The sequence below is a fragment of the Typopeltis vanoorti genome, chromosome 18, assembly GCF_054136105.1.
Source record: "Typopeltis vanoorti isolate ZY-2024b chromosome 18, IOZ_Tvanoo_1.0, whole genome shotgun sequence".
Classification (NCBI taxonomy): Eukaryota; Metazoa; Arthropoda; class Arachnida; order Uropygi; family Thelyphonidae; genus Typopeltis; species Typopeltis vanoorti.
Genome location: NC_143566.1, coordinates 51650261 through 52126472, shown reverse-complemented (window position 1 = coordinate 52126472; position 476212 = coordinate 51650261). Strand labels below are relative to the sequence as shown.

General features: G+C 35.8%; 3 protein-coding genes and 1 non-coding gene across 4 annotated transcripts; 1 reads left to right on the top strand and 3 right to left on the bottom strand.

Moving 5' to 3' along the window:
- Nucleotides 1-356: 356 nt before the first annotated feature.
- LOC150096670 (serine/threonine-protein kinase Nek8-like) lies at nt 357-253620 on the bottom strand. Its single transcript, XM_090408678.1, has 17 exons — nt 253539-253620; nt 246893-247098; nt 245718-245770; nt 220918-221094; nt 197458-197507; nt 173423-173504; nt 151431-151642; nt 122562-122638; nt 118552-118703; nt 105101-105230; nt 99452-99528; nt 91082-91199; nt 77164-77314; nt 72872-73014; nt 72006-72167; nt 34589-34744; nt 357-1288 (listed from the first exon to the last, which is right to left on the bottom strand). Exons 1-17 carry the CDS (start codon nt 253583-253585, stop codon nt 1206-1208), a joined length of 2076 nt encoding a protein of 691 aa, XP_090264804.1. The 5' UTR covers nt 253586-253620; the 3' UTR covers nt 357-1205.
- Nucleotides 253621-264520: 10900 nt separating this feature from the next.
- TRNAY-GUA (transfer RNA tyrosine (anticodon GUA)) lies at nt 264521-264613 on the bottom strand. The gene is made up of 2 exons: nt 264577-264613; nt 264521-264556 (listed from the first exon to the last, which is right to left on the bottom strand). It is a non-coding gene; the product is annotated as a tRNA-Tyr (tRNA).
- Nucleotides 264614-264760: 147 nt separating this feature from the next.
- ND-B18 (NADH dehydrogenase (ubiquinone) B18 subunit) lies at nt 264761-288202 on the top strand. The gene is made up of 3 exons (XM_090408186.1): nt 264761-264973; nt 270517-270685; nt 287847-288202. The coding sequence occupies exons 1-3, from the start codon at nt 264868-264870 to the stop codon at nt 287944-287946; spliced, it is 375 nt and encodes a 124-aa protein (XP_090264312.1). The 5' UTR covers nt 264761-264867; the 3' UTR covers nt 287947-288202.
- Nucleotides 288203-339943: 51741 nt separating this feature from the next.
- Nucleotides 339944-474965, bottom strand: LOC150096667 (very long chain fatty acid elongase AAEL008004-like). The gene is made up of 7 exons (XM_090407819.1): nt 474744-474965; nt 439346-439536; nt 432227-432307; nt 391167-391223; nt 371792-371897; nt 352571-352707; nt 339944-341251 (listed from the first exon to the last, which is right to left on the bottom strand). Exons 1-7 carry the CDS (start codon nt 474799-474801, stop codon nt 340904-340906), a joined length of 978 nt encoding a protein of 325 aa, XP_090263945.1. The 5' UTR covers nt 474802-474965; the 3' UTR covers nt 339944-340903.
- Between the last annotated feature and the right edge of the window lie 1247 nt (nt 474966-476212).

The window sequence follows — 476212 nt, the reverse complement described above, 5'->3', positions numbered from 1 at the left end:
ATTATTATTCCCTGTATGATTCACCTACCAAATCTAAGCTGATCTCATTGTAATGTATCCTAATTTGTTGTAAATCATGTTGTACCACTTACTTACGTGTTTGGATATGAAATAAATAAATAACCATGTATTTAACATGTGCATATAAAAAACTGACAACATAAGAACTAGAAAACACATTTTATTATAACTGTACAAAAAATGTAACTTTTTCGGTATATTCATAAAAGAGTTGCACTTAAAAATATATTAAAATACTGTTTATAAAAATAATGCAAAAGAGCATATATGTATCTATATATATATATACCCCCCCCCCCAACCACCCAAGAAAGATCATTAGTTTCTCTCTTTGGCACATGAGAAAAGTTAAGTTTAGCTACATTCTAAAATTGCACCTCAAATTGTCTACTTTGTTCAATAAATAATTTCTTTCCTCTCATATAAAAGGAGTTATAAGAGATGGGAGGAAGAGATTAATAGTAATAAATAAAAACTTTTGGTAAATATTCACTCTCTCTCACATAATATATGTACCTCTCATATGTAATAAAAAAAAGATGCAGAATATGATTATATAATGAGATTTGAAATTAAAAAATAAAAAGAAAAATAAAGGTAAATGAATATAAAAGCTATATCAAATCCCAGTCAAAACATTACAGTAAACATCATTGGGGTGACTTAAAGATAATTGTTCAAACCAGTAGAATTTCAGTTATAAAAATCTTATAATTAACTAGTTTCTCTGATTACTTCAATTTTTTAGTTACATATTTCAAACTGCTTTTTCAGAATCCAGAACATCACAATACTTATATAATGGTAAGAAATTTGTTATAATATGGTAAGTTTTATGCTGTTAAGATCTTTAATATCTAACATTGACACTGGCAAGCACCAAGATGAAGAGAAAACAAAAAAATCTAAGCATGAAATTTACAATGTTTTGATGAAGATTAAGTAAGTAGAACTGGGTATAAAAAATACTGCTTTATGTAGTATCCAAATAATGTTCTGTACATTAATGTAAACCTTTATATATTTTACCCCCCACCCCTACATCATTTATTTCATAATGTGGTAAAGATCTGAAGAGAAATTTTCCAATGAAAGGGATGCTAACCTTAACATAACAACAATTCTAATTACACAATAACATTAAGATAAGATAACTTTCTGGTTTATTACTAAACTGTTTTGAACTAGATGTCTTTGCTTATTTCTGGCATGATTTGGAAGTGATATGCCAAATTTCTCATCAAGAAACTTTTTCCTGCTAAATACACTATTGCATCAAAACAAACAGGAAGAAAATATTTGAATTTCTGCACTTTATACTCTAACAACTTATAAACAAATATATTAAGCACTTATTTTTGTGACCTTAGTGAAAATTAAATAAAATCTTATGAAGAGATCATGCAAGCTTAGCCTATCTGTACCACAGATTATTTAAGATATTCAGATTAGAATGGATGATACTGAGATGAACATTACAATATTATTAAAAAAAAAAAATTTTAAAATTAAAAGCACTATTTAAAAGTTCTCCGTATTCTCCACAATTCATATTTTAAATTTAGCCTTGTTAGTTTACATTAAAGTGTTTTCAATCTCTGCTGGGAGAGATGGAAAACTTGAGAGAAGGGGCAGGTTTTATCTACTATATACAGCAAAAAACTGTATACAAAGTGTTGCATTAAATATTGTTACAACTTCCACACACACCCTCGCACTGCCCACAACTGTGCAAGCCTGGTTCTGTTAATGGTGCTGTGGGCAACCAATATTCGCCTGTTTATCAGTAGAGAGAGAGAGTTGTTTTGATGTATGGTTTAACATGCATGCAGTGGGGAGATTATGAGAACTGTGTAGCTGTAATAGCACCTCACAAAGTTGGAATGCAGCCACCTGTTATTTTCAACATGTTTAAAACACTTTGATCAGTAGGATGTTTGCATATTCGACTATTATAATGATACAGAAGACGTATCTGACTAACAAAGAACAGGTCGCCAATGCTGCGTTTGGATGCAACAACTTGTGAGGGCTATGAAGGCACACCCCTGATGTAATCCTGTGAGAACACAGAAAGTGATGTCATGAGAGATGAGCATTTTGCAGAGAACGATGTCACATGTGCAAACTGATGATCTTGGGATGAGAGCCTATCATCGTTCTACTGGGCACTTCCTAACACATTTTATGTGGCAAAGGGTGAGAAAATCAAAGGCCTTCTTTAGCGGTACAAGAACAACAGACATAGAGATATCCTCTTCACAGATTAGAAAATTTTCACCATTGAAGAGTCGTTTAACTACCAAAACGATGAATGGTCACATGTGCCATGGCACCCAGATTCAGAGAAGTCATCACCCCATGTCATTAATGGTTTGGTGGGGGGGGTGACATATTGTGGGGGGGGGGGGATCCAAGTTGAATTTCTATGAGAAAGGGGTCAAAATCTCTGCCAAAGTGTATCTAGACACTGTGCTGGAACCTGTGATACAGTTCCTGAACATGACCAGCATTACCATTTAGGCAAACTAGGCAACTGCCTAGGGCGCAGGCCATGAAAGGGTGCAAAAATTCAAGCTATGCTTTATTCATACTTTAATAATTATCAAAATTAAATAGTGATATATGATTTAGGTATCGATTCTTTTTCCTTATCCCTCACACATCACACTATTTTACTATTTAACTCTTGTTATTTTTTTTTGTTCCTTACCTAAATAATTTGAACTTACCGCTATTTAAAATTCAGTTAAGATAAATATTTTAAAACGTTAACATTTTAAAATATTAAATTTTGGTATTTTATAACTTTTTTTTGTAAATGAATTATAACAGAATTTTCAAATCAATTAAAAAAGAAAATAAAAAAAAGCCATATTAATTTAACCTGAAAGACAATTTAATTCGTTTAATGTCAATTAGAAACATTTTAATTTATATGGGGATTTAGTGGGGATTTTCCAAACAATGTGTGGAAAAAGTGGGGATTGTGGAGATATTGAAACATGTTTCAATATCTCCATAAGTTGTTCCAAGTATCAAGGGATTGAATCAGGCAAGTTCATTTTATTTTCAATAATCAATTATTAAAAATTAATTTGTTAAAAATAATTTAAAAAACATTTATTAATTTTTCAAGTTAATTTTAGTGTCCAAAATGAATTAATGATAAATTAATTAATAATGTGTGAGTAATTAATAATAAGTCTGTGACTTTTTTAAAAATACTTTTATTTTTATAAGAAAGTTTATTTATAAGTATAATTTTTTAGTTAACTATGGCTAATAAAAAACAACCATCTGGAGCTCAGTATCGGAAAAGAAAATCAGAAAAAGCTAAAGAACTAGTGAAGCAAGAGAGTTCTTTCTTGAAATATCTCTGCACAAGAGAAACAACTAATAAAGATGAACATGATAATTCTTTTGCTGAAGATACGAAAGGTGAATGTTGTGTTACTCTTATTAACGATAACGATCCAAGAACAGATGTGCAAAATAAAGAAAACGAAGATACCAAAGACAAACCAGAAGAAGATACCACTATTCCTGTATTCAATTACAGTGATCCCGCAGATTGACCATTTTAACGATAATTTTCGACAAATCTTAGTACAAAATGGACCACAACAGATCGTGTCATATGATTTCTCCAAAGATTCACAAAAAAGAAGATTTTCCTCTTTACACTACAAGAGGATACTACCGAACAATGAAGTAGTGTACCGTCAATGGTTAATATATTCAGTATCAAAGGATGCAATTTTTTGTTTTTCCTGTAAAATATTCAGTAAAAAAACTACATCAACTCTACAAAAATCAGGAGTCAAAGACTGGAAAAATATTGGAGTAATCCTTTCTTCACATAAGAGGAGTACTTCTCATTTAGAAAACTATCAAACTTGGAAAGAACTTGAATTGCGATTAATCGCAGAAACAACTCTTGATAATTTCAATCAGCAAACAATCAGAGAAGAACAACAATACTGGCGTCAAATATTGGAACGTTTGATTGCTTTAACTAAAGCAATCAAACGTTTCCAATATTTGATGTCAGTACTCTAACTAGACCTAACAATATTTGAGCAAGTACTCTAACTAGAGTACTTGGCACACAAAATCTTGCATTTCGCAGTATTAACAAAAAGTTGTACGCAAAATGAGCTTATACAAATCTTGGCAAAAGCTATAAAAAATAATATCTTATCCCTCGTAAAATCGGCAAAATATTATTCAGTTATCTTGGATTACACTCCATATTGAACAGCTGACAACGATTGTATGTTTTGTTGATATTGTCATTCCATCAGATAGTGAGATGTTGAAACCTGAGGTGATAGTAAGAGAGCCTTTTTTAGGATTTGTTCCTCTAGAGGAAACTACAGGTTCATTCATAACAGAAACTTTAATTGAACATCTAAGGCAAATGGAATTACCGATCGAGAATCTCTGTGGTCAAGGATATGATAACGGAAGTAATATGAAGGCCAAAGAAAATGGTGTTCAAAAGAGAGTTCTAGATATAAGTCCTTGGGCCTTCTTTATTCCTTGTAGTTCACATTCTTTAAATTTAGTGGTCAATGACGCTTCCAGGTGTTGTTTAGATGCAACCAGCTTCTTTACTTTAGTTCAACAGATTTATAACTATTTCTCTGCATCTACTCATCCTTGGCGAATTCTTTCTACTTGTATCTTGGACTTAACTATTAAACCGTTGAGTAACACAAGATGGAAGAGCCAAATCGACGCTTTAAAACCACTAAGGTATCTTCTTGTCAGTATATATGATGCGCTCATGCAAATTTTTGATGACCCAAGATTAAATAATTCAACTGGAAATACTACCCGACATGAAGCAAAAGCCCTTGCTGATTTCATTTGTAAATTTAAGTTCATAGTATCCCTTGTCAAGTGGTACAACATCCTTTATGAGGTAAATATTTCAAGCAAAATGATACAGAGAAAAGAGGCTGATTTAAATACAGTTACGAAGCAACTACAAGTAACCAAAGAATACCTCATATGTAGAACTGATAACGGATTTGAAAGAATTTTGACTGATGCTGTTGAAATTGCAAAAGAACTGGAGATTCAACTGAATTTTGAAATAGAAAGAAACAGAAAGAGAAGACAAAGACGGCAGTTCGAATATGAATGTCAAGATGAGGCTTTGCAAGATCCTCAGCAGATGTTCAAAATAGAATTTTACTATTGTGTCTTGGATATAGACATACAGTCAATTGAAGAGAGGTTCCAACAACTACAGCAACATAATGTTCTATTTGGATTTCTTTATGATATATATAACATCACTGAAAAAACAACTGCTGATTTACTAAATGATTGCAAAAATCTTGAAAATGTTTTGGCTCATAATGTTAATAAAGATATTGATGCCAAGGATCTCTGCAGTGAACTTCAAACAATAGCTCAAAGACTTCTAAAATCCATGCCACCACAAGAGGTGCTATTCTTTATAGTACAGCAAAAGCTTGTCAACTGCATACCCAACATTTTTGTTGCACTAAGAATTCTCCTGACATTTTCAGTTTCAGTAGCAAGTGGAGAACGTAGTTTCTCAAAGTTAAAACATACTTGCACTTAACAATGTCCAAAAACAGGGTAATAGAGATTTGGCAACAATTTTAATCAAACACGAGCTAGCTTCTACACTAAATTTAAAGGAAATAGTAGAAAATTTTGCAAAATTGAAGGCAAGAAAAATTAAAATTTGATTTTCATATATTATACATATTGTATATTACTTTGTATATTATTAATAAAGCATGCCAAAATAATTTTTATTTTTTATATTTAAAATTTCATTTTAAAAAATATCCAACTTGTGAAATAAGGGGTGCACTTGTAAACTTTGCCTAGGGCGTAAAATAACCTGGCACCGGCACTGCCCCTGAACACCACCTTGTTTCATGGTAGGCAGTGGACCTTCCAACAGGACTCAATCCCTGCACACAAGGGTGAGGACTACACAACAATGGTTGGAGGCAAATGTGCCTGACCACATATATCACCATCCGATTGGCCAGGTGGAAGTTCCGATCCGATTCTGTGGTCAGAGCTTGAGCGAGTAGCCTGCAAGAAACAACACCCCTGCATCGCCAGCCTGAAGATGGAATGGAGTGAGCAGTGGCACTGTTTCCACTGGATGTTGTGCATGCTGTCATTGATATATACTCACATATTTCAGACGTGTGTGAAGGTAAAAGGGAGACATATCGAACACTGAGTGCTGCTATATGCATGTGGTTTGTATGTGCTGAAAGCTGTAAATGATTTACTGATAGATTAAAGGTTTATGCACTGTTCAAGTTGTAACAATATTTATGGCTAGATGAGGTATATAGATAAGTCTGCTTTAGCAATCTGATTATTTTCTATAATAAAATGATAGCATACTTAGATATCAGTGTAATGGACAGACCATAATACTTCCCGACCTTGCCAAGGCATTTGATATGATTCCATATGCAGGATTTACAAACTCAGTTATAAATTTTCATATATAGAATTGTAATTAAATTGATGGCAAACACTGTGCCAATATATCATAACAGTAGCAAATAGGTAAACTGTGAATATGTCAATCATTAACCTAGTTCCCATATTCTTAGATCTAATATATGATGACCAAAGCAGACTGGAAATAAGACACTGATTTTTATTGCATTTTGAAACCACTAAAATGATATGTTGGACAATATATCATTTTAGTGGCTTCTTTGAATTCAATATATAGCATTCTTGTGAGATGTCAAATTACCTGGTGTTTTTAATTTGTAATATATTTTTTATATGATAAGCTAGGACATGCCTACCATTTCTCTACATCTTTAATATGTTCTTTCAAGTGAATCTCTTTGAAGCATCCCATCTATCCAATGTAATAGATACCCCCCCCCCACACACACACACAAACAGTGAGAGAGATAGAATTTTATATACACCTGGTCTCTTTAAGTAGTAAATGAGGTTGTTTTGGTGATCTCATCATCATGAAGACTTTTGTTATTGGTGTGAAAGCAACTTTTAAACTGTTCTACTTTATTACATCGGCAATCTTCTGTGTACCTTTGTAGTCTGGGTTTTCTTGTATTTGTGTGCTAAAACATTCGATGGGTCTTTGTAAAATGTCATTGATAATTTTAAGATATAGCCATTCTTTATGTAGAAAAATGGATTCTTAAGAAGTAAATCATCTTCCTTTTGTTGTTGTCATACACTTCTAGGCAGGATTGTATGAAATAGCATGGCAAACATGTCTTCCTCAATTTCCACTATGAAATGAATTTTGTGATTTCAACAATTTAGAAAATTTATAAAACAGTAAAGTGGTTCTAACTCTGCCTGCAGTATTCGATGGGTGGATTGAATAGATAATTGATACTTTTGCTGGTCCCAAGCCCAGATAAAGAAGAAGGGTTTGGCAATGGGCCAACAACCCATTCCCAGAAAAAATATTTTGTTCAGAAGGCTAAACAATATGAAACTGGACTGATTCTATGGAAATGATGTATGCAAAGAAAAAGGTTAACAAGAAACATTATGAAATTCAGAATATGTAATGTCAGGATGTTATTACAAGCTGGTAAAATGCAAAATGTAGCAGATAAATTATTGAAATATGGTAAAATGCAAAATGTAGCAGATAAATTATTGAAATATGGTATGAATATCACAGCCTTACAGGAAATAATATGGGAAGGACAGGGAGTAATTAATAAAAAAGTGGTCCTATAAAACAATGAGAACATGGAGTTGGTTTTATTATAACAAAAAAAGTCTATAAATCAATATTAGGATTTACACCAATAAATGAGAGAATATGTAAAATATGTATTAAAGGTAAATTTCATAACATTACATTTATAAATATTTATGCTATGATTGAGAATGCTGATGAAAACATTAGTGCACAATTTTATGATGTTGTTTTAAGGATATTTGTGACATAAGACTGAATGATAAAGGCACGTAAACACAAGAAAGATATTTAATTAACCAAATATTTCGGTCTGGAAATAGCAGACCATCCTCAGTGGTATTACAAGAACAGTTATAAAAAATACAAGCTAGAATATTAACAATAGATCATTTAAAATAGAACACACCGCGGATGTTATATCACTAAGTATGAAGCGGAATATTTTGAAGTAGAGACATGATTAGAAAAATAAAAAATTTATGAGTAATCTTGATTAGACTTTCCCAAATTTTTGATATAGATATACAGTCATTACGATTCAGGTTGGGACGATGGAGCAAGGCCTCCACGCTTTCCTTGAACAAACATTCAAACTTATAACGATATCTATGTAAGAGGCGAGTCCTGGACCAAAGGATGTTGTGGTCAGTTTCAATCCTGTGCTGAGCCAATCCAGACTTTTCAAGTTTGTTGTGAAGAATGGAGGATTGATGTTCTTGGATTCTTTTTTCAAGAGAACGTCCAGTCTGTCCAAAATAGGATAGATCACAGTTGCACGGAATTTGATAAACTCCAGGAAGAGATAAAGTTGAACGTTTGTCTTTAGGACAAGGAAAATGAGAAGACAATTTCCAGACCAAAATATTTGGTTAATTAAATATCTTTCTTGTGTTTATGTGCCTTTATCATTCAATTTTATGATGATTTACAAAAGGCATAAAAAAATGATGCTATGATAGTATTAGGAGACTTGAATGCTACATTAGAGAAGGAAGATATATATAAAGAGGTATTTGGAAGATATAGTCTACGTGAAAAAATTAGTGATAATGGTAATAGAGTTGCTCAATTTGCAACAATTAATAAATTAAGAGTAATGAGCATTTAAGAACATGGATTATTCCAGCTACTAATGATTGTAATCAGATAGATCATTTTTTAATTTCTAAAAGATGGACAACATCAATCATTGATGTAAGAGCATTTAGAGGTGCAAACTGTAACTCCAACATGTTGGTTGGTGCAAATTTGAAACAAAGAATATCAGCAATAAATAGAAGGACAAAGCAAAAAGAATTGAAAAATGGAATACTGAAGCTTACACAAATAAAGAGACTATTAAATTATACAAAGAAAAAATACAAAAAGATATTAAATAATTTGAACATCAAAATAATATAGAAGATAAATGGAAGATAATTAAAAAAAAATTATAAATGTAGCACAAGAAATAACAGGGAAATATAAACGAATCAAAAAGGAATGGTTTGATGATGAATGCAGGAAAGCAAGCAAGAAAGAAATATATACAAAGAAATACAAGAACCTAATAGAGAAAAATATCAAGAAAAGAGAAAGGAAGCAAATAAAATATGTAATAAAAAAAAGATGATGAAGAGAAAAACAAAGTTAATAAGTGAATATAATAAAAACAAATAAATAAGAAAATATAAAGAAATTAATTCACTAGTACAAAATTTTAATCCTCAAATGATTGGATGCAGGAATAAAGAAGGGGAAATAACTGAAAAAGAAGAAGTCATGAAGAGATGGAAAGAGTATTTTGAAGAATTGTTATTAGAAGAAGAAATTGATGAAGACAGGAATATGAGTGAATTTAGAATAAATGAAGACAAATAAAAGAACCAACTTATGAAGTAGTAGTTAAAATTATAAAACAGATAAAAAACTTTAAAGGACCAGATATAGATGGAATAACAGGGAAGCTTATCAAGAATGCTGGAAGACACTATGGGGAAAATCTGGCAATTAATAATTGTAATATGGAATGTAGAAAAATTACCACAGGAATGGAAAATAGGAGTGTTTCAACCAATATGTAAAAAGAGAGATAAACTGAATTGTAGTAATTATAAAGGAATCACATTGCTAAATGTAACATAAAATTTTATAAAGTTTAATAAATAGTAGATTAGAATCATATACTGAAGAAATTTTAGGAGATTATCAACCTGGTTTTAGACCAAAAAGATCTACACCACTGATAATATATTTATGTTAAGGAATATACAAGAAAAATGTATGGAATATAATATAGAATTATATAATTTATATGTTGATTTTAAACAGGCTTTTGATAAAATAAATAGACCAAAAATTATTAATAATCTTAAAAGATTGGGAATCCCATGAAAATTGGTAAGAATGATTGAAATAAGACTAGAAGGATCTAAGGCAAGGGTTAAAATACAAGATGAGCTAACAGAAGCATTCAAAATAAGTTCCAGAGTGAGACAAAGAGATGTGCTGCTGCAAGTTCGTTTAATTTGACACCTTAATATATAATAAGAAGACTCAATATAAGAGGCTATGTTAATAATAAATCTGTACAGATTTGTGCATATGCAGATGATATTGCAATAATTAGTCATACCAAAAAAGATTTAGAAAGTAAGTTCAAAGAATTAGATTTAAATGAAAAAGAAGTTTGCTTACAAATTAATGAACAAAAAACTAAATATATGCAATATGGAAGAAATGGAAATAGAATATCCTCTAAATGTAGTAGAGATGGCTATAATTTTGAACCAGTAAATCATTTTAAATATCTAGGATCCCTAATAACAATAATGAATAATATAGCAGAAGAAATAAATAATAGAATAATAGCTGGAAACAAATGCTATCACATGCATAAAGGATTATTGGGTAGTAAAGTTGTAGATAAGAATTCTAAACTAAATATATATAAATTATTATTAGACCAGTAATAACATATGGATGTGAATTATGGACTCTACCTCAAAAAGAAGAGAACAGGTTAAGGATTTTTGAAAGGAAAATAATGAGAAAAATTTATGGACCAGTTAAAGAGAAGAATGAAAATTGGAGAATAAGAACAAATAGTGAAATTAATGAATTCATAAAAGAAGATACTGTTAGAGTTATTAAGGCACAAAGAATAGGTCATTTAGAAAAGATGGAAGAAAGTAGAGGAATTAAAAATATATATATAAATGGAAAATAATTGGATAAAGAAGAAGAGGAAGACCAAAAAAAGAGATGGTTAGGTGAGGTTGAGAAAGACCTTGGAATTCTTCAAGTTAACAATGGGAAAGTGCTGCATTGAATAGAGTAAAATGGAATAATACTGTGAATCAAGCCAAAATCTATAAAGGATTATAGAGCTAAAAGAAGAAGAAGAAGTAAAGTGTTTCTTTGGAATCTGGCAGATAAGAAAAATATTGTTGACATACCTCAGCCATATTTTGGCCTTGTGTAGTATTTTTCAAGGGTCATCTTTTCAAACAATTGTACATACATATTTGCTGTGCAGAAATTCAACCCTCCATTGTTAAGCCTTCCTTTTGTTCACAGTAAAAGTTTTCACATTTGAAGAATGCGTTGTCTAGAAAATGTTTGAAAAGATTTCCCTGGAAAAATATCTTCTAACATATGTGTTATGTTTGTTTTCTCTTTGAGTGCTGGTAAAAAAGACTATATTGAAACTTGCTAAGATATCTGTCAGATCTAAATTGATAACCTTAATTTTCTTGATGATGTTTTTCCCACACGTGGAGTTAGTAGTTTCACTAAATATTTGGACTGATAGCATTTCCATAATTGGCCTTAATGGGATACCTTCCTAATAAAATTTAGATACACCATATATCCATGGAATGAGGTATTAACATCAGCAAGTACAGAGGTACAAGATATAAAAGTATAAGTATTAGCAAGGACAAAGGTTCTTGCTAATACCAGGCTAGAGTTATCAGAACAGACAAAAGTCCTATGTCGTCATCATTCACAACCGGCAGACCTATGGGACTCAATAGATAAAATATCAGTTAAATCATGCAGAATTTCTCTAAAACACATGATCAACTTTGGAAAGGAAATTCATAAATCTAATGAATGAAAAAATTAACCTCCAAGCAAAGTTGTTCAAAAACAGGCAGTGTGATGGTTTAGGGAAGCATCTCATTGTGTGGATACCATCCTATATATAATTGCTAGTAGAACCATGAATGCTGCAACTTGAGACAAGATCCTAATCCTTACAGTTCTATAGGGAGGGGAGTGATAGGGGAAATATTTATTCTAGAAGACGATAATGCTCATCCTCATCGAGCAAACTTTGTAGACCAATGTCTTACCAATATCAACTATCATACATATGGACTGGCCAGCCAAGTCTCCTGACCTTAATCCTATTGAGCATGTCTGGGATGCTGTAGGTACTGCTCTCAACTCCCCTTCCAAAACCTTGAGGGATTTAGGAAAGTTATGGAGGAGCAATGGTTGTTATTACCAACTGAGATCCAAGACCTTATAAACAGTATGCAACATCGTTATGAGCACTGTATTGCTGTGAGGGATTCATCTACATTTTGCATTATATAAAATTTTCTAGGCATATAGTTATCTCTTATGTTCATACAGACAGGAAGCTTTTTTTTTGGGGGGGGGGGGGGGAGAAGAAATGCCACAATATAGAGAAATAGTGGGCACACAAATCTGGCTTATCATACTACAAATGAAAAACATCAACTGCATTACAAAAGAATGTCAATATGGAATTCAACAGTTATGTTTGAAAATGCAAAGAAGCCACTTTGGCACAGTAAAAATCAAGGTCTTATTTTAAACCAATGTTGGTCAGCATACATTAAAGAGCTGAGAAGCTGGGAACTAGGCTATGATAGACATTATATAGTGCAGCTCAACAATGGGCCACATTTTTGATATCTTAGTATGATGTTCATTGTCAATTTAATGGCAGTTCTATATATGGCAGTTTATATTTTAGGATTTTTTTTCCTTTCTAAATTACATTTTATTCCTGATGATGCACATTGCAGAGCACAAATGTTGAATAAGCAATTTTTATTTGGAAGGGCAACTAGACCACACTTTTTTTTTAGCTTAGCCACACAAGAAAAAAAATAATAAACATAAAATATATGTATTATTTTTAATACTAGACAACATGTTCTTCAAATCTGAAGACTCTTTTACAATTGCTAGATAAGGCTTCGCAATGGGGACTTTGATTTCCTCCATACTTAGCAAACAACTGCTGTGAGATAGATATCTATCACTGTAAAAGAGATAAAATACTACACTGGAAAAAAATTGTCCTATCCGTCCTTTTCATGATATACAAGATCAAAACACCATTCCTATATCTGAGGTACATCTGATAAAGATAGCTAAAGTGCTAAATAAATAAATATCTTCTTGCCATTTTTAAATAACACATCAAATTAGCAACCCTTGTTCTCCTAAGTACAAGCTCCATTCTTTGTCACATTCAAGAGTATATATAAAGTATCTTGTGCCTACAGGTTGGCCTATCATCGACACACCTTGAAGAACATTAAAAAAATACCTATGTTACCATTATTATGGCAGGTCAGGACCAGCAAACGTGTTGGATATCCCTTCACACATGATTACATGGAAGTAAACTACTGTATTACACAGAAGCCATATTTCTGAGCTAATAACGGCAATGAAGCACTTCCCAAAATTCAGTCTTCCAGATTTTCAGTAATCTTTTATCAAACATATATGAGACTGTCATTTTAAAGCTGTTTTCAGCCTAATGGCTGTGGACAACTGTATATCCAATCCTAGAGGCCACTACTGATGGACCGCTTTTTTTTTTCCAGTTACAATTTGAATTCATTTCACTGATGTCAGATTGTAGCCCCTTGTGTTCTGAAGATCCAGTGAAATGTCAGCAGCTTAATAAATTATCCTATGTTATTTTTATTCTTGTGTAGCACTGTGAGTCAATATCATAAAAAAAAGTTAATAATAACTACACCTACACATTTTGACATGTCTTTTCACTTATCATTCTTGAAACAAAAATTCTACAACCATAAAGAAAATGCATGGAAATGTTGAACTAAGGCATTTTCATGCATTAGAAAACACAAACTCATGATGTGTAAGCTTCTAATGGAAAACAAATATAGACTGTTTTCAAATTCTTCATACTGAGTAATTATATGTTGTCTACTATAATTTACTTATTATTAATTTATTAAATTTAGACAGAATTCTTATTATTGTTTTCTTTTTTAAATAATTAATTGAATGAAGGGAAAATGAAAAATATCATAAAATGGACAAAATGTCTGATAATGGAGAAGTGATTTTAAAAGAATTTCTTCCCCTGAAGAATATATCAAAAATACCTAAAATACAAAAGCTAAAAGCACAGACTCAATTCACTACATTAATTTTCTTTTTTAAATAAATACAATATTAAAAGACAACTTCAATTAGAACTGAAGTATGTCATAGTGAGGAATTTATTTCAATATCTTCTATATTATTATTGCTGAGAAATTGTTTTCTGATGAGGATGAAATATAGATGTAGTTCTCTCAAGATGATGCTAAAAAGAAAATATACCTGATATTATATATTTCGAGTTATCTTTCAAAATATGATCTGTCTTATTACAACATAAAATTTGTTTTGAGAATTTTGATTTGCAAGATCCTAAAGCCAATATAAGTTTAAAAATGAAAAAGTAAATTTGATAATGCTGAATGTAATACAATAGTAATATTTTTATAAAGAGGTTGATTAACTCGACCGACAGAAAAAAAATAAAAATAAAATAAATAAATAAAAATAAAATAAAATAAATAAAAAAGCAATGCAAAATACATGTCATTCTCATGTATGTTATCATGTTCATTGCAAAACAAAAATTTTTGTTTTGCACTGAACTACTGATTAATTCTACTGAGTCAATTCATTGTCTTTTTAAAAATACTGCTGGACTTACAAAAGCATTTGACAAGATACTGTATGGAACTTGATTACATAAACTGGAGTAAGCAGGAATGAATATAGACCTAGTGATGTAGATAAAAAGGATGGCAGATGGTCAGACATCAAAGAGTAGAATCCAAGAGAAGATGGGTGACCAGTAAAGTACTGCAGGGCTCTATACTTGGTCAGGTAGTATTTCATTTGCATAGTAATGATATAAGAAATGAACTGAGAATACACGTCCATTTGTTTGTTAATATGCAAACTGGGAAATAGTTAATAAAGATGATGTGGATATTCTGCAGGATCATTTAAATAGAATGGCAGTATGGACAAAGAATAATGGTTGCCAGTTTCCAGCTGTGTAGTACACTGATGGAAACAGATTGAAGGAAATTGATAAGGCTAGGAAATTTGGGATGATGGCAGACAAGGAGCTGAAATTTGGAGGGAATACTGCAAAATTGGGTAGTATAGCTCACAGGATCATGGCTATTATAGAACATAGTGATAAGAAGATAAGAAAGTTATTTTCCCTCTTTAATAAAGCTTTGATATGTATAGTAGTCCAAATCTGGACTGCTATACATATCAGTGAAATCTGTGCTATGCACAGATTTCATTGTCTTTGAGAATTGGAAGTACTGAAGAGGAGTTGGAGGAAAGAGAGCGGTCTGTGGAATTGCTCCCTAGAAGACAGACTGAAGATTTGTGAGTTAGAAAAATTAGCTGATTGGCAGAAAATAGGCAAAATGATAGAAACATAAGTTACTAAAGGAGATTTATAAGATTGATACAGAAGAAATTTTTCAATACATGACAAGAAGGAAGGGTAGGTCATTTCTGAATATTGCATATGGTTAGCAGGGGTGATAATTAGATTTTTTGCTTGGAGAATGACAAATAAGTGGAATGGAGAAGTATGATAGGTATTATTTGAATAGTGGGCAGTATCAGTAGAATCAATGCAAAACAAAAGAGAAGTTTTTAGTTGTTTTGATATGACCCTCTCACAATGTCTTAGGATTCCATGGAGAGTCTGGTATCCTCTTTGAAGGCTGAAACAATCATTTTAGCAGCTGACTCTTAAAATTACAAAAACTTTCAAAAGAAGCATGTCATTCAAATATCATTTAATTACTAATTCATGACTTCATAAGGAGAAAGATCATTAAATCATGACTCATATTTCATTTGTTCTAATTAAATTCAATGCAGCAGAGCTTAGATATCTGAAATATGGAAATGCTTTCATGAATATGTGAATAATTTTATGAATATGAATATTCATAAAATTATGTGATAATTTCATATCACATAATTTTAGGAATTTTATCTCATGGTTTAAATAAAATCCAAAATAAAATCTTATATCTCTGTGTCAGGTGTTGTGGTTAAGTTGTTGGAGAAGCTTGTGAGAACTAGGATCCAGAGTTGGGTTGACAACAATGGTATAATCTTTGATGGACAGCATGGATTTGCTAAAGGGAGGTCATGTTTTAGTAATCTACTTACTTATTACAATAAAGTGACTGCTTCCTTGCACAGAGGAGAAGGATACACAGTAATATACTTGGAATTCACAAAAGCTTTTGATAGAGCACCTCATGATAAGTTGACAGTCAAACTAGAGCAGATGGAGTTGGATATTAGATTAGTACATTGGATTGGAGAGTGGCTATCTGATAGGTATTAACAAGTTGTGTATGGAGGTGCGATATCCAGGAAAAGGAAAGTCACTAGTGGAGTGCCTCAGGGGTCTATTTTAGGGCCATTACTATTTAACTTATATATTAATGATATTGGCGAAGATTTGGATGGAGATATTCAGTTGTTTGCAGATGATGCAAAGTTGGGACGAACCATAAAGCGTAGTGAAGATGTTGTGGCCTTGCAAGAAGACTTGAATAAATTGAGTGATTAGGCAAGCAAATGGGGATGTGAGTTCAATGTTGCAAAATGTAAGGTTTTAAAATTTGGAAAACAAAGATGGGATGCACAATTTATGCTTGGTGAGAATATATTGTAGAGGAAGTAGAGGAAATAAGAGATCTGGGGGTGATAGTGGATAAGGATCTAAAATTTAGGGGACACATTGCCAAAATTGTGAAGACAACACAAAGACTTCTGGGAATGATGCGGAGGACACTGACGTGTAGAAGTAGGGAGATTCTTGTTCCATTGTATAAGGCTTTGATTAGGCCACACATGGACTATTGCCCAGATTTGGTCACTGGGTTTTCAGAAGGATGAAGATATGTTGGAAAGGGTCCAAAGGCGACTGACTAAGGTAGTTTCTGACCTCTGGAATGTTGAGTATGAGGAAAGATTGAAAAGATGTAATTTGCAGAGTCTAGTGGAGAGACGGAAGAGGGGAGATATGATAGAGACCTACAAGTTGCTAAGGGGCTGTTATAAGATCAATGGTGGAGAAGTTCTACAGAGAATAGTGGGAGACCAGGGGAGAACCAGAGGTTATCCCTGGAAACTGTATAAAGAGGGTGTGAGTAGGGGAGTGAGAGGCAGGTTTTTTTTGTGCAGAGTTGTGAATGATTGGAATGCCTTGCCTGAGAGTGTGGTGTCTGCAAGGAGTTTGAGTGTGTTTAAAACACGGTATGATGAGATGTGTGTGTGATAAAAGGACCTCCCAGATGAGTCTTCGACTCCATGAGGTCTTGTTTAATAATAATAATAATATACTGCACTTAAAATCCAACAACAAAAAATGTAATTCTCTACCATTAACCACCTTACCGGCCATTATGGATCAAATACGCATCCTCATACACTTCATATCCATCATATATTTCAATGTATCAATGGTATTAAAATTTTAATATGCACTTTGCATCCATGATAACCTTGACATCTATAGACGTCTTGGCGGGGAGCATGGTTAAGTTTCCCATGGTTAAAAGCATGGGAAATGTTTATTTATCACTTTATATCATTAAAAATATAAATAACTACTTTTTGTTTTATTAAATTCATTTTAGAAATGTGAAGTATATCTATGTTTGTTCAAGTTTTTACTCTTTCTCTTTCCTTCCATTATCTTTTTTTTTTTTCTGGTTTTATTCTGAAATGATCAAAAATTTAGGACAGATGTTAAATTTTACAATAATTAACAGCTGAAAGAACTAACTGATGTGGCCCTTATAGAGGCATTCAGTGGATGCTCCTTGGGAGATGAGTGATTCTTGTTGACAGCTTGTGGAGACTGATGCTTGGCTTGATCAGTTTTTGCCCACCACTGCTGAATATAATGAATTATAAGATCCTTCGGGTTGCCTATTGAGGTTAGGGTGATCTGAGGGATCACCTAATTTTTGGATGACCCTTTACTTATGCAAAAGTTGAAACCAATCTGGGTAGTGACCCTTCCCATAATATCTAGCATTATATGCTTTGCATGATGGAATACTAAGGCAATCAATGTGAAGTCATTAGTATAAACAAGTAGCCTAGTTGTGAAGATATTTCATATGCAAACTTTGCTTATGCTTGGATAAGGGATTAAACAAGAATATAATTTCTTGGCAGCTTTAATTTACTAACTTTAATTAACTAACAAGATATATCACATGGCTAGTGCCAATATGAAAATGATGTGCAGAAAAACATGCTGTGGTCACCAAGTATTTAAGCTTAGGTGCTGATTTACACTCAAGATACAATTTAATGGAATAATTACAGCACAAAGAGAAATAATTAAACAGCAGGTTTAATCGTTTCAATATTTTGTCTCTGTCATAGAGACATCTTCAGGAATACAATGTTAAAACTGCAGTAACAAATGCGAGAACAATAAGTGGAAGAAATGAAATTAGACTAAATGAAGACTAAGTCTTATGATGAAAGCCCTGTATGGATGCTGTTGGCTAGCCTTTGATGTTGTTGTAGTAGGGCTAAGAATTAAAGTCTTCCAAATCCTGGGAAGTTTAATACAACCATATTTATTAAGATTAAGCTGTTTTTTTAAATCTGTTACTGATTCTAAAAAGTCTTTCAAGTTTATATTTACTGGGATAGAGCATGACAGTTTTCTTCCATCTGATTCAATGCAAAGTATCCAAGGCTTGGTCTGCTACACCTGACTGACCACAGTTGTGGCAGCAAATGTATTGTTTATGTTCTTCTAGGCACATGTTAGCAGATCTCCCAGTATGACCATAATATGATAAGTTGCAAGAACACAGAATCTTATAAACATCTGAGATAGAGAGGGTAGGAAGTGGAGTCTTACAAGAATATAGAAGGGAAGCCAGCTTCAGTTTTCTTGCAAGAAAACACTCTATGGTCACCCATCATGCATGACATTCACAGTCAAGCTTTACCTGCAGTAATAACGAGGATATTTAATTATTGGTTAGTTGTAACTAGTAGATTGTAAGTTTTAACTTACAACCTATTAGTTTCACTCAACCATAAAAAAAACTAGTGGCTTCATTAGGATTTAGTGCAAGGAGGTACAGCTCAGGTGATAGAGCACTCACTTAGCATGCAAGAGATACTGGGATTGTTATCTGGCACCTCTAGATACCTTTCAAAGTGATATAGAGAGCTTACAGGATGATTTACCTAGGCTCTCAGTAGGACAAAAGATAATGGATATCATGATGTTGAATTTTTTCTTGACTTATTTATAAGAATATTACACTTTTTTTTTAATGTTCGTCAAGTAGCTTTATTTTATTATCCTACATGTTTCGCCAATTTTTTTCTATCGGCATCTTCAGGGAATACAAACTAGTAAGCTAAATGAATAACCTTGATTTAGCTTACTAGTTTGTATTCCCAGAAGATGCCGATAGAAAAAAATTGGCGAAACATGTAGGATAATAAAATAAAGCTACTTGGCGAACATTAAAAAAAATAATGGATATCAGTTTAATGAGGAGAAATGTCAAGTTATGTACTTTGGAATAAATCAATTACAAGCTGTGTATCACATTGATGGAACTGTATTCCAGGAAACAGATGATACTAGGGATTTGGAGACGGTGGTAGACAGGGTTGAAGTTTAGAGGACATATTGCTAAAGTAGCTCATCAGATTACTCAGCTATTGAAGAACACATACTATCAAGTAAAGATTAGGACATTATTCCTCTTTATAAGGCCTTGATATGTCCACATCTGGATTACTGTGCTCAGGTTTGGCCTACTAGGCTTCTTGGAGATGAGAAAGTGGTGGAGAAGATTCACCACTTAAAAAATTTAAATAAAAATTTACTTCTAAATATGGCATTTTTGAACAGTCCCAATGGTTAGTGGTAGAGGTATTAGTTATAGAGAGAGAGAGAGAATCAGATCTTTGGCCAGACTAGATATTTACTTTATGCTCATCTCCAACATGTTCCTTCTTTCTCACTTCATATCCATGCCTTGTCTGTTCTACGTATGCCAAACCACAATGAGCATGGAAATTGATATATCCTTGGATTTTTGTAGAAGGGAAATACTGAGATGCTCTCTTTAGGAGACTATAAATGGTTTGAATCAAATTAAAAGTTATTCTAATGTTGTGATCCTTAAAAAAAGAGAACCAATACCAGAGTTAAAGATCCATACTATCAACATAAGAAGCCTGAATGGCAAAGAAATGGAGCTAGCTGAGGAATTAGATAAGTACCAGATCGACATAATAGGGGTGACTGCAACAAAAAAGACAAAAACTGGTGAGGTCTTTCTGGGCAATAAATACAAAATGTTATATTCAGGCAATGATAATCAAGGAAAAGAACGAGTAGCCATAGTATTCAACACAAAATATGAGGCTAATCTTCTTGAATGGCAGTCAGTCTCAAGCAGAGTAATGTGGGCAAATATGAGAATGGGGAACTGGACAATGAGACTTATTTGTGCCTATGGTCCCACAGAAGGTTCTACTAAGGTAGAGTGGAGGAATTTTTTGAGGCTTTAGAAAAAGCAACTGACACAATGAAAAAGGAAAAGTTGGTCCTTGTTGGGGATCTAAATAGCAGAGTAGGAAATGATTGTGAGACATACAAAAATATTTTGGGAAAATTTGGAGAAAAGAGCAAAGCTAATAATAATGGCAAATATCTGTTGGATTTTTGCTCAGGACATGGACTGGTTATTACTAACTCCATGTTCCAACATAAAAATGTGCACAAATTCACATGGAGAGAAGAGGCAAAGAATAAGAAAAGTCTCATTGACTATGTTATTGTTGATAGTGATGTTTTCTCTCTGGTGCAGGACACCAGAGTGTACAGAGGATTTGAAATTGGAAGTGATCACTATTTAGTCTTGAGCAGGATAAAATTGAATTTCATATTGAAAAGAATAACATGTAAGAAAGTTTTAAAGCGAACAAAAGTTGAGCAGCTCTCAGATGCGAACTGTAGACTAAAATACACAAAGATTATTGAAGAAAAAATGAAAGAGTTTGAGAACAGGAATCAAACCTTGGAGATTCATGGCAAACTCTGAAGAAAACATTGATTGATTCTGCCAGAGAGGCATGTGGTGAAGTTGTCTGCAAGGATTAAAAGAAATCAGAACTTCCTGGTGGACAGAGGAAGTTAAAGAGGCAGTGAAGGAAAAGAAGAAAGCATATCAAAAGTTCCTGTCAAATAAGTCAGCTTGTGCTCTTAGAGAATACGGACACAAATGCAAGAATGCTAAACACTGTGTAAAACTAGCTAAACAAAAGTCATGGGAGGACTTTGGCAAGAATATACAAAATATTCTGGAGGTTGTTGAAGAAGCTTAGGAATGAGGGAGAGAGTGCTGTAAAAGGAGTTAGAGATGATAAAGGTGACATGAAAACGGGAGAAAAAGATATCCTTGAAGTATGGAGTGATTACTTTGATCAGGAATACATATCCATACTTGAAGTAGAAAAAGCCATCAAAGGCTTTAAATGTGGAAAGGCAGCAGGAGTAGATGATATTCGACCAGAAATGCTGAAGTATGGTGGTATAAGAATCTCACAGTGGCTGCACTGCATAATTCAGAAAGCCTGGACAGAGCGACGAATTCCCGATGATTAGAGTAGAGCTCTCATTGTACCCATATATAAAAAGGGAAATAAAACTGAATGTGAGAATTACTAAGTTATTTCCCTACTGAGTGTTCCTGGCAAGATCTATGCAAGTATAATTGAGAAAAGGTTGAGAAGAATTGTGGAAGAAAAGCTTGGTGAAGAACAAGCTGGATTCAGGCCAAATAGAGGTTGTCAGGATCAGATCTTCACTTTACGACAAATAGTCAAGAAATCATGGGAATATAACAAAGATCTGTATTTAAGTTTTGTCGATTTGGAAAAGGCATATGACAAGGTGCCAAGAGAGAAGCTATTCAATACGCTACAGTTATATGGTGTCAATGGGGCATTATATCATGCAATACTTAGTTTTTATTTGAGTTGTAAGAAGTACAGGAAGATGGTTTAATGTTAAATCTGGTGTGAGACAAGGATGTACATTATCCCCTCTGTTATTCATTATCTATATGGATCACATTATGAAGGAAAGTGGTATTAAACATGATATCAAAATTAGAGATGTTAATGTCAGCTCTTTGCTTTATGCAGATGATGTTATACTTCTAAATAAATCCACTACAAGTCTGCAAGATTCTCTGACTAAATTGAATAGCTGTTGTAATAGATATGGTATGAAGGTCAGCAATAAAAAGACAAAGACAATGAAAATAGGCAGAATCATTGAAAATATCAACTGTGTTTTGAATGGAGAACCTGTGGTACAAGTAAAACATTTCAGCTACTTAGTCACGATTTTTACTGAAGATGGTAAATTAAATATAGAAATAGACAACAGAATCAGCAAAGCTAGTATGGTGGGAAATCAATTGAGTAAATTCATATGGAATAAGAGAGAAATTAGTCAGAACACTAAATTAGCTGTATATACAAGACAGTGTTCAAACATTTTTAACTTATGGATCTGAGAGCTGGGTCAGAAGTAAAACACTTGACCAAAGACTAGAGACCGCAGATATGAGAGTCCTGAGAAAGATTATAGACGTGAACAGATGGCATCAATGGCAATATCATATTAAAAATGAAGATATTAGGGAAGAACTTGACATTGTCAACATCCTGGAATGCGTTAGCAGAGCTAATCTCAGGTGGTATGGTCACTTAAGCAGAATGGGCAAAGAAAGATTAGCAAAACAAGTGTTCTCTGCCAGGCTGGCAAGAAAACGACGCAGAGGAAAACCAAGATATAGGTGGATTGATACGGTACAAAGTGCCTTAGACGATAGAAATATAAGATCTGATAATGTTGGAGTCTTGACAAGTAACAGACTGATTTGGAGGAAAATTGTAGATAGGAAGTTAGTAATGATGTAAATTTTTCATGTAGTACTATCATATCCTGTACACCTCGAGGGTACATGGCAGGAATTTGATGATGACTGCCAAGATCCCTATACTGTGCATTCTGGTTATGGAAAGAGGCAGGGTTCGAAAATAAAATCTTGTCAATTGTTTTCTTGAAATAGTCATTAAAAGCAAATAAATTTCAGAACCCAAAGTTTGGTCTTGAGTTGGTCTTGATTTTTGTAAAATTGAATCTGCTTTATTCTTGAGGGTGTGGATTATGCCTAATTTTCCGGAAGATAGCAAAAGAATGAGGCATGAAGATAACAACCTGTATGGGTAGGCTTGCAATACATTTCAAAATAGACACCACTGTTAGGTTTCTTAGTGATGAGAACACAAAGGAAGGGAGTTTTCCATCCTTTTCAAGCTCTAAATTTGATTTTCTTTTCTCTAGCTTACTTTATTGTAAGAATGCAGTATATAATACATATAAAAAAACAAAATATGTCTTAATCAACTGTTTATGTTGATTCAGTATTGCTTTTTCTCTTGCAGAAAGAATCTCAAGTTTCCCAACCCTCAGTAATACACAACTCACCACAGAGAGAGAGAGAATCAGATCTTTCTCCGTGGACTGACATTTATCTCCAGCCTTTCCTGTCATAAACTTATCATCAACAGTTTCTTCAGCCTCTAAAAAAAAAAGAAACCTAGGTGTTCTTTTAAAACTGTTCCATAAGCCATTTTAAATCCCTCTGTCTAAATTCCTAATCCATCCATTCAATACTAGTCACATATTTAAGGCAGCATGCCTAAAACCTCCCTAAAAATTGTTGATATTTCCAAGAACAATTCGGTTCATAAATGATCTTACCCTCACAAACTTACTTCAATCTATGTCTCAGAGAGTCACGTTTTCAGCTCTGTGTCTTTTCTATAGATACTTCCATGATCACTGTTCCACTGATGAAGGCTATTCTCTGGAACATCCTTCTTCATAAAGTATCTCCAAATAACTACAACCTCCAACTCTTCAAGAAAAATGTCAATAAACTTCTTTCTCAATCCTCACCTGTTGCACCTCCCTCATAGCACAATGATGTGCTATGGGCTTTTCTACCTCTCATGTATGGATCTCTCTCTCTCTCTCTCTCTCTCTCTCTCTCTCTCTCTCTCTCTATATATATATATATATATATATATATATATATATATATATATATATATATATATAGTCTTCTATATCTATATATATACAGAAAGATTGACTTCTTTCTATAGATATATAGAAAGAAGCCAATGGATACCACAGTGTGAGGAACAAACAACCATGGTGCCCACCTTAATAAGATGCAGGACTTCCTTTTGCTGTGATGACTCGCAGCAATCCTACAGAGCATGCTTTCCACAAGTGTACAGCAGCAATCAATGGAAATTTTGGACCATTCTTCCTGTATATATATGCAATGAGGTCCTGGACTGTTGTGGCTTCCCCCAATTCCAATTTATCCCACAGATAAACTGGGAGCTCTTACCCTCAATGGGGTTGAAATCAGGGCTGTGTGGAGGCCAGTCAAGTGTAGTGACATTCATGTCTACAGACCATACAGTTATGGCAGCATTGTCCAGAATGTTCAGATGCCTCTTGGAGTTCAATGTTTGTAATGCCACAGAGGCCGAAAGCCAAACCAGGAAAAACAACCATACCATCACACCACTATCTCCAAATTTCAGGTTATGCACTCTAGTAACAGACGTTCACTGGCATCAACTACACCCACACTCGTCAATCTACTTTGTAGAGGGTGTTGAGTGATTTGTTGTCCCATACAGCAGTGATCTCCAAAGTGTGGTAGCATACCCCAGGGGGTATGTGAGTCGATACGTGGGGGGTACGTCAAAAAAAAACGTTTTATATTGATAGGAAAAAAATTAAGTAATTAATTAAAGATAAAGAATATTACTTTCGTTCATCAATTACACATATATCTAATATAGACAAAGTTGTTATAAAGATCCTGTAAACTTAAATTTGCGAGTAGTGCACACTGGGCGACTTTGCACACATAATCGTCTGTGGCAAAGCTGTCGTGTTTTTTAAAACTAGGGAGTAAATCTCTTACTTCTTATCATTGCCATTGTTTGTAGGGCATCCTAGTGTTGACAAGCCCAACTAGAGAAGGAAAATTGCTTAGTTATTCTGCTATCTACAGATGACACCACAGTTGTATTAATTATTTGACTATTAGTAGTAAGTTTAATGATTTTTTAGTATATATTGTTTCTATTCAATTCCAATGCCCTTTTGTGCTTACTTTTATGTTTACACTAGAAATAGTGAATTACAAATTAACCCTTACAAAATGGATAAATGGTTAAAAAAAATTTCCTCCAAAGAAACCGGGGGTACGTGCTATTTATTTTTTCTGTCTTGGAGGTATGCGATCAAAAAAGTTTGGCAACCACTGCCGTACAGGACAACAAATTACTCTATCGTGCAAGCTTTCCAAGCTTGCACATCTCGCCGTATATGCTCTTTACACCACTGAAAATGATGCTGCATGTGGGTTTAGGTAATGTGGGGTTTGCATTTTGCGATCCTACTATGGAAACCCATGTGATGAGCTTCGGTTCTGAATGTTTTTGTGCGCTCTGCTATTTATATACCCCAACAAGGACCTACTTTTCCTTTTTCATTGTGTCAGTTGCTTTCTCTAAAGCCTCGAAAAATTCCTTCACTTCTACCCCTTTGTAGAACCATAGGCACAATAAAAGTCTCATTGTCCAGTTCTCTATTCTGATATTTGCCTACATCACTCTACTTCATACTGCCTGCCATTCAAAGCCTCATATTTAGTATTGAATACTATAGCTACTCCTTCTTTTCCCTGATTGTTATTTTGCCTGAATATAACATTTTGTATTTAGTGCTTAGAAAGATCTTGACAGTTTCTTTCTTTTTTGTTTCAGTCATCCCTTATTATGTTGATCTGGTATTTATTCAATTCTCATGCAGGCTTCTTATGCTGATAGTACCGATCTTGAACTCTGGTGATGTTGAGTTGTATTTCAGGATTTGTTCCAGTAGTTGACTTTTCACTGTTTGCCCTGGTCCCCTGCCTTTCACAACGGGAGTCTTGTTTAACTGGCAACGTCCTAGCTGGCATGAAATTCTGTTATGTTGTACCATCATTTTACATCGTGGTTTAAGCCAATAAATACAATTTGGTCAGCTAAATCCCAAATTGCCAGCCCATCTTCATTCGTTCAGCATACAGGTAGATATCTAACAGGGTGCACCACAAGAAGATGATGATTGGACATTAGGTCAGAAGCCCTGGTTGGTTCTCCACATTCCTTTAAAGGCTATTACTATTATTACGGGCAACTCCAGGGAGTCATTAGACTCATCGAGGGAGGCCCCAAATCATAATCATCACAACTATCTGACATTCATACAGTATCTATCATACCTCGCCTTAAACTCATTCACTGTCACAGCATCCACTACAGACTCAGGGAGCGCATTCCACTCATTCACTACTCTAAAAGCAAAGAACCCAGCTCTAACACCTTTACTAACCACACTTTTGCCCAGTTTCCATGGATGTCCCCTAGTCCTCCCACAACCAGCCCTGTTCTCAAAAATATCTTCTGAATTAATTTTATAGAAACCTTTCAGTAATTTGAATGTCTCAATCATATCTCCCCTCCTCCGCCTATCGACCAATTTTTGCAACCCACAAATCCTCAACCTGTTCTCATACGGTTCATTCCACAGACCTGCTATCATCTTGGTCACTCGCCTCTGGATCCTCTCCACCTCCTCCCCATCAAGAAGAAACCTAGGTGACCAAATCTGAGCACAGTAGTCTAGATGGGGTCTTATCAAGGCTCGATAGAGAGGAACAATAACCTGCTTGTCTCTGCTTGTCAACGTATTCTTCAGCAACCAAGTGATTTGATGAGCTGTTTTGGTCACTTTTGCAATGTGTCCCCTAAATTTCAATTCCTTATCCACCAACACTTCTAAATCTCGTGCCTCATCAATTTCCTGGAGCTGGGTTCCACCAATGCAGTAAACTGCCGCCAATCTTTTCACCCCAAAATGCATAACCTTACATTTTGCCACATTAAACTGACATCCATTCTCCTTAGCCCAGACCTCCAATCTATCCAAATCATCCTGCAAAATTCTGACGTCATCTGCATTCATTATTGCCCTACCCAACTTCGCATCATCCGCAAACAAATGAACTGTTCCTCTCAGATCATTTCCTATATCATTTATGAACAAATTAAACAGCAGTGGTCCAAGAACAGATCCTTGTGGCACACCACTAGTCACAGGCCGTCTTGTGGACTCTACTCCTGAGTAAACCACTCTCTGATATCTCTCCGTCAACCACCCTCCTATCCATCTCACCAACCCTATGTCCATCCCCATATGTTGCAATTTACTGATAAGGATTCCATGTGGTATCCTGTCAAAGGCCTTAGCAAGGTCTAGTAGAATGACTGTAAACCCATTACCCTTATCCAGTTCAGCCATCACTGTGTTATAATACGTGAGCAAGTTACTGAGGCATGACCTACCCTTCACAAAACCATGCTGTCCCCGATACAGTATCCCATTTTCTTCTATCCAATCTTGTATTTTCCTCTTGACTATTTTCTCTAAGACCTTGACAATGATTCCTGATATGCTAATCGGTCGGTAATTTACAACAGCAGTCTTGGAACCACCTTTATGCAGTGGAACTATTTTCCCCTCTTTCCACCCGCTCGGGACTAACCCAGACCCGAGACTCAAATTAAACAAAATGGTCAAGGGTATTGACAATTCTTTAGCTGCTTCTCGTACAACACGAGCTGGTATACCATCCAATCCCACAGATGTATTGACATTGAGGTTATGCAATAGACTACTCACCTCCACTTCATTAACCACAATTCCCGTATAATCTACTGGTTTATTCGTTTCTGCAATGTCACCACCTGGATGATATACTTTTGCAAAGTGCTCACTCAGTAACTCAACTATCTCAACTGATTCAGTTACCTCCCTACCATCGGCATTCTTTAAAATCAATCTGCCATGTACATTTTTCCTTTTACTTGCTACATATCTAAAAAACTGTTTAGGATTCTCTTTAGCCTGCATGGCCAATGTTCTTTCGTAATCCTTTTTTGCTTTTCTTACCACACTCGTCACCCTTCTGGCCTGCGCTTTATACCGTTCATGTGCCTGCCGGTCACCCTTCTCCTTAAATTCCCTCCATAGTTGTTTCTTTTTTTGCAAATCAAGCTTAATGGTGTTATTCATCCATTTAACCCCTACTTGATTTATTATTCGGACTCTAGGTATACAGTCAGCCATTGCTTCATGCAAGCACTTCTTAACTACCTCCCATGCACTATCAACTTCTAGTCCTTGCAGTTGTACATGCCATGGCACTGAACCAATCAAACTCCTAAGCTTGTCGTACTTTCCCGCCCGATAATTCCACATGTCTCCTGTCTTAATTGAAAATTCTACACCTTTAGCCACCTCCCAAGTTAAGACCCTATGATCACTCTCACCGATTGGTGGCAATGTGGTCATATTTGTTACAGCCAAATCCTCAGATGTAATTACTAGGTCAAGCACTCTCTGACCCCTAGTATTTTCCATTACATGCTGTCGCAGATAGTTATCCCTTAATAACCGCATAAAATCCAGTTCCTTCCTCCCGTGTGTCCTCTCCTCACTCCAATCAATGCGACCATAGTTGAAATCTCCCATAATAATCACCCTCCTTCCACCCATTTCTTCTATTTGCTTGTGCATACTGTCACCACCATCTTTTCCATCACCTGGTCTATAGCAGCACCCAATTGTATATTTAGTTCTGCTAGCCACAATCTCACACCAAATGGCCTCAAATGTGCTCTTTTCTCTATCCTGCAATTCAACTGCTATTCTCCTTGGCTGGAGCTCATCAGCTATCATCAGCAATACTCCTCCCCCCATTTTATTCTCTCTGTCATTCCTGAACACACTATACCCATCACATTCAATCCCACTAGTTATATCATCTACAGTCAGCCATGTTTCACTAATACCTATAACCTGTGGTCTGGAAGTGCCAACCATGGCCAAAAACTCTTCCTTCTTGTTCCTAATACTCCTAGTATTAGTGTACATGAATTTAAGACCCCCATTAGCCCCAACCCTACCTTGATGCCTTATATTAACTATCCCACTCTGATTTGTTGTCCTTATTTGCTCTGGCATATTATATTCATTCTTACATTCAACTGCCTCCATAAGGACTGTATCTCTACCCCCCCCCAACAAATCTAGTTTCCCTGAATTTGCACATCCACTACATTCAGCAACACTTTCTCAAGTCTTCTTACACCGTAACCATTCAAATGCAAGCCATCCATCTTATATAGATCCTTTCACCCATCAAACTCACTCCACACATCCACAAATTCCACACCACTCGTCATACATAACCCACGCATAAAGTCATTTGCAATTATAGCCCTCCTTTTAAACATTTCACTGTCATACCGTGGCAAAAGACTAATCATTCTAACTCTCTCACTCTTTTCTTTTGCTACCTCAAACAATTCATTCAGGTCTTCTATCATTTCCATTTTATCTCCTTTCAAATCATTCGTACCTGCCACAACAATCATTTCTTTCACCCTTTCCTTTTGCTCTCTAATAGACGCAGTTAAGTCCTTTATGGTCGCACCAGGTTGGTACGATTTTGTCAAGTCCTCTACTAACACACCTCGTACTAACGAGTCTCCATACAGCACTCTATCCTTCATTTTGTTCATGTTCACATTCATACGTCTATTTTTCCTGTCATACCTTTTATTATTGGTTGGTTCATTCAGTCTACTTTTGTTCATGCACTCTAGCTGCTGTTTTGCTCTTTCTATCGCACTATTCAACAACGCGATCTCACTCAATGCATCTATCTCATCTTTTTTGTTCTCTGAGAAACCATTTATACTATCATTCACACTCTCACAATTTTCATGTACAACCTTGCCGTTTCTTGTCATATCCCTATTTCCTTCATTTTGGAGGTTGACAAAAATATCACACTCACGATCCGAAATACACTTCAATTCCGCATTCTCCCTACATTTTCTACACACATTCAATCCTTTATCATCATCTAACCACACTCCGACCGCCCTCCGCAAAGCGTACATTTCACAGCTAGTACACTGACTCATTTCTTTTATGCTACCGTTCTTAGATAACGATGGTGAACCTTCATTACTGGCCGCCATTTTCCTACGCACAGGTGCCATATTTATCTGTAACGTGTTTTGTCAAATTAAACGTTATAACACACCAAAAATAGACGCACTAAAATACGCAAGGCAAACAAAACAAAACTACACAATATTAAGTAATTTGTATCGATAACTGAAAATGATACTTATCTTATCTGGAGCTTGCACGAACACTACTCATTACGAATTCATCTAGCGGCGACTTCCGACATAGATTATGTTATAAGACACTTAGTACACTAACCACATTAATAAAGCTCTAATAATATACCAAAATTATTGAATCCAAAACACCAAAACAAAAAAATTGAATCCAAAACACCAATAAATCAACAAAAAACACAAATCTCTCAGGAGCTCTCCGATAGCACGACCGTTCACCAGCTAGCCTCGACACCAAGGCTATGTGGAGGTCTCCTCTCGGTTATACAGCTTTGGCCCTTAAGCACCCGAAGCATTCAAAACAATCTCAATCTTTATCTAACCAAATCTGTAGAACGAATGTTTTAGGCATAGAATCTCTGTGAGGAAGTTGGTAGTAACACTGCCTTTGGGTGGAAGACCTGGATTTTAAATCTCATCTAGATGTGAGGAACATATATATATATATATATATATAAGGGATAGATGTGATTTCTGAAAATTTTCCATGTTACTCCTCTAAATTAATATTAACCCAGATATAATGATCTCTAAAGTAGACAAAGGCAACACACAGTGGTCATCATAAACAAAACGGATTATCGCAACAAAATAACAGAAATTTTAAATTATCAAATCACATACCAAAAATTTCTAAATGAATCCCCCCTCCTCCCTCAACCTCATAAAACAAATTAACAACACACACTACACATTTTAAAAAACCAAAACAAGATAGATAAAATAACAATGAAAATACAACACCCACACCACATTCATTGCATATATATTCAGACAAATTAAAACCCATAAAGATGGCTACCCAGTATGCCCAATAATCTCATACAAAAAACCACCACATCACCTTTATCAAAATTCTTAGTAAAACTACTCAAATCTTTACTAACCAAGTCAAAATCAATTATGAAAAACACAGACGACCTATTTCAAAAAATAACAAACCTAACTCTATCCCACGATGACATTCTCACTTCATTGGATGCATTATTGCTATACACCAATGTGAATTAGAAATGAAGGAAGTACAGGAAGATGGTTTAATGTTAAATCTGGTGTGAGACAAGGATGTACATTATCCCCTCTGTTATTCATTATCTATATGGATCACATTATGAAGGAAAGTGGTATTAAACATGATATCAAAATTGGAGATGTTAATGTCAGTTCTTTGCTTTATGCGGATGATGTTATACTTCTAAATAAATCTGCTACAAGTCTGCAGGATTCTCTGACTAAATTGAATAACTGTTATAATAGATATGGTATGAAGGTCAGCAATAAAAAGACAAAGACAGTGAAAACAGGCAGAATCATTGAAAATGTCAACTGTGTTGTGAATGGAGAACCTGTGGAACATGTAAAACATTTCAGCTACTTAGGCACGATTTTTACTGAAGATGGTAAATTAAATATAGAAATAGATAACAGAATCAGCAAAGCTGGTACGGTGGGAAGTCAATTGAATAAATTCATATGGAATAAGAGAGAAATTAGTCGGAACACTAAATTAGCTGTATACAAGACAGTGTTCAAACCAGTTTTAACTTATGGATCTGAGAGCTGGGTCAGAAGTAAAACGCTTGACCAAAGACTAGAGACCACAGATATGAGAGTCCTGAGAAAGATTATAGATGTGGACAGATGGCATCAATGGCAATATCATATTAAAAATGAGGATATTAGAAAAGAACTTGACATTGTCAGCATCCAGGAATGCGTTAGCAGAGCTAACCTCAGGTGGTATGGTCACTTAAACAGAATGGGCAAAGAAAGATTAGCAAAACAAGTGTTCTCTGCCAGGCTGGCAAGAAAACGACGCAGAGGAAGACCAAGATATAGGTGGATTGATACAGTACAAAGTGCCTTAGACAATAGAAATATAAGATCTGATAATGTTGGAGTCTTGACAAGTAACAGACTGATTTGGAGGAAAATTGTAGATAGGAAGTTAGTAATGATGCAAATTTTTTTTCATGTAGTACTATCATATCCTGTGCACCCCTTGAGGGTACATGGCAGGAATTTGATGATGATGACCAATGTGAATGTCCCCAGAACATTAGACATTGTACATACATTACTCACAGAAGACCACACCCTGGAATCATGAACAAAATTAACAGCCAGCGATATCATAAACCTGATAAAACTAATAATCTCAGCAAACTTTTTTTAAATTTTATAATAACATCTATATCCAAATTTTTGGACTCCCTATGGGACAAAATATTAGTGGACAATTAGCAGAATTGTTCCTATCACATCTATGCCCCCCCCCATGCATTACCTTTTACAGCCAATATGTGGACGATATTCTATGCAGTGGAAAACCAACATGATGCATCACCACTTTACAAGCATCCCTTAATGACTCAGCAATAGACTAAAGTTCACTGTAGAATCAGAGCATGAAAAGTAAAATTTATAAATTTCCTGAACCTAACATTAATTAGAGAAAACAACAAAATAGCCACAAAAATTATTCCACAAACCCACAGATATCGAAAATTACCACCCCTTTAACTCTTATCATCCTTATTTTATCAAAAAATTGGTTCATTCTAGCATAATTTATAAATGCATAAAAGTGTTCAACTACACATAATTATCTGAAATTGGAAATAAAGAAATTAACAAAAATTAAATAATGCTTAGAATATCAAAAACAATAGCCATAAAATGTGACAAAAACTCCATAAACGTTCACCACCCCTATATAGAGTTGGAAGCACCACACATAAAAATTAGGTCAAGACCGACCAACAGAAAACAACAATACACCCAAGACAAAAACACTAGGCCGACATGACATAGCCTCTACTTTTCCCATGAGCTCCGAAGACGACACTCAGTCAAAACAGCTCACACCCCATTAATTCTCGCCCATAATCTTGATTCTTCATATTCTATCCTTCTCCTTTCTCCAAAAAAGTTTTTATCTTTCACCTTCTTCCCAAAGAATTCACAGCCCACCCTTGAAACCTGGGTTGTAAATTCACATACTTTTGTCTTATCTGCAATTCTCCCATATCTTTCTATCTCCACATTTCCAACCTCCACTTTCTTTCAGTCATACTTCAGCAATAATATAAATGTTTATCACCATATGCCAGATGCCGCTCAATAAGAAGACAACCAGGAACATCCTACAAAGGTATGTCCAAAATTTATGTCTTTAAAACATCAATAATGCTCTAAAAAATTTAGTAAAAAAAAAGCTAATAACATCATAAAAGGAGTACTCCTAAAGAAAAAGAGGCAAAATTAAATTTTAAATTAACATATATAAGGGATTTTCAAAAGAAATAAATTAGCCAATCTTTTATGGAGTTGACTGAACTTTCCTACTAGAAACTTGAATTTTTTTCCCTTTCAAAAAAACAAAATAGGTGTACTATAGAGATAGGATTAACTACTCTTTCATAACCAAATTAAGTTTACAAGAGTGTTAGGTCTAATATGCCACTGGAGGATAGTGTAGGATATTTTTTGGAACCTAGCATCATATTTACTCTTTGCATATCTGTTGCTCCATAAAACACAGAAACTTTATAATAAAAGCCAGCAAACAGTTTGGTTATAAAGTTTTCATGTTTGTGAGGCAGCAGAGCAAGGCAACACACAAAGAACCTTTAGATCTTTACAAAGCAGCCAATCATTTTCTTCATATTCGACCTTATTAAGCAGGGTTCAAGATTTCAGAACTGCTACTTTATTTCTGAAGTTACTTCAGAAGTTATCACTGTGAAGGAAAATTCCTTTTAGACTTCTGCGCTAATACTATTATCAAAATAATCAAACTATTTAAAAGTAAAATTTTGTGAAAAATCTGTATTTGATAGTAAAAATTAATAGTTTTTGGCATCAGCATGGAAGAATTACCATAAAATAAGTAAAATATTTAAAAGAATATAACCATTGCATGCCTGTGTTAATGTGAAAGTCTTACAATTGTATAATAATAAATGCTACACTGCAATATAGAGAATTGTAAACTGCTAGATCCACTTTGCTCATTTCAATATATAAGCATTTAGTTTTTATTAAGAATAAAATAATTAAAAAGTATCTCCTTACTTAAGGCAATCAATGTGCTGTTCTTGCCACATGTGACTGAGTGTACAACATACTTCTGATTTAATGATATTAGTACCTTTCCTGGTTGATTAGGTTTAATGACTTCACGTCCCAACTCGCCATTATCAGCTTTTCCCCAAGTGAAAATATCACCACCTAGAAAAAGTTGAACACAGCAATAATATTTATCCATAGTAGTAACTGTAAAATATAATAATATAATAAAATCAATAAAGTGATACTCATTGATAAAATCAATGAAAATACAAAAACAAGATGAAACACCAAATTAAAGCCTGACAAGTTGAAAATTTTACATGCTGTTGTGTCCTGAATAAGCTAAGAAATGTTTTAACATAAACTATTCAGGTCACAACTTTAAAATTACTTAGGCAGAGAATGTGGAATGTTGGCAATAGAATGAAAAGGTAACTTTGTGGATGCAAATCAATTTAAGAACAAGGAGTTGTATAGAACTGTATAAAATACTTGTAAAATATAATATGTTATATGTGTGGGCCAGATGTAGAAATCAATGTAAACTTTTAAGTCTGTTTAAGAACCCCATTTCTAGTACTTAAAGTAGCTAAGCCTGTGAAACAGAGTTTAAGGGTCACTTTTAATAAACCGTCCGTGTTATGCATGAAAAGGGAGAGAAGGTAGTTACTGGAAAGAGAAACTAAAGCACTTTCCAGGAAGAGAAAAACAAGTGCAAGTGCAACAAAATAGAGGGAGCTGAATAGAATGATGTAAATACACGTGACCGCGTTGGCAGGCATCACGACGGTCGAGAAATAATGAGAGGAGAAAAGATAACAAAAAGGCCTTGCAAACCCCATTCGGGGCTTTTTTGGGGGTTCCTGGTTCCTGGTTCCTGACCTCTCTCGGACATAGGTCATGTTCGTCTTCGGAGAAGTCACTGGCTGGCCGTGGAAGGCATTGGTTCATCTGTCGCAGCGCCTGGAATGGGCCAAGCTATATCCTTGGACTAGGATAGCTGTGCTTGTCGTGCGACGGAGGAACCAAGCAGATGCTGTCCGTTTCAGGCGATGTCCCCGTGCCACCTCCCATCTTTTCCGCAGAGATTCCATTTGTGTAGTCTGACCGAAAACAACCTAATAGGAAGCTAAGCCAGAAGGCCTTGATGACCAGACAAGGCGGGAAAAGAAACAAGGTACCAAACCAGAGACGGTAAGACAGACTTTTATATTGTAATTTCGTCATAGAAGAGTGTGATCCCCTAAGAGAATATATAAGATGGACTAAAATTATGGAAACATAAGAATTGTCTATGACTTGGCTCAGGCCCATTTATTTAAGATTTGTTTACCCTACAAGGCCAAGTGTATCCCTGTGTGGATTAATATAGTAGTGTGTAAAGTAAGTTAACTAATGACCGTGTGTGAAGAAGAAATTACAAGTGCCTAAGAATTAATGTTGAAATGTTTATATTAGTGGGTGGTCTATGCAAGTTTAATTGTGTGATTAATGTAATTAGTTTGTGCCTATGTCTTTACTCGAGAATACTTCTGATTATGTTTATATTGTATACGTGTATAATTCATTGAGCTTATTAAATTGTTTCTTTCAAGTACCTGCCTGACCTGTTTTGTCGTATGAATTCAAACAGCCTCATAAAATAATAACGAACCTAGCGGGATAAAACCTAGCACATGAATGACTAAAGTGAGCCACAACGGTAAGAAAGAGATAAGTGAACGGAGGTATAAAGTTTATTTCGGTCTAATCATCATGTATCAACTGAGAGAGCCATCCTGGGTAGGAGTCCCGTCTAGCCTAGGTATTAGCTGGCACAGTAAAAATATAAATTTTGTTAATGCTTATTGGGTGAACTCTATCAGAATGTTGTGTGATTAAACTGTAGGGAGGCCAAGAATAAGACTGCTTAGAATAAGAAGGAAGAAAATTTGCTAAGGGATAAGCGTTTATTTGCGTATATAAGAAATTTAAGATTACAGTATAAGGATAATATAAAGTACAACAAAAATACAAGGGCGTAGAAAGAACGTATAACAATGCCCCATTAAAGAAAATAACGTTTCAATCTAAACAGTAATAATAAATGAATTATAATTATATTCAAATCTGTGAGAAATGTAGTAACAAACAGCTAGTATAGTAATAAACTTTGTTATTTCAATTGGTGTTGATTAAAAGAAAAATTTCACACAAATGAAAGAGATACTTGCCCTGTTATGGGGGTTCCTTAAACACAATGCTTTTCTTTTTTTTTCTTTTTTAATTGCCTCCTAATAATTTCAGTTTTGTATTTTCTAAGGATTGTATTCCAGGATAGCACTATGTTGAGCTTTTTCACATGTAAAAACATATTTAAGTACCTACTCCTGTCAAATGTTATGGCCAGGTTGTGATGTATACTGTATCAGAATTTGTCATCATTTAAAAAAAAAATTATTTCTGGAAAATTTTCTGTTACTCCTCTAGATAAATATTAATTTTTATGATGTAATTGGCTTTTTATTCAATTTTTAGGGCATTACTGATGATTTAAAGATATAAAAGATATAGATATATGAAGAATATAAGGAAGGAATAATTTTGGATATACCTTTGCATCCGGATGCAAAGGTATATCCAAAAAATATCACCATATGCCAGGATATTCCTGGCATCCGGCATATGGTGATATTATCAAAGTATGACCAAAAGATGGTGGTGGGGGGGATAGAAAGATGTGGGAGAATTGCAGGTAAGACACAAGGTATGTGAAATTTAAAACCCGGGTTTTAAGGATGAGCGGTGAATTTTTTGGGAAGAAGGTGAAAGATAGAAATTTTTTGGGGAAAGGAGAAGGATAGAATATGATGAAGCAAGATTATGGGTGGGAGTAATGGGGTGTGTGCCGTTTCAACTATGTGTCATCTTTGGAGTCTGTGGGGGAAAAATGAAGGCTACCCCTTTCTTGGCTTGGCGTTTTTGTCTTGGGTGTATTTGTATTGTTTTCTATTGGTTGGAGTCAGGACTTAATTTTTATGTTTTGGAGTTTCCAACTCTCAGAAATTATATAGGGGCGATTAACGTTCAATGAGTTTATGTCACAAATAAAAAAAAAGGAAAAGTGGCAGCAGAGAGCTTCTCTACTGCCACTTTTTCTTTTGGAGAATGGGTGGGGGAGTTACTAGCAGTAACTCTCCCCCTCATTCCCCAATTCCACTGACTACCACATGTAAATGATTTTTGTGTAAATTGTAATGATAAACCTGATAATATTCATAAGTCCACTGACCACATTTAAATTCCTCGAAACAACTTTTTTTTTTGTTTTAACATCATTCACAACCTTGAAAGGTTGAAAATCTACAGCATATTAAAACTATGGATAGGGAGAATCATCTGAAACTCCTGCTCTAGAGATCAAATCATAAATCTTGTTTGATAACCTCATTTGACAACCTATAATGGTTGTCAAATGAGATAGAGAAATGGAGTGAACATAAAACTTTAGATAAGATTTGTAATTATAGGATAGTCAGAGGTCATTTACATATAGGAGCAGGGTATGGATTAAAGTACAGACCCCTTGATTACTCTAGCATATAGGATTTATGAGGAGAGGAAGCCATCCATCATGACATGCAGTGAACAGAAAGCAAACTCCAACCCTGTTGAAGATAGACAATAATATGTTAACTGAATAAGTAGGTCACCATGCCAAATCCAATCCAATGCCATGGAAATGTTAAGAAATTCTATTCAAGGTTTTCCAAACTTTTTTTTTTCATCCTGTGTCCAAAGGTGGATGATGATGCCTAGGAGAGTTACTTTGATCAAAATAGATCGATTCATATTGCTGGTAATTAATTGTGGGCATCCAGGTGATAAAGAAGTTAACCTGCTGATGATATTCTATTCTCTAAGATTCTCATCGAGTGAGCTGAAGTGAGGATAACAAGATGATAGTGAAATAGCTGATTATTATTATTTATTATTATTTTTTTTTTTAAGGAAAATGAGCTACATATAGGCTTTCAAAGAAAGAAAGATTGTAAACATGATATTATTATTATTATCTGAGACCTCCAGGGAGTCAAGGACTCGTCAAAGGAGGCTGTAAATTACCCAACCCAGCTATCATACCTTCCTTTAAATTCATTTACACTAGATGCACTCACTACCCATAAGGACAAATTATTCCACTCACTCACTCACTGCTCTCTGGGAGAAAAACCTAGCTCTTACCCCTTTCTTGACTGAGAACAACCTTAACTTCCATGGATGCCCCGTGTTCTGTCCCCACCTTTCGTATAAAACAAAAAATTTCATCATTTGAAATGCTATAACACCCATTCAAAAGTTTATAGACCTCTATCATATCACCCCTCTTTCTCCTGTTAACCAGAGTCTGTAATCCACATACTCGCAATCTGTCCTCATAATCTAAATCCCATAATCCTGATATAATCTTTGTAACTCTTCTTTGCACCCTTTCCACAGCTTCTTTATCCCCTTGGAATCCGGGGGACCAAATCTGCACACAGTAATCCAAGTGTGGTCTTATCAAAGCCTTATAAAAGAGGCAAAATTACTTCCTTATCCTTACATGTCAAGATTCGCTTCAACATAGCAATTATCCTCTGAGTTGTATTTTCAACTTTTGCTATGTGACGTTTGAACTTTAAATTCTTATCCACCAATACAACAAGATCCCTTGCCTCTTCAGTTTCTTGTAGCATAACCCTGCTAATATAATATGCCGCTGGAACTCTAATCACACCAAAGTGCATAACTTTACACTTACTAACATTAAACTGACAGCCATTTTCGTTTGCCCAGATTTTCAGTCTATTCAAATCATTTTGTAATTGCTGAATATCAGTAGCATCCCTGATTGCCCTGCCTATTCTTTGCATCATCAGGAAACAATTGCGAATCTGATGATAGACCCCTGCTTGATGTCATTAATGTACAAATTGAACAATAATGGCCCAAGGACTGAACCCTGAGGTACACCACTGGTTATTTTTATTTTTTTTTATTATTATTAATCTTTGTACTGGTTATGGGCAGTACTACCCTTACATCAGACTTGATATAGGCCTAAGCTTTTACAAGTGTTTTACCCTATGCCTGTTCTAGTTATCATTATAGTCATTCTCTAGTGGCAACACCATGCCACCAGTGTGCCCTGTAACGCCCTCAAGGAAAGAACTTTTACTTCCTTCTACGTAAGCCCAAGCTGTTTCAAGTCCTTATAGCTATCTGCACTCCATACGCCATGTAAAGAGATGGTGGTGCTGGTAAATCTCGGAATTGCCCCATGCTCCTCCCGTATCTTACTAACTACATTTTGGTTATTCTTGTAATAGTTTACCTTATTATTATGACTATAGACTAGTGGGTGCCCTGTTCCCACTACCTGGGCATCAACTACCCAAACATCACCATCTCTTTTAATAGCGAAGTCTGGCTTACGCATACCTACGGAGGTCTTATAATGTGGTTCCACTGCTGTCTCCCAACCTTTGTTCTTAAAGCGGTTGTTCAGAATGGAGACCATGGCATCATGCCTCCACACGTGGACCCCATGGGTGTGGAACAACACTGGGCTATATGAGACAATGTTTCACTGTAGTGGCAGCCAGTCCTACAGTTTGAGTCGTTACTATCCCATCAAGCTGTGCGGGCTTGAGTAGGCAGGGCATTGATCCTCGTCCTGATCTGATATCTGTCTTTTATATCTGTTTTTGACATCTGTCTGTTAACCATCCCCTTGATCCAAGTCAATAGATTATGTTCCAATCCCATATTTTCCAGTTTACACCACAGCCTATCATGTGGTATCCTATCAATAGAAAAATTCAACATTATCATAGTGTATCGATTCCCTTTATCCAACTTGGCCATAACACTGTTATAAAATATGAGTAAATTGCTAAAACATGACCTTCCTTTAGTAAATTCATGTTGTTCCCTGCAGAGTATAGAATGATTGTCTACCCATTTCTGTATGCGAGTTCTTACCAACTTCTCTAAAATCTTCACTACCTCACCAGAGATACTAATAGGTCGGTAGTTAGGCATGTCAGTTTTTGCACCACCCTTGTTCAATGGAACTATCATACATTCCTTCCATTCCTGTGGTATCATTCCTGAACTGAGACTCAAGTTATACAAATGTGTGAAAGGCCTAGCTAATTCAGCTGAACATTCCTTTAACAAACAGGCAGATATTCAATCTGTCTCTATTAACAAATTCTTATCCAGGTTATTCAAGAGCTCTTCAACCTCATTTTCATGGACCTCTAACTCTTCATCCAACGTAGCAGTAGCACCATGCTACATACACCTGGTTGATATATCTTAGCAAAGTGAGTACCCATTAACTGAACAATCTCCTTAGCTTCTGACACATGTGTACCATCTGCATTCAATAAAGTTATTCTTCCACATTCATTCTTTCTTTTGTTTGCAGCATAACGATGCAATTCTTTTGAATTGCTTTTAGCTTGCATGGCCAATTTCTTTTCATACTCCGTTTTAGCTTTTCTCACAATACTCGTTACTTTTCTGGCCTGAGTTTTATATATTTCATAACTCCTCTCACTCTTATTCTCGCAATATTCTTTCCACATCATCTTCTTCTTGTGGATCTCTAGCTTAATAAGGCTGCACATCCATTTCACTTCCAACCTATTTACTCTTTGAACACTAGGGATACATTCAGATACATTCAAGCACTTTTTCAAAGATTCCCATGCATTGCTGACAGTTTTTCCATTCAGTAACTGATACCATGGGACCAAAGATAGTATTCTTCTAAGTAGATCATCATAATTTCCAGCTTTGTAATTCAGCATGTAGCCTAATTTAATCGGAGCTTCAATACAAGTAGATATTGTACTTTCCAAGTATCTACTTGTATTGAAGCTCCGATTAAAAATCCAAGAAAGAACAGCATGATTACTGTCACCAATTGGTGGTAAAATAGCCATATTCTTGACAGAGATCCCTTCTGATGATATGAGCAAATCCAACACTCTTTGACCTCGAGTTCCTTCTTTCACATGCTGCTTGAGAAAGTTATCTCACAACAATTCAATAAATTCCTGTTCTTTCTGATCATGAGATTTCTCTTCTACCCAATCAATGTTTGGAAAATTAACATCACCCATAATGATCATGCGCTTGGTACCCATAAGGCTAAATTGGTGATGCACTTCTTTGTCCCCTACAACTGAGCTGCCAGGTCTGTAGCAACACCCCACCATATAGGATATAGGATAGGATAAAATAATTTTGGAGTACAACTGAGGAAAGAGACATCATCATCATAACCTCAAGATTAGTTTGTATTCATGATCCTTATGATTTTTTTCTGATTAATGACCAGAGGAAACATGGAGTAAACTATTCTTTTTTTAAAGGGGGAGGTAATTTGCCATGGTCTATGCAGAATATTTGAGGAGAAGAATGCTATCAAGAGATTAGAAGTTACACACACACACAAAAAATCAGGAGACAAGAAGCCAGATGACAAGATTTTGGAATATATGATAATTATTATTAGTATTATTAAGAGAGAACTTCAGGGAGTCAGGGACTCATTGTGGGAAACCATGTACTACAAGCACCAGCTATCATACTTATTCTTGAATTAATTCACACTGTTTGCACACACAATATCCAATGATCCAACAAGAAAAAAATCTAGCCCCCAGCTCTAAGCAACATTCATTTTCAGCTTCCAAGGATGTCCCCCTGTCTTTTCCCCACCCTCTATATAAAGAAAACTTCCATCAACTGAAATTCTGTATGGCCCTTTCAGAAGTTTGTAAGTCTCAATCAATTTCATCCTTCTTTCTCCTATTTGTTAGTGTTTTCAGTCTATAAATTCTGTATATTAGTGTTCCACAATTCTGATATCATTTTTTAACACTGTCCTTTGCACACTCTCCACTGTATCTGAATTGCAACGGAAACCAGACCCATGCACAATAGTTCTAGTGAGGTCTTACGAAGGCTTTGTAAAGAGGCAAAATGACATCCTTATCTTTACATGTTAAAGTTCATTTCAACATTATCTTTTGAGTTATATTTGCAATCTTTGCCACATGGCCCATTAACTTCACCTTTCTATCTACTAACACTCCAAGATCCCTAGCTTCATCAGTTTCTTCTAGTATAATCCCATCACTTTTTAAAATGTTTAAACCACTCATAACACTGTGTTCAGCTCATACAGTCCTCCCCATATGCTTGGTTAAAGAACTGAAATGTCTGTAAAATTTTTACCAAGTTTGCATCAAAATTTCACACACACGCACACACACTGTTCTTCAAGATACCATCTGTCAATTTATCATTTGTTTCTTTTGTTTCCTCATTCCAACTTTCCTTTGCTTCCACAATTTCACTCACTTTCATTTCTTCAGTTATACACACTGTGACTGTTAAGTAATGAGATTGATTTTCTACAGCCCTATGAATAAAAGCAACAAATGTGTATACATATTTTTGACCACTACAGTGTGTTGTAATCCCAGGTGCAACTTTCGAGTTGGGTGATGCAGCAGTTTTCGTGTGGCAACGGTTGAAGTAAGAGTGTGTAAGTGGAGCGTGTTAGAAGTTGCATCATGGAGCAAAGAGCTGTGGTAAATTTTACTGTAAATCAGAAAAAACTGCTATAGAAGTGTACCAAGACCTAAAAAAAAAAAAAACCAATGATTGTCTGAGCCATGCACAGGTGTTCCACTTGTTTTCAAGGTTTAAAGAGGGGGAGGGAGTCCCTGGAGGATGAACCATATTGTGTACAGCCAGTTTCTGCATGGACAAATTAAAATGTGGTGCAAACTAGGGAAATTGTTGTCCATGACAGGCAAATAACCACTAGGCTACTCACTGTATGGCTTGGTGTTGGTAAAGAAACAGCCAGATTGATCTTAGGAAGAGATTTGCAAAAGAAGAAGATTTGTTCGAGGTTTGTGCCGCACACACTGACACACGAATAGAGAGAGCACTGGGTTGAATGCTGTCAAAATTTCATCCATGAAGTTGATCAAGATTGTAATGTACTGCAAAGAATTGTCACTGGTGATGAAATGTTGTTTATTATTTTAACGGTATAATAGAACACAGAAACTAAGTAAATAATTAATTTATTAACTTGATGCTGATATTTCGCTGGTATTATAACCAGCATCTTCGGAGCACAAAAACACTGTTTGTCACAATACACGAGACTAAAACAACATGGTGTACATTAACAAAATTGTAGCAGCAACACAAAGACTAGAGTCCTGATTTTGGTGCCCTCTATTTGAAAAAAAAAAAAAAAAAAAAAAAAAAAAAACCGCTAACATATATTGCTAGAGTCCTAGAAAAGTGCTAGTTTTTCCTTAATATGACTGTCTCCCAGATCTTCGGCAAGTTAATACAGCCATATTTGTTGAGATTTGGGGTGTGTTTTAGGGCTTCTGTCGCCTCTAAGAACAATCTCTCTGATTTATATGGGTTTCTGTGTAGTACTTTTGTGTTTTTCCAGTTGATCCTGTGTGCAGGGGTATCCAGAGCATGGTCTGCTAGGCCCGACTTCCCATAATGATATTTCCGGACGTATTGTTTATGTTCGCTGATGCGGATATTCACAGTTCTTCCTGTTTGACCGTAGTAGGCTTGATTGCATGAGCAGGGTACTTGGTAGACTCCTGGATGTGATAAAGGAGGAATGCTGTCCTTGGGTGAGCGGATGAGGGTGGCTAATTTGCTACATGGTCTGAATGTAGTGCGTAGTTACTGGTGATGAAAGTTAGTGTTTTCAGTTTGATCTGGAAATGAAACACCAAAGCATGGAATGGCATGGGACATCTCCCTAGAAGAAGAAAGTCAGGTTGCAAAAAATCACGTGTCAAGACAATGGTCATTGTTTTTTCAGTGCTGCTGGAATTATCCACTGCAAATTTGTTCTTGAGCACACCACAATGAATGGTCAATATTATTTAAGAGTAATGCAATGTCTGTACATCTGCATGACATGTCAGGTTCCATGACAATGTGCACACACACCATGCATTGCCTGTGAAGCAGTTTCTGGCCTCAAAGTCGATCTGTGTGATTGAATATCCCCCACCCCCCCTATTTGGCAGATTTGGTTCCCACAGACTATTTCCTCTTCCCATAGATGAAGTGTGCCTTGAAAGGGGAGTGCTTCAGTGACATCGAAGATATCCAAAAAGTGTGATCCAGACACGGAAGGAGGTTCCTGTTCAGGGAACCATGCCAATGTTTACACCTGTATGACAGATGTAAACGTTGTGTGGAGTTGGAGGGAGATTATTTTGAATCTGTGTAATTGACAATTCCAAATATAGTTCTTTGTTTTGATATAATAATTGTTGTCTCATTACTTAATGGGCACACTGTGTATATTTCTTTCCCTTCTGCAGTCCCGCTCACTTCTGTTCCATGATTTATATAATAATTTTCTCCTACAGTTGCTTCCATTCCATAATTCATATGGTCATTTTCTCCTGCAATTATGCACTCTTTTATTTCATCTGCCAGTTTTGCATTTACCGATAACTCGTAATCCAACAAAAACATCACAGTTTCGACTATCCATGCCCTCTCACATCTCATCTCATGTTCACTGTCTCCACAAACACCCTCTCCACATTCTGCCATGTATACATGTTGTATTCACAAACAACATACCATTCTTGAAAAGTCCACGGCATTAATTACATTCGGTTTTTGCATTGCACCAATCTCATTCATACCACCATTTTGTTGTCGTTCATAGCAAGCTTCGAAAATAGTAAAATTTCTTTCAAACATACAGATCTCCACAAATCACACACAGTTAAATTAAGCTATGAAAAATAATCAAAACTACACCAAAACACAAATCCAAATTTTTACTTTACTACAAAAATAAAACTTATCTTAAACAGCAACTTTCAATGGCCTTTCACTAAGTGGCATTCTAGCATCCTCACCATAAGTGTTAACATGAAACTATGTTTGATATTCTCTGAAATAATGTTGCAGATATGACAAATCTACCAGTATTGCTCCTGTGACAGGAGACACTTTGAAGTATTGTTGGGACATTTGCTAGCCTGGTTAGCATATTTGCTCTCCAAGCAACAGGCTGTGGGTTTGAATCCCACTGTGAGCATGTATGCAATTTTCTCTAGGTGGTAGATGAATTTCATTGATTGATGCAAGACCATCACCCCACTCATTGGAGGCCTGAAGTAGTTTGAAATAGTTCCATGTTTGGTCTCTAGAGAAGGGTTCTGATTGTGTTACTTATTTATGTTGGTTATTCATAACAGTGCTTCACAGTATAAACACCACCAAGAGAAAAAATATATATAATTAATTTATTGAACTTACTCATATTTTGCTTGTTTTCTACCCAGCAACATGAGAGTACAAATTACTAAATTGTGATAAACACGCAGCACCACTCGACTAGATAGTTATAGAAACAATTCAAATTATAACTAAAAAAGAACTAATGTGTAAACAAGGTGCTATATCTAGGGGCTGGAGATAACCATAAAGTTAATTTGGAGAAGTCAGTTATACTTAGTCTCAGAATGACTGTCTCCCAGATCTCTTTGGCAAATTTTAATGCAATCATACTTGTTGAGATTAGGAGAGTGCTTCTTAGCTTATGCAGATTCTAGAAATAATTTCTCAGATCAATAGAGACTTCTGTATAGCACAGATGTCTTCTATTTAATCTTGTGTAAAGGAATATCCAGAGCATGGTCTGCTAGTCCACTTGCCATACAGATGATCATTACTAGCAGACCATACTTTAAATTATATTAATTATTAATTATATTTTTTCTCTTGATGTTTTTATATCATGAAGCACTTTTATGAATAACCAACAACACCTAAGCCTATCTACAGGTTTATGTCGGTTATTAAAACTATGAATATAGGTTAAATCAATATGAAATTCCATCCCCCCACTTATTATTTTAAATTTAATTTTTATTGTTTATGGTTTTTCTATATTTCCAGTTTTTCTATATTTTTGTGGGATATTTTTTCTAATCTGCAGAAATATTTTTTATTGTTGTTTTTTCAGTTGGTGGGAATAAAGAGATTGCATAAATAGTGGGTATAAATGCCTCATGAACATCATCTAGTTTGCCAATTCACTGGAGCAGTGACCATGGAAGTACCTGTAGAAGAGACTCAGCTGATGAAACATTGCATTTATGAGATAGAAGATAAAGTGAGTTGCTTTCCTCTGGACATCAAGAATTTTTAGGGAGGTACATCATCTCAAATGCATGAACAGCATTCTAAGGATGAGCAAATGTGGAATTTATATAGTGTCAGAAGCTCTGGGTTAGGTGTAAAATAACTTCTTGAGTAGAAAATAATGCCTAGTTTTTTTAAAGGCTGAGGAAGCTATTGATGCAATGTATTTGCCTGGAGAGGCTGGAAGTAAATATCAGTCCAAAGAGAGAGAGACCAGATCCTGTCTGGCAGTGTGTGTGTGTGTGTGTGTGTGTGTGTGTGTGTGTGTGCTGCTGCTGAGGATAATGAGCTGAGATCCCTTTTGCAAGAGAAAAGGCAGGACTATGTTTTGGTGGCATTGAAGGTTTTAACAGTTTATCCTTCTTCCGCTGAAGGATGGCATGGAGATCATTGTTTAAGTCATTAGTTGCAGATGATCTTGATGCTTGGGATGTCTGAATAAATACCACATAGTTTGTCAAAGAAGTAGGATGAATGGAGTGCGCCATCATCGACAAAGATGTGGATATGATTGGTTGCAATTGAAAGTGATATTTATGTATGAGAGAAAGAGGTAGCAAAGCTCAGAGAGAGAGAGAGAGAGGGGGGGTGCCATCCACCATGACCAGAAAGAAAGCTGTCCAGTTACAGAGAATGCAGAGAGACCAAAGAAATGCAATTTGCAAAGCAAGTTTTGATGCCAAACACACATGAAAGTCCTGTAAATATCAAGGGCAACAGCACACATTTCTCCATAACTTTCCATGGTACATATCCAGATTAAGTAATGTAGGCTAAGAGATCAGCCATGGATCTGGATTGGTAGATTCCATAATGGTGGTAACTGATTAACTAGTGAGCATCTAAGTAGTGAAAAGTTGATTATTGATAACTTTCTGCATTATTCTGGAGAGGATTGAGGTGATGGCAATTGGTCAATAGTTGGATAGTAGGCTTTTATCTCCCTTTTTTAGGAATTGGGTGGATACATAGATTTGAAAATTGAGATGTAAGCATATGACATAAAAATAAAATTAAAATAACTGATGACACTTATGTCAGGGAAAATTATTTAATATTTGCAGAATTATCAGCCAGGTTTCCTAGCCATTATCAATACAGTTGAAAAGAGATGATAATAATTGTGTTATTAGCTGCAGAAGTATAACTCCATCCACAACTAACAGAAATCAAATGTGACTTGCACATATTCAGTTTTAACCTCAACAAAAATGACTGCCTTAAAGAACTTTCTCTATTTTTGGAAGTCATCCTATATAACATTCATCATTCATGTGTTTCATAAAAAACTGTAATTATTTAAATTTATTTCTTCGAATTCTAATAGTTATAGATGGAGTTATCCTCCTGCAGTTGTTTTTATTGCATTTATCTCTTTTCAACTGTATTGGCAATGGCTATGAAATCTATCTCATAATTTTGCAAATATTAAACAATTTTTCCTAATGTTAGTGTCATCCTTATTTTAATTTTATTATTATGGTTGGATATATGCTTGCTTTCATATTTTGGGATAGGGGCCAGCTGAGTAGAGAAGATTGAAGAGATGATAGAGAACAAATGTTAGCTATGGAGCATACTGTTTGTGTACAACAGGTGAGATGTCATTGAGAGCAAAAGACTTTTTTAGTGTCCAGATTATTTAGTATGTCTTATGTCTTTTTGCTGAAAGACCACAGAAAGCATATAGTGCTCAGCTGTTAGCATGGAAAGAGATGATATGTCTTTGTCACCTTTGCAGGAGCATGAAAAAAAAAAAATGAGAGAAAAAAAATAATTTAAAAAATTTCTTTTTTAAATTCAAAAATATAAACATGGATGGAACACGTTCAAAGAATGAAAATAGAAGATTACCAAAACAAGCCTTAAAGTACAAGCCATTAGGAAAAAGAAAACCAGGACATCCTCTTAAACGATTCAACAATGACTTCTAAGGACGGAACAAGCCACACATCATGCATATCCTTGATATGCATGATGATGATGACAACCTTTGCAGGAAATAGAGGAAAAGAGTGATGCCAAGAGATCAGCTTTATCTTTGTTTGCTGTAATAGGTGCCATCCTGATAAGAGAGGTGGAAGTGCAGGTGAGTAAAAATTACATCAGATGGCTTTTGTGAGCGACTAAAAAGCACAGCTTCCATTTGGACAAGAGGTGACTTTTCTGTTGTTGTTTATTATGAAGTTGAATTTGCTGATAGTTGTTTTACATTTATTGCATACTGTACCATTGACAGGGAGTAGCATAGAGGCAGGCTGCCTCACGGCACAGCTTAATAAGGGCACTCGTTCAGCCATTATTGCGGTAGGCACCATCGCTATGCTAACAATTCCTGTTAGCATAGCAAGTGCGGAAAGAAGTTCTTCCAAGTTTAAACTGATTAAAAATTATTTGCGAACAGCAATGACCCAAGAAAGATTGGTTAGTTTAGCAACTATATCGATAGAGGGGGACATAGCTTATAATTTAAATTTAGAAGAGTTTATAAACCGTTTCAATGTGCGATATCCCCATAGAGCAAACATTTAATTAAGATTATTACATAATCGTTTTGCATTAATGTTTCTTTTGTAATAAAAACAAAATAGTAATTGGAGATTTTCTTATATTTCTGTCTTATAATCCATCAGGGGTGATATTTAATTGTTTGCCTCAGGGCACGATCTAATCTGCCGACGGTCCTGATTGCATACTTCAGCACAAGCAGTAAGCTGAGTTTTTCCCCCTTTAACTGCTTTCATATCATCCGTTTGAGGTAGGGTTTGAAAAGTGGATGAAAATTATGGTTGGAATGAGGGATGAAGGCCTTCAAGCTGGTGTGGATGACTAGCTCAGTGCAGCTGTCTGAGTCAGAAGAGCAGAAGTAATCATCATGCAATGGAAAGGAAGAGTAGTAGTTCTGGAGGTCATTCCACAAGGTACCCTTTTAGTGACAAAGAACATGAGCTTGGGTTTGTTCAGCTGAGTGGCATTCTGGACACAGGAAAAAACTTGCACAAGATGGTGATGTGAGTTGCTGAGAGGAGAGAGGTGACTTCTACAGTGTGTTAAAGAGAACTAGTTAAAAAAAAAAAAGATGCCCAGCTTGATTGGTAATGTTGGAGAGGGACAGCCAGTTGGAGCTGTGGATATTCAGGTCACCTAGGAAGATGACTTCACCATATGGCTAGCTGGACTGAAGATGGCTGAGCTTCATGGAGTTGAAGGCGAAAAGGTCTGAGTGGTTTTCAGAATTTGAAGAATGGTAAATGCAGGAGATGGATGTTGCTAAGTGGGACACAGAAATCTTGAGCGAGAGGAGATCAAATATCACTATCTCTTTAAAATGAGCAGATCACGATATTGAATGATGTTCCAACAGACTTTATAGATTCAGCACACTTGTGGCAAACAGGCAAAGCTAAGGAACAGACAAGTGGAGAATTCACATCGATTTTGAATCATGCTGAATTATATATATCTCAAAGAATCATTTATGCACACAATACAAATCATAATTTTTATATGAATATAAGATTTTCCTATAAAATTTTAGTTATGATTCACGGTAACTCGACTGAATTATCTAAATCTAGCTGAAAATTAAGAATTCTTGAAGGGCATAATGTAAGAAGGATCATTAAGGGTTGAAACTGAATAATTGGAATAGATCTCCATGTTACCTCTAAGAAACATGGAAAACCAAATGAATCTTCAGGTACAACATTCAGTCTTCACCTTCTATGGTTTGTTTGGAAGCTGAACGAATGAAGATGGGAGAGGAAAGTCTGACTGTTACCTCCTTGTGGTGCCCTCTGGATAATCTAACAACAGCAGCATTTCTTTTTATCCATCATGAAGACAAATTTTAGTGATTATATCTATGCTACCATGTACAGGGTGTTCGGGATAAATTTGACAGTTTCGTAAGGAAAAAGAAAATCTTCTTTGTATCTATTAAATTTAATGAATTGACAAAAAAACATTACAGGCAGAGTTAATTACAATACTATCAACAAGATTTACTCAAAATAACCACCATTAGCATCGATCACAGCTTCAATTCTGCTTCGGAACCTCGAACAAGCTGATGCTACAGTCTCCCTGGGAAGGGCCGCAAAAACTGTTTTAATTTTATCCATTAACTGGGCTTTTGTATTACTGGAAGTGCGATTGGTGTCTTTTTCAACTGCGCCCCATACAAAATAATCCATGGGGTTAAGGTCTGGGGAGTTTGGAGGCCAAACATTTGGACTGGTGAAGTCGTAGAAATTTTCAGACAACCATTTTTGACTTTTCCCAGAGGTGTGGCAAGGGGCCGAATCCTGCTGCCATACATACGGCCTACCATTGGCTACCCTTGTTATCCAGGGCTTGACTACAGTTAGGAACTCCACGAACAAAGCCCGAATTCCAATGCCAGGGTTCTTCAACACCTGTTCCTGCAGATTTGCGAGGAATTCTGCTGTACGAACGCAATCAGATCGTCTGCTAGGGATCTTTCTTCTTGCTACATCCTCGTAGTCACCATTGCAAGTCTCTAGTTCATGCCTGATTGTTTTTACTGTATTCAGGGAGCATTGGGCAGCAGTCGTAATATCCTTATTTTGATGGCGGGCACGAATCATCATGATACAAGTTATTCTCTTCCATGATTCAGGTGGGTTCCAGCTATCCATCCTTTCTGACATCTTGTATATGAATGAAGAAGGGTCCAAACTTTTAAATGAAGAGAAGTGTGTGTTAATACATGTAACTTACGGAAAAATATAATTAATTATAAATATGTCAAATTTATCCCGAACACCCTGTATATGGGGCAGCCAATGCAACTCTTGATTTGGAGATGATATCAGAGTTGAGAAACGAACAAATCATTTCACCCATTACAAGAAATTTTAATATCATCCAATGCAATTTAAATGGTATCGTTACTCTAGCAAGCAAAGAAAAATTTTAGTGATTATATCTATGCTACCATGTATATGGGACAGCCAATGCAACTCTTGATTTGGAGATGATGTCAGAGTTGAGAAACGAACAAATCATTTCACCCATTACAAGAAATTTTAATATCATCCAATGCAATTTAAATGGTATCGTTACTCTAGCAAGCAAAGAAAAACTAAATGAACTATTACTACTAGCTGACAAACATGATGCTGATATTATCTGCATCCATGAAACCAAAACTTCAACAAATCAGCAGGCTAAACATTAAAAACTATGATATCATATGACAAGATAGGCCTACTGACCAAAATGGGAAGGCTTCTGATACTAATTCGAAATTTGTCCTATAAAATTGTTGAACTAGACATAGCAGAAGGAACTGAAATACAAGGAATCCAAATATTGGAAACAAGTAAAATGCCATTAAACATATTCAATTGTTATCATCCTTCTAACAAACCTAGACCTATCTTTCCAGCCTCTGATCTCATTGAAGAAAATTCCATTTTGAATTTTCTTCAATGAGATTAGAATATCTTTATTTCATTGAAGAATATCTTCAATGAAATAAACTCAAGAGGTGAAAACCTGAGTAATTTCATAGATGAAATAAGACTATTAACCCTCAACAGTGTAGAACCCACTAATGTATCTCATTCTTATGGCACAAAAGATACCTTAGATATTACTGCTGTGTTTGCAGACCTTCACAACAAAGCTATCTGGTATGTTCTGGAACCAGTAGGAAGTGACCATACCCCAATATTAACTAACCTGAAACCAAAAATGAACAGACTCACCCAAAAAAAAAAAAAATATATATATATATATATATATATAATTGGAACTTCAAAAAGGAAAATTAGGAGAATTACAAGGATGAAGTAAACAAAATGCTATAATGATCACACATACCATGATGACCTAGATAAAGACTACATAACTTGGAAGAATATTATCCTAAATGCAGCAAAGTATCCCAAAGGGCTATAGGAGGAAAGTTATCTCAAACTACAAAGCTTCACCATGAACGTGCCAGCAAAATAACTAAAAGAAGTGAATTATTTAACATCTTAAAAACTGGAAGCTCTCCTAAAACCAGGATCGAGTACAATAAGACAAGTGCTGAAATTAAACAAAAATATAATATCATCATCATATCATGCCTGTCAAGGATTTAGGCCTAGAGTGGCCTGTTCCAGCCTTAGAAGTCATTGTTGAATCTCTTAAGAGGACATCCTGTTTTTCTTTTTCCTAATGGTTTGTAATTTAAGGCTTGTTTTGGTAATCTTTCTGTTTTACATTCTTTCAACATGTTCCATCCATTTATGTTTATATTTTCTAATTTTTTTCTATTACTGATTCCTGGTTTAATTCTTTCATATTTTTTTTCATTTCTTTTGTGATCACATAGAGTATACTTTGCAGTTTTCTTCATAAACTTCATTTCAGCTGTTATTAATCTTTGTTTGTCTTTTTGTTTTACTGTCCAGATTTCACTTCCATACAATAGGACTGGTAGGGCTAATGTATTGCATACATTTATTATTATTACCCAAGACCTCATGGAGTCAAACACTCATCTGGGAGGCCCTTTTATCATACACACAGCTCATCATACAGTGTTTTAAACACACTCGAATTCTCTGCAGACACCACATTCTCAGGCAAGGCATTGCAATCATTCACAACTCTGCATGAAAAAAAAACCTGCTTCTCACTCCCCTACTAACACCCTCTTTATACAGTTTCCAGGGATGACCTCTGGTTCTCCCTGATCTCTCACTATTTTCTGTAGAGCCTCTCCAGCACTGATCCTATAACAATCCCTTACTAACTTGTAGGTCTCTATCATATCTCTCCTCTTCCTCCTGTCCAACAGACTCTGCAAATTGCATCTTCTCAATCTTTCCTCATACTCAACATTCCAGACGTTAGAAACTACCTTAGTCAGTCACCTCTGGGCCCTTTCCAATATCTCTTCATCCTTCTGAAAACCAGGTGACCAAATCTGGGCATAATAGTCCATGTGTGGCCTAAATAAAAAGCTTTATACAATGGATACAAATTTATACAAATACAAATACTTATACAAGAATCTCCCTACTTCTACAAGTCAGTATCCTCCGCATCATTCCCAGAAGCCTTTGTGTTGTCTTCACAATTTTAGCTATGTATCCCCTAAATTTCAGATCCTTATCCACTATCACCCCCAGATTTCTTATTTCCTCCACCTCTGACAATATATCCTCACCAAGCATAAATTCTGCAACCCATCTTTGTTTTCCAAATTTTAAAACCTTACATTTTGCAACATTGAACTCATATCCCCATTCCCATGCTCAATCACTCAATTTATTCAAGTCTTAGTGTAAGGCCACAAAATCTTCTCTACTCTTCATGGTTCATCCCAACTTTGCATCATCTGCAAACAACTGAATATCTCCATCCAAATCTTCACCAATATCATTAACATACAGGTTTAACAGCAATGGCCCTAAAACAGATACCCGAGGCTAGTGACTTTCCTCTTCCTGGATATTGCTCCCCAATACACAACTTGCTGATACCTATGAGATAGCCAGTCTCCAATCCAATGCACCAATCTAAAATTCAACCCCATATGCTCTAGTTTGACTATCAACTTATCATGTGGTAATCTATCGAAAGCCTTTGCAAAATCAAAGTATATTACTGTGTATCCTTCTCTTCTGTCCAAGGAAGCTGTCAACTTATTGTAATAAGTAAGGAAGTAGATTACTAAAACATGACCTCCCTTTAGCAAATCCGTGCTGTCCATCAAAGATAATACCATTGTTGTCAATCCAACTCTGGATCCTAGTTCTCACAAGCTTCTCCAACAACTTAACCACAACACCTGACCCACAGATAGGCCTATAGTTTGATCACCTCCTTTATGAAGTGGCACAATCTTGCCGTCATTCCACTCCTTAGGGACTTGACCGAGTGCAAGACTCGTATTAAAAAAAATATGTCAAGACAAGTGTCAACTCCCTGGTACATTCCTTCAGAATATGTGGTGATATATTATCAAGTCCCACAGCCTTATTAACATCTAGTTTACTCAACTCCCCATACACCTCTTGCTCACTTACAGTCAGTCTCTCCTCCCCATCATCTACTGCTCTCAATCTCTCCATGATGTCACATTCACAAGATTGAAAGACCTTTATGAATTGCTTATTAAGTATCTCCACTATACATTCTGCAACAACTGTCTTTATACCATTTTCTCCTATCAATGTCATCCTTCCATAATCATTCTTTCTTTTGCTGGTTACATATCGAAAGAACTCCTTAGGATTCTTTTTGGCTTCATTAGCTATCTGCTGTTCATACCTCTCTTTAGCTACCCTCACCAACCAAGTCACCCTCCATGCCTGTTCTTTGTAGACCTCATGGAATTGGTTATTTCCACTTCCCTTATGCTGCCTCCACAATGCCCTCTTTCTCTGTATCGTATGCTTAATCTCTTTATTCATCCATCCATCTCACACCTACCTTATTTAACCTTCTAACCCTTGGAATACATTTAGACATTGCATCTACTACACAGTTTTTGATAATCCCCAAGCTGCATTGATCTCTTTTCCAACTAACTCCTCATTTCATGTTACACCAGCAAGCTGTCTCCTGAGCAATTCATAATCATCCCCACCCCCTTGTAGTTCCACATATACCCTTTTCTCATAGAGGTCCTCACACTGCTGACAACTAGCTAGGTAATCACCTCATGGTCACTCTCACCAATTGGTTGGTGATTTGACACCTCATTTATAATTACATCCTCTGATGAGATGACCAAATCCAAGACCCTGAATCCTTGCATGCCCTCAGTTACATACTATCTGAGATAGTTATCCCTCAAAAACTCAAGAAACTCATTTTCTTTACTTCCAGTTACTATATCATTATTCCAGTCTATATTGCTATAATTAAAATCACCCATAATGGTCACTCTTTTCTTATTTGCTTGGCTAATTTGATTATACATTTCATTATCACTACCATCCACATTACCTGGTCCATAACAACATCCAACCAAGTATATCATTCCATTCGCCTCATCTCACACCATACTGCCTCAAAACCACTGGCACTATTTCCCTCTTGCATCTCTACTTTGTATGGACATAACTCTTTCTCTATCATCAATAGTACTCCCCCCCCCCCCCCCGGCCTTTTTTTTATCCCTAGTCTGGTTTGTTTTTGTACTAGGTTTGGTTTAAATGTAGAGTTAATTACATCTGTTATTTTTAAATATTTTGCGATTTTTAGGTTTATATATCTTTTTCATTTTCATATGTAATCATACATCTTAGGTAGTTAAATGAATTCACCTGTTCTAAAATCTTGTTATCTATTACTATTTTAGTTCCTACCAAATCTTGTCCTTTAAAGGCTACTGTTTTTGATTTTTCTGTTGATATTATCATTCCATAATCTTTGGCTATCTCATTTAAATTATCTTTCTGTAAGTTATCTTCAGAATTTGTAATTCTTATTTGGTCATCGGCAAAAAGGAGTGTGTTTAAGTTCACAGTAGGAAAAAGTTTAATACCTTGATGGAAATTTTTATTCCATTTTATTATTATTTCATTTAGATAAATATTAAAAAGAATTGCTGAAAAGGGAACATCCCTGTTGGACTCCTTGGTTTATCTCTCTCGTATATGATAGCTCATGGTTTAATCTTATTTGTATTTGATTATTTTCATATATACTTATGATAGCTTTTATCTTTATTATTTTATCTTTATTATTAATTTTAGGCAAAAGGCCAGGTCTATACATGATCGTCCTTTTCTAAATCCATTCTGTACTTCTAAAATAAAGTTTTCAGAATATTTTATTAGTTTGTTATTTAAAATTCTGCTATATATTTTGTAACAGGAATTTAGTATACTGTAACAGGAATTTAGGAATTTAGAGTCATCTCTACTACCTTTTTTTAAAGAAAGGGATCACAATTGCTTTTTTTTTTCCATTCTATTGGGGGGGGGGGGGTTTCTAATTGAACAGATTTTATTTAGAAATAATATGAGTCTTTCTTTGAACCTTATTCCTGCATATTTATATAATTCTGAACCTAACTTATCTTTGCCATGTGATTTTCTGTTTCTTGTTTCTTTCAGGCTGATTTCTAATTCTTCTTTAGTTATTTCATTTTCATTAAATGTTTGCCAGTTATCTTTATTAAAATATTTATCTGTCCACAATTCTGTATAGAAATTTAGCAATTCTTCTAATTTCAATTTGGTGTTTAATTTTATGTTTGTCTTTAGTAAGTGTTTCAAAATCGTATATACATTGGGTCTTATTTTATATAATTGATGTTCTAAATTAGAAACAAATTTGCTCCATGATTCTCTATGTCTTTTTTCTGACTTCTTTTTTATATATAGCTCTTATTCTTTTATATTCTATTTCATCTTCTAATCTTTTACTGCTTAACCATTTATGATAGGCTTCTTTTTTTTCATTTTGATTATTTCTTTGATTGTATCATCACATATCTTCAGTTGTTGTCCTTTTATTAAATTCTTCGTCTTTCCTAAGCTTTCATTTGCTGCTGAATTTAGTATAATATTTTATATTAAGTATTTATATATATTTAGTATTTTATATTAAGTATTTATATATATTTAGTATTTTATATTAAGCCACTCTCTTTCTATTTCTTCATTTTGTTTTATTTTATCTAAATATTGGTTAATTCTTTGTTCATATAGCCATTGTATATTTGTGTCATTTAATAATCTAGTTTTATAAACAAATGTTTTAAATTTTCTTTCTGTTCTTGTTATTTGTAGCCATTTAGGTGGTAATCTTAATTTTATTTTAATGAGGAGGTGACTACTACTTATTTCATATCCTCTGAACTCTAACATCTAAACAGAACTTTGATGTCTTTTCATTTAAGATAAAATAATCTAATGTTGATTTCCACCCTCTTGCTGCCCAAAAATATCATCATCATTAGTGTTCTGTCTCTTGACGGGTCCAATGGTATAACTCAGCAGATTCTCTTCCCCCAATTTCCTCTGTCTCTTGCTTTCTCCTTCATTTCCTGATATCTTCTTGTTCCCATTATATCATCAAGCATCGTTAGTCATCGTCTTCCTCTTGGTCGCTTTCCTTCAATTTTCCCTTCTATCATTCTTTTCAGTAGGCTGTCTCCTCTTAATAAATGTCCTATCCAGTTATGCTTTCTTCTTCTTATGGTCTTTAGTAAATTCCTTTCTTCTTCAACTCTTTGTAATACTTCTTCATTGGTGATTTTTTCAGTCCACTTTATTTTCTCCATTCTTCTCCATAACTGCATTTCAAATGCCTCCAACATTTTAGCTCCTTTCTTCCTAATTGTCCATGTTTTTGACCCATATAAGGTCATACTCCAAATATAGCACTTAAGATTTTTCTTTAGATTTTTATTCATTTTATTAATAAACAAATTCTTCTTGCTATAAAAGGCATATTTTCTTCTGTTAATTCTTTCTTTTATTTCCAGTCACATTTTCCATTTTCTTGTATCATACTACCAAGGTACTTGTATTGTCTCACTTGCTCTACACTTTCTCCATTCATCATCACCTTGATACTTCCTGGTTTCCTGGAGACTTTCATCACTTTTGTTTTCTTTGCGTTAATTTTCATACCATATTTCTTGCATATATTTTCAAATTTTTGCATTAGGTGCTGTAGTTCATCTTCGGTATTAGCTAATATTGCTTGATCATCTGCAAATCTAATATTTTGTATTGTTCTTCCTCCAATAGTGATTCCTCTTTCCTCTTCATAAAATGCTTCTTTTATCATTTCTTCTGCAAATATATTGAAGAGAGTCGGTGACAGGCAGCATCCCTGTTTTACACCTCTGCCAATCACACATTTTTTAGTTTGTCCTACTTTTGTCTTCATTATGGCCGTCTGGTTCATATATAATTCAACTATTAACCTTCAGTCTCTCCAATCTAAACCTATTTTGCGTAATATTTCCATCAGATTTTCCCATTTCACCATGTCAAATGCTTTTTCAAGGTCGATGAAACATATATAAACTTCTTTATTTACTTCTATATTCCTTTCACACATGGTCCTCATTACTCTAATTGCATCTCTGGTTCCTCTGTCTTTTCTAAATCCAAATTGATCATCCCCCAGGAAATATTCCACTCTATTATACAATCTTTGATTTAATATTCATAGCAGTACTTTGGAGGCATGTGAGAGTATGCTTATAGTTCTGTAGTCACTGCACTTAGCAGGATTGCTTTTCTTTTCAATTGTAAGAATACTCTCTGTGAAATCTTTAGGCCAGACTCCTGTTTTGTAAATGAGGTTGCAGAGTTTCCATGTTTCTGTTATACCTTTGTTCTCCAGTTGTTTTAGGATTTCACTAGGTATTCCATCCACTCCTTCCATCTTTCCACTTTTTAATTCCTTAATTGCTGTTTCTACTTCTCTCTTTAGTATTTCAAGACCTCTTTCTTCTGTTGAGATTTCATTTTGCTCTTCCAATTCAATTTTTGTTGGTCTTTCATTTTTTGCGTAAAGTTCTTCGATGTATTCCTTCCAACTTTCACCCTATATTTCAATATCATAAATCAGTTTTCCTTATCTTCTAATGGCATTTAATATTTGTAATTTCTTTTGCTTTTTCAAACATTTTATCATATCGCCCCCTTTTTTTCCATTTCTTTAAATTCTGTTTTTAACCATTCCTCTCTTGCTTTATCAGTTTCTCTTCTCAGATAATCAATTCTCTTCTCTTCTCATATATTCAATCTGGTATCTTGCAATATCACCTGGCATTTTCCATGTTTATCTTCTTCTCTTTGGAAGTTTAAACCAAGTATTATCAATGATTAGTTTGTGCCATTTACAAAACTCTATAAGTCTTTCACCTCTCTCATTTCTTTTTCCAAGGCCATATCTTCCTGTTATTCCCTTCTCTATCTTTTCACCTACAACCGCATTCCAGTCTCCCATCCAGATGGTACACCTTTTAGTTCTGTCTTCATCCATTATCTCTTCTATTTGATTATATATCTCTTCTACTTCATTTTCATCATGGTCACTTGTGGGCATATATATCTGTATAATCATTATGTCCACAGGCTTTGCTTTCACCCTGTCACTTTTATATATTATTTTTTCTACTGAATTTTTAACCTTTACATTCAAAACAAATGCTACTCCATTTCTGCCCGTGCCCAAAAATATAATATACTACAAAGAACTAAGTGGCAGGAATTCTGCAAATTCCCCAAAAATATAAAAACAAATTATTTTGGGATCCATTTCCAATCTCTGAACTGAGAGAATCCTTGGAGAGACAATTTCACTGACTTCAATTCTAGGCAAATTGATGGAAAAAATGATACTCCAACGTTTGAACTACTATCTAAAGAAAAATAGTATCCTACCACATTTTCAGGCTGCATTTAGAAGAAATCACTCTACAATTGATCAACTTTTCTACTTAATCCAGTCAATTCAAGACAACTTCCAGACCAAACCTACCAAATCCACCATTGCAGCATTTATATATTTTAACAATACCTTTTAGCAGGGTGTAGAGGCAAAAACTCTTTTCCAAGTTCTGTCACATTGAAATAGAAGGAAAGGTTCTAAACTGGATTTATGCTTTTCTAGAAATAGAACAATTCGAGTTAGAATAAATAATACTTCTTCCAAGAAAGTGAAAATCAGACAGGGACTCCCTCAATGCAGTATTTTGAGCCCACTTCTTTTTTTTTTTTTTTTCCCATCTACTTAAACCACTGAGATAAAAATATAAATAAAGAAACATTGGAATAGAAGGAAAGGTTCTAAACTGGATTTATTAAACTGGAATAGAACAATTTGAGTTAGAATAAATAATACTTCTTCCAAGAAAGTGAAAATCAGACAGGGACTCCCTCAAAGCAGTATTTTGAGCCCACTTCTTTTTTTTACTTCCCATCTACTTAAACAACCTAGATAAAAATATAAATAAAGAAACAAAGATAGCCATGTTTTCTGATTATTTGGTCCTATTCTCAGCTCAATAACTTAGAAACAGCTAAAATTCATTTAAACAAATCCATTGAAAGTTTATCTACATACTATGAAAACCTACTAAATCAGAAATTTGTGTATTTATCATTAATAATCACCTCAAAAAGTGGAGACCAAAGATTAGGCTAAACAATCAACTAAATTACATTTAATGAAAACCCCAAATACCTTGGAGTTACTCTGGACCCATCATTAAGCTTTAATAAACACGTAAACAATGTTGAAGTCAGAGCAAAAAGAGGATTAAATATCATGAACAGTATCTCTGGTAGAGAGGGGGTGGAGATGACGCTAAAACCTTAAAGTCACATACACCTGTATTATCTGACCCATATACTTTGCCCAACTGGATGCAAACATCACAAACCAATTTAAACAAGCTTACAAAAATTCAGAAAAATGCAGCTAGAATCACATGTGGACTACGGAACACAACTCCCAGAAAAATAGCAGAATTTGAATTCAACCTTATTCCTTTGAATATTAGGTGGCAAGAAAATCTTACTAAATATGTAGAAAAAAAGAGCCAACCTTGTACATCATAGAACAAGTAAACATTTTAAAAAGTGGCAAACAACAAACAGAATAAAGAAAAAATCGACAATGTATAAAATCATGAAAAATAAAATTCCCTTAGACTGTCCAAATAAAATAGTCAACTGCCCAGCATTTCATCAAATTAAGGAAAAGTATAGTTATTAATTTTGAAATAGAGAAGCACAAGAAAAAAAGCCTAGAAAACCCTGAAATTTTGAGATCATTAGCTCTTTCAAAAATAATGAAATATGGACCTGATTTAATAGAGATCTACATAGATGACTCCAAAAATCTAAAGGGTAATTCTGGGAATGGCATACTCATCTATGGCTCTCAAAATATGGAACTAAAAACAACCAACAGTATAGGATGCAACTCATACCATGCAGAATTAATAACTATTAACACAGCATTTGGATAAACAAAAAACCCAAAGGAATTTACATTTTTCATAGATTCTTTAGCAGCCCTTCAAACTATTAAGAACTACTACACTAGCCACCAAGAAATACTTACAGACATATCAAAAAACATAAGCTACATAAGGATTCCAAAATAATTTTTCAATGGATTCCATCTCATGTGGGATTAAAGGGAAATGAAACTGCAGAAGTAGCAGCAAAAATCACTGCAACATCAAGTGACACCACAGATTTTGGATCTTTTTAAAACTATTCAAAAAGAAAACATAAAAAGAATGATTCTCTAGGAACAGTGGTCTCAAACTGGTGGCCTGTGGGCCGCATCCTGCCCCCAAAGCAATTTTACATGGCCCCGAATACATTTTAATTATGTATTTGTTGTAAATACGGTGCTTATAGTTTTAGAGACATAGAGATATGGACTTAGCTTATGTGCACATAAGCTCAGTCCATATCTACAATTTACAATCAGTAAATTTAGTTCGCCAGCCGACAGTTGGTGGCGCTTCAGTATTCTGGTGTTTCCAATGCACAGCTGCGCAGTTCATATTGCAATATTGATGGAGACAAACTAACGTATGGCTTATAAAACCTGTTTATTTGTGCTTGTTGTTAGATCTACATTATATCAATACCTATCGTTTAGAAGTGTACATAACTTTTGAGTGTTGCTTTCATACGAAAATTCATCTTGTTGAATAAAAGTTGATTAAATAAAATAAAATTATAATAGTGATTTTAATCAAGAGATTAAACTGCAAGCCATGTCTTTAATAAAGAGCAAAAGAAAAGTGGATGAAGAAGGTGTGTTTTTCAAGATAAATGGAAAATTATGTACTTTTGTGGTGTTGTGCGCAATAAAATTGTATATTTTATTTGTAATAAGGGAATATCAGTTCCAAAAGAATACAATTTATGTCGCCATTACAAAACGAATCACGAAAAAAAATTTGAATTGTTGGAAGGCAAATTGAGGGAAGAAAAGTTACAGTTTCTGAAACCTGGCTTACAACAACAACAAAATTTTTTTACTGAAGCACATAACTCCAGTGAAGCAACAGTTCACACAAGTTTTTCTCTCGCGCACATCATTGCAAAACGATCAAAACCATTTACTGATGGCGAATTCCTTAAAGATTGTTTGATTTTAAGTCTGCTGAACTTCTTTGTCCAGACAAACAACAATTATTTAAAAATATTAGTTTGTCAGCCAACACGGTAGTGGAACATATATTAATGAAATCGCTAGTGATTTACGGTGTCAGTTAAAAGAAAAAAGTAGATTTTGCAGCGTTCACAATAGCAGTTGATGAGAGTACTGACAACACAGATATAGCACAACTTGCCATTTTCGTACGAGGTGTTACTGAATTTGAAGTAATTGAGGAATTATTGGAAATAATTCTTATGAAAGGAAAAACTGGTGCACAGGATATTTTTTCTGAAATAAAAACTGTAATAGATAAATATAAATTAAGTTGGGATAAAACGGTTGGATTTGCAAGTGATGGTGCAGCTGCTATGGTTGGTAAAAAAAAATGGAATAGCAGTAAAATTATGAAATATAGTGAAAGAAGAAAAATTTCAGAATAAATTTTGCACTATACATTGCATTATTCATCAAGAAGCACTTTGTGCCAAAGATTTGCAGATGGATAATGTTACGGAAACAGTAACTAAAACAGTAAACTTCATCCGTGGATGAGCTCCGAATCATCGAGAATTTGTTGCATTGCTTGAAGAAATTGAAAGTGAGTATGGAAAAATGATTTATTATAACGAGGTGATTAAGTCGAGGAGCAGTATTAAAATGGTTTTTTGATTTAATAAATGAAATCAAAATTTTCATGACACAAAAAAATAAAACCATCAACGAGCTATGTAATGTTACATGGATAACAGATTTAGCATTTCTTGTTGACTTAACCGGCCATTTAAATATTCTCAATAAAGAGCTGCAAGGAAAGAATAAACTTATCACTGACATGTATGCTTGTATTAAAGCTTTTCAAGTTAAAATGCAATTATGGGAAACACAACTGGAATCAAAAAATTTCATACATTTCCTACATCTTAAATCCTGTCATATTATTTCAAATGAAAAATCTCAAGAATATGCAAGAAAAATAGAATTATTACAACAAGAATTTGAAGAAAGATTTAAAGATTTTAATGATTTGGAGTCCAATTTTACATTATTTTCATTACCATTAAAAACGAACGTGAATAACGCACCAGAAAATCTACAAATGGAGCTAATTAATTTACAGTGTGATATAAATCTTATTCAAGGATTTGAAGATACAGATTTGATTAACTTTTATTCGTACTTGTCAAAAGATAAATACCCTCAGTTACGGATTTTTGCAATAAGAATAATCACTTTGTTTGGGAGTGCATTTATATGTGAACAGTTTTTTTCGCAGTTGAAAATTAAGAAGTCTAAGAAAAGAGCCCGATTGACCGATGAGCATCTACAATCCATGATGAAGATAGTTTCTAGTAATTTTTCTCCAAGGCTACAAACTTTATCAGAATCGAAACGCCATCAAGTGTCAAGCTGCAGTAAGAAATAAAGAAGTTTGTAATTATTTACATACAAACATATGTATTTTTTCTGTATGTGTCGAAGAAAAATTTAATAAATAAAAGGAAGAGAATAGGTTGTCATTATTTATTCTCAAGTTATAAAGGTTATAAAGTGGTGGTATCCATACATTAGGGATAAGTACGGTTCAATATATATATATATATTCACTCTCATTTTGTTAAAAAACAAATTCTGGCCGTCAGCTGCTTTCACATCGTGCATTCAGCCCGCATGCAATTTGAGTTTGAGGCCACTGCTCTAGGACATTGACTCACCACTGGTATTCAGCAGAAAAACCAGGAGCTACCACCAAATCCAAGTTTAATCGCTGTGCTACTACCATGATCTCTCGCCTCAAGACTACATAAAAGTCTTCCTCATCTGCAAAATCTGTAACATCGAAAAAGCATCACCACTTCATTTACTAACTTGTATGAATATTTCTAAATGTGAGCTTTATAACAACCCAGAAAAGGTGCTTTCTAAAATACATGAATTTGACCTCTATGATCTGTTGTAATAATACCATGGGATAATAAATCAATAAAATGAATGAAGATTTGACTAGTATTCTTGTGTAGAGGCTTAAGTGCTGTGAGGACATTATGTTGGAGGTTTAATGGATTTTTTACAACACTCAGAAAGAATTAAATTAGAATTTAATACTCCTATATTTCGTCCTAGTCACTAGGACATCTACAGGGATTACAAAAACAATTAATGTAACATGCACACAAAAACTTACAATACTAAGCCCAACCACGTGGGTGACAAAGTCCTATCTAGGTGGAGCGCCCTCTATGGGCGGTAGTAGGTGGCCTGGAATGTGAGGTGGGATCTCTGGTGATGAGTGTTTCCTAAATCTTCGGAAGCTTAATGCAACCGTATTTGTTAAGATTTGGTTGGTTTCTGAGAGCTGCTGCTGCGTCTAAGAAAAGTCTCTCTTTCTTGAATTTGCTGTGGTGGAGCATGGTGGTTTTCTTCCATGATACTCTGTGGGTGGTGTCCAAAACATGGTCAGCCAAGCCTGAATGGCCATAGTTGTGTTTAACGATGTACAACTTGTGTTCCTCCAGGCAGATGGATGCTGATCTGCCTGTCTGTCCAAAGTACGCAAGCTTACAGGAACAGGGTACTTTGTAAACTCCAGGCAGAGAGAGAGGGGGGAGCTGATCTTTCATAGAACGGATAAGGGTAGCAAGTTTGCGGTAGGGCTTATATGCTGTGTGTAGGTTATACTTTTAGGACAACTTTTAGGAACCGCCCTTGCTACTGAGCTTAACTACATACACAACACTTTCCTCTCCAATGGCTACAGCGATCACAGTATCAAAAAAATAATCAGTTCCTCTCCCATTCCCTGTCTTTCTCTTCAACAAGAGTTTAAAAATGCCATCACCATACCCTACAATCGTGGCACATCCGAAAAAATAGCCAAGATTCTAAAAAAGTACAACCTACACACAGCATATAAGCCCCACCGCAAACTTGCTACCCTTATCCGTTCTACGAAAGATCAGCTCCCCCCCTCTCTCTCTGCCTGGAGTTTACAAAGTACCCTGTTCCTGTAAGCTTGTGTACTTTGGACAGACAGGCAGATCAGCATCCATCCGCCTGGAGGAACACAAGTCGTACATCGTTAAACACAACTATGGCCATTCAGGCTTGGCTGACCATGTTTTGGACACCACCCACAGAGTATCATGGAAGAAAACCACCATGCTCCACCACAGCAAATTCAAGAAAGAGAGACTTTTCTTAGAAGCAGCAGCAGCTCTCAGAAACCAACCAAATCTTAACAAATACGGTTGCATTAAGCTTTCGAAGATTTAGGAAACACTCATCATCAGAGGTCCCACCTTACATTCCAGGCCACCTACTACTGCCCATAGAGGGCGCTCCACCTAGATAGGACTTTATTGTCACCCACGTGGTTGGGCTTAGTATTGTAAGTTTTTGTGTGCATGTTACATTAATTGTCTTTGTAATCCCCGTAGATGTCCTAGTGACTAGGACGAAATATAGGAGTATTAAATTCTAATTTAATTCTTTCTGATTGTTGTAAAAAATCCATTAAACCTCCAACATAATGATTTGACTAGTATGGGATTTATTGTAGATGATCATGTTGTATTCATAATGGTATGGTGCAGTTATAAATCATGCTGGCTGAGCTGTCATATAGTTATGCAAAATCCACTGCAATTTTCAACAGTGAACTAGAATAAGTAATGAAAAGTCATCTACTAGAACAACTTCAACCCTTAACAGACCAGAAGGTAGACATCATCAACATAAGAAACATCAATGGAAAAGGAGTGGAACTAAAAGAAGAATTAGAGAAATACTATGGTGACATAACCAAAGTTACAAAATCCAAAACAGGTGAGATACTTATAAATAAATTTAATACTTTAATAATGTGGGCCACATTATTAAAGTATTAAACTTGGTATTCAAACAGAATTAAACTTGGTTCTTTACTCTTCAGATAACACTATCCTCTGAAATTGTAGCGCAAGAGCCTTTAAACAAATTAAATAACTGATGGGACATATTAAGTATGAAAATTAGCAATACTAAGACTAAAATTCTGACAAAAGGCAGAGAAATATAAAACATCAACTGCATTCTTAGTGGTGAATCTACTGAACAAGTAATTAGCTATTTAGGTTTTTAGTCAAAACAGTTAATTAATTTGAAAACAGATTATAAGTTGGTATGGTGGGAAACTAATTGAAAAAATTTATATGAAATAAGAGAGAATTCATTCAAAATACCAAGCTAGCAGCATAAATAAGACAGTATTGAAATCAATGTTAACATATGGATCAAAGGGGTGGATGAGTTAAAAATACAGCAAATGATTAAAGACCAGAGACCATAGATGAAAGTTCTGAGGGATGTTAGAAGAGTGAAAATATAAACAGAACCATATTAAACATAATGATATCAGAAGAGAAAGTGACATTAATATGTAAAAATGTCTAAGAAACTTATCTAAGATGGTGTGGTCACTTAATTAAAATTGGTCATGAAAGATTAGCATAAAAATGTTTGAGTTAAGAATGGCAGGAATTAAGAATTAGATAAACTGACTTAGTGTCTTTCAGAAAACTAAAATGTGTGAGGTGACTCAATTGGAGACTTGACAAATAGTGAACCAATTTGGAAGACAGTTTATGATCAGAAACTAATCATAACACATTAGCTGGTAAGTGTTCCTTGAGAACATATCAGAAAACAATAATAGAATGCAAGAATCATGGCTTTCTTTTGGATTTTTTTTTTTTTTACTTTAACTAAACTTCAATAATTTTTTTTTATTCTTATTTTTCTCAAGGAGTGATACCCCTTTCCTCAAAGATCTATCACTATGTTTTATGTAAACTGTCACATATGAACAGACCATAAACTAGTGCTATATAAATTAATTTTCAGCATCTGTTTTTCCAAATAACTGCTATACTCAAATATTACATATACAGTGGTGTCTCATACTTCGAATGCTTCTAACTTCGAACGTTTCAGAGTTCAAATGCTTGAGAATACAAGAAATTTGATTTGCAATTCGAATGGCGTTTCTAAGTTCAAACTGTAGTCCAAGAGCTCAGAGTCATATTGCATTAGAAAGTTTCGGCATGCCCGATGTTTCTCCTCCAGTAATTTCCCTGACTCACTTCCCCGTGCCTGCACAGTGTGTGTCTGTCTCAGTCTGCTGTGCATTGTCCCTTACTTTACACATACATTGCGCGATATGTTCGTGTAGAGAATTTTTAATAGTTTTTGGTATTTTTTTTATTGCCCATGGCATCCAAGAATGTAGAAAAAACAAAACCTAAAAGAAAAGTTGTAGTATCGACAATTGAGATGAAAAAAGAAATTATCATGAAACACGAAATCGGTACACGTTTGACGGATCTGGCGACGATGTTTAAAATGTCAAAGTCAATGATAAGTAGCATTCTAAAGAATAAGGAAGCAATAAAAGCAGCAAATGTGGCTAAAGGTGTGACAACATTGACCTCCAAGAGATCATATGTTATTGAAGAGATGGAAAAACTCCTTTTAGTGTGGATAAACGAGAAGCGATTATGTGGTGACGTTACTACTGAGAGAATTATTTGTGAGAAAGCCAAACATCTGCATAGTGAACTTAAGAAATGCACACCTGAGACCAGTACTGAAAATGGGGAGTTTACAGGAAGTAGAGGCTGGTTTGATAAATTCAAAAAACGAACTGGGATCCATAGTGTTGTCATGCACAGAGAGGCTGCGAGTGCCGGTGTAGAAGTGGACAAATTTGTAAAAACCTTTAAGGAGTACGTGGATAGTGAGGGATTTGTATCTCAACAGGTTTTTAATTGCGATGAAACAGGTCTTTTTTTTTGGACCTATATCACAAATGAAGAAAAGACGACCCCAGGAAAGCAATCTATGAGAGATAGAATTACTTTGCTGCTTTGTGGTAATGCTAGTGGAGACTGTAAGATAAAGCATTTGCTCATTTGCCATTCTGAAAATCCACGCGTTTTTAAAAAGAACAATGTCATAAAGAGCAAATTCAGTGTTATGTGGAGGGCCAACACAAAAGCGTGGGTTACCAGAGAGGCTTTTACTGTGTGGATTTATCAAGAATTTGATAAATCCACACAGTGAAAAAATCTACCATTAAAATTTGGAAAAAGCTCTCCTAGTGATGGACAATGCTCCTGCTAATCCTCCAAATTTAGAGGAGAATTTAGTTAGTGAATTCAGTTTCATCAAGATAAAGTTTTTGACCCCTAATACCACTTCTATCATACAACCCCATGGACCAGCAAGTGATTTTAAACTTCAAAAAACTGTATATTAAGGCTATGTTTCAAAAGTGCTTTGAAATAACCAATGCAACAGAACTGACTCTTAAAGAATTTTGAAAAGAGCATTACAACATTCTTAATTGCTTAAGGATTGTCGATAAGGCATGGAAAGAAGTTTCTATTAAAACAATGCTTTCCGCTTGGAAAAAAACTCTGGCCAGATTGTATTTCAGTCAGTGAAGTAGTAAGCTGTGAAGAAGAGTGTTGTAAATGAAATTATGTCTTTGGGTAAAGCTATGGGATTAGAGGTGAGTGATGAGGATAGAGAAGAGTTAATAGACGATCATAAAACAAACTCAGCACAGAAGAACTTCAACATCTTCACGATCAACAACAAAAAGAATTGGAAAAAGAAATTTTTATGGAAGAGAAGGACACCAAAGGATGCATTTCCAATGCTGACCTTCAAGAATTGTTCTGTGTTTGGGTTAGAACACAAGCTATTGTGGAAAAATGGCACCCTAATAAGACAGTGGTGACCAGGAATATCAACTTATTCGATGACAATGTGATGGGTTATTTAAAAATATCAAAGAAAATCATCAGTGCCAAACAACATTAGATAGATTCTTCTCTGCAGAAAAAAGAGAACGCGAATCAGCATTCTTAACTCCAGCTAAGAAGCAGAAAGAAGACGCTTAACAACGGGAGCATTATTTTCGTCTTTGTGATTTTTATGTTGTAATAATTAAAATTAATAAAATAAATATAAGATTATTTTGTTTAATTTTTTTTAGGTTAGCTAGTCTTTCTTATACTATGGCTGGTTTATTTGTAGGTGCTTTGGTTTTTCTCTCAAAAACAAACACATTTTATAGCATTACATTTACTTCAGTACACTGTAGAAATTGGATAATTCATGAAGTTCATACCTCTTTCCACTCTGCATAGACTACCCTGTGTCTGCTTATATAAGAGTGAAATACGCTATCTGATCAAAAGTATCCAGACACCCCTCTGTAATTCATAAACTGATGTCTAAATGTCACTACAACCTCACTTATTGACATAAAAGGAGGCACGGAGCTGTGTGGCTGTTGTGTGTTGTTCAGTGATAAGAAGTACGAGCAAAATGGGTAGGTCAAGGGAGCTCAGTGACTTTGAACATGGACTAGTTATTTGTTGCCACATCAGTAAGAAATCTATCAGAGACATTTCAACCCTGCTCAAGTTGCCCAAGTTAACAGTTGGTGACATGATTGTGAAGTGGAAATGTGAAGGCACAACCACAACTAAATCATGGTCAGGTAGGTCACGTTTAATGACAGACAGGGACCGTCTGCCATTGAGTGAAACAATCACCTGGGAATTCTGCAGTGCTGCTAATTGTCCAGCCAGCACCATGACTGTGCATTGACAGTTAAGGCGAATAGGGTTACATGGTCGAGCAGCTGCCCATAAACCAAACAATTCTCCTGTGAACACTAAGTGCCACCTGCAGTGGTGTGGAGAGCGAAACTACTGGACAGTGGACAACTGGATTCGGAGTGATGAATTACGCTTTACCATGTGGCAGTCCAATGAGAGGGTCTGAGTGTGCCGAATGCCTGGAGAATGATTCCTGCAAGCGTGTGTAGTGCCAACAATGAAATTTGGAGGAGGTGGCGTTACAGTGTGGGAATGATTTTCATGGAATGGACTTGGCCCTCTCGTAACACTACACAGAAATCTAAATGTAGAAGGGTACAAGGACATTTTGACCCATTGCATACTGTCTACACTAGAAGATCAATTCGGTGATGACTATTGTCTGTATCAGCATGACAATGCTACCTGCCATAAAGCAAGGTCTGTGAGGGAATGGTTTGTGGACAATAATGTTCCAGAGCCCTGACCTGAATCCCACAGAACACATTTGGGATGAATTAGAACGTCGACTTTGCTCCAGACCCCAATGACCCAATCACAAACTGCTCTGGCTACAGCTCTTCAGGAAGAATGGGATGCCATTCCTCCAGACACGTTCTGACACCTGGTAGAAAGTCTCCCCCTGCAGAGTTAGAGCTGACATAGAAGCAAAGAACCCACCCCATATTAATGTCCACTACTGGAAAGTGTGTCAAAGGGAAAGTCTGACTACAGATTCGAGTAGGTGTCTGGATCTTTTGATCAGATAGTGCAATAATGCATCAATGATATATATTCTGATTTACACTGGGAGACCTGAACAATGTTTTACAAACTATATGAATTAAGAAGTTTTCAGAGGGTATGAAGCATGTTGATGATCCATTCAAAGAATTTCTAGACATGAATAATGTCAAAATGATACCTTTCAGAATACTGTAATAATTAACCAATAGAACAAAAGCAGAAAAGATAAGCTCATTTCTTAAGTGTAAGATGAATGAAGTCCTGCTGAAACCACTTTAACCTGTTAGGGATCCAGAAAATGCATTTAGCAGAAACAAAAGAAAAGACATTGGAAACCACACTGTAACAACATCGATTGGTATGAAGTTATTTACAAGAATTTGGTGTAAGATGTTTTACTTTTACTTACTTACTTCAGTGAAGAAAGGAGTATCATATGAATACTCCATCAGCAAGCAATAAGCAACAAGGTCAGCCATTATCAAAGAAAAAAACAGTGAGGTAATGGGACTCTCTGGATGCTTGATAGTTAATGGCATTATTGCATGTATATATGACTACTACTAAGTCAGTTTTAAATAACCAACTAATAATTTAGTAAACTTAGTTAGATTAATGCAAATTACCTTCTACAGCAGCAACAGAAAAGTAATCTCCAGAAGCAATATCTGTCACTACGTGTGATCCCAACATATCCACCTTACCAGGCATGCTATGAGTTAAATTATGCAGTCCCCAGCCAAGCTGGCCATATTGATTACAGCCTACAGTGTATACCTCTCCAGCTTCTACAAAACATAAAACATTTTAATTCTTTTAATTAAAGCCAAAAGTATTCCAAAAAGTTAAAATTATGTAAAATGAAATAAAAATGTATTTTTTAAATCCTAGAAGAAAAAACATGTCAAATTAGACAACACAGTTATTGATTTTCAAACACTATTCGTTATGAAATTTATTAAAAATCATACAATTATAATTTTTTATCAATTCGCAGTGACTTGACTTGGATGCCTACATAGCTGCATGGCAACCTCTCTGACACTAGAGATAGAGAGAAGAAACACTTATAGATTCAACTGTAGTCACCAATTATAGGAACGTTTCTCTAAACCTTTTGAGATGAGGTTGGGGGGGGGAGAGCTAACTTAGGCACCAAGAAGAAACTAAACAATTTAACCACAAAATACACATAGCAATACAATTAGGATTAGGAATGCAAGATGACATCAGCTGTCTGCCATATTCTTGTCATCATGTCTAAGAAAGATAAAAAAAGATTGCATGCAATGAACCCTACTATGTGATGAAATAGAGCAGAGACTGACATGCCGCTGATTTCTAAAAGTTAGAACTAGAAGATTTCCTCACACTCTCGTTTGTAATATTATTATTAGTATTATTATTAACTGGCACATATCAGATAAGAAGAAGCAGTATCTTATGTGAACGGAAAGCCAGAAAACTAAAAATATTTTTGAAAACTGCATACCTGTAAGGACAACTGTATGGGCTATACCTATAGCCACACTCTGTGCTTTAATGTGAGAAAGAGGTTCTGAATGAACAAGGGTAAATACTCTTGCTTCATCTACATGATGACCATCTTCTGTATCCATAGCTAGTTTATTATGCCTGAAAATAAAATAATAAGCATACTTGTTTTACTTAGATTTTTACAATCAATAAAGTTTTTGAATACGATTTCTGCAGTATTTACTAGTATCTTCAAAGTCACCTGCTTGTTTCATAAAAACAATTCTTTCATTGCTCACTATAGTACTATTTGGTGTAAATTTATTTATTTTCATTTTAATAATTAAAATCTCTAACAGCATTCATTAAAACAAACATTCTTTAATAGAGACTCTGTTGCAAGTTGAAAGACATGCTTCCCACTCAGCAACAAATATACAAATGTTTTTTGCAATATTTTTTTTAAAAAAAGCTTATTATTTGCCTTCCACCCTGACACATGTCCATCAGTGGAAATCACATGAACTCTACATACTCAATTTCTGTTTTCTACAAAATATGTTTAGGGTCAGTTTTATGTTTGTCATGCTTCCCAAGAGTCTAATTTTTATGTTACACAAACGGTATTAGGTGCTATGTGATCGGTTCACTTCTGGCACAGTTTTGCTTACAAGAAATATGTACATATCATTAACTGAGTTCAGTCCAGTTTCTTGATTTGATAAATATGAAAATGCATTACAGTATGTAGATAACTACCAACAGAAATAATACATTTAACTGCAGTCAGCAGTATTCCATATTTTTTAAAATTAAATTAATTTCATTGATTCACTTTAAAATTGACATCAAAAGTGGTTACACTTGATTTTCATACATCCTCATAAAATATCAATGTCCATTTTCATTAACATGGAAAGGAAACATCTTCTTTCTGGCTTCTCCACTTGTCAAGCATCTTTCTGTTCTCAGATTTGACTCTGTACAATTCCTAAGTCCTTATCCCACACGCCTCTTTTCTTCTCCATCACTCTCAACAATGGTCCTTTTCTTTCCAGCCCTTGGTCTTCCTCTTTTCTCCTTCCGGAGGGGTGACCAGTTCATAATTCTCTCAAAGGCCATTGTTTTGCTGTCATTCTCTGGATGTGTCCATACCATTTCAAAGAGTCCAGCTCCAGACTGGAAGGAAAACATGACAAAAACAGTAATAACTAGTCTGTGATCTGAGAAGAAATCTGATATTATTATTATTATTATTGTGACACCTCCAGGGAGTCCAAAGGCTCATCGAGGGAGAGTGTACCAACAGCATCGAACAGCTGATCCCTTCCAACTATTCACTGTGCTTGAACTTGCTTAACTTTTTGCGTGAGCCATTATTAGAAGAGGCTCTATCATTCGACCACCCTTTGCTGACATGTCATGCTCTTTTTTCCAAAACATTTCTATCAGATTAGAATTAATTTCTTGTCCTCCTGATTCTTAAGTTTCTAACAAGAGCCATCTTTTTCATTATATCACTATTCTTCCCTTTAATGACTTGACTTAAAAATTTCTTGGTTTCTACCTTACTACAGTAGACTTTCATTCACTATAGCGAAACTCATTCATTACAGGAAACTGCCAAAGAGTTTCAATCAATATTTCCACTCTAACTGAAATTTACTATAGCATAATATCCACCATAACAAATAATTTTTGTGGTCCCTATGAGAATTTGTTATACTGAGAGCAAACTGTAGATATTTCAGTAGGATCACAGCACAAATAAGTACCAAATTTCCTATTGTGAAATTTTCCCAGATCATTTTACTGGAAATTAGTTACTTTTTTTTATGTCTGATCCCCCACCCCCACGAAAAGTTCTATGACCTACAAGCACATCAGTGCTATGTATGGGCAAGAGGGTACGATGGTACTATAGAGGGATAATATAGATGGTACTATAGAAGTCAGATGGTACGAAAGAAGGAGTCTGTTAATTTTTAGAACAGATTAAGGTTGTAGTCTTTGAGGAAGACAGACTGAGGGGGACTGTTTCCAAAGAATACAAGTGCGTGGAATGAAAGAAAGTTTGCAGCTGGACTCTAAATGGGTGCTGATCCATTCAGAGTCCATTCTTGTAGTTTTTGAGGAAAGTAGCCAGTTTAGCAGAGCTCTGTCCAAAGTACCTGTTGAACAGTCATAAGGCAGAAACTGAATATCCTTGAGATACAGGGATTGTAGTAGATCTGTGAGAAAGGATTCATCAATTAATCAGACTACACTATTTGGAAGAGAAATTTAAGTACACCACCCCAAATGTGTGAGCCGTATTCCATGGGTAGGCAGATTTAGGATTCATATAGTTGGCAGTTGTGCACGTGAAAAGTAGTGCTTGAGCAGTAAAGTGCACCGAGATTTTTCGATGGCTGAAGAAGCTATCTCTGAGATGTGTTTGTGCCAGGAAAGGATGGTAGTGTGGGTCAGCCCAAAAAGGGAGATTCTGCTTCTACTGGATAGATAATTATCATCAAAAGTTAGGGAAGTGTGAGAGTCCTGAGATCTTTCTTGCAAGATATTAAATAGGACTAAGTTTTGGTAGCACTGAAGTTTACAAGGTTGTCCTCAACTCACTGAAGTAGAGCAAGGAGAGCAGTTTAGGGCACTAAATTATAGATCTTGGGGCTTCTAATAATTGGGCACAACCATCATTTGTCGAATAAAGAGAGGAATGGAGTGTGCTATCATATTCATCAACACTATGGAAAGGATTTGAAGTCAGTGAGAACAGGTCATTTATGTAGAGTACTAAGGTTTTCCTGCAGTGATGGGGAAATCTAAGGAGAGAAACCATACACACAGTGAAGGACTAATGAGGATGCTAGCTACCCAATTGTTAAGGATAAGCAGATTATAGGATGGTAGTTTTCTGAAAAGACCTATATGTCAGCCCTAATGAAAGCAAGCAGGCGGGTTTTTGCAAACTTTTCCATGGCATGAGTCCAAAAGTGATGGTGTAGGTTAGAAGATCAGCTGTGGATCAAGAATGGTGGAATCCACTGTCTATCAGTAATTAACTGGTTTGCCTCCAGGTCATGAACAAGTTTGTTGCTAATCGCCTTCTCTATGGTTTCTAAGAGAATTGGAGTAAGAGCAATTGGACTATAGTTTGTTGACTGACTTTTATCACTCTTTTTTTAGGAACAGACAATGTTCCATGCAGTAGAGTATACCAATTGAGTAGGAAAGATTAAAGTTAAAGAGGCAAAATAACATGAGCATTAGTTCTGGAGCACATATAGAAAAGATACTGTCAGGACCAGATGTAGCATTCATATTCCAGTTATTCAAAATTCTGATTTCTTTCTAGCAGAAAACGAGGGGTAGCATTGAGTAGGCAGTTTGTGGTAAAGAGTGTGTGGGGGGGGTGGGGGGGGATTTTGCCTTAGTCATGAATGTAGGAATTGGAAGAAAACAGGGTGAGATGCCAGAAGGTCAGCCTTGCCTTTGAGGGATGTTACTATAGTGCCATTTGGATGTGTGGTGAGAACATGGAAGGACAAACGTTGCACCCAATGGAAATGGTGAAGGATCAGAAGGTTCTAATACCATTTGAACATATGTAGAGCAAGATTTGGATTTTTATTATTATTTTTTTCCTTGTCCATGTGAGCTGTAATGTAGGCTGAGCATGATCTGAAGTTGTTCTTGAGCCACTCGTGGTATGCTGAATTTTTTCTTGGACTGCCTAGGCACATTTGTTGAAGAACCAAGGTTTGGATAACAGCTGAGAATTTTGGTTGGAATGAGAGATAAAAGCCCTCATATAATAGTGGGGATTATTTCTGTTATTTGGTTTGAGCAGCTGTTTGAGTCAGAAGGACAGAAGCAGTAGTCGTACCATGGAAGGCAGCGAGTAGAAACTTAGTTCTGTTTCCCCACCAGAGGCACGATGCTATCACTATTGCTTATGATAACATGTCTTCTGGTTTGTATGTGCATGCAACTGTTTAAAGACAAACTGATAATTGCAACTCTTCACTTTTTTTAATTCTAATAAATTACCAATGCTAATCTGAAGCATTTCAGCTCTATCTTTTAGCCATCTACTGGATGACTAAAAGATAAATAGAAGAACTGCAGTGGCATATCTATGAATCGGCGTAACTTGAATCTGTGTAAGTCAAGGATATACTGTATTAAAATTGTTGCTATAAAATGCAAATAACTAATAATTAAAATGTGAAAGCTAAATTATGTACTCCTCCCCCGCCCCTCCAGAAATAAAATGCATGACATTATACTAAAATAAATTTAATTCCTCACCGGTTACTTCCACATGCCATTAATTTCCCACTAGTAGTAACAAGGTACGAACAGTCGTGACCACAAAAAACTTTTTTAGGCTTCTGTTCAGGAAGAATAAGAACCTTTTGTGGAACAGCATGGGATTCTGCTTTACCAAGTCCTAGCCTACCTAAAAGAAAATATTAATTTTAAAGCCTTTTAAAGAGATTGTTTTATTAATCATCTTTTAATATAAAAATCTATGCAATTACCATTTGCCAATCTTTTGCTAATTTAAATCAGTTTATTCATTAAAAGCATATCTTTCTTAGTTGGAGAAAATGAGAAGTTACGGGTGGATTTATAGTTCCTGAAGTAAGTAACTTTATCATATTTTAGTTGAAAATATTAGGTTAAGTTATTGTAGTTTTTGTTTTAAATGAGTGTGTGATTAAATGAGCTATTTAGATTGTAAGAAAACCTAGTATTTTTTTTTGTTTAAATATGACATTTGGTATGGCACGATGTGTGGTAGAGCAATGGCGGCAAAGATCATATTGTCGGGTGATTTGAATTTGAAGGATTTTGTGCAGTGCAGTATGTGTGAAATGTATTAGTTGAGAAAATTAAAGGATATGTGGAGAGAGAGAGTGTGCATTAAACGATTCAAAAGTGAGTACCTATTAGGTGATGAGAAATGTTAGTCCACTCTACTAACATGGCAAATGTTAGTAGAGCGGATAGTACTGCCATGTTATGATAGAGGCAAACTGTGGAGGAGGAGGAGGGCTTGCTAGGTAATGAGTCTATATGTAGGTTGTGCAGAAGGAATGATGTAGGATCTGTGGTCTGTTTGATGCAAAGAAGGATTTGTGCAATGCTGATGGATTATATCTAAATGGTTTTGGTGTTAGGTATCTGGAGAGAGAGAGAGAGAGAGAGAGAGAGAGAGCTTTGTTCAGTGAGCATGCTGAAGTGCAAATTCCAGAACACCAGAATGAGTTAATAACATTTATTTTAACTGACAAAACGAGATTTCATCCTAATTTCACAGGATTTCTTCAGATGTAAATATACAAATGAGTAGACAAAATAGTAAGGACCAACAAAGGCGACAACCACTATGTAGTTATAGAAGACACGGATTGTTTAGAACGTTCTGCGTATTTGATTAACGGAGGCTAGAATGTACTCAGACAAGTTAATACTTTGGTTTGGTTAATATCTAGATGTTTAGGATCTAATGCTATTTCCAAAGCCTTTCAGATTTTTCTCTCTATTGTATCATAGCAACGGTGTAATAGTTCTGATTTATCCCATTTATTTATTACTAAAATTAAGGGGATATTAAATCCCACATAGTTTTAAAACCAAATAAGAAACTCAAAGATAGGAATCAGAGAGTTTCTTGCTGAATATAGTAAACTATAAAGTATCGGCGAACACTAGCGTTAGCCAATGCAAGTGATCCTAGTACGTAGTACAATCTCGGGCAACTCGTTGCAAAGGTGAGTAAAGTTCAGATCGCTATTCTTAGGTATTTTCCATAATGTAAAAACACACTTCCCAGGAAATGTATGCTGTTATTACATTATGGAGGGAGGTCACTACCCAGACCGGTTTCAGCCTTTTTTGAGGCTTCATCAGTGAGTAGCTAGACCAAATTGATACCAAAGTGTATAGCGAAAAGAACTTATATACTCTGCAAACGAGTTTTCCAAGTAGGTGCAACCATTAAGTTACTTAAGTATAAAGAGCTAATAAGCTTCATTTCGGCAATGAAAACATTACTAAAATTAAGGGGATATTAAATCCCACATAGTTTTAAAACCGAATAAGAAACTCAAAGATAGGAATCAGAGAGTTTCTTGCCGAATATAGTAAACTATAAAGTATCGGTGAACACTAGCGTTAGCCAATGCAAGTGATCCTAGTACGTAGTACAATCTCGGGCAACTCGTTGCAAAGGTGAGTAAAGTTTGCCGAAATGAAGCTTATTAGCTCTTTATACTTAAGTAACTTAATGGTTGCACCTACTTGGAAAACTCATTCTATCTGAACGAGTTTTCCAAGTGGGTTATGTCACAGTTTTGCGGATCGGAGCAGTGATCTCCGAATAACACATTCAAGATACTGAATACCATACAAGTGAAGCCTCAGCTTTGTCATCACATGTGTTCTCTTCAGCTAACCCACAAAACACGTCACAAATGAGACATCAAATTTTAATGGGATAAATCAGAACTATTATACCATTGCTATGATATGACAGAGAGAAAAATCTAAGAGTCTGGAATTTGTTGAAGAGTTCATAAGTGAGGCAAAAAAAGAAGAGCAAAAGAGTAACCATTGCAAGTCTGTTTACTAGCAATGTTTGCAGCATGATGATACATGGGGTCACCCTGATCAAAACGAATGCATTTGTGAGACAGATTGGACTTGAATGGCTTTGGTGTCAGGTGTTTGGAGAAATCATTTCTGAAAGAGTGAATGTCTATCATAATAAAATAAAAATTAAATTAAATAAATAAACAAATAAACAGATGTCTTGCTGTTGCATAAAAGTGAAGAGGCATGCATTAAGTAGTTGAAACTATGAATGTAATGACAGAAAGCAAGAGTAAGAGAGAAAAAGAGTTTGAGAACAGGAACCAAACCTTGAAGACTCAGTGGCAAATTCTGAAGAAAACATTGATTGATTCATTATGTTGGAGGTTTAATGGATTTTTTACAACACTCAAAAAGAATTAAAATAGAATTTAATACTTCCTATATTTCGTCCTAGTCACAAGGACATCTACAGGGATTACAAAGACAATTAATGTAACATGCACACAAAAACTTACAATACTAAGCCCAACCACGTGGGTGACAATAAAGTCCTATCTAGGTGGAGCGCCCTCTAAGGGCAGTAGTAGGTGGCCTGGAATGTAAGGTGGGACCTCTGGTGATGACTGTTTCCCAAATCTTCGGAAGCTTAATGCAACCGTATTTGTTAAGATTTGGTTGGTTTCTGAGATCTGCTTCTAAGAAAAGTCTCTCTTTCTTGAATTTGCTGTGGTGGAGCATGGTGGTTTTCTTCCATGATACTCTGTGGGTGGTGTCCAAAACATGGTCAGCCAAGCCTGAATGGCCATAGTTGTGTTTAACGATGTACGACTTGTGTTCCTCCAGGCGGATGGATGCTGATCTGCCTGTCTGTCCAAAGTACGCAGGCTTACAGGAACAGGGTACTTTGTAAACTCCAGGCAGAGAGAGAGGAGGGAGCTGATCTTTCATAGAACGGATAAGGGTAGCCAGTTTGCAGTAGGGCTTATATGCTGTGTGTAGGTTATACTTTTTTAGTATCTTGGCTATTTTTTCCAAAGTGCCACAGATGTAGGGTATGGTGATGGCATTTTTAAATTCTTGTTGACGAGAGGGACGGGGAATGGGGGAGGAATCGATTATTTTTTTGATGCTGTGTTCGCTGTAGCCATTGGAGAGGAAAGTTCCGTGTATGTGGTTAAGCTCAGTAGTGAGGGCAGTTCCACTGGAACAAAGATTGTGGGCTCTCTTGGTAAGGGTTTTAATGATGCCATATTGTTGTGAGGGGTGGTGGTGGGAGAGTTTGTGAATGTATCTGCCTGTGTGTGTGGGTTTTCTGTATACAGTGAAGGCAAGTGTATCATTAGGCAGGCATGTGACTAAGGTGTCTAGGAAGGGTAAACAATTGTTCTTTTCCTTTTCCATAGTAAACTGGATTCTTGGATGTAGGCTATTGAGATGACCGAGGAAGGAGTCTAACGTGTCTGGGCCATGAGGCCAAATAGAGAACACATCATCTACATATCTTAGCCAGATAGAAGGTTTGAGTGGGGCTGAGTCTATGGCTCGTTTTTCGAAATCTTCCATATAGAAATTGGCAAGGGAGGGGTGAGAGGAAGGAGCCCATGGCGGTTCCCTCTATCTGCTTGTAGATTTTGTTATTCCAAGCGAAATACCCAGAGTTGATGGCGAAGGAAAAGAGATGTAAGATGTCAGAGGGAAAAACGTTTTCTAAGAGAGATAAAGTGTCAGTTAAGGGAATATTGGTAAACAAGGAGGAGATATCAAAGCTTACTAATATGTCTGTATTATTCAAGGTTAAATTTTCTGTGAGGGCTTTAAAGTGGGTCGAGTTTTTTATATAGGAAGCTGAATTTCCGGTGAGGGGGGACAGAGAGTTGGCCAGCTGTTTAGACAGTCTGTAACAAGGTGCATTGGTGGCATCTACTATAGGCCTGAGTGGGGAATTAGGTTTGTGGATTTTTGGTAAACCGTATATTCGGGGGGGGGGGGGGGGGGACAGGAGCGGAAAGGTTTAAGTTTTTTCATTATGTCGGGGGGCCAGGAGGTTACTTTTTTAAGTAAGATTTTTAATTTCTTAACTTGCGTTTTTGTGGGGTCGTGTTCTAGCAGGATGTAGGTAGCGCGATCGTGGAGGATAATGTTCATTTTACGATTGTATTCGCTGGTATTAAGGACAACTGTGGCATTACCTTTATCCGCTCTGGTGATGACGATACTTTTTTCTTTGCGTAGTTTCTGGAAAGCCATGCGTTGGGAATAAGATAAGTTACTTTTTGGAGGCGAAGAGTGAACAAGGATGTTGGCTACGTCAAGTCTGATGTTGTTGGCCACCTCCGACGGTATTTTTAGCCCAACCACGTGGGTGACAATAAAGTCCTATCTAAGTGGAGCGCCCTCTTTTTAGCCCAACCTCTACACAAGAATTGATTGATTCAGCCAGAGAGGCATGTGGTGAGGTTGTCTACAAAGATAGAAAAATCAGCACTCCATGGTGGACACAGGAAGTTAAAGAGGCAGTGATGGAAAAGAAAGCATATCAAAAGTTCCTGGTAAATAACTAAGCTTGTGATCTTAGAGAATACAGGGACAAATGCAAGAAACCAATACTGTGTAAAACTAGCTAAACAAAAGTCATGGGAAGACTTGGGGTAAGAACATAGAAAATCAATATCAAGAAGATAGCAAAATATTCTGTAGACTGGAAAAAAAAACTGTTGAAAAAAAGCTCAGAAATGGAGGTAAGAGTGCTGTAAAAGGAATTAGAGATAATAAAGGTGACATGAAAACTGGTGAAAAAGACATCCTTGATGTATGGAGAAATTTCTTTGAAAAATTGCTAGATGAAACAAGCAGCAAAAGCACAGTGGTAAAAAACACTCAACAGGCATGCAATCAGGAATACATATCCATACTTGAAGTAGAAAATGCCATCAAAAGTCAGCAGGAGTAGATGATATTTGACCAGAAATGCTAAGTATGGAGGCATAAAAGTCTGTAGTGGCTGCACTGCATAGGTCAGAAAGCCTGGACAGAGAAATGAATTCCAGATGATTGGAGTAGAACTCTCATAGTACCAGTATATAAAAGGAAAATAAAACTGAATGTGAGAATTACAGAGGTATTTCACTATTGAGTGTTCCTGGTAAGATTTATGCAAGTATACTTGAGAAACTGTTGAGAAGGATTGTGGAAGGGAAGCTTGGTGAAGAACAAGCTGGATTCAGGCCAAATAGAGGCTGTCAGGATCAGATTTTCACTTTATGGCAAATAGTTTGAAATCATGGGAATATAACAAAGATTTATATTTAAGTTTTGTAGATGTGGAAAAGGCATAAGACAAGGTGCCAAGAGAGAAGCTATTCAAAACGCTACAGTTGTATGGTGTCAATGGGGCATTATATCAAGCAACACTTACTGTTCATTTGAGTTGTAAGTCAGCAGTTAGAACTGAAGGAAGTACAGGAAGATGGTTTAATGTTAAACTTGGTTTCAGAAAGGGATGTACTTTATCGCCCTCTGTTATTGATTATCTATATGGATCGCATTATGAAGGAAAGTCGTGTTAAACCTGATATCAAAGTTGGAGATGTTAATCTCAGTTCTTTGCTTTATGTGGATGATGTTATACTTCTAAATAAGTCCACTACAAGTCTTCAAGATTCGCTGACTAAATTGAATAACTGTGGTAATAGATATGGTATGAAGGTCAGCAATAAAAAGACAAAGACAATGAAAATAGGCAAAGCATTGAAAATATCAACTGCATTGTAAATGGAGAACCTATAGAACACATTTAGGCACGATTTTTAATGAAGATGGTAAATTAAATATGGAGATAGACAACAGAATCAACAAAGCTGGTATGGGGGAGTCAACTGAAAAAATTTATATGGAATAAGAGAGAAATTAGTCAAAACACTAAATTAGCTGTATACAAGACAGTGTTCAAACCAATTTTAACTTATGGGTCTGAGAACCAGGTTAGAAATAAAACACTTGATCAAAGACTAGAGACCACAGATATGAGAGTCCTGAGAAAGATTAGAGGTGTAAACAGATGACACCAGTAGCAATATCATATTAAAAATGAGGATATAAGAAAGAACATTTTTAGCATCCAGGGATGTGTTAGCAGAACTAATCTCAGGTGGTATTGTAACTTAAACAGAATGGGAAAGGAAAGATTAGCAAAATAAGTGTTCTCAGACAGGTTGGCAGGAAAAAGACCCAGAGGAAGACCAAGATATAGGTGGATTGATACAATAAAAAGTCCCTTAGAAGATAGAAATATAAGATCTGATAATGTTGAAGTCTTTGACAGGTAACAGATTGATTTGGAGGAAAATTGTATATAGGAAGTTAGTAATGATGTAAGTTTTTAATGTAGTACTATCATATCCTGTACACTGCTTGAGGGTACATATCAAGAATTTGATGATGATGACATAGAGTAAGAAAAAAAAATTATAGATTGTTAGAGACCCCAGGAAATGTAGGACTAATACTCTCAAGAAACAAAAGTATATACTATACATACAGGAAGGGGGAAACTGATTGAGGAATCAACTACAGCTACATGTTTTAACTGACATGTTTCAAGAATTAGCAGAACACCATCATCCTAGTGATTGACTTGCATGTATATACACTGATGACAGAAGCATAAAAAATAAAGGTGAGGAGTTCTTAGCTTTGATAATGTAATGGGACCAAAAATTATTGCCATTAGTGAGACCTGGTTGACAGAGGAAGATATTGTTGAAAGAACAGAATGTAGAAAGTTTAATGTATTGTAAGAATGGTAGACAAGATAAGCAAAGACTTAAATCCGACCAGAGTAGAAATTTGAATTATAATGGTAGTCTGATGGGTAGGCTCAAGGTTGTATGGTGTAAGACAGAGATCAACAATACAAAATAGACAGCTTGGTGCTATGAAAACCAGGATCATTTAAAGAAGACTGTATTACATAGACTGATAAAACTTATGGATACAAAGATGACTATCATTATTTCGACTATGAGGATATAGACAAGAGGTAGGGAAAGGGAGTCCAAATAGAGGGGAGGAAAGAATTTAAAGAATTATCTAAGGATAACTACCTTAGATAATTTGGATTTGGACACTGGATTTGGTAAGTGTCTAAAAGTATGTCTCTAAATGAGTCAGGTCCACGACTTGATGAGTAATTGTATAGTTTTGCCTTGGATGGCGATAATACATATAAGAGCTCTGACTTAGAAGGAACATATGTTAAATTATAAGGCAGATGATCATAATAAACTGAGATAGCAGCTTAAAGGGACCTTGTCATAAAACTGCATATCAGAGGAATTACCAGAACAGGGAAATAGTCAAAGCATGTTTGAAGGAATTCATCTGACTGCATCATCAGAGTAAAGGGAATAAATTGCATGGGAATTAAATAGATGAATTGCAATTTAAAGCAAGAATTGCATTAAAAAACTGTGGATCCTATATTGTGAAAAGCAGTGATGAGGTTCAGGAACAGTATAAAGGGCAGGCCAGGTTTCATAATGAGGAAAGCCAATTTGGATTATGCAAATAGGTTAGCTAAGGAAATCCAAGAGGATTTCATCACTGTGTACAGTTTTGCAAGTAAAAGAAGAATGGAGTTGTTAAATGTTCAATTCAGTAAGATATACATTCTGGGAAAGTGAATGAAAAAATAGAATTATAAAAATGTAGAGGTATTAAAGCTAATACAAGAGCTTGATACAAATATGTCTGGACTGGTTGAGATATCAGGTATATATGATGAAGGAATGTGCAAGAGAGCAATGCCCTTGACTTGGTTCTTTAATTTGAGTCTATACACATGCATGAAAGGAGAGCAAGATAATTTTCTGACATACAGGGGTGGAGTGGAGCTAGGACTGATGCAGTAAATTATAGACCAAACAGCAACTGTGGGGTGACCATCGAGGTTTTCAAGAGACTGATTAGGAATTGTATCTGGATAGATACAATTCCTAATGTGGGTAGATAGGAATGAGATCTACAGGGAACAGCATGAGGATGTTAAAGGTAGGTCATGCTTTAGCCAACTGTTCATTTTCAAAGTTGGGTAAAAAGAATGGATATTAGCTCACTGGGTGCTGAGATCTAGGTTGAACAACCAGGCCTGAAGAAATGCTAACTTTTAAACACTGCTTCAGCACCCATGCCAATATTCCATTCCGCTGATGTATATGAGTCAGGTTCTTGTAACAGCTTTAATAACTGTTAAAGCTATCAATAAAAGGGTGAAACTAAGAATGATGCATTAAATTATCAACCAATTAATATCTCCAGTGTAGTCATCAAGGGATTGGAAAAGCTGGTCAGTAATCACATCCAAAGGTGGGTAGACAAAGCTGGGATCCTCTATATAGGACAGTATGAGTTAGTTAAAAGGAAGATCGTGCTTTAGCAATCTACTCATGTTCTATAATAAATAGTGACAGCAAATAAAGGAAAAGGGATACATCATAATGCTACTAGATATTTCTAAGGCATTTGAGAGGATTCTGCATGTGAGGGTCTTATACAAACATAAAGGAACTGTATGCAAAATAAACTTAAGAGAGGGATGGAACAGTGATTGACTGAAAGGAGGTATCCAACAGTGATGTATGGAGATGCTGAGCTTAAGAGAATGAAAATGACCAGTGATGTACCACAGAGTTCTGTACTCAGACTGCTATTGCTTAACTTGTATATAAAACAGTTAAAACATGCAGCAATCAACCAAAATAGTGCACTAAAACCAAAACAAAAATTATTGTGAACTGAAGCAAAAACCAAACCCAAACCAAAAACTTGATAATTTGCCTTGTTCAGATTAATTTGTTTGTTACTAAGTAGCAACCAAATTAATTAAAACAAGCCAAAACAGAGACTTGGCAGCTACTGGAATTAATGTTTCTGACATGACAGTCCATCGAAGATTATAAGAATCAGTGAGGACTGCCTACAGACCAAAAAAAAAAAAAAACCTGTTGATGAAGGCTATGAAGAAAAAGACACTCCAGTGGGCAAAAGTGTACAAAGATTGGACTGTTAAGAAGTGGAAGGTCATATTCTTAGATGAGAGTAATTTCTTTGTCCAAGGAGAGTGAGGACCCTAAGTTTGCAAATTAGCAGCCGAGAAGACTTTTTCCACCCATCTTCAACAACACCCAGCTAAAAAGATGTTCTGGGGTTGTTTTACACATGAATGTCCAGGATCACTTGTGTGTATTGACAGTATAATGAAAAGTGACCAATACATAAAAATATTTTAGAAAAGAGTGATCCCACAGATCGAGACAGGAAAAACAAAGAATTTAAGAGAACATACTATTACACCACAATCTTCCAACAGGATCCCACTCCATGCCACACTTAAAAAAAAAAATTAAAGAGTTCCTCAAAAATCACAACATCCAGTTGCTTCAGTGGCCAGGTAATTCTCCTGACATTAACCCAATAGAAAATTTGTGGGACCATAGTGAAAAAAGAGACTTGGAAAATTAAATTGTGATACAAAGTATAACTTAATACAATACATTATGAAAGTATGGTTTCAAGATGCAGAAATACAAAGAATGTGTTCTACGTTGGTAGAGTACATGCCTAACCTAACTAATGAACTTATAAGGAACACAGGAGCACATATAAATCATTAGGTAAAGTTGGAGTTTAATTTTTTGTACTTATTTTCTTGCGAAATTCAAAATTTTCTTTAAAACGTGAGTGTTCAGATTAATTTGTTCACTACTGTAGGAAGCATTGCATTGTCCAGACTATTCAGATACCTCTCAGAGTTCGTGGCACCACAAACAGAAGTCCAAGGCCAAACCAGGAAAAACAGGAACATACTATTACACCACTACCTCCAAATTTCATAGTTGGGGTTACAAGCTCTGGTAAGAGACATTTACTAGGCATCCGCCACATACACACCCGTCCATCTGCTCAGTCGAATGTGTAGCGTGATAACACCATAACACCAACTCCATAGTCTTCTAAGCTTCTATATCCCACTGTACATGCTCTTTGTACCACTGAAGACAACATTACCTGTTAGTTCAGGTAATGTGGAGCTTGCATATTGTGGTCCTACTATGGAAATCCATGCTATGAGCCTCAGCTTTTGTGCAAATTTTTTTTTTTTTGGAATGTTTTTGTGCAAATTTGTGTTTCAGTCAATGCTTGCCAATCTGCATTCAACATGTCAGTTGATGAACAGCAGTTTTTACATATTATCCTTTGTGGTACCCTATGGTGATGTTCAATGAGTGTGGTGTCACTTGGAGTTGACTTTCTGTGTTTCCATCTCAATATAGCAACACTGATTGTTGACCAGAGATGGCTCAATTCATCATTAATTTGCCACAGATAGGTCTACAACAACTCTTTCAATCTCTATTAGTTCCCTTCTCGCAGCCATTTCACCTGGACACAGTTGCACTGACTTTGGAGCATCATATTCCTCCAATTTATACTGGCTACAAACACTTGACTCATTACATGGCACAATGCACCTTGCTCATGGAAGTGTCTGTTGACTTCTTTCCCAGTGTTAATTTTTATCCATGAAAGGTTGTAAATTATATATGTTAAGGAAGTTATTCCCCCTCCACACACACCCACACACACACACACACACACAAGACTTTGATGAGATCATATCTAGATTACTGCACATCTAGGTTTCATGGTGATCTGGAGATAGATGAAAATATCCAGAGGCAGGTTATCTAGATCAGTGCTTCCCAAACTTATGGATGTAAAAGCCCCCTTGGAAAAATTAAAATATTTCACGGCCCCCCCCATTGAAAAAAAAATCGTAATACAGATATATATTATTATGATATTTATTGTATTTATATTCAATACAAAACATACACAGCAAATATTACAAAAATCAAATACAAATATTACATTTTTAGCATCTTACATACACATTTGACATGGCACGCACTTAGTCTTAAAACATCTTAAATTTTATTATTATTATAATTATGGCTATTTTGCCTGCTTCAGTTTAGGAGTGCCCCTGTTTAAATGTCATTGGCTATTTACTCACGGATTCTTAGGGCATTATAGATGTAAATTTACCAAAAGTATATGTAGCGTAATGAAGAGAAATTTACACATACCTCTTTTTCTGGGTGTTGCGGTTTTTCTTCTTTCTGCGATGTCCAAAAACTACTGAGTGTGTGGAGGGGGGGGGGGGGGTAGGCAATATGGGAGAATTAAATTAGAAAAACCTGTTTTTTTTTTTTCCCCCAGTAATATATATATAAACATATATATTATATAATTATATTATATAGAGTGGGGGAAAAGGTGAAAGGGGTGAGTTTTTTATATAGGGAAGGGGAAGAGGGAGTTGACGGGGTGCGGTCCATTTCGACTATTGCTGGTCGTCATCTGAACACATTGGGAAAGTGGATGCTATGTCAGGTCGGATAGGTGCTTCTGTTTTTGAAGTGTTTGTGTTATCACCTATTGGTCGGGGTTGTGACCTCAATTTTATGTTGTGAAGCTTCCAAACCTCGGAGATTATGTAGGGCCTGTGTACGTTGATAGAGTTCGTTGATCGTTGATTCGTTGATCTATCAACATACACAGGCTCTACATAATCTCCGAGGTTTGGAAGCTTCACAACATAAAACTGAGGTCACAACCCCGACCAATAGGCGATAACACAAACACTTCAAAAACAGAAGCACCTACCCGCCTGACATAGCATCCACTTTCCCAATGTGTTCGGATGATGACCAGGAATAGTCGAAACGGACCGCACCCCATCAACCCCCTTTTCCCCTTTCCCCCTCCCTATATAAAAAACTCAACCCTTTCACCTTTTTCCCCACCCTATATAATATATATGTTTATATATATATATTACTGGAAAAAAAAAAAACAGGTTTTTCTAATTTAATTCTCCCAAATTGCCTACACCCCCCTCCACACACTCAATAGTTTTTGGACATTGAAGAAGGAAGAAAAACCTCAACACCCAGAAAAAGAGGTATGTGTAAATTTCTCTTCCTTATGCTACATATACTTTTTGGTAAATTTACATCTACAATGCCCTAAGAATCCGTGAGTAAATAGCCAATGACATTTAAACAGGGGCACTCCTAAACTGAAGCAGGCAAAATAGCCATAATTATAATAGTTTATTAAGAGGAGTAACATGGGAGCTTTCCCAGAAATAATATACACATTTTAAATTTGTTTTCATTATTTCACGGTCCTCAAGGGAGTCGCGGCCCACAGTTTGGAAAGCGCTGATCTAGATGATAACAGGCCTTGGAATTGCATAGCATCATTAGGACAGATTGAGGAATAGATGGGTGAGAACAGATATGATAGAAATTTATGCATCAATAAGGGGTAATCACAGTGACATAAGTGAGATTTTGCAGTTTATGACTGCGCAGGAAGAGCTCAGAGTTATTCCTGAAAAAAAAAAAACTGACATAGATTGTGGCAAGGAAGTATGTGAGGTCCAAATTCTTTTCATGACAAATGGTGAATGCAAGGAATGGGCAAAGACATAGGTGGGGGGAATTTCGTGACTAAAGTGCCCCCCATGAGTGCTTGGGGTTTTGGAGGAGCATACATAATAATAATAATCCAGTGCCAACCTACTCTTATGAACTATGCCTATGAGTATATTTCCCTCTATAATTGTGTAATGTAGAAGAAATGATGCAATTGTTTCTCCTCTGAGAACAATGAGACACATATCATTCTGGTACCATATCCTCACCTCATATACCATGCTACATGAACAATTACTCACATATCTACTCTCTCTCTCTGTCTCAGGCATGAACTGTGAGAGTAAGTAGCAGCAGCAGGATTATTATTATGTATGCCTCTCCAGGGAGTCCTAAGGGCTCATTATGGGAGGACTATTTTAGTCACATCTCTGTCTTTCTTTGAACACATTCACCAAAGATTCATTTGTGACTTCTAATGATAGTCCATTACACACACTACCTGCCAGAACAGAATCTAGACCTCACATGTTTTAAGATTTTTCACTTGGTTATAAATTAAAGATTCCAAGAAATTATTATTATTATTACGTAACACCTCCAGGGAGTCCAAAGACTCATCGAGGGAGGGCACCTACTCTACAACTCCCCGTCTCCACCAACCGCAACTTTCATCATCTACACCAACACCATCTACCGCTGACCACTACTCCCACCACCACCAGTATTTTCACAGACAATCACAAACAAATTATATTCTGCAAATTATTTTCAATGATCAACTTGCTGCAAACTGCAGCAAGTTGATCACATTAATTAAAAAAACATGAGTGGGAAGATGGTCTTTCACAAAGCAAAAAATAAATAAATGAAAAGAAGTTCATATTAAAAATTAAAGATGTACATTTTAAAAAAAAACAGCCAGAAACTTAACATGAGTAATAATTAAATGCAATTGCACTGGCTAAGCATCAGAGTGGAAAATTGTAAGCGAAGACAGAAGATTATGTAACTCACTGTATTTTAATATTTTGAAAGTTATATATCAAATTTTGAAGTTTCATGTGTGTGTTTGTGTGTGTGTATATATATATATATATTCAACAACAGAACATATTCCTGACCTTTACTTCCTTGGCCCCAAGCAAACACTTCATAATCTTCAGTAATAACCATTGCATGAGATGACCCACATGCAAGTGCTATTACATTCACACCAAGAAGGGCATCAACAATCTGTGGCTGAAAAAAAAAAAAGTTAGTTCAAATTTGTTTGAATTTTTAAATATATGAATTCATATACTGTATTAAAATGTTCAACTCAGAATATGAGTGCTCTGAAATTTCATAAAATTGTCCACTGCCAAATCTGTAGTACAATACACAGCAGCAGTAATTCAGAAACAAGCAAATATTTTAATAGTGAGTACTTGCTAGTAAACTTGTGTATGACACAGAGCATGATAGCAGAGATACAGTTAATAATGTCTGCATATCCCATCCAGTGTATTCTTAGATAAATTCTAAAACAACAGCATCTGTGGCTTCTCTGTTGGGTCACACTGTAAAACATCTCTATGATACAGCAACAGAACTGATCAAACTTAAATAGCTGCATGCAATATCCATCCATCAAGAGAATGGTTGGTTAAGTTTATACCAAAGTAACGAAGGCTATCAGTCATCCATCAATAGGAACCATATTTTACACTTGACTGTATTTAAGTTATTGCTATTGGCAAAATATCTGCAGTGATTCCATCTTATTCTTTGGCTATAGATAAACATTTCTTGTAGGTGAAACAGTAAAATTGTTAACATCACATGCTACACGAATGCTCAGAATGAACACAAATATTGTTTAGAAAGGAGAACTTAAGTTTATCTAAAATACAATGGCATAAACTGATAGAATGCCTAAATTTATACTCGATACCTTTATATGTATGAATAAAGGCATATCCTGTTATATAAAGAGAGTAACAGTAGTACGTGTAACTGCTGCCAAAGATAGCTGAGGTTAGTTATATATTTGTGAGTTGGAAAGCAGAAGTTTTGTGAAAAGTCAGATCTTGCTTGAGCAATCTGTTCATGTTCTATAATTCTGCAGAACATAAGCTAAAGCTTAGGTGCTGGTTTAAACTTTTAATTAGGTGTAATGGAAAGAAAACAGTACACAGAAATAAACCTGTGTTTAATTATTTCTTTGTGTGGTTTTCTTTCCATTAAACTTTATTATGAGTTCCAAGAGATAGGCAAGGGGAATGGATATTAGTTGTCTGTCTGTCTCTCTCTCTCTCTGGATGCAATGAAGGAACTGAACAAAAATAGAGGTAGCTGAGTTACAAGTTTAAGTATTAAAGTTGTTAGAACTTGACCTCAAATACAGCTTTGGGTGTGATGCAGGGCTGTCATGACTCACTAAGAAACTAAGGCAGTGCTTATGGCCATTTGGAGGACAGTAAAAATTGTACCTCAACCATAAAAACAGTTTTCTGTTTTAAAAATTTTACATATTTTCTTGAATTTAGGGGTGATAAAATAGTGCTTGCTAGGGTCAGCAAATACTCTAACAATGGTCCTGGCATGAATGTGAGATCTAAGAAATGTAAGAAGTAAGACTTTGAAGAGAACAAATGAACAGGTGGAAACTAGGAAAAAAAATAAATAAAAGAAAGAAAGAAAGAGAGAGAGAGAGAGAGAGAGAGAACTTATAGAACTTATAAATGAATGCTATCACTACTATGTTTCTTTGTTTGGTGTATTGACTAATATCACCCCTTTGAGATGAAATTATATGTTGTATTAATATGTCCTCTTTGTGAAATTAATTAGAAAGAAAATCATAACCATTTAGCAAGAAAATAAATCATGTGAATAATTACTTAATGAAGTCTGGAAGAAAGAAATATGGAATTACTATTTTTGAGCTCAATTTGTTCGAGCTCTAGAATGCCATTATAATAAAAATCAGCACTGAAATTATCTATGTATTAATGAATTTAGAAAGAGTTTTTAATTACAGATAACTTTTCTTTCCGTGACTGATAATTAATGGATAGAGAAAAGAAGGGAGTTCAACAGGACGTGAGGAGTAGATTTTTTTTTCACAGAAAGTATGGATGAATGGAATGCACTGCTGCCATGCGTTGTGAATGCTACTAGTGGGAACGAGGTTAAGGTTCGATATGACAGATATGTTGCTCACTGAGTGAGACCTCCCTTGATGAGTCTATTGTAAAGAGTAAAAAAAATAAACTTTGTATACAGTTTTAAATCTATTTTTTCACTCTTTTATATTATGTCCTCCAGTAGAATACTTCTTTCCTCTTAAGCTTCACGAACCCTTAAGGTTCTTAGCTGCAAGCATCACGGTTCTCCTTTTTTTTTTTTCTATCCTTAGCCAACTTTTAATGTTATCCATCTTCTGTGGATGAATTTGGGGTCTTCCTCTAGGATGTCTTCAATTTGAGCGATGTAAAAAGTTCTCCTCACTAGCCTGTTATCTTCCATTCTTTCCACATGACCTAACCATCTGATGCAACTAGCTCTGATTGTGTTATTAGTGGCTTCTTATAAAGGTCATAGAGTTCTTTATTTGTTCGCCTTCTCCATTTATCTGTCACAGGATCTTTAATTGGGCCAAATATTTTTCTTAAGATTTTGTTTTCGAAGCATTGTAATTGATCTTCATCAGCTTTTGTTATATTCCATGTCTCTGCACCATATAATACAACTGGTCTAATTAACATTCTGTAAATATTTCTACAGGGATTCATATGACAGAGTCTAGATGAGAGGAGGTGCTGAAGTGAAAAATATGATTTATTACCTGCTTGGATTTTCATCTTTATTTCTGTTTGGATCTTATCATCTTTAGTTATTATAGAGTCTAGATATTTAAATTGTATTGAGTTTTTCAATATCATGTCAGCAAACTGAATAGTTAATGGCTTATTGATATCATTATCTCTAGATACTTTTAAATATTCTGTTTTATTTTGGTTAATATTAAGACCTATTTTTTTGGATGAGGTTTTAAGGTTTATAAAAGTTTCAGTTATATCATCTGCATACCCCGGGAATGATGCAGAGCATGATGCAGTACTTTTAGTTGTTTCTCGAATTAATTTTTCCAAAGCTATGTTGAATAATATAGGTGATATCGTGGCTCCTTGTTTTAAACCTGTGGAGATGTTGAATGGCTCTGACAACAATAAATTTAGTTTAATCCTTTATCCAAGTGTGAGCAAACAAAGTTTGCACCTGAAAATATCTTCAGGACTGGGGTAAGGTAGTACAACACCGGGCAACTCGCAGCGAAGGTGGAGAAAGCTAACATCACTCCTATCTCAGTATCTCCCATAATGCAAAACACATCTCCTTACGGATATGTATAATGTTATGCATTAAGGGAAGGGCCACTACCCAGACTAGTTTCAACCTTTATTGAGGTCTCTTCAGTGGGAGCCAGGCCCAGAAGTGGAGATACCAGGCAGAAGCAATGGCAGGTCATCTTTACCTATAGGAGTTGCCAAACGGTGTGCCACCTTTTTATTAAATTACTCTGGATTTAGAGAAAGATATTTTGTTAGCGAGGACTCCACACTGATTTTCCTGTACATACATTTTAACCAGTCTGATTTTATTAATTAATTTTAATTAATAAAATCTAGTATTCCAAATTAATAAAAATTCTGGTATTCCAAATTCCCTTAAGATTTTCCATAGACTTTCTCAATATATGCTATCATATGCTTTTTGGAAGTCCATGAAGATATTATGACTTTCTTTATTGTATTCCCAATTTTTCTCTAGAATTTGTCTCAAGGTTAAAAGGTGATCAATGGTTGATTGACTTCTTCTGAATCCTTCCTCATATTCTCCAAGAATCTCTTCTGCATATGGAATAATTCTTTTTAGAATAATATCAGACAGGATTTTGAAAGTAGTATTTAAAAGTGAGATGCCTCTGTAGTTTTCTCTCCCCAGTAGAGTACAGCTCAGCTAAATACAAGATACGTCTTTTATATATGCCCTTATATAACTTATGAACATCATTTAAATTTCTAGTGTCTCTTGTTAGATAAATTCTACAAATTTATTCTAGCCAAACAATTTTCATAACTATTATGATGAAATTCCTCTGTGCATTTGATAAATTTTCTCTAAATACTTTTGATTTGCTTGGCATCCATTAAAAATTTGGGTCAGTAAAGTTGTTAGGAGTAATTCAATACTGGCCTGAAGACTTATCATCATACAACATTATCATCATAAGTGTGACATCATGAGAAGTTTGAGTGTCAAGGAAATGGTGGACTGATGAGTAAACAGAGGCCATAACGTTAATAAGGCGATAGAACTTGATGATATATCAAGAACGTATAGCACATGAATGCCATGTGAGGTACAGATGAGGATTGAGAAAGAAGAAACCTATTGGCATTCTTCTTAAAGAGCTGTAGGTTGAAACTGTTGGGAAACACATCATGAGGAAGGTTGTTCCAAAGGACAGAAGTAGATGGAATAAATGAAAAAGAGGAGAAGTGGGTTCAATGAGTTTGTAGTTGTACTATAAAGGGATGTTGGACAGCAGCTGCTCTTGTTTTAATAGGCCTAACAGCAAGTAGAAGAATGATATTTGCTAATTTACCAGAGAAGTGACCATGGAAGTACCTGTAGAAGACACACACAGAGCTAAAACATTGCATCTGTGAGATAGATGTTGAAGTGAGCCTCTGCTGAAGGTAATCTATGACCCAAAATGCTCTCCTCTAAAAAGCATCATGAATTTTTAAGGTGGTGCTAGACAGCAGCTGCTCGTTTTAACAGGCCTAACAGCAAGTAGAAGAATGATTGCCAATTTACCAGAGAAGTGACCATGGAAGTACCTGTAGAAGAAACACAGAGCTGAAACATTGCATCTGTGAGATAGATGTTGAATTGAGCCTCTGAGGGAAAGGTCATCTACGAGCCTAAATGCTCTCCTCTAAAGAGCATCATGAATTTTTAAGGAGGTTTTAACCTATGGTGACATCCTTCCAACAGGATATCATCATAGGTTATGCACCACCCCAAATGTGTGTACAGTATTTTAAGGATGGGTGTATTTGGAATTTATATAGGTTTGTAGTTGGGGGGGGGGGGTATTGTTTTGGCTTTGTAGACATGCCTGGTTTTTGGGAGGTTGAAGGCTTACTTTTGTCAGTTTATATTTATCAACTGATTTTGGGGAGTATGATGGCCAGTCTCCATCTCTTCCTCTGGTAAAATATTCAGTACATTTGATATGCCAGGGTCAGTTGGCAAGTTTAATTAACTTACAGTGGATATTAAAGTATCCTTTTTTTTCTGTAGGATGGTTTATCTTTAAGTGATTTCCTTGCCATAATTTTTTAAGAAGTGGGTTCTCAGCGAATGGAAACATTTTTGGAGTTGTTTCTTGAATGAGACTGTACATTATGCAACTGATGCACTCAACAGAGAAGCACTCGCGATCATAAAGTTCGGGTATTGTGAAATTATCAGATGGTGGAATAGGCATATGTGTTTGAGATGCTGTTGACATTTTCTTAGCTGCCACCTTCTCAGCATAAGAGGATTTCAGAACAGATGTAGTGATACTTCCTTTTTGCATCCTGATATATTTTGTTCTATTTTAATTTTTTGCATTTCTTTTTCATAAAGTTCAGGTATGAAAAATTGAATGATCTCCCTGACAGTTGAAGCATTTAGCTTTCTTTCAGAGCACGATTTGTTATCCTGCACTTTACTTCTACTTCGGACACAGGTGGTAAAAGTCACCTGACAGACAGTTTGGGCATGCCCATATTTTTGATATTTAAAGTATCCTAATGGATTATGGATGTACAGTTCTAAGAGGTTACAGGTTTCATTATATAAAGCTTTGATCAGACCACACATGAATTACTGCACAGATTTAGTAACCTAGTTTTCAAGAGGATGAAAATATATTGTTAGAGAGGATCTGGAGAAGATAACTCAAATGGTATCGTCTCTTTGATGCTAGATATGAAGAAAGATTTGAAACAACACCATTTGTAGAGCCATGTGAATAGGAGAGGATGGTGAGAAGATTGAGACATAATTGGTAAGAGATCATTATTGGTTAAATGTAGAAACGATTTTTCATAGAATGGAGGGTGGGGGGAATAAAAGGGGACATCCTGTAGAAGCTGTATAAACACCTCTTGTGATGGGTCTTTTGACTTCATGGTGGAGGTCTAATTATGATAATTTCCTTTTTTCTATAACTTAAATTTCTTCTAATTAAGCCTACAATCTGTTGAAGTTCATGTTTTACCAATGATTCTTGAACTGGAATTCCCTATCAACCAAAATGTCTAAACCCATAATTATATTCATTAACTCTTTCTAGACCCTATCTATTCAAATTATATGTATTATACACCTGTTTCTTAGCAAACTGCATAGACTTGCATCTGTTCATATTAAATTTTAATATTCCACTTCCCTCTCCACTCTTCTCATCTTTTAAAATCATCTTGTAAAGACATGATTTCATCTAAACAACTGATTATTCTCTTTAGCTTCATGTCATTTGCAAAGAGGAAAGTAGTATTCTCTTAACATCTAAAGCTAATTATAGCTGACAGTAGTAATTTGTGATTATATGAACTCATTATTACTGCTGTCAAGTGATTAATACAATAATATATACAAAATCCATGTTGTGGAAGCAAGAATTTTCAATTCATATCTACCACATACCGTAGAAGTTAGTTTGAATACTGTAGCCTACATGTATATGCACATTATTCAAAAACATTTAATTCAAAGTGTTAAGATTTTTTTTAATGCATACTTAATGGCAAGCATAACATGTTTGTCATAAAGCAAATGAATACATCTTGAATATCAGGTTTTTTTTTTTTTTTTGTTAGCATTAATAGGGTTGCTTAAGGATTAAATCTGAATCACCTCCACCAACCTAATAATGAATGCAGAGAAGTGACTGCAGCTTCTGATCCAATTTGTTCAAAAATCAACACAGAAAGATACATTGATGCTACACTTTATCAATGTTTTCTTATATTGCCTCCTCCTAACTCCACCCTGTGATTTTCATATGCCCTTTTGGAATAAGAACGAAAAACAAATTACATCCACTTTTCTCATAATTCATCTCTATAAATTAAGAGATGGTAACAACTAACTATAGCTTTTATTCCATCTTCTTGACAGGATCTCCATCCCATATATTCCAGGTTTCTCAGAAAAATTAGTTAAGCCATTTCTTGGAAGTTGTAGTAAATGTAAGTTCTAAATTCTTGAATAAATATTGTCAAGCACATGTTTGCTTATTCTTTTCCACTGAAAATTCTATATTTTTTATTTAGCTTAATTTATTTTAAAATTCAAAATAGGCACAGCTCTGCAGCTATTCAAGTATCGGACCCATGTTCATGTAAAGTCTGTGTTAACTCAAAAAAGATCTCTGCTATAAGCTCAAAGTTATGTACATTCTTCCTGGCTCACTCACCTTGAATACACTTTTCCCACCATCATTGAAGAATTAGTTTATTATGCATGTAAAGTACAAAGACTATATCTTTGTACTTTACATCATCTTCATGTAATTTTCCCTTACATGTTTAGGTTTTCCATGGCCTGTTAGAGCCAAGTTATTTGACCACTTAGGTATGATGAAGATGTAAAATGTTATTACCAGTGCCATTATTATTTCTTATCATATATAACAACAAACAACCATCAACTTTGAAAACTTATTTCCTAAACTTTATTTGTTATTATAATAAAGTCATGGACAAAGTGTGATATTCTGAACTACTCAGTATTAGAGATGGATGCTCAAATGGCAATAGAGGGAATTAATTTCAAACTTATTACTACTGACATCTGACCTCCATGGAGTGAGAGACTATCACACACAAAGCTCATCCAACCATGCCTTAAACTGATTCAATGTGTCTACATTCAAAACATACTCAGGCAATGCATTCCACTCACTAACCATTCTCCATGTAAACAACCCATTCCTCTGCTCACACCCTCCTTATATAGTTTCCAGCGATGGCCTCTTATTCTACCTTACCCCCCCACTTCCATTCTATGAAAAAACTCTTCCATGTCAGCCTGATAACAACCACTGACTAACTTATATGTCTCAATCATATCCCCCCCCAACCCTCCTCCTATTCACAAGGCTTTGCGATTTACATTCTCTCAATCTGTCCTCATACTTCACATCCCAAAGATCATTGACCACCTTTGTGAATCTTCTCTGGACCTTTTCTAACATATCCTCACCAGCATGAAAACCAAGTGACCAAATATCAAATATCAAATCTGTGCACAATAATCCATATGAGGCCTGCTCAAGGTCTCATGAATTATTTCAGGATTATTCCCCTCAATTTCAGGTACTTATAGTTCTTGAAAAGCTATGAAATTAATTTTTAAATAGAATATAGAAAGGTCATACATACTGTAGTAACATCTTGATAATTACCATGTCCTAGACAACCAGAAGCTCCTTTTCCAAATGTCAGTAACATCCCATGATCTAACGAAATACACAAATCTGAAATTATCTACCAGGTGATTAAATATATAACACAAGAAAACGGTTCTTGAATTTTTGGTAAATTCAAATGTTTTGAAAGAATAAAATATAATGAGGTTATTTTGTCACCAATGTCAATGACATTATCAAGGGAGTTAACAGAGGGTTATAAACTTATAAACTTAACAAGTCATTGCTGTCACCAGAAAGTACAAGAAGTAGACTTGACTGACTACTGTCCTGAGGATAACAAGATCCTTATAGCCCTCTTTAATCAATTAAAGCAGCTATAATGGATGTAATAAATTAATTAAATTACAAACTATGTATATAAAATAAAAATGAACAAAGTTACAGTAAAATTGAAATTGAAACAAAAAAGATAACATTAATATTATATTATCATTAGATCAACATGAATTTGTGCCTGAATAAATAACTTCAGCTGTTAATTATAATTAATAAACTAAGAAACTGTAAAGAGAGAACTCATTTTAATAACAGCAACTGTAGATGATGCAGAAATCATATCTAGAAATTGAATCAAGTGCATGAATGCTGAAACAACACAATATACACAACAGAACTTAATCAGAAAAAAAAGAGATTACAATGTTTCAAACTGTGAACAGTGAAAATTTAAAAAAAATGAGATCTGGATTTAAATATAAAGCAGATGATAATTTTAAGTCATTTATTTCGGACTTTCATAATATTTTTAGTGGAATTAAGGTTGGATTATCAAGCCTATCTGCAGAAAGTTTTCAAAGAAATATTTTTTATTTTTTATACTGAATCCATGCATGAGAGGTAAAAGAACCTATGCCATGTGTGGGTCACAGGTGATAAGAATTGAGATTTATTACTGTTAGCTTCAATATTATTTTCAGCATTGCTGAACATTTGTGCCAAATGGAAGTGCATAATTTTTCTTTTTCTTTCTTTTATGTGAACCCCACCTACAAAAAAGGTTGGAAACCAGTCTGCTGTAGTTACCAAACATAGAAGTTTTTCAAGCTTTCAATAAGCAGGTCACAACAGTCTTATACTGGTGGGAATTAAATTATCAATGGATTACCATTAGAATTAAAAAGAATTATGCACTTTTGTAGTAATAATGCTAATGAATAGTGTTGTAAAAACCGACTGAAGTGTTACTCAACTGCTTAAGAAATCCTTAAATCAGCCTTTTTGAATGGTTACTTTCACATGATCAAAACAGTATACATAAACTTCAACCTCTTTTAAAAAAACTTACTCCTGATTATGTAACTAAAACTAATCTAAAATCCATATGAAGTAGAAAATGTAAATGCTGATAATGATGGCTTGCTTTTGATTTATATAAATTGAGAGATAAAAAGTATTAGTTCCTAAAAGATATAATAAACAGGGTTTTGTGTTTAGTTTGCAGGACAACCAGGTTTTTAGAAAACATTTTGTAAAATGAATGAACAATACTTCAGAAATGATCAAAGAAAATCCCCTTTGCAGCTCTTCCCCGCTCCTACCAGACTATTTCAGACACTAGTAATAGATGTGATAGGATCCTTACAATTATACTCTCTTTAGTACACAAAAAAAGATAGCTATTGCTTGCATTTTTTAAAGATATTTCCATGGTTGTCATCATGGTATCAGTAATTCCCCCATTCTTTACTTGCACATGCAGGGAACCCAACACCTCATCACAGTTCAACTCCAGACTTACATAGCATTTTTTTATTCTTTGTTCATTCCCTTTTTTTTTTATTATTCCTGCTTTCTGATAATCCTCTTAATAATCTTAAATTTTTTTTCATATGTTCCAGAGAGGCTTCTTATTGCTTCACATAACTGGAGTGTCAGAGTTATTAATGCATGATGTGAAAAGAATATCCTTTGCTTCAACTTCAGGAAATTTTTAAATTTTGCATGAATTTTGAAATCTGTTGTCTTCACTTCTCTCCACTGCTGTCCTTAAGAACAGCGATCTGGTTTGTGTATTTCCACAAGACTAATGTAATATGATTGAACAGTCAGTAGTGTGTCGAAATAACATTAAAAAAAGTTATATGACATGACTGAACAATCAGTAACCTACTAGGTCACCTTTTGTAAATTTAAGTTAAATAAGTTCATAATACAACTTCACGCAGATATTTTCTATCAAATTTAAAGTGATCAGAGATTTTTAGTATGAGGCATATATTTTGCCGAAAATGTCAGTTATCCTTTCATTGGTATTTAGTCTATTTTAGTCCTTTATTTTCAAAATCAATCCATACAGGTGTAGTATGCCTCTAGCCATTTGGGAGATTAGTGCCTTTTTTTTTAAAAAAAAAAAAGATGTAGGCATTAATCTAATTTAGAATAGAAACATCTATAAAAAGAGAGTTTTTTTTAAATTTTTTTTAACTATAGATGAATAAATCAGTCTCATATGGATTTTACTTTCTTTCCACTATCTGCATAAGTAAATATTATTATTATTATTTAGGCCTCCAAGGAGTCAAAAGACTCATCGTGGGAGGTCCTTCTAGGAAACACAGGTCTATCAAGACTCATCATGGGAGGTCCCTCCTAGGAAACACAAAGTCAATCATACCACTCCTTAAACTCATCGACCGTTCTTGCTCTCACCACTCTATCAGGCAATGCATTTCACGGTTCAACCACCCTCCATGCAAAGAAACCACCCCCCTCACCCTTTTGCTCACAGTTTCCTTCCGTAACTTCCAGGGATGGCCCTTGTCATCACTCCTTCCCGCTGTTCAACCAAGTGAAAGAACTCCCCCAGTGTCAACCCTGTAACCACCTCTCAACAGTTTAAAAGTCTCAATCATATCACCTCTCCTTCTTCTATCCACCAAACTCTGCAGACCACATTCCCTGAGCCGATCCTCATAACTAACATTGTACAGTCCTGAAACTATCTTTGTTATCTGCCTCTGTCCTTTCCGCAGTTAATTTATCCCCTTCAAATCCTGGGGACCAAATCTGAGAACAATAGTCTAAGTGTGGTCTGATCAGGGTCTTATACAATGGAACAAATGCACAAGCCATTTTCACAGAACAGTGTTTTACAAATTCGCCATCAGATAATGATTTTTTTGCTTTTGCTATCTCTGCGCTTACAACAAGCGATGCCAAGAGTGAGCTTTTTTGTATTGATGTTGGTTTAGTAAAAATAGATTTCCGAGCACCAACCTTTCTCTTCAAATTATGTACAATTTTAGTACGCACTTGTCCAACGTATTCTTGGTATTTAGTGGCATGGTGCTGTATGTAGTGCCGTTTGAAGTTATATTCCTTGTGCACATATTCTCGCAAGCACTCACAAACACACAAGGCACTGTGGTTTGTTGTCGTTATTGTTAACAGAAATTCATTTTCCCATTTCTCCTGAAATGACCTGTTTTCTTCACAGATCTTACATTTCTTACTCATAGTACACAATGGCTGAAGTAACTGACCAGGGGACACAAACTGCAACAATAACACTGTTAACTGTGAAACTGAGTCGCTGAAATTGATCACTGTAACCAGAGCAGGGCAAGTGACTTTCAATGATGCGTTACTCTGGAGCGCATAGACATCTACCACTCCCACAGAGAAGCAGTAGATTTTATAAATTGAGTAATCTTTTTAAAGCGATTTTGATTCTGTGTTGAGAATATAAATTGTTTCCGTCATCAGAAATAATGAATATAACTAGAATATCAATCAGAAAATCTGCGGTCGAAACTAATAGCTAAATTCATAATACATATAATTTAATATAGTTTTTATCCTGCCGTGGGCCGCACAAAATCACGTTACGGGCTGCATGTGGTCCATGGGCCTTCTGTTGGCCACCTGTGATCTACACCAGCGTTTTGCAAACTTCAGATATGGCGTACCCCTTCTTAAATTTTCATTATTACCAAGTACCCCCTTATCAAAATAATAAATAAATAAAGTATATTTCGTTGTAAATGACTATTTTATTTAAATTTATATGTTCATATAAACAAAAAATATGATTTATTTTTAATAGAACAAAATTTGGAATAGGTTCCTCTTCATTTCCCATCCATGAAAATCCACATTTCATGTAATTCATATCATACTTACAAGAATTTTTCATCTTCTTCCTAGTTGGTTCTCTAGAGATGTCAGACGACACACCCTTATCAATTTCATCTGATCCAGATACTATATCAATGTTTTCTTGTTGCTTACAGCTACTTGTATTTGCTATATTTCTCTCTCTTGTGCATTTTATAAATCCATTCTTTAACTAATGCACTTTTTTCCCAAAATTAAAGCTAAAAAATCATGATCCGAGATATATGCAGGGATTTTTGAAAACTAAAGTTTTCAGAAAAAAACTGAAAATGGTGCGACTCACCATGAAGCTCCTATTCGCTATCACTACTTCCAGCCTCAAGTGTAGTTTCCTTGTGTGCATTGTCAAAGTCATCTACCCAAAATAGCTTCATCTTCTTTCCCATTATTTCAAGTAAAAATACCCAGTAATTTACAAGACTTGAGATACGTAATGAACAATCCTTCACAAATGACTAATGAGAAGTAAAAGCAGAACGAGAAACAGACAGCGATGGTAGGCCAGTAGAGATATAGCACCTATGAAGAAGTGCATATGATTGGTGTGGTATTAACAAAAGATTGTGCAAATCAAAGACAAAGGCAAGCCAACAGTTGAGTTGAAATACTAATTCTCTTCAACTGAATTCTATAATATCTGAAATACATTCACTACATATTTCTTAGTTTCAACATGTTCACGATGGGTGGTGTCAAGCAAAACCATATGTTTCACTGGCAACATATGGTTTTGCTTGAGTTTATACAGCAGTTTCTGTTGGAGGGGAGATGTGATTCATTAGTTAGTGCCGTTTTTATCCCAGTTGTCTTTAATTGCACTATTTGTTGAGAAATATATTACACAGACTGTTGTCTCTGTACCTTACTCAGTGATACAATAAAACTACTTATTTTTCTTGTGTCTTCAGTATAGTGATGCTGTTGGGGAGGGTGTGTTGTTCATCACAGGGAGCGAGTTACTATCCCCAGGACGTGAACGTCCTGGCAATAGTAACTCGCAATTCGAGTAGGAGAATTCATAAATAATATATAATTTGTTGAGAAATATATACTTTTAAAATAATTATTTTTTTCTTAATAATCATTCCATGCATTAATGATGCATAGCCGAAAAGTGCCACGTACCCCTGGAGGTATGCATACCACACTTTGAGAAACACTGATCTACACCAATGCCATCTACTGCCCATCACTAGTATTTTCACAGACAATTACAAACATCCATGGCAGGATTCGAACCCACCTTTTGGCTGAAGAGCAGACATGCTAACCACTCAGCCAACCAGGCCAACTATATATAGTAACGTGTACACACACACACGAGCTGTGAATAGTGAACAGATAAATGTTCACTATTCACTGAAAAATGGAATGACTGTTAAGTTGAAAATTGAACTGAAATAATTTTAAATTTCCATATTCTTATTTATAAGCAAAGATATAAAGATGTAAAGTATCTAAAACTTCATTTTAGATACTTTACCTGTTAAGCAAATAGTAAAATCATCCCCACAAGCAACACTTTTGATAGCGACGGCATCTCTCTCTTCTAGTATTCTGGGAATATACATTTCTGTGACACTTTGAGAAATCTTGAATTCATTTTGTGATTTCTGAAAAATAAACACACACACACACAGAATGTAATGGATCTGCATTAAAAAAAATATCAGTTTATCATTTACAACAAAGTTAGTTAAAAAAAAAAAAGGGGGAGGAACAATGCGAAAGAAACATACTAAACATGCTATATAATTTCTAAGACTTTTTTTTTAATATTAAAGTTGTAATTTAAAAAAAAAAACAACTTAGGACTTATAATTATGGAAACCTTGAAACTACACCATTACACACCATATTTGTAATGACCACATCAATGTTTTGAATGTTATATAACAATGATATTATTATTATACAGGCAACTTGGATTTCAAAGACATCATAGGAAGCCATCTAAATATATTCACACTAATTTCATTAGGCTCATTCAATGACAAAGCACTCACGCACGCACGCACAATACTGCAAATGGCAATCCATTCCTTTTCTATGCGACAAGCAAAAAAATAAAGTCCTCGCACTCTTACTAAAGAATATTCTCGCACAATTTCCAAGGGTCACTCTTGGTTCTGTCCCTCAACGTCATGCATAGAAAAATTTCTTTTGCATCATATACTATAAAATCCTTTTAGTAACTAACATGTTTCTATCATATCCCTTCATTTCTGAATAGCTTTATAATCCACAAACATTCTATACTTGTGGGACAAAGTCACCATATGGTCATTTGCCTCTGGATTCTCTCTCTTCACCACTACCTCATTCCCAAGAAACAGTCATTATTTCTGCACAATAATTCAGATGTGGCTGTATCAAGGCCTAAAGAGGGATAATAACTTCCTTACTCCTCCTTGTCATCTAAGTCAGGGCTATCCAAAGCACTGCCCGCAGGCCACATGCAGTGATTTTGTGCAACCCACCTGTGGATTTCAATTTTCAGGAGCGAAAAAATAAAATAATTTGAATCAAATGCGTCTTAGATATTTTAATTCTATCACAAATTGATAATCTCGATGTCGATAATTTTAATTGGTGTTTTTACATCACTATATACCCATGTGTTTTTCAAATATTAGATGTGTCAAAGAAGCATTCTTACACTGTTTCGTTCCAATGCACATGCTCCGAGTGCTGATGGGGAACGTGAGCACGCGATTAGTGTGCAATTAGTGTTTATCATTTGTTCAGCTTTTGAGGTTGTGTCACTGTGCTCACCAAATTACTAGATACGCATTGTGATGTGGTCCTCGGATAAATTTTTTTTCCTAATGCAGTTCTCATGTTACCTAAGGTTGGATAGCCCTGATCTAAGTGAGCCTTTGAGCTATTTTACTCACTTTTGCAGTATGGACTTTGAACTTTAAATCTCTGTCCATTATCATCCCAAACCCCAGGCCTTATTAGGTTTCTTGCAGTCCAGTTCCACCCAGTTCCGTCTTACACTTTTCCCACATTAAATTGACAATCATTATCCTTTGCCAAAACCGCCAGTATATTTAGATCATCCTGCAGATCTCTACATCTTTATTAATATTGAAAGTTTATTTTTCACTTGGTTAGAGTATAATAAATTTAGTTTAATCCTTTATCCAAGTGTGAGCAAACAAAGTTTGCGCCTGAAAGTATCTTCAGGACTGGGGTAAGGTGGTACAAACACATATCTGCAAGGAGATGTGTTTTGCATTATGGGAGATACTGAGATGGGAGTGTTGGTATCTTGCTCCACCTTTGCAAGGAGTGTCCTGGTGTTGTACCACCTTACCCCAGTCCTGAAGATACTTTCAGGTGCAAACTTTGTTTGCTCACACTTGGATAAAGGATTAAACTAAATTTATTATACTCTAACCAAGTGAAAAATAAACTTTCAACATCTTTCTCTAAATCCAGAGTTATTTTACTAAAAAAAAAAAGGGTGGCACACCATTTGGCAACTCCTATAGGTAGAGATGACCTGCTAATGCTTTTGCCTGGTATCTCCACTTGGGCCTGGCTCCCACTGAAGAGACCTCAATAAAAGTCTAAACTAGTCTGGGTAGTGGCCCTTTCCTTAATGCATAACATTAGACATATCCAAGGAGATATGTCTAATGTTATGTAACTGCATCTCCTTGCGATATAAACATATCGCAAGGAGATGTGTTTTGCATTATGGGAGATACTGAGATAGGAGTGTTGGTAGCTTGCTCCACCTTTGCAAGGAGTGCCCTGGTGTTGTACCACCTTACCCCAGTCCTGAAGATACTTTCAGGCACAAACTTTGTTTGCTCACACTTGGATAAAGAATTAAACTAAATTTATTATAATCTTTATTAATAATTTCCCTCCATAATTTAACATCAATGGGAAACACCTGGATATTTCTCTCTCAAATCATTTCCAATGTCATTAACATATAACTTCAAATAACAAGAAACCAATCACTAGTTGGTTATTTGCCTTCTTGATATTTGAAGTCCAAATGTGATTAATTTGACTCCAGCTTTCTGATGTCTATCCATCAGCCCTCTTAACCATGCCACCAATTTCATGTCCATTTCAATTTGTCTAATTTACCTAACAGGGTTCCGTGTAACATCCTGTAGAATTCCTTTGTCACATTATTACAGAAAGTGAGTAAATTACTAAGACAAGATTTCCCCTTTACAAAGCTATGCTATAGTCCTACAGAGTAGCATATTCCTATCCACTAATTCCTCAATTCTGCTTCTGACTAAGTTCTCCAATACCTTAACTATGACTCCTGAGATAGTGACTGGTCTCTAATTTGCAACCTCTCTCTCTTGGAGCCTCTTATGTAACAGAGGCTATATTGTCCTCATTTCATTTCTTTGGGCCTCTGCCATTGCTGACACATTCTGCCAGGTCTGTGGCACTGTTATTTCTTTGGCACTTTCTCATAACATACAGGCTGATATCTCATCTAATCCTATGGGTGTATTCGCAATGTGATTTCTTAATAACTTAAACACCATCAGTTCATCTACATCTGTTTTCAATCAATATATTTCAATTACCATTATCCTCCATGGATGATATTCTTTCACAAGATTTCAGTAATTATTATTATTATACAGGTATCTTCATGGAGTCAGACAACTCATCATGGGCGATCCATTTATTCACATGCTAGCCATCATTCATATAATATATATCGTACTTCTCCTTAAGCATGTTCAGTGATGAAGCACCCACAACCACCTCTGGCAACTCATTCTGCCCATTCACTACCCTCCAAGCAAAAAACCTAGTCCTAACATCCTTGCTAACCACAGTTTTATACAACTTCCACTGGTGACCCCTTCTTCTCTCTCTTCTTGCCATGTACTGAAAAAAAAAAAGTCTTCACTATCAATCCTACAAAATGACTTGAATAACAAATGCTTCTATCATGTCTCATCTTTCATCTATTAATTTTTGAAGCATACAGACTATCAATCTATTCTCATAGAGAGCATTCCACAAACATGCCACACTCTTTGTCACTTGCCTCTGGATCGTCTCCACAATATCATCATCACCACAGAATTCAGGAGTCCAGATCCGTGTGCAGTACTCCCGATGCAGCCTTAATAAAGCCTTATATGGAGTAACAATAACCTCTCTATCCCCACCTTTTAGTATGTTCTTCAACGACCATGTAATCTGGTGTGCTGTGTTGGCTATTTTTAACAACATGCCCTCTACACTTCAACTCCCTGTCCACAATCAGTCACAAGTCCCTGACCTCATCAGTTTTTCCTGCAGTTGAGTTCCGTTGATATAGTGCACAGCTTCTGATCTCTTCCCAAAGTGCACCATCTTACACTTGACCACATTAAACTAGCAGCCATTTACCTTTGCTCATATTGCTAGTTTATTTAAGTCTCTCTGCATTAATCATTGCTCTTTCCAGTTTAGCATCATCAGCAAACAACTGAATATTTCTTGTCAAATCATTTCCTATATCATTGATATACAAATTAAACAACAGAGAACTGGATAACTCCTCCATAAACCACTCTTTGATACCTGTCCATCAGCCATCCTCTAATTCACATCACCAGATTCATATCCCCATCCCCATTTGTTCCAATTTATGTAACAGAGTTCTGTGTGGAATCTTGTCAAATGCTTATGCAAAATCTAGCAATATCACTGAGCAGCCATTTCCCTTATCCAACTCCACTGTCACTTGAATAAAAAGTAAGCAAATTACTAAGGGAAGACCTACCCTTCACAAAACCATGCTGTCCATTATAGAGTATCATATTCCTATCCACACAGTCCTGAATTCTGTCTTTCACCAATTTCTCCAATACTTTAACCACCACCACCCTGATTGCTGATTGGCCTACAATTTGCTACTTCTGTCTCGGAGCTCCTTTATACAATGGAACTATTTTGCCCTCTTTCCACTCCAGTGGCACCTTCCCACTACTGCCTTAAATTAAATAGCTTGTCAGAGGAACTAATAATTCCCTAGCACATTCTTGTAATATACAGGCTATATATGCTATCTTATCCCATGGCTGTGTTTGTATTAAGGTTCTACAATATTTTAAACATCTCCATTTCTTCACCTCTATTCTGCTATCATTCAGTGTCATAACTTAGATGGCGCATCCCTGCAAAATGTTCACTCAGTAATTCACCTATTTAGTTCGGTTTTGTTACCTTCCCACCATCTGCACTTTTGGAAGGTTATTCTTCCATAGTCATTCCTCCCACTACATGTCACATAGCAATAGAACTCCTCAGAGTTTCTTTTGGTCTCATCAGCTAGATTTCTCTGATAATTAGCTTTGATCTTCCTTACCATACCAGTCATCCTTCTTGTCTGTGTGACTTATACTGCTCACGGGCATGCTGACCATTTTTTTAAAATAATCCCTCCACAACCTTTTCTTTGTGTGCAACTCCTGCTTAATGAAGCAGCTATTCATCCATCTAACTCCTACCTGATTTATCCTTCTGATTCTAGGTAGACATTTGGATAGAGTTTTTTTCAAACACCCCCTTGACCACCTCCCATTCACCAACAACATCTCTCCCCTCCAAATTCTTTATGCCATTGCTCTGGTGAAAGCTGTCTCCTCAGTTTGTCATAATCACCTGCTTTGTAATTCACCATATATATCCCTTCTTAATAGAAAATTCTGCATGTCTAGCAATCTCCCAGGTTAAGAATACATGATCACTTTCTCCAAGTGGAGGCAGTGTAGCTAAATTGGTTAGTTCTAAGTTCTCTGATGCAACGATCAGATTTAACACTCATGAACCTCGTGTCCACTCCATTACATGTTGTCTCAGGGAATTATCTCTCAGCAGGGAAGGAAATTCCATTTTCTTCCCTGCCTGTGACCATTTCTCCTCTCAGTCTGTCCCCATTGTTGAAATTCCTCGACATGTACTCATCATGCTAATTTGCGAGTGCATGCCATCTAGAGTCTCCTGTATACCTCTGGATTATAGCAGCAGCTCATTACATATTTAGTTTTGTTGGCATCTATCTCACACCAGATTGACTCAAATAAACTGTCCTCTGAATCCCTGTTCCTCTGATGTACTTCTACTCTTTTGGGCTTTAATTTTCCTCTGCTACCATTAGCAACCCCACCTACATCCTGTTTCTTCTGTTCTCTCTTGAAGACACCAAATCCCTTGCAATCTATTCCTATGACCATACCATCCATGGTCAACCACATCTCATTAATGCCTATAACTTTTGGCCAAGTTGTGCTAACCAATGGCCAAAACTCCTCAACCTTATTTCGAATACTTCTGGCATTAGTATGAGGGAGTCTGGAAAGTTCTGATAAAACACCTAGAACAAAAATGATATTAAAGCAATTGATATAACCACAAGAAAGAACATATGAGGTAAGAACATAAGTTACCTTCATAACTCTGCTACTAGTATGTTTATTCTTGTGGTTATATCAGTTGCTTTAATATCACTTTTGTCTAGGTGTTTATCAGAACTTTCCAGACCCCCCCCTACTGTATACATAAACTGCAATCACCCCCACACCCTCCCTTACACCTTGTGTTACTTAGCTGACTAAAGTTGACCTGGGGTATTATATTTTGCATCATGTGATTACTCTCTCCCACTTACTAACCTCTAGGTTGCTTGGACCCACATTTACCAGTAACTCCCCCCCCCCCCCGCTAAAAATTCTAGTTTCCCTGACTTTGTACTTCAAAACTCTCACTGAACAACACTTTCTCAAGACTCCTGACACCAAATCCATTTAGATGTAAGCCATCTACCTTATACAAATCCTTCCTTCCATCAAACTCACTCCACAAATACACAAACTCCACATCATTCCTCCTGCATAATCTGCGCACTGACTCATTCACAATCATAGCTCTCCATCTCAGCTCACTTCTATCATAGCATGGCGACAGACTAACAACTTTTACTTTCTCACTCTTGTTTTATTGCTGTCTAGTCACCCTCTTCATTTTCCACCTCATCATTCATAGTCACTCGTACCGCTTGCAACACCAATTATGCCAATCGCATTATCATGTTTTTCATCTTTCAACTTGCCACTATCACTCTTTTTTGCCTCTCCTTCACACTCAACACATTAGCTCACAAAACACTTTTGACAAACATGTTCTCCAGTTTCATTCTCCCTCTAAAAACATCTCGTTCTTTGCAAAAGAACATGCATTTCACACATGCTGCAGTGAATGTAATCACAAACATTAAAATCATTCACCACTGATCTTAATGTGTGTTGCACATTGTGCTATGACACACAATACTCTGTACAATAAAACAAATAATAATTTACAAATCAGAAAATTATGCACATTACTCTTACAGTTTATCACATAAACACTCATAAACATATTGATGCAAAAAGAATGTCATGAAAAACTTCCAAAAAGAAGTTATCTTTCGGCACCGATATTCACCACTACAATCACTTGCAACTGACACTAGCAACCGACTGTTCAACAATTCAGTATTTCTTTTGTTTCTGTCACCTTCCTACCATCATTTGCATTCATTAAAGTTATACTCAAATAAATTATTCTTTCTTTACATGTTGCATTGCAAAAATCTTTGGGATTTCTTTTGGACTGCTCAGCTAATTTCCTCTCAAAATTTGATTGTGTCTTCCTTACCATGCTGGTTACCTTTCTTGTCTGTAATTTGCATCACTCATGAAGTAGCTGATGATATTTCTCTTTGTATTCCCTCCACAGTATTTTTTATTTTATTTGTCTATTATTTTTTTACAGCTTCCCCTGATTAATGATGCTGTTCATCACCAACTTCATTTATCCTCTTGACCTTAATATTATGCAGTCTGATATTGTTTTCCTCAAATATTCCCCTGACCATTTTTCATGAATCGCATTTGCTCCACGTTGCCTCCTGAATTTGTCATAATCACCAGCTTTGTAGTTTCACATATGCCCCATCTTAACTGAAAAGTCTACATACTTTTCCAACTGCCAAATCAAGACTGCATCTTCAAACTCCAAGGATGAGAATGCAGGTCTCAAATTAAAGCATTTTCAAATCCAGGTCCCTTCCATTACATATGTTTTAGGTGATTATCTGTTGGTAGATGCGATGCATAAATTTCATTTCTTACTCTTGCATGTCATTTCTGCCTTCTGGTCTATATTCCTATAGTAAAAGCAATAATTAATCAACCTGCGCTCATTGAATTAAGTGCTGATGTCATCTATATCTCACTTCACCTCCAAGCCTACAGTAGAAAATATCGATATATTTTGTACTGTTGGTTGGATTACTCATCAAACAGCGTCTAATACACTGACCTCCTCAAATCTCCTTCCAGTGGAACATAGACTCTTGTTGATTGCAACCTGATAATCCAACTTATTTCAAACAATATTCACATACAATGATGTACTGTTTGCTTAACTAATTAGTTTTTTAATGTATTTTTTCATTACTTGAGATTGACAAACTAATATTCTTACACTGTTTACAACAGTAATCAACAATATAAATTAATTTGCTATTTCATAGTTTTACTAATTTTTTAAATGCACTGTTTCTAGCCTTTAATACTGCTTTTGACATACTAGAAAACAAAAATTGAAACATGTAGATATAAGAAATTTAATAATTTAGTAAATCAAATATTTTGATCAAATATAGCAGGTCATATTCAGTGATCAGAAAATTCAAACAAGCAGAATAACAATAGATTCAAAAAATACAAGCCACATGCTAGTGCAATACAGTAGACTGCAAGATGTAAAAAAACACACACACACAAAAAAAAAACTACTGCATGTAACTAATACAATTCCCAAATTTTTAGTAAAGAACAACTGTCATCAACATTCAAGGTGGTGTGTTGTAATAATGCTTCAACACTCTCTTAGAGTAAACTAGATTTGTAGAGGCAACAATGTTGTAGACAAGTAGTCTTAAATAGAAGATTTTGTGATCACACATATTGTTGTAGATCACATTCCTCAGACTTATTATAGATGGTGTAGGATTGGTGTCTCTATAGTTTCCCCCCCCCCCCCCCCTCAATGAAAGGTCCTGTTTGTTCAAATTAAAAGAGAAAATAATCACAAGAAATAGCAAACACATTTGGGGGGGGGGGAATGAGGAGACCATTTATCCTTGGTGGAAGGTAAAAAGAAAAGAGTTTGCTGACCTGAATGATGTATCACCATATTATGTATCACCACAAAAGCATAAGCAAGCAAAGTTTGGGCATAAAGTATCTTCACAAGTGGCGATACAGCATTTTACTACTTGTATATAGAAAATATATGATTTCTGCATTGAATTTAACCTTGATTTGGCTACTGCTGACGAGACTTCACTAAAGGTCAAAACCAGTCTTCTTGAGTTTTCTTCCATCTAATCCTGTGTGAAGGGGATGTCCAAAACCTGGCCTGCCAGTCCTGACTTGCCATAATAATAATAGCAAATGTATTTTTTATGTTCTCCAAGGTGGATGTTAACAGACCTTTCTGTCTGCCCATAGTAGGCCAAGTCACAACAAGGAACTACACTGCGGGAGAGTGGATCAGAATTGCTAATTTAACATGTGATTTGAATGTGGTGTGAAGGCCATGTTTCATTAGTACCTTGCTATCTAATGCTATCTTTTCTGAAGTACCTCTGACATGGGGAACAGGAATAGTAATAATGTTTTGTTCTTGTGAATTAGAGGAGGGATAAGTGATGAGGTTATGTAGTATTTTATCTATTTTGTAAGAATTATAGCCACTGGCCAAGAAATTATGGCATAACCTGCATGTATTGTAAATTTGAATAATTCAAAGAAATCACAAGAAATTTAGACTTTATTAAATTAGGAGTGTCTATTACTGTTATATTAGTGAATAAAGAAGTGACATCAAAACTAACTATTATGCCTGAATTTTGAAGGACATGATTTTTAACTAATGATTTGAAATGGACTGAATTTTTTACAAAAGCAGAGGAGTTGCCAGTAAGGGAGACAAGAGACTTAGCTAACTGTTGACTAAATTTATAAACAGGACTATCTATTTACTAAAATAAAGAGCCAAAAAGCTTCAGTTTGGCGATGTAAAATTATATAAATCAAGTGGATATTAAATCCAGCATTATTTCAAAGCTGAATGTAGAAACTATGAAAGTTTCGTATGAAATTTGACCGGTGAGCTTATGGGAATACATTCAGCGGCATTTACGAGTTGCCCTAGCACGGAGCTTATAGAAGACATGATCGCTTGTCCAAGCATCCATATATTCACCGTCTATTGGTCCATTTTGATAAGGTTTCACTGTCCTGACAGCTGTTTCAAACTGGTTGATTCTCCTCAGAGACCAGGCAGAAACCTTAAAAGAGCAAATACTCTTGTTCAGTACTAAGGAACTCGAAGTGTCAGAGAGGTGTATTTTTCGTAAGCAAATTCTTGATCAGTGTAAAGTATTTACTAAAATAAAGAGCCAAAAGGCTTCAGTTTGCGATGTAAAATTATATAAATCAAGTGGATATTAAATCCAGCATTATTTCAAAGCCGAATGTAGAAACTATAAAGTTTTGTACGAAATTTGACCAGAGAATTTACAGGAATACACTCACCGAGTTTTTTTATTTCAAAACCAAATGTAGAAATTTTCTTAGTTTCTACATTTGGCTTTGAAATAATGCAGGACCATCTATGTTATCAACTAGAAGTTGTAGGAGAATATTAGATTTGTGGATTTTAGGTACTCCATAAATACAGAGTGGTTTTAACATGAACCAGTTTTATTTTGCTGATTATTTCTTTGGCTCAAGAGGTCACTTTTTTGAATAATTTGCAGATTTTTTCCCTTTAAGATATAGTGAGGTCTCAATCTATAATTTAGTAAGTAGAAAAAACTGTCATACAGGAGATCTTGCTTTTTTTTGTTGTTGTTGTTGTTGTAATCCTCTTGAATCATGATAACTGTTGCATTACTCTTATCAGTTTTAATAATAACAATATTTTTATTCTTGTATAACGTTTTTAAAGCAGCTATTTAATTTTGTGGTATATTACTTTTTGGTGGTTTAGCCTTGTTTAGGATGCTAAGTCTAAATGCACATTGTTAGCCAACAAAGGTGAAAGATTGTAGATAAGCTGTTCTTAATTCATCAGACTTCTAGTTCTAGAACTTGTTTGGGTGTAACAGCAAAGTTATGACCCAGTCTAAGAGTATTCTTAGCTTTCTTTTGTAAGCACCTGCGATGATAAATTTATGACCACATGATTTCGTCAAAGTTGCAGTTAGAACATAGTAAACACAAGCCCCCTAAGCATGGTTATGCTTTGATGATGACGTGTTTGCCATATGACTCCATGGACAAGACACTATGTATGTTTTTGTCACCTGCCTAAACAGTCAACACTTCAAAATTCAATAGAAAAACAATAGTAAAAGAATCTAATAACTGTTTGTCTTTTTTAGACACATTAGTCACCTGCCTTCCAGATGGATCACTAACTTTTTCCATTTACAGAAAGCCAGCAAGCATGAATGCGCGCACACACACAGAGGAAGATATCTACATAAACAATCACATCATCCAGTCCAACAGTATGTGTTTTAAAAGCACTTATGCACAGAGCCAGTGCAATTTGTTCTAATGATATAGCTCTTTCCACATAACTTAAATATCTGCAGCATAATTTCTTAGGCATTGGCCACAATTCCTACAAAATAGATAAAATACTACATAGCCCCATCACTTCTCCCACCCACCTCTTATACATAAGAACAAAACATGGCTATTCCTATTCCCCATGTTGGAGGTACATCAAAAAAGATAGCTGAAGTACTAATAAAACATGGCCTTCACACCATATGTTAAATTAGCAACTCTGATCTGCTCTCTTAAGTGTAAACTCCATTGTCTAGCATATCCTGGAGTGTATGAAGTTCCTTGTAACTGTGACTTGATCTACTATGGGCAGACAGAAAGATCTTCATGGCTTATTTTTAACAGTATTAACAACACCAAATTAACTATTTCATAAAAAGTGTTTTATTAACTTGCTTTTATTTCACTGAATTTCAAATCAGCATCATCAGAACACAACACAGCATGTATACATGACAGTGAGTAAGTGAAACAATACAATTGTAATGGACAAAAGATCTCAAGTCCTATTTTGGCACTCTCTAATGTAAAAAATAAAAATAAAATATAATAAATAAATACAGCTATATGGGAGTATTCTTCATAGATTATTTTTCATAGAGAATTCTTCATAGATCATTTTTTGAGTCAGCCATGGCTGACTCAAAAAATAATCTATGAAGAATTCTCCTTATCTGAACAAATATGGTTACATTAATTTGGCAAAAATTTGGGAAACTTATCTTAAGAACAACTCCCATATAGCTGTATTTATGTATTTGTTTTATTTGATTTTATTTACATTAGAGGGTGCAAAATAGGACTTTAGATCTTTGTCTGTTACAACTGTATTGTTTCACTTACTCACTGTTGCATATACATGCTGTGTCGTGTTCTAATGATACTGATTTGAAATTCAGCGAAATATAAACAAGTTAATAAAACATCTTTTTATAAAATAGTTTATTTGGTGTTGTTAATACCATTAAAAATAAGTCATGAATAACTGTTAACATCTAAGCTTATCTAATAGATAGACAGCTTCCTGTCTATTAACACGTTCGCTGTCACACACTCGGGCATAGTTTGTTACTGCACGCCAAGCAATTTCACTTCTTCGAGGTCAGTACGAGTAATCTCGTTGCCGGTGGTAATTGACATATGAGTATATTCGTAGTTGGCTCGTGAAGCTCATATATCAACTACGGGTATACACACTTTCGCTGCTTGCTCCGCACGCCAAGCACTTTCACTTCTTTAAGTCAGTACGAGTAATCTCGTTGGCGGCGGTAAGCATCATACGAGTATATTCGTAGTTGGCTTGTGAGGCTCATATTCCAACTATGAGTATACTCGTAGTTGGCAGCGAACGTGTTAACATCCACCTTGAAGAACATAAAAAATACATTCACTAAATGATAGTGAATGTATTTTTTATGTTCTTGTTTTTATGACAAGTCAGGACTGGCAGACCAGGCTTTGGACACCCCCCCTTCACATGGGATAAGATAGAAGAAAATCAATCAATATGCTATTTAAAAGTCATTATGTATCAGAAAGATTATTTTAGAGTCAGGCATGGCTATGAAGAATTTTCCTATCCTGAACAAGTACGGCTGCATTAATTTGCCAAAAATTTGGGACACTGTTATTTTAAGATCAACTCCTATACAGCTGTAATCTTATTTTTTTTTTTTACAACATTAGAGGACATCAAAATAAGACTTGAGATCATTTGTCCATTACAGTTTGAATTGTTTCACTTACTCACTGTCAAGTATAAACTATAAAATGCTATAAAAAAACTATAACATGCTACAAACTATAACTTGGTGCTCTGAAGATGCTGGTTTGAAAATCTGTGAAATATAAGCCAACTAATAAATAGCTTTTTTTTTTTTCCCTAAAATAGTCAGTTTGGTGTTGTTAAAATAATAAGTTATGAATAATGTTCAACACCTAAGCTTGTGTATTAGATTGTAAACTTATAGTACATTCATACTATGGGTGGGCTAAGGAATTTTTTTTTTTTTGTATTTTTATTTATTTTTAAATAGTCTGGAAACCCTGCTCTAGAGACCAAACATGGAACTTTTCAAGCCAGTTGAAGCCTCCAATAATCAGTATGTTTTCATAAACCACTGATCTTATGCTATGATTATCAAATCCAGCTTAACTATGTTCAAAGATGAAATAGTTCAAAATTTGAGAATTCAAGGAAACATGAGTTTCCCCATTTCATTCTGTATGAAAATGCAAATACTTACAAACATACCTCCCATATAACTATATGTCCTTCTTTGGTAACCACAATTATCTGTGCTTCACCCATTCCAATAGCTGTAATTTCCTTGGTTTTGAATGGAAAGGTAAGATTTACTGGTAGTTCAATACCATTACCCCATAGCATAACGTTACACACAATATCTGGAGATGAAACAGAAAACAGATTCAACATGCATCAAATAACATTGACAAACTATTACAGAATATTAAATTAATAACCATTACAGTTGGAAAAAAGCTGATAACAGGAATTCTATGGCTTAAATAGTTAGAAGAATGTAAGGAGGGATGTTATGACACTGTTAAGGAGAGTAAAAGATAACAGTGTGGTAGAGCATGTTGCCCAGCTATGATAATTATAAGTTGAAAAGGATAACAATGGTCATGAATGGTATGCTATCAGAGTTGTGCAAAGAGAAAGGGGTTAATTTTGTGAATGTGTGGGATGAGTTTTGAGAGATGGATAGAACTTTATAAAAGAGATGAGCTACATTTGAATGGATTTAGTGTGTCAGATGGGGAAACTGTTGCTGCAAGAGAGAATGATTGAAATGAATGTAAGACCTGAAGAAGAAAGAGATTCTGTGGAAAAGCAGGATAGTAATGTAGGCAGATTTTGTGAATAGAGAGGTCCATAGCATGATTGATGAGAATGAGAGAGAAGGAACACAGAGTGGACAGGGAAATGGGGGAGGACATTTGCGTGAAAAGTGTAGATGATGGTTTCAGGAGTTGATGAGCGAATGTGCAAGAACTGATTAAGATAGTCAAACAAAGCAAAGGTGGCATTTAAAGTCTGGGGAAGAGTGTAATATCAGTGATGATAGACAGGAATGGATGGGGGAGGGGAGTTATATCTAATAAGTGGGGTTAGTGGAACTTGTTACAGAAACAGAAATGATCTGGTGTGCATGTTCACAAATGCTAGAAATATTTAAAACAAGGGGAATGAAATTGTAACATTGACAGAGTTCATTCATCCAAAAATTGTTGGTATAAGTGAGGCATGGTTGAATTAGGATGACATTCTGACAGGAATAGAGATGGAGGTATATGTAGTCTTTCATGAAGACAGACAAAGCAAAAAGGGAGGAAGAGGAGTGTTATTGATGATGGCTGAGGAGTTGTGCCCATCTAGGGGTGGAGATGCAAGAAGTAAACATTGACAGTGGTTTTAGAGCAATATGATGTGGAGGTGAACAGGATGAAATGTTTAGTAGGGTGCTGCTATAGACCTGGTAATATGGAGGCAACGAGAAGGAAATGTTTCGATAAATTGGTCTGGCTAATAAGAAAAGGGGTGATTATTATGGCCACTTTCAATTATGGTAATATCAACTGGAATGAAGAGACAGCATCAGGAACCAAAGAGAACGCATTTCTCGAATTTTTAAGGGAAAACTACCTTAAGCAATATGTAAGAGGCCACACGTAAATTGAGGGTCCTGGATTTGATTATCTCATCAGAAGATATTGTTGTAAATGAAGTGTCATTGCATCTTCCTCTAGTTGGTGAAAGTGACCATGAAGTAATCACTTGGGTGGTAGCCAGTCATATCAGGACTTTCATGAGAAAGAATTTTATGTGGAACTATAAGGTAGGTGATTATGGCAAATTCAGGAAGCAGCTTGCATTGATATCATGGAATGAGAAATTGCAAGCAAAGGAAATCAATACTGCTTGGTTTCTACTCAGGAAGTATCTGGCAGAGACAATGACTGAGTGTATTCCAAAGGTTCAGAGATTAAATAAGGTAAGTGTAAAATGGATGACTGAAGAGGTGAAGTGTGCAATCTGGAAGGAAAAGGCACTTTAGAAGCAGCACAAGATGAGTGGAGATAATCAGTTATATGAGGAATACAAAGAGCGAGCAAGGAAGGTAGTAAGAGTAAGTAAGAAAGAGTAGTAAGAGTAGCAAGTGTGGTGTGAGCAACAGTTAGCAAATGACAATAAAAGAAATCCTAGGGAGTTTTTTCAACATGTGGCAAGTAGAAGTAAGAATGATTATGGGAGGATGATGATGGTCAGTGATAATGAGAATGATAAACATTGAGGAGAGTATCATAGAGGTGTTCAATGAGCAGTTCATTAAAGTAATCCATCCTTGTCATTATAACATAATGCAGAACTTGGAAGCAGTGGGAACGGGAAAGGAACCAATAATGGTGAGTGAGCAGGAAGTATATGAGGAATTGAGTAAACGATGTCAATGAGGCCATGGCATATCACTGCATGTCTTGAGGGAATGTTCCTGGGAGTTAACAGCTTTAACTTACATTTTTAACATGAGTCTTAGATTAGCCCAGGTTCCAAAGGAGTGGAAGGATGGCAAAATTGTTATGCTTCATAAAGTGGGGGGGGGGGGGGTGATAAGACTAAGCTTTGAATTATAGGCCAATCTGCTTGTCTGGAGCTATCCTCAAGATGTTGGAAAAGTAGTTAGGACAAAGATTCAGAAGAGTAGATTGAAAGCAGTAGAATTCTCTTTAATGGACAGCATGGGTTTCCTAAAGGAATATCATGTTTTAGCAATCTGCTTACTTATTATAACAAGGTGATAAATATGTTGGAGGGGGGAGATACATATACAGCAGTATGTTTAGATTTTGCACAGCCTTTCGATAAACTGCCACATAACAAACTAGTAGTTAAATTGGAACAGATGGGGTTGGATAGTAGATTAGTGTGTTGGATTGGAGACTGGCTGACTGATAGGTATCAGCAGATTGTGTATAGGGAAGTAATATACCAGAATAGGAAAGTCACTAGTGGCATGCCTCAGGAGTCTCTTTTGGGGTCACTTTAATTTACATGTAACTGAGAGTGAAAAAGGCTTAAACAGTAATATATAGTTCTTTAAAGATGATGCAAAGTTGGCGAGAGTTATGAGAAGTAGAGCAGATGTAGCTTTGCAAGAGGACCTAAATAGACTGTCTGAATAGGTGAGTGTCAGTTTAATGTTGCAAGGTTTTAAAATTTGGGAAGCAAAGATGGAATGCAAAGTATAGAATTGGTGGGGATGTTTTAGAGGAGGTGGAGGAGATGAAAGATGTGGGGATGATGTGGATAGCAACCTTCATTAGAAAGGATTTTATGTGGAACTATAAGGCAGGTGATTATGGCAAATTCAGGAGGCAGCTTGCAGCAATATCATGGAATAAGGAATTGCAAGTGAAGGAAATCAATGCTGCTTGGTTGCTACTTAGGAAGTAACTGGCAAAGACAATGACTGAGTGTATTCCAATTCTGTGGGCATTTGGCTAAAATTGTGAGAAAACACAGCAGATTATGGGAATGATGTGGAGAACACGGATGTGTAGAAGTAAGGATGTTTTGATTCCATTGTACAACATTTTGATTAGGCCACATATCGATTACTGTGAACAGATTTGGTTGCCAGGATTTCAACAGGTGATGAGATGTTGGAAAGGATCCAGAAATGATTGACTAAGGTGGTTTCTGGTCTCTGGAATGTGGAATATGAAAACAGATTGAAAGAATGCAAATTACAGAGCCTAGGGGATAGAAGAAAGAGGAAAGATATGATCAAGATGTATAAGTTTTTAAGGAGTAACATGGATGAAATTTTTCATAGAATATCTGAAGATAGGGGGAGAATGATAGACCATCCCTGGAAGCTGTATAAGGTGGGTGTGAACAAGGCCAGTGAGGAGTAGATTTTTTTTTTGCATGGAGAATGGTGGATGATGAAATGCATTGCATGAAGTGTGGTGAGTGCAGGGACAGTGAATGCATTTGTCGAGTTATGATGAGCTGTGCATGTGAGAATGGGACCTCCCACAATGAGTCTATCGACTCAATAATAATAACAACAACAATAATTGGTATCTATACCTGAGTAATATTTACACATCTTGAGGATATAGAACATGAGAAAAAAAAAGGAAAAAGAAAGAGAAGGAATAATTTCATTTCTTCTGGTATTTAATATGTTCAAAACACAGTGAAGCTTTTCAGAATGAAACAGGGTGTTTTACCTTGCTTGGATAAATCTTTGCTATCTACAGAAGAACTATGAATTGATGTAGATGATGTTGATGCTAATCTCTTTGGGCTGAAAAATAACTAACATTAAAAAAAATGCACAAGGGACATGGGAAGAAGGAAAAGACAATACAAAAAACTACATGATTAAACAAAACAAAGTTAAATGAATAATTGACGAGTTTCAAATATTGCCTTTGCTAACTCCACCACTCCCACCCACAAATGCAAAAACAGAGAACTTTTCACCTAAGTGAATTTCTCATTTGTGTGAAATTGTTAGTATTATTATGTGTGACATCTCCAAGGAGTCCGAAGACTCATCATGGGAGGACACCAACTATACAACTGTCTCCACCATTACACCGAACCTCTACTACCAATCATCTCCATCAACGCCATCTACCACCACCACCACTTTTTGTCTGTGTAAATTGGGAAGTGTTCTGATTGACCGATTTGTCTGTATGCAGGAAATTACTTAATTTAATGTTGAAAGTTTTTCCACTTGGTTATACTATAACCAAGTATAACCCTAAAAGAAAGGTTATACTATAAATTAAAGAGATGCCCAGAAGTTATGTCCTTAGTTTAATCCTTTATCCAAGTGTAAGCAAACAAAGTTTGTGTGTGAAGTCACTTCACAACTGGACTACTTGTATACAAAAGCTAATGACTTCACATCAATTGCTTTAGTATTCCATAATACAATGCACATATCCTTATGGACATGTATAATGCTTTGCATTATGGGAAGGATCATTACCCAGATTGGTTTTGGCCTTCAATGAAGTCTCATATACAAGTAGCAAACTTTGTTTGCTTACACTTGAATAAAGAATTAAACCAAGAAAATAACTTCTTGGAACCTTTAATTTATAGTATAACCAAGTGAAAAAACTTTCAACATCTATCTCTAATCCAGAGTATTTTAGTAATATAAATGTGACACTTTTTGACTACTTATATATGGAAATATGACCTGCATTACTTCAACCTTGATTTTACTTCTGGGTCTTGCTCCCATTGATGAGACCTCAATACAGGTAAAAAACAGTCTGGGTAGTGCCCCCTTCCCTTAACGCAAAAGCATTATACATGTCCATAAGGATATGTGCATTGCATTATGGAATACTAAGGCAATCAATGTGAAGTCATTAGCTTTTATATAAAAGTAGCCTAGTCTTGAAGTGAGTTCACGTGCAAACTTTATTTGCTTACACATGGATAAAGGATTAAACCAAGAATATAACTTCTTGGCATCTTTAATTTATACTTAATTTAATTTTCTAAACATATTGTTAAAAAATTTCTAGGATGATTTTTTTTTTTTTTTTTTATAGCCACAGTGAAAATGCTCACTGCTAGAAGACTGAGGACCTCCATTCCAACAGATAATTTTATGTGTATCATTTTCTGTCACTAGGTCTGTGGAACATATTGTTTATATTTAGAATAGTGTTTCTCACACCTTTTAATGGACATCCTCTCTAAACCATAGAAACAATTTTCATTCTCAACTTCAGTATTAAATACTTGAAGGTATTTATTATTTAAGGTTTTCCTTATTAACTACCAAAAACTTAAACATGCAAATTATGTGATCAATTAATTTTAGAAAAGAAAAAAAAAAAAAGACAAAATTTATAAACAGTATGTAGAAATCAGAAAGCATTCAACTTAAATTTACTATTATAATTTCAGAGCCTCCATAGCTCCGTCAAATTTGATGAAATTAATTGGCTGGAATTCATTTTAGAAATTATGGACTTTACAACCATGTTATAAATAAGTCTTTTAATTTCCCGACATTTCGATCTTAATATGAAGATCGAAACGTCGGGTAATTAAAAGAGTTAATTATAACACGGTTGTAGAACCCATAATTTCTAAAATGAATGCTGATCACCGTGCAACACTAAAAGAAAGGATAATTGGCTGGAAAGGACTGGATTCCAATCCTGTCTAGGATGAAGAACTTTTATTAGGACTTTTCCACTGAAAGTGAGTTAGATAGTCTTATATGGAATGATAGGGTTTTCCTTCCTAGAAACTAAAGTATTTTCATCATGCAATGAGGCATGCTCACCATAAGAACACACATACACACAATTTACACGCAGACATTAATTATCTAATTCTAAAATTATAGTTATAAAAGCCTATTTCAGTGGCCTTCAGAGTAGTTAAGTACTGCAAATTCTTATGATTACTTAACACTAAACTGGAGGATCTTGGAACACACAACATCAAAGTCTGCAGATTCCCTAACTAAATTGAATAACTGCTGTAATAAATCATCATCATTATTATTATTATACTAACACCCCATGGAGTCACAGATTCATCTAGGAGGTCCCTCTTGTCATACACACAACTCATCATACCGTGCCTTAAACACATTCAAATTCTCTGCAGACACCACGCACTCAGGCAATGCATTCCAACCATTCACAACTCTCCATGCAAAAAACCTGCTTCTCACTCCCTTACTCACATTCTCCTTATACAGCTTCCAGGGAATGACCTCTTGTTCTTCCCTGATCTCCCATCATTTTATGAAAATCCTGTTCAATGTTAATCCTATAGCAACCCCTTACTATCACATCACCCCTCTTCCTCCTATCCACTAGACTCGGTAAATTGCATCTTCTCAATATTTCTTCATATTCAACATTCCAGAGATCAGAAACTATCCTATTCAATCACCTACGGATCTTGTCCAACATATCTTCATCCTTTTGAAAACTAAGTGACAAAATATGTGCACAGTAATCCATATGTGGCCTAATCAGAGCCTAATACAATGGAGCCAGAATCTCCTTGTTTCTACAAGTCAGTGTCCTCCACATCATTGCCAGCATTCGTTGTGTTGTCCTCACAATTCTGGCAATGTGCCCCATAAATTTCAGATCCTTATCCACTATCATCCCAAGATCTCTTATTTCCTCCACCTCCAACAATATATCCCCACCAAGCATAAATTCTACATCATCTTTGTTTCCCAAATTTTAAAACCTCACATTTTGCAACACTGAACTCGCATCCCCATTCCTGTGCTCATTCACTCAGTCTATTCAAGTCTTCTTTGTAAGGCCACATCTGCTCCACTTGTCATAGCTCTTTGCATCATCTACAAACAACTGTACATCCTCATTCAAATTTCCCCCAGTATTATTAACATATAGGTTAAACAGCAATGGCTCTAAAACAGGCCTTTGAGGCACACCGCTCATGACTTTCTTCTTTTGGGATATTGCTCCCCTATACAGAACTTGTTACCTATCAGACAGCCAATCTCCAATCCAATGCACTAGTCTAATGTCCAACCCCATCTGCTCCAGTTTGACTATCAACTTATCATGCAGTAATCTATCAAAAGCCTTTGCAAAGTATAAGTATACTACTGTGTATCCATCTTCCATGTCCAATTCTGCTGTCACCTTATTGTAATAGGTATATTACTAAAACATGACCTTGTAAAAATAATCATAATTTAAAATTCTGAATATTTTTACGTATTGGTTATGTTAGAATGTTTATTAGTTTTAGTTTCATAACACACATTGTCGGCACTTGCGATGTGCCCGTTATTGAAATTGTTTTCTCAAAAATGATATGTAAAGCAGTTAAAAATTTATGTACTTACCAGATTTGAATAGTTGTGTTACTTTAAATAAATTTATTGTAGTTTAAAATTATCAAAAGTTGTGTTTTATGAAGACATTCTCTTATCGCTAACGGAGACAACATGTCAGCCATTATACAATACTTAGTTTCTCACTTGCCACTTTCATGGAGTGCGCATGCTCGCCGAGAAGTTTGATGTGTGATTGACAGCTGACAAGAACAGGCGTTCGGTATCAGGGTAACAGGAGAAAACAAGATAGCGTTCAGAAGGAATTCAGAATACAGGCCGGCAGATATTTAGATTCAGAGGAATTTGAGTTTTTTTATGTGACAGTTGGAGGTAAATCAATAATATATTCCGAAAAAGGAATCAATGAACTATGAAGTTTAAAGTGGAATAACTATTAACAAATAAAAGGGAAATATTGCTATAGGCATTTTAAAAGGAATATTGGAGGAAACGCTAATTGAAAGATTTATAGTAGGTTCTGAAAAGGGAATCGTAGAACTGCGAGTCTTTTAAAGTGGAAGAGTTGAGACTGTCAATAAACATTAGTGAATAAAAGAAGAAATTTGCTATTTAAGTTCTAAAGGAATGTTTGAGAAAACTCTGATTAGGAAGTTTCACCTGTCTTAAGGACTCCAGATCTAACTATTATTTCTACTAAAAAGAGACAGAATTGAGTCAGGAAGAATTAACGTGTGCTACATAAGTATTGAGAAAGGATCCTGTGAAAATGAAGAATAAAGTCATATATCTTCGGAAAAGGGCTTTGACAGAAAAAAAAAACTGGCTATGAACATTTTGTCATTGTGAAACAAAGTGTTTAGTCTAGTCTTAAGTGTAAGTTTATTTTTAAAAGGCCTTGGATCCAATTAATTTGTAGTTATAGTTATGTAAAGTTGTTTGAAATGTATATAATTGTTTTTGTCTTATTAAATGTGTTTATTTTGAATTTTGGTCTTGAGTCAGTGATTATTTGGATTCTGAAAGAAATAGTAAAAAAAGAAGTCATCGGAGTGAACCCTTGTGCAATAAATAAATATAATAAAAGCACTCGGAAATAAATTAAAAATAATTGTTAAACAGAGATCACCTCTATAGACAGGATAATATTAAATAATTAAAAATCCTATATATAAACAATGGTGCAGATGGTGGGATTAATAAAAGGATTAAAATAATATTATGATAATAACCTCTAATATAAAACTCTCTACTAAATTATTAACAACTTCCCTTTAGCAAATCTGTGCTGTCCATCAAAGACAATACCATTGCTGTCAACCCAATTCTGGATCCTGATTCTCACTAGCCTTTCCAACACTTTAGCCACAACACCTGACATACAGATTGGCCTATAATTTGATACTTGAATTCTGTTATCTTTGTTACAAAGTGGTACAATCTCACTTTCCTTCCATTCCTTTGGAACTTGCCCCAATGTAAGACTCATATTAAACAAATATGTCAAGGCAGATGTCAACTCCCTGGCACATTCCTTCAAAATATGCGGTGATATTTTGAAGGAATGTGCCAGGGACATTCCTTAAAAATAATTTGACGTTAACAAGGCTGTGACATCAAGTCTCACAGCCTTATTAATATCAAATTTGCTAACTTCCCCATGTACCTCTTCTCACTCCGTCTCTCCTTCTCATTCACTGCTCCAAACTTTCCATGATGTCAGATTCACAAGGATGAAAGACTTTTATGAAATACACTCATTAAATATTTCCACTATATCTCTGCAGCAGTTGTCCTTATACTAATAAATGTGAAGAAATAGAGTTCCAGATGAGAAGGCATAATTATAAAATGAAGTTTTATTTAGTTCGTGACTTAAAGCACAAGTTTAAGCCTAAATTGAATGTCATCAAAGACAGGAATGGATCATTACTAACAGAAGAGTTGGAAATCAAAAACAGATGGAAAGAATACTGTGAGGAACTGTACAGCAGAGTGGATAAAGAAAATGTGGAGTCCTCCCACCAAGAAAATTTTGATTTGGAACCTCCTCCACTCAGGCATGAAGCGAAAGAGCAGTTAAGCAGCTCAACAGCAATAAGGCCCCAGGTGCAGATGAAATCCCAGCAGAGTTAATTAAAGCCACAGGGGATGGAGGGATAAGAGTTTCATAGATTGATTACAAGGATATGGGAGACAGGATCATGGTCTAGAGACTGGAAGAAGTCAGTTTTCATAACACTACACAAGAAAGGTGATAATGAAGGCATGCAAGAATTACAGAACTATTAATTTGATATCTTATGCAAGCAAAAATTAAAGATCATGCTAAATAGGATTGAGGCCAAAGTTGAGGCAGTGATGCCCGAGGAACAAGCAGGTTTTAGGAAAGGTAGCAGCACTAGAGATCAGATCCTTTGCCTTAGACAGATCATAGAAAAATATAAAGAATTCAGACTCCCTCTGGTAATGTGTTTCTTAGACTACTCTAAAGCTTTTGATTATGTTGGGCATGTGAAACTGTGGGAAGTAATGAAAAGAATGGGTTTTCCTCAACACACTATCAGGTTGATAGCCAACTTGTATAAGGAGCAAGAAGCCACAGTAAGAACAGGTGTTGGATTGACTGACTGGCTTCAAGTTGGAAAATGAGTTAGACAAGGATGTTTACTTTCTCCTCACTTGTTTAGTATATATGCAGAGGACATCATGCGTGAAGCATTGGATGAGCTCAGGACAGGAATTAGGATAGGAGGTAGATTGATCAGTAATCTGAGGTACACTGATGATACAGTACACTCCTTTGTAATGACATGGAAGAACTAGGACTAATTCTTGACAAAGTTAACAAGATCAGTAATAACAGAGGACTTCAACTCAATTCTAGCAAGACAAAGATCATGGTTCTCAAAAAAAAAAAAAAAAACAGAGAAGCTCTTGAGAAACAAGTGTATCTTAATGGAGAAAGAATTGAGGAAGTCAGCAAGTTTGAGTACCTGGGATCCATTATTAATGTGAAGAATTGCTGTTCAGAAGATGTCAGAAAAAGGTTAGGAATGGCTAAAACAACAGTCAGAGACCTGTCTAAAATCTGGAAGGATGGATCTATCTCCATGGGAACAAAGTTGAGGATTTGTTTTTCTGACAGCGACTTATGGATGCAAGACTTGGAACCTAAAGAAGTCAGATAAGAAACGGATATCTGCTTTTGAGATGTGATGTTACAGAAGGCTGTTGAGGATATCATATACTGAAAGGCTTACAAATGAATGGGTGTTAGAAAAGATTAGCAGAACTTTAAGGCTCCTTAAGGATATTGACAGAAGAAAGTTAAAATATTTTGGACACATATTTTAACATTTTGGAAAAAGAGGCAGGGGTAGACCATCAATGAGATGGATGGATGGTGTGTGTGTGTGGAGTGACTGATCTTCAGAGAGTTGAGGCTGCCAGAAAAGCAAATAACAGGACTACATGGCGAGGCCTGGTGTGGAACATCACTGAGCATCGGAGTGACCATACGGCATCTGTAGATGCCCAGTGAACATAGAGAGAGAGAGAGAGAGTTGTCCTTATACCATTTTCTCCAATCGATGCCATCCCACCATAATCATTCTTATTTCTGCTGGCTACATATCAAAAGAACTCCCTATGATTTTTTTTGGTTTCATTAGCTAACTGAACTTTTGCTCCCCTTACCAATCTAGTTGTCCTCCTTGCCTGTTCTTTGTATTCCTCATGGAATTGGTTATTACCACACCTCTTATGTTGCCACCATAATGCCTTTTTTCTCTGTACTGCACACTTAATTTCCTCATTCATCCATTTTACACCTACCTTATTTAACCTTCTGACCATGGGAATACATTTAGACATTGCTTCTACTAGATAGTTCTTGAATATCAGCCCAAGCAGCACTGATTTCCTTTCCATGCAACTCCTCGTTGCATGCTACAGCTGCAAGCTGTCTCCTGAGCTTCTCATAATCACCATCCTTGTAGTGCCACATAACATATCCTTTCCTCTCAGAAGTCCTCATTGTTGCTAACCATGTGAGGACTTCCTCTCAGAAGTCTTCACATGGTTAGCAACCACTCAGGTAATATAATCACTTCATGGTCACTCTCGCCAACTGGAGGGAGATCTGACACCTCATTTATAATAACATCCTTTGATGAGATGATTACATCCAAGACCCTCAAATCCTTGTGTGCTCTCTGTTACATACTGCATGAGGTAGCTATCTCTCAAGAAACTAATTTTCTTTACTTCGGTTGCTATCTCGTCATCCGAGCATATATTGCTGTAATTTTTGTACCTTTTCCCCATTTTCTTGGCTAATTTGCTTATACATTTCTTGGTTACTACCCTCTACATTATCAGGTCTATAAGCAACATTCAACGGGCTACATATCAAAAGAACTTCCTATGATTTTTTTTGGCTTCATTAGATAACTGAACTTTTGCTCCCCTTACCAATCTAGTTGTCCTCCTTGCCTGTTCTTTGTATTCACCTGTATCTCACACCACCTCAAAACCACTATTACTATTTCCCCCTTGCATCTCATCTTGTATGGAAATAACTCTATCATCGATTTTTTCTTTCTATCTTCATGAAATACATCATACCCTTCCATCTCTATTCCTTTCAACCATATCTCACTTATTCCAACAATTTTTGGGTGAACAAACTTAATCAGTGCAACCATTTCATTTCTCTTGTTTCTGATACTTCTAGCATTCGTATACAAACATAACAGGTCATTCCTGCATCTATAACAAGTTTCACTGATACCATTTATTAGATGTGACTTCTCACATCTAATTTCGAGCCTTTTTTTTTCTCCTTACTCATCTCAGGACCTTCAAGTCCAACCATTTGGGAAAACAGGTAAATCCGATATAAAAATCAGCAATAAAAAGACAAAGACTATGAAAATATGCAGGAACACTGAAAATAGCTGCATCTTGAATGGGAAACCTATAGCAGAAGTAAAACATTTCAGCTATTTACAATTTGTTATGAACATGGTAAATTAAACATGGAAATAGATAACAGAATAAGCAAAGCTGGTACGGTTGGGAATCAAACTGAATAAATTAATAAAGAATAAGAAAAAAATTAGTCAAAACACTGAACTAATTTTAACTTATGGATCTGAGAGTACGTTAAAAATAAAACAGCTGATCAAAGGCTGGAAACTGGAGATAGTCCAAGAATTAGGAGTGAACACATCATTAATGGCAAAATCATATCAAAAATGACAATATTACAAAGGAAGTTGACATTGTTTGTATTAAGAATGTGTAAGAAGAGTTAATCTCAATGATGTGGTATGATCTCTTAAACAGAATGGGTAAGAAAAGGTCAGCAAAACTTTTTTTTTATGGTATTCTGACATCATGCCAGTTATTTTACCTTATTAAACAACATATAAGAGCTGAACAATACTGGAGTCCTGACAGAGGATATTCAATGGGAGAAAATTTAACAGTTTTCTCCAAATGGACCAGTTAAAACTGGAAGTTAGTAATAATATAAACTTTTTGCTATCGTAATATCCAGTTTTTATTGCATGATCATATTCATGAAGTTAATAATATAAACTGGACAAACCTGGGTATAAAAATTAATAACAGAAACTTAACACACCTAAGATATGCTAGATGATATCATAATTTTTTTGCAAACACTCCAGAAGACCTTAATATAATGATAGAAGACCTATATCATGAATGCAGAAAAGTCGGTCTAAAAATAAACAGAGAAAAAACTAAAATCATGTTTGATCATTTTGTAACACCAAAAAACATAATAACAGAAAGCAACTTCTTGGAAAGAGTCTCTTCATATACATACTTAGGTCATCTCAATTACCTAAATTATGGACTCCATAAGGAAATAAATAGTTCAACTTGCCTAGAGCACATTCAAAAAATTCAAAAGCATTTTTTCAAAACAATGATGTCCCACTCTGTTTAAAAAGGAAGACATTTAACCGGTGTATACTTCCAGTCATCACATATGGTTGTGAAACTTGGTCGCTAATAAAAGCACTGGCAAATAAACTAACAACTCAAAGAAAAATGGAGAGGTTGATGCTAGGCATCACATTAAAAGATAAGAAGCAAAACATCTAGATAAGAAGCCAGACTCACATCACTGACATCATTCGTCACCATAAGCGACTAAAATGAAAATGGGCCAGACATCTACCCAGAAGAGAAGATGAGCGATGGACCGCCATACTAATAAACTGAATTCCAAAAGAAGAGAAACGAGGCCGAGGTCTTCCTAAAAGAAGGTGGAGTGATGAATTGTCAAATTTTGTTGGGCAAAATTGGTCAACCATTGCCAAGAACAGAGAAAGATGAAAAGAACTGGAGGAGGCCTTCATCCAGCAGTGGACAGAAAATGGCTAAAAAGAAGAAGAATATCCAATTCATCATTGAGGGTATATACACACACACACGAATGACATTATTTTGACCATTTACCAGGATATCCAAGTCCATCAGGAGTGACAATGACATTAATTCTTAATTACTTTAAAAGTGCTTAAAATAGACAGGATTTATGATTCTGAGGGGGGGGGGGATTCAAAGAGCCTGGAGAAAAAACAACCTTTACTACCAACAGTGCTGAGTATCACCATTATGGCATTAACTGAAATGTAATTCAACTTCTTCCTAAATTTCCAACAATGAATAGGACTGCATGCTTTCTTGCATTCTAAATCTCTACCTTGCTTTCATCCATCTATTATTACTTTTTTTAAATACAGAAACAATTATTTAAATTAAGGGGATAATATTAATTTTTTTTTTTAATGTGTCTCCCACCCATGAAAGTTTCTAAACCCATAGTACATTAGTACTGTCGGTGGGCTACGGGTTTTTAAATTTTTTTTTATTAATCACATTATCAAATGCCCTAATAATCATTTTCTTAAATGACCACATTAACTACATATTATAAAATAACTCTCATTGAAATTTATCAGTGAATAACAGTTAACAATAATAATCATAACACACCCATGTTAGATACTATTATTAATTTACTATTGCTTAACTGTCATAAGTGAGGAACCTTTATCTGATCTCTTTCGACAAAAGGCGAGTTAGCTGGTCTCATATATAGGTAGTAAAAAGATTAAGTGACCAAAGGAAAAGTGTTGGATCCTACTTCGTCTTAATATGTATCTTGGATCTGACATGTTATTTACTACGATGTTCTTAACCTAAAAATAGTTGCTAGTTGGTTTCTAATTCAAATATAGAGAAAATTTATATTTAAAGACTGCGCCACTCTATATCTGAATTAGTTCAAGAATTGAAGAAAAATCAACCCTCAACTATTTCTCCTTAATATATATACTGGCCGAGTATATTTGACTTACTTAATTTACCCACTTTGGTTCGAATATTTTATGAATGGTGCAGTAAAAGAGATTCAGGCAAAATTTAACTTTTGATTAACAAAAACAAACATTTAATATAAGCTATATAACACATACATAAATTCTACTTTAAACTTCTAATTTAAACAATAAAAACAAGTCAAACATTAAGCCAAGTCAATCACATTAGTTCAACCTTACAAGCCTTCACATACACTTTCTCAGCTTCTGAGTTACAAAGTTCCTACACATATATAAATATAATAGAACTTCCTATCTAATCAGTTTTCACACACTTCTCAGTCATGCTATAAGTTCAAAATATCGCAGGCACTAATAGTTGAAAATATCTCTCTAACAATTCTTAACTTCAACTCTCAATCACGAAGAGTTTCCACAGTTGAGGTTAGGTTAAGCGTAGCATAATTAACACTCAATTCCTCAAGCATTGAAATAATACACTAAGATAGTCCTTACCGGAGATAGTTCCTAGTACATCAAATACGTTGTGAGCAACTTTTAAATTATTTTTATTTCACTTAAGAACACATCTACAAGACTTATCCACAGTTATAATTAAAACACTATCAATCACGCTTCAGAAATCCAGACATCGACTGCAGGGTACTTCAACTATCCTTGTTACCACTCATAGACTAATTAAAACACTGTGCGGTTCTCCTTAGGGCAAATCGGAAATAAGCCGCAATTCTAGACCAACTGGGTTTATTCAGAATTCTTCCTTGAATGTCCAGCTTTTTATATTATCCGATTACAGAATCAATTTCCCTTTTATTATTACTGCTGGCTTCACTTTCAGCTAACTATAAAATTCACTTCGTCCTTGCTCACTTATAAAAATTATCCTCTTAACTCCTGCCCTTAAGAACCTTTCATTTACTTCTACTTCTCTAGTTTATGCCCTTGCTTCCTTTCACTTCCAAGTTTCCGTCCCAACTCTCTCTTGTTACCTCTTATATTTTTTTATTATTCTTTTTCCAGCCCTCGCTCTGTTCCACTCGCGCTCGTTTATTTCAAGCGTTTCCATGACAACAAATAAACGTAAACATTTTCGCTAACATTACATAAGGTTATACCACTACATTCAGTTATCACATAACGTTAAACTTTCACAAACAAGAATAAATAGAATATTTGCATTTCAATAAATGCGTAGTTAAATTACAAATACAAGTTCTTATAATATTGACATAACAATAAATAAAATAGCTTAATAATATTTAATACAGAATCTTATTACTATTAACACATATCTTTGATTAAACAATTAAATATTAGATATAATTAGTGTAATTACATGATATCAAATTATAATTTAAGTTATTTACATTAAATAATATTTACAAATGTAGCCTTTGTGATGGAAGATCATGTTGGATTCTGAAGCAAATAATAATTACTCTAATATCTACAAAATCAGAATCCAACAAAAAGCATGAAATTAAGTGACCAAAGGAAAAATTAAATTAAAACAGAACTATAATAGAAATGAATATAATAGATTAACCAGAGAAATTAAAGAATTACTTAAAAGGGACAAGAATAACTGGTTAGAAGAAAAATGCAAAATGGCAGAGAAACAATCAAAAGCAAATAACCTCCATGAATTATATAAACAAAATGTCCATGTCTTGCTAATTTGCATAATTAGCAAGATATGGACAACAAAAATGATAATGATCAAAATAAAGGGGGACAACTAATTGAAAGTAAAACAAAAAGAATGACCAAATGGGAAGAATACTTCATCATAGGAAGTTAGTAATGATATAATTTTTTCATGTAGTACTATCATATCCTGTACACCCCTTGTGGGAAGAATACTTTAGAGACTTATATAATAAAAACAGCTCCTAGGACATTATTATTCCAGCCACTGAAACGGAAGAGGAAAGAAATATCTTTACCAAAGAAACAACAGCACACAGCATAGATAAACTTAAAACTAGAAAAGTATCTGGTATTGATCAGATACATGCAGAATTCTTAAAAGCAGGAGAGGAACAACTTCTGGAACCATAAATTCATTATTTGAAAGGATATACAAAAATGAAGCAATACCTACTGATTGCACCAAATCAGTTATAACTCCTATATACAAAAAAGGAGAAAAAACAGAATGCAATAATTACAGAGGCATTAACCTCTTCAGTATTCCAAGTAGTTTTTACAAAAGTACTCCAAAAACAAATTAAGCCGTATACAGAACTAGCATTAGGAGAAGAGCAAGCAGGTTTCAGACCAGGACAAAGCACAATTGATCAATTATTCACCTTAAGACAGCAAATGGAAAAGTCGCTAGAGTACAAGCAAAGTTGCTATATAAAGTCATAGACTTTCGTCAGACATTTGATTCAATCCGTAGAAGAGAATTATGGGAACTATGAAAGAATTCGGAATTCCTAAACAAAACCAAAAGAATAATAAGGAATCTATACGAGAAATCTGAAAGCACAGTATGAGTGGAGGTCACCTTAACCAACTGGTTCTACATAGAGAGTGGAGTAAAACAGGGATTCAATCTGTTATCAGACCTGTTCAATCTTGCACTGGAAAAAGCAACCAGTAAGGCCTTAAACAAAGAAGACTCCAGAATCAAAATATATAGGAAAAATATAACAAATTTAAAATTTGAGGACGACATTGCATTACTTGCAAGCACAAAAGAAGATCTACAACAAATTTCTGATAAAATAAAGGAAGAATGTATAAAATTTAGATTAAACCTAAATATAGACAAAAAAATTATGCAAATAAGAAAAAGAAACACCAATCTGAAAATTGAAATTGATAATAAGAATCTAGAGCAGGTAGAAAACTTCATCTAGCTCGGTGGAGTAATTGAGTACAATGGTGAAATTACAGAAGATATAAACAGACAAATTAACCAAGAATCCCAAACTTTTGGATGACTAAATAAAATATGGAAGTCAAGAGACATCAAACAAGTAACAAAAGTAAAATCTATGAGACAATGGTCCTCCCACTCAAAAAAGCTGAAGAGAAAAAAATTATTAACTACTGAAATAGGCTGGCTAAGATTACTTGGAGTATCTCTGCTGGGTAGACTAAGAAACGAAGACATAAGGAAAGGGCTAAAACAAAAAATAACAATAATAGGCAAAATTCAAGAAAGAAGACTGCGACGGTTTGGCAATGTGACCAGAATGGGAACAGAAAGAGTAACAACTAAAGCTCTGTATACAACGATGGAAGGTAAAAGATCCAAAGGGCAGCCCAGAATTCGATGGATGGACAAAAGAGGACCTAAAAACCAAATCACAATAAGAGACACCAAACTGGACAGAATTTTTTGGACTCTCCAGGGACAGACAGAAGTGAAAAGAGTTCATTCGGCCTTATCATCATCCACAGAGATGAGAGAAGAAGAAGAAGATATGGAGGTAGACTGTTTTTTTTTAATGGAAACTCAAGTTTTTCGCCCCTCAGAACAGGCAAACCAGCCCCGTAAACACACACACAGATTTACAGCCATGAATACTTATGAGGGTGGTCTGAAAAGTTCTCGGCCTAACAATGAAAAAATGAATTTATAATTTCAAAATTGTTTTTATTTTTCAACATAATCTCCCTTAAGACTAATACATTTATTCCAGAGATGCTCCAGTGCCATTATCCCATCCCTGTAGTGGTTCTCAGTAAGATCTACAAAACACTCCTCTATAACTGCAATCACCTCTTGATTCGAAGAAAAACGCTGATTCGAAGAAAAAATTCCTGTGGCACTACAATGGAGTCAACTGGGATGACCTTTAGGAATTCTATCCTTCATTTTCATGGTGCTTCGACTCTTCCGATCCTAACAGCCGTGATATAAAAACAGAAATTATTCTTGCTGGAATAAGTGCTTTTATTCCCCAATCAAAACCGCAACCCTTTATCTAAAGGGTTGAAGTTTTGAGTGGGGAATAAAAGCACCTTGATTCTTCAACAATTGTGCTCAAGCAGTTCAAAAACTCCAGCCTCTCACTTAGCTTACATTACATTATAGCTCATATCAAGTGCAAAAAAAAAAAATCAACAAATACAAAGCGCACTTTGTAAGGACCAAATGCACTAAGCTTGTTTCCTCTCCAAATGGCAGTCAAGCCTTCTGGTCCCTTGTCAAGACTGTGAGGCCAACTTCTGTCCCTCCATCCATGTTTCCACTTCTCACAGCATCCTGATGGTACACTAGAGACATCCTAAAGACAAGACCTCTTGGCATCAGTTTTCTCCTCTAAGGTAGATCTCCTTCCACCATTTCACAAATATCTACAGCAGCGTTTCCCAAACTTTTCTTATGGTGGAACACTTCACAAATCTGGAAATTTTAACAGAACATAGAGTCGAGTATCATTGATCTCAATATTCAATGCAAAGCTAAGTGCACACTATCGCTGAAGCAGGCTGTATTGACCGAAGCATTAACCTTGCTTGCGACCGCACGTTTCCTAGAAAAGATATCTCCGTACTCCTCACATGCTCAGAGGTGTCGACAACCGCGGAACACAGTTTTGGGAAATACTGATCTACAGTATGCTTCCTTTGAATTTCACCAGAAGAACATTAGAAAAATACCCAGTAACCCTGATAACAATGTCTCATGGCCTTGATAGTAGTCCTCCAGTTAAACTAAATGCTGTGGAACTCATATCTGTCTTGAATCATCTTTTCGAGATGTCATACTCATTCAGCATTTATGCAGCAGTTTGGAAGCAAGCACTTATCCAGCCTGTCCCCCAACAAAAGAGAGAGAAAAGTAAACTATCAAACCCTTGTTCTTACCTCAATACTATAAAAAAGAATGGGGAAGTCATCAACAGCCAACTGCTTCACTACTTGGGGAATTGCCAATTACTGAGTGATTGCCAATATGGATTCTTTCATTACTGTTCCACAGCAGATCACCTAGCCAACCTCATCCACTTTTGGACAGAGCCCATGGAAAAGTTCAAAGAAACTGAAGTGGTCACACTTGATATTTTCAAGGCATCTGAGAAAGAGAGTCTGCATTTTGGCCTTCTTCTTCCCAAGCTACGATCTTGTGATATTTCTCTCTCTCTCTATTGATGGATTACAAGTTTCCTCTCCAGTCATACACTGCAGGTCATGGTGGATAGTTTCATCATATTTTTCATTCAGTGTTGTCCAGGGTTCTGTTACTTTAACCTATGCTCTTCCTCCTATATATCAATCATCTTCTCTTTCTCTCTCTCTGACATGCAATCTTATTCATAGATTTGCTGATGACAGTATTTTCTCATCCCTCCCTTCTTTTTTGCATTTTCTAAACTTTGTAATGCACGGATAATTTAGCACTTTAAGATCTTGAACCATGCCTTAAACACTGATTTCCTTGCTATTCTGAAGTGGGGTAACCTAGTGAACTTTAATGCTACCAAAACACAGTTCTGTCTTATTTCCAGGAAGAAAGACCATGCCTCACTCCTCCTTACTTTTAATAATATCTCCAACTGGTGGCATCTCTCCCACCAGTTGGAGAGAGTGACCATATGGTTTTGACTTGGAAAATGAACAGACATGCAGGAGTATCAAAGAGACGGGAACTTATGTGGAATTATAATACAGGTGATTATAATAGTCTTAGACATCAACTTCGGGAAGTTTCATGGAGGGAGGAATTGGAAGGCCGGGATATCGTTAGTGCATGGGAAATTGTGAAAGAATATTTGTTAGCAACAATGGTAAGTTGTATACCACGAGTGAAGAAGAGGACACAATTTGGAGTAAAGTGGATGACAAACAATTATTAAACAGGAATTGCAAGTGAAAAAGAGGCTATGGAAGAGATATAAAGAGACAGGTGAAGAGAGGATGCATGAAGAATATAAGACACAGGCCAGAAAAGTGACTAGTGTGGTAAGGAAAGCGAAACTGGAATATGAGAGGAGATTGGCCCTAAGATCCAAAGAAAATCCTAGGGAATTTTTTAGCTATGTGGCCAGTAGAACAAGAAATGACTGATGCAGAGGACATAGTGGAATTGTTCAATGACCACTTTATTGGAGTATTTCATCCTGGAGGAGTCAGTTTTAATGCTAGAGGGATAGGGTAGGTTCAAGATTTAGAGGTACAGGAGGAGAGTGTGTTTCAGATACTGAGAACTCTGGATGTCAATACAGCTTTGGGACTGGATGGTATTTCAACCATGAGTTTTGAGAGAATGTGCTAGGGAACTGACAGTGCCTTTAAACTGGCTTTTCAATGAAAGTCTGGCTTCGGCAAAGGTGCCCAGGGAATGGAAGGAAGGTAAGATAGTGCCATTGCATAAGGGAGGTAACAGACTGGAAGTGTCTAATTATAGACCAGTCTGTGTGTCATCAGTAGTTGTTAAGATCTTGGAGAAAGTAGTGAGGGACCGTATACAGCACTGGGCAGATGAGGGTAATGTTATCTGTAAGAGTCAACATGGATTTGTGAAAGGGTGCTCTTGTTTTAGCAATATGCTAGCCTTTTATAATAAAGTTACAAGAACATCAGATGAGGGAAAGGCATATACTGTCATTTTCTTAGACTTAGCAAAGGCATTTGACAGGGTGCCACATGATAAGCTGATATTTAAGTTGCAACACATAGGTCTGGATGTCAGATTGGTCAACTGGATTCAGGATTGGCTGTCTGATAGGTATCAGAGAGTTGTGTATGGTGGAGCAGTTTCAAGCAGACAGAAGGTTACAAGTGGGGTCCCACAGGGCTCAGAACTAGGACCTATATTATTTAATCTTTATATCAATGACATTGCCAGTGGATTGCAAGGGGATATTCAGTTGTTTGCAGATGATGTGAAGCTGGGAAGGATTATTAGTAATAGTGCAGATGTGGTAGCCCTGCAAGAGAATTTGAATAAGCTAGATAGATGGGCAAATGAATGGGGGGTGTCAGTTTAATGCAGCAAAATGTAAGGTCTTGAGGTTTGGGAAACATCGATGGGATGCTGCATACTCTATGGGAGGAGTTATACTGGAGGAAGTAGGGGAGACAAGAGATCTGGGCTTGATGATTGATAGAAAATTGAAATTCAGGAAGCATATTGCAAAGGTGGCGAAGGTAACACAGAGGATTGCTGCTATTATGAGAAGGACACTGACCCGCAGAGATAAGAGGGTTATCATTCCGTTGTATAAGTTTCTGATCAGACCACACTTGGATTATTGTTCTCAGATTTGGTCTCCAGGATTTGAAGGGGATAAATTAACTGTGGAAAAGATACAAAGATGGATGACAAAGATGGTCTCAGGACTGTACAAGGATAGTTATGAGAATCGGCTGAGGGAATGTGGACTGCAGAATTGGCAGATAGAAGGAGAGGTGACATGATTGAGACTTTTAATTAAACTGTTGAGAGGTGGTTACAGGGTTGACACTGGGGAGTTCTTTCACTTGGTTGAACAGCGGGGGAAGGAGTGATGACAAGTGGCCATCCCTGGAAGTTACGAAAGGAAACTGTGAGCAAGAGGGTGAGGAGTGGTTTCTTTGCATGGAGGGTGGTTGAGCCGTGGAATGCATTGCCTGATAGAGTGGTAAGGGCGAGAACAGTCAATGAGTTTAAGGAGTGGTATGATAGACTTTGTGTTTCTTAGGGGGAATCTCCCCTCGATGAGTCTTTTGACTCCATGGAGGCCTGAATAATAATAATAATAATATTCTGCTTGCCTGGTTGGGTTCACAGCCTCTTCACCCTCCAAAAAGCTTAGTATTTTTTTTTTTTTTGTTGGAAGTTTATTTTTCACTTGGTTAGACTATATAATAAATTTAGTTTAATCCTTTATCCAAGTGTAAGCAAACAAAGTTTGTGCCTGAAAATATCTTGAGGACTGAGGTAAGGTAGTGCAACACCAGGCAACTCTGAGCAAAGGCAGACCAAGCTCTCATCACTGCTTGTCTCAGTATCTCCCATAATGCAAAGCACATCTCCTTCTCCTGAAGATATTTTCAGGCACAAACTCTGTTTGCTTACACTTGGATAAAGGATTAAACTAAATTTATTATAAAGCTTAGTATTATTTTTTCTTATAAATAGTACTTCTCACCTGCTCAATTGCTGACATGTTACAAAGCTCAAATCCATGCAACCTTAGAATACTGTTCTCACATTTGGGGTGGTGCACCTAAAGACCTTCCTCAGAGTGCCTGATTATATTCAGAAGCTTACCCCTAACTTCACTGACTTCTTCCAATTGCTTTCTCGTAGATGCTCTATTGCGGTATTGCCTTTTCTATAGGTATTTCCATGAGTGCTGCTCTACTGAACTGGCCAATACCATGTTGCCACTTTCCTCTAATCATGTATGAACAAAGGCAGCTGCTGGTTAATACCTTATACAGTTCAACACAAAATTCATCAAATCAACTTCTTATCTTCAGCTTTCATTCATATAGATCTGACCTTTGTATTCTGTTATCGCCAATGACTGTAATCCTCAGATCTTCAAGAAATGCATAAAAAAATCCATTTCATCTTTCTAGACCCTTGCCCACACACACACACACACAGCACTGTGTCAGGTCTTGGGACCTTTTATACATGGGGCTGATATATATATATAATGCAGTATCCTTCTTATACAGTTCTATTCATATGTTCACAGAATGCATCCCTTTCTCCTCACACACACTCCACCAGCATACCATTCATGACCTTTCCTCATGGTCACAACTCATTTATCACCATCATACCTGAACAAGACACTTTTCTTTTAGTGTTAGAGTTAACTATAAACAGGACTGTAGATAATCCAGAATCTTAAATCTAATATAAAAATTGTCATATTAAATAAAGACTTCATTGTTACTGTAAGAAAACTATCTATATGAAAGAATGTTTCTCTGATGTTATCTTAAATAGAATATAGCTTTGATGTAGTTTCTAATTAATTTTTAATTTTATTTGTATTTGTATTTATATATATATATGTTAAAGATACCAAGCTATTTTAAACCTGGTTTTTACTATATATATACACTGGGGGCTCTGCACCCCTGACGCCTATGCCCCCCCATTGAAAAAACTGTTTATGATTCTCTTTAGCCTGCATGGCCAATGTTCTTTTGTAATCCTTTTTTGCTTTTCTTACTACACTCGTTGCCCTTCTGGCCTGCACTTTATACCGTTCATGTGCCTGCCGGTCACCTTTCTCATTAAATTCCCTCCATAGTTGTTTCAAGCATTGCAGCTCAAGCTTAATGGTGTTATTCATCCATTTAACCCCTAGTTGATTTATTATTCAGACTCTAGGTATACAGTCACTTCATGCAAACACTTCTTAACTACCTCCCATGCACTATCGACTTCTAGTCCTTGCAGTTGTACATGCCATGGCACTGAACCAATCAAACTCCTAAGCTTGTCATACTTTCCAGCCCGATAATTCCACATGTACCCTGTTTTAATTGAAAATTCTACACCTTTAGCCACCTCCCAAGTCAAGACCCTATGATCACTCTCACCAATTGGTGGTAATGTGGTCATATTAGTTACAGCCAAATCCTCAGATGCAATTACTAGGTCAAGCTCTCTGACCCCTAATATTTTCCATTACATGCTGTGGCAGATAGTTATTCCTTAATAACCGTATAAAATCCAGTTCCTTCCTCCCGTGTGTCCTCTCCTCACACCAATCAATGCGACCACATAGTTGAAATCTCCCATAATAATTACCCTCCTTCCACTCATTTCTTCTATTTGCTTGTGCATACTATCTCCACCATCTTCTCCATCACCTGGTCCATAGCAGCACCCAATTGTATATTTTGTTCTGCTAGCCACAATCTCACACCAAATGGCCTCAAATGTGCTCTTTTCTCTATCCTGCAGTTCAACTTCTATTCTCCTTGGCTGCAGCTCATCAGCTATCATCAACAATACTCCTCCACCCATTTTATTCTCCCTGTCATTCCTGAACACACTATACCCATCACATTCAATCCCACTAGCTATATTATCTACAGTCAGCCATGTTTCACTAATGCCAATAACCTGTGGTCTGGAAGTGCCAACCAAGGCCAAAAATTCTTCCTTCTTGTTCCTAATACTCCTAGCATTAGTGTACACGAATTGCAGACTCCCGTTAGTCCCATCCCTACCTTGATGCCTTATACTAACTATCCCATTCTGATTTGTTGTCCTTATTTGCTCAGGTATATTATACTCATTCACATACTCAACTGCCTCCCTAAGGTCTGCATATCTATTCCCCCCCCCCACCTTAATAACTCTAGTTTCCCTGATTCTGCACATCCACTTCATTCAATAACACTTTTTCAAGTCTCCTTACACTGAACCCATTCAAATGCAAACCGTCCATCTTATATAGATCCTTTCGCCCGTCGAACTCACTGTCTACATGTCTACAAATTCCACACCACTCGTCATGCATAACCCACGCATAAAGTCATTTGCAATTATGGCCCTCCTTCTAAACACTTCACTGTCATACCGCGGCAAAAGACTAATCATCGTAACTCTCTCACTCTTTTCTTTTGCTACCTCAAACAATTCATTCAGGTCCTCTATCATTTCCATTTTATCTCCTTTCAAATCATTCGTACTTGCCACAACTATCATTTCTTTCACCCTTTCCTTTTGCTCTCTAATAGACTCACTTACGTCCTTGATGGTCGCACCAGGGTGGTACGATTTTGTCAAATCCTCTACTAACACACCTTATACTAACGAATCTCCATACAGCACTCACTCCTTCATTTTGTTTACATTCGCAATCATATTCTTATTTTTCCTATCATACTTTTTATTATTGGCTAGTACACTCGGTAGACATTTGTGCATATGCTCTAGCTGCCGCTTTTCTCTATGTATCGCAAACTTCCTATAAACAATTTTCCTACAAATCAATCTGTTATCTGTCAAGACTCCAGTATTATCAGATCTTATATTTCTGTCTTCTAAGGCACTTTTTACTATATTCATCCACCCATATCTTGGTCTTCCTCTGATCTTTTTCCTGCCAACCTGGCAGAGAACACTTGTTTTACTAAACTTTCTTCACCCATTCTGTTTAAGTGACCATACCACCTAAGATTAGCTCTGCTAACACATTCCTGCTAACTATGTCAAGTTCTTTCATAAAATCCTCGTTTTTAATATGATATTGCCATTAATGCCATCTGTTCACACCCCTAATTTTTCTCAGAACTCTCATATCTGTGGTCAAGTGTTTTATTTCTAACCCAGCTCTCACATCCATAAGTTAAAATTGGTTTGAACACTGTCTTGTGTATATATATATATATATATATATACAGGTAACCCTCAGATAATGCAGTACTTATACAACGCGGTTTCATAACACGGTCTACAAACTGTAGTAACCCTTGTTAAAGATACCAAGCTATTTTAAACCTGGTTTTTCTCCATTTCCCAAGTAAGCAAACAAACAAACAAGTCAAGTTTGCGCCTGCAAGTGTTGCAAGTCTAGCTGACCCTGCCCATAGTGCAAGACCAAGGCAACTCATGGTAAAAGTAGAATAAGCTCTGATCACTAATCTTAATATTTACCCTTAATGCAAAGCACATCTCCTAGAGGAGATGTATGATGCTTTGTATTAAAGGCAGGGGGCCACAATCCAGACCAGTTTCGACCTTTATTGAGGTCTCATCAGTGGGAGCCAGGCTAGAAATACCAAGATTTTAGTAATACAGAGCTTATAAGTAATTTACTAGAACAAGTTACCATAAGGTGTTTTATGGTAACTTGCAACACTTACAGGCGCAAACTTGACTTGTTTGCCTGCTTGATTACTTGGGAAATGGAGAAAAACCAGGTTTAAAATAGCTTGGTATCTTTAACATTTATTATACCCAAGGTAAAATACTTTCTACATGTAGTAACCCTTGTTCAACGCGGTACTTATACGACGTGGTTTCGATATAACAGTGTCTACAAATTGTAGTAACCCTTTATCTTTTGATATTTTTTCACCATGCACGACATAAAAATCTAATTTTATATTCATTAAATTTGCTCCTGCCCATATCATGCATGTAGTTATAAGTAGTGAATTTATATTAGGGCAAATACCCTTTAGCAGATACATGTATGTGAATTGTTTATCGTATAAATGTTTATTGTTGAAATTTGTCTTCCTTTTCTGCCAGGAAAGCGTATTAAAAGTCATAGGTGCGTTAATCCCAAGATGAGCACTTTATTTTCTGGTGAGTTACATACAACATGTAATGCTTTTTTTATGTGAAAATTTTATTTTTATAGTAATGGCCACTTAGAGGGCTTTTGCGATATGGTTGAAAACGAAATTAATGAATTAATTGATGGGGAGTAGATTTAAATGAGGAGAAACTCTACAATTAATAGAAGACGTCGAACAAAATGGCGGAGAAAGTTCTGCCGAAGACTCGGTGATGAATCCATTAAAAAATTCAGTTTAAAGAAATTAGCAGAAGGATTGGACGTTGCAAAAAAGTTAGAAAGTTATTTTACGGATAATGATCCCTCAATGGAGCGCTCTAGAAAATTCATGAGACAACTGGATATTTGTATAGCTCCATAATTGAACTTAATAAAAAATTGCAGCATAGTGGCAAGTAAGGTGTTATTACTGACTTCTTGATAACTAAAACCAGCCGAAATATGCAATGAGAATTATATAAATGATGTCCAAGAGATTTTCAAGTGATGATAAGGTCCAGTCACTCGTAAATAAAGAACATCTACAAAATATTATTTTTAAAGAGAGTGATGTTTAAAATATGTGCCTCATTTTATTTTGCCTAAAACATTTATGCATCATGTGCAATGAAGTTTATATACAATTTGTAATTTTTATAAGTTTATATTATGTATTTGTTTTCTTGACTTACATGAATTACCTGAATTAAATAAAAATATATTTTTGTTGGATATATCATTGTTGTTTATGTAATTTAAAAAAAAAAACGCTTTCGGAACATAACCCTACTTTTTCTATGTGATCTGAGTCTACCATAACGCGGTATTTCTATGGAACTTAATCTGCGTTATACAAGGGTTACCTGTGTATGTGTGTGTGTGTGTATATGTATATATATATATATATATATATATATTTTTTTTTTTAAAAGAATTGAACGACTAAAACCGAGATTTAAGTAAAAAGGTTTTAATATTAAAACACGCCTAGTTTCGGCTTGCAACAGCTTTCATCAGGTGACATTATAAAAGAAAGAAAAAAGGTAAAACACTAAAACACCCAAGCTTAAATAAACTATAAACAACATAGAGAGTCTCTATACATAATTGACATTAATACATTGTGGTTGTATTTAAAGCTGTTCTTTCGTTTGTTGTATTGTTGGGAAAGTGCATGCTAGTAGAATCTCGTGAACGCCAGTACATGATTACAGCTGAATGACTATCTGGGAGGTTGTAGCTCAAGTTATTATTTAGGTGAACAGGATTGAAGATGATTTCCCTAGATTCCATGATTTTTCTCTCTAGTTCATCATTGCAATGGAAGATGTTAGTAGATTTTTCCCAGCAGACTGTGTAACTTTGGCTTTCATCATTAGGATTTGACTGAGAAAAGGATATGACTTGATAATGCACTCACTCGCTGTCTCTTGTAAGTAATGTCCCTCATGTGTTCTTTCATATGCAATTCGACAGATTTGTCTGTCTGCCCAAAATAAGAAATATCACAATCACACAATATTTTATATACACCAGGGTATTTAAGATGATGATGACAAGGTTTTGGGTGGCTTATTAAGAAATGGGTTTTTGGAAGTGGAGTGAACAAAGTTCTGATATTGTATTTTCAATAATTTATGTGAAACTGTACTCATGTAAGGAATAGATATATTGCCTTTGAATCTATTTGTTTCTTCTGAGCGATGTCTAGGAGGATTAAGAAGGAATCTTTCAATGATTCTCTTGGAATATCCATTAACTTTGAAAGAAGTTTTGAGATGGTTTATTTCTGTAAGAAGTTCATTTGGGTCATCCAGAAGAGAACAGGCTCTATGTCTCAAGGTGGAAATTATTCCAAGCTTATGAGGAGGGAAGTGATGGGACTGACTATGCAGATATCTGTTGGTATGTGTGGTCTTTCTATATATCGATATTTTGAGTTGACCAGAAGAGCAGGTGAGTTTGACATCAAGAAAAGGCAGGGAATTATCCTATCCGTTTCAAGCTTGGCAGTAAACTTAATACTTTGATGTCGGCTATTGAGATGTTCGAGGAAAACCATAAGGGAATCATGTCCATGGCTCCAAATAATGAAGACATCATCTACATAGCGTTTCCAAACTTCAGGTGTTAAAATAAAGGAAGAGATAGCCTTTGGTTCAAAATCCTCTAAGTAAATATTTGCGAGTACAGGGGATAAAGGATTACCCATAGCCAGCCCATGATTTTACTTGTATATAGTATCTTGAAATCTGAAGTAACCGGATTTGATGCAATGTGTAAGCAAGGCAACCATTTTTTTGGATAACTTGCCCTTGAGTAATGTTAGGACTTCATCTGTTGGGACATTAGTGAACAAAGAAGTTATGTCCAAGCTAGCCATGATGTCATCTTCATAACTGTAATATCCTTAATGTATGTAAAAAATTCTGTAGTGTTCTTGATAAAGGATGGTGACTTGCTTGAAAAACTTTTTAGGTATTTGGCAAGATATTTTGAAAGGTTGTACGTCAGAGAATTGATGCCTTCTACAATTGGGCGTAGTGGGTTGTTCTCTTTATGGATTTTTGGAACATCATATATGCGAGGAATTAACGGATGGAGGGAGAGCGTGGAGATAAGCGAATGTTTCGGGATAACTCAGTGGTTGTTTTTAATAAGTTGTTTGTACGATTTTGAAGTTCATGAGTTTGATCTCTCTCTCTCGAGTATTGAGTAGGTATCATTTTGTAGTAATTCAAGCATTTTATTCTGGTAATCTTCAGAGTTGAAGATCTTCAATCCTGTTGCATTGCCTTTATCCGCAGGAAGGATAATTATATCTCTGTTGTTTTTTAAACTTTTAATAGCTTTGCATTCTGAAGAAACAAATAGATTCAAAGGCGATATATCTATTCCTTGCATAAGTACAGTTTCACATAAATTAGCAAAAAGAAAATACAATATCAGAACTTTGTTCACTCCACTTCCAAAAATCTGTTTCTTAATAAGCCACACAAAACCTTGTCCTCATCATCTTAAATACTCTGGTGTATATAAAATATTGTGTGATTGTGATATTCCTTATTTTGGGCAGACCGACAAATCTGTCGAATTGTATATGAAGAACACATGAGGGACATTACTTACAAGAGACAGCAAGTGAGTGCATTATCAAGTCATATCCTTTTCTCAGTTAATCCTAATGATGAAAGCCAAAGTCACACAGTCTGCTGGAAAAATCTACTAACATCTTCCATTGCAATGATGAACTAGAGAGAAAAATCATGGAATCTAGAGAAATCATCTTCAATCCTGTTCATCTAAATAATAACTTGAGCTACAACCTCCCAGATAGTCATTCAGCTGTAATCATGTACTGGCATTCACGAGATGCTACTAGCACGCACTTTCCCAACAATACAACAAACAAAAGAACAGCTTTAAATACAACCACAATGTTTTAATGTCAATTATGTATAGAGACTCTCTATGTTGTTCATAGTTTATTTAAGTTTCAGTGTTTTAGTGTTTTTTCTTTTTTCTTTCTTTTATAATGTCACCTGATGAAGGCTGTTACAAGCCAAAACTAGTCGTGTTTTAATATTAAAACCTTTTTACTTTAAATCTCAGTTTTAGTCATTCAATTCTTTTAAAAAAAATACGTATGTTAACCAAGTCAATGATCATTCTTTCATATATATATATATATATATATATACACACACATATATATATACATACACATATGTATGCAATTCAATTTTTTAATTAAATTAAATTTTATTTCATTTAATTAAATTTCATTAAATTTTTCATCTTCACTAAAAATTGTGCCTAAATAGCTGAAGTGTTTTACTTGTTCTATAGGTTCTTCATTCTGGATGTAGTTAACCTTCTCAATGTTTCTGCCTATTTTCATTGTCTTTGTCTTTTTAATGCTGATTTTCATACCAAATTTATTACGGCAGTTATTCAATCTGGTCAGGGAATCCTGTGGACTTGTCCTGCATTTATTCAGCAGTATAGCATCATCTGAATAAAGTAAAGAGCTCAGATTAACAGCTCCAATTTTGATATCAGGTTTAATACTGCTTTCCATCATTATGTGCTACATACAGATGATGAATCACAGTGGAGATAATATACACCCTTGTCACACACCTTACTTAACATAAAGCTATTTTCCTGTACTACCTTCAGTGCTAACTGCTGACACCTGACGTAACATCAAACCATTTTCCTGTTCTTCCTTCAGTTCTAACTGCTGACTTACAACTCAAATAAAGACTAAGTATTGTTAGATATAATGCTTCATTAATACCATATAACTATAGCATTTTGAATAGCTTTTCTCTTGGCACCTTGTCATATACCTTTTGCAGGTCTATGAAACTTAAATACAGATTTTTGTTATATTCCCACGATTTCTCAAATTTTTGTCATAAAGTGAAAATCCGATCCTGATTGCCTCTATTTGGTTTGAATCCAGTTAGTTCTTCGCCAATCCTTCTCAGCCGTTTCTCAAGTATACGTGCATAAATCTTATCAGGAAGACTCAGTAGGATTCAGGAAGACTGAATGTGAGAAATACCTCTGCAATTCTCACATTCAGTTTTATTTCCCTTTTTATAGGTGAGTACTATGAGGGTTTTACTCCATCCAGAATTTGTCCCTCTATCAGGCCTTCTGAACTATGTGATGCAGCCACTGCACCCTTTTATACCTCCATACTTGAGCATTTCTGGTCAAATATCATCTACTCCTGCTGCCTTTCCACATTTCAGGCTTTTGAGTGCATTTTCTACTTCAAGTATGGATATATATTCCTGACTGCATATCTGTTGAGTGTTTTTTTATCACCGTGCTGTCAATGCCTGTTTCACCCAGCAATTTTTCAAAGTAATTACTCCATGCATCTACCGTTTTCATGTCACCTGGAATCATCACACTTGTTTCTGAGACAAAATTTTCTGTTTATTTTTACCTGTTTACTGGTTATGAAAATTTAATATCAAAAATATATATACAGTAATATTTTAGCAGAAGCTAGTTACTTTTAGTTTTAGCTTAAAACTGCAATGTATGTAAATATATATATATACATAGACACACACACATAAGATGGAAGTGAAATGGATGCGAAACTTTATGCAGATGATGTACTCCTAAACACATCTAGTGCAAGTCTCAGGATTCTCTAACTAAACTGAAAACAGCTGTAACAAATTTTGTGTGAAAATCAGCAATAAGAAGACCAAAACTATGGAAATAGGCAAGAACACGAACATAGAAAACTTAACTATATTCTGAATGGAAGTTTTTTGAAGTATACAAATTTATATTGTAATACAGCTCATTAGTAGATATTATCTGGTGATGAAAGTGCAACTTTCAGATATTTAAGAACTCAATTTCCATTGTGGAACCCTGTTTAAAAAGAAGCCACATATTAGCAAGTACTTTCCTTGGGAAGTTACTAGTCTATATTATTTTATCCTAAATTCAACTATTAACAATAAAAAAAACATTGAGGGCAAGTGCAGTTTTGTGCAGATATTATAGGATATATAAGATGCATATTATACAAATTCTGATCAACATAATTATACATAACACTGAAGAATTTAAATGCATAAAAAATTATAATTTGAGATAAATCTGTTATAAATAAAAGGAGTAAAGATTTTGTACCATTTATTGCACGGATATGAACCAATGTCTACAAAAAGACGATATATATGACTAATCATAACTGGATGAGCCATTATTTCAGTAGCACTTGGTCGTTTACTAGGATCTAAATGAAGCATATTTACTAAAAGTTGACGAAGATCACTACTGTAATGGTCTGCTATAGGATCAAATGATCCTCTCATGATCTTAACAACAAGTGCATGTAAATTCTGAAAAAAAAAAAAGAAACCTGCCATAAGTAGTGACTTATAGATACTCAAAAGTAAACAGGATTAAATATATATATATATATATATTGTTTTATTAAGAATTGAATGACTAGAACCGAGATTTAAGTAAAAAGGTTTTAATATAAAAACACTACTAGTTTTGGCCTGTAACAGACTTCTTCAGGTGACATTATAAAGAAAGAAAAAAAAAAAATCATTGAAGGACAAAAGACTATGAACAACACAGACAGTCTCTATACATAATTAGCATGAAAACGTTGTGGTTGTATTTGAAGCTGTTCTTTCATTTGTTGCATTGTTGGGAGAGTGCGTGCTTGCAGCCTCATGTGAAAGCCAGTACATGATTACAGCTGAATGACTATCTGGGAGGTTGTAGCTCAAGTTGTTATTTAGATGAACAGGATTGAAGATGATTTCTCTAGATTCGACAATTTTTCTCTCTAGTTCATCATTGCAGCGGAAGATGTTAGTAGATTTTTCCCAGCAGACTTTGTGACTTTGGTTTTCATCATTAGGATTAGCCGAGAAAAGGATATGACTTGATAATACACTCACTCGCTGTCTCTTGTAAATAATGCCCCTCATGTGTTCTTCCATACGTAAGTCGACAGATTTGTCGGTCTGCCCAAAATAAGGAATATCATAATCACACAATATTTTATATACACCAGGGTAGTTGAGTTGATGATGACAAGGTTTTGGGTGGCTAATTAAGAAACGGATCTTTGGAAGTGGAGTGAACAAGGTTCTGATATTGTATTTTCTCAGAACTTTTGCTAATTTATGTGAAACAGCACTTATGTAAGGAATAGATATATTGCCTTTGAATCTATTTGTTTCTTCTGAGTGATGTCTAGCAGGATTAAGAAGGAATTTTTCAATAATTTTCTTAAAATATCCATTTACTTCGAAAGAAGTTTTCAGATGGTTTATTTCTGTAAGAAGGTCATTTGGGTCATCAAGAAGAGAACGGGCTCTACGTCCAAAGGTGGAAATTATTCCAAGCTTATGAGGAGGGAAATGATGGGACTGACTGTGCAGATATCTGTTGGTATGTGTGGGCTTTCTATATATCGATATTTTGAGTTTACCAGAAGAGCGAGTCAGTTTGACATCAAGAAAAGGAAAGGAATTATCCATTTCAAGCTCGGCAGTAAACTTAATACTTTGATGTTGGCTATTGAGATGGTTGAGGAAAACCATAAGGGATTCATGTCCATGGCTCCAAACAATGAGGACATCATCCACATAATGTTTCCAAACTTTAGGTGTTAAAATAAAGGAAGAGATAGCCTTGGTTTCAAAATCCTCTAAGTAAATATTTGCGAGTACAGGTGATAAAGGATTACCCATAGCCAGTCCATGATTTTGTTTGTATATATTATCTTGAAATTTGAAGTGACTGGACCTGATGCAATGTGTAAGCAAGGCTAACATTTTTTTGGATAACTCGTCCTTGAGTAATGTTAGGACTTCATCTGTTGGGACATTAGTGAACAAAGAAGTCATGTCCAAGCTAGCCATGATGTCATCTTCATTAACTGTAATATCCTTGATGTATGTAACAAATTCTGTAGTGTTCTTGATAAAGGATGGTGACTTGCCTGAAAAACGTTTTAGGTATTTGGCAAGATATTTTGAAAGATTGTACGTAGGAGAATTGATACCTTCTACAATTGGACATAATGGGGTGTTCTCTTTATGGATTTTAGGAAACCGTATATGCAAGGAATTAACAGATGGAGAGAGCGTAGAGATAAACGAACATTTCAGGATAATTCAGTTGTTTTTAAAAAGTTGTTTGTACAATTTTGAAGTTCACGAGTTGGATCTCTCTCTCTCTCTCGAGTATTGAGTAGGTATCATTATTTAGTAATTCAAGCATTTTATTCTGGTAATCTTCAGAGTTAAGGATGACTGTTGCATTGCCTTTATCTGCAGGGAGGATGATTATATCTCTGTCGTGTTTTAAACTTTTAATAGCTTTGCGTTCAGTTGAAGTAATGTTGTCTGCAGGTGGTTTTGCGTTATTGATAATAAAGATAGATTCAATACGTAGAAGATTTGCATCTTGTGGAGGGAGAAAAGAAGTAGCTTTTTCTATTTTTGTAAGTAGAAAATCTCCTTGGGAAAATCTCCTAATTTTGGGGAAGGGATAAAGTTTAGACCTTTAATAAGGCTGCTTTTTTCTTCATCTGAAAGTATATAAGAAGATTTGTTGATAACGACCTTGTCAATATTGATGCTTGGTTTTGAGAAGTTCCTATTATTTTGTAATCTTTTTAATGTTTCAAATTTACTTATAAGATTTACTTTGTTATTATATTGTATTCTGGCTGCTTGAGATTCACAGTATGTATTAAAGGTATGCCAACTTTCATTATCTAGAGATTCTTCCAGTTTTTCAGCTAAGGTTCTTTTTTCATTGAAAAGAAAAGCAAGATGTTGTTTAGTATCCAAGATTCTTTCAGAGAGCAGGTCTAATTTAGCTTTATGATAGATTCTCTTCGCACGTTCAGTTGTTATGTTTTCTTTAAATCATATAAATTTAGGAAAGACAGCATGGAATTTGCAACGTTTCAAGAAGACCAACCTGTTGATGTTTAGTCCAAATCCTCTTTAGTGTCTTGTTGAAGTTTCTTTTATTATTGATAATAGAAGCCTCATCTTGAAGGTTAGGGATGACAGAATGATCATTAACATACATAGTTTTATTAAGAATTGAATGACTAGAATCGAGATTTAATTAAAAAGGTTTTAATATAAAAACACTACTAGTTTCGGCCTGTAACAGCCTTCATCAGGTGACATTATAAAAGAAAGAAAAAACACTAAACACTGAAGGTTAAAAGACTATGAACAACATAGACAGTCTCTATACATAATTAGCTTGAAAACGTTGTAGTTGTATTTGAAGCTGTTCTTGCATTTGTTGCATTGTTGGGAGAGTGCATGCTTGCAGCCTCACGTGAATGCCAGTACATGATTACTGCTGAATGATAGTCTTTTATCCTTCAATGTTTAGTGTTTTTTTCTTTCTTTTATAATGTCACCTGAAGAAGGCTGTTACAGGCCGAAACTAGTAGTGTTTTTATATTAAAACCTTTTTAATTAAATTTCGGTTCTAGTCATTCAATTCTTAATAAAACTATGTATGTTAACCGAGTTAATGATCATTCTGTCATCTATACCTTCACGATGAGGCTTTTGTTATCAATAATAAAAGAAACTTCAACAAGACACTAAAGAGGATTGACCTAAACATCAACAGGTTGGTCTTCTTGAAACATTGCATATTCCATGCTGTCTTTCCTAAATTTATATGCTTTAAAGAAAACATAACAACTGAATGTGCGAAGAGAATCTATCATAAAGCTAAATTAGACCTACTCTCTGAAAGAATCTTGGATACTAAACGACATCTTGCTTTTCTTTTCAATAAAAAAAGAACCATAGCTGAAAAACTGGAAGAATCTCTAGATAATGAAAATTGGCATACCATTAATACATACTGTGAATCTCAAGCAGCCAGAATACAATATAATAACAAAGTAAATCTTATAAGTAAATTTGAAACATTAAAAAGATTACAAAACAATAGGAACTTCTTAAAACCAAACATCAATATTGACAAGGTCGTTATCAACAAATCTTCTTATACACTTTTGGATGTAGAAAAAAGCATCCTTAATAAAGGTCTAAACTTTATTTCTTCCCCATAATTAATACCCAAGGAGACACTACTTACAAAAATAGAAAAAGCTACTTCTTTTCTCCCTCCACAAGATGCAAATCTTCTACGTATTGAATCTATCGTTATTATCAATAAAGCAAAACCACCTGCAGACAACATTACTTCAACTGAATGCAGGTGGTTTTGGAAACATTATGTGGATGATGTCTTCATTGTTTGGAGCCATGGACATGAATCCCTTATGGTTTTCCTCGACCATCTCAATAGCCGACATCAAAGTATTAAGTTTACTGCCGAGCTTGAAACGGATAATTCCTTTCTTTTTCTTGATGTCAAACTGACTCGCTCTTCTGGTAAACTCAAAATATCGATATATAGAAAGCCCACACATACCAACAGATATCTGCACAGTCAGTCCCATCATTTCCCTCCTCATAAGCTTGGAATAATTTCCACCTTGGGACATAGAGCCCATTCTCTTCTTGATGATCCAAATGAACTTCTTACAGAAATAAACCATCTGAAAACTTCTTTCGAAGTTAAATGGATATTTTAAGAAAATCATTGAAAAATTCCTTCTTAATCCTGCTAGACATCACTCAGAAGAAACAAATAGATTCAAAGGCAATATATCTATTCCTTATATAAGTACTGTTTCACATAAATTAGCAAAAGTTCTAAGAAAATACAATATCAGAACTTTGTTCACTCCACTTCCAAAAACCCATTTCTTAATAAGCCACCCAAAACCTTGTCATCATCAACTCAAATACCCTGGTGTATATAAAATATTGTGTGATTGTGATATTCCTTATTTTGGGCAGACCGACAAATCTGTTGAATTGCGTATGGAAGAACACATGAGGGACATTACTTACAAGAGACAGCGAGAGAGTGCATTATCAAGTCATATCCTTTTCTTAGCTAATCCTAATGATGAAAACCAAAGTCACAAATCTGCTGGGAAAAATCTACTAACATCTTCCGCTGCAGTGATGAACTAGAGAGAAAAATCGTCGAATCTAGAGAAATCATCTTCAATCCTGTTCATCTAAATAACAACTTGAGCTACAACCTCCCAGATAGTCATTCAGCTGTAATCATGTACTGGCATTCACGTGAGGCTGCAAGCACGCACTCTCCCAACAATGCAACAAATGAAAGAACAGCTTCAAATACAACTACAACGTTTTCATGCTAATTATGTATAGAGACTGTCTGTGTTGTTCATAGTCTTTTATCCTTCAGTGATTTTTTTTTCTTTCTTTTATAATGTCACCTGAAGAAGGCTGTTACAGGCCCAAACCAATAATGTTTTTATATTAAAACCTTTTTACTTAAATCTTGGTTCTAGTCATTCAATTCTTAATAAAACTATGTATGTTAACCAAGTTAATGATCATTCTGTCATATATATATATATATATATATATAGTTTTATGAAAAATATTGAATGACTAGAACCGAGATTTAATTAAAAAGGTTTTAATATAAACACACTACTAGTTTCGGCCTGTAACAGCCTTCTTCAGGTGACATTATAAAAGAAAAAACACTAAACATTGAGGGTTAAAAGACTATGAACATCATAGACAGTCTTTATACATAATTAGCATTAAAACGTTGTAGTTGTATTTGAAGCTGTTCTTTCATTTGTTGCATTGTTGGGAGAGTGCGTGCTTGCTGCATCACGTGAACGCCAGTACATGATTACAGCTGAATGACTATCCGGGAGGTTGTAGCTTAAGTTGTTATTTAGATAAAAAGGATTGAAGATGATTTCTCTCGATTTCACAATTTTTCTCTCTATTTCGTCACTGCAACAGAAGATGTTTGTAGATTTTTCCCAGCAGACTTTGTGACTTTGGTTATTATCATTAGGATTAGCCGAGAAGAGGATATGACTTGATAAAATGAAATGAAAGGATATGAAATGAAAGAACAGCTTCAAATACAACTACAACGTTTTAATGCTAATTATGTATAAAGACTGTCTATGATGTTCATAGTCTTTTAACCCTCAATGTTTAGTGTTTTTTCTTTTATAATGTCACCTGAAGAAGGCTGTTACAGGCCGAAACTAGTAGTGTGTTTATATTAAAACCTTTTTAATTAAATCTCGGTTCTAGTCATTCAATATTTTTCATAAAACTATGTATGTTAACCGAGTCAATGATCATTCTGTCATATAAGAGAAAAAATGTATATTAGTTTCAATGGAAATGACAACATGTATATTGAGTAAAAGTATTTAACAGCAACTACATCTTCAATGCATTATTATACAATAATGCATTGAAGACAATTATAGAGTGAAACCTGTGGAGTATTCATACCTAAACATTTACACGTATGACACAGTAATTAAATTTTAATAATATGTAGATATTTCGTCTTAAGTATCTTAAGACATCATCAGTACAGTTATTACAAGCAATACTAGGAATTACATTCAAAGGAACAGTGAGTGTGCATGCTTACATAGGAATCCCTCTATACGTACAGAGGAATTAAAAAAAAAGAAAATGGCAGTAATTAAAATTAAATTAAAATATATCTGATAAATTTATTTTATACAATTAAGGATAATAATTTCCAGGACATTTGGGATAGTGAGACAGTTATTATGGTTCAGATTGGTCTGTGCCGTAAGGCTTCAGCACTTTCTTTATATAAACGCTCACGTTTATATAAGGATCTATGTAGCAGCTTGGTATTTTTCCACTGAATCCTAGTTAGGATTTTCAACTCCATGTTAGCAAGGCTAGATTTGTGCAGTTTGATAAAATGGATTGGTCTTGATGTTTGGAGATGCATTTACTTATAAATCTTCCTGTTTGTCCACAGTAAGACATCTTACAAGAACATGGAACTTCATATACATCAGGTAGTATCATAGGTGAGAATTTGTCTTTTGGAGCAGGTAGCAAATTGTGGATCTGGTTGATGGTTTATAGGTAGCAGTGAGTTTGTATTTCTTCATAATTTTTGACAGATATTCTGAGATACCTTTGATATATGGTATGGGAGTCCTAAGGACTTCTTGTCTGGGTTGATGTGTAGGAAGTGGCTGATGATTTTTTTTAGTTGTTTTTGGATTGTATCCACTTAATAAGGCTGCATCTTTAATAATTTCCAATTCTTGTTTTAAAGATTCTTCACAGAGGAACAAAATGTGCGCTCTGGATACCAAAGGTTTTATGATGCCATATTTTTGAGATGAATGGTAAGCCGATGAATTGTGGATGTAATGACCTGTAAAAGCTGGTTTACAATAGACAGAAGTGGAAATGGAACCATCTTGTTTTCACTGGATGTGTATATCAAGAAAGGAGATACCTTGTGATGATTCTTTTTCTAGTGTGAATTTGATGCGAGGATGAAGGTTGCTGATCCCATCTAGAAATGAGTATAGTTCTTGTTCAGAGTGACTCCAGACTGCAAAGACGTCATCAACATAACATAGCTATATTTTTGGTTTTGGTTTTGGTTCAGGAGCAAAAATTATATCTTCTAGGTGTTCCAGAAAGAGGTTGGCTAAATTTGGTGATAAGGAGGAGCCCATTGCTGTTCCTTCCTCTTGTTTATATATTTTATTCTTCCATGTGAAGTATCTGGTGTGATAGCAAATTTGAATAATTCCACAATACCAGATGGAAATTTTTGAGTTAACAATTCTATTGTCTCCTTGTGAGGAATATTAGTGAAGAGAGAGACAATGTTGAAGCTCATTAGCGTATCTGTTTCTGACAGTTGAATGTCTTATTTTTGTGTGAAATTCTGTGGAATTTTTAATTGATGAAGCTAAGTGGCCTACGAGAAGATGGAGAAGGTTAGACAAAAATCTCAATATTTTTAAGTGGGGCTACTTATTAACTGTTCCTTTGAATGTAATTCCTAGTATTGTTTGTAATAACTGCACTGATGATGTCTTAAAATACTTAAGACAAAATATCTACATATTATTAAAATTTAATTACTGTGGTATAACGTGTGAATTTTTAGGTATCTTCACATAAGAGTATTTGTAACTGTAAAGATGTCTAATTCATTTAAATATTCTTATGAAATCTATCTACAGACAAATTTTATAGCAGAATTATTAAATTAGAATAAGAAAAAATTAATAAAATATCATTATGTTGATACAATTTTGGGCCATCTTGTCAGAGTGTGAGGCCTGTGTAGCTCAATGGAGATGGCATGTGCCTTCCACAGCACTAAATCGCCCGAAGAGAGAGCATCATAAGTTTGATTCTAGTTGCCGACTAGTAGAAATTTTACTAAGTTTTTTTTTTTTTTTTTTGATCAGTTCCTGAGTTTGTTGATCTCTGGCATAGGCAGGGGAGGTTTTTTCTCCGAAAAACTCAAGAAAATTGACCATAGAACCTACACTATACTATTTTCAGATAGCAAACACTGTTAGGATCAGGGACCATGAGATGGCAGTACTTATCAGTTGCCTCTCTCCATCGGACCATATATAATTAGTGATAGACTCCGGCCAGTGATCTCTGATTAGCTACCAGTGGAGATTAAACTACCCCTTCAGTCTCCAAAAGTTAGATAGGGTTAAAATGGCCTCACCTACTCCCTACACAGGAATAAAAGGCATTAGCTGATTTTTTTTTTGTCAGAATGTTATTTCATTGCAAAAGGAACAGAGCAGCAATAACTGTGGCTTTGCTATCAACAGAAAACTAGTGAGGCTGTTAAGCAGAACCATGCCTCACAGTAAAAGTCACCACTGTAAAACATTTCATCAGTGGGAGCAAGACCCAGAAGTGAAACCAAGGTTGAAGTAATGAAGTAGTCATATATAAGTAGTCAAAAGGTGTCACACTTTATATTACTAAAATACTCCAGATTAGATAGATGTTGAAAGTCTTTTTACTCAGTTATACTATAAATTAAAGATGCCAAAAAGTTATTATCTTGGTATAATCCTTTATCCAAGTGTATGCAAACAAAGTTTGCATGTGAACTCACTTCAGTTTTTGAGTTTTTGCTATTTTGAAATTTCTTATGGAAAAATTTATTTACTTTTAGTGGTAAATGTGATCTAAACTTTTCTGGTTAACAATTAAAAGAAAGAAAAATAACTGTGTTCTTTTTATTCATATCTGAAGAGCTAAAGCTTATGCACACAGTCATTAATATAGCTGGTTTCTACTAGCAGAGATTAAATATGTTTACTATCAGGTACTGTGCAAATTTTTATTATTCAGACCTCCATGGAGTCAAAAGACATCATGGGAGGTCATTCCTAGGAAACACAGTCTATCATACCACTCCTTGAACTCACTGACCGTTCTTGCCTCACCACTCTATCAGGCAATGCATTCGATGGTTGAACCACCCTCCATGCAAAGAAACCACTCCTCACCCTCTTGCTCACAGCTTCCTTTTGTAACTTCCAGAGATAGCCCCCCCCCCCTTGTCATCGCTCCTTCCACCAAGCGAAAGAACTCCCTAGTGTTAACCCTGTAACTATCTCTCAACAGTTTAAAAGTCTCAATCATATCACTTCTCCTTCTTCTATCTACCAAACTCTGCAGTCCACATTATGTGTGACTATGTACAAGAATACTGGCTGCTGCTATTTTCCAATTTATCTTGGGAGACTTTCACCATATCTATTTACTCAGGAATTGTCCCAGAAAGAGTGCAGTCTGAAATTTAAGGACAAGATTAGCCAGACTAAATATCTTGAATTTTTTCATGAATGTTAATTTTTTTCTCCGTAGACAATTTAAAAATAAATTTAGAAAAGACTTCACAGATGGTTTTTGGTGTGAATGTCAGGGTGTGAATGAATGAGTCATTCGGTATAATTGTTTTAATTTTCCTTATATTGAATACACACAAACATATTGATTCATTTAAATGCCTGAAAACTTAATCTTAAGTTTCAAGTGTGGATCATAGTGAAATACCAGATACTAATGTAAAGATAATATGCAAGTTATATCTCCTGAGACTTGATTACCCACATGAGAATTCTTTGAGGTAATGAATGGTGAGATATAGTTCTTTTTAGTCAGTAATTGTATCCATACCTAATCAAAATTATTAAAATGAAAGCTGACAAATGAAATTTCTGCATTCACGAATCAGGAGATAAACAGAATGGCGACATGTTGAAAACTTCTCATATAAAAGCAAATTTTAAAAATCTCATGTAAAGAAAAATAAATTTTATTTTTGTGAAATTTATTTTATTACAGAGAGACAAATACAAGAAGATATAATGCAGCAAAAAGTTTTAATGAGTCAAAAGAGAGGACAGCTGACATAGGGGAAAAAAAAAAAAGGAAGATTTTAGGAACATTAGTGAAAAGTGCAATAATTATAAGTACATGCTGAATTTCTGTTTTTTCATATATCCATAAAACTATCAGGAAATTACTAGTTATTAACACCATGTTCCAACATAATTCAACATATGCATAATCGCATATTTATGTTGGAACATAGTGTATGAGGAAGAGGAACTAGACTATTTGCAGAAACTGAATATGAATTTCGCGACAGAGTTTGATGAAATATCAGCATGGATGCTAAAACACTGTGCTTTTTGACTTGGTTGTATAATTTGAATCTCAGCACAGGAATGATTCCACAGGAGTGGTAAGCATTTGTGATAATCCCATTGCACAAGAATGGTGCAAAGACCGATGTGTAACTATTGCTCTATCAATATCTCTGGAGTGGTGGTGAAGATTTTGGAAAACTTGGTAAGAGATACATATAGAAATAGGTTGACAGAGAATGTATACTTTGCAATGAACAGCACAGGTTTACTAAGGGAAAGTCATGATCGAGTAACTTGCTCACATTTTATAATGTGACAGTTGAGATGGACAAGGAGAATGGATACACTATGATACTTTTGGACTTTGCTAAAGCTTTTGAAAGGGCTAACATGGAAGACTGCTGCATAAGTTGGAGGATATAGGATTGGATTATAAACTTGTTTGAAAAGCAGAACTGTTTACTGACACATAAAAAGTGGTGTATATGAGGGATGTGAGTCTGCAAGATTTAAGGTGATCAGAGTGGATAGACCATAGGATTCAGAGTCCTGGCTCACTGTTATTCAATCCTTACTGTAAAGATATTAATGAAATGACATTAGGAAAGATTTGACAGGAGACAGAGCTATTTTCTGTTACTGGTGATGATGCAGGGTAATCAGGAATGCAACTCTCATGCAGTACCTGATTTGAATGACTGTATGATTTGAATAACTGGAATTATGGTCATGTGAAAATGGCTGTCAGTTCAATGAATAAATGTAAAGTAATGCATCTTGATGCAATGAGATATCCAATGGTGTATTATATTGGTGAGATTATGCTAGAAAAAACTGATCAGGCTAGAGATCTCAGAGTTTTAGTAAGAAGGATGAAGTTCATGAGCCATACAGCAAAGTTTGTGAATACAACTCAGAAGATAACTGCAGAGTTGAGACAAATAGTAATATGAAAGAATTAGGAAGTCATTTTGCTCTCTTTATGAGGCTTCAATATGACCTTATCTATCTACTGTGCATAGGTCTGGTTTCCTGCTTTCCAAGGTGATGCAGATACATTGGAGATGATACAAAGAAGTGTTAACAGTCAGGGCCGTTTCATGGGTCAGGTCTGCCTGGGTACAAAATTTTTGTGCCCCCTTTCCATTAAAAATTAAAAGATCCCTAAGTACAATAACATGTTACAAATCATTTTATTATACTGCGCATTAAGAGGAATGTATATTAAAATAAAGAAAAAGCAAATAGTAAAAAAACTTTATTTTTATTAATTTCCTACTGAGATGTTCTTCTGCCTTTCATTACAGAAAAATCTTTTATGATATCTTCTAAATCTAAATTGCTACATATTTTCATTTTCTATACTTAATATGGATAAATTTTTTAATCTTTCTTGTGACATACTCAATCGTGAGCGATTTTTTATTAATTTTAATTTTGAAAAGGATCTTTCTCCAGAAGCAACTGTTAATGGTATTGTTAAAAATATGTAAAGCTATTACCAAATTCGGAAATTTCTTTCTTTCTTTCACTATGCCTTATCCCATGTTAAACGGGGTCGGCGCACCGATCTTTAACCTTCCTCTTCCGAGTTCTCCGGTCCAGGGCGTCCTTCAGACTCCATCCTTTCTCCCTAAGATCCTCTGTCACCTTATCCCTCCACCTGACCTTGAGCCTGCCTCTTTTCCTCCTCCTTCCCTCCAACTTCATATACTCCACTCATTTACCAACATACTCCTCACCTTCCTCTCTACATGTCCGAACCACCTCAGCCTACTTTCTTGTATCTTCTTGTCAATTGGTCCCACCTTAACCGTCCCTCTGATGTAGTCATTCCTTATCCTGTCCTTCTTTGTCACACCACTCATCCATCTCAACATCCGCATCTTCGCTACCTACATCTTCCTCTCCTGTGCCTTTGTTATAGGCCACGTCTCTGTGCCATGAAGCATCATCGGTCTCATCACCATCTTATACAGCTTTCCTTTCCTCTTACAATTCACTCTCTTGTCGCACAGGACCCCGCTCATCTTCCTCCAGTTCATCCAGCCGCATATTATTCAGTGTTGTATTTCCTCATCCAGGTCAGCATTCCTCTCAATGACCGACCCAAGGTACTTGAATTTCTCCCCTGAAATTAGCCTTTCACCCTGAAGTCGTATGATCATATCCTCTTCACTCCCCGTTGTTCAGTCTTCTCCCGGTTAATTTTCATGCCTCTCTCCTCCAATACCTTTCTCCACTCTTCCAGGGTATTTTCAAGCTTCTCTCGGGATGATTTGCATAGAACAATGTCGTCAGCAAACAGCATGCTCCATGGTGCTTCCTTCTTGACATCCTCCACTAGTACATCCATGACCAGGACAAAGAGATCGGAACTGACCCTTGGTGTAGCCCTACGACAATGGGGAACCCATCTGTCATGAAGACACTAGACCTGACCCGAGTTTCTGTTCCCTCATACATCTCCTTCACCAACCTCACGTACTTCTGCGACATCCCCCTTCTTCCTCATACACCTCCATACCTCCTGCCTGGCCACTCTGTCGTATGCCTTTTCCAGGTCTATAAACACCATGTGCAGCTCCACTTGCATCTCTCTATATTTCTCCATCAATCACCTTAGCGCAAAAAATTGCATCCATTGTCCCTCTTCCTGGCATAAATCCAAACTGTTCCTCACCAATTTTCGTTTCTTGCCGTAACCTCCCTTCAATTACTCTTTCCCATATCTTCAATATGTGTGACATCAGCTTGATCCCTCTATAGTTGCCACAGTCTTGAACATCTCCCCATCCTTTTTAGATTGGGACGAGAATACTTTTCCTCCCTTCTTCTGGTATCTTTTCCTGTTGGTCTATTTTCCTCATCAGATCCCATAACATATCCACAACCTCACTGCCCTAACTTTTATCCACACTTCCCCAGGTATCTAGTCTGTCCCCCCCCATAGTCTTTCCATTCTTCATTTTTCTCAGTACCCAATCCACTTCCTCTCTACTTATGTCTTTCACCAGTCTCTCGTTTGCCTCTCCATCTCTCTCTCTCGGATTCTCCTCATTTAGTAGTTTACGGAAATATTCTTTCCATCTTCCTCTGATTTTGTCCTCCTCTTGTAATACTACTTCTGAGGCATCCTTTATCTGCTTGACTGATGTTATGTCTTTCGAGGCCTTATCTCTGGCTTTCGCTATTCTCAACAACTATAAATAAGTTGGATTTTGGAGGTTTGGCTTTCGTGAGAACACCGAACTTTTAAAGCCTGAAGCACTCACCGCACTTTCACGTGGTCACAATTTCGCCCTAGCTCCAAAAAGGATACCTGCTGAAGAAATCATGATCCAAATAGAGCGTGGAATTCGCAACCTGCCTAACCACATCGCCAACAACGTGAGACTGGATGTAGTCGGTGTTCTCACGAAAGCCAAACCTCCAAAATCCAACTTATCCAAAAACGAATATATAGCCCTACAAGAATTAAAAAACAACAAAAAAATAGTAATCACCAAAGCTGATAAGGGAAGCGCCACTGTGGTACTCAATCAAAAAGACTACAAAGGTAAGCTAAATTCTTTAATACGAGACCGTACTACTTACCTCCCCATTGAATATAATCCGACCAACTCTCAGATCAGAACTATCCACAGACTCCTTAAGGAAGTCACTTCTTGGCCTGTGGAAATCACCAACAAACTTAAACCTTATAACTCTAGACCCCCCCGATTATATGGACTCCCAAAAATACATAAACAAAATGTGCCATTACGTCCCATAGTGGATGGCATTGATTCCCCCACATATAAATTAGCCAAACATTTAGCCAAAACGCTCACACACTACACTGGCAACACACCATCACACATAAAAAACTCGGCCCACTTTAAAGCCAGTATAGAAAACCTCACACTCCAACACACTGACATAATGGTCAGTTTTGACGTCTCCTCCCTATTCACTAATGTCCCACTCAAAGAAACCTTTGAGCTCATCCAAGCCAAGTTTCCTCCCGATATCTCAGCCCTATTTCAGTTCACAATGAACTCAGGCTATTTCGTTTGGCAAGGAAAGTTCTACAAACAGATAGAGGGGACAGCCATGGGTTCACCACTTTCCCCACCCTTGGCCAATTTCTTTATGGAGACATTTGAAGAGAAAGCCTTAAACTCCGCCCCACAAAAACCCACTATTTGGCTTCGTTATGTGGATGATGTGTTTGCTATTTGGCCACATGGCTCAGATACACTCCACTCCTTCCTAACACACTTAAACAACCAACATCCCAGAGTCCAGTTCACCTTAGAAAAAGAGGAAAACAACACCCTCCCCTTCCTAGACACTTTAATCACCCGCCAGCTTGATGGATCTTTGGTTTTCTCTGTTTACAGAAAACCCACCCACACTGGCAGATACATTCACCAGCAATCCCACCCCCCCCCTCACAACAATATGGGGTGATAAAAACACTATATAACAGGGCAAAATTAATCTGCTCAGATGACAAGGCCCTGACGATGGAACTAAACCACATCCTCAACACTTTCTTAGCCAATGGCTACAACCCCAAAAAAATCCAAAAAATACTAAAACCTGTAAACCACAACCCCCCTCCCCCCCTCCACAATAAAGACTACACCAAGTCTATCACTATCCCCTACATCCAGGGCACCTCTGAAAAAATAACTAATATCCTCAAAAAATATGACCTTACTTCCTGTTACAGACCATATAAAAAGTTGGCATCCCTTATCCGCTCTACCAAAGACCAACCACTTCCCCTAGACCTACCTGGTGTATACCAGGTCCCTTGCAGCTGCAAATTGTCCTACTTTGGCCAAACAGGCAGAACAACAAATATCAGGATTTCAGAACACCAAGACTACATCCGGTTTCACCAGTACAGCCGCTCTGGGCTGGCAGACCATGCCTTAGACACCCACCATAAAATTCGTTGGAAGAAGACAAAAATAATCCATCGCAGCAAGTTTAAATACGAAAGACTATTCAAAGAATCTTCAGCAGCTCTAAAAAACGTTCCTAACCTCAACAAATTTGGGTGCATGAAACTGCCCCAAATTTGGGAGACTTTCATTTTGAGAACTTCAGCCCAACTACCAAGACTACCAAATTAGCCCGCAAGAGGGCACCATTAGGACTTTAGGAACAAAATTAGTTCTTATTTTCTTCCTCATTTGCTTTGTTAGTTCCTTAGTGCACATACCATATCTTTATGTTCCCGAAGATGGCAATGTGACATTGCCGAAATATAGAAGTGATTCATTAAAGTTATCTTTAATTAATTTACTTTATATACGTTGTCAATTCCGTAAATTAATTACCAGTTCAACAACTGAGCTTCACCACCGTTTCTCTCCAGTTCTTCATAAACCTCATCAACTAATTATCTGATTTCGTCCTTGCCACAGCTTTCTTTGCATTTTTCTTTGCTAATCTATATGCCTCCTTGTTGGCTCTAGTTCCAGTCATATCCCATTTTTTCTTTGCCTCTTTCTTTTCCTTGATCTCCAACTACATCTCCTCATTCCACCACCATGCCTCCTTATCCTCAGGTGGTCCCTTTCCTGATGTTATACCAAGCACCTCTTCTCCAATTTTTCTAATATTCTGACTATTAACGTCCCACCATTCTTCCACATCCTCTGGTAACTTCATTTCTTTCAATACCTTTTCTTTAAACTTATTCCTTGGGCCTTTCCACCACTTTATTCTCCTCTGTATTTGGAAATAACATTGCTAAATTATTTTCAAATATAAATTGCAAAATATGTCGACATGTCATTTGTGGTTTTAAATAATCTTTAATAGTATCTAATTCATCGCATAAATCAAGGGCATTTATATCGGTTTCTTTTCTGGTTGGTGTCATTCGATAATTTATTTTGTAGATCTAGCCAACATTTCATTCTTGTTTCTTTTGGAAAATGTTTGATAAACTGGGCATGTCACACAAAGAAAGCCAAAATTATCGTTATGTAATTTCAATAGTTCAAATCTTTCATTTAAAGAATTTAAACTTGTGTCCAAAATGGCAAAAAAGAAATTGATATTAAAATTCGTTTCTGGCTCTTGAATAGATTCTCTGCACTTTCGTAATCAAACATTCTTTTCTTTTTACGTCAGTGAATTACTGACAGAGAAGGAAACATAGTATCAGCTTCTATTTCTTTTGCTAATTCTCATGCTTTGCATAAAACATTTTGAAATTCATCATCAGACGTATAATTTTCTAATTTTTTTTTAAATTTTGTAATACTTCTATACCATTTTCAATACTAGAAACAATTTTTTGTAACACTTTACTGCCTACATTCACTCGTGACAAAATATTGTACCATATCACAACTGAGCAGATACACTTAAATGATTTTATTTTAATTGCCAAACACTTTGCCTGAAATTTTGAATTTGCGTCTCTACTCATATCCTCAGACAACTCATATAATGCATCATAGATTTCTCCTAAATTATATTTTAAGGGTTTCATGGCTGATATTCTGCTTTCCCATCTAGTATCAGAAAGAGGTTTAACAGTTAATGTGGGTACGTGATTTTGAACAACGTGTCAACGATAAAGTGGAAGAAGAAAAATAGACATAAATTTCTTGAATTAAAGAAAAAAATCCCACTGAAAATAAAACAATTGTGACTGCATCATTTATTACTAAATTTATTTAAGCTATGGACAGCACAAGGTACGTAAAATGCGCTAGGATTTATATCTAATATTTTTCTTTGAAGGCTATTATTTTTTCCTCTCACGTTCGAACCATTATTGTAACCCTGCCCGTGTATATCGTGAATATTTCTTTTTTCTTTTGCTAAAAAAATCTAATACAAACGTTTCTAAGTCAGCACCAGTGGTATCAGTTATAGCACAAAAAGCTAAAAAATCCTCATGCATTTCTACCTTTTTACTATTGTTATTAAAAAATACAGATCGTATAACGATTGTTATCTGTTCTTCATGTAGGAATCAGGAGTGCAATCTAATGTTATTGAATAATATTTTGAATACTTAAGCATATCTAATAATTTGTGTTTAACTTTTGTTGTTAGTGTTGAAATTATTTCGTTTTGTATCTCATTTCCTAAATCATCATCATCAACAATCATGGGTCCAATGCCTGCAGGTGTCTGCTGCCATCTTGATGCGATTCTTCCATTGCATTCTGTTTTGTACAAGATGACTCAATTTGTGTATAGAGTTTCAACACCATTTGACGATGTCATCGCCCCATTCTCTGTTTGGTCTTCCTGTTTTGTTCTTTCCTTCAATTATTCCAAACAGCAACGTTTTTAGTTTTCTCTCATATTCATTCTACATATATCGCCAAATAGATGCAGTTTCCTTTTGATTATTTTCTGGACCAGGCTTTCTTCTATTTGGTTGTATTTGTCTGTAGATTTCCTCATTGTTCACTTTCTGTATCCAGTTTATTCTCAAGATCTTTCTATAGCACTTCCTCTCAAATGCCAATATCCTCCTTTCAGATTCTCTCAGGAGTATCCAGGCCTCACATCCATAGAGCATGCTGCTGAAGATACAGGTTTCTACAATGCACAGTTTAGTTTGCAAGTTTTGTAGCACAGCTCTTCCATATTTTGTCCATGGCTTTTAAAATAGTTGTCTCTGGCTATTCTAATTTTTATCCCTTTTTTTTTTGGGATCCAAATCATGCGTCATGTGGCATCCAAGATATGTTGAAACTGGAAAGTGTTCCACATTTTCCAGTTTCAATCTGTCTATCGTAACTCTCTTCAGTAACCCCTGTTGTCCGAATATCATTGCTTTAGTTTTTTCAAAGTTGACATTTAGTCCACATCTTTTTCCTTTTGTGTCTAGTGTTTGCAATATCTGTTCCAGTCTTGCTGCGTCTTCTTCAATCAGGATGATGTCATCTGCAAAGCAGAGGTAGTTTATTCTCATGCCATTTATTGAAATGCCTCCACCTTCTTCTTTAATCTTATCTAGTGTTCGTCCCAGGTGTGTGATGAAGATTATTGGTGATATTGGGTCCCCTTGTCTTGTGCCTTGACTAGTAACAAACCAACCTCCAGTCTCACCTGCTATTCTGATTTTTTCTTGTGCTTGGCTGTTTATACCTTTTAGCAGGCAGATCAATTTATTGTCCACACCATAGGATTCCAAGACAGCCCATGTTATATTTTGGTCAATATTATCAAATGCTTTTTTGGAAGTCCAAGAAACAGAAATATATCTTTTTGTTTTCTTCGAGCTTTCTCTGCTATTAGCCTTAGTGCAAGTATTTGTTGCACTGTACTTCGATCTTGTCAAAATCCAGCTTACTCATCCGGAAGATGTGCCTCCATATGCCTTCTGTAACAGGCGTTCTGTTAGTATTTTCATCAGCACTTTGACAAGATGACTCATTAATGCAACAGTTCTGTAATTGGTGCATTCTAAAGCACTGCCTTTCTTATGAAGAAAAATATGGAGATCGGCATACCCTCATCTCCATATTTCATTACATAGTTTATATATATTTCTTTTGCAACTGATTCTTTCCCATATTTTAGCATCTTGCCTACTATGTTGTCATTTCCAGGACTCTTGTTGTTCTTGAGATGTTTTATAGCCTTATTCACCTCCTCTTCCAAGATGTCATTTTCAAAGATCTCTGCTGGTGGAGAGATTGCTTTTAGTTCTTTAATTACTTCTGTTGCAATATTATTCAGTTGATTTTTATATAGTTCGCTGCAGTATCCATCTGTGTATGATTTCTGTCTTGTCCATCAATACGTTACCATTTTCATCTTTGACTGCTACTGATCTTGTTTTCCACTTCCTATTGACATTTCTTATAAGTTTGTAGACCTCTCTAGTTTTGTGTTCTCCATAGTACTGTTCAATGTCTTTGCACTGGTCCTCCAACCATTTGGCTTTATCAAATCTTGCTGCTTTCCGTACTTCACTGCATTTTTTGACAGTATAACTCATCTGCTGCCTCTGAATTATCTCTTTTAAGTTTCAGCTCTCTTTACTAAATAACTTGGCATATAATAATTTTTTATCTCAATGCGTTTTATATGATCAGCCATAATGGAGTCAAATTTTGTTAATAGTTTCTACCAATTTTAGAAAGTTTCTGTTACTTTTTTTTGATAAAGTTTATTTGTTCCTCTAAATGCTAAATTTTGTGTGGCTAAATATTGAATAATATAATTCTTTCTAAAACTTCTGTTCACCGTTTCTTTTCTTTTCTGATCAACTTTTCACTAACAGAATCTATTGTTGAGCCAGTGTTTAAGTCTTTAATTAACTCCATCCGTAATTTATAAGACTGTACATGTACAGGTCCTTTCTCATGTCTAAATAGTGCTCTCGACAAATGAACCTAATCACTGAAACCATTTGAGCTATTCAGTGTGCTCTTGTCTTTCTTAAAAATTTTACAACAAAAACAAAAAATAGTATTCTTTGCCTAAGAATATACTAGCCAATTTATTTTTATTTTTTCACCATTTTCTAGTGCTCTATTAAAATACATATTGGAAAACTATGACTGTTCACATCTTTAGGATATATTCAATTTTGAGTTTGAACAGGACCAATTTCTATTAAAGTCATTTTTATTTTATCATTTATATCTTCAGGCCATAAACCAGAATCAGCATATTCTTCCCTGGGATCTTTAGTTATTGTTTCATCTTCTATATCTGTAAGAAGTTCTTCATTTTTTGTGGATGATGATGATATACTGCCAGATGAAGATGATCTGGAAATTGCAAGGTCGGCGATTTAAATTCTTCTATGCTTGTACTCGTACTTGGTATTGGTTCTTCATTGATAGAAGTTTTAGCAGTAGAAGACTCATTTGTAGCAAATGAACTTAAAAATTTTGTTAAGCTAGTAGTATGATTTTTTAATTCTTCTGCTTTTTTAATTTTTCTATACGCAGCTTCTGACAATTGTTTCCTTTTTTTCCTACAGCTAGAAAATGGGAATGTTTTTCTTTAAGTAAAATATAACTTCAATAATAATTTTAAAAATTTTATTTCAATTAACACAAAAGTTAAACTCCTTTAAATTAGTACTATAAAAAGAAAAACAACTTTTAAGGGAATTTAAGATTGCATATCTGCTTTTATTGCACAGCGGAGAAAGAAAGAAATTAGCAAAATAATATTAAAACTTACCTTCTTTAATACTAATGCAGATATTTACTAAAAATTATCAACTCTGTATTACGAGCACACAATTGATTATGTATATTATTAATTATTTTCGGGAAACACAACTCTACACTCTAGGCCATTCTAGGTTAAGTAAGACGAAAAAATGTGGAAGAAGTTTACTCAAGTAATTTGGAATAAATATGTCCCGTAAGTTTATTTTCATTACGAAAACAAGAGATCCCATTCCATTATGCATTAAGCATAAAATATTTATTTTTTGTTTAGTGTTAATTACTTTATGTTTTAGTATATTTATATCACCATTCTTATTATTTATTGTATACAGCCATTATTACATGCACACACTGTGCATTCTCTATTTTACTGCTAGAGTGTTTGTTCGGTGTGTTGAGAGCAGTGATTAAAGTAAGTTGTGTTGAAGCTAATACCATTTATTTAACTATCCAGCGACTCAGCTCCTCACTGAAATCTCTCACATTCGAAGGTGACAAATATGCACAGTTCGGTGTATTATTTATTCCCTATTTTTTTATGAATGTGTTTGATTATACCGCCCCTAAATTGTGCCGCCAGGGTTCATTGCACTCTTTGCATCCTGGTAGGGAACGGACCTGTTAACAGTGATAGTGGAACTATGGAATGCAGATTATGAGGAAAGCTTGAGAATTTGTGGATTGCAGATGCTAGAAGACACAAAAAATAGGAGTGATATGGCAGACCTACAAACTTCTGAAAGGGCCATACAAAATATGAGTAGATGGTGATGGCATTTTATGGAGGACACATATCCTTAGATGGCTCCCACTGATGAGATCTCAATAAAAGGTGAAGCCAGTCTAGGCAGTGACCCTTCCCATAATGCATAGCATCATACATGTCCACAAGGAGATGTGCTTTGCATTATGGATACTAAGGCAAGTGATGCGAAGTCATAAGCTTCTTTATACAAGTTGCCCCAGTCCTGAAATTAGTTCAAGTGCAAACTTGTTTGCTTACACTTGGATAAAGGATTAAACCAAGTATATGATTTCTTGATATCTTTAATTTATAATCCACATCCATGGTGCAATGCCACCTGTTGACTAAAGAGCAGATATGCTAATCACTCAGCCAACTGGGCTGCCACTTTCACAGAACATTAAATAATAATTACAATGATCAATTATCCAGCTGAACTGGAAGGTCAACAAGCTAGCTGAATGTATGGTTAGACTGTGCTCATTTAAGGACTGATTAACTGCAGCTCTGGCTATTTAAAGGCTGAATAACTGAGAGATAACATTATCATTTTGTATGTACCAATGAATTATAGATTTAACTAAGTACAAAAGAATGTAGCATTGTGACTACTTACAGTTGCCTCAAAAGGCCTCTTTAATGTAAGCAACTCATAGAGGACACAACCAAGAGCCCAAATGTCACTCTTTTGATTGTAGCTACATGTAAGTTAATGAAATTAAAATTTATTTTTCAACATAGGAATCATTCATAATAATAACATCAACATATTTAGAAATAAAAATTATTATAAGTTTTGATATGATATGATAGTTCTCACAGGAAAGACTAAAATAACATGTATAATTTATTTTTATATATACAGTGAATATGAATATGTAAAATTACCTGCAAGTAATATTACTTGTAAAATACAAGAAACAAATTTTAGCAGTATCATTATTATATTTCATTCAACAAACATTGTAGTGCTCAAGTATTAGAATCCTCAAGATCTACCATGACAAAGAACCTGAACTCCAATCTCCTAGCTATATCCCAGTGGGGGAAAGGACAACCTTGTAAACATCAATGCCACCAAAATTCAGTATGTCCGATCTCTTGCAAGAAAGAGCTTGCATCCCCCCCCCCTTATCTTCAGTAATACTGAGATCTCCAAACATGATCAAATTTTACTTCTTGGACTGACCTGCACCACTGATCTTTCCTGGCACAATCATATTTCAACTATAGCTTCTGCAGCTGCCAAAAAACTTGGTGTATTTTTTCACCATAGAGTTTGCTAACTCTATACAAAGCCCAATTCTGTCCAACCATGGAATATTGCTCCCGTTTTTGGGGTGGTGCACCAGAATCCTCTCTAAGATTGCTTGATTTATCCAGAAGAGGGCAATCTAGCTAATTAAGGATCTCTCTCTCTCTCGCACAGGTGTTCCGTTTCTACCTTGTGCCTATTCAACAGATACTTTCATGGACTCTGCTGATTGACCACTCTCCTCCAAAATCATTAAAACAAGAGCCACTGCTAACCAACACCCTTTTACAGTCCATCTTGAAACTCGCCAAACCAACTTCACTGCCTCCTCTTTCATTCCATCTACTTCTGCCGTTTGGAACAGTCTTCCCCACTTGCCCCAAAGATTACAACCTTCAGCTGTTCACGCAAAATGTGAACAAACTCCTCCTCTCTTCTATTCCTCTTGCCCACATAGGGCATTAATGTATTATTGGTCTTGTGGCCTTTCATTTGTGGATCAGATATATTAAAAAAAAAAAATTTGAGCTGTGTCTTGTGGAATTCATTCACAACTATATCTGATCAAAATCACATCAAAAGATCCATTTCCATTTGCAAGCTTCCTCTAATATCTATTTCAATATGCTATTTATCTCACTTTTACCAAATATCTTTTTCACATTGAAGCAGACATTTCTGTATATGATATTCCATTCTAGGGAATAGCAACTTAGAATATTGCTCTTCTTTGACTAAAAAATTTGATTACCTCATTCTGTCCAATTCATTTGTTGGTAACGCTATCAATTCATTTTTTTTCGATCATTTACATCTTGACCATCCAGACTAATTTTTCTAATAATGAGGTCAATGCCTTCAAATATTTTAATGTTTACAACCTCCACTGGACTTCTTTTCAACCTGTAATCATCTAGCAAGTAGGCAGTGCAAAGGCATAGTTAAGCAAGTTTGAGAGTGGTTAGTAATTGCAAGGGATTCAATCGTTCGATGCTGTTGGCACACTCTCCCTGGATGAGTCTTTGGACTCCCTGGAGGTGTCACCTAATAAGAATAATATTATCAAACAAGCTTACAAAAAGAAAACCACACATACATACACCTACCAGAATACAGGAACTAAGTCGGACTGCTCGATGTCGATGTAGCTGAGATCATCAGATGTATCGACATTGCACTGCAAGTATGTTTTCCTGTCAATTATGTGTTTATGCAATATGTCTATTTTGCAAGAGGAAAAACCCTGTTAAATGTTCCTTGCATTCTTCTGATTTGCACTGCCAAGAATACTGGATAAACTTTATATTGTCTGGCATTATAAAATGGCAAATAGATGATCTTTGTAATTTCTATTCTTCATTTCCTTGGTTACTTTTTTAATTTGTTTAGATACAATCAATGCAATGCTTGTAATGACCGCATCATTACTCTCCCCTACATTAAATTCTCCTTCTCCTTTATTTAAAACATTTTTTTCTGGCAAATGTGCCAAGGATGCCCAAAGATAAGAAACTAAGCATAATGACAAAAAATATGGATTTTTTTGGTCATTAATAAAGAAAGATAAACTAGTTTCATCACAAAATACATATGACTTCTTCAGAGTGAAAAAATATATCAATGTATGGCTAGCAAATATAAGTTAACAAGAGAAGCTTGCTACTAATACTGGACATTACCTCTATTCATCATCTCTGCACCATCCATCAAAAAATAAATAAAAAAAGGAATTATTTATACTCTTAGAAAGCATGCTATCTCTATCCTAAAAAAATTATCCAAAGATAAATGAAGAAGTGCAACTTCTACTCCACCAATTCACTCCTAACAGATATCTTAGTAGCATAGTTCCATAAATTACTATTCTCCAGTTCCACTCTGGAGCCAAATCCTGATATGCATTATACAGACTCAATTTCAATCCTTTACATCAGCAGGCTTTCAAGAAAAATTGATAATTTCTTCAAATCTCATGCCATCAGAGTGGTATACAAAGCTATTCTCACCATACATAGCTTCCTCTGCTCTCTCATATACAATTAATCCCTTCTAAAAACATCCTGGGATTTACAGAATTTGTTATTCCTGTGCCCTTTCTTACTTACATAAGTCCGACTTCTAGAAGTTTTAGGATAAGAAAGAAAAAACATCTCAAAGACATTACTCATAATAGAGAAGAAAGGACAGGTTTAGCCTACTATTCTTCCCACATATTTCATGCCAATGATTGGAACAAAAGCTCTATGCCTTATCCAGAAGAAAACTTCCTCTTTTACCATATAAAAGAATTCACCTTGGTCATTTTTTCTCGTGGGCTCTCTCAATAAAAATAAAGGACTTATTCTAAGTGACATTTGGAAATCCTTTATCAGATCTCTTCACATGCCAGATTTGAAAACTCTCAAACAATGCTGGAAAATGGATGACTTACGACATCCTCCATTGTTTTTCCTTGTGTTTCTTATTTGTACTACAATAGTTCTTGCAAGCTTTGCTTGTTAACCTTATATTTACATTTGCTAGCCATACATTTATATTTTTTTCATCCTGAAGAAGCCACACACAGACTGTGGTAAAACTAGTTAGTTTATTTTATGTATTTTAATGACCAAATAAAACCCCAGTTTTTTAGTCATTAAACTTCATTGGTCAAAAGTCCTACCTCAAACAAGAATTAAGCATGCTTTCATTGCACTTTCCCGCTTTTATCCTGAACAATATTAAAGTTATCAGTACTAAACAACCTATCAAAAGCTGATTACAGGCCAATGTTATGAAACTTGCATTAAGTTGAAATGGATGGTTCTACTACCAAATCTATAGAGAAAACTAGTATTCTGTACTTTTCCTCCAATTTCTGCACTAATGATCTATGTAAATTTACAATAATGCATTCTCTGATTATCTTTTACCCCAGGTAGAGAAAGAAGTTAATGAATAAAAAACTGAGAGGAGACCTCCACATAGCCTTTAAAGGAATGCAGAGAACCGACCAGGGCTTCTGACCTAATGTCCAATCCTCACCTTCTCGTGGTGCACCCTGTTGGGTATCTACTTTGATACTGAACGAACGAGGATGGGCTGGCAATTTGGGATTTAGCCGACCAAATTGTATTCTTATTGGTTAAACCAAAATAAAAAATGATGGTACAACATGACAAAATTTTATGCCGGCTGGGGCGTCGCCCGGTTAAACAAGGCCCTCGTTGTTTTTGCCAGGGAACCAGGGCGAACAGCGAAAAGTCAGCTACTGGAACAAATCTGAAAACAAACCCCAACTAAACATCACCAGAGTTAAAGATCGGTACTATTAACATAAGAAGCCTGAACAGCAAAGAAATGGAGCTAGTTGAGGAATTAGATAATTACCAGATCGACATAATAGGGGTGACTGAAACAAAAAAGACCAAAACTGGTGAGATCTTTCTGAGCAATAAATACAAAATGTTATATTCAGGCAATGACAATCAAGGAAAAGAAGGAGTAGCCATAGTATTCAACACAAAATACGAGGCTAATCTTCTTGAATGGCAGTCAGTCTCAAGTAGAGTAATGTGGGCAAATATGAGAATGGAGAACTGGACAATGAGACTTATTTGTGCCTATGGTCCCACAGAAGGTTCTACTAAGGTAGAAGTGGAGGAATTTTTTGAGGCTTTAGAAAAAGCAACTGACACAATGAAAAAGGAAAAGTTGGTCCTTGTTGGGAATCTAAATAGCAGAGTAGGAAATGATTGGGAGACATACAAAAATATTTTGGGAAAATTTGGAGAAAAGAGCAAAGCTAATAATAATGTCAAAAATCTGTTGGATTTCTGCTCAGGACATGGAGTGGTTATTACTAACACCATGTTCCAACATAAAAATGTGCACAAATTCACATGCAGAGAAGAGGCTAGGAATAAGAAAAGTCTCATTGACTATGTTATTGTTGATAGTGATGTTTTCTCCCTGGTGCAGGACACCAGAGTGAACAGAGGATTTGAAATTGGAAGTGATCCTTATTTAGTCTGAGCAGGATAAAATTGAATTTCATATTGAAAAGAATAACATGTAAGAAAGTTTTAAAGCGAATAAAAGTTGAGCAGCTCTCAGATGTGAACTGTAGACTAAAATACAGAAAGATTATTGAAAAGAAAATGAAAGAGTTTGAGAACAGGAATCAAACCTTGAGATTCAGTGGCAAACTCTGAAGAAAACATTTATTGATTCTGCCAGACAGGCATGTGGTGAGGTTGTGTGCAAGGATAAAAAAATCAGAACTCCCCGGTGGATGCAGGAAGTTAAAGAGGCAGTGAAGGAAAAGAAGAAAGCATATCAAAAGTTCCTGGCAAATAAGTCAGCTTTTACTCTTACAGAATATAGAGACAAATGTAAGAAAGCTAAACAGTGTGTAAAACCTAGCTAAACAAAAGTCATGGGAGGACTTTGGCAAGAATACAGAAAATAAATATCAAGAAGGTGGCAAAATATTCTGAAGGTTGTTGAAGAAGCTTGGGAATGGAGGAAAGAGTGCTGTAAAAGGAGTTAGAGATGATAAAGGTGACATGAAAACAGGAGAAAAAGATATCCTTGAAGTATGGAGTAATTACTTTGAAAAACTGCTAAATGAAACAAGCAGTGATGACAGCACAGTGGTAAAAAACACTGACCAGGCATGCAGTCAGGGATACATATCCATACTTGAAGTAGAAAAAGCCATCAAAGGCTTGAAATGTGGAAAGGCAGCAGGAGTAGATGATATTCGACCAGAAACGCTGAAGTATGGTGGTATAAGAGTCTTACAGTGGCTGCCCTGCATAGTTCAGAAAGCCTGGACAGAGTGACGAATTCCTGATGACTGGAGTAGAGCTCTCATAGTACCCATATATAAAAAGGGAAATAAAACTGCATGTGAGAATTACAGAGGTATTTCCCTACTGAGTGTTCCTGGCAAGATCTATGCAAGTATACTTGAGAAACGGTCGAGAAGAATTGTGGAAGAAAAGCTTGGTGAAGAACAAGCTGGATTCAGGCCAAATAGAGGCTGTCAGGATCAAATCTTCACTTTATGACAAATAGTCGAGAAAGCATGGGAATATAACAAAGATCTGTATTGAAGTTTTGTCGATTTGGAAAAGGCATATGACAAGGTGCCAAGAGAGAAGCTATTCAATACGCTGCAGTTATATGGTGTCTATGGGGCATTATATCAAGCAATACTTTGTCTTTATTTGAGTTGTAAGTCAGCAGTTAGAATTGAAGGAAGTACAGGAAGATGGTTTAATGTTAAATCTGGTGTGAGACAAGGATGTACATTGTCCCCTCTGTTATTTGTTATCTATATGGATCACATTATGAAGGAAAATAGTATTAAAACTGATATCAAAAATTGGAGATGTTAATGTCAGCTCTTTGCTTTATGCAGATAATGTTATACTTCTAAATAAATCTGCTACAAGTCTGCAAGATTCTCTGACTAAACTCAATTGCTGTTGTAATAGATATGGTATGAAGGCCAGCAATAAAAAGACAAAGACAATAAAAATAGGCAGAATCATTGAAAATGTCAACTGTGTTGTGAATGGAAAACCTGTGGAACAAGTAAAACATTTAAGCTACTTAGGCACGATTTTTACTGAAGATGGTAAATTAAATATAGAAATAGACAACAGAATCAGCAAAGCTGGTATGGTGGGAAGTCAATTGAATAAATTCATATGGAATAAGAGAGGAAATTAGTCGGAACACTAAATTAGCTGTATACAAGACAGTGTTCAAACCAGTTTTAACTTATGGATCTGAGAGCTGGGTCAGAAGTAAAACACTTGACCAAAGACTAGAGACCGCAGATATGAGAGGCCTGAGAAAGATTAGAGGCGTGAACAGATGGCATTCAATGTCAATATCATATTAAAAATGAAGATATTAGGAAAGATCTTGACATTGTCAGCATCCAGGAATGCATTAGCAGAGCTAATCTCAGGTGGTATGGTCACTTAAATAGAATGGGAGAGGAAAGATTAGCAAAACAAGTGTTCTCTGCCAGGTTGGCAGGAAAACGACCCAGAGGAAGACCAAGATGTAGGTGGATTGATACGGTACAAAGTGCCTTCGACAATAGAAATATAAGATCTGATAATGTTGGAGTCTTGACAAGTAATAGACTGATTTGGAGGAAAATTGTAGATAGGAAGTTAGTAATGATGTAATTTTTTCATGTAGTACTGTCATATACTTTACACCCCTTGAGGGTACATGGCAGGAATTTGATGATGATGATGAAGAAGAATACTGATCAATAAAAAGGAATCCCATAGTCCTAGTGGTATTTTTGGACTCTGATCCAGACCTGATTTCTGTTTTGTACTGCCTTTTCACAGTCATTCTCTTTTTTCTATACTGGTATTTATCCTAAAGATATCTCCACTAGCACATACCTACAATGCCACGAAAAATCTGGAGAGAAATCAATCACTATTCATATATTTTAAATAATTTGTTCAGGTCTTCTGGTTAAAGGTCTCTTGAACCCAAATAAGCTTGCAGTTTATGAAATGAGATAATGTAGTGTAACACACTAACTTTCAAGTGAAATTTGGTATTGAGAAATGCTATTAAAATTTATGAAGTAACTTAAGTTTCAGCGTCAACTGGAATATTTCCAGTGGTAAAATTAGCAAAACAAAATGTCTAGACTTCTGGATGTGATAAAGAATGAAATTTATCCTTAGGTGAGAGAATGAGGATTACTAGTTTAATACATGGTTTGAATGTAGTGTAGAGCTTATTTATTAAGCCCTTTGGCTTCTTTTCAGATGAGCTCTGGATATAAGGGATGAATATAAAAGCATTAGATATGATGCATGTTTGGTAAAAATATCACTAACATACTGTTGTATAGTGAAATTTTCAGTCTCAGATTTAAAACTTTTTTTTTCAACTTTTTCCGACATCATTGCTATACAATAAAACATCTTTATTGACAAAATGATTCAAAATAATAATTCCTCTCTTGCTGGGTGGAATTTAATGAAATTTGATATTTAAGACTTCTCATATCAACTTGTCTCAATTTTGTTTCAACAGGACCATTTTATGATAAAAATAAGGAAAGACAAAATATCTATAGTACAACTGTTATCAATATACATCATCATAAAATTTCTGATGTGTAGCCTCAGGGAATGTACAGAATATAATGACAGTATTACATGAAAAAGTAACATAGTTAGTTACTAATTTCCAACCAACAATTTTCCTCCAAATTAATCTGTTATATGTCAGGACTCCAATATTATCAGATCTTATATTTCTCTATTCTGAGGCACATTTTATTACAGGGTGATTCAAAAAGATGGACTCAATTTTGAATTTTGTAAGTCTATATATCAAACATAGAACTAGTGACAAATATGATGTAAAGTATATTTGATTACACTCAAAATAAAGTTCATAGATGTTCAATGTGCCCCCCCCCCCCGCCTGGCTGCACGGATAACATCAAGATGGTAGCTGAATTCATCTCATGGTCTGCCTGAGCTTTTTCCCTTACACAGACAACCTGTTTGCTCAAATTGATAATTCCGACGAATGCTCTTCCTCGTTGGAGGTTTAACATTGAAATGACGACAAAACGTCCGCTGCACTGCAGTTGTCGACTCGATTTTAATGAGCTCACGAACGCAAAAAATTTTGCGCTGCATAGTAGCCATTTTGCTCACAACTGACATTCATGCACGGCTGTGAGATAGGCAAGCGTTCTAGCGGTAGTACTTTAAACTTTAGGACCCCCCTCTTTCAAACATTACGTAGATCATTCACATATAATGTATAGAAGTACGAAATTGAGTTCATCTTTTTGAATCACCCTGTATATCGATAGACCTAAATCTTGCTCCTTCTCTAGGTCTTCTTCTTGCCAACCTGCCAAAGAACATTTCTTTTACTAATCTTTCTTTTCCCATTCTGTTTAAGTAACTATACCACCTGAGATTAACTCTGCTAACAATGGCAGGTTCTTTCCTAACATCCTCATTTTTAATATGGTACTCCCATTCATGCCATTTGCTCACTCCCTTAATCATTCTGTGAACTCTCATATCTATTGTCTCCGGTCTTTGATCACGTTTTATTTTTAACTCAACTCTCAGATCCATTTCTAATTTCTCTCTCATTCTGTATAAATTTATTCAGTTAACTTCCTACCATACTGGCTTTGATAATTCTGTTGTCTATTTCCATATTTAATTTGGCATTGTCACTAAAAATTGTGCCTAAATAGCTGGAAGGTTCGCTGGAATATCTGTAGATTCACTATTCAGAATACAGTTGATCCTTTGAATGTCTCTGACTTTTTTATTACTGAAAATAAATTGAGTTCATACTAAATTTATCACAACCGTTATTCAGCTAAGTTCAGGGAATCTCACAGACTTGTACTGAATTTATTTAGAAGTATAACATCATCTGCATAAAGTAAAGAGCTGAGATTAACATCTCCAATTTTGATATCAGGTTTAATACCACTTTACTTCATACGATAACCCATGTAAACAGTGAAGATAATGTACACCGTTGTCTCACACCTGATTTAAGATCAAACCATCTTCCTCTAACTCCTCAAATTTTAACACCTGACTTAAAACTCAAACATAGACTAAGTATGGCTTAATATAATGTCCCATTTATCCCATATAACCATAGCATTTTAAAGAGCTTTCCTCTTGGCACCTTGTTATATGCCTTTTCCAAATCTACAAAACTTAAATACAGATTCCTGTATTCCTGACCCTGCCCTCTGCTTTTTGTGTGTGGGAAAAATATATAGAGTCATCCCTCGACTTACATCTGTTCGAAGATATGTCCGTGATCCCATAAGGGAATAAATAACATTTTCAACTATACTTTCAAACAAGACTCAAGTGAGCGTAAAGTAAAAAGGTTTATATTTAGTAACAATGCATTATGTGCATTGGCAACAGAGCATTCAGTAGCAAGTTCAGTTGACAATCGGCACATGTCTTCAACAGTTCCACTGTTGATTATGTATTTGTGTTTGAGAAATAAGTTATCTGTGTGTTTATCTTTAAATATTTCATGATATTTTGTGCAACATGTTCCCCTGCACGCCCAATCAAAAAAAATCTAGTGAAAAGAAGTCGCAAATTATAAAGCAACATAAAGCTGGTAAATCCGTCAATGTGATCGCATGACTTCGGATGGTCTCATTCTACAACGACAACCATTTTGAAAAATAAGAATAAAATCGTAGAGGCTGTGAAAGTATCTGCTTCCATTAAATCGACAATGGTGAAGAAGCAACGACAAGATCCTATTCAATATCACCGACAAAGTGATATGAAAAAGCTACTTGCATCATGGATAGAAGACCTGAACCAAAAGCACATACCCCTTAACACTAGAACCATAACCACTAAGGCACTAAATCTCTTCAACATGTTGAAGGAGAAAGCAGGGCCTGATTATGACTATTGATTCAACGCTTCTTCCGGTTGATTCATGAGATTCAAGCAGAGTTTTGTGCTGCATAATGTGAAAATGTATGGTGAATCTGCAAGTGCCAATGAGAAGCCTGTCACAGAGTTTGTGAAGAAATTGAATAAAATTATTATGGGGGAAAATTATTTGCCACAGCAAATATTTAATATGGATGAGACCTTCTTGTTTTGGAAAAAAATGTCTGAGCAGACATTCATCCACCAAAAGCTAAAATCTATGCCTACCTCAAATCTGGCTTTGCCAGATTTGAAGTAGGACAGTCTCTTCCATCTACTATCGGTCTTAATGGTATATCTCGTTTATGAATTTTGGGAACCCCCTATATTCTAGGAACTAGTGGGTGTTTTGATTGTAAATTTCTTTTTAGTTCCTCAGACCAATTTGGTATATAATTTCATTGGTTTTGTTGTGAGTTCGCCAAGTGGAGTCTCTATCTAATGCTGTGTAACAAAGCACCTTACAAACTTGATTTTACCACATATAGGAAAAACACCATCATTCATTAAGAACAGCACAGACTTCATAGAGAAAGTAAAAGATATACACATCGATCTTTCAGACATATTAGCGAGTTTAAATGTGGTCAGCCTTTCACAAAAGATTCCAAGAAATGAAAACATCCTAGAAAATCTCTTCCCACCAGACATTGTACAGCTCTACGAACATGACATAAGAAACATGTTCTTCCTTTACCAAGACAAACTCTGGGAACAAAAAGGACTAGCAATGGGTTCAACCCTCTCATCAGCTCTAGCAAACCTCTATACGGAAAATTTTGAAAATAATGCTCTACAAAACTGGCACATCAAACCAAAAATTTGGCTCTGCTATGTGGATGATATCTTCATCATTTGACCAGGAACAGCACTAGAACTGACTGCATTAAAAGACTATCTTAATAACTTACAACTTAACATAAAATTTACTCTGGAACTAGAAGAAAATAAAAAACTTCCTTTCTAGACATCCTTATAGAAATAAATGAAAGAAAAAACAGATTATCGTTCTCCATTTATAGAAAACCAACAAACACAGGAAGATTCCTTCATGCTACCTCACACCACCATCCCAAGCAAAAAATAGGCCTCATAAAAACCTTCAAGGATAAAACATACAGCATCCCCAGTACAGAAGAAAAGTGGAAAGAAGAAATACAACACTTAACACAGATACAACTGAATGGTTTCAAAACTAAGACAATTAAGAAAATTCTCAATACAGCACCTACAAGAAACTTAAATATACAAGACTTCAAGAATGCACTCACCCTTCCTTATATCAAGAATGTAACAGATAAATTAGCCAAACTTCTCTACAAGTACAACATAAAAGTGACTTTCCTGCCACTTGAAAAAAAATATCAAAATCTCTTCATCCTCTGAAACCTCCACATCACCCAATGAAAAAACCAGGAGTTTATAATATTCACTGTTCCTGTGGCATCTGTACATAAGTCTGGCTTGGCATTTCACACAGCTTCTACTGATCATGATGTACTCTGGGACAGAACAAACAATAGTCCTACATTGTTAAAAACTGTTTCACAAGAAAATTCAAAGAGGCAGCAAATATGATTAAAATTCCTATGCAATGCAAAAAAATCAAGGTTTGATTTTAAATCAAGTTTGGTCAGCGTTTATTAAAAATTTACCCAGTTGAGACCTCGGACAGAGTGAACAGAACGTGACATCAAATAGCATTCTCGTAGACAGGCTTATACTTGGTTATGCATTATTAAAACACTTAAGGAATAGAACAACGTAGTTAAGAATATAAATTAAATTAAACTTTAATAAATATTTTCCGATATTTCGGCAATGTCACATTGCCATTTTCTAAAGGAACTTACAAAAAAGTTACGTGCACGTAGGCACTACAACACAGAAACTGGGAATGAAAAGATGAAGCTATTGTTCTCCTAACAGTCCTGATGGTGCCCTCTAGCGAGCTAAGTAGGTAGTCTTGGCCGTTGGGCTGAAGGTCTGCAGATGTACTAAAGACCAACCACTTCCCCTAGACCTACCTGGTGTTTACCAGGTCCCTTGCAGTAAACTGCCTTACTTTGGCCAAACAGGGACGACAGCGAATATCAGAATTTCGGAACACAAGGACTACATCCGTTTTCACAAATACAGTCATTCTGGGCTTGCAGACCATGCTCTGGATACATGCCACAGAATACGGTGGAAGAAAGCTACAGTGATACACCGTAGCAAATACAAATTTGAAAGACTCTTTATGGAATCAGCCTCAGCCCTGAGAAATTCTCCAAACCTCAACAAATTTGGGTGTATGCGACTGCCCCAAATTTGGGAGGCCCACATCTGCAGACCTTCATCCCAACGGCCAAGAACACCTACTTAGTCCGCTAGAGGGCACCATCAGGACTGTTAGGAGAACAATAGCTTCATCTTTTCATTCCCAGTTTCTGTGTTGTAATGCCTACGTGCATGTAACTTTTTTGTAAGTTCCTTTAGAAAATGGCAATGTGACATTGCCGAAATATCGGAAAATATTTATTAAAGTTTAATTTAATTTATATTCTTAACTACGTTGTTCTATTCTTTAAGTGTTTTAATAATCAAATAGCATTGTTTCCAGCTAACATGTATTAACAGTTGTATAGATCTATTATTCGTTTTTTTAATGAACTTTTTTGATGTTCACAATACCAACAAATGAACATGTTTTTTGTAATTTCTTATAGTTTGGGCTTTAAACTGTTAGTTCTCTTTACCCCTGAAGATGTTAGTCTGACGACTAACTAAACACGTCAGGTTTGTTTTTTAGTACTTGTTTAGTTAGTCGTCAGACTAACATCTTCAGGGGTAAAGAGAACTAACAGTTTAAAGCCCAAACTATAAGAAATTACAAAAAACATGTTCATTTGTTGGTATTGTGAACATCAAAAAAGTTCATTAAAAAAACGTTTTTTGTTTTTTTAAAATCAAGTAATAACAAGAACTTAAATATCAGCTTATCATGTGGCACCCTGTCAGATGCCTTTGCTAAGTCTAAGAAAATTGCAGTATATGCCTTTCCCTCATCTAATGTTCTTGTAACTTTATTATAAAAGGCTAGCTTATTGCTAAAACAAGAGCGCCCTTTCACAAATCCATGTTGACTCTTACAGATAACATTACCCTCATCTGCCCAATGTTGTATACGGTCCCTCACTACTTTCTCCAGGATCTTAACGACTACAAAAATGATGGATTAATTATTCCAAAAATGTGGAGGACCCATCTTCATATAGCAACCAGAACAACCCCAGACAGAAGAAAATCTCAATACAAAAGGACTGCAGAAATTGTTTAATGTATTTTTTAATTTTTTTTTTCTTTCTCACCAGAGTTCAGGCTTGGATAAATGATTAACCATCCAAACAGCTAGGACATCTATAGATGTCCAGCTAAATCTGGATACGATTCAGCCCACCTGTTGAAAGAACATGAATAAGAAGTGCAATTTGGCGTGATGCCGTTTAGAAGGTGTGATAAACCCTCACACAGAAGAGAACACTTCAATCGAATTATCTCACATTCATAGCTGTGTCTCAGTTGCCTATAACAAGAAACGCAGTTCCTTGTTCTATGCTGGATAACTGGAACTTAGTTACATAGGATAGACTAAAAATAGAGAAATTATTTATATTTTTGTTTTCTCTTTTTATTGTACAATACAATTTTAATGCCTAAACGAAATAAAGATCCTTGCATAATTTCTTCACTTAATTATTGCCTTACCTTGAAGAACCAATTTCATTTTAAATTTTTTGGCGCTATTTTTTTCTAACTGCTTATTCGACAAAACATTTTCTTTGTTATCGAAGAAATTAATTCACGATAATTATTTGAAATATTATTTGAAAAAAAGAAAAAGAAAACCGGCTGACATGTTCCAGATTATCTTATTTTTATTTTTGTTCAAAATCATTGAAATTGAATAATACTTTACAGATTTCCTGAAGGACACACTTGATTGACTTTGCTTTATAGAGAATAACATGAAATTCTTTAATCATATCACTAAATTTTTTTTCTTTATATAGTAATCTACTGGTCTTTGCACTTTCACTTTCTTGGTTTCCTTGTATAATTGGTCATTACAAAATGAAATTAAAAGTTATTCAACAAAACATTTTCTTTGTACTCGAAGAAATTAATTCACGATAATTATTTGAAAAAAAGAAAACCAGCTGACGATGTTCCAGATTATCTTATTTTTATTTTTGTTCAAAATCATTGAAATTGAATAATACCTCACAGATTTCCTGAAGGATGTACTTGATCGACTTTGCTTTATAGAGAATAACATGAAATTCTTTAATCATATCACTAAATTTTTTTACTTTATATAGTAATCTACTGGTCTTTGAACTTTCACTTTCTTGGTTTCCTTGTATAATTGATCATTACAAAATGAAATTAAGAGTTATGATTTAAATTTATATGTTTATATTTTCTGCATAATTCAGATATTATGCTCCAATTTTTAAAGTAAGCGATACTTTTACTTATATTCTATCATTCAAAATATGTATATGCAAATACATCAAATGTGAAATTTCATTTCCATGTTTTTTAAATAGAATTAAACTTTATTTCGCTTTTGGTAGTTTAACCCCCCTCCCCCTGCATCACTATCACACATCCAGAAACAGTTATGAAACATAGGTATAGTTTTTATTTAATTTGTTATTTTTCTCTAGTAATTGTTCCACATAACTTTAATTTTTTGATACAGAAACTAGGTGGTGATTATTATAAATTAGCAAATTATAAATCAGAAATTATACATATTATTTCTTGATTATTATAAATCAGGAAATTATGTGATATTGGGTAATAGGGGAAATTAATATTTAAAATCACTGTCCTCCTACAAATGCAATATCAGAATAAAGGAAGATGTAAAAAATCAAACAAGAAATTGCTGCTTGTAAATAATTCAGATATTGCTTGAGGCTCTTTAGTTTGCTGCCTACTGGCATGTTCTATTGTTCTGTTTCTCAGGGTTAGTAATCTCCTTTAGCTTATAGCTTATTACTGGGCAGAAAGGAATGCTATTAAGTATATCCAAGACACAATTCATTTACGAGATGGCAAGCAGCAGTAGCAGTAACATTCAGGGTAAGGAAAGGAAACTTTGTGAGATGCAGAAAAGTTGAAGCCTTTGCCTTTCGAGCAGCTCTTGTTCTACCTATGAGGAGAGAAATCTTTCTAGCTCTGAAGATAGCGATTCTTCCTGTACTTTAGATGTGTCTTCGTTCAGAAAATGGATGATCGCCACTGAACGTACACCAGCTTGTCCATGGTTTCCCTTCATAGGTAAGCCAGGAATTACTGAAGACTTTGACTCCAGCAACATTTTAAGCTCTTTCCGTCTATTTTTAGACGATGATATTCTTTCCTTCATAGTGGAACAGACTAACCTTTATGCTAGCCAACAGAACAATAGAACATGCCAGTAGGCAGCAAACTAAAGAGCCTCAAGCAATATCTGAATTATTTACAAGCAGCAATTTCTTGTTTGATTTTTTACATCTTCCTTTATTCTGATATTGCATTTGTAGGAGGACAGTGATTTTAAATATTAATTTCCCCTATTACCCAATATCACATAATTTCCTGATTTATAATAATCAAGAAATAATATGTATAATTTCTGATTTATAATTTGCTAATTTATAATAATCACCACCTAGTTTCTGTATCAAAAAATTAAAGTTATGTGGAACAATTACTAGAGAAAAATAACAAATTAAATAAAAACTATACCTATGTTTCATAACTGTTTCTGGATGTGTGATAGTGATGCAGGGGGAGGGGGGTTAAACTACCAAAAGCGAAATAAAGTTTAATTCTATTTAAAAAACATGGAAATGAAATTTCACATTTGATGTATTTGCATATACATATTTTGAATGATAGAATATAAGTAAAAGTATCGCTTACTTTAAAAATTGGAGCATAATATCTGAATTATGCAGAAAATATAAACATATAAATTTAAATCATAACTCTTAATTTCATTTTGTAATGATCAATTATACAAGGAAACCAAGAAAGTGAAAGTGCAAAGACCAGTAGATTACTATATAAAGTAAAAAAATTTAGTGATATGATTAAAGAATTTCATGTTATTCTCTATAAAGCAAAGTCGATCAAGTACATCCTTCAGGAAATCTGTGAGGTATTATTCAATTTCAATGATTTTGAACAAAAATAAAAATAAGATAATCTGGAACATCGTCAGCCGGTTTTCTTTTTTTCAAATAATTATTGTGAATTAATTTCTTCGAGTACAAAGAAAATGTTTTGTTGAATAACTTTTAATTTCATTTTGTAATGACCAATTATACAAGGAAACCAAGAAAGTGAAAGTGCAAAGACCAGTAGATTACTATATAAAGAAAAAAAATTTAGTGATATGATTAAAGAATTTCATGTTATTCTCTATAAAGCAAAGTCAATCAAGTGTGTCCTTCAGGAAATCTGTAAAGTATTATTCAATTTCAATGATTTTGAACAAAAATAAAAATAAGATAATCTGGAACATGTCAGCCGGTTTTCTTTTTCTTTTTTTCAAATAATATTTCAAATAATTATCGTGAATTAATTTCTTCGATAACAAAGAAAATGTTTTGTCGAATAAGCAGTTAGAAAAAAATAGCGCCAAAAAATTTAAAATGAAATTGGTTCTTCAAGGTAAGGCAATAATTAAGTGAAGAAATTATGCAAGGATCTTTATTTCGTTTAGGCATTAAAATTGTATTGTACAATAAAAAGAGAAAACAAAAATATAAATAATTTCTCTATTTTTAGTCTATCCTATGTAACTAAGTTCCAGTTATCCAGCATAGAACAAGGAACTGCGTTTCTTGTTATAGGCAACTGAGACACAGCTATGAATGTGAGATAATTCGATTGAAGTGTTCTCTTCTGTGTGAGGGTTTATCACACCTTCTAAACGGCATCACGCCAAATTGCACTTCTTATTCATGTTCTTTCAACAGGTGGGCTGAATCGTATCCAGATTTAGCTGGACATCTATAGATGTCCTAGCTGTTTGGATGGTTAATCATTTATCCAAGCCTGAACTCTGGTGAGAAAGAAAAAAAAAATTAAAAAATACATTAAACAATTTCTGCAGTCCTTTTGTATTGAGATTTTCTTCTGTCTGGGGTTGTTCTGGTTGCTATATGAAGATGGGTCCTCCACATTTTTGGAATAATTAATCCATCATTTTTGTAGTCGTTAAGATCCTGGAGAAAGTAGTGAGGGACCGTATACAACATTGGGCAGATGAGGGTAATGTTATCTGTAAGAGTCAACATGGATTTGTGAAAGGGCGCTCTTGTTTTAGCAATAAGCTAGCCTTTTATAATAAAGTTACAAGAACATTAGATGAGGGAAAGGCATATACTGCAATTTTCTTAGACTTAGCAAAGGCATCTGACAGGGTGCCACATGATAAGCTGATATTTAAGTTGCAGCACATGGGTCTGGATGTCAGATTGGTCAACTGGATTCAGGATTGGCTGTCTGATAGGTATCAGAGAGTTGTGTATGGTGGAGTAGTTTCGAGGAGGCAGAGGGTTACAAGTGGGGTCCCACAGGGCTCAGTGCTGGGACCTATATTGTTTAACCTTTATATCAATGACATTGCCAGTGGATTGCAGAGGGATATTCAGTTGTTTGCAGATGATGTGAAGCTAGGAAGGATTATTAGTAATAGTGCAGATGTGGTAGCCCTGCAAGAGGATTTGAATAAGCTAGATAGATGGGCAAATGAATGGGGATATCGGTTTAATGCAACAAAACGTAAGGTCTTAAGGTTTGAGACACATCGATGGGACGCTGCATACTCTATGGAGGGATTTAAACTGGAGGAAGTAGGGGAGACAAGAGATCTGGGGCTGATGATTAATAGAAACCTGAAATTTAGGGGACATATTGCAAAGGTGGTGAAGGTAACACAGAGGATTGCTGCAATAATGAGAAGGACGCTGACCTGCAGAGATAAAACAGTTATTTCCGTTATATAAGTCTCTGATCAGACCACACTTGGACTATTGTTCTCAGATTTGGTCTCCAGGATTTGAAGGGGTAAATTAACTGTGGAAAGGATAATACAAAGACGGTTTCAGGACTGTACAAGGATAGTTACGAGGATTGGCTGAGGGAAGGTGGACTGCAGAGTTTGGTGGATAGAAGAAGGAGAGGTGATATAATTGAGACTTTTAAACTGTTGAGAGGTAGTTACAGGGTTGACACTGAGGAGTTCTTTTGCTTGGTTGAACAGAGGGAAGGAGTGATGACAAGAGGCCATCCCTGGAAGTTACGAAAGGAAACTGTGAGCAAGAGGGTGAGGAGTGGTGAGAGCGAGAACGGTCAATGAGTTTAAGGAGTGGTATGATAGACGTTGTGTTTCTTAGGGGGGATCTCTCCTCGATGAGTCTTGACAGACTTTATGTTCTTAGGAAGGGCCTCCCACGATGAGTCTTTCGACTCCATGGAGGCCTGAATAATAATAGTAATAATTTTTGCTCAAAATTTGATGGATTAATTATGGGGGGGGGGGGGAATGACTTACCAACTCCTTGAGTGCCCGCTAATTTCTTGCTAATGATAATTAGGATGTTAATTCCCTCAACTATCAGTCATAGTGGCATGTTTGTTTTTTTGTATTTTTGGCAGGCTGTAAATTCTGGCAGCACGGGCTTAATGCAGTATAAGTTTTTTGTTTGTCTCTGGCCATGCGGTCACTTAATTTTGTTGTTTTCTTTATGATACGTTTGTAAGGTTAATTCACCATTTGGTACATGTTGTGGTCGGATACCAATAAGTTCATCTTATCCAGGTATGCTGTCCGATCAAGAATATCAGTAGCATTACCTTCATCTACTTTTGTAATCATGATATCTGGGTTATTTTTTAGGGATTTAAGTACCAATTTTTCTGTTCTGGTTAGGTTGCAACTTAGTTGTTTATTAGAGTTTAATATGTACGATATTTCCATTTGTATTTTGTTGGCTAAATTGGAAGAGAGGGATTTTATACCTTTTTCAGTGTGATAAATAAAATCTACTTTATTAACTGACCTCTGTGCAATGGCATAGTTCAGACCTTTCTTCAGAAGCCAGAGTTCCCTGGCATTAAGGTTGTAGCTGGATTTGTTGATCACTTGGCCATGGTCTGTTGGTGGTTGGTTGCTCCTAACCTCTCTCATAGGTGATTGCCTGCTCCTTGTATTGTTGATTTGTATTTGGCTGTAACGCTGGATATGATGTCAGATTGTTTGTTGCTTTTTTGTTGTTTTAGTGCTTGAAACTTCGCTATTAATTTTCTTTGTTCTTAAGTAACATGTGCTTTGCTGAGTTGTCCGTAATCCTCTCTAGAATATCCTAAATATCGGGATTTAAGTAACTAGATAGCTTTGATTTTTGTTGTAAAACACTGGCTTTAGTAACTGCTAAATTTTTGCCAAAAAAAAAATCCAGATACAACCTTAATGCTGCCAACTCTCGCTTCTGGAGAAAGGCCTAACTACACCTTTGTGCCAAGGTCAGTTAAGGAATTAGATTTTATCACATTGAAAGAGGTCTAAAATCCTTCTCCTACAATTTAGCCAATAAAATACAAATGGAAACATCATACATATTAAACTCTAATAAACAACTAAGTTTGCAGCCTAACCAGAACAGAAAATTTGGCACTTAAATCCCTAAAAAAATAACCCAGACATCATGATTACAAAAGCAGATGAAGTTACTGTTGTCCTTGATCGGACAGCATACCTGGATAAAATGAACCTATTGGTATCTGATCACAACACATACCAAATGGTGAATTACAACCCTACAAACTGTATCAAAAAGAAAACAGAATTAATCAAATCAGTGATCACATGGCCAGAGAAAACAACCAAAAAACTTATACTGCATTACGGCCGCGCTCCCAGAATTTACAACCTGCCAAAAATATACAAAACACACATGCCACTACAACCAATAGCTGAAGGAATTAATAGCCCTAATTATCACTTAGCAAGAAATTAGCAGCCACATTCAAGGAGTTGGTAAGTCATTTCCCCCTCCCCCTTCTACATAAAACATACACAACACTTCACAAACAAGATTAGAAACATCATACTGAATGACAAAGATTTATTAGTCAGCTTTGATGTGAATGCCCTTTTCACTAATGTTCTGATCAATGATACTATTCTTTTCTTACAAAACACATTTCCATCCGAGGCCCTCTTTGCCCATGTACTCTGCTCTGGGTATTTTGTGTGGCAAAATAATTTTTACCTACAAAAAGAAGGTACGGCCATGGGTTCCCCCCCCCCAAAAAAAAGCTAACTTTTATGGAAGACTTCAATCAATGAGCACTCTAGATTTGGCCAGCCTAAAACTTAAAGTCTGGCTCAGATATGTTGATGAGATTTTTGCCATTTGGCCCCACGACCGCTAAACATTACATACATTCCTAAGCCACCTGAACAAACAACAGTAACGTATCCAATTAACCATTGAAATCACAAACAACCCTCTTCCTTTTCTAGACACACTCATCACCCCTCAGGCTGCCTCTCCTTCACTGTCTACCACAAACCTATGCAAATAGGCCAATACATACATAAAAATTCATACCACGATCCAACACAAAAACTAGAAGTCATCAGCACCCTCAAACACAGAGCCCTAACAATTTGCTCCAGTGAACAAGCTCTGAACCAAGAATTTCAAATCATTCACCAAACATTTCTAATGTTTGGTTAATGATTTCAGCTAATTGAAATTTAAGAACGCAGACCAGAGAAATTTTGTTGTTAGGACATTTTTTAGTTTTACGTGACAGTCAGAAGAATGTTAATAGAAGATTCCGAAAAGGAATTGTAGAACTGCGAGTCTTTAAAACTGGAAAAGTTTAGACTGTCAAGAAGTGTTTAGTTTATAAAAGAAGATATTGAAGTCGACATTCTAATTTGAATGTTCGAGGAAACACTAAATGGAAAGTTTCATCTGTCTTAAAGACACTTATTTGTTATTTCTAATGGAATAGGTAACAGAATTAGCTCAACTTAGATACGTTGTTTATGAAGTAGTAGAAGAAACTTTTTTGCCTCCGGTACAAAAATTGGTAAATTGTGGGTCAAACTGAACTGCAAGAAGTAAGAGTATTTATAATTCAATGAGACAGGAAGAAATAACATTGTATGCTACACATAAGGTTGATAAAAAATCATCCCATGGAAAAGAAGAGGAAAATTTTATATTTTCAAAAAAGGCCCTAACAAAGAAACTGACTAAACATTTTGTTATTGTGAAAACAAGGTGTTCTGTCTGGTAGACATGACTAAGTATATGTTAAACAATCCAGTAATAGAATGAGTCAGAGAATGAATGATTTTAATATTTTTGGATAAGAAAATCTCTCAAGTGTAGATTTATTTTAGATAGCCTTGGAACCAGTATTTTGTAGTTATGTAATTTTATTTAAAATGTATATACTGTTTTTTTTATTATTATTACGTGACACTTCCAGGGAGTTCAAAGACATCGAGGGAGGGCATCCACTCCACAACTCTCTGCCTCCACTAACTACACCAACACCATCTGCCATCACCACTAGTATTTCCACAGACAATCACAAACATCCATAACCACGGCAGAATTCGAACCAGCAGCCTTTTGGCTGGAGAGCAGATACGCTAACCACTCAGCCAACCAGGCTGGCTTTTTTTTAGTTTTATTAAATGTGTATATTTTTTGTATTTGGCCTTGAGTCAGTGATTTTCCAGATTCTAAAAAAGTCATTGCACCAATTGGAATCGAACTCTTATGTAATACTAAACACTCAGAGTATAAAAACAATATTTATAGAAAGCATAGCAACAGTGTAATAGTTCTGATTTATCCCATAAAACGTGATGTCTCATTTGCAAAGGTCTTGTGAGTCAACTGAAGAGAGCACATATGATGACAAAGCTGAGCCTTTGTTCTACAAAACTTTGACGTAGCACACTTCAATAACTGGGTGTTTATTGGCTATGTGTGATTGCTGCTGGTCGTCTTGCTATGAACACACAGAAAAATTAATTCAACAACATACTGAAGAACACGTTTGAAATATTGAATACCATAGGAGTGAAGTCTCAGCTTTGTCATCACATGTGTTCTTCAGCAGCTGGAGTATATGATATTCAACCAGAAATGCTCAAGAATGGAGGTATAAAAGTCTTACAGTGGCTAGAAGGACTGAGAATAACAGAGGTATTTCCCTACTAAGTATTCTTGGTAAGATTAATGCAAGTATACTTGAGAAAGATTATGGAAGGAAAGTTTGGTGAAGAACAAGCTGAATTCAAGCAAAATAGAGGCTGTCAGGATCAGATTTTCAGTTTACAACAAACAGATGAGAAATCATGGGTATATAACAAAGATCTGTTTTGTAGACCTGCAAAAGGCATTTTTCTTGACAAGGTGTCAAGAAAAAAGCTATTCAAAATGCTACAGTTATTTGGTGTCAATGGGAGATTATATCATGCAATACTTAGTTGTAAGTATTGCATGATATGCAAGTTGTACAATATTTGAGTTGTAAGTCAGCAGTTAGAATTAAAGGAAGTATAGGAAGATGGTTTGATGTTAAATCTGGTGTCAGACAAGGATATACATTATACCCTCTGTTATTCATTATATGGATATATGGATCACATTATGAAGAAAAGTGGTATTAAACCTGATATCAAAATTGGAGATGTTCATCTCAGCTCTTTACTTTATGCAGATGATGTTATACTTCTAAATAAATCCAGTACAAGTCTGCAAGATTCCCTGACTAAACTGAATAACTATTGTAAGAAATTTGGTGTGAAACTCAGCAGTAACAAGACAATGACAATAAAAATAGGCAGAAAGATTGAAAATATCAACTGCATCATGAATGGAGAACCTATAGAACAAGTAAAATACTTCAGCTATTTAGGCACAATTTTTAGTGGGGATGGTAAATTAAATGTGGAAACAGACAACAGAATCAACAAAGCTGGTATGGTAGAAAGTCAACTGAATAAATTTATATGAAATAAGAGAGGAATTAGCTGAATACAAGACAGTGTTCAAACCAATTTTAACTTATAGATCTGAGAGCTGGGTTAGAAATAAAACACTCAAGACCACCGAATAAATTTATATGAAATATGAGAGAAATTAGCTGAATACAAGACAGTGTTCAAACCAATTTTAACTTATAGATCTGAGAGCTGGGTTAGAAATAAAACACTCAAGACCACCGATATACGAGTCTTGAGAAAGATTAAGGGTGTCAACAGATGGCAATATCATATAAAAAACAAGGATATTAGGAAAGAACTTGACATTGTTAGCATCCAGGAATGTGTTCTCAGAGCTAATCTCAGGTGGTATGGTCACTTACAGAATGGGAGAGAAAAGATTAGCAAAACAAGTGTTCTTTGCTAGGTTGGCAGGAGAAAGACCCAGAGGAAGACCAAGACATATGTGGATTGATACAGCAAAAAGTACCTTAGAAGACAGAAACATAAGATCTGATAATTTTGGGATCTTGACAGATAACAGATTGATTTGGACAAAAATTGTTGATAGGAAGTTACTATACATGTAAGTTTTTAATGTGGTACTATCATAATACCCTGTATACCCCCTTGTCAGGAATTTGATGATGATGATACCGATGATGATGATAATGACATTCAGGATAATTAAAGATATTTCTGGAAGGAAGTTGATTTAACTGTATGAACTATATATCATAAAACAGCAGCAGTATCATACAAAAGTAGTTTATACAGAATATTATTCCTTATATTCAAAACAGTATCTAGGACAATATTTAAAAGGATACGCTTTCCCTTCACATAATTCAGGGGATATATAACATGGAGTTCCCACAACCTAGAAACAATAACAGATCAATAAGTTGGTAAGATATATTTTTCCAAAACATATCATCATATCAACAATTTATTACACATAATAAAAACTATATTTTCTCAAAAAAAAAGTGTTACTTTATACAGTTGACCCTTGAGCAACGCAGGGGTTAGGGGCGCCGACCTCTTGCATTGTTCGAAAATCCGTGGGTAACTTTAGGCTTCCAAAAAACTTGACATCTAGTAGCCTACTGTTATTCCTTATATTCAAAACAGTATTATTATATATATACCTTACCAATAACATAAACAGAAGATTAACACATTTTATATGGTATGTGTGTGTGAATATATACACCAGTTTATCTGGGGTTTTATATCCTGCAAGCAGGCCAACCGTACTATATCCTATGAACACACAGTCATAGGATACAGTACGGCAAGGAAAGCAACGGGAAACCACCTTGCTCATAATCACTTCCCTAGTATGGTAAGCATATAGCTACCCTCACCAGCCGTATCACTGAGGGAATAGAATAGAATATTATCTATATATACTATATTCTTACAATAAAGTAAGCTAGAGAAAAGACAATGTTATTGAAGAAAATCATAAGGAATTGAAAATACACTTACAGTACTGCATTTATTGATATCGTAAGTTTATATCATCTGTTTACAAGATGAATCGCATCTGTCAGTACTTATATCAATATTGTCTTATATGATACAAAACACTGTAGATGTTATATGTATTACTAACATTATACATCAAAAATGAAAAAAATAATGTGAAAAGGAAATTCATATGTATTTACAGGTATAACGATTCATGCATTGATAATGAAGAAGCAGAAATATTATTGCTTTATGGTAGACTAGTGCAATTGATACAATTGCTTCCCAGTAGCCTAGCCTATACGTTAATAAATAAATTGTTATAAAAATTTTATTTTATGATAATTAATTAATTTAATTAATAACAGTTAATTTATGCAGTTATGATTTAATACTGCATCTTGACATTTGTTTACATTTCTCTTGACTACAAATGGCCATATACAGTCTGTAAGTGTTTGTGTGCATAAGTTTTAATAAATTTTAACTTTTTAGAATAGATCTGTGTATATTTGATGGTAGTACATGATAAAACAGACTAGTATCTATATATATTTTATGCAATCATAACATACCTAACTTTTTTAAATTTTTTCGATATTCCTAAGCTATGTGGTTTGTTTGTGAGTTTTTTTCAATTGCCACAAATCTCCAAAAATTTTTCAATATCTTTATTCCTAAAAACCGCATGTAAGTGGATCTGTGCTATTCAAACCCACGTTCTTCAAGAGTCAATTTGTGTGTGTGTGTGCGCGTGCTGAAAAGTTGTGATAATTTCAAATTTCTTCAAAACCTCTTACATGTTTTCTTATATATCCTAAAAGAAAAAGAACAAATTATTGCAATTTGCTGAAACATGGGGGTTAAAAAATCTTAAGATATTTTCTTTCTTGTGGTTATATCAGTTGCTTTAATATCATTTTTGCTCTAGGTGTTTATCAGAACTTTACAGCTCCCCTCCTCGTGTGCGTGTGTGCATGTGTGTGTGGGGGATCCATTCCTCATCTTCTCTTCTGGATAGATGTCCAGCCCATTTCCATTTTAGTCACTTTTGATAAAGAATGATGTCTGTGATATGGGTCTAGCTTCTTATTCAGGTGTTTTGTTTCTTTTAATGTGATGCCTGGCATCAGCCTTTCCATTCTTCTGAGTTGTTGCTAGCTTATTTGTCAGTGCTTCTGTCAGAGACCAAGTTTCACAACCATACGCGATGACTGGAAGAATACACTGGTTATATGTCTTCCTTTTTAAACAGTGAGACATTCTTGTTTTGAAAAATACTTTTCAATTTTCCAAAGGCACTTCAGGCCAGTTGAGCTCTTCTATTTATTTCCTTTTAGAGTCCACTTAGATCAATAAGATAACCTAAGTGTGTGTATGAAGAGACTCTTTCTAATTTCATATTAAGGTCTTCTGGAGTGTTTGCAAAAATTATGATATCACCTTCATGTCTTAGTGTGTTAAGTTTTTGTTATTAATTTTTATACCAAAGTTTGTCCAGTTTATATTATTAAATATTTCTTGAAGGACTGCTATGAAGATTTTGGGTGATAGTCTCTCCTTGTCGGACACCATTTTCAGTTGGTATCGTACTGCTACTTATGTGAAGGTGGATTGTTGTTGTTGCAGTGCGATATTTTCCTGGAGGAGGAGGTCTGTATATTCTCCAGGAACTTCCTGATTCTGAAGTGCCTTGATTATTGCATATTTTGATGGAGTCAAATGCTTGGTGAAAATTTGCTGGAAAAAATTGGTCAACCATAGCCAAAAACAGAGAAAGATGAAATAAGCTGGAGTAGGAGGCCTTCATCCAGCAGTGGACTGAAATTTGCTGAAAAGAAGAACATATATATGTTACGGTTAAAGTGATAAATCCGGTTATTATTAATAATTACCGGTTAAAGTGAATAATTCCTAGAGGAGTCTGGTAAATGTAATAAAAATATGTTTATAGGTTTTATATATAGGTTTTCATTCTCAATAGAAATTATAACAGCTTAGGTTAGATTAGTTTATAAAGAAAAAAGTAAGGAAAGTACTTATTTTGCACTCAATGAAATCAGAAATCATTATAAATTAACCTAACCTAAAGTAACCAATAAAGGTTAGGTTAGCTTAGGTTAGATTAGATTAGTTTAGGTTAGGTAAGGTAAGGTTAGTTAATAAATAAAAAAGTAAGGAAAGTGCTTCTTTTGCACTCAATTTAATCAGAAATCATTATAAATTAACCTAACCTAACTTAGGTTAGGTTAGGTTAATTCTCACCATCAAGGATTCTCATTACTACTTGGTCAAGTTCTCTCCAGAATGTCTCTTTCTCCTCTCATCACAACCTACTTGTGGGGCGTAGCCACACACTATAGTAGCCACACTTCCTCCCATCTCAAGCTTAACACTCATAATCCAATCATTCTTTTGGCATACCTCGCAGACTCTACCCTTCAGCTCCTTATCGATGATAATTCCAACTCCGTTTCTTCCCTTCTCATTCATACCACTATAAAACAGTTTATATCCCTCCGCCAGCTCCTTTGCTTTATTGCCCTTCCACCTCGTCTCCTGCACGCACAAGATCTTCAGCTTCCTTCTTCTCATCATGTCCACTATCTCCCTACTCTTCTCATTCATCGTACCCACATTCAGCGACCCAATTCTTACTTTACACACACTCTCTCTTTCTGTTGGACTCGCTTCTTTAGCTGAACCCGTCCTTGGTTCAGTAGCCCTAGCCCACTTCTCACAGTCCTCGGGCGACAAAACTGCGTGTCACTTACAGGGTATGCCCTAGCCGTGGTCCTTTCTCTGTTATTCAACATTTCATCCTTGGTTTTGGCATGGTTTTTTTATGGCCAGATGCCCTTATTGACGCCAACTCTCCCAATTTATCTGGGCTTGGGACCGGCACCGAGAAGACTAATTTGCCCTCCCCAGTGGCCGGGTTGGTTAAAGCGATTAATTCTCGTAAATTATTCACTTTAACCAGTAATTATTAATAATAACCAGATTTATCACTTTAACCGTAACATATATATATAAAGGCTCACTAGCTGAACAAATGTGTGTGCGTGTGTGTGTGTGGAAAAGGTTCAGCAGATGAACCTAACCAAACTAAGCTAATGTACAACCTCATATCTAATACAAAACATTTTACTGTTATTCTGCTTCTAATATTCCATATGCAACACATTATTTTAGATGAGGCATTTTTTTCCCCTTTCCCATCATGATTTCAATTCACATAATTAAACAATCTTTTGGAAACTAATTTCAATAATAATAAATATGTATGAAAGTTACCTGAAAATCATCAATTCATGTGTTTTGCTTACTGGTGGTTTTTTCTACTCCTTTCTTGTTCATTTATTTTTATTTTGGGAGAAAATCCACAATCAGGTAAAGTAGCTTAAAAAATCACAATACTAATAGACCAAAACATGTAACTTCTAATTCAGTTAAACACAATGAGTCGATCTCAGCCATATGTACTGTGGGACTGCAATGGTAACAAATGTAATGGTCTCTGACCTTTTTTTTTTTTTTTTTTTCTATTGCCACTTTTTCCATGGTTTATTACAGGTTCATCATCATCACGAACCGCTGTCTGTTGGTGTCCGATGCCTCTTTCACTATCTTCTTCCACCTTTCTTTGTTCAGTGCACAGTGTTGCAGTTTCTGTACATCCATTCCACACCAGTCCTTTATATCGTCTATCCATTCTCTGTATGGTCTACTTCTGTTTAAACCATCCAAAATACCAAACACAAATAATTGCAGCTTCCGTTTTATAATCTTCTGCATTAGATTTTTTAGTTGTATCTTCCGATAGAGCTCTTCATTTGTGATTTTCTGTACCCATCCTATTCTTAGAATCGTCCTGTAACAAGTTCTTTCAAATGCCAAAATTCTTTTTCTTGATTCCTTATTTATTACCCATGTTTCAGATCCATACAGTACACTGCTAAAGATGCATATTTCCAGTACTTTTAGTTTTGTTTACAGGCTGATCACTTTACTTTTCCAGATGTTATTCATGGCCTTCACATTTGGTCTTCCCTTTGCAATCTTGATCTTTATTTCTTTTTTACAGTCCAAATCATACATCATTTTACTTCCCAAATATGTGAATTGTTCTACATTTTCTATATCAATTCCATCCACTTGTATCTTTTGTTTCATGTTCTTCTCACCAAATACCATTGTCTTTGTTTTTCCAAGTTCATAACAAGTCAAAATCTCTTCCCTTCCTCATTTAACAGTTTCAGTGTTTTTTGTAGTTTAATCCAAACATCTGATCCAACTGAATAAGTGAAATAATCTTCAATGGAATGAGAGTTCATACCTACTCCACACAAAATCCCCAACCACTATCTAAGCCTTGGCTCTCTAACAAGTATGCCAAAGCAAACCTAAAGATAAGAATGACCTTTGGTGTCAGTTTTCTTCAACTTTTATATAAATGACCAAAGAAAATCACCTACACTGCAACTACCACCTATACTACACCACAATCAACTCAGCATGCTCCGCTGATCTTTTGCTAAGAAGATATCAGAAAAATCCCCAGTAAATCAGTGTGATTTAGTTTATTAACCTAAATACTAGCATAAATTAATTTCCTTCAAAGTAGTCTCCTAGCCTGTCACACACGTCCAACATTCCAGACACTTTCTGAAACAATTCTAGAAGTCATATTTCATTAGTTCTTTTAGGCACATTGTCGTGGACACTTCAATTTCTTGTATTGAGGCAAAATGCTTTCCCTTCATTGTCAATTTCAACTTTGGAAAGAGCCTGAAGTCACAGGGTGAATACAATGGATGCGGGCACACACAGTAATATTTTTGTCTGACAAGAACCATTAAATAAGAAGAGATGTATGACACAGGGCATTATTGTGATACAAATGAAAGCATTCGCTCACTTCTGCAGTCTTTTTCAATGCACATTATTCTTCAAATATTCCAGTACTTCTTTATAATATTCAGAGCTGAATGAAGTGTCTCTAGGTATGAACTCCACCTGCAATACCCTCCAGATAAAAGACAATCAATAAGACTGACATTGGATTTCGATTGTCGTCCCTTTTTTTTGGCTGAGGTGAGTTGGCCGTTTTCCGTCTGCTCTGGATCCTGGTCTAAGGATTATAACTGCACACCCAAGATTCATCTCCTATTATGAAGATCCAAACTGAAAACAGTTTGGATCTAAAGTCACACAATCAGGAAATTCCAATGAAATTGCCAATGTTCACTCATTGTTCCTGATCACCACTTTCCATTTTTGTAAGTGATGAAAACACAGGTCAGAACCTTCTGATCAACTTGAAACTCATCATGTGACTTACAGATGGATATGAGATCACGTGATTCTCTCTTAGCTTTGCTCTTCAACTGACAGATCAAGTGCTGCAACTACATTCACTGTACTCTTTGACTACACCTTGTACTTGTCTAATGTCAACCAAACAACAGGAAGCAAACCTTTATCCAGCTTTCTCTAAAAAGAGTAGACAAAAGTCAAAATTAAACTGTTGTCTCGCTGCCCTCACCTTAATCCTCTCAAAAATAATGGAGAATGTCAGCCTGGTTGGCCAAGTGGTTAACGTATCAGCTCTCCAGAAAAACGACTGGGGGTTTGAATCCCACTGTGGGCATGGATGTTTGTGATTGTCTGTGAAAATACTAGTGGTGGTGGGCAGTAGATGGTGTTGGTGTAATTGGTTCATTAGTGGAGTGAGTGGTGGAGACAGAGAGTTGTAGAGTAGGTGCCTTCCCTCGATGAGTCGTTGGACTCCCTAGAGATGTCATAATAATAATGTCGTTAACAGTAAACAGCTTCATTAGCTGGAATACCGCCAATTATTCAGTGATCACTAATATGGATTTCACCACACTTGTTTCACAGATCTCTTAGTTAACGTTACTTGCCTTTGGACACAAGCCATAAAAAAGGTGGGAGAAATTGAAGCGTTTGCTACTGACATTTCAAGACATTTCACTGGAGTTGGCATGGTGATCTTCTTACCAAATTATCATGTTAGCTGCCATTTGCAAATGGATCACTAGCATGGTAATGGTCTCTTCCATCAGATTTCTATATTTATCAGCAAACCTTAGAGTTCAAATGATTCCAGCATCAGACATTCCATAACAAATGTTGTAAACATTAATCTCCTTGCCATTCTCCAGCTGATGAAAATAATCTAGTAATTTTCAAGCTACTAAACTACAGTTCTGTCTTATTTCTCAGAAGAAAGACCTACTTGGCATCGACAGTTGGATATAATGTCATATTCTGTTTATGAATTTGAGGTAGTCGTATATAAGTCCATATACCGTATATGTCAGCGTATAGAATGACTAGCGTATAAAAACGAGGCCTAAATTTTAGGCTATTTTTAGGTTTTAAGCTTATGTTGGTTGTATAAGATGACCCCCCGATTTCTTGTTTCTTGTATTAATGCAACGTTAGGTATTGTTGTTATATCCGTTATTTTTTTTGCATAGCATAGATTTAGTATTTACATGAATTACCCTAATTAAAAGTGATTAGCCCCAATTTTAATTAATTATTAATTTTGCAATTTTTTTTAATTTTAGGATTATTAAAATTGCTATCATTTAAATTCATGGAAGAACCAGCAACAAAACGAACAAAGTATGAAGCTCGATTTAAAATAAGAGTAATTGAAATGGCAAAGCAAACTAATAACTGTGCTGCTGCAAGAAAGTTTGACAATAACCGAGAAGATAATAAGAGAATGGAGGAAGAAAGAAGATATTTTTAAAAAATTGCCAAAGAAAAAATGTGCAATAAGAACGGGGATCACCTGATGGCCACAACTGGAAAATCACATTGCAGAATGGGTATTCGAACAAAGGCAGAATGGTTATCTTGTTATAAGAAATATGATTACAGCATATGCATAAAATGGTCAAGATTGAATCCTGATGAAAGTATAGAATTTCAAGCTACTTCAGGATTGTGTAACCGTTTTATGAACAGACAAAGTCTGGTAATACGACAAAAAACTAAAATTGCTCAAAAACTATCAGCAGATCTTGACCACAAACTTACCAGTTTCCATAAATTTATTATTCAGTTGAGACAAGAACATAAATTTCCTATCAAATATTGGAAATATGGATGAAACTCCTATGAGCTTTGATATGATATGCAATAAAACAGTGGAGTCTAAAGATAGTAAGAGTGTGCTAGTTCGAAGTTTTGATCAAAGCATGGAATAAAGTTAAAATAAAGATTGCAATAAAATCATTTAGAAAATGTGGTATCTCTAATCTTATGGGTGGTATGGAAGATGATCTGTTGTGGGACACTGATGACGATGAAAATGAAATCAATTCACTGGATTCGAACTGGGATCCATATGATGATCATTTAAACAATGAATCTGAAGCACTATTTTCAACAGAGGATGATGATGAAAATTGAAGTTAATAATTATAATTTGTTTTTTAAGACTTACATCATCATCAAATTCCTGCCATGTACCCTCAAGGGGTGTACAGGATATGATAGTACTACATGAAAAAAATTACATCATTACTAACTTCCTATCTACAATTTTCCTCCAAATCAGTCTGTTACTTGTCAAGACTCCAACATTATCAGATCTTATATTTCTATCGTCAAAGGCACATTGTACCATATCAATCCACCTATATCTTGGTCTTCCACTGGGTCGTTTTGCTGCCAACCTGGCAGAGAACACTTGTTTTGCTAGTCTTTCTTCACCCATTCTGTTTAAGTGACCATACCACATGAGATTAGCTCTACTAATGCATTCCTGGATGCTGACAATGTCAAGCTCTTTCCTAATATCCGCGTTTTTAATAAGATATTGCCATTGACGACATCTGTCACACCTCTAATCTTTCTCAGGCCTCTCATATCTGCGGTCTCTAGTCTTTGGTCAAGTGTTTTACTTCTGACCCAGCTCTCAGATCCATAAGTTAAAACTGGTTTGAACACTGACTTGTATACAGCTAATTTAGGGTTCCGACTAATTTCTCTCTTATTCCATATGAATTTATTCAATTGACTTCCCACCATACCAGCTTTGCTGATTCTATTGTCTATTTCTATATTTAATTTACCATCTTCACTAAAAATCGTGCCTAAGTAGCTGAAATGTTTTACTTGTTCCACAGGTTCTCCATTCAAAATACAGGTGACATTTTCAATGATTCTGCCTAGTTTTATTGCTGACCTTCATACCATATCTATTACAACAGTTATTCAATTTAGTCAGAGAATCTTGCAGACTTGTAGTGGATTTATTTAGAAGTATAACATCATCTGCAAAAAGCAAAGAGCTGATATTAACATCTCGAATTTTGATATCAAGTTTAATACCACTTTTCTTCATAATGTGATCCATATAGATGATGAATAGCAGAGGGGATAATGTACACTCTTGTCTCACACCAAATTTAACATTAAATCATCTTCCCGTACTTCTTTCAATTCTAACTGCTGACTTACAACTCAAATAAAGACTAAGTATTTCTTGATATAATGCCCAATTGACACCATATAACTGTAGCGTATTGAATATAGCTTCTCTATGACTATAGCTTCTCTCTTGGCACCTTGTCATATGCCTTTTCCAAATCAACAAAACTTAAATACAGATCTCTGTTATATTCCCATGCTTTCTCGACTATTTGTCGTAAAGTGAAGATCTGATCCTGACAGCCTCTATTTGGCCTGAATCCAGCTTGTTCTTCACCAAGCTTTTCTTCCACAATTCTTCTCAACCATTTCTCAAGTATACTTGCATAGATCTTGCCAGGAACACTCGGTAGGGAAATGCCTCTGTAATTCTCACATTCAGTTTTATTTCCCTTTTTATATATGGGTACTATGAGAGCTCTACTCCAATCATTGGGAATTCATCCCTCTGTCCAGGCTTTCTGAACTATGAAGTGCAGCCACTGTAAGACTTTTATACCACCATACTTCAGCATTTCTGGTCAAATATCATCTACTCCTGCTGCCTTTCCACATTTCAAGCCTTTGATGGCTTTTTCTACTTCAAGTATGGATATGTTCCTGACTGCATGCCTGGTCAGTGTTTTTTACCACTGTGCTGTCATCACTGCTTGTTTCATTTAGCAGTTTTTCAAAGTAAATATTTCATACCTCAAGGATATCTTTTTCTACTGTTTTCATGTCACCTTTTATCATCTCTAACTCCTTTTACAGTACTCTTTTCTCCATTCCTAGCTTCTTCAACAACCTCCAGAATATTTTGCCACCTTCTTGATATTTATTTTCTATATTCTTGCCAATGTCCTCCAATGACTTTTGTTTAGCTATTTTTACACAGTGTTTAGCATTCTTGCATTTGTCTCTATATTCTCTAAGAGCACAAGCTGACTTATTTGCCAGTAACTTTTGATATGCTTTCTTTTTTTCTTTCATTGCCTCTTTAACTTCCTGTGTCCACCATGGAGTTCTAATTTTTCTATCCTTGCAGACAACTTCACCACATGCCTCTCTGGCAGAATCAATCAATGTTTTTTCAGTGTTTGCTACTGAATCTCCAAGGTTTGTTTCCTGTTCTTAAACTCTTTCATTTTTTTTTCAATAATCTTTGTGTATTTTAGTCTACAGTTCGCATCTGAGAGCTGCTCAACTTTTGTTCGCTTTAAAACTTTCTTACATGTCATTCTTTTCAATATGAAATTCAATTTTATCCTGCTCAAGACTAAATAGGGATCACTTCCAATTTCAAATCCTCCGTACACTCTGGTGTCTTGCACCAGAGAGAAAATATACTATCAACAATAACATAGTCAATGAGACTTTTCTTATTCCTAGCCTCTTCTCTCCATGTGAATTTGTGCACATTTTTATGTTGGAACATGGTGTTAGTAATAATCACTCCATGTCCTGAGCAGAAATCCAACAGATATTTGCCATTATTATTAGCTTTGTCTTTTCTCCAAATTTTCCCAAAATATTTTTGTATGTCTCACAATCATTTCCTACTCTGCTATTTAGATCCCCAACAAGGACCAACTTTTCCTTTTTCATTGTGTCAGTTGCTTTTTCTAAAGCATCAAAAAATTCCTCCACTTCTACCTTAGTAGAACCTTCTGTGGGACCATAGGCACAAATAAGTCTCATTGTCCAGTTCCCCATTCTCATGTTTGCCCACGTTACTCTACTTGAGACTGACTGCCATTCAAGAAGATTAGCCTCGTAGTATTTTGTGTTGAATACTATGGCTACTCGTTCTTTTCCTTGATTATCATTGCTGAATATAACATTTTGTATTTATTGCCCAGAAAGACCTCACCAGTTTTTGTCTTTTTTGTTTCAGTCACCCCTATTATGTCGATCTGGTACTTATCTAATTCCTCAGCTAGCTCCATTTCTTTGCCATTCAGGTTTCTTATGTTGATAGTACCGATCTTTAACTCTGGTGATGTTGAGTTGGGGTGTGTTTTCAGATTTGTTCCAGGAGCTGAATTTTCGCTGTTCACCCTAGTTCCCTGTCCAAAACAACGGGGGCCTTGTTTAACCGGGCAACGCCCCAGCTGGCATGAAATTTTGTCATGTTGTACCATCATTTTTTATTTTGGTTTAACCAATAAGAATACAACTTGGTTGGCTAAATCCAATCCCAAATTGCCAGCCCATCCTTGTTCACTCAGTATCCAAGTAGATACCCAACAGGGTGCAACATGAGAAGGTGAGGATTGGACATTAGGTCAGAAGCTCTGGTAGGTTCTCCACATTCCTTTAAAGGCTATGTGGAGGTCTCCTCTCAGTTATACAGCTTTGACCCTTAAGCACCCCATCTATTGTAATATTTTAAATAAATTTATGTAACAAAAAACGAATCTGATATGTTTATAAACACTGCTATTTTCTTATATAATGATATATTGTAACTATCTAAATGTTCATCCAAGAAATTAAAATCTTATAATCAAAGTAGTTGTAAGCCATCTTCCCTTTTCATAATCGCCATATAAAATGACCCATGATTTCGAGGGGTTTTCTGTAGTATTTGAGAGTCATCTTATACGCCGACATATACGATATATATATATATATATATATATATATATATATATATATCAATTTAGTTTATTAGTAACTTCAACATTCCAGGAGGTGAATTTTTTAAGAAGTCTGTAAAATGATCTGTATATTGGGAGGGTCATAGTCTAAGGGATGGTAGGTTGAGCAATCTTTAAGTAAAGAAGTAAGTTTCAATGTATAATCATAGTAGTTTAGAACTACTGTAGCATATGAAGCACTACTGGAAATCAAGAATAATAATAAAATAGTAATTATCAAATCTTCACAGACTCCTTAAAAAGATCATGAAGTTGCTAATAAACTAAAACCATTTAATTCTAGCCCACTCCCACCATATATATGGACTACCTAAAATCCATAAAGAGAATGTGCCATTACACCCACCTGTTTATGCTATTGATTCACCCACATACAAATTAGCAAAATATTTAGCAAATGTGCTTCCCCAATATACTGGTAACCCCTTCACACAGAAAAAACTCAGCCCACTTCAAGAGTGGTGACTCCTGCAATGAGTCTTTAGACTCCTTGGAGGTCTGATATTAATAAAAAGTCTTATTGACTACATTACTGTGATGGTGTTATTTCCACACTACTTCAGAAAACAAGAGTTTATATTGGATTTGAAATAGGAAGCGAACGCTGTTTACCTTTGAGCAGGATACAACTCAACTTCATATTGAAAAAAAAGTGTGTAGAAAAATATTTTAAATAAACAAATTTTTGCAGCTGACTGTATACTCAGGTACAGAATATTATTCATGAAAAAAATTAAAGAGTTTGAAAATAAGAACCAAACCTTGGAGAATCAAACTCTGAAAAAAACGTCATTCAACCAGGTATGCCTGTGGTAAATTGTTTACAAAGACTGAAAAATTTGAACTTTCTAGAAGAACTCAAGAAGGCGGATAAGCAATCCAGGGAAAAGAAGAAAGAAATCAAAAGTTCTTAGCAAATGAGTCATCAAGTGCAATGAGAGAATACAGAGAAAATTGTAAGAAGGTTAAACTATATGTAAAAGTAATTCAAAAGTAAGGGGAAAGCATTGTACGAATATAGGAGATAAATATCACAAAAGTGACAAAATGTTCTGTAAGCTATTGATAAACCTTATAAAATTAAGGAATTTTATAAGTCTTGTCAATAGCCTATAGAAAAAGAATCAGAAACAAAAATGGTGACAAAATCAAAAGATATTATGGATGTCAGGAGCAATTATTCTGAAAAACTGTTAAATGAAACAAGAAATTAGAGCAGTGGTAGAAAATGAAACTTTTAGATTTCAGTAGTTGTAAGACATCTTCCATAATTCTAGTATAGCGACCAAACAGTGAGAACTAATATAAAAACTTTATTAAACCTATAAACAATAAATTTAGTTTAATCCTTTATCCAAGTATAAGCAAACAAAGTTTGCACCTGAAGTATCTTCAGGACTGAGGCAACTCATGGTAAAGGTGGACCAAGCTCTCATCACTCCTTGTCTTAGTATCTCCCACAATGCAAAAATATAATGCTATGCATTACGGGAAGGGCCACTACGCAGACCGGTTTCGACCTTTATTGAGGTCTCGTCAGTGGGAGCCAGACCCAGAGATGGTGATACCAAGGAGGAAGCAATGGAGAAGTCATATTTACCTATACAAGTTGCCAAAAGGCATCTCACCTTATTATTAAATTACTCTGGATTTAGAGAAAGATGTCGGATGTTTTTTTCCACTTGGTTAGACTATAATAAATTTAGTTTAATCCTTTATCCAAGTGTAAGCAAACGAAGTTTGTACCTAAAGTATCTTCAGGACTGAGGCAACTCGTGGTAAAGGTGGACCAAGCTCTCATCACTCCTTGTCATAGTATCTCCCATAATAAAAAACACATCTCCTTGCGGACATGTATTAAACTCAATTAAACTAAAAAGGATTAAACTAAATTTATTATAGTCTAACCAAGTGGGAAAAAACTTCCAACATTGCTATCTAAATCCAGAGTAATTTAATAATAAGGTGAGACAAATTTTGGCAACTCGTATAGGTAAATATGACTTCTCCATTTCTTCCACCTTGGTATCACCACCTCTGGATCTGGCTGCCACTGATTAGACCTCGATAAAGGTCAAAACTGGTTGGAAGCTTGGGTGAGGAATGGCAATGCTGCAGCCCATGAAGTTTTAACTGAGGCTCGGCTGTTGCTGTCACCCAGGTCCTGGAGGGAAGGGGGGAGTAATCAACGGCAATGCTGTAGCCCATGAAGTTAACCGAGGCATGGCTGTTGCTGTTACCCCTCAGATGACATATGAGCAAATGAGGTGAGCCTGTTACTGAAGGGAACAACGCTGAGTTTTTTAGAGTTTGACCTGTAATTGAACATTCAATAAAGATCTAAACTGGTCTTGATAGTGGCCCTTCCCTTAATGCATAGCATTATACATGTCAGCAAGGAGATATGCTTTGCATTATGGAACATACTAAGAACAAGGAGTGATGAGAGCTTTGCCCACCTTTACCACGAGTTGCCTCAGTTCTGAAGATACTTCAGGTGCAAACTTTGTTTGCTTACACTTGAATAAAGGATTAAACTAAATTTATTATAGTCAATCCAAGTGGGAAAAAACTTCCAAAACCTACCAATGTTTCAATAGTTATTCATGCTAGTAATATCTGTTGGTTTGAAATAGTTTTTATATATATATATATGAAAGAATGATCATTAACTCGGTTAACATACATATTTTTATAAAGAATTTAATGACTAGAACCGAGATTTAAGTAAAAAGGTTTTAATATAAAAACACGACTAGTTTCGGCTTGTAACAGCCTTCATCAGGTGACATTATAAAAGAAAGAAAAGAGAACAAACACTTAAATAAACTATGAACATCATAGAGAATCGCTATATATAACTGAAATTAAATTGTTGTGGTTGTATTTAAAGCTGTTTTTTCATTAGTTGTATTGTTGGGAAAGTGCATGCTAGTAGCATCTTGTGAACGTCAGTAAATGATTACAGCTGAATAAGAATCTGGGAGGTTGTAGCTCAAGTTATTATTTAGATGAACAAGATTGAAGATGATTTCTCTAGATTCCATGATTTTTCTCTCTAGTTCATCATTGCAACGGAAGATGTTAGTAGATTTTTCCCAGCAGACTTTGTAACTTTGGTTTTCATCATTAGGATTAGCTGAGAAAAGGATATGACTTGATAATGCACTGGCTCGCTGTCACTTGTAAGTAATGTCCCTCATGTATTCTTCCATATGCAATTCGACAGATTTGGCTGTCTGCCCAAAATAAGGAATATCACAATTACACAATATTTTTTATACACCAGGGTATTTGAGTTGATGATGAAAAGGTTTTGGGTGGTTTATTAAGAAACGGATCTTTGGAAGTGGAGTGAACAAGTTCTGATATTGTATTTTCTTAAAACATTTGATAATTTATGTGAAACAGCACTTATGTAAGGAATAGATATATTGCCTTTGAATCTATTTGTTTCTTCTGAGTGATGTCTAGGATGATTAAGAAGGAATTTTTCAATGATTCTCTTGGAATATCCATTAACTTCAAAAGAAGTTTTCAGATGGTTTATTTCTGTAAGAAGTTCATTTTCGTCAATAGAAGAGAATGGGCTCTTGTCCCAAGGTGGAAATTATTCCAAGCTTATGAGAAGGGAAATGATGGGACTGACTATGCAGATATCTGTTGGTATGTGTGGGCTTTCTATATATCGATATTTTGAGTTTACCAGAAGAGCGAGTCAGATTGACATCAATGAAACAGATAATTCCAAGAAAAGGCTTGGAATTATCTGTTTCAAACTCGGTAGTAAACTTAATACTTTGATGTCGGCTATTGAGATGTTCGAGGAAAACCATAAGGAATCATGTACATGGCTCCAAATAATGAATACATCATCTACATATCGTTTCCAATCTTTAGGTGTTAAAATAAAGGAAGAGATAGCCTTGGTTTCAAAATCCTCTAATTAAATATTTGCGAGTACAGGTGATAAAGGATTACCCATATCCAGTCCATCATTTTGTTTGTATATATTATCTTGAAATTTGAAGTGACTGGACCTGATGCAATGTGTAAGCAAGGCTAACATTTTTTTGGATAACTCGTCCTTGAGTAATGTTAGGACTTCATCTGTTGGGACATTAGTGAACAAAGAAGTTATGTCCAAGCTAGCCATGATGTCATCTTCATTAACTGTAATATCCTTGATGTATGTAACAAATTCTGTAGTGTTCTTGATAAAGGATGGTGACTTGCCTGAAAAACGTTTCAGGTATTTGGCAAGATATTTTGAAAGGTTGTACATCAGAGAATTGATACTTCTACAATTGGGCGTAATGGGGTGTGCTCTTTATGGATTTTAGGAACACCATATATGCAAGGAATTAACGGATGGAGAGAGCGTAGAGATAAGAGAACGTTTCGGGATAATTCAGTTGTTGTTTTTAATAAGTTGTTTGTACGATTTTGAAGTTCATGAGTTGAATCTCTCTCGAGTATTGAGTAGGTATCATTATGTAGTAATTCAAGCATTTTATTCTGGTAATCTTCAGAGTTGAGGATGACTGTTGCATTGCCTTTATCCGCAGGAAGGATAATTATATCTGTTGTTTTTTAAACTTTTAATAGCTTTGTGTTCTGTTGAAGTAATGTTATCTGCAGGTGGTTTTGCGTTATTGATAATAAAGACTGATTCGATACATTCAAATTTTGCATCTTGTGGAGGGAGAAAAGAAGTAGCTCTTTCTATTTTTGTAAGTAGTGTCTCCTTTGGTATTAATTTGGGAAGGAATAAAGTTTAGACTTTTACTAAGGATGCTTTTTTCTACATCTGAAAGGATATAAGAAGATTTGTTGATAACGACCTTGTCAATATTGATGTTTGGTTTTGAGAAGTTCCTATTATTTTGTAATCCTTTTAATGTTTCAAATTTACTTATAAGATTTACTTTGTTATCATATTGTATTGTGGCTGCTTGAGATTCACAGTATGTATTAAAGGTATGCCAACTTTCATTATCTAGAGATTCTTCCAATTTCTCTGATAGTTCTTTTTTTATTGAAAAGAAAAGCGAGAGTTCGTTTAGTATCCAAGATTCTTTCAGACAGTAGGTCTAATTTAGCTTTATGATAGATTCTCCTCGCACGTTCAGTTGTTATGTCTTCTTTAAACAACATAAATTTAGGAAAGACAGTGCGAAATTTGCATCATTTACAGAAGACCAACCTGTTGATGCTTAGTCCAAAAGTCACAAAGTCTGCTGGGAAAAATCTACTAACACCTTCCGTTGCAATGATGAACTAGAGAGAAAAATCGTGGAATCTAGAGAAATCATCTTCAATCCTGTTCATCTAAATAATAACTTGAGCTACAACCTCCCAGATTGTCATTCAGCTGTAATCATGTAATGGCATTCATGAGATGCTACTAGCATGCACTTTCCCAACAATACAACTAACGAAAGAACAGCTTTAAATACAACCACAACGATTTAGTGTCAATTATGTATAGAGACTCTCTATGATGTTCATAGTTTATTTAAGATTCAGTGTTTTAGTGTTTTTTTCTTTTGTCTTTCTTTTATAAGTCACCTGATGAAGGCTGTTACAAGCCAAAACCAGTCGTGTTTTTATATTAAAACCTTTTTACTTAAATCTCAGTTCTAGTCATTCAATTCTTTATAAAAATATGTATGTTAACTGAGTTAATGATCATTCTTTCATCTATAACCTTCATGACGAGGCTTCTAATATTAATAATAAAAGAAACTTCAACAAGACACTGAAGAGGATTGGACTAAGCATCAACAGGTTGGTCTTCTTGAAACATTGCAAATTTCATGCTGTCTTTCCTAAATTTATGTGCTTTAAAGAAAACATAACAACAGAATGTGTGAGGAGAATCTATCATAAAGCTAAATTAGACCTACTGTCTGAAAGAATCTCGGATACTAAATGAACGCTTGCTTTTCTTTTCAATAAAGAAAGAACTATAGCGGAGAAACTGGAAGAATCTCTAGATAATGAAAGTTGGCATACCTTTAATATGTACTGTGAATCTCAAGCAGCCACAATACAATATAATAACAAAGTAAATCTTTGTTATTATATTCCTTACTACTGAGTATTCTACATAAAATTTATGCAAATATACATGAGAAGAGGCTAAGAAAAACTGTAAAACAACGTAAGGTAAGAACAATTTGAGTTTAGACTGTTCTTACTTAAAAAAAAAGGGGGGGGTTGGAAGAAAACCATGAAAATGCAGTAAGAAAATCATAAAATTTGTTTTGAAGTGAAAATCAGATTTTCACTTCAAAACAAATAGTTGAAAAAATCATGAGAGTATAAATAAGAATCTCTATTAAAGTTCTGTAGATCTGGGAAAGCTATGTAAAACATCTGGTACGCAGAGCTAGTCTATATTTAACTTGTAAGTGAGCAGTTAGAATCAAAGAAGGTACAGGAAGATGGTTTGGTGTAAAAGTCATAGTGTTAGACACAGATGGATACTAGCACCACCATTATTCATCATCTATATAGAACATATTGTAGAGGAAAGTGGAATAAAATTCAGCTAACTGCACTGCTTTTAGCAGACAATGTAATACTCCAAAACAGATCCAATACAAATCAGGATTCTTTAAATAAGTTGATTAACTCTAGGAAATGTTTCAAATTTGCCATATGAATATCAGCAATAAAAAGATGGAAACTATCTTTTTATTGCTGATTTTGAAAACTGGAAAATATCAGATGCATCTTAAATGGGAACATATAGAAGAAGTGAAATATTTCAGCTATTTAGGACAATTTTTAGTGAAGGTGGCACATTAAATATGAAAATAGACAAAAAATAAATTTATATGGAACACTAAACTAAATTCATTTTAACTTATGAATCTGAGAGTTGGATTAGAAATAAAGATTAGAGACCACAGATGTAGAACTTTAAGAAAAGTTGGGATAGTGAACACATATCATCAATGGCAAAATCATATTAAAATAAAGATATTATAAATTGTACATATTTGGTCTGATGTATTAAAATAAAGAACTTTTAATAATAAAAGACCAGAAGATAAATGATAAAATATACAAAGAGCCAACAAGTTTCACTAGCCACTGTCTAGCATTTTCAAGGCTGAACTGGTGTGAAAACAAATGCATTAAGTTACATTTAAAACATACACTTTAGTAACTGTTAGGCTGTTACATTTGATCATACGTGTTTGATGGCGTGCATGTGTTCGAATGCTTCATTCAGAATCCGGTACATGACCACGTGTTGTGTAGTTTTTTGCATATTGTAGTTCTGTTGAACTGAGAGAGATGACGATTCATTGCCTGAAATCAAATTTCTTCAAATTTAACAACACTGTATACAAACAATCGGAAGGTCTAGCCATGGGTAGTCCCCTGTCACCACCATGTGCAGACCTTTTTATGAAAAAACTTGAAAAGGATATTCTTTCCACCATTTTACCAAAACCGTCAATTTGGTGGAGATATGTCGATGACGTGTTCATCATCTGGAAGGATACCATGGAAAATCTTCTCGTGTTTCTGAACAAAATCAACTCACTACAGAATAAAATCACTATAGAACTAGAAAATAACAAAGAACTTCCTTTTCTTGACATCCTAGTGAGGAGAGAAGATAACAATATCCAACTGTCCATTTACAAGAAACCCACTGATACAGGTAGATATCTACATTATTCGTCCAACCATCATAGATCACAAAAACACAGCATCATTCACATGCTCCGTAATAGAGCCTTAAGGTCTATTTCAAAAGAAGCAGATGTACAGAGAGAACTGTCACTAATAGCTAACACTCTATCTCTTAATGGATACCCTTCTAACATTTTAAACAAATGGCTATTTAAAGACAACCACCAACAACGTGTTACGGTGACCCAATATGTGTCCACAGCTGTCATTCCATATATTAATTCAGTTTCCACAAAATTGGCGAGAATGTTAAAAACTCATAACATCAGAGTGGTTTTTAAACTAACTACCATGATCAGAAAAATCTTAAGATCACCCAAAGATGAGGTACCTTTCTTCAAATGTCCTGGGGTATATGAAATTCCATGCACGTGTGGCCTTTCTTACATTGGTCAGACTTCTAGAAGTTTTGAAATAAGACAGAAGGAACATGTTGGGGGGGGGGGGGGAGATGTCAATCATAATAGAATCATCACATCTGGTTTAACTCATCATTTCTCAACATCAAATCACGTTATAGATTGGAAAAACAGTTCTATGCCTTACATCGAGAATGACTACAGACACAGAACTTTAAAAGAAGCAGTTGTGGTACTATGCACAGGCAATAATTTAAATAGAAATCAAGGTATTATTCTTAAAGACATATGGAAAAATCTCGGCCTAACAGTTACTAAAGTGTATGTTTTAAATGTAACTTAATGTTTTCACACCAGTTCAGCCTTGAAAATGCTAGACAGTGGCTAGTGAAACTTGTTGGCTCTTTGTATATTTTATCATTTATCTTCTGGTCTTTTAATAATAAAAGTTCTTTATTATAAAGATATCATGACAGAATTTGACAATATTAGCATTCAAGAATGTATGAGCAGAACTATCTAAATTAGTACAGTCACTTAAACTGAATGAATGAGAGAGAGAGAGAGAGAGAGAGAAAAGCAGGTGTTAGAAAAACAGATGTTCTATGTGAGGAAGGCAGGAAGAAAGCCAAAAGGATGACCACATCTAGGGGGTATTGATGCAGTTAGAAGTGCACTGAATACTTAAATATCAGATATAACATAGATAGAAGATATCGTGGGCTTATCAAAAAAAATAAATAAAAATTGTAGGATGTCAGTAATAATGTAAACTTTATCATATATTATCAAAGTGTCCTGTGTACTCCTTGATGGTGCATGTCAGGAATGTAATAATAACTATAAAATGATTTATTCATGCAATACAGATCAGAAAAAGGTAGATGTAGCTATAATATTCAACAATAAACATGAGAATAAGCTTTTTTTTTTTTTTTTTAATGGCAAACAACTTCAATAGTCATGTAGACAAATTCAAAATGTCAAACTAGAAAACATAAGTTGTTTTTGCCATTTCACTGAAGTTACCTTGTTGAAAAATGCTATTTTTCCAAGTATCAGTGATGCTTTTCCTGTCAGCTGGTGTAGAGATACTCTGAAAAAGAGCATTTTGCATCTTAAGAGATAGCAATAATAAATTTAAAAAAAAAAAAAAAAAAAAAAAGGAAGAACTAGGGTAAATCTGGAACTGAACAGTAAATGGATGTTGACTAACAGCTGCCTGAGTTCATTCATGATTAGAGGGAAGTAGAGGAATAACAGTAACCAGTTCAGTAAAACAGCATTCATGGTAATACAGAAATGAATTAATGCAGAAATCATCTATCTGAAAGCGAATGGAGGGAACCAGCAAGAAAATAATTAAATGATTAGCTGTCTTCTGGATGCAATCTAGCATTCTTAGAGGGAGTTTTTGTTGCATTCCCTTCCCAGAAGTGAAAGCAATATTCTAAGATTGGGTGAATTTGGGATTTATAAAGTGCTAAGCAGGGCTCTAGGCACAAGAGGCACTGACTTAGGGGAGCCAACATTGTAAAAAAAAAAAAGTATTAGTATTAGTCATCATCATCATCATCATCATCATACGTATCAAGGATTTAGGCCTAGCATGGCCTGTTCCAGCCTTAGAAGTCATCGTTGAATCGTTTAAGAGGATGTCCTGGTTTTCTTTTTCCTAATGGCTTGTACTTTAAGGGTTGTTTGGGTAATCTTTCTGTTTTCATTCTTTGAACGTGTTCCATCCATTTGTGTTTATATTTTTTAATTTTTTCTATTACTGGTTCTTGGTTTAATTCTTTCATAATATCTTCGTTTCTTTTGTGATCAAATAGGGTATATTTTGCAGTTTTTCTCATAAACTTCATTTCTGCTGTTGTTAATCTTTGTTTGTCTTTTTGTTTTATTGTCCAGATTTCGCTTCCATACATTAAGACCGGTAAGGCTAATGTATTGTATACTTTTAGCCTGGTTTGTTTTTGACCTAGGTTTGGTTTAAATATAGAGTTAATTACACCTGTTATTTTTAAATATTTTGCAATTTTTACGTTTGTATCTTTTTCATATTAGGTAAATATTTGCTTCCAGATGAGTAGGAAAGCTTGTAAGAGCAATATGTTAATTTTGGAGCATAAGCTCTTATTATGACTAGATTGAGACCATTGGACCAGAGGACGTATCAGTATTTTTCTGATGTCCTCCTTGTGAATGATCAGAGGCATACTGAGGGTGGTTTGTAGAATAGTAGGACAAGACTTGCTTTGGTCATCTAAACAGGAGCTGTAAGCAAAACTGAAAGAGATCAGCTAATTTATTTTATGTTGCCACTGTATCATCAAAGTGAGAGAAAGAGTTGGAAACAGTAGGTGAGTTTGGCCAAATGATTCAACAAGACAAAGCAGATTAACAAGAGAGAAAAATTGTTGATAGGCTGACAGTAATATGCAAATTTAATTGTATAGAACTAACATACTGTCCTGTACAACAATTTTTATGCGACTCTCACCCACAGGTTTTTAAGAAGGTTTTTTTTGGGGGGGGGGGGGGATTTTTATTTATTTATTTATTTTACATTTATTTCTTACAGTGTGGAAATTCTGCTCAAGACCATGCACAAAACCTTTTCAAACCACGTAATGGTAGACACCAGGAAATTATGATGTATTATTAAGTCAGATGAATAAATTAATCAGAAAATACGAACAAACATCATAGTTAATTTACTAAAATAAAGAAAAGATAAAAAAGAATTTTAGATAGCTCTTTTAAAAGATGGATATTATTTCTGGGAAAAATCCCATGTTACTCCTCTTAACAAACTATTATATTTACGGCTATTTGCCTGCTTCTGTTTAGGAGTGCCCCAGTTTAAAATGCCATTGGCTCTTTTCTCACAGATTCTTAGGGCATTGTAGATGTATATATATATCAATAAATATATGTTGCATAGAGGACAAGAAATTTGCACATACCTTTTTCTGGGTGTTGTGGCTCTTCTTTTGCGTTGTCCAAACTACTGTGTGTGTGTGGGGGGGGGGGGTTGGCAAGTGGGAGAATTGAAATAACAAATGGAAAAAACCCGGGTTTTTTTGAATAACATATATATATATATATATATATATATATTATAAGGGATGGGCACAGCGTTTTTTATATATTTATATGAGGTGGGAAAGGGTGAAAGGGGTTGAAAACAGCAAGAAAACAGTTCCAAAAATCGGTTGCTGTTTTCAATCCTTTTCTCCGCCCATCCCTTATAATATATATGTATATATATGTTATTCAAAACCTGGGTTTTTTCCATTTGTTATTTCAATTCTCCCACTTGCCAACCCCCCCCCCACACACACACACAGTAGTTTGGACAACGCAAAAGAAGAAGAGCCACAACACCCAGAAAAAGGTATGTGCAAATTTCTTGCCCTCTATGCAACATATATTTATTGATATATATACATCTACAATGCCCTAAGAATCTGTGAGAAAAGAGCCAATGGCATTTTAAACTGGGGCACTCCTAAACAGAAGCAGGCAAATAGCCATAGATATAATAATCTTTTAAAAGAGCTATCTAAAATAAATAAATAAACAAAAAAACAGAATGAATTTATATATATTAACTTACAGTGTAAGCCTTGCTTTTGCTACTCAGAATTTTAGAGATGCCAAAATCACCAATTTTTATTATGTCTTTTCTTTCATTTAGAAGAATATTTTGAGATTTTAAGTCCCGATGAAGAATTTGCCTTGAATGAATATGATGTATAGCCAGTACTATCTGAGCAAAAAAGTACAATGCTTCCTAAAAAAAAAAAAAGAAAAAAGAAAAAAAAGTTTAGTTTGGCATACATCTGCACGATATGAAACATTTTTTTTTTGCTGTTAAGGACATAAGTACGTGTTCTTTTGTATTTTTCTGTTTCTTTTTCTCTAGTGTCAAATGGATGTTTAATTTTACTCGTTAGAATTTTGGATATTTTTATATTTTGACAGATAAGTTATAGTTCAAAATGTCCATCTTTGTGATGAGGAATCTCAGACCACTGAAGAAGACTCTTTTAATAATGTTTCTTTATAATGTACATTTTTTATTGATAAAAAATGTTATTTTGTTAAGTGCTGTGAAAATTAAATAAAGCATTTTTAAGTTTTAAATAAGTAAAAATCAGTTTGAATTTCTAATATTGACTACGACACTTAACTTCACAATGATATCTCTTTCTAACAAAGTACAATATTTTCAATAATAATAATAATAAACTATGCTTTTTTTTAAGGGGAAAAATTATTAGTGATTATTTATTCATTAGCTAACACATTTCACCAAAGATTAATTCAATGGAATTAAATGAGTCTTAACTTGAGTTTTTAAAATTAAGTAACTAAATAAACATGGCTGATTCACTGCATTGGAAAACTGTATATCCCTGTAAAACAACTGATAGCATGAATTCCTATCCAGTGTGTTTCTTACGTTTATTTAGTTTTTCTTAAATATTTCTTAGTGCAGAAGTCTACTATTTGATCACAGTGATTAAGTTCTCATGAGTTCTAACTTTGATTAAAGATTTCCAAACATGAAATTTCAATGCTCAGATTCATATTCAGTATTCTGTTAACCAATCTGTATACGTGTGTGTATTTTTTGTTTTTTTCCTTCTTCAAAACTACCCTTTATTCTTTATTTTCTTATTCATATACTATGAATTCATATATTCATACACTAAATTCATAAATTATACACTGTACTACTAAAAGTCATAGCATACTCTAGCAATCAAGATGGCCATCCTGTATGTATCAATTCTGTGTTTCGGTTTATCAGAGATGTTTCTAGGAGAGTGCTGACTGGTCACTGCAATATTCTGACATTATTTGATTTGAACCACATACAGCAGCAAACAAATTAATCTGAACTCACATTTTAAATTAATATTCATCATGACATCAACAGGCATAAGTGATTTTGGACTGTCATGTGCAAAACAACCCCAGAACATCTTTTTAGATGGGTGTTTTTAACAGCTTGCTGAAGGTGAACAGGAGAAGTCTTCTCAGCTGCTGATTTGCAAATATAGGGTACTTGCTCTCCCTGGATAAAGAAATGGCTCTCATCTGAGAATATGACCTCCTTCCACTTCTCAACAGTCCAATCTTTGTACACTTTTGCCAACTGGAGCCACCTTTTCTGCATAGCCTTCATCATCAGTTGTTTCTCTTTTTGGTCTGTGCAGTCTTCCCTGGTTTCAACAATCTTCGATAGACTGTCATGTCAGAAACATTAATCCCACTAGCTTCCAAGTCTCTATATGTACAGCAGATAACCTTGGATTCATTTTGCTTTTCCTAACTAGTAAACAATCTTGAGTAAATGTAGTTTTCCTTTTTTTTTGCCCACATTTTCCTTTTCTGTCAGGAGAAAAGGTACCTGTCTTCCTAAACCTCTTTAAAATCACATTAACAGTACCCAAATCATCACCACACTCAGAACCAGGGCTAGGGTCTTTGCCGCCCGCAAGCAATTTCTATCTAAGCGCCCCTGTAACGATCCGGGCATGTGTGGTTCTTTTACGATAATAAAAATATAAATTATTTGAAATTTCTTAAATAAATTTTGACAGAACAGCCACACGTTGGTTCACTAAATGTAACGAACTGGTGGTGTTGACTATGCAGAATAATCATTAAAAACTCGAATATTCAAAAAATTCTCAAAAGTTAAAGCAAATTTTGATAAAGCCACTTCACTTTAATCGTTGAATATAATGATACAGGGATTATAGCCTTCTCACCGACCCGAATCGCTAACAAAATTAAAATTAATTTTAATTAAAGTTAAAATTTATTTGAACTAAATTTTAAAAAATTCTTCCATTTTACAAGATACTAAATTCTTAGTAACTTGTAAAACGTTTTTTAATAATTTTTTATAATTATTAAAAAATGTTTTTTAATAATTATAAAAATTATCTATCTTTTAGGAAAATAAAAGAAACTCATGATAGATGAGAAAATAAGAAAACATTTCAGAAATAATTAGAACATTTAATATAAGTATTCAAAAAATAACATCTTTACGGAATAACAGAAAATAAATTAAATTATATAAATATACTTAAAATTTTTTTAATTAAAATTTTAGGGTTTTTGATTTCATATTCACAAAATTAGAAATAATGGTCTTAACGTCTAATTCTGCACATATATCATTTTCAAATTTTCAATACTTGTTCTTAAGTAGGTTTTAATAAATTTCAACTTGGAAAAGGAACGTTCACCACTCGCTACAATAACAGATAAGGTTAATAGTATTCTTAAAGCAATTGAAAAGTTAGGGAAAGATAAATTATTGGACACAATAAAATTAAGAATATTAAAAGGGTTTTGAATATTTAAATTATCCTTCCGAAAAAATATCCCAGAAAGCACATAACTTGTCATATAGTTCTATTACATTTACATCTTTATTGTCGCCATCCTTCAAGAGAATCTCTAAATCGTCACGATTTTTTCGTAAATCTTCGTTATTAATTTGTAGTAATCTATACAAGAAATTGAAGTTATCATAATATATTTTTAGTTGTTCAAAACGTTCTATTAACGAACACATTGCAACATCTAGAAGTGTATAAACCATATTCACTCTAAATTTATCTTCAGGTGATTGTGGCATTTTGTCATGATGCTCGTAATCAAGTTGTCGTGTCTTCTTTTGTTGTCAAACTTCCGTACCAGTTTTAAATTATTGTTCTCCATCCACCTCTTCACTCAGTTCTTTTGCAGTTTTTAGAACCTCTTTAAAATTTGTATCTGATCGATACTCTTGTAAGAATATTTTTAAGTTTTCGATAGATTCTAAAGCAAATATAATGTTCATATTTTTGTCTTGAAGCATTTTACTCACAGGGTTTATTCTGTTAAGTAAATCATGCCAAGTTATAAGAGAACAAATAAATTTGTAGTCCTTTATTTTAGCACATAATGTTTGTGCTTCATGCTGAATTTCTTTATTAAAATTTTCATTATTTAAAATTTCAAAAAGTGCATCGTAAATTTCTCCTAACTGATATCATAGAGGGCGGATTTTACTTTCCCATCGCGTTTCTGATAGCTGTTTCAATGTTACATTTTTTACGAACTTTAAAAGGATTGCCCAACGTCTGTAAGAGAATGAAAAGAAATTGTATATTTCTTGAATAATTGCAAAGAAACTAATTGTATCTGCATTCACTTTGCATCGTTAATGATTAAATTTAGAGTATAAGCAGCATATGGCACGTAAAAAGCTCGAGGATTTTTGTTCAAAAGCAAATTTTGGAGCCCATATTTTTTCCCTTTCATATTTGCCCCATTGTCATACCCTTGATCTCACGTCTTCAATGGGAATGTTCCATTTTACCAGTTGTTCCATTATTGTCGCAAATAAACCACGTCCTATGGAATCTGATATATCTGCAAAACCTAAAAAGTTTTCCCTGATCTTGACAATTGTCACAGGAAACAAAGCGAATAATAATGGTCATTTGTTCTGTTTTACTTGCATCAGGTGTGCAAGTCTAAAATTATGAAATAATATTTAGATTTTCAAATTGATAATAAAATTGTATCCGTGATTGCGTTACTTAAAGTTTCCAATATTTCATTTTGACTGTCTTTACTCAAATAGTGTACTCTATTGTTTCATTGTAGGGCCCTTTCAACATGATTTTTCATAACGGGATCAAACTTCGCAAACAGTTCCACTGGTTTTAAAAAATTGCCGTTATTCCTTTCATATAATTTATCAGATGATCCGTGAAAAGCTAAATTTTGTTGGCTATCAAGGAATTTTATAATTTCGATCAAGAATTCTAAAACATTTGTCCAATGTTTCTTTTCCATTTCATACATGCCTTGAGTCTGGCAATCAATAGTAGTTTTGTTTTTTAAATTTTTATCAAGTTCCTTCCATTTTAAGAAATTTTTCATGTGAGTTAAACTAGTCTCATGTCTATGCAAAGTTGTACTTACATTTCTCTAATTGTTATAACCTTCTACAAGACTACTTGATTCAGTAGGTGCGAAAAGTTTGCAACAAAAGCAAAAAACAGAATTTAAAGTTTCGGAATAAATGAGCCAGGTTTTTGGCACGAGCTCCCCATTTTTCCATTATAATATGTGTTGCCAAATTTATGACCATATGTATCACTGGGATATATTATATTTTTCCTTTGAACAGGCCCCCATTTCAATTAAAATAACTCGGAATTTTTCATCAACATTTCCCCATTCACCTGGATCTTCTCAATTTACAGACTAACAATGTGTTAGTTTCATGGTCAACTACAACTAAATCTTCTCCTAACTGTTTTTCACTTAAATCATGAGTCTTGTTATCATGTTCAATTGTTGCAATAGTACTTTCAGGCAAACTTAATGATGTGACAGTTCTTCAACTCTGGTTTCTGATGTATCGAGTTAGTTACAATCTGCATCAGAATATTTTAATATTTTAACAAATTTATTAAGAGCCCCAGTTTGAAAGTTTGCCAACAGGAAAATATACCTGAGGAATGGAGGGAGAGTACTCTTGTTCTACAAGGGTAAAGGGGGATGCACAAGACTGTAAAAATTACAGAGAAATAAAGTTGATGTCACACACAATGAAAATCCTAGAAAGGGTTCTTGATGGATGATTGAGAAAGGAGGTGGAGATTGCAAAGGAACAATTTGGCTTCATGCCTGGTAGATCAATAACAGATGTTTGGGTTACGGCAGATGATGGAAAAGTTTCGAGAGAAACAACATGAGCTACATCTGGCATTTATTGATCTGGAGAAAGCATACGATAGAGTGCCAAGGCAAGAAGTCTGGAGGTGTCTGAGGGAGAAGAAGGTTCCAGAGAAATATGTCAGGTTGGTGCAGGAGATGTACAGAAATGAGAAGACAAGTGTTTGGACCTGTCTGGGACAGACAGAAAGTTTTCAAGTAACAGTTGGCTTGCATCAAGGGTCAGCATTAAGTCCATTTCTGTTTAACATTGTGATGGAGGTGGTGAAGGAGGAGGTGAGAGAAGATGTGCCTTGGACAATGTTGTATGCAGATGACATCTTGCTGTGTGCGGATTCAAGAGAAGAAGTGGGAACTAAACTGGAAAGATGGAGAAAAGTACTGGAAGAGAGAGAGGTATGAGACTGAGCAGAAGTAAGACAGAGTATATGTGTGGAACAGTGGGCGGCGGCCAGGAGACAGACCTGGAGTTGGAAGGAAATGTCATCAGGAAGGTGAGGGACTTTAGATACTTAGGTTCAACAGTGAAAGAAGATGGAGGAGCTGAGAAGGAAGTGGGATGCAGGATACAAGCAGATTGGAGGAATTGGAGGGAGATGGCTGGAGTGTTATGCGATAAAAGGGTGCTGATCAATCTGAAAAGCAAAATCTATAGGACAGTAGTGAGGCCAGCTATGATGTATGCTATAGAAACTGTGGCCCTGAGGAAAAATAACATCAGCAGGATGGAAGTAGCAGGGATGAGAATGCTTAGGTGGATGTGTGGTGTGACCAGAAAGGATCGTCTGAGAAATGACTATGTGAGGGGAACAGTGAAAGTTACGAACTTAGGAGCGAAGATACAGGAGGCAAGGTTGAGATGGTTTGGTCATGTGATGAGGAGAGAGGACGAATATGTGGGAAGAAGGGTCATGCAGATGGATGTGCAAGGAAGGAGGACGCGTGGGTGGCCAAAGAAGAGATGGAGGGAGCTGGTAGAAGAGGACTTGAGGATGAAGAACTTGGATGTGGTGACAGCCCAAGACAGGAGGATGTGGAGGAGACTCATCATCAACAGTGACCCCCACTTAAGTGGGAGAAGCTGCAGAAGAAGAAGATTAAGAGCCCCAGTTTGTTTCTTAATATCTGCTTCTTTCGCAGCATGACGCTTACCATTTTGTGCACTGGATAACTTTTTTTTTTAAATTTTTGATTCCATTTCTATTTTATACCCACAAGAAATTATTACACAACACGACACAGAGATGAAATAGTAGTCTGCACTGCGCTACTGTCAGTAGCCTACTGAGATGCGTACCATATGACTGGCTAACTAGCAACAAATGTTTTGTACGAAAATTCGTTTCTGCGCATAAAAACCGTTCACCGTTTCACTTTAGATAGACTGAAATAGACACAACATTCTGCAGGCAAGCATTTAACCTGCTCTCGCTGCAAAACTGTAAACAGCCAGCTGATCAAAGAGGCAGCAATATACAATTTTTTTTTAATTTTTATTTAGTGTATCCGGCCGTATTTATTTTAATATTGATCATTCTAAGAATTTTTTGTTTTCATGATAAAAATTTTGTTTCTTAAAAATGAACTTATGACCCGTGCCCCAGCAGCAGTGCTCCCTTTATAGCAGCGCCCACATGCTGCATGCCTGCTTCTGCCGGCCCTGACCACACTCGTTGGCAATTTGTCTTTGAGTCACTGTGTGCTGAGAAAGAGTACATATTTTTGTACACTTTCTTGGAGATGTATCCATTTTATAGCTACACAAAATGAATAAAACACTACAAATGTCAACTTGTTTACACTATTAAAAATGCACAACACTATTAATAGACATCATACAGACAGTCAAAGCATGCAGCACTCAACCAAAATAGTAAATCGAAACAAAAACCAAAAATAGTAAACTGAAACAAAAACAAAAAAAATCCAAAAACTTGAAGAAAATTCAGCTTGTTCGGATTAATTTGCTCACTACTATATTTACAATTGTTGCTTTGTGATATGGAGTGGCATTATTCTGAAAGGTCTAAGGGGATGAATGAATCAAAGTTTCATAATGTAGGACATGAATGTCCTGTACATCAATGTAGACCAAGTAGTCAATTTCATGCATTATGACCAGCAGATGTAATCCACAAAACAACTCTGCATCATTACACTCTCCTCCAAACTTTATTACTTGTAAGAAACCATTTTCCATATCAAATCAACTGTAAGAGCATGTGCTGAGACTTATCTGCAAATAGGACTGATTTCCATGGGGTAGGATCAATCAACAATGTGTATTCATTGTTAGCAAAGATAAGCTACATTTATAGTATGCAGCTTTTAGTCAGGGACACACTAATGGAACGTGTGTAGCTGCTTACGTCTCCAAATAGATTATCTAGGTCTGATGGAAAGATGAGGTAAATAGCCTACTGAAGGAGCATTGGCTGCAATAACTTATTTTAGGTCTGCCTAAGTAGCAACAACATCAACAATACAGCAGCAACAAAGAAGAATATCAGTGTAAGTTTTAATAAGGTGGCTAGTTCCAATAAACATAATATACTATTTTGGAAAGTAATGAAGAGATAGATTATGAATTAACAGAAATATCAACTAAAGCAAATCATCATATGGATAATGAGGGGAATGGGAAATGGTTAAAGCGATGCATCTGAAGGATGCATCGCTTTAACATGAATGACAAGCATGAATAACATGAATGACAACTCGAATGACAAGCAGCAAAAGGAGAGACAAAAAGAGAAACAAAAAAGTACAGAATCAGGTAAGATATTGCATAATGATAATCAGGTAGGTAAAATCGATTGTAAAAAGAAGGATATTATACAGTATGAAGATTAAATTATTAAAAGTGATTGATGACAGTGTTATTACATGTTTTTTGGGTGCTAAAATCAAAATTTAAAGAACATAATTGAAAAGCAGAAAAGAAAAGAAATAGTAGTTCTGGTAAGAACAAATGATTTATCTTGAGATAAATAAAATTTGAGAGAGGATATGAAAGGATTACTGGAAGAAGCAAGAGTGAAGAGTCAATATACTGATTATTTTCATTTTATGAAAATAATCAGTATATTGCTTAGATATGATAATACGGAATAATGAAGGGCTCTGATAGCAAATGGTAGGCTGTGTAGAAAGAATGATTGCAAGTTTTTTGGAAGTGTGGGGTGAGTTTGAAGGAAAAAGGAATTTATATAAGAGGGGCAGCCTACACTTGGATTTGGTATTAGGAGTCTTGAGAAATTATTTGTTGATACGAGAACTAATAGTCAGGGCAACAGACTCTCCGTAGAGTTGGCAGACTCATCGTGGGAGGTTCATTAAACTGACAACATATTTATCATATAGAACCTTAAAATTCTTAACACTCCTTGCATTACCAGATGTGTTAAGGATTTTACAAGGTGTGAAGAGTAGATTTTTTACATGGAGAATTGTCAGTAAGTGGAATGCATTACCAGAATATGTTGCTGACAATTCTCCATGTAAAAAATCTACTCTTCACCCCCCCCTCTTCACCACACTTTTACATAACTTCCAGGTATGACCTCTGATTCTTCCTCTCTCACCTTCTACTCCTTTTATACCCCCCCCCCAGGTTAATCTGATAAATCCTCTCACTAACTTAAATGTTTCTATCATATCACCTCTTTTCCTCCGATCAGAAGGCACAGAGTCAAGAAGTTAATATAGTAAATAATCAGTTTACTTGTGAAGCAGGATTGCACAACTAAATGGATTGTATAATAGGAGGAAGATGGATATGAGGTTGATGATGAAATGCATAAAGGATGAGACAGGTAGGAATGGAAATCAGAGTCAGAATCAGGGAAATGAGAGTGGTCAGACCAAAGAGAGAGAGGTGTGGTATAGCAGCTAGAATAGAGACTGTTGGTGCTGGTAAAATGGCCAGAATGGTAGAATAGCCTCAAAGACACAGGGATTGTTATGTTTGTGCACAAATGTAAGGATATTCAAAACAACAGAGTTGAGTTTGTTGCACTGATTGAGTCAGTATGCCAAAAGATAATTGGAATAAATGAAACTTGGTTGTCTGAGGAGGATGTGTTATCAGGAATAGAAATAGAAGGATATATAATTTTCCAGAAGGATAGAAATGTGAAAAGAGGAGTGGGGGAGTGATGTTAATGATTGCAGAGGAATTGTGTCCACAGTGGGTGGAAGTTGATAATGCATACACAAATTTTGAATCTGTGTGAAGTTGAAATAAACAGGTTTGTATATCTGATAGGATGCTGTTATAGGCCAGGAAATGCAGAGAACACTGATTGTGAAATGTTTAGGCAAATTAGTTGGGCATGTAAAAAGAAGGTGATCCTAATGGAAGACTTTAATTACAGGAATACAGAATGGAAGGAGGAGATAGTGTATGGGAACAAGGACAGCGAGCTTCGAATTTCTGAGAGATAAGTATCTTAGCAGCATGTGACTAAAGCAACTACAGGCTTTAATGTTTTGGATTTGGTGATAACTTCACAAGATGTAGTTGTTAATGAGGTGCTGACAATGCTGCCATTTGGTGAGAGTGATCATGAAGTACTTGTTTGAGAAGTAATGAAACAAGAAAAAGTTACTGCCAAAAATGCACATATGTGGAAGTATAAAGCAGGTGATTATAGGAAGGTCTGTAGTCAGTATCAGTACATTAGGTAGATGAGCAGAGTAGAAAAGATATTGACAATGCATGGAAACTCACAAGGCAGTATCTGACAAAAGGTGTATAACTGCTTTTGTCATACCAAGGGTTAAGCAAGTAAACAGGGTAGGAGTGAAATGGATGAGCAGTGAAATCAAGCAAGCAGTGCTGAAAAAAATGTTAAGGAAGAGGTACAAGATAGTTGGTGAAAATTTGGTTGGTGGTGATCAGATCCATGAAGAGTATAAAATGCAGGCATCCATACCTATGCTTAATAACTTATTAAGCATGGGTATGGATATATGCATAAGTGAAGCATTAAACAGGAATCTGAAAGTTACCCAAGTGTGCCATGCAGATTACAGAAGAGAGTATAAAGAGAGTATCAAATCAAAGAATATTAGACCTGATAGTGTAAGAGAGGTGGGGGGATCAGCAAAAGATGTGACCATTTTGCCTTTGTTGGTGACAGTGATCATGAAGTCCTGATGTGGAAAGTAGCAAGTATATGGATATTTCATTTAGAAAATGGTGATATGCTGATTTCAAAGAAGGAAATTATGAACAACTGAGGGGAATGTTAGATTTGATCTCAAGGTATTGGTTGCTAGATGGGAAGGATATTGGCTGTGCATGGGAAAAATGCATTGATGTATTTAAAAATGTATTTATTTAAATTTATGTATTTAAATATGCATTGATGTATTTAAAAAAATACATCAATGACACAATATCAGCATGTGTTCATGGAGTTGAAAGAATAAACAGGATGGAAGTGAAATGGATGCGAAATCTTATTAAGTAAGAGATTCTTGATGTGGAAGGAATGTTGTATGCATAAGGATGATGTCAGCTATGAAAATTATAGGATGAAGGGCTACAACCAGTGCTTTTCTTTTTGGGACTGTACACAATGGTAAGCTTACTAGCAACTATTAACAGTGATACGTAACACATGGATGTGGTATTGTTTTAATTTTCAACTTTTCCTGCTAGCAAGAAATGTGTGGAAGCACCTACTGTTTCACAAAAAACACTGGATACAACTATTATCCAGGAAGCTAATTGTGATTTTTTTGCATGTATGAAAATATAATAAATAAATTATCTATTCTGAAATGTGACAAGAAGATCAACCTTAGCAATGAATGTATTTAACAACAGTAAAGCAATGGTTATGGGAAAATTTGGATGTGGAGAAAGAAATGAATGTGGAGAGATGCTACTGGAATTTGTCATGGATAACAACCTGATGATTTGCAATACCAAATCCTAACAGAAACAAAAAGATTGTCGTAAATGGACATGCCGCTCTTTCAATGGCAAACACAGGAATATGATCGACCTGATATTAATAGACCAGAAATGGAGAACCTCAGTTCAACAGTGCAGATCATTCCAAGGAGCTGATATTGATTCGGACCACAGCTTAGTGATTGCAAATATAAGGCTAAAACTGAAACAGAAGTACAAAGGAAAGTTCCAAAAAGCTAGAGACATCTCAAAACTAAATGAAGACAGGCTAAGTACAGAGTATCAGAACATATTGGAAACTAAGCTTAAGACTCCAGGCGAAAAACAAAATATAGATACAACAGCAGAACGACTGACTACAGTGCTAGAAAAAGCAGTAGAGGAAGTAATTCCTGAAAGAGAAAAGATCAACAAGAAATGGATAACTCAGGAAACCTTAAAATTGGTACAAGAGAAAAGAGAACTGAAACTTAAAAGAGCCTAATTCAGAGGCAGCAGATGAGTTATATAAAAATGCAATGAAGTATGGAAAGCAGCAAGATCTGATAAAGCCAAATGGTTGGAGGACCAGTGCAAAGACATTGAACAGTGCTATGGAGAGCACAAAACTGGAGAGGTCTACAAACTTATAAGAAATGTCAATAGGAAGTGGCAAACAAGATCAGTAGCAGTCAAAGATGAAGATGGTAAAGTATTGATGGACAAGACAGAAATCATACACAGATAGACTTTGCCGACTTGGTTGGCCGAGTGGTCAGCGTGTCCGCTCTCCAGCCGAAAGGCTGCGGGTTCGAATCCCGCCAAGGGCATGGATGTTTGTGATTGTCTGTGAAAATAGTAGTAGTTGTGGGCAGTAGATGACGGTGCGGTTCGTTGTGGTTTATGGATTGAGTGGTGGTGACAGAGCTGTAGAGTAGGTGCCCTCCCTCGATGAGTCTCTGGACTCCCTGGAGGTGTCACGTAATAATAACAAAGATACTGCAGCGAATTATATAAAAATCAACTAAATAATACTGCAACAGAAATAATCAAAGAATTAAAAGCAATCTCTCCACCAGCAGAGATCTTTGAAAATGACATCTTGGAAGAGGAAGTGAATAAGGCTATAAAACATCTCAAGAACAACAAGAGTCCTGGAGATGACAACATAATAGGCGAGATGCTAAAATATGGGGGAGAATCAGTTGTGAAAGAAATGCATAAGCTATGTAATGAAATATGGAGATCACGGTATACCCCTGGAGAGTGGAAAAAAATCTGTCTTGGTTGATCTTCATAAGAAAGATGCTTTAGACTGCACCAATTACAGAACTATTGCATTAACGAGTCATCTTGGCAAAGTGCTGATGAAAATACTAACAGAACACCTAAAGGGTCATATGGAGGCACATCTTCCTGATGAGCAAGCTGGATTTCAAAAAGATCAACAAAGTACAGTGCAGTAGATACTCGCACTAAGAACTAATAGCAAAGAAAGCTCAAAGAAAGAACAAAAAGATATACTGCTGTTTCGTGGACTTCCAAAAAGCATTTGATAATATTGACCAAAATATAACATGGGCTGTCTTGGAATCCTATGGTGTGGACAATAAATTGATCTGCCTGCTGAAAGGTATAAACAGCCAAGCACAAGAAAAAATCAGAATAGCAGTTGGGACTGGAGGTTGGTTTATTACTAGTCAAGGCACAAGACAACGGGACCCAATATCACCAATCATCTTCATTATGTATCTGGGAAGAACACTAGATAAGATTAAAGAAGAAGGTGGAGGCATTTCAATAAATGGCTGAGAATAAACTACCTCTGCTTTGCAGATGACATCGTCCTGATTGAAGAAGACGCAGCAAGACTGGAAGAGATATTGCAAACACTAGACACAAAAGGAAAAAGATGTGGACTAAATGTCAACTTTGAAAAAAATAAAACAATGATATTTGACCAACAGGAGTTACTGAACAGAGTTACGATGGACAGATTGAAACTGGAAAATGTGGAACAGTTCACATATCTTGGATGCCGCATGACTTGTACCCCAAAAAAGAGATAAAAATTAGAATAGCCAGAGCAACAACTATTTTAAAAGCCATGGACAAAATATGGAAGAGCCGAGCTATAAAGATGCAAACTAAACTGGCATTGTAGAAACCTGAATCTTCAGCAGCATGTTCTATGGATGTGAGGCCTGGGTACTCCTGAGAGAATCTGAAAGGAGGATATTAGCATTTGAAAGGAAGTACTATAGAAAGATCTTGAGAATAAGCTGGATCCAGAAAGTGAACAATGAGGAAATGTACAGACATATACAACCAAAAGAAAATCTGATCCAGAAAATAATCAAAAGCAAACTACATCTCTTTGGCCATATATGTAGAATGAACGATGAGAGGAAAATAAAAATGCTGTTGTTTGGGATGATTGAAGGGAAGAAAAAAAGGAAGACCAAACAAAGAATTGGTCGATGACATTGTCAAATGGCGCGGAGGCTCTAAGCACGACTAAGTCATCTTGCACAGAATAGAATGCAGTGGAGGAATCATGTCAAGATAACATCGGACACCTACGGGTACTGGACCAATGGTTGTTGATGATGATGATGAAATTTGCAATCTTTAATTTTAAAATCAGTGCAATAGAACATGACCATTTATGTTCTTTAATTATGCTGACAATATTGAAGAAATTATTTTCATGCTATTTTCAAATGCTTGCATTGAAAATCATTATGTTAAATATTTATAAATAACATAATCATCATCAAATTCCTGACATGTACCCTCAAAGGGTGTACAGAATATGATAGCCATGAAACTTACATCATTACTAACTTCCTATCTACAATTTTCCTCCAAACCAATCTGTTACCTGTCACGACTCCAAACATTAGCAGATCTTACATTTCTATCTTCTAAGGCACTTTTTACTGTATCAATCTACTTATATCTTGGTCTTTTTCCTGCCAACCTGACAGAGAACACTTCTTTTGCTAATACATTCCTGGTTGATAACAACGTCAAGTTATTTTCTAATATCCTCATTTTTAATATGATATTGCCACTGAGGCCATTTGTTCACATCCCTAATCTTTCTCAGGACTCTCATATCCAGTACAGTCAACAGGTGGTAGAATAGAGGGAGCATGCCTCATGGAGCAGTTTAATAAGGGTGCTTGTTCAGCCATATTGTGATAGGCGCTGTCACTATGCCAACAATTCCTGTTGGCGTAGCAAGTGCGGAAAGAAGTTTTTCCAAGCTCAAACTGATTTAAAATTATTTGCAAATAGCAATGACCCAAGAAATATTGGTTGGTCTAGCAACTATATCAATAGAGGTGGACATAGCTTATAATTTAAATTTAGAAGAACTTATAAACAGTTTTATTGTGTGATATCCCCTGTAGAGCAACCATTTAATTAATATTATTATGTAATCATTTTGAGTTACTGTTTCTCTTGTAATAAAAACAAATAGCAATTGGAGATTTTCTTATATTTTTGTCTTATAATCTATCAGAGGTGATATTTAATTATTTGCCTCAGGCTGCGATTTAATCTGGCAATGGCCATGCTCATATCTGTGGTATCTAGTCTTTGGTCAAGTGTTTTATTTCTAACCCAGCTCTCAGATCCATAAGTTAAAATTAATTTGAACACAGTCTTGTATACAGCTAATTTAGTGTTTTGGCTAATTTCGCTCTTATTCCATATAAATCAATTCAAAAGACTTCCTACCATAACAGCTTTGTTGATTCTGTTGTCTATTTCCATATTTAATTTACCATCTTCATTAAAAATTATGCCTAAGTAGCTGAAATGTTTTACTTGTTGTATAGGTTCTCCATTCACAATTTGATATGTTTCTACCTATTTTCATTATCTTGTTATTGTTGACCTTCATACCATATCTATTACAACAGTTATTCAATTTAGTCAGGGAATCGTGCAGACTTGCAGCGGATTTATTTAAAAGTACAACATCATCCGCATAAAGCAAAGAACTGAGATTAACATCTCCAATTTTGATATCAGGTTTAATACCACTTTTCTTCATAATGTGATCCATATAGATAATGAATAACAGAGGCGAAATGTACATTCTTGTCTGACACCAGATTTAACATTAAACCATCTTGTACTTCCTTCAATTCTAACTGCTGACTTACAACTCAAATAAAACTAAGTATTGCTTGATATAATGCCCCAGTGGCACAATATAACTGAAGTGTTTTGAATAGCTTTTCCAGATCTACAAAACTTAAATACAGATCCTTGTTATGTTCCCACAGTTTCTCAACTATTTTTTGTAAGGTGAAAATCTGATCCTGGCAGCCTCTATTTGGCCTGAATCCAGCTTGTTCTTCACCAAGCTTCCCTTCCACAATCCGCCCTGTCATTTCTCAAGTATACTTGCATAAATCTTACCAGGAATACTCAGTAGTTCTGTAATTCTCTACTGTGTTCAGTAGAGAATTACAGAAAGGAAATAAAACTGAATTCACATTCAGTTATATTTCCCTTTTTATATATGGGTACTATTAGAACTCTACTCCAATCATCTGGAATTCGTCCCTCTGTCCAGGCCTTCTGAACTATGCAGGGCAGCCACTGTAAGACTTTTATACCAAATACTTGAGAATTTCTGGTCAAATACCATCTGCTCCAGCTACCTTTCTACATTTCAGGCTTTTGATGGCTTTTTCTACTTCAAGTATGGATATGTATTTCAGATTGCATGTCTGTTGAGTGTTTTTTACTACTGTGCTGCTTGTTTCATTCAGCAATTTTTCGAAGTAATTACTCAATACATCAAGGATATCTTTTTCTCCAGTTTTCATGTCACCTTTATCTCTAATTCCTTTTACAACACTCTTTCCTCCATTTCTGAGCTGCTTCAACAACCTCCAAAATATCTTGCCACTTTCTTGATATTTATTTTCTATGTTCTTACCAAAGTGTTCCTATAACTTTTTTTTAGCTTTCTTACATTTGCCTCTGTATTCTTTAAGAGCACAAGCTGACTTATTTGCTAGGAACCTTTCATATGCTTTCTTCTTTTCCCACAGTATAAAATGATAGTACAACATGACAGAATTTATAAATAATCATGTTTTCAAATTACATTTATTGAAATAAATATGACCTCTTTTCCCTTTCCTTGCAAAATACTATAATACGAATCATCGCACTTGTTTTTGAGACAAAAGTTTCTGTTTTTTTTTTACTTGTTTATTGGTTATGAAAATTTAATATAAAAAAATATATATCCAGTAATATTTCAGCAGAAGCTTAGTTACTTTCACTTTTTTTACACAATATTTTGCGTATACACAAAATATTGTGTGTGTGTGTGTGTGTGTGTGTGTGTGTGTGTGTGTGTGTGTGTGTGTGTGTGTGTGTGTGTACACACAAAATGGAAGTGAAATGGATGTGAAACTTTATGCAGATAATGTACTCCTAAACACATCTAGTGCAAGTCTCAGGATTCTCTAACTAAACTGAAAACAGCTGTAAGACCAAAATTATGAAAATAAGCAAGAACAGGAACATAGAAAACTTAGCTATATTCTGAATGGAGAGCCTATAGAACGGATAAAATGTTTCAGCTATTTAGGCACATTTTGGCAAATATTGTGTGTGTGTGTGTGTGTGTGTGTGTGTGTGTGTGTGTGTGTGTGTGTGTGTGTGTGTGTGTGTACACACACAAAATGGAAGTGAAATGGATATGAAACTTTATGCAGATAATGTACTCCTAAACACATCTAGTGCAAGTCTCAGGATTCGCTAACTAAACCGAAAACAGCTGTAAGAAGACCAAAACTATGAAAATAAGCAAGAACAGGAACAAAGAAAACTTAGCTATATTCTGAATGGAGAGCCTACAGCTGATAAAATGTTTCAGCTATTTAGGCACATTTTTAATGAAGATGCAAGTTAAATCTGGTAAACAGACAACAGAAAGGCAAAGCTGATATGGTGGATAGCCAGCTGAATAGATTAATATGGAATCAGAGAGAAATTAGCCCAACTGCCACACTAGCAGTAATCAAGACAGTGTTCAACCAGTTTTGTTACAGATTTGAGAGTTGGGTTAGAAATAGCTTGATCAAAGAACTAGACACCATAGATATGAAGGTTGTGAATAAAATTAGGGGAGTGAACTGATAGAATCAATGGCAGAATCATATTAAAAAGGAAGTTGACATTAGCATTCAAGAATGTGTTAGCAGAGCTAATCTAAGGTGATGTGGCCACTTAAATAGAATGGATGAGGAAAGATTCACAAAACAAGTGTTTGATGCTATGGCAGTTCTAATTGGATTGATGCAGTCAGAAGTGCCAGTGCCTTATAATGTTCGATATAACAATATTGGAGTACTCACAAGTAAGAGACTACCGTATTCTTCCGTGTATAAGACGAACTCTACTTTTTCAAAACCAAAATTAAGAAATCAACATTTTAAACATCTCCACTGTCTAATCATACAATCAGTGGGAGGAGGTCCAAACTTTCTCTGTGAACTTTATATCCATGTTCTTTTGCGTAATTGATGACTTTTAACTTGAATTTTGAAGAATATGACAATCGTTTTTTATTTTTTGACATTTTTATGGGCTAGTGCTCAAAATATTGTTAATGCATTAACTTACCCTGCCAAAGTGTTGCAGACATATGGATGCTTTCAGAGTTCTGATTGGTTTATTCAGAATCAGCAGTTAATGACGTCAATCGATAAAGTTAACAAAGGCAATCTCTCCACAGCAACTGCGGGTCTCTCAACCAGTTACCCCCTCGTGTATAAGACGACCCCGAATTTTTGGTCTAAAATTTTAGAAAAAAGTATCGTCTTATACACAGAAAAATATAATTTGGTCGACAACTGTTGATAGGAGATTAATAATAATATAAACTTAATCATGTAGTACCGTCATAGTAATCTGAACACCCCTTGAAGGTACATATCAGGAAATTGATTATGATGATGATCATTCAAATAAATTTGAGAGAGTCTGAAGTTTGGTGTTCATTTTGTAAAATTTATAAAATTAAGCAAGTTCAATTTACAAAATGAAGATTAATTCAAAACCAATCTTCAGACTCTCAAATTTATTTGTTCTTAATAGCTATTCCAAGTAAAACAACTGACAACATTTTATTTTGGAACCAAACCTCTCTCTCTCTCCCCATAACTAGAATAAACTAAATTGCACTCCATATAATGGCAGTTCATCAATTAAAATTGCTTCTCTTTTCAAGGATCACAATTTCAGATTAATTTTAAGCCAATTCAAACCACCTGCAGTTTCCTCAGGTCTCCTTAGGATGGCATCCTCTTCTACAAAAATCAGGGTAAATAGAATTCCATGCTTATGTGGTTTAGCATACGTAGGATAGACAAGCCATGGGTTTGAAATGAGAAAGAAAGAATATGTTGGAGCCACTGAGCATAAAAGAAAGGAATGATTTGGTCTGGTGAACCATACCTCCACCACTAATCAAAATGTTCATTGGATCTGTTCAACTAAGCCATATTTAAAAGAAATGTTTTACGCCATACTTCTAAATATGGCATTATGCTCATTCCTTCACATGGCTCGCTGAATAAAATCCAAGAACTTATATTAAAAAATGAAAATATATAGAAATCACTCATTAAATCTTTTAACATCGTAGATTTGAACTTCACTAACAATTACTTCCAGTCATTAACTGTAGACAGCTAATGCATGTTATCTTGAATGAGTAAAATTGGTAGGTTGTAAGTCTCAAATTTAATGACTAATTAAATATCCTTGTTATAGCTGTAAGTCCACAAGACTTTTCTTATTTCTTTTGTGTTCTCTCTATGTGAATTTATGCACATCTTTTTTTTTTTGGAACACTGTGTTAATAACGACTAGTCCACATCCCTAACAATCCCCAATATCAGTCTAGCAGACATCCACCATTATTATTGCTTTCCTCTTTTCTCAAAACTTTTTTTATGCTGTTTAGGTGTCTCATAAGAACCATTTTTAGCCCTCTGTAATGTTACATTTCTCTGCTACACCTCCAAATCAAAAAATTAGAATAATCAAAGAAAATCTGTTGAATAATTTGCAATTCTAATTTATTGCATGGAAAATAATTATTACCAAATATGAATTAGCAACATCTAAATCGATGTATTTGTAGATTATATAATTATGTAAACACATAAAAATATAATATAAATTATAAGAAAACTTTACTTAAATATAAAGAGCCAATAGGCTTCATTTCAGTGATATAAACGTTATTTAAATTAACGGGGATATTAAATCACACATTGTTTTTAAACCGAATAAGAAACTCAAAGATTGGAATCAGAGAGTTTCATGCCGAATATAATAAACTATAAAAGTATCGGCGATTACTAGCGTGAACTAATGCAAGTAGTCCTAGTACGTAGTACAATCTCGGGCAACTCGCAGCAAAGGTAGTAAAGTTCTGATCGCTATTCTTGGTATTTTCCATAATGTACAAACACATTTCCTAGGAAATGTATGCTGTTCTTACATTATGGTGGGAGGTCACTACCCAGACCGGTTTCAGCCTTTTTTGAGGCTTCATCAGTGAGTAGCTAGACCAAATAGATACCAAAGGGTATAGCGAAAAGAACTTATGTACTCTGCTATAGGAGTTGTCAAAAAGGTGCAACCATTAAGTTACTTAAATATAAAGAGCCAATAGGCTTCATTTCGGTGATATAAATATTATTTAAATTAAGGGGATATTAAATCCCACATTGTTTTTAAACCGAATAAGAAACTCAAAGATTGGAATCAGAGAGTTTCATGCCGAATATAGTAAACTATAAAAGTATCGGCGATTACTAGTGTGAGCTAATGCAAGTAGTCCTAGTATGTAGTACAATCTCGGGCAACTCGCAGCAAAGGTGGTAAAGTTCTGATCGCTATTCTTGGTATTTTCCATAATATAAAACCACATTTCCTAGGAAATGTATGCTGTTATTACATTATGGTGGGAGGTCACTACCCAGACCAGTTTCAGCCCTTTTTGAGGCTTCATCAGTGAGTAGCTAGACCAAATAGATACCAAAGGGTATAGCGAAAAGAACTTATGTCCTCTGCTATTTGCTACGAGTTGCCCGAGATTGTACTATGTACTAGGACTATTTGCATTAGCTCACGCCAGTAATCGCCGATACTTTTATAGTTTACTATATTTGGCATGAAACTCTCTGATTCCAATCTTTGAGTTTCTTATTCGGTTTAAAAACAATGTGAGATTTAATATCCCCTTAATTTAAATAATATAAGAAAACTGTTATTTGAAAACATTTGTGAATGTTTTCAAATAACAGTTTTCTTATAATACAAAATCAGAATAATTTTTAATGTGGTTCAAAATATTAGAATATTCCAAATTTTGCTGACTGGTTTTGAGCTAGAAATAGCATATATTTCAGTAGTTGCAGGATTGACTCGTGCAAGAGGAATTATTTGAGCATGGATTTCAGTTAATCATTTGCTAAACATGGGCTGAATGAGTGACATATGAAAAGCTAAGAAGTTTTGTATGGTGTCTCTACACAAGGAAGGAAAAACTCAACAGTTTATAGCTAAGGAATTGAAATGTTCTCAAGCAAGCGTGAGTAGAGTATTGAGACAGTATTCTAATAACTGGAGTTTTCAAAATAATTGCTGCAATAGTGGTCAAAAGGTATTAACTACATCAAGAGATGAGAGGAGAGTGAAGAATACCTGAAGAAAAACTGCTTCCACAGTATAAGGTATTTTCAGAGGAGATGGAAAGAACTACGTCTGAATATGTTTAAATCTATGACATTGAGACAACTTAACAAATCGGGTTTTAAATCACATGTGCCTAAGATGAAGCTGCTTATGACTTCCAAGCAAAAGTCAGCTAGAGTATGATGGTGTAAGCAGAGACTGTTGTGGAGTCAAGAGGACTGAAAAAAAGATACTTTTTAGTGATGAAAGTATGTTTTGTGTGTCCCAGATCATCAAGAGATACATGTTTGGCATCTTAAGCAAGAGGCATTCAATAAAGAATGTATGAAATGCTCAGTGAAATTTACAACCTCTGTCATGGTATGAGCTTGCATGGCCACAGAGGAGTCTAGGTAGGCTGTGTATTGTGTACAAAAGAGTCAATTCCAAAGTGTCCAAGAAATTCTTGAACACTATGTTACTAGCATTAGAAGATTTATGTGATGGAGATTTTCTTTTTCAACAAGATTCAGCTTCTTGTCACACTTCCAAGACTACTACTAGATGGCTCAAAGAAAGGCAAATCAATGTAATTCCTTGGGCAGCAAACTCACCAAATTTAAATCCCATTAAGAATTTTGGGGGAATTATGAAGAAATGTCTTCAAGAAGTTGCCCCAAGAAATAAAAATGAACTTGTTTCTAGTCTGCAGACCATATGGGCATGTTTTGATTAAAAAAAAAAAAAGACTGAACCACTAGTAAATAATATGCCCAACATTTACGAATGGTCATAAAAGACAAGGGGGATGCAACAAAGTACTAATTATCATGTTGTTTCCCTTTCACTGTAATTTTTGTGCATTTATTTTCACATAATTGTAATATTTTGAACCACATTAAAAATTATTCTAATTTTGTGAATGTTTTCAAATAATAGTTTTCTTATAATTTATATTACATTTCTATGTGTTTACATGGTTATATAATCTACAAAGTACATAGATTTAGATAATACTAATTCATATTTGGTAATAATTATTTTCTATGCAACAAATTAGAATTGGAAATCATTCAACACGTTTTCTCTGATTATTTTAATTGTATGATTCGGAGGTGCAGAACTCTTTGCAGCACCATAAGTATAAATATGTCTCAACTGTCAAATTTCCTATTTTCAATCACATTACTCTACTTGAAAAGAACTTGCCATTCAAGACTTTATCTTTCTTTTTATTGGTGAATATTACACATTCTTCTTCCCTATCCTGACTAGTGTTTTTAGTGAATATAGTATATCATACAAAGAGGAATGTAATACTTGGAACATTTAATAAAATAAGAAGCATCTTATTAATTAGAAGTATCTTGTCCATTTTAGTCTTCTCTCACTCACACAACTATGTCAATATGGTATTTCTGTTAGATCAGTTAGTTCTTCTGATAGCTTCACTCCATTCATACTTCCAATGTATGAATGGAAAAGTGGTGAAGTTTGGTGAGTTTGAGCTTGTTTCAGTAAATGGCATTTCACTGTTAGTTCTCCTTAGAAAAAATCTTGAAGTTCAAATCATTACACACTACAAGGTTTGTCAAAGGAAATAGAGAAAGAGAATGTATATATTGTCATTGGCAAAGCTATGAATAGGATTTGAGGTTAGTGAGAGATCATCAATGTATAAAAGGAAGTAGATGCAATCCCCCTCACAGAGGGCTAGATACCCCAAAATTGACGGTTTTTCCACTTGGTTTTACTATAAATTCAAGATGCCGAAAAATTATATTTTTGGTTTAATCCTTTATCCAAGTGTAAGCAAACAAAGTTTGCACATGAATGGCAACTCATATCTACAGGCTAATGATTTCACATCACTTGCCTTAGTATTCCATATTGCAAAGCACGTATCCTTACAGATATGTATAATGTAATGCATTAAAGGAAGGGTCATTATCCAGACAGTGATGATGATTAAAATATGCACTTTATTTTATTTTGCCTAAAACATTTATGCATTATGTGCAATGAACTTTATGTATAATTTGTAATTTTTATACTTTTATACTATGTATTTGTTTCATAGTTTATAAGTTTTCTTAACTTACATGAATTACCTGAATTAAATAAAAAAATTTTTTTGGATATGTCGTTGTTTATATAATAAAAAAAAAAAATTTCAGAACATAACCCTTCTTTTTTATATGATCTGAGTCTCACATAATGCGATTTATATAACGCGCCATTTCTATGGAACCTAACATCCACGTTATACGAGGGTTACCTGTACTCTGGATTAGAAATGGATCTTGAAAGTTTTTCCACTTGGTTATACTATAAATTAAAGATGCTAAGAAATTATATTCTTTGTTTAATCCTTTGCATGCTTGAGCAGAATTTCTGGCAGCATATTAGAAACTCGTGCTACCAATGTGCTGTTGGTTTAAAACTTGTCGTAGTTGACATAAAAAAAATAGGATATATGAAAATGTGCAAAAGAATACCCTCTGAGGAAATAAATTAATGAGTTAAAACCGGTCTGGGTGGCGACCCTTCCCATAATGCATAGCATTATACATATCCATAAAGGTATGTGTTTGGCATTATGGGATACTAAGGCAAGTGATGTGAAGTCATTAGTCTCTATATATGAGTTGCCCAGTTGTGAAGTTACTTCATGCTCAAACTTTGTTTGCTTACACTTGCATAAAGGATTAAACCAAGAACATAATTTCTTAGCATCTTAAATTTATAAAAATCATCTCCCTGTACCCTAAACAACTCAACTTACTGCTTACCTCCTCTGGTCATCTGCCAGAAGACAGAAAAATCCTCAATAATTTAGAATACTAATAAGTTAAGTTAAGGGGATAACAAATCCCTCATTATTTTAAAGCCGGATACGAAACTCGGAGATCAAAATCTAAGAGTTTCATGCCAAAGAACTATCGGCGAGTCCAAGCATAAGTCAACACCCGGGTAGTACAGCACTAGGGCAACTCAGAGCAAAGGTGGAGCAAGCTCCATCACTATCCTTAATATTTTTCTCATAATATAAAACGCAACTCCTAGGAGATGTATTACTGTTTTACATTATTTAACTCACTACCCAAGACCAGTTTACTAATAAGTTTCCTAGTTCACATTATCCTTCCAATTAACATTCATCCTTTATCACCTATGCAAACTGTCATAACTTGTTTGGCACATTTCCAAGAACAGGGAAGCAAGCCTTTATCCAGCCTGTCCTGAAAAAGGGAGATAAAATCACACCATATTGGTTTTTGTCGGATAAGCAATGTCACTTGCATAATGCTATATTCAGTCTTCTTCCAAGAAACATGGAAGAATAAGCAGAAGCAGCAGGGTTATTTGCCAGTTTTTTGTGAAACCTCCTGACATACCACCATCAGTTTCAGTTCCAGATAATATCTAGCAGCCAACTTGGTGTGTAATTATGTAATTATGGTGTGCCGAATATTCCATCCAGAAAGAGGGGGAAGACAGAAAATGGAGATTCTAATCTAGAGACAAAAGCTAATCTACCTTGTATAGCAGGAAGTAATAAAGGTGTAAAAAAAGATAATGCTGTTTACCTATATTTATATATATATTAGGGTTACCAAGTAATTTTATAAGCTTGGTTATTTAACTCCTAATCCCAAGTAAGCAAACAGTTAAGTTTGCACCTGAAACATAGTTCAAGTCTAAAGATGGTACAACACCAGGGCAACTCATTGTTAAGGTGGGTAAAGCTCTGATCACTATTCTTAGTATTTCCCATAATGTAAAGCACATCTCACTAAAAGATGCATACTACTGCAATACATTATGGGTGGGGTCACTACCCAGACCGTTTCAACCTTTTAATATATATATATATATATATATATATATATATATATATATACACATCTACATTTTTATAGTTCTATTATAAGACAATGTATAATCCCCATAATATTTTTATCAAGATGCAATTATCACTGAATAATATTTCACAATAATAATAATAAAATGCATACCTCTTCTTGCAACAATTCACTTCTTTTTTGAAGAAATTCACATAAAGTACCCCCTATTAGAAAAGAATGATATAGCTTAATCTTTTGGAAACTATTCATGTATAGCATTTTGTATATTCTTAAAATATTTTCTTTTACCTAGTCACACATAAAGCATGCAATATGCCAATTTCACAAATTTAAGAAAATATTCTGAATGCACTGTTCATAATGGTGATATCATATTAAAAATAAAGCTATTAGAAAGGAACTAGATGTTAGCATTCAGGTATGTATGTGTATATGTAGTATTCAAGTATGTATTTCACCTCAGATATATTTCATCTTAGATTAGCTATGCTAATAGCTAATCTAAATTGAAATGGTCACTTAAACAGAATGGAAGAAAATAAAAGGATATCAAGTGATATGGTCACTTAAACAGAATGGGAGAAAAAAAGTTAGCAAAACAGGAAAAGACCCAGAGGAAGATCAAAATCTAGATGGACTGATACAGTTAGAAGTGCCTCAAAGGACAAATATAAGATCTGACAATACGGGGGTATATACAAATAATGTACTAATTTGGACGAATATCAGTTTCTTTCTCCCAATGTTACAATACAACATTTTGTTTCAAATGTTTAGTCTCAGTATTTTTTAAACATACTTTACATATATTATTCAGAGTTTTTGATGTGTAAGCATTTTCTCAGAAAGGAAAGTTTTGTATGAACATCAGTCTTTTTTTTCAAGTGAAATCACTTGTAATCACTTGTAATTTCAACATTCATTTGAATGACTGAGAACTCTGCATATGAAAGCACCCACACAGAAGTGTATATACAAACAACTGAATAAATGAATTTATTAAATAAGATTTAATGATTTGTTAATTCTATTCCAATATAGAGCTAAATAATATACTTTTATGATGAACCTTCTACAGTATGGAAGTTTATCTTATTTTGTCCTACTATTAGCATAAAACTATAGGATGGCACATAAATCACAAAAAGGGTTTAAAATGTGAATAACTTTTCTGATTATTAAAAAAAAATCTCCAAGTTCTGTATTTCATTATAACAAAAAAAGAGAATAAAAATAATTAAAAAATAAATAAATTATTAAATATTTAAACCCTTTTGTGACTTATGGGCAATGCAAGAAAATAAAGTATGTGATTATTATATTACCTGGGGCATATTCCATTACAATAACAATGGATTTATCCTCCAGAAAATTTTCATAGTATTCAATAATGTTTGGGTGATCAAGCATAGAAAGTACCTTCGCCTCATTTATTGATGCTTGCCTTTCATCTTTAGTCATCTGCTCCACAGGAATCTGCTTTATTATTACCATTCGTTTGTCAGAATGGCAATGACAAAGGTAAACAGTACTACAAATATAAGACAGCATATTTAACACATCGTGATCATTATACAGCATTTAAAACAATACCTAAACTCAGTCATCCAAAATAAATCATAAATAAACTTATGTCACATTTATTGACTGGACTATTATAACTAGGATTCATTATAAACATACTGACATTATTTTAAACATTTATAAGTTTATTAATATTAAACTTAAAATTCATAATTTATCATTCTACAAACATAATATTGCAGTAATAATAGAAATTATGCAGAACATTCATGTTAAGGTATGATGGAGTGAAAACAGCATAATGAAAGAATTCTGTCACATATTGTATTTTTAGAATTATGTCACATATTGTATCCCTGATGATGTAACAGAGACATCATCAGGGATACAATAGGAAAGTAATAATACACACAAACAGCACAAAAAATAAGTGGAAGATATCATACTGTAAACCTAAATTCTTAAGAGGAACACTCGCTGTGGGCACTGGTAGGCAGCCTTGGCTGCTGGGCAACAGGTCTGAGAATTACTGTTTCCCAAATCTTGTGAAGTTTTAAATGTGCTGTTGATTTCAAAAAGTCATGTTTGTATTTGCTGCAGTGAAGCATAGTAGTTTTTCTTCCATTTGATTCTGTGTAAGCTGTTCATGGCATGATAAGCTAGATTGGACCGTACACAATTGTAGCAGCAGATATTTTCAAGACAGATGTCGGCAGATCTTCAGGTTGGACCATACTAGGCCAGGTTGCAAGAACAAGGAACGTTTTATACACCTGAAACTGTGAGGAGAAGGAATTGATCATTATGAAAATAAAAGGGTAGATAGCTTCAAACAGGATTTGAAAAGCATTACAGAGATTACTTATTATTATTATTATTATTATTTTGGGCAACTCCAGGAGTCCTTAGACTCATCGAGGGAGGCCCTAAACATCATGTCCACACAACTATACGATTACATTCTCACAGTATCTATCATACCTTGCCTTGAACTCATTCACTGTCATAGCACCCACAACAGACTCTGGCAGCTTATTCCACTCATTTACCACCCTAAAAGTAAAGAACCCAGCTCTAACACCCCTGCTAACCACACTCTTGCCCAGCTTCCATAGGTGTCCCCTAGTTCTCCCACCACCAGTCCTGATCTCAAAAATATCCTCTGAATTAATCCTATAGAATCCCTTTAGCAATTTGAATGTCTCAATCATATCTCCCCTCCTCCGCCTATCAACTAGTTTCTGCACCCCACAAATCTTCAACCTGTTCTCGTATGGTTCTTTCCATAGACCTGTTATCATCTTAGTCACTCACCTCTGGATCCTCTTCACCTCCTCCCCATCAAGAAGGAACCGAGGTGACCAAATCTGGGCACAGTAGTCGAGATGAGATCTTATCAAGGCTCGGTACAGAGGTACAATAACTTGCTTGTCTCTGCTCGTCAAGGTATTTTTCAACAACCAAGTGAGTTGATGAGCTGATTTAGCTACTTTTGCAATGTTCCCCCTAAACTTCATCTCCCTATCCACCAACACTCCCAAGTCCCTGGCCTCATCAATCTCTTGGAGTACAGTTCCACCAATGTGGTATACTGCTGCTAATCTTTTCACCCCAAAATGCATAACCTTACATTTTGTCACATTAAATTGACATCCATTCTCCTTAGCCCAGAACTCCAATCTATCTAAGTCATCCTGCAAGACTTTGACATCTTCTGCATTCACTATTGCCCTACCCAACTTTGCATCATCAGCGAACAAATGAATTGTTCCACTTAGATCCTTCCCTATATCGTTAATGAACAGATTAAACAGCAGTGGTCCAAGAACAGAACCCTGCGGCACACCACTAGTCACAGGCCGTCTTTTGGACTCTACTCCAGAATAAACTACTCTTTGATATCTCTCCATCAACCAACCACCTATCCATCTCACCAACCCTATATCCATTCCCATATGTTGTAGTTTACGGATTAGTATTCCATGTGGTATCCTGTCAAACGCCTTTGCCAGGTCCAGCAGTATCACTGTAAACCCATTTCCTTTATCCAGTTCAGCCGTCACCTTATTATAAAACTTGAGCAAGTTACTGAAGCATGATCTACCCTTCACAAAGCCATGCTGTCCTCTGTACAGTATTATCTCATTTTCATCAATCCATTCCTGTATTTTTCCCTTGACTACTTTCTGCAAGACCTTGACAACGACTCCTGATATGCTGATCGGTCGGTAATTTGCAACCGCAGTCTTGGATCCTCCTTTATGCAGTGAAACTATTTTCCCCCTTTCCACACCTTCGGGACTAAACCAGACCTGAGACTCAGATCAAACAACAAGATTACATTTCTATAACTTTCAAATCACTATATTTCGGATTACTAATCTCATATATAGCGATTAATAACAGCATTACTGAAATCTGCATGTTGAAAGGAATGTGAGAGGCAGGAAGGAAAAAATATTTTGTTAATTTTTGTTGCACTGTAGCCACCAGATAGGAAAGCATGATGAGGAGAGTTCAGCTGTAAGAGAAGGCTGGATGGAACAGAATTTGGTAACACTGTTGACTAGGGTTTTTAGGATTTCTTACTGTTGAAAGGGAGGGGTTATAGGTTTCTGTAAACTGAGAAAGAAAGCTTACTATTATGGAGACATAATTGAAGTTTCTGGGAAAGACAGACTGTTATTTTCTTTGTTAGTAGTAAACTGCATTGTGTGTGCTGGCTACTGAGGTGGAGGAGGAATGAGTTTAACCACACTACTGGTCAAGAGTGTGGTTTAACCACACTATAGACGTCAAGGTTATCATGGATGCGAAGTGCATATTAAAATTGTAATACCATTGATATTACATTGAAATATATGATGGATACGAAGTGTATGCGGATGCGTATTTGATCTATAATGGCCAGTAAGGTGGTTAATGTGTCTGAGCCATGAGGCCAAAAAAAAAAAAAGAAAATATCATCAATGAATATTAGCCAGACAGAAGGTTTGAGAACTGTAGTGTCAAGCCCATTTATTAAAATGCATATAAAGTTGGTAGGGAAGGAGAGAAAAGAGAGTATAGAGCAATGTAAATGACATGGATAGTACAAATAAAGAAATCAGTAATGTCCAAGGGGAAACATTTTAAGTTAAATGTGTCAGAAAGGAGAATATTGGAATATTGGAAATCATGATATCAGTACTACTTGAAAGCTAAATTCTGGATTAAAGATTAAAAGTAGATGGAATATTTGATGTAAGATGAAGGCAAGTTTGGAGTGGTTAAAGAATTAGCTAGTTATCTCACTAATTTAAACGTGGGAGAGTCAATAGCATCCATATATCTGGTGTGGGAGATTTAAAAAAAAGGTTTGTGTTTTTTAGTTAATTCAGAGGGCTAAGATGTGATATTATTTAAGAAGTCATTCTAACGTTTTCTTCTGGGAAACAGTGCAGTCATAATTTAAAGATCTGTATGTAGTGCAATCTCTCAGCAACACATTCAGTATACAATTATATTCACTGTTAAATTATATTTGCCAAGAAATTATATTCTTGTTTAATCCTTTACCCATGTGCACAAAAAAAAAAAAACATTGTGTGTGTGCATGAAGTAACTTCACAACTAAGCTACTTGTATATAGATCATGAAGATACTTCATGTGCAAATTTAATTTTGTGGGCTCACATTTGAGTAAAGAATTAAATATAATTTCTTTGCAAGTATAATTCACTTCATAACCAAGAGCAAAAAATTTCTATACTGAAGTGGCCTTTATTGGAGCCCTTCAGTGGATGCTTTTGCCTGGTGATAGGGTGTGCCTGTTACTGAGAACCACAACAGAGTATCTATGAATGATCAAGAATGAGTTAAAATGATCATTTGGGTCGCTCATTGAAGTTAGAGAGTGATCTGAGGGATCATCTAGTTTTTGGAGAAGATCCTTTACTTATACAAAGGTCAAAATTGATCTCAGTGGTGATCCTTCCCATAATGCATAGCAACACACACACATCCAAAATGAAGTGTGCATTGCATTATGGGATATAATCAATTGATGTAAAGTCAAGCCTCTTATACAAGTTGCTTAGCCATGAAGATACTTCTGATGCAATTATTATTATTATTATTTCCCAAAGAACTCATGGAGTCAAAGACTCATCGAGGAGGTACTTTTATCACACACACATCTCATCATACCCTGTCTTAAACACACTCAAACTCCTTGCAGACACCACACTCTCAGGCAAGGCATTCCAATCATTCACAACTCTGCAGGAAAAAAAACCTGCCTCTCACTCCCCTACTCACACCCTCTTTATACAGTTTCCAGGGATGACCTCTGGTTCTCCCCTGATCTCCCAATATTCTCTGTAGAACTTCTCCACCATTGATCTTATAACAACCCCTTACCAACTTGTAGGTCTCTATCATATCTCCTCTCTTCCTTCTCTCCACCAGACTCTGCAAATTACATCTTCTCAATCTTTCCTCATACTCAACATTCCAGAGGTCAGAAACTACCTTAGTCAGTAGCCTTTGGACCCTTTCCAACATCTCTTCATCCTTCTGAAAACCTGGTGACCAAATCTGGGCACAATAGTGTGGCCTAATCAAAGCTTTATACAATGGAACAAGAATCTCCCTACTTCTACATGTCAGTATCCTCTGCATCATTCCCAGAAGTCTTTGTGTTGTCTTCACAATTTTGGTGGTGTCCCCTAAATTTTAGATCCTTATCTAAAGACCCCCAGATCTCTTATTTCCTCTACCTCCAACAATATATTCTCACCAAGCATAAATTGTGCATCTCATCTTTGTTTTCCAAATTTTAAAACCTTACACTTTGCAACATTGAACTCACATCCCCATTTGCTTGCCCAATCACTCAATTTATTCAAGTCTTTGCAAGGCCACAACATCTTCACTACTCTTTATGGTTCGTCCCAACTTTGCATCATCTGCACACAACTGAATATCTCCATCCAAATCTTTGCCAATATCATTAATATACAAGTTAAATAGTAATGGCTCTAAAACAGACCCCTGAGGCACTCCACTAGTGACTTTCCTTTTCCTGGATATCGCACCCCCATACACAACTTGTTGATACCTATCAGATAGCCAGTCTCCAATCCAATGCACTAATCTAATATCCAGCCCCATCTGCTCTAGTTTGACTGTCAACTTATCATGAGGTACTCTATCAAAAAGCCTTTGCGAAATCCAAGTATATTACTGTGTATCCTTCTCCTCTGTCCAAGGAAGTAGAAACACTAATATAATTTCTTGGCAAGTATACTTTACTTTGCAAACTAAGTGAAAAAAACTTTCTATGTTCACGAGTAATAAGGACCCCAGTGGAATTACCCTTATAGCTCTAGTAATTATTATATTTTTGTCTTTGTGTAATTTATAAGGCATAAACAATTAGCTTCTGGAGAGATTTCTTCAGGTGACAAAGCTCATATGAGGATGTTAGCTATACACTCAGCTTTACATTTTTGGCAATATCTGGAAGCAAGTTGTAGATGCTGCATTTTATAATGTGGCATGAAGTTTAACTTTGGAAGTTGGGATGCTACGATAAAGCTGTGGTTGAGGCCGTATTCATTCACTCTGCCTATTCAAATCTTCTTGTAAGGCCACAACATCTGCTGTACTCTTCATAGTTTGTCCTTACTTTGCATATCTGTAAACACTTGAATATTCCCATTCAAGTCTTCCCCAATATCATTAACATACAGATTAAACAGCAATGGACCTAAAACACTCTGAGGCACACCACTAGTGACTTTCCTCTTCCATACACAACTTGCTGAAACCTATCAGATAGCCAATCTCCAATCATCAATATGAGAGAAACATAAATTAAATTAGGTTGTATTATTCAAATTAAGGGGATATTAAATCCCACATTGTTTTAAAACCGAATAAGAAACTCAAAGATTGGAATCAGAGAGTTTCATGCCGAATATAGTAAACTATAAAAGTATCGGCGATCTTTGAGTTTCATAACAATGTGGGATTTAATATCCCCTTAATTTGAATAATGTTTATATCGCCGAAATAAAGCCTATTGGCTCTTTATATTTAAGTTAGGTTGTATCGATTGATAAGATGTAGAGAAACGTTTTTTTTTTTTTTTAAACAGGTGACAAATTCAAGAAAGACAACAAATTCATGCCTAGAAATTAGTTATTTTGCTTAGAGGACTAGGTAGTGAATAAGTGGAATAGATTGCCAGGGCAGTTAAGAATGTACTATCAATGAATGGGTTTAATGAGAAGTATGATAAGAATGTGCAAATAATGATTATTTTAGGCCTCCCCTGATGAGTCAGCTTCATGGAAATTCATGGTTAATAATAATAAGAATAATCCTATCGCACAGTAAAATAATTAAGTGCAATGTACTCCAGAAAGAGATTATTATAAATTGGTGACAGAAGGGGCTTACCCATACGCTCCTCTTCCAACAATGCGAATCTTTTCGTATTTCTCCATTTTTTTTTTTTTAAACAAAATACCTAATAATTCGTTGTGAAAATTTAAATTTAGTCAGTTCTGAGGACTTATGTACATTTGAGACACATTCACAATTTCTATGAATATGTATCATTAGGCATTCAATGCGAACTGCAAAACGCGTGTTGATCACGCACGGGATAAAGAAGTTCGACTTAAGTTCGCTGTTAAACATGTGGGACTTTCATTCTTCTTTTAAATATTCAATATTTCTAAACCCAGTTCGATCTGTTAAAAGCAAATGAATATATGACATTAAAACTAATCAATACTATATAATAAATATTACGCGTGATCATAATGGGTTTTCTTTCTGAATTTGTAACTGAATGAAATAAATAAATAATAATACTAATAATCATTCCAAGCGTGTTTATTTCAATCGTGAAAAGTTGGTATGAGGTTCATACATTTTTGACACGAATATTTTCCAATTAAAAAGGTAATACTGAAAACTCCTTGCAGTAACCGATTCATATATCGCTTTCTAAAAGTATAGAGTTATTAGCGGCATTTATTTTTATTACTAGCTGTGCGAACGCGAACAGGCGGTGTACTTATCTGTATTTCTCGTAAATAATAATAACAATATTGTAATAACAATAATGAATGATATACTTTTCTAGATGAAATTTTTTGTCACGTTTTAATGTTTCGGTAACATGAATAACTTTTACTCATGATTATTAATTTTAGTGTAGCCGATTGATCAATTCATTCACGTTTAATTATGTTTGTATTATATCGTACATCATCGAATGAAACGAATAACAATCTGTTAGTTGCTTATTATTTTTTTTTCCACTGAAGAATCCATAAATTGGTCCTGTACAGATATTCTCACTTCCAAGCAATATTTTTTTGTACGTTTTTCTTACTGTAGAGTAATAACAAGTAGTGCTTAATTGTCATGTGATTATAATTATAATTATTAGATATGGGCGTTGGAGTCTCATCATGGAATGTGTCAATTTTAAAACCATTCATTATCAATACCTGTCATATTTCGCCTTGAAATCATTCACCGACATAGCACAGAACTAAAAATTCCATTCATTCACCAATCTCCAAGAAAAAAATTCTATATCTTGCTAATCTTACTCAGTTTTCATGGATGACCTCCAGGAAAACTGGAGGTCATCCATGAAAAATTTGGAAGAGTTCTTAGCATTTACTAAACGACAACTGTAACACTCCGTCCATCATTTGAAAATTATTATTATTATTATTATTATTATTATTATTATTATTATTATTATTATTATTATTATTATTATCAGTCCAATCCAAAGGCTCATCGAGGGAGGACACCTACCCTACAACTGTCTCCACATTCAGAGGACGCAGTTTCATTGATCTGACAATTGCAAAGAATGCTATTTACCCTGGGTTTCTGAATGGAGATGCGAAGAAGAGGTAAGCTGTTTTGATCTTTGCATATTAAGTTTCATTATCAGTAACAAAAATTTTAACGGAATACACAACACAAACCATCGCATTAACATCAACCACTTCACCAATAAAACCAATATACAGATATTCGTAAAAGCATTAAAAAGAGAATTGTCATGCCTGATCTTAGAACATCACTTTAATGGGATCAGCGAACAACAGCTCAGCTTAGATAAGAATCTAGCCATCTGGGTATCAGTACAAGCTTTCATCAGGTCTGAAAAAAACAAGCAACCAAACACTCAGAATAACCAAGAAGTTAAACATCAATGGAAGAAAATCAGTACCTTGGTTGAACGACGAACTAACAGTCCTAAGAAAACGTGTTAACGCACTCAGACGACTATATCAAAGAACATACAATAGCCAAGATTTAAGAAAGAGCAGAAGAAAGAACTACTGTAAAAGCAAATACAGCTATCAGTCCAAAATTACATATTCGAAAACAGAATCATGGAAAAAATTCTGGACTGTTTCAACCTTATCGAATCCTCGGAATTGCATTATTAAATTAGCATCAAGCAAGAAGAAGACAACACTTATATTATCAACTATCAAGAAAAGAGATAGGGTAAACGGTCCCACCTACTCCCTATACGGGAGCAAATAGGCGTTAGCTGATTTTATTTATTTATTTTATTTTTTTTTTTTCTTGAAGAAAAGAGATGGCACAAACACTAAAAACTTAGCAGAAACTGCAGCTATTATGATAAATAAGTTTATTCCCGATGCCGATGAATCAACAGATGAAGTAATCCACAAAACTTAGAGACAAAGAATGAAAACAGATGTAGATACTCCTAATGACACTTACAATTAATGAAATCGAGCCAGTATTAAGATCGATGGATCCAAGAAAAACTCCTGGAGAGAATGGAATAAGTTTATAACGAATGCCTAAAAATAGGGCGATTTCCTTTAGTATGGAAACGATCTAAAATTATACCCTTAATCAAATTGGAAAAGAAACATCCGACGAAATTAGCAAATACAAGCCAATCGGTTTCATAAACGTTGCTGTTAAGTGCTAGAAAAGCTTCCGATTAACCGAATAATGCACTGTCTGCTCAAGAAAAACCTCTTAAGCAGCAATCAGTATGGATTTAGACCTCCCTCAAGCACAGTCGATGCAATTGTGGAGGTTAAAGAGTTCACAGAAGACAGTCCACAGCAAAAAAGATGTACTACTGATCTCACTCGATGTACAAGGAGCCACTACCGTCGACAGGGTGTAGCGTAGAGGCAGGTTGCCTCACGGAGCGGCTTAATAAGAGCGCTCGTTCAGCCATATTGCGGTAGGCGCCATGGCAACGCTAACAATTCTTGTTTGTGTAGCAAGTGCGGTAAGAAGTTTTTCCAAGCTTAAACTGATTAATTACCCTAAACAAGCACATCTCATATGTTGCCGGAAAAAAGTTTACAAATTGCAAACCTTGTAGCAAAGTCCGCAAGGATTATGTGGAGGATTAGGCCAACGAGCGCTGAAAACAATATATACCGGAGCTATACTGCCATTAATATCTCATGCTGCATCTGCCTGGAAACATACACTAAAATCCAAGAAAATCCGACAAAAGCTAAACAGAATTCAACGCCTTATAGCCATATGTATAATTAAAGGACACATGACAATATCTTTCGAGGCAGCTTGCGTTATTGTAGCTCTAATCCCGATCTGCCTGAAAATACAAGAATTCTCTCTTATGTATGAATTCGTTATATCGAAAATTACAACATTGATCCAAATTGCTATGAACGTCTGCTTCACTACAGTAGCTGGCCTCACCCAGCAAAGAGAACATATATTAAGGAGAAGGAACGCTCTGAAAGTGGGGAACTCCATATATACACTGACGGAAACAAAACCTGGTGGGAACGTCGGTTGTTCTTTAATTGCATAACAGGCAGTCCTTTATACAAGAACGCTGCTCCAGATTGCTTCCTCTCTGTTCCAACAACCAAGCAGAACAGCTCTTGCTATAATTCATTCACTTATATATCTCTGGGAATTAGAACTCAACACCTTTCATCAAAAGACAGCAACAATTTAGAGTAATTGTAAAAGTCCTATAGACGGCATACAAAAAAAACAGAACAACCATATAGCGTTACAAAATTATCCCTTTTATGGGACATAGTACTTTACAAATCAGCTAATCTTTCCTAATTTTTTATTGTATAGATTTTTTTTTTTTGTTAGGAAATTTATTGACCTTTTTAGTTATCTTAAACCAGCTACTTAGGTGGCGCTTTTTAGAATTGTCAGTTATTGTTTAATTTGAGCTTAATATGTATTGAAGATGCCTGTGACACACAGGCGAAAATGATACTATTAAATAATCTTTGTACCTGAGTCGTTATTAATTTTGTATCGATATGTCTACTCACTGTATACCTCTTTTAAAACTCATATAGCGTTAATAGAACAGACACGAAGTCTGGTTTGGAATCTAATCGGGATGGGAAATCAAATTCTGTTGGGTGAACGCGCATACCTTGGTAGCAGGAAATGAGAGAGCGAATTAGCTGGCTAAGGAAGTGGCAAGAAACAAGTTACCAAAAGTACTAGAGATCTGCTTGCAGACGAAAGAAACTTAGGCTTGTGGGAAGAAGAATGGAAAACATCAAAAAACGGATCAACAACAAAAGGATTCTTGGAAGCATCAGAAGAAGAAGAAGACTCCGACTAATAAAACACGCCATTTCTCCAGGATTAACCGCGCTACTAACAGGACATGGAAAACTAAGACACTACTTACACAAATTCCATATCCTGGAATCACCATCATGCATTTGTAGTCCACACCTTCAACAGACTGTTAACCACATACTTTACGACTGTCAGCTACTGGACTCAAGTCGGATGTCCCTAATACTTCACTTCCGGAGACAAGTGACCAATATCAACACAGAGTGTTATCGAAAACTATCATACATAATTAATTAAATTTGGCAATAACATCAAGTTCCAATCGTTGTAATGTGACATAAATTACTGATATTGTATGAATTATATAGTGTAAATATAGGTATATATAAAAATATAAATGAAAACGTCGGAATATGCATTTCTCCAGGTTTAACCAATCTATATTTTATCTATATTTTAGATATAGATGTAAAAATATAAATGTAAATATGAATATTGACACAAAATTAGAAATATAATCAATACTAGGATGCTACATGTAATCTATGCATTGCATGAAATGGAGCATGTAGGAATAAATTACCTGCTGGTAGGGTTACTATCGGAAGAAAAACGCAAGCACACACACACACACACACACACACACACACACACACACACACACACACACACACACACACACACACACACACACACACACACACACACACACACACACACACACACACACACACACACACACACACCGCTATCATCTTGGTCACTCGCCTCTGAATCCGCTCTACCACGTCAACATTTCCAAGAAACTCAGGCGACCCTATCGGTATGCAGTATTCCAGATGAGGCCTTATAGAGAGGAATAATAAACTGCTTATGTCTGTATGTCAGGGTGTTCTTCAACAACCAGATAATTCTATGAGATATTTTAGCCACTTTTGTGCAGTATGACCTCTGAACTTCAATTCCCTATTAACTTAATTTATGTATCAGGATTCCATGCAGTAAACTGTCAAATGCCTTTGCGAAATCGAACGGTATCACCCTGTATCGATTGCCTTTATCTAACTCAGCTGTCGTTTTATTATAATAAGTAAGTTACTGAAACTTAACTTATCTTTCACTAAGCCATGCTTCCCTTATACAATATCCCCTTCATATCCACCCATTCTTGAATTTTGTCTTTAACCAACTTCTTCAATACTTTCTAGTGATTATTGTTTATAACTTTGTTTATTGTTTCAAAGTCTTTATCCCAGTTTCGTATTCTCTTTCTCCTCTTCCATTTACTTTATCTTCTGAGGTATTCTGTTGCTTGCTGCATTTTTTAATCCTAATCCTGCGGCTTCGTCTCTTTGAGGATGTTGCAGCTGATTACTAGGAAGATAATTATGAAGCAATGTGGTTTCAAGTTGCCTTTCTTGCCGTAAGTATTTTATGATTGTAGGGGAGTGTGTTAATGGGACTGGTTTGCCTGTTTTGAGGGATGAAAAACCCGAGTTACCGTGAAAACACTCACCGCCACCGTATGAGACACCCACCTTTAGTCGAAAGACCAGATAAAGGTTCCTCTTTGAATTACCTGCTTGTTTGCTTACTTGGGAAAAAGGATTAAAACAAAGTTTATAAAATTGCTTGGTATCTTTAACGTATAGTATACTCATGGTATAAAACTTTCTACATCTTTCTCTCATCCTGAGAATTTAGAATTTATTTAATAAGGTCATAGCATCATGTGGCAACTTTTATAGGTAAAATTTATAAATTCTTCATTACTTCAACCTTGGCATCTCAGGGTCTGGCTCCCACTGACGAAACCTCAATAAAAGTCGACACCGATCTGGGTAGTGGCCCTTCCCTTAATGCATAGCATCATACATGTCTGCAAGGAGATGTGCTTTGCATTATGGGATATACTAAGGAAAGTGATCAGACCTTACTCCACCTTTACCACGCGTTGTCTCAGACTTGAAAATACTTCAGGTGCAAACTTGACTTACCAGCTTGTTTTCTTACTTGGGAAAAAGGATTAAAACCATTTTTATAAAATTGATTGATATCTTTAACAAAAAGGAAATTTATGGAAATAGTTCTTTATATCATGAACAGGAATCGAACCCAGGCTTTTCTGACCAAAGTGCTTCGTCTATACCGATTGAGCTACGGAGGCTCCATTTATTAATACATTTTTTAAATTATTCCATTCTATCTCTAATATCGAGCCTGTGTAGCTCAGTGGATGTGGCGTTTGCATACCACCGCGCTAGGCCGCACGAAGGAAGTCTTGGTTTCGAGTCTAGTCGGCGACTAGAGGAAATTTTTCTAAGCCTTTTTTCGACCGGTTCCCGAGTTAGTCGATCTCTGGCATGGGCAAGCAGGTTTTTCCTCCCGGAAACTCGGGTTTTTCGTCCTGTAAACTCAAGAAAATCGACCGTAGAACCCACATTATTTCAGACATTAAATATATTGTGTTAGGGTTAGAGACCACGAGATGGCGGCACATTTGAGCCGTCCCTCTTCACTGCGTACCGCTTAATTAGTGATAGCCTTGGGCCATCTGTCTCTGATTGGGTACCAGTGGAGATTGAATTTCCCACTCAGTCTCCAAAAGTTAGATAGGGCTAAATGGCCTCGCCTACTCCCGTATATACGGGAATAAAAAAAAAAAAAAAAAAAAAAAGGCGTTAGCTGATTTTTTGATCTCTAATATCATAATTTTCTTTGTTTTACTGTAGTTTTCCTTTATTCTTTATGAATAAAGAACTTTAAAAGAATCCTGGAGACATCTCTTAGCACTGATTTGGTTAATTTTAAACCACTTGGGAGTATTCTTAATTTTCCTTATAAGAGATAATGTTCAGATTCTATTTCTGCACTTCTAAATACTCGGCTGTTGGGTATCATATTAACTGTTTCCTGTTAGTTATTATATGGTCTATTATACTTTTTAATTTTCTTATTTCCGAAGTTATTATATGCAGAAAAATCCCTAACTCTGTATCCATTTTTATTGCATGTTGTTTTTCCATTTGTTCCTATATTTGTACCTAGTGGAATGTTCCCTTCTCTGGCATTAATATCTCCCATTATTAATAATAATCATTTGTGTTTATTTTATCTGTCATTTTTTGTAAATCTCAAGAAAATGCATTGCTGTTTTACTCTCTTTCTTCCTCTGGGGCATAGACACCAATAATAATCAGGAAGCCAAGGCTTATTTTCAAATTTAATTATAGAATTCTCTCTCTCCCTCTCTCTCTCTCTCTAGTACTTGTAATGTGTGATATTTTTTTGAATTGATTTGTGAATAAAAATCTTTACTCCTGTGTTTTCTCTTTTTAACATTTCTGCAGATATAGATAATTATGCATTTCATATGAATCTTTTGTTTTTCCTTTGTTTATGTTATTACTGCTAATTTGATATTTCTTTATATTAAGGTTTTGTCTAGATCAACATTTGTGTTGGATGCTCCTGACATTTCACATAGCAACATTCTTGTTTATTTTCATTTCTTTTTTCCTTTTCTTATCCTGCTCATATCTGCTAACCTGTCTGAGTCGTTTTTCATAGTGACAGTTCAGTTACTTCTTTCTTGAGACATTGGAGTAAGAAAAGATTCAACTACTGAGCTGGTTTTCGGCAGTCCCCAGCCGAGTTTGGTGGTGGGGGGTGCCACCTCAGGGCCTCGAAATGCTCTAAGTCTGCCTTCTCTTGTTTTTACCTGACCAAGTATACCAATGGTATTCCCAACACCCAATCTTTTACTTGGTGCTCAGGCTCAAGAGTGCACCACACATAGAGATGAGAGTTAAATTGGGGAGGAGAGGCTAGGTGATCCTACTTGAGAGCATTATATATCGAGAATCCATCCTCTTTGAATCACCTTAAAACGTTGTAATAAATCTTAAAAATAATGTATAATATTAGAAATATAATGGACAATGAAAATAGGCAGAAACTTTGAAGACATTGACGACATTCTGAATGGAAGAACCTACAGAACAAGTAAAACATTTCAGCTATTTAGGAAGATTTTTTACTGAAGATGACAAATTAAATATAGAAATAGACACAGAATTAGCAGAGTTAGCATAAATTCCATAAATTTATATGGATTTATATTTATATAAATTTATATGGATAAATTATCAAAACTAAATAGCTGTATACAAGACAGTACTGTGATCAATTTTAACTTATGGATCTGAGAGCTGGATTACAACAACAAAAAAAACACTTGAACAGAAACTGGAGACCGCAGATATGGGGATCCGAAAAAGATTAGGGGAGTTATTATTATTATTATTATTATTATTATTATTATTATTATTTGACACCTCCAGTGAGTCCTAAGACTCATCGAGGGAGTGCACCTACTCCACAACTCTCCATCTCCACCACTCAACCTCAACCACAAACCGCCTCATCTACACCAACGGCATCTACTGTCCACCATCACTACTATTATTTTCACAGACAACCACAAACATCCATGTCCACAGCAGGATAACAGATAGCAGTATCTGGTATGATAACGGGGTTAACAGGTAGCAGTGCCACAATAAAAATTAAGAAATATTTTGATATTTTTAACATTTAGGTAGTTCCGTCGAAAAGGGATGGGGGGAAACGATTTCCTGTGCTCGTAATTTCTAAGGGCCAAGTTAGGTATTTATATATTAATATAGTCTTTTAATATAGTATTTCTCACAGAAAACATGCGATTCTTAATTATTCTTAGTTCACAATTTACCGAGAGAATTCAGAATATATAATTTTTAATATCCGGCAACATTTATTCGATTGTCTATTTCTAGCAAGTTAAGGATCTTACAATAAACGCGTTCTTGGTTACTTGGTGAAATGCTTTCCCTGCAGCATGAGAGCATGGAGTTGTTCACAGTTGTTACAGTTATTAATTGTTGCTATTATATTAGTATACATTTTTTTGTCTGTGCAATCTTTATTTTGATTTTTCTAGCCTGAAATTTTAATTGTATTATTTGCTTATTTATTTTGATGGCTGTTAAGAGCTTTTCCCTACCCAGCGTTGGCTGTCGACACCCCTGCATTTAGGAATGTGTGTTAGTAGAGCTAATCTTAGATGATATGGTCAATCAAACAGAATAGTGATTGCGAAGTTAGCAAAACAAGTGTTTTTGCCAGAATGGAAGGAAAAAAAGACCCAGAGGAAGACTCAGATCTAGGTAGATTGATACAGTAAAAGTACCTTAGAAGAGATAAATATAAAATCTCATAATATTTGAGACTTGACAGATAATATTAAATTAGAGGAAAATTGTCTATAGGCAGTTAATAACGATGTATCTTTTTCATGTTTTTTTCGAGACTGAAGGGGAAGTTCTATCTCTACTGGTAGCCAATTAGATATAGCTGGTTCATGACTATACTAATTATGCATGGCATCTGGTGAAGAGAGGTGACTGACAAAGTGCTGCTATCTCGTGGTCCCTAATCTTAACATTAAGTTTAATCTCTGAAAATAGTATGGGTTTTACTGTCGATTTTCTTGAGTTTACTGGTCGAAAAACCCGAGGTGCTGGAGAAAAAAAAATTTCTTACTGCCAGAGATCGACTAACTCGGGAACAGGTCGAAAAAAGGCTTAGTCAAAATTTTTCTAGTCAGTGACTAAAATTGAACTTACAATGCTTTCTTTGGGCTGTCTAGCGCCATAGTGGGTAAACGCCACTGAGACTACAGCTCAGTAGAAGGGGATAAAATATCTTTAATAAAATATCAGCTAACACCTTTTATTCACCTATAGGGAGTAGGCGAGGCCGTTTTAGCCTATCTAACTTTTGAAATCTGGCTAATTCAAGACTATCACTAGTTACACACAGCACCAGTGAAGAGATGCAGTTGACAAATCCCAACATCTCCCGGTATCTAATTCTGACGTTATGTTTTACTGTCTGAAAATAAAGTGGGTTGTGAAGTCGATTTTTTTTTTTTTTTTGAGTTTACAAGACAAAAAAACCCGAGTTTCCGGGAGGAAAAACCCGCTTGCTGTGCCAGAGTCGACTAACTCGGGAACAGGTTGGAAAAATGTCTTAGTAAAGGTTGCTGTAGTTGGCGACTAGAACAGAACTTGCGATGCTCTTCCTTCTGGCGGGCTGGCGCCTTTGACATGGCACATGCCACTTTCACTAAAGCTACACAGGCGATACATGTAAAAAAAAAAAAAAAAACCTCTTTGATAGGGTTCTCTGATAGCTTATCTCATAGAGATTACGTGCGGCCGTTTTTACCTTATCGAGCTTTTGGAGCTGAGTATGCAGTTCGATCTCCATCCTTAGCCAATCAGAGATAGCTAGCCCAAGAGTGTCACTAATCATAAGTGCAACCGATGAGGAGACTTGCAAAACAAAAATAATAACAATTCCTTAGTCCACCTATAGTACTAATATAGCGGAAGATTGCAACCAATCGTTGGTCGGCGTCACAGAAAAAACACTTTATTACTGTAAATAAATTCTTTAATTTGTGTTTTGTTAACTACATGATTTAAGTTTGCATTATTATTAGTGCCTATTAACATTATCAAACAATTTTCATTTTCAATTAATCTGTTCTCAGGTCTCTGATATAATGTGGTTATACAATTATCTTAATTATTGCACAGATATGAACTGTAATTTATTTTCTTTTCATACTGTCAGAAAAATGGCATGATGATATTTATGTGGATTTATATGATTATTTATATGAACGGTTATGAGCTAATGAAAAAATAATGGAAGATAAAAGAAAGAAGAGAAAAATGGATTGCTGAGTGTGAAAAAAAAAAATTTCCGGCGAGGCGGATTTGAACCACCGACCTATGGATTACTATATTTTGCATGACCTCTACAGTCCACCGCTCTGCCAACTGAGCTACCGCCGGATCGCTCTAATATGCTTGAATATTTCTTAAATAATAATTTTAAGTATGTCATGTTTGTAAATTGGGTTAGAGTTCATGAAATAAAATTATTTTGATAATAGATTTTCTTTTACTACAGTAAGTGAAGGTCTCAGATACTGTGAATTGCTACAATAATTTATATATTTCACTTTCCTTTACATTGCATAATAATAAAATTTGCGGTTGTAGAAGTGTGAAGAGTAGACTTTCAGTTACTGAATGAACTTATTGCGATGGGGATGGTTTTATCAGCAAATGAAAATAAATTAGTCCCCAATGTTGATAATCCTCCAGCTTTTGATCCATTGTATGGATTTCCACGTAGCAGGAAAGAAAGAGGTAGAACCATTTTTTAAAACTCCAAAATGTATTATTTTGATGGTGGATGATATCATTATTATTTATTGCTAATGTGCAGAACTGTTAATAGACTTCAATAAGTCACGTTGTTAAATATACATTTATGCAGCTCAAAGCTTTAAATAATAGAATAAAAGAAATTAAATCCCTATAAATAATTAAATGCGTGATATCAGTTAAATTAAGTTATTCATAACCGATATGAATACGTCTGTTAGGAAGATGGATCTATAGCATAATATTGGAATAAATATATTCTGCGTCATATATAAAGGACACATTATTATTATATGTTACTTCTATGGAGTCCCAGGACTAATTGCAAGAGTCTCTTCTATACTAACCAACTACGGACTATTTTTGTCTGTTAATCATGTGCCTGAGGCTGTGGAAGGAAAACTGATAACTCTGTATAAGATTAACTAATTCATCTTCACTTGGGAAAAAAAAAACTATATAAAGAATTCTCACATCATGTGAGAATAAAAGCCACATCTTTTCAGATTGAAGGGTCCATGTACCATTCCTTTGAACTGCGTTATGCAGGTCCCATTTAAGGTATATGAGTTAAAACTGTAACATCTCAAAAATTCCACAGAAATTACAGTTCATATCTGTGCAATAATTAAGATACAGGGTGTTCGGGATAAATTTGACAGTTTCGTAAGGAAAAAGAAAATCTTCTTTGTATCTATTAAATTTAATGAATTGACAAAAAAACATTACAGGCAGAGTTAATTACAATACTATCAACAAGATTTACTCAAAATAACCACCATTAGCATCGATCACAGCTTCAATTCTGCTTCGGAACCTCGAACAAGCTGATGCTACAGTCTCCCTGGGAAGGGCCGCAAAAACTGTTTTAATTTTATCCATTAACTGGGCTTTTGTATTACTGGAAGTGCGATTGGTGTCTTTTTCAACTGCGCCCCATACAAAATAATCCATGGGGTTAAGGTCTGGGGAGTTTGGAGGCCAAACATTTGGACTGGTGAAGTCGTAGAAATTTTCAGACAACCATTTTTGACTTTTCCCAGAGGTGTGGCAAGGGGCCGAATCCTGCTGCCATACATACGGCCTACCATTGGCTACCCTTGTTATCCAGGGCTTGACTACAGTTAGCAACTCCACGAACAAAGCCCGAATTCCAATGCCAGGGTTCTTCAACACCTGTTCCTGCAGATTTGCGAGGAATTCTGCTGTACGAACGCAATCAGATTGTCTGCTAGGGATCTTTCTTCTTGCTACATCCTCGTAGTCACCATTGCAAGTCTCTAGTTCATGCCTGATTGTTTTTACTGTATTCAGGGAGCATTGGGCAGCAGTCGTAATATCCTTATTTTGATGGCGGGCACGAATCATCATGATACAAGTTATTCTCTTCCATGATTCAGGTAGGTTCCAGCTATCCATCCTTTCTGACATCTTGTATATGAATGAAGAAGGGTCCAAACTTTTAAATGAAGAGAAGTGTGTGTTAATACATGTAACTTACGGAAAAATATAATTAATTATAAATATGTCAAATTTATCCCGAACACCCTGTAATTGTATAACTACAAAATTCAGTGTGAGGTTTATCTTTATTTAATATGTTTAACACATATTATGCAAAGATAATACACTTACAGGTTTTAAAGATGTTAGAAAAGTATCATAATATCAGTTTATAAATAACAGAATCTATATGAGATGCATATATCAAAAAACCTGACCAACCAAATATAATCTTACCTAACATCAGATAACAAGAAATAAAATAATTCATGTATACTTTTCTATTCTCCAGTCCTGAGAAAGTCAGATGGCTACACATAATGAATGTGTTGTAGATTTTGCAACCTCTTGCATGTGTGTGATTGACATATATATATATATATATATATATGTAGAACGTTTTTTACCTTGGGTTATATATATATATATATATAATGCACTTTTTTTTCCCTCAGAAATTGACTGGAACAGTCTCTCTACTTTTGTCATCCTCTGAAGTCCTAGTGGCATTTAAGCTGATTCAAGTCAGTTATCTACTGTATGCAGATGATGTTATACTTCTAAATAAGTCCTATACAACACTTCATAATTCTTTACTAAATTGAAGAAAAATGAATGAATGCTGTTATAAGCTTGGTATGAAAATCAGCAATATAAAGATTAAAATGTGGAAATAGGAAGGACCAAGGACCTGGAAAACATCAACTGCATTCTCAATGGAGAACCTAAACTAACAAGTAAAATACTTCATATGCTTGTCATTTTTAGTGATGATGGCAGATTAAGTATGGAAAGAGACACTAGAATGAGCTAAGTTGGTATGGTTGGAAGCCAGTTTAATATATAAGTATATATGTAATAAGAGACTCCTATAGAGTAATTTGGAGGAACATTGTTGATAGGAGATGAATAATAATATAAACTTAATGACGTAGTGCTGTCATGGTGTGTCATAGCCAGAATGCCAATTGAGGGCACTTATCAGGACATTGATGATGATAATATAATAAGAAAGAAATTAGGCAGAACACTAAACTAACAATATATAAGACATTATCAAATAAATTTTAACTTGTGGATCTCAGAGTTGAGTTAGAAATAAAGCAGTTGATTGAAGACTAGACCACAGATATGATAATTCTGAGAAAAACTAGTCGAGTGAACAGATGAGATCATTCGCAGAATCATATAAAAATGAACATATTAGAAAGGGCCTTGACATTGTTAGCATTCAAGAATATATGAGTAGAGCTAATCTAAGGTGGTATGGTTACTTGAACAGGATTGGAACGTTTAGCAAAACATTTTATTGTTTGATGCTAGGATGGCAAGAAAAGAGTACGGCTTATATCTAGGTATTGATGCAATTAGTAGATGGCTGAAATGTAAGATGTGATTATATCAGAGACCTGAGAACAGATTAATTGAAAATGAAAATTGTTTGATAACGTTAATAGTCACTAATAATAATGCAAACTTAAATCATGTAGTTAATCATCTGCATAATACTGAGTACATCTCTCTCTCTCTCTCTCTCTATATATATATATATACACTAGGGGGATCACCCCCCCCTGAGTTCTAGGCTGGTAAGCCAGTTCTCCATTGTTTTGAAACGTCCAACAAATTGTTCATTAAGGCAAACACATTGTTGGACATTTCAAAACAATGAAGAGACAAAAAATGTGGCATAAAAACATTTCAAATTTCGGTTTAGCTTTTTATATATATATAGAATAGATATATCAGGAAAATGATAACATCTCATTTTTATATTGCCATCATTTCTGAGACTGGATTCTTAACACTGTGTAAGAAATTAAAAAAAGTTAAAATTCTAAATTCATCATCATCAAATTCCTGCCATGTACCCTCAAGGGGTGTACAGGATATGATAGTACTACATGAAAAAAATTACATCATTACTAACTTCCTATCTACAATTTTCCTCCAAATCAGTCTGTTACTTGTCAAGACTCCAACATTATCAGATCTTATATCTCTATCGTCTAAGGCACTTTGTACCGTATCAATCCATCTATATCTTGGTCTTCCTCTGGGTCGTTTTGCTGCCAACCTGGGAGAGAACAACTTGTTTTGCTCATCTTTCTTCACCCATTCTGTTTAAGTGACCATACCACATGAGATTAGCTCTGCTAACGCATTCCTGGATGTTGACAATGTCAAGTTCTTTCCTAATATCCTCGTTTTTAATATGATATTGCCATTGATGCCATCTGTTCATGCCTATAATCTTTCTCAGGACTCTCATATCTGCGGTCTCTAGTCTTTGGTCAAGTGTTTTACTTCTGACCCAGCTCTTAGATCCATAAGTTAAAACTGGTTTGAACACTGTCTTGTATACAGCTAATTTAGTGTTCCGACTAATTTCTCTCTTATTCCATATCAATTTATTCAATTGACTTCCTACCATACCAGCTTTGCTAATTCTGTTGTCTATTTATATATTTAATTTACGATCTTCAGTAAAAATCGTGCCTAAGTAGCTGAAATGTTTCACTTGTTCCACAGGTTCTCCATTCAATGAATGGAGAACCTGTGGAATCATTGTCTTTGTCTTTTTATTGCTGACCTTCATACCATATCTATTACAACAGCTATTCAATTTAGTCAGAGAATCTTGCAGACTTGTAGCGGATTTATTTAGTAGTATAACATCATTCGCATAAAGCAAAGAGCTGACATTAACATCTCCAATTTTGATATCATGTTTAATACCACTTTCCTTCATAATGTGATCCATATAGATGATGAATAACAGAGGGGATAATGTACATCCTGTCTCACACCAGATTTAACATTAAACCATCTTCCTATACTTCCTTCAATTCTAACTGCTGACTTACAACTCAAATAAAGACTAAGTATTGCTTGATATAATGCCCCATCGACACCATATAACTGTAGTGTATTGAATAGCTTGGCACCTTGTCATATGCCTTTTCCAAATCGACAAAACTTAAATACAGATCTTTGTTATTGCTCAGAAAGATCTCACCAGTTTTTGTCTTTTTTGTTTTAGTCACCCCTATTATGTCGATCTGGTACTTATCTAACTCCTCAGCTAGCTCCATTTCTTTGCCATTCAGGCTTCTTATGTTGATAGTACCGATCTTTAACTCTGGTGATGTTGAGTTGGGGTGTGTTTTCAGATTTGTTCCAGTAGCTGACTTTTCGCTGTTTACCCTGGTTCCCTGGCAAAAACAACGGGGGCCTTGTTTAACACGGCGATGCCCCAGCCGACATGAAATTTTGTCATCTTGTACCATCATTTTTTATTTTGGTTTAACCAATAAGAATACAATTTGGTCAGCTAAATCCCAAATTGCCAGCCCATTTTCCTTCATTCAGTATCCAAGTAGATACCCAACAGGGTGCACCTCGAGAAGGTGAGGATTGGACATTAGGTCAGAAGCCCTGGTCGGTTCTCCGCATTCCTTTAAAGGCTATCTGGAGGTCTCCTCTCAGTTATACAGCTTTGACCCTTAAGCACCCCAGTTCTAACTTTTATTATTATTATGTGATATCACCAAAGACTCATCATGTGAAGGCACTCTACTCTACTATGCTACACACATCTACCCTACTACTTAATTCTCCAGTTACACACAACAACACTGCTACCATCTACTGGCCATCACTATTGTATTGTTTAACAACAGTTTAAAAACAGCAGTATTTTTTTTTTTGTCTGTCAACTGTGTGTATTCTCATGGACAATTGCATGTACGAAGGATGAAAAACCTAAGTTTTTGGGAGAAAAAAACTGCTACCTCTATATGAGAATTGCTAACAGCCATTGAAAAAGCCCATATAAAGATTCCTCTTGTCACAACAAATAATCAAACACACCAATAATCAAAGATGCAATGTTCTGCTGTTTTTTTTATTTGTGATACAGAGGCATATAACTGTAATTAAACTGTAAGAAATGTATTGTTTCTAAAATATGCTTAAAATGATAAAATTATTTTGAAAAGGAAAATTGATTTATTTTATAGTGATGATTGCCACAGAAGAGGAGCTGAAATCAGCTAATATACCTTTAGAGGACAGAGATTACTGTTCCCATTTGCTGCTAAAATTTATGTCCTGTCGTAAAGATAATTTTCCTTTTGTTTATCGTTGTAAACATGAACAGCATGCATATACAAAATGCGAATATGAAGAGTAAGTAAGCATTTTAACATTTCTTTATATACTAAAATAGTTTTGTTTGTTTGTGAAGATGTGACATAATGCTTTCATAGACCACCTTCTGCTTATATTGTTAAAAATGAAATAAGCTGAATGTAAGATTCTTGCTACTACATTCAAACATTCTGCATTTAAGTATGAAGGATAAAATGATAATGTAATGGATCTGAAGCTGGTGATTTGGATTAGAGGGTGGCTGATGGATAGTTATCATCTCATTCCTGACATATACCTTCAGGGATTGTACAGTATCATATGATAGTACTACATGAAAAGTTAAATCATTACTAACTTCCTATCAACAATTTTCTTCCAGATTAACCTGTTATCTATCAACATTCCAATATTATCAGATCTTATATTTCTGTCTTTTAAGGCACTTTTTTTACTGTCATTCCACCTACATCTCAGTCTTCCTCTGGATCTTTTTCTTGCCATCCTGGCAAAGAACACTTGTTTAGCTAATCTTTCCTCTCCCATTCTGTTAAGTGGCCGTATTACTACCTGAGATTAGTTATAATGCCACATCTGGACTATTGCACACAGATCTGGTCACCTGGATTCCTTGGTGATAAAGAAGTGGTGGAGAGGATCCAGAGTCAAGTGACAAAGAATGTTTCATGCATGTTGAATGTCTCCTATGAGGAAAAATTGAATGTCTGTGGTCTCCAAAAACTAGCTGATAGGCATAAGAGAGGAGATATGATAGAAGCATATAAATTATTATAGGGGTTTTATTGGACTGATACTGATGACTTTTTTCTGAACAGTGCAGGAAGGGTGAGAACGAGGGGTCATCCCTGGAGATTGTGTAAGAGTGTTGTTAACAAGGATGTTAGGACTAGATTTTTTGCTTGGAGGGTGGTGAATGTGTGGAATGCATTGCCAGAGGTAGTTGCGAATGCTTTGTCTGTTAATGAATTGAAGGAGAAGTATGATTGGTATTGTGTGAATAATAGTGTGTCAGCATAGGGTTTTCCATGATGAGTCTTCTGACTCTATGAAGACACATTATAGTAATAATAAGTTGATAAAAAATTGCATAGATTATTGTGAATTTTGTGCATGATAGTAAGAGAGGAGCAGCCATATTTCTGAATGCGATTTATTTTGAGATTCCTTATTCTCATGTGCTAATCTTGAATAGTCAGAGTAGCTACTGCGATCTGCATAAGACAGTCTTAGAAACATATGGGTAAATATACACAGTGGTGAGGCATTACCTTTGTATAATGAAGTATTGAATAATGCAGTGAAATTAAATGGTGTTTACACGAGGATTTTTTTTTTCCCAATAATTCATAGAGGCAATAACTATCCAGGAAAGGAGAAGTAGCTATGGTATTCAACAGTATGTATGAGGATAATCGTCTTGAATGGCAGGCCATATCTTCTGTTATATTTTTAATGGTATGAATGATGATATTCCTGTACATCAAATAATAAAAAAATTATAAGCAAAATGCTTACCAACTCCAGCATACAATTCTAAGAGATAAAAAAATTATGTTAACCTGTTAGTGCATGCATGCACACACACACACACTAATACATACAAAGAAGATGACAAAATCAGCTTTGAAAAATGAATTTCATGAACAGTTTATAGACGTATGGACCGAATTTCATGAAGGAAATGAAAGTGCATTTTATATTGTTATAGAGAGTACATTATATTAAAATAATTAATAGGTAACAGAGAAGAAAACTACTTCAAAAAGGACGCAAATATTTCTATATACTTTAAAAACATGGCATTTATCATACTACTCAACAGCAACATCTTAGAAAATATCTGACATAACATTTTCAAATACAATAACAAATTAGATGCATTCCAAGATACTAGTTCATTATCAGAGAGATTATGTTATTGAAGGTTGACAAGAGATGATGCCTTGACAAGAATATAAGTAGAGCAGAAACATATTTTGGCAGAATATAAGAGGATAAACAGAGTGATGAATTGTTATTGATAGTAAGTGGCACATTGTGGTATGAGGTGGAGGTGGGTAGGACAGGATATTTAGTGGAATGTTTCTCTAGGTCAGGGAACACAGATGAGATGAGCAGGAAATGATTATGTAGATAAGTTTACCAAGTGAAAAGCAAGTGATTATTATCGAAGATCTCAGCTCTAGCAGTATAAATTAGACGAAAAAAAAAAAACACAGAGTAATAAGCAAGCAATTTTTTTGAAATTCTTGAGGGACACAAATCTTACACAATATATAGCAGAAGAAAGACAAAAATCAAGAGTTTTGAATTCAGTCCTAGCATTGAAGTAACTGAGATGTTATCCTTGTCCCCAGATGGTGAAAATGACCATGTAGTCTTGACTTGGTGGATGAATAATGAATAGGCATGTAAAAATATCAAGAAGGAAAGAATTTATGTGTGAATTATAAGGTAGATAACTATATATCAGGAGTGCATGGGAGTAGTTAAGATACATTTATTAGCAGCAATGGCAAATTGCATTCCTTAAGTGAAAGAGATAACAACTTGATACACCGTAGATGACCGATGAAATCAAATAGGAACCACAGATGAAAAAGAGGTAATGGAAAAAGTATAAAGAGATAGGTGGGAAGCAGTTGCATGAGGAATATAAGACTCAAGTCAGGAACGTAATTATGTTGGGGGGAAAACAAAAATGGAATACAAGAAAAGGCAAGCACTGCAATCCAAAGAAAATCCTAAAGAATTCTTTCATTATGCAGCTAGCAAGAGGAAAAATGATGGGGTGAATGACTTTGTTAAATGGAAATGGGAGGTCAAGTGATCACAGAAGACATAATGGAGCTATTTATTGATTGCTTTATAAAAGTATTTCATCCTAGAAAAGCAGGTATTATTCTTGGAAGAATGGGAGTTAAAAGTTTAAACTGCATAAGGAGAATTTGTTTCAAATATTAAGTACTCTAAAAGTCAATAAGACAGTGGGATGGGATGGGATTTTGTCACGTGTTTTAAGAGAATATGCTAAGGAACTGACAGCTCCACTGATCTGGCTGTTCAGTGAGAGTCTAGCTGCTGAAAAAGTGCCCAAGGAGTGGAAGGAGAGACAGTGCCGCTGCATAGCAGTGATATGGAGGCATCAAACTATACAGCAGCTCATATTTCTTCCATGGTGTTAAGATTTTGGAGAAATTAGTAAGAGATCAAACATGATAGTTGGAATGATGCAGTCCTGCTGGTACAGCTCCCCAAGTAATCTCCAGATCCAAACACAACCATCAGAGTGAAACATTTGGAAGTGTGATTCGTCACTCCACAGAACCCTTTTCCAATCATTTATGGGCCAGGAATGGTGTAAAGATGCCAGTCCAAATGGCATTTGCCTTTGAGGGTGATGTGTGGCTTGTTTGCAGCAGCTCTGCAGTGATAACCTAAGGCATGCAACTCTTTGCAGACAGTTCTAGTGCTGACAGATATCTCTGAAGCATTTTCCAGGTTGACTACAAGGTCCACCACTGATGACATGCATGATGTCGAACATTCTGAGACAGAGCTTGTCGATCTTGGTCAGTGAGTGTTTGTGACCTCCCAGGGCATTTTTCCTGCTGTGGTAGCACTACCAACTTTCCATCTACAAATGACATAAGAAATGGTGGATTTCGATATACTGAAATGGGTAGCAATGTCACAGACAGACAGACAGACCACTGAAGTGACACCCACGTTGGAAGTCTCTTAGTTCAGCTGAATGTGGCTTCTTGATATCGAGTCCAGTGCAACACATCCCACCTTTTATTATCAGAAACTCCCTGCATGTGGTAGGATCTGAAATTTGCATGGCGCATAAGGTGTCCAAAAACTTTTATCAACATAGTGTATGTACCTAGTATAGCCATAAATACTGTTACAACTTGCACAGTGCATAAACCTTTAAATCTGTCAGTAAATCATTTACATCTTTCAATACATACATGTATAACATACATATAGCAGCACTGAATGTTCAAAATGTCTCCACTTTGCCTTCACGCATACCCAAAGTCTGTGAGGCTGCATATCGATGGCAGCACACACAACATCCAGCAGCAATGCTGCCATTGCTCATTCCAAATCCATCTTCAGACTGGCAGTGCAGAGGTGTTTGAAGTTTTTCCACTTGGTTAGACTATAAATTAAAGATACCAAGAAATTATATATTTCGTTTAATTCTTTATCCATGTATGCTTCTAAAATATAATCAGGACTGGGGCAACTCATATACAGAAGCTAATGACTTCACATCACTTGCCTTAGTATCCCATAATGCAAAGCACATATCCTTACAAGTATGTATAATGCTATGCATTATGGGAAGAGTCATTACCCAGACTGGTTTCGACTTTTATTGAGGTCTTGTGAATGGGAGCCAGACCCAGAGGTGATACCAAAGTTGAAGTAATGTGGAAGTCATATTTTCATATACGAGTTGCCAAAAGGTGTCCTTATTATTAAAATTGCCCTAGTCCTGATTATATTTCAGGCGCAAACTTTGTTTGCTTACACTTGGATAAAGGATTAAACCAAGTATATAATTTCTTGGTATCTTTAATTTATAATATAACCAACTGGAAAAACTTCCAACAACTATCTCTAATCCAGAGTATTTTAATAACTTGGATAAAGGATTAAACCAAGTATATAATTTCTTGGTATCTTTAGTTTAATGATGCAGAGGTGTCATTTCTTGCAGCCTGTTCTCTGACCACAATTTGAAGTCCAGCAGATTCAAATGAGGACTTCTAGATGTCCAATCAGATGATGATATGTGATCGGGCACATTCGCCTCCAACCACTTGTGTGCAGGGGCTGAGTCCTGCTAGAAGGCCCACTGCATAAAGTGAAATATGGTATTGTTCAGAGTCCATACCACAGGTTCCAGCATGGTACCTTGATACACTTTGGGAGAGATTTTGACCTCCTGGCAGAAATGCAACTTGGATACCTCCTGATACACCACACCTACCAAACCATCATAGATGCAGGATGATGACCTCTATGAATCCTGGATGCTAAGCACATACTGTGCAACCATCTGGGACATAAACCTGATTTGGGAGTTAAACGACTCTTCAATGGTGGTGAAAATCTTCTCATCTGTGAAGAGGATATCTCTGTGTCTGTTGTTTGTGTACCACTGGTGAAGTGCCTTTGATTTAATCACCCTCTGCCATATAGGTTGTGTTAGGAAGTGTCTAGTAGAACCACAATAGGCTCTCACCCTCAGGTCATCAGTTAGTATACATGGCATCATTCTCTGCAAAATGTTCCTATCTAGCAACATCACTTTTTACATTCTCAGATGATTATGGTGGAAGAGTGCCTTCACAGTCTTCACAAGCTGTTGCATCCTAATGCAGTGTGGTCGACCTGTTCTTCTTCATCATTATAATGATTAATAGTCTGATATACAAAAATCCTATGATCTCGAGTGATTTTAGCATGCTGAAAATAAGAGGTGGCTGCATTCCAGCCTCGTTAAGTGCTATTACAGCTACACAGTTTTCATAATCCCACAACTGCATGTTAACCCATATAACTAGACAACACTCTCTCTCTACTGATAAACACGTGAATGTTGGATGCACACAGTGCCGCTAATGAAACCAGGCTTGTGCAATTCTGTGGGTAGCACGGGGATGTGCGAAAGTTATAACAGTATTTACATTACCTGAACCAACATGCAGCGTTGTCTTCACTGATACAAAGAACATGTACAGTAGGACGACGAAGCTTGGAAAGCTTGTTATGAGCGACAAATCACACTATGCCCTCTACCAAGCAGATGGACAAGTGTGAGTGTGGCAGATGCCCAGTGAACGTCTCTTACCAGATTACATAACCCCAAATGCAAAATTCGGAGGTGGCGGTGTGAGTGTATGGTTCTATGTTTCCTGGTTTGGCCACAAACACTGAACTCCAAGAAGTATCTCAACATTTTGGACAATACAATGCTTCCTCTTTTGTGGCATTTCTATGGAACTGACCATTGTCTCTTACAGCAAGACAATGCATCATGTCATAAGGATGCTGCTGTAACTGCATGGTGTGGTGGACATGAACGTCACCACACTTGACTGGTCTCTATAAAGCCCTGATCTCAACTCTATCGAACATCTGTGAGATAAAATGGAGCATTGCATGTTTTCAATTTGTTTGATTTTTTTTCGCGATAATGTTTATAGTTGAGACTACAATTTACCTGTAAAAGCTATTAAACTTTAATTCTTTTTAAAACTTTCTTGCATAGTGTTCTTTTCAATGTGATATCTATTTTTACCTTGCTTAGTACTAAGTAATGACCACTTCCAATTTCAAATTCTCTGTACACGCTTGTATCCTGAACAGAATGATATCACTTTAAACAATGACATAGTTAATATGGCTGTTCCTATTTCTTGTGTGTTCACTCCATGTGAACTTGTGCACATCTTTATGTTTCAACATCTTTCAACATAAAGATGTTGAAACACCACAAGGACGTGGATTAGTAATGACTAATCCACGTCCTGACCTGAAATCCAGCAGGCACTTACCATTATTATTAGCTTTTCTCTTTTCTCCAAATTTTCCCAAAACATTTTGGGAAAATTGCCCATAAACTTTTATGAACTTCGAATGAATTTCTTTTGGAATTAAACCTTCTTTTACAAAGAATTTTATAACCGCACGATACTCAATTTTACGCATTTCAAGGGATACAGACAACACTTTTGCTTCAGGCAGCTGTATAAAACAAACTACTTGATAGAATTACTTGCAATTTCACATGGATGCTTATGACAGATGTACCAACCTAGAAAAAAAAAAAAAAATCTTGCTGATAGTGTTGCTATCTATGGCTGAGGCCGGGAACTTTTCAGACCACCTTCGTATATGTCTGGTAATCCTACTTTGCTGTTTAGATCTCCAACAGGAACAGACTTTTTCATTTTGCCAGCTGCCTTTTCTAATTCAAAAAAAAGTCCTCCATTTCTTCCAGTCCCATAGAAAGTAGAACCTTCTATGGGACCATAACCACAAATAAGTCTTATTGTCCAGTTCCCTGTTGCCTATCCTCATCTTTCTTTCCTATATTCTGTCGTACGAAAGAATTATTGGAAGAAGCAGAGAAGATGAGTGTGAGAGTAAAGATTGCGAGCCTGATGCAATATTTTGATAATAGTGAGATGATGGGGAGGGCATAACTGTGTAAGTTATGCAGGAGGAATGGTTTGCAGTTTATAGACGTGTGGACTGAATTTCATGGACAGAAGGACTTATATAAAGCTGTTAGATTGCAGTGGAATGGAATTTAGAGTTAGGTGTTGGGAAAAAGCATTGATATCGAGATCTCAGAGTGGAAGTGCGAAGTCAGAGAAACTAGAACTGTTTGAGGTGGAAGTGGAATGCAGGTGAATAATTATTATGGGAAATTTCAACTATGGGAAGGAAATGGGATACACACACACACACACACACACACACACACACACACACACACACACACACACACACACACACACACACACACACACACACACACACACACACACACACACACACACACACATCTATTAAGAGATAATTACTTGAAGCAGCATATGATGTTGGGGACTTTGAATTTGCTGGATCTGGTGATAGCACCAAGGAATTTTGTCCTTAACCAAGGTAGCTACTAAGTTCAGGGGATAATAAATCCCTCATTATTTTAAAGCCGGATACGGAGATCGAAATCTAAGAGTCTCATGCTGAAGAACTATCGGCGAGTCCAAGCATAAGTCAACACCTGGGTAGTACACCTTTGCTCCGAGTTGCCCTCGGAGCAAAGGTGGAGCAAGCTCCACCGCTATCCTTAATATTTTCTTTCCACCTTTGCTCCGAGTTGCCCTAGTGTTGTACTACCCAGGTGTTGACCAGTTTCGTATCCAGCTTTAAAATAATGAGGGATTTATTCTCCCCTGAACTTAATTTATGCCGCTGAAAAAAATAGCCTCTTGGCTCTTTATCAAGGTAGTTACATTGCCTTCAGCTGGAGAGAGAGAGAGAGTGATCATGTGGTCTTGATTTGAGAGGTTGCCAAATGTGGAATAGTTAAGGAGTATATGTAACACTTATAGGAGAGGTGATATGACAGCTTAGAAGGCAGCTTTAAGCAGTGCCATGGCATAAGAAAATCTGCAAGGAAAGACTATTAGCATGCATTTAAGATAGTGACTTGAAAGCAACATTAGACAGCATACCCAAAATCAAAAGGATAAATGGATGAGGAGTATCATTAAACAGGAGCAGAAACAACAACAGCAAAAAAAAAAAAAAAATGCTGTGGAGGGATATATATGGAGAAAAGCGATCAGTAAGTTCACAGGCAGTACAAGACACAAGCTAGAAGATAGATCAGCATGGTAAGAAAAGCAAAATCTGTTTATGAAAAGAAATTAGCTGAGCAAGACATGTGGGAAGTTAAAGGAAAAATCACTGTGGAGGGATAACTCGAATGAAACCTGATGGCAAGGAGGTTGCAAAAGCAGTTGAGTTTTAGTGAGTGATTATTGTGTAAGGGTTTAACATCCAGGTGGATATGTTGCATTGAGAGATGGCACAGGAACAAATGAGAGAATAGAAGATGGAGGTACGAAGAATATTGAAGAATCTGAATGTAAACATGGCTATAGAATTAAATGAAATAGCTGGCTGTGTATTATAAAAGCTTGAAAAGAAATTGGCATTGCTTCTGACTAGGCCATTTAAATGTAAACTCTTAGCACTGCAAGGTCATCCCTAGGGAGTGGAAGGAGGTCAAAATAGTTTCATTGCATAGTTTCATAAAGCAGGCTCCAAAACAGAGGTAGTAAATCATGGTCAGTACAGTACTTCCAGAGTGGGTTTAAAGGCATTGAAAAGATGAAAGGCAAAATTAATAAAATTCCTGAATGGTTTGATGAGAATATGGCATGCATGAGAAGCATACCAGCATTGCTTTGTGGGACAGGTCATGCCTTAGTAATTATATAATGGAGTGATATTTGAGTTGAAAAAAGGGAAAGGTAGCATAATGATACTTTTAGTAGGATATTACATGACACATCTTAAGAACAAATTAGAATGGATGTGAAGCTGGTAATATGATGGCTAGATACCAAACAGTAGTTTACAGGGGAGCCAAATCTAGGAGAAAGCAGGTGACTAGAGGTATACTGCAGGACTGTACTTTTACTGCTATTTAATTATTAAATTTATGATATTATTAATGTAATTATTGATATCATTAATGTACCATTGACTCTCACTGTTGCACATACTATTATAACCAAGTACTGAAGTCTTGACCAAAACCCAGTATGCAAAATACTATGCTAAAAGAAAAGAACAAAAGATAGAAATGCTAGAAAATTCAATATGGAAAAACACTTACCTAAGGAAAGTATCTGTTTAGTACATACCAAATTTTCAGTTTGTTTCATTGTCATCAATGCATACAGATGACAAGAGATAAACAAATTAGACTTGAAATCTATGTCTGTGTATGTGTGACAACTATTAAAATTCAATTAAATAAATTTTAAATAATAATTATTAATTCATTAGAGACAGGAATGAAAAGTATTACTTAGGATGACCTCCCAAAATTGGTCAAGTTTAAGACAGTCATTCTGTTCATGTCTGTGGATATGGTCTTCATGATTTTCTTTGATAGTCTTTTAAGTAAAAAATAACTTTTGTGTAGAACTTTAATTTTATTACAATGAATTCTATTCCTAGTGGATAAGGCATGGCTGGCCAAACCAAACTTATCAGACTCATGAAGTAAAATATAATCCTGAAGTTATTCTAGATGAAACTGAGCTGAATGACCTATCTGCCTATAAAAACAAAGGCTGTATGAGCATGGGATTCTCTAAACTCCAGAAAGAGGAAGTGGGGGGTGTTTATTTCTTGGAGATATTAGGAAGAAATTTAATTTCAGAACTGGATGGAAAGAAACTTAAAGGTCAATTTGACAAAGAAGTTTTGTGAGTTTTTTTTTCTCCATCACTCCCTTTACATATGTATAAAAAGGCTTAGGTGCCATTGATTATTGATAATAGGGCTTTACTGTATAAACAACACAAATAGAGTAAAATATAAATTTATTGAACTTACATTATTTTGACAGTTTTCTTCTCAACATCTTCAGAGCATAAATTATAGCTATAACATGCACACAGTACTGACTTAAAAAAATAATTCAAATTGCAACCAAAACTAAGGTTCTTACATGGCACCCTCTATGTACTGGATAACCATAAATTTAATTTGGAGTAGTCAGGCTATCAGGGTTCAAATGATATCTCCCAGATCTTTGTCAAAATAATGCAACCATACTTGTTTAGGTTGGGAGAGTGCTTCTAGCTCATGCCGATTCTAAAAATAGTTCAGGCCTATAGTAACTTCTGTGTAATATCAATGTCCTTTTCCATTTAAGTAGGAGCATCTCCCAAGCATGGTCTTCCAAACCTGACTTGTGATACAGATGATCACAGATATAATTTTTATGTTCTTCAAGGCTGACGTTAACTGATCTTGATAGTCTGTCCAAAGTAGGCTAAACTTTAGGCACAAAGAATTTTATACCCTCCAGAATGTGCATGAGGATGAAGTTGATCTTTAGCAGAATGGATGAAGGTAACTAGCTGAATGAGAGGTTTGAAAGTGGAATGGAGATTTGCAGAGAATTTTGGCTATTTCCTCTAATGCACCCTTAATATATGGGATTGGAATAGTTCTGCTGTGATCTTATGTACTGGTTTCAGGAGGAATGAGCGTCACATGTGGCATTTTATCTCTTTAATAGAGGTTGTAATCATTGGCTAAATGCAAGGTACCTGAGCTTAGTTTCAAGGACTGTGTTAAAGCTATTTGAACAAACAGCTTTGGGTCGGTGAGTCAAAATTTTGAGAATGCTATACTGTTGGGACAGGTGGTGGTGTGATTACTTATGCAAATACCTTCTTGTATGAGTGGATTCTGTAAATGGAAAAGGATAATAAAACATTAGGAAGTCATATCACTAATGCATCTAGAAAGGGGTGACAACTGTTACTTTCTTTTTATGGGATGAAGTTTATTTTAGGATGTTGGCTGTTAAGATGTACTAAAAGTGTATCCAGTATTTGGATTTAGGTGGAAGATTAATTTCATTGTCCAGTGGCTATAGCAGGGTTTCTGAACTATATAAAAATACATAAATAAAAAATTACACAAAATATATAGTCCATCCCCAGTACAAATGTATTATATGTTTACTAATAATGTTTCGTGGGTAGGAACCACATAAAAAAAAAAAAAGTGAGTCTGGACTATGAGACCAAATAGCAAACTCATCATCAAACAGTACAGCCGAACTATTGGTTTAAATGTGGCTGAGTTCCACAAACCTAATATCTCCCTTTGTCCAGTAACAAGCAGCATAGGCAGCCTCACCAATAAACCAGCTAAACATTTATCCAAATCACTTTTCCCCTTACAAGCAAACTCTCCCTCATCTATTAAAAAATTCTCTACACTTTAAAATATTAATAAAAAATCTAATCATGACAGATTCTGACATCATGGAATGTCAGTTTTGGTATTATTTCACATTTTTGGTAATGTTCCTTTGACAGACCCTTGATCTCATTAAGCCAAATTTCCCCTTTGATACTGTTGAATTATTTGGATTCAACATATATTCAATTTTCTTATGGAAAAAAAAAATTCAAAGAGCTGGATGGGACTGCAGTGGGTCCCCCCCCTCCCAAGCTTACTTCTCTGTGGAACATTCTTCATGCTTAATAATTTAGCTGTACTATGTTGATGATCTGTTTGCTATTTGGTCTCATGGGCTCACTAGATACATTTTTTAGTGCATCTTAACAGAAATTCTAAAATAAACTTCATCATACAAAAAGCAAGTAACAATTGTCTCCTCTTTCTAGACACACTAGTGGCATGACTTCCTAATGTCTTGTTATCCTTTTCCATTTACAAAGATCCACTCATACAAAAAGGTATTTGCATAAACATTCACATCACCACCACCATTCTTTCCTACAGTATGGCATTCTCAAAACTCTGACTCATTGAGCCAGAGTTATTTATTATTATATGACACCTCCAAGGAGTCCAAGGGTTCATCGTGAGAGAGCATGCTATTTACTGCAACTCACTCCCTTATTTAGTCCTCCAAACTACATGACATTACCATCATCTACAGACAGCACCATCTACCACTATAGTTTATATATATATATATTATCTTAAATTGTATGTGTTCTTGTACCTGTTTGTTCAAATGGCTGTGACACAGTCCTTGAAACTGAACTCATGTACTTTGCAACTCATATTTTAGCTAATGACAACAACAACAATCCCTATAAAATAGATAAAATTCTGCATGTAACTCCCATCCTTCCTGCAACCAGCACATAAGATGACAGTAAAACTATTCCTGTCCTATATATCAAGGGCACATTAGAGAAAATAGGCAATGTTCTCTGCAAATGTGATCCCCATTCCACTTTCAAACCTCTCATACATCTGGCTACCTTCATCTGTTTCTCTAAAGATCAACTTCATTCTCTTGCACATCTGGAGTGTATCTATAGTTTAGCCCTTTAGACAGATTAGCCGATCAGTTAACATCAGCTTTGAAGAGCACAAATTATATTTGCAATCATCTGCATGGCAAGTCAGTTTTGGAAGTCCCTACTCTGGATACTCCTTTTCACAGGATTAAATATCTTATGAAAAGTATTACCATATTTACTCAATATTACCATATTTACTCAATTATAACTCACACTTTTTTCCCCAAAATTAAAGTTAAAAAATCGTGTTCGGTTTTAAAACAATGTGGGATTTAAGTTTTTAGTTACTTAAATATAAAGAGCCAATAGGCTTCATTTTGGCAATATAAACATTATTTAAATTAAGGGTGTTAAATCCCACATTGTTTTAAAACCGAATAAGAAACTCAAAGATTGGAATCAGAGAGTTTCATGCCGAATATAGTAAACTATAAAAATATCGGCAATTACTAGCCAAATGCAAGCAGTCCTAGTATCACCTTTGCTGCGAGTTGCCCGAGATTGTACTACGTACTAGGACTATTTGCATTGGCTCACACTAGTAATCGCCAATATTTTTATAGTTTACTATATTCGGCATGAAACTCTCTGATTCCAATCTTTGAGTTTCTTATTCGGTTTTAAAACAATGTGGGATTTAATATCCCCTTAATTTAAATAATGTTTATATCACCGAAATGAAGCCTATTGGCTCTTTATATTTAAGTAACTTAATGGTTGCATCTTTTTGACAACTCGTATAGCAGAGTATATAAGTTCTTTTCGCTATACGCTTTGGTATCTATTTGGTCTAGCTACTCACTGATGAAGCCTCGAAAAAGGCTGAAACCGGTCTGGGTAGTGACTTCCCACCATAATGTAATAACAGCATACATTTCCTAGGAAATGTGTTTTTACATTATGGAAAATACCAAGAATAGCGATCAGAACTTTACCTCCTTTGCTGCGAGTTGCCCGAGATTGTACTACGTACTAGGACTGCTTGCATTGGCTCACGCTAGTAATCACCGATATTTTTATAGTTTACTATATTTGGCATGAAACTCTCTGATTCCAATCTTTGAGTTTCTTATTCGGTTTTAAAACAATGTGGGATTTATTATCCACTTAATTTAAATAAAGTTTTTAGGAAAAAATTAAATTGACATTTATAATTAAATTCTCAGTATTCAATGTCATTTATAATTGTTCATATTATTTATAAAATGAATGCATTTAAATTTTAATTATCAACATTATTTACTCGATCGGCTGCTCACCTTTATCACTCAACATATTTGAAATCTTTAGTGACAATGCTTCTGTAATTAAATTAAAACAAACAGTTTCATTATTGCTTGTCCTTTTATCATTTAAGAATCATAAGATCACCATGATTTAAAAAAAACTGAAAATGGGTAGGACCTACCAAGAATCTACTATTTGCTCTCGCTACTACTAGTCTCGCATATGATTGGTGCAGTATTAACAAAAGATCGCGCTACTCAACAACAAAGAGAAGCTGACGATTGTTGAGTTGAAATGCTTCTCTTCAACCAAATTCCAAAATATCTGAAACATCCGTGATAACACATGCTATCTATTTCTTAAAGTTTTAAACTTTTTTCGTGTGCAAGGCATATGCGAAACTTTTTAATTTTTTTTTCTTTCATAAAGTAAAATCAGGGGTGCAAGTGCGAGAGTGAGTTCTATTTGAGTAAATACAGTTCATACAAGTTGTTATAGGTCTGAGAGACTATTTTATGAATGAGCATCAGCTATGAAGCACTCTCCCACCCTTAACAATTATGGCTGCATTAATTTGACAAAGATCTAATAGACAATCATTCTGAGATCTGATAGCCTGACTACTCCAAATTAACTTTATGGTTATCCAGCCCATAAAGGGTGTCATTTAAGAACATTAGTTCTGTTTTGGTTAAAAAATGAAATGTTTTCTACAATTATTTAAGTCAGTGTTGTGTGCATGTCACAGCTATAATTTGTGCTCTGAAGATGTTGAGCAGAAAACCAGCAAAATAATGGTATGTTCAATAAAGTGAAATTTTTTTTCCCACCTCTCCTGGTGTTGTTTTAAACTGTGACATTCTATTATGAACTCTCTTTGCATATGGAAGGAAATTCTAGAAACCTCTTCTAGACAAGGATTTGGATGAAGGCTATAATTATTAATTATTTTGCTGATTATTTTAGTGTTCTATCCATTGCAGATGAATGTATCTCAGAAAAAGCACAGTTGTATTGAAAAGAGAACCAATAGAATAGTTTATGTGCATGATAAACAAAAGTGTTAATAATGCCATATTTCTGACAAAGGTAATATGTATTTTCCAGTACAAGTTATTTTTGTATACACTGAGAACTATAGATTGCCATTAGGTTGCTGTAAGATAAGAACATTCAGAAATGGGAGGCAGTTGTTTTCTTCTACTTCGAGGAAATCTAATTCTGGAGTTTCTTTAGAAATTCATGAAGCTCTGACAAGGAAGACATTGTGACAACAAACATGTCATCAACGTATCTATACCAAACAGAAGGCTTAGGAGAAAAAGTCCTTAAGATTATGTTGCTTCATATAATAAATGTTCAAAATGATCCTTTCTCTTAGTGCTCATATTGACACTGAAAGAACAGTTATTAACATTTCTGGCTGATCTTTATCTAGCAAAGAAATCTGTTGTCAAAAGGGCTAGATTATGCTGTAGTTTCAAAAACTGTTCCACTCATGGACTTTGTTTTGTTTTATTGATAAAGGCCTTCATACCATCTTTTATTCCATTGCTAGTAAAATTAATTTTCAAGCAGCATATATGCTGTTTAAATCTGTAATTCTTTATATCAGTCTATCTAAAAATGAAGTTTTAGCTCTATTATTGCTAAAACACAATAAGAAAATAGTCCTAACCATATTCTTATTGTGTTTTAGCAATGACAAAGGGCATGCTTCGAGGATTTGTGGGTTTTAAAAGTTGGTTGATGAATGGAAAAAGATGATTTGATACAAATATATGAGTTACTAAGAGGATTTGATAGAATTGTTTCAGAGAAAATTTTTCATACTTGACTAGAGGAAGAGGATCACTGGAAATTGAGTAAGAATATGGTTTATAATAAAATTAGTTTAATCCTTTATCCAAGTGTGAGCAAACAAAGTTTGTGCCTGAAAGTATCTTCAGGACTGGGGTAAGGTAGTACAACACCAGGGCATTCCTTGCAAAGGTGGAGCAAGCTACCAACACTCCTATCTCAGTATCTCCCATAATGCAAAACACATCTGTTGGTAGCTTGCTCCACCTTTGAACGAGTTGCCCTGGTGTTGTACCACCTTACCCCAGTCCTGAAGATACTTTCAGGTGCAAACTTTGTTTGCTCACACTTGGATAAAGGATTAAACTAATTTTATTATACTCTAACCAAGTGGAAAAAAAATAATAAAATAAACTTTCAACATCTTTCTCTAAATCCAGAGTAATTTATTAAAAAAGGCTGGCACACCATTTGGCAACTCCTATAGGTAGAGATGACCTGCTAATGCTTCTGCCTGGTATGTATCTCCACTTGGGCCTGGCTCCCACTGAAGAGACCTCAATAAAGGTCGAAACTAGTCTGGGTAGTGGCCCTTCCCTTAATGCATAACATTAGACATATCCACAAGGAGATGTGTTTTGCATTATAGGAGATACTGAGATAGTACTGTTGGTAGCTTGCTCCACCTTTGCAACGAGTTGCCCTGGTGTTGTACCACCTTACCCCAGTCCTGAAGATACTTTCAGGCGCAAACTTTGTTTGCTCACACTTGGATAAAGGGTTAAACTAATTTTATTATACTCTAATCAAGTGAAAAATAAACTTTCAACAAGAATATGGTTAAGGAGGGTGAATGGTGTCAGACCTAGATTTTTCACTTGGAGAGCAGTTAATCAGTGGAATGAGTTACTAGTTTTGCAAGTGCTGTGTGTGTGTGAGAGAGAGAGAGAGAGAGAGAGAGAGGAAAGGTATGATAAGTACAGTGTGAATAGTTAATATGAGCCTTCCATGATAAGTCTTCAGGCTCTCCATGGAGTTGCCTATGGAATAATATTATAGTATACTATAGTATCATCATAGTTTATTCACAATGTGAAAAGGGAAAAAAGATTTATATTAAAAATTAAGGATTCCCAAAAAGGTGAGATTCAGGATGTCTGAGTTGATGTCCAAGCCATCTGAGTTGTAGTGTTTTGACTATATTGACAAGTGGTTCTTGCTTATCCTGATTTAGCACAGCCGAGTTAGTGACACAGTCTATCGAAGGATCAGTCTGAGACATGTAGTTCCAAAGGAGTTAATTAGATCTGTAGTTTTTTTGGTGCTTATTGTCCAGGTTTGAGAACCATACAAGAAGATAGATCTACTGGTTGCATGGTATAGTCTTAATTTTGTCTTTAATGATATTAATGATGATTTCCAGGCAGAGTATAGTATATTTTTAATTGATGGTTGTTCTGTGTTTTGTATTTTAAAGTTGATAACATTTACCTGTTTCTTAATTTAAGAATTTTCCCTTTCAGTTATATCCTTAGAATGAAGGAATACGAAAGGGAAAAAAGGTTGTTAAGACGTGAAGCTAAAAAGCAAGAAAAACAAATGAATGAAGAAATGAATGAATGATATGAACTGAAGAACTTATTGAATGCAGATTTTGAGATAGTGTAAAGAAAATGTACTTAGTAGGTTAATTGTTCAATAAAAAAATATGGTAATTGTAAAATTCAGAATTTTCTTTAACAGCATAATATCAGAAAATTGTATAAATATATATATTTTTTTCAGTAGCGTTACTTGAATCATTTTAAAGGCAGTTCTTTGTTTAAAATGCCTTAGTTTTGTATCTTTAATGGCAAAATAAAGTTTAAACCAGTCCAGACATTAGTGGTTACAGCTGGCAAAAAATAAAAAAAAAGGTATGAATTTAAAGAATTTTTAATTCACAATCATTCACTTTTTTTTTTTTTATACTTTGTGTTTTTTTTTATACAAAAATTATATAATTAGTACTTTTAATATAATATGATGTAAAGATGAATCTATTTGGAATTGAAAACTACTAAAAAATACTGCAAGGAATATAAATCAGTTTAATATTGGCCTAATTGTATTATGCTTATTCGGCGACATATAAACTTATTTAAGTTAAGGGATATTACATCCCACATATGGGATGTAATATCCCATATATTTTTTTGGCGTATAATCCAAATATGGGATTACATCCCATATATGGGATGTAATATCCCTTAACTTAAATAAGTTTATATGTCGCCGAATTGAAGCCTTTGGCTCTTCATATAATTAATAATTTATTAGGACACCTTGGCAATTCTCATAGTAGGATATATGTAAGTTCTGTTTGCTACAAACTTGGTATTTCTAGGTCTACCTACTCACTGATGAGACCTCAATAAAGGTTGAAACCGGTCTGGGTAGTGACCTTCTCTCACTCATAATGTAGAACAGTAATACAGCTCCTAGAAGCTGGGTTTCACATTATGGGGAAATATCAAGAATAGTGATTGGAGCTTGCTCCACCCTTACCATGAGTGGCCTCAGTGTTGCACTTCCTAAAGGATCAGTTGTAACACTATCCAGGTATTTGCTCACGCTTGGACTCACCGAACTTTATATATTTACTATATTTGGCATGAAACTCTTTGAGTTTCTTATTCGGCTATGAAATAATATGGGATGTAATATCCCTTAACTTATATAAGTTTATATGTCGCCGAATTGAAGCCTTTGGCTCTTCATATAATTAATACATTAAACCACTTTGCTTCAAGATGCTCTGTTCCCCTTGCAACATCAAAAGAGCCATGATCAGTTAGCTATCCATTTTAGAAATTATGGACTTTACAACCGTGTTATAAATAACTATTTTAATTTCCCGACGTTTCAACCTTCATATTAAGGTCATCGTCTGGAGTATGGACAAATATACAGGACAAGCTGAGTTACATTTCACATAGTAATTTGATCACCGGTTATTCTACTGCCATGACCTCTAGTGAAAAAAAAATTACAAATTAATTAATTATTTAGAAACTACATCAAAGCTAAATTCTATTTAAGATAACATGAGAGAAACCATTCTTTCTTATAAATAGTTTCTTACAGTAACAATGATGTCCTATTTTTAACATTACAATTGTTATATTAGATTTAGGATTCTGGATTAGCTAGTCCTGTTTATAGTTAACTCTCTCTTAGGGAAAAAGGTTCCGTGGATAGAATTATGTGCCTTTCATATGCTTGGGATGTTTAGACCACTATTATTGTTCAGATTGTGTGAAATGTAACTCAGCTTGTACTTGTATATTTGTATATACTTCAGATGATGACGTTAATATGAAGGTCGAAATGTCAGGAAATTAAAATAGTTATTTAGAACACGGTTGTAAAGTCCATAATTTCTAAAATGAATGCTAATCTCCGTGCAGCACTAAAAGAAAGGAATCAGTTAGCTATAAAACAGTTATCACAGACTTTTATGATTAACTCCACAATTCCAGTAAAATTCTAAATTTTGCCACTTTAGAAGCAGTACTATTGTAACATTCTTTGTATGTACAGCAATTAATAAACGTGTTTTCATTTCTACTGTACTGTCCTGATAAACCTATATCATTTCTACCTGTGTAATGTATATATTTCATTAATACCTGTTTAATTAATAATCTTGTTTTATTGACACTAATAAACTTGTACTGTATCATTTATACTAATGTATTTAACTGTTTAATTCACATTTCATTTATGTTCATTTAAATTTCTAGCAGTTAGTGAAGCTTTAGAGTCATCCTAATTCTGTGGTTCTTTCTTAAGAGGATTGCAGCTGATTTACTAGGGAGATAATTATGAAGCAAGGTGGTTTCAATTGCCTTCTTTGCTGTAAGTATTTATGACTGTAGCCGTATGTGTTCACGGGAGTGGTTTGCTTGTTTCGAGGGTTGAAATCCCCGAGTTATTGGGAGAAAACCCTCCACCTCTGTATGAGACTGGTTAACTCACCTTTAGTCAAAAGATACCAGATAAAGGTTCCTCGTGTCATGGATGGGAATCGAACCCAGGTCTTTCCAACCAAAGGGCTTCATCTTTACTGACTGAGCTACGGGGACTCTTTAGAGATATGGGAGAGGTATAATTAGTGGGTGTCAGAGGTGCACTGATGTATTATTATTATGCAACCTCCATTTGGCCTGAAAAAACAGCTAATCTGACAAGGCTCTGGAACCATTAGTGGTGGTGGTGTAATTACATTTCATAATTGTATTACTTTTAGATGTGTGTTTTCTCCATTAAACATCAACATGAGTATCACTATTTTAAGATTTTTCCCATAAAGAACGGACACATCAAAAAAATGATTCTGGTTCAAATTGATATTTGAACCAGAATCATTTTTAGTTGGTAAAAACGTTTTTGTTAACCAGTTTGAGATGAGGCCATAAGTTACTTGAAAAAGTTCCGTGTTTGGTCTTATGAGTGAGGTTTTTAAATTACTTAATCCATAGAACATCCACATCTCTAAAAAACAGTTGTACAGATCTCTCAATATCCATGAGTGGAGTTAAAATTAAAAAAAAAAATAATAATAAATAACTGATCCAAGAGTACTCTGAACTACTCTTGGATCAGTTATTTATTTATTTATTATTTTTTTTAAATTTCAATCCCAGTCATGGAAGTTTGGAGACCTGTACCACTGACTTAAAATTTCCTCTCAGCACTACTTGTCATCTACTTGTCAATCAGTTTTTTCCCTATCATTTTATTAAGTAATCAACAGTATCCATTTGGCACATTTTAACCAATGGCTTCTTATGAATGTAATCAATGGTTTTGATGAAAACAAAATATTGCGTATCATAGTCATTGCCAAGATATATTTCCCTCATGACCTTTTCAATAAAAGTTAGCAGTTTTATTGCAGTTAATCTGCTGATGAAATTATGCTGTATATTGCTTAACAAATAATATTATCAAGGATAGCTTGAACTGAAATAATTCCCTTCAGCAATAAATCTCCCATGAATCCAAATAATTCTTTCAAATTTTCCAGTCAAAGGAATGATTCCTAATCTCAGTGACTCATTGGAAACTAAAGGGGGATATATCATCTCTGTCTGATTCACTGCCAAATGATATAAGATATCAATGGGTCTCTGTCATGTAATTAAATAAATCTTTCTATGCATGCAGTTTTTTCCCTCTTCTAAGTAAACATGTAAGAAAGTTTTAAAGCGAATAAAAGTTGAGCAGCTCTCAGATGTGAACTGTAGACTAAAATACACAAAGATTATTGAAGAAAAAATGAAAGAGTTTGAGAACAGGAATCAAACCTTGGAGATTCAGTGGCAAACTCTGAAGAAAACATTAATTGATTCTGCCAGAGAGGCATGTGGTGAGGTTGTCTGCAAGGATAAAAAAATCTGAACTCACTGGTGGACACAGGAAGTTAAAGAGGCAGTGAAGGAAAAGGAGAAAGCATATCAAAAGTTCCTGTCAAATAAGTCAGCTTGTGCTCTTAGAGAATACAGAGACAAATGCAAGAATGCTAAACACTGTGTAAAACTAGCTAAACAAAAGTCATGGGAGGACTTTGGCAAGAATATAGAAAATAAATATCAAGAAGGTGGCAAAATATTCTGGAGGTGGTTGAAGAAGCTTAGGAATGGAGGAAAGAGTGCTTTAAAAGGAGTTAGAGATGATACAGGTGACATGAAAATGGGAGAAAAAGATATCCTTGAAGTATGGAGTAATTACTTTGAAAAACTGCTAAATGAAACAAGTGATGACAGCACAGTGGTAAAAAAAACACTGACCAGACATGCAGTCAGGAATACATATCCATACTTGAAGTAGAAAAAGCCATCAAAGGCTTGAAATGTGGAAAGGCAGCAGGAGTAGATGATATTCGACCAGAAATGCTGAAGTATGATGGTATAAGAGTCTTACAGTGGCTGCACTTCATAGTTCAGAAAGCCTAGACAGAGGGATGAATTCTCGATGATTGGAGTAGAGCTCTCATAGTACCCATATATAAAAAGGGAAATAAAACTGCATGTGAGAATTACAGAGTTATTTCCCTACTGAGTGTTCCTGGCAAGATCTATGCAAGTATACTTGAGAAACAGTTGAGAAGAATTGTGGAAATCTTGGTGAAGAACAAGCTGGATTCAGGCTAAATAGAGGCTGTCAGGATCAGATCTTCACTTTATGACAAATAGTCGAGAAAGCATGGGAATATAACAGAGATCTGTATTTAAGTTTTGTTGATTTGGAAAAGGCATATGACAAGGTGCCAAGAGAGAAGCTATTCAATATGCTACAGTTATATGGTGTCAATGGGGCATTATATCAAGCAATACTTAGTCTTTATTTGAGTTGTAAGTCAGCAGTTAGAATAGAAGGAAGTACAGGAAGATGGTTTAATGTTAAATTTGGTGTGAGACAAAAATGTACATTATCCCCTCTGCTATTCATTATCTATATGGATCACATTATGAAGGAAAGTGGTATTAAACATGATATCAAAATTGGAGATGTTAATGTCAGCTCTTTGCTTTATGCGGATGATGTTATACTACTAAATAAATCCGCTACAAGTCTGCAAGATTCTCTGACTAAATTGAATAGCTGTTGTAATAGATATGGTATGAAGGTCAGCAATACAAAGACAATGAAAATAGGCAGAATCATTGAAAATGTCAACTGTTAACAGTTGACATTTTCAATGATTCCACAGGTTCTCCATTCAATGAATGGAGAACCTGTGGAACAAGTGAAACATTTCAGCTACTTAGGCACGATTTTTACTGAAGATCGTAAATTAAATATAGAAATAGACAACAGAATTAGCAAAGTTGGTATGGTAGGAAGTCAATTGAATAAATTCATATGGAATAAGAGAGAAATTAGTCGGAACACTAAATTAGCTGTATACAAGACAGTGTTCAAACCAGTTTTAACTTATGGATCTGAGAGCTGGGTCAGAAGTAAAACACTTGACCAAAGACTAGAGACCGCAGATATGAGAGTCCTGAGAAAGATTAGAGGCGTGAACAGATGGCATCAATGGCAATATCATATTAAAAACGAGGATTATTAGGAAAGAACTTGACATTGTCAACATCCAGGAATGCGTTAGCAGTGTTAATCTCAGGTAGTATGGTCACTTAAACAGAATGGGTGAAGAAAGATTAGCAAAACAAGTGTTCTCTGCCAGGTTGGCAGCAAAACGACCCAGAGGAAGACCAAGATATAGGTGGATTGATACGGTACAAAGTGCCTTAGACGATAGAAATATAAGATCTGATAATGTTGGAGGCTTGACAAGTAACAGACTGATTTGGAGGAAAATTGTAGATAGGAAGTTAGTAATGATGTAATTTTTTTCATGTAGTACTATCATATCCTGTGCACCCCTTGAGGATACATGGCACGAATTTGATGATGGTGAAGTAATTATGTGAATATATCTCAAAAATACTTAGATTTCCATGCTGTTCTGGCTGGATCAAAATTATTTCTGAGGTGCTTGCTGATTATGTTTAATTCATTTCTATTATTCTTACACTTTTTCTACAAGTTTTTTGAATTAATGTTAGCTTTTCTAGCTAGCTAGCTGTAGTACTTCAAATTGATTTTACAATCTCAATTAACAAGTTAGTTTGTACTAGTAATTGCATACATAGCAGCCAATATATTAGATTTATACTGCTCCATAGTGTTTCTTAAAAATGCAGTATTTCCTTGAAAACTTAATTATTCATTCTGGCTCCCTGTTTTTTTTATGACATTTAAACATTATATTATGCAAGATAATCTCCATTATCTTATAATGAAGATAATCTTCATTATAAGCCAATGTATTAGATTTATACTGCTCCATAATGTTTCTTAAAAATGCAGTATTTCCTTGAAAACTTGATTATTCATTCTGGCTCCCTGTTTTTTTATGACATTTAAACATTAAATTATGCAAGATAATCTTCATTTTATATTACACTTCTTAATACTATTCTCTATATTCTCAACAATAACTTTCTTGAATTCCACTGCTGATACTTTTAAATTGTTATCTCTCACCTTAGTTTTAATTTCTTTTTTTTTTATAGGTGGTATACATCAATGCAAACATCAGAACAGAAAACTATTTAAATAATACAAATATATGCACCACCGATCAGCAGTTATGAAGATGAAGAAGTAGAGGAATTGTGTGACTGTGTTCAATACAATACAGCCAGGATCCAACAAGAATGACCAAGCTGAAAATGAACTGGATTAGTCTTTCAAATAGGCAAAGAGCAAAATTCTGTAGATTATGTTTTGTCATTTCAGGTAAAACTGTGTTTCAGTCATCAATCAAATAGGCATTGGAAGTGATCACAGCTTACTATAGAAATATTTCCCCTCTATAGTTAGAAAGAAAATAACATAGAAGAAAAACTACAAAACAAATAAAAAAATGTAAAGATAAATGATGATACATAAGCAGCCAACAAAAAAATTATATTATTATTTGACACCTCCAGGGAGTCCAAAGACTCATCGAGGGAGGGCACCTGCTGTACAGCTCTGTCTACCACCACTCAATTCACTAACTATGCCAACACCATCTACTGCCGACCACCACCACTAGTATTTTCACAGACAATCACAAACCTATGGCGGGATTTGAACCGCCTTTTGGCTAGAGAGCAAATACGCTAACCACTCGGCCAGCCAGGCTGGCCTTACTATGACCTTATCTTACTTATATCTTCTTGATATGAATTTATTCCAAAAAATTATGCAAAGAAATAACATGAATGAAAGCATAAATCTACAAATGAATAATATACAGAAAAATCTTAATGTAATCATTATAGATTTTTCAAAAAATGTAAAATTTCAAAAAACCTCTCAGAGAAAACAAAAAAAATCTGTTGTAGAAAAGAAGACAACTGATTGGAAAAGAAGTAGTAGAACTACTTTTCCAATTCAGTAGAATTTACAGAAATAAATAAGAAAAAAAATATTATAGAAGATAGAAAGAGAAGATAAAATGATACATGAAATGACAGATAACAAAATTCAAAAGTGCTACAAAACATTCTCACAGTAGGGGAGAAAATTACTAGAAAATGAAAATGGATGAGATGATTGAGAAAATGATTGAGAAAAAAAAACAGTAGAAAGGGCTATACAGTAATTTTCAGAATTTTATAACATCATAAACACTATTAAATAGAATCCAGAACAGGAAGAAGAAAGTATACCAGAAATATAAAATTCTGAAAATAGAATGAGCAATAAAAGATTTAAAAAAATAATAAAATGCCATGAGAAGATGAAATTACAGTAGAAATGATGAAAGTAGCAGGAGAAATATGAACAGAATTAAAAATTTATTTAATAAATAAATGCCTAAAAGAAAAAGATTTAACAAATGGCTGGAACAATGCTGTTATGATACTCTTGTTCAAAAAAGGAAATAAATCATCATCATCAAATTCCTGCCATGTACCCTCAAGGGGTGTACAGGATATGATAGTACTACATAAAAAATTTACATCATTACTAACTCCCTATCTACAATTTTCCTCCAAATCAGTCTGTTACTTGTCAAGACTCCAACATTATCAGATCTTATATTTCTATCGTCTAAGGCACTTTGTACCGTATCAATCCATCTATATCTTGGTCTTCCTCTGGGTCGTTTTCCTGCCAACCTGGCAAAGAACACTCTTGTTTTGCTAATCTTTCCTCACTCATTCTGTTTAAATGACCATACCACCTGAGATTAGCTCTGCTAACGCATTCCTGGATGCTGAAAATGTCAAGTTCTTTCCTAATATCCCCGTTTTTAATATGATATTGCCATTGATGCCATCTGTTCACGCCTCTAATCTTTCTCAGGACTCTCATATCTGTGGTCTCTAGTCTTTGGTCAAGTGTTTTACTTCTGACCCATAAGTTAAAACTGGTTTGAACACTGTCTTGTATACAGCTAATTTAGTCTTCGGACTAATTTCCATGTGAATTTATTCATTTGACTTCCTACAAAACCAGTTTTGTTGATTCTGTTGTCTATTTCCATATTTAATTTACCATCGTGCCTAAGTAGCTGAAATGATATCAGGTCCAATACCACTTTCTTTTGTAATATGATCCATATATATAATGAATAAAAGAGGGGATAATGTACATCCCTGTCTCACACTAGATTTAACATTAAACCATCTTCCTGTACTTCCTTCATTCCTAACTGCTGATTTACAACTCAAATAAAGACTAAGTATTGCTTGATATAATGTCCCATTGACACTATATAATTGTAGCATATTGAATAGCTTCTCTCTTGGCACCTTGTCATATGCCTTTTCCAGATCGACAATACTTAAATACAGATCTCTGTTATATTCCCATGATTTCTCGACTATTTGTCATAGAGCGAAGAACAGCCTCTATTCCAGCTTGTTCTTCACCAAGCTTTTCTTCCCCAATTCTTCTCAACCGTTTTTCTCAAGTGTACTAGCATAAATCTTACCAGGAACACTTAGTAGGGAAATAACTCTGTAATTCTCACATTCAGTTTTATTTCCCTTTTTATATATGGGTACTATTAGAGCTCTACTCCAATCATCAGGAATTTGTCCCTCTGTCCAGGCTTTCTGAACTATACGGTGCAGCCACTGTAAGACTTTTATACCACCATATCTCAGCATTTCTGGTCGAATATCATCTAATCCTGCTGCCTTTCCACATAAAATGTGGAAAGGCAGCAGGATTAGATGGTATTAAGCCTTTGATGGCTTTTTCTACTTCAAGCATGGATATGTACAGGGTGTTCGGGATAAATTTGACAGTTTCGTAAGGAAAAAGAAAATCTTCTTTGTATCTATTAAATTTAATGAATTGACAAAAAAACATTACAGGCAGAGTTAATTACAATACTATCAACAAGATTTACTCAAAATAACCACCATTAGCATCGATCACAGCTTCAATTCTGCTTCGGAACCTCGAACAAGCTGATGCTACAGTCTCCCTGGGAAGGGCCGCAAAAACTGTTTTAATTTTATCCATTAACTGGGCTTTTGTATTACTGGAAGTGCGATTGGTGTCTTTTTCAACTGCGCCCCATACAAAATAATCCATGGGGTTAAGGTCTGGGGAGTTTGGAGGCCAAACATTTGGACTGGTGAAGTCGTAGAAATTTTCAGACAACCATTTTTGACTTTTCCCAGAGGTGTGGCAAGGGGCCGAATCCTGCTGCCATACATACGGCCTACCATTGGCTACCCTTGTTATCCAGGGCTTGACTACAGTTAGCAACTCCACGAACAAAGCCCGAATTCCAATGCCAGGGTTCTTCAACACCTGTTCCTGCAGATTTGCGAGGAATTCTGCTGTACGAACGCAATCAGATCGTCTGCTAGGGATCTTTCTTCTTGCTACATCCTCGTAGTCACCATTGCAAGTCTCTAGTTCATGCCTGATTGTTTTTACTGTATTCAGGGAGCATTGGGCAGCAGTCGTAATATCCTTATTTTGATGGCGGGCACGAATCATCATGATACAAGTTATTCTCTTCCATGATTCAGGTGGGTTCCAGCTATCCATCCTTTCTGACATCTTGTATATGAATGAAGAAGGGTCCAAACTTTGAAATGAAGAGAAGTGTGTGTTAATACATGTAACTTACGGAAAAATATAATTAATTATAAATATGTCAAATTTATCCCGAACACCCTGTATTCCCGCCTGTATGCTGGTTGAGTGTTTTTAAACACTGTGTTATTACTGCTTGTTTCATTTAGCAATTTTTCGAAGTAATTACTCCATACTTCAAGGATATCTTTTTCTCCCGTTTTCATGTCACCTTTATCATCTCTAACTGCTTTTACAGCACTCTTTCCACCATTTCTATGCTTCTTCAACAACCTCCAGAATATTTTGCCACCTTCTTGATATTTATTTTCTATGTTCTTGCCAAGTCCTCCCATGACTTTTGTTTAGCTAGTTTTACACAATGTTTAGCTTTCTTACATTTGTCTCTGTATTCTCTAAGAGCACAAGATGACTTATTTACCAGAACTTTTGATATGCTTTCTTCTTTTCCTTCACTGTCTCTTTAACTTCTGGTATCCACCATGGAGTTCTAATTTTTCTATCCTTGCAGACAACTTCACCACATGCCTCTCTAGCTGAATAAATCAGGGCTTTCTTCAAGGCTTGCCACTGAATCTCCAAGGTTTGATTCCTGTTCTCAAACTCTTTCATTTTTTCTTCAATAATTTTTGTGTATTTTAGTCTACAGTTACCATCTGAGAGCTGCTTAACTTTTATTCGCTTTAAAACTTTCTTACATGTTATTCTTTTCAATATGAAATTTAGTTTTATCCTGCTTAAGACTAAATAGTGATCACTTCCAATTTCGAATCCTCTTTACACTCTGGTGTCCTGTACCACGGAGAAAACATCACCATCAACAATAACATAGTCAATGAGACTCTTTTTATTCCTTGCCTCTTCTCTCCATGTGAATTTGTGCACATTTTTATGTTGGAACATGGTGTTAGTAATAACCAGTCCATGTCCTGAGCAGAAATCCAACAGATATTTGCCATTATTATTAGCTTTGCTCTTTTCTCCAGATTTTCCCAAAATATTTTTGTATGTCTCACAATCATTTCCTTCTCTGCTATTTAGATCCCCAACAAGGACCAACTTTTCCTTTTTCATTGTGTCAGTTGCTTTTCTAAAGCCTCAAAAAATTCCTGCACTTCTACCTTAGTAGAACCTTCTGTGGGACCATAGGCACAAATAAGTCTCATTGTCCAGTTCCCCATTCTTATATTTGCCCACATTACTCTACTTGAGACTGATTGCCATTCAAGAAGATTAGCCTCGTATTTTGTGTTGAATACTATGGCTACTCCTTTTCCTTGATTGTCATTGCCTGAATATAACATTTTGTATTTATTGCTCAGAAAAGTCTCGCCAGTTTTTGTCTTTTTTGTTTCAGTCATGCCTGTTATTTCGATCTGGTACTTATCCAATTCCTCAGCTAGCTCCATTTCTTTGCCATTCAGGCTTCTTATGTTGATAGTACCGATCTTCAAATCTGGTGATATTGATTTGCGGTGTGTTTTAGGGTTTCTTCCAGTAGCTGACTTTTCACTGTTCGCCCTGGTTCCCTGGCAGAAACAACGGGGGGCCTTGTTTAACCGGGTGACGCCCCAGCTGGCATGAAATTTTGTCGTGTTATACCATCATTTTGTATTTTCGTTTAAGCCAAGAAGAATACAATTTGGTCGGCTAAATCCCAAATTGCCAGTCCATCCTCATTCGTTCAGTATCCAGGCAGATACCCAACAGGATGCACCACGAGAAGGTGAGGATTGGACATTAGGTCAGAATCCCTGGTCGGATCTCTGCATTCCTTTAAAGGCTATGTGGAGGTCTCCTCTCAGTTATACAGCTTTGACCCTTAAGATAGAAAATTGCAGACCTATAAGCTTGCTGTCACAAGTATATAAATTATTTATAAAAATAACAAACAGAATCACCAGATTATGAAATGAAGCTTGGCTTATGGAACAAGCTGGATTCATAAAGAGATTTAGCATAATCGACCATCTGCAGACTTTGAATCAACTAAGAAAAATGCAGTTGCATTTAAGTTTTATAAATTAAAAAAAAAAAAGCCTTTGATTCATTTGAAAAACAAGCAGTGAAGAAAGATGGAGTAACCAGAATTACATACAGCTAATAAACAAAATATATGAAAAAGCAGCTGCTAGTGTGTGTGTGTGTGTGTATGTATGTGTGTGTGTATATATATATATATATATATATATATATATATGTGTGTGTGTGTGTGTATATATATATATATATATATATATATAAAACAAAGCAGCCAATTCCACTGAATATGCCAAGGAGATACTATTTCACCCAAATTATTTAATGCAGTATTAGGATATGCTATAAGTGAACTAGATTGGAGTGACAAAGGGATTAATATCAATGGTAAAAAACAATCATTTATATGTTGATGATATTGTAGTAATAGCAAACAATAAAGGAGAACTAGAAGAATGATGAATGAGTTAAATATAGTATCAAATTTATTGTAGTTAAAATTAAAAACAACCTCAATGAACAGAATATATAAAATATAAGAGCAAGCCATTACATAGTAACATGGTGAGTCATCATCATCATCAAATTCTTGATATGTACTATAATAAATTTAGTTTAATCCTTTATCCAAGTGTAAGCAAACAAAGTTTGTGCCTGAAGTATCTTCAGGATTGAGGCAACTCGTGGTAAAGGTGGACAAAGCTTTCATCACTCCTTGTCTTAGTATCTCCCATAATGCAAAGCACATCTCCTTGTGGACATGTATAATGCTGTGCATTAAGGGAAGGGCCACTACCCAGACCAGTTTCAACCTTTATTGAGGTCTCGTCAGTGGGAGCCAGATCCAGAGGTGGTGATACCAAGGTGTAAGCAATGAAGAAGTCATATTTACCTATACTAGTTGACAAAAGATGTCTCACCTTATTATTAAATTACTCTGGATTTAGAGAAAGATGAAAGTTTTTTTTTCCCACTTGGTTAGACTATAATAAATTTAGTTTAATCCTTTATCCAAGTGTAAGTAAACAAACTTTGTTTGCTTACACTTGGATAAAGGATTAAACAAACTTTGTTTGCTTAATTTTTTACATGGTATTATATGAAATGACAAAAGAAGCATGCCCTGCCTCTACACACTGTTATACACAACTGTGAGGTCTATAGATGTTTTCAAGCATTTTTGAAAGCCCACTTCTGTGTGTGTGTTGTAAGAGTAAGCACTTGGTCTGCACAGCCATACCTGTGTCTAAACCCAGCCTATTCTGTGGGATACATTTTTTGATTACTGCTTATATGGTTAAAATCGAGTCCTAATTATAGAAGATGCTAATCAATATTATTCAGCAGTAATTTTCAGGCTTGTCTTCATTCTTGCCAGGCTTCAATAAGGCTATTATATTAGGCTGTTTAAAAGCATTTGGTAGTTTACCAATAGCAAGAATGCTTGAATAGAAATGGCAGAGCCATTATCTAGCCATCCCACATGCTTACCAATATGGGGAAAACATGAAAAGTTTACTTTACTGCTAACTTCCTGTTGACACTTTTCCTCCAGATTAGACTTATCGTCAGGACTCCATATTGTCAGATCTTATATTTTGGTCTTCTACAGTACTTTTGACTTCTTTAGTCCACCTAGATTTTGGTACTCCTTTGAGTCTTTTTCCTGCCATACACCAAACACCTGTTTCTGCTAAGCTTTCTGTTGTTGCTTAGCAACAGTATCAAATAAAGTAGGATTATACGTAAACTATGAAAAATTAAAATAATGACAAATCAAAAGAAACCAGATAACAGAAGAACAAATAACAATAGACTAATAAAATAGTGCAAGTATGAGAATATGAATAGATAAGATCAATTTTTTACATTAGGAAGAAGAAGCATTTTTGAAGAAATAAGAATTCAGCTAGGCCAAAAGACTTTTGGCAAACTGAAAGAATTTCTGTACAGCATAATAAAACCAAAATGTAGAACTAAACTTTTCAACTAACGTGTCAACTGTGTTATGACATATGGATCAGAGCCTAGCCAGTAACCAAACAAATACTTGATAGAATGAGAAAAACAGCATAGAATGAACAGAAGCATGCTAAACATCAGATTACAAGACAAAGCATAAAGATAAAAGGAGGACAGTAAAAGGAAAATATGAGCAAAAATTAGCAAATCAGGCCAAGAAAAACACTAGAGAGTTCTTTCAATATGTAGCAAAAAGAATGATTAGTAGAATAATTATAGTAAGATGGTATTAACCGATGGAAACAACAGATTGGTGGCTGCCACAGATAATATACATTTGTGTCCAAAACTTAAGAACAAACACTATTTTTTAAGATTACAACTTCAAATTTATATGAATCAGCTTGTGGCAATTTGTATAACTGACAGTTTTGAGTAGAAAGTGGGTACATATCCTAATTTTCGAAAAGGATCATGTGGTATCATTCATCAGGCTAAAAGTCTGAGTGAATTGTGTTTGAAGGAAGCTCTTTTCGTAAAGGAATAAAGTTGCAAACTTGGATATCTTGTAATGTCTCAAAGACATCATCTAGATGATTTTACTTGGAGAAGAATTATTGAAAAGCTTGAGGGCTGCAGAATTACTGATATTCAAATCTCATATAGCATTGTATCGAGTGAGAGTTTCGAATCACATAGCATTGTATCGTGGCTCTGGGCAAATTTGTTCCAGATGTTTGCTGGATGCTACAGATGGTCTTCTACAGATTGGTTATAACAGCAAAACATAATTTATGCACCACAGAAGGTCAGCTTGCAAAACACCCAACAGTGTTTTATGCCATCATGCAGATTTAACCTTGCTCCTAAGTTTGTCATAATCACCTGCCTTGTAGTTCAATAGATATCCCTTCTTTACAGAATATTCCTCATGTTTTACAATCTTCCAAGTCAAGACTGCATGGTCACTACAGAGGCAATGTGGCCACCTTGGTTATGGATAGCTCTTTTGATCCTATGACTAGGTCCAAGCTCCCCCCCCCTCCCCAGCTAGTCTCCTCTATCACATGCTGCCTCAAGTAATTATCTCTCAGTAAGTGTATAAATTCCATTTCCTTCCTGTCATGTGATCTTTCTTTCTTCCAGTCTATATCACCATAGTTGAAGTCCCCCCCCCCCCATAATAATCACTAGACCTGTATTTATCTACTAATTTGCCAATGCTTGTCTTCCAGATTATCTGTGTAACTCCCTGACCTATAGCAACAACCAACTGTATATTTGTCTTACTGGCCTTGATCTCATACCAGACTGCTTCAAATGAACAGCTATCCTCCTGCCTATCTCATATTCTTTTTGGCTGCAATTCATCCACTATCATCAGCAGTACCCCTTCCCCATCCAATCTTCTCTATATTCCTTGAAAATATAAACCCTTCACATTCTATCACTGTAACTACATCATCTGCTGTTAGCCAAGTCTCACTAATGCCTATAACTTTTGGCGAGGTTGCATTAGCAAATGCCCAAACTCCCCCCTCTTGTTCCTGATACTACTGGCATTAGTATATAAAACTGTGGCACCCCTTTTACTCCCCCCCTCCACCTTTACTTCCTGAATTGACTATCCTATTGAATATTTTTGCTTGAGAGACTAGATTCTGCACTTGGTTATACTGACACTCACTTGCCTCATGGATGCCTTCACACAAACTCACCTGCTTCCACCCTAACTTAAGTTTCCTGAATTTGTACTTCAGCATGCTCAGTGAACAAAGCTCTCTCTCTCTAGATACCTAACATCAAAACCATTCCGATGCAGTCCATCAGTATTATACTAATACTATAAAAGTGGTGTATCAGTATATTATCAAAATATTAAATATTCTGGGGCACAGATAGTTATAGAAAGTTTTTTTACTGGTTACAGAGTATATTATACTTGATGAGAAGAGAAATTATATTATTGTTTTAAAACTTTATCCAAGCATAAGCAAACAAAGTTTGCACATTATCTTCATTATGGATTTATTATTTATAAAGTTTTATTAACAGTGGACTTATATGAAGTCAAAAAAGACTCATCACTGGAGAGAAGCACACACACACTCACTACAATGCTCATCAAACTGTGCTTTAAATTCATTCAACATATGTGCATTCATCATACTGTCACTACATAACTAGTCTACTTCTATATAAAAGCTGTTGATATAAATTGCCACAATATCCCATAAATGATAAATCACTAAATTTATGTATTTCATTCATTCTCCTGCATTTGGGCTGGCTTGAGTAGCTGTTTGGTCTTTAGCTTTTTAACTCTTCAGTCAGTGAACTATTGGTTAGAATAATCCTACTGTGGTATGGATGTTTGTGTCTTTAGGTGGTAGACAATTTTTACTAGCAAATTCAGTACACACACATCCTGTTTCTTGGAGATTTACAGTAGCTTGAAATGGACCATGCTTGGTCTCTAAAGCAAGCAAACCAGATTATCTAACTTTAGCCCACAAACAGTACTTATATGTTAAATAGGTTTACAACCTTATGTGGAGAGGATTCAGAAAAAGGGTAGAAAAAGTTACTTTATTTTCACTTACTTATCAGAAGTTATGAGATGCGACTTCATTTCTATATCATATAAAAAATGCGTCATTAGTAATTTAGTTTTATTAGTCCTCCTTCATTTGTTGCGGTATTTTTTTCTGAGATTATAGGGTCTGAGTAGATATCCAGGTTTATGTAATTTTATTTTTCCAAAGATGGTATAAACAATGGGCTAACTCTAAAATAAATTTTATCTATTTTTATTGTCATTTCTTGACATTCTCTCTGCTTTCATGAGGCAGATTGGCAGTTTGACAGTCTCAGTGAACTTGTTCCAATAATCTCTACTCCTGATAACAGTAATGTCAATTCTATTTATAAGATTGGATTTATTATTTATAAAGTTTTATTAACACTGGACTTCTATGGAGTCAAAAAGACTCATCACTGGAGAGAAGCACATACATACACTCACTACGATGCTCATCAAACTGCTTTAAATTCATTCAACATGTCTGCATTCATCATACTGTCACTACATCACATCACATTCACTGACCAACTACTCTCGATGCAAAGAACCTGTTCCTTACTCCTTTTCTCCTTATGAAGAGCTCAAGAGACAGCTTGCAGGTGTAACATGGAATGAGGAGTTAGCTGTTAAAGAGATCAATGCAGTTTGGGGGATTTTCAAAAACTATCCAGTAGATGCAATGTCTAAATGTATTCTAAGGGTGAGAAGGTTAAATAAGGTAGGTGTGAAATGAATGAATAAAGAGATTAAGCATGCAATACAGAGAAAAAGGGTATTATGGAGGCAGCATAAGAGAAGTGGAACTAACCAATTCCATGAGGACTACAAAGACCAGGCAAGGTAGGTGGCTTGGTTGGTGAGGGTAGCTAAAGAGAAATATGAACAGCAGTTAGCTAATGAAGCCAAAAAGAATCCTAAGGAGTTCTTTCGATATGTAGCCAGCAAAAGAAAGAATGATTATGGAAGGATGATATTGATTGTAGAAAATGGTATAAAGACAGCTGTTGCAGAAGGTGTGGTGGAGATACATAATGAGCAGTTCATAAAGGTCTTTCAATCTTGTGAATGTGACTTCATGGAGAGATTGAGAGCAGTTGATAATGGGGAAGAGAGACTAACTGTAAGTGATCAAGAGGTGTATGGGGAGTTGAGTAAACTAGATGTAAATAAGGCTGTGGGACTTGATAATATATCACTACATATTCTGAAGGAATGTGCCAGGGAGTTGATACCAACCTTGACATATTTTTTTAATACGAGTCTTGCACTGGGTCAAGTTCCTAAGGAGTGGAAGGAGGGCAAGATTGTGCCATCATAAAGGAGGTGATAGAACTCGAGCATCAAACTATAGGCTTATCTGTGTGTCAGGTGTTGTAGTTAAGTTGTTGGAGAAGCTTGTGAGAACTAGGATTCAGAATTGGTTTGACAACAATGGTATTATCTTTCATGGACAGCATGGATTTACTAAAGGGAGGTCATGTTTTAGTAATGAACTTACTTATTATAATAAGGTGACTGCTTCCATGGACAGAGGAGAACGATACACAGTAATATACTTATTTTTCGCAAAGGCTTTTGATAGATTACTGCATGATAAGTTGATAGTCAAATTAGAGTGGATGGCGTTGGATATTAGATTGGCGCATTGGAGTTGAGACTGGCTATCTGATAGGTATCAACAAGTTGTGTATGGAGGAGCGATATCCAGGAAAAGGAAAGTGACTAGTGGTGTACCTCAGGGGTCTGTTTTAGGGCCATTGCTGTTTAACTTGTATAGTAATGATATTGGTGAAGATTTGGATGGAGACATTCAGTTTGCAGATGATGCAAAGTTGGGACGAACCATGAAGAGTAGAGATGTTGTGACCTTACAAGAAGACTTGAATAAATTGAGTGATTGGGCATGGGAATGGGGATGTGAGTTCAATGTTGCAAAATGTAAGGTTTTAAAATTTGGGAAACAAAAATGGGATGCAGAATTTATGCTTGGTGAAAATATATTGTTGGAGGTGGTAGAAATAAGAGATCTTGGGGTGATAGATTCAGATCTGTGGATAAGGATCTGAAATTTAGGGGACACATAGCCAAAATTGCAAAGACAACACAAAGGCTTCTGGGAATGATGTCGAGGACACTGACTTGTAGAAGTAGGGAGATTCTTGTTCCATTGTGTAAGGCTTTGATTAGGCCAAACATGGACTATTGTAGGTGTAGGTTTCTGTGGTTTAGCAGTTCAAAAGAAAGATTCCGATATTGCGACCACATGTTTATTAAGATAAATAAAAATAAACAAACCTGACAAGTTTTGTATGTCGTTTGACTTACATCTTCAGGGGTTAAAGGTAACTAAAAGTTTAAAACACAAGAAATTAGATATGAGAATGGACTATTTTTAGTAATTTCTCATTTCTTCTGTTTTAAATGTTTAGTTACCTTTAACCCCTGAAGATGTAAGTCAAATGACATACGAAACTTGTCAGGTTTGTTTATTTTTATTTATGCGACCACATATTTATCTTAATAAACATGTGGTCGCAATACTGGAATCTTTTGTTGTGGACTATTGTGCTCAGATTTTGTCACCTAGTTTTCAGAAGGACGAACAGATGTTGGAAAGGATCCAGAGGTGACTGACTAAGGTAGTTTCTAACCTCTGGAATGTCAAGTATGAGGAAAGATTGAGAAGATGTAACTTGCAGAGTCTGGTGGGCAGGAGGAAGAGGAGAGATATGATAGAGACCTACAAGTTAGTAAGGGGTTGTTATAGGATCATTGCTGGAGAGGCTGTACAGAATATAGTGGGAGAACCAGAGGTCATCCCTGGAAACTGTATAAAGAGGGTGTGAGTAGGGGAGTGAGAAGCAGGTTTTTTTCGTGCAGAGTTGTGAATGATTGGAATGCCTTGCCCGAGAGTGTGGTGTCTGCAGAGAATTTAAGTGTGTTTAAAGCACAGTATGATGAGCTGTATGTATGATAAAAGGACCTTCCAGATGACTCTTTGACTCCATGGGGGTCTTGGGTAATAATAATATATTTCCAGGGAGGGAGAGCTTCTTGTTCTCCCCCATCTCCTTCTATTCTGTGAAACATTTCTTTCATATCTCACTCATACCCTCCTCCTTCCCCCATTCATAAAGCTCTACAAATGTGATTCTGTCAATTTGTTTTCATACTCCACATTCTGAAAATCAGATAACACCTTGGTTAATCCATTCTAAATCCTTTCTAATGTAACCTAATCTCCCATGATGTCACACTGATGAAGATGAATTATCCTAATGAATTGCCCATTGAATACCTCAAATACACTAGTGTCCAAAAGATAAGGCTGAACTACATTTTTACCTGTATATGAAAAAATGTTCACGGCTGCAGCCAAATGTGGACATAAATTTATTGCCAGCACACTAATAAATTACATTACACAAAAAATGCGTTTTAAATTTCATACAAATTAAACTGCAATATGATTTTGTCAAAAGTTGCAAATTTCCTAAGAACATAGTTAAGATATTAATGTACAGTGCTTACACAAAACTATGTACAGAGCAGTTCATAAAGATCTTTCAATCTTGTGAATGTGACTTCATGGAGAGATTGAGAGCAGTTATTGATGGGGAGGAGAAACTGACTGTAAGTGAGCAAGAGATATTTGGGGAGTTGAGTAAACTAGATGTAAATAAGGCTGTGGGACCTGATAACATATCACCGCATATTCTGAAGGAATGTGCCAGGGAGTTGATACCAACCTTGACATATTTTTTTAATACGAGTCTTGCACTCGGTCAAGTTCCTAAGGAGTGGAAGGAGGGCAAGATTGTGCCACTTCATAAAGGAGGTGATAGAACTCAAGCATCAAACTATAGGCCTATCTGTGTGTCAGGTGTTGTAGTTAAGTTGTTGCAGAAGCTTGTGAGAACTAGGATTCAGAATTGGTTTGACAACAATGGTATTATCTTTCATGGACAGCATGGATTTACTAATATACTTGGATTTTGCAAAGGCTTTTGATAGTGTACCTCATGATAAGTTGACAGTCAAACTAGAGCAGATGGGGCTGGATATTAGATTAGTGCATTGGATTGGAGACTGGCTATCTGATAAGTATCAACAAGTTGTGTATGAGGGGGGGGGTGCGATATCCAGGAAAAGGAAAGTCACTAGTGGAGTGCCTCAGGGGTCTGTTTTAGAGCCATTACTATTTAACTTGTATATTAATGATATTGGCAAAGATTTGGATGGAGATATTCAGTTGTTTGCAGATGATGCAAAGGTGGGACGAACCATAAAGAGTAGTGAAGATGTGGCCTTGCAAAGACGTGAATAAATTGAGTGACTGGGCACGGGAATGGGGATGTGAGTTCAATGTTGCAAAATGTAAGGTTTTAAAATTTGGAAAACAAAGATGGGATGCACAATTTATGCTTGGTGAGAATATATTGTTGGAGGTAGAGGAAATAAGAGATCTGGGGTGATAGATTCAGATCTGTGGATAAGGATCTGAAATTTAGGGGACACATCGCCAAAATTGTGAAGACAACACAAAGACTTCTGGGAATGATGCGGAGGACACTGACGTGTAGAAGTAGGGAGATTCTTGTTTCATTGTATAAGGCTTTGATTAGGCCACACATGGGCTATTGTGCCCAGATTTGGTCACCTGAAGAGATGTTGGAAAGGGTCCAAAGGCGACTGACTAAGGTAGTGTCTGACCTCTGGAATGCTGAGTATGAGGAAAGATTGAGAAGATGTAATTTGCAGTCTGGTGGACAGGAGGAAGAGGGGAGGTATGGTAGAGACCTACAAATTGGTAAGGGGGTTGTTATAAGATCAGTGGTGAAGAAGTTCTATAGAGAATAGTGGGAGATCAGGGGAGAACCAGAGGTCATCCCTGGAAACTGCATAAAGAGGGTGCGAGTAGGGGAGTGAGAGGCAGGTTTTTTCTGTGCAGGATTGTGAATGATTAGAATGCCTTGCCTGAGAGTGTGGTGTCTGCAAGGAGTTTGAGTGTGTTTAAGACACGGTATGATGGAATGTGTGTGTGATAAAAGGACCTCCCAGATGAGTCTTTGACTCCATGAGGTCTTGGGAAATAATAATAATAATATCACAATGGATTATGTCCATCCCAAACTGCAGCCCTGACAGTGTTGTATCATTCTTAGCACTAAGTAATTCAGGAGTTCTTGAGGCAAACTGGCCAACTCCTCCTCCTTCAGAGCAAGGATAAGGCCTTATTTGGTTTCTGATGGGGGATTGTCGAGCAGCAATTTGTCTCCCTGTTGCACCCCCAAACGTTTTCTGTGGCGTTTGAGATGTAGAGAGTGTGCTAGCCACTTGATTCGATTGATATCCTTGATATTCAAAAGTATCTCCACTGCCCGTGTACAATATAGTGGGGCATTGCCATCCATACAAATGACTTCTTTGCCTACAGCACCATGGAACAATCAAATGTGATGTTGAAGAACTTCATTGCAATATCATTCACCAGTCAATCCCTTATTCCAGCACTTGTAACTTGGTGCATCCATAAGTATAATGCCTCCCCACACCATGACCCCAGCACTGCTGTTTTTATCCCTTTCAAGAACATTTTTACAATTGTAAGCAGTACCACTTTCATGCCAGATCAAGTGTCATCTAGAATTGGAGGAAAGAGTACATTAGCCCATTGGTTTCTTGTCCAATTTTTATGGATACAACACCACTGAAAATGCATTCTCTGATGAGCTGTGGAGGGATGCAGACTACAGGCCTATTTGTTGCAGACTTCTTGCTGCAGTTTCTCGAGATATCCACGTACATGTGATTGAATGGTGCCAACTTGCAAGCTGACCTGCTGTGGTGCATCGATGTTTTGATGTTATAACCAAAAATCTGTCTTCATGCTCCATGGTACAATGAGGGGGGATATCTTAGCAAACAAACAAGATACACCCTTATGCCCAATTGTGGACAGTATAAATAGTCCCACATACAAACTGGCTAGACATGTAGCGAAGCTACTAGCCACTCTCACAAACAATTCTCCCTCCTTTGTCAAAAATTCAGCCCACCTAAAAAGCATCTTACAACACCTTATCCTAAAAAGCTCAGACTTAATAGTAAGCTTTGATATCACCTCACTATTCACAAATGTACCACTAATAGAAACCCTCAATCTACTGAAGTCACACTTCCCCCTGATATATTTGAACTATTCAAATTCACAATACATGCAGGATATTTCACATGGAAAGGGAAAATATACAAACAAATAGATGAGACAGCCATGGGCTCTCCCTTCCCCCACCTAGCCAACTTTTACATGGAACACCTGTAAAAACTAGGAGTCAATACAGCCACTCTCAAACCAACACTTTGGCTATGCTATGTTGACGATGTGCTTACTATTTGGCCACATGGCCCAGAGACATTGGAAACATTCTTAGTGCATTTAAATAGCCAACATCTAAAAATCCACTTTACAATGGAACCGGAAGCTAATAACTGTCTGCCCTTCCTGGATACACTTATCACACATCTTCCAGATGGTTCCTTATAATTTTCAGTTTTTAGAAAACTTACACAAACAATCACACCATCATCCTTCTCAACAATATGGTATTTTAAAAACTCTAACTCATAGAGCGAGAGCAATCGGTTCCAATGACAATGCTCTTGCTGCTGAACTGGCTCACTTATGCCACACCTTGGCCAATGGCTATAATCCACATAAGATTAACAAAACACTAAACGCTCCCAAGAAACCCCTGCCAACATCCACCACAGAGAACTACAACAAAACAGTCACCATCCCATACATTAAAGGCACATCTGAAAAGATTTCAAGAATTCTTAATAAACATAAGCTACGCACTACATTCAGACCATGTAGCAAATTAGCAATCCTTATCTGCTCACCCAAAGACAGCATTCACCCTTTATCACATCCAAGAGTCTACCAAGTACCCTGCTCATGTAATCAAGCCTACTACGGTCAAACAGGAAGATCTGTGAACATTCGCATCAGCGAACACAAAATATACATCCGGAATTATCACTATGGCAAGTTGAGCCTAGCAGACCATGCTCTGGATACCCCTGCACACAGGATCAACTGGAAAAACACAAAAGTACTACACAGAAGCTCTTACAAGTCGGAGAGATTGTTCTTAGAGGTGACAGAAGCCCTGAAACACACTCAAAATCTCAACAAATATGGCTGTATTAACTTACCTAAGATCTGGGAGACAGTCATCTTAAGAAAAAACTAGTATTTTTTTTTTTTTTTTAGGACTCTAGTGTTATGTGATAGCTACAATTTTTTTTTTTCCAGATAGTGGGTGCCAAAAATCAGGAGTCTACTCTTTGTGTTGCTGCTACAATTTTCTTTAACTAGTCTGTTGATTACACCATGTTGTTATAGTCTTGCATATTGTGACAAACTGTGTTTTTGTGTTCTGAAGATGCTGGTTATAACACCAGCGAAATATCAGCAATAAGTTAATAAATTAATTATTTACTTAGTTTCTGTGTTCTAAAATATACCGTTAAAAAATTAAACAACATTATAAACATATTGTCCTCATGTGAGGATAGGTTGTTTTCAAGTTCGTTTTATGATTATTATTATTCAGGCCTCCATGGAGTCAAAAGACTCATCGTGGGAGGTCCCCTCCTAGGAAACACAACGTCTATCATACCACTCCTTAAATGCATTGACAGTTCTCGCTCTCACCACTCCATTAGGCAATGCATTTCATGGTTCAACCACCCTCCATGCAAAGAAACCACTTCTCACCCTCTTTCTCACAGTTTCACATCACAAGGGGCCAGGGATGGTCCCTTGTCATGACTCTTTCCCGCTGTTCAACCAAGCGAAAGAACTCCCGAGTGTCAGCCTGTAAGCACCTCTCAACAGTTTAAAAGTCGCAATCATATTACCCTTCCTCCTTCTATCCACCAAACTCTGCAGTCCACACTCATTCAGCCGATCCTCATAACTAACACTGTACAGTCCCGACAACATCTTTGTTATCCGCCTTTGTACCCTTTTCACAGTTAATTTATCCCTTTCAAATCTGAGATCTCAAACCTTAGACTATTATTCTCCAGATCTGAGAATAATAGTCTAAGTGTGGTCTGATCAGAGTCTTATACAATGGAATGATAATCATTTTATCTCTGCAGGTCAGTGTCCTCATTATTATAACAATCCTCTGCATTACCTTCACTACCTTTGTAATATGTCCCCTAAATTTCAGGTTTCTATCAATCATCAAACCCAGATCTCTTGTCTCTGCTACTTCCTCTGGTTTAATTCCTCCCACAGAATATGCAGCGTCCCATCGATGTGCCCCAAACCTCAAGACCTTACATTTTGCTGCATTAAACTGACAACACCCCCGTGCATTTGCCCATCTATCTAGCTTATTCAAATCCTCTTGCAGGGCTACCAGATCTGCACTATTACTAATAACCCTTCCCAGCTTCGCATCATCAGCAAACAACCGAATATCCCCTTGCAATCCAAGGACAATGTCACTGATATAAAGGTTAAACAATATAGGTCCCAGTACTGAGCCCTGTGGAACTCCACTTGTAACCTTCTGCCTCTGATATTGCTCCACCATACACAACTCTCTGATACCTATCAGACAGGCAACACTAAATCCAGTTGACCAATCTGACATCCAGACCCATGTGCTGAAACTTGAATATTAGCTTATCATGTGGCACCCTGTCAAATGCCTTTGCTCAGTCTAGCAAAAAGGCAGTATATGCCTTTCCCTCATCTAATGCTCTTGTAACTTTATCATAAAAGGCTACCATATTGCTAAAACAAGAGCATCCCTTCACAAATCCATGCTGACTCTCACAGATAACATTACCCTCATCTGCCCAATGCTGTATATGGTCGCTCACTATTTTCTCCAAGAACTTACTAACTACTGATGACACACAAACTGGCCTATAATTAGACACTTACAGTCTGCTACCACCCTTATGCAATGGCCCTATCTTACCTTCCATTCCATGGGCACCTTTCCCGCAGCCAGACTTTCATTGAAAAGCCAGGTCAAGGGCACTGTCAGTTTCTTAGCACATTCTCTCAAAACTCATGGTGAAATAACATCCAGTCCCACAGCTTTACTAACATCCGGAGTACTCAGTATGTGGAACACGCTCTCCTCCTGCACCTCTAAACCTCGAACCAGCTCCATCCCTCTAGTATTCAAATTGACTCCTCCAGGATGAAATACTCCAATAAAGTGTTCATTGAACAATTCCACTATGTCCTCTACATCAGTCACTCTATTCCCATTTTTATCCCACAATGTCATTTCTGCTCCTACTGGCCACATAGCTAAAAAATTCCCTAGGATTTTCCTTGGATCTAAGGGCCAATCTTTTCTGATATTCCAGTTTTGCCTTCCTTACCATACTAGCCTCACTCACTCTTCTAGCCTGTGTCTTATATTCTTTATGCATCTTCTCTTCACCTTTCTCCTTATAGCCTCTTTTTCGCATGTAGCTCCTGTTTAATATTGTTTGTCATTCACTTTACTCCAAATTGTGTCCTCTTCTTCACTTGTGGAATACAGCTTACCATTGCTGCTAACAAATATTCCTTCACAATTTCCCAAGTACTAATGATATCCTGGCCTTCCAATTCCTCCCTCCACGAAACTTCCCCAAGTTGACATCTAAGACTATTATAATCACCTGCTTTATAATTCCACATACGTTCCCGTCTCTTTATATGGTAATAAACATGAACAAATTAAATATTCACACTTCGTCTACAAGGTATAACAATATATAAAACCATATTTAACCTTTCCAGAAGATACATAAAATCACCAAATTCAAATAAAACAAAACAGCAGCTTTTCACTTCGTCCTTGATAGCACCATGCACTGCAGAAAGATTGGTATTCCTGTAACTCTGTTGAAACTCCTGCCATCTGGTGTGGTTTCTAACACTTTAGTCTCCCCAGATGAGGACTACATGCATACAGTAGCACTAAATTACGAATGAATAATTATTATGAGGGGAAATATATGTGTCCTCGCATGAGGCCCTTATGCATGAGAGGGTTAAAATTAAAATTAATAATGAAACATACGAAGAACTTAAAACCAATAGAGGTCGCATTCAAGGAAGTGGATTATCACCAATACTCTTCAATATATATATATATTATTATTATTACCCAAGACCCCATGGAGTCAAAGCCTCATCTGGGAGGTCCTTTTATCATACGCACAGCTCATCATACCATGCTGTAAACACACTCAAATTCTCTGCAGACACCACACTCTCAGGCAAGGCATTCCAATCATTCACAACTCTGCATGAAAAAAACCTGCTTCTCACTCCCCCACTCACACCCTCTTTATACAGTTTCCAGAGATGACCTCTGGTTCTCCCCTGATCTCCCAATATTTTTTGTAGAACCTCTGCAGCATTGATCCTATAACAACCCCTTACTAACTTGTAGGTCTCTATCATATCTCTCCTCTTCCTCCTGAGGAAAGATCTTCTCGATCTTTCTTCATACTCGACATTCCAGAGGTTAGAATCTACCTTAGTCAGTCGCCTCTGGACTCTTTCCAACATCTCTTTGTCTTTCTGAAAACCAGGTGACCACACGTGCACAATAGTCCACGTGTGGCCTAATCAAAGCCTCATACAATGGAACAAGAATATCCCTACTTCTACAAGTTAGTGTTCTCCACATCATTCCCAAGGAGCCTTTGTGCTGTTTTCACAATTTTGGCTATGTGTCCCCTAAATTTCAGATCCTTCTTCACTATCACCCCCAGATCTCTTATTTCCTCCACTTCTGACAATATATCTTCACTAATCATAAATTCTGATATCTTTGTTTTCCAAATTTAAAAACTTACATTTTGCAACATTGAAATCACATCTCCATTCCCATACCCAATCACTCAATTTATTCAAGTCTTCTTGAGTAAATGTTGTACGGTCATATCTTCACTCTTCATAGTTCGTCCCAACTTTGCATCATCTGCAAACAACTGAATATCCCCATCCAAATCTTCACCAATATCATTAACATACAGGTTGAACAGCAATGGCCCTAAAACAGACCCTTGAAGCTAGTGACTTTCCTCTAGCTGGATACATTCTCCCCCATACACAACTTGCTGATACCCATGAGATAGCCAGTTTCCGATCCAGTGCACTATTCTAATATCCAACCCCATCTGCTCTAGTTTGACTATCAACTTATCATGTGATAATCTATCAAAAGCCTTTGTGAAATCTAAGGATATATTACTGTGTATCCTTCTCCTCTGTCCAAGGAAGCAGTCACCTTATTGTAATAAGTAAGTAGATTACTAAAACATGATCTGCCTTTAGCAAATCCATGCTATCCATCAAAGATAATACCATTGTAGTCAACCCAATTCTGGATACTAGTTCTCACCAGCCAACAACTTAACCACAACACCTGACACACAGATAGGCCGATAATTTGATGCTTAAGTTCTATCACCTCTCTTATGAAGTGGCACAATCTTGCCCTCCTTCCACTCGTTTGGCACTCGACTCATATTAAAAAATATGTTAAGACAGATCAACTTCCTCGCACATTCCTTCAGAATATGTGGTGATATATTATCAAGTCCCACTGCCCTACATCAAGTTTGCTCAACTCACCACATACCTCTTGCTCACTTACAACCAGTCTCTTCTCCCCATTATTAACTGCTCCCAATCTCTCCATGATGTCACATTTATAAGAATGAAAATCCTTTATGAACTGACCATTAAGTATCTCCACTATATCTTCTGCAGCAGTTGTCCTTATTCCATTTTCTGCAATCCCATCCTTCCATAATCATTCTTTATTTTGCTGGCTACATAATCAAAAGAACTCCTTAGGATTCTTTTTGGCTTCATTAGCTAAATGCTGCGCATACTTCACTTGTGCTACCCTTACCAACCAAGTCACCCTCCTTGCCTGGTCTTTGTAAACCTCACAGAATTGGTTATTACCACTTTTTTTTTATGCTGCTTCCATAATGACTTTTTTCTCTGTATCGCATGCTTAATCTCTTCACTCATCCATTTCACACCTACCTTATTTAACCTTCTGACCCTTGGAATACATTTAGACATTGCATCTACTAGATAGTTTTTGAAAATCCCCCAAGCTGCATTGATCTCTTTTCCAGCTAACTCCTCATCCCATGCTACACCTGCAAGCTGTCTCCTGAGCTTCTCATAATCATCCCCCTTGTAGTTCCATATATACCCTTTTTCTCATAGAGATAAGTGCTGGCAACCACTCAGGTAATCACCTCATGGTCACTCTCACCAAATGTAGGGTGATTTGGCACCTCATTTATAATTACATTGTCTGATGAGATGACTAAATCCAAGACCCCAATCCTCGTGTGCCCTCTGTTACATACTGTCTGAGGTAGTTATATTATTATTATTATGTGACACCTCCAGGGAGTCCAAAGACTCATCGAGGGAGAATGTGCCAACACCATTGAATGATTGTTCCCCTTCTAACTACTAACCGTGCTCAAACTTGGCCATTAGTAGCAGAGGCTCTACCAATCGACCAACCTTTCCTGGCTATAGTTATCCTTCAAAAACTCAAGAAACTAATTTTCTTTATTTCCAGTTGCTATCTCATTATTCCAGTTTATATTGCCATAATTAAAAGCGCCCATAACGATCACTCTTTATATATATATGTATGGAAAAAATTTCAAGAGAATGGTGGGAAAACAAAATCATAGGAATTAAAATAGGAAATAATGAATTATCCAGGCTTTTGTATGCTGACGATCAAGTTATTTTTACTGAAAACGAAGACCAATTACAGAAAATCTATACATATTGAACAAAACACCTCATTTATAATTAGTATCTCCCATTAATAAGACATGAAAATCTCAATAAATAAAACGATATCAATAGCATTTCAAGGTAAAGAAATTAAAAAGATATTTTAATTTCTTTACCTTGTTTACTGTATTTAAACAAATTTAAATACAGTAAACCCTCGATTTAATGGACTTTGGATTTAACGGACAAAATTTCTGTTCCGTATGTCACGTGAAAATTAACACCCTGTTAATTTTAAAATGCTTTTAACCAAAATTTGCTTATAATTAAATTAACAGGTTATTTTTTGTTATTAATTTCCTGTTATTTTTAATAAATTTTGGCGAATATTCCTTAATATGATTGAAAGTTTATTTTTCACTTGGTTAGACTATAATAAATTTAGTTTAATGCTTTATCCAAGTGTGAGCAAGCCAAGTTTGCACCTGAAAATATCTTCAGGACTCAGGTAAGGTAGTACAACACTGGGAAACTCGTAGCAAAGGTGGACCAAGCTAACATCACTCCTATCTCAGTATCTCCCATAATGCAAAACACATCTCCTTGCAGATATGTATAATGTTATGCATTAAGGGAATGGCAAACTACTCAGACTAGTTTCGACCTTTATTGAGGTGTATTTAAGTAAAGACCTCTCTAAAAATTAGATGATCCCGAAAGATCGCCCAACTCAGCGTTGTTCTACTCAGTGACAGGCCCACCCTGTCACTGAGAAGAACTTCTCATCATTGGCTCTACCCAGTGGCAGGCTCACCCCACCACCAGCCAGAGCCATAATCTCAGCAGTGGCCCTACTCAGAGACAGGCAAAAACCTATCCCAAGCAGAGCCTCTCATATGTCTCTTCAGTGGGAGCCAAGCTCAGAAGTGGAGATACCAGGCAGAAGCAATGGCGAGGTCATCTTTACCTATAGGAGTTGCCAAACGGTGTGCCACCTTTTTATTAAATTACTCTGGATTTAGAGAAAGATGTTGAAAGTTTATTTTTCACTTGGTTAGACTATAATAAATTTAGTTTAATCCTTTATCCAGGTGTGAGCAAACAAAGTTTGTGCCTGAAAATATCTTCAGGACTGGGGTAAGGTAGTACAACATCGGGCAACTCGTAGCAAAGGTGGACCAAGCTAACATCAGTCCTATCTCAGTATCTCATTTGCTACGAGTTGCCCAGTGTTGTACTACTTTACCCCAGTCCTGAAGATATTTTCAGGCACAAACTTTGTTTGCTCACACCTGGATAAAGGATTAAACTAAATTTATTATAGTCTAACCAAGTGAAAAATAAACTTTCAACATCTTTCTCTAAATCCAGAGTAATTTAATAAAAAGGTGGCACACCGTTTGGCAACTCCTATAGGTAAAGATGACCTTGCCATTGCTTCTGCCTGGTATCTCCACTTCTGGGCCTGGCTCCCACTGAAGAGACCTCAATAAATGTCAGAACTAGTCTGGGTAGTGGCCATTCCCTTAATGCATAACATTATACATATCTGCAAGGAGATGTGTTTTGCATTATGGGAGATACTGAGATAGGAGTGATATTAGCTTGGTCCACCTTTGCTACGAGTTGCCCGTGTTGTACTACCTTACCCTAATCCTGAAGATATTTTCAGGTGCAAACTTTGTTTGCTCACACTTGGATAAAGGATTAAACTAAATTTATTATTAGGCCATCATATGTTGGAAAAACTGTAGTAATTTAGCCGACATAAATGAGTTACCGCTCATAAATCATATTCGGTGAATGATTAGGATGTGATCACACCAATCGCACTGTAATTGGTTGTTTTGTGGCATAGTGTGACTTTCTGCGGCAGATATTTTCGTATCTAAAAGTATGTAAAACGATTTTTTTGTTATGACAGTGCTAATGTTGATAAAATTGCAGTATAATGTTACAGATATTTTTATTTTAAAAAATTCGCGATTTAACAGACTTTCGATTTAACGGACACCCCTTAGCCCCTATTAGTCTATTAAATCGAAGGTTTACTGTATCCAGGACATTACACAAGCCCCAATGGAGAAATCGACATTGCATATAAAAAGCAAAAATTCCTAGCAGTCATTGGAACTTTGAATAGACACTTCAGTAAACAGATGTCTAGAACAACCCAAATAAAACTATATAAAATAATAGCCAAGCCAATTCTGAAATATGGCAGTGAAACATGCACTTGGGGAGAATGAGATAAAAGACACGTGGAAGCTGCAGAAATGAAGTTCCTAAGACCGCTTGCAGGATATAAAAGAATAGACAAGACAAGATAAGAAATGAAGAAATAAGAAAACAGTTATCCATAATTAACATAATAGAAGACATCAAACTATAGAAAGAACTGGAAAAACCACATAGAAAGAATGAATGGGGACAGACAGCCAAATATTGCTTGGAAATATAAACCAAAGGGACACTGATCAAGAGATGGGCAAAAGACTTTTTAAACCCTTGAAAACGTTACAGGCAAAATTGCCTAATAAAAAGTCAAGAAGAAGAAGAAAAGCAGGAAGTCAAAGTGGGGGATCTGCTGTAATAATTAATTACCACCCAATAGGTGTACCATGAGAGTCACCATCCACATATGGAAAAAAACGAGTCTGGCTACTGGAAAGGTACCCATGGAATGGAAGGAAGGTAAGATAGTGTCATTGCATAAGGGCGGTAACAGACTGGAAGTGTCTAATTATAGACCGGTTTGTGTGTCATCAGTAGTCAGTAAGATCATGGAGAAAGTAGTGAAGGCCCGTATACAGCATTGTGCAGATGAGGGTAATGTTATCTGTGAGAGTCAACATGGATTTGTGAAGAGGCGCTCTTGTTTTAGCAATATGCTAGCCTTTTATGATAAAGTTACAAGAGCATTAGATGAGGGAAAGGAATATACTGCCATTTTCTTAGACTTAGTGAAGGCATTTGATAGGGTGCCACATGATAAGCTGATATTTAAGTTGCAGCACATGGGTCTGGATGTCAGATTGGTCAACTGGATTCAGGATTGGCTGTCCGATAGGTATCAGAGAGTTGTGTATGGTGGGGCAGTTTCAAGGAAGCAGAGGGTTACAAGGGGGTCCCACAGGGCTCAGTGCTGGGACCTATATTGTTTAACCTTTATATCAATGACATTGTCAGTGGATTGCAGGGGGATGTTCAGTTGTTTGCAGGTGATGCAAAGCTGGGAAGGATTATTAGTAATAGTGCAGATGCAGCAGCCCTGCAAGAGGATTTGAATAAGCTAGATATATATAGGCAAATGAATGGGGATTTCGGTTTAATGCAGCAAAATGTAAGGTCTTGAGGTTTGGGAAACATTGATGGGACACTGCATACTCTATAGGAGGAGTTATACTGGAGGAAGTAGGGGAGACAAGCAATCTGGAGTTGATGATTGATAGAAACCTGAAATTTTGGGGACATATTACAAAGGTGGTGAAGGTAACACAGAGGATTGCTGCAATAATGATTAGGGCACTGACCTGCAGAGATAAAACAGTTATCATTCCGTTGTATAAGACTCTGATCAGATTACACTTGGACGATTGTTCTCAGATTTGGTCCCCATGATTTGAAGGGGATAAATGAACTGTGAAAAGGGTATAAAGGCGGATAACAAAGATGGTTTCAGGACTGTACAATGATAGTTATGAGGATCGGCTGAGGGAATGTGGACTGCGGAGTTTGGTGGATAGCAGAAGGAGAGGTGATATGATTGAGACTTTTAAATTGTTGAGAGGTGGTTACAGGGTTGACACTGGGGAGTTCTTTTGCTTGGTTGAACAGTGGGAAGGAGTGATGACGAGGCCATCCCTGGAAGTTATGAAAGGAAATTGTGAGCAAGAGGGTGAGGAGTGGTTTCTTTGCATGGAGGGTGGTTGAACCATGGAATGCATTGTCTGATGGAGTGGTGAGAGCGAGAACGGTCAATGAGCTCAAGGAGTGGTATGATAGACTTTGTGTTTCTTAGGGGGGGGGGACCTACCCTCGATGAGTCTTGATAAACTTTGTGTTTCTTAGGAAGAACCCCCCCCCCACGATGAGTCTTTTGACCCCATGGAGGCCTGAATAATAATATATGCTGGCTTGTTTGTGTATACTCACAACTTATTTTTCCCTCTTATTCTCTATTTATTTAAATATTTTTCCGCATACATATTTATACCAAACATTAATAATACTGTGTTTAGCATTGCCAAATTACAGTAATAGTTATATATGTTATAATTAACCTATCCTCGAGCAAGAAAAACTGAGTTACATGAATTCGTTGCTTCTAATAACTCTTTGGCCAAAGACCATCCCACATATTTTATACCCTAACAATAAAAAAATGAACTTATATTTGTTTTCACTCTTTTTCATTCACTTATTATTATGCTATCTAGTAGAGCCTGGTTCAGCCAAGTGTAACAGATTCTTGCTTTATCTTATGTATGTCCTCCTGTTAGATAAATGTATCAAATTATCTGATTCTCATAGCTATCATGATATAATCCTTCTCTACACACTCAGTCAGTTCTTTCTGAATACTTTGATTTTCCTGACATTCTGTAAGAAACCTTGGTGAGTAATGCTGGGAGATTCAGTAATGTTGTTCTGACTAGATCATAACTCCATTTCTTTTACAAGTGAAACTTCATTTAATTAATCCTTCAATGTGAGCTTCACTAGTTTAGCAATATAATTACCAGTATAATTCCAATAACTTAAATTCCCTACCAACCAAAATAATCATACTTTTTCTAAAACATGTCCATTCATTATATCATCTAATATTATTGTCTTAGTAAACTGAATATACTTACATGTGTTCACATTAAATTTTCACCCCAATTTCATTGATTATGCTTCATTAAGCATTATTGCCCAGAGAAAAATTTTACTCAGTATTTGAACCTAAATCATTATGAATGTATTAAACAAATTAAACAAAGGTCTTAACACAACCTTTTGATACTCCAACTCCTAACATTCTTAGTCCATTCAAAACTCCTCTCCAAACAATACTTCCTGCAGTCTGTTAATCGATTTTCTATTCATCTCACCAGATAATCATCAGTCCTATTTGGTGCATATGGAATGCCATCAAAAACTTCTAAAATCCAAATGAACAAGCATAATCATTACCTTGGTCTATTTTCCTTCATAAAAATTGTTGCCATTTCCCCCTTAATGAAACATATTATCTTACAGAAGGCCTGAAATGCACTATTTTTGACTTGAACTGAACTCAAACTCTTTTTGGTTGCAGTTCATTAGGTGTTATCAACATCACCTCTATTCTTTTATTTCTATCCTCCCTGAAAATACTATACCATTCACATTCTCTCCTACAAACTATATACCTTCTGTCAGCCATATCTCACTAATGCCAGTAACATTTGGCCAAGATTAACTAAGCCAAAAAAACTCCTCTCCCTTGTTTGGAATGCTCCTGGTATTAGTGTAAAGCAATGCCCCCCCCCCCAGGCTCCAAGCTATACTTAAGCTTTACATTAACTATCCCATTCGAGTTTGTTACTAGCAATACTAACTTGGGCATTTTTTTGTACATTCTCAAGTTTATTTGCCTCCTTAGTATCTGTAGACTCACCCCCCCCCACTGCAACAGCTCTAGTTTCCCTGATTTTGCCTTCAGTTTCACTTCATTCAACAGCACTGTTGAAGTGCAAACCATCCACTTTGTACAAGTGCTTTTTGTCTGTCAAACTCATTCTGGACATCCACAAACTCCATATCATTCCTCTTGTACAACCTCTGCAGGAGGTAATTATTTGTAATCATGGTTCCTCCTTCTCAACATACCTCTGTCATATCCTGACAACAGGCTCCCTATCTTAACTTAGTAAACTGAATATACTTGCATGTGTTCACATTAAATTTTCACCCCAATTTCACCGATTATGCTTCATTAAGCATCATTGTCCAGAGAAAAATTTTACTCAGTATTTGAACCTAAATCATTATGAATATCATTATATTAACACAATGTCAATAAATCAGCATAACACTAACTATCACTGCAAGTATCTTGCTGCATTCTGACAAGGCTAATGTAAGAAATATATAAAAATTTACTTAGACATGGTATTCTACTAACATTACACGCAAAAAAAAATTTGATTTTACTTATAAAATATTGCTAGTAAAACATCTCTTCTCTTTTGCTATCTTCAATAACTATTTCATGTCCTCCCTCATATCATACTTCCCTCCTTTTAAATCATTTGTTCCAAAACAAAATTTGCTCTCTCTCTCTCTCTCTCTCTTTACTTTTTCTTTCTTGCTTTGTCAAGCATTCCTTTCACTTTTCACACATCTCTTCTTTCTTTCTGTTCTCAGCTGTACCCTTGCCAGATGTTTCAGACTCACTCAAATACAAGATGTATTCAATACTGTACTTAAATACAAGAGGAATTTAATTAGGTAAAGTTTATGGTTTGTACTATACATCAAAAACTTTTTAATTATTGGTTTTTCACTATTTCATGTAAAATTTCAAAATCTGCAAGTTACAAGAATAAAATTGAGAAGTTTGCACATTTGGAAGAAAATTACTTCTTGAAAAACCTTATATTAGAAATTGTTTTATTTGAGGCACATAAAGTTTATTGACAATGAAGATCACAGACACAAAAGTTTTAACAGCAGCAATAAAATTTTTGAAGAATTAATTTTAGAAAGAAATTAAGAAATAATTCAACCAGTTCTGTTGTTTTCAAGCACTGAAGTGCCAAGGGAAACAGATTAACATTACTAAAATAAACACACATCACAAATTTTATTTGTGTAATATGTTGCATTTATATTTCTTGTTAAACAATATATATTTCAAAATGGTGATTCTGAATGGAATCTACTGAAGAGAATATGCAGATGAATCATATTCAACAGTACAATACTGGGAGCTACTGCTAATTAACATAATGAATTTTAAACATAACATTAAAAGTTTAAGGCCAAAGGCATTATTAAAACTAATTTAGAACCTGTTTCTAACTGAACACAAGAGTAATTGCATTGAAATAATTAAAAAAGTACCATAAAAAAAGCAATAACAAATATATTTTTGGTCATCTGCTATAGGTACTAGGTTGTTGTTCACTGGCATTATAGGAATTTACAGTTCTTCATTTGTAAAATCATTTAAGAAATCGCATTAAAATTTACCATCACATGAAGTTATACAAATTTACAGCTATTAGCATTTTGCTATTGAAGTTAGCCCAAACTAATAATAAAGTATGTATTATTATATTTTAATACAATATATACAGAAATGTGCAGATCGATATGAATTAATGGGCATCCTACTGTATTAAGAGCTATACAATATTATACACCATAAATAACTCAGAAGATATATCTCTGAAGTTTAATAAATTCTCTCCCCTCTGTACACACAATAACAAAACTGAATCAGCATAACACTAAATATCACTGCAAGTATCTTGCTGCATTCTGACAAGGCCAATGTAAGAAATATATAAAAATTTACTTAGACATGGTATTCTACTAACATTACACGCAAAAGATAATTTGCATTTACTTATAAAATATTGCTAGTAAGACATCGTAAAATAGTAAATTAGTACAAAAAGTGTTATGTAGTACACTAACTGCTTAAATATATAACTAAAATAACAGATGGCTTTATTTTTTTCTTTTCTTCTTTTTTTTTTTTTTTTTTTGTACTTTTGAGCAAGTATACATATCTTTTGTGACATGTAGCCTAATTATTGGGTAGATTTTATAATTTCTCTAATGCAAAATTACTATAGAAATGTTTGAAAAGGAGTCTAGGAAGCACTGACATTTTTGTTTATTGTCTTTATTTGATTCAAAGATTTATCATATTCATTCTCTCACCCTCACAAATTCTGAAATTAATAACATTCTGGCTTGAGGCTTTTTTTCTCCCTTTCTCCAATAGTTTCAAAAAGATCTAGAGTAGAAAACAATATCACCCCCCCCCACCCACACCCACACGGAGAAAGGAACAATGAATTTTCGCTTTTATCTAGATCACTACATAATCAAAGTAAGATATGTATGTAAATTGAAATTAAAATGCAAATATTAGAAATCAAGATCATAATTTAAACAGAAGAGAAGAATGATAGTTAGCATGCAGTCTCCATGATAAGCTTTATATAATAACTTGGCAATACCTTCCTAACCATAACAATGTAACCTAAATTTCTAGCATGGAATGTCATTTTTATGTGTACATCACTTATAAAATCACTTACGTTACAATGTATTTTATATTAAATAGTTAGCACATCTTGATGCAGTCTGCATCCAACACATACACATAGAGAACTTATGCTGAATGGAATGAAGTCACATCAAATTGAATAAAATAATTAATGAATAAGCATTTTTTTTTAATAACAATCAGCGTTTCATCTCTTTATGCAAACTTTCAAAATAATAAACTTTAATTCAAAATTTGCCAAACTTGGACAAGAAGATGAAGAAATACATGGATTTATCAAATATCCCATGATGAGGACTGTAAGCATATTTCAATCACAAAGAAGCAATGCCTCTAGTAGAATAAAAGAACTTAGAGAAGACTATTTCAAATAAAATTAACTCATGCAAGCCCAACATAATTTAAGAATTAGCTTAATAAGTTTTGTGGCTAATGTTATGAAGTCATTGAAGATATTTTAAAATAGCTAAAAATAAAATCAATACAAGAAAAACTAAACAAATGCAAACAAAATTAAATAGAACATGTAAACCAAATGGCCAACACCCAACATCCTAAACAATTAATAAAATATAAACCAACTAGGAAGAGAAGGCTAGGTAGACCTCAGATGAGGATATTAGATTGAAAATAAGACCAGAATGGATCAATATGGTCTATTGATCAGTGTTATGACGATGAGTTATAAAGTCACATCATCAAATTCCTGATGTGTATGTATCCTCAAGAGATGTACAGCATACTATGATAGTAATACACAAGTTTACAATCAAGAATTTTCCTCTTGATGTTGTTTATGTGTCTGATTAAGTTCTCAAAGCAAAGATATCACATAAGAAAACAATAACAAAACACTGACAGTTTAAGCATATAGATATGTACTAAACAAATCTGATCTGGAAAGGTTGGTAATTACCAAATATATATATCTGGAAGGTAGGGCATTTATCAATCACAGTAACTAAACTGAGAAAAGTGATGTTCTCAAAAATAAGAACATTATTATTTTAAATATTATCATTATTACAAGACACTTCCAAGGACTCACTGTGGGAGGACACTCCATTTTATACAACCCATGATCTACACACACAATATCCATCATCTATATATAATGCCATCAAATGCCCGCTAATAGTATTTTTTTGTATGTAAATTGCACATGTACTTTGCTAATTTGCCTGCGAGATGAAAAACTAGTTTCCAGGAGGGGAAAAAAATCTATTTCCAAATGAGATCAAGTAACTTGATTTCAACTGAAAAAATCTGTATAAAGATTCCTCTCATCATGACCAGAACTAAACTCAAGTCTTTTTCTATCAAAGTGTAATGTTCCATTACTCCAAAACTAAGACAGTGGTTCCAAAATCTTTTGTCTACAGCCTAAAATTTAAAATTGTTTGCCTTACAACACAAATGGTACTTTTTTTAAAAAAAAAAAAAATTATGTGGCTCAGACTAAATAAAGGATTTTGTAAATCTATAGTGCAGTCATACTGTAGGTAGAATTGTCTTTGATTTATTCTTTCTAGTGAAGTCTAATAAATTTTAATAAATTTAGTTTAATCCTTTATCCAAGTGTGAGCAAACAAAGTTTGCTCACACTTGGATAAAGGATTGAACTAAATTTATTATACTCTAACCAAATGAAAAATAAACTTTCTAATAAATTTTGTTGAGCAAATTTCATTATTTTGTGCAAGCACTAGGTTTACAAATCAGTAAACAAGTGCTATTCACTGCCAACAGGCTATGGACTTGACTCTCACTGTAAGATGGACATTTGTTAAAATGTTCTTAAATTCTTAAATGGTAGATGATTTTTAGTGCATTGGTTGTTACTACAGGGTGTCCCAAAATTCACACAAGATTTAAATTTAGCGCCATTTGTGCGGTAAAGTGTTGCCAACGAGGAAAAAAAGACAGTGTGACGGCTGACAGTTCAGGGTTATTAAAAATGGAGTGCTACACGAAAGAACAATGCATTTTCATGTTGAGCAATATTTTAAAAATAATGAAGGTTTGGCAGCTACAGTTCACAATTTTCGTACAAAATATGGTCGGAATAGTGATTTAACTTCAACTGTGAAAAGATTAATTAAAAAATTCAAGGAAACTGGATCAATTAGTGATCTTATACACTCTGGCCATCCTTCAACAAGTCGTTCAACAGAAAACATCGAAGCAGCTCGTGAGAGTGTTGCTGAGAGTCCAGGAACATCAATTCGGCACCGTGGTCTTGAATTGGGCATTTCGAGAAGTTCTCTACAGCGTATTCTCACGAAAGATTTGCATCTTTATGCTTACGAAGTTTAGTTGACTCAAGAACTGAAGCCTACTGACCACACACAGCGAAGAGAGTTCGTTGAATGGATTATGGAACAACAACAAGTGGATGCTTATTTTTGGAACAAAATCATCTTCAGCGATGAGGCTCATTTTCATCTTGATGGCTTCGTTAATCAACAAAATTGTCGCATTTGGGGTTTAGAAAATCCACGAGTGATTGTTGAGAAACAAATGCATCCATAACGTGTCACTGTTTGGTGTGGATTTTGGGCTGGAGGCATCATCAGTTCATTCTTCTTCGAAAATGCAGCTGATAAGGCAATAATAGTTAATGGTGCTCGCTATCGCGACATGATAATCCAGTTTTTTGTGCCTAAATTGCAAGATATGGATGTGGACAACATGTGGTTTCAACAAGACGGTGACACATGCCATACAGCCCGAGAAACAATTCAATTACTGCATGAGTCATTTCCTGGTCATGTAATTTCCCGTTTTGGTGATCAGAATTGGCTGCCCAGATCATGTGACTTAATGCCGTTGGACTTTTTTCTTTGGGGTTTTTTTGAAGTCTAAGGTTTATGCCAACAAGCCCACGACCACCCACGCCTTGAAGGAGGAAACTGAGCGCTGTATCAACGAAATTCAGCCACATTTATGCAAAACGGTCATGGAAAATTTCGACAAAAGAGTGCGTATGTGCTAGCAAAGCCGTGGAGGCCATTTACCCGATATGCTATTCCATGCATAACCCTATACTGTATACTTTATGAATCAATAATTACAATTTTTAATTAAAAGCCTGTGTTTTCTATCAAAAGTACTTCTTGCATGAATTTTGGGACGCCCTGTACTTTCCTTACTTGAGGGGAGAGGGTTTGAAAGTATGTGTGATTTCAAGACAAGTTTAAATCTAATATCTGTATGAAGACTAAATTTGAAAAAGGAAATTCTGAGTGGTTTCACTTAAGAAGACACTTTCTTGTCACAGTCTGTTATATCTCCATTGCTGTTCATTGTGGTAATCAATAGTCCTAGCTTTGGTTAATGAACAGAAAGGAGAAACAACCATGTTTGCAGATGATGTCATTTGAGCACATTCAGAAGAAGAGCTACAGAAGAAACTGGAAAAATAGAACAGTGTGAGACAGAAATATGAATTACATATTTCATAGAGAAATTGTAAACATTAATGGTGTTCAGTGACACACCCAAAGGACAGGGGGGGGGGCAAAGGGGCCCTGGCACCCCAAAGAAAAAGGAAAAAAAAAAACACTAGAAAATTTTCCAAAAATCTTTTCCTAATTAAAATTCATTTTTTTATTTATGTTGTGTCGTGTCTTTTATTTCTATACTACTTATGAATTAGCGGTCATCACATAAGGTGGGAATACCCTATAGCTCTTGGGAATCATGGCCATTGTGAACATAAGGCGAACAAAGTAGTGCTCGGGCCGACCGAGCGCTACTTCATTTGCCCGAGCCGGGCCAGAGGAGATCATGGGTATAATGTATTGGTGTCATTGCAGATGCTCAGTCATAGCTTCTATGCAATGCATAGTGTGTATTCTCAAATTGAACCCCCCCCCCCCAGATTAAATCCCGAGTGCGCCGCTGATGGTGTTAGACTAATGATGGAAGTTTAGATCAGAAGATAATGAGAAGTATTTCACTGGGCCAAATCTTTTTTTAACAGCATAAGTAGTCTACTTTGGGTAAGGTCCCACTTTTGATTAATAGAAGTTACTTTTTTTTGCCCATTTTGTCTTCTTCTTCTTATTATTATTATTTGACACCTCCAGGGAGTCCAAAGACTCATCGAGGGAGTGTGCCAACAGCATCGAACGATTGGTCCCTTCCAACTACTAACCGCGCTCAAACTTACTTAACTGAGCCATTAGTAGCAGAGGCTCTACCAATTGACCAACCTTTATGTCACATAGACATAGAGAATAACAAAACGAGATATAAATAGAATGCAAGCAGTGGAAATGCAAGTTTTTAAGGACAATGTTTGCAAAAACAAGGAAAGAGAAAAGAAACATGGACATTAGGAATGATTTGGGACTAGAAAGTGATGAAGAAATTGCTTGTGAACTCTTGCTCAGAAGTGATTTGTCCACATAATGAGAATGAAAAACCAAGAATATATGAAATGAAAATTGAGAGGAAGAGACCAAGAAGAATACTATAGAAAAGGTAGAGAAATCAAATAAGATTAAGAAAAATTTAGAAATCTGAAGTGGAACAGTGTTCATGCAGAAAGAATTTGGGAAGATAGAAAGAAAAGAAAGAGAGAACTTTGTTTTGCCTGACTTGACAGCTTCTGTTGGAGGCAGAAACTGTTGATAAAGGAAAGGGATTTCCTGATTAAAAGGAAGAGAGGTCTGAAGACACAAAGTAAATGATTTCCTGATTATCCCAATCATTTGCTCATTCATAGTAAAAGTGTTCCCTTCCCCAAACACACCACCATCTTTCATGGGTGGGATTCTCTTTTTTTTTTTTTTCTCTTTCTCTTTCACAAATCCATTGTTACATTTTAAAAGCACTGGACAAAAGCATCATAAGGCCTCTAAGCTGCACTGCTCATCCAATGAAAACAGACTGAATTTAAGATTCACAGAAGTGAATCTTAAATTCAGTCCATTTCCAGTCTTTTCCAACTCTTGCTAAGCATAAACTCTTGTTATCACATTTGAAGTTAAGTTTTGCTCTTGCCATTTTAAGTTCAACCTGAATGTGGTACTTTTTCATGTTCCTTTGTAAACATATCTTTCTAGAATGTTATTTACAGTACTTTTGCATCCTCTGTTTTGGAGTGCTCCATGTTCCAGTACTTTTGGCAACAAGGCATTTACAAAAGCATCTACTCAATTTGATGAAATCAATGACTGCTTCTTGATTGGGTTGCTTTTACTAATACTAGATGCTATCCATATTTCAAGTGCTTCTGCCTTATTTGTTGTCCACCTAAGTATCATATAGATTTCTCAACTTTAGTTTGCTTATTTCTTTAATTTTTCATATTAAACTGTTTTGCCTTGTTTTTTGCTTATTTCAAGTGTATATCAATCATGTTTGAAAACAGCATTTTAACAAGTCTTTGTGTTCTCTTTCTAAACAGAAAAAAACGACTTTTTTTTTTAAGTGCATATTGGCATTCCTAGACACTCAACTTTGGTACAGGCTTCTCTTTCTCTAATAACCATGAATAGCCAAAGAGGCCCGTTTATGATCCACAAAAGTCTAAAAAACCTTAACCACGAAAGCAAATTAACCCAAAGAAAGGTTCTATTATATTAATTAACAATGCCATATCAAGAGTGTTGATAGGAGAGATCAGAGAGAGTTATGCAGATAAAGGTGACTATTTCATCCAAGTTTGGTGAATCGAATGGTAAAGAGGCTATTTGTTTGTCAGGACTTTAACTATGCACAGTTGCATTTATCTGCTAGCTTTAAAATATATTTTTTATTTTTTTAAAATAAATTTTACTTTAACTGAAAGTTTTAGTGATTGTTAGTGCAACACAGTCAGGATGCTGTGTCACTTGCACTGCATTCTTACATGAAGTGCAAGTGAAAATCTATCAGCATGCCTAACACACTATAATTAGAACCACTTTCTTCTCCATTTAAGGGTATAAGAGTGAAGTTGTTCTGCATGTAAGAGTATGCAGGACTAAACCTGTTAATGAACCAGGAAGTTTCCAGATCACCTAGCAAATAATTTTTCTGCCAGACAGTGCCTGGAGGGAGAGAATCTTAGCATAGCTGTATTCAGTAGGTACTATTGAGTCCATGTATAGACAGGAGACTGGGTACTTCTTGTGTAGGAGACAAATTCCAATGATATTTACAGAACAGTCTCATTTTGCTAACTTCTGACATTAACAACCAATAAAAAAATATAGTAATTAATGCAGGAATATACAAAACACTTTCATATTTACTTCAACATTCAGCCTTAAAACAAACATACACTACCACTTAAATGTATCTAAACCAGATCAGAGATTAGAGCCTCACCATCTTATCTTTCTACTGTACATTATGGATCACAAGTAGAGATCCCTAATAGTCAATCTCCTGAATGGAGATGTCACGACAGGACAAGAAACGTCTATTATTTCTCTCAGGCTGATAACATTGAAACAAGCATATATAAAGCCCATCCATAAAAAAAGGTGATAAAAGTCAGCAAGAAAACTATCACCCCCATTGGCTCTACCATAATCCTCTTGGAAACAATGGAGGTCATAAATTGTTAACTTCTGTACTACCTAAAAGCCTGCCAGCATGGATTCTATCACTCTTGCTTCACAGATCTCCTAGCCACAATATACCATCTTTGGGCACATGTCACAGAAAGGTTTGGAGAAACCTGATTGCTCTTAATATTTCTAGCATTTGATCAGATCTGATATAGAGGCATCCTTAGCAAACCACTATCTTAGGGTCTTCTTTTTGCCTTTTGTAAGTGAAACTCCAGTTTCCACTCCAGATTTCTCCAGCATCAGAGTAGATTTCTCAACCAATACCAGGGCTCTGCACTTTTTTCTGACACTTTCTCCTACTCATAAACTACTTTTTTGCATTAACACCAACCCCTATGCATAGATATACTGACGAGAGCATGCCCATTTCTCTCCTTCATTGTAAAACCCTGTAGTGCTCAAATAATTCAAGCCTCAATATTTCTCATAACCAGTCTTTTAAACAATGATTTCCTTATCCATTCTCCAGTGGAATGAGGGGGAAACCTAGTGAACTGCAATCCAAATCTTGTAATTTCTCATAAAAAAGAGCATTTCGCTTTATCTTGGATAATACTCATATCTCTAGTATAGGTATCTGTATTCGAGATGTAAGTCAGTAGTCAATGAAGACAGGAAATGAAATGACCTCAACAAGAAGAACAGCCACATGCATGGGGAGACAATGCTCTTCTTCATGGTGATGCCTGTTATTAATGCTGACAGGTGGATAGGGCACTGTGCCAAAATCTATGCAAGATCATACTATCGGTTCTGTTACAGTTACCCAGGTTCTGTAGAACCTGTGCTACTCAGGAACAGTTGCAATCTCTGATTTAAAGTGGAATTTTTGAGTAGCCTGGCTTTTTTCCATCTGATGAAGTGGTCTAATTTTGGGCTGTCCATTCCAAATGTATGTTTTGTTCATTTTTTGAACAGACAAAACAGTAGCCTGTCCCATCTGTTCAAAATACTGAGTTCACACTGACAAGGGATGCTGTGGGCACCTGGGAAGGAGAGAGAGAGGGTCCTAGTGATTCTTGATTTTTTTCAGAAAGGTAAATACTTCGTTTAGAGATTTGTATACTGTTCGGATTCTGTATTGTTTCAGAAGGGAGCTCAGTTTATTTGTTGTTCACACTGGCCTACATCAAAGGCAAAGCTATATTGTATGTAAAATCTGGTTTGGGAGGGGGGATTTCTTTTTTTTTTTTTTTTTTTTTTTTTGAGGAGTTTGGCAAGGGTTCGCTTTTGGTATCCATTTTGTTGGAATGATGCAAGGACAGTCTGCTGTTCCAGGTGCAGTGCTGGTCCTGAGAATGAAATTTGCACTGCCCTGGAGGCTAAAGTTTTGAAAATTCCAAGTTTCTGGACAGGATGGTGATGTGAAGTAGCATGTAGGTATCTGCCTGCATGTATGTATATGGGCTTATAGTAAACACTGAACACATGAGGGCCCTATCTGCTCGCCTTGTAACTAAAGTATCCAAGGCTAGAGCTGCTTCTTTTCTTTTTCCATAGGGAAATTTAAAATGAAATAAATATATATTAACTGGCCACCATCTACATCCAAAGAGAGAACTACAATTTCTGGATATAGACAAAGGTGGCCATATGCTGATTCCTAGAATCATCCAAAAAATCCTAAAAAGACCTTTAAGGATAATTATAGAAATCAGCATATGGTCTAGAGTAGTATTTCTCAAACTTTTCTAGCTGTGGCCTACTTGGACAAAGTATATATTCAGTGGCCCATTATCTCCACTTTTTATTGATTTGAGTCATATTTTATTACCAGAAGTGAGCATTGTATGCAAAATTGTGTTTGTGTGTGTGAGTAGTTGGCATAACATGCACAACCTAAAATTTTTCAAAATTTTAAGTCAGAGGAAAATTAGGATTTCTTGGCACATTTCTCAGCATACAATGGTGGTGCGGTGCAGTACATGATTTTACGTACCACAAAACACTTGCCTGCTGAGATATACAACATGTGACAAAATATTATCATAATGAAATTAAATTATGTAAAAGAACTTTTTTAATGAATAGGATTTTTAATATATTGTTTCTAAACTGTATCTGAAAATTTACAAACTAAGATAAAAAAAAAATTATTTACTAGTAATATTCTCTTGCAGCCCATTAGCAAAGCCATAAGGTCCACTTGTGGGTCATGAGAAACACTGGTTTAGAAAACAAGTCTTCTAATTTACATAATGGATGTGAAAAAACTCCCAAATATTTAAATGACTGTCATTCTCTGCAAAAATAAAAAAAAAATAATTTGCTGTAAGCAGTGACTTAAAACAGATCATTCATCTGCCTACCAGAATTCCTGACAATCCTCTTCACTCACCCAACACTCTGGATCTCTTCTTAACTGGTGACTGCTCCTCTTGGTAATTCAGATTATAATCTCATCTCTGGCAGAATGTCCTTCCTTCAGCTATTTACAACTGTGTGTACTCTGGCATTACAATAATGCCAAGTGGGAGGATTTATATGACTTATTCCTACTTTCCATGGTTCAGATTACTTTTTTATTTTCTTCTGATCTAAATACCTGTTGTGGTCTTGTCACAGAAATAATCCATGTTGGAATGGAAGCTTTCATCCCTCACCCTGTTCAAATTTCCCAATCCATATCTAAGCCATGGTTCTCCAAGAAGTGTGCCAGGGCTTGATATCAAAGTAAGCTATCTTCACAGTCGTCCACAACACTTGTAAAACCATCATTCAAAGGGCAAGGTCTCAATTCAGCAAGGATAAATGTACAAAATACATTTTGTACTTGTTGGTAATTGTGTCTTCTGGTCCCTTGCCAAAGTGTTGGGTGCAACTTTTGTCCATCTGTTTTACTTCCTCTATCTCACCCTAATAGTAGCATTGTATCATCACCCAAAGATAAGGCTGATGTCCTGGCTTCATTATTCTCTTCTAACTCTTCCAAAGATGACCATGGAAAATGCCACTTGTGATCTACCAGAAAGACATCAAAAGAATCTTGAATAATTTCGATACTACAAAGGCAAGCTGGTCCTGATGGAATCTCACTTATTGTGCTTAATAGATATTCACCTGAACTAACACTTGTTCTTTATCATCTATACACTAAACTATACTCAGCTAGCATCTACCACAAAGCATGGAAGAAAGCCCATTCAGCCAGTTCGCTAAAAACATGATAAATATCTACCATCAAATTATTGACCTATTGCTTTCACCTCAATTTTGTCCCAAAGTAATGGAGAACGTTATGAATAGTAAACTTTTTCAATACTTGTAGAACTGCCATCTAATTAGTGATCACCAGTATGGATTTTGCCAACCTAGATCTACAGATCTCCTACATCATGCACCTCTGGACCCATTCTATAGAAAAGTTTGGAGAAACCGGTGCCATTGCTATTGACATCTCCAAAGCTTTTGGTAGAATCTGGTATCAAGGGCTTTTCAATAAATTACCATCATATGAACTGCCTTCATTGTAATGTAGATGTTCTCTCTTCAGACTTTCCTGTTAATGCTGGTGTCCCTCAGAGCTCTGTCATGTCACCCACACTTTTCCTGATTTATATAAATGACCTACTCTCATTAATTGCAAACTATTCATAGTTTTGCTGAAGATAGCACTCTCCACTCGTCCTACTCATAGGACAAGCCTTGCAGCGCTCAAACAATGGGAGTTCAAGATCATCTGTAATAAGTGTCCTGAACACTATATCCACAGTATCCTTGATTGGGGACAAAAACAATCTAGTCAACTTTAATGCTTCCAAAACATAGTTTTGCTTCTTTTCTCATGAAAAAGACCTCAGATCTTTTCCACTTACTTTTAATAATGCTCAGCTCAACAGTCAAGACCAAATCTCTCTCTCTCTCTCTCGTTCTGACTGTTACTTCAAACCTTATTTAGTATAATCATATCGCCTCTATGAAATCATCAGCTTCCAAAAAAAACTTGACATCCTTTTCTGCTCAAGACGATACATTTCTTCTTAACAGTTACTTACTATAAATCCTAAATCTAGCCCATCATAGAATAGCGTTCTCATATTTGGGATGGTACACCTAAACCTCCCTAAAAATTCTTGATGCTGTTCAGAAAAGGACAGTTGATTAATGACAAATTTCTTACAGACTTTAACTTTCTTCAGCCACTTTCCCATAGATCAGTTTCTGGCATGTATTTTCTACAGATATTTCCATGGCTACTGTTCAGCAGAACTAGCATCCATTATGCCTTCCATTTTTGACATACCTATGGGAACTCAAGCAACATCTGCTCAGTATCCCTTTACAGTCAAACTGCATACTCACTGAACCTGATAATCCCAATCATCTTTCATTCTGTCCCCCTGCCAGCCTGGTTGGCCAAGTAGATAGCACACTGGCTCTCCAATCAACAGGTAATGGGTTCGAGTCCCACTGTGGACATGGGTGTTTGTGCTCTGGGCAGGCTTGTATAGCTCCTTGTGTTTATAAAGGTTTGTCTTAAAAAAAAAAAAAAAAAACCTCTGCTCCTGATCCCTACCCACACACTGTTTATTTGCTACAGGCCTTTCTGCATTTCATGTATGGGAATAACATATAGAAACAAGTTTTACAGGGAGATTACGATTTAGGTGATATACAGTTAGCAGTGTTTCAGATGACTGAAATGTAACATCTGACATTATAGAAGATCTAGTAAATAACACATTAATTATGTGACAAATGATAACATACTGAGTTTAGTAGGTTGTAATAGAGATAGTTAAGCCAAATAGTTTTGCACATATGCTAGTGATTTCTTCTGGGTTAGGAAGAACAAAAAAAATACAATAAGCATAAACATGAACCCTTACATAACTAAAACTGATCATGCAGGAACTGTTAAGTAAAAAAACAAACACATGGAACATGGAAGCTGGCATGGGTCAGTCATTGTTCAGTAGGTATGCATGATAGTTGGCAAAAAAGTTAACATTTGACATATGGAAAGCTCTAATAAGCAACTTTCAAATATCACATAAAATCAATCCTTATTTTCTGTTGAGGGTGCCTTGTGAGTGGAGCTCTTATCCCATATTGTGGTGAGTGTGGGAGAGTGGAAAGCTAGGCCTGAGTTGTCTTCTCTGTTGTTATTAACATCTCCAATATGCTATTTTTGTCTAATTTCCAAACTTTGAGATGTTTGCCCTGTGTAAGCAAGGCCACAAGAACATGGAATATTGTAAACTCCAGAATGTTTTGTTGAAAGGGTTGTGGTCCTTGGTGAAAGTAACAGAGCATATATAGTGACAATGGGTTTGAAAGCCACTCTTATGTTATGAGATAGGTGAATTTGAGAGATAGTTTGCCAATATAAGGGATGGAAACCGAAGCTCTGTAGCAAATGTCAGAGATCTGTTCTGGAGAAGGAGTAGAGAATAGTATTCTCTATACCATTTTCTTAGAATATCCAATGCTCACCAATAGTTGGAGAAGATAATGTAATTCTGATTTTAGTGTTTCTTCATCTCCTGTAATAGAGATCACTCTTTTTTTTCAGCATATGTATAATACCTAATTTTTGTGATATATGGTACAATGAAGAGAAATTTAGGTAACGACCTGTATGAGTGGGCTTATGGTATAGACTAAGAGAGGCCTCTGTTTTTTTTTTTTTTTTTCAAAACACATCTAGGAAAGGTCATTTTCAAGTTCTAAAGTGAATTTAATTTTATGGTGGATGGACTTAATAGATGAAAGAAAATCATGCAACTCAGCCACACTGTATTTCCATATTCTAAATATGCTATCTTTGTTCACAGATGTTCCTGTAGATAAAGTTATGGCACTTGTAGATGATCTATTCCCTTTTGACACGTCTCAACTCAAATTACTGCCAATAGAATGGGAAAATCTACAAACTATCTGGCTTTACAATGGGAAACTCTCTCTTCATCTAGGAAGATCTGTGAACAAAGATATTGTATCTTTGTTCACAGATATCTTTATTGACTAGCTAGAATATCCGTTGATAAGATAGAATTTTTTTGTAGTTTTTCTACAAAGTGTTGCAAGTTTTTGATGAAGGCATCCGTGTGTATGATGTGCTCCTTTAGAAAATTAGCCAGATGTTTTAATAACAAATAAGTAAGAAAGCTAATACCATCTATGATAGGCCAAAGAGGAATATCAGTCTCGTGTACCCTGGGCATTCCATATAATCGTGGAGTTAAGGGGTGCATAGATTTTAATCTATTTTTAAGATCTGTAGACCATGTAGTCTTGTTGCATAAAAGGTTATTGGTTTCTTCATGGTTTGTCTAAGTAGGGTCATAATCTAATGGCGTATAACTATAGGTATCAGAGAGTAAAAATGAAATTTGAACATATAATCAATTATATTCATGATAACAGTTGAATTGCCTTTATCAGCCTTAATTACTATATCTTTGTTCTTCTTTAAAGTTGAAAGAGCTTTTTTTTCCCTAAGGAATTGATGTTCTTTTTAGGAGGATGAGAAGAAGAGAGAAAGATTGCAGAATTCAATTTAATGTCATTTGCACCAAGTTGAGGTAGAAAGTAAAGGGCCTTTTCTAAGTTGCAAATAATATCTATTTTAGGAATGTGCTCTGGCATGACAGCAAAAATTGAATCCTTTCTTTAAAATGCTAACTTCTGCTGAGATGTCAGGTTATGATTAGAATTGATAAATAATACTTTCCCAACAGGTAGGCTAACTCTCGAGATGAAACTTTTCTTGTACATAGTGTTAAATTTTTTGATTTGTCTCTGTTTTTAGAGGTTAGAAAAATGTTATTATAATTTTAATAAATATATTATTATTATTGTGGCAAAACAAGTTGGTTTAATTATCTATATTATGACCCATTAAACCCAGTGTTAGTTATCATTTGTTACATTCATTTTTTGGTTCAAAAAATCTACAGAACTTATCAACACAGGGAAGAAAGATATTCCATAGAAAGCTAGTAATGTTTACTTAATTATTCAGCATCATCACAGAATTGCTGTACACCCCCTGGAGGGCACACATGAAAAAATAATTATTATGCAAAGAACACTCTTTTTTTTAGAAAAAAACTTATTCATTTTCTGAAAAAACAAAATGGTCTTTCAGCAGAGAGGACTATTGCTTATGCTTGCTGTAAAGCAATGAACATCAGTATTCTAGCATGCTGAAGATTGGTAACATTTTTTGTGTTCACTGATTTCCAGATTATTCCCTGATTTCCTTTAAGACAAAATACTGCCTTCTGAAGTGAATTAATGTTCAATAAACACTTATACAATAAATTTTTATTTATCATTATATTCATAAAGATTAGTAAATGTTAATCGTTACCATTTATACCATTTAAAAAACACATGAAAGGTGGAATTGAAAACTATGTGTACACATGCACACAAAAAGATGTTAGGCAGTGCCTTTATGAATGCTTTTTTTTTTTTTTTTTTTTTTTTTTACAGTTCTTGTTTGAAATATTTACTGCCAATTATCAGTTGGCTAATGAATTTAGCTTTGTGCCATTTCTTGTAAATGGAAGAGCAAGAGTGCAGCATTTCCAATCACAGGAATGTGCTCAACTGGAGAAACTAATGGGTCAACCCAATTAGCAAAGCATCTAAATGCTTTTGGTGGTGACTGAGTATTTTTACTGCACCATGTTCTGCAGTGATAGGTGTCTATTGAAAGCTGTTGTTAATCTTTACCTCCATAATTAAAGCATTTTACACATAAAATAATTTAAAAAAAGATGCAACAAAAGTAACAGGCATGATAAATTTGTTATTCACTTTTAATATATGTGTTTTTGTGTATGTATATACAGAGCTCATATGCTTACTCACTTGCCATAGGCAAGTGGATTTTGTTAGCTGGAGAGTAGCTGCAGACTGAATAGAATAAAATATTTTTTTAAAAATTTAACAACAAGAAAAATATATATAACTTCTTAAACCACAGTATTCACTTAATGGAACTCCTTTTGACTTATTAGGACATATCATTTAAAAAAAAAATGGATAGGTGAAGGGGGAAGGAGTTCTTGGGTGACTGAAGTTTTGCATAAGATGCGCACGCACGCATGCACGCACAATTTGAAAAGAACTTGTCAAGTGCTTCTCTATCTGAAACATTACGATAGTGATTTGTATTAAAGAGAAAATATGACAGATATAATCATTAATATAAAAGCTGGTCAACAATTGGGCTACAGACATATAACAACATTCTAAAATTGGTCGAAGACCTTAAAGAAGAGTCTCTGAAACCAACAATTTACATACACATTTCATTCTTGACAATCTTGGAACAATTTCTGTAAAAATGCAATCACTTATGAACACTGGTATAAAATCTAGTTTAAACGTGGGTGAAATGCATACTAAACTATTATTCTTGACTTGCATTCATTGGCTATGCAGTTTCTAAAATAGCACAGAAAAGGAGTACCCGTTGAAGAGCAGTGGTTGGCATATTTATGTATATAGATATATGCGTTTATATGTATGTATGAACACACATGTAAGTATGTATGTATATAGGGCTTTTTTTTTTGTCATCACAGCAAGCACAGTTTCATTTCTTACATAGACAACTATGGTATGTTTCTATTCCTTATTTTCTGGAAAGTACTTAGAGTTATAATTTTATTTTTAACAATGCTCATTCTGAACTTGACACATCCTTTGTTGATGAAATAATGCAAATGTGAAATAAGGAATAAACATGTTATCTTTCACAGTGACTTCTTATCTGCTGCCAGGTGGCCATTACCATCCATTACATGTTTGTCATAGCCATTTGGAATTCCATTCAAACTATTGAAGCAAAGTCCATTAACAGCAGCACTACTACATGCAGCCAACTTCCTATAGTTTGTAAAAAAATGAGATGAACTTCCATTGCAAGTAGCACCTTTCTTTTCTGGCATATGTGATGTTTGATAAGATTTCTTGTAAAATTCCATGAAAAGGAACAAGAAAAGGACGGCATGAAATCCAATCCACCACATGAATAGACGAGGATAATTGCAGTCAATAAATATCAGTTGAAATGAATGGGTGAATATCATGATAAACTGTATCTAGAATAAGAAAAAAAAAAGATATTAATACTATATTATAAAACTGTGTGTACTGTTCTCATTGTTAATAAATTACTATAATTCATTTTACAAAGCTGCACAGTAGTATAAAAGCTCTTACTCATTGATGGATAAACCACTACATTTCACTTATGATTTACAAATGTATTGCTTATTTTTACCTTATTATATTATACTAGTCCAATCTGGGAAATTCCATAGGAATACATGATATGTTATATTATTATTATTACATGACACCTCCAAGAAGTCCAAAGACTTACTGAAGGAGAGCACCTACTCTACAATTCTCCATCTCCACCACCACTCCATCCATCAACTACAAACTACTACTACCATCATCACCTACACCAAAACCATTTACTGTCTACCACCACTAGTATTTTTTGTCTGTAAATTGCATGTTTTCTCAAGGCTGATTTGTTTGTATGTGGGTTGAAAAACCTGAGTTTCCATATGAGATCAGCTAACTCACCTTTAATTGAAAAAAACCAATATAAAGATTACTCTCGTCATGATGACAATCGAACTTAGGCCTTTTCAAATTGAAGGGTGCAAATGTACCGTCATTCTTCCAAATGCACTATGGAGGTGCTAAAAACTATTTAAAGGTGGGAATGGGAACAAAATTTTGATCTAAGTTACAACTGAACGTCCTGAAAACTCAACCTAACAAGCAGGCATGGGTGTAGCCATTACTATGTCACTGTTTGGTCTCTATGGATGAATACAAATTCCAGAACTTCAGGCTCATCCAGTGTTTTCTGAAGAAAAGGAAACATACTTTGGAAAACATTCTGGTAATGCGTTCCATTCACTGACAATTCTCCATGTAAAAAATCTGCTCCTCACACCCTTCCTCACCACACTCTTACATAACTTCCTGGGGTGACCTCTGGTTTTTCCCCTCTCACCTTCTACTCTTTATAATCTCATCTGGATTAATCTGATAAAATCCTCTCATTAACTTAAATGTCTCTATCATATCACCTATTTTCTTCTAATCCACTAAAGTCTGCAATCCACATTTCTTCAACCTCTCTCCATAGCCAGAATTCCAAATTCCTGATATTGTCTTAGTCACTCGTCTCTGGACCCTTTCCAATGTTTCCACACATCACACTGAAAATACAGGTGACCAGATTTGAGTACAATAGTACAAGTGTGGTCTGACCAGTGCTTTATACAGTGGCACAACCATTTCCTTACCCCCCTGCATATTAGAGTGCTACTTATCATAGCAGCACTACAATGTGCAGCCTTTGCAACACTAGCAATATGCCATCTAAACTTCAGTCTGCTGTCAACCATCACTCCCAAATTCGAATCTCATCACTTCCTGCAGTACAGCATCGTCGATTATAGTACATAGCCTTATATTTCTGCACTCCAAAATGCAACACCTTGCACTTATTAATATTAAAACTACAACTCTACTCCTTTGTCCAAGTAACAAAAGTCTATTCAAATCTTGCTGAAGGAAATTAACATCAACAGTGCTACTTATAATTCTCCCCAACTTTGCATCATCAGCAAACAACTGAAGATCCCCATTCAGTCCCATGATATATCATTTACATACAAACTAAACAGCAGGGATCCAAGAACAGAATCCTGAGGCACGGCACCAGTTACCCTCCTTTTTTGAGACACTGCCCCATCATACACAACCTGCTGGTATTGTTTAGAGTGCCAATCTCTGATTCATCTAACCAATATCTATCTATCTCCATCTTCTGCAGCTTGTACATTAACTTATCATGTGGTAATCTATCAAACACTTTTGCAAAGTCCAAGAATATCACTGTATATGATTCTCTCTTATCTAACACACTCATTACCCTATCATGAAATGCAATAAATTGCTAAAACAGAAGCTTCCATTTACAAATCCATGCTGATCATCATAAAGAATGCTATGTCCATCAATCCAATCCTGTATTCTACCTCCTTAACAATCTCTCCAACACCTTGACCACAATTGCAGTCATACAGACTAGTTTATTATTGGAAATTTCTGTCCTAGAACCATTTTTTAAAAAAGGAACCGTCATTTATCAAGACTACTTTCATCTCTAATGGTTATAGTGCAGAAGTAGTTGATAAAATAAATAATAATTATGGCCTTCATTCTAATTCTCCTGGAGAAGTTTCTAATATTTCAAATCTATGTGTTAAAGGACAATAAAATTGCAAGACTTGTTCACCAGACTGACCTACAAGTTTCTTCCTATCCAGTTTGAAAACTAAATTCCTTCCTAGCCTCTCTCAAAGATAAACCTGGAGTTTAAGGAATCCCTTGTTCATGCAGCCTTTGGTATTATGGGAAGATGAGTTGTTCCACTCAGATTCTTCTAAAAGAAGATCAAGTATATTTTACTTCAAGAGTGTGATAGGTCTGGTTTAGCTAGCCATGCCTCATCCACTATGCATAGAATTCATTGGAACAAAACTAAAGTCCTACACAAAAGTTTCTTTCTGAAAAGATTATATAAAAATAGTTGTAAAACCAACATTCATAGTCCAAACTTCAATAAAAAGGATTGCCTTGAGCTTTCTCAATTTTTGGAAGTCATCCTAAGCAACATTCCTCATTCTTGTGTTTCTTAAGCTTGTAATTATTTATTTGTTTGAATTCTAATAGTTGTAGATGAAGTTATCCTCTTGCAGTTGATAGCATATGTTGTCACATGCTTGCAATTTAAGTGTTGATCTTATTGTGTTTGTCTCTTTGCAACTGTACTAACAAAGGCTAAGAAATCAAGCCGAGAATTCTGCAAACTTAAATTATTTTTTCCTAATGTGTCATTTTGTTACTCTATAAATTTATCATCATTATTCTTTAATAACATCCTCAGTTAACCAATCAGCAAATCAATTCCCAAACTCAGTTGGATAATTCATGCATTAATGTATTATTATATAATTGTAGATTCAAGAGTTTTGGATTTGATCATAGCATCAGAAGAGCTGATTATAACTGAGATGGCATTTTTGCCCTCAAGAATGACCATGTATTTTTGATCTGGAAGATGAAAAAACATGCATAGATAGGTATGGTAAGGAAGGCAAAACTGAATATGAGAAGAGATTGGCCCTGAGATCCAAAGAAACTCCTAAGGATTTTTTTAGCTCTGTGGCCAGTAGGAGGAGAAATGGTTGTGGAAGAATGACATTGTTGGATAAAAATAGGAATAGAATGACTGATGAAAAGGACATAGTGGAGTTGTTCAATGAACAATTTATTGGGAAATTTTATCCTGGAGAAGTAGGTTTTAATACTAGAGGGATAGGACAGGTTTGAGGTTTAAAAGTGCAAGAGGAGAGTGTGTTTCAAATACTAAGTACTCTGGATGTCAATAAAGCAGTGGGACTGGATCGAATATTACATCTCGCCTAAAACATTTGTCCCTCAAGAATTCTAGAAATTCTATTCCTTTATTACTACATGCATTTTTCCTCTTCCCAATTTATACTGCCATAGTTAAAATCTCCCATAAACAGTCTTCTTCTTGCACTTGCCAAGGTCAACTGGCAAGTGCAAGAATGCAGGTGAGCAATCAAGGAATCTGCTCCTCACCCTCTGTGCTCCTTGGCTTGTAGCAACATCTCACTAAATATCCTGTCTTCCCCACCTCTACATCACAACATATGTTTTCAAAACCATTAGTGTCACTACCTTCCACTCTGAGAGGACAAAAGTCATCACTTATCATAAGCAGTACTCCACCACCGTGTTTTTTTTTCTTCCTATTCTTTCGAAAAATGCTGTACCCTGCTACTTCTATTTCTGTTATTATGTCATCTTATGTCAACCATGTTTCAGAGATTACAATAATCTTCAGACACGCTGATGTTATCAGCGCCACCAATTCATCTCCTTTATTCCGGATACTTCTGGCATTAGTATAAAGCATAAAAATGCCACTTTTTCTATACTATCCTTATCCCCTCCTGACTCCACCGGACTCAGTGTTACCCGATGTATTCCCCCTTTTCCCAAGCACCTATTCCCACAAGAGGCCACCCCTGCTACCATCCATGCAGGTACTTCTAGTTTCTCTGCACTGACACACCGACTCATTCAGAGAACAGCAATCTTTCCAGATGCCTACATCCTTCCTCATTCAAATGAAAACGATCTCATCTCTTGCATACAGTTCCTTTATATCCTCAAATACCCTCCAAGATTCCACATATTCCAATCCTCTCTTCTGACACATTCTGGCTATCATGCTATTCATTATTAATGCTCTTCTACTCAGCTCGTCATTATCATACCTGGACAACACACACACACACACACACACACACACACACTATCTTCCCTCTCTGAGTTTTCTTCTGTACAACCTCAAGCATGAATCTCAGATTTCTCACCACCCTATTTACACTGCCTCTCAAGTCATTCATGCTCATCATCACAATCATCTCATCCACCCTTTCACCCTGATTAATTGCTATAGCCACACTTTCTATCAGGGGAAACCCTCCTCTGGCATCCTATCTTGCACACCACAGATCATCAAGTCTCCATACATCACACCTCTCACCACTCTGTTCCTTGATTGCTCATCTACATTCCTTACTCTCTCTCTCTCTCTCTCTCTCTCTCTCCTTTAACACTTTCTCTCTATTCCCTACTTACCAGCCATCTTGGCATCTCTCTATCCCTGGTTCCAGTGCTTCCTTGCATTCTTCTTATTCCCTCTCTCCTACTGTTTCTATTCTCTCCTCTTCTATCATTCCCATAACTCTCTCCTTCCCTCTCTTATACTGTTTCTATTCTCTCCTCTTCTATCATTCCCATAATTCTCTCTCCTTTCCTCTTTTCTACTGTTTCTATTCTCTCCTCCTCCTCTATCATTCCCATAATTCTCTCTCCTTCCCTCTTTAACAATGTTTCTATTCTCTTCTCTTCTATCATTCCCATAACTCTCTCTCACTCCTACTCTGATTCGCCTGCATTCATCTCTTCCATTCGTTTAATGTCATCTTTCACACTTCTCAACTCATTCCCGAGACATTCCACCTGCTCTTTCAGTTCATCTATCCCTCTCTGCAAGCTACCCACTCTTGTTGACCATTCATCCTCCCAATTAACACCATCTACGAAAACTTCACAATTATTATTCAAACTTTCCCCACTCCTACTTTTTTAATTTATATTTTGCTCGTTATTCTCTCCCTCTATCACACCCCTTTTCCCAAGCACCTATTTCCACAAGAGGCCATCCCTGCTACCATTCACCCAGGTACTTCTAGTTTCCTTGCATTGACACACCAACTCATTCAGAGAACAGTCATCTCTCCAGATGCCTACATCCTTCCTCATTCAAATGCAAACGGTCTCTTGCATATTGCTTGTCAGGATAATATTGACATTTTCCTTTATTAGCATATGTACTTTTCATGATAGATGTTTTGTGTTTAATTCCTGCGAATCCTTTGTGTTTCTCATTAATATAGGATTTCCTGCTATTTCGTTTAATTTCATAATTTTTTGTCTGTCCACACTCATTGTAGCCAATCTGCCAAAGAATGGCATCCACATTTTTCTGCACACCCCTCAGCCTATAGAGACAACCAACAATATACAGGCAGTCCTCAGTTTACGACGTTTCAATTTATGCTGATTCACAATAACGCCGGATGCCTGCTCGTGCTTTCTTACTGTAGCGTGGTCTGACTGAGAAACGACGCTAGAAGGCACTCTAGTGTTTGAGTGTTTACCGAGCTACTATGATGTATATGTATCAAACCTAGTTTTACTGTTGAATCTACCTAATTGTTCTATTTAATTTTTTTTTACATACATACGTATTTAAATTGATAAAGTATGTAATTACATACCATGTCTGATAAAAGAAGAGCAGAAAAGTTATCAGAACTTGGTGTTAAGAAGGCACGGAAATCAATCACACTTGAAAAGAACATGGAGGTGATTCGAAGAATGGAAGATGGGCAGACACGTGCTAATATCTGTAGAAGTATGAACTTACCTCCATCGACTGTTACTACAATTATGAAAAATGCGGATAGAATAAAACAGTCTGTGCAACAATCTACGGCAGTACTAAATGCAAAACATAAGTTATAGCAGGGGTAAACTTCATGAAAAATTATTATCATTATGGGCGGATGACTTGAATCAGAAAAACATTCCTCTGATGCAGGCTATTATAACTGAGAAAGCAAAAACAATTTTTGAGGATCTTAAAAAGACAGATGGAGTCAAAGAAACATTTTTAGGAAGCAAAGGTTGGTTCACGAGATTTAAGTCTCGAAGTAAGCGCCATAGTGTCAAATCATGTGGTGAGGTGGCAAGTGCAGATGTTGCAGCAGTGGCTGCTTTTCCTAAAAATTTCAAGACTGTGTAAAACAAAGAAGTTATCCTCCTGATCTCATTTTTAATGTTGATGAGGCTGGGCTCTAATGGAAAAAATTGCCATCCCGTGCCTTCATTTCCTGTGAAAAACGTTCTGCTCCAGGTTTTAAAGTCACAAAAGATAGACTTATGCTTTTGTTGGGTGCAAATGTCTCCGGAACTTTCAAGCTTAAATGTTAGTGTACCATTCACAGATACCACATGCCTTCAAGGGTCTAAAAGCCATGCTGCCAGTCCATTGGAAATGGAACGAGAAAGCTTGGATTAAACAAGACGTTTTTATAGATTAGTACACAAATTATTTTTGTCCAACCGTGCTTCGCTTCTGTAAAGAAAATGACTTGCCAGCCAAGGCATTGCTTCTCTTAGATAATGCCCCTGGACATCCTCAAAACCTTGCTGAATTAAGAACACCATTGGATGTCAAGGTTGTTTACATGCCCCCAAACACAACATTGCTTTTGCAACCGATGGATCAGGGGATAATATCAATCTTCAGAGCCTATTACCTCCATATAGCATTTATAGAAATGGTAAGAGTCTTGAACACTTCAGGAAAAACTATTAAAGACTATTGGTGATCATTTGATATTTTGAAGGGCATTAACAACATCAAAGCAGCTTGGAACGAAGTGTCAGCAAAGTGTTTAAAAGGAGCATGGCGAAAACTACTTCCAGCATTTATGCACGACTTCGAGGAATTAGAGCAAGAGGAGAATGTTATTGAAGACGTTACCAAGCCTACACGAGAGGTGGGATTGGACAATATTACAGCTCAAGATTGAGGTGTGACAGAAGTCTTAGAGAGCCATGATAAACCGCTTTCCAATGAAGACTTAAAAGAATTAGCCGAACAATTAAGTCAACATTCAAAGGAGGAGAAAGAAAATGAAGAAGGTCCTCTGACAGATATAAAAATGGCCGATTTACAGCGTATCCTTGCAAGCATAGATATATTGACTGATGAACTCTATGAAATGGACCACGATTGGTAATGGAGTGCGAATGTAAAAAGGAGTGTAATCACATCTATTTGACCTTACACTGAACTCCTTAAAGAAAAAAAAAAAGAAAATCTAGGTAGTTAACACTGGATACTTTTTTCCAAAAAAATGCAGGTGATCTGAAACCAGGAATTTCAACATAGAAATCTGTGATATCTTTTTGAAGTTTCATATTTTTTTGTATATAATTTTGTTGTTTTCATTATTAATAATTTTATTTTAACAAATATATATATGTATGCATTATCAAAGCTTTAAATATAATAATGTTACACATACTTCATGTGCATATTTTTTGACTGTGTGGAACATAACTTTGTACCTCCCATTAAAATTGAGTTCGTTTTACGGCAATTCAGTTTACACCTGTTTTCTCAGGAATCAAAGTGAGGTGTAAACTGAGGGCTGCCTGTATTTTGTACTAGCATTAGTATTATTATTATTCAGGCTTCCATGGAGTCAAAAGACTCATCGTGGGAGGTCCTTTCTAAGAAACACAAGTCTATCAAGACTCATTGAGGGAGGTCCTGCCTAGGAAACACAAAGTTTATCATACCACTCTTTAAACGCATTGACTTCTTGCTCTCACCACTCCATCAGGCAATGCATTACATGGTTCAACCACCCTCCATGCAAAGAAACCACTCCTCACCCTCTTTCTCACAGTTTCCTTTCGTAACTTCCAGGGATGGCCCCTTGTCATGACTCCTTCCCGTTGTTCAACCAAACAAAAGAACTCCCCAGTGTCACCCCTGTAACGACCTCTCAACAGTTTAAAAAATGACCGGCACGACATGGGGAGCTCAACCAGAGGTACTTCACTCGATGGCTTTGGCATTGTGTTTTGCTGCAGGGGAGAATGATGCCCCAGTGTGGGTGGCATCCGCCCATGCGAAACACGTGGATATGGCTTTAAATGATACCATTAGGATCATAACCGGATGCCTAAGACAAACCCCAGTCAACAAGCTGTATCCCTTAGCAGGCATAGCGCCACCAGGCATAAGACGTCATGTGGCCAGTGAGATGGAGAAAAAAAAGCAGATGACGGACGAAAGACATCCAATGTACGGCCATATCATCATAGCTTCTCGACTCAAATCGAGGCATAGTTTTATGCAAAGAACTAAAGCACTGATCCATAAACCTGAGGAGCGATGCCTTGTTCTATTGAGGGAATCGGTTCAACTTCAAGAAGCCCCCATAATTAAGGAAGAGTTAACTAAGGGATATCACCTACCCTATAGCACCTGGAGGACTCTGAACCATCTCAGAGGGGGAGTGTCCAGTTGCAGAAGTAACCTGATGAAATGGGGTTATGCAGATGATGACAGCTGTGACTGTGGAGACGTCCAAACTGACGAACATCTTTTATGTTGCCCAGATCTAATCGATGTGGGCTCCAAGGATGACATTCGGATGGTCAATGACAAGGCAATACAAGCCGCTGTTTTTTTGGATGGAGAGGATATTATTGGTGTTCCGGACTCGGAAAGTAAAGTAGCAGATTAAAAGTCTCAATCATATCATCCCTCTTTCTATCCACCAAACTCTGCAGTCCACACTCCCTAAGCCGATCCTCATAACTAACATTGTACAGTCCCTACACCATCTTTGTTATCTGCCTTTGTACCTTTTCAGAGTCTTATACAATGGAATGATAACCATTTTATCTCTGAAGGTCAGTGTCCTTCTCATTATTATAGCAATCCTCTGCGTTACCTTCACTACCTTTGCAATATATCCCCTAAATTTCAGGTTTCTATCAATCATCAAACCCAGATCTCTTGTCTCTGCTACTTCCTCCAGTTTAACTGCTCCCATAGAGTATGCAGCATCCCATCGATGTGTCCCAAACCTCAAGATCTTACATTTTGCTGCATTAAACTGACATCTCCATTAATTTGCCCATCTATCTAGCTTATTCAAATTCTCTTGCAGGGCTACCACATCTGCACTATTACTAATAACCCTTCCCAGGTTTGCATCATCCGCAAACAACCGAATATCCCCTTGCAATCCATGGATTGCAAGTACTATTTGCTTCTATTTGAACTAAATAGCCTGAAATAAAGCCATCACCTCAGTCTTAAACTCTTTAACTACTGCTGATTGCAATTCTTCGGCTATCAAATTTCAGTAATAACCTTCTTTCCTATTCCCTCTATCATCCCTGAAAAAATAAAACAACCTTACCACTCTCTTCTATTCATCAATTCTCACTGATGATGATCATTTTTGGCCAAGCTGAGCTGACCAATGGCAAAAACTTCCCTTTATTTCTGATGATTCTGGCATTTGTATACATGAATTTCACATCCCTTTGGATCCACAATTACCTTTGCATGATGTGATTATCAACAATTCATATTTTAAACCCAAGAAACATTTCTGTACACATGCTCATTTATCACCAGAGGTGGATAAACCTACACATGATGATATCCTCCAAACATTTCTAGTTTCACTAAATTTTCTCTTCTAACTTCTCACTGCACAACACTTTCTCCAAATGTCTCACTGAAACCATTCTAATACAATCCATCAGTCATGCATAATTCCTTTGTCTCATCAAATTCACTTCAGAAATATATAAGTTGCACACTATTCCTTCTTCATAATCTTCTTACTGACTTATTCACAATCATGGCCCTTCTCCATTCATTCCTATCATACAGTGGCAGCAGACTCATAATCTTAACTCTTATTCTTCTTTTACTTCTTCCAGCAACTCTTTCATATCTTCTTTCATTGTATATTTCTTATTGAAATCATTTGTGCCTGCAAAACAGTCCATTCTTTTACTTTTGCTCTCTTTGAACTTTGTACTCAGGAAGCATGCTTTCATCATTTCATGAAGTACACCTCTTATCATAGAATCTATATATAATACTCATCCCCAGTTTCTCAATCTTTCTTACCTTCCTACTCATTTTTCCTTTAATTCTTTTTCTTGCTGCATCACATTCCAGTAGCTGCTTCAAGCACATGATTCCATTATATTTATGTTTACAACATGCATGTCTATTGTACATGACTTTATAGTCCACTGGACCTAATATATATATATTTATTTATTTAGCGTATGGCTCACACATGAAAAGTTACATTACATTAATCCTTAATATATATGGACATAGTAATAGACATATGTACAATAAGAAGACATAATACAGTCATAAAAGAGACACTCAAGAATAGGCTACAACTGAATTGGTCGACTGCACTTGGTGTAGCATGGATGAAGTCTGACAGGTTTCCACTGTATGCACGTAGGACACATTCTGCTATAATATGATTAATTGTCTGGCGGGGTGATCCACAGTCGCACCTGGGTGAGGCAATCATGCCCCATTTGTAAAGGTGGTCTGCACATCTGCCATGTTATATATACAAAGAAGATGGGACACCTGGCCTAGAGTGCAAGTAGATATCATCATGTCTGCTATTCAGAACTAATAGTCTGCTTGTCAGAATCCTCGAATAGTAACATGTTTAGTCTCTAAAACAAGTTTCCTAATTATCTAACTCTTAGTAAACCCATGATACTAAAACACTAATTAAACTTACTTATAAGTTGTTTTTTTAGAAAGAAGCAACATCACAATCCACATAGGGTAATTCTTAAACAATGCACATTTCATGTTTTTGAACCTTTCCAATATTGTTTTACAAAAAATATGTAATAAAAGTCATTCACACCATATTTTTTCTATAACCATACAGTATTCATGTGCTTAATTAACAGCTAGTCAATAATATGAAATAATATGATATACCATTATATATATAAATAATAGTAATTATCAATACACTATAACATATAACTCATATGCAGTTTATATGTTGTAGTGTATTATTTATTATATTATCATAAGATTTTAAGCAAATGTTTTAAATCATTACCATCTGAATTGTCGTTATGTACTTTTTCCACCAGAGATACTTATACATGCTTGGTCCCAATGCAGCCAGTCCATAATAGATATACATAAAAACATGAATAAGGCTATTCAAAAATGAAAAAAATGTACTATGTCCTCCTGAAACAAATAAATAATGTATATTAATGAATATGGAGAGATGAGGACTAAATGAGAAGATACAAATGAGGATAAGTTTTTATTGTTTTACATGACATTTATCTTAATTATAAAAAGGCCTAATTACAGTTTCAGGTTGACAATCGAGTAATTTATTATTAGAGAGAAGTTCTTAACAAACATTTGAGTTCAATTAAACACAAAGTTGGTAACACGCTATCATTTGTCTTTGAACTTTAACATAAACATACAAATCACATAAGAAACTGAATGTGCACTAAATAATCATGTAATAGCAAAATCATCATATGCAGTGTTTACTTTTAGGATTAATCAATAAGTAGGAAGCTGGTCCCTTCCAATTAAAAGGTTTTTGCATACTCCTAATATAATTAGCATATAACTGTAAATCCCATAAAATAAATTTTATTGTATTTTAGTGTGCATATAACTGTGCAGCAATGAATTATCTAGCAAAATTGGTTTCTTTCCTTTGTTCAGTGATTTGTGTATATTATGGACTAGCATAGCATAAGAAAATATTATAGGTAAGAAATCTACATGAATAAAAAGGGTTATGAAGACTAAATCAAATGATGATAGGCTTATTTATAATTAAAGAAAGAGCCATGCAAAAATCATTCAGAGGAAACGATAAAGCTGGCTGCATTCACACATAAGTTGGAAGAAGATGGTAATGGGAACAAAAAAAAGTTATATGGACTTCTGAAGACTAGACAAAGAAGAAGATATATGAAGAGCCAGATTTTTTAATAAATGGGGATGGAAATCTTGTGATTAGTGAAAGAGAGAGAGAGGGAGAGAGAGATTAGGATGATGTGGCAGTATTATTTTAGATATCTGTTAAATAAAGATGAAAGTCACAGAAATGAATTGGAATGAATACAGTCGTGAGATAGATAATATGGAAATAAGTCTGGCATAGGTTGAAGAAGCATTAAAGATGAAGAATGGAAAATCCCTTAGGGATTTTCCATTCTTGTGGTAATACCACAATTGCAGTAATACAGGACTGAAATGGTTATGTGACATCTTTAGACTGATCTGGAGAAAGAAGGTGATACCTAATGATTAGACCAAGAGGATTATTTTTCCAATACACAAAACAAACGGAACTTAAGAAGGGAGTTTAGTAATTATAGAGGAATAGCATTATTATGTCATTGTGCAAAGATTTATGAAAGGATAATGGCAAAATGAATAAGAGACAAAACAGAAGAAGGTCTAAGAGAAGAGCAGTTTGGTTTTAGAAAAGGGCAATCAACTGCTGATCCAATTTTTGCTGTAAGAAAAATGATGGAAAGACACTATGAATTTGGAAAAAGTCTGTTTATAACATTTCTTAATTTGGAAAAAGCCCTTTTACTGGATTCAATGGGGAAAAGTCTTGGAAAGTTTGAAAAAGATAGGCATAGAAAAGAAATAAATAGTCATGATAAAGAATATGTATATAAGTCTAAGAGCTCTGTAAAGACTAAATTTGGTAATTTAGAGTGGTTTACAATTAAAAATGGACTGCCACAGGGAAGTGTGTTATCTTCGTCTGCTTGTAGTGATCAATAGCATCCTATATGTGGTTAATGACTTGAGAGATGAGAAGCAGTTGTGTTTGCTGATGATCTGGTGATATGGGTACATTCAGAAGAAGAACTACAGAAGAAACTAGATGAAAGGAATAGTGTCATAAAGAAAATATGGATTACCTGTTAATAGTATATATTAATAGTAGTATATTAATAGAATAGGATTTGCCGTTAGGTGGCGTAATGTGTGTGTACCATAGATTTATTCTCCTGAAGGAAAAGTTATTTTTTTTTGCATTTTAGTTGATAACATTATTGCCAGCCTGGTTGGCCAAGTGGTTAGAGTATCCGATCTCCAGCTAAAAGGCTGTGGGCATGGATATTTGTGATTGTCTGTAAAAATAGTAGTGGTGATGGTGGGCAGTAGATGGTGTTGGTGTAGATGATGTGGTTCGCTGTAGTTAGTGGACTGAGTGGCAGAGACTGTAGAGTAAGTACCCTCCCTCAATGAGTCTTTGGACTCCCTGGAGGTGTCGCGTAATAATAATAATAATAATAAAAAATATAATAATAATATTAGGTTAACTTATCATAGTTTTTGTTTTAAATGAGTGTGTGTGATTGAAAGAGCTATTTAGTTTGTAAGTATAAATTGTATTTTTTTTGTTTAAATACGATATTGTCAGTATGGTGCCAATGCGTGGAGGAGCAATGATGAGATTTTGTGCAGTGCAGTGTGCGTGAAATGTATTTGTCGAGAAAATTAAAGGATATGTGGAAGAAAATTGAAACTGGAGGGAGAGAGAGAGAGAGTAATAAATGTTTCAAACATTAATGCCTATAAGGTGACAAGAATGCAACAAAGATAGCAGAGTGGACAGTACCAATGGTAGGATGGAAAGTGATGTTATTAATGTCGAATGTGCAGCCATGAAAATAGAGGAGAATGAAATGGACATTAATAAAGAAATAGCACACTTCAATGTTATCCTTCATGGGACAAAGGGCAGGATTGATTAGCGGAAAGAGATTAGCAGGACTGAAAAGAGAAGGAAGCAAGTGGTCTGAATCAATAATAAAGACCAAGCAAACAAATAAGAAAAACAAGTTAAGGAGAAAATTATATATGGAGACTCAATGATCAGATGAGTACTTAATGAAAGTGTGAAAAAATCTTGTTTCCCTGGTGCAAAAATTCACGATATTAGTCACACCATGCAGATGCAAAAAAATAAGTCAAAAGAAATGATTGTCTTGGCTGGCACAAATGATTTGAGAAATGAGAAGTATTCTTGTGACAGAAGATATAAAGAAGTTGTTAGAAGAAGCAAAACTCAAGAGTGAGAAGGTGGATATTGTAAGTCTCCCAAAGAGTTCTTTCATTATGTGGCAAGTAAGAGGAAGAATGACTGGAAGATTAACCATAGTGATGATGATGGTTACAAGGTAATAGAAGTAGATAAAATAATTGAGTTACTGTGACCACTGTGCAAAAGGTATATCATCCTAGTGAGGTTACTGCCTTAACATACGTGACAGACACTAACGTGGGAACAGAGATGTATGAATTAGAGGTTTTCAGAATATTGCAGAATCTCAATGTAAATACAGCTGTGGGATTAGATAAATTATCAGCTGAAGTTTTGCGAGAATGTGCGAGGGAACTGGCAGTGACTCTGACTAGGCTCTTTAATTTAAGTCTCAGCTCTGGTAAAGTTCCAAGAGAGTGGAAAGAGGGCAAAATAATTCCCTTCCATGAAGGAGATTCTAAGACTGTGGCAGTGAATTATAGACCAATCAATATCTCAGTCATAGTGATAAAAGTTCTGGAAAAATTGATTAAAAACAGAATTCAAGAATGGTTGGTTAAAAATATGATATATATGAGGGGCAACATGGCGTCGTAAAGGGTAGGTCATACCTTAGTATTTTACTATCTTTTTATAATAGAGATTCCCCAGAGTTGGATCAAGGAAATGGCAGAATACCAATGGAACTCTGTTATGCAAACTAGAACAAATGGGGATAAATATGACACTGATTACGTGGATAAGGGGGTGGCTGCTGGACAGATATGGTGTGCTGCAAGGTTCAGTGCTAACTCTGCCATGGGATCCTTAGGGATCTCATGCTAGTCCCAAGCCTGGATAAAGGAGGAGGGTCGGTCAGATGAGTGTCGATGCTCTGACCATAAAGAAAAAACACGATTGTTATCTGTTGCCTATACAATCAACAGCTACAACATGCCGGCTCGGGCGTCGCCCAGATAAACAAGGCCCGCGATATCAATCAAGCGATTGGGGTTGGATCAAAAAGTGGGATACCGAAAGGAAACAGAAACCAACAGAACTGTTATCAGTAGGAACGTGGAATGTGCGGACACTCTGGATATCAGGAAAATTAGAACTACTTCGTGAGGAAATGAAGAGATATCGGTGGAATATACTAGGATTGGCAGAGATGAGATGGACATCATCTGGAGAAATCAATGGATGCGAAGTAATATGGTCAGGACATGACACCATGCACGAAGCAGGAGTTGGCTTCCTTCTTAGCAAAAGAGGCACTGTTAGGCTACAAACCAGTTAATGAACAAATCATAGTAGCAAGATTTCAGGCAAAGCCATTCAACATATCAATAGTCCAGATATATGTACCCACATCTGACAGCACAGATGAGGATATTGACTTATTCTACAAAGATCTGACAGAGACAATAGAAACAATACCAAAGTAAGATGTGCTAATTATTGATGGAGATTGGAATGCCAAAGTTAGAATAGATAATGATGGTTGGGAAAGAGTCATGGGAAAATATGGTTTCGGAGAAAGAAATGAACGAGGTGAAAAATTGTTAGAATTTGCTGTGGACCATGAGATGATGATCTGTAACACAAGATTCCAACAAAAGGAGTGTAGAAAATGGACGTGGCAATCAAATGATGGGAAAACCAAAAACATGATTGATATGATTATGATTAAAAGAAGATGGATAACATCAGTACAGCAATGTCGAACTTTTCAGGCAGCGGATATATACTCGGACCATAGTTTAGTGATTGCAAACATCAAGATGAAATTAAAAAAGAAATATAAACCCCAACATCAGAATAGAAGAGATACAGCACAAATAAGTGAAGCAGAAATAGGAAGAAGGTACAGAACAGTGTTAGAAGAGGAACTTAAAAGTGTGGAGAAAGAAAAAAACTTGAATTTAAGAGTGAAAAGAGTGATGAGGGCGATAGAAGATGCAGTTGAAGAAACAGTACCAGAAGAAGAAAAGATCAAGAAGAAATGGATTACACAAGAAACACTAAAGTTAGTACAGGAGAAAAGAATGTTGAAGATAAGAAGAGATACATCAGAACAAATAGAAGAGCAATATAGAAGAAAGTGTAATGAGGTGAAAAAAGCAGTCAGAATGGATAAGATGAAATGGTTAGAAGCCCAATGCAACAATATAAAACAGTACTATGGAGAGCATAAAACAAGGGATGTATACAAAATGATCAGAACCATTAATAGAAAGTGGCAACCAAAACAGACCACAATTAAAGATGAAAAAGGCAAAGTATTGATGAATAAAGAAAAAATTGTACAGTGGTGGACAAGATACTGTAGTGAGTTATATGAAGAAAAACTAGGTTCAGATGGCGTTGGGAAACTTACTGAAGAATTGAAGCAGATATCACCACCAGGTAATGAGCATGATATGGACATTTTAAGAGGAGAGGTAGAAAAAGCAATAGGATGGCTAAAACACAACAAGAGTCCTGGTAGCGATAACATTACTGGAGAAATGATTAAATATGGTGGTGAAAGAATGGTTACAGAAATGCACCAACTATGTTGGTATGGAAAGAAGGGGAAATGCCAGAGGAGTGGGTGAAATCAATATTAGTAACATTATACAAGAAAGGTATTAAGCTAGAATGTAAAAATTATAGAACAATTGCCTTGATAAGTCACCTTGGTAAAGTGTTGATGATCATATTGGCAGAAAGATTGAGAACACAATTGGAAGCATACCTTGCAGACGAGCAACCAGGATTTAGGAAGGATAGAACTACAATTCAACAGATTTTGACAATGAGGTTAATAGCAGAAAAAGCTAGGAAAAAAAACAAAAACATACATACTTGCTTTGTTGATTTTCAGAAAGCATTTGACAGTATTGACCATATTGACCCGAAAGAGACATTAGCAGTTCTGGAATCCTATGGAATTGATAAAAAACTAATAGCTATATTAAAAGATGTTTATCAGAATGCAGTTGCAGCAGTTAGAATAGGTGATGGTTTGGGGAAATGGTTTAAAACAAGCAGAGGTACTAGACAGGGAGACCCAATATCACCAAGCATTTTCATCGCATATTTAGAAAGAGCAATGGATAAAATGAAAGAAGATGCCAAAGGAATATCTGTACACGGAATGAGAATTAACAATCTAAGATTTGCAGATGACATTCTTATTATTGAAGAAGACAAAAGAAAACTACAAAAAACACTGAAACTGTTAAATGAGGAAGGGAAGAGATTTGGACTTGTTATGAACTTTGAAAAAACAAAGACAATGGTATTTGATGAGAAAAACATGAAACAAAAGATACAAGTAGATGGAACTGATATAGAAAATGTAGAACAATTCACATATTTGAGAAGTAAACTGACATATGACTTGGACTGTAAAAAAGAAATAAAAATCAGGATTGCAAAGGGAAGAACAAATCTGAAGGCCATGGATAACATCTGGAAAAGTAAAGTGATCAGTCTGCAAACAAAACTCAGAGTATTGGAAACATGCATCTTCAGCGGTGTACTGTACGGATCTGAAACGTGGGTAATAAATAAGGAATCAAGAAAAAGAAATTTGGCATTTATAAGAACTTGTTACAGGAAGATTCTAAGAATAGGATGGGTACAGAAAATCATCAATGAAGAGCTCTATCAGAAGATACAATCAAAACAGAATCTAATGCAGAAGATTATAAAATGGAAGCTGCAATCATTTGGACACATCTATAGAATGAGTGAGGACCAGAAGATAAAGACATTTATGTTTGGTATTTTGGATGGTTTAAACAGAAGAGGTAGACCATACAGAGAATGGATAGATGATATAAAAGACTGGTGTGGAATGGGTGTACAAAAACTGCGACACTGTGCACTGGACAAAGAAAGGTGGAAGAAGATAGTCAAATAGGCATCAGATAGCAATGGGCAGTGAGCCCATGGTTCGTGATGATGATGATGAAGGTTCAGTGCTGGGACTACTACTGTTTAATTTGTACATAAATGATATAGGAACTAACCTGAAAGGAAATATTCAGTTGTTTGATGATGATGCAAAGTTAGGTAGAGTAACAGTTTATCAAGACGATGTGGAGAGGACAATTTAATTTGCAGAACAATTAAAATAGGCTGTCAGTATTGGCAAAAGATAATGGGTATTAATTTAATGTAGAGAAATGTAAAATTATACATTTTGGGATAAATAGATTACAAGCTGTGTATCACATTGATGTTACTGTAGTCCAGGAAATAGATGAAGCTAGAGATTTAGAGGTGGTGGTAGACAGAGAGTTAAAGTTTAGAGGATATATGATAAATTTGGTAAGGTAGCCCATAAGATTACTTGGCTATTGAAGAACACATTAACGAGTAGAGATAAGGAAGTTGTTATCTCTTTATAAGGCATTGATACATCCGCATCTGGATTACCGTGCTCAAGTCTGGTCTCCTAGGTATCTTGGGGATGAGAAAGTGGTTGAGAAGATTTAGAGGTGAGTGACCAAGATGGTGAGTGGTTGGTGGAATGTTCCCTGTGAAGATATATTGAGGGTGTGTGGATTGCAGAAGTTGGCTGATAGGAAAAAAAGAGGAGATATGATAGAAACATTGAAGTTGCTTAAAGGATTTTATAGGATTGATGCAGAGGGAATGTTTCAGCACTAGGCTGGAGAGGCCTAGTGTGACACGGGGTCATATGTGGAAGTTGAATAAAGATGTGGTTAGTAGGGGGTGTGAAGACTAGATTTTTGGCTTGGAGAGTTGTGAAATCAACTTCAGAGTTCTGTATCCTTTAATCTCTTTTATTTTCTCCTCTGCTCTTTAATCTCTACTCTTTTCTTCCTAGTGGTCCTGTTTCCTGTATCACTTAACCACATGGCGGCTCTGATAATACTGACCATATAATTGCAATACTAAATGCAAACAAATCACATATATACCTTATCTGTACATTTTTAGACTACTACCTCTGTTCAAAAAGAAACCGAAGTTTTGATAGAAAATAAAACACAGGCCAATTATAATTATTCAAATCATTTATTTCAATCAATATACTCTCCCTCAGTTTCGATACAACGTTTGGCACAGTCCATTAATTTGTTAAATTAGTTTTTTATATCAGTTTTTGGGATACTGTTGAGGGTCGTGGTTACTGCCATTTGAATGTTTTCAATGGTGTCATATCGCTTTCCTTTCATTGGCAAATGAAGTCAGGGGAAGAGTGATCATCATACAAACTTGGTTTTTGCTCAAAAACTGTTTCACAATGTTTGACTGATGAGATGGTGCATTATCGTGCAAAAGTGACCAGCTGCCTGCATCACGATATTCATGCTATACACGACGAATTCTTGCTATCAATCGCTTCAAAACTTTGAGATAAAACTCACCATTGACTGTTTGGCCAGGCGGAACGAATTCTTTGTGGATAATGCCCTTGGAATCGTAGAAACAAATCAGCACTGTCTTTACTTTTGACTTCTCCAAGTGACTTTTTTTTCAGATGTCCCCTTTCTGGTGGTCTCCACTCAGCACTTTGGTGCATTGTTTCGGGCTTATACTCATAGCACCATGTTTCGTCACCAGTAATGATCGTTTCAAGGAAGTTTGCGTCCTTAAGACGGTTTTAACGAGGTCTTTGCAGTGTTCAATTCAATACATTTTTTGGTCATCGGTCAATTTGTCGGGAACAAATCGCGAATTCAATTTACGAAGGCCCAAACTCACAGTCAAAATGTTGTGCACAGTTGATTTTGGAATCCCCAATTCATCGTCAATCAATCTCACAGATGATTTCGGGTTTTCTTTGATGAAATCATGCTTTTTGGATGTTAACTTCGCTCAGTCCAGTTTTTGGACGGTCCAGCTTTTCGTCATCCTCAAGCGACTCACGACCACTTTGAAATCGCTTAAACCACGTAAACTTGAGTATGGGATAAGCATTCATCACTATATGCTTTTTCAAGCATTTGATGCATTTCAGTAAAACATGAAACACAAAAGTCAATAGCAGCTCTCTGTTTGAAACTCATTTTCCAACCATTTGTCAAAACACACTGTCACTCTTAGCATTATAACTGATTCTAATGAAACAAATGTCATAAACAGTTGACACAACACTAATGAAGGTTGCTGCTTTCGACAACAAAAATATACAAAAGGTGGCACCACTAGTTTCTTCTATTTTCGAAAACTTCGGTTTCTTTTTGAACAGAGGGGGTATTTTTAACACATAACAAAACATATTCCTCATTAAATAAAATTTTCACTAAGCATATATAAAACCGTAAAAAAAAATGAACATAATAAGCAAATTATTTATGTGAGATTTTAACAAAAATAACTCTTCAAGCTTAAATGTCTCAATCATATCTCCCCATTGTCTTCTATCCTCCACCAAACTCTGTAGTCTGCATGCCTTCAGTCTATCCTCATAATCAGCATCGTACAGTCCTAATATCATTTTTGTTATCTGTCTCTGCACCCTCTCCAAGGTTGCTTCATCCTCTTTAAATTCCGGTGATCATACCTGAGCAAATAAAGATGTGGTCTGATCAAAGCTTTATACAATTGGAACACCACATTTATCTCTCATGGTCAATGTCTTCCTCGATATTGAAACAATTCTCTGAGATGTCTTCACAACCATTGTAATATGTCCTCTGAACTTCATATTTCGATCTACACCGCAAGATCCCTTGTTTCCTCCACTTCTTCCAGTATAACTCCACCAAGTGAGCATGAAGCATCCCATCTGTGGATCCCAAATTTTAAAACCTTACATTTATTTGCAATAAACCGACATCCCCATTTATTAGCCCACCTTCCATGTTATTCAAATCCTCTTAAAGAGCCAGAACATCATCACTATTACTAATAGTGCTTTGCATCATATGCAAACAACTGAACATCTCCCTGTAGTCCTGTGACAATATCAGTGACAAAGATTGAATAATGGTCCCAGTACTGAGCCCTGTGGAATCCCACTTGGAAACTTCCTGATACTGCTCACCCACATACAACTCTGATATCTATCTGAAAGCCAGTCCCCAATCTAATCTACTAACATGATATCTAAACCATATGTTGTAACTTAAAAACCAACTTCTCATGTGACACACTGTCAAATGCCTTCAAAAAAATCCCCCCAAAAAATGACAGTGTATGGCTTACCCTCAACTACTGCTCTTGTTACTCTATTCTAAAAGATTACTAAAACAAATCCATGATGGCCTGCATAAATAATACTGCTTTATCTGTGCAATTCTGTATATGAGTTGTTACCAATTTCTCCAAAATCTTAACTACAGAAGAAATACCTACAGTTTAATACCTCCATTCTACCACCACCACCACAACCCTTATACAATGGCACCATTTTGCTCTTCTTCCACTCTCCTGTCCTGTTTCAAGAATTTTATTAAACAGTCAAGTCAATGGTCAGTTCCACAGAGCATTCCCTTAAAACACATGACGAAATTCCATCTAGTCCCTGCTACCTTACTGATTATTTAGCATACTCAGTATTCAGAATACATCCTCTTCATTCACTTCTAACACTTCACCATTCATTATCCTAGGAATAAAGTCTACTATACCCAGATGGAACACTAATAAAATGTTCATTAAATAGCTCAACTATGTTATCTGCATTGGTCAACCTAACTCCCATCCCACAAGGCAATTCGTCCACTATCATTTTTCCTTCACATAGTGAAAAATATCTCCTTGGGATTCTCCTTGGATTGCATTGCTAGTCTCCTCTTATATTCTAATTTTTCTCTCCTTATAATACTAGTCACTTTCTTAGCCTGAGCCTTATATTTCTCATGCAACTATTTTCCACCTCTCTCTTTTTAATGTCTTCCATAATCTCTTTTTCATCTGTGATTCGTCTTTTATTTCTTTTGTCATCCACTTGATTCCAAATTGCTTTATCTTCTTCATTCAAGATACAGAATCTGCCACTGCCGTCAACAAATTTTTCTTAAGTATTTCCCATGCTACATGACTCCTCTTCTTTCATCCATTGTACTGCTGTAAGCTAGTTTCTTAGTCTATGATAGTTGCCTGCCTCATAATTCCACATAAATTCCTTCTTCTCTGATAGCTCCACATGTGTCTATTCATCCTCCAAATCAGGACTATACAGTCATTCTCGCCAATTGGGGAGGGACAAGTATTACATCTCGATCACAGATCCTCTGATTCTATGCCCGAATCCAAAACTGTTGTTCCTCATGTTCCCTCCACTACATGCTGCCTTTAACTATAGTGATATAAACTGGGAAGAGGAGACAGCATGCAGTAATAAGGGAACTGAATGTTTGGATTTCTTGAAATAGTTAAAGTCCCCAATAATGATCACTCACTTTGCATTTGCCAAACTAATTCCCAAACATTTCCTGCTCATCACCATCTATATTCCCTGGTCGATAGTAGCATTCCACTAAATATCTGCTTATAAATATCTCTCTCACACCATATACTCTCAAAACCATTAGTGTTATTTCTACTATGATTCTTCAACCTGAGATGGCATAATTCATCTCTTACCATTAACCTTCTCTATCCTGCCAAATAAATCCTTTGATTTCTATTCATGTTAGAACATCTTCCTCAGTTAATCAAGTTTCACTGATACCAACAATCTCTGGAAAGACTGAGTCAATTAATGCCACAAATTCATTTTCCTTTTATTCCTAATGACCTAGAATTTGTATACAGAAAAACTAGTATTGCTAGTATTCTTGTAGCCATTATTACTCCTCCCATACTTCAGTTGGCTCTGTAATATAGTGAACACCCTCTCATTTCTCAAGCCACTGTCCCCACATGGGGCAATCCCTGTTACATTTTACTCATGCAATTCCAGTTTTCCTACCCTGACACACCTACTTGCTCAGAAAAAAACAGTCTCCACAGAAATATCTTCCATGATCTCTTGAAATGTCTGCACCCTTCTGCATTCAAATGTAATCTCTCTTGCATACAGCTCTCTCTTCTATCCTCAAATGTTCTTTATGTATGCACATATTCCAGCCTCTTTTCTTACCCATTCTCACTATCATCCCATTTGTTATTACTGATTTTCTCCTGCATTCCACAGTGTACTTTCCTCTGATATATTTCTGCTCACTGCCACTGCTATGTGCCAGAGGAGTGCTTTAATGTTCCACCATTAAAGCACTCCTCTGGCACATAATCAATCACCGACTCTCCATACATGACACTCCAAATAGATTCGTTCATCCTTCTCTCACTGGCATCCCTGATTCTTGTTGCTTCCAATATTTCTACCTCTCTCACCCCTTTCTCTTACACTTTTCCCACTTTCCTCTCATCGCTCTAGCCCTTGCTTCTACATTCTCTCAACTTTCTGCAGTTTCTTCTCTTCCCCTGTCTCTCCCATTCTCTCACCTTCCTCTCTCTCTCTCTCTCTCTCTCCCTTGCTCTTTGACACCCTTCTCTCACAACTACTCTTGTTCTTTCTGCACTGGCCAACCTTTCCAGATTCCAAATATTGTAATTCACCCTCCTCAATTTACTCTTCATTTTTTCTATCTCCTTTCTCAGCAATTCAATTTTTCTCTCCACACATCCTGCTTTAAGTTGACATTCACACACAACACACACACACACACACACACAATAATGGCCATTAGACAAACTATCTCCCTCTGCCACACTGCCCAAGTTTAAATCCATACACATACGTCTTTCACATTCTCTCCTTCCTCCAACACACCACTGGTATCCACAAATTGAATTTTACCCATTGCCAAAGCTTTCTCTGCTGTTAAATCCCAAGACTGAGATTTAGCAACAAAAACATCATTGGAGAATTATCATTAGAAGTTTACAGGAAAGAAATCACACAGATAGGCATCTGCAGGCAAGCTTGCTCCATCACCCCCAACAAAAATTAGGTATCATCAAAACCTTAAAAAACAGGGCTTTAAATATACTCAAAAATGATGAAATTAAAAGGTCTGTTTTTTTAAGATTTTGATGATACCTAATGATAAATCCTATTTAATCAGTTCCTTCAAAATGGCTAATAAAAAAAAAAAGGTACTAAAGTAACATTTTCTGATGAACAGTCCCATGATAACCCAGAAATTAATTAAAAAGGCACAGTATCTTTATCATACAAGGAAAAAATCAATCAACATCAGAACAGTCTTCAAACCAGTTAACACCTTACAAAGTTTTCTACAGTCCTCTAAAGACAACGTTCCATTTTAGAAACATGCTGGAGAATACAATATTCTGTGTTCGTCTGGAAAGGTATATGTAGGTCAAACTGGGAGAAATTTTGAAATATGTAAAAAGAACACAGATGCTGAAAACAAAATGGAAGAAAAAAGCAGATTTGCAGTGCACATCCTCAAAGAATGTCAGATAAACTGGCAAGCGTCCTCCATGTCTTACTTAGAAGAGAATTTCAATAGATTGTTCAAGAAGTCTTCCGAGGTCATTTTCTCAAAAGGCATACTAAATAGAAACCAAGGATTGATTTTTCATGACGTTTGGAAATCATTATGTTTCAAAACCTCTTCTATGCCAGCAATCTGAGTGTACACAACCATATACAGAGAATGGACATACCATACCTACTGATACACATGGTTCAACTATAATTCCAGTCTTCTTCAATGTATAGAAATAATGGCTGTTGGGAAATGTTTAATTTTTTGCCATTTAATTATGTTAAATAACTTACTGAAGATGCTGTTGGCCATGGACAATGAAACATGTTGAAGAAATACATTTAGTGTTAATAAAAAACCTCTCTGAGTTAAAATGAGTTATACACCTACTGAGAGATAATTACTTGAGACAGCATATGATGGAGGGGACTAGGGATTTGAGAGTATCGGACCCAGTCATAGGATCAGAAGAGCTATCCATAACCAAGGAGGATGAGTGGTTAAGGTGATAGACTGCTAATCCATTGGCCTTTGCACACATGGGTTTGAATTCCATCCTCATTGGTAAATATTTGATCGTGGTTAGGTGGCGTATTGTGTGTATGTTCCATAGTTATTAGTGCTAATGAAATACGAGTAATTTTTTCATATTTTAGTTAAAATATTAAGTTAACTTATTGTAGTTTTTGTTTTAAACAAGTTTGTCATTGACTGTTTATAAGTAAACCTTGTAAGACTGTTTGTATTTAGCTTGTAAGTAAACCTTGTATTTTTTCTTGTAAATATGATATTATTGGTATGGCCCCAATGCATGATAGAACAATGGCCACAAAGACCATGCTGTCGAGTGATTTGAATTTGCTAGATTTTGTGCAGTGCAGCATGTGCATGAGATGTATTCATTGCAAAAATTAAAAGATATGTGGAAGAAAATTGAAACTGGAGAGAGAAAGAGAGTCTGTATTAAATGTTTCAAAAGTGAGTGCAAATTAGGTGATGAGAATGGAGCAAATGTTGGTAGATGCACTATGCTGAATGTGCAGCAGCAGAAATACAGGAGAACAGAATGGACATAAATAAGGAAATTGTGCACTTGAAGACTTTTTCCTGTAAATTATCCTTCACAGGAAAAAGCAAGAAACTGAAAAGTTGCAGAAGCAGCAAAAGATTAGCAGGGCTGAGATGAGAAAGAATCAGGTGGTCCAAAGTAATAATAGCGACCGAGCAAACAAATGAAAAAAACAAGTTAAGAAAATGATGTTCATTGGTGATGAAACACAATGAAAGTATAACAAAATCGTGTTTCTCTGGTGCAAAAATTCATGATATTAGTCATGCCATCTGGATACAAAAAATGTAAGGCAAAAGAACTAAATGATTTAGTTGGCACAAAGGATCTGAGAGGCAAGAGGTATTCCATGAGGGGGAAGAGATGTAAAGGAGTTATTAGATGAAGCAAAACTGAAGAGCAAGCAGGTAAAGACTGTATTTCTCCTGCCACGCTATGATACAGGCAAACTGAGGAGGGCATTGGTAGCAAATGAATCAATACATAGGTTGTGCAGAAGGAATGATGTAGGATTTGTGGATCTGTGATCTGTGTTTGATAGAAAGAAGGATTTGTATAATGCTGATGGACTGCATCTAAATGGTTTTGGTGTCTAGAGAGATTAGCTGTCTAGAGAGAGAGAGAGAGAGAGAGCTTTGTTCAGCGAGCATGATGAAGGAATTAGAGTGGAAGCAGGTGAGTTTGTGTGAAGATACCCATGAAGTGAGCAAGTGTGAGAATGACCAAGTGCAGAATTTAGCATCTCAAGAAAAAATACTGAATACGGAAATCAAGTTCTTAAGGGAAGCTTCAGTTTCTATATACTAATGCCAGAAGTATCAGAAACAAGAGGGAAGAGTTTTTGGCATTGGTTAGTGCAATAGTGCAACCTTGCCAAAAGTTACAGGTATTATTGAGACTTGGCTAACAGCAGATGATGTAGTTACAAGGATAAAATGTGAAGGATTTAGTATTTTCAGGGAGGATATAATGGGAGAGGGGGGGGGGTTACTGCTGATGATAGCAGATGAATTGCAGCCAAAAAAAAAAAGGAGACAGGTGGGAGGAGAGCTGGTCATTTAAAGCAGTCTGGTGTGAGATTAAGGCCAGTAGACAAAATATACAATTGGTGGTTGTGTTGGATTCTGATTATGTAGAGATTAGAGTAATTATTATTTGCTTCAGAATCCAACATGATCTTCCATCACAAAGGCTAGACTTGTAAATATTATTTAATGTAAACGACTTATTTTACATTTTAATATTCATATAACTATTTTAATTTTGTCTAATATTTAATTATTTAATCAAAGATATATGTATTAATAATGAAAAGACTGTATTAAATATTATTAAGCTATTTTAGTTATTACTATGTTAATATTATAAGAACTTGTATTTGATAATTTAACTGCGCATTAATTGAAATGTAAATATTCTCTATTTATTCCTGTTTGTAAAGTTTAACGTTATGTAATAGCTCAATTTTATTATATTTTGTTTTGTTGTCATGGAAACGTATGTAAGTCAGCGAGCACGTTTTGGAACACCACATGAGGTTTATTGAAAAGAGTTTTTAGAAAGAAATGACGTGAGCAATGTAGGGGGAAAAACATATATAAGCAACGAACACTGGAATTATTAATTAATTAGGAGATTAGAGATTTATTAGAGAGAGATTGGCATTAGGTTGGAATCGGGCATTCGGCAATCACAGTGCTATAATAGCGAGTCGGCAAGTCACTCAAGCAACTAAATAAAGTCTACAAGTTGAGAAGCAGTTAGCTAATAAGTTTCTGAATAACAAATAAAGCAACGGAAGATAGCTCAGTGACTACTGAATGACTAGCGATATTTTAGTTGAGATTTATTTTCAACAAAAATAAATTATCAATCCTATAAAACCCTTTGAGTAACTTAAATGTTTCTATCGTATCCTGTCTTTTTCTACTATCAACCAACTTCATTTCAGAAGTTGGTTGATAGTAGAAAAAGACAGGATACGATAGAAACATTTAAGTTACTCAAAGGGTTTTATAGGATTGATGCAGGAGAAATGTTTCAGTACCTGGCTAGAGGGTGCAGAACAAGAAGTCATTCATCCCTAGAAGTTGAATAAAAGGTGTGGTTAGTATGGGTGTGAGGACTAAATTTTTTGCTTCATTTTAGACAAATTATGGACTCTACAACAGTGTTAGAAATAATTATTTTAATTTCCTGACATTTTGATCTTCATAATAAGGTCATCATCTGGAGCATACACATATATATACAGAGACAAGCTATATTACATTTCACACAGTATGCTAAATAGACAATGATTTCATCAACGGTTATTCTACTGGCCTGACCACTAGTGAAAATAAAATAAAATAACTACATCAAAGCTATATTCTATTTAAGACAACATCAGATAAAATTTTTTTTCATAGAGATAGTTTTATTACAGCAAAAATGATGTCCTAATTTAACATGAGAATTGTTATATTAGATTTAAGATCCTGGATTATCTATAGTCCTATTTATAATTAACTCTTAGAGAGAAAGGTTATGTGGGTAGAATATGTGCCTTCCATATTTTTGGATTTTTAGACCATCATTATTGTTAAGATTAGGATGGTTGATAAGAATTTCACTGGCCTCCTTAATGTGCCGTTTACATCACACATTTTGGTGTGATGTAAACGACAGGTGCTTTTCCAATCAATGCTATGTAAAGTGTTCTGGGCATGATTAGAAAGGCCAGCTTTACCATAGTTATTAAATTTAATCTGTCGTTTATGTTCCTTTTTTCTGATAGGATTTGTGCATCCTGTTTCCCCTATATAGGGCAAATTACAGGTGCAATGAATATGGTATACTCCAGGGTGAGCCACTGGAGGAAGTGGACCCTTGGATGAGTTGAGTAAGTTCTTTAATTTTGGAGGAGATTTAAGGGTGGCTTTAAGGTTGTATTTCTGTAGTATTCTGTTTATTTTATCTGATATATCTTTAATGTATGGAATGGTTACAGTTTTATTGTAGTCTAGTTTATTTTTGTTTTTAAGTAAGGTCTTGTGAAGTATTTTGGTTGTAGCCATTTTTTAGGAAGGTATTGCTGATAACTTTTAATTCATCTTTAAGTGCTTGTTCATTACAGCAAATCTTCACAGCCCTGTTTTTTAGTGTGTTAATGTTGGGTGGTGGTAGGAGTTTATGTGTGTGTGTATATATATATATATATATTAGCCAGTATGTGTAGGTTTCTGGTAAACAGTGAAGGAAAGACTGCCAGAAGCAAGACGTGTGACAAGTGTATCTAGAAATGGAGGTGTGTTCTGCTTTTCAATCTCAATTGTGAATTGTACGCATTTGTGTGTTTGTTTAGGTGGCTGAGGAAAGTGTCTAATGTCTGGTGGCCATGGAGCCAGACAGCGAAAACATCGTCAATGTATCTAAGCCAGACTTTGGGTTTTAAAGGAGAGTAATCTAGAGCATGTTGCCCAAAATATTCCATATAAAAGTTAGCAACTTGGGGGAGGGATAATGGTGAGCCCATGGCTGTGCTTTCTTTCTGTAGGTAGAAAGTGTTTTGCCACACAAAATAGCCAGAATGCAATACATGTGCAAAGAGGACTGTGATATCGGGAGGGAATTTGTTCTGTAATAGAAGGATTGTGTTTTTGATTTTGCTTGGAAAGTTGTGAATGAGTGGAATGGGTTGCCAGAGTCAGTTGTGAGGGCTCTTTCTGTTAATGGGTTCAAGGAGAGGTATGATAGATTGCATGGATAGTTCGGTCTCCCATGATGAATCTTTGGACTCCATGGAGGCAATCGTACAACAATAATAATAAACCTGGTAATTTATTAAGTGAAATTCCTTTCCTCCTAACCACTTGCCCACACATAGTACTGCTGAGTCACTCTTGGAACTAGACCTGAGCAGAGTAATCCAGATGTGTATATATCAAGGCCTTATAAAGTAGAATAACAGCTTCCTTATCTCTACTTGTTAGTGTGCTCTTCAACAGCCAAGTAAACTTACTACTTTAGCAACCTTATCAATATATCCTTTAAACTTTATCTTCCACCTGTAAATATCTAGCTTTACCTATTTACTGGAACTTCCTGTGTAAATGTGCTGGATTTATACTAAAAATCAAAATGTTAACTAGTCTATAAAATTGTGCACATGAGGACAGACCAAAGGAATGAGGTAATGTTTGAGTAAAGGTGAAAGAGAGGAGATATGACAAACATAGCTTGGTTAGAGGGGATGTCACAGTAATAGACACAGTTAATATTTTACAGCTCATGGATAGAGGTGAAAGAGGGTAATCCTTGGAAATTGAGTAAGGGTGAATAGGAAGCATGTGAGGACCAGGTGCTCGTGTAGGTAGTGAATGTGTAAAATGGGCTGCCAATGGATGCGAGTATCCATTAAATGTTTTTAAAGCAAGATATGATAAATCTTAGGCATTGTGTGACCTGGAAGAGACCTTGTGTCCATGACTTCCTGGAGGAAGCTCTGAAAAATAATAATTTCTCTAATTGTAAAACTCATCACTAGAAAGGAGCCTGTTTCTGTAACCACTCAAACATAAGAACCATACATGATTTAAATTGCAAGTATCCTAGAATGAGATTTAAACTGAAATTTCAACTCAAATGGCAGAGTGACACTACTGACTGAACTAAATTTATATGCTCTCAGTATATAAATTACTCAACTTTTTTTATTTGATGAGAATAATAATAATTACATACACATTATTCAACTATAAAACTAACCTGGTGTGAACTTTACACCCCACCAAACACTCATGGGCATTATGCCGTGATGGATAACATGAAGAAGGGAAATATGGCTAGATTTCTTCCTGAGCACAAAGAAGAACTAAAAATACACAATCTAATTAAGAAAAGTAATCTAAAAATAAAATTAAAAAAAAAACTAAAATACTTTTGAATTAATAAGGGCTAAGCTATGAAAGTATTTTCTGTCTATGAAAATTTTAGATACATAGAGAAACAATCATATCTTTGAAACTTGTGTAGTAATTCACAATGATCTGAATAATATATTAAACTAATTTTACCTATACACAAAATTTGGTCAACCTATAATACCATGGATATTTAGTACCATGGATAATCAAGAAAGAGAATGCATGAAGAGGAAAAATTTGTTCAGTGGGTTTTGAGTTGACTGTGAAGGAGTATTGAATAGCTACTGCTGTGTACATTTTAATGGATTTAAGAGGGTGGAGGAATTATTAATGCTCTTTTAGTGGCAAAGAATGTATTTGTAGAAGATTAAAAGAACTTGAATGCCTGTGCTTTCTTTTTGTAGGTAGAAAGTGTTTTGCCACACAAAATAGCCAGAATGCAATAGTGGTTTGGACAGTTGAGGTGAATAGTAGTTGTTGATATCACTTGATGTTTGATGAGGAATGATAAATCAGTTTTATCATTTAAGGAGCACATCATTTGTGTTTTAAGGACACAAAAAAAAAGTTGGTCAAATGGACTGCATAAGTAGTTTTGAATAATTTTTTTTTTTGTTTTTGTGAATATTTTTGTGTATTTTGTGATTTTTGTTGTATTTTTGAACTTTTTAGTTTTTTTTTTTATGGGAAATTTTTTTTTTCTGAAGTGCTCAAGCACTGTTCTTTTTTGAATGAATGACTCCCATTTACGAATTCAGGGACACAAAACACACGTGTTGAAATGATTATTTTACTACTTATTAATGTTGGATTCTGAATGAAGAGAAATTAAAATTATTAATACTCCTTTCAGAATCCAACATAATCCACCATATCAAAGGCTACATTTGTAGATATTATTTAATGTAAATCTCTTATTATAAACTATTATTCATATAATTATCTTTGAGTTTTTTTTATTTAATTATTTAATCTAGGATATGTATTAATAATGGAAAGGACTCAGTATAAAAATAACGTTCAGATTATTTTATTTATTCCTATATTAATAGTAGAAGAATTTGTGTTCATCATATTTAATTATATATTATTTGAATTGAAAAATATCCTTTTATTTAGTTTCTGTATGTAAAGGTAAAATGTTATGTACTGCTCTAATTGTTGTCATGGAGACGGAGTTAAAAAAAGAAGGCGCGAGCGTGTAGCACGTGATTTATAGACATGAGATGGAATTGATATGAGCTAGATGGTGAGAACAAGTTTTGGCGGGAAAACGGAGTGAAAAGATATAAACGGAAAGCGAGAGTAAACAAGAGCAGTGAGTAGCAGTTGGTCGTCAGTCATAGCACTACAACTAGGGAACCAGGGACTGAGTACAATTGGAGCACTCAGCACAGTAATGGCACTGAGAATAGAGATGAGGAAATAATTTATTGGCAATAAATTGGCAACAGTACAATAGAGATGAGGAAATAATTTATTGGCAGCACGGAGTTAAATAAGAGGCTGTAGTACAAAGAATTAAATGCTGTGATCAGATTACAAAGGATTGAAATGTAAATTGACAACTCAGAATATTGATATGGAATTCTGAAGTTAATGTTGTATTCCAGAGCTTTCAAGGAAGATAAATGGAAGCTGGTTCTATTGTAAAGTAGTATATGAGGAATATGTGAATTTTCTAGTGCAAGTGTGTCTGCATTTGTGATGTGCTGAAGTTAAAGATTAAGTTAATTTAAAGAAGATTACTTTTGAAATGTGTAGCTCCAGTGTGATAGTTAACTAAAGTTTTAAGTGTACCTCAGTGAATAATATGTGCAAAGGTTTATTCCGGTAAGAACAGTTCTACTTTATAGCATTTTAGAATGAAGTAATAAGAGTTATCTCCTTCTGTTAAATCCTAACATTAACTGTGGTGTTTATGCTGAATTTTGCCGAAGATAGAAGATTAATAGTCTCCCCCCCCCCCCTTAAAGTGATAACTACCTCTTGACTGAACTATGTGATTTCTGACTAAGGGATAGATGAAGATTACTACTGTTAAAATATTTGCTGTGAATTTCAGTGGTAAAAACTTTAGAACTAATTTTGCCTATTAGAGAGAAATTAGATTTTGAAGCTCAGTGTTTAATACCAAAAGTAAAGTAATGTTATGTGTAGTTGAACTGAGTTAATTTTGCATTATCTTGTATCCAAAGTGTGCTTATGTATATATTATATAAACTTGAATTAAATGTTTTGTTTTATTGATTTCAATTTGTTGTTAGCCTGATTCTTTTCCACTGCACCGTTCATAAAATTATCGGACCTAGCGGGAACCTTAAATGTTAATGTAAAATTCGGCCTATATATAAACATTAGACTGCTAAATTTAATTAATATTTGATTACACTATTTTGCATAGACTAATCTGAATCTAGGGTGGCGCAGTATAATAGAAATTTCCCTATATTTGGATTAGTAATCAACATACAATTAATTAACCTTAATAAGAACAACGTTAAAACAAGATGGCGGATCAAAAACCAGGAAGGACGATCCAACATTAATAAAATAACACTTGACGTTTCGACCCCTATATTGAGGTCATCATCAAAAGGATATATGTGTATAGAGAACCAAACTACATGCTCTTGCGCTCTATACTGGTAAATTAAATCTACGCTGTTAATTAATCTTTTTCTTAAACTGACCTCTAGCAATAATTAAATAAAATAAAATAAAATAAAAATTGAAAAAAAAAAATAAAAAATAATTAAATTAATTAATTAATTAAAAAATTTACAATTAATAAATAAAAAAACTACAATAAACTCTGCTAAAGTCCTCATGTACTAAAATACTTCTGGATTTGTACAGTTCAGATTGTTATACTATGATTTTCTTCAGGACGTCTACAGTTCAAGTTGCTATGGAATGGGAAAAAAACAAAACAAAAAAACACTTCAAGTCTTCTTGTAGTGGGATTTTTCTTTGGCTTGTTCTGGTTGCTATAAAGGTTGCAGATGGCTCCTCCACATTCTTGGAATGGTTAGGCCATCATTTTTGTTCAGATTTGGGCTATGTTTGAGCATTTCACATGCTTCTTTGAATTTCCTCTCGAACCAGGGTTTGGTGTGGTGTAGGGACTTGGTATTTTTTTTAATCAATTCTGTGGTATGTTTGGAGTGCGTGGTCAGAAAGGCCAGTTTTTCCAAAATGGAGGTATTTAAGGTGTCGTTTGTGTTCGTCCTTCCTAATTGGGATGGTTCGCCCTGTTTCCCCTATGTATGGTAGGTTACATGTGCATTGTATTTTGTATAACCCTGAGTGGGCTAGGTGTGGAAGAGGATCTTTGGAAGAACTGAGTAGGTGTCTTATTTTGTTGGGGGGTTTAAAGGTGGTTTTGAGGTTGAATTTGCGTAGTGTACTGTCTATTTTTTTGGAAATGCCTCTAACATAAGGTATGGAAATAGCATTCTTGAAATCTTTTTTTGTTTTTACTAGCATCTCTGTGGAGGATCTTGTGAATAGTTTTTTTTACTGCATCCATTTTTTTTATAAATGGATGGTTGATGATCTTGTATTCCTGGTTTAGAGCTTGTTCATTTGAACAAATGGTTTGAGCTCTGTGTTTAAGGGTGCTTATGACACCTAGTTTTTGTGTTGGATGGTGATAAGAATTTTTGTGTATGTACTGGCCTGTGTGTGTACGTTTGCAGTAGACTGAGAAGGAGAGACAGCCTGAGGGAAGACGTGCGAGTCTAAGAAAGGAAGAGAGAGAGAGTTGTTTTTTTCTATTTCAATGGTGAACTGGATACGTTTGTGCTGTTTGTTCAGGTGGCTAAGGAATGTATTTAGTGCTTCGTGGCCATGGGGCCAAATGGCAAAAATATCATCGACATATCTCAGCCAAATTTTAGGCTTTAGGTATGCTGACTCTAGAGCTCGTTGCCCAAAGTCTTCCATATAAAAGTTAGCAATTGGGGGGGGGGGAGTAGTGAGCCCATGGCTGTACCCTCTGTTTGAAGTAAAAATTGTTTAGCCACATGAAATATGTAGAGCAGAGTACGTGGGCAAAGAGGGCCATGATGTCGTGTGGAAATATGTTCTGTAGGAGCAAGATAATATCATTAATTGGGACATTGGTGAAAAGGGAAATTATGTCAAAACTGACTAATAAATCTTGGTTGTTGAGTGTAATGTTTTTAATTTGGTTTATGAAATGTGTATTTTTTTATGTAGGAAGGGGACTGACCTACCAATTCCTTGAGTGTGGCTGCTAATTTTTTGGCTAAGTGGTAATTTGGGCAGTCGATTCCTTCAAACAATCGGATGTAGTGGTGCGTCTGTTTTGTGTATTTTTGGCAGGCCATAAATTTTGGGCAAGCAGGCATGATGAGGTATTAGTTTTTTTGTTGTTTCTTCCGCCCATGTGTTAACGGATTTAATTAATTCAGTTGTTTTCTTTTTGATATGTTTCGTGGGGTTGTAGTTTACCATTTGGTAGGTGTTGTGGTCCGATACCAAATGGTTCATTTTCTCTATGTAAGTTGTTTGGTCTAAAAGGATAGTGGCATTCCCTTTATCTGCTTTTGTGATTATAATGTCCTGGTTATTTTTTAAGGATTTAAGGGCCAGTTTTTCCATTTTGTTCAGGTTACTGCTTAGTTTTTTGTTTGAATTTAGTATACAGGATGTTTCCATGTGTATTTTATCAGCTAGATTGGTGGGGAAGGATCTTAAACCTCTCTCGATATGAAAAATGATATCTAGTTTGTTTACTGACCTTGGCGCAGTTTAGACCTTTCTCCAGCAGTGAGAGTTCACCTTGGGTGAGATTGTAGTTTGATTGGTTGATAACCAAGCCGTGGTCCAATGGTGGTTGGTTGCTCCTAGCGTCATTTGTGGGTGATTGGCTACTCCTTTCATTATGGCTTCCTGATTGTCTTGTGCTTTCATGTTGTTGTAGTGCTTGAAACTTCATTATTAATTTTTCCTTGTTTTTCAGTAATAGGTGCTTGGCCAAGTCGTCTGTAATCCTGTCTAAATTATCCCAAACTTCTGGATTAATGTAGTCAGATAGCTCTAATTTAAGTTGTAAAACTTTGGCTTGGGTAGATGCTAGGTATTTCCGTGCCTTGTGGATCTGTTCTCTTAACAAAGCTTTTTCCAACTGGGCATAGATACGGAGTGCTTTGCTGATTTAAACTTCTTCTTTAGTTTAATGCAGTTGGGTATTAAGTTGCTGTCTCTACATCATTTCAAAAAGGCTAGTCGATTAGTTAACCACTTGCAAATTACCACTTAGCCAAAAAATTAACAGCCACACTCAAGGAATTGGTAGGTCAGTCCACTTCTACATAAAAAATACACATTTCATAAAAAAATTAAAAACATCACACTCAACGACCAAGATTTATTAGTCAGCTGTGACATAACTTCCCCTTTTCACCAATGTCCCGATCAATGATACTATCTTGCTCCTACAGAACATATTTCCACACGACATCATGGCCCTCTTTGCCCACATACTCCACTCCGGATATTTCGTGTGCCAAAACAATTTTTACCTTCAAAAAGAGGGTACAGCCATGGCCTCACCACACTCCCCCCCCCCCCCCCAATTGCTAACTTTTATATGGAAGACTTTGGGCAACGAGCTCTAGAGTCAGCGTGCCTAAAGCCCAAAATTTGGCTCAGATACGTCGATGATATTTTTGCCATTTGGCCCCACGGCCGTGAAGCACTAAACACATTCCTTAGCCACCTGAACAAACAAAAACGTATCCAATTCACCATTTAAATAGAAAAAAAAAAACAACTCTCTCTCTTCCGTTCCTAGACTCGCACGTCTCTCCTTCTCAGTCTACTGCAAACCTACACACACAGGCCAGTACATACACAAAAATTCTTATCACCACCCTACACACAAACTAAGTGTCATAAGCACGTTTAAACTGGGAGCTCAAACTATTTGTTCAAATGAACAAGCTCTAAACCAGAAATACAAGATCATCAACCGTACATTTATAAAAAATGGATGCAGTAAAAAAACTATTCACAAGATCCTCCACAGAGATACTAGTAAAAACAAAAAAGATTTCAAGAATGCTATTGCCATACCTTATGTCAGAGGCATTTCCGAAAAAATAGACAGAACACTACACAAATACAACCTCAAAACCACCTTTAAACCCTCGACAAAATTAAGACACCTACTCAGTTCTTCCAAAGATCATCTTCCACACCTAGCCCACCCAGGGTTATACAAAATACAATGCACATGTAATCTACCATACATAGGGGAAACAGGGCGAACCATCCCAATTAGGAAGGACGAACACAAATGACACATTAAATACCTCCATTTTGGAAAAACTGGCCTTTCTGACAACGCACTCCAAACATACCACAGAATTGACTGGAAAAATACCAAGTCCCTACACCGCACCAAAACCTGGTTCGAGAGGAAATTCAAAGGAGTATGTGAAATATTCAAACATAACCCAAATCTGAACAAAAATGATGGCCTAACCATTCCAAGAATGTGGAGGAGCCATCTGCAACCGTTATAGCAACCAGAACAAGCCAAAGAAAAATCCCACTACAAGAAGACTTGGTGATTTTTTTCCATATTTTCCCCCTTAACATTCCATAGCAACTTGAACTGTACAAGTCCTGAAGAAATCATAGTATAACAATCTGAACTGTACAAATCCAGAAGTATCTTAGTACATGAGGACTTTAGCAGAGTTTATTGTAGTTTTTTTATTTATTTTATTTATTATTATTATTCAGGCCTCCATGGAGTCAAAAGACTCATCGTGGGAGGTCCTTTCAAAGAAACGCAAGTCTATCAAGACTCATCGAGGGAGGTCCCTCTTAGGAAACACAAAGTCTATCATACCACTCCTTAAATGCATTGACCATTCTCGCTCTCACCACTCCATCAGATAATGCATTCCATGGTTCAACCACCCTCCATTATAATTTTTATTTTTATTTTATATATATATATATATTATTATTTATTTATTTTTTCAATTTTTATTTTATTTTATTTAATTATTGCTAGAGGTCAGGTTAATAAAAAGATTAATTAACAGCATAGATTTAATTTACCAGTATAGAGTGCAAGAGCATGTAGCTTGGTTCTCTATACACATGTATCCTTCTGATGATGACCTCGATGGGGCGAAACGTCAAGTGTTATTTTATTAATAAGTAATAAAATAATCATTTCAACACGTGCGTTTTGCGTCCCTAAATTCGTAAATATGAATGCTGATCACTGTGTAACCTTAAAAGAATGAATGACTCCCACACAAGAAGTGTGTGTGTGGGGGGGTCATTCATTAAGTAAGGCTTCAGTATGCCATGCACTGCCTATACTTGGACTCCCTGCAAATATGATGCAACAGGACAAATGGGTGTACATTACATTTATATTATGCACAGGTTTATTAGATGAATTTCATATTCTGGTGTGAAACTGTTACCCACTAATATATTGGAGGCTTGAATTGGTTTGAAAAAATTCGATCCAATTCAAGGACTAGAAAACAAATAAGCCCTAATTAGCCAGCCCAAGGTACTAATATACTGTAGGTTTTACTGCATCCTCAACTGAGGGAAGTTCTGGATCCCTAATAAATTAGTGCGTGCTGAGCATATTCATGAAGGGTGTTGCCCTTCATGGCATGCTCAACAGTATAACACCTCATTCAAACTGATTCAAGCCTCCAATATATTAGTGGATAACACCACATTACATTACACATTACACTACCCCTAAGGGCAAACTATTCCATTCATTCACTGCTCTCTGAGAGAAAAACCTAGCTCTTACTCCTTTCTTGACTGAGAACAACCTTAGCTTCAATGGATCCCCCGTGTTCTCTCCCTGCCTTCCATATAACAAAAAATTTCATCATTTGAAATGCTATAACACCCATTCGAGAGTTTATAGATGTCTATCATATCACTTCTCTTTCTCCTGTTAACCAGAGTCAGTAATCCACATACTTGCAATATGTCCTCATAATCTAAATCCCATAATCCTGATATAATCTTTGTAACTCTTTTTTGCACCCTTTCCACAACTTCTTTATCCCCTTAGAACCCAGGACACCAAATCTATGCACAATAATCCAGGTGTGGTCTTATCAAAGCCTTATAAAGAGGCAAAATTACTTCCTTATCCTTATATGTCAAGGTTTGCTTCAATATAGCAATTATCCTCTGAGTTGTATTTGCAACTTTTGCTATGTGACCTTTGAACTTTAAATTCTTATCCACCGATACACCAAGATCGTTTGCCGCCTTCAGTTTCTTGTATCATAACCCCGCTAATATAATATGCTGCTGGAACTCTAATCATGCCAAAGTGCATAACTTGACACTTACTAACATTAAACTGACAGCCATTTTTGTTTGCCCAGATTTTCAGTCTATTCAAATCATTTTGTAATTGCTGAATATCGTAGCATCCCTGATTGCTCAGCCTATCTTTGCATCATCAGCAAACAACTGCAAATCTGATGATAAGCCCTGCTTGATGTCATTAATGTATAGATTGAACAATAATAGCCCAAAGACCAAACCCTGAGGTATGCCACTGGTTACCTTAAATCTGGCAGATTCACACCCACTGTACAGTATACTCTCTATACTACTTTTTGATATCTGTCTGTCAATCAACCATTCCCTGATCCAAGTCAATATATTATATTCCAATCCCATATTCTCCAGCTTATGCAACAGCCTATCGTGTGGTATCCTACCAAATGCCTTAGAAAAATCCAACATTATAATAGTGTATCCATTCCCTTTATCCAACTTGGCCGTAACATTGCTATAAAATATGAGCAAATTGATAAAACATGACCTTCCTTTAGTAAACCCATGCTGTTCCTTGTAGAGTATAGAATGCTTGTCTACCCATTTCTGTAAGCGAGTTCTTATGCCCCGAACAGCCCATACCACAGAAGCGGTTTCTTCTCTGCCCTTGAAAACTAACTCTTGGGAGCAGAATACCTAATAGTAGCCGGGAACTGGAATTGTGTGGAAGACACACGTTTGGACAAAGTAGGCGGGAACGCAAACTCCGGAACCGGCGGAACCGCCACTCTAAAAAGATGCTGTGTAAATTTTGATCTCGTTGATGTCTGGAGGAGGAATAACCCATCGAAGGTAGAAACAACATGGTGCCGCGGCCAGATATCGACGAGACTAGATAGGGTGTATGTGTCCCAAAACTTGGAACAGTATGTTCAAAGGACACGTCACACCAGAGCACACAACATGTCAACAGACCACAAATTGGTCATTTTAAAAATTACACTCCCAGAGGTTATGGAAACAGCCAGAGGTTCTTGGAGGCTTCCTCCTACCTTTCCCAGTCTTTTTAGCGACCAGCTACAGAAACTCTGTGATGAATGGACAAACATCAACTGCGACTGGGAAAACTGGCTGCACTTTAAGTGGCAGGCTAAGGAACTGTTTCAAAAATGTGGATGCGAAAGTGTCTACCAACAACGTAAACGGCTGAGGGATCTCTACAGGGAACTCAGCTAGTACCTGTCAAGCGAACGGAGCGGAGTTCCCTGCAGACATCTTATCAGACAGGTAGAAATAGAGCTGCAGCAAGAGCGGCAGAGTAGAGTCGATGACCTCGACTTTCGCACTATCTTTTTTTATCTCAGAAATTTGGAAACACCCTCCGCCGCATTCTACAATCAACAACGGGTGGCAGCAAACGATGAAAGAACGATTTACCAGATCGAGGAGAAAGGCCAGATTCTAAATTCAACCCATGAAATACTCCATCACTTTCACCAGCAGTATCTCGGCATCTTCGCTGACCAGCAGGGCACGGATGACTTCAGTGAGTGGGACGTCAAACATTTTCCCGAGCATCTTAGCGCCCTGCATGACAGGCCGATAACTGCAGCTGAAATAAAAGCCATGTGCAAAACGATGAAGACAAAAAAAGACCCCAGGGCCAGACGGACTGGGGATAGAATTCTATAGATCTATCTTGGACCTTGTACTGCCAGCACTAGTAAAGATCTTTAACGAATTCCTCACTTTGGGAAACATCCCCGAGGAATTCGCTAAGAGCTATACAATCTTTATCCCCAAAAAAAGACCGAGATCGGACCTTGTCAAATAACTGGCGTCCCATCTCCTTAACTAACCTAGACTATAAACTTTTCGCAAAAATTATCTGTACATGCATTAAGGGCGGAATAGAAAACATAATAACAAGTTCACAGGTCTATGGAATCCCAGGTAGATCTATGGAATTTAATCTCTTCCTGCTAAGAGACCTAATCAGACTGGCCAAGGAAAAAAAATACCCCCTGGCACTTCTCTCCACTGACCTGGAAAAAGCGTTCGACAGCATCAGCCACACACACCCTAAAAAAAAGTAGGCATAGGCCCGAGACTTCAGCGTACAATTAAACATATGTACGCGGAGGCCTCGACACAACTGTCTATTAATGGGTTTCTGACAGAACCAATCCGTATAAAGAGAGGGGTTAGGCAAGGCTGCCCACTAAGCTCCCTTCTCTTTTCCCTAGCATTAGAACCTCTCATCAAAAGAATAGAGAACACCCCTGCAATTAATGGTATTCCACTGCCCCAAGTCTCCAAAACAGTGCAAAATAGTAGCCTATGCAGATGTAGTGGCCACACTCAGAGACTCTGAGTCTATCTGCATCTATCTTGACATACTGCAAAACTTCAGCATAGTCAGTGGTCTCCGAGTTAATGCACAAAAAACCAAAATCAAAAATTTTGGAAATTTCCATAACACCGGACTTCCCTACGGTTTAGCGCTGCATATGCAGCCGCTAACAATACTAGGAGTTCCCTTTTCTGAGTCGCTAGCTTTAACCAGTTAAAAAAATTACAGGAAATAAGTACGGAAAAGATAAGTCTATTCAAACCGACCTTTTTCCTCCTTTTATGGCAGAGCCACAGTGATAAAAACAATCATTACCCCAATGCTGATGCACACGGTCAATATCACAGGCATCACACTGCTACAAGAAAAACCAATTATCCAAAAAACTCATAGATTTCTTCTGGAATGAAAAAAAAACATGAGGTTAAAAAACAATACCTGCACTAAAACATGAAGAAGGGGGGTACGCTCTGCCTGATCTCAAAAGCTTGCTTTATGCAAATACATTCAAAAACCGTACGGAAGGCCTTAAACTCAAACCATATTTCAGGCCTCTTAATTAGATATTTTATAGGACTTTTCCTCCCCCTCTTTGGAACCACGGACTATGCTGGACCCCGTGCAAGGGTTGTGCCCAAGTGGTACCGCACACTAGTAAAATCACTCACAGTACTTAGAAACAAAGGAACAGAAATCCTCACGACACAAACCCAAAGCAGTATACTGGGATTTCTTCCAACTCTCCAGGCGTGATACACCAAACCTTGGGACAAACAATGAAATTCTCTTTAAAAACATCAAGAATAGCTGGGGACAGCCTTTTCATCGGGATCTGGCCTGGCGAATAGCTTATGGGCAGCTCCGGTGAAACAGGTTAAATCTAGGTACGTACCCAGTCCGTGCAATCCCTTTTGTGATGTCTGCCGGGGCGTGGAAACGGTGGAGCATTTCTTTTATTTTTGCCCCACCAGCCCAACGAGTCTGGCAAAGACTGAGCACAGCACTGGGAATCCCGATGCTATCGCTAGAAGAGGGTCATACACCTGCAATTCCCGCCACCAGTCAACAAGACCCAAAAATTCGCCATTTTTTTTAATTAACGTCTTAAAGTATCACATGTGGAAGGTACGGAAAAAATCTCAGGTACGGGACGCAAATTTAATGTACGCAGGAATAAGGAAAGGTTCTTTTTTTATCTTCCTAAATTTCTTGCGCAAGAGAGACATCTACTAGGTGACTTTAAATTTGTGAACAAATACTGCAAACCACCAAAAATATGCTTTCTTATACAGGGGACGCATCAAGCCCTGTATATTTCTTTAGTATCTCCAAAACTCCACCTAACTCTCCCTAGGAAAAGTAACAACCCACTCTGTTCTTCCTCGCCACAAAGCTTTCGCTGGCACAGTTTCCTTTACTCCAAATAAGGGGGGTAGATCTGAGAACCCGGGCTGCGAAGGCTTACTGCGAGGTGGTGCTGCTCCTTGTGAGCGCATCTCTCGGGCCAGTCTTCTACCCCATTCTAAGTCCCAGTGGTACCAGGTCTGTAAGTTCCTTATTTTGTTCCCTTTCAGTTCAACAGACCGGACCTTAAGTCCTTTAATTTAAATGTTCTAACTGAAAAAATATTTTCAGTTAGAAACATTTAAATGTTCTAATTGAAAATACTGTTTTCAAAACAAGTCAATGGATCTCCTTCACAGATAACTGACAAAATTATTAAGGATAAATTTATAAGTGAACTTTAGTCAAAATTTTTATGGTTAAATTTTCTTTTTTTTTGAACAGATAAATTGAGAATATGTGTCACAGACCAATTAGCCATATAAGGCTAAACAGGTTGACTGAGGCTTCTTTTACCTCCTACTATCCTACTCTATCTTTCATTATTCTCCTCTCTTACTGTTTGCTGACCCTCAGCATGCTTTATTCTCCAAAGGCCTATGATGAGAGATATGAACTCCCATTCGACCTCAAAAAAGGTTGAAACCGATCAGGGTAGTGGCCCCTTGCCTTTAATACAAAACATCATATGTCCCCTTCTTGGAGATGTGTTTTGGCATTAAGGGTAAATAATAAGATTAGTGATCGGAGCTTGTTCCACCTCTACCATGAGTTGCTTTGGTCTTGCACTACCTGTAGGATCAGCTAGTCTTGCATCATTTGCAGGCGCAAACTTGACATTTTTGTCTGTTTGCTTACTTGGGAAAAATGGAATAAAACCAGGTTTAAAATTGCTTGGTATCTTTAACATAATTATACCCAAGGTAAAAATACTTTCTACATCTATATCTCCTCCTGAGATTTTTATTTAATAAGGTTAAAACACCTTATGGCAACTTGTTTTGGTAAAATACTTACAAGCTCTGTATTATTAAATCTTGGTATTTCTAGCCTAGCTCCCACTGATGAGACCTCAAAAAAGGTCGAAACCGGTCTGGGTAGTGGCCCCTTGCCTTTAATACAAAGCATCATACATCCCCTTCTTGGAGATGTGTTTTGGCATTAAGGGTAAATATTAAGATTAGTGATCGGAACTTGTTCCACCTCTACCACGAGTTGCCTTGATCTTGCACTACCTGTAGGATCAGCTAGTCTTGCATCACTTGCAGGCGCAAACTTGACATTTTTGTCTGTTTGCTTACTTGGGAAAAATGGAGTAAAACTAGGTTTAAAATTGCTTGGTATCTTTAACATATATATATATATATATATATATAATTACTAGGGACACCCAATCCTCTGATTTACGGACTGGTAAGCCAGTTCTCCTTCAATCCTGATGACTCAAGACATGAGACAACAATGTGTTCGTCTCATGAAGGCAAACACATTGTTGGACGTTTCAAATATGTGACAACAATGTGTTTGTCTCATGAAGGCAAACACATTGTTGGACGTTTCAAATATGTGACAACAATGTGTTTGTCTCATGAAGGCAAACACATTGTTGGACGTTTCAAATATGTGACAACAATGTGTTTGTCTCATGAAGGCAAACACATTGCTGGATGTTTCAAAACAATGAAGAGACAAAAAACGTGAGACATAAAAACGTTTAAAATTTCAGCTTATCTTTTTATATATATATCTAAACAATAATTATATACCTGTAAAAGCTGCTCAACTTTAATTTGTTTTAAAACTTTCTTATATACTGTTCTTTTCAATGTAATATCCATTTTCATCCTACTGAAAACTAAGTGATGGTCACTTTCAATTTCAAATTCTCTGTACACTCTTGTGTTATGAACCAGTGTGAAGATATCACTATCAACAATGACATAGTCAATGAGGCTTTTATTACCTGTGTCTTCTCTCCACTGAACTTGTGCACATTTTTAAATTGTGATATGGTGTTAGTAATGATTAGTCCATATCCTGAGCAGAAATCCAGCAGATAATTTTATTATTATTATTATTTTTTTTTAATTTAAAAATAACAATCTTATGTACAGGATTAACTAATTTTGGTTCTCTGCAGTCAGGCAGAGAGGTTAGATGCTCACTGATTGTTGAGATAAATTACAATAAGAATAACAGTTGTTATAAGATGACATTACCACTATTATTAGATTTGCCCTTTTCTCAAAATTTTCCCAAACTGTTTCTATATGCCTGGTGGGATTCATTTCCTACTCTGCTGTTTAGATCTCCAACAAGAACCACTTTTTTCCATTTATTCTTTATGTCAGTTGTCTGTTCTAACAACTCAAAAAATTGCTCCACTTCTTCCTTAGGAGAACCTGTGGAACAATAGGTACAGATAAAGTTTCATTGTCCATTTCTCTATTTTGAAGTATGCCCACATAGTTCTACTTGAAACTGCTTTCCAATCAAGAAGTTTATCTTCATGTTTGGTGTTGAATGCTATCACTGCTCCTTCCTTTCCTTGATTGTAATTGCCTGAATATAACATCCTATACTTATTTAGTAAAATCTCACCTTTTTTGTCTTGTCTCAATAATGCCAATTATGTCCATATGGTACTTTTCCAGTTCTTCTGCAAGCTCAATTTCCTTTCCATTGATACTCCTTATACTGATGGTTCCTATCTTTAATTCTTCTGATATTTTATTTCTTCTTCTTCGAGACACTAAATTGGAGTTTGTTCCAGTAGCTGACCTCTCATTATTTGACCTGGTTTTGTGATGAAAACAGTGTGTGTGTGTGGGGGGGGGGGGTGAGTTTGTTTAACTGAGTGATGCCTAGCTGACATGAAATCTCATCATGTTGTTCCATTGTTCCATCATGTGGTTTAAGCTAACAAAGGGTACAATATGGTCAATTAAGTCCCAACTAAATGGCCAGCCAATTCTCATTTGTTATATACCTACTAGAGAACTGCTAATGGGGTGCATCACATAAAGATGAGGACTGGACATAAGGTCAGCATCCCCAGTTGGTTCTCTGCATTACTTGAAAGAAGTATGGAGGTCTTGTCCCAGTTATTTGGCTTTGACCCTTTGGTGACCCCTTTAATAATAAATCACAATCTGTATTCAAGTAGCTCATACACTATAGCCTTCCTAAACCAAGTGGCCATCTTGTTGCTGTAGAGCAGCGTTTCCCAAATGGTGGGTCAGGACCCAGCACCGGGTTGCCTAAAAAAACTCTTGAAAACCTAGGTGTTTCATTTTTGGGTTTTCTTTTTTTCATGAATACAAGTACATAGCATTTAATCGGGACTAATGAATAAATAATTTAATTAATAGAGACAAAAAATGCACTCCATCCGCGTCGCCATTCACAGTCTCTTTGTTCACAGTAAAGTAGCTCAACTAATGGTGAGGTTGCACGGTGGCAACCGTGCCACCAGCCGAATCGTTTGGCGGTCTGGAATTTGTTTTACTCATCTGCCACGTACTCACTCTGCTTGTTCAGTTTGAGTTAAGCATTGAGAAACAGCGTATTTTTTTTGTATTTACTGATTATGTGTACCTTGCCCAGTGGGTTCGGCTGAACAACCATAATTATTATTATAATTGTTTCTAAATAATTTATTTCATTCTTTCTTCATCTCGCTTGCCATTACCCATTTAACTAGGGATAAATGGGTAATAAAACAACAAACAAACAATGTGCCGGTTACAAACTCTTCGATTAGCACCAATGAACAATTGAGTGATGTGCAGCTGGGCATGAATTCTGAGAACAGCACTAACAAACGGCCGCACGATGTGTTGTCTACCAATAGTATTCTGAGGATTACAAACAATTCGGTTTCATCAAGAGTGCTGATGACAAACCATTGTGTTATTTGTTGTGCAGCGCTTTCAAATGAGTCCATGAGACCTTCAAAGTTGAAGCGACATTTGGAAACATCCGAACTACAGTAATAAGTCAATAGATTTCTTTATAAATAAAAAGAGAGAACTAATAGCTACCAAGAAGACTATGTCTTCAAATTTTTCTCAGGGAGCTCAGTCTGAAAACCTTGTAATGGCTTCTTATGAAATATCAAAATTAATTGCTGAAACTGGTTATCCTCACACAGTTGCCACGAAATTAATAGTTCCAGTAATGAAAATGTTAGCATCTCGAATATGTGATAAAAAACAGGATAGCCAAATAAATATGCTGACACTATCAAATAACACAGTGAAGCGTAGAATCATGGAGATTGCAGATAATATCGAAGAAACTGTCGTAGGTCATTTAAAAGAGTGCATTTTTTTTCCTTGTAAGTCGATGAAAGTACAGACATATTGGACAATTTAAATTTAATGTATTTTGTGAGATACGATTGTGACAATACAACTCACACAGAATTTCTTTTTTGTAAACCTCTGATAACAAGAACAACAGCTGAAGAAATTTTTAATTTCATTGCAAATTACATCAATGAAAAGGGTATTGAATGGAAGAAATGTGTGGGACTGAGTAAAGATGGAGCCTGCGCAATGGCAGGTGCACTTAGTGGACTTTTTCCGAAGATCAAAGCCGTAGCACCAGATTGTGTATGGGTGCATTGTAGCATTCATAGAGAAGCATTGGCCGTCAAAAGAATGCCATTGTTTTTAAATGCAACTATGCAAACATGTGTACGATTTATAAACTTTATAAAATCTCGTCCACTGAATTCAAGAATATTCTCTGTGTTGTGCAAAGAAATGGAGAGTGAACATGAACATCTTTTACACTGCGAGGTGTGATGGCTGTCAAGGGGGAATGTTTTAAGAAGACTTATTAAAATGAAGGATGAAGTTTTAATGTTCTTAGACCAACATCCCCCAATGGCTAGGGATGTAATATTTGAATTCAAAGACAGTTTTCATGATGTCAATTGGTTAATCAAGGTTGCTTACCTTTGTGACATTTTTGATTTTCTGAATAATTTAAATCTGACATTACAAGGTAGCAATGTAACTGTATTTAAAGAGCAAGAGAAGGTGGAAGCTACAACAAAAAAAATCAATTTGTGGTCCTGTCATGTGGAAGCAGGGAATTACAAATCTTTTACAAAGCTAACAGATTTACAAAAAGAGTATAATATGAGTTCCATGCCAGATGAGATTTCAGCTGTTATCAAGGAACATATGCTAGGACTGCAGGCAAGTCTGAAGGAATATTCTCCCCCAATCAACAGCAACAAAGCATGGATATGGAACCCTTTTACAGTGAACACAGAATCTGAGACAGAATTGCCAGATTCAGATATTGAATCTATAATTGAACTGTCATGTGATACAGCACTCAAAGACATCTTCAACACAATACCAGTGATGGATTTTTGGCTGTCTTGCTGTCAGGAGTACCCAGTGTTAGCAGAAAAAGTGATAAAATTTCTAATGCCTTCTGTCACAACCTATAAATGTGAAACAGGCTTTTTAACACTGGTTTTTCTAAAAAATAAATATAGAAACCGATTGGAAGTCGAACCGGATTTAAGAATAAAGTTATCTTTTCCTCTAAACCTGAAGTTTCTAGTTAACAAACAACAGCATCACACTTCTCATTAATAAATTACTTGGCTTTAATTTAATTTCTTTATATTTTTGTAAGAGTCAATGCTTCTTTATTATAATAATAATAAATGAAAACTCTATGAGCATTCAAATCTGTTTTATTTTACCTATTGGCCATAAAAAGTTTAGTGTGTCACAAAGATAAAGTATTAAAATAACTGGGCCATGGAAAATAAAGTTTGGGAAACCTTGCTGCAGAGCATTACTCGGAATGCTATCTGGAATATACAAAGGTTGAAACATTGAGTTTATATTAAGGTCGTTGAAGATGACAGTAGTATAATATAGTTGTGACCAAGTATCTTAGGCCCATGAACCACATAGGACATAATTTACATGTTGGTGAGCTGCAAGATATTTTCTAAAACATTTAATTATTAAAAACACATACAGATACATATAATTATACTCGCATTATTAGGCTGTTTAATCACTGATCTTAGGAGGCATAGGTTGGGTCTTCATATTTGTGTTAAGCTGAGAAAAGTAATCAGCATTTCACCTTTGAGACCTACTTATTTCTCATAACACAACACCCACAGCATAAGCTGGGATACTGCTGGATACTTATGAGTGGCAATTGGTGTTAATTACGTTATCCTGTTGGTGCCTCACGCAGAACAGAATATCATATGTATGCATATTTTAAATGAAATAAATGAAAAAAACTTGAATCAACAATAAAATTTGTTGATTCAAGTTTTCTTCGTTGTTTGTATTATGTGAAAAATATATGTATTTATATATAAGTTATTAAATACATTTATATGTCTGTGAAAAATATATGCATATCATGAATTTTGGTCTTTTATTTTATCACCATAAATACCAAAACTGCCTTGAGAATCACAGCAAATAACCTCATGAGCGATATGTAGCCACCACTGGTAATACTTTGTTCATGACAAAGTACATCATCTTCAAAATTTACAAAACTTACTCTTGCAATGTGCTAATTAAATATTTAAATTGTTCCACTATATTTATACCTCTTCTATTCAAGATTTTTATCTTTTTTTCCTCTTTCCATTCAAATTCAAATCTAAATGACAGAATTTCACTTGGAGTTTTCTCAAGCAGCTGGGTTGCTCTCAGGTAGCTATAGGGCTTTTTTCTCAGAATATTTCCAGATAGTTATTTTCTGCTTCTAAGGAATAGAAAATTGAATTGACCTTTAAACTTATGGGTTATTTTCTTATCTTCCTTGATGAAAACTACTCTAAATAATCCTTTCCTTTAGTACAATGTATTTTTACAATGTTAAGTTTCATACTTGCTTTCTAAGCTTTTTCAGAAATCAGGTCTCAAATCATACTGCTTCTTGGTAGTTCATGATTTCTATGTGCTGTCACGATAGAAATCAAGTTTTCTATTAATTATACATGGTGCTATACCAGAAATTAGGTGATATGTTAACCCATATTAAAGTTAATTAACTGAGGTCTTGTTATTTGAAGATCAGATAACAGAGATCATGAAGGCAATTCTCAGTTATCTGTTTGCAACCATTTTTAACTAAATGATCTTAGCAATTACTATACATAACCTGATAAAATGAATTTAGTCATACTTACTGTATCTAGAAATTCAACAAACTTAGAGATATAAAACCACCAACAAACACTGGCCATCTGTGAAAATACATCAAATAAAAGCAAAAAAAAAAAGTTACAATCATTTCAAAAGAAGATGAAAATTTAAACTGCAAAAAGTTAAATATTAAGTACATTTTGTTAGTATAAGTCAGTAGTTCCCAACCTTTTTCTCCTTGCATATCCCTTTTAAACCAATTTCTATAAATTGTACCCCTTGTTTTTAAAATAGCTGTTTTTAAATACTACACTTTTGTTCAGTGCCTATCTTAATGTAAAATAGTTTACTTTACTTGTTTTTCTGCCATTACTGATTATTTTTCGTGTACCCCTGAACGGCCCAGCATGTACCTGCCGGGGGTGCGCATACCACCGGTTGGGAACTGTTTAAAATTTTAGTTGTCACCAGAAACAGAATGAGAAATGTTAAAAATCAATATTAAAAGGAATTGAAAATTATCCTATAAGTGCAATGATTCGCTTAAGATACGAGTTTAATAAACAAATAAAAAATTTTCCTTTTTTCTTTTTTCATAAATTAAATGATTTGCATAAAAGAGAAACTTTTTATTAGCTTGTAGTTTCTTATTGTAAAGTGAAATGAAGAGAATTCAAACTATGGCTATAAAATAAGAAATGAGTGGAATATAATTCAGATGACTTTTTTTCTCCATTAGGAACAGTTTCTTTCTCTCATCACTATGGCAATTTAATGGAAACTACGAACATTACTAAGGAATGAAAGTTTAGGGATTCTAATATTTCACTGAAATCCTAGGAAATATGCCCTTTATGGATGCAAGTCAGTAGAGTTGTTGGGCAGGGTCCTAAAATTAGATTCCCATTTCACACATTCCTATTTATTTAAGTTAGAGTTTTTAAGAAAAAAAATTGAAAGATTACAGTGAAAGATTAAGAAAAATCTGTTTCGGTTTGCTGCAGTGAAGTGTTTTGTTCCATTTAATTTCATGGGTATTGTCTGGGATATGGCCTATCAAGCTTGATTTATCCATAGTTGTGGCAAGTTTTGTGGGAATCTGCCAGGAGGCAAAGTCATTGTTGTACATGTTATGAGGTAGCAGTGGAAAACACAAATATTCATTATTATTTATTAGAGTTTTTTACTTTCAATTACAGGGAATCTACACTAGACAAAATGTATAGTCTGTGGGTAACTGCAGTTGGGGATTTTTGTTATTAAACTTAATATTATTATTATATGGGCACCTCCATGGAGTCCAAGGAGACCCAATCTATCAACACAATCTATCACACCTCTTCTTGAACCCATTAACAGACAAAGCCCACAACTGACTCTGGCAACCCATTCCACTCATTTACAACTCTCCAAGCAAAAAATCTAATCCTCACACACACCCTACTAAACACACTTTTATTCAATTTCAAGGGATGACCCCCTTGTTCTGTCCCCTCTAGCCAAGTGCTGAAACATTTCTCCTGCATTTATCTATCCTATAAAATCCTTTAAGCAACTTAATGTTTCTATCATATTCCTCTTTTGCTCCTATCAACCAACTTCTGCAATCACACATCTTCATTCTATCCTCACAGGGAACATTCCACAGGCCACTGACCATCTTGTTCACTCGCCTCATCCCCAAGAAGTCCAGGGGGACCAGATTTGAGTACAGTAGTCCATATGTGGGCATATCAAGGCCTTATAAAGAGGAATAACAACTTCCTTATCTCTACTTGTTAATGTGTTCTTCGATAGCCAAGTAATCTTAAGGGTTACCTTAGCACCCTTAGCAATATGTCCTCTAAACTTTAACTCTGTCTGCCACCACCCCTAAATCTCTAGCTTCATCTATTTCCTGGAGTACAGTGCTATCAATGTGATACATGGTTCGTAATCTACAGTGTCCCAAAAGTCATCATACATAAGAAAAATTAACACTCATATTATATTTTTAATATTTTTTATATTTATATATATATATTTTATACTTTCAGATACCCTAAAAGAATGCTGCTGTCAAAAGAAGAGCTTATTGAAATAATCCTCATGGGTGGTTCAGGGAGCTGTCGCAAGGTTGCAATGGACCTTAACAGAAAACATGGCAAGCACATCACACGACGCTGTTGCCAAACTTATTGAGAAGTTCAAGAAAACTGGAAGTGTTGTGGATCAACAGAGAAGCAGATGTCTACGGACATCCACTGACGAAGGCACAACTGTCGAGATATTGGCAGCGTTTGCAGGGAGTCTGCAAAAAAGCATATGATGATTATCTGCAGAAACCGGTATCAGCAGATCGAGTATCCAGCGAATTTTGAAAAATGGCATCCATACAAAATGCAAATGTTACACCATCTTAGTGAAGACGACCCAAATAAGAGGCTTGAATTTTGTGAATGGACTCTAAAGAAACTGGGCAGAGATATAAACTTCACAGCTGAGATCCTCTTTTTTGATGAAGCCAATTTTTATGTCAATGGAGAAGTCCATCGGCAAAATGCAAGGTGCTGGAAAAGTGATGGTGTGGTGCAGGATATGGGGCAACAGAATTGTTGGACCTGTTTTGTTTGGCACAAATCTTACTGCTAATCTTTATTTAAAGATGCTACAGGATAACATAATGCCATCTCTCTCTCTCTCTTAAATGAAGATGGAGAGTTTCCATCTTATTTTCAAGATAACAGGGCACCACCTCATCATGGTATCAGCATACAGCGATGGTTGGATCAACAGTTTTCACGTTTGCCGCGGCCCCGTGAAATGGCCTGCGAGATCCCCTGATCTTTCCCCACTCAACTTTTACTTGTGGGGCTAGTTAAAAGCCGTGGTGTACAAGGAAAAGATTAGAAACATGGATCATTTAAAGGAATGCATTTGAAATGCAATTACTGGCATAACAACAGATATCTTGGAACATGTTCGCCATGAGTGGGAGAGAAGACTTTGTGTGTGTGTGTGTGTGTGTGTGTGTGTGTGTGTGTGTGTGTGTAGAAAGAGGTGGCCAACAAGTAGAGAATATTTTGTAAATATTTTGTAATGAATATCTTGTAAATAAAGGTACATTTAGCTACAATTTCCCATTTTCCCTATGTATGGCGACTTTTGGGACACCCTGTATTTATCCTAAAATGTAACTTTACATTTCTCGACATTAAACTGCCACCCATTAACTTGTACCCATACTGACAATCTATTTAAATTGTCCTACACATGCTCTCCACATTGCCTTGATTAATCATTACTCTACCTAATTTGGATCATCAGCAAACAACTGAATATTTCCTTTTCAGGTTATTATCTATATCCTTTATGTACGAATTTAAGTACAAATTTATGTACAAGGTTCAGTGCTGGTATTGACCAGCACTGAACCTTGTAGCACACCACTAGTCACCTGCTTTTGCCTCAATTCTGCTCCTCCATATACCACTTTTTGATATTTGTATATCAGCCACCCTTTTATCCACCTAACAAGTATCATATCCATCCCCATTTGTTCTAATTTGGGTAACAGAGTTCCATGTGGTATTCTGTCAAATGCCTTTGCAAAATCCAGTAAAATCATCATGTAGCCATTTCCTTTATCCAACTCAGCTGTTACTGTATTATAAAAAGTTAGTAAATTGCTAAGGCATGAATGACCTTTCACAAAGCCATTTAACCCTCATACAGTATCATATTTTTATCTACCCATTCTTGAATTCTCTTTTTTACAAATTTTTTTTGGTACTTTTACCACCATGCCTGAGATACTGATTGGTCTATAATTTGCTACTGCAGTCTTAGAACCTCATTTATGCAAGGGAATTATTTTGCCTGCTTTCAATTTCGTTGGAACTCTACCACAGCTGAGACTTAAATTAAAGAGCCTAGTCAGAGGCATTGCCAGTTCTCTTGCACATTTTTGCAAAACTTAAGCTGATATCCTATTTAATCTCACAGTTGTATTTAGATTGAGATTCTGCAATATTCTAAAACCTCCAATTCATACATCTCTGTTCCCGCATTAGTGTCTGTCATATAGGCTAAAGCAGTAACCTCACTAGGATGATATGCTCTTGCAAAGTGGTCACTCAATAACTCAACTATTTTATCTGCTTCTGTCCTCGTGATCATCATCACTCATTAAGTTTAATCTTCCATACTCATTCTTCCTCTTACTTGTCACATAACGAAAGAAATTTTTAGGATTTCCTTTGGCCTGCTGGGTAGATTCATTTCATAATCTGATTTTGCCTACCTTGCTATGCTGGTAACCTTTCTCTTTGTATACCCTCCATGGCATTTTCTTCTTCTGCAGCTCGTGCTTAATGATATTACTCATTCATCTAATTCCTACCTGATTAACCCTCCGTATCTTAGGTATACAACCAAATACTGCTTACTCTAGATGACCCTTAATTAAATCCCATGCACACTAACATCTTTACCCAGCAGTGTTTTATGCCATGGTACAGATTTAAGCTTCTTCCTAAGCATGTCATAATCATCTGCCATATAGTTCCACAAATACCACATTTTTATAAAATATTCCTCATGTTTTACAATCTCCCAAGTCAAGACTGCATGGTCACTTTCACCAATTATAGGTAATGTTGTCACCTAGCTATCTGACCCTCCCAATACTTTACCACCCCTAGTCCCCTCCATCACATGCTGCCTTAAGAAATTATCTCTTAGCAGTTATATAAATTCTATTTCCTTCCTGCCATGTGATATTTTTTCCTTCCAGTCTATATCTCCATAGTTGAAGTCCTCCATAATAATCACTCGACCTGTACTCATTGTGCTAATTTGCTGATGCATGTCTTCCAGATCATCTGTGGAACTTTCTGGTGTATATCAACAATCAACTGTATATTTTGACTTACTGGCTTAATATGACAATAGATGCCTTCAAATGAACAGTCACCCTCCCGCCTGTCTCCTATTTTATATTTCAATATAGTTTTTAGTATTCTTTGTGCAGTGTGTAAATAATGGCAATAGCTGCAGCTCAGTTTGCTAATGGCTTATCACTAAGCCCTCCCACCCCATTTAAGGACTACATTTTACACAGCATAGTACAGATTTTGTGGTATGCGGTACTTGGCAGTTAGATATGTGGCAGGTGAAAGATTGTGGAGTGCATGTCTGCAGAAAATGTAGAAGATGGGAAGAACTTTGTGATTTAGATATTAGCATAACGGACCTTGGCAGTGTTATGTCAGAAATGGAGGGAGAGAGTGGAATGTGAATGAAAATAATAAAAGCAGGGAATGTAGTAGGTGAAATATCATGAAGTTTTCGAAGATGGTGATAATTGGGAAGATAAATGTTGAGGGTAGCTAGCTTGCAGAGAGAGAGAGAGAGAGAGAGAGAGAGAGAGAGATGTAGAAATGATAGCATGGGAGAGATTAAGAGAACCAGTAAAAGAAGAGGGTATAAAAGAAATGCAAGACAGTGCTGGAATCAGGGATGGATAGATGACAGGAAAACACATAAGCGGGAGAGCAAAGAAAGAAAGAAAGTATTAGAGGAGAGAGGGATGTAGGTGAGCAAGAAAGAAAGAGAGTGGTAAGAGGTGTGATGTATGGAGACTACATGATCCATGGTGTATAAGATAGAATGCCAGGAGTGTCTGTCTGGAGGAAAGACAGATAGTGTGACTATGGCAATTAAGCATGGTGAAAGGGTGGATGAGATGACTGTGATGGTGGGTATGAATGACTGAAAGGAAGTTGGATGGGTGTGAATCAGGTGGCAAGAGATCTGAAGTTCTTGCCTGTAGTTGTACAATAGACTGAGCAGAGGAAGATAGTGAGTGTGTTGCCCAGGTATGATAATGCATAGCTGTGGAGAAGAGCATCAATAATGAATAATACAATAGCCAGAATGTGTCAAAACAGAGGTTTGGAATATGTGGATGCTTGGAGGACATTTGAGAACAGAAAGGAACTATATGCAAGAAACAGCTTGCATTTGAATGAGGAAAGACATAAGCACCTGGAGAGAATGCTGTTCTCTAAACAAATCAGTGTAGCAATGCAAGGAAACTAGAATTATCAGGGTGGATGGTAGCAGGGATGGCCATTTGTGGGAATAGGCATTTGGGAGAAGGATGCAGTATAAAAAATGCTGCAATTTTTTATACTAATCTCTTGCCAGGAATATTTGGGATAAAGGAAATGAATTGGTGGTGCTGATAGCATCAGCCTGTCCAAATATTATTGGGATCAATGAGACATGGTTGACAGAACATGATATACTGACAGGAATAGAAGTAGCAGGATATAGCATTTTTGCAATGTCACTAATAGTTTTGAAAGCATATCGTGTAAGATAGAGGTGGGCAGGACAGGATGTTTAGTGGGGGTTGCTACAAGCCAGGGAGCATAGAAGATAAAGAGCAGATTTTACACACTTGAGCTTGGCAAGTGCAAAGAATGATTGTTATTGGAGATTTTAACTACAGCAGTATAAACTGGGAAGGGGAAACTATGTAGTAGTAGTAGTAAGGGATTAGAATTTCTGGAATTCTTGAGGGACAAATGTCTTAGACATCATATAATAGAAGGAACATGAAGTTAAAGAGTTTTAGATTTGGTCACAGCATCAGATCTGATTATAACTGAAAATGACATCTTCCCTCCCCCTCCTCCCCCCAGTTGGAGAGAGAGTGACCATGTGGGTTTGATTTAGAAGATGAACAGACATGCAGGAGTATCAAAGAAAGGAATATATGTGGAATTATAATGCAGGTGATCACAATAGTCTTAGATATCAACTTGAGGAATTGGAAGGGTGAGATATCAGTGCTTGAGAACTTGAAGGAATATTTATTAGCAGCGATAGCACATTGTATACCTCAAGTGAAGAAGAGAACACAATTTGGTGAGTGGATGACAAACAACATCAAACAGGAACTGTAGGTAAAAAAAAAGACGTTATGGAAGAGATATAACAATGATGGATGGAGAGCAGATGCATGAAGAATATGAGACTCAGACTAGGACAGTGACTAGTATGGTAAGGAAGGCAAAACTGGAATATGAGAAGAGATTAGCCCTGAGATCCAAAGAAAATCCTAAATTTTTTCGTTATGTGGCCAGTAGGAGGAGAAATGACTGTAGAAGAATAACGTTGTTGGATAAAAATGGGAATAAAGTGGCTGATGCAGAGGGCATAATGGAGTTGTTCAATGAACACTTGATTGGGGTATTTAATCCTAGAGAAGTAGGTTTTAGTACTAGAGGGATAGGGTAGGCTCGAGGTATCAGAAGTGCAAAAAAGAGAGTGTATGTCAAATATTGAGTACTCTGGATATCAATAAGTGGGACTGGGATAATATGCTCAGTTGACCTGGCTTTTTAATGAAAGTCTGGCCATGGAAAAGGTGCCCAAGGAGTGGAAGGAGGGTAATATAGTGCCATTGCATAAGGGTGGTAGCAGACTGGAAATATCAAACTATAGACCAGTTTATTCCATCAGTAGTTGTTAAGATTTTGGAGAAATTAGTGAGGGATCATACACAGGGTTGTGCAGATGAGGGTAATGTTATATGTGAGAGGCAGCATAGATTTGTTAATGGGTGCTTTTGCTTTAGTAATATGATTGCCTTTTCTAATAAAGTGAAAAGGGCAATTGATGAGGGAAAGGAATATTCTGTTATTATTATTTTTTTCTTTATTTTACAAAGGCATTTTACAGGGTACCACATGATAAACTGACATTTAAGTTGTAGCACATGGATTTATATGTTAAGTTCGTGAACTGGATTTGGGATTGGCTATCTGATAAGTATCAGAAAATTGTGTATGGGGGGAGAGCTGTATCAAGGAGGCAGAAGGTTAATAGTGAGGTCCTGCAGGGCTCAGTACTGGGATCTGTATTGTTTAACCTTTATATCAATGGATTGCAGGGGATATTCAGTTGTTTGCAGACGATGTGAAGCTAGGAAGGGTTAGTATTTATTAGTGCAGATGTGGTAGCCCTGCAAGAGGATTTGGATAACTGGACAGATGGGCAAATGAATGGGATTGACAGTTTAATGCAGCTAAATGTAAAGATTTGATGTTTGGGATACATCGATGGGAAGCAGCATACTCTGTACTCTGTTGTAAGAATTGTACTGAGGGGGGAGGCTAGTGATCTGAGGGGTGGTTATTGAAAGAAATCTAAATTAGGTTTAAAAAGTGAGAGGAAGATATCAGGACTGTACAATATTATAAGGATAGGCTGAGGGAATGTGGACTACGGAGTCTGGAAGATAAGAAATGCGATATGATTGAGACTTTTAAATTGTTGAGAGGTAGTTATATAGGGGTGTTAAACTGTTCTACCAATGAAAGATCTTCCCAATCGGGAGATCTTTTGTTTAGTGGAACAGTGGGAAAGAGCAAAGACAAGGGGGCCATCCCTGGAATTTATGAAAGGAAGATTGTGAACAAGAAGGTAAGGAGTGGTTTCTTTGCTCGGAGGATGATTGAACCATGGAATGCATTGCCTGATAGAGTGGTGAGAGTATGAATAGTCAATGGGTTCAAGAAGTGGTCTGATAGACTGTGTTTTCTAGGGCTTCACACGATGAGTCTTGTGACTCCATGGAAGCCTGAATTATAATAATAATTTTTTTTTTATCTTTGTGTGTATATGTGCATTTGAAAGTATTTTCCTGTAAGTAAGAAGAAATGACACTGATCCAATGGGGCTGAACTTTCTTGCTTCTGTAAGCTTGCTATGAAGAGCCAGATTTTGCTTAGAGAAACACACACAAAAATACTTCCACAACTACAGTCAGACATGACAGACAATTCTATGGGAGCTACCAATGAAATCAAACTTCTGTAAACTATGGTGCCCCATTGTAGGCAATTTTAAACATGACTTTCTAGAGTCTTTAGTTCCTTATAAAAATTATCGTAACTGAAATAAATATGGATACATGAAACTTTCGTTAACACCCAGGAAGGATAGATACTTTTCCAAGAACGTTAGGCTCCATGCCTAACCATTTTTACTTCCTTTAGTGTTTCCTGTGTGCATACTACAATCATACACATACACTGATGATCTCTGATGATGGAGAGGAGAAGTCCGACCACACCTCCTTGCCCCCCCCCCCCAGACCCTTGAAGCTCTTGACCAACTTTCTTAAGGTCCTATTTCAAGGTGACTAATGTGGCAGCGGCATCCAATTTTCCAATGAAGAGTCATAGAAAGATATCAACCAATGCTACCGTGTCCGGGGCTGCAGTCCGGGCTCCTGATGATAAACATGCTACGAGGACTCATATTAACATTTTGCAACTCAATATTAATGGTACTCAGAGAAAAATGGATGAACTTAAATACATGCTTTACAAAAACAATATCCATATAGCTTGTCTACAAGAAACAAAACTGAACAAAAATCTGAACTTCAGCATCAAAGGATACACAGTTCTTAGGAAGGATAGAGAGGAAAGAGCAGGTGGTGAGCATGCTATCCTTTTGAATACCCCAGAAATCAAATTCAAAGAAATCACTCTAAATCAATATTTAAATAATAACAGTTCGACGGAAGCTCAAGCTGTTGAAATACACCTACCAAACCATTCTATTTCAATCATAAACGTCTACCACCCTGATAATACAAATATTGATACAGACACCACTGAAAAGCTAAGCCAATCTCCAACTGATACAACCTTTATACTTGGTGACCTAAATGCAAAAAGCCCAATGTGGGGCTCCCTCGATTTAGACCATAAAGGTCAACAATTGGAAGATCTCTTTACAGATTTGGAACTCACAACACTCAACAATGGACAGAGCACCTATCTCTCTAAATCTGCTGGAACTGAATCTGCTACTGACATCACAGCATTGCATCAAGTGCACAATGGAAAATTTTGGGAAATGCCATCAGTGACCACAGACCCATAATAACAACACTAAACTTAAAGATTGATCAAGAACAGCAAATGAAAAGGACATGGAACTTCAGAAAAGCTGACTGGACAAGGTTTGCTCAAATCTTGGAGAGCCTCTGTCAAGATGAACCTGTCTCTGGAAACCTTGACAGAAAATTACAAATCCTTACTTCACACATCAGCAAAGCTGCCAAAGCAACAATACCAAGAGGCAACCGGAAAATACCTGGATATCATACTGGAAAGATCACAATATTGATTCAATGATTACAGAAAGAGACAATATCAATGAACAATTCAGAATTAATAAAACTGATGAATACAGAAAGAAATTAATGGACATAACACACAAAATAGAGCAGGAAATTTGGAATCAAGAGAAATGGGCAGAGCCTCTTTGCAGTAACCTGGATCCAAGAAAAGACAGCCAACATTGGAACATTATTAGAATCCTAGACAACAATATCAAAAAAGAGAGCCAACAGAAAACAAACTTCATAAATGCTGGGAAACAGGCTATTACAGATCAAGAAATTGCAAACACACTGGCAAAAACCTATTCAAACAACTCCACACTTCAGTATAACAGAGAGGACAAGACCCTCAATAAACTCTCAAGTAAAATACTAAAACAAGCACGAGTTGCCGGTGTTGTACTGCCTTACCCCAGTAAGGCAGTACAACACCATATTCAGTCCTGAAGATATTTTCAGGTGCAAACTTTGTTTGCTCACACTTGGATAAAGGATTAAACTAAGTATGTATATTATTTCTGGGAAAACTCCCATGTTACTCCTCTTAATAAACTATTATAATTACGGCTATTTTGCCTGCTTCAGTTTAGGAGTGCCCCAACATAAAATTGAGGTCACAACCACGACCAATAGGCGATAACACAAACACTTCAAAAACAGAAGCACCTACCCGACCTGACATAGCATCCACTTTCCCAATGTGTTCAGATGACGACTGAGAATAGTCGAAACGGACCGCACCCCTTTTAATTTTCAGGGGCACTCCTAAACTGAAGCAGGCAAAATAGCCGTAATTATAATAATGGATTAAACTAAATTTATTAAAGAACATACCGAACTAATGACATCTTTTCCAAAGAATTTACACTAAGTGAACAACTAAATTCATCAATTGAGAAAACTGCACCTAATAAATCCCCTGGTAATGATCTTATCTTTGGTTATATGGTTAAACATCTTGGTTGGCAAAAATGCCACAGAACAACTACTGGACATTCTCAATACCTCTTGGCGAACAGGCAAACTTCCAAAAGAATGGAAAAAAATCAGTTATTGTACCCATCCTGAAACCTGACAAAAATGCTGCAAAATGTCAAAGCTATAGACCTATCGCATTAACTAGCATACTCTGTAAAATTACTGAAAGAATCATACACTCCAGGCTTATGCACTGGCTGACAAAAAATAAGAAAATCAACTACTACCAGACTGCCTATAGAGCTTGTCATTCGACAACAGATCAATTATTCCACTTCTGCCAAACAATAATAGACTCATTTCAGGAAAAACCAACAAAAAAGACAACTGCCATTTTCCTTGATATGACTGCTGCTTTCGATCATGTTTGGATCAAAAAATTAATACAAACAGTACATTATATTGGAATTAGAGGAAATGCTTTAATCTGGATTGCTGATTTCATTAGAGGAAGAAAGATCAAAGTCAGAATCAATGCAGCAATATCAAGAGAGCAGAGAACCTAGGCTGGTGTTCCCCAGGGCTCAGTACTCAGTCCCTTATTATTCCTTTTATATGTCAATTACATTCATCCCTACCTTACAGAAGACACAAAAGTAGAATGCTATGCAGATGATATAGCCATCTGGCACACTGGGGTGAAAATCAAAGAATCAGAGGAGATTCTAAACAAATCCATGAGAGGATTAGAAAAATGGTCAGATGAACTTAAACTCAAAATCAACCCAGACAAAACAAAACTAAGCACCTTTAGTACAGACAGGAAAAATAAACATTCCTACAATCCCAAAGTCATGATCAATAACAAGCTAATTGAAAAAGTCACAAATCCAAAATACCTTGGTATTACACTTGATCAGGAATTACGTTTTGCACAACACATCTCTAACACTTCCAACAGAGCTCTAAAAAAATTAAATATACTGAAAAGGCTTTGTGGAACAAATTGTGGTGCAAAGCCAAAAATCCTCAAAACTATTTTTTTTTCTTTCTCCCGTAGTACTAAATGGACAATTGGGTCATTCATGGCTGGTAGGTGATAGTCTTGGTTAGCCTCCTCCAATCATCTCAGTCTCTTGTTCGTGATGTCAGCTGAGAAAGGGAGGAATTTGTCCATTTTTTGATGTTATCAGTCCATTTTAATCGAGGTCAGCCCCTAACCCTTGGTCCCGGAACGATTCCTTCTAGTGCTTGCTTTGGAATGCCATTAGCCCTCTCCACATGTCCGAACCATTTCATCTGTCTTCTTCTGATGACTGTCAGAATATTTTCCTTTTCTCCCATCTATTGATTCAATCAGTTTTCAGACATTTTCATTAGTTTCATGAGCGGTATAGGGGATTCTCAAAAGTCTTCTCTAAGTTTTATTTCAAAAGACAGGAGTCTCCTCTCATCTTCCTTCAATAAAGTCCAGGCCTCACAACCATACAAGAGGACAGAATTCACTAAGGTATCAATTAGTCTTAGTCTGGTTGTGATTGCTATTCTGTTATCTCCCCACAATGGTTTTAACTTTTGTAGGGCCATGGTTGCCTTAGCAATTCGGCATTTAATGTCAGTTTTTGAACGACCATCTTGACTCAAAGTGCTTCCTAGATAAGTGAACTTGTTTACATTCTCAATTTGTTTATTGCCAATTTGTATCTTTAAGAAATAAAAATTTTTTTGTAGGTTTATGTACAAAACTACTTACACTACACTAATAAGGCCAATAATGGAATATGCAGCACCTATCTGGTCACCTTCGGACTCATTGGTAAAGGAAAAATTAGACAAAATACAAGCAAAAGCATCCAAGATTATCATTGGTGCAGTCTCATCTACTAACAACATCAGATCCCAACAGAAATGTGGGCTTGACCTGCTGGAGGACAGACGAAAATTTGCCACCATAAAATTCATAAATAATATCAGAAGCTACCAAAGCGATCATATCTCCCTCAAAACTTATGAACATTGGAATCAAAAATGCAGACTTCACAGATCATCAACTTTACAATATGATGACACTATCAAGAAAGAAATAGGTCTTGATCAGCTAAATGCCCACATAAGCATAAACCTCTATTTTCCAGTTTCTTTACCTTCAAATACTTCCATAAATCTAAGCCTTACCAACTCTGTACAAAAAAAAACAGAACCAAAAGAAATGCTCAAAGAAAAAGGCCTAAATACTATCAACCTTCTTTCATCTGACAAACAGGTTATTTGTTATACTGATGGATCGTCAGACACCAATATGATTAATGGAGGTGCTGGTGTTCTCCTTCTACTCCCAAAAGGTGAAAAACTCTCAATAAAAGTTGGATCTGGGAGAATAACTTCCAATTTTACCAGCAAACTTTACACAATAAATAAAGCACTTGAAGCCTACTTAAAATTATCATCATCTCAACAATCTGAGGGAATTATAATTTACAGTGACTCAAGATCAGCTATGGAGGCAATCAAAAATGGCAATACCAAGCTCACACAAGACATCCGTAAACTCTTAAATCAACTAAAGTGTTTAGGAAAAAGTTGCATTTTACAATGGATTCCTGCTCATGTAGGCATCGATTACAATGAATCAGCTGATAAATTAGGCAAAAGAGGTCAGAGAACTCAATCAAGAAACTCACATGATAACTCTTGCTGATGTTTATGCACTAGCAAAAGCTAAACTAATTCCACTGAGATCAGTGATACAACATCAAATTCCCAAAATCAATGCTGACAGAAAGACCTCCACCACGATAGCAAGACTACGAACAGGACATTATAGAGGAATGAAGATCAATACAGATGATATGAGAACATATAGAAACTGCAACAACTGCCCCAATACTGAACTGACACCCACTCACATCTTTACCTGTCCAGCAATTGCAGCGACCTTGCAAGAAATAGATCCTAATCCTGAACAACAGCTCTATACAAACAAAATCATCGACATAGCCAAAGCTGTTCAAGGAGCACATGGAAACATCTAAGACTCTTCAAAGGACAAGACAACAACTGATGATTTCACATTTGATGACAAAAAATGGAATCATTAAACTTTTGTTAAATTTCATTCCAGAGTGAAGTGCATTATTTTCATAATCTGCACAACAACTCTTTTTTTTTTTTTTGGCATTGAAGCCTGAATACATGCTCATACTCTCCTCTGAAAATGATTATAGTTTCTTCTTCTTTTGCAATAAGTAATTCCAGTCAAGGAGAGTTTGCAGAACATATTCACCAATCCCACTCAACTGCAACAGATCTGTTTAGAAGTGATTTTTTTTTTTTGTTTGTTTTGAAATACACAACTTGCAACTAAAGTCTTATTGAGCTCTAGCATGTACTTTGCATGTTTCTTTTTTTCTACAGACATGTTTGCAATGCGCGCGCGCGCACACACACACACACACACACACACACACACACACACACACACACACACACACACACACACACACACTTGAGGGTCAAATAACTGACAGATCACTCTCAGTTATTGATTGCTCAAATAACCAATAATGACCTATTATGATGAGGATTTTAATAGATATAAAAAATAATTTTATACCCCCCCACCCACTATAAACACAAGGTATGCAAAATATATTGCGCCAAACATACTTGAATCTGCTGCTCATCTATTCATACTGTCAATCACAAGCATTTGAAATTTCTACACTGTATGAATTTAATCCTGCTGCAATCATTAGCAAAACCTTTCCATCCTGCCTGTTCTCCCTGAATACTCTGCATCCATTAAATTCTATTTCTGTAAAGATATCCACTTTGTTAATCAGATCTTACTTGCCAATTATTTTTGTTCCTTTGCATTTACCAATGCTAAGACTCATTGCCTTTATTCCAGACACTTCTGGCATTAGTGATTCTGCAGGATGATTGACCACTATGCTGAAGGTAATTTTTAAAACTTGGCCAGTTTCAATAAGCACACAGAGTTGATTCCTAGTAAAATTCAATATCCCAATGTCACTTTTCTTGTCTCATAAAAATACACCTGCCATTCTTTGGATCATCTAAATCAATGTTTCTCAAAGTGTGGTACGCGTACCCCCCAGGGGTACGCGTACCACACTTTGAAAACGTACCACACACGTACGCGAAAGGTCTTCAGGTGGTACATGGCAATTTTTGGCTATGCATCATTAACGCTTGGAATCATTATTAAGAAAAAAAGAATAATTTTAAACGTATATAATTCTCAATAAATTATATATTATGTATGAATTCTCATACTCAAATTGCGAGTTACTATTGGCAATGTTCACGCCCTGGCAATAGCAACTCACTTCCTGCGGTAAACAATGCGTCCTCCCCCCCAACAGCGTCACTATACTGAAGACGCAAGAAAAACAAGTAGTTTTATTGTATCATTGAATAAGGTACAAAGACATTTGCAGTCTGTATAATATATTTCTCAACAAATAGTGTAATTAGAAATAACTGGGATAGCAACTAATGAATCACATCTCCTCTCCAACAGAAATTGCTGTATAGATTCAAGCAAAACTATATGTTGGCGGTGCAACATATGGTTTTGCTTGACATCACCCCTATCATGAACGTGTTAAATCTAAGACATATATAGTGAATGTGCTTCAGATATTATAGAATTTGGTTGAAGATAATTAGCATTTCGACTCAACTGTTGGCTTGTCTTTGTCTTGCATGATCTTTTGTTAATACCATACCAATCATATGCACTTCTTCATAGCTGCTCTATCTCTACTGGCCTACCATTGCTGTCTGTTTCGTGCTCTGCTTTTATTTCTCATTAGTCATTTGTGAAGGATTGTTCATTACGTATCTCAAGTCTTGTAAATTACTGGTAATTTTTGCTTGAAATAATGGGAAAGAAGATGACATTATTTGGGTAGATGACTTTGACGATGCACATCAGGATACTGCTCTCGAGGCCGGAAGTAGTGATGGCAAATAAGAGCTTCTTGGTAAGTCACACCATTTCAAGTTTTTTTTCTGAAAACTTTAGTTTCCGAAAATCCTTGCATATATCTCTCACCACGATTTTTTAGTTTTAATTTTGGGAAAAAAGTGCGAGTTATATTCGAGTGAATACAGTAATTTTTTAGCTTTCAAATTCTTAAGTATGGATCATTGGTTAAAGACTGGATTTATAAAATGCACAAAAGAGAACAATATAGCCAATACAAGTAGTAGTAAGCAACAAGAAAACATTGATATTGTATCTGGATCAAATGAAATTGATAAGGGTGTGTCGTCTGACATCTCTAGAGAACCAACTAGGAAGAAGATGAAAAATCTTCGTAAGTATGATATGAATTACTTGAAATGTGGATTTTCATGGATGGGAAATGAAGAAGAACCTATTCCAAATTTTGTTCTATTAAAAATAAATCATATTTTTTGTTTACATGAACATATAAATTCAAATAAAATAGACATTTACAATGAAATATACTTTATTTATTATTTTGATAAGGAGGTACTTGGTAATAATGAAAACTTAAGAATGGGTACACGGATATCTGAAGTTTGAGAAACACTGATCTAAATTATGATCATTCTCCTTAACCTTAATGCATATATCTAAGTTCTTGCACAACTATCCTGACACACCCAGTTTCTCTTAACTATTTATATTTTCTCGCTGGACAATTTCTCTAGCACTTTTCATTGAATTCATCTAAATATAATCCGGCCATCAAGTACAAATCCTTCACACTATCAAAAGTCACCACATAATTCCACATATTGCACACCTCTTCTCCAGTCTGTGCATTGAGTTGCGTACAAAAACAGCTCACATTTCTGTTAGCTATGTCATATCTTAACAAACTCACAGTCTTACATTTTGTTCTTGTCATGTCTCTTTCAACAACTTTTTATATTCTTCATACTATATTTTTCTCCTTTCATGCCATTTGTTCTGACACAAAAGCTCACAATGATATCTTTCTTTTGCTCTATCTGCTTGAATAAAGCCTCATTCATATCATGATGTGATTGAGGTAATTCATTCAGTACACCACACCTCTTCAATTCATGGAATCCCAATATCCTTTTCTTCACCTGTTTCTGCTTTTTCATACCTTCCTTTATTTCTTCTCATGCTTCATTTCCTTCCTGACCTATCCTGAAACTCAACTTTTTTTTTTTTTTTTCATAATTCACTCATAACACTGCCCAACAAAAAAATTTTTTTTTTCTGCTGATTATGATCTGACACTTGTTTTTTTTACTAATTTGAGTGCGCTGATTTCAAATATCGAAACCATTTTTCTCTATCACATCAGATTTTTCCTCTATGGCGTTTTCTTTTTGCTAATTTGTAAGTTTTTGATAGTTTTAAGGAGGCAGTACTATTTAGAGAATCAAAAAAAATCGTTTTTTAATATTATTTTCTGAAAGTATGTACTTTTAAAAATCTGTTCCTAACTTTTTATCAAGAAATTCGAAAAATTCCCGAAGATATAGCCTATTATTCAAAGCGGTGCTTAGATCAGAATTGGAGCGCTCACCGCTTTCGCTTGTTAGTAAACGAATAAATGCGTAAGAATCTGCAACGGCATGTACTGGCACTTTGAATGCAAGAGAGGCCGATAACTGACTTAATACATTTATTATTATTATTACAGGCAACTCCAAGGACTCGACAGACTCATCAAGGGAGGCCCTAACATCATGTCAAGAACAACTATTCAACATTCACACAGTATCTATCATACCTTGCCTTGAACTCATTCACGGTCGTAGCACCCACAACAGACTCTGGAAGCTTATTCCACTCATTCACCACCCTCCAAGTAAAAAACCTAGCTCTAACACCCTTGTCAACCACACTCTTGCCCAGCTTCCATGCATAGCCCCTAGTCCTCCCACCACCAGTCCTATTTTCAAAAATATCTTCTGGATCAATCTTATAGAAATCCTTCAGTAATTTGAATGTCTCAATCATATCACCCCTCCTTCGCCTATCGACCAATTTCTGCAACCCACAAATCTTCAACCTATTCTCATAAGGTTCATTCCACAGACCTGCTATTATCTTGGTCACTTGTCTCTGGATCCTCTCCACTTCCTCCCCATCACGAAGAAACCCTTGTGCCCATAACTGGGCACAGTAGTCCAGATGGGGTCTTATCAAGGCTAATATAGAGGAACAACAACTTGTTTGTCTCTGCATGTTAAAGTATTTTTCAGAAGCCAAGTGATTTGATGAGCTGATTTAGCCACTTTTGCAATGTGCCCCCTAAACTTCAATTCCCTATCCACCAACACTCCCAAATCCCTGGCCTCATCAATCTCCTGGAGTACGGTTTCACCAATGTGATATACTGCTGCTATTCTTTTCACCCCAAAGTCCATAACCTTACACTTTGCCACCTTAAATTGACATCCATTTTTCCAAGCCCAGTCCTCCAAACTATCCAAATCATCCTGTAAAATTTTGACATCCTGTGCACTTGCAATTGCTTTACCCAACTTTGCATCATCAGCAAACAAGTGAACACTTCCTCTCAGATCCTTTCCTATATCATTGATGAACAAATTGAAAAGCAGTGGTCCAAGAACAGAGCCCTGCAGCACACCACTAGTCACAAGCCATCTTTTAGACTCCACTCCTGAATAAACCACTCTCTGGTATCTCTCCTTCAACCACCCTGCAATCCATCTCACCAACCCTATATCCATCCCCATCTGCCCAATTTACTGATTAGGGTTCCATGTGGTATCCTGTCAAAGGCCTTGGCAAGGTCCAGTAGTATCACTGTAAACCCATTACCCATATCCAGTTCAGCCGTCACTGTGTTATAAAAAGTGAGCAAGTTACTGAGGCATGATCTACCCTTCACAAAACCATGCTGTCCCCCATACAATATCCCATTTTCATCTATCCAATTCTGTATTCTTTTCTTGACTAATTTCTCGAAGACCTTGACAATGATTCCTGATATACTAATCAGTTGGTAATTTACAACAGCAGCCTTGGAACCACCTTTATGCAGTGGAACTATTTTCCCCTCTTTCCACCCCCTCGGGACTAACCCAGACCCGAGACTCAAATTAAACAAAATGGTCAAGGGTACTGACAATTCTTTAGCTGCTTCTCGTATGACATGAGCTGGTACACCATCCAATCCTACAGATGTATTGACATTGAGGTTATGCAATAAACTACTCACCTCCACTTCATTCACCATAATTGCTGTATAATCTACTGGTTCATTTGTTTCTGCAATGTCACCACCTTGATGGTATATTTTTGCAAAGTGCTCACTCAGTAGCTCAACTATATCAACTGATTCAGTTACCTCCCTACAATCGGCATTCTTTAAAATCATTCTGCCATATACATTTTTCCTTTTACTTGCAACATATCGAAAAAACTGTTTAGGATTTTCTTTAGTCTGCATGGCCAATGTTCTTTCATAATCCTTTTTTGCTTTTCTTACCACACTCGTTACCCTTCTGGCCTGCGCTTTATACCGTTCATGTGCCTGCCAGTCACCTATCTCTTTAAATTCCCTCCATAGTTGTTTCTTTTTTTGCAGCTCAAGCTTAATGGTGTTATTCATCCATTTTACCCCTACTTGATTTATTATTCGGACTCTAGGTATACAGTCAGCCATTGCTTCATGCAAACACTTCTTAACTGCCTCCCATGCACTATCATCTTCTAGTCCTTGCAGTTGTACATGCCATGGCACAGAACCAATCAAACTCCTAAGCTTGTCATAGTTTCCAGTCCAATAATTCCACATGTACCCTGTCTTAATTGAATATTCCACACCTTTAGCCACCTCCCAAGTCAAGACCCTATGATCACTCTCACCAATTGGTGAGAATGTGGTCATATTTGTTACAGCCAAATCCTCAGATGTAATTACTAGGTCAAGCACTCTCTAACCCCTAGTATTTTCCATTACATGCTGTCGCAGATAGTTATCCCTTAATAACCGCATAAAATCCAATTCCTTCCTCCCGTGTGTCCTCTCCTCACTCCAATCAATGTGACCATAGTTGAAATCTCCCATAATAATTACCCTATTTCCACTCATTTCTTCTATTTGCTTGTGCAAACTGTCACCACCATCTTTTCCATCACCTGGTCTATAGCAGCACCCAATTGTATATTTAGTTCTGCTAGCCACAATCTCACACCAAATGGCCTCAAATGTGCTCTTTTCTCTATCCTGCAATTCAACTTCTATTCTCCTTGGCTGCAGCTCATCAGCTATCATCAACAATACTCCTCCCCCCCATTTTATTCTCCCTGTCATTCTTGAACACACTATACCCATCACATTCAATCCCACTAGCTATATCATCTACAGTCAGCCATGATTCACTAATACCAATAACCTGTGGTCTGGAAGTGCCAACCATGGCCAAAAACTCTTCCTTCTTGTTCCTAATACTCCTAGCATTAGTGCACATGAATTTAAGACCTCCATTAGCCCCAACCCTACCTTGATGCCTTATATTAACTATCCCATTCTGATTTGTTGTCCTTATTCGCTCGGGCATATTATATTCATTCATACATTCAACTGCCTCCCTAAGGACTGTATATCTGCTCCTCCCCCCCTAATAAATCTAGTTTCCCTAAATTTGCACATCCACTACATTCAGCAACACTTTTTCAAGTCTCCTTACACCATAACCATTCAAATGCAAGCCATCCATCTTATATAGATCGTTTCGCCTATCGAACTCACTCCACACGTCCAGAAATTCCACACCACTTGTCATACATAACCCACGCATAAAGTCATTTGCAATTATGGCCCTCCTTTTAAACATTTCACTGTCATACTGTGGCAAAAGACTAATCATTCTAACTCTCTCACTCTTTTCTTTTGCTACCTAAAACAATTCATTCAGGTCTTCTATCATTTCCATTTTGTCTCCTTTCAAATCATTCGTACCTGCCATAACAATCATCTCTTTCACCCTTTCCTTGTGCTCTCTAATAGACTCAGTTACATCCTTTATGGTCGCACCAGGTTGGTACGATTTTGTCAAATTCTCTACTAACACACCTCGTACTAACGAGTCTCCATACAGCACTCTATCCTTCATTTTGTTCATGTTCACACTCATACGCCTATTTTTCCTGTCATACTTTTTATTATTGGCTGGTTCATTCAGTCGACTTTTGGTCAAATGCTCTAGCTGCTGTTTTGCCCTTTGTATTGCACCACTCAACAATACTATTACACTCATTGCATCTATCTCATCTTTTTTATTCTCTGTAAAACCATTAATATGCTCTGAATTAATACTATCATTCACACTTTCTACATTCGCACTCTCACAATTCTCTGGTACAACCTTGCTGTTTCTTGTCATATCCCTATTTTCTTCATTCTGAAGTTTGACAAAAATATCACACTCACGATCAGAAATACACTTCAATTCCTCATTCTCCCTACATTTTCTACACACATTCACTCCTTTATTATCATCTAACCACACTCCAACTGCACTCCGCAAAGTGTACATTTCGCAGATAGTACACTGAATCATCTCCTTTATATTACCGTTCTTTAATAAAGATGGCGAACCATCATTACCAGCCACCATTTTCCTTCGTACGGGAGCCATACTTACTTCTAACGTATTTAGGTGATGAAAAGTAGGCGATGAGAACTGCCTAAAACAAATGAATGCTATATGCGTCATAGCGGACAAAGAACGATCAAAATCAGTCAATCGTTAATCGATCGTGAAAGTATGATGAGCGCTTATAAAGTTTCAATAAAGTCTCTGGTTTTTTTTGTCTTTTTAATTGCATGTTAGTTGGCAGTGAAGAAAATACATCATGTCTACTACTCGAAAATGTGTCAATAGTGTATATTCCTTCTGCTCCATTTGTGGCAGCTTTACTGTTCCCAGTCAAAGGACAAATATCAAAGATTTCGTTAAGAAAGTGTACTTTGCATACTTTGATGTAAAACTTGCAGATCAGGACAATTCATGGGCTCCAAATAAAGTGTGTAAGTCATGTGTAGAAAACTTACAACAGTGGAGCAAGGAAAACGCCAAAAATTAGCTTTTGGCATTCCAATGATTTGGCGTGAACCGAAAAATCACGTAGATGATTGCTATTTTTGTTTAGCTCAGACTTCTGGTTATAATAAGAAGAATAAGAAAAAAATTGTGTATCCAAATCTCGACTCAGCAATTCGGCCAGTTGCTAATTCAAATGAAATAGCTGTGCCAATTTATAAAGGACTTCCTTTACTTGAGAATGAGCATGATCGGGATATGCCAGATGTTCTTGAGGATCAAGACCCGGATGTTGATTTAGACAATGAAAATTTAATTTCTAGTTCTGGACCGCAACGTTTTACTCAAGCAGAATTGAATGACTTAGTAAGAGATTTGGGCCTATCAAAGGAATCATCGGAATTGTTAGCTTCAAGATTAAATGAAAAAAACTTACTGGAGCAAGATACGAAGATAACTTTTTATCGTAGCAGGGAAAGTAACCTTGTACAATATTTTAAACACGAGTGTGGGTTTGTTTACTGTAACAATGTGTCAGGTTTACTAACTGAAATGAGTGTTGTACAATATCATCCAAATGAGTGGTGTTTATTTATCGACAGTTCAAGCAGAAGTCTCGAGTGTGTCATACTATACAATGGGAATGTATATGGCTCAATTCCTATTGGCTATTCAGTCCACTTAAAGGAAACATATGAGGACATTAAAAAGGTTCTGAAGTTATTAAAATATACAGACCATAACTGGATCATCTGTGTGGATCTTAAAATGGTGAACTTTTTACTTGGCTTTCAAAGAGGATATACAAAGTTTCCGTGTTTTCTATGCTTCTGGGATAGTTGAGCTAGAAACTAACACTGGAGGCAGAAACATTGTCCTCTTATAATATCCTTAAATGTTGGAGAACAGAATGTTATAAATCAACCATTAATCGACAGAGAAAAAATCATTTTTCCACCTCTACACATCAAACTAGGTCTTATGAAGCAGTATGTTAAAGCTTTAGATTTACAAGGTGACTGTTTCCAATATATATGTGAAAAATTTTCACGACTTAGTTATGAAAAAATTAAAGCCGGTGTATTTGATGGACCACAAATTAGAACTTTAATGAGAGACCCAAATTTCATCAACCCTATGAACGAAATTGAGAAAGACACCTGGACTTCATTTACGATGGTTGTGAATAATTTTCCTGGAAACAAAAAAGCATGCAATTACAAAGATCTAGTGGAAACAATGCTTGAAAATTTCCAGCGCCGAAAATTTAGGTGCTGTAAGCGATGAACAAGGCGAAAGATTTCATCAAGACTTAAAAACTATGGAAGATTGGTACCAAGGAAGATGGGATTCTCACACGATGACCGACTACCGTTGGAGTATTCAAAGGGATTGCCAAAACAGAACACACAGCAGAAATTGCTACAAACAAAAATTTATTCCGTGAAACTCATGTGTAAGTAAAATTGTTATTTTTTTTATAAATATTCTTGTAATTTTTAATGAATATTGTTAAGTAGTTATGTATCTAATTATCGGCCTCTCTCACATTCAAAGTGCCAGTACGTGCCGTTGCAGGTTCTTACGCATTTATTCGTTTACTAACAAGCGAGCGCGGTGAGCGCTCTGATTCTGATCTGCGCACCGCTTTGAATAATAGACTATATCTTCGGGAATTTTTCGAATTTCTTGATAAAAAGTTAGGAACAGATTTTTAAAAGTACATACTTTCAGAAAATAATATTAAAAAATCGATTTTTTTGATCCTCTAAATAGTACTGCCTCCTTAAAACTATCAAAAACTTACAAATTAGCAAAAAGAAAATGCCATAGAGGAAAAACCTGACGTGATAGAGAAAAATGGGTTTGATATTTGAAATCAGCGCACCCAAATTAGTAAAAAAAAACAAGTCTCATATAAAAGTCAGCAAAAATTGTGTTGGACTGTGTAATCACTGTCTTCTTCAGAGTTCTCATCTGAGAAAAAAATTCATAATGCGAGCACAATGGAAGATTAGTCAAACAGATAGCATCTTCTCTCCAATAAACAGGCTGTGGGTTCAAATATCATGTCTATTTGAATTTCACTGCATAATGTGAGAGTACCACCCATGTTCAGTCTTTAAGAGAGCAGAGTTCCCAGATTATGTCACTCCTAGTACTAATGTACCATGCATTTACCATTCATGGATAAGAATCATAAAATCATTTAGACAGAAGTTGAAATTGTCTCAATAAGAACGATTTTACTTTCTTTCCAGTTAATTGAAGACTTTCGATCAAGTAGTAATTACTGATTCATTCTCATACATTCAATTAACACAGTGTAGATAAATTATTACTGATAATGGAGAATACAGATATGTGAAATTTAGGTACTCAAGTTATTGCAACACAAGCCGTTAACAGAAATTCTGTTGAGAAGGCTTATACATATAAGTTAGTTTAAATGACTGATACCGAGAGATAAAGAGGTGACATGGTTTATTTAAAAAAGATACTACTAGTTTAGTTGAATGGATCAACTTCTTCAGGTATCACAATCAAAGAAATATACAAAAAATAACAGAGACTTAAAAATTACATTAACAGTACTAGTACAAAAGACAGTAGTACATTTTGAAAACAACAGGACTAGAGCCAGCGCTCTCTCTAGCCACGTTCTTTTTTCTGTTAACTCAGATGAAGGCTGCCAACACATTGTGGACCGGACACAAACTTCTAATATCCATGTGTGCTATGATGAACTTGAAAGAAAAATTGTTGAATCTAGAGGAATTAGCCTTTAGATTCTTCCCATATCAACAGCAGCTTAAGTTTCAATCTCTCTGACGCACACATTGCCTCTGTTCAATACTGGCGCACTCGTGACAGCACGTAGTCAACTTTTGTTTGGAACTTGAGCTCGCATCACTGTTTTCAGAATGTACTACTGTCTTTTGTACAAGTACTGCTAATGTAATTTTTTTAAGTCTGTTATTTTTTGTATATTTCTTTGTTTGTGATACCTGAAGAAGTTGATCCATTCAATGAAACTAGTAAACTAGTAGTATCTTTTTTAAATAAACCACGTCACCTCTTTATCTCTCGGTATCAGTCATTTAAACTAATTTATAATATTTTCTACCAAGTAAAAATGAACAGTCACAATATATATATATATACACACACACACACACACACACACACACACACACACACACACACACACACACATACACAATAGCACAGGTCCCAATGTCTTGGGACTTGTGCTATTGTAAGATTTATTAAAAAGGTATGCCAAGGCTACTGCTAATTCTCTGGAAATTTCCCTTTATGACATGTGGCAATAGTCATCAAATTCTATTGGCTTACTGATGTCAAATTTACTCATATACCTCACTCACAATTAAGCCATTCTGTCCTATTTCCTCTACACACAAGTTTCTTATGATTTGACACTGATGAGGAAACACCCTTATGAATTGTTCACTGAATACCTCAACTATGTCCTCTGCAGTAATTATAAGGAAGTTGTCACATTGGATAATGGCAACGATGTGGTTATCTTTGACATGCAGAAATAAAGTAGTTATAATTCCATTGTATGAGGCCCTGATCAGGCCTCATATGGATTATTATGCAAAGATTTATATTACAAAGGGTCCAAAGAAGATTAGGAAAGGTGGTAGCTGTTCTTTGGAATGTGGAGTATGAAAACAGACTGAAAGAATGTAATCTGCAAAGCTTTGTGAGATTAGTTAATGGTTTATTAGTGCAAGGGTAGCAAAGGTCATACTGCATCTGTGAACGAGACAAGCTAACATGGAAGAAATTTTTTTCATAAAATGGGAGAAAGGAATAGAACAAGAGACCATACCCTGGAACTGTATAAGGAGGATGTGAGCAAAGGAGTCAGAAGTAGGTTCTTTGCATGGAGAGAAGTTGGTGAGTGGAAAGCATTGATTGAGTGTGTTGTGAATGCAGACTCATTGAATCAATTTAAGTTACAGTTGGATGAGCTTTGTGCATACCTCCCATGATAAGTTTCTGACTCCATGGAAGTCAAATGTTAATAATAATAATGGTTATTACAAGTCTTCCATGATAAGTCTGACTGCATGGAGATGCCTGAGAAAAGAATAATAACAGATGGCACAATTTAGGGCTAAGTCTTGCTTTGGTTCTTCACTAAGTTTCACCTACTCAAATAATGCCTCCATATATGCTCTGATGATTCTCTAATCTGTGATAAAATATAGGAAATAATGATTAGTGACTAGTGGCTTAAGTGCAAATTTTACTATCTTCCTAAAAGTACCCAGTATGGGCATAATGAAGTAACTATTATGAGTTTAATAACTCATAACTATTATGAAATAACTATTAAAGACTTTAAATCAGATAGTAATAATAATTACTGATTCATTCTCATACATTCAATTAACACACTGTAGATAAATTATTACTGATAATGGAGAATACAGATATGTGAAATAGAGGTACTCAAAGTATTGCAACACAAGTCATTAACAGCAATTCTGTTGAGAAGGCTTATATGTTGATTATTCACAATGGTATTATTTAGGGAAATTAATAATGTATACTATATTAATTACAAAAAACTTTTAATTAATATTTCCAATATTTAAGCATAGTTAAATTACCATAATCACAGAACAATGAACAAACTGATATGTGCATGCAAGTGCTACATAGGATACATATAATTGAAGCAGAACAACAAAGGTAAGTCTGAAGTCCTAAATAACCTAAACAGAACTATGAAGTCTCTATTTTGCCCTGTCTTGTCCCACAGTGGGCTGTAATGGGTGTTCTTGGCTGCTGGACTAAACTTTTTAGGATGAGTGCTTTCCAGATTTGAGGTAGTTTCCCAGTTGAGGTTTGGATAGTTCCTTAAGGCTGAGGGATTCCAAGAAAAGTCTTTCACATTTTAAAGTTGCTCCTGTGGGGTAAGGTGGCCTTTTTCCATTGCATGCAGTTTAGCTATGCTATGTTAGTTCTCCATTTGGTTAGTTATGTGTTCTCCATTTGGCTACGTGGCTCCAACATTTTTAACACCTTTCTAGCACATCTTAATAACCAGCACCACAGGATCCAGTTCACCTTGGAAAAAGAAAAAAAAACAACAGTCTCCCCTTCCTAGTCACCTTGATTACACACCAACCTGATGGATCCCCCAACATTCTCAGTTTACAAACCTCACCCTCACGCAGAGATAGACACATTCACCATCAGCCATTCCACCCCTCTCCAACAGTATGGGATTACTAAAACCTTGTACAACAAGGACAAACTATACTTCTCCAGAACAGATACTACACCAGATCTATTACCATCCAATATATCCAAACCACATTTGGTAAACTAACAAAAATTCTAAAAAAATATAACCTTATAAGCATTTGGAAACCAGATAAAAAATTGGCATCCCTTATTCACTCCTGCAAAGACTAGTCACAGTCCCTAGACCTGCCAGGTGTCTAATAGGTTCCATGCAGTTGTAAACTGTCCTATTATGGCCAAACAAGTAGGACAGATAACATCAGAATTGCTGCATAAAGGACTACATCCACTTCCATCACTAAGGGCTTGCTGACTACGCCTTAGACACCCATCACGAGATGCAATGGAAAAACGCCAGACTTGAAATGAAATCAATTCATTTTTTTTTTGTTGCACTGTAGAGGATGTTTTACATTTCAACTGATTCTTTGAATGCTCTTGAGTAAAAATTGTAATCAATGTGGAGCATTTCAGTTTTTGATTTTACATCAAGTCTGGTCTTCCGTAATCCATCACAACAAACATGTATCTACTAGTGAAATACAGCAACTCATGAACCAGCAGCCAGCATAATAGTGAATGCATGCTTACCATTGCATAAACATTTTAAAATATTTCCACTGGAGATGTTAAATGTTATTATTTGCTTTCTAGTTTTTAGTTTATTCATGTTATTTCCTTATCAAATGAAACAAAGTATTTTATGAAACTAATCGAAATAAAAACAGTTTCTGCTTGACATCTTGGTTTGTGGTTTTATACCACAAAAAATAGTTTCTAAAAATGTCCTATCCCCACAGAAGCTGCAACAACATAAGATATATGCCAAAATACTGTAAAATGGAATCAACCCTATTCTGAGGGGAAGGGGCTAGAAGAAAAGATAATTATAAATGAAGAACAAAATGGCTTTGGAAAAAGAAGATTCTATATCATTCTATATTCATTTTGGATGAATATAGTTTCTATATTAATCCAAAAACTACTAAATGAGAAAAAAGAATTCAACTTGGAAAGAAATGCATCTGGCATTCACAGATTATAAAAATGCTTTTGAAAAGACATCTCTACAGCCAATGAGAAAATGATAATAAGTATAAAAAAAAGGTGAGAACAGAACCAAAATATTTCAAGTAACAGGATAACTCAGATGTGGATGTCCCCTATTTCCAGTATTATTTGGGATATACATGAATGAAATAACCAAAGAATAGAAGGTAACAAAGAAAAACTAATTTAATCTTAGATACCTTACTTTTTACAGGAAGACTGATATTTGGACAAACCAAGGAAACAATCTATAAAAATCTGTATGTAAAATGAATTTAACAATAAAACAATATAATGTATCAATCTCTCAAGAAAGAACTAAAGCTATGGAATTCAAAGGTAAAATGCCCTTCCAAATTAAAATAGTAGCAGACAATAAATCAACACCAGTCAACACTTAATTATTTGGGCTAAAATTAAGTGACAATGAAGATTTAGATATTTCCAACAAAATCGACAAATTCTCCAAAATAAAGCCAGCAATAGTCATAAGAGAAAAAAAAAAAACACAAACTAAGAATGCATCATATTTTATCATGGTAGGAAAGGATGACCAATAAGAGAAGGAGATAAGAATCACTGCAGGAGAAATGAAATATATGAGAAAGACAGCAGGTTATACAAGACTAAATAAATAAAAAGAGAAATAAAGACATACTAAAAGAACTAAACCAAACACCAATAACAGGAACAGAGGCCTGTCTGTATATCTGGAGTTGTGGTGAAGGTACTGGAGAGATTGGATTGGGAAGAGGTAGGATACAGAAATGGGTTCACAACAGCAGCATTCCCTGGGTTATCAGCATGGGTTTGTTAAGGGGAAATCATGTTTCACTAACATACTTATGTACTATAACAAGGTGACAAATACCTTGGACAGGGGAGATGCATATACAGTGGTGTACTTGGATTTTGCAAAGGCTTTTGATAGATTGCCACATGACAAGGTGTTAAATAAATTGGAACACATGGGACTGGATAACAGCCTTCTGAGTTGGATCAGTGACTGGCTGTCAGATAGGTACCAGAAAGTTGTATATGGGGTGCAGTATCCTGAAAGAGAAAGGTCACTAGTTGTGTACCGAGGGGTCAGTTTTGGGACCATTGTTGTTCAATTTGTATGTTAATGATATTGGGATGGGTTTAACTAGTGATATCCAACTGTTTGAAGATGATGCAAAACTGGGAGAGCAATGCAGAGTCAAGTAGATGTTATGGCCTTACAAGAGGACCTGAATAAATTGCATGAAAAGGCAGGTAAGTCGAACTATCAGTTCAATGTTGCAAAGTGTAAGATTTGAAATTTAGTAAGCAATGATGGGATGCAAAGTACACTTGGTGGGGAAACTTTAAAGAAAGTAGAGGAGATGAGAAATCTAGGAGTGATGGTGGACAAGGACCTAAAATTTAGGGGACACATTGCACAAGTTGTGAAGATGTCACATTAGATGATGTGCAAGACCCTGATATGCAGAAATAGAGATGTTATAATGCAATTGTATAAGGCCTTGATCAGACCTCATATGGATTATTGTGCACAGATTCAGTTGCCAGGTTTTCATGGTGACGAGGATATGTTGGAAAGGGTCAGAGAAGATTCACAAAGGTGGTCAGTGGCTCTTTGGAATGTAGAGTACAAGGACAGATTGAGAGAATTTAAGTTACAGAGCCTCGTAAATAGGAGGAAGAAGGGGGGGGGATATGATTGAGACATATAAGCTAGTCAGGGGGTTGTTATCAGGTTGACATGGAAGAGATTTTTCATAGAATGGGAGAGGGGGATAGAACAAGAGGCCATCGCTGGAAACTGTATAAGGAGAGTGTGAGCAGAGGAGTGAGGAGAAGGCTCTTTTCATGGAGAGTGGTTGGTAAGTGGATTGCATTGCCTGAGTATGTTGTGAATGTAGACACACACTGAATCACTTTAAAGCACGGTTGGATGAGCGTTGTGTGCAATAGTGTGAATCTCCCACAATGGGTCTGGCTCCATGGAGGTCAGATATCAATAATAATAAAATACAGAACCAATCTCAACCTTGTACTTTATGGCACTACAACTGTGTCACCTGGAATGACTTGTGGAATTTTTATATCTCTTTTCCTTATTCAGATTACTGTTTTTGTTTTTTTGATTCATTTCCCACTTCATTGCAAATTCCTGACCCATATCCAAGACCTGGTTCTCAAAAAAATTTGCCTCTGTAGTCCAAGATAAAAATACAGCATATATTCAATAGCTCAAATTAAAAACTCCACCTTTTCATTTAGTTTACACAGCAACCCAAAACAAGTGCAAAAAAGTTGAAACTTTTTCCACTTGATTATACTATAAATTAACGATGCCATGAAATTATAATCTTGGTTTAATCCTTTACCAAGTGTAAGCAAACAAAGTTTGCACATGAAATAACTTCACAACTGGGCAACTTGCCATAATGCGAAGCACATATCCTTACGGACATGTATAATTATTATTATTATGGGTATCTCCATGGAGTCAGTAGACTCATCGCGGGAGACCCAAACTGGCAAAACAATATCTGTCATATCTCTTCTTGAATTAATTTACAGACGAAGAGCTCACAACTAAGTCAGGCAATGAATTCCACTCATTCACCACCCTCCAGGCAAAAAACCTTGTTCTGACACCCTTAACCACACGCTTCTTTAATTTACAGAGATGACCTCTTGTTCTTCCATCAATATCACACAGCTGAAACATTTCCCCTGCATCAATCTTATAAAACCTTTCAGTAATTTAAATGTTTCTATCATATCCCCTCTTCTCTGCCTATCAACCAACCTCTGCAATCCACAAGCTCTCAATCTATCAATGTAGGGAACATTTTTTACATCACTCACCAACTTAGTCACTCTTCTCTGAACCCTCTCCACAACCTCCTCATCTCCAAGGAATCCAGGTGACCCGACCTCAGTAATCCAAATGTATAAGTATCAATGCTTTATAAAGGGAAATAATAACCTCTTTATCTCTGGATGTCAGTGTGTTCCTCAACAACCAAGTAATCCTATGTGCAATCTTGGACACCTCAGCAATGTGTCCCCTGAACTTCATCTCCCTATCTACCAACACCCCTAAGTCCCTAGCCTCATCAATCTCTTGGAGTACTGTTCCATCAATGTAGTACACAGCTGGTAATCTTTTAATTCCAAAATGCATGACTTTACACTTTTCCACATTGAACTGACATCCATTACCTTTTGCCCATTCTACCAGCTTATTTAAATCATCATGCAAACTTTCAACATCACCTTGATTTTTTAATGCGCCACTCAACTTTGCATCATCAGCAAACAACTGAATATCTCCCTTTAAGCCATTTCTCATTTATTTATATACAAATTAAACAACAATGGCCCAAGCACAGAGCCCTGAGGCACACCACTAGTCACCTACCTCATCCTGGACTCGGCTCCTCCATACACCAACTTCTGGTATCTCTCCCTGAGCCATTCTCCTATCCATATCACCAATTTAGTATCTATTCCCATCTGTTCCAATTTGCGTAACAGTGTTCCATGGGGTATCCTGTCAAAAGCCTTAGCAAAATCCAGAAGTACCACTGTGTAGCCATTTCCTTTGTCCAACTCAGATGTCATCCTATTATAAAAAAAAAAAGCTAATAAATTGCTAAGGCAGGATTGACCTTTAACAAAACCACGTTGGCCTCTATAGAGTATCATATCCTGATCCACCCATTCTTGAATTTTGTCTTTAACCAACTTTTCCAATACTTTTACCACTACTCCTGAGATGGTGATTGGTCTGTAATTAACTACCACAGTTTTAGAGCCATCCTTATGCAAAGGAACCACTTTGCTTAACTTCCACTCCCTAGAGACCACACCAAAGTTCAAACTTAAATTAAATATCCAAGTAAAAGGAGTTGACAATTCATTTGCACATTCATGCAACACCCGAGCTGATATTCCATCTAAACCTACAGCAGTGTTTGCATTTAAATTTTGCAATATATTAAATACCTCTGATTTCTTAGATTCAATTCTCACATTAGTTATTGCTACAGGTACAGAGATATCCTCACTTGGGTGATAGACTTTTGAAAAATGATCACTCAGTAACTCGACTATTACATCTGATTTTGTCACCTCAATATCATCAGCATCCACCCAAGTTATTATTCCGAAGTCATTCTTCCTTTTATTTGCCACATAGCGGAAGAACTCTTTGGGATTACCCTTGATCTCTTTGGCTAAGGTCTTCTCATAATCTGATTTAGCTTTTCTTACTATGCTGGTAACCTTCCTAGCTTGAGGCTTGTACTGCTCATGGGTGTACTGATTGCCTTTCTCCTTGTAAATTCTCCATAACATTTTCTTTTTCTGCAGATTAAGCTTGATACTACTACTACTCATCCATCTAACGCTTGCCTTGTTTGACTTCCTGATCATGGGGACACAATCTAATATTGCTTTCCTCAGATACCCGCTGATTTTATCCCATGCACTGCTAACATCTTTCCCCTGCATATGTTCTGCCATGGGATGGCTGCAAGCTCACTCCGAAGCTTGTTATAATTGCCTAACCTGTATATACTCCTTCTTAACAGAAAAATCCACAAATTTTGCAACCTCCCAAGTCAATACCACATGATCGCTTTCACCAATTGGAGGTAACGAGGACACCTTACTTATACATATATCCTCTGAACCAGTAACCAGGTCCAACACTCTCACACCATGTGTCCCTTCAGTTATGTGCTGTTTCAAGTAATTATCTTGTAGAAAATGTATGAACTCCATTTCCTTTTTGCTACGTGATATTTCCTCCTTCCAATTGATATCACCATAATTAAAATCCCCCATAATAATCACTAAACCTCCACTCATTGCACTAATTTGCTGATGCATGAATTCAATATCTCCCCCTGTACTCCCTGGCCTATAGCAGCATCCAACTGTATATTTGGTTGCATTGGTCACTATTTCGCACCAGACCGCCTCAAATGAACTCTCATTCACATGTCTATCATTTTGATATACTACTTTCTTTGACTGCAACACATCAGCTATCATCAGCAGTACTCCTCCCCCTGTTCTATCATCTCTATCCTCCCTGAAAATACTGTACCCATCACGTTAAATTCCAGTGACCACATCTTCTACTGACAGCCAAGTTTCTTGACTTCTTCTGACATCTTCTACCAGCCCACTTCCCATAATGCATAGCATTATGGGAAGGGTCAATACCAGACCTATTTCAACATTTATTGAAGTCTCATCAGTGGGAACCAGACCCAGAAGTGATACCAAGGTTGAAGTAATGCAGAAATCATCTCCATATCACTTCTGGATCTGGTTCTGACTGATGAGGTCTCATCAGTGGGAGTATATAGAGGCTAATGATTTCACATCACTTGCCTTAGTATTTCTTGGCATCTTTAATTTATAGTATAACCAGGTGGAAAAACTTTCAACATGTATCTCTAATCCAGAGTATTTTAGTAATACAGTGCGACATCTTTTGGCTACTTGTATATGGAAATATGACTTCTGCATTACTTCAACTTAGGCTGAAATGATGTAAAGTTTTAAAGGTTATTGTGGTCTGTAGAGAGTCTGGATTCCATGAATCTTCTGATTCCAAGGAAGCATGGAAATAATGCTAATACTATATGTGCACATGCAAATGAACAATTGTAAGGGGCAAAAAATCATTAGATTACATAACAACTGACCACCAGACATAGGTATCTCTGCCTAATGATCAGTTGTCATGGATGTTTATTAATGCCAGCAGCATTAGGATCAAAGGGAAAAAAATTTACAGTAATGGTATATGAAAATTTGCCAAAAGCGATTGGTATTAAGTGATATCTGGCTGATGGAGAAAGGCCTGTAGAAACAGACTGTTTTTAAACTAGTATATTCAATGGAGCGTTCAGAAGGACAGTGCCCAACCTTTTCTATTCTCTTATCTCCACTCTCCAACCAAAAAGTTGTGAGCTTGAATCCCACTATAGCATAAATGTCTGAAGGTCTTCAGTTGGACAACCTATGTGAGTACTACCCCACTTATTAGTCTAAGATATGAAGTGACTGGAAAAAAAAAGCATCACAAATGATCTTTAACAATGGTGCTTGGAAATAATCTAACCCTTAGCTAAACACATGGTATAAAAATTAGAATTTTACATCTTTTATAGATGGGATTCAAATAAAATATGAATACTTACAGAAAAGGTATAATGCAGAATCAGAAAGTGTACAAGAAAGCAAATGGAGAGGGGGAGAGAGAGAGAGAGAGAGAGAGAGAGAGAGGAGGGATAGTCTATTAAATTGCCCTTTTCTGATTAGCATCAAGCATTTTCAGAGAGGTTCTTGCTTCTTTAACCCAAGTGAGAAAATATTCTAACATTCTAAAATTTAGAGTTTATACAGTGTTAGCAGTTGTATGGAATGGATGAGAAATCGATGAGCAAAATCCCATTTTGCCATCTTTTTTTTTGTCAAAATAAGGAAATCCATATTTTGGAGCTATGAATATGATGTGTGTGATAGGAAAGACTAGAAGTGGAAGTGAGCCCAAAAAACAGAAATCTCAAAGAACTGAACATTATCCAAGGGGTAAGAAGAAGTCTTTAGGTGGATCTTTCTTATAAGGGATAATACAGAAAAATGTGTTTTGGTAGCATTTGTAGTTCACATGGCAGTCCCCATCATCCATAACAAAGTGGCAAGGAGTGTTTGAAACTTATGGCTCAAAGCATGAATCATTTGAGCCATAATTTTTTTTTTTTTTTTAATAAAGATGCAGAATGTCGTGGCCTGCAATCATATGAAGACAGTGAGAAAAGTTGTGTATATATATATGAAGAGTATGATAAAAGTACAGGGCTTTGAGATACTCTAGCAATGGTAGGAAAATATAAGGAGTAAGCCAACCACCATGATTGTTTTAAGGAATAAAACAAACACATTTTTATTAGAAAAACTAAATTTATTAATAAGGTAACCACCATTGCAAACACTGGTCGTTTGAATCAACATCAGATGATAGTGCCTTGCCATTCACCAGTGGGTTACATACAGTATTACAGATTAGCACAACTAATTGCATAAACAGGGATAAAGATGTGACACACTGTGGCTGGATTCCAACATAAACATGTTTTCAAATGATACATTTAGCATGTTGTCTGTCATATCTGACGTTATGGCAGACAACATGCTAAACTAATTAATTACCTTCCTCATTACCAAGAACAGCCTACTCCATATCATATCTGGTCTTTCATCAAAAGAAATCAGAAGAATCTTGAATAGCTTTGACACCAATGACTCATTTGGCCCTAATGGTATCCCTTCTGTTGAGGCTATAAAAATGTGCTAAAGAATTGACACATATCCTATACTGTCTTTTTAAACTTTCTTACTTGTTTCTACAACATGGAAACAAGCCCATATTCTATATATTCTTCTTCGTTTGACAAAAATCTTATAGTTGCAATCATTCATATCTTCAAGATTTTCCATTATAATGCTTCAAATTTTGATCTCTTTGCAATTCGTCAGTAGGGCAGTGATAATCATGTAAATCTTAATGATAACAACAATAGTCTGTCTTACCTCTAGCAAGAAAGATTTCCATTAACCTTGATTTTGATAATACACGGATTGCTATATGTGATCAGATTTCTCTTCTTGGATTAACATAATCTAGCGTTCCCTGGCACTAACACATCTCCGCTGTGGCTTTACACTCTCCAAACAGCATAGTGTACTGTTGGAAGTTTTTTCCCACTTGGTTAGACTATAATAAATTTAGTTTAATCCTTATCCAAGTGTAAGCAAACAAAGTTTGCGCCTGAAGTATTTTCAGGACTGTAAAGGCAACTCGTGGTAAAGATGGACCAAGCTCTCATCACGCCTTGTCTCAATATCTCCCATAATGCAAAGCACATCTCCTTGTGGACATGTATAATGCTATGCATTAAGGGAAAGGCCACTACCTAGACTGGTTTCGACCTTTATTGAATGTTCAAGTACAGGTCAAACTCCAAAAACTAAGTGTTGTTCCCCTCAGTAGCAGGCTCACCCTGCCACTGAGAAGAACTCTCAGCATTGACTCCACCCCATGGCAGGCTCACCCCACCACCAAGCAGAGCCGCTCATTTGCTCATATGTCATCTGAGGGGTAACAGCAACAGCCGTGCCACAGTTAACTTCACGCGCTACAGCATTGCCATTCATTACCTAACAGCAACAGCCGTGCCACAGTTAACTTCACGGGCTACAGCATTGCCATTCATTACCCCCACCCAGGACCTGGGTGACAGCAAAAGCCGAGCCTCAGTTAAAACTTCATGGGCATTGCCATTCATCACCCAAGCTTCCAGCTGGTTTCGACCTTTATTGAGGTCTCGTCAGTGGGAGTCAGACCCAGAAGTGGTGATGTTAAGGCAGAAGCAATGGAGAAGTCATATTTACCGATACGAGTTGCCAAAAGGTGTACCACCTTATTATTAAATTTCTCTGGATTTAGAGGAAGATGTTGGACTGACGAGACCTCAATAATAAAGGTCGAAACTGGTCTGGGTAGTGGCCATTCCCTTAATGCAGAGCATTATACATGTCCGCAAGGAGATGAGCTCTGCTTTATGGGAGATATTGAGACAAGGAGTGATGAGAGCTTGGTCCACCTTTACTGCGAGTTGCCTTTACAGTTCTGAAGATACTTCAGGTGCAAACTTTGTTTGCTTACACTTGGATAAAGGATTAAACTAAATTTATTATAGCATAGTTTGGATTCTGATTATATAGAGATTGGAGTAATTATTATTTGTTTCAGAATCCAACATGATCTTCCATCACATAGGCTAGACGTGTAAATATTATTTAATGTAATTCACTTGTTTATAATTTAATATTCATATAACTACCTTTAATTTTATCTAATATTTAATTAATTAATCAAAGATATATGTATTAATAATGAAAAGACTGTATTAAATATTATTAAGCTATTTTATTCATTACTATATTAATGTTATAAGAACTTGTATTTGATAATTTAACTGCGCATTAATTGAAATGCAAATATTCTCTATTTATTCCTATTTGTAGAAGTTTAACGTTATGCAATAGCTCAATTTTATTATGTTTTGTCTTGTTGTTATGGAGACGTATGTAAGTGAGCGAGCACGTTTTGATACACCACGTGAAGAGAAGGTTTATTGAAAAGAGTTTTAGAAAGAAATCACGAGAATAATTTAGGCGGGAAGAATGGATATATAAGCAATGAACACTGAACTTATTAATTAATTAAGAGAGAGAAAGGAGAGGATTGGCATTAGGTTGGAATCGGAGCATTCGGCATTCGGGAATCACAGTGCGATAATTGCGAGTCGGCAAGTCACTCAAACAGCTAATAAAGTCTACTAGTCGAGAAGCCGTTAGCTAATAAGTTGTAGAATAACAATTATAGCTACAGAAAACAGCTGAGAGACTATTAATTAGACTAGCGATACTTGAATTGAGATATAATTTCAGAGCCGACCTGTCAAGGACACACAGAATCTTGAAATAAAGCATCGAGTAACTAGAGAATAGTAGAGGCTGTAAAATTGAAGTTTACCGTTAGCTGTGTTTAGAATTGTAGTGTCTAAAGAATTAATTGAATGCCGGAAGAGTGAACAACTGTGCATATAAAACCTCAAGTTAAGGAATTATTGTGTGTTGCCTTATTTCATGAATGATCAGTAGAACTTTATGCAACAACGTTTGTTTATGTGTATTGTGACCGATGATTAATTCAGTTATTGCTTAGAAGAATTATTTTAATGAGTGCCGCATACTGTTTAAGTGTTTACAGTTATAAAAAGTATTTATGTATAAGTAGGTGAAGAAAAAAGATTATCGGTAAGATTATTTCAACCGTTAATATTCCTATACAGAGAAGTGTGAGAGTTTCATCCTAGAATTTCCTTATACTAACAGTAACTATTGAGGAAGTTAGCTAAAGTGTAAATTTAAAAGTGTTTGTTTGTGAAGAGGTATTACTGCAATTTTTGTTGTATTTGGAACTTAAGGAACTGTGAGAAGACTGTATTATAGAGATAACAGATTTACCATTGTATGAGTTGAATGATTGAATTTACCTGAGGAGTTAAAATGTTTGTGATATCTTAATTACTGATTTGAATTTAAGTGTAAAATTTGTGATTCTAAATTAAATGTTTGTTTTTGTTTATCTAAAGTTATATTTTGCCTGAATCTCTTTTACTGCACCATTTATAAAATATTCAAACCAAAACGGGTAAATTAAGTAAGTCAAATATACTCGGCCAGTATACATATTAAGGAGAAATAGTTGAGGGTTGATTTATCTTCAATTCTTGAACTAATTCAGATATAGAGTGGTGCTGTCTATAAATATAAATTTTCTCTATATTTGCATTAGAAATCAACTAGCAACTATTTTTTAGGTTAAGAACATTGTAATAAGTAAATGTCGGATCCAAAGTATAGATTGAGAAGAAGTAGGATCCAACATGGATCCTACTACTTTGTTTGCTTACACTTAGATAAAGGATTAAACTAAATTTATTATAGCATAGTGTACTTTCTTCAAGATGCTACTTCCTACTTCCAGTACAACTGTTCACAACCTAAAAATCCCAACTCTGCCAAAATTTGAAAGAGGACTCATGCACTTGGGGAAGTGCACAAAAACCTGCATAAGAATGTTTTATTATTAGTAGTATTAGCATCTGACCTACATGGGGATTAAAGGACTAATTGCAGGAGATTGATATTCTCTCAAAAAGAGCATGAATGCTATCCAAAAGGAGACAGTGGCTTTCACTTTGTCTTTCTCAATAACTAAAATCTTCAGCCATTCAAAAAACACGTCAAGATATTCCTTCTTTCCTGCTTAACTTCTTGCTCACAATGGCAATGATATGATATAGATTTTGTAACCTTTCACAAGTGGTATCTGCATACTTTGAGAATGATGAAATAATGGAAAAGGGGACAGAAGCATGTAACTAATATAATATCAGGATTCTGGGATACTGATTATGAAGACAGATTAAGGGAGCATGAGCTGCAAAGTCTAATAGACACTTTCTGAAAATTGCAACTGCAAATTCAGACAAATCAGCTTGCGGCAATTAGTATAACTGACAATTTCAAGCAAAAAGTGAGTACATATTTAAATTTTTGAATCGCACACAAAAGGAGTCACATGGTAGTACTCAACAGGATAAAAAGCAAAATGCTGCAATATGCGAATTGTGTTTGAAGGAAGCTCTTTTCATGAAGGAATAAAGTTGCAAACTTGGATGTCTTGTAATGTTTTAAAGATGTCGTCTAGATGACTTCCAATAATTCTTTGGGGAAGAATTATTGGAAAACTTGAAGGCTGTAGAATTAATGATATTGCCAGAGAGTTTGGAATCTCACATAGCGTTATATCCAGGCTCTAGGCAGCATTTCAAACCAATGGAATGTTCCAGATGTTTGCTAAGAGGTTGCTCTCACTTTATCATGGAGCATGAAGACACATTTTTGGTGTCTTCATGCTCCATGATAACAGCAAATCATTATTGATACACAACAGCAGATTAGCTTGCAAGTCGGCTCCATTCAAGCACAGGTATGCAGATATCTTGATAAACCATGGCAAGGCATCTGCAACAAGTAGGCCTATAGTCTGCATCCCATTATCCACAGTTCATTGTATGGCACATTTTCAGTGGTGTTGTATCCATAAAAATTGGACAAGACACCAATGGGCTAATGTACTCTTCACAAATGAGAGCTGTTTTAGTCTTTCCTCCAATTTTAGATGACACTTGATCTGGCGTGAAAGTGGTACCATTGCAAGAATGTTCTTGAAAGGGATAGATACAATGGTGCCAGAGTCATGGTGTGGGAAGGCATAACACTTAATAGACACACCAAGCTATAAGTGCTGGAATAAGGGACAAAGACTGGTTAACAATATTGCAATGAAGTTCTTCAACCTCATGTTTGATTGTTCCGTGGTGCTGTAAGCAAAGAATTAATTTTTGTGTATAACAATGCCACTCCACTGCTTGTGCGTACACAGCAGTGGAGATACTTCTGGAGACCAGGGATATTAATCGAATCGAGTGGCTAGCACACTCCCCAGATCTCAACCCCTTACAAGTTTGGGACGCAACAGGGAGATGCATTGCTGCTTGAAATTCCCCCTCCAGAATACAAACAATGCCTTATTCTTGCTTTGAAGGAGGAATGGCCAGTTTGCCTCAAGAACTCCTGCATCACTTGGTGCTAAGCATGGTACAATGCTTGGAGAGCTGCATCGCAATTAGGGGTGGACATATTCCATACTGAAATGTCTCTCTTTATAATTTTTCGTAAGCACTGTGCATTAATTCCTTAACTACATCCTTAGGAAATTGGTAACTTCTGCCAAAAACGTATTGCAATTTAATTTGTACAAATTTTATAACACATATTTTGTGTAATATAATTTATTAGTATGATAGCAATAAAATTTTCACTCACCACCAGCCTGAATTATTTATATATAAAAATATGCCTATTGTAAGAACTGTTACTTACTCCAAGGGCCTCAGGTGTATAAGAATAGTCAACAGGCTGACATTTCCAATTATATTTACCAAACCATCCATAGATTCCAAACTGCAATGAAAAAAAATTTATGAGGAATGTTTCATTCTAATGAAATTTTTAAGAAGTTTATCATTTAATAATAATATAAGCTTATAAATATGTTGAATGGGATTTGCCTTCAAATGACCTGTTATGCTTTAGTTGAGTTTGCAAGTTTTTATTTACAACAATAAATGTATACTTAAGATTGCTATGCTAAATTTCAGAAATATTTATTATTATTATTGTATGGGCACTCCTATACAGGCACCCGAAGATTATCATGAAAGACCTAAACTATCCGCACAATCTATCATGCCTTTACTTGACCCCATTAACACACAAAGCACTCACTACTGACTCTGTAATTCCCCATTCAACTCATTCACCTCTCCAAGCAAAAAACCTAGTCCTCGCATCCTTATTAACCACACCTTTATTCAATTTCTAGGAATGACCTCTTATTCTGTATCTATCTATTTATCTCCTCTCTCTCTCTCTGCTGAGAGAGAGAAAGAAAGAGAGAGAGAGAGAGAGAGAGAGAGAGAGAGAGAGAGAGTGCTGGTGAGGTAAATTTCGATATTATTCAGGTCTCAATAAAGGTCAAAACCGGTCTGGGTTTTGACCTTTATATATATGTTTATGAATATAAACATATATATAAATATATGAACCTTTATGAATAAAAGTGTGTATAATATCTTATTAGTGTGACCTTCAACAGAATTTGCTATTTTAATGTATCTTTTTTCATCCTCATTTCATCTTGATTTTATAAATTATCTTATGATGCAGCTAATACTATTTGTGAGTTTAACTTTATTCCAAATGAGTTCTGATCTACCATTTTCACTCACTAACATCATCCCATAAGATGATATAGTTCATGGAACACGAAACATCAGATGTATATCCATGCAGAGGACATAGCAGTGTTATTCAATGAACAATTAATTAAGGATTTATTTGATTGGTTTATCATCTTAATAAGTGTGATTATGGAGGAAATGCTGGAGAATGGATGAATAGTGAATAAGCCAGAGAAATTTGAGGAATTAAGTAAACATTGGCCTGGTTGGCCGAGTGGTTAGCGTATCTGCTCTCCAGCCAAGAAACGGCAGGTTCGAATCCTACTGTGGGCATGGATGTTTGCGATTGTCTGTGAAAACACTAGTGGTGGTAGTGGGCAGTAGATGGCATTGGTATAGATGATGCAGTTTGCTGTAGTTGGTGGAGACAAAGAGCTGTAGAGTAGGTGCCCTCCCTCGATGAGTCTTTGGACTCCTTCAAGGTGTCACATAATAATAATAATAAATAAGGCAGTAGAACTTGACATATCACATCTTAAGTGAATGTTTCAATGAGTTAACAGTAGCCTCGACATATCATTTTAACAAAAGTGCTGCAACAGGGCAAGTCCTTAAAGGAGTGGAAAAAGAGTAAAACTGTTCCACTTTACAAGGGGGGGGGGGAAGAGACAGAGTTACAACACTGAGACTTTGAATTACAGGTCAATCTGTGTGCGAGGAGATGTGAAAGTGGTGGAGCAGGTTAGGATTTAGAACTGGGTTCATAACAGCAGTATTGTCCATGATGGTCAGAATGAACTATTGAAAAGAAGATAGTGTTTTAGCAATGTACTAGCATATTACAACAAAGTGACAAGTGCACTAGACATGGGAGACACATCTACAATATACTATCCCATGTCTAGTGCATTTGCAAAGGCCTATGATAGACTGCCACATCCATTCCAATTAAAATGAAATGGATGAAGTCAGATAACAGATCAGGTGGACAGGCAATTGCCTGTCAGACAGGTATATCAACATGTTGTGTATGGGGGAAAACAACATTCCAGAAGAGAAATTGTCAGTGGTGTGCTATAAACAATATAATGGTACCATTATACTATTTAATTTGTATGTTAATGATACTAGGAGAGGTATAAATGGATATATTATATTCAGTCCTTTGCAGATGATGCAACACTGGAGAGAACTGTGAGGAATAGAGAACATGTGGCATTGAAGGAGAATCTGAGTAGACTGTATTAGTAGATAAGTGTTTAGAGTTACCATTTCAATGTTACAAAGTGCAAAGTTTTGAAATTTGGAAAGAATAGATAGGATGTAGAGTATATATTTGGTGGGAAAATTTTGAAGATGGAGCAGAGAGATCTGGGAATGGTAGACAGGAACCTAAAGCTTAGGAAGTCCATTGCTAAGATTCTGAGGACATCACAATGCATTATGGCAATAATGAGTAGAATAATGACATGAAGAGGTAAAGAGGTTATGTGTCCATTGTATAAGTGTGATTATGGAGGAAATGCTGGAGAATAGTGAATAAGAAAGAGAAATTTGAGGAATTAAGTAAAATTGGCCTGGTTGGCTGAGTGGTTAGCTTATCCACTCTCTAGCCAAAAAGCTGCAAGTTCGAATCCTGCCGTGGGCATGGATTTAAATGTTCGAGGCCTTACTATTAATGCAGAGAAGTCCTGTTCATTAGCCCTTGTCCCTTCTGGACATGACAAGAAGCTAAAGGTTGAGAGTACTGAGTTTCCCTGCACGCTAGGCCATTACATTCTTTAACCATTCTGGAGGAATGGAGATACCTTGGGGTTATGTTCACTCCAAAGGGAAGGTCTTCTATCCCTTCTGCCTTGGAGTCTGGGCTTTGAGGAAAGCTCCTATTAAGCCTCCAGCAAAGGCTCTTTATTCTGTCCTATTATCTTCTATCTCGTTACTATCATAAGTTGGTCCTTGGTAAGAGCTATGTCTCGGTACTGTTCCGAATGCACAGGGATGTCTGCTTGGCTGTTAGATCGTGGCTCCAGCTTCAGCAGACACTCCAATTGTGTATTTTTATGCAAAGGTGAAGGACGGTGGGCTTGGAGTTCCATCACTAAGGTGGCTAATCCCACGACTTCGTTTATCTAAAATATCAAAGCTTGAAACTTCATCCTCCCTGATCTGTAGGAAGGCCTTTCATAGTCCTATCATTCAAGAGGACTACAGACATGCCAAAGGCTGGTCCCAATATCAGGCTCCCCAGATTGAGACTGCATCAGCAGTGCATAAGAGATGGGCATTGTTACTTCATGGCTCTGTAGATGGCACTTGCTTCAAGGAATCACATCTGATGCCTCCCCAGCATCAGTGGGTACGGGACAGCACCAGACTACTCCTGGGTTATAAATACATTGATTTAATTAGAACAAGAATAAATGCCCTGCCCACTAGAGCACGTACAGCCAGATGGGGCAGAAATGACATAAGCTGCAGGGCTGGCTGCCACTACAGTGAGACTTTGTCTCATATATCTCAATGTTGCTTTTGCACTCTTGTTGTTCGAGTAAGGACATGATGGCGTGGTCTCCATACTGAATAATCGATTTAAGAACAAAAGTTGAACCTCATTACAGAACCAATACTGGTATTAGAAAGCCAGATATTATAATGAGAAAAAATGGTGACGTCTGGGTAATTGATGCTCAGGTAGTGGGCATCAATTACCCAGACGTCACCATCTGGGTGCTCACTTACCTACTGCCATAAAAACAAGGTCCAATACTATGAGCAGAATTCAGACCTTGTAAGGCAGATAAGAGAAGAGCATGGGGCAGCTCCCTGCTTTACCAGTGCTACTAGTTAGAAGGATTTATATCCATCAGGCTTATTCAAAAAAGACTTTCAAGTGATTTCCTTGAGGACCCTTCAAGGCACACTGGTGGCATGGCATTACCACCAATGTATGACTAATATGATTAAACAAACCAGTGTCGGGTAATACACTTGAAAATTCTTTTGTACAGGCGTCAGCCTTCTTCAGAGTCCTTTTTAGGACTAATGTAAGAGTAGTACTGCTCACTCAGTACGAAATTAAATAAATAAATAATACAGAGCTTTGATTACACCACATATAGGTTACTGTGTACAGATCTGGCCACCTGGTTTTCAAAGGGATGAGGATAATGATAGAGAGGAGTATGAAACAATCAACAAGAATTAAAACCTTTCCCAAACATACTGTGAATAGTTCTGGGGGATATTATGTCACATTGTCTTATGCCTCTCTGTATATCCATTAAAATGAATTGATGCTGATGCAGTGGCGGCTCATGGTGTAAAATCTGGGGTACTGCAACTTTCGAAATATACATGGTAAGTACAGTGTATGCATGTTTGGATAAAATATCAAAATTATGGTAAAAATTAAAAAAAAATTAAACATGAAAAAATATTGTTTATTATCGATAAAATTATACAGGTTGGTATAATTCAAAATTACTTAAAAATAAAATCCATTCTTCTTGTTTTGTTTTGAGCGAAAAGGTCAATAACTTTTTCCTTGATGTTTGTGTGACTGTTGAAGAATTTATAGTTCACTACAGTCGCTTCTGTCACAGAACTTATTTCTTGAGGTTGCATTTCTGAGGTCATAACTGTCAATAACCCCAATAATGTTCTAAAATAAAAACTATAACAAATGTTACGTCTTTAATTGTAATGTCCAAATATTTAAAGAGACGGAGTAAACACGATAAGCACTACGAACACTCTACTCCTGGCACAAACTGCATATAAACAACAGTGGAACAGCACGACGGACAGTGCCGCATTATGATAATAGCTTGCATCTTGCTATGACGTGCATATGCTTGCACGTGTAGTAATATGCACTCCTAAGTGCTACAAGATGGATTTTTATTATATTTTATACAAAATAAGAGAACTGTATAGGATTGTTGATGATAAAATTAAATATTACAAGCAAATATAAATAAATTAATAAATATATTTATTTAGCCTTAGGTGGAGTTTACCACCCACTTAGGGCTGCACTCCCAAGCAACCCGACTCCAAAGAGATCACACCCAACGGAGACAGCATCAGCTATGGGTCTCGCACCCACTCTGGGTAGGCTTTCGAGGGCCCACCCGTTTGCCTCTGAGCGGTTTCGGTTCTGCAGTTCTGCAGTGCCTATGCATGAGCCATCCTTGCTCATAATCAATAAAACTAAGGCATAACATGAGTCGGTATTTACTACACCCATTCATTCATTCATCTGTTGTGTAACTTTAATATACTCCACTGTGCTGAAGCCACTTCTAAAGCCTGCCTGTTCTTTTGGCATTTCAAGGCCTAGAGTTGCACAACGCCTACGACTTTTGTAAACACTTTGTTTACCACCAACGGTAGAGACAGAAATTATGTATGAGTTGCCTTTGATCTCATTCACTGCTGTAGATAAGATTTTATTTTATTTTTAAAAAAAAGAAGAAGATTTTATAGTTCAAAAGAGGACATTCCATGTCCTCTGTTCAAACTAAAAAATCTTACTTTTGGTAAAAATTAACTGATGACAGCAATATCCTCTTGAAGGGACTCCTTAAAGTTGCACCCCAAGTGAAATGTAAGCAACTCAATGACTCCCCATAAACTGTGAATTATGTGATCAACATACAAGTTTGACAGTGCTAAAGCAAAAGAACCTTATAACATTCCACATGTCATGCTAAAAAACGTTTAATTTTCTTGACCAAAAAGCTCTGGAATGACTTTTAATGGGATTATATTGATCAAGTGCATATAATAAACAACTATGTCATACCAACTAGTTTCACCAACTAAGGCTGTTGGCATCTTCAGGGTACATAACTGATGTAAGGCACTAAAAAGTAAAAAACTGTTACAGACTATAATCAACCGATTCCAATTATATTAAACAAAGAACAGAGCACGTACAATACATGCATAGAGCATGCATGATCTCACTTGTTATTTAGGAATGTACTATAGTTGGCACTGTAATTCAGTTCAATTAAGAAGCTTCCGAATGGTGGTATCAACCTCTCAGTTTACCGCAAACCTACCAATACAGGACGTTATTTACATTTCACTTCCTGTCACCACATTTCTCAGAAACTTAGTATTGTACACATGCTGAAGAACCAAGCCTCTCTCCTTACAACAGATCAACAAGACCTCCAGGAAGAACTATCCCTGATATCTGCCAACCTTACCATGAATGGATTTCCTCGAGGACTCGTCCACAAGATACTCTTCGCTGAACTCCGACAAAGACAACGAGATGATATACGTTATATCATCTCGTCATACTTAGGGACAGTTTCCAATAAGACTGCAAGACTCTTAGACCACATAAAATAAGAGTGGCTTTTAAACCTACAGAAACGATTAGACAATTCTTAAGATTTCCAAAAGATAGCCATCCTTTCTCCAAATATGCTGGAGTTTATAACATACCCTGCTCGTGCGGCTTGAATTACATCGACCAACCTTCCAGGAGCCTTGAAATTAGGCAAAAAGAACACATAGGTGACATCAATAATAACAGAGAAGAAATATCGGGGTTAGCTTTTCATTTCTCAAGAAAGAACCATACCATGGAGTGGGATAGAAGCACAATTCCTTACATAGAGGAGGACTTCCGCTCCCAAATTTTTAAAGAGGCCACAACAGTTGCCTGCTGTATACAAAACCTTAACAGGAACCAAGGACTAATCCTACCCATGATCTGGAAGACCTTTATAAGATCTCTCAACTCGCCAGAACTTAATTACAGTGCCAACTATAGTACGTTCCTAAATAACAACAAGCGAGACCATGCATGCTCTATTCATGTATTGTATGCGCTCTGTTCTTTGTTTAATATAATTGGAATCAGGTTGATTATGGTTTGTAACAGTGTTTTACTTTTTAGTGCCTTACATCAGTTATGTACCCTGAAGATGCCAACAGCCTTAGTTGGTGAAACTAGTTGGTATAACACAGTTGTTCATTATATGCACTTGATCAATATAATCCCATTAAAAGTCATTCCACATGTCAGTTTCCTCTAGGATATATTCCCACCGTCCACCACAATCAGTCTCCTATCCACTTATACTGATGTCTATGTCTATATATGTCTATGTCTATATATGTCTATATGTGTGTGTGTGTGTGTGTGTGTGTGTGTGTGTGTGTGTCCCATTCCCTTCCCAAAAAGTATACAAAGCCAGTATAAAGAAATATTCATGATATACAAATAAATACTCACCCCAAAAAATATCAAGCCAGAGAATATAATCATGATGAAATTATATAAAGCCATCAGCCAGCGTATGTTCAATGGCTCACGATTCTTCATAAATGCTGGACCAAGAAACTTTACTATATACACATATGACAAGCATATAATTCCTGTGGGCCATGGGCTGTGCATCATAGGCCAATCAGCTACACGTGGATCTGTAAACAACAATTCTTGAATAAGAAACATTAATATTTAATTGAAAATTGCAAAATAATTATAAAAATGTAGAAATGAAAACACCAGCGTACAGATTTTTTAAGCATTATGTTTTGCTTACTCAGCTCCCTGAAGCCAATTACAGGTGTTGAATATCTAAAAGGCATTTTTTTAAAAAATTATTACAGTGGTAACAAGTGCTTTGTGGTACCAAAGTCTGCCAGTCAAAACTAATAAATGAGTTAAGTGTTGTTTTGATGCCAAAAACTAAAGAGAGATCAATTTCCTCCAAACAGCAGCATAAGTGACATTTCTGCTTTCTTCTTTCCACTTACAATTGCATCTTGTATTAAAATTTCAGCTTTTGAAGATGGAGCATTAAGCATTAATTTTTGAAGTTGCCATGAGAGGCCACTAAGCCTAATATGCAAGGGAAAATGGGAATGAAACGGTTTGATTTATCTCAAAAACCACAATATCATTCAACTATTTACTGTACTTGCTTTTTTTGAAAATCAGGGTCAACCTGTCCAATCAGAAGATAGCAAAGGATTAATGGAAGGAACACCACCCAGACCGGGTTCAACTGCCATTGAGGTCTCGTCAGTGGGAGCCAGACCCATTGCTCTCATATACAAGTTGCCAAAAGGTGTCTCACCCCCATTATTAAACCACTCTGGATTTAGAGAAAGATGTTGGAAATTTTTTCAACTTGGTTACACTATAATAAATTTAGCTTAATCTTTTATCCAAGTGTAAGCAAACAAAGTTTTCACCTGAAGTATCTCCAGAACTGATGCATAAGAATGGGGTGAGACACCTTTTGGCAACTCGTACAGGTAAAGATGACTTGTCCATTGCTTCCACCTTGGTATCACCACCTCTGGGTTTGGCTCCCACTGATGAGACCTCAATGGGGTTCGAAGCCGGTCCGTGTGGTGGCCCTTCCCTTAATGCACAGCATTATACATGTCCGCAAGGAGATGTGCTTTGCATTATGGGAGATATTGAGACAAGGAGTGATGAGAGCTTGGTCCACCTTTACCACAAGTTGCCTTTGCAGTCCTGAAGATACTTCAGGTGCAAATTTTGTTTGCTTACACTTGGATAAAGGATTAAACTAAATTTATTATAGTCTAACTAAGTGGAAAAAACTTCCAATGTCTATGTCTTTCTAACGTAAAAGTAGGTACTTGTATATGATTAAGTTCTTCGTTTCTTTCTTCAATGTTTCCTTGGTCAGTCATTTTGATGCATTTATGTATGGTGGGATGCTCCTTTTCATGTGAGTTCAGCAGTTCATTTACAACTTGAATAGACTTCTTCAGCCAACCAACTTTCTATTCAACCACAGTTGCTGTTGTCTTTTTCAAAGACAATCAACCCTTCCAAGTCTTCCTTTAACTGTGGGCACAATGATTTTTTTTCCCCAAAAATTTTCATTTTTTAAGATAATGCTCATTGTTGAATGAGGTACCTGAAAATCGGAAGCAAATTCCATCACTTTCATTCCCAAACAGACAAGGGCTTAAAATTTCATGTTTTTCTTCTAATGTTATTGTTTTGTTTCCCTTAAGGATTTTTGAGAACATGAATGTGCTGTACTGTAATTAATTTTAAATTAAACAGAAAATAAATGAAGAACATGGGAATTTATAACAGTTTGCTTCAACTACAAGCTATAGACTAATTCCTCTCTGCACCTGTGAAGTGATCAGGAAACACACCACTTTTTTTTTTTAATGCAAATATTGTATACAAATGAGGTTGAATGTATTGTAAAATACAAAAGATTGCTTACATATATAAACATTGTAAATATTACACATACTCATCCTATTGTATAATAATAAATATACACATAAAATACATATTGTATACATAATTACAAAATAAACTATGTTGATTTAGAAAGCACTGATACTCTAAAATGTTTTAGTGTCAGTTTCATTTCACAGTTGTAAGAAAATACCAGTCATAAAAGTGGTGATCTACACTGTATATACTGATCTTTCTAGCCTAGATAGCCAAGTGGATAGTGTATCAATTGTATAACCAACATGCTATAGGCCAGGGGTGTTCAACCTGTCGATTGTGGAGCAATTTTTGGTCGATCTCTTGTGTATTCCTCCTTACCTACAAATTTAATTAAAACTGAAAACATAATATTTTATTTATTATCATTCTGTATTATTTTTAATTCGTTTTAAGTGTATTGCTATTGTTTATTTATTTTTCTTTAAAATTGTCAAATCAGTAATTTTCTTATAAGTCTGGGTAAATCAATTAATTTGGATTAGTGGAAGTCAAACAGCGAGCCAAGTGAATATGATTATAAGCAAAGTGTAACAACTCGATTGTAGCATAAATATTAAATATTCCAAAGCACATTACATCAATTTTTTACTTAGGTTAAGTCCCATGTGAATATTTTAAAAAAATAAACTTTGTTTGTCTATGTATAGTTTGTATTAGATGTTTTTGTAAATAACTCTTTTGAAGCTAACTTTATATGCTACTTTAATAAGAATATGTTAGAGTGTTAAAAACAAAGGCAATGTTTTTGTCGTCGAAGCTGTACATGGTGGCATTAGAAAGATTGTTATTGAAACTTGTATGTACGAGAAAGGCTTGCAGGCTCTAAGTGTAAACATCTCCGAAGTCAGTCAGAAAGAGTTCAAGCAACTTTCCGATGGCCGGCAACTTACAATCAAAAGAAAGCAGAGGAGAACAAAAAGTCGTGCTAACTTCAAAATTAAGATGAACGACTCATATTGATTCTTTGGGGGTTGCCAAATTTCATGCGAGGTCTCAGAGGGGGCCTAATAAAAAGGGACTGAAGCAAGCAGAAGGGTTCCTGTTTCTAGAATTGCTGTCAGAGAGGAGGCCGCCCGGTCCAGAGTCAGAGAGACTGTCCAGATCCACGTTGCTTGAGAGAGGAGTTTCCCGCTTCCAAAAAGGAGCTTCTCAGTTCGAGACGTCGCTAGAGAGAGAGAGAGACTACTTAAATGCTGCAGACGAGGTTTCAAATTGCAGGAGAAAAGTTTCCAGGCCAGGTTAATGTCAGACATTCACCAGTGTGTTGCGTTTTCATTACAATTTGATGAATCAAACGACTTCACTGATATTGCTCAGTTAATGGTATTTATTCGCATGGTATTTCAAGATTAATCAAGTAAAGAAGAACTTTTGAAAATTATACCATTATTAGAAAGGACTAGGGGAGAAAATATTTTTTCGGCATCTGATGAATTTGTGAAACAACAAACTTCTGCTTTTTAAACTTGTGTCTATTACTACTGATGGTGCTCCTGCAATAATAGGTAATAAATCAGGCTTCATTTCATTATGTATAAATGATGACAAATATCCAGTTTTTTAAACTTACTACTGTATTATTCACCAACAAGTACTGTGTAGCAAAAGATTAAACACAAAAGATGTTTTGGATATTACATTTAAAATGGTAAATTCTGTTCGAGGAAAAGCCCTGCAACACCAGTTATTTAAATTAGGCAGATGATGATAGGGAACTTCTGTTGTACAATAATGTTTTCGCTGGCTCAGCAGAAGTCAATTTTTAGAAAGATTTCTTGTATTAATTAACGATATAAAAATTTTTCTTTGGAGATATTTATCCACAATTGAGTGATAAAAGATGGTTGTTACACTTATCATTTTTAGTAGATTTCTGTACGAAATTAAGCAATTTAAATTTAGAGTTACAAGGTAGAGATAAAAATTTAATTGACATGTTAAGTTCAATATAAACTTTCCAACAATACTTACTTTTATTAAAGAAAAATATAAATGACCATGAATTTAGACATCTCCCATATTTATTAAAATTTTTTGAACAAATTCAAGAAATGCTTCGCAATGATTTAAAAGAATTTAATCGTGAAATAGAATTAGTTGAGGAAGAAATAAATTAAAGATTTAAAGATTTTAATAAAACTGAAATAATTGTATCTTTTATCAATAATCCATTTCAAGAAAACTTTAACATCACAGAAATTTCAAATAAAATTAGTGGGCTGTGTGATATAAACCAAGCTGAAGTAGAACTTGAGATAAACATTCAGAACAGTTTACATTTAAAATCAATAAACAATGAAGTCATTTGGAAGTATGCACATGAAAAATTCCCAATATTACCTGATATTGAGCGAAAAATTCTGTCGTGTTTCGGATCGACATACTTGTCAGAATCCGCTTTTTCAAATATGACCGTCATAAAAAATCAATTAAGAAACCAAATTACAAATGATCATTTGGATGATTGTCTGCAATTGGCCACTTCTTCATATCAACTTGACTATGAAAATATTGCGAGGTCCAAACAATGCCAATTTCACATTAAGTTTTTTTTTTTTTTTTTTTAAATCAACCAGCATTTCCTGTAACTTGCGAGTTTGTAATCAATCTGTTGTTTTTAGTTTGGTTTTCCAAAATAGAGAAATAAATATTTTATTCCAATATATTTGTTCGTTTTTTTTTTTGTTGTATTAAAATAATTAAAAGTGATAAATAAATTTTTAAATATACAAATAAATTTTTAGTTGTGTTTATTTATTTTTTAGTTGTTTATTTGTGCGTAATCAGATATCAGGTTGGGGGAACGTGATCTATATAAGAGAGTAGATCGCTGAATAACTTTTTATAGAAAAGTAGCTCGCGTAGTAAAAAAGGTTGAACACCACTGCTATAGGCTATACCACTGTATGGCATGGATGCTTGTGAATTGCATCAGTTAGTGTGAGATAACCACCCTGCTAATTAATGGAGGCCTGTATTAGGTCTCCAGACTAGCATTTCCAGATTAATGTAACCCCTAAGCCTGTCCACAGTAACTATTATTATTACATGCTACTCCATGAAGTCCTTAGACTCATAAAGGAGGCCCTAAACATTATGCCAAGCATTATCCAACATTTGCGAAGTATCTATTATACTTTGCTTTGAACTCATTCACAGTAATGGCATCAACAACAAACTTTGGCAACCTATTCCACTCATTCACTACTCTCTAAACAAAAAATCTAGTTGTAACACTCTTGCTCAATTTCCATGAATAGTCCCTAGTTCTCCCATCACCAGACCTGTTCTGAAAAATTTCCTCTGTATTAATCTTGTAAAAACCCTTCTGTTTGCTAATTTCCCTTCATACTCCCCTTTTGCATTTCTTACTACATTGGGTGGTTACTGGCCTGTGCTTTGTGCTGCTCATGTGCCTGCTAGTCACCTTTCTCCTTGAATTCTCTCCACATTTTTTTTTTTTTTTTTTTTGTAGCTCCAGCTTAATGATATTCATCCATTTAACTTCCACTTCATTTATGCTCCTGACTCTAGGTAAGCAGACATCAAACACTCCTTTATCACTTTCCATGCACTATTAACATCCATCCCTTGTAGTTTACATGCCATGGCACTGATCAAGCAATCTCCTAAGTTTGTCAGCCCTGTAATTCCACATGTACTCCCCCTCCCCCTTCTTAACTGAAAATTCCACACATTTAGCCACTACCAGATCAAGACCATATGATCACTCTCACCAATTGGTGGCAACTTGGTCATACTGGTTACAGTCAAATTCTCAGATGCAATTACTAGATCTACCACTCTTAAACACTACTATGTTCCATCACATACTGTCTCATGCCATTATTCCTTCAGTAACTGCAAAAATTCCATTTCCTTCCTCCCATATATCCTTTCCTGCTTCCAATCAATGTTCCCATAGTTGAAATCCCCCATAATAATTACCAACCTCCATTCAATGAACTTATTTGTTGATGCATAATATCCTCATCATCTTTTCCATCCCCTGGTCTATAAAGCATCCAACTATATAATTTGTTCTGCTTGCCTCTATCTCACATCAGATAGCCTCAAATGTGCTATTTTCACTGGCCTACAGTTGAATTTCTGCTCTTTTCGGTTGCAGTTTATCAGTTATCATCAATACCACACCTCCCCACATTCTTTTCTCTCTCTAACCTCCCTGAACACATTATACCCTTCACTTTCTATCCCACTAACTATATCATCTTCTGTCAGCCATGTCTCAATGCCAATAATCTTTGGCTAGAATGAACTTACCAATGCCAAAAACTCCTTCCCTTGTTCTGAATGTTCCTAGCATTAGTGTACATAAAGTGGAAAAGTGTAATGTACTATAGGTTTGCAACCTTTTATGGGTGAGATTTACATTAATACTATTAGTACTACTACTACTAATAATAATAAGTGTTTTTTTTTCTTCTTTTTCTGAGACAGTATGCAACAGTATGTCATACTGGCACCTTTATTACAGTGTATAACAGAAAAATTAACAATCTTCTTAAATATGCCTCCATATATCAAATTATACATCAGGATCCCACCAAATTTCAAAAGAAAAAAAGTGTATAAATTATTAATCAATCAGGCAACCCTCCTTCCTTTATTAAGAATTCTATTCATTTTAAAACTTTAATAAAAGATTCAGATATCACGGTCAGCTACTTCTTTAATGTACCAATGACAGAGACACTTGACTTTACTAAGCCAGATTTCCCTTTCTGACATTTGAATTATTCATAATCACCATTTTTTCAGGTGATTCAGTTGGTAGTTCAGTCGGTATAGATCAGCAGTTCTCGACCCTATACCAGTGGGTACAAATGTTCCTACAGAGCTATTTGCTTGTGCCCGCTGTCAATTATTAAATAAGGAACAAAATAAAATTAAAACTCGAAAATATGAGTCTTCTCTTAGTAATAATATTTATTGAAATCATAAAAATGTTAACACTTGTGTTATATTATGAACATTTTGTAATTCCTCTGTCTTTGAATGTGAATGTTACCAGTGTCAATTTTGTGCATATATTTTATGTATTTAGTCTACTAGCAACCATGCACTTGAGAAATGTGTCACCACTTCACCGGTGTTGTCGGAACGCTTTGACCATACATTATTTTCTCGTGTTTAAAAATTTTGCCCCAAAAAGAGTAATCCAAATAAAAAACAATGAACATATAAATTCAACAATGATTGGGAAGAAGACTATTGTTTTATCCAGAGTAAAGGGAAATGTTTTTGCTTACTGTGCAAAATTTAGTTTAATTTAGTTGTAATAAATGTTACATGTGTATTTATCCTACTTTCATAGTTAATTCATTTGTTAACTGTTATCAATTGATATGATAAGCAAGTATAAATTTTCATAGAAAAAAAATATTGGTGCTTGCCACTCTCTTTCCAAACTCAAATGCACCCATGATAACAACCAGGTTGAGAATCCCTGGTATAGATGAATTCCCTTTGGTTGGAAAGTCCTAGGTTCAATTCCTGTCTATCATGCGAGGAACCTTTATCACGTCTTTTCAACCAAAGATGAATTAATCAGTCTCATATGGAGGTGGAGGTTTTTTCTTCCAGGAACTCTGGTTTATTGTCCCTCAAAACAGGCAAACCAGCCAGTAACCACATAACTACAGACACTTCGAGAAAAGATGGTAGCCTGCACTGTGTCCCCTAGGAAGCAGTAACATCTGCCAATACCTCATTTTAAATACGTGGACTAGATTTTTTGCATTGAGAGTGGTTCTGTGTGTGTAAAAAAAAAAATAGTGTGGGTCTCCAGATTCCATGGAGATACTGAATAACAATAATAATAAGATGTAAACTGGAACTAAATGGATAAATACTGGAACAAGTAATGAAATTTAAATGCCTACAAATAACTGCTAATGGTGAAAATGTAACCCAGCATAAAGAAAAGAGTAATATCCCTGAAGGCTAATAAAATATCTATAAAATGAAGATTTATGACAAATCTCAGTTAAAACTCATGAATGAATAAAAAATAAAAAAAAAGAGTAAAATGGAATATTAATAGAATGGAGTCAAAAAAAAGGATAGTTGTTGCTATATACTTGGGGGGAGGGGGGGCACAGAACGATGCGAGTGTTATGCGTGGGGAGATGAGAACAATAAGGGCAAGCAAGCCAAGATAGTGTGATGGGATGGAGGGACTTCAACTAAAAGGGCACATTAAAAGGAGAAAAGTATATACAGAAAGATAGAAATGAAATTTATACATTTATACATTCCTGTTAAGATTTACATGTAGATCTTAACAGGACAAAGTGTGAGACTGAAAGGCTACAAAAATGTCAAGAGATTAGTGAAACTGAAAAGAGGAAAAAGCAAGAGGTTCAAGTAAAAAATGAAGATTGCATAAATAAGCAAGAAAAAGAGCATAAGGAGATATTTATCTGATTTTATGACAGAAGGAGTACCTCACAAAAGTGCAAAAATCTTGGTTCCCTGGTGTGAAAATTAATAATATCAGTGATGATGTCAGAATACAGAAAGACAAGATGAAAGAATTGATAGTCTTGGATGGCATCAATGACCTGAGAGGTGAGAAGTATGAGGCAGGCTATGAAAGAATTAATGATGAAAAAGAAGAGCAAGAGGTCCATGCTATAATAGAGGCAAACTAAGAAGGAGGGTGATGATAGCTAATGAATCAATATGGAGGTTGTGCAGAAGAAATGATGTAGAGTGTGTGGACCTATTATGGTCTGAGTTTGATGGATAGAAGGATTTTGATACTGCTGATTGATTTCATTTGAATGGATTTGGAGTTAAGATGCCTAGAGAGAGCTTTGTTGACTGAAGGTGTGGAGACAAAGTCAGGAAAACGAATGAAATTAAGGCTAATGCAGGCAAGTGCATGTGAAGGCACCCTGAAATAAATGACTGTGTGAATGAACAAAAAATGCAGAATGTAGTCTCTCAGGCAACAATACTGAATGGAGTTAGTCAATTCAGGATCTAAAGGTGGTTGGGTCTAAGGGAATGCTACAGTTTCTAAATACTAATGCTAGAAGTATCAGGAATAACAAGGAAGTGTTTTTGGTATTGGCTAGTGCAACCTTGCCAAAAGTTATATGCATTAAGGTTCGAGGTTTAGAGGTACAGGAGGAGAGTGTGTTCCAAATACTGAGTACTCTGGATGTCAGTAAAGCTGAGGGATTGGATGGTATTACACCATAAGTTTTGAGAGAATGTGCTAAAGAACTGACAGCTCATTTGACCTGGCTTTTCAATGAAAGTCTGGCTAAGGGAAAGGTGCCAAGGAAATGGAAGGAAGGTAAGATAGTGCCATAGCATAAGGGCAGTAGCATAGACTGGAAGTGTCTAATTATAGGCCAGTTTGTGTTTCATCAGTAGTTGTTAAGATCTTGGAGAAATTAGTTAGGGAGAGTATACAACATTGGGCAGATGAGGGTACTGTTATCTGTGAGAGTCAACATGGATTTGTGAAGGGGCACTCTTGTTTTAGTAATATGCTAGCCTTTTACAATAAAGTTACAAAAGCAGTAGATGAGGGAAAGGCATATACTGCTATTTTCTTGGACTTAGCAAAGGCATTTGACAGGGTGCCACATGATAAGCTGATATTTAAGTTGCAGCACATGGGTCTGGATGTCAGGTTGGTCAACTGGATTCAGGATTGGCTGTCCAACAGGTATCAGAGAGTTGTGTATGATGGGGCAGTTTCAAGGAAGCAGAGGATTACAAGTCGGTCCTACAGGGCTCAGTACTGGGACCTATATTGTTTAACCTTTATATCAATCACATTGTCAGTGGATTGCAGGGGAATATTCAGTTGTTTGCAGATGATGCAAAGTTGGGAAGGGTTATTAGTAATAGTGCAGATCTGGTAGCCCTGCAAAAGTGGAAAAGGTACAAAGGCAGATAACAAAGATGGTTTCAAGACTGTACAATGATAGTTATGATGATTGGCTGAGGGAGTGTGGACTGCAGAGTTTGGTGGATAGAAGGAGAGGTGATATGATTGAGACTTTTAAACTGCTGAGAGGTGGTTACAGGGTTGACACTGGGAGTTCTTTCGCTTGGTTGAACAGCAGGAAGGAATGATGACAAGGGCTATCCCTGGAAGTTATGAAAGGAAACTGTGAGCAAGAGGGTGAGGAGTGGTTTCTTTGCATGGAGGGTGGTTGAACCATGGAATGCATTGCCTGATGGAGTGGTCTGATAGACTTTGTGTTTCCTAGGAGGGACCTCCCACGATGAGTCTTGATAGACCGTGTTTCTTAGGAAGGACCTCCCGCAATGAATCTTTTGACTCCATGGAGGCCTGAATAATAATAATTAGTGAGACTTGCCTAACAGCAGATGACATAATAACTAGCAATGTGATGAGTCTAGTATTGCTGATGATAGCAGATGAACTGCAGCCAACAGTAGTAGGAGGCAGTCAGAAAGATTTGAGGCAATCTGGTGTAAGATTGAGGTCAATAAGACAGATTATAAAATTGGTTCCTGCTATAAGATAGGGGATGACAGGGATGATACAGAAGACAAGCAGATGAGGACAATGAGTGCAAGTCAAGTAATTATTATGGGGAACTTCAACTTTGGAGACATAGACTGGATGGAGGAAATGGAATTTATACACTTACTGAGAGATGATTCCTTGAAGCAGCACATAAGGGAGGAGACTTGGGGGGGGGGATATGAGAGTGTTGGCTTTGACTATAGGATTAGAAGACATGTCCATAACTAGGATGGCTACATTGCCTCCAATGAGAGGATAATCATGTGGTCTTGACTTGGAAGATAGTGATATATATATATATATATATATATATGGAAATTTCATTAAAGAAGGGAAACATGTGAAACTACAAAGCAGGTGATTATGCAAAACTCAGCTTGAAGCGATAATATGTTCACACTACATTGGGAATAGTCAAGGAGTATCTGGAGGAAGCAAAATCAGACTGCATACCCAAGGTCAGGAGAATAAATCACGTAGGCGTTAGATGCACAGTATTATGAAGCACGAGTTCAAAAAAAAAAAAGAGAGAAAATGTGGAGGATATATTAAGAGAAAGGTGACTAGCAAGTTCATGAACAGTACAAGGATCAGTCAAGAAAGGTGACCAGAATGGTAAAGAAGGCCAAATCAGATTATGAGAAGAAATTAGCTGAGCATGTCAAAGGAAATCCAAATGAGTTCTTTCATTATGTGGTGAGTAGGAAGAAGAATGACTATGGAAGGATAACTATGAGTGCTGATGGCAAATATGATGGAAGCAGATGAGATAGTTGAGCTAGAGTGACACTACTTTGCAAGGGTTATATATAATCAAAGTCAAGATGATGTAAGAAGAGAGATTGATGAATTGGAGGCTAAGGGAACTACAGAATCTCAATGCAAATGCAGATGCATGATTAGATGGGTTATCAGCTTGTGTGTTATGCGAATGTGCAAGAGAGCTGGCAATGCCTTTGACTAGGCTGTTTAGTTTATATTAAAGTTTTGGAAGAGTCCCGGGAGGGGGGGGGAATAATTCCATTGCATAACGGAGGATCTAAGTCTACAGTAGCAATCAGTAGTGCACTCAGGATTGAATCTTGGGGGGGGGCTGCGTTCAGTAGACAATTTGAGACCACACACTACACATCACATATGACCTATGACTGAGCATCTGCAATGATCACTAATTCATAAGTAGTACAGAAATAGAAGACATGACACAGCATAAATAAAAAAAACATGAATTTAATTAGGAAAAGATTTTGATTTTTAGAAAATTTTCTAGTGTTTTTTCCCTTTTTCTTTGGGGGAGGGGGGGGAATTATAGATTACGTTCCACCAATCTGATAACACACAAATAAACAATAAAAATAAACTAAAAAAAAATACACAACTAAAAACTTTGTGTATTTAAAACTTTATTTATCACTTTTAATTATTTTAATACAACAAATATTTTAATACAAAAAAAAAATAATATATATATATGTATATATATATATATTGGAATAAAATATTTATTTCTCTATTTTGGAAAACCAAAGTTAGAGAAAACAACAGATTGATTACAAACTCACAAGTTACAGGAAATGCTGGTTGATTAAAAAAAAAAAAAGTTAATGTGAAATTTGGCATTGTTAGGACCTCACAATATTTTCATAGTCAAGTTGATAAGAAGAAGTGGCCAATTGCAGACAATCATCCAAATGACCATTTGTAATTTGGTTTCTTAATTGATTTTTTATGACATTCATATTTGAAAAAGCGGAATCTGACAAGTATGTGATCCAAAACATGACAGAATTTTTCACGCAATATCAGTTAATATTGGGAATTTTTCATGTGCATACTTCCAAATCACTTCATTGTTTATTGATTTTAAATGTAAACTATTCTGAAGGTTTATTATCTCAAGTTCTACTTCAGCTTGGTTTATATCACACAGCCCACTAATTTTATTTGAAATTTCTGTGATGTTCAAGTTTTCTTGAAACGGATTATTGATAAAAGATACAATCATTTCAATTTTATATAAATCTTTAAATCTTGAATTTATTTCTTCCTCAACTAATTCTATTTCACGAATAAATTCTTTTAAATCATAGCAAAGCACTTCTTGATTTTGTTCAAAAAAATTTTAATAAATGTGGGAGATGTCTAAATTCGCAGTAATTTATATTTTTCTTTAATTAAAACAAGTATTGTTGGAAAGTTTATATTGAACTTAACATGTCAATTAAATTTTTATCTCTAACTTGTAACTCTAAATTTAAATTGATTAATTTATTATTATTATTATTATTATTGTTCCGGGCAACTCCAAGGAGTCGACAGACTCAGCGAGGGAGGCCCTAACATCATGTCAAGAACAACTATTCGACATTCACACAGTAGATATCATACATTGCCTTGAACTCATTCATGGTCGTAGCACCCACAACAGACTCTGGAAGCTTATTCCAATCATTCACTACTCTCCAAGTAAAAAACCTAGCTCTAACACCCTTGTCAACCACGCTCTTGCCCAGCTTCCATTCATAGCCCCTAGTCCTCCCACAAACAGTCATATTTTCAAAAATATCTTCTGGATCAATCTTATAGAAACCCTTCAGTAATTTGAATGTCTCAATCATATCACCCCTCCTTCGCCAATCGACCAATTTCTGCAACCAGCAAATCTTCAACCTATTCTCATAAGGTTCATTCCACAGACCTACTATCATCTTGGTCACTCGTCTCTGGATCCTCTCCACTTCCACCCCATCACGAAGAAACCCTGGTGCCCATAACTGGGCACAGTAGTCCAGATGGGGTCTTATCAAGGCTAATACAGAGGAACAACAACTTGTTTGTCTCTGCATGTTAAAGTATTTTTCAGAAGCCAAGTGATTTGGTGACCTGTTTTAGTCACTTTTGCAATGTGCCCCCCAAACGTCAATTCCCTATCCACCAACACTCCCAAATCCCTGGCCTCATCAATCTCCTGGAGTATGGTTCAACCAATGCGATATACTGCTGCTATTCTTTTCACCCCAAAGTGCATAACCTTACACTTTGGCACATTAAATTGACATCCATTTTTCCTAGCCCAGCCCTCCAAACTATCCAAATCATCCTGTAAAATTTTGCCATCCTGTGCACTCATAATTGCTCTACCCAACTTTGCATCATCAGCAAACAAGTAAAAACTTCCTCTCAAATTCTTTTATCATTGATGAACAAATTGAAAAGCAGTGGTCCAAGAACAGAGCCCTGTGGCACTCCACTAGTCACAAGCCGTCTTTTAGACTCCACTCCTGAATAAACCACTCTCTGGTATCTCTCCTTCAACCACCCTCCCTCCTATCCATCTCACCAACCCTATATCTATCCCCATCTGCTGCAGTTTACTGATCAGGGTTCTATGTGGTATCCAATCAAAAGCCTTGGCAAGGTCCAGTAGTATTACTGTAAACCCATTACCCCTATCCAGTTCAGCCGTCACTGTGTTATAAAACGTGAGCAAGTTACTGAGGCATGATCTATCCTTCACAAAACCATGTTGTCCCCCATACAATATCCCATTTTCATCTATCCAATCCTGTATTCTTTTCTCGACTAATTTCTCAAAGACCTTGATAATGATTCCTGATATGCAAATCGGTAGGTAATTTACAACAGCAGTCTTGGAACCATCTTTATGCAGTGGAACCATTTTCCCCTCTTTCCACCCACTCGGGACTAACCCAGACCCGAGACTCAAATTAAACAAAATGGTCAAGGGTACTGACAATTCTTTAGCTGCTTCTCGTACAACACGAGCTGGTATACCATCCAATCCCACAGATATATTGACATTGAGGTTATGCAATACACTACTCACATCCACTTCATTCACCACAATTCCCGTATAATCTACTGGTTCAATCATTTCTGCAATGTCACCACCTGGATGATATATTCTTGCAAAGTGCTCACTCAGTAACTCAACTATATCAACTGATTCAGTTACCTCCCTACCATCGGCATTTTTTAAAATCATTCTGCCATATACATTTTTCCTTTTACTTCTACATATCTAAAAAACTGTTTAGGATTCTCTTTAGCCTGCATGGCCAATGTTCTTTTGTAATCCTTTTTTGCTTTTCTTACCACACTCGTTACCCTTCTGGCCTGTGGTTTTTTCCCCGTTCATGTGCCTGCCGGTCACCTTTCTCCTTAAATTACCCTCCATAGTTGTTTCTTTTTTTGCAGCTCAAGTTTAATGGTGTTATTCATCCATTTTACCCCTACTTGATCTATTATTCGGACTCTAGGTATACAGTCAACCATTGCTTCATGCAAACACTTCTTAACTACTTCCCATGCACTATCGACTTCTAGTCATTGCAGTTGTACATGCCATGGCACTGACAATCAAACTCCTAAGCTTGTCATACTTTCCAGCCCGATAATTCCACATGTACCCTGTTTTAATTGAAAATTCTACACCTTTAGAAACCTCCCAAGTCAAGACCCTATGATTACTCTCACCGATTGGTGGCAATGTGGTCATATTTGTTACAGCCAAATCCTCAGATGTAATTACTAAGTCAAGCACTCTCTGACCCCTAGTATTTTCCATTAATTACCATAAGGTATAACTATCTGCGACAGCAGATAGTTATCCCTTAATAACCGCATAAAATCCAATTCTTTCCTCCCACGTGTCCTTTCCTCACTCCAATCAATGCGACCATATTTGAAATCTCCCATAATAATCACCCACCTTCCACTAATTTCTTCTATTTGCTTATGCATACTATCTCCACCATCTTTTCCATCACCTGGTCTATAGCAGCACCCAATTGTATATTTAGTTCTGCTAACCACAATCTCACACCAAATGGCCTCAAATGTGCTCTTTTCTCTATCCTGCAATTCAACTTCTATTCTCCTTGGCTGCAGCTCATCAGCTATCATCAACAATACTCCTCCCCCCCATTTTATTCTCCCTGTCATTCTTGAACACACTATACCCATCACATTCAATCCCACTAGCTATATCATCTACAGTCAGCCATGATTCACTAATACCAATAACCTGTGGTCTGGAAGTGCCAACCATGGCCAAAAACTCTTCCTTCTTGTTCCTAATACTCCTAGCATTAGTGCACATGAATTTAAGACCTCCATTAGCCCCAACCCTACCTTGATGCCTTATATTAACTAACCCATTCTGATTTGTTGTCCTTATTCGCTCGGGCATATTATATTCATTCTTACATTCAACTGCCTCCCTAAGGACTGTATATCTGCTCCTCCCCCCCTAATAAATCTAGTTTCCCTAAATTTGCACATCCACTACATTCAGCAACACTTTCTCAAGTCTTCTTACACCGTAACCATTCAAATACAAGCCATCCATCTTATATGGATCCTTTCGCCCATCGAACTCACTCCACACGTCCAGAAATTCCACACCACTTGTCATGCATAACCCATGCATAAAGTCATTCACAATTATGGCCCTCCTTTTAAACATTTCACTGTCATACTGTGGCAAAAGACTAATCATTCTAACTCTCTCACTCTTTTCTTTTGCTACCTCAAACAATTCATTCAGGTCTTCTATCATTTCCATTTTGTCTCCTTTCAAATCATTCACATCTGTCACAACAATCATTTCTTTCACCCTTTCCTTTTGCTCTCTAATAGACTCAGTTACATCCTTTATGGTCGCACCAGGTTGATACGATTTTGTCAAATCCTCTACTATTACACCTCGTACTAACGAGTCTCCATACAGCACTCTATCCTTCATTTTCTTCATGTTCACACTCATACATCTTCATTCAGTCGACTTTTGCTCATACGCTCTAGCTGCTGTTTTTCCCTTTGTATCGCACCATTCAACAACGTGATCTCACTCATTGCGTCTATCTCATCTTTTTTATTCTCTGTAAAACCATTAATACTATCATTCACACTTTCTACGTTCACACTCTCACAATTCTCTGGTACAACCTCGCCGTTTCTTGGCATATCCCTATTTTCTTCATTCTGAAGTTTCACAACAATATCACACTCACGATCCGAAATACTCTTCAATGTCTCATTCTCCCTACATTTTCTACACACATTCACTCCTTTATTATCATCTAACCACACTCCGACCGCACTACGCAAAGTGTACATTTCGCAGCTAGTACACTGAATCATCTCTTTTATACTACCGTTCTTTGATAAAGATGGCGAACCATCATTACTAGCCGCCATTTTCCTTCGTCCTGAGCCATACTTACTTGCAACATATTTTATCAAATTATAACATACCAAAAACATACAAAAAGATGCACTAAGAGATGCAAGACAAACAAAGCTATGCAATATTAAATAAATTTATGAACGATAAGTAGTAGTAGATTATTATTAGTAGATTATATTTCGTATAGAAGTCTACTAAAAATGATAAGTGTAAACTTTTATCATTTTTAGTAGAGTATATTTAATATCTTTTATCACTCAATTGTGGATAAATATCTCCTTTTCATCAAGAAAAATTTTTATATCGTTAATTAATACAAGAAATCTTTCTAAAAATTGACACTTCTGCTGAGCCAGCAAACATTATTGTACAACAGAAGTTCCCTATCATCATCTGCCTATAATTTAAATAACTGGTGTTGCAGGGCTTTTTCTCGAACAGAATTTACAATTTTAAATGTAACATCCAAAACATCTTTTGTGTTTAATCTTTTACTACACAGTACTTGTTGGTGAATAATACAGTGTATTATTCACCAACAAGTACTGTGTGGTATGTTAAAAAATCTGGATATTTGTCATCGTTTTTACATAATGAAATGAAGCCTGATTTATTACCTATCATTGCAGGAGCACCATCAGTATTAATAAACACAAGTTTAAAAAGCGTAAGTTTGTGTTGTTTCACAAATTCAACAAATGCCGAAAAAATATCTTCTCCCTTAGTCCTTCCCAATAATAATATAAGTTTCAAAAGTTCTTCTTTACTTGAATAATCTTGAAATACCATGCAAATAAATACTGTTAACTACAATATCAGTGAAGTCGTTTGATTCATCAAAATTATAATGAAAACGCAACACACTGGTGAATGTCTGACATTAACCTGGCCCGGAAACTTTTCTCCGGCAATTGGAACTCTTCCTTTCGGCAATTTGAAACCTTGTCTGCGGCATAGAAGTAGTCTCTCTCTAGCGACGTCTCGAACTGATAAGCTCCTTTCTGGAAGCGGGAACCTCCTTTCTCAAGCAACATGGATCTGGGCAGTCTCTCTGACAGCGACTCTGGACCGGGCGGTCTCCTCTCTGACAGCAATTCTGGAACCAGGACCCCTTCTGATTGCTTCAATCCCTTTTTATTAGGCCACCTCTGAGACCTCGCATGAACTTTGGCAATCCCCAAAGAATCAGTATGAGTCTTTCATCTTAAGTTTCAAGTTTGGCATGCTTTTTTGTTCTCCTCTGCTTTCTTTTGATTGTAAATTGCCGGCCATCGGAAAGTTGCTTGAACTCTTTCTGACTGACCTCGGAAATGTTTACACTTAGTGCCTGCAAGCCTTTCTCGTACATAAAAGTTTCAATAACAATCTTTCCAATGCTGCCATGTACAGCTTCGGCGACAAAAACATTGCCTTTGTTTTTAACACTTTAACATATTCTTATTAAAGCAGTATATACAGTTAGCTTCAAAAGTATTATTTACAAAAACATCTAATACAAACTATACCAAGACAAACAAAGTTTATTTTTTTACGATATTCACATGGGACTTTACTTAAGTAAAAAATCGATGTAATGCGCTTTGGAATATTTAGTATTTAAGCTACAATCGAGTTTTTACACTTTGCTTATAATCGTATTCACTCGGCTCGCTGTTTGACTTCCACTGATCCAAATTAAATTCATTTACCCGGACTTAAGAAAATTACTGATTTGACAAATTTAATGGAAAAATAAATAAACAATAGCAATACACTTATAATACAAAATAATGACAAATAAAATATTATGTTTTCAGTTTTAATTAAATTTGTAAGTAAGGAGGAATACACAAGAGATCGACGAAAAATCACTTCGCAATCAACAGGTTGAACACCCCTGCTCTATGAGGATACTGCTATGGCAGAGGTGACAAGAATGATGTGAGAAGAGAGGTCGATGAATTGGAGGCTTAGGGAACTGCAGAATCTCAATGCAAATACAGATGCATGATTAGATGGGTTATCAGCTTGTGTGTTATGAGAATGTGCAAGAGAGCTGGCAATGCCTGTGACTAGGCTGTTTAGTTTAAATCAAAGCTTTGGAAGAGTGTGGATAAGAATATGATGCTATATGAGGGGCGACATGGTTTTGTTAAGGATCAATCATGTCTTAGTAATTTACTAACTTTTTATAATACAGTGCCAGCTGAGTTGGATAAAGGGAATAACTACACAATGATACTGCTGGATTTTACAACAGAGTTTGATAGAATACCACATAAACTACCTTTGGTATTATTATTATTATGGGCGACTCCAGGGAGTCCTTAGACTCATCGAGGGAGGTCTTAAACATCATGTCCACACAACTATATGACATTCTCACAGTATGTATCATACCTTGCCTTGAACTCACTCACCATCATATCAAGATCACCATCATATCACCAACTCACCAAGAGAAGAGTGAGAGAGTTAGGATGGTGAGTATCTTACCGCGGTATGACAGCGAAGTGTTTAGAAGGAGGGCCATAATTGCCAATGACTTTATGCGTGGGTTATGCATGGAGAGTGGTGTGGAATTTGTGGATGTGTGGAATGAGTTCGATGGGCGAAAGGACTTATATAAGATGGATGGGTTACATTTGAATGGAGTTGGTGTACGGAGACTTGAAAGAGTGTTGATGAATGATGTGGAAGTGGATGTACAGACTCAGGGAAACTAGATTTATTAAGAGGGGGGGGGAGTAGATATGCAGACTTTAGGGGGGCAGTTAAGTGTATGAATGAGTATATTATGCCCGGGCGAGTACGACGGACAACAAATCAGAATGGGATAATTAGTATAAGGAATCAAAGTAGGGATGGGACAAATGGGCTTCTGCGATTCATGTACACTAATGCCAGGAGTATTAGGAACAAGAAGGAAGAGTTTTTGGCCATGGTTGGCACTTCCAGGCCACAGGTTGTCGGTATTAGTGAAACATGGCTGACAGAAGATGATAAAGCTAGTGGGATTGAATGCGATGGGTATAGCGTGTTCAGGAGTGACAGGGTGAATAAAAAGGGGGGAGGAGATGGGGAAAAAAGCACATTTGAGGCTGTTTGGTGTGAGATACAATCTAGCAGAACAAAATATACAATTGGGTGCTGCTATAGACCGGGTGATGGAGTGGATGGTGGGAATAGTATGCATAAGCAAATAGAAGAAATGAATGGAAGGAGGGTAATTATTATCGGTGATTTCAATTATGGTAACATTGACTGGAAAGAGGAGAGGGCACATGGGAGGAAGGAATTGGATTTTATGCAGTTATTAAGGGACAACTATCTATGGCAACATGTATTGGAAAATACCAGGGGGCAGAGAGTGCTGGACCTAGTAATTGCAACTGAGAATGTAGCTGTAACGAACATGACCATGTTGCCACCAATTGGTGAGAGTGACCATAAGGTCATGACTTGGGAGGTGGCTAAAGGAGTCGAATTTACAATTAAGACAGGGTATATGTGGAATAACCGGGCTGGTAAGTATGACAAGCTTAGGTGTGTGCTTGGCTCAATGCCATGGCATGTAAAACTGCAAGGGCTGGATGTTGATGGTGCATGGGAGGTGGTTAAGAACTGTTTGCAGGAGGCAATGGTTGACTGTATACCAATAGTCCGAATAATAAATCAGGTAGGGGTTAAATGGATGAATAACACTATTAAGCTTGAGCTGCAAAAAAAGAAACAATTGTGGAGGGAATTTAAGGAGAAGGGTGACCATCAGGTGCATGAACAGTATAAAGCTCAGGCCAGGATGGTAACAAAGGTGGTAAGAAAAGCAAAAGCAGATTACGAAAGGAAATTGGCCATGCAGGCTAAAGAGAATCCCAAACAGTTTTTTCAATATGTTGCAAGTAAAAGGAAAAATGCTCATGGTAGAATGATCTTAAAAAATGCTGAGGGTAGGGAGGTAACTGAATCAGTCGATGTTGTGGAATTACTGAGCGAGCACTTTGCAAGAGTATATCATCCAGGTGGTGGCTTTGCGGAAATGGAGGAACCAACAGCTTATACTGGAATTGTGATGAATGAGGTAGAGGTAACTAGTCTATTACAGAACCTCAATGTCAATACATCTGTGGGATTGGATGGTATACCAGCTCGTGTCGTACGTGAAGCGGCCAAAGAATTGTCAGTGCCCTTGACCATTATGTTTAATTTGAGCCTCAGGACTGGGTCAGTCCCAAGAGGGTGGAAAGAGGGGAAAATAGTTCCACTGCACAAAGGTGGTTCCAAGGCTGCTGTTGAAAATTACCGGCCAATCAGCATAACAGGAATCATTATCAAGGTCTTAGAGAAAATAGTCAAGAGGAAAATACAAGATTGGATAGAAGAAAACGGGATACTGTATCGGGGACAGCATGGTTTTGTGAAGGGTAGGTCATGCCTCAGTAACTTGCTCACGTATTATAACACAGTGACGGCTGAACTGGATAAGAGTAATGGGTTTACAGTGATTCTGCTGGACCTTGCTAAGGCCTTTGACAGGATACCACATGGAATTCTAATCAGTAAATTGCAGCATATGGGAATGGACATAGGGTTGGTGAGATGGATAGGAGGGTGGTTGACGGAGAGATATCAGAGAGTGGTTTACTCAGGAGTAGAGTCCACAAGATGGCCTGTGACTAGTGGTGTACCACAAGGATCTGTTCTTGGACCACTGCTGTTTAATTTGTTCATAAATGATATAGGAAAGGATCTGAGAGGAACAGTTCATTTGTTTGCGGATGATGCGAAGTTGGGTAGGGCAATAGTGAATGCAGATGACGTCAAAATTTTGCAGGATGATTTGGATAGATTGGAGGTCTGGGCTAGGGAGAATGGATGTCAATTTAATGTGGCAAAATGTAAGGTTATGCATTTTGGGGTGAAAAGATGGGAGGCAGTTTACTGCATTGGTGGAACCGTGCTCCAGGAAATTGATGAGGCACGAGATTTAGGAGTGTTGGTGGATAAGGAATTGAAATTTAGGGGACACATTGCAAAAGTGGCCAAATCAGCTCATCAAATCACTTGGTTGCTGAAGAATACGTTGACAAGCAGAGACAAGCAGGTTATTGTTCCTCTGTATCGAGCCTTGATAAGACCTCATCTCGACTACTGTGCTCAGATTTGGTCACCTAGGTTTCTTCTTGATGGGGAGGAGGTGGAGAGGATCCAGAGGCGAGTGACCAAGATGATAGCAGGTCTGTGGAATGAACCGTATGAGAACAGGTTGAGGATTTGTGGGTTGCAAAAATTGGTTGATAGGCGGAGGAGGGGAGATATGATTGAGACATTCAAATTACTGAAGGGTTTCTATAAAATTAATTCAGAAGATATTTTTGAAAACAGGGCTGGTTGTGGGAGGACTAGGGGACATCCATGGAAACTGGGCAAAAGTGTGGTTAGTAAAGGTGTTAGAGCTGGGTTCTTTACTTTTAGAGTAGTGAATGAGTGGAATGCGCTCCCTGAGTCTGTGGTGGATGCTGTGACAGTGAATGAGTTTAAGGCGAGGTATGATAGATACTGTATGAATGTCGAATAGTTGTGATGAAAATGATTTGGGGCCTCCCTTGATGAGTCTAATGACTCCCTGGAGTTGCCCGTAATAATAATAATAATAATAATATCACCCACAACAGACTCTGGCAGCTTATTCCACTCATTTACCACTCTAAAAGTAAAGAACCCAGCTTTAACACTGATGCTAACCACACTCTTGCCCAGATTCCATAGGTGACCCCCAGTTCTCCCACTACCATTCCTGATCTCAAAAATATCCTCTGAATTAATCCTATAGAAATCCTTTAGCAATTTAAATGTCTCAATCATATCTCTCCTTTTCCGCCTATCAACTAATTTTTGCAGCCCACAAATCTTCAACCTGTTCTCATAAGGTTCATTCCATGGACCTGCTATCATCTTGGTCACTCGCCTCTGGATCCTCTCCACCTCCTCCCCATCAAGAAGAAACCTAGGTGACCAAATCTGGGCACAGTAGTCAAGAAGAGGTCTTATCAATGCTTGGTACTTGACAATAACTTGCTTGTCCCTGCTCATCAAAGTATTTTTCAACAACCAAGTGAGTTGATGAGCTGATTTAGCCACTTTTGCAATGTGCCCCCTAAACTTCATCTCCCAATCCACCAACACTCCCAAGTCCCTGGCCTCATCAATCTCCTGGAGTATAGTTCCACCAATGTGGTATACTGCTGCTAATCGTTTCACCCCAAAATGCATAACCTTACACTTTGTCACATTAAATCGGCATCCATTCTCATTAGCCCAGAACTCCAATCTATCCAAGTCATCCTGCAAGATTTTGACATCTTCACTATTCTATTAGACTTCACTATTGCCCTACCCAACTTTGCATCATCAGCAAACAAATGAACTGTTCCTCTTAGATCCTTCCCTATAGCGTTAATGAACAAATTAAACAGCAGTGGTCCAAGAACAGAACCCTGTGGCACACCACTAGTCACAGGCTGTCTTTTGGACTCTACTTCTGAATAAACTACTCTCTGATATCTCTCCATCAACCACCCACCTATCCATCTCACCAACCCTATATCCATTCCCATATATTGTAGTTTATGGATTAGAATTCCATGTGGTATCCTGTCAAATGCCTTAGCCAGGTCCAGCAGTATCACTGTAAACCCATTACCCTTATCCAGTTCAGCCTTCACTGTGTTATAAAACTTGAGCAAGTTACTGAGGCATGATCTATCCTTCACAAAGCCATACAGTATCTCATTTTCATCAATCCATTCCTGTATTTTTCCCTTGACTACTTTCTCCAAGACCTTGACAACGACTCCTGATATGCTGATCGGTCGGTAATTTGCAACAGTAGTCTTGGATCCTCCTTTATGCAGTGGAACTATTTTCCCCTCTTTCCACACCTTTGGGACTAAACCAGACCTAAGACTCAGATCAAACAACAAGATTACATTTCTATAACTTTCAAATCACTATATTTGGGATTACTAATCTCATATATAGCGAGATTAGTAATCTATAGCGAGATTAGTAATTAGTAATCTCATATATAAGCGAGACTCAGATTAAACAACATGGTCAAGGGCACTGATAATTCTTTAGCCGCTTCACGTAAGACCCATGCTGGTATACCATCCAATCCCACAGATGTATTCACATTAAGGTTCTATAATAGACTATTCACCTCCACTTCATTCATCACAATTCCTGTATAAACTAACGGTTCCTTCATTTTTTCAATGTCACTACCTGGATGATATACTCTTGCAAAGTGCTCACTCAGTAATTCCGCTATATCGACTGATTCAGTGACCTCCTTACCATCGTCATTCCTTAAAATCATTCTGCCATGTACAATTTTTTTTTGTTGCTTGCAGCATATTGAAAGAACTGTTTGGGATTCTCTTTAGCTTGCATAGCTAGTTTACTTTCATAATCCGCTTTTGCTTTTTTTACCACATTTGTTACCCTTCTGGCCTGCACTTTATACCGTTCGTGTGCCTGCATGTCACCTTTCTCTTTAAATTCCCTCCACAGTTGTTTCTTTTTTTTGCAGCTGAAGCTCAATGGTGTTATTCATCCATTTAACCCCTACTTGTTTACTATTCGGACTCTAGGTATACAATAAGTCATAATGTACATAAAATAGTATATGGATGAGCAGAATCCAGAAAAAAGCAGATGACTAGTGGAGTGTTTGCGTCCGATAGTTAGCAGGGAAATTAAACTGTGATGTTTTTTTAGATCTGATGAGTAACTTCCAAATGTCACACAGAATCATCCCTTAGTTTCTGTTTAGGGTACCTTGTGAGTGGATTACCACTGTAGCTTCTTTTATGTTGCAGGATCTGTAGTCTTCTTCTATGTATAGCACTGAGCTCTTATCCCATTCAATGTTGTGGTGAGTGTTGGAGAAATGGAATGTCAACCCTGAACTGTCCTCTCTGTTGTTGTTGAGGTCTCCAATATGTTCCTTTTGTCTTATTTCTAAACTTCAGTTTGTCCAATGTAATTAGGCCACAAGAACATGGGATGTTGTAAACTCCAGGAGTTTACAATTAAGAGATTATGTAAGATGATTTAAAATTTATATCTTTGGAATGAAAAGATTACATACTTATATCAATGGTATTGGATTTGGAGCTGAGGGTGGGCAGGGAGTTGAAGTTCAGAGAGCATACTGCAAATGTTGTCAAAAGACTCAAAATATTACTTGAATGTTGAAGAGAACACTGGCAAGTAGAGATAATGAGGTTATTATTCCTCTTTATAAGGCTATGATCTCTCTGCTTATCACATACAAGCATTATTATTATTATTCGCGACACCTCCAAGGAGTCCGAAGACTCATCGCGGGAGGACACCTAGTGTACAACTCTCCATCTCCACCACTAACGAACCTCTACTACCAATCGACTACATCAGCGCCATCTATTGCTCACACCACCACAACAAGTATCTTTTGGTTATGAAAAACCCGAGTTTCTGGGAGAAAAAACCCTGATACCTCCGCATGAGTTCGGCTAATTCACCTTCAATTGAAAAAGTCCATATAAAGATTCCTCCTGTCACGATGGGAATCGAACTCAGGTCTTTTCCAATCGAAGGATACAAAGTACCGTCGTTCTTCCAATTGGGATATTGGGACGTTCTTTTCTGCCTGCTTTTCTGCTTATACAAGCAGGTTCTTTGCATGGAGAGCGGTTGGTGAGTGGAATGCATTGCCTGAGTGTGTTGTGAATGTAGACACACTGAATCAGTTCAAAGCATGGTTGGATGATCACTGTGTGCAATAGTGTGTTTCTCCCATGATGAGTCTCTGAGTCCATAGAGGTCAGGTGTTAATAATAATAATAATAATTATTATTATTTAGAGTCATGCACAAGTACATCATTTACCAGTATTGTGCATTTAACAAGCTGAAGCTTAAAAGCAACAATACCCTTAATGTAAGAAACAAGTATAAAACCAAAGTGTTTGAATGATTTGACCTTATCTTTCACCTATAATCCTCACCCTACCCTTTTCACATCCTCAGTCTGCTTGGGGTGAACTTCTCAGAGGACCTTATGAAGTGAAAAGATCAGTTATGAAGTAGAATAATTCAACCAATTATGAACTGAATACTTCAATTCAGGCAGTCTGCCCCCTTCCCTTTTGGAGAAGGGTCTGCAATGGTTATTTTGAATTTGGTTTCCAGTTTCTTGTTAGTTTAACTATTATTATGGCCATCTTCCATGGAATCAAAAGGCTCACACTAACCATTTTTCCCACAGCATTCATTCTTTATTGTTAGAGCACTACAATTACCTCTGGTAATCCCTTCTGGTCATTCACTAATCTCCAAGCAAAAGAATTAATCTTCACACCTTTCTTAATCACTCTCTTACATACAATTTCCAGGGGTGACTAAGTTCTCTCCCAATTCATCATATACTAAAAAATTCCATTTGCATCAATCTTACAGAACTTTTAATAACTTAAAAATTTATCATGTTCCCTCTTTTCTGCCTGTAAACTAAACTCTGCAACCTACACACACCTTTGATCTATCCTCATAGGGAGTGTTCTATAGACTGGCTCCTATCATGGTCACTCACTTCTGAATCCTCTCCATCATCTTATTTCCAAGAAAACCAGGTGACTAAATTATTATTATTTTATTCTGAATTCCATGGAGTCACAAGACTCATCATGGGATGTCAACACTAGTCCATATCCATTGTATCACTCAAACCCATCCACAGTTTGCACATTCATCACCATCTCAGGCAATGTAATCCATGCTCCTGTCACTCTCCATGAAAAAAACTTACTTGTTACCCTCTTACTCACCACCTTCTTTTGTAACTTCCAGGGATGGCCCCCTTGTTCTTGCTCCCTTCCCTCATTCTATCATCATATCTCCTTAGTATTAATATGATAACCCTTCAAAACAGCTTAAATGTCTCGATCATATTCCCATTTGCCTTCTATCCCCCAAAGTCTGCAGTCTGTGTGCCCTCAGAGTGTTCTCATAATCAACTTTGTACAATCCTGATATCATTTTTATCCATCTCTGCATCCTCTCCAAGTTACTTCAACTCCTTCACACCCTAGTGACCATATCTGAGCACAGAAATCCAGATGTGGTCTGATCAAAGCTTTATACAATGGGATCAGCACACGTTTATCTCTAGTGATCAACGTCCTCAATATTGAAGTAATTCTCTGAGATTTCTTCACAACCATTGTAATATGTCTACACTACAAGATCCCTTGCTTCCTCCACTTCTTCCAGTATAGCTCCACTCAGTGAGTATGAAGCAACTCTTAGTGGATCCCAAATTTTAAAACCTTATATTTAGTTGCATTAAACTGACATCCCCATTGATTGGCCTACTTTTCCAGCTTATTCAAATCTTCTTGAAGAGACAAAACATCAGCAATATTACTAATAACCATCCTAAGCTTCAAACAAACGAACACATCTCCCTGTAGTCCTGAGATAATATCAATGACATAAAGACTGAACAGTAATGGTCCCAGGACTGAACCCTGTGGAACTCCACTTGTAACCTTCCTACTCAATATACAACTCTCTAATATCTATCAGTGAGCCAATCACCAATCCAATCCACTAACTTTGGAAAAATCCAAAAAAAAAAAAAAAAAAAAATGACGTATGCCTCATCCACTGTTCTTGTTACTCTATTGGAAATACTATAGATTATACATGGCCTTTCCCATAATGAAGTGAACTGTATGGGAGCGATGGACTGCATTTGAGTGGTTATGGTGTGAGTCACTTGGAGAGACTGCTGTTGGAAGGTACAAAAGTGAGTACAGAGAATGAATCAGATCAAATAGGAAGTGATGTGGAAGAGCAGTAAAGTACGACAGGAGAGACTGAAGAGATGGTAATGAATGAGGAAGTGAGTGGCATGAGTATGGAAAATGAGAGAATGGGTGTGCAAGATGAACAGGGAAACAGGGAGGCTCAGGGTGGACAGGGGTACACAGCGTGAGAAAAGTGGATGCTCCAAGAGGATGCGAGAGCATGTGTAGACAGGAAAGGAATGGGATGACCTGGGATCAAGAGGAAACAGTTGGAATTGAAGAGGGTTCTGAAATGAATAAGCAGAAAGGGAAATGTCCCTAGTCGAGCATGGAGAGAGATCACAACGAAAGAGTGGTATCAGTGGAACTAGCTGTAGATCCAGGAATGAGCTGTTGTGTTTGTATATAAATGCTAGAAATGTAAGAAACAAGACAGATGAAATGGTTGCAGTAATTGAGTCTGTCTACTCAAAAATTGTTGGAATAAGTGAGACATGGTCAGATGAGGACAACATCCTGACAGGAATAGAGATGGAAGGGTATGATGTTTCGTGAGAATAGAAGGGGTAAAAAAAAAGGGGGGGTGCTACTGATGATAGAGAAAGAGTTATGTCCATACAAAGTAGACATACAAGAGGGAAATAGTACCAGTGGTTTTGAGGCAATATGGTGTGAGATAAAGGTGAATGGAATGAAATACTTGGTTGGAGACGTTGTTATAGACCAGGAAATGTGGATGGCAGTGACTATGAAATGTATAATCAAATTAGCCAAGCAAAGAAGAAAAGGGTGATCATTATGGGCAATTTTAATTATGGCAATATAGACTGGAATGATGAGATATCAACTGGAAGTAAAGAAAATGAGTGAGTTTTTGAGGGATAACTACCTTAGACAATATGTAACAGAGGGCATACGAGATTGAGGGTCTTGGATGGCAACTGGAAGTAAAGAAAATGAATTTCTTGAGTTTTTGAGGGATAACTACCTCAGACAATATGTAACAGAGGGCACACGAGGATTGAGGGTCTTGGATTTGGTCATCTCATCAGAGGATGTAATTATAAATGAAGTGTCAAATCACCCACCAATTGGTGAGCGTGAACATGAGGGTGATTACCTAGGTGGTTGCCAGCAGTGTGAGGATCTCTGTAAGAAAAGGGTATATGTGGAACTACAAGGGGGGGGTGATTTTAAAGAGCTCAGGATACAGCTTGCAGGTGTCGCATAGAATGAGGAGTTAGCTGGAAAAGATATCAATGCAGCTTGGAGAATTTCATTGCATCTACTAGATAGTTCTTGAAAATTCCCTAAGCTGCATTCTAAGGGTGAGAAAGTTAAATAAGGTAGGTGTGAATTGGATGAATAAAGAGATTAAGCATGTGATACAGAGAAAGAGGGTATTGTGGAGGCAGCATAAGAGAAGTGGAAATAACCAATTCCATGAGGTCCACAAAGACCAGGCAAGGAGGGTGACTTGGTTGGTGAGGGTAGTTAAAGAGAGGTATGAACAGCAATTAGCTAATGAAGCCAAAAAGAATCCTAAGGAGTTCTTTCGATATGTAACCAGCAAAAGAAAGAATGATTATGGAAGGATGACACTGATAGGAGAAAATGGTACATATACACACACACATAAATATTTATTTATTTATATTTATTATTATTATTTTTTATGTTGAGCCCATAAATGAGAGGTTTGTTGATCAATCTATAGTACAGTAGTACTGCATATGGGTAGTGGCTTAGGAAAGGAGAAACTTGTTTACATTTGATTTAAAAGCCTGTATATTGTATTCCTTGGGAAACACATCAGGGAGAAGAATGTTCCACAATACAGCAGTAGCAGGGATGAAGGAGAAGGAAAAGAAACTTCTTCTGTGGGTTTCAAGGTGTATGAGTAGCCAAAAGGTGTCACACCTTATTGGTAAAACTCTGGATTAGAGATAGATGTTGGAAGTTTCTCCAACATTTCCAACAACTTCTCCTCACTCCCCTGCTCACACCCTCCTTATATAGTTTCCAGCAATGGCCCATGTTCTCTCCCATTCTATGAAAAATCTCTTCCATGTCAACATGATAACAACTCTTAACTAGTTTATATGTCTCAATCATATCCACCACCCCCCCTTCCTCCTATTCATGAGGCTCTGCAACTCACATTCTCTCAATCTGTCCTCATACTACACATTCCAAAGACCACTGACCACCTTTGTGAATCTTCTCTGGATCCTTTCCTACATATCCTCATCACCATGAAAACCTGGTGACAAAATCTGGGGGCACAATAATCCATATGAGGCCTGAATAAGGCCTTATATAATGGCATCATAACCTCTCTATTTCTGCATGTCAGGGTGCACCACATCATTGCCATTATCCAATGCGATGTCTTCATAACTTGTGCGATGTGGCCCTGAATTTCAGGTCCTTGTCCACTATCACTCCTAGATCTCTCATCTCCTCTAGAATATATTTCCTCCACAAATATATTTTTGTGAAAGAAACTTCGAATTTTTATGAAATATTGTTTTTGATTTGAGAACAAATTAAAATTTAAATTATAAAATATTTGAAATAGCTTTAATTTAAAAGCACTCCAAAAAGTTTACGAGCACCCCCGATAACCCTGACAAATCATACTCTTTGCTCGGAGTAATAACAAAATCTTGCAACATAATAGATTTAGAGAGCATGTGAAAAAAAAAAAAGTACTACACAAATTATTATTATTATTATTTCGGGCGACTCCAGGAGTCCTCAGACTCATCGAGGGAGGCCCTAAACATCATGTCCACACAACTATGCGATTACATTCTCACAGTATCTATCATACCTTGTCTTGAACTCGTTCACCGTCATAGCACCCACAACAGACTCTGGCAGCTTATTCCACTCATTTTCCACTCTAAAAGTAAAGAACCCAGCTCTAACACCCCTGCTAACCACACTCTTGCCCAGCTTCCATAGGTGTCCCCTAGTTCTCCCACCACCAGTCCTGATCTCAAAAATATCCTCTGAATTAATCCTATAGAATCCCTTTAGCAATTTGAATGTCTCAATCATATCTCCCCTCCTCTGCCTATCAACTAGTTTCTGCAACCCACAAATCTTCAACCTGTTCTCATATGGTTCATTCCATAGACCTGTTATCATCTTAGTCACTCGCCTCTGGATCCTCTCCACCTCCTCCCCATCAAGAAGGAACCCAGGTGACCAAATCTGGGCACAGTATTTAATTGTAACAAATTAAGTAAAAAAAAGAAAATTGTAACAAATGTTACAATTTTCTTTTTCTTTTATCAATATATTTGAATATACATCTTCGCATTACATTAAAGGAAATAAATTCTGGTTACAATATTTTATTTAAAATATTTTAATAACATTAAATATGTAAACTTCCTTGTACTTCCAATACCAAAGAAGCAATAGGTAAAATTTCAAAACTTGAAAAATTAATTTAGGCGACATACTTTCTTAAGCTTAAATTTAAGAATATTAATAAATGAACCAATTTTGAAATAACACTGGTCTAAGTATAATTATTTGGTATAGTTAAATTGCATAGCAGCAAAAAATATTTGTACATTATGCAGAAATTCGTTTATAAGTAAAAATTTATATTTATGAATATAAATTTAAAAGTTCTAGACTGAATTATTTAATACCTGGATTGTTCACGAAATACAATTGCAGTGAGTCAGTTTTTTTTTCGATAGAACATAGCTGACAACTTTCTGTACTTCAAAATGATCAAAATAGGGCAAGCAGCCAACAACATTTCACTGTTAAACATGACACGGCGATATAGTTTACCTCCTTTCTTTATATGATTCATTCAACAACAGGCGTTCCCAAAGATCACAAACGGGTCCGTTTCTAGATTGCCAAGGGTATGTTCAGTAAATCTCTGTTTTGAACATTAAAAACGTTGGTTCATTGTGAATCAGTAATAGTGCCTTCATGCCGTTAATACAATTCGAATTGTCCGATGAACACGAGCAACCCCGGAAATATAATAAAGCACTAGAAGCGAAAATGAACTTCTATATTATTATTATACAAACACCTCCTGGAGTCAATACTCACGGTAGAAGGCAATAGTAAATTTGTGCATATAACAAGTGCATTGATAGTTTTATTTTGTTTTATTTGCTTTGTTTTTTTAATTCAGAAAGAAAAAAAAAGGCCGTATTATTCCTGGTATATATATGTGTGTGTACAAAGAAAACTAATTCGAAATCCCCCCCCCTCCCAACCCAGAACAATCGTTATTCGCGTGCGTTCCCTGAAACCATAATTCAGGAATATGAATTAATTTTAAGGATTTCGCTTTAAACTTCTTTAATCGGATCCAGAAAGAATAATCATTTCCCCCTGCTTTCAAAATACCAGGAATAATACGGCCTTTTTTTTTCTTTCTGAATTAAAAAAACAAAGCAAATAAAACAAAATAAAACTATCGATGCACTTGTTTTTGTTGTTGAATAATGACACAAATAAAAACGTGAAATAAATGTTGTTAATGAAGAAACAATAAGGAAATTATCAAACATACGCTAAAACTCTACTAAATAGTTTAAATGTTCTTCCCCAAACCAAACTGCATTCAAAATCAATGAAGGAAACTAGGGACGATCTCTTCTTCCATTCACGTTCGAGGATTTTAAGTCGATCTATTCATATTACTTCTATTCTTTGATTATGGAAGTTGTCCATTGGGTCGGTGATGGAAACTACAATGTGTCAGTTATGCTAAGAAGTAAAAAATGTTGAATAATGTTAAGACTTGCACTATTAGGGACACTAATGGTGAAAGTCTTAACTTCTGATTTGGTATTTATACTGGACATATATTTTAACTGAAGACAGATCAATGAAAATAATTAAAAACACAAATTTGATGAAAAGTAACTCTCACTCACACATATATATAGACCTTACAGTTAAGTCTGTCGACGATGCCTTTTGGTTGGAAACACTGGTGTTCCAATCCTGTCTGGGGAACGAAGAACATTTATAAGGATTTGCTCCAACTGAAGATGAGTCAGCCAGTCTTACACACCGGCCGACTCTCATTATTATCGGCTGACGGGGGGGGGGGAGGGTGGTGACGGCATTTCCTACCAAATACAAACAATTTTTCATTCCACAAAACAGGTAAACTGGCCAGAAGAATATACGAAATTTACACGAAATCTCATATATTCTTCAGGCCAGACATAATACACTAGCTTGGTGGCCTTAGTTGCTCCAGCTGTAACTCCAAAATTCGATGCTAATTTGCAAAGCGACATTGTTACACAAACATATATAACCCCACCTCTCACCCTGCAAGACATCTTCCTCTCCTACCGTATCACCTCAGGGGAACGGGAAACTCTCCAGTGTGTGTGTGTGTGTGTGCGCGTGCGAAGAGAAGTGAGTTAAGCTGATTCGTCCGATTAAAAATAAATAAATAAAGACAGCGGTTTTACATTTCGTGGCTTTTAGCCTTTCCAGTGAAAACTTGAAAGGCTTTAAAGATGAAATTCATCTTTAAAGACGAATAAAATGGCTTATATATTGAATATATTATTGCTATATACCATTGCTTATATTATTCATTGCAATAATATACCAATGCTTCTATTATACTATATATCATCGCAATATAACATATTACAATACTGTACAGCATGTTCACTACATAAGCAATTATGTTCATCTTTAAAGACGAGTATACCCTGTTACATAGGCCTTCACTTGGAAGGCCAAAAAGATAAAAAAATTACTGGTTTTAAATTTCCTATTTTTTTTTATTTTTTATTAATAGATGAATCCATCTAACTCAGTTCTTTTCACTGCAGAGAAGTTTCGCACAAAATCAGAGCTTCCCAGACCGATAAGGAGGAGATGTACTGAAGTGTTGGGGGGTCTTCGAAAAACGTACATATGCACGTGCAATTAGTTTAAAAAGCGTCTTTTGATTGGAAAACACTAATAATAGATTGGCTCGATGCATAATTTCTAAACAGCGTATCATATATGATCAGTTTCGGGATGTGATCTGACAAGAGAAAAAAAAAATTAACTTGTACTGTAGATGATTGGCAGTAGAGGTTCGGTGTAGAGACGAAGAGTTGTACAATAGGTGTCCTCCCGCGATGAGTCTTCGAACTCCTTGGAGGTGTCACGAAAAAATAAAAATAAAATAAAATAAAATAAAATAAATGAGTTGTAGGACAAACGATATGTTTCTTTCACCCATTGAAGGACTACAAAGTAGAAAAGATCTTGAGAAAATACACTCAGTCAGAGCTTCCTGGTTGCTGATGGCACTTTTTTTTTCTTTGTGCACATTTTCATTAAGAGTGAAAAAAAAAGTGTTTTATATATATATATATATCAAAAGACAGGTTACGAGTGCTCAAAAATATAAACTGACAAATCATATCAGTGATGCATAATAAAGTGGTGCATCAAGAAATTCTAATCGTATTCTTGATATAAACTGGAAGTGGGGGTGAACCCCACTCCTTGATTCCTATAAACAGTTTCACTCAATTTTGAATTCCGAGTTTTACTACACACAAAATTCTGCTCAGTTTGTAAACTAAAAATATGCTTCGGAAAGTACATATATTAATAAAAATCAAATAATCAAATCTCGTATTTCTGAACAACTAGCAACACGATACATAAATAACTTTCTTGAATATTTTTAAATTCTGTTCTTTCATAGCTGGTATAGTTCTGAATTCCGTCGTAGTCATTTCCTGTCCTGTACCCTCAAGGGATGTACAGGATACTATGATAGTTCATTAAAATTTCACTACTAGTTTCCTATAAACAACTTTCTTTCAAATTGGTTCATTATTTGTTGCTTCTGATTTGATGAGTTCTTAGTTTACTGTCTTTTAAAACACTCCTAAAAAGATTAACCCCAACCTCGATACTTTAATAATATCCATTTATATTTATTAAAATACAGAAACCGTAATAGACGTTTACGCATACCGAATAGTGAGCAAGATGCTCTTTTAATAAAGCGAAATTCCTATTTAAATTATTATTATCACTTATAAATTAATTTCTTACATAACTTTTTGTTCAGTATATAAATAGTATATCAAAAGTAAATTTGTTTTTGCTCTTTTTTAAATGTTTATATAATTTGTGAATCAGACATATAAACAATTGTTATTTTTTTTTATGTGATAAAAGCAATTTATTTTGATGTATGAACAAATTTTAATATGCGTTTATTATATTTTAATAAACCAGGGTATAGCCTTTCCCATCATAAAACAAAACTATATGACGGGGAAATATTAGATCTCCATTTGTTTACTTCAAATATGTAACTAGCTGTGGTATGCAGCTTTCCTCGCATTCGCATATAATTCCATGCTTGCTAATATGAGTTCAGTTTTTGTTAAGTAATGTGAATGATTAATAATAACAACAACAACAACAACAAAATTGATCAACAAGAAGCGTCTTTTCAAATTATACTGCTTCCGATTCCAAATAGCTATATTTACATTAGTGGTTTTAATTTTTATCTCGATACATGTGAAAAGTTCTCTTCACGATTGTATAATTTCATACAAACACTTCGCCAATGCAAGTAATCAAAACCGAAACAGATTATTATATAAAACAAATCAGAAAGGGGATGTATTTATGTTAAACTAATCGCATATGTAAAAGTCAAATGATATACAACCTTCATAAATAGTAGGTCACAGCACATTTTTTTCTCCTGATTATCGGAAAACAGCTTTATATTTTTTTTAAATGTAATCCTTACCTCCATTTTCCATGGTTCTATTATAAAAAAGCAAAACATCATTCCACGGTTGGATCATATCTGTTTGTAGCAAAATTACCCAATAACAGAATGGTAACTCGGCCGATACAAGCCGGCGTTCAATGCTAAATTTCACCGACAAGCTAACAGTGACATAGGCGAGCTGCAGCCGCCGGCTCTTTTTGTACCAATCCAAGGAACCGGCAGTTACATAAACGCTAGTTCGGCTAGTTGTCCACCCAAAACTGCAGCGCCATCTAGGATAAAAATTTTCATGTACTTCTCTAATAAAATAAAATGCAAAAATTAATAAAATGAAATAATTTAAAGATTTTTATTTATCATTAATGCGATTTCATGCTCTAGTCTCGGGAGCTTTTGTATATTCATTTGTATATTTATGTGTATATATAAATCAATATCAACCTTACTATTCCATTTTTGAGAAACTGTAATCATGACGAGGTTTCACTCCTGGTAATCGATGAGGTCAAGGAGTTGGAGTTATAGTTCATAAAGAACTGGAGTTACAAGGCCATATTGCACAAATTGGGAAAACAGCATAACGTATTGCTTGGATGCTTAAAAAACATGGTGGGTAGGGACAAAGAAGTGATCCAACATTATAAGGCACTAATACGTTCTCATCTGGAAGCTGAGATTCTGTAGATTAGGCTTCTTGGGGGGGGGGATGAGGAAGCAGTTAAAAGGATTTAGATCAAGATGGTTTCTTATAGGTTACGTGACAGACAGAAGAAGGGAATATGATAAAAACATATAAATGATATAGAAACAACCCCATGCATGCCATTTATTTGTTACAGGCCTTGACGTTTCTCGTGTGTGGAAATAATATAAACAAAAATATTACATACCTGGAAGAAATACCGTTCTAAGTTCGACTCTAATCGTCTACTAAAGAAGCTTTTTTTGGACATGTTCCCTTTCTACACTTAGCGAAGCTGATAAAAGGATTTCATGGAATGGATGTGGGGGAAATTTTTCGATATACTGCAAGAGGGAAATGAACAAGAGGTCTTATTAGAAGTTGAATAAAATAGTTAGTTTGGATGAAACTTTATATTTTTTATTTTATTTTATTTTTTACTACAGAGTGATGTGTTTGAGTGAAACAAATTGCCTGAGGTGTGGTTGTCACTTGTGGTTAATCAGTTTAAGAAAAAGGTATGATAGTTATTGTGTGAATAAAGCTAGTTTGGACTTCTCACGGTGAGTCTTTTGACGCTTTGCGGGAGGTATGAGAGGTTTCCCCTTGCTGAGTCTTTGGACTCCCTGGAGGTGTCATGTAATAATAAGTATTTTATAGAATGGTTAGTGTTAGCTTCCCACAATGAGTCTTGGACTCCATGGAGATACTTGGTTGACAACGACAACAACAACAAAGAAATACCATCTTACTGATAAATCGTTACAAATAAAGAAAAGAAAAAAAGTGATTCAGCAGGTTA

Excerpts from the sequence above, each read along its gene's own strand:
- LOC150096670 (XM_090408678.1), bottom strand. The coding sequence starts at position 253,585 with ATGGAGAAATACGAAAAGATTCGCATTGTTGGAAGAGGAGCGTATGG. Across the intron at positions 77,315-91,081 it reads TTGGGGCCAAGGAAGTAAAG|GTAGGCTAGGACTTGGTAAA; the intron begins GTCAGGAATATG and ends ATTTTCTTTTAG. Across the intron at positions 34,745-72,005 it reads TTCTGTTGCTGCTGTAGAAG|GTGGTGATATTTTCACTTGG; the intron begins GTAATTTGCATT and ends AACTTTTTCTAG.
- ND-B18 (XM_090408186.1), top strand. The coding sequence starts at position 264,868 with ATGGGGATGGTTTTATCAGCAAATGAAAATAAATTAGTCCCCAATGTT. Across the intron at positions 264,974-270,516 it reads ACGTAGCAGGAAAGAAAGAG|TGATGATTGCCACAGAAGAG; the intron begins GTAGAACCATTT and ends TTTATTTTATAG. Across the intron at positions 270,686-287,846 it reads ACAAAATGCGAATATGAAGA|TTATATCCTTAGAATGAAGG; the intron begins GTAAGTAAGCAT and ends TTTCCCTTTCAG.
- LOC150096667 (XM_090407819.1), bottom strand. The coding sequence starts at position 474,801 with ATGATCCAACCGTGGAATGATGTTTTGCTTTTTTATAATAGAACCATG. Across the intron at positions 391,224-432,226 it reads ATACACCTGAGGCCCTTGGA|ATGGCCAGTGTTTGTTGGTG; the intron begins GTAAGTAACAGT and ends GTATTTTCACAG. Across the intron at positions 352,708-371,791 it reads GGGTGTAAAGTTCACACCAG|GAGGACATAGTACATTTTTT; the intron begins GTTAGTTTTATA and ends TATTTGTTTCAG.